The sequence below is a fragment of the Lytechinus variegatus genome, chromosome 8, assembly GCF_018143015.1.
Source record: "Lytechinus variegatus isolate NC3 chromosome 8, Lvar_3.0, whole genome shotgun sequence".
In the NCBI taxonomy this organism is placed as follows: domain Eukaryota; kingdom Metazoa; phylum Echinodermata; class Echinoidea; order Temnopleuroida; family Toxopneustidae; genus Lytechinus; species Lytechinus variegatus.
In genome coordinates, this window is record NC_054747.1 from 7,522,345 (window position 1) to 8,099,060 (window position 576,716).

Consider the following 576,716-nt stretch of genomic DNA (forward strand, 5'->3'; position numbering starts at 1 on the left):
TTTATGCTCAGGAGGGCCCTGTATCGTATACATCCAGATACACAGAATTATATCACCATAATGCCGATGTCATGAAGCAAGACAAATTTTCAGCAGTGGTTACCCTGATCATGCTGATTCCTGGCCAAAACTAGAGTCTGGTGTTTCTTTCTGATGAGAGTGCTGCTACATATGAATGCGTAATGCCTTCAACAATGAAGATAAATGCACTCTTTGTAATGACACAGAGTACCGTACCTCAAGTGATGTTCGCGTAGTCTCCACTTCACTACCGCTACAGCCTACACTATGCTACACATCTACCCGGCTAGGTGTGGCATACATGTATGGTAGTGTAGCGGTAGTGAAGCAGAGTGGGGCCTACACAAACATCACTTGAGGTAGAGCACCAGTGTTCTGAGTGGAACTTTTTCAGGTGTCTAAACCTACTATTATTTGTTGTTGACTGGGAATTACATGCCACTGCACGTCATCAATCATCAAGATAATAAAATTCATGCTTTGATTTGATTATTTCAATTATTTCCTTTTTCTCTCTCTCACTCTTCTACACACAGATCTGCAGACTTGCTGACTCTGGTGACTTCTGGTCTCTGCTCGCTACTTCAATCTGGGAGATTCCATCATGTCCTCTCACTATGATTTGGATATAGCCATTTTTTCTTCACGTTTCCAGGAGCTACGGTTTGCAAGTTTTGGACTGATAATGATACAACAGAAAATTTATCTTTATCGATCTTGGAAACAATTCTGAGCACAGTTTTGGAGAGATCTAAAAAAAATTTGACTTGGACACGAAGTCAGGAATACAGCTTGTCGAAAATAAGAACACACAACTTAAAACGAAAGAACAATTTTAATGTTACTAGGGCATTTCGCGAGAAATTTTCTGATCAATAACACGTCCCAAATCAAGGGTAAGTCCTTTGATTAAAGACAAACATGTAGTTGAATTGCCATTGCAACTCGACGATATTAGGCTTGAATTTGAATTTAAGACTTACGCTTGATTTGCGTTGGAACATAAGTTTCTTGCAGTGTCCCATAATCATGTTTTGTTATCAGATATCTAACGTGCTGATTTTTCTTGAAAGGTATAATATATTTGTCCTTTTAAACGGTATTTGAATATGGGTACGCCTTTTATTTGTTTTCCACAATATTTATTGCATGTACATGTATGAACAGAATTGAAATATTTATTGCGAAGCACTGTGAATGTTGTGTGCTGTTGTGTGATGGTTCATCATTTTTGTTATAAGACTGTAAACCTGGTGGGTGTGAGAAAGTGGCCTGGATGAAAGAAAGGTGAACTTGTGCCCAATTACAGATTTGCATATTCTATTTAAAAGACAATTTTGTTTCTGGATAAATATTGCTATGCATTCCCTACATTAAGAGTAAAGGAGGAGTCCACACAATCAAAAATTCATTTGAATTTAAAGAAAAATAAAATATTGCAGGAAATTTCATAAAAACTTTGATTCAAATTTATATAATTACTATTTTAACATTGAGAAATTTTGCCTAACTTACAAAAGGATTATATGCTCATCTGTGTCGATGTGCAAATTACACTAACCGATTATGTCACACGCACTAAGTTCGTTTGTATTCTGTTGTTTGATATATTTACATGACATGTAGATTAAATATTTAATTTTTCATTATTTTCTTAAAATTTTCGGAGGGATTTTAATTCCTTCAAATAACATTTAGAGATACAGTTCCGTAAATGTAACCTATTGTGATCGGATGAAGAGTTTCCTATCCTCAAATCTGCAAAGAATTATAAAACAAAATGCCACAAAAACTTAGAAACGAATTTGATGTGAGTGACAACACTAATTTGCATATCATTGCTTTGTGTATATGACTGTTTTGAGTAAGATCAACAAGGGAAATTACTCTATTCAAATAATTTTTAGTTGATGTGGACTTGACTTTTAACTCATCCTCTACCCCTCCCATCCCAAATAAGAGTAGAATCTGAAAATCAAAAGCAGCAATTAAGAAGTAAGATTTGATAAATACAGGTCTGAATAGAATTTCACAAGAAAAAAAAGAAAAAAAGCTGGGTAACGACGGGAAGGAATAAAAAAAATACCCGAATGAATCCAAGTTTTGAACCAGGGTCCTCGCACTCGACAAAACAATGGCCAACACGTTTGGCCAGACCATTTCCTTCTGGAAGGTGGGCTTTTAAGATATATGAAACAAAGTCCGCTCGCCGCTGTGGGCTAATCATGTTTCGGCAATTCAACTGCAATTTCAATCATTTCGCGATGGATATTGCCGTGTTATTTTGTGGTTCCTGACTTTGCTACGTAATGAAATTTCATAATTTTTGTTTCAGTCGCGAAGAATGTCTATGCTTTATATTGATTATAATATTAATTTGTAGCAAGTGTGATTTCTAAGTGAAAATATGCTTTGTTTATTCACATATATTTCTTGAAAAAAAAAACATTTTTTCTAAGCTAATTATCGGTTACCAAAATACGTTAAATGTGCACTTTATTTCACTGTTCAGTAAATTCAAACTTTTATCTATATAACAAGACCAATCTTGTGAGGAATAAACATTTCTAAGAGCAAAAAACGCTGATTGGAAAGATCGTCTTCAATAGGCTGCTGTCAGCTCAGCTGCTCACTGCTCATTGTGTGACGTCACTCAGCTGGAGCTCGCAAGAGGACCGGTGGAAGGCAGAAATATGGCATGAAATAAATCATTTTTGAGAGCTGATTTCTGCAAACTCTAATCACTATTTTGAAAAGTGAAGTTATATATCTCATTAGTACTTCCCCTTATACAAGGATGACCACAAAAATGCATTATAAAATACTTTTGATTCTTCCGGTGTCTACTTTAAACGCAAACAGAAAAAAAATGTTAATTTTGCAATACTCGTTGCAAGCAGGTCATGCCGAATAACTGTTTTTTGTTCTCTTTCTTTATATTCTCGGCGTGTATGTATATGAGTATTATATGCTCTCATACTATATACATATACATGTATAATTTGTTATTACTTTTTTTTTAAATTGCAATTAGCCTAATTACCTGCTACTTCTGCCCGCTTGCTTTCTACGTCATGTACACTGCACATCTGTCCCTCCCCTCTTCTTCCCCTAACCTCCCCCTCCCCCCCGAATGCTATAAAACAAAACATTTTTTGCATGATCCACCTGTTACTTTTTTTTCGTAAAGTGCACCAAAATTGTATTTATTTGTAAACAAAAGCTCTATATATCATTACGATCCAGTGTTTTTTGTGTGTAATGAAACTAAGTTTATTTAGGGTCTTGCCTTTTGTACAAGCTTTGCTTTTTTCGACAAGACCCTCCGTTTTACTTTCAAATACAAATGTCATATTAGTTTTTTTTATTTGTTGAATTGTGTTCCTTAAGTCTAAGATTATGTTATATATATTTTATTATGTTTTGCATTATTTTCGACCTTGTCATGTTATATTTACCATACTTATGTTGTGAAACGGAAATCAATAAAATCAAATCAAATCAAACTGCAGCCAATGTAAATATGTTCTTTCAACTCTGTTGGAAAACAATAACGGTTAATTTGATCTGAATGTTTCTTGCCACATACCATTATTGTATGAGTTTAAATCAATGTAGGGATAATGCTCACAATAACCAAAGATTTTCCTTCAATTATGGTGGAATTTGATAATGATTAATTTTATCTGAATTAAAAATAACTAAAAATGTCTTGCCACATACTGTACAATAATCGTGTGAGAACAATTCTTTATGCTGTGTCTGAAGATGTTGTAATATAACAGTAAGCACACCCTTGATTTCCATTCACTCACACAGTGCTGGAAAATTAATGAGAGAAACTGACACTGAAATGTTTGATAACAAACAAACTTTAATTTCCAATTTCATTCAAATATTCAACTAAATAATTGAATTGAATTCAAAGACAGAAGATCAATAATGACAACTACAAGTATCATTATTGAACAGTGAAGATTAGAACAGAACATGAAAATTAGAACAAAATTATCATTTGCATGCATTAATTGTTACATACACATTTTTTGGCAACCCAGGGTACTGCGCAAAAAATAAAATGAATAATTCAACAAAATGGCGGATTATTATTTGGTACCCCAGGGTACCAAATACTGCATCTTTTATATATATATATGTGTGTGTGTTATGTTTATTATCAGAAAATGGAAGTGAAATAAACTAAAACTAAACTGAACTGAACTGAAGAATGTGATTAGACTTCTTTCTGAAGGAAAACAGGCCATGGCCTTCATCTCCGTTGACATCAAAACCGATTTCAATCGATATTAAAGAGAAATGCCAGTAATTGCAGTAAACACTGATTTCATGAGAAAGTCTGTAAAACCAGGCTAAATTGTCAGTATATCAACGGGGATCTAGATCTGGTCCAGTCACATAAACTGAACTCTGTGAAATCTTGAAATCTACGCTGAAAAATATTCACACTGAAGATCACCAACGCAGATAAGCGCACAAGGGACAGTGTATTATTATTGCATTGAATGTAGTGCCCGACGCTTGACCTAAGTCCTGTGCTTACTTGCTTATTTCTCAGCCATTACACAATTTCTTCCAGAATCCTTTGGCACATATTCTTTATTCATACAAACAGACACTTTGGTGGTCATTTCATTGGATTCTGTACGAACTCATATTGATATCATTACCAAAACTGGCATTTACCTTTAACAATGAAATGAATTGTCATTATGATACCGCTAATCTTTATGTTGAATTACTTGTTTAAACATGTGAAATATCCTTTGCTTCAAACATGACCTATCATGGTAATTAAGGGGCCACTGTAATCAAAAATTCTCAAATGAGATTTTTTATTTTAAAAATGAATCTTCAATATCAATCGAAAGAGGAAACAAATGTATAATTAAAGTTAAGCGGCCTACATAGATGAAGCAGTAACATAAAGTTAATTTGCCATGAAAGTAGAAAGCAAGAGATGTGATGATTCTATAATTAACGAAAGAAAAAAAAACAGGTTATGAATTTTATAAGTTTTAGTTTTTTTGAAAGACAATATGCGAGCTGTCACAATTCATATAATACCATGTCTAAACCCGTAGTTTACCATTTGATACAAAGTTCAAAATGATTTCACATTAATGTATACAATTGAATAATTTATTCATTCATCGATATCTATTTTAAAAAGCAATTAAATGAATAGATATAACATGACTTATAAGATGCTGCTTGCATGTGACCTTTCATTTTTAAACTGATAGCTCTATCATATTTTGATAGATTCTCACTAAAATCCATCTCACTTTCCGAACTGACGTCAGGATGAAAGGTCTAAATTTCTTGACATAATATTCAGAAAAAATATACAGTGCGTCCCAAAATATCTATACACTTTTGAAATGGCTGCCAAATAAAAAAACGTAGCACTTTGGGGGAAGACTTATAGAAATGGAAAGCCAATAAAGTCAACTTTCAAATGACACAAAAAAAGTTGGAAAACTATTCATGCTTGAGTGAGAACTGCCCACTGAACAAAGGGTATGCAAATTAGGGTGGGCTGGAATTAGCCTTCCAATTTCTTTCAGGTTTTTTTTTGTTTGGTACTTGCAAAGTTAAAGGTTATTTGGTGAATTAAAGATAAAATGTGATCAGTTTATTGTCTCACCTGCAAAGCAGAGTGAGACTATAGGCGCCGCTTTTCCGACGGCGGCGGCGGCGGCGTCAACATCAAATCTTAACCGGAGGTTAAGTTTTTGAAATGACGTCATAACTTAGAAAGTATATGGACCTTCTTAATAAAGCTTGGCCATAAGGTTATTCAAGTATTACTGAACATCCTATTGGAGTTTAATGTCACATGATCATGGTCAAAGGTCATTTAGGGCCAATGAACTTAGACCATGTTGGAGGGATCAACATCAAAATCTTAACCTGAGGTTAAGTTTTTGAAATGTCATCATAACTTAGAAAATATATGGACCTAGTTCATGAAACTTGGACATAAGATTAATCAAGTATCACTGAACACCCTGCACGAGTTTCACGTCACATGACCAAGGTCAAAGGTCATTTAGGGTCAATGAACTTTGGCCGAATTGGGGATATCTGTTGAATTCCCATCATAACTTTGAAAGTTTATGGATCTGATTCATGAAACTTGGACATAATAGTAATCAAGCATCACTGAACATTTTGTGCAAGTTTCAGGTCTCATGATTAAGGTCAAAGGTCATTTAGGGTCAATGAACTTTGGCCGTATCGGGGGTATCTGTTGAATTACCATCATATCTCTGTAAGTTTATTGGTCTAGTTCATAAAAAGTGGACATAAGAGTAACCATGTATCACTGAACATCTTGTGCGAGTTAGAGTAGTATTCAAAGTCAGCACTGCTGCTATATTGAACCGCGTGATGCAGGTGAGACGGCCAGAGGCATTCCACTTGTTGTTTGTAAAAATTTCATGCGTTATTTTAATTGAAATTAAATGCATGAGTGATCATGAATAGCAATTTTTAGTGCAGCTTTATCATGTGGATCATGTGGATCTCAACATTGTGTTCATGACAGTCAGGAGAAGAGGGGTAATATGACTTAGGTAGGTGAAGTAAGTTGAAGGGATAAAGGTCAAAAGATTTTAGCAACCCCTCCCTCCATCGATCTCTACCTCCTCCCCCCACTTCTCTCCTCCTGAGAGACTAAGCTTGGCTAGGCTGGGCAGGAATTAGCCTTACAGTTTTTTGAGAGGTTAGTCCTTTGGAACTTTCAAAGCTAAGAGTGTTATGCTATTCATGAGTGAGATAAGTTTTGGTTTTAATAGGCAAATTTCATTAATTACTAAATTGAAATGTAACGCATGAGTGAACAGGAATTGTAATTTTAGTGTAGCATATTCATCTTGTGGACCTGAGAAGTGTGTTCGTGAGAGTCAGAGTAATGTGATAGTACTTGTTACAAGCAAGAGGGCGAAATTTGCTAAGACGTAGTTAAAGGGGCATTCCTTTTCTTTTTGTCCATTTACAAATTAAAAGTCATATGTACCCTACCCTCTCTACCTCCATTTCCCACCCCCCCCCTCCCCTCTCTCTCTGTCCCCCTTCCTGGATTGTATACAATCCAGGAATCCACTTGGCAGTTAAGTTTTGAATAGGCTATAGCCTATTCAAAACTTAACTGCCAAGTGAACGGTGGCTGATGGTCAGTTTGAATGATTACCAAGAAATTTAATGATTATGATGATTAATGAAATAATTTATTGGAAAAAAAATGAATGTTTGATTGATCACATTGCACATTGAATGAGTTGATTTACTGATAAATTGTTGATTAAATGATTGATAGGAAAAAGTTGATGCCCTAATTCAGAATTAATCATTAAACCAACATTCTGCTCTGGACTTCACGCGTACATGAGGATAGCCATCAGTCTCTCAACAGGAGGGGAGGGCGGGAAAGAGGGAGGGAACGGGGGCTGAACGTTCTGTTGACCCTTATTTCATCGACCTACTTCTCCCACTTAAGCCCTATTCTCCCGGCTGGCCGACTCCCATGAACACATTGCTGAGATACCCATGATAAAGTTGAAATGCTGCCCCAAAAGAGATCCAAATGATAAAGTTGAAATGCTGCCCCAAAAGTGTAATTTGTGTTCACTCATGCATTAAAGTTCAATTTAATAACTTATAAAATTTGCTTAAGCTATCAAAACTGATCACGGTTGATCATTAATTTATCACAACGCCCTCAATTGTGCAAGTTCGAAAGGATTTGCCTCTCAAAAACTGACATAAATTGGAAGGCTAATTCCAGCCCACCCTAATTTTCATACCCTTTGTTTCAGTGGGCATTGGTCGCTCAAGAATGAATAGTTTTCCACCTTTTTGGTGTCATTTGAAGGCTGGCTTTATTGGCTTTCCATATATATGAGTCTTTTCCCCAAAAGTGCTAGATTTTTTATTTGGCAGCCATTTCAAAAGTGTATAGTTTTTGGGGAAACGCACTGTATATATTTCGCCCCTTTTTCTTTTCTTTCTTTCTTGGCCCCTCCCCTCCACCTGGGTATGCCAGTGGTTGGCACATGTCTAGGACGTGTTCATGCACTTAACAGAGTAATTTTGAATTAAAAATTGATTTCACCTATGAGTTCTCCAAGTTCTGTCTGTCTTAGAACTATATCAAGATCCACCAAGAATCCTCCACATTCGTCCTTCCACTGCTGTAATACTTCCCTGAAAGCGGCCGTTGAGTCATATGAATGTCTTTGCAATATTGAATGCGCGCAATTCAAGCTGAATCCCAAATGTAAGCACAGTATGCTGTATTTTCCGTCAGGGAGGAGTCTGGATAGCCTGATGATCTCACTATCTGTCACTCGTCTCCTGGTTGATCAACAAGTATAATATACTCTCAAATGGTATATGCTTCAAGCATGATTAAAAAAAAACAGATGGAAAATAATGATCTTAAGAAGTCCGTTTAAAGTTACCTTGAACTTACCTTAATGGCCACATCTCACTGTCTGCACGACGATGGTGTACAGGTGAGCGTGGCAGTGTTAAGGGGGCTCTTAGATCCCATTCATGGGTGTCGATCACGGGGGGATGGGGGGGATATATCCCCCCAATATTTCAAGTGGGGGGGATGGCCTGTATTATCATCCCCCCAATAATTTAGGGTAGAAAAATTATAATAATGATGATGAAAAAATGTAAAGTTTGATCATGATTATAGTACGCCATCAATCAGTTTGTTTCCCTCACAATTTGTGTATATTGTTATTAAATAAAAACATTCTTTTTCAGGACTATTAAACAGATGGGTGGAGGTTCAAGATGAAAAAGAATGAAATGTTTATGTATATGATATTTTTTAACACATGGCATAAAAGGACCCCAACGAAAAACAACTTTTGTTGATAGGGTGTTCCATCCCACCAGTGGCGAATAAATTAATTTTGATAAATCAATTAATTCAAAAGGGTGGAAAAATAAACAGGAGTAAAAGGGTGGCAAGATAAATCGTCTAAGCGGTAAGCCCGATGGTGCACGAGAAGCCATACAGTTTGAAATTTGTGCTAGTCTTAATTGGTCCGAATCTGCATTTTATCATCGCGCATGAAGAAAAAAGATACTGCCAGTCGGGTTGTATACACAAAGGCGTTGATCCTCAATAATTCTGCATGTGCCACTAAAAAATTAAATAAGATTGTAATGTTACACTGAAATCAGAAAGCGAGATTGAGATACCAACTCGATTTTGATTCATAAAATTGTGCTCAAAATGTCTGCTTTTCAGATTGGAATATAAACATTTTCAGCTCGCGCTTTGCGCTCGCATCATTTCTGTACCAAAAACCCATACTTTTCCTGATGAAATAAGTGAATAGAATGTCCCGTTTTCAGTTCTAAACCTCAAAAGAACTCCTGCTTCGATTTGTAATAATCTTTTGTTGGATATATATCTTCTTCTTTATTAAAAGCGTCCAATAATCTGTCATTTTTTTCCAGATCGAAATATCAAAATGTTCAGCATCTATTGTTCTTCTAGACAAACATCTTAATCATTGGTACCAAAAATGCATAGAATATCAAGCTTTCAGGTCAGAATATAAAGAAATTTCAGCTCGTTCTCTAGTCAGATACATGTATCTATCCTCCTCATGAGTTACTACAAACAAACCTAAACAGGTACATTTTTCCTGTTTTCATGTCATACTAAAAAATTTCAGCTCGCGCTTCGCGCTCGCATTGTTGGTGAGGGGGAGATATGTGTCTCTTTCTCATGAGTCATATATATATTTATATATATAGGCCTATATGTGTGTGGGTGAGTTTGTTTGTTTTGTGTGATAGAGCGCCTTTGGAACGTTGATTCATGATTTTGCCCCCCCCCCCCCATCTGAAAAATGGATCGACGCCCCTGTGTATACATCATGCTCAATAAACAGATCACTATGTACAATTGTACATGGTCCAGACAATTTTTGTCATTTTTTTCTTTCGCATGAGTTTAGAATAGGCTTACTTGTAACACAAATTAAATTTTCAACAAAATTATAAAAGTAAAGTACACTACAACAATGAAGGAATTTCCAAGAACACCATGCATATCACCCACTCCCAAATGTCCTAACTTGTGATTTTAGTGGGGGTAATGTTGAAAGATCCCCATCCACAAGAAAATTTGTGTCAATCATCCCCCCCAACCAAGAATACCGATCGACACCCATGATCCCATTAATAGATGAAAAGGAAGAGATCAAAGATCAAAGTGTTTTATTATTATCCTTCCAATTTGTCCATATTACTGTAATGCATCTAGCAATAGAGGGGGAGGGGGGTCGCAATATCTACACAGACACATTCTGAAATGTAGAGAAACTATTAACGTAAAGTACTTCAGACAAAGTAACCCTTACCGAGCTAAATCTCAATAGGTTTCACTCCAAAAGTAGTGAAAATCCGCTGTGGGGATTTGTAGTATTTCGTTTAACCTCATCCCCTAATGATATGCATTAATATCTTCAACAACATGGGCTGCTACCAGTTTACAAAATAAGTGCAAATTATTGACAAGTATAATATAGTTTACCGGAGAGTTTACCATGAAAATTCTTTGCTGTAGCTCCTCTCCGAATGAAACGTCGAAATTCACTGACTTTAAAAAAAGCTGAGGCCACCGGTCCCTTTTTTGAATTCTCATCAAATTAACATAAGAAAAAATGCAGGTTGAACTCTGCTGACAATATAAAAGCGATTCACGCTGAATCTAATTTTTAATACATATGTTTAATTGTACAGAGATGGGTGTCGACTAAGGTTTCATTACAGTAGGTGCTAAGTCCATAAAAATTGAAAATATTACATATTTCTTAGAAATTAATGTAAAAAATTACGAAAGTTTATATCATTTATATAAAAATAAATCAACAGTTGATAGAGGAATGAGGAAGAATAAAAAACAAAAATCAGTCTCAATCAAATAAACAGAGCTTGCATTATGAAAAGAAGATATAAAAGATAATAACTCACTCTGAAGTTTCTTCTGTTTGTTGATGTGGCGTCTGACCCCTGTTATCTTCTAGTTGTCCTACAAACAAAAATGTCAAGAAAGAAGCAGCGCGGAAGGGAATGATTATTGTTAAAGTGTATTTTTATAAGTTTTAGTGAAATGCCGGGCTTATTTCCCCAATTTAATATTGGTTGATACAATATTGTACATGCCAAATATGCCATTGAAGTTCATTTTATAATCATAGGCCCCTCACACTTTAAAGACCCCTCACGCCTGACGTAATGTAGGCGGTCAAAGGGTGACGAATGGGAAAAATTAACGAAATGCACGCGAATTCAACGAATTCAAAAAAAAATTCCGTCAAATCATGCGATCAATAACTATTGTCAATTATTATCAACGAACGATAAGTGAAGGATAAATATGACATGCAAAGGATATCGATATTTTGGTTCACCTCTTTGAGAAAATTGCAGCCGAGGGCAAGCGAAGGGTTGATATAACCCAATAAGACGAACGAACAGTGATCAATGGCTTGATATGGCGTGCGATTAGAAACGAAGAGGAGGGAATAGATAGGGCAATCTTGTTCGTTGTGTCATCGTGTTGCTTCGTTACAGGTTCTTTCGAGATCTGTCCACTTTGGCAAAAGCGCGAAAAGGGGCTATGCGCGACAAAAACACACGAACGATAAACTAGCAATTACCACAAACTAAATTAGAGATGCGAATTCAAACAGATGACCAACGATTTTTCAATTCGTCGGGAAATTGTAAACATGTTCAAACTTTCCGCGCGAATTTGAATAATCGCAGCTATTACTTCAGAAGATGTACGAACCCAAACACGAATGGTAAATGTGATTTGCTATAAGTTACCATTGAAACCGATTTTTTAGAAATGCCTTTCGCCAGCCATCGCAAGGCATATTTCAGGCAATTCGGTTAGGTTTGAGGGGGGATTTACCGAATTGCCTGAAATGTGCCTCAGTGCGATGGTTGGCGAAAGGCATTTTTTATATATAAATCGTTTTCAATGGAATCTGATAATTTTTACCCTTCTTGTCTGGGTTCGTACACCTTGTGAACTAACAGCTGCGATTATTCAAATTCGCGCAGAAATTGTGAACATGTTTAGAATTTCCCGACGAATAGAAAAATCGTTGGTCATCTGTTTGAAATCGCATCTCTTATTTAGTCTGCGGTAATCGTCGTTTATTGCTCGTGTGTTATTGTTGCGCACATGGGCGGAAATCCCAGGGGGGACAAGGGGGTCGTGTCCCCCTACTCAAAATAGTAGGAGGACACAATATCAAATGTCTCCCCTGCTATTTTGGGTCTTTGGTGATGCTAAGAAATATATCACTGAAAATGGGATTAAAACGTGCGTTTTGGGACAAGATGACCTTTTTTTTTGCTTGTCAAATATATTTTCGTCAAAATGACCTTAAATTTTAGGTATTACCCTTTTTATTGCTTTTCAAATTTTCTAGACCCTTGTCCCCCCTACCTTTTGGGAGAGATTTCCGTCCCTGGTTGCGCATAGTCCTTCGTCGCCCTTATTGCGAAAATGGTCCGATCTCGAATGAACCACACGCTGACATAAACGTACAAGAACGCCCAATCTACTCCCTCGTCTTCGTTTCTATTCACACGACATATAAAAAAAAAGGTCACTGTTCGTTCGTCTTACTGAGTTATTACAACCCTTCGCTCGCCTTCGGCTGCAATTTACGGAAAGAGGTGAACCGAAAAATCGATATCCATCGCTAACCGTTCGCTGATAAAATTTGACAATAGTTACTGATCGCTTGATTTGACGGAAATTTTATTTAAATTCGTTGAATTCGCGTGCATTTCGTACATTTTTCCCATTCGTCAACCTTCGTCCGCCTAATTCGGTCAGGTGTGAAGTATCCTGCTATCGGTGTGCAGGCTAATCGATTTGGCCTTGGAATCAGAGGTGACGAATATTTGGCAATGGGCCTACCCTAAAATTTTGCAAAGCTTTTAGGGTAGCGTTCTAGGCAACGAAATTATCGCCAGTAGAGCGGCACAGATTCAGGAGGTGTAAGCTTTGGCATATTCCGAATTTAATTTTTTAAAGGGCAAGATGACAATGTCATCAGAAATCAAAGAAACTTGTTCAAAACACAACCTCGTATACTATGCGATGCTGTTATAGATAATATGGCGAGGTTATTCTGAGTATCGTAGCCCGGGGGGGGGGGGGTTGGAAAAGGCCACTTGTATACAACAAAATTGATTTCTTTTTCTTCGAATTGCGATATTTTGGTATAAACTTACCACCAAGCATTTGAATACTTTCAGGTTCATCGTCTTCTTGCTCTGTAAGATAAGAGAATACAATATCCTTATTCGTATCTTTTTTGTGACGTGTCATACGTGTCACAAACCTCATTCTTCTAATTTCAATCTTCGTATCATGACAGAGATAATTTCATGGAAGTATATAAAAAAAACATCAAGGACCACCCCTGAAAAAGCAATGCCTAAAATTGGGCCAATTTGTGGGTGTCTGGAAAACGAAGACCGAAGACCGGGGACACGTATCACACTCGTGTGAAAGCGTTTGTAGTTCACGCACGAAGCGTGTACAAAGCAGTGCAAAGTGTGTACAAAACACGTGCGCGGGTTAGAATGGACTTTGGACCTTGCCCCCTACACATGTTCTCCCATTGACATAACGCATGTCCCCGGTCTTCGATCTTCGTTTTCCAGACCTGTTGTTGGGTGTCTGGAAAACGAAGACAGAAGACCGGGGCCATCGCATCCGTCTAGCTAAAATAAACCATTATTATATTCAGATCATGCAAATTCAGGAATATTCTGATATTGGATATGTAATGAATTATGATTGGTTAATGATTAATTGTATGGATATCGTAATGTGAATGATAATTGATTGAGCAATATATCGCGCTCAGCTCAGCTGGCATTAAAATTTTATACCATTGACATAACACATGTCCCCGGTCTTCGATCTTCGTTTTCCAGACCTGTTGTTGGGTGTCTGGAAAACGAAGACAGAAGACCGGGGCCATCGCATCCGTCTAGCTAAAATAAACCATTATTATATTCAGATCATGCAAATTCAGGAATATTCTGATATTGGATATGTAATGAATTATGATTGGTTAATGATTAATTGTATGGATATCGTAATGTGAATGATAATTGATTGAGCAATATATCGCGCTCAGCTCAGCTGGCATTAAAATTTTATACCATTGACATAACGCATGTCCCCGGTCTTCGATCTTCGTTTTCCAGACCTGTTGTTGGGTGTCTGGAAAACGAAGACAGAAGACCGGGGCCATCGCATCCGTCTAGCTAAAATAAACCATTATTATATTCAGATCAAATTCAGGAATATTCTGATATTGGATATGTAATGAATTATGATTGGTTAATGATTAATTGTATGGATATCGTAATGTGAATGATAATTGATTGAGCAATATATCGCGCTCAGCTGGCATTAAAATTTTATACCATTGACATAACGCATGTCCCCGGTCTTCGATCTTCGTTTTCCAGACCTGTTGTTGGGTGTCTGGAAAACGAAGACAGAAGACCGGGGATCGCATCCGTCTAGCTAAAATAAACCATTATTATATTCAGATCAAATTCAGGAATATTCTGATATTGGATATGTAGTCAGTTATGATTGGTTGATAAGTTAATGATTAATTGTAAGGATATCGTTATCAGCTAGGGCATAATACATAACAATTATAACGTACAATACACCTCATACTGCGCAATCACGTACAAGCAGTCTCAACTTAACTGCCGTTTGCAACTACCATTGACATTACGCGTGTCCCCGGTCTTCCGTCTTCGTTTTCCAGACCTGTTGTTGGGTGTCTGGAAAACGAAGACAGAAGACCGGGGATCGCATCCGTCTAGCTAAAATAAACCATTATTATATTCAGATCAAATTCAGGAATATTCTGATATTGATATGTAATCAGTTATAATTTGCTGATAAGTTAATGATTAATTGTATGGATATCGTGATGTGAATGATAATTGATTGAGCAATATATCGCGCTCAGCTGGCATTTGCAATTTTACTACCATTGACATAACACATGTCCCCGGTCTTCGTTTTCCAAACCTGTTGTTGGGTGTCTGGAAAACGAAGACAGAAGACCGGGGATCGCGTATTAATTTGTCTAGCTAAGATAGGCCTATAATATTCAGATCAAATTCAGGAATATTTTGATCTTGGATACGTCATCTGCTATGATTGGCTGCGGATAAGTTATGGTTATTAATATCGTTATCAGCTAGGACATAATTAATAAGGATACATAACAATTATAATTAATGTACATATTTTACCCATGGAATTCAGCCATTGCAGTTCTCAAAACTGTCATAAACTTGCATACAATACACCTCATACTGCGCAATCACGTACAAGCAGACTCAACTTAACTGGCGTTTGCAACTATTTTACTACCATTGACATTACGCATGTCCCCGGTCTTCGATCTTCGTTTTCCAGACCTGTTGTTGGGTGTCTGGAAAACGAAGACAGAAGACCGGGGATCGCATCCGTCTAGCTAAAATAAACCATTATTATATTCAGATCAAATTCAGGAATATTCTGATATTGGATATGTGATCAGTTATGATTGGTTGATAAGTTAATGATTAATATTGTATGGATATCGTGATGTGAATGATAATTGATTGAGCAATATATCGCGCTCAGCTCAGCTGTCATGAAAATTTTACTACCATTGACATAACACATGTCCCCGGTCTTCGATCTTCGTTTTCCAAACCTGTTGTTGGGTGTCTGGAAAACGAAGACAGAAGACCGGGGATCGCATCCGTCTAGCTAAAATAAACCATTATTATATTCAGATCAAATTCAGGAATATTCTGATATTGGATATGTAGTCAGTTATGATTGGTTGATAAGTTAATGATTAATTGTAAGGATATCGTTATCAGCTAGGGCATAATTAATACATAACAATTATAACGTACAATACACCTCATACTGCGCAATCACGTACAAGCAGTCTCAACTTAACTGCCGTTTGCAACTACCATTGACATTACGCGTGTCCCCGGTCTTCCGTCTTCGTTTTCCAGACCTGTTGTTGGGTGTCTGGAAAACGAAGACAGAAGACCGGGGATCACATCCGTCTAGCTAAAATAAACCATTATTATATTCAGATCAAATTCAGGAATATTCTGATATTGGATATGTAGTCAGTTATGATTGGTTGATAAGTTAATGATTAATTGTAAGGATATCGTTATCAGCTAGGGCATAATTAATACATAACAATTATAACGTACAATACACCTCATACTGCGCAATCACGTACAAGCAGTCTCAACTTAACTGCCGTTTGCAACTACCATTGACATTACGCGTGTCCCCGGTCTTCCGTCTTCGTTTTCCAGACCTGTTGTTGGGTGTCTGGAAAACGAAGACAGAAGACCGGGGATCGCATCCGTCTAGCTAAAATAAACCATTATTATATTCAGATCAAATTCAGGAATATTCTGATATTGATATGTAATCAGTTATAATTTGCTGATAAGTTAATGATTAATTGTATGGATATCGTGATGTGAATGATAATTGATTGAGCAATATATCGCGCTCAGCTGGCATTTGCAATTTTACTACCATTGACATAACACATGTCCCCGGTCTTCGTTTTCCAAACCTGTTGTTGGGTGTCTGGAAAACGAAGACAGAAGACCGGGGATCGCGTATTAATTTGTCTAGCTAAGATAGGCCTATAATATTCAGATCAAATTCAGGAATATTTTGATCTTGGATACGTCATCTGCTATGATTGGCTGCGGATAAGTTATGGTTATTAATATCGTTATCAGCTAGGACATAATTAATAAGGATACATAACAATTATAATAAATGTACATATTTTACCCATGGAATTCAGCCATTGCAGTTCTCAAAACTGTCATAAACTTGCATACAATACACCTCATACTGCGCAATCACGTACAAGCAGACTCAACTTAACTGGCGTTTGCAACTATTTTACTACCATTGACATTACGCATGTCCCCGGTCTTCGGTCTTCGTTTTCCAAACCTGTTCTTGGGTGACTGGGAAACGAAGACAGAAGACCGGGGATCGCATTCGTCTAGCTAAAATAAACCATTATTATTTTCAGATCAAATTCTGATATTGGATATGTAATCAGTTATAATTGGCTGATAAGTTAATGATTAATGTTATGGATATCGTGATGTGAATGATAATTGATTGAGCAATATATCGCACTCAGCTCAGCTGGCATTAAAATTTTACTACCAGGGACATAACGCATGTCCCCGGTCTTCGATCTTCGTTTTCCAGACCTGTTGTTGGGTGTCTGGAAAACGAAGACAGAAGACCGGGGATCGCATCCGTCTAGCTAAAATAAACCATTATTATATTCAGATCAAATTCAGGAATATTCTGATATTGGATATGTGATCAGTTATGATTGGTTGATAAGTTAATGATTAATATTGTATGGATATCGTGATGTGAATGATAATTGATTGAGCAATATATCGCGCTCAGCTCAGCTGTCATGAAAATTTTACTACCATTGACATAACACATGTCCCCGGTCTTCGATCTTCGTTTTCCAAACCTGTTGTTGGGTGTCTGGAAAACGAAGACAGAAGACCGGGGATCGCATCCGTCTAGCTAAAATAAACCATTATTATATTCAGATCAAATTCAGGAATATTCTGATATTGGATATGTAGTCAGTTATGATTGGTTGATAAGTTAATGATTAATTGTAAGGATATCGTTATCAGCTAGGGCATAATTAATACATAACAATTATAACGTACAATACACCTCATACTGCGCAATCACGTACAAGCAGTCTCAACTTAACTGCCGTTTGCAACTACCATTGACATTACGCGTGTCCCCGGTCTTCCGTCTTCGTTTTCCAGACCTGTTGTTGGGTGTCTGGAAAACGAAGACAGAAGACCGGGGATCACATCCGTCTAGCTAAAATAAACCATTATTATATTCAGATCAAATTCAGGAATATTCTGATATTGGATATGTAGTCAGTTATGATTGGTTGATAAGTTAATGATTAATTGTAAGGATATCGTTATCAGCTAGGGCATAATTAATACATAACAATTATAACGTACAATACACCTCATACTGCGCAATCACGTACAAGCAGTCTCAACTTACCATTGACATTACGCGTGTCCCCGGTCTTCAAGTCCGTCTTCGTTTTCCAGACCTGTTGTTGGGTGTCTGGAAAACGAAGACAGAAGACCGGGGATCGCATCCGTCTAGCTAAAATAAACCATTATTATATTCAGATCAAATTCAGGAATATTCTGATATTGGATATGTGATCAGTTATGATTGGTTGATAAGTTAATGATTAATATTGTATGGATATCGTGATGTGAATGATAATTGATTGAGCAATATATCGCGCTCAGCTCAGCTGTCATGAAAATTTTACTACCATTGACATAACACATGTCCCCGGTCTTCGATCTTCGTTTTCCAAACCTGTTGTTGGGTGTCTGGAAAACGAAGACAGAAGACCGGGGATCGCATCCGTCTAGCTAAAATAAACCATTATTATATTCAGATCAAATTCAGGAATATTCTGATATTGGATATGTAGTCAGTTATGATTGGTTGATAAGTTAATGATTAATTGTAAGGATATCGTTATCAGCTAGGGCATAATATTAATACATAACAATTATAACGTACAGTACACCTCATACTGCGCAATCACGTACAAGCAGTCTCAACTTAACTGCCGTTTGCAACTACCATTGACATTACGCGTGTCCCCGGTCTTCCGTCTTCGTTTTCCAGACCTGTTGTTGGGTGTCTGGAAAACGAAGACAGAAGACCGGGGATCGCTTCCGTCTAGCTAAAATAAACCATTATTATATTCAGATCAAATTCAGGAATATTCTGATATTGGATATGTAGTCAGTTATGATTGGTTGATAAGTTAATGATTAATTGTAAGGATATCGTTATCAGCTAGGGCATAATTAATACATAACAATTATAACGTACAATACACCTCATACTGCGCAATCACGTACAAGCAGTCTCAACTTAAACAATGAGAGAGGGAAAGAGAATAAAGAAACAAGAGGAGAAAGGAAAAGGGACATAACAAATAATCATCCTGAAATAGGGCCTACTAATAAACAAGTGAGGAAGGGGTTAGAAATAAAGAGATGGCAAAGTGAAACGGAAATTTTAGGCGGGAAAGGGAAGGAAAAATAGCCAAAAATAAACGGGATGCGAAAATGCTAACATAAAATCTGAATAGAAAACAGAAAAAACAAGAGGAAAAAGAAAGAAATTAAAGAACACAACAGTGGCTGTCTCAGGGGGGGGGGCTGGGAGCCCCCCTCCCTGAGATTTGGTGTGCCCCCCCCCCTGAAAAAAAATTGGCAGAGCAAAAAAAAGGGAGAAAGAAGAAAAGATAAAAGGAAAAGAAGAAGAAAAGATAAGTGGAAAATAAGAGGAGGAAGACGAGTGAATGAAGTAATGTGAGGGAAGACTTGCCAAAAAGAATCTTTCATGGTACTATAAAAAATCTTTGCTTGCGCTTCGCGCCAGGATTGCCTGTTCGATGAGATTCATATCTTGCTCAATACATGTAGGCTGATATTGAGCAAGTTTTGAATTTATTATACAAAACATAATTAGCTCGGACATCGAGCTTTCAATATTTTTTTCATTCACAAATTTAAGTGCTCTGTAAAATGTCCGTTTTATTGTCTACATATCAGCATTTTTTTAAAGCTCACGCTGCGTGGTCACATTGTTTGATTTGCCAAGTTCCTATTGTCCATAATGTTCCATTAAAGAATGTATTCAGAGTGCCCAGATTCTAGGTCTAAATCTAAAACATGCGCGATAGCCTGCATGTTCTTTATTTAAAATCTATTTAAATTATCCAGTTTCACATCATAATATCAAAAATTGTCTGCTCGCGCTTCACGATCGCATTAGTAATGATACCCAATCATGCCAATTAACTATATCTTATTTATGATTTACAAAATATGAATAGTGTCCCGCTTTTAGGTCTGAAATCTCTTCTTTTTTCCTCTCGCGCTTCGCGCTCGCATCCATTGTTTCGTTACATACCTATCCCTTTTATTGATACAAAAAGTAATTACCATTCTTTTAGGTCGGAATGTTAAAAAAATGCTTTATTGAAATATATACCGTCTTCGTGGGTACCTATAAACAGTCCTTAACAGGTCCCTTTTCGATAATGCTAGGACAGTTAATAACAATTTCTGCTCGCGCTTTGCGCTTGCAGTAATTATCTAGTTACATAGTTACGCATCTTGTTCAGGTTCACAAACATTGCCCAGAATAGTCAATTTTCAGGTTAAAATATATACATGCGATTCCAACACTTTTCAGAATTTGTTTAGAAAAAACACTGTTTTTGATTATGTCATATTCTTTACAATTGTTTACAATTTAGTAATTTTGGTACTTAATTTCCTTCTTTAATGTTGCTTTCACCCAAGAGTAAAACACAAAAAACACCTTGTAATTTTACCATTTAGGGCCTAAATGGTAAAATTACAAGGTGTTCTTGTTTGTATTATCTTTGCATAAAGTTTTTGAGCTTGCTGGAATGTGCACCAATCGTTTCATAATTTTTAGCTTCTTATTAGTTGAATTGTTTTAAAATAACAGGATTATAAGTCCTACTTGACAGTGTTAGTGTTGATAGATGCGTTATCGACTTTCAATATATTTTTACCTATAAAGGTGTCTTTTTACGTTTTATCTATTTGCCTGATTTCTTTCCTGAAATTGAACCCGAAATAAATATTCAAAAAATGAGATCAATTGGAATCGGAGATATTCAGCATTTGTGATTATTATGACTAATCGTGTTCAATTGATCTATGAAAACTTAGTATGAGGGCCAGTTTACACATTTTCTGATGAATATATGCATAGCCAAACGGGAGATTTCGGGTGCAAGACCCCCCCCCCATTTTTTATGATGCAGAAGGCGCCGCTAAAGAAAAAAAAACGGAAAAAAGAAGAAAGTGAGAGAAAAGGAAAAAGAGCAATATCAAACAGAAAGAAAAAATTATCAAGGTAAGATAAAGTAGAAAATATTTCGAAAAACCTGTGCCACCGACCAAAACTTAAAAAGGGTCCCGCTTCTAACATTGATGCTGGAGAGAAGGGATGATTTTATGGGGGTAATTGTCCTCAGGCAGGGGAAATTGTCCGGGGGATAATTGTCCTCGGGGGTTATTGTCCAGTGGGTAATTGTCCTCGAGGATAATTGTCCGGGGGGTAAGTGTCCTCGGGGGCTTATTGTCCGGGGGTAGTTGTCCGGGGGAATTGTCCGGGGGTGATTGTCCACGGGGTAGTAGTCCGGGGGTAGTTAAATTGTCCGGGGGTAATTGTCCTCGGGGGGTAATTGTCCGGGGGGTAATTGTCCTAGAACCATTCACACAAATAACCATAACTTATCTGCAGCCAATCATGGCAGATGACGTATCCAAGATCAAAATATTCTTGAATGGTGCTGAATGATAGGCCTATCTTAGCTAGACAAAATTATACGCGATCCCCGGTCTTCTGTCTTCGTTTTCCAGACACCCAACAACAGGTCTGGAAAACGAAGACGGAAGACCGGGGACACGCGTAATGTCAATGGTAGTTGCAAACGGCAGTTAAGTTGAGACTGCTTGTACGTGATTGCGCAGTATGAGGTGTATTGTACGTTATAATTGTTATGTATTAATTATGCCCTAGCTGATAACGATATCCTTGCAATTAATCATTAACTTATCAACCAATCATAACTGACTACATGATATCAGAATATTCCTGAATTTGATCTGAATATAATAATGGTTTATTTTAGCTAGACGGATGCGATCCCCGGTCTTCTGTCTTCGTTTTCCAGACACCCAACAACAGGTTTGGAAAACGAAGATCGAAGACCGGGGACATGTGTTATGTCAATGGTAGTAAAATTTTAATGCCAGCTGAGCTGAGCGCGATATATTGCTCAATCAATTATCATTCACATCACGATATCCATACAATATTAATCATTAACTTATCAACCAATCATAACTGATCACATATCCAATATCAGAATATTCTGAATTTGATCTGAATATAATAATGGTTTATTTTAGCTAGACGGATGCGATCCCCGGTCTTCTGTCTTCGTTTTCCAGACACCCAACAACAGGTCTGGAAAACGAAGACGGAAGACCGGGGACACGCGTAATGTCAATGGTAGTAAAATTTTAATGCCAGCTGAGCTGAGCGCGATATATTGCTCAATCAATTATCATTCACATCACGATATCCATACAATATTAATCATTAACTTATCAACCAATCATAACTGATCACATATCCAATATCAGAATATTCCTGAATTTGATCTGAATATAATAATGGTTTATTTTAGCTAGACGGATGCGGTCCCCGGTCTTCTGTCTTCGTTTTCCAGACACCCAACAACAGGTCTGGAAAACGAAGACGGAAGACCGGGGACACGCGTAATGTCAATGGTAGTTGCAAACGGCAGTTAAGTTGAGACTGCTTGTACGTGATTGCGCAGTATGAGGTGTATTGTAAGTTATAATTGTTATGTATTAATTATGCCCTAGCTGATAACGATATCCTTACAATTAATCATTAACTTATCAACCAATCATAACTGACTACATATCCAATATCAGAATATTCCTGAATTTGATCTGAATATAATAATGGTTTATTTTAGCTAGACGGATGCGATCCCCGGTCTTCTGTCTTCGTTTTCCAGACACCCAACAACAGGTTTGGAAAACGAAGATCGAAGACCGGGGACATGTGTTATGTCAATGGTAGTAAAATTTTAATGCCAGCTGAGCTGAGCGCGATATATTGCTCAATCAATTATCATTCACATCACGATATCCATACAATATTAATCATTAACTTATCAACCAATCATAACTGATCACATATCCAATATCAGAATATTCCTGAATTTGATCTGAATATAATAATGGTTTATTTTAGCTAGACGGATGCGATCCCCGGTCTTCTGTCTTCGTTTTCCAGACACCCAACAACAGGTCTGGAAAACGAAGATCGAAGACCGGGGACATGCGTTATGTTAATGGGAGAACATTGTGTAGGGGGCAAGGTCCAAAGTCCATTCTAACCCGCGCACGTGTTTTGTACACACTTTGCACTGCTTTGTACACACTTCGTGCGTGAACTACAAACGCTTTCACACGAGTGTGATACGTGTCCCCGGTCTTCGGTCTTCGTTTTCCAGACACCCGCCAATTTGTGTCAATGAATTTACATAAGATTATCTAATATATATTCTAAAAAATAGGCAAACAACAGCAATTATTATAAAGTGAAAAGAATGATGAATAAGTAAAAATATGTTATAAAAAAAGTGGGAAACGAATATAGTCTACCGGAAAAAAAAACATTAAAAAGGAAATAGAATGAGACAAAGTAAGTGACCAAAAGTAAAACACAAAAAAGGAAAAAGAGGGAAACTATCAAAATGTCTACTTAGACATTGTCTAAGTAGACATTTTGATAGTTATTCTCTTAAACAGTATCGCGAATTCTACATGAGGCCGTCACCAAGTGGGAAATTATAAATATCTTGCAACTTTGAAATTATGTTCTTATAAGTGGGCTAGGATAAAAAAATCTCGAAGCACATTTTTGTTAAATGAATATTAACATGTAAAGATTAGTTTAAAGAACATGACCCCATGCGAGAATATCATTATCAAGGTCAAGTCCACCCCAGCAAAATGTAGATTTGAATAGATACAGAAAAATCAAACCAGCATAACGCCAAAAACTTCATCAAAATCGGGCATAAAGTAATACAGTTATGACATTTTAAAGTTTCGCTTATTTTTCACAAACGGTGATATGCACAACTCAGTGACATGCAAGTTAGACAGTCGATGATGTCCTTCACTCACTATTTCTTTTGTTTTTTATTGTTTGAATTATAAAATATTTCATTTTTTACAGATTTCACAATAAGGACCAACTTGACTGAACCATATAGTATTAAACAATGCTAATTTAACATGCTCAGGGAGGGATAACTGTTGTTTCACTTGAAAATGAGAAGAAAATTAGAATATTTCATATCTCATATAAAATACAAAATAAATAGTGAGTGGGTGACGTCATCAGTCTACTCATTTGAATACCGACCACGATGTGCATATAACTATTTTGTGAAATTAAGCAAAACTTAAAAATGTCATAACTTTTACAACATTTCGATGAAATTTTCAGTGTTGTGCTTGTTGGATTTTTCTCTTTTTATTCAAATATACTTTATGTTGGGGTGGACTTGTCGACTGGGAAAATAGAAGGGCCTTAAAATTGTACACCACTGTTTTATATTATCTTGGTTTAAGAGGGTCGGATGCTTAATTTTCCATGTGCAATCCTAAAAACAACTTTGTCGTCATTACTCTATCTATCAGTACATTATGAACATCTCTCGGAAATTCTCTATATCGACTTGGTTAAAGAGCAAAAAAATATATATTTTCTGCAGATAATTCGATGCTAAAAGCTCACGATCCTTAATACACCATTTACAGTTTCAAATGGGACTAATTCTTTGGGTGGGATAAACTCGAATCAGCAAATAACATGAATAAAATTAACGATAAAATATATATTGTGTAATGAAACCTAAACTATGTATTTAATAGCATGACCAATAACCCGGACCGGTATCAGCACACGTGACATCTTCTGTTAACCAGACTGAACCGTTTTTATATAAACAAATTGCAAGCGAAGAAACTTTTGAACCAGTTCAAGGCTGTGACCTGATCGTAGGTCAGATAATGAAGTTCTTTGATAGGAGTTTGATTTTCCGGAGAAACATACCACCTCTCACGATTTGGTTCCTTTTCTTGTGTCTTTGTAAAAAATATTAATTCTGAAAAACAAACATGCATAGCGTACTGGTAACTTATGTTAGTAAAACTTGAAACCATCTTTTGCAATAAATAGGCCTATAATATAAGTAAATTTAATGAATGTACTCATCTTTATATCTAACAAAATTACCTCTTATTTCTCCGTTGTGGGTATGCCGACGTGTCCATTTCCACCAAATGAAAAGCGCTGTAATCGCAACTGGAGCTATCATCAAAACTGCGAAAAACACAATTTAATACAGTGCGTATAAAAAAACGGGACAGATTTGAAAAGTCTATACATTTTTTGTTTCAAATATGATCTTTATATTGTAGTGTCAATAGGTGCTCTGAGTTCTTATCCTGTAAATGCCATTAAAATAGTTTATTTTCGTTAATGCTTGAGCGAACACGGGATGTTTTTGTCTGGGGTTAAACACGAGGCTTGCGTCAAAATGCCATGAAATGATATATATGATAGTCGGACTTCTTGCTAATCAGCAGACTTCCTCTGAAACTTTTCATAATCTTTGCCATAATTTTCGAATTATGAGGTCAAAATTCATTTCCAAATCTACTTATTTGCTTGAATATTTCTGTTGTTGTTCCTTTCTGATATGTTCTCTTTTAGGTTTAAATATTCCTTCTTTAAACGGAAGTATGGGAGAGCTTTTTTCAAATCCTTACTGATGGATGGGGGCTCGGGGTGCCCCCCTCCTAAAAAAATGACAAAAGTGGAAAGAAAAAAAGTGGAAAGAGAAATAACAGAAAACATAGAACGTGAAATATTAAATCATTTTCTAAATATTATGTCAAAATCACAAAATTTGATATTTTAATAAAAAAGTGAAAACTTTTGCTTGCTCGCTTCACAGCTTTTTAATACATTTTACCCGATCTGCCATATCTTGCTCCTTCAAAATTGGCACAATACGCCATTGCCATTGAAAGACAACAAGATGGTTGGTCTGACTTTGAGCTCCTAAATTCTATCTAGAATTTAAGCTTAGCCAGTCAATGTATGGATATTCCTACAGGATAGTATCTGCTGACTGATTCAAGTAGACATCTGACACAGGTCTTTTGGATTTTAGGACACATTCTCAAGCTTTCCTGGATCTTTCAAACATCCCCGATATGGTCGTTACTCGTCAAAACCAGCCGACGGCATCAACAGATAATCCGGACCAGCCTGCTGGGAAGGGTTTTGCTAGCAAGCCCCAGAAATCCTCAACCTGAAGCAATCGACACGAAAGAAGGTGATGGGACGCGAACATTCCGTTCATAGTTAAGGTCACTGGAGCGAGCAAAGATGAAAAGATGGACATACCATCTATTGTTGACGCCATTGTCCAGGCTTTTACCGATAAACGACTCATCTAAGATAAACTAGCCCTGGCCCTCGCTCCGGTCCTTGCGCCGGCCATTCATAGGGTGCGTTTATTCGACACTTTTTTACCCTAGAATCATGATTCAATTCACGATTCTGCAGAATCACGATTGCGTTTAGTCGAAAGTGGAAATAAACGTCTTTCAAATCACAAACATGAAACACGGAAAAAGGGGCGTTTGGAAAGACGTTTCTGTAGAATCACGAACGAAAAAGGTCGTATAAACGATATCGTGATTTGAATCATGATTCTATGACGTCATTGCAGTGGCGTAGCTACGGGGGGGGGGGCCTGGGGGGCACGTGCCCCCCCCCCCTGAGATTTGGTGTGCCCCCCCCCCAGGTGCCCCCCCCCCCCCAGAAAAAAATTGGCAGAGCAAAAAAAAAGAAAAGAAAAAAGGGAGAAAGAAGAAAGAAAAGGAAAAGAAGAGAAAAGACAGAAGAAAAAAGAAGAGGAAAATAAGAGGAAGACGAGTGAATGAAATAATGTGAGGGGAAGACTTGCAATATGGCTTCGCGCCATAATTACCTGTTTGATGGGATTCATATCTTGCTCAATAGGCTGATGTGTAGCAAGTTTTCAAGTTGAAGTCAATATGCAAAACATATTTTAGCTCGGACATCGAGCTTTCATTATTTTTCTTTCATTTACAAATTTAAGTGCTCTGTAAAATGTCCGTTTTATGGTCTACATATCAGCATTTTAAGCTCACGCTGCGTAGTCACATTGTTTGATTTGCCAAGTTCTTATTGTCTACGTGTATTCCATAATGTTCCATCAAACAAATGTATTCAGAATGCCCAGATTCTAAATCTAACATGCGCGATTGCCTGCATGTTCTTTATTTAAAATTTACTTAATCTAGTTTTACATCAGAATATCAATAATTGTCTGGTCATACACGCTTCACGATCGCATTATGATACCCAATTGACTATATCCTATTTATGACTTACAAAATATGAATAAAGTGTCCCGTTTTTTGGTCTAAAATCTCAATTTTCTTCCTCTTGCGCTTCCTCTATTGTTTAGTTACATACCCATCCCATTAATTAATACCAAAAGTGCTTAGAATGACCATTTTTTTTTAGGTCGGAATGTCAAAAAAATTTGCTCGCGCTTCGCGCTCGCATTATTGAAATATATACCGTCTTTGTGGGTAACTGTAAGCAGTCCTTTCAATAATTCTAGAACAGTCGATAAAAATTTCTGTTTGCGCTTGGGGGTACATACGAATCTTGTTCATCACACATAGCATTGCCCAGAAAATTAAATTTTCAGGAAAAAATACATTAAAGTAAAAAAAAAAAATCGCTCGCGCTTCGCGCTCGCACTTTTTTTAAAGGCTTATGAGATTATTTTATGTTTATGTCGTTTAATAAGAATAAAACTAAGAAGTGACTGATATAGGTGAAGATAATTTCGGCCCCCGTCCCCTATTGGCGAAAGTCGGATTCGCCCTTGTGGACACACACACACACATACCGGAAAAATGGCCGGTGCCCCCCCTGAAAAAGCAAGGACCCCCCAGTGCCCCCCCCCCCGGGAAAAAATCCTAGCTACGCCACTGCGTCATTGTGTCGTGCTTCTTGCGGGTTCGACTCAAAGGCGCGCGCTGTGTTTCGGCATGCAGCTTACTTTTCGTGTAGCAGTATTGCCAGTGTACTAGTACCGGTATATGCCAATTGTCACGTGCATTTAGGAATTATCATTCTGTGTATTGTACCCCCGGGGTTGTACTGTAGCGTCATTTGTATATTTCATTGTTTTCATCAAAAGGCACAAATTGGACTGACGACGAACTCAGGGCTCTGCTTGTGCTTTGGGCTCAGGCTTGAAGCACAAGCATCCCTTACCGGGAATGCCGTTATTCACAGAAATAAGACGATCTACGAGTCCCTTTCAGCGGCGCTTGCGAGGGAGAGATTTCAACGGAGATGTGGCACCGCCTGTCGAGACAAAATTAACAGAATTCGTGCCCAGTACTACGGCTACGTACCGAACACCATTTTCGATGAACCGACAAGATTTAATACAAGTAAACAAAAACAATACGAGGTACAATACACGGAATTCTGGAAGTAAAAGATTTATTTTTCGGAAGCCGAGTAAACGTTGCACTTGCACAAACGATCGCGCATTAGCTCCGGCGGCAGCAAAAATCTAGCAGCCGACGTGAAGCTAGAAACACGCGCGAAAATGTTGACCTATACTTTCTGGTTCAAACTGCGCACTGTGATGCGCACTGGATCGGCCAGAATTCAGGGAGAAACAGCGTTAGAAAGATGGTCGTATAAACGCTGATTCTGTCGGATCGTGATTCATGTTGCTGTTCTGAATCATGATTCAAATGGTGATTCAAATCATGATTCTGGGTTGAGGTCGCATAAACGCAGCCATGGTTCCTTCAGGTTAGAATTGGAAAAGCGAGACTCAAATCTGTCCTATGCGGATGCACGACTGGAAGACTTGGAACAGTATTCTCGACGCAATAGCCTCGTCATCCATGGCATCAGGGAGACCGCTGGAGAAACAACGGATGATGTCATCTGCAAGTTAGCCAAGGAGAATCTTGGTGTGGAAATATCGACTGATCGCATAGAATGGGTGTCAGAGGCAAGCATGACAGGAATGGAAGTCCACTTCATCGTCCGATTATTGTTAAGTTTTCCGGCTACGGACCGAGGTCACTGGTGTATTTGGCAAGATCTTAACTCAAATCAACTGGTATTTACATTCATGAAAACATGACAAGCAACAGACAACGGCTTCTGAAGAAAGTGAAAATGTCATATCGTCAACCTCATCACAAGGTCTGGACACAAGATGGAAAAGTAAAAATCAAGACTCCTGACAAATTGTATACCATAGCAACAGATGCTGAATGGAGCGAACGTCTACGTCGTACCTCCAATCTGTGAGTAAACATTATCACTCAGCTGACTGTTGTTACGGACGCTTTGGGTGATTAGCATATACCGTTTTTTTCTTTTGTTACGCGATGCTAATGATGTAAACTAAAGGGGGTATCTCACTGGGCTTGAAACTAGTTCGCGACTAGTTCGCGACTACAAATTTTGCTAGTTGCAGAGACGTCTCCGCGACATCTCTGAGACGTCTCATGAAAATTACAGAGTCTCCGAGGAGTTGCAAGGAGATTAAACATGTTTAATATTTTTGGAGACTGGATCTAGTCTCCGCGACGTCTCCGAGAAGTCTCCATCAGTTGCTGCGACGTCTCGGAGACTAATGATATCCGCGACTGCTGAGACGTCGCCGCGATGTCTCCGCGATGTCTCAGAGACATCGCGAAGACCTGCTGGAGACCAAATAAAAATTATAATACATTGCGGAGACGTCTCCGCGACACTTCTTCACACTGTTTGACCCACTTCAGAAACCACGTGACTGAACGCGTGCTGATATCCCTCCTCCTGCTCCAAGTCAGGTGTATGATCTTTCAAACGTTCCATCGAGACGTCTCCTTGGTGAGAGCGCAAGCCATTTTTGTCTCCGAGACGTCTCCGCGACTGCAGCGACTGATAAGTTGGAGACTGTCGCGGCGACGTCTCCGTTGGTGAGATAGGGCCTTAAGATTACACACGCTTTAGATGACACCGGTCTTTAAACTTGTAATTCTATATCACATGTGTTGCTATGGTTGACAATGTAAACAGAACTCCAAAGTGCTTTTCAGACTATGGTCGCCTAGTCATGTATGTGGTTACCGACTTTTGTCACCATTTCTTTGTCATCACACGTGTTTTCCCACTTTCTTTTCAAAATCCGTTCTTTTTTACAATGTAAACAAAGATTAAGGATATTGTTGTTTAGCCCATTTTTGCCTCAACCATTTTGTTTAAATGACTGGTCATGCCGGTACCTGTCACATAACGTGGCTATTGTTTATTTAGTACTATTTGAACTCTTCTGACCCTATTTTTTTCCTCAACTAATTACCTGCATGTATTTTAAACCCCACTTAGTTACCGTAGTTTGCAACTGCAGGTGCAACTTTTCTTGTTTTTATGTAATGTAACTTCTGTTTGTAAAAAATGAAATGTACTTTCTGTTCCAAGACCATTCGATGGAATCAGCGTAGATTGATATGCTTGTACTCATTGTTTATTGAGGTGAATCGGAAGAATGAGAAGAATATTGTAATAGGTGTACTATGTTTTCAATACCCTGCTAGAAAATTGCGTTACTTCAATATCGAAAGAAAACAAACTTTTCTATTTTCTTGGTGACTTTAATTTTGACATACTGAAATATTCATCTCATTCTTCAACAGGTGATTTTTTAAGTATTATGTATGCACAAGGTTTTAGACAGTTAATAACCAAACCTACGCGCTTAGCACATTGTTCTTTCACTTGTATTGATAACATATTCACAAATGTATTAGATAAAGATATAATGCCTGGTATACTGTTTTCTGATGTTTCAGATCATTTACCTATTTTTCATTTCACTAAAGCATTTGATCTTATTAATACTACAAAAAATAGAGATCACTATGCGTCTACAGAAGTTAATTATTCAGATTTTTTATATGACCTAAAGTGGATTGGTCAAGGGTTGAAAAGGCGATTGACCCTAATATAGCATATTCAAATTTTATCGAAACTTTTACACTCTTGTACAAAAAACATTCAAAAAAATCTAAACTATCTACAAGACAAAAGAAATATATCCCAAAGAAACCTTGGATCGCAAAAGGTATTTTGAAATGCATTGCAAAAAACAAAAACTTTTTAGTAATTTTTTACGCAGATCTTCTGTAAATAACGAAGCAAGGTACAAGAAATATAGAAATATACTGAACAGCATCATACGTTCTATCAAAAAAGAAGTTTTCTCACGAATACGGACCGTGCAATGTAAAGAATATAACCAAGACTTGGGAAATCATTAAAGAAATTATGGGAAGTAAAATTATCTCAAAACTACCCCAATATCTTGATAGTCATAACAGACGTTTTGATGATGAAATTGAAATGGCTTACATGTTTAATTCTTATTTTTCAAGTATCGGTTCAACTATATAAAAAAAGATAAACAAATCAAGTAAAAGTTTTCATGAATACCTAAATAATATCAAGTCTTTCAACTCACTGTTTCTATTCCTACAAGTGAATGTGAAATTATAAATATTGTTCATGATATGAAGAATACAGTGTTATGTGATCATGACGATATAAATGCTAAACTTACAAAGAAAATAATTCATGGTATAGCTCATCTTTTAACTGTCATTTTTAATCTTTCAATTCCAACAGGTACTGTACCCGATGATTTTACAACAGCAAAAGTTATCCCTGTATTTAAAAAGACAATAAGCGCCTCGTCGATAATTACTGCCCTAAATCCCTATAGCCTACATTCTCAAAGATCCTTGAGCGTGTCGTTTATAAAAGACTTTACAACCACTTAATGCACAATAACATTCTAATACATGAACAATTTGGTTTCCGCCAGTCCTACTCTACAGAAAAGGCTTTAGTGGACACTATACAACATATAACACATTCTCTCGACACAAATGAAATTCCCGTGGCTATCTTTGTTGACCTCAGCAAAGCTTTTGACTCACTCTACCACAATATATTACTCTATATTATAGCATTATATAGCATTATTATAGCATTATTCATGTTATACAATGCCTTCATCTTGCCGTATTTAAATTATTGTGGAATAGTTTGGTCAGGTACTACTTCAAAAAACATTAATCGGTTATTTGTTTTGCAAAAGAAAGCAATTCGGCTGTGCACAAACTCGCACTACCTTGCTCATACTACTCTTTTCAAAAAAACTTAAATACATTAAAGCTCTCTGATTTGATAAACCTGAAATTGGCAATATTTATGTTTTCTCCTTTTAATGGCTCACTACCTCCTATTTTAGATGATTTATTTTCTAACAGTAAATTTTAGCACTCATTTAATACAATGTACATGTAATAAGAATAGCGCTATCTTGCCACATTGTCGTATATATCTCACACAGCGTAACTCCATCATCTTTAAATGTACTGAGTTATGGAATGCTCTTACATCTGAAATAAAAAAAATATACATTCGCAATATGCTTTTAAATCTGAATATAGAAAAAATAATTATCTGCATATTGATTCTACAAAACCTACACAAACATTTTTTTAAGTGTCTGTGTGTTTTTTTTGTGTCTTTTGTTTTTAGTCTGGTTGTAATTGACCTATTGTAGATTTGATTGTTCTTTAAGTGCTTGATTTACCGTGTCATAATGTATATTTTGTATGTGAGGGGATAATTTTATTGTATATATCTGCTATGCATTTTATGAATTTTATTAATAAATTGAAATCCTTTCCTATTTGTTCTGTCAAGCACATTAAGCTTGGTGAAAGATTCAATAACCCCTTGAAATTAGGATTCATGTCTTTTATAGGTACCACAACATAATTTGTTTCACATAATAACATGATTTGAATAATTAAAAATTCTCCCAATTAATAATGCAAATATTCTTGCTTGGGTGGACAGAAAGTCTTCTTTTCTTACTTATGAAGGAAATTCAAAGGTAAAAGAATTTTTGAATGAAAAAAAATCAGATAAATAAATTTATCAATGAAATTTGACTGCATAATTTGAAAATTATGGCAGCGATGAGAAGATAAAGAGAAAGTCTGCTGATTAGCCTAAAGTCTAATTATCAAATTTCTCATTTCTGCCATTTTGGCGCAAGCCTATTTTTGAACCCCGAACACAAACGCCCCGTGTTCACTCAAGCATGAACATTTTTTTTAAATGGCACATCAAAGATAAGATCTCAGAGCATTTATTAACATCAAAATATAGATATAGTATTCTGAAACAATTTTTTAATAGACTTTTCAAAACTGTCCCGTTTTTTTATACACACTGTATTGTGAAAGCGGGTTAAGTCTGCAGGCCAAGAGCATTAGGTTAAACATGGAAATTTCTGTCAACAAGCTGATTTTTTTCAGGATAGGTCAAGGAATATGTCTAAAATAACATACTAAAAGTACCCATAAATCCCCCTTGAGGGTTTTCTGTAAACTTAGATGGCGTCCAAAATGGCCGCCATTCACAGAAAATGGACATCACTCTTATCCACCCTAGACATCCGATTTCGGTGCACATTTCATGGTTTCAGGTGTAAAAAGAGCTGTTGGTACATGTTAGAGTGAACATAATACCTCGGTCACATTTGCTCTACGGCGGCCGTACATGTACGGCGAGTTGAGAAAAAAATGTTTTAACGCCTTGTCAAGGAAAATGTCTAGAATAAAATACTAAAAGTCCTCATAAATCCTCCGCGGGGGTTTCCTTAATCCAAGATGGCGTCCAAAATGGCCGCCATTCACAGAAAATTGACATAACTCACTCATTATTCACACAAAACATCATCTTTCATGGTTTCAAGGCGTAAAAGACCTAGTGATACAGGTAAGAGTGAGAATAAGCAGACTAGAGTACCTGAAAATTCCAAGATGCCGTCCAAAATGGCATAAAAATCGACTATTCATCTAATATTTCCTTTAATGTCTTTAATTTTTATTTCTATTCAATGGTTTAAATAGTCAAGTGATAAATTGTGACAAGTTACAAGGACATTCAATGGTCAAGTATGTCTGAAAATCCAAGAAGACTTCCCAAAAGGGAGTCTAAAATGGCAGCTGTCACAAATTGACACAAAGTTCATTTAATATCTGCCTGAGATATATGATTTTGGTGTCTAAAACATGGTTTGAAAGGTCAAATAACACATTTGGACAAATCAAAAGGACATTCAGTGGTCAGGTATGTCAAAAAACCCAAGATGGCTTTCAAAAATAGAGTCTAAATTGACCGCTTTTACTGAAAAATTGACATACTCGTCTAAACAATGGGTTAAAAGGTCGAATAATATTAGCACAAGTAAAAAGGACAGTCAGAGATTCAGTTTGTCCAAAATTTGAAGACGGCTTCTAAAAATGGAGTCTAAAATGGCCGCTGTTACATACAAATTGACAAAGATCATTTAATATCTGCATGGGAGAAAAAAGAATTTGGTGTCTAAACCATGGTTTACACGGTCAAATATATAATACATTTGGACAAGTTACAATGACAGTTAGTGGTTAATTATGCTCAAAACTGCAAGATGGCTTCCCAAAAATTTGGTATAGATAATTGGTTACTGTTATTTTTAAAAAGACAGTTTGTTTAATATTCATCTACGAAATATATGTTTTTGGTGTCTAAACCATGGGCCAGTGGTCCAGTATGTCCAGAAATCAAAGGTAATTTCCAAGAAATGGAGTACAAATCAATTATATCGGGAGTAGAGTTTTGTTGGTCATAATGATTCAGTTTGCTTTTCGCCTCCCAGGCACAGGTGACGCCAAAAGAAATAGTAATTTTTAAATGCGAAAGCGAAGTTGACTCACCTTCAACAACATCTTCATCTGAAGTTCCAAAGGCTGTTTCGAAAGGTAAAAAACCCGCAAAAAGAAGGTGAAAAGGATCGAATAAAATCAAATAAAATAAATACGTTCCTGGACAAAGTTGATCTTATTCTCTACTTTTAATGATCGGTGCTTCAGTGCACTTTATATCCTTGAATGTGAGAGGGCTTCGGGATCATCTAAAGCGAAGTAAGATTTTTCTTTGGTTAAATCAACAGAAAAGAGATATCGTAATTTTACAAGAAACATACTGGACAAGTGATCTAGAACCTAAAATCAGAAATAAATGGAAAGGTCAATGTTATTTTAATTATGGAACGAATCACTCAAAATGGGTTGTAGTTCTGATTAGAAATAATCTTCATATTGAAAACATACGTAGCAAAGCTAAAGGAGATGGTAGAATACTAAGTTTGTCTTTTACATGTCAAGGTGAATGTTTTAAATGTATTAACATTTATGCACCAACCAAACAATCTGAAAAAGGTTCATTTTATAAACAAAATTATGAGTTGGATTAAAAACGTTGTAATTCCAAATGAGAAAATTATTTTTGGTGGAGATTGGAATTATGGTCAAAACATAAAATTAGACACACAAGGAATTTTATATACATATGGTGCAGATGATTATATTGTACAGTTAAAAAACAATACTTATTTTTAGATATCTGGAGACAGTTTTATTCTGCAAGTAAGCAATTTACATGAAGGCAAATTTCCCTCAACTTATTTTCTCGTTTGGATTATTGGCTAATTTCAAAAGACCTTAGCCAATATGTTCTCTCTACGGATATCAGACCATGTCTCAATTGTGACCACAACGCTATTTCTTATTGAAATTAAAACTTAATCAAATTAAATTAAAAAATAAAACGACGTACGAGGAAGGGGTTACTGGAAATTTAATAGTGATCTACTTAAATATGATATGTATAGATTGAATATTGAAAATGTAATCTATAAATGTAAATTGAAATATGAGAACCTTGATGCTCAAGGAAAGTGGGAAATGTGTAAAGTTGGAATAAAATAATATACAATTAAATATGCTATAGATGTACAACGAAAAAAGAGAGAAAAAAATTGTTCAATTGGAAAAGCAATATTTTTCATTGAACAAAGAAATGGACAGTATGCCTAATGATAAAAATATCGAAGAAATCAATAAAATAAGGAAAGATATCGATGACTTGGATAACTATAAATGTAAAGGAGCTTACATAAGAAAGAGAGAGAAGTGGATAGAGGAAGGTGAAAAATCAACAAAGTACTTTATTGGCCTTGAAAAAAGAAACGGAAATAAGAAAGCAGTTAATTGCCTAGAATACAAGGGTAAAACCATCAATGATAAGGTGAAAATATTACAGAGATTACGTGAATATTATGATGATTTATATAGGTTTTCCCGGTCAAATGTCCGCAGATTGGAACCAATCATCCATATCGGTATTCAAATGTCCGTGTACACGAACACATGTCAGAATAATAATTTGGATGTCCGATTAGGGATTTCAAATGTCCACGTATATAGCTAAATCAAATATCCGATTAGGGAAATCAAAAGTCACATATGGAACTAAATGTCCAATTATACCGTTTTCATACTGAAGGCTAAGTGGAGTTACTCCGGAATAACTCCGGATTAAGTTTATACGCTTGTACTGCGGACCGACTTTAAACCCCCTTTCATATTGGCAAGCACCGCAGCGGTGTATCCGCAGTCGTTGCCATGGTTTCCAAGCGAGTTCGCGCCATACGTGTGGCGAGATCACAGCGATAAGCGCATACCGCATTTCCGGTGCAGAGTAACTCCGTTTGTAACCCTCTTCTCGAAGTGGGTTGAGTACTCCGCTTTGAATCCGGATCGAACTAATCTCAGAATTTTCATATTGCCCTCCAAAGTGGAGTAACTCCTCCTGGAATCCTGACTAACTCCACTTCGGCTCTCACTATGAAAGGGGTATTAAAATATCCCACTTTGGAAAACATATGTCGTATAGGGATCTCAATTGTCCACTGTTTGAAATAATGATGACTCGAACGTGATAACTTCATTTATTCATCTTTTATTTTTTCATTTTTTGTCACTCACCTTTCTCTTTTTCTTCCTGCTCGATCTATCTATTTGTTAGGCAAGGGATTTCGCCCCCCCCCCCCTCCTCGTTTCACAAATTTGCTGACCTCCTTGATTTTTATCATTATTTTTATTTATTTATTTATTCATTTTTTATCTATTTTTTTTTTTGGGGGGGGGGGTCTTGGCCCTGTATGTTTTCATCGTCTTATTTGTTTATTTTGTACCCATTTATATATTACTTCCCTTTCCATTCTACCCCGCCCCTGTTTTGGAGCCGTTTGTGTCTTGGTAGAGATGGGGCGCCTTTTTGTATTAGGTTCCTTTCTCTTCCTTCCGTTCATTCCACCTTTTCAACTTTTCCTTCTCAATTTACAGGCAAACAAATATCATATATTGATTTAAATAGTCTAACATTTTAAGTTTCTTGCATATTCTGTTGTTTATTTACCAAATAATTACATTTCTTCCACTGCATATCGAACGCCACACAACATAATCTACTGACAGACTACGGATATATTATTTACAATGGTTTTTTTTTTACTCCAACCCAGAATTAATGTTTCTTAAGATGGCATTTAATTTCATAATTCATATGAAAAACTCATTATTTGTGAAAATGTTTGTTCCTCACAGTTATGAAACCTATTTAACTCATAAAAATAATTGTTTAATTCTTCTTATAAAGTATCGGTTTATACAGTGCGTATCAAAAAAAAGTTTACACTTTGAAAAAAACCTGGGAATTGAAAAATATACAACATGTGGGTAATTTTTTCACATATATCATTGGGATTGGGTCTCATCTATCCAATGGAAGTAAAAGTTTTGACAGAATGTTACACTTAAGTGAGCACTGTCCATTTTTTGTAAAGCTCGCAGAAATATGTTTGCACAGAAATGTTTTTTTCACGCTGTGTCAAGGGGAAAGGGCGAAATCAAACTTACGTTGCGAAACATTTCTCATACATTTCCCTTGCCCTTTTAGTCAATTGATTTTAAACGAATACATTCAAGCATTTTAACAATTTTGCCACCCAAACTGAAATTTCAACACTTAGTATCTGAGGACATAACTGAATCTGAAGAAAAGTTTACATCAGACATCTTCAGCATTTTTTCGCTAAGTTTTAATCATTTAAAATGGGTTTACATTTTATTTTTCATTTACTACTCGCTTCTATACACTTTTCCCAAGCTTCACAATGATTAACAAAATGGAAATCAAACCTAAGCCTCTTCATGTAAATCACAGCTCAGTGTAAAGCAAATATCGTCACGATGGCATCGGTGTGTGAGAGAGTGGGGTGGGGCGCAATGCACTCTTTGAAGTGTTTTGGGCAAGGAAACAAGTTAAAGAGGTAAAAGATATCTTCAAATCAAGTTTACTAGGTAGATACCACGTGTTCTTCATGATTAAGTCCTACTTTTATTCGCGTAACTATTTCAAAGTTCTGCGCAAATCATTTTTCACTAACTTTTCAAAAGTAAGTGGTGCTTACTCAAGCGGAAATATTTTTCGACAGTTATATCGTCATTTGCTTAAATGGATCTCTACCAACGTTATAAGATTTTACCAATGTATACTTATACAGGATTTTTTCTAAGTGTAAACTTTTTTTTGATACGCACTGCATATAGATAAATTTTCTCAGTCTCACCAATCTTAAACATTTATCTTCTTGCAGGCACAAATCTGTATCTGTATTTTCATAATGAATATGTCTGCAAGTTTATATTTTGAGCCATGTGCTAAATCATCTGTTCATGAAAATGTATATTTATTCAAAACGGTTACATTTCATTCACTCATTTGCATTACCTGAGGCATAACGTGCAATAATCTTAATGCTGTTAGAAGTCCTCTTAATTATATTTTGGTAATTCAGATAAACGTCTTAGACGATATAATTTTCAATGTTGAATTTGAGTTTAATTACTTTTAAGTCGATTTGATTTGATGGGGTGGGTAGGGTGTATCTGACTCGTTATGAAGTAATCATTTTGATAGGCTCACTCAGGCAGGGTAGCTATTTCAAATTCTTGTTGTTAAAAAAAAAATCATTATGCAACTAACCTTGATTTATCAAAAGTACCCCCTAATAATTCAAACAATAAATCTGTCATGTTTATTAATGATTATTCATTTTTTCATATCTTTTTCATCATTAAAAAGTGGAAGTAAAAATAACTAGATTCTTTACCTACAAGAAAGATATATTCTTTATTATGTTCGGAGGTATCGGAAGAACCAGGCATTGTATCTTTTTGGTCTAATCTTTTCTCATTACCAATTTCCTTTAATTGGAACCATGTATTTTATTTCAAGTTGCATTTAATTGTTGATAACAGAATTAGACAATTTATTTTTAAATTTTTGAACAATATTTTACCGTCAAGAGACAATTTATGTTTTAGAAAGCAACACATGTAACATTTGTGGAGAAGTCGATACCACCTTTCATTTCATACTGTATTGTAAATATGTTCGATTATTCTGGAAATTTATAGAAAGGTTGGTATTTTATATTTTCAAGATTACTATTTCTATAGATGAAACAATATTAGTTATTTGTTATGATCTCAAAATTCCAGCAATGTTTTGTGTTATTGCTCAATTTGTTATTTATCGAAATTATGTAAAAGGCATATTCAAAGGAAAAAGATATGATGCGAATTCTTTATGGATTGAATTGAAGCTTACGATGATTATTTATTTAAGAAAGTTTATGTAAACAAAGAAGCAAGTTTGGAACTTTGAAAAAATGTGATATTAAAAAATTATTGAATTGTTGAATTGAATTGATTTTTTTAATAAATTGTTTGTATATATATATATATATATATATATTTGGAAATGACTCCAATCACTGATCATAATCCATACAATATACTCATTTGAGGAATAACTTTGGCATCTACGCTTACATGTAAATACATTTCGAAAAAGTATTGTAATGGATTTAGGAGTAGGTAACAGCAGGCATTTTTGATCACTGTTGGAACCAAATTGCACATGTAATGGAAAACTGAACATTCTTGCGACTTGTCCTTTTCAAACTATAATGCAGAAACAAAATTTATTTCTCACAGGTGAATATTGAGTATGACTATTATTAAACGATGTGAGTTAAAAGCCAGACTGGAAGCCATTTTGGATTAAAAGCAAAGTGGACAATAGCAGATCATCATTATAAGCTGTCCCAAAGTATTATTTGACACTTGAAACTATAGTATAGACACCCAAATATTATTTGTCATCTGTTATTAAATAATGTTAATTCCACATGTTCAGGGAGTAATTAATCGTTATTTCACTTGACAATGAGGGGAAAATTGGAATATTTAATATGATAAAACACAAAATGAATAGTGAGTGTGTGACGTCATCAGTCTCCTCTTTTGCATACCGACCAGGATGTGCATATAACTAATTAAGCGAAACTTTGAAATGTCAAAACTTTATTATTTAACAGCCGATTTCGATGAAAATTTCAGTGTTATGTTTGTGGGATTTTCCTCTTTTAATTCAAATCAACTTTTTGTTAGGGTCGACTTGTTCTTTGAGTTAAGACTCCATTCTTGGAAGCAATCTTGGATTTTTGGACATACTGGACCATTGACTGTCCTTGTAAGATGTCCCAATGTTTCAATTGGCTCTTTAAACCATGAGTTAGACACCAAAATCATACCTCAGAGGCAGATATTGAATAAAGTATGTAGTTTTTTAAGTACCAGCAGTCAATTTAGACTCCATTTTTTGAAAGCCATCTTGGATTTTTGGACATACTGGACCACCGACTGTCCTTTTAACTTGTCCAAATGCTTTTATTTGACCCTTTAAACCATGGTTTAGACACAAAATCTTATCTCTCATGCAGATATGAAATGACCAATGTCAATTTGTATGAAACAGCAGCCATTTTACGCTCCATTTTTTAGAAGCCGTCTTCTATTTTTGGACATACTGGACCTCTGATTCTCCTTTCTATTTGTGCTTATGTCTTATTTCTACCCTTAAAACCATAAAAAGACACCCCAATCATATCTCTCAGGTGGAATTTCAATGAAGTATGACAATTTTCCAGTAACAGCAGTCAATTTAGACTCCATTTTTGGAAGCCATCTTGGATATTTGGACATACTTGACCACTGAATGTCCTTTTAACTTGTCCAAATGTATTATTTGACCTTTCATACCATGGTTTAGACACCAACATCATAATATCTCAGGCATATATCAAATGAACTATATCTATTCGGAAGTAAAAACAGCTATTTTAGACTCCTTATTTGGAAGCCATCTTGGATTTTTGACAAAAAAGTATAATGACCAACACGACCAAGAAAAAGGAAAAAAAATATTAACGAAAACGAAAGGGGAAAGGAGTGTATTTTTTTTCAAAATCTATTCAAAAATTTGATTTTTATTTAAAAGGTCAAAATTTGCTCACTTGTTTCACTTGCAGCTTTTTAAAATTTCATTTCTGTGAATTCAAAATGAGTGTCACTCTCGATTCATTCAATCTGTCATCTTTTATCCATATTTTGTACCTGCCTTACCTCTGTTTGTTTAATTCCCTATTTGTCTATCATAAAATTGAAATTATTTTTCCTTGTCCTTGGGCTTCCAAGCCTTTGCCATGGCCTTTGGTATTAAAGCCTTGCCCTTGAGGGTTTGGGCCTTGACTACAACAGTGTCGCATATCATTGCGAGCATTGGACCTTTCAATCCAAACCAAAATAGTATCTCTCAGGCGGATGTACAATTAATATGCCCATTTGTAAGTAATAGCAGCCACTGTATACTCCACTTTGGAAACCATCTCGGATTTTCAGACATACTGGACCACGGACTCTCCTTGTGTATTGTCCTAATGTATTATTTGGTCCTTTAAATCATGGTTTAAAGACAAGACTAATATCTTCCAGGCAGATATTAGACGAGCTACATGTACATGTATATCAAGTTTTCAGCAACAGCGGTCAATTTAGACAACCTTTTTGGAAGCTATCTTAGATTTTTTGACATAAAGCTGGGACCACTGAGTGTCCTTTGACTAATCCTTATGTATTATTTGTTTAGACACTAAAATCTTATAGCCAAGGCAGAAACCAAATGAACTATGTCCATCTGTAAGTAATAATAGCACCTACTCTAGACTTCATTTTTGGAGGCCATCTTGGATTTTGGGACATACTTGACCACTGACTGTCCTTGTAACTTCTCCCAATTTACTATATACGTATCCCTTAAAAACAATGAATAGAAACAAAATTAAAGACATTAAAGTAAGTAATAGGTGAATTTTAGATTTTGGATTTTCAGGTACCCTGGTCTGCTTGTTTTCACACTAACCTGTTTCATTAGATCCTTTTACCCATTTAAACCATGAACTATGCACCGAAGTTGGATGTTGGATTAGTATTACGGAAACTCTCAAGGTGTATATAATTATGAGGAATTTTAGTATAACACAAATTCATGGACCTATCCTGAAAAAAAAATTGTTACCTGAAATCTTTCTTATGCCTATTTCGGCCTAATGCTCTTGGCCTCCCGGAAGTAACAAAAATTACTGTGGAGAAGTTGCTTACTCATGCTAGTCATAATTTATTTTAGTCACATTATATAACTAAAGTGTACAAAATTACCTCTGTTTAGATGGTTTATGCTCTGCTTATAGGAAAATCAGGTCCTCATTCCACAATCAGAGGGTTTTTTTTCTCTTATTATTATTATCATTATTACAACCAGTATTATTCTATTTCTCTCGATGTGTCCCCGTTGCTTACTGCCGGACCACATTTCGAGAGATTGGGAATTTGTTCCATTTTAATATCAGTTATATTGAAAGCTTATCTCAGCACATTCTCCAAGTATTTTCATTGTGAAAAGCGTATGCTAAATAGTTGATCAGGGCATTTTAGGTCAATGGTATCTTGTGCCACTCCTACAAAGAGGAAAATGAAATTGGTGGAAATCAATGAGACATTACCAATTATCATTATGGAATCGGAAATCCTTTCTTCAATAGACTCGACAGTTCCTGGTATTTTTTCTGATGGAATAACACTAGATGATCCCACCAAGATCGATGCGGCTTTTCGTTCTCTTGATCCGGGTACTTCTGATGCAACACATGTATACAAAGTTTCACTTGGGCTAGCTTTGATGGAAATCGACTTGTTTTTTGTTGAATCAACATTAGTTTGCTCCTTCTGATTTATGGTAGTCATCTGTTTATTTCCATGAAGAAAGAAAAGTTCTATCTCGGGGTAGTAATTAGTCACCGAGCAGGTTAATGTAACAGTTTTGCTGGTTAGGACACTGCAAAGCTCTGGGTTGTTGGCCGACGACACATTATTGGTACAGCCATAGATAACTGGATAAGGTTCTTTTGGGAGAGCTACAAGAAATAAAGAGAGATGATTTGAAGATTGATATCATCTTTGTGCAATCATTCGCATTGATGTAATCTATGTTTTTATACGCCCGTCCTAGACGGAACATATTATGGTACCACACTCGGTGATCATCCGTCTGTCTGTCCGTCCTTCCGTCCGCTAGCTTTTCCTTGTAAACGCGATAACTTCTGATAAGCTAGGCTCGTATAATTTGGTATGTATGTATAGCATCGATTCCAGGAGCCTATTGATTTTGAGGTCAAAAGGTCAAAGTTCAAGGTCAGTGACATATTTTCATATTTCCCTTCTGAAGTCTTTGTAAACGCGATAACTTCGGGTTAACTTAATTCTAAGGCTCATATAATTTGGTCTGTATGATACTAGCATGGATCTCAGGAATTGTATTGATTTTGAAGTCAGAAGGTCAAAGGTAAAGTCGCCATCTCCCACTTTTCTTGCTTGACCAATAACTCCGTTTTCTGCGTTAGAGGCGGGTGTATTATGAACTTGCCCTAGCGACACTATTGGGGTTAGCATGTCTTGTAATTTTCAGTTTTATTATCGAACACGTTTAGCACAACAGAAAGACAATCATGTATATCAAAATATCTTTTTAAGAAAGTATTGTCTATATAAACATTTACAAATATTCAAACGGTCAAAACAATATAAGAGATATATAAGATTCCATTTTCAAGAAGTCACAAAGAGTTACCGAAAATTATTATGGTATTTTCGTTATTTGAGGATAAAGAGCATATTGGGTTTCATTCGGACTTGACACCAATATCATCCAACTCCACTCTACTCTCAAATCTATATTTATCTGGTAAAAATGTTTATCGTGATATCTTATTAATCTACCGGAAAAGGGACAGCTATGGAGAATAACTCTTACCGTATAAACTGACATATGTAAAGTTATGTATGATATTTCCCTTGTAGTTCGCAACTCTGCAGATGTATTGGCCTTGCTCTGCAAATCCGACTTGTTTGAAGATCAAGGAATGATTTTCATTCATTTCTACGTTCTCACATACCCTGTGACCTTCACATTTACCGGTGACGTCATCAGTTGGAATCCATGAGACAAGGTTTGGTGATCGTCTGGGATCATATCCTTTCTTCCAATAGACAGCCATTGGTGAACCTCTAAACCGGCATGTCAAGACTGCTCTGTCTCCTATTCTTACATCTTTGTGTAACTCAGTATAGACAACGTCATCAGGAACATCACCATATATCCCTGAATGACACAGATAATGTTATTTACAGTGATAGAACACACATATTTGAAATATTTTGAGTCTTATCCAATTTCATTCTATTCATCTTAGCATACATGGAGGTATCATAATTCTATAATTTTATCATTACAAGGTTAAGATAAAATATAGGCATGTATTTCTGTTATATCTGAAGTGTTGAATTGAAATACGAAATTCAAAAGTGTCATTTCCCAAACACTGACCCAATTTTCTTTCCAATTAATATTTCATTCCAAATGTCCACAATGACAAGTAATTGCAATGTTATACTTTATTTGTTTAATTTATTGTCTGTGTTATTGTTTGACATTTTCATCATATTACCTTTTAAATAAATGGTAATTCGGCCGGAGCCACAATGATTTACAATATCAAAATATTATACAAAAGTAGCTGCTAATAAGATTTATGTAATGAGGACTTTGAAATCACTTTGAAAAATTCAGATCTTGGTTAAATTTTGTATATGTTAATACTACAATCTATTGCCCATGCCAAATTATCAGTGACACTCGATTAACCTTGTGTGCACATTTCATAGAACGGATTCTCATATTTCTAATTTATGACATTTCAAATCTTAACCTTCAAAGGATATGTGGTTGACAACGCTGCTGCCCTCCAAGTGACAACTTGTCTCGCTGCTGCTATGCAGGCGAGACAAAGAACAGTTTTCTTACCCTTGATACAGTAGAAAGCATGAATATAGCATTATCAAACACTATTAAAAAACTTTTTAATATATGCATAATCAAACACTACTAAAGGACATTTTTATCATAGCTTGTCCAAAACCTTTACTACCTACCTGTAAAGAACACGAAGGAGCAAACTTTCAAAACAGATAATATCCAGAGAACCAGTTGCTTTCTTTTGGGAACCGCCATCTTCAGCTACGCCCCATGGTGTGTCATGTGACATATCTACAGTGTAAAGCTGTATTTCACTTGAATCAGTGCATGAATTCACAGATGTAAATGTTTGCATTATGATTTATGAGATATGTATACCATTTATTAACTATCATAAATTTATGCGAACTGCAAATTGCAAACGAACTTTGATAAAGTTAATGATTGCCTGTTTGACACGTTGCCAGATATACAGTGCGTATCAAAACAAAGTTCACACCTAGAATTCATCCTGTAAAATTATATATTTGTAACACTTTGAAGCTTTTTCCACATTTAAACAACAGTGTAGATCTCTGTCCACAGTTAAACAATGGTACAAATGTTGATATAACTGTAAAAATAATCTGCTTGACTGAGCACCACTTATTTTCAAAAATTTCATGAAAATATTTTCCCAGAACTCGGATATAGTTATATGAATTAAAGTAGACGTTAATCATGAACACATTGAATTTAGCAAGAAAGATTGATAAGATATCTTTTACCTTTTCCTTGCCCAAAACACTTCATAGAGCGTAATTGCACCCCCATCCCCACACATCGAGGCCATGATCGTGATGATATCAGTTATACCATGACCATGTCATGGTCTAGGCATGATTTTTCTTCTTTTAATCCTTGTCAAGCAGGGGAAAGTGTGGACAAACAAGTATTAAATTAAATATGAAATGTAAACCCCTTTGAATGAAGAAAACTTAGTGAAAAATGCTGGAGATGTCTGCAACATTCAGTTAGGTCCTCAGATGAAGCTGGCACAAAGAAAGGTAAATGTTGAGCTTGCCTAGGCTTAAAATGTTAATGTGGGTGGAAAAGTTGTTCAAAAATGTTTAAATGTATCCGTCTTATTTCCATTGGCTAAATATAAAATAAAGGATTAGAAATTTACAAGGTCAGTTCGTTGTTTTTGCCCTAGACACATCGAAAAAAATAGCATTTCTGCACAAACCGATTTCCCCAAGCTATACAAATGGAGTGTTCAATCAAGTGTAATAGTCCGTCTAAAATTTTACTTTCATTTAATAGATGAGAACCTCAGCCAAATATATAATCATGTGAAAGAATTATCCCCATGATGCACATTTTTCAATTTCCCGGACTTTTTCAGAGTGTAAACTTTTTATTGAGACGCAATGTATATCTCAATGTGAGAATACCAGATCTAGAACGTTCACTACATACATGTACATTGTGCATCTTCGTCAGTTCAAATACACAATATTTTCCCTGTTGGGAAGGAACATGCCCCTTTTACCAGATAGTTTCAGCTCGTATTCGTTTCTACCATCGTTTTGTTTAATAAACTATGATTACAGTTCAGAATTTACAATGTAATTCCCACTGTTAAAAATAATTTGAATAACGATGTTTACTATGTGAATCGCACAACAGTTGTTTAAATAGTTTAAACAAGTGTTTAAAATTGTACACAACCATAAGTTGATAATTAAATATTTAAATTTAAACTTTAAGATTTTAAACATTTGTTTAAACTGTTTAAACAACTACTGTGTGATTCACATAGTAAACAGCATTTAATTTTTTCTTAACAGTGCAGGGCAATGTATAAAACAAAACATCCACGATACTCTATTGCATGAATTCTTATTCTTCTTTTTCAACACTTTATGCACTAGACTTAGTTCCCAGTTCAGCAATTGATCGTTCAACTGATATTTACGATTGATCATACACAATATTCACGATTGATCATACATAATATTCAATGCACTCCATTATTATAGAAAGCAACCCAACGATCAATCACTAAGATCCACGCCACAGTGACAGAAATTAAGGAAAAATTGAAAGACACACTCTAAAAATCTGATTATTTACCAAAATGTGGGTAGAAAGGGATCATGCATGTTTGCTGAGTATCTTGTTTATCCCATATTGGGCTATTTAAATTACGCACCATTCCGTAAAATTTACAAAATACAAAATCGTTTTACCCAACCAACATGCATGTTCCCACTTTACCCAATATAGGGTAACCCTTTTTTGTTTAGTGCATAGAAATGCATGTAGATATGAGAGTTTAGAGAGCTGAAGGAGTGAAAGGATGCTGCATGGTGGCAGTTGACGAAGTCTGGGGAGTTTTTAGTGACAGAAGAAAAGTATAACAGTGATAAAGATAAAAAAAAGTATAACAGTGATACTGGAAGCAGAGAAGAAAGTCATGTAGTTATTGGAAATAGTGAGCTTGCAGGGTACATGAGAGAGAGAGACAGAGAAAGGGGGAGAAGGTAAAGGAATGGATCTATACATGCATATGAGTGGGACGGTGCTATAATGGGTTTCTCAGAATGTACACAACCAAACTTTATCTCAAAGTGTTTGTTTATTGCAATATTTGTATCAATATGAACTTCATCATAACCAGACTTTAGGCGCGTTATTATCAATAGACCTATTAATGATTAACTTTGTTTAACATGAGGTCTACCTGATGGGGTTATGGGCACCGTTTCATGAAGTATGTCAGCAAGAGAGTAACAAAGTGATGACGTCACAAAAACATTTCAGCGTTTTTATACAATATTTTGTCAGAGCATGATGAAAAACCCCAACTACCGAAATTTGATGGGAATCGGCACATGGGGCCCCAATATATGACCTCATGAATACATAATTAGCCCCACTGAAGCCAATTTGCCTGGTTCTAAATGTTAGGAAACAGCTACATTAACTTCAATGGGGCTAATTATGTATTCATGAGGTCATAACTTGGGCTAATTCCCACCAAATTTGTGTTGTGCGGGTGTACCCATCATTGTCTACCAAAATCTGGTATCAAAAACGCCGATATGCAAAAAGTGAAAATTGACGATGTCACACTTCGGTACTCTATAACACAATGTCATATACAGACATTTATTATAGTAAAAGTCAGAGAACAGTGCTTCTTAGACAATCAAAACAAGGATAAAGCGTAAATACGCACTGTATAACTGACAACTGTACTCAAGCACATGCATGTGATTGAATGACAGAACATTCTCTACATACATGTACATTGTGCACCTTCGTCATTTCAAATACAAAATATTTTTTCCCCATTGGGAAGGAATACGCCCCTTTTACCAAATTGTATCAGCTCGTATTCTGTGCTACCAGCGCTTGGTTTAATAAAATATAATTACTGTTCAGGATTTACAATGTAATTTACACTGTCAAAAATAATTTAATCAACGCTGTTTACTATGTGAATCGCACAGCAGTTGTTTAGAGTTTAAATAGGTGTTAATTAAGGAAAAAGAGAGATACACTCTACAAACACTGATTATTTTATCCAAAAGTGAGTAGAAAGGGATTACATATGTATGCATGTTTGCTGTGTATCATTTTAACCCCATATTGGTCTATTTTTTAACACAAATTTACAAAATATTAAATATCTTTTTACCCAACCAACATGCGCATGTTCCCACTTTACCCAATATTGGGTAAACATTTCAATAGAGTGCATAGAAATACATGTAGATATGAGAGTTTAGAGAGCTGAAATGTGAAAGGAAACTGCATGGTGACAGTTGACGAAGTCTGGGGGGTTTTAGTGACAGTAGAAAAGTATATGACAGTGATAAAGAAAAAAAAGTTATGTGATACTATAAGCAGAGAAGAAAGTCATGTAGTAATTGGAAATACCAAGCTTGTAGGGTATATGAGAGAGAAAAGGTAGAGGAATGGATCTATGAGACGGTGCTATAAAACTAATCGGTTTCTAAGAATGTACACAATCAAAAATTATCTCCAAGTGTTTGCTTTTGGAATATTTTTTTGATACTTGAACCCGATCATACACATTTAGGCGCGTTAGTATCATTAATCTTGTTAATGATTAACCTTATTCACGAGGTCTACCAGCTGGGGTCATGCATGTACACCATTTCATGAAGCCAGTAACCAAGTACAGGTTACAATTATCATGCAGTCAGAGACCGTGCTTTCTGCCAATCAAAACCAAGGATATAAATAACACGTCAACAGTAATTAATTTACTGTAGCAGCTTGTGCTACCAACTCACATGAAAACATCCTCGCCCTGATCTAAACTGACTTCTTTTATACCTTCTCTTGTCAATCTTCTGCCTGTCATTACAGCTAATATCATCTCCAAAATTCATTTTATTCCCCAGAATTCTTCAAATCTTTGAAGATCGAAAATACAATTCCGTAATAAAACTGGTTCAATCCTTCATACATGTGAATCTCAATCATTGGTGCCCACTGAAAAAGACAACACATAATTGTACAAATGCAGTAATTAACAGTTGATGGTGGTATTTATTCATCAATGCCCACTGAATCTGGATTGAATATACTTCTTAGAAATTAAGAAAAAATACTTCTTAGAAATAAGGAAAATTCTCATAAATGAAGAAAATACTTCTTAGAAATTAAGAAAATGAAAATTGACCTAGGAGTAGAGTGAAACAATGGCAATAAAATATTTCCATTTGTACAAATCATTTGACTAGAAAAAATATCCATATCTTCCCAAATTAAAGTCATTGGCCCGTATTCTGAACTTTGGTTTAAAATAAACTCTGACTTTAAGTTGTGGTTTAACTATGGAGAGCCAATGGGGACACAAAACCCTGATAGTACAAATCCACTTTATTAACTCATTTGACTCTCAAATGTTGTTCATATTGTCTGGGAATGATAGATATATAAGTATTTTTCTTCATCATGACAGCAAAATGAAATGAAACAACATACATAAGAAATATACAATATAAACATAATTTTGAAGTTTTGGCTCCCCATAACTTTAGCACAGAGTTAGACCGTGGTCTAAGTTTAACCCGACTTCAGAATACGGGCCATTAACTACACAAAGACTTGGCCTACACTTACATAATGCAAAAGAAAAAAAGGTCCTAGCAAAATAAAACAAAGCATTTACATACTGTTAAAAACCATGCACCAAATTTCAAAGATACTGTACACACAAATATTGCAAATGAAATGCTGTAAAATCAAGGATTATGTTAGTACTGTATAAATGTCAATCAGCCTTTGTTCAACATACTGAACCGAATGCAAATAAATTTAAAATTACTTTTTTAGACTTATATCTTTGCTTGAATGATTTTCACCGATAAGATACCTTTTTATGTATTCAGAGCAGTGAGGAAAGTAGGATGGCTGGAAACGATTATTCCTTATAGTTTTCTGGTGGTTAATTTGTTTGAATTTAGAAATATAATTGAACATATATACATTTTCTATGAAAAAATATACTGTTGTGTTTTTACTATATGATTCACTTTGATCAAATAGTGGAAAATTTCAGATTTGGATAAGGGGCACACATATGAATAAACAGAACAATAAGAATTTTTCCAATCCTTTGAATACATAAAATTATAAAAAACATATCATTTACACCCATTGTACCTAAGAGTTTCTATGCATTCTAATTCTCACCAGAATAACATACACAGTGACAAAATATAACATACAAATCATTACCCAAATATCCCCAGATCCAACAGTGATTCCAGTGGGACAAAAAATAACAAGTGGAATGCCTCTGGCCGTCTCACCTGCATCACGCGGTTCAATATAGCAGCAGTGCTGACTTTGCATACTACTCTGACTCGCACAAGATGTTCAGTGATACATGGTTACTCTTATGTCCTCTTTTTATGAACTAGACCAATAAACTTACAGAGATATGATGGTTATTCAACAAAAAACCCCAACATGGCCAAAGTTCATTGACCTTACATGACCTTTGACCTTGATCATGTGACCTGAAACTCGAACAGGATGTTCAGTGATACTTGATTACTCTTATGTACAAGTTTCATGAATCAGATCCATAAACTTTCAAAGTTATGATGGTAATTCAACAGATACACCCAATTCGGCTAAAGTTCATTGACCTTTGACCTTGGACATGTGACCTGAAACACGCACAGGATGTTCAGTGATACTTGATTACTCTAATGTCCAAGTTTAACGAACTAGACCAATAAACTTTCAAAGTTATGATGGTAATTCAACAGATATCCCCGATTCGGCCAAAGTTCATTGACCCTAAATGACCTTTGACCTTAATCATGAGACCTGAAACTTGCACAAAATGTTCAGTGATGCTTGATTACTATTATGTCCAAGTTTCATGAATCAGATCCATAAACTTTCAAAGTTATGATGGGAATTCAACAGATATCCCCAATTCGGCCAAAGTTCATTGACCCTAAATGACCTTTGACCTTGATCATGTGACCTGAAACTTGCACAAAATGTTCAGTGATGCTTGATTACTATTATGTCCAAGTTTCATGAATCAGATCCATAAACTTTCAAAGTTATGATGGGAATTCAACAGATATCCCCAATTCGTCCAAAGTTCATTGACCCTAAATGACCTTTGACCTTGGTCATGTGACGTGAAACTCATGCAGGATGTTCAGTGATACTTGATTAACCTTATGTCCAAGTTTCATGAACTAGGTCCATATATTTTCTAAGTTATGATGACATTTCAAAAACTTAACCTCAGGTTAAGATTGCGATGTTGATTCCTCCAACATGGTCTAAGTTCATTGACCCTAAATGACCTTTGACCTTGGTCATGTGACATGAAACTCTAATAGGATGTTCAGTAATACTTGATTAACCTTATGGCCAAGTTTTATTAACTAGGTCCATATACTTTCTAAGTTATGATGTCATTTCAAAAACTTAACCTCAGGTTAAGATTTGATGTTGACGCCGCCGCCGTCGCCGTCGCCGTCGGAAAAGCGGCGCCTATAGTCTCACTTGCTTCGCAGGTGAGACAAAAATCACATATCAATATTTGATTATCTACATTTCACTGCAACAACGCTTGAGCAAAATCGCATGCACAAGACAAAATAATTGGGAAAGATGTTTACAATTTCAACTACCATCACTGCTTGGTAAATGTAGATATCCTGAAATTTATTTCAATAACTCAGTGAATTGTATTCAAAAAGGAATATTTGAGCCACTTAATTTTCTGGCTATGTTAGTACTCTCATTATTTAAAATAGAAATAACATTAAACTAAATTAATCATATTGAATGAAACGGTAGGGGAAGGCGGGGTAAGTTGAGCATAGGGGCAAGTTGAGCCACCAGCCCCAGGCCAATAATGAATGAGTCAGACATTGTGGTGCTGTCATGTATTGATGACCCATATTATAACCCCTAACCCCACCACATTGTTTTCAACTTTGAAACAAAAAGTTGTTTTTTAGAGGGAATAATATGAATTTCAGCCAAAAAAGTAAAAAAGAGTGTGAAATAGATAAGTGCTTTATAAACACACACGTTTTTAAATATAATAAAGACATGATAACAACATTATTAGTCCTAGAATGGATCGTCATTCTTGTCATAGTCTTTTATATGATGGATGCATAATAAATGTGTGGATACAAAATTATCGCACTAAGTTCGGACTGGGGTAAGTTGAGCCAAACAGCATGGGGCAAGTTGAGCCATGGTAATTCCTATGGTAATGTATCTTAAAAAACAAACAAACCATAAAAATCGATTAAAATGCTGGCTGAAAGGAGCAAATTTACATGACTGCTCTTTCCCTTTTAATGTTAGTATTTATACAGCATTAGCAAGTGAAAAGACTTTAAACAAAAAATTGACATGCTGGTTCTCCCCTCATACATTTTGTACATAGTTTTTGTGGCTCAACTTACCCCAGAAGGTGGCTCAAATTTACCCCATATATGGGGCAAGTTGAGCCATTTGACATTGTTTTTTTCAAAGGTCACGATGACTTTCAGTGTGGAGATAGAAAGTTATTTATAGGTGGAAAATATTTCAGAAGAATTAAATTTCAAGGCAAGGTACTTATTTCGACAAGATTATTAATCATATCAATTCTATCATGCAAAAAGCAAAAACTGTCACAACTTACCCCGCCTTCCCCTATAGATGTGTCTTTGCAAAAGTCTATTTAGTTCCTGGTACTGAAATTTTGCCAAACTACACAATGAAGTGAATAGCCACTTAGACATTCTTTACAAAAAATCTGAAATAATTTGAATGCCAGCTCTTAAAATAAAGGGAAAAGTGGGCTAAATGTGGAAAAAAAGCTTTTTTGTCATAAAGATTTATCTAAATGTGCTTGCTTCATGCATATATTACCTCCTAAAAATCATTTCTACAAAGATTGGGGTTGACATTTAAACAAAAATAAATCAATTTGCTATTTATTACAACACAGGAACTTTCTTTCACAATGGACTCTGACCTTGGGTATAATATCAGCATAAATCAGCCAAATATATCCCTTGCTTTACTATTGTGTATAGGTATTACACAACATTACATGTTTCCACATACCATGAAAAAATAAAATCATAAGACATCACTGATTTTGTAAATATACATATATTCATATATATCTGAATTATTTCTTTTATTTACATCCCTGTACAGTATTCAGAATTTATTCAAAATTGACTAGAGTATGCTTGGTGGGTTTTAAATCAAATCATCAAAAATGAAAATAGATATTGGAATCCTTCTTTCTATGCTACAAAAATCGGCAGTTTTTATCACACCAATATCACATGTCTCCTTTTGTGATTTGGCTCATCTATTGAGTATCAATAAGGCAACTGTTATCTTTGGATTTCTACTCAAGTTTTCCATACATTTGTATATGCAGTCTACATTATAAATTTTCGAATCTCGATACAAGTCATAATTACATATATCAATCTTAAAGATCACAACATTGTACAATATAAGCATGCCTTATTCTTTTGTCCCATTTTATCTTCATAATTTGGTTTTGATTCAGAAGATATCTGCATTAGCTTTACCTGTTAATAGCTGTGCATCCAAACGCCGTTGACAGGTGGATACAAATTGATATAATATTCTATATCTTCATACTTCCACCCCATCAATAATGGTGATGATGATCCACAGCATTTATATTGCGCCATTTATCTGTTAAAAACATTCATGGGCGCAAGCTCATCCAATAAGTTAAATCACTACACATCTGCCGAAATAAGCGAGTTTTGAGAGATGGTTTAAAGAGATCTATGCTGTCAATTTCACGAAGTGAAGAAGGGAGGGAGTTCCAATGCTGGTGTGAAAATACTTTGGTACTGTACACCCTTTACTTTAGGTACTTAGCACCACTCTAGAACAAAACTCATGCCTTTGGATCCTCTTTGATTCTCTCCCGGAAGTAACTGTTCCCATACGTGCCCATGTATGCGCCCCACTCCTGCTGGTGGTAGGGGAGTATCTTGGCACAGCGCGCTCCTGGGTTGGTCCTCTGTGCCTCCTTGAGGCCGCAGTCGCAGGAGAGCCGTAGTCTGTAGACCGTCATCTCCCCCGCATCCAAGTTGAAGGGATAGATGTTGAGGGGGTCGGTAGGTGACTCTGTAGGAGATGCTGTAGCTGAGGCAGCTGAAAATAGAAAAAAATATATAGAGGTTAAAGAACATCATCAATAAATTCTCTATTGAAGGGAGAATCATCAAAATTGCTTTTAATTCATACACTTTGTGATACACAATTGTTGATAGATAGAGTATTGGTATTCAACTAGATAAAAAATATGATAGAACCTGCATGATGTGAAAATAGCACCTTTGTAACAATAATGATTGATGCGTTTTTTTTTTCAAACTCAGTACGAACCTAAAAATTCAATAGGGTGACTTATTATTAAAGGTCAAGTCCACCTCAGAAAAATGTTTATTTAAATCAATAGAGAAAAATCAGACAAGCACAATGCTGAAAATTTCATCAAAATCGGATGTAAAATAAGAAAGTTATGACATTTCAAAGTTTCGCCTATTTTCAAAATAGTTATACGAACGAGCCACTTACATCCAAATGAGAGAGTTGTTGACGTCACTCACTCACTATTTCTTTAGTTTGTTTTTTTTTGTATTATACAATATTTCAATTTTTACGAATTTGTTGATTAGGACCTCATTGCCTGAAGCACAAAATGTTAAAAATAATGGAATTCCACGTGTTCAGGGAGGAATGAAACTTCATTTCACATGACAATGACGAGAAAATAAAAATATTTCATATTTTATATAATAAAATACAAAAGAAATAGTGAGTGAGTGATGTCATCAACTCTCTCATTTGGATGTAAGTGGCTCGTTCATACAACTATTTTGTTGAAAATAAGCGAAACTTTAAAATGCCATAACTTTCTTATTTTACATCCGATTTTGATGAAATTTTCAGTGTTATGCTTGTTGAATCTTTCTCTTTTTATTCAAATCAAGTTTTTGTTGGGGGGAACTTGTCCTTTAACTTCAGGGTGGCAGGTCACAAGTTTGCTTTAGTATGCCAATGTACTTACCCAACTTCCCACAATTGTCTGATCCCAGATGTTCATAGGCATCATGGTCAAGCCCATAGTATTCATCTGAAAAAGGGGGGGAACACACAATATCCGTCACAAATCACATCAAGGAAACTGACTTGCATTCTACAATCTCATGATACAAAAACAGTTGAAAATGTTGCAGGTGAGTTTGTTTTGTTTTTGCAACCACATAATAAATTGGTAGGCTTTATCAGAGGTTTCGAGTCACAAGGTTGAACTTCAACTGAGGTGACCCACATGAAAATGAATTGATTCATATTTTATAAAAAAAATCATCAGACTGACCTGATACAAAGCGGATTGAAATAATATGACTTGTTTAAGGCAAACTAAAGTGACCTGCAATAGCAAATCATTAACTGGATAAATCTGGGAAGAAATATTAAATGAACCAATATCTAATAAACTGTATATTGAGCTGATATGTGATGATGTGACAACGTTGAATGAATTATTTTGAAGATAACGTATCTGAAAAAAATTAGACAAGACCAAGGCTATAAACTAAAATAGAATTGAACTGAAGTGCATTCAAACAATTTTATTTTGTAGGAGTGCTATATACGTGAACATTTCATTATTACTGTATCATTAATCCTTTATTATTGTAATTATTATTATCACCATTATTAGAAGTATCAATATTATCATCATCACCATTACCATAATTACTAAATAAGTATTCTAATTCACGGACAGAATTTCCCAACAGACTAAAACATACGAGGGAAGGGGAGGATATTAATGTGTGTATTGGCGAGCCATTAGACAACATTAACACACAATTTACATGCTTAGATAAACAAGTGGAACGCCCCTGGCAGTCTCTCCTGCATTACGCAATTCGATATAGCAGCAGTGCTTACTTTGAAAACAGCTAATGAATATAATGTGATATGCATTATACAAGAACTGTGTTATTTTAACTGTTCACAGAAGAAAACACTAATGTGATGATAAAACATGAAGTCCATTGACCCAAAATGACCTTTGACCTTGATCGTGTGACCTAAGACATGTGCAAAACAATCATTCATATTTGGATTACCCTTATGTCGATGTTTCATGAGCTACATCCATAAACTTACTAAATCACAATGATGCCAATTCAACATAATTATATTCCAAACACGGCCAGAGTTCATTAAAACCTTTAAATGACGTTTGAACGTGGCCAAGTTCGTGAAACACACAAGGCATTCAGGCATGCGAGACAATAAACGCTGCACGAGTAGAAATTATTTGATTAAAGGTTAAAATGAATGACTACTCACTACTGGGATCCATTCTCTGTTGCTCATTATTGGTCCAATCATCAAGGCATTTCTGCTCTCTTGCTGTGATGATCTGAAACAAACCAAAAGCATCAAGAAGACATTTTCATAGGATGCTGTCACAACAATATACATAACACATTCTTTTGTAAAAAGCAATATCACTGGAAGCACTTCTTGAATAATTCACAGTGCTGGTTTATAATTCATTTCAAAGTTTTAATGACTGGTAATGAGGCAACCATCATCTTTTAATATATTCTGATGAAATTCATATTCCTGAATATACCAACTCTTTTCAATATTGAATTTGCAAATTTTGAATACCGTTGTTTTACTTACACATGTAAAGTTAAAACAATTTTGTGTAAACATTGTAAAAAGCCAGATTTACTCGCTACCTTTCCTCCGGTTTGCTTCAGGAAGATAGCGACATTCAGCTTGCCTCTGAAGTGATATTTTGCCCTTCACTTATACCAATAGTGATTTCTTGCTGTCTGTCGCAATAAAATTTTATACAACTGTCACTATTTAAAGTTGTAATCAAGGATGTATAAATAACTAGACAAAAACTGATTGACTTACAATATAATCAATTTACATGAATTTACATTTAATTTACATAAAAGGCAACTTTAGTAGTGTAAGGTAGACTACACTATTTACCTACTGTGTTTCTGGCAAACTGTACAACTTCATGTATTTTTTTACATCTATTTCCTCTTCTTAATCTGTTTAATACTTTTCATAAAGAAATTATTATGGTTTACAAAATGCTAAAGAGATGAAGGTAAGCATCTCACCCTATTTGGTTTGGGATAGAACCAGTAAGTTGCAAAGATGACATCAATGCTGTTTGGATCGCTGGGTAGGTCATCCAGGACCGGACTAAGAGGTGGAGCCAGGGTACCAGTAGAGATGAGCCTCTGGATACCTCCAGCATCATGGAGTCCTGCGTGACGTCTAGATCTTTGGTGTTGCTTATCCCTTGGCGTGTCCGACCTGGAGGCAAACATCTTGGCATTGCGTTTCGATACAAACCTCTTTGTCTTTCCATCATTCTTCGCTTCCTCGTCTAGTTCAAGAAGGTCCTTGAGGATTCCCTCAAGCTCTTCCTCTGAGAGGTTTTGTAAGTCATCTTGGGGAGTTTCATCACCACTTACTTGTCCTGATTTCTTCTCCTTCGGAGAATCAAACCAGGATTCTGGAAGTCCAAGGTCTTTAAGTCCTCCTGCAATATCTCCAGATAGTAGCGCATCATCATAAGAAGGTGAGGTAGTGGTCAAAGTCGCGTCATCAGCTTCAGTTTCTTTTTTTGCCTGAAAGCTTTCTGTTGGGATCTTATCAATTTTGTCAATGTTGACTTCCAGGTTGGTTGCTTTGTTAGGAGAATCGTCTTGGTCTTTGAGATTGTCTGATAATGCAGACAGTCTTGCCAAGAGTTTGTCATATTCATTCTGGAAGTCTAATGAATGTGTCCTAGATTGAGGTGGGATTGTTGTTGGCTCGGAATCCTGTACAAAAGGGAAGAGTAAGAAAGATGAAAACTGAAGCATTAAGCAAGCCAGTGCTGTCCACGAGGCTGAGAGGCCAAGACCGAGGCAAAACTCTTTAAGTCCTCTGAGGCAAATGACAAAGTAAAGGTCACATATTTGTCCATGCTGAGGCGAGCCTCGAGAAGCAAATCAAGAGAAGCTCAGTGGTCATTGGCCGGTAAAAACTTGTTTATTCTGAATTTATATAACATTTATTCCATTATTCTTAAAGAAATGTATTCTTTTTTAATCAGGTTTTGTGTCATATTGTGAAATTTGCTCAGGATTGCTCACAAAACATGGATATTATTTTTGGTAAGGCTAGTTCAAATTAAAAGTCATTTCTGCCAAGAGTTAAATAGATTCAAGATTCTAATGTACTTGTATATTTGGTCTTAGGTTATTTGTATTATTATTGCTAGCATTATTTTTATCAATATTTTTGTAATTATCATTATTTTTATCATAATCATTACCATTATTATTATCATTATTATTAGCATTCTTATCACTATTATTAATATAAATTATCATAATTAATATTGTCTTTATAATTATTATCATTCTCATGAACTTAATATGACTAACAGCTTCACCCACTTCTGGTTTATTCTATATTAGTTTTACTTGTGGGAACATCGTGGTCTAGTGGTTCTCACTCTCGCCTTTCATACAAGGGGTCGTGGGTTCAAATCCTAGCCATGGCGTGTCTTCCTTCAGCAAGAAATGTATCCACAATGTGCTGCACTCGACCCAGGTGAGGTAAATGGGTACTGGCAGGAAGTGATTCTTCAAAAAACTGTGCGCACCAGAATTGGTAGACGAGCTTAGCGGGGGTGATATAGGAACACCTAGCAAGGTGGATATGTGCGCTACACAAATCCTATATCATTATTACATCAACTTACCTGATTGTGAATATTTGATAATGCTGAATCAGTAGCTGACTGCTTATTTTCTTCCTTGGCACTGCCTCCTTTCTGATAATTATCTTCATGGGACTTGTTCTCTTCCTCTTTATCTCCCTGTTTCTGGGCATCAAGTATGATGGGTATCACTTCAGGGTATTTCTTCAGGTAATCCATGGCCATACGGGTAGCATTTACTGTATACCTATGCTCATCTTCAAAGCGATCAGCTGTAACAAGGAATAAGAGTAAATGTTACAGCATTGCAAATTTGTAAAAGATTGCCAGTTGAGTAGATTTTGCTCTGCTTCACAAAAGAGTAGTTATTTTAAAAATACTAAATGACATATTACTATATCATTACTAATATCAAAGGGTGATTATTTGATTAAATAGCACAATATTACAGAATTATAAAGAGTCCTATACAATATATTTATAACAAAACCTAAGTCTGATTAAGTTCAAAGCTGAACTTTGTGCACTCTCTACTTACACCTCACTCACTTGCAAACATTAGATTTTGCACCACACAGCATTATGGTAGATAGTGTTGAAAATTTCATGGGAATGTAGTGAAAACTTTCCATGGGAATAGACAGGAATTTATTGGGAATTTTGTAAATTTTCGGCAACTTTCTGGAATTTTGAAGATATGTTGGAAAGTTTCATATTTTGCATTTAAAAACAGACTTTATCACTTTTTGTGAAAATTCTAAAAATTCCTGGCAGCTGAAAATTCCAGAAACTTTCCATGGAAATTTCCCAAAATTTCCGGAAAGATTCCAGCCTTTTGCAACCCCAATAGTAGATTTATTTATGGAATGAAAAAAGAACTGCAGAGGTCACACACATCTCTTCTCGAGTGATGCAATATTGAGACATTGCAGCAAACAATGCGTGTGTAACCAGTGTGTTAGCGTCCGTCTCACAACCGGGATGTCCGGAGTTCCAATCCCCGGCCGTGTCATACCAAAGGCCGTTAAAAGATGGTAGGTGCTGCTACCCTGTTTGGCATTCAACAATTAAAGGGAAGGAGCCTTGTCAATCTGGCGCTGCACTGGCCCATGATCAATTCGACAAAGCAAATACTCCATTCCGTACAATAAAATATGGATCTTCATTTTTTTCATCCATATGTAATGAAGTGATAATATGCCATATTATAATATTCTTAGCAGATGGAATACAATTTCAAAAGCATTGGATTACCTGATGTGTAAACAACCTGTCCAGGTACATCCATATGCTGATTGAGAAGGCTGCCTGTGGTCACGGAGCCTGAATTGAACCTCTCTCGACAAAAATTGGTTCGACTTAGAGAGCCCTTGCTTGCACCTACAACCAGTGATTGGTAAATTTAAGGAAAGGAAAAAATAGTACAAAAAAAGATTGGTTTGTTGAAAAATAAGGAAATTACAAAATTATTTTCAAAAATAAGAGAAAAGTTATTTTCATGACAAATACATAGTTTTGCAACAAATATAAATATAATATAGAGTGATAAAACCAATTCCCTTACTCTACGAAGTGCTAATTTAGAACAAAGATGGACAATTGATGCCTCTGACACTGCCAGATCTGAAACATATTACACATTGAATGTATAAAATTATCATAAGCTTAATTAATCTTATCAGATTGTTACTCACAAATGGATTCATGATTCCATGTTTAATTGAGATTCATTTATTAGATCAATATGTCATTGTGTCGAGCAATGATGTTTTTAAAATGTGACCTTCTGACACATTGCATGAACACCTTTCCCACTGCAATGTCAAGACAGAATAATGTCAAAAATATAGAATGAAAATTAAATAATAATAATGATATAGGGTATTTATATTGCGCACATATCCACCTTGTTAGGTGCTCAAGGCACTCCTGTATTACCCGGCTAAACTAGGCGTTCATAGCGCACACAGCTTTTTAAGGAATTACTTCCTACCGGTACCCATTTACCTCACCTGGGTTGAGTGCAGCACATTGAGGATCGGTTTCTTGCTGAAGGAAATTACGCCATGGCTGGGATTCGAACCCACGACCCTTTGTTCCAAAGTCCGAAGACTAATCCACTGAGCAACAACGCTCCAAATTAAAGCAATTATTACATCATCTTTAAAGTAGCATCTAGGAGAGGTACAAATTAGTGGCTTCTCCATCCAGCATATAGATTGGCTTAACAAAACAAATACTAACTCATGACACAAAAATGAATAAACAATTGAAGACTTAAAAGAGAACAGAAGTCTAGCTTTGAATCCATTTTAAGATTTTGTTACTAAAATATCAATGTTTCTATTCTATGTTTTCATGCCAAGGACCAACAATTTTGCTTTCACCGACTTAATTTCATTTCATGAAAATTTGTCAGTGATTTTCTCCGACAATTGCTTTTTTCATACTTAAATATACTCACTGTCTATAAGCCAACATATCATCAACATTCACAAAGTAAGAATTTATTAATTATTCCTCCAATATCAACAAAAATATATGGTGAACATTTATTTGCTCATGCAGGCCTGTTTTATGAAACTCCCAAATTCCCTGAAAACAACTGATTCAGTTCACAAATTCAAAACAGCCCTTTAACCTACTTGTTTGAATTGTACCTAACCCCAACAAAGTGAACCCACCAGCACATCTTTTCCTCTCCTTTATTTCCTGAAGCATATAGAGACATATTTGTTATGTGCTACATAAAAACTGACTATTATCATCAGCATTATTATTATTATTAGAAATAATTCAAACAATTAGGCATTACCTTCTTCTCCGGTAAAACTAAAAGCTTCTGTCTCTTGCTCATGCCCTTCACAAGCTAGTCTCCAGTAAAAGAATGCATCATTGCCGTACCCTTCTGTACTCACGGTCAGTGGGGAGGTGGTTGCTGAACCTGAGCTGATGATATTCTTCTGGAGAAGAGGTTGTCCATTCCTTCCATCCAGAATGTTAATCTTTTGGGGGAGGTAGAGGAGGATGAAGTTCAAGAATAAGTAGTACAAAGTTTTACAAAGAATGATAAATGAATTAGTGTTATATCTTGAGCTTAATATCTTTATTTACATTAATGTCTGTATTGAAAGTAATTGAATCATTCACAAATTAGTTTTAAATATATTTTTTAGATATATATGAAAATATCAGTTGTCCCAGCATGGAACAATACTACTGCATCTCTAGACAAATGACTGAATATTTTAAACAAATGAATATGAACTGAACACATCTGCATAAAATTTTGTGGTACATAAAGTCAGCCAAATGACCACTAAGGCCACACACAAAATCAGAACCCAATCTTTTCAACCATTGATTAACATGCCTTCATTTTCTCCACTCATAGATTTTGTGCACATGATTTCAAATTTATTTGACACCATACAAATTTCAAGTCATCTGAAGATCTTTATTTTTTTGGGGGGTGGGCAAAATTATTGTCTTTAATTAGCTCATTAAAGTATTGTATTAATTTACATAATTTAATTTTACTGATTTTAAACAGGAAATCAAGTATCATTTCTTTACCTGTACATAGTAGTAAAGAGGGTAGCCAGGTCCATAGTTATAGACAACCATAAAGTCAGGCACATCATCATCATTGTAAAAACCAGCAGCTGGTGTACTGAAAGAATTAAATATGAAGAGTTAATGGCGTATTTGTACAATATGTAGCCTTATCTATTTGTGGCTTATAAGAAATACAATTAATCTCGTTATTTACATGCAAATCTTTCATAGGTTTCCACATGTAGGTAACATTTAATTTACTGAAGATGTTTACTTGATTTGGGAGATCTCTTGTATCTCTAGTGTTTCAGGGCAGTTGTTTATAGTAGCTTATATAAGGGTTTTTTTCAGCAATAAAACTAGTGTCATGTGGAGGAGATCCTTCAATAAGTCTCTAGATCCTTTGATCAATGATCACAAGGTCCCAAAATCAAATACCATTACAAGACCTTGTATGGTGTGCAACGTGCCACACAAGTGAAGTAAAGGAAGGATTTTATTCCATGCTCATGAACCTGACCAAAGTAAATGTGCTTAACCAATATAACTGTATGCAGCACTAAACAAACAGATATCTGTATGTGGTATAATAATTACTTATACATAAAAATGAATTGTTGAAAATGCTTACATTGGGTCCTCCACCTATTTCACGAGCTATTCAACAATTCTAAGCTCTTACCTGTATGATTCTGAAGAAGGCATGGTGTAATTCCAAAGCTGTTGATACGTCTGACCATTGAAGGCTATAACGGTTGAGTTGAACATGGACATTACAATGTCTTTGACCCTATCGCCAGTGAGGTCAACAAGGACAGGGGGCGTCATCACACCCTTGAAGGGGTCAGTATAGATGACCTTTACCTGAGGTGGGATGAGAAAGCACAATATTAACCAATCACTACTTAATACTGTAATTCAAATACAATTTGTGCAATGACCACTTGGCTCTAGGAACCAATGTTATAACAGTAAATGACCGTCAAGAAAATTTCTTAAAATCTCCTAGCAGCAGTCTGAACAAATTTTACTCTTTTCTACCATTAATTCCTCAATAAGAAACTGCTAAAACCACTGGGTTTTTTTAACCCATTTACAGGCAATTTTTGCCATTAGTCTGCATTAATAAAATTCATGAATAATGCAGTCAAGAATGTATTTTTATTTTCAATATTTGTTGTCTGACATACTGTTCAAGTTACCACATGTAGGCAGGGGTAAGAAAATTACATCGCAATTCTTCAGTAGTCAATAATACAAAGTTGTGAGCCTATTCAATGCACATCAGAAGAGGATTGCTTTTAATTTTTAATATAGTTACTAAAAAGTATTGCCCTTCAAGATAAACACAGAAATCATATCAACATACCTGTGTCATGTTACAAATAATGATGTCATCGAGAGGTATAGCCCACAGGGAGCCTCCCACTGTCTCTCCCCCAGTTCCGAATAGAACCATGGCTTTCCCACCATGCTGATAGAAAATCTACAAAAGAACAAAAGGAAACAGAATGAAAGGAGAGTGTGAGGAGTACTAGGATAAAGGAAGGGGGGCAGGAGGGGTATGGGGAAGGGGAGGAAGGGGGACAGGGAGAAGGACAAAAAATATTAATACTAGGGTATGGGAGAAATACAAGGAGGAAGAGGGGTAGTAGTACAGGGCAGGGAGAAAATGGAGGGTAGGGACAGGGACAGAGATGAAGACTAGTCTGCTGGGCAAACCCTTCACTCAAGTAAAGGGTCTGAATTGCAGCCTACTCATACTGCTCTGCGTATTGAACAGCAAGTTTTGTATGTGCTAGTCTTTGCGTGGAGACACACTTGTTGTCAAAGTTTCAATCAGGGTGGAGAGAGTGACAAGAAAATATCAACAGGAGAGTACGAGGGGGAGTATATATATATATGTAGGGGGATAGGGAGAGGGGCAAGGAGTGAGGGCTGGGGTATAGAAAGAGGGGCGAGAAGGAAGGGACCAAGAAACCAGTGCAGGGACAGGAAAAGGGACGAGACTGGATAGAATAATAGTACTTACATGTATCATGTATACCATGTTTTTCCCCAAAAGGCCCATACAAAGCGCTTACAATGAAAAACTTGAAATAAATTATATATTGCTAAAACTATGAAATCCTAGAATGAGGGGGTTCGAAGCAAGAGGGGGTGTAAGGGCACGGGTAGGGACAGGGGCAAGAGGGGAGGGTTGTGATAGCAACAGGGACAGGAAAATATTAATTGTAGGAACAGGTAATGATTATCACAATATGCAAACAAGCCTGTATGATATCACAATATGGCTTATATGACATGCATGCTAAATTATTGCCATGCAATAACGAGTTCAAGGTTAAATACATTTACAGTTTATGTATGAATGAACACAAATAAACAGACCTGAAGTAAATAGCAAAAGCTCCTACACATTTGCAGATAGAAAAATTACTACAACAAGTGGAATGCCTCTGGCCGTCTCACCTGCATCACGCGGTTCAATATAGCAGCAGTGCTGACTTTGCATACTACTCTAACTCGCACAAGATGTTCAGTGATACATGGTTACTCTTATGTCCTCTTTTTATGAACTAGACCAATAAACTTACAGAGATATGATGGTTATTCAACAAAAAAACCCCAACATGGCCAAAGTTCATTGACCTTACATGACCTTTGACCTTGATCATGTGACCTGAAACTGGAACAGGATGTTCAGTGATACTTGATTACTCTTATGTACAAGTTTCATGAATCAGATCCATAAACTTTCAAAGTTATGATGGTAATTCAACAGATACACCCAATTCGGCTAAAGTTCATTGACCTTTGACCTTGGACATGTGACCTGAAACACGCACAGGATGTTCAGTGATACTTGGTTACTCTAATGTCCAAGTTTAACGAACTAGACCAATAAACTTTCAAAGTTATGATGGTAATTCAACAGATACCCCGATTCGGCCAAAGTTCATTGACCCTAAATGACCTTTGACCTTAATCATGAGACCTGAAACTTGCACAAAATGTTCAGTGATGCTTGATTACTATTATGTCTAAGTTTCATGAATCAGATCCATAAACTTTCAAAGTTATGATGGGAATTCAACAGATATCCCCAATTCGGCCAAAGTTCATTGACCCTAAATGACCTTTGACCTTGATCATGTGACCTGAAACTTGCACAAAATGTTCAGTGATGCTTGATTACTATTATGTCCAAGTTTCATGAATCAGATCCATAAACTTTCAAAGTTATGATGGGAATTCAACAGATATCCCCAATTCGTCCAAAGTTCATTGACCCTAAATGACCTTTGACCTTGGTCATGTGACGTGAAACTCATGCAGGATGTTCATTGATACTTGATTAACCTTATGTCCAAGTTTCATGAACTAGGTCCATATATTTTCTAAGTTATGATGACATTTCAAAAACTTAACCTCAGGTTAAGATTTCGATGTTGATTCCTCCAACATGGTCTAAGTTCATTGACCCTAAATGACCTTTGACCTTGGTCATGTGACATGAAACTCTAATAGGATGTTCAGTAATACTTGATTAACCTTATGGCCAAGTTTTATTAACTAGGTCCATATACTTTCTAAGTTATGATGTCATTTCAAAAACTTAACCTCAGGTTAAGATTTGATGTTGACGCCGCCGCCGCCGCCGCCACCGCCGCCGCCGCCGCCGCCGTCGCCGTCGGAAAAGCGGCGCCTATAGTCTCACTTTGCTTCGCAGGTGAGACAAAAACAGAAGATAAAGCTGTAAAACTAACCTCGCACCCCAATCACAAGCAAGTAAAACAGTTTTGAACTGTGATAGAAACAGATTGTGTGTTGTATAATGTGTTCACAGTATGGAACAAGGTGTGAAGTCATTATCACTCTCGTATGGAGCATTTGAATAGCATGAATAACAATGTCATAGTTCACAATGTGCATACACTAGTGGTGTCCTCAGTGTGAAATCATCAACTCACTTTTGTATCTGAGCATTTGAATAGAGTGTATAAAATATTCATATAGTCCACTATGTTGACCACATTGTGCGCACTCCACCGAGGTGTCCAGTGTCCACAGTGAAGAATCTTAATTGCACTACAAATTAAGAGCATTTTAATCATGTCAACAACATCCTCATGTAATCCACTATATGTGAACACACTGTGAAGATCCACACTGGTGAGGGGTCCACAGTGTGAAACCATCAACTCACTTTTCTTAAAGTTGAGCATTTATATAAGGAGTATGATATCTCCAGATGTAAGGATTGATTCATTAAGGAAAGTCAAGTTATGATGGAAAAAATAAATCTATTCATCTGGACTTACCTTGATTAAAACAGAGAACAAATTCACGTCCGATCCAGGACTCTTCTTGTGAGTGGTTAATGAAATACCTCAAAATTTCACAATGCCATCGGGACCAATGCATTTTTTCACAAGATAAAAAATATCTCCAAATTGTTTTTATTGTTCAGCTTTCCCAGAGACACTGGTCCATTTGTTCCGGATCGGACATGAAACTGTTCTCTGTTTCAATCAAAGTAAGTCCAGATGAATATATTATTTTCTCCATCGTAATATGATATCTTCACTTAATCCGCTATGTGACCTCACTGTAAGCACTCCACTAAGGTGTAAACAGTGCATGGGATTGTCTTACCAATGTTGAATTTAAACATTTTAACAGTGTAAATTACATTTTCAAATAGTCCATAATGTGACCACACTGTAAGTACATACTCCAATTAGGTTTCCAAATTGTCCAGTGTCCACAGTGTGGGGTTTTCTTTACACTAATAAATTTGAGCATTTTAATTTTGTAAATAACATCCTCACATATTCCATGGTTTATATATGCAGTTCCCCATTTCATTTTCATTTTTACTCATGCTTGTAAATATATTGTTTCTCTTACCTTGCATCATAATTGTTTTTATCGAAAATGAAATAAATGCAAATTGAATTGAGTTGAATTATGTGAGCAAACCGTAACACTCCACTTAGGTGCCCACATTGTCCAGTGTCTACAGTGTGGGATTTTCTTTACACTTGATAAATATGGGTATTTCCATTGAGTGAATGACATCCTCACATAGTCTACTATGTGTACACAGTACTGTAAGCACTCCACTAAGGAGGTGTCCACATTGTCCAGTGTCCACAATGTGGGATTTTCTATACATTAATAAATTTGAGCATTTTAATTGTGTGAAAATATCCTCATGTAATCCATTATGTGAACACATTGTAAACACTGTTTTTTCCTAGTGAGGATAGGGGGTAAGACGTTGCATTCAAATACATGCGCCATCTAATATTATTATCATTATTATATTTTTATTTTGTTAACTTTTGGACTCCTGCCATTTACAAGCTTTAAAAAAAAATTTACAGGTGTTCCCATTTTCCATTTATTTCTATCACTCACAATATTGATTTATTAAGCTTATATATTTGATCTATTTTTGTATATACATTTGTATTTCAAATGTACATATTTTGTTGTTATTTAATGGAAAAGAATAAATTGAATTGAATTGAATTGAATAGTCTTCAGGCAGATACCCTTGGTTTTCGCAATTTGCATAGTGCACAATGCAGAGTCTGAAACAGTGAGACTAGATTCACTATGTACAATGTACTCTGACTGGCTTTGATTATTTGACACAGAGGCCCGTATTCTGAGATCGGGTTTAACTTAAACTCAGGTTTAAAGTTGTGGTTTAAGTATGGACAGCCAATTGTTACATAATCACTAACAGTAGAGATATCATACTTCAACTCATTCGCGGCTCTCAAATCATTCATAATTGTGAAGGAAGTATAAATAGATGATTGTCTTCACCATCGATGAATCAGGAAAGAGCAAAGTAAACATAAGAAAACATACAACTTAATAAAAATGTTGATACTTTTGGCTTCCCATAATTAAACCACAACTTTAAAAATGAGTTTAAGTTAAATCCGACTTCAGAATACGGGCAAGAGAGTTTGGCATGTAGTCTTCCCTCTATACATGAGCTAACTGCTTAAATTGTCAAATATCAGTCTGAGCTTACAGACTAGTTCTTTCCAGCATGAAAAACAGGGTAACAAAGTGAAAAAGAAGTCGACTGAACTGGAGATCATCACAAGTGCCATTGTACTGATAAATAGCCAGATGGCGTTGACACAATCTCAAGTGAACTCTACACACCTTTAATTTCATTAAACTTTACTGACTTCACAGATCTGCCAGCATATCTAACAAAACACTTATCCTTGACCAGTGGCTTTCTCCAAAGAATCAGTTTTCATCACTAGTTGTTTTCAGGGTCACCAGAGTACCTATAAAATACCTGAACTTTTTCATGCCTTGAAATCAATCTACCGCATTCATACTGAACCAAAGCAGACCCTTTTAAGAAAATTTCTTGAAGTTACAAGCGTGCACAGTATCAGCAGATTAGGAAGCAAATAAAGGTGGGGGATCCCACGGCACCCGCATCCAACTATTTAGCTGGGAGGAGAAAGTTCTTACGATTCGCTTGCACACTGCCAAAATACACACAACCATGGAAAAATCCCTTGCAAACATTCTTCTAATTTTGGCAAGTACTCTTTAGCAGGTATTTTCTTTGGGGGATATTACAGGTAATTTGCTTTCACAATGGCAAAAATACCTTTTCTGATCTGGGTTGATAAGGGTAAATTTCCTGATCAAAGAATACCTGGTATGCTCGAAATTCAAGGCAGTCCGAATGCTCCTATAATTACAAGGAATCATTATGGAGATGATTCGCAAAATGAATAACCCTCCTGAAACAAACTTTCATTTGAGGCAGCGTAGCTCAGTTGGTTAGAGCGCATGTTTCTGATAAGATCGTAGATCTCAAAGTGAGGGGTTCGAGTACTGCTCATGCCGAAATGCATCTAACAAAAATCTGATGCTATAGTGTTGTGTGTAAGCGTGCCTCACCACTGTATTCGGTGCAGGTGTGAATGCAGTCGGAAAACACTCCGTCCATCAGAAAGGACGCAAATGCTGGTCCCGTGTATAGGAGAATCACAACCTATGCACGCTAACCAATACACTATTCGTCAAAGAGCAGGGTGTTCACCCGGTGTATTGCACCTGCCAGTCCCTGCAAATTCACGTCAAGTCAATCTTGACGTTCACATGCCATAATAATCAATATAATGATTGTGGACATTAACAGAAAGACAAGACATTTCCCATAACCCACTACATGTACCTACTGGAAGAATGTGATTCCTTTACAATGCCTATAGAAGTTACAAACTTTAGTAGTCACTTGGTTAACATCTATAGAGTGTACGTTAAGCACTGCTAAAATATAAAAGAAAATTCAACAGTACAGTGCATCTTTGTATAATCTAAAACCGATGTGCATGAACAGGGTCCCTTCTTACAAAGAGTTTTAACTTATACAATCAACCTCAACTATATGGAAATCCATCAATTTCATAATTCCTCCTTCAATAATTTCGCACAATGTCCTATGTCAACAGGGAGGACACTTGATAGTGAATTTTGAAAACAATGCTGAGTGTATGAGAATACATCATAATGGAAAACATTTTGAACAAGCATGCATTTTAGATGTTGCCATGGCAGGCTTTCCATAGTTGTAGTTGATCGCATCAATCGCGACTCTTTGTAAGACAGGGCCCTATCTTACCTGAGGAGAGTAATATGATTCCATGCCATCGGGTACTCCACACATGCTGATGACACTACCATCCAAGCCACTCAGAAGCATTACATTTCCACTATGGATCACTGGAGCACCTAGCCAAGAAGATAAATTGAATAAGAGAGGGTACATGTTAATATATGGCTACCATCCTCAACACTGACAAGGCAGCTTTAGAAAAAGTGTGAGATGCATCCATCCTCCAGGATTTCTCGCTAATTTGCTAATCCTTACCTATTATTAAAGGAAAGGAAAATTTGTATTAACATTTTAAAAAGTATGCTTACAATGTTACCAAATGTTCAAACTAAATTTATATAAGTTTATCTTTGTATTTACAATTAAGAGAGCTTTGTGAACTAAGTGAATAATACTACAATGTCTGTAAGTTGTTTTTTTTTTTACAATTTGGAGCAATTTGGGAAGAAAGGGAACTTCAAAACAGAAAACAATCATTTTTGTTACATGTGCTACTGATAAATAAATCATCATAAATTCTCTATGAAATAAGTGATCTCAAATAAATTTTCATTTTTCAGGTAAAGAGTAATTACCAGAAAGTACCAAATAAATATGCAGGTTTGGGTAAGCACAGAAATCCCATGTCTAACCATTGCGAAATAGCTTGGACTTGCATTTAATTAAAGTTGCAAGACCGGATTCCATGTCAATAACAAAAATAGACACTATTTATTAGGTGCAATATACTTGGAGTAGTTTTTATACAAGTTATTGTAAGACAAAATGTAAATACTGTGTAACATGTCTATGAAGGGTGACAATTGCTCTAGGCCTAGGCTTCATTTCGTCTAATTTGTAGGGTTAGTTTTAGGGTAGCGCTAGGGTTGCAATGTTAGCTGTAATATAAGGTTAGGTTCAGGGTAGGGTGTTAAATCCAGGGTGGAAATTGGTCAATCCATTATTATGTGGATTTTTTAGTAGAGAAACTGTCACAAAAGCAAATGGTGTAGAATACTATAAAGACTACTCAAGGGTAACGGGAAAAGTGGTTAGCAGGTGGCATTTATGCTCAAATGGGAAAGTGAAATCAAATTCATGGTCCCTTCAGACAGATGGTCCTGCTATATAAGTGAGGCGTCTTGGTCTGGTGGTTAAGACTCTCGTCTTTCAATCTGAGGGACGAGGGTTCAATTCCCAGCCATGGCGGGTTTACCTTCAGCAAGAAATTTACCTACATTGTGCTGCACTCAACCCATGTGAGGTAAATGGGTATCGGCAGAAGGAAATTCATTAAAAGCTGTGAGCACCGAAATCGGAAGACTAGCTTAGCCGGGGTAATATAGGAGCACCTAACAGGGTGGATGTGTATGTTACACAAATCCTATATAACATTATTATTATTTATACAGGTGCTTGCTAGAGGACAATTGACTGTATCAGAACACATTGGAGCATGGTCCCACATATATGCAGGCTGGGGTCAATGAAAAACATTTGTTAGAGCAAAATCATTCAGAAATACAATGGGTTAAGCAAACTTTAAAGCAATATTTACCTGGCTCTCTCACAGGATCACCCCCGAGGGCATTGAGCAAGTCTCGGACTCCATCCCCATTGACATCATGAATAAACTGTGCAGTGTAGAAGTTGCTAAGAGCCTCGCCCGCTTCTTGAACATGGTACTTCCACAGTAGCTTTCCACTCGTGCCATCAACTGCTTCCATAACCTGATGTAGAACGAATAAGAATAATAGGACGCTTGATTTGCTATATGACTCCTGAATAACATTGTAGCATGAAAATTGTGAAAATAAAAATCAAGGCTTGTATACTGTGTAGAAAATAAGAAATGATCATCCAAAAAACAATCTGAAGATTCAGAGCATGGCATAAGCGTTGTAAAACCCATACAACAGGCCTATTGCATAATTTCCTTCAGCAAGAAAATTATCCACATTGTGCTGCACTCAACCCAGGTGAGATAAATGGGTACCCACAGATTGCTTGAATGCACTGAGCGCTGAAAGGCATCTTGAGCTAAAGCCAGGGTAATAATAATAATAACAAATGTGCTTCGGAATAGAATATTTTCTAGATAGATGGCGCTATAGATGCCTATTATTATCATTATTATTATGTCCAGGACCCTCTTGAATCCTGAAAACTTGTGCCTATGAAATAAACTTTACAATTCTTTTGCTATTGTTGCAAGAGGAGGGGCTTCAATATGTTTCATCTTACTTGCTTTATGTGGCTATGAATGATATTATCCCAGAAGTTCAGAATCAAACTCCACAAGGCAGCAGTTGAGGAATAATATTAAATAAGTCTTCACTTTGAAAAAAAGAAAAACTGAAATTATTCCCTTTTGTTCTTGATAGATACAAAAAAAATGTAATAAGAAATAGTTTTCTTTGCATAAAGAGCAAATGAGAGAAAATTATAAATTTAGTGACAAATCATTGAGAAATATAGTAACATTTTCAGCATTAATGGATTTATAGTCGAATCAACATCTTCAATGCATTTTTTGTAATATATATGCCTACAGTGCAAAAAAGGAGAATATATAACTGGACATTGATCTATAATAGTAAAAATCTGACATTTATGCACACATGGGCACCTCCTTAAAGAATGTTTGCCTATTCCCCACCCCCAGCCCTATTTGTAAATGGGACCTGGTTCCCGTCTTACAAAAGAGTTGCAATTGATCCAATCAACCACAACCATAGATGGCCAGCAACATCAACATCTTGAACTCAACTTAGTTCACAAAATTTTCTGTATATGACATACATCCATTGTTCTTGTGAAGATTCAGTGTGATTCTCTTTGTTTACTGTGGAGATTATTGGGCAAATTTTCTGTAGAAAAAAGTATATGGATGGATTGATCGAACTCAACTCTTTTTAACATTGGGCCCTGAACTGATTCATCTTTGTTTTTCAAGTACACATGAAAAATTGTGATGCTCTAAATTATCATAGCTTGAGCAGTTCATGAAATAAAGTCAGATTTGAGAAAAATCATTTCAGACATTGCTTTAGAAATTTGAACCAAATTGCTTATGACAATTGTGCCACCAGAAGAGGATCAAGATTTTAACATACTTTGCAATTCAGTATTACAATTTGCTGTTTTTCATACTTCTTTCTCACATTCACTCACTTCAATTGAATTGGTATTGACAAAGGGTTACATATAACCCGAGTAGAAAGCAGGTCATCCATATCTTTCAAACTTTTATTCCAAACAAATATTACCATATAGTCTCTGAAGCTGAGCATGCGTGTTTACCCACTGTCATTGCAGGTTTTGGGGGGTAACAAATATTATGCTTTTCACACTGCATTTCCTTAACCCCATACTAACTTTTTATTCACACTGTCTTTCTTGAAGAGAAATTCCAGTATTTGCAGTAAACAGTGACTTCATGAGAAAGTCTGTAAAACAAGGCTTAATTGTCAGTATATCATCAAGGATCTAGATCTGATACAGTTACATAAACTGAACTTTGTGAAATCTTGAAATCTATGCTGAAAAATGTTCAGACTGAAGATCCCCATCACAGATAAGTGCACGTGGGACAGTGTATAATTATTGCTTCCAATGTCAGGCCCGACACTTTACCCGCTCTATCCTGTGCTTATTTGCTGATTTTTCAGCAATTACACAATTTCTTCCAGAATCCTTTGGCACATACGTTTTATTCATACATACAGACACTTTGGTGAAATTGGTGGTCATTTCATTGGATTCTGTACGAACTCATTTTGATATCGTTACCAAAACTAGCATTTACCTTTAACCCCAAACTATTTACTTAGCAGTGGTTATCGATGATTTTACCATACAGAGTGCGATTGACATGCAATTTCGATTTTTGCATGGTTAACCCCACTTTTCCTTAGCCAAGTTTCATTTCACATTGCATCTCTTGGCACTGTTATTGTGGTGCTAGTAACGCAATAAGCAGGCTAACCCTGCTTTTTTGCAGGGCCAGATAGTACCATACATGTACTTTTTACTATGCTAGCCCACTTTGATAAAATGCCGTGTGAAAACGAAGTGGGCTAAGCTCCCGGGGGGGCCACTTCCATTCACGAGTGGATACCATGCGCGACCACGGGGTCTCGAAAAGCACCCTAAACACGTAATTTCCATATTCTGAAAATGCACCCCTTAACAAGTATTGGCGTGTGAAACCCTTCCCTTAACAAGTATTGGAAACAAAACGATAATACCCTTGGCAAATATTCCCTGAAATGAACCCCTTAACAAGTACAGGAATGTTTTATTGTTACGGATCCTTTGGTTGTCGGCTTTACCTCATTTGGTTTAGTACGACCCCACCTTCTACACCTCGCGCAAATAGGACTCTAAACACGTAGTGTTGTGGCAAAAAGGACATCCTTTATAAAACATTTTAATTTTGTTTTATCATCCCCGCAAATTCGACCCTAAACACGTAATTTTCCTAGCGAAATAGATACCCTTTTTTCATTATTTTTGTGTTTTTGACACCCTTTTCACGTTACGTACGTAACGTGCCCTATCGTGAAAAGGACATCCTTTTTACGTGTTTTTTTGGTCGCGCATGGTATCCACTCGTCAATGTAAGTGGCCCCCCCCGGGGCTAAGCTAAACCCCGGGATGTTGGAAGGGCCAAGACCCTCACCCTTAGCTTAACCCCATCAGTTTCCTAGGGTTAAGGAAGTGCAGTGTGAAAAGCATAAACATGTTTTGATACTCCAAAGCCTACCTATATATCACTTATTTACTACCTATCAAAAAACTAACGTGGTAATGGCAAATTATGCAAATACCAAAAAACATACATTTCACGAACAGACACACTATATCTAAATTCTAAATGAAGTTCTGACACTTGGTTTAATAGTTCATCAACATAATTTAAGAACATGGTCTTAAAGTTAAACTCAATTATGGGCATAGAATGGAAAATGGAATTAGGGAATGAGGGCATAATAATGGAAGAGTAAATCGAAAGGAATTAGGAGCATTAATAATGCTTTCAGCAAAGTTGGTATTATGGAGGTATTAAAATCATTAATCCATGAATAAAGGAGGTCGTGGGAACATGATGGGAACCTGATCTTTTTCTGATTTTAAACAAATTCTCTCTAAGCCTCGCATACATATAAAACTGATCTGAATAGCACAATACAGGTACCTGCCTGTAGATGTACAGGAAATTTGAATAGAATGCATAACACATCACACTTTCAGACTGCACACCCTAAACTACTGGGGCCCGTTGCAGAAAGAGTTGCAATCAATCGCAACTCTAAAACTCGTGCGCAACTTGATTTTCAACCAATCAGCAGCGCGCATTTGGGACTCACGATTTATTTTTTTGCTTGCGTTTAAACGCAACCCTTTCTGCAACGGACGTCTGAAGGGATTTACTTTGTCAAAAGTTTCCAAAACCTGACCCTGAACAATAGAAATCCTGTATAAGCCATCCAAAGCCCAGCTGAAATCATGGGGGATAAAAGCCTTGCCTTCATAAAGGGAACCAGCCAAGCTTGAAGAGGTCCTTTTAAAAAACATTTTTGGTCTCCTTTTGAAAAGGATTGGAGCACATCAATCACTGTACAGTTTGATGCATACAAGCACAATGACAAAGTATGCAGTGTACATAGCAAACCAGACATGTCTAGAATTTATTCTACAATTATTTAATGGTCACATAATGTAGGCCTTTTGATAAGTCTAAAGCATATTACAGACTTAAATATGAACATTGACAACAAAAAGCTAATGAATAGACTTTCATGGTACTTTTATTCAAAGGGATCTTTGACAAAGTAGAAGGGATATACCTACAAGCGCCGACTATAAAACTCATAACAAGATTCATTCTTAACACAGATTGCTGCATAAATGTCTACTAATTAAATGCACACTGCTCCAAGACCATTTTTTTAGTTGAAATAAGTTTTCTGCTTCTAGCCATTAATATCTCTTAAGATTGCAATAATCTTTGAGCAGTGGTATCTGCAGATCTGGAAATAGTGTAATACATGTAGCTGCACACAGTAGTAGTAGGAGTAGAAGTAGTTGTAGTAGTAGTAGCAGTAGTAGTAGTCGCAGTAGTAGTAGTAGTAGTAGTAGTAGTAGCAGTAGCAGAAGCAGAAGCAGTAGCAGTAGCAGTAGCAGCAGCAGTAGCAGTAGCAGTAGTAGTAGTTGTTGCTGTTGTTGTTGTTGTTGTTGTTGTAGTAGTAGTACTAGTAGTATTAGTAGTAGAAGTAGTAGTAGTAGTTGTTGTTGTTGTTGTAAAAGTAGTGGTTGTAATATAGTGTGGTGGTGGTGAAAGAAGTAGCAGTAGTAGCAGCAGCAGCAGTCATAGGGAGTGTTTTAAGGTTTTTTTTTTTTGGGGGGGGGCATCGATTAGCAGAGGAAAGCCAAAGAAGACAGAAGAAAAAAGCAGGGAAGGATAGTAGCTTGGTTCGGTTGAGGACGTAAGATGCATTAAATTCAAAGAGGGAGGTGGCATTAGTGCACCTCGAGGAAGAGCAGGTGGAAGGGTGTTCCCCCTGACATAAGTTTGATACCTGTTTTGGTGCTTGTCAGAAATTGTTTTACATGATTGCTCCAGTTTTTGTTTTTATTTTTGTTCCTCCTGACAAGGTTTAACAGGTATGCCATGGAGAGAAGGATAACGGTGATTGCTGCAAGTCTAAAGTGGTTCTGATTACCCCTACTCAACAAACAAAAGCAAAATTGAAACTCTAGAAAACTGACTCAACTTACCCCAGCCCTGCCTGCTATTGCACAGTCATTGACCCGATCTCCCGTCAGGTCACCGTTGCAGTTAACAGCAAAGACCTCCATACTTGAATAGTGCCTCCAGAGTTCCTGACCAGTGATGCCGTCCAGGGCAAGAACTCCTCCAAAACAAGGAACAGTTCCATTGAAGTAGATAGAACACATCAGGTACTGGTCGGCAAAATAGGCAGTGGCATCTGTGGAGAGGGAGATAATAATTGTTCTCACTGATTTCCCAACCTAACCTCTCGAAGTTTGAAATTCAGATTCAAATTAGAAATAGTTTACATAGGACAAATCGAATTACGTAATGTACTAAGGACAAAGCAAAGGACAATATCTAAAGGCCTGGTCACACCGCCCGAGTGTTGTTGGAGCGGTCATGGAGCGGTAGGGAGAGAGGGTCCGAATTTCGCTCACAAAATTGGGGAAAAATCGAAAACAAAAAAAACAACAATCGAAAATGGTGAACGCTAGCGAGCGGTGATGATTTTTTCTTTCCGCTCCACGACCGCTCCAACAATGCTCGGGCCAGTGTGACCAGGCCTTAAGACTTGAAAACTGAGGAATTGGCGTGAACATGTCGGTGAAATAAGCCTTAACCAATACTGATAATAAAAATAAAAGTTTTCATTGTTGATAATCAAGATCCCCAGAAAAGAAACCGTAGATCAAAAAAGATGACAGAAAACAATCTATGTGAAAGCAACATGTTAAAATAAATTATCAATCCCAACCATGTGATGCCATTGTTCCGATATTTGTAAATACTCCTAAAATAAAATGCCCCTTCTTTTTTAAGCAAGTAGGATACAAATAACATGATGAGGCACTACCTGTGGAAAATCCTATGATCGCATCCAGCACACCATCCTGGTTGACATCTAGGAGTCGAATGCCCGACTCAAGCTGTAGCTGCGGAATGTTCTGAACCCAGACATCCTGTACAGTATATTTGGTACAAGGAAGTACTTTTCTTTGAGGCTCTTGTTTTGGTTCTTCAACATCTACATCCACTTTTGATTTTTCTCCATGACTGGCAACTGTTGGAGTCTTTGGAATAGCCTCTGAAGGCTCTATCACAATGGAAGACAAAGTGGGCTTTGCTGTGGGCTTCAAATTAACGTTGATCCCGAAAGGCCTACTCATGGCAAAGTTCCCAAGTGCAGCAATGGCTGTCAGATGACTCTGTTTCTTATCGTCACTTGTCCTGTGTTTGGATGCATCGTTCAAGATCCTCATCAAAACTAAGGCAAATATAACAATCACCATGATAATCATGACAATATAAAAAGCTTGGAGGCAATCCTTCTTCCTCTTGAAGTACCATACTGGCTTGCGTTTGGGAAGTTTTGTGTCTGGTGTGTTCGTTTTCACTGGGGTGGGACGTGAAGGTATTCTGTGAGGAAACTTCCTTGGCGACATCAAAGGTCGACTGAGGTCAATGTATTCATCTTCTTCGCTGGAGCTTGGATCATCCAGGTAGACGTCAAAGTAGCGCTGATTTCCCATACCGACTGCTGTCATAGGCGCTGTCATACTCCAAAGCAACAAGGAATCACAGAACAGAGGCAGTCATGGTGACTTTAAGGTTGGTCAATATCTGAAAGACAGAAGAAGATGAAATGGTCCATAATTCTTTCTCCTGAGACTTTAACAAAGAAATAACTCAAAATTTACAAAATTACAATGAATTGTAACTTTTTTTGTACATATTCACATATCCACAGTTACACTTAGTTGAACAATTTGATGTATCCTTTTTGTTAAAGGAGTAGGACCCAGATGTAACTAAAATTGGATTCTTTCTTCTGGCAATCAAGAGATTGTAAAACAGTTGAAAATACTGGAAATGGATAACAAATCTCTCCCGTTTTAATCTAAAAGCTCTTGTATTGACATCCCAATCAGGTGTAAAATACAGAAAGAAGTATATTTAAAGGTATTGTTTAACTTTGTGAGCAGCAGATTTAAAAAAATTCTCAAACCAAGATGAAACATGTGTACAAGTGCATGTATTAGAACTAATGAACCCTGAAAACAACCGTTATTGAGAATGAAAAGCCAAAACTACAAGGCAAACCCTGATTTTGTAAATAGGCGTCTTATAGACATCTAAAAACAGTACACATAAGTGTATGGGATGGAATTGTATGGGATGAAATCAGGTCAAGTCAATCTTGATGTTCATATGCCATAATAATCAATATGATTGTGGGCATTAATAAAAAAAACAAACAAATATTAAGATGGTGTTTCCGGTCACTTTATATTTCAATTTTTGAAGCACTTAATAATTATTTTCAACGCAATTTTTCTGGCCTTCATTTTTGTAACATATCACAGACACAGGTGACAGGTGTGACCTTCTAGCTCACATTTTTTAAAAGTCAAACCAATGTTAACCAATCACTTTTAGCCATATTATGCATAGATTCTTTTAACACTGTTTGTAGTAGGTAGGTAGATACTTCACTTGCACAATTTTCCATTCAAAATGGAACTAATCATGCAAAAGAGTTCTAAAAATGAATAAGTAAATTTTTAGCAAATTTCAAGATGTAGTATGTACTTTTTTTCCAGGTAACACTTCACTGAAGAGTCGTACCAGAAAAAAATATTGCTTATCAGAAAATTTGAGTTACAACTTACTCAATCAGGAATTTAACTTTGTAATGAAAGTGAAAAACTAACACTATCACTTTTTCATTTGAATTTTGTTATCAAGATTAAGCAGAATCAAAATAAATATATATATATGTTATTTGAAAAAAATCAAAATTTATTTCAATACCCTCATTTTACAAACTGCTATTTCTGAGGTCAATGCATGATTAAGTCAAATAAATAAAACTTATTTATTTACAGACTTTATATAACCAATAAATAGCAAAATTGAATAAAGGAAACTCAAAATTACATGCGAACAAAAGATATATGGTGAAAAAAAAGTTAATTGCTTATATCGAATCAATCAGACTTTTATCACAGCAAATAACCACACAAAACTTGAGTGAATTCTACAGGTACTTATTAGGGACTGCGTCGTAAGCCTACTGGAAGACAGAGAATGCAGTGAAAATAGGGAAATCTATACATATTTAATGGGAATAGAGTGAAAGGAAGCTGATAATAGACAATGATGCATGGAGCTGGAAGAGATAGAGCGGAGGTGTAGTATGAGGGTATTTAAAAGGGAGAAGGAATAAGGGAGAGGAGATTGAAGTTATAGTGAGGTAAGAGAGAGGGAAATAAAAAGGAGGAATTGAGAATGAAAGCACCCATGAGGTTTAATAGAGGGGGAGGGGGGGGGGTAAGGAAGGGAGATATGGGGTGGGAAAAGAATGGCAGAAATAACAAGATAAACATGTGAAACAAAGGGGAGTCACAAAACAGTTAGCCTGAATAGGAGGGGGGGCATGGGGGGGGGTAAATACATACATACTTTTCTGTAATATTGCTGTCAAAAGGGTGCATAGATAAGAACACTTTTTAGAGGAATTTTGATATCAATTCTACCATCACCACCACTAACAATGTTAATAAGGTAATCCTGAGTTTTACGGGCGTAAAATATCTGTATACATTACCAGCCTCTAACTTCAGCCAAATCATTCCAGAAATAACATCAGCTCCGCCATAACCATCATTATCATAATCGCTATCAATATCATCACCAACACTGTCGTCATGAAGTGACCATCACCTTCATCACATCACCATGGCAATGATATATAGGTCATCCACCAGATTTCCTTCCAATAGCAATAATAACACACTACATGCAGACTTGTGCAAGATCTCTCACGGCTTATAATTTATTCACAAATTGGCTTTTAGAAATAGATATCATGCAAACACACATTGAATATACAAGAACAAACATATTTTGGCCACTTCGATACACGCACTGCAATATATAAGTTACTACACATCTCCATTCCCCGCTTTCTTCAAAACCGCATCCATTCATATGAGCACGTACACCGTCTGCAAACAGAGGATGCATGCGTAAACATTATACGCCGAGCACACTCGAAGAGGCATCCCCGAACGTTTTCCCTTTCCAGATACCTAGCGCTTTCGTTGATAAAATGGTAAAGACAATAATACATTCCGACAACACAACATGTATTACACTACAAGTGTGATTAACAAGTCTAGGAGAGTGATAATTACCTGTTTGTTTTCACTTGCTGTGAGTTAGTTCTGTCTTCACCGAATGTTAATCAAACTATTACTTGCGGCTGCAGTGCAGCTGACATTCCGTGTAGTACACGGTGTAAGCACGCAGTGAGTGGAAATTGTATGGATTCTCTGTTCTGTGGCGTGTGTGTGTGGGCGCCACACAAGATCAGAAAGTGGTCGACGAAGCCACTTAATCACCAAATGCTGTGAACAGGTGTCAAGTACGAGAGCACTTCAACATAAATTGCGTTCTCCAAGCCTCTCCGTCCACACTGCAATAGCATCCTGTTTTTTTTCTTTACTGATCAGAAATATTCAAGGTCGGGAAAGAAAATCATAGTAAATCACTGTTTGAATATGCAAAGTAACTTTTAATTTTATCCACCATAATTGTTAAACCACATATAAAATTATTTCCTTTTATCAGTAATATTAACTTTAAGTATTTTATTAATAGTGATAGGCGAAAAGTTCTTGTTCTGATTTTTTTTTCATTCTTCATAATTGTTTTAAAAGGATGCTCATGCCACTTGTATTTTCCTCAAATACGAATTGATAATACTCTTTGATTCATGAAGTATCTCCAAATTTATTATAAATCATTTTCTTACTATTTTCCTTGCCAACATCTGTTTTTTTCTACTCTTTCTTTTCTCTCCATCTGCTTCTCTCTTTCTCTTCTTCCTTTTCTCCCCAGTTATCCTCCCCCACCCTCTCTCTCCCTCTCTCTCTCTCACACACACATCTCGTTCTTTACGCCCTTCTCAGCTTCTCAGAGTCTCTCTCCCTGTTTCTGTTTTTTTTTTTTTGTTTTTTTTTGGTTGAAGTAACTCCTGGAGGAACTTGGCAAAGCAGCTTTCCGCTGAAAAACGTCAAGCTGTTGAATGTAAAACAAATTACACAGGAAACCTTTCAGGTCTAAATTAATCAGTCATTATAGTGGCTGACCTTATAGACGACAGAAATTACTCTCGGGCCTTTTTGGTTAAAGTGGAGAAAATGGCTGAGTAGGGATTCAAACTCACAACCTTACAGTCATGAGTATAATGCTCTAACCATTAGACCACACGACCCCTCTCCTTCTCTTACTGGTAACTTTCTCGCTCACAATACCTTTCTCGATCCCTTTCTCTCTTGTACATCTCTCTCTCTCCCTCTCTCTCTCTCCAAACCCCTCAAGGCACCCATTTCTCTCTAATTCTGCTACTCCCCACCATCTTACTCTACTTCTCACTTCACCCACTCCTCTTTCATCTCTTTAACTTCAACCCTCAATCCCCACCCTTCAAGTCCTCTCCCCCCCCCCCCCCCCCTTCCTCCCTCTTCCTCTCATTTTACCAACACCTCTTTCACCTGTATTCTGAAGTCGGGTTTAACTTAAAATCACACTGTAAAAAATGAAGTGCTAATTTAGCTCTTCCAGTGCTTGTTTGATGACTGCACTACGAGTATTGATTTTTAAGCTTAAATTTGAAATAGAAAATCGCACTAGTAGTGCAGTCCTTATACAAGCACTGTAAGTGCTAAATTAGCACTTCATTTTACAGTGCAGGTTTAAAGTTGTGGTTTAAGTATGGATAGCCAATTGTTACATAAATCACTAACATTAGAGATATCATATTTCAGCTCATTCGGCTCTCAAATCATTCATAATTGTCTAGGAAGTATAAGTAGATGAATGTCTTCACCATTAATTAATCAGGAAAAAGCACAGTAAACATAAGAGACAAACGACTTAATAAAAAAATTGACACTTTTGACTTCCCATAATTTTAGCAGAGAGTAAGACCATGGTCTAAGTTAAACCCGACTTCAGGATAAGGGACTTTCTCTTTTACTTGCCATCCCATCGCTTTTTTCTCCCTCTCCTCACTGCACATCTCTTCTCACTCACACATCTTTCATCTCTCTCTCTCTCTTTCCCGGCCATCATCCCTTCCTCTTAAAGCTTCTCATTTTTCTGTCTCTTGATCAATAATCAGTGGGCTCAATTTTTCCCCCCATTTCAAATGTTTGCCAAGTATTTGTTTTATAACTTTATAACAAAGTTTGCTGCTTTCATACTTTCCTAACCTTTTCTAACAAACCATTTTCTATTCAATCTCTATCTGCTCTGTTACCCTGCTCCGTATATCTCCCCTCTCTTGTTTACCCCTTATATCTCTTCCTCTCCCTTTCTCGGTCTACATTTAAAGGGATGGTCCAGGCTGAAGGTTTGTATAGCTTAATAAATACGGTAGAATTCACAGAGCAGAATGCCGAAAATTTCATCAAAATCGGATAACAAATAGTAAAGTTATTGAACTTTAAAGTTAAGCAATATTTTGTGAAAACAGTCGTCTTGAATATTCATTAGGTGGGCTGATGATGTCACATCTCCATTTGTTCTTTTGTATTTCATTATATGAAATTAGGTTTATTCAAATTTATTGCTGTAACTTATTTCACTATAAGGACATATTATTCACACAAGAATGAAATAATGAAACAATATGATTTTATGTAATAACATAAGAAAACGGAAAGTGGAGATGTGACATCATCAGCCCACCTAATGAATATTCATGACAACTGTTTTCACAAAATATTGCTTAACTTTAAACTTCAATAACTTTATTTGTTATCCGATTTTGATGAAATTTTCGGCATTTTCCTCGGTGGAATCTACTCTGTGTATTAAGATATAAACATTTTCAGCCCGGACCATCCCTTTAACTTCTCTGTTACTCTCCCTAGCTCCCCCCCCCCCCCCCCCCTCCCTCCCTTATGTATATCTACCTGCTCTAACCTTACAGGGGAATGCAGCCTTTGGAACAAGTGGGTTTATGTGGAAAGAGAAAAATCAAAGAATAAGATCAAAGAAAGTTTGAGAAAAAAACAGACAAATAATGATAAAGTTAGGAGCACGAGAATATTGCGATTATTAATGCTATGGAGATCCTCCCATTGGCAATGCAACAAAGATGTGTGGTGTCACATGTGACCCAACTTTCCCTGTGATGGACTTTACAATATATACAATACCCCCCCCCCCCAAAAAAAAAAAAATGTCTCTTTTCGCTCTTTCTTATGGTAATACAAATAGTTTATCCATAATGTATTCTTTGAAAATCTGTATTACATACATGATGCCCTATAGAAAGATTACATGATCTACTGACAGAAGTGATAAAAAAAGGCAAGTTTAAGTGAAATATATACAAAAGTAAGGGGAAAGATGTTTACATGTGACATCACACATCTTTGTCCCATTGCCAATGAGTGGATCTACATTGCAATAATGATCTAAACTTCAAATGCTCATAACTTTCTTATTATTTATTTAATTTTCTCAAACTTTTGATCTGTTTCTTTGATTTTCAGTTTTCACACAAGCTATCTCATTTCAAAGGTTTCATTTTCCTTTAAGTTAATACACCTATTGCTGTTCCCCACTCTTACTTGCACCCTCTGTCCCTCCCTCTCTCTCTTTCTTTCTCTCTCCTTATCTTATGATGTACTTGCAGCTTCAGAATATTATCTCTTGAAATTACTACCTGAATACCAAATACCCACATGTATTTCCAGTAACTTTAGTACTAGTATTTCAAATAGGATATTAGACAGAATACATGATAAAAGTAGAAAATCAACAATACTACGCAACACAAACATACAAGGAAAAATGAGACATACAAATCCTGATTCATACATAATATCATACATACTCAATATTATTTATTTCCTTTTAAAAATCAATCATTTCAAAAGACAAGGCAAGAGTTGGTTGGATTTGAGAATATCAAAAGCATGACATAATACCGGATATGAAGTGTGGTATAAACATCAATCCATTACAGAAATCAGAAATCAATTACTCTTCTGTTTAAAAAAAATCCCTTTTTTAAATAAAAAGGAAAGATACCCTGCAGAGTTGTAAAATAATAAGGAAATAAAATAAGTTACCTTAAATATGCATTCCTTTGGATACATCAATATGAGGGTCGTAGCACCATAATAGCAGCATATATTTCCAATCGAAATGGTTTCATAAATACCGTGAAGATACAGAGAGATAGCTTTACTTAACAGGCATTCCCATGTTTTTCTTCTCTCTTTTTTTCTAATATGCACCAAATTTGATTCTTGAAAGCATTCTAAACAAAAATTTCAGTAAAGAAATAAAGACATTAAGGGGTACATATAAAATATATACACTGTACAACGCAATCAAACACAACTTTACATTAAGCTAAAAAGTTATCTATTCTGCTCAACTTTAAGTTTGAATTTGCATTTTGGTAGCATTGATAATTAGTACCTCATAAAAGCTGACAGAAATAAATAATAATAATTGTGAATTCATATTGTGCAATTTATATATGGATATCCTAAAATGCACATTACAATAAAGGTTAAAAAATGATTTAAAAAAAAATAATAGAAACATATCAGTAAGTCAAAACAAAATGGAAGCCAAATATCTCTTTGGAATAAAATACAATAGAAGTGTCTGATATATTGAAAACTCTCTTGAAAAAGTCAAGTTTTCAGAAAATAAAAAACAAATTTACAATTTGCTGGATTGAGTGTAGATACATAAAACAAATGTTTGTGCCTTGTTTGCTACCACTTTAAGAATCCAATTCAGTGTCTGTTAATTCGTGCATACACAAAACGATGTAGGATCTGGCAAACACCATATTAAAATTTGAACAGAATTCATCACAAGTTGACATAAGGAACTACCACAAAGAATATTAAAAATAATTCTCAATATTAGCAAATCTACTCATCCTGCTACTTAATGATGCATATACAAGCTTAAAAAAAAGACCTACAAAAAATGATCATTAAACTTATAAAATACATGGATATATTTAAAACAGAGGTAGTGCTATCATTAAATTATATCGAACCTAATCACAAATAAAAATTACCTAAATTAATAGAGCCAGCAGATCATGTGTATAAAGATATAATTCCTTGGTTCAACTGAAGTTCATTTTCAAGGATGCACACATTAAGTTACATGACATGAAATAAATATACTCTTTATTGTAATAAGATTGGTTTGGTTCATATAGTAAAATATCAATTAAATTCATTCAAGTTTACCTTTCAAACAACATACAACAGTTTATTACTTGAATACTGAAATAAGAGTTGTTTTTAATTTTGGATTTTCGGAAGACCACTCCAAATTTTTTCGCTGGTTGATATACTCATTAACAGGAAATGTTACAAGCTATCATGACACAATCATTGTGCATTTTAAGTCACAAATATGTAACAAGGCAGATATTAGAAGCATATTTACCCCCAATGGAAATCAAAATGCAGTAACAGCGATTGGAGGGTGAATTCAATTGCTCATTGATAATGTTCCATGATAGGTTTATTTTTATAAAGAACACACCTTCAGCCTACTACAATCTGTTTGGGTAATGTTATATCTAACTGGTGGCTTCCAGTATGCATACAAAGGATATTCCTGCACTGACATAGCAACACACTTGGCTCATTGCATAATCCACTGAAGGTGCTTTTGTTGTTTTTGGGAACCCCCCCCCTCCCGAGTTATGCCGGTCATAAGTTACAGAGCTCTGAAGGTTATATTCATCCTAACACAACAAAACTCTATCCTCCTTCCCAAGCCCACATCAAACCAGTCACACATATGGATGCTCCTAGCACACTTAAGAGAATATCTTAACAAATTTAAATATGATTCCGTATGGCATTATATCTTGTCCCTTGGCAGATCAAAAGAAAGTTCTTGAACTGTCACTGAAGTCTTGAGAATGATCCCACATCAGATACTGGAGGGAGCTCAATAACTCTCCCCTGAAACAGTCTTTTCATGCTCATATCCAAACTATAGAGGGCAGTCTTCAGGCATTATACATCTGAAATCATGTAGTACCATTCCTGCTGGACACTTACATCCCGGTATGCAATTTTCAAGTTGATTACATTCTAAAGAATCTTCTATCGTGTTGACTGTATCACAAGTTTGTACGCAGGGCGATGTGCACTCATTGTACACTGCACCCTCTGGACACGAAATTGCTGGAAAATAAAAGAAAAGAGGAAAATATATTTGAAATAATGGGTAGCAATAAATATTACAAAATATATTGCATTGCTAGAAACAACATGTCCTGGCTGCTTTACGTTATGTTGTTTATTCTTTACTAAAAAGAATCTACTCATAACTGGGTAATAGGTCTACGTCAAACATTTATCCAAGATGTTAATAATGCGCTGTTGTGACATAAGGCATCCGGACTTCGAAACAGAGGGTCATGGGTTCGCATCCCAGCGATGGCGTAATATCCTTCGGCAAGAAATTTATCCACATTTTGCTGCACTCGACCCAGGCGAATGGGTACCTGGTAGGATCTATTCATTGAACGCTTTAGCATCTATTAATATGACGGCTCAGCTACAGCCAGGGTAATAATATGATACCAATTATCAAAGTGCAGTTGAGTATATGCACATAGGAACTGTGCTATATAAATGGACATAATATTATTATGATTATTATCATCACTACAACATTACCGGTTTTCTTTTTATGCATTGTTGGCACTAAAACTGTTCCTGTGTGGCTGGTACAGTAGTGTTCTTTGCCAAGAATGCTTGTTTGATTGCCAAATCTCTTGGTTCTTGAAGATTATACAAAAGTCCTATGAAGAAAAAAAAATACCTATGGACCTACCACAATAGTTGTCTCTTTGCCAATCTATCATTATGCCTTTCTTTCTGGCTTCATGTGAATACGCTGTTAACACATCGCAAAGGCATCTCTCATGGGCAGGACAGGCACAGAGGTCGTACATACAAGCATCAAAGAAAGGCAGGGGTGGGACTAAGGCATGGGCAGCAGCGAATGGCTCTTCCTACAGATGGTAAAGTGAAAAAAAATATGTAGGGAGAAAAGAAATTATTACATAAATACTACAGAGCAATTACTACAAAGATATTATACAAATATAAAGCGAAATCATTCCTCTAGATGGTGCGCAGGTGAAAGCAAAAAAAGATAGAGAAAGAGATTATTATTATTTTTTATTATTATTATTTGTTTGGCGTCACCTGTGATGGGAGGCGAAAAGCGAACTGAATCACTGTGACCCGCAGGTCTCTCCTCACGATATAACTGATTGGGGGGAATGCAGGTGGACCACTACACTGGGGGTTCCCCCTACTCTTATACGAATAGTGCAATGGGTTCTTAACGTGCAAAGGTGGTGACTCTCCTCTACACGGGGCCTCCATTCAACGTCCTATCCGAGGGACGGAGTGTTTTCCATTGTAACATAGCCTGCATCTATGAAACATGGGAGAGACATTTACAGACAACGCACTGGCTTCAGTCATCCGCCCGGGTGGACTCAATCCCACGATCTTTGGTTCGACGGGCAGACGCATTACCGACTGAGCCAACACCGCTCTCAACATTGAGAACATATTACATTTGTACTACAGAATAATCATTACAAAAATATTATGAGAATATAAAGGGAATGGTTGTTCTACACAAGGTATAAGTAAACAAAAATGCAGAGAGAAATAAAAACTACAGAAGATTATTAAAAAAATACTATATCAACAAGCAATACTATTTTGAGAGAATAACTTATTAAAAACATAGATAAAATAGATAAAATTGTATGTACCATACAAGCCAAAATGTTTGTAAACAAAATTAAATTGGCTGATTATGCAAGTCCAAAATGAAAAAAAAGATCCTTTGTCAGTAAGTTGTATCATGTTTGAAGAGATGGAAATTACAGTAGGAAAACACTTAAAATTTATTTTATTCTAGAATAAATTGAATTTTAAAAAGAAAGTGAATGAAAATAATTATTGGATGCTTCGTTTTGGTTGGATTTTATCCAAAAGAAGGCAATAAATGTGGATTTGGCATTAAATAAGACATATCAATAATTGAGAGAATCTATACCTTGAGTATACTGCATCTGTCCCTTGCCATGAATTCCATATCAGCGTTGTCATTCCTTAGGCAAGGCGTCTGCTCGACACTCTCTTGACACGAGCATTCTGCATAATCACCAACTAAGAATGTGTTCCCAAATTCTGATGCCGTCCCACAAAGCGTACCATTCGAAGCTCTGTGAGACATTAAAAACAAAAGAAAAGTTTGTATTGTATTTATTTTCCATTCAAAAAAACATGCAAAATACAAACAAAATACATCAGATATAATTACAAAATAAAATGGGTACATATGACTGGCTGGATTGCCCATTCAGAGTGGTAATTATTACCACTCTATTCTGCCTAAGGGTCCAGACTCCAGACGGTAATAAAATAGATAAAATTGTATTATAAACATCATTAACAAGCAGAAAAGAACATTGTTAAACAAAATATAAAATAATGAAAACAATATACATAAAACAAAATTTAAAGTTAGGAGTTCACGCTAATAAATGACATACCTGTAGTTTGGGTAGTAGCAGGCATAGAATAGGGAGGTACAGTATCCCAGGTGGCATGTGCCTATTTTTTGAGGACTTTTGAATGGTTAAATAATCTATATGGTTAATTACAACCCCTCGTTTTTTTCAAAACCACCTTTGTGAATTCCGGCCGTTGGGTGTAAACCAAGTGGCAGTTTACCAATGAAAGGGATAATTCATTAAAAGGGACTCACCTGAAATCGTCATCAGGGTTACCATTGTAATCACCACACAATCCACACAGCTGACCTTCCCAGATGCCATCGGCTACAACCTCAGCGAAATGGGCACCATCCCACGACAGTGATATACCAATGTTGGTATGAACTACTATCATAAGACCTAAATAGAAATAACATATTCCGTAAAACAATGAGGTGATGCCAATGTTATAAATAAAAAACAAACATCAAGAATAAAAGGATGAATTCAATTAATGGATGTTCAGAAAGCAATCGGTTTTGGGCTGAAAATAAAATGAACATCATCCCACAAAAGATGTTGGTGTGGATGACTGTCATAAGACCTTGATAAGAAATAGCAAACAGAGAGAATCGAGAGCATACTGAAAAACCTAAAACTAAAAGATATACAGGATTATTCAGAATAGATTTTCTGAAAACAACCAGAAAATGGCAACCAATGATGGAAGGACACAAATGATGCTATGAGTCACTATCATTATAATTATTGAATAGGGAAACCACAAAAGAATAAAAAAAATAAGAAAACAAAAACATATATTGAGAGAAACCTTAAGTAACCCCAAAGAACATGACGAGCTGCAAACAGTAGCAAGAATGAAGTATATTATATAAATATATTAGATAGCCAAGACAGATAGCCAAGCGCGATTGGTCCATAGCGCGTCACATGATATGATTGAAATCAATGTATTTTCCCAGCCGGTCCACCTTCGATGAATATATTGACCAACCGGTCCATGAATATATTTTTCTACGTGTATGGCGCCCTCTTGTGGATTAGATGTTACCATGCATTATCGGCCTGCCTTGGGTCCTTGACCTGGACTGGGCTCTAACTTAGATTTAGATATAGGGCTAGGCCTAAACAAAGTTGATTTGAATAGAAAAGGGTCGTTCACTGCGTTAGACTAACGTTACTTAGATATCTATAGATCAAGATCTAACGTTAGATCTATACCAGTTCAATCAATCACTGTGAATATCATAAACATGCTGCACGCATCGTTAGGCCTAACTTTATCTTCATCATTAGAGGCTATCTAATATAACAGATATTGACTGATGGGATGTGTAAAAAAAAACATTCTTTGGACCACCTAAAGGATTACTATTTTCCCTCGTGATCATATTTTCCCTCAGCGCTGCGCGCTTCGGGAAAATATAAATCCGGCGGTCCAAAGAATGTTTATATTACACACCCCATTAGTCAATATCTGTATAATATTTGTCCAATTATAGTAACATGTGTTGTACAATACCCAATTTCCTACTGGAAAAGGGATGTCCAGGAGTAAAGCTCATGTGAATTAAATCAATTTGACTATATATCTTACCTATTTTTTGTATACTGAATTCTGGTTCATTGAGGTAAGGTAGGGTGATTTCCTCTTTGTTGAGTCTGACGGCAAAGTTTGGTAAGAGATCGATGGTCACGTTATGGACCTTGAAGGACACAAGCTCGGTCCAGGATACAGCGTAGGTTTCCTTTCCGTTGTTCTGTACTATGATCTACAAGGGAAGAAAGAACATCCACATAAACTTATTTGGAAACAGGACTTCTTACTTGAATTTCAAGGGAAGTATCACTTTTTATTAATTGCTAGATTATCTATCAAGTGATGAAATGATGAATTGTCCATGCCAGGATCCAGTCACACAAAGGTTTATCATGGGCAGCAAATATGAAAGACCAATTTTGATTGCTTCCTGGAACTACAACCATCATTACTATTACTATTATCATTATTATCATTATTTTCATTTCTATTCAATTCTTCTTAATTTCTTTTATAATTTCCCAAAAAGCACCTTGAGCACTCTACAGAGTGGATTTGATGCGATATAAGTCTAATTATTATCATTAATTTGATGGAACATTGAATTTGTTTGATGATAAAGTCAAGAAATAAGATATTCATTTTGTCTCCAACGATACCCAGTGGAATAGCACATGCAACTGCAATGTGAAGTATAGCTCAGACAAACTCAAAGGCACACCAGGCAGGATTCAAACCCACAATCTCTGGATTACCAGACCAGCGTCATATCCAAAGTTATCATTACTTATTATTACATCACCTGCATCATAAGCATACTATCATTAATATAATCATCATTATTCTTGTTGTTATTGCGATCAAAGTGATAACTTTTACAAACCTCAAACTGGTTAGTGGTGCAGTCTTTACTGAGTGTGTAGGTACAGGTTCCTTGGAAGTCATGGAATCTCTTGTCAAACGTCCTGTAATGAGGATCTCCAAACACTATACAAGATCCCATCTCTGTAAAGGTTTCATCAAGAAAATACAGGAAATAGGAAGTAAATATCCTCATGAAATATTGAAACCTTAATATCAAAGTAGTGTGTGTTCTGTTGTTAGAATTTGCAATTTATTCAATAAACTTTATTCATACATTATGTATGACTATTTACGTTTTAAAATACAATAACAACTTGAAATTATGAAAATCATTACATAATGTAACTGGTTTCAATAGACATAAATCACATAGCTCAAAATTATGAATGCAAAAATTATACATTACATTAGATTTATCAAGCATTTATATTCTTTTGTGAGTTGAATCATTTCAGTGGCAGCGGGGGGATCAACATATCAATATGTCAAGTGATCATTTCCACAGCATTAGTGGTTGATTGATGTGTCTTTTTATCTGAATATTAATTCTCAACAGTATTCATATATATCAGTGTAATTAAATCTTTTGAGTATTTTCAAATTAGCATAAAACAACATGGAAATATTTAAAAAAGAAATACAGTGGTGCCAAAAAGTTAGTGAACACCAAAATAAAATTAACTTATTCATGCAGAGTGTTGAATGTATACAACTATGGAAGCAGGAGACCGTCAAAAACACGGATATACGTCGTGTCGTAATTCAATTTACTACACGACGTAAATAATTACGAAGTGTAGTAATTCGAATTACTACACGACGTAAATAATTACGTAGTGTAGTAATTCGAATTACTACACGACGCAATTCCGAATTACTGCCCAACGATTTAATGTCATGTCGTTAAATGAATTAGTGTCGCTACATCAAATAATTAAGGTCGTGTAGTAATTCGAATTACTACACGACGTAAATAATTACGTAGTGTAGTAATTCCAATTACTACACTACCTAAAGAATTACGTCGTGTAGTAAATAATTACTACACGACGTAATTCCGAATTACTGCTCAACGATTTAACGTCATGACGTTAAATGAATTAGTGTAGTGACGTTAAATCAACCAATGAGACAGTTCGTTATATGAGCGCAATGCGAAGAGCTGAGACTACAGAGTATTGTACAGGAGCGTACCGGCAGGAAGTTAGTTGGATGTTCGATATTCAAACTGTAAAGTTGGTTTGATATTCAGGTTCGATATTCAAGCGCCTGTGAAGCTGGACCAATATTTTTTTCGGGGGTCTGAAATCTCAATTTCGTTTCCGCTCGCGCTTCACGCTCGCAACAATTGTATAGTTATATACCTATCCTCTTCATGATTAGAAAAGTGTTTAGATAGAATGTATCTTTTTTGGTCTGAAATCTCCATTTTGTTTCCGCTCGCTCTTCGCGCTCGCATAGTTGTATACCCATCCTGTTCATGATTACAAAAAGTGTTTAGAACGTCCAGATATCATCCCCGGATATCAAAGCTCTTCGGCTCGTGAGATATCATCTGCATGGACCAATTAATGCAAACTGCTAGTCCTTAACAGGTCCATTTTTAAGTCAGGAGAGACTACATTCGAAATAAAATTAGCTTGCACTCCACGCTCTGTTTTTTAAAAAAATTGTGGGTCACCCTCCCCCTGGCCCCAAAATGTTATTTTGTCTCCTCCTAGGTTAAAAACCCTGATGCCGTCATTGCCACGGACCCGATCCGCATAGTACTGCCCCCCCCCCAAAAAAAAAAAAAATGTTACAACCGAGAACAATAGGAAATGATAAAAGGAAAGAAAGATGAAAGATACGTCATTTTATGCATACCATGTCAAAATCAATCTCAAAGTTAAAGGTTTTTTTTTCTCGCTGGCTCGAGACTTTTTATTAAGCAAATTTTTGCTGCATGCGCCATTGTGTGCCCCCTCTTTTTGTTCTTATCACGCACTGAGCTTGGGGCTTTGCCCTATTGGCATTGCTCGGGGCACAATCATAAACATCCTGTTCATACAATGATATGACCCCTCCGTTCTCCCTTCCCTTTCTCTCCCGTTCCCCCTCCTTTTCTTTCCAATCTCCCCTTTTCGCTTCTCTCTCTCCTATTATGCATTCTCTCTTTTCTTGTTTTTTTTACTCTATCCACTGGTGGCACCAAGAGATTAGTCAGGACCGTGGTTCCCCATGCTTGAAATATTCCGTTTCGTTAATTTTAGCCCCCTATTAATGTGAATGCGCCGGGTCAAACTAGTGTTTATATGGTTGCCCGAGTCGAGTTCTACAAGTTAGGATACGTGTTACCCCGGCTAGGCCGTCGGGGTATCTCTGGGGGCCCCTCGAAAAAAAAATTCTTGCCCTTTTATTCACTGACGTTTGTCCCCTAAATGTCCTCGTACTTAATTGGACAAACCAGTGTTGTTATGGTTGCCCGAGACGTGCTGCACCTGTAAAACCCCTTAGCTTTCAAAACCCCTGAATAATTGAATATCGAATATTGGTCCAGCTTCACAGGCGTTTGAATATCGAACCTGAATATCAAACCAACTTCACAGTTTGAATATCGAATATCGAACATCCAACTAACTTCCTGCCGGTACGTTCCTGTACAATACTCTGTAGTCTCAGCTCTTCGCATTGCGCTCATATAACGAACGGTCTCATTGGTTGATTTAACGTCACTACACTAATTCATTTAACGTCATGACGTTAAATCGTTGAGCAGTAATTCGGAATTACGTCGTGTAGTAATTATTTACTACACGACGTAATTCTTTAGGTAGTGTAGTAATTGGAATTACTACACTACGTAATTATTTACGTCGTGTAGTAATTCGAATTACTACACGACCTTAATTATTTGATGTAGCGACACTAATTCATTTAACGTCATGACATTAAATCGTTGGGCAGTAATTCGGAATTGCGTCGTGTAGTAATTCGAATTACTACACTACGTAATTATTTACGTCGTGTAGTAATTCGAATTACTACACTACGTAATTATTTACGTCGTGTAGTAAATTGAATTACGACACGACGTATATCCGTGTTTTTGACGGTCTCCTGCTTCCATACAAAACAACACTACAACTCCGACGATGAGCCCAGAGAAACAAACTTTATTGAATGTAATATTATATCACCTAATGTCACAATTTAATAACTAAAAGATGATAGAACTTTTAAAAATGTTCAATTTCCAGTGGGGTTCACTAACTTTGTCGCACCACTTTATGTGGCATATCTTGTATGAAGAACTATCCCAAAGGATACAAGCAAAAATTTTCCTGCAAACATTCAAACAATGTCAAATATGGAAAATCATCGATTTCATTCATGGAGAAATATTAGCCGAATGCAGGCCGAGAAATTGTGGCAAGAATATTCCATTTCCTACCAATACCTGTGTAGAAATCAATTAATCAATGAAGTACTATGAGCCCTTGATGGAATGAACTTGGCAAACAACAAGCTAATGAAATGACTTACTTGGCACACATTCTTCACAGCATCCATCGGGTGCCATCTGTATTTCCTCTCCCTGTTAAAAAGAGAGAAATCCATATTGATAGGAATATCCATAGGGTTACTTATTTTTCAAGTTGTGCCTCAGAGTGGTTACACTAAATATGTATGTATAATCATTACCATTTTTAATAGAGCAATTCTATGAAATAATAAACATATTTGTATGTCCGTCCCCATTCATTCCCTTCTTCTTTCACATCACAAAATGTCATGCCATAATAACAATAATATTCTGCATTTATATAGCGCTTAATACATCGGAACGACGTCTCTAAGCGCTTTACAGACATATTATTACCCCGGTCATTGGATCCTTGCATGCCCGCATACAATGTATGCACATTCTCCACTCCCTGGGGAGCATTCCAACAAGAGTTCCAAGACTCAATTGCTAGGCATACTACATATAGGCTTTCACATCCTACCGGGTACCCATTTAACACCTGGGTGGAGAGTGGCAAAGTGTGGAGTAACGCCTTGTCGAACACACAACCCTCTGATTACAAGGCGAGAGTCAGAATGCTACACCACGACACTTCCACATGATTTGAGTTTTACCAATGTACCTTATCATATAAACAACATAATGCAGAAAATCATTTCAGGGAGATCTGCATATTTCATAACTTTTTCGTACATGCAACTCCTGGATGGCTCTTTCATAATGCAGGACAGGGCTAGCAAAATGTAAATCCCTTATAATCGATATCTTAAAACTTAATAACTTTAAAAAAAAAGAATTAACAAACTAAACAACATGTTTCTCCTTACCCCAAGACAGTTCAGTACTGGGCATTCACGTCTTGAACAGCGTGGGTTGCCACCCTCGCAGATACACTCCTGACATCCTATCATAAAACTCCCCCCTGCTGGAATGGTCTCACCCTGGAATGTACACGGCAGGTTGTCTATGGTCATAGAAAGGATGATGAGAAGGGGGAATTATGATAAATACATCAGACAATAATGATCAATAAAGTATGAGAAAACATAGGGAAAGTAGATGAGAAGGGGAAATCATCACATGAAAAAAAAGATGAAGCTTAAATATTTTCATATATTATGATGAAGTTATGAAGTGAGAAGAAAATAATTAGTAACAATTTTATTGGTTTATACGATACACAACAAATCAAAGAAATAATGACATTGAATAAATGAAAATTATGCAGGTCAAAGACCATCAACGGACGGACCATTCTCTGAAGGCTATTACAGATGGAAGGCTTGGAGAACTTACTTAATTGAAGAGCACCAGCACAGTGTTTACAGCAGTCCCCTTCTTCCTTGACCTGATCTTCAGGAGGACAATCAAGGCTCGGACAGGACAAGGACACAGAACGACATGTAACAGCACCATCCTAAAATAGATAGAGAGTAAGAAAATTAAAGAAGTGGGGTTTAGTCTCCTTCACAAAATGGAGGAACTTTACAAAGTGTTAATAATGACTTAAATGCCCATATTTCATGAATAATACCACTGATGCGTACACAATAATTAACAAAGAGGGGTGGAGTCTCCTTCACAAAATGGAGGCACTTTCACAAAGTGTTAAGTGGGACTTAGATTGTAGCTGGAGCCCTAAAGGCTCATATTCCATGAATACTTCCACTGACAAGTACAAAACAATTAAGAAAGAGGGGTTGAGTCTCCTTCACAAAATGGAGGTACTTTCACAAAGGGTTAAGTATGACTTAGATTCATGCTGGAGCCCGAAAGGCCCATATTTCGTGAAAAGTACCTTTGACAAGAACACAGTAATTAAGTAGAGTAGAGTCTCCTTCATGAAATGGAGACACTTTCACAAAGTGTTAAGTATGACTTTGATCCATGCAAGAGCCATATTAGGAATATATTTCATGTATAATGCCATCGATGAGAAGGAAAAAGGTTGTATTCCTTGAGCATGATCTGACCAATGCAGACAAAGAGAGAGAGAGAATGAAGTAAGCGGTTTCAGTTTTTTGAAAAGAATAGAGGCTGACATTAATAAATGGTTAATTGAAACTAGGACTCATACGGGAGACCAAACAAGTTATAAGGTTTATTACCACCCAGTAGAATGCAGCTATGGAGAATGATGTGACTAAATGGGATGCATTTATATTGAAACTTTTGAAGTTGAAATGTTACTGAAAACAGCTTTTTCACGAATTCCATGTTCTTGCAGACCTCTGAACATTACAGACACACAAAAAGTATTTTTAAAATACAAAAAAAATAAAAATTTTATGACACTTACTGTACAGGTACAGTTAGTGCAGCTATCACCCATTGGGATGAAGATCTCGTTATTGAGGACCAGCCTTCCGTCAAACACACAGGCATCTAGTTTGCATTCTGGACAGCAGGATCCAGGAGCCCGTACCTGCCTGATCTGAGGGCAGCCGATGTCTACACACTCTGGAGCTTCGCAAAGTAACTCACCAGCCTGTAGTTGGAAAAGGTAAAATTTAGTTAGTCTGCAGATTTAAATTGCCAGGCCTCGAATTAGCCAAAAAGACCATCTGAAGCCATATCCTTTGCTAACCATATCATTGCCTGTTCCTTTTTTATTTGGGCCAATATAAGTGTGCATTCTTGTATTTGGTCATGATGCCCTTTTCTTATAAGTGTAATCTTATACAATTTATTTTCTTCATGCCCCTTTAAGAGAGGATTGGTGCCTTCCACATGTGCTCCTCACCATTGTGAACTTGCCCCCCAAAAATGTATTTTGAGACCTACTCTGATCATCTACCAGGTATCTATTATATAACATCAGTCCTACTGTATTACCAGTGATTTGTACCAAGGTTCCAATGCTTACCATACACAGGCATGTTGAACATTCATCCGGTTGATGTGAGGATCCACTTTCTAAGATGACATCATCAATCTGACAGGTCATCCTTGATACCTCAGGATCTTGATTGCAAAGACAGAATAATTAAAAGATTCAAGATTTAGAGCCATCCTTTACGAAGAGCTGCAAACTATCAGTCTTAACCATACAACTACATAGCTAGTGATGACTTTATAAGCCATCTGAAATAAGTAGGTACGGTATCTTTGCCCATGCTGAACACAATCAACTTATCAAAACCACTGTGAATTCATATTCACTTATTATAACACTATTCCAACTCTTTTCCATGTATTATAAGTGGTAAACATTGAATAGTTCATTAAAGAAAATGCGCATGCATATATTTTGTAATCTATATACAAAGTATGATAAACTCAGTAAAAAAATGGATGGAGGGAGGGAGGGAGTGTTGACATTATCTAGGCAAGGGTATTTTGGGGGAATATATTAATATTACATTAATTGTTGAGAGGAGGGCCTTGTATCCCCCCCCCTACATATGGTTAAGACTTTTTTTTCTTTCAATATACACACAATGTAAAAACATACAAATATAAATACATCTCCACATACATGCATAGCATTCCTGTCCTGTTTTAACATAGAGTACATTTATTTACTCACCAACACAATCGGGGCAACATGCCCCATCTCTGTAGACAACAGACTCCGCTGGACAATCAGGGATCGGGCAAGTGATGGGCTGGCAGTTGAGACGATCGTCCTGACAGACGCATTCCATGCAATCCTGTGTGGCTGGACTGAAGGTCTGACCATTGGTGTAAGTGGTGTTCTCGAATGTACAGCCTGGTCAGTTTGGAAAGACAAGAGTGTGTCATGAAGCATCTTGTCAGTGGTTTTCACTGGCTAATTTGTTTTGAGCCAATCAGATGCAAGGATTTGAGTAGCTTATAACAATTAAAATGGGAATCACTGACTATTTTTTCATGAAATACTCTACTGTTCAAATCAATTTTGGAATCCAGGGCCACGTTTTACAAAGAGTTATAATTGATTCGATCAACCACAACTATGGAAAGTCATCAATATCTTAAATGAATGTTTGTTAAAAATACTTTGTAGATGCTCTCTTGTAAAGTTAGGGTGTTTATCTTTGTTTACAAAAGGCATTGCGCAAATTTTCTGTAGAAAACAAAATATGAAACTGCTGGATTTCCATACATTTGAGGTTGATCGGATCAATCGTAACTCTTTGTAAGATGGCGTCCAGGATTCTGATTCATTCAAAAACACTCTACATTGTTTGATCAATATCCTATCCTTATGATAATATAAATGAAATGTTAAATGATGATTACAGTGTGAGAGGATTCATTTTATCACTGTTCCTGTTGTCTACTGAATTCTATAATTGACAATATGCTTTGTAAATAGATCACCAATGTTGATTGATTGATTGGCCGATATGGCCTTTTATTGCATCCAAGATAAAATCATACATTTAACATGATAAAACAATATTTACAAATATTATAAAGAGGCAAAGGGATAAAAAAGCAAAATACAATTTTAGAGATAACAATTACAACAAATGAAAGCACAACATACAAGTACCGGATGCAGGGGACCAGCAAAGGCCTATCAAGGCTAGTCCCCGAACATAACATAACAATAAATAAATAAAGTATACACCAAATACAAAAAGGGCAAAAACAGACAACTGAAAGTCTATTTAATGGCAACAGGCTCATTGTACGATTTGATAGATAAGTTGTAGCCTCCATTCCCTGCACAATGACCTGACCAATGCAGTGATGCATACCACAGAAACTGGGGCTTAATAACACATGCAATTTCAGTCACAATTGAATCTTTGTGAAACATCCCCTCCCCTCTCCCCCGTAGCTTACATGTACATCTATATTTCATAGCTTACCTTCACAAGATGCGCAGCATTCTCCAAAATCAAACTGAGGATCAATACAGTTGCGGATGGGACAGATCGGTGTGTTGCACTCTATCTCTGTATTCTATAATGTAAAAGAAAACAGAGTAATTCCAAACATGTTGTTGCTTGACAATGTGCTTTTGAAGCTCCATCTCATACTGCATTTGTATTCATTCCTCCATTCTCAACCTGTCTATTGCTTGGGGTTAGCTACATGTAATTAGTACATTTTACACAGCCTTCCTGTGATAAATTTATTTTGAATCATTGTTGTAGACCAGCAGTGGAGAGGACTATTTTTATGAAGTTTTATTTTAATATTGCAAGACAAATCCTTGGACCACTGCAATGTAGATTTTTAAAAGGCAAAAGCGATTTTGTGTCTCGCCCACTTATGAAAATAACCAGAAATATTGTGATTTGCGAGGGCACGCAACAGAATTGTATCAAAACTTCATTGTGAAATGATGTGGATGGAATAACGCTTGTCATAAAAGCCTTGCACGTAAACTTTAATATGGAACTGAAAATGACCTTTGACCTTACCATGTGACCTCCGACTGCAGCATATGATGCACGGGCCCCAAGTCCATCTACAATTCAAGTTTTGTTGAAAAGTAACACACGGTTGCGGAGTTAGGTGTCATAAGAGAGTCTTGCATGTAAACTTTAACGTCAACCTGAAAATGACCTTTGACCTTACCATGTGACCACAGACTGCAGCATAACATGCAGGTCCCAAAGTCCATCTACCATGCAAGTTTGGTTGAAAAGCGACTTACGGTTGTGGAGTTATGTGTCATTAGATTTGTGACGGACGGACGACATTTGGATCCCTAAGCCTCGCCTTCACCTCTGGTGGGCGAGACAAAAATCAATAACTAAGCAAAATGGAATTGAAGTGATAAAAATGACATTATTAATATTTCTGCTATATTATATCAGTAGGGAGTTTTAGATTGTGTGGATCAAATTGGCATCTACATGTAGGTCTACTCATCATGAGCATGTATTAACATATTGGAGTAGCCCAATGACTATGAACATATATAAAAGATCACACTTGACAAATTCAGCAACGGGAAGTTAACTAGCACTCCACTATGTCAATGTGCAAACTTCCTGATATAACACATGATATTATATGAAAAACTAGCATTTGGCAAGATGGCCTTAAAAAACCAAAAAGTGATCTTGGACTTACAATACATCTGCATGTTGTGCATGGGTCCTCCCCGTCCTGCCATGTTTGACCATGGCTGTATATGGTTCCATCCTGGGCGGTGCAGACGGCACATTGAGGGCAGCATTGACCAAACGCTTGGACGGTCTCCATGCAGTATATGGGAGGGCAGGTCTCGTCCTCGCAGTTAGTCTCCATGACGTTCCCATTCTGATAGAGAAGTTACAAGGGTAACAGTATTGATTCATATACTGGAAAACATTGCTTTAGATTTCAATGAAGTCATCATCATCTCTTTCACTATCATTATCATAATTTACTTTATGGCAATTTCATTAAGAACTAACTCTTTGCAAGTCGGACCCTTACATTTTCTCCATTCTTTCCTCTTCACTTCACTTCATTTACTACTCAAGTCAATAATGGAGGTTTTTATGGTAATCACCATGTATGTAGTCCTGAACAGGACGGTTTGTTATTCTTTCTTGACTGTATGTTAGCTCTGAAAAGAACTGTTAATGACATTAATATACTTTGAGAATTTTACAACTTCAATATGAAAAAAAACATTTCATGATACAGCCATATATTAAAGGGTTGGACTTACATACAACTGTACTGTATCTTATTGAACAGCCCAACCTATTATTCTTGGCAAAATCATCATCAGCAGCACCATCACCACAATAATGGTCCTCATTAACATCTTTGTGACCTTGGCATCCACTAAATGAAATGTACAGGCACAATTACATTGAATCACACTAGGATATCAAACACTTACAATACATTGGCATCTCCTGCAGTTGGCGTCACTGGGAGTGAAACTGGAGCCATTCCTGTAGAGATTTCCTTCGAACTCACACACAGTGCAGTCTGGACAGCACACACCTTCTATCTGGACACCATGGGTGCAGCTAGAGGATTCGAGGCATGGCACAGGGACACAATTGATGATGGTGTCCTGTAGATCAAAGGGAGAAGATAATTATTAGGATTCCTTGATTACTAGAGTGAGTGGCAGAAGAGCTAGCCATTGATCAATGTGAAAAGGTGTGGACTATTTCTATCATTAGACAGTTTTTGCAACCAATATGCAGATGCATTCTGGAACTAGAGAATCTATCGTCAAACGCCCTTCGTGACAAATAAGTCTTTGTCAAAAATCAGTGACCCCAGGCAGCAGTGTCGTCTTGGACCCTGGACATACAATATATTTGCAATTTCCGTCAGCTCAGAATTTTACAATGATCAGCCGTCCAGGTTCCCCAATTTTTGACAAAGGCCTCTAAGCTGTTCGTTTTGATATGACAGGCATTTTCGATAGATTTAACTATGTTGTAGAATCTGTCCCTGTTGCAATTGTAAAACTATATCATCAATGCCACATTCACCAACACTATTAAACATTACTAACACCACCAAAATCAATCCTCATCTGAACCATCAAAATTACCAAGAACAAAATCAACACCACCTTCAATAACACCATCACCAATATTAATCATCATATGCAATACAATAATCAACACTAATGCCAAAAACTAACACTTACACCACTACCAACATTGATTATATCTAGATCATCAAAATAACTATCAACACGAATATCAACACCACTTTCATTAAAACTAACACCAACAATAATCTGCACAATCAAAATCAACACTAATGCCAAAAGATAACACTTGCACCACTATCGACATTGATCACCATCTGGATCATCAAAATAACCACTAACACCAAAATCAACACAAACACCACACACAAATACCAACATCACACCACTAACACCAACACCATACCACTAACACCTCATGCATCCATAATGTCTTCTTACCAAGCAGGTACACTCTTGACAAGGATCAGAAGATGAGATCCATGTGTCACCACTCCTATGTTCACTTCCATCATCACCACGACAGAAGGCATCTACAGGAAAAGATCATTACCAGGGTATGTCTCACATTACATTATATTTCATTAGCTAAAAAAATTATATGACTTCCCTCAGGTCTAAATCAATCTGCTTTTAATATTATGTATGGACCCCCTAAGATTGGAGAAAAAAAAACAAATTGATACAAAATGAGTCAAAAGGGATTACAATTAAAATCTTGATTTATGAAGTTGCTGATCGCACATTTAAAACAGTGATTTTTAAATTACAATGCATTGCAAATGTAGGAAAAGCCTTGATCACTTATGCTAAACCTCTGATAGGTGAGATAAACAGTACAGTGCTCAAGGATGATGTAGGTTCTACACAGAAAATATTCTGCCTTGTCTAGAATTTATGGCATCATTTATTTGAAACTGTCCATTATTAGATGAGACAATTTAGGTACCTTAAAAAAAGTCTGTATCATATCTTTCAAAAGGAACATCGCTATAATGGCACTATGCATCTTTCAAAGCAGCTTTCCTACAATCCCACGAGGGCCATCCAAAAATGAAAGTAATGACTTTGTGCAATTCAATGAAGTGTGGAGCCTTGCCTTATATAGCCCTTCTTATTTACATATGTAATCAGACAATAAATACTGAAATATCCTTTTTTTCAATGCCTTTCAGAGGAAACTTCTTATTGAGTGAGATAATCGTACCAGCACAAGATGGGCAGCATTCTCCAGCCACTGTGGTTGTCACTGGACAGTTAAGCATAGGACATTGCTCCCTCTCGGTACACTGAACTGATCCTTTCTGCAACATACATGAAATTAACATAAGAAATTCATTGCATTTTATTCCAAGTAATGCAATAATGATAGCAATGATAATAACAACAAAAATAATCATTATAATGACAGTAGTAATAATAGAAATAAAAATTGAGAAAGTTCTCTTTTGAAGATCTTATTTTATGTAAAAAACTTCAATATGTAAGAACTATGATCAAGATTATGGTATTACCATTCTACATGTAACTGGGATAAATTGGTAAAATTCTTATAAAATTTCAAACAATTCATTCATGATTAAAAAACAATAGTTTTTCACTAACACATTGTATTTCATCATGAAGATGGTCATAGAATGACCATCTGTATTGTACTTCGTTCATTAAGATATTGTTAAAATAAGTCATGTCATGTGTATCCACATGGGTAACCCCAGATTTTTGTGTCTTTTTTAGAGGAGCCAAGTAAATAACTGGGGCTGTGTGTCCATTAGACACAAATGCCCTCAATGACACTTTTTCATACTAACACATCATCTAAGGTAGATGTGGACTTAGCATCTTTTATTGTACACTTTATCCAATTACTAAAATTCAATGAGATTACAATTCCTTCAATACCCAAGGAAATTTTGCTTTGAAACCATGCGTAAGAGCAACATATATATTTAATTCACACTGTAAAGCACTTTCTAATGCTACTATGTAAAACTTACATCACAGTGACATGTCTTGCATGAATCGAGGGCAGGATTGAAGTATTCACCATCAGGGATGATCTGACCCAAGAAATAGCAATCTACATTGTACCAAAACACAAAAATTGATTTTTATGTTTTTCATTCCTGTTTCACAATAATACTTGTGCATATATCATTTCTGCTTCTGTCATTCTGTTCGTTCATACGATTTAAGTTCATTCAAAGAACTTAAAGGGGAATGAAACCTTTGGAACAAATAGGCTTGTGTAGAAACAGAAAAATCAAAGAATAAGAATAAAGAAAGTTTGAGAAAAATCGGACAAATAATGAGAAAGTTATGAGCATTTGAATATTGCAATCACTAATGCTATGGAGATCCTCCCATTGGCAATGCGACAAGGATGTGTGATGTCACTGATGAACAACTTTCCCTTTGGTGGACTATAAAATACCCTCAAAATGTCTCTTTTTGCTTTTTCTTACGATGATACAAACTCTTTATCCATTATGTATTCTTAAAAATATGTATTACATGCCCTCATGTAGAAAGAACACATGATCTTTGGATAGATGTGATAAAAGAGGCAATTCAAGTGAAATATATACTTAAGTAATGGGGGAGAGTTGTTCATCAGTGACATCACACATCTTTGTCGCATTGCCAATTTGCTATCTCCATAGCAATAGTGATCGCAATATTCAAATGCTCATAACTTTCTCATTATTTGTCCGATTTTTCTCAAACTTTTGTTGATCTGTTTCTTTGATTTTTCTGTTTTCACACAAGCTATCTTGTTCCAATGGTTTCATTCTCCTTTCAGCACGTACCTGCTAGATGTATATAATTTTCCAAACATACCATATTAACAGTGTCAATATTATTAAAGGTACAAGTATGATGCATTGATCCTCAAAACATTGAATTACTACATGTATGTGGGATAATCATTTAATGAAAATGAAAATTTATCAGCAAGGTATATTCACATCTAACAAAGATAAACATTTACAATCTGAAATATACCCAAGACTGATTGCGTTGACGCGACAGTTGCTCCTGCGACAATTGCTCCGGGCACAAATTTGACGAAGAAGTAGGGTTAGGGTAAAGGTCACAATAGGGTCTTATGTGTTGAACCCAGGGTTGATAGTGGTCATTTGATTAGTGTGTGGAAAATAGGGCAGAGCAACTGTCGCCAGAGCAAATGTCATGTAACCCTGATTGCATTCATACACACGCACATATATCATATGGGTATCCCAATTCTATTATAAGCAAATGAAATCATGCAATTTGTTATTTTCGTCAAGAGAGAATTTGCAATATACTTCTGACGATTTGCAATAGATGTAGATAAAATATATCATGAAACAGATTAATCATCACAATTAAAGACAACAAAAGTCTGAGCCACAATGGCCTATCAAATCACTCAATAATCACAGACAGGTCATCACAAAACCAGCTTTCAATGTAGGCAATACAAATACTCAACATTATACATGTACATGTACCATACCTTCACATAGAGGGCAGCATTCTCCAGGTGGATGGTAGGGGGCGCTACACTGGACGTTACAGCTGGTAGGCTCACAGATGACATCCCCACCAAGACAGATGCAAGAGTCACATTTATCAAAGGCAGATTTGAATGTAGCACCATATGAGAAACCAATACCATTGTAGTAGCAACCTGCAAAATATATCAAAAACATGGTAGAAGTAAAAATTTGATTGTTTTGCGAAGGCTTTAAAGTTTGAGGGAGCGTTGCATGAATAGGCATGTCAGATTGAAATTATCCAAACTTGACTACAGTATCAGTCAGACACCTTTGCTTCTCGGTTAATGAAAAAACTTGTCATACACATATAAGGAATGCAGATGAAACGCTCAGTTTCTTGACTAATTACTCAAAACAATCCACTCTAAATCTCGGATCTAGGAAAAAATGCTGTATGGGAAAATATCCTAGAAATATGATCAATAGGAAAAATTAAAACAATTGTCAATAACTGAAAACAGATCAAATACACTTACCATTGCAATCTGGACAGCACTGGCCTCTAACATGGACTGGGTTGTTACAGTTAAACTCACACTGCTCCCTTGCACATTGTACTTCTCCAGTATTCTATAAAATAATTTTTTTCTTAATTTGATATCATGAATAATGATCGTTTATGAATAAAAAAAAAAAAATAATTGTGCCAACAACATATTTCACCTGTGCCTGGTTTTGTTGAAATGGTACATTTATCTACTATTCATAATAAGTCCAGAAAAAAAATTCAAACAGGGAGCAAAAATTCCTGTGATAACTGTTTAGGTGTGAACTTAGGTCTGTTTCATAAACACTGTTGCAGTATAAAACAGTTACAAGCTACTAAAAATCATTCAATTAGATTGGCTAATAGTAAGCTCTCTATTAAAACTGCACATTTGTTATTACAAAAAGTCTTCATAAAACTGGACAGACAATAAATGATACACATAGCTATACTACTCACCAAACATGTACAGGTCAGGCAATTATCCCTGGGATCAGTCCATGTGGTCTCATACTGATGGAGGAGACCATACTTATCCACACAGCCAGGTACGGCACTGATGCACTTGGGACAGCAGTCTCCGGGAAGCTGGACTCTCTCATTACGGGAGCAGTTCAGAGCTGGGCAGTCAAACGGTCGGCATTCAACCACGCCTTTCTGTATTAAAAAAAAATCAAGAATATTCATAAATTCAAGAACGTTCCTGGCTTTTTGCCTTGAGCCCCAGTTTTAGCAAATATCACAAATGTACAGCTTAAAGAAATTGTTCAGAAATGGGAGAATAAGAAAATGTTATATTAACAGTTTTTGTCAGCTAGAATAAAAGACTTAATATTTATTAATTTTTTACACACTTTAGTTTCAACTACAAGTGAAAAAAATTGTTTTGGAAATATTTGTTCACAAACGGCTTAACTACATGTATGTAACATACATCTATAAATAGAAACTTGTGCACGGGTATGCAATTCGAGTCTCCAATGAAATTTTGGCAAGCCAAACATTTCAAAATATTATTGTAAACACTGTATGTTTCTGAGATTACCTGCACTTCTCTTTCAAAAATTTAATTTGCTATATAAATTGTAAAAGATCTGTGCCAGAGTTGCTATCCATAGCTGAAACACAGATTTTAGAATGAGTCAAACTGGAGATCAGAATATGGGTTATAGAACTTTCATATTTCGGAAGTCAGCTGGGTAAAAAGTCAAAATACTTACCTTGCATGTACAGACACTGCAGTCCAGGGATTCTGCTGTAAATGTCTCTCCATCCTGGTACTCAGAACCTTGGAACTCACAATTATCTATTCAAAATAAACATATGAAAATCATAATAAATCAATACTAACATTCAAGTAAATGACATTAGCCCTTAAACAACACAAAATATATCATAAAACAAATTGTCTTCTTCACTTGTGTCAAAATTGTCAATATTAAAATCATCATCACCATGACCATTATTGCCATCATACAAGTAGCTATTTCCCCCATCATAAACAAAGCCTTATGATTTTATTCACCTTCACATGTTAGACAGCATTCACCCTGCACAGGTCTGGAGCAGTCTATCTCAGGGCAGCTAACATTACTACATCGGACATTACCATCCTGCAAAAGAAAAATAGCCATGGTTAAAAGCAATCACTTCATTTGCATGAAATTCAATGGTATATCATAAGGGATGGTGCTGTGGGGATGAAACAGTCTGAAAAAGAGTATGCATTTCCTAAGTTTATTGTAAATGATAAATTTATTTTTTCACCAAGTAATCATTATCACATTCTACAACCAAGTGTAATACAACAATTAAATAAATTTACATGGGCTCACCAAAAACAGCAAAGAACTAAAACTAATCAAGACTGAATATACAGTGTATGATAGTTATAATGATTATCATAATTTTTATTTAAATTGTAGATCTGTTATCAAAACAAAATAGTGGGCCGAGCACGATTCTCACAAAGAATGAAAGATAACTAGATTAAATCTGGCTAATTATTGTTAGCTCACCTGGCAAATACAAGTTGTGCATTGTTGACTCATGGGAGAGAAATAAAGATGATTCCTGATCACATTGCCTTCATACAAACAATCTAAATCAAAATAAAAAGAGAATTGTAGGAAATACAGAGTTTTAAATAGCTCACGAATGTTCGGAGCTAACAAACAAATGCATCAAAAATATAGATTCAAATATTGAGAGGTGACTGATACACAAACTTAGCAGTGCATAAATTACAAAATGAGCAACAATACAAGTAGAGTTGGGTTTCCTAAAAAAACAACAATTAAAAAGGATAGGAATAGTGTCTCATTTTAAGTACTTCTTATTCAAAATGTTTAAGTTTGTTTGCATCATGATCAATGCAAAAGTTTTTTAATTATGCCAGTGATGTAACATAAAGTAAATAAACTGTTTGAAAACAAAAATAAAATCCACCATATCTATTGTTATCCATTTTCTTGCATACTCTGATGGAAAAAAGGAGAACTAACAGCTGCATACATACAATATACAACGTGTCACAGAGATGACCTTCTAAAAAGTGCCTAAAAACAGGAAAATCTGTCCATTTGAGATTTCTCCAATCGGGATTTGTACATGAAACAGGAAACTGCTACAAAACAGCAAATTGTGTCCATTTTGCAAAGTTAGGCTCACTGTGAATGTATACGTGACATTTACAAATAATCTATTCAACATACCTGTACATTCATGACAGCATTCTGTTTGGTGAGGAGCAGGATAGTCACACTGTATATCACAGATCTCTCTCATGCATTTCACTTGACCGTCCGTACAGTTGCAGTGGTCACAGGGGTCAAACGGCGATGTCCAGTTGGTGGAATGGTCGTACTCGATGCCTTGGTATGTGCACTGCTGGAATTCTGAAACAGGAGATGACAATTCATAGCTATTTAACTAGACATTCATTTGGTTTTCTTCACTCCTAGAACTTCCTTAGCCCATAAATAAAATTTGTAGGACCTAATATATGAAATTCACTACCTTTAAATAGATAAATTTGTAACAATATTTTATCATTCAAGAAGAATATGAAGGATTGATACCTCGCCAAATACTGTAAATGATATTTCTCTGAATTAATCTCATATTTTTTTTCATTTGAGATGCAAATGATGTGCATATTTTGATAGGCTATAGGGGCATTATTTTAGTTTTTGTATTACTTTATTTTTTGCTCTGGTTTTTATATTTCGAGCCATGTTTTAGTTAAATGAGTTATCTACACATGAAGGTATTACTTGTTATGGATGGTAAAACATAAATCAAATAATTGCAATAAAATGACCTCACTGTTTTAGGCCTGACATGGTCAGGCATTTATTGAAGGTGTAATCACAGAATTCTAAGCTCCTTTGACTGATGAAACTGATGAAACAAAAAGTAACTTTGAACATAAATTCATAAAGCAGGGCCCAGTCTTACAAAGAGTTGCGATTGATCAGATCAACCACAACTATGGACGGCCAGTGATGTCAAAATCTAAAGTGCAAATCTGTTAAAAATGTTTTCCAGATATGATGTATATTCATACATTCATCATTCTCTAGAACATTCAGTGTGATTCTCTTTGTTTACTAAGGAGATTGTGCAAATTTCCTGTAAACAAAATTATGGTATGTATGGATTTCCATACAGTTAAGATTGATAAGACCAATCATACCTCTTTGTCAGATGGGGCCCAGGTAAAATTGTAGGATTTCAGTTACAGATGATTTAAAAAAGGTGAAGGAAATGACATTCCTGAGTTTGGTTAACCTGTCCAAATTTTCATCACACTAGTCTGTCAGGCTTGCATGACGGTCACATTATAATTAGAAAGTGAACACACCTTTTGCAATTTCCATACGACTCCATTTCACCGTAACTCTATTGTATATTGAAGACTTTTACTCAGACTTAAATCCTTAACAATTTTCACATTCACTTTCAGCAAACCTAGACAGTCTATATACAGTTGCTAAAAAACGGCATGCTCCAACTTACTTGGTGTCGGGCAGTCGGTACAGGTGGTGACACCCAGATCACAGGAGCACTCGGTACACCCATCCACTGTCCAGGTGGTACCTGATGGATACAGATGGTTCTCATACACACAACCTGTACAAAGACAATGGGAAATAATCAACATCCATGGTACAGTCAGTTCAGATGGAGGTGCAGGAATTATGAATGTGATAAATGTAAATTTTGAAATCATTAATTGACTTGAATTTCAAATGCATTTAATACTTTGAGTTCCAGATGACTGGGAATGTCAAAAGCTGCTTCTACTCTTTACATTGGAAATTGGGCCCATGGAAGACTAAACCACAAATTATATACCTGTAGCTGAGAGTGGGTTGCAAGTTGTACTTACATTTCTTTATAATTGATATTTTATCATCTAATTTGTTACACAGAAACTGTGTATCAATTTAAGCTTTCAAAGAACAATCATAGAACTATATTTATTGATAATAATAATAATATAGGGTACTTATATTGCACACTTATCCACCTTGTTAGGTGCTCAAGGTGATCCTATATTACCCGGCTAAGCTAGGCGTTCAGAGCGCACACAGCTTCTTAAGGAATTACTTCCAACCGGTACCCATTTACCTCACCTGGGTTGAGTGCAGCACATTGTGGATCAGTTTCTTGCTGAAGGAAATTACGCCATGGCTGGGATTCGAACCCACGACCCTCTGTTTCAAAGTCCGGAGACTAATCCACTGGGCCACAACGCTCCACATTGATATTGGTCATTCTTTCTGCTGATTGTCTTTGCAATGTTGGTAGACTTTGTTTTGAATTTATTCTCTTTTGCATGTTGTTTTATTACTTTACGGAATGAAATAAATGTGATCAATTGTATGTAATATTTGTAGTGATACATGATTGGGAATGTGAAAGACTGCTTTCATATTCCCAACTGAATTTCTAAAACAGACCTGAAGGTCCCACACAAGTATTGCCATCAGCCTCCAAGATGGATCCCTCAAAGCAAGCACAAAGGTACGATCCAATGATGTTCAGACATCGCTGCTCACAGTTGTGTTCTCCTTCACATTCATCAATGTCTGAAAGACAATAAAAAACAAGATAGCAAGAACACCACCTTGGTTGTGCAACCCTTTAAGTTAACTATCATCTGTAGTGTTCTTCCAATCCATTAATGTCTGAAAGATAAGATAGTAAGAATTGACTCTACTTCTGCCTATCTGTATATTTATTGTCAAAACACACCACCAAGGCCAATGAAACATAAATCAGGAATGTCAACCTCTTAAAAGAATTAAAGCATTCTGCTGGATGCAAAAAATCATCAAGATAGAAAAGCATTAGTTAAATAGAGATGTGTATACAAAAATTTGATGGAAATAAATATCTCAGAAAAAAACTGTGTGAAAAAGAAAAGGCCATTAACTAATCAGAATAGTCATATTAGCAATGATTTGCAAGCCTCTGTGATACAAGGCCTGTGGATGAGGTAACAACCTACATGAATATATATGGTATAATTCAGTAATACTCTGACAACCATGGTAACCACAGACAACTAAGAACCTAGATTCACACTACTTCAGTTCCACTTTTTAGGTATAAATGGATTACTTGTTACATGTACCTACCTACGCATTTCCTGTCTGCAGTAAGTCGATAGCCAGGAGCACACGAACAGTAGAAACTCCCAATGGTGTTGAAGCAATCGTGTTTGCAGATAGTAGGGTTGATTTCACATTCATTGATATCTTTAAACATTCAAATACACCAACAATAACAATAAATTTCAAAATGATTCATGCAAAGTAAGCCTGTATTGCACTGGTAATTTTTGTATATTAGGTGCTTTATGCTAAAACTATGCTTTTCCATGACAGAATTTTGAAAACTTGTAAACAAGCAAATAGATCATATTCGTGTGTTCTGATCAAATCACATTTCAAACAGGTATCAACATTGCTAAGACTTTTCACATCTTTGCGATCATCTCATTTTTTAAATGGATGAAACATGTGTGATATATTCAGGACAATAAATCATTGCAAAAACATTGGGGGATGCAGAGGAAGAGAATATAAGGAGGCATAAGTGGCTGCTGAAATGGTAGCTCAAGCAAAAGTAGAATGTCTGCTAGTGAATGGAAGTTTGTGGTTATACAGTGTATTAAATAAAGTGGCTACCCTGGGTCACTATTAGTGAATTTATTATCATCATAATCATCATTATTATTATCAGTATTATTACCATTACTATTATTATCATCATCATTATTGCTATTATTATCTACTTTTCAATGATGGGCAATCAACGATAACTGTATCTTACCTTCATTGCAAGTACTTCCTGTAAATCCTACAGGACATCGGCAGTAACCAAGAACACAGACAGCGTTGTTCTCACACATCGGATCACATGACATCTCTGTGAAAAGTAGAAAACGTGACACACAAATGAGTACAGATAACCATCATCAATGTCACTATTAAGACCATTATCATTGTCATCATCATCATCATCGCCATCATCACCATCACCATCAACATCAACATCATTATCACCAACATCATCTCCATTTTCATAATCAACATTACCATCATCATCATCATCACCATTATCACCATAAACGTCACCATAAACATCACAACCATCATCATCATCACCATCACTATCATTACCATCATCACCATCACCACCACCACCACCATGAGCCCACGCCACACCCCCAAATTCTGTCTTCTGTACTTTACCTTCAGAACATGTATCCCCTCTGTATCCTAGCGGGCAGAGACACAACCCTTGCACACACGTTGCTCCATTCTCACATTGGGGTTCACAAGGTATGTATGTATCGGTGAAATCTACAGGAGAGAAAAAAATACGTTAGAGGTTACATGAATTTGTACATTTTAGAATATTATATTGATGATCACCATGATTATTATTGAATTTGATTTTAATTCAAAAGGATTCACGTACCTGTAAAGGTAGCTCATATTCCAGATGGTACCGTAAAAAAATGAAAAAAAAAATGCCTATAAATTCCTGGGACCTGTTACACACAAAAATGCAATGCTTGCTATGATGTGTTATTTTTTACCCATTTTAATAATTGGTTGAAATGGGTTGAAACTGAAACTAAGATAATATTAGCCAGATGTTTATAATTACAATTTACTTACTTGATAATTCACAGAATTCACCATAGTAATCTTCAGCACAGACACACACTCCATTCTGGCAGTGACCACCATTCAGGCAGGGGTGTGAACAGGTTATAGCTGCGGAGGGATAAAATGATGCAAATTTAGTTGGATTATGCTCTTGGAAAAGAAGCAGTGTTACACATGTGTCAACAGCGTGTTCAGAGTGTATACACAGTGTGTTTCCAGTGTATTCACAGGGTGGTCAGTGTATTCACAGTGTTTCCACAGTAAATTCATGGGGTTTACAGTGCTTTCATAGTGCATTCACAGTATGTTCACAGCGTGTTCACAGTGTATTCAAAGTGTGTTCAGTTTGTTCACAATGTGATCAGTGTGTTCACAGTACATTAACAGAGTGATTACAGTATGTTCACATATGTTCACAGTGTGTTCACAGTGTACTCACAGTGTGTCCACAGTACACTAACAGAGTGATTACAGTATGTTCAGTGTACTCACAGTGTATTCACAGTGTGTTCAGTTTGTTCACAATGCGATCAGTGTGTTCACAGTACATTAACAGAGTGATTACAGTATGTTCACATATGTTCACAGTGTGTTCACAGTGTACTCACAGTGTATTCACAGTGTGTCCACAGTACACTAACAGAGTGATTACAGTATGTTCACATATGTTCACAGTATGTTCAGTGTACTCACAGTGTGTTCAGTTTGTTCACAATGCAATCAGTGTAATCGCTGTGTATTCAGTGTGTTCACAGTTCATTCACAGTGCTTTCACACTGTGAAACTGCTGAAATTCAAACTGTTGACACCTTTACAGTGTGAAGGTGTTCAGAGTGTGATCATAGAGTGGACTATGTGAAGATGTAATTCTCACTGTTAAATCAACTTTATGGCCCGAATTCACAAAGGTGGTTTCGTTTGAAACCATGGTTTTTAGAAACCGTGGGTTTTAGAAACCATGGTTTTTGAAAAACCATGGTTTCTAACATTTGCGATTCACAAACGATGGTTTCTAAAACCCACGGTTTCAACAGTGGTCTCAAATGAAACCATGGTTTCAACAGTGGACTCAAATGAAACCATGGTTTAAACCATGGGTTTTACCTCAAAACCAGGGATTTCCCCTTTTTTAGCGCGTACTGAGCATGCTCAGTTTCACTGAAAACTTACATTCTACAGCTAGCACTGGCAGAAGTGGCAATACGGTCTGATTCTTCAATTGCTACAACTTTTTTTCGTTGAAATATAAAAAATTGAAAAAAGGTGTAATTTTATGCGCTTCTAGCTACTAGTATCTTGCGATTCCCAGGTACAGCTAGCTAGTGCGCGTACGATGTATTAGCTGCTGTATACTGTATTGGTGATCGACTCGGTCCCCGCGACCCCGCTCAACAACTGACTTAATTTTGTGATCATAATTTATTTTCTTCACTTTTGTCGCAGAAGATAGACTCTCTTGTATTCCCTTAACTCAATTTCTTCATAGAAAGAGTAAAACTCAGTGTAGATGCCCGATTTGTTGAGGTTTGTCAACTTTCTCTCTGATCGTGAGTAGCGAAAAACGGATTCGGTGCTTTTCATCGCAATATCAGTAGCTCGGCCCCCGTAGCTGCCGGGGCGCTCCAGACCCGAAGATATCCCCAATGGAAGTGTGCATGTACAGTCAAAGAGCCGAGATTGGCTGAGTTTAGTTTACTCCAACGATGTTGTACATGTAGGACTAAGCCTGTTAATTCAGACATCGATCAAAGAAGAATGTCTATTGCTGCTCTCCTTCAGACAAAATTAGATGAAGCTTTACATCATAGGATCATCTGCCCTTCTACTTTTTAAAATAAATATTTTGTAATGGTATATTTATTTTCCATGGTGTGTAGCTTGGTTTTAAGTGGTAATAAGCTTCAATTTGACTTGTAGATGTTCGATTCATCATTCAATCTAAAATTGCATGTATAGTACACATGCACAGGCGCTGCAGGGGGGGTCGTGCGTTTTTTGCCCCGGTCCCAAATATGTTTTTGGTGTAGCTGTGGGCATGTCAGGCTGAAGGAAGGGATCAATAAAAATAAGGGCTTAGCATTATTTATTTTACAGAATTTAAAATAACATGGATGAAATGATCTCATTTTGCCCCTTTCAATTCTTTGTTTTTCCCCTGATTTTTTTCTTGAAGTTTTCTTGCAGCTTTACTATGAATAATATGTTTCTTTTTATATTAATTTTCCCTGGTGTACAGCTTAGAATGAGTTCTATGCTTATACGTGGCTGTTACTTTGAGTATTAAGGGAAAATATACATGGGGGCCGGCTTGGGACGATGTAATCCAGGTCCCCAAAGTGTTCAAAAGCATGGCTCTATGCAGCAGTTGCCCCCACCCCCCTGGAATTTTTGAAAATTCAATTTTACTGAAAATTTTCACATCCACTGAAAGTGTGCATGAAACTTTCAGTTTCACGTTCAAAAATGCAAATTGGGTTAAGTATACAGTGTTTACTATGTAATTATTCAAATTTATATGGCAAATAATATAAAACCCACTTTACAGAGGGATATTATATTTCAAAACAAGTATTTTGACTGTTGAATTCTATCTTGTGTATATGCATTTTCCTGAGATGAATGGAGATGTTGAGAGGGATGGAAATGAGAGGAATGGAGGTGATGAGGGTGATGGAGGGGAACTGAGGATGGAGATGAGAGATGAAAGGATAGAGTGATGGAGATGGTAAGGAAGGGAGATGATTAGAGGAGAGATGTAGATGAGAGGGAGATGATCATTACTATCGTCATCAATATTACCATCATCAACACTAACATCACCATTGCCATCATCTTTATTGTCATCATCAACCTCATCATCACCACCATTACATGTATAACCACCACCACACTTGTCACCATCAGCAACACCATCCTCATCACCACCAAAGTCATCTTGATCATCTTCATGATTATTTCGTCCAAATCAGAAAAAAAGGCAAAAGACTACTCTTCTTTTATCTTTTCTGTATATCTTTAATTTGCATGAAACCATCTTACACCTTGAAAAATCACACCAGGAAATTGCATAAAAATATAACACACTGAAAATCTAATACTCAATTGGCATTTTAAAAACATATTGCAAAATTACAAACATTTGTGAAATAATAAAGTCTAAGTTTTGATATATTGCCACATCATTCTTGTATTACAATACAATAATGGCCCAAATGAATAATTATTATTGTTAATTATTAGCTGGTATTTTTCTGGTTGCCTGAGTCAAGCTCTACTTGTTAGGTTCAATTGGGGGTCAATTGAAATTGTATTATTTCCAAGAAAATGCATTAATTGCCCTTTTAATTTGTTTCATTCATGCTCCCTAAATGTGCATGTGCCAGGCCAAGCTAGTGTTTTCCTGTTTGCCAGAGTTGAGCTCTACTCATAAGGCTACCTGGTTGCCCTAGCTAGGCTGTTGCCCTGGGGACACTTGAAAATAATACATAAAAAAAACAAGGTGAACCACCAGTCTCGCCTGATATCACAATCAAACTAAAGTGTATGCTATATGATTTTTTGACCTTATTATCCTCTTGGACATGCATATGGTATTTAATCCCCATCTGTGCAAAGTGTAAACACAACTGATGCAAAAAAAAGAAAGAGCAATTAGAATTGATGACCCTCATGGACACATTTGCATATTTTGGGGCATGCAATAAACTTTCTGTGAGCTATCAAAGTTCTAATCTTAACCCTAAAAAGACGGGGGGGGGGGGGGCTGATTCAGCCCCCCCTCGACATTTTTCGCGATAAATCCGCCGCGAGAAATTTTTTTACCGCGTGGCTCGCTGACTTTTTACTTTCAAGTCTCGCGCAACTTTTGAGACCAAAATTGTGACCCCCTGGTACGCGGTTCCAAAATTACGCAACATTTCGTAAGTGCATGCAGACCCAAAATTACTCAAAAACGTGAATTTGTGTACAAATCCAATGCAAATAGTGTTCTTAGCCAAAATTCATAAATGTATCATTATTTTTCCTTTTACTGCTTAAAATCAATTATTTTTATATTTTTTATGGTCAAAATAAAGTCCCCGACAATTTCCATTGAAAAAACAAAAAAAAACAAAGTCGAAAAACAAAGAAATACATAAGAAATTTAGAAAACAATAGAATACATCAGAAAATAAATGTGATTTTGAATTTTTTTTAAAATCAATTTGATCAGATGCCTATCTAGAGTATGTGAAACAAAAATTAGCATTTCAGGGGCATTATTTTATTAATTAGAGCAAACTTATGATTTTACGCCTAAATTAGCATAATTAACGAGACATGAGATTTTTGCAGAATTTGATGTTATAGTTTTGTAGATAATGCCATGGGTAACGCGTGTGCCAATTTTCATCGCGATCGCGCGATCGACAGCCGAGATCATAAGGGGGGGGGGCTGAATCAGCCCCCCCCCCCGTCTTCTTAGGCGTCGAAATAGCCCAGTCTATTTAGGGTTAAGCATTTGAAATAGACAATTTAAATCATGTGAGAATATTTTACATGAAAAAGTAAATGAGGAATTTGCATTTGATGCGTCCTGATTAAATAGTGTTTTTTTTTATTAAAAAATAATTGAAGATACATGTAGTCTGTGAAAGAAACTAAATCTGATGAAAGTTCATTTCAAATACTTGTATTCATGTGAAATTCTTAGTAATAATGTGCTCTTTTGCTTTTAACCCTAAAACCCGGGGAGGGGGCATAGAACTATGGTGGTGGGGTGAAACCCCCTCCCTCAACATATTCCACAACCATTCCGCTGTGCGAAATTTTACGACCGTTCTACTCGCCGACTTTTTACTTTGAAGTCTTGAAAATCTTTTGAGATCAAATTTACGATGCATGGGCATGCTGTTGGAATTTACTCAACATTACATAAGTGCATGTCAGACCCAAATTGCTCCAAAACGTGATTTTGTGTACAAAGTCAATGTTGAATTTTCTCATCTTCTTCATTTGGACATGATTGTTTTTACTTTCACAGGTGAAATTACTTGATTTCAGCATAATTATGCTTCAAAAAAATGTTCTGCTATAATTTTGGCAAATAACAAGTTTGAAAAACAAAGATATACATAAGAAATTCATAAAACAATAAAATACATAAGAAATTCATTTTCAATCTAGGATTTTTTTTTCATTTTGATTGTTATCAGTGGTATAAAAGTATGATCTATGCAGAAATTAGCATAATTAATTAATATAAAAGATCTGACGATTTCGGAAAAATTAACCAAACTGCATTGCACATGACATCCCCACTATTATCATACCAATTTTCAAATCGTTCATGTGATCATTGGCAGAGATCTCAAGGGAGGTTGATTCAACCCCCCACCCCTGTAAAAAAAAAGTGTTAAAAAAAGAAGACACAAATAAATAATGAAATTCTTACTTGTACATTACAAAGAAATACCTGTTCTAGAGCAAGTACACTGTACAACAAAAAGTTAATGTGAATGGATAGAGAAAAATAAAACATGCATGACACTGAAAACGTCGAAATAGGATGTAAAATAAGAAATTAATTAATCAGGTGATAAAACAGGTGATATGCAAACAAGTCTATGTCACACACTGTTTCTTCTGTATATCAATATATGAGATATATTATAATGCTTGATTTTTTACAGAATTCACAATTATGAGAAAACTCTTCATCAAGTATAGGTTGCCACAATGGCTTTTTACAAGTTTCAGGGAGAAATCAAACCATACTACACTTGTACTTTATACACATTATGAGGGGGGGGGGGGGGGAATGCATGATACTAGTATATTACAAAAAGAAAACACTGAGTGGAGAACGTCATTTGCATACTGACCCGGATGTGCATATATCTGTTTTGTGAAAATAAGCGAAACTTCAAAATGTCAAAACTTTCTCATTTTACATCAAATTTTGATGAAATTTTCAGTGTTATGCTCATTGGACTTTTCTCTATTATATCAAAGAAACTTTTTGTTGGGGTGGACTTGCCCTTCAGGAAAGTACAAGGCTTGTTTCCCTCCAGGAATTCTTGTATAGACATGGGTCCCATCAATCACTCATACAGTTGTTGTTGGGTAGCCTCAATCTCATCTCTTGTTGTTGAAGTTCTCACAAAACCTCTTTCTTCTTGCTATGGCTTGTGAAACATCTTTGATCACTCACAAACAGATGATTGCAACACTGATGCCTCATCACCATGTATTCCCTGAAATTATCCTGTAAATGAAGATATATTGCCAGAAGTTGCATCTTACTCTGTGTTTTTATTTTTCTTTTTTAAGATGACAAAGAGAAAACAAAATGTAACTATTCTATTGTCTTTACATTGTAAGATTTGAAAAAAAGACTGGTTCTCATATGGAATCCTTTAAAAATTACTTTACTGGTCTAAAGGCTAAACCTATCCATATCCCATACACATTTGTGTGACAAACATACATTGAGCATAGCTGATGCAATACTTTTTTCAAATAACCAAGATAATGATGCAACCTTTCTTTTTCTTTAATGTAAATTAGGGATTTGGAAGAATCTGTCCACAATGGATGACAAAACATATAGTTCTAATTTACATTTCTGATTATATTATCATATGCTCAGTTCATTGTAAATTAAAAACAGGCAGTTGCCAATATTTATTATCACTTTTTACATTGAGTCTTCCTTCTTACAAGAATATCACTAATATTTGCATACACTAGGCTTGTCTTAAGATGTTATTGTCATATAACTTTCTTATTAAAAAAATACTTACAGCATACAAAAGCAGAATTGTCAATACTTGCAGAGAGAAAGGTAGTCTATCACGAGGCCCTTTGTCCCTCTTCAGGCTCAGATCATCTTCAAGCATGTTGATGAGGTAGTGTGTGGTCTCTTTTAAAAAGTTTCCTCCTGTCAACGACTCCTAATTGCAGTTCTTGTTGGCATATTCCTATTGAGTTAGAGTGAGAAGCAAAAGAAAATATTTAAACATTGAAAAAAAAACTATGTATTCTTAACTACCTTTACTGTGTACTGTTGAAATTAATAGGCCTACCTTTTAAATCTGCATATTTGGTCAGTTGACTTTTTTTGCCCACAACCTAATCAGATCGCCATTCTCATGAAGTTAAATTTAAATTGATCAACTGGATCTACACATATTTGACATTTAGGTATTCGGTAATACTCTATGACCATGTGACACGGAATTTAGATCAATTCAGTCACTGTCAGATGTGTACATCAACCAAGATTGAAATTGATCAAAATAAGTGGTTCTTTATTATGACAACAAATTTTAAGATAAAATTTTTTTAGACGGTGACAAAGAGAAAATTTAGAAAAAGACAATAGTCAGTTAGAAAAAGACAATAGTCCACATAGAAACAACAACAAAAATGAACATACCTCTCTAACAATCCTCATTTAATAGTCTCTCAGGACAGCCTGTGAATGTTGTAAGATGTTTTCATCCATTCAAAAATTTACTGCAGAAATAAACAAAGTACAGGTAGATCTACATTAAATTACTTTTAAATCTAATGGACATGAAACATAATTCAACATCTCTTCAAACCTGCCAGATTTCTAACCAAAATGTAAATTCTTATTATCATTTGGGGTGATTTGTTAAAATAATCCATTCAATTAATTGTTCTACGGTGCTTCATAATGTAGCTCATCGTATTGTAGCTACATCATGTAAACAAAGCCAGTCAAGCCTATTGTATTATGCAGTGCGCAGCAAGGGATGGGAAGATTTTGCAATGGCCACCAGATCAATCTGATTATTTAGGCCCTATAGAATATCTATTCCTTTTATTATATAAGGTGTAAAAAAGGTATAAAAATTAAATTCAGTGTATTTAACAAATTGGCAGTGATGTGGATATTGAAGGGGATTCCATCATTAACATTGTTTACCAACTTCGACACACACTGACACAGCCCTGGCCTAGGGCCTACCCTAGACTAGCGTGTCTAACTTGGGCTACGGCTTCATGATGAAAAAAAATTATTAAAAAAATATCAGATTCAGAGTCCTCAAGCAGCTAGCAGAGGGGCGCGAGGCTAGATCTAAGTTCTACATCTCTCAAGTCATGCAAGTTGGATCTGAATATGTGAATTTCGAAAAATATTTTTTGTGATCACTAGACTACTTGGTGACAGGATCTAAGGTAGACACAGTTAGGAAGTGTTTTCCCATTCACTAAAAATTGACCCAATATTTTTTATGCTGTTTAGTTACATGTCTGCAATTTTGTGCATGCAGTTACTTTAATCAATCAGACTAGCCTAGATACTAAAAATTAATATCAAGCTAAGCTAAGGTAAAAATTAAGAATATTTTTTTTTATTTTGCACAATTGTGGTTGAAAGTCTGACTACTTGGGCGGCTTTGTCATTTTATCGCTATGCAGCAAGATATCATAATGCCTTCTCCTGAGCGAGTCGGTGCCGGTGGGACAGCTCTTCGTTATCTTTTGACAGGACACAAAACTACACGCGTGGGACTAAAAAATAACTTGCGTGCGATAATGCTTTTCCCATCCCAAGTCCACCGTTCCGCTCTTAACTCTGCATGCATTTACAGCATTAATTATAATATTTCTTCACAAACAAATACATGCAGACGTAGAAAAAACATTCATCGTCGCTATAAAATGGTAAATTACTTACGATGTTCTCACAGCTCGGCAAATACCGATATTAAACGCTTTGCTCCTCTTCATTTCGTGCAAAGCTATTTATCGTCGTCTATGCACTTGCTCAGCTAGCTAGCTAGCTCAGCAATGTACCGAAATACTGTTCTGTGATTGGTCAATCTGCCTAAAAACCATGGTTTTCCTAAAACCCACGGTTTGAAACCACCTAAAACAGTTGACTCAAAATCATGCCGAAAACCCACGGTTGAAACCATGGTTTCATTTGAAACCACCTTTGTGAATCGCAAAATCAGCAAAACCCACGGTTGAAACCATGGTTTCTGCAAAAACCACCTTTGTGAATTCGGGCCTATAAGTCTGAAGTTGTTTCCAAATTGTGTGCCACACTGTGAACACAGTGTGAGAAACACTGCCGTTCACAGTGTTCTTACCACAATTAAATTCAATATAAGGCTTATATGATAGATATACTTCAATACAACTCAATATACTTCATCCAAGCTTAGTATGGAAGAAAGACAAATCCAAAAAGTATGTTATCTGACCCCTATATAGGGGAACATTCTGAAATGACTTCTTACTGCAGTATGCTTGTACAGAATGTTCTAAAATTATAATGGGTTTAAGCAAGTAGATCATGAAATAAAGCTAACATTGTGAAAAAACAAAGGTTGGACATACAAAGAGATTATTTTATGGAATTGCCCAACATATCATTTAGTAGCATGGAAAAATTACAGATTTGTTTCATCTTACGTAGTATCATCAAGGTGATAGTTCTGGAGAGTGGTCCAGCCGTGCAAGAATAGTTTCCAACATCATGTATTTGAAAGTCATTGATGACCAGCTCGATGTTCTGATCATCGATCACACTGACATGCTTGTGACCTGTACCACCTATAGAAAAGAAAATATACAAGGACATTGATATGATAGCAAAAGATTAGATTCCAAAAAGATGTGTAATGTTATTCCTTTATGTGCTTGGTCATTTCTTACCAAACATTTTCTGTTAAAAATCCCTACTTTTTTATCATACTGAGAAGTATGAGACGATTAGGTGCATACAAATACACTTGTGTAAAATTGGCATAAAGATAAATGTAATGTAGATTGAAATTCTCTTTTCAAAACTCTGTTCAATGTGCATGATGATCTGCTAGATTCTTTCAATATCATGACACCAAAGGTAGCAACAATCAGAGAAAAAATTGTATTGGTAAATGTAGCCAATTATGAAATATTTGAAAATATGAGTATTTACAAAATTACTATGGAAGTACACATAGTTTATTAAATTGTTTTTACAAATGTAGGGATACAAAGGACAGGTAAAGTAGTATTCTTCCAGAGACAGTTGGGAGGGATACAAAAATAAATAATATAGGATTTGTATGGCACACATATGGGCTATTCCACGGTTACTCATGTTACATTTGGAGACAACTTAACTCATACTTGGAGCTGTAACTCCATTATTATTGATAGGAACTAAACATCTCCTTATCACAACAAAGTACAGTCTGACTATCCTTTGTATAAAAACAAAACTTGGGAAATTCTCTTATGCTCTTGGCAAATCTTTGGAATGTGTCGTTTACTCACGTTACATGATTTGGACCAAGCTGTGGAATTGCCCATATACACCTTGCTAGGTGCTCAGCACACTCCTATATCACCCCGGCTAAGCTAGTCTACCGATTCTGGTGCACACAGCTTTTTGAGGAATTTCTTGCTGAAGGAAAACACGCCATGGCTGGGATTTGAACCCACGGCCCTCTGTCTGAAAGGCGAGAGTCAGAACCACTAGACCACGATGTGCCCACATAAACACAAAGAGAGAAATTAACTTACCATTTGCCAGAGTATTAATGAGAGTCCCATTGGGAGTGTACCATGAAGGCGATTCATCCACATCTCTGCTCCTTACATTACACATTATGGTGGTGTCCTCTCCTAGGGCCAGGACCTGGGCTTGGAATGGGGTAACCACGATCTGGGGCTGGGATCCAACTAAGTAGGACCAAAGATAAAGGTAGGATTTATAATTTGAACTTTTTTAGTATGCCAATAAGGTTTGCTATGTACAAAAATGTAACAAGAAAATTTTCAAAGAGGAAAAGAAGTAAGGAGGAGAAGTTAAAAAAGAAAGAAGAGAGGAAGGGCAAGAAGGAGAAGAAAGGGAGAAGTAGAAGAAGAAGAAGGAGGAGGAGAAGAAGAAGGGGGAGGAGGAGAAGAAGAATGAGAAGGAAAAGGAAAAGGAGGAGAAAAGAAAGTGGAAGAAAAGGAAGACAAACAATATGAAAAGGAAAGAAAATTGGAGGAAGAAGCAACATGAGAGGAAGAAAATAAGAAGCAGCAGAAGAAGAGAAAGAAAAAGAGATAGAAACTTAGAAAAGGAAGAAGAAGGTAATAAGAAAAAGACAAAGGAGAAGAGGTGGGAAAAAAATTAAACAGGAGAAATACTTCAACAAGATGCTTTTCATGAGCAGAGTTTGGATCAAACCAGCCATGATTCATCTCTATTACTACCTGGTTATGACAGTGTTCAGTAAAAGCCAACAAGACAAGCAATATCTGTTTCATAATGAGTATGCTTAACATGCAGTTTGTACTGCAATGATTGTTCCCAAAGACAATGATATTGATGGTTTGATATTTCAGAAGAATCTGAAACTGACATGACTTGGGCCCTTCTTTTGGTGAAAATGATTTTGGCCAAATGCAATAATGGTTAAATGGTTGCACACATGTATAAATGCAATGAAATACAGACCTATCATGAAATCTAATGAACAGTGTGATTACACTATTACTAGTGAAAAATAGGCAATTTCTAACTTTTCAATGTCATGAAGGATGAGACATATTTTCCATTTCCTAGATTATCAAGAACTTGGTGGAGTTGGAAGGCCTAAAAAAATTAAAAATTATCCTTTTTGTCCAAAAGATGACACTGAATTAGGTTAATAGTGTCCATCTACATGTATAATGTATCCATGTTCATACATGTACATGCATGATATGTAGATGCATGATATATATTCCTGTTCGTTCTTAGATCTTACTGATCAAAATCAGATCCAATCCTGGTTCCAGGGCTCCGACTGGATTGCAATTCGGATGGAAGAAAACAAAAAAATTCTTCAAATTCCTAACTGATACCAGCATTTAATCAAGAAAGAAAATTACTTCACAAACCAGTAGCCAGGGGGTTTGGGGATTCGAGCCCCCTAAAATGTTCATTCACAAGCAAAATTAGGGAAAGTAAAGGGAAAAAAGAAGGGAAATTAAGGGATTGAACTCATTAAATGGTAACCCTGGCTACAGGCCTGCTTCATCAACATAAATCTATGTAGGTACATGTAGCATATCTATCAAAACACCTGTACATAAATGGTAGATGCATATATCTATTTGGATTCCTGTACATACTTAGATTTTATTGATCACAGTCAGTTTCAATCTTGGTTCCAGGGCTCCAAATATTGATTAGAATTTGGATGGTAGAAAAATCACTGATTCTTCAAGTTCATTTGACTTAATTGCACATAGCAATTAATCAATAAAAAACATATATTCATCAACATGAATATGGGTATATTGCACAACTATCATTTAATATGATGCACTGCTACGAGGTAAAAATAACAAATGACACACAGGTTGCCTAATATATGTTTGGACAAGATAATGACAATAATAAATCCAATTACTTAAATCCATTTACTTAAACAATTAGTGACTTGGCAAGAAGGAAAGGATCTCAACAGACTCTCACCAAGTATATTGACAAAAAAGCACCTGACAAAAATTATTCAACGACAAATCTCTCTCCTTAGCCTCTTGATATAATAAGAAATGACACCAATTTCCTCAATTTGCCAAACTTCGGATCAAGCCCACACACGATTTTAGAATACTGTCTGCAAACTTTAACAGTATAGTGTAACATTACTTAAAGTCATATGTCTGGAGGCACATCAAAAGTCGGAGCCACATCATTCCTGCAAACGCTTCATAAGCGGCTTTTCATTATCATTTGTCACATTTCATCACAAGCAAAAGGAAATGGGGGAAAGTGGGTATGAACAAATGAATATAGTGCCTTTACAATGGGATTCCCGATAGATGTTTCAAAAAGTTGTTTGTAAAGGGACTCAGGAATGCAATATGTTCTTACGTGCCGATCCAGTTTCATATGGAATATCATTTAGCACAAGAAAGGGTCACTAGTCATGCATAAAAATTCATTGGTATCTTACAATCAGGTTTATGAAACATCTCCCTGTTAAAGATGATCAAGGCACTGACTTGGTCAAGGCACTTGACTTGAAAAGTTACACAACAACATCCTCATTATTGACTATCAAATAGGTTGGAAAATATAATACCTCATTATTCTATGTCACCGCCAATATTTATGGGAAGATACAGTCCAAAATATTATGGAAAAGAAATCAAAATGTTCGAAATTTGCTTACAATAAAAGACTTAACTCACAGTTGGGTGTAAGAGCATTGGATGCAAAAGCATTATGATCAATAAAAAGAGAATAAAACAGTTAGTATAAAACTATTCAAGGATACCATACATAGCATTATAAACAATGGTAAAGAGGATGAACAACAATTAGCATGGAATCATTTAGGGATACCATACATACCATTATAATCAATGAAACAAAGCATACATAAATGTAACAAAAATTATCATAAAACTATTTAAGTATATCATACCTGAAACTTCACAAGATGGTCCTGTGTAGCCATCTGGGCAGATGCACACACCGCTGTTGCAGAATCCTCCATTGATACAGCTAGGGATACATTCAACAGCTATATGGAGGGACAAAAGACAGATTCCAATCAATCAAACTCAATGTTGTCTAAATGCTAATAGTGGTCAAGCAACTTTAGTGTGCTTCAATCTTTTTTTTACTCTATTTGTTCATGGGTAGTTTCTGTACTTTTTCTTCTCCTAAAAAGAATATAATGCCATTTACAGGTTGACAGAATTACCCAGAGCTGTAAGGGTTACTACTTTAATCATCAAGCTCCAGTTTTTAATTAGTTTATGACCTTACTACCTATATTGTTATCGATGAACATACTGAATTCATTGCAGTCAATGTTATTACCCTTTTTTCATTTGTATTTCATCAGGTAATCAGAGGCTGATTTTTTTTAATGAATTAACCAAACCTAAAAGTTAACATCTGAATTATCTCATAAATTACCGCAAAGTACATGTATTCGAAGACCAAATTGTTTGCTCTTAGGCCCGTATTCTGAAGTGAGGTTTAACTTAGACCATCTTCTTATATGGTCTTATATTTACTTCAATGGTGAAAACAATCATCTATTTATACTTCCTAGACAATTATGAATGATTTGAGAGTCAAATGAGCTGAAATATATCTCTACCGTTAGTGATTTGTGTAACTGGACCATTAGCTATCCATACTTAAACCACAACTTTAAACCCGACTTCAGAATACAGGCTTTAGAGTACAATGGGAGAAGCATTTCATGAAACAAAAAGGAGTTTTCACTGACTATTGTTATAAGCTACTGAAATCCTTGCATCTAATTGGCTCAGAATAAGTTAGTTAGTGAAAATCACTGACAAGATGCTTCATGAAACACTCCTCCTCTTATCGATGGGTTAACTTACGTCTGATCTCGCAGAATTCACCAAGGTATCCAGCCAAGCAGTAACATGTTCCATTGATGCAAGTTCCTCCATGCTGACAAAGCTCTGGGCAATCACGCTCTAAACAAATTAATGATAATAATAATTACAATGGTAAAAATGATTGTAACAAAAATGATAATAATAAAATGAAAATGAAAATCCATATTATATTGTTCGAAATGAAATCTGAAAATAGAAATACTCTGAATATTCTTTTGGCCCAAATGATCGTGGGTCTGGGAGCAATTTACAGCGTCAGATTGACGTAGCACTATCCCTTCAATCGTTGAATGCCAAACTGCGAACAGCAACTCCCATCTTTTAACGTCTTTGGTCTGAGGCGGCCGGGGCTTGAACTCCTAACAACCTAACCTAGAAACCCTGATCAGGTGCTGGAGCACTTCGGGAATTCTTTCCTACTGTATTACACCTGGGTTGAGAGCGGCAAATGAACATGAATGACTTGCCAGAGGATGTGAATGCTGTGGTGAGATTTGATCTTTCATTCAAGTAAAGAAGGGGGGACAAAGAACACTTACTTCTAAACTGGCAGGCTAATCCCTCAAAACCTGGCTGACACAAGCAGATTCCATTCATACAACGAGCATTGTTCTGGCATGGTACACGACACTGACGTTCTGTAAAAAAAAAATATATATATACATGTATATGTAAATGAAGGCCAGAATTCACATGAGGTTTAAACCGGAAGGGGAAACCAAACTAATCAATTGCAAAATCTATGGATTGTAGTGGTAGTTTCAGGTGGGGGCACAAGGAGCGCTCGCACTTCTATATTTTCAGAATTCCATTGTCCTTTGAACATACCTGTACTGCTAACTATAAAAGAAAATTGTCATCTACAACCCCTCTATATTGAAATTTGCTATAATCCTGGATCAAATACCAACACTCATACTGAGGGGTGGGGTGTGTGCATCGCATGCAATTCAGCAGCACATTATGGTGAAATTAAAAGTGTGCACTACTTCCAACTGATACTTCCAGATATCCTCGAGGATCACTACACGTGAACCAGACTCTGCAACTAGCCATCAGGGTTTAAATTCTTAGGCCCGTATTCTGAAGTCTGGATTAATTTCAACTCTTGTTTTAAGTTGTGGTTTAACAGTATGGAGACCCAAATCCCTAACAGTAAACATTTAATTTATCAACTCAACTCATATGACACCCAAATTGTTTATAATTGTCTGGGAATAATAACTGAAGTATTTTTCTTCATTATGAAAGCAAAATGAAATAAAATAGTAAACATAAGAAACACACGATATAAACAGAATTTCTAAATTTTTGGCTCCCCATAATTTTACCGCAGTTAGACTGTGGTCTAAGTTAAACCTCAGGCTGACTTCAGAATACGGGCCTTATTAGGGTTACAAGTCCTCAACATGTGAACATCACTATTATGACTTGGAATCGATCCTACGTTGAAATCACAACTAACAAATTAGACTCACTAATAAAATTGAGTTTGATGGACACTTTTCATTGAAGCACATCAATGAATCAGCAGACTTTGTTTTTAGATCTTGTCTAGCAGTGGTGCTCTCCTAGGACCCACTTAAATCATCACATACTAACACTAACGACTTAATGGCTAGCTGATGCTCCGGTAATGACGCTACATTTTTAAGACATTAAAAATCATGAACATGACAAGACTGCTGCATGATGCATCTGAACAATTAGGGACTGTTACATGTCAACAAGGTATATAACATATATGGCCAATCAAGAAGTATATTTTTCTTCTTTTTAATCATTTGTGATTGTAAATTTGTTGCCTCTATGATTTACAAACTATCAGCATTTCCTTCAAGCTGCTTCTGTTTATGAGGAATACTTTAATTAATGCCATAGTCACGTCATAGAAACCGACCCAGGACCAACCAATTGATTACTTTATTTCAAATGACATACCATTGGTCAGTTTGGTGTCAGTTTTGCCGGTGTGATGTAGCATTAGTATTAAGTAGGAATCTAGTTCAGTATATTTCCCTCTAATCAATCCATTTCAATATGGACAAATTTCAAAAAAGAGAAATGTGGCCAATAAAGGCTTCAATATTTATTTCATTTCCATTTATGCTCTATATTATACTGTTTTTTTTTTTTATGAAGTAAGAATGCCCTTCTGTAAAATTGTACTCGATTTGTATTGTTTTATATTACTTTGTATTATGTTTTGAATGGAAATGAAATAAAAGAATTGAATTGAATTGAAGCTACCTAAAGAGAAATTCAGATTGGACATCAATATTTTTGGGACTTTTTACCAAATGGAGATATGTCTATCAAGGTCAATTTCACTCTACCCAACACTTAATACTATCACCAATTAAAAACACAAGAAAGTAATCTTAAAGGCTATTTGGAAAATAAATATTGCCAGATAATTTACAATAACTGCTTATTTTTAAGTATACATACTTCATAACTTCACAAAATTATCAACAAAGACAGAAATATGTGAACACAGACTTCAAGAAAGCAAACGGTCTACAATAGCTGACATGACGAGGGCTTAATAAGAAGTTGATAGATGTAATAACTTGAGTATTACATGAGTCATTCCTTAATGCCAAAACATATGCTATCACGACATGCCCTGGGATTTATTTATGTCAGACAGGCAGTTTACAAACATTTCCAAGTGTTTTTTTTTCTTCACTTTTTGGTAGGGAAATATAATGTTGTGGTAATTTGAAATGTATGCTGAAAAATGACTGCCATGTGTTTTGTATTTGCATAAAAGCTAAGCGGCTGAAAACTTAAATTCTTTTATATACTTAGACTTTAAGCAGAAACCACTTGGTTTGAATAGGTGATGGATTGATATACTTTGATGAAACTGATACATGAAATGCACCACGATTCATTTCCTCACATATTATTCAAACATATCTTCTAAAAAGAGAAGTGCTGTAGCTAAAGTCACGAATAATAAAATTGAAGAACTAGACATCATGTGTTCCAAATCACTTTCACAATCAAAGCATTCTATTTTATATTTCAAAATGGAAACTTTTATACTTAATATCACTTGGTAATTCAGTCTTCTAAATGGGAGATAACTCAATCATTCTATGCACCTGTAAGCATTTTTTTAACCCACTGTCAATTTTTAGCATGTTCATTAAACTGATGTTGATTTAATAGACAATAAACAAGATTGCACAAGCATCCCAAACAAAATCTAAAGGGCAAACGTGATCACAAATGTATGTTGCCTAGTAAAGCACAAATTATTTTGTCAAACCACAAAATATAGGCCTACTGATTGGCGATTTGCACTTGAAACTGTAACTTAGAAAAAAAAAAATTTTCAAATTAAACCTACAATCATGTCCAAGGTTTAGTTCTCAAAACCTTCCTTGGAGCAATATTCCCATGTCAAAACATCTTCTTTCAATATTACTGTAATCTTCAACAGCTGGTTTGAGGGAATGCAAGACAGCATCATGATCTATCACTGAGTGAATGGAGTAGGTCTGTGTGTGGAAGGGGGGTGTTAGACCATTTACTTTAATAAACCATTGCATTATATTTTTCTATGTTACAATTTTCGTAAGATTTCCTTGAATTTGTGATATTTCATACAGTATCTAAAATATTGACAATTCTGGTGATTTATCTAAGCTCACTAAATTTGCTCACTTGCACTTTTTTTTTAAAATTGTGCATTGTATCCAAAACTAAGCCCCCTCATACTTTTACTTCATCACCCTTCTGGGGAAAATAACAATATACCAATGGTGCATTGATGTACCACATGTGTACAAGGGAAGAGTTTCACACTAAAAGAGCTCTGAGATTCACACTAGAAATATCAAACTGAAAATAAATATGATGTTACTATTTTTTAAGACTACATTTTGATTCCCATCTTAAAATATCCATTTTACCCCCATCCTCATTTTCTATGTTGTCCCTTAAAGATATTTCCTTCCCCATTCACTTTCCTAATTACTGATTCTTCGCCTCCTTCTCATTCTTCTTCTTCTTCATTTCATCATCTTCTTCTTCCTCCTCCTCTTTATCTTCTTCCTCTTCTTCACCATCATCATCTTCTTCTTCCTCCTCTTCTTCTCCATCATCATCTTCTTCTTCCTCCTCTTCTTCTCTTTTTCTTCTTCTTCTTCTTTGTCATCATCATTTTCTTCTTCCTCCTTCTCTTCTTCCTCTTCTTCTTCATCATCATCTTCTTCCTCCTCTTCTTCTTCTTCCTCCTCCTCCTTTTCTTCTTCCTCTTCTTCATTTTCTTCATCATCATCATTATCTTCTATTTCCTCCTCCTCTTCTTCTTCTTCATCTTCTTATTATTCTTCTTCTTCCTCTTCCTCTTCTTCTATCTTCTGCCTTTTCCCCCAATCTTCCGGATTCCTTCACACTTGCACCTGCTCTCTCCCTCTCCTGCATAATACTCTCCTATTCCTCATCTAAACTCAGACTTTTATATTTCTTCTGACATGGTCCACCCACATTGGCTCGATGTTGTCCAAGACACAGGAAATTGATCCCAACACCACATCTGGTAAAGTTCCAAAGAATGTTTCTATTCTATTTTAAAGGCCAAGTTGGCAATTTGGGGGAAACACTTTGCAAATGTGTATCTTTCTACTCCTTTCTTCTTCTATTTCTTTGTCATTTTTGACCTTATTCTTCTTATTATTCCCCTTTTTCCTTCATATCTTTCCTCCCTTTTTCCTTTCTATCCTTTTTTTCTTTCTTCTTCTTCTCCTGCTTCTCATCCTCCTTCTCCCTACTTCTTCATATCACATGTTATGTATTTATTTATTTCTTTGTTATGTATTTTTTTTAAATGTAAACTCACACTGTTAGTCCGCTGACTTTTTGATGAGTAATGTTTAAGAAAACCGAATTGAATTTGAATTTGAACATTCATGTATATATTCCTGACAAATATTGACATACAAAAATGTAAAAAGTATATCCCATTAGAGTTTACACATCAACTCCATAAAGTCAGACAGTTATCACCTGGTACCAAAAAAAAAACATACTGGTCCAATAAATTTTTAATAAAAGAAACATTAGTTGTTTTTATATAAGAAACATACATAAGTTCAGGTACTTGTTTCTAAGAACAAAGTCAATAGCTGAAGAATGGCCTACAAGATAATATGCTAATAGGCTACTACATTTACTGATAATGATTAGGTACAACATTTATATGGCACAATAATACAGTGTTTCTAGGAGAACTCTCCATACTATTTCCTTGCTTGCACCCATTCACACAAAACAATGACTCTCCAAAGCATTGTATACTGTATATATTGAACCTTGGTAGCTCACATTCAAAGCACACAATCAATACATGAATTCACATCTTCTATCCTGCACTCATACTATGCATGAGGCCTAACCAATCAGCATTCAGCAAAAAGCACTCAGAACACACAAGCCAATACCCGAGGTGTAAAGGGCAAAACTTTTCTGCTGTTTTAACCAATCAGAATAACGCAGAGTGTGTGTGGACACACACAGCTGCATGATATGCAGAGTACGACGGTCACTTACGATTCACACAAATAATTAACATTAGTGTACATGTTTCAATCTTTCTATCTACATAATATTTATCAATCTATCTACCTGTTTATCAATCTTATTTATCAATTTATCTACCTGTTTATTATTCTATAAATCTATTTAATTATCTTCCTACCAACACAACTCTTTTTTCCTCCCCCCCCCCTTCTCTCTCTCCTTCTCTTACAATCTATCCCTCTCCTCTCTCACATTTTTCCTCACCATTTCCTTGCTCTCCTTACTGACCCCAGCCCATTTCCCCTACCACCCACCCACTCCCCCTTGACTCACCCAGTCTCAGCTGACAGAACACACCGCCGATACCGGCAGGGCATATGCAGAGCCCCCTGTCACAGGTCCCTCCGTTCAGGCAGCCAGGCTGGCACGTATCTGGGAAGGGAGGAAAACAATTCATATCCTGAATTAGCAATCAGTGAAAGTGACTCCACTTGAACTCTGCTCTGGTGGGAATAACTCCTCCTACTTTTCCACTTTATACAACCGTTAGGTATGCCGGTGCAAGAGGTAGAAAGATGTGTCATTATGTCTTGCACCTTTCTGTACAAAACATTTGGAAAGAGGTATACTAGATTTTCTTGATATTTTACTTGAACTCTGCTCTGGTGGGAGCATCTTCTCCTACTTTCAATTTGTGCAAACGTGAGGAGGGATACCGGCGCCGCAATAGATAGAAAGACGTGACATCATCTCTCACGTCTGTCTTACAAATTTAGAGGACAAACAAGTCTTACAGAAGGCATACTAGTTTTTCTTAATATTTTTCTTGTACTTTACTCTGGTGGGAGCAACTCCTCCTACTTTCAATTTGTGCGAACGTGGGGAGAGATACCGGTGCTAGAGGTAGAGAGATGTGTCATCGTCTCCCATGTCTGTCTTAAACATTTGGAGGAGGACAAACTACTGTAGTCTACAGAAAGCATACTAGTTTTTCTTAAAATTCTTCTTAAACTCTGCTCTGGTGGGATCAACTCCTCCTACTTTCCACTTTGTGCAAACCTGAGGAGAGATACCGGCGCAAGAGGTAGAAAGATGTGTCATTATTTCTCATGTCTTAAAAATTTGGAGGATGAACAAATCTACAGAGTGTATGCCAGTTTTTCTTGATATATCCTGAACTCTGCTCTGAACGGAACAACTTTTCTTACTCTCTATTTTGTGCAACCATAAGGGGGATACCTGAACAAGAAGTAAAAAAGATGCCATTATATCTTGCATCATTCCGTACAAAACATTTTGGACAGACGCATACATGTCCACAGAAGGCATACCAGTTTTTCTTGACATTTTTCTTGAATTCTGCTCCTCCATCAAAAACTTCCACTGCTTTCCAGTTTTGCAATAATAAGGAGGGATAAAGATGAAATAAAACAATAACTGGTCGAGATACATATCTGTTAACACTCCGAACATTCATTTAACATGTTTTCAAGGAGAGCGGAAGTATTCAAAATTGTTGTGCCTCTCAACTGCATCACGAGACAACCACATAACTTATTGTACAATTAAGTGATTTTCATTTCATAAGAAATTTTCTTCAGAATCCGACAGCCCCATTTTCGACCCAACCTCAAATGGCATGTTTAATACATTGGAAGAAGTATTTGGACTCTTTCCACTGGTTTTTAGTGAAATTTGAAGAAATCTCTGTGCTTGGAAAAATACTCGTGTTGCTACTACACTGCTTGATTGAAAGTGAACTACCAGATAATGGATGTGCTTCGTTGACACTTCTCTCTTGATTGATTTGAGTAAGAATGGTTTCACCAAGAGGACCCAAGTACTATTGAATTGCATGGCATACATATAGGTGAGTAATGCTAAATTTCTATATCCAGGATATGGTGGTAGTTGATTTGAAAACATTAATTTGGTTAAATATGAATTATGTAAAAACAGTATACCAAATCAATCAATATAACACTGAATATTTGAAATCCTTCAATAGTGAATTACAGAGACTTTTTTGGTAATATCCTGTTTATTATCTCAATCATCCTTGAATCATGTACAGTATTTAGAATTCTGGATATGAATCACATATTACCACAAACTTTCACTTTAATACGTATTACTTCAGGGGTGGGTATCTCCAGAAAAAGTCAGGTATTTCAAACCAAGGTTGGAATACTGGGAGAAAAGTTGTAAATACTGGGAAGTACTTAAAGGTCAAGTCCACCCCAGAAAATTATTGATTTGAATCGATAGAGAAAAAAACAAACAAAGATAACACTGCAAATTTCATCAAAATCAGATGTAAAATAAGAAAGCTATGACATTTTTAAATTTCGCTTATTTTTCACAAAACAGTTAAATGCACAACTCAGTGATATGCAAATGAGAGAGTATGTCCATCACTCAATATTTCTTTTGTTTTTTATTGTTTGAATAATGCAATATTTCAATTTTTACAGATTTGATAAGGAGGACCAACTTAACTTAGCCATAAACTGTTAAAATAATGGTAATTCCACATGTTCAAGGAGAAATTAAACTTTGTTTCACTTTACAAGGGGGAGCAAATTAGGATAATTCATATTTCATATAATAAAAAAAAAGAAATAGTGAGTGGGTGACGTCATCAGTCTGCCAATTTGCATACCGACGAGGATGTGCATATAACTGTTTCGTGGATTTAAGCGAAACTTTTTTTTATGAAATTTTCAGTGTTTTGCTTGTTAGATTCTTCTCCTTTTTTTCCAAATCAACAATTTGTTGGGGTGGACTTGTCCTTTAAGATATGTACATGACAGGGAGGTACAAAGAAATGCTCGAATATACTTAGAAAACACCTAGGCATAAGCTACAAATATTCAAGAAGTATATTTCAAACCCTTTCCCCCAGTTCCTCAAAAATTATTGAGACAGTATTTACTGCCAGTATCTATCACTGCGGCAAACCCTAGCTCCAACTAGCACACAGGGGCGCCATTTCATAAAGTTGTTTGTAAGTGAACTTGAATTTTATTATCCAGATAACAATTACAGCATAGAAACCATACATCAAAGAAGTATAATGACATATAATAGTTTACAGGATAATAGGAACAAGAAAATAGCATGAATGCTAGTCAGGTCTGTTACCTTTAAATGCTCAAACATAAAATATTTGTCTTGTTCAAAAAAAAAAAGATCAATGAACTATTATACCGTGTTTACACATTGACTCGGCTCGGGTGTTGAATCCGCGAGCCGGGTTGAACACTGCGAAGAAGGGATCAGAGATCGCGTTTATACGTACATATAAAAAGGCGAGTTCAACACGGCTCGCGGATCTCGAACGGAAGAAGAATTATGACGTCGCAAATTAAACGCGGGAAATTCACCGCCGGAATCGAATCTTGTCCGTGCGAACAACAATGCCAAAAGTGAAAGCGCGCGCAGTGACCTGGTCAAGAGAGTTCGACACGGCTTTCTGCTTACACACGAAAAAATTGCCGAGTCTGACTCGGCTTGCGGGTTGAAACCTACGATTTTTGGCGGATCAAAAAGGCCATGTTCGACACGGCTCGCGGATCACACTGATCGCGTTTACACAGCATAAAATTGCCGTGTTGAGCACGGCTCGCGTGTCGAACCCCCGAGCCGTGTCACTGTGTAAACACGGTATTAGTATCCAGAAAACAATTACAGCAAAGAAATCATACATCAAAGAAGTATAATGACATATAATAGTTTACAGGATAATAGGAACCAGAAAATAGCATGAATGCTAGTCAGGTCTGGTACCTTTAAATGCCCAAATATAAAATATTTGTCTTGTTAAAAAAATAAGATTAATGAATTATTAGAGTGACTTTAAGAACTGGTGATCCTTTCTTGAGGTAAATGATATTCACCATGAAATGTTCACTGGTGATTATTTAGCATATAAGAAAGGTAGCCATGGGCCCCGTCTTACAAAGTATTATGATTGATCCAATCAATCTTAACTCTATGGAAGTCCATCAGTGTCATGATTTTATATACAGGAAATTTGAAAAATATCCTTTGTAAACAAAGGAAAACACACCATATTGTCCAAAAATCAATGACTTTACAGATATACTTTCATATCTAAAAAAGTTATTGAACAAACATGCATTTCGCATGTTGACTTTGCTGGCTTTCCATAGTTTTGATTGAGCGGATCAATCGCAACTCTTTACAGGAAGATGGGGCCCTGAAATTTCTGAAAAGCTTTATGAAACACCCACCAGGAATAGCCTGATTAACAAGTCAGGATTATGGAGTCGTCATTGTCTGGAATCCAGGATTAGTCTATTAACACATAGCTAATTATACAACACTCAAAGTTATGCCTTAAAAAAAATCCAATTTATGACTGAAAATACATATTACCACTTTAATGATCATGTTGCTTTTTTCATTTGACTGCTCACAGCTTATTTGTGATGTTTCTCGTTCATGTTCTGTGTATTGTAACAAAGTACAAACCCAATTTCTGTGTAATGTTCACAGAGATCAAATAATAGATTTCATACATGTACATGTCTCTCATATTCTGTATATTAGCTTGTTAACATATCATAAGATGCCTCAAAATAAAAATAGCTAAAAAATAAATATTGTTTTTACAAAAAAAAATTAAGGACAACATGATATCCAAACAATTAATTTCAGGAAACTCACGGAATGACAGCAAACTTTGACTTGTGTTTATATAAACTTGTTGAAGAGACAATTTGTGCATCATTGCTTTTCAGAAATCATAAACATAGGATTATCACAAGATGTTTCATAATTCATACCACCTACATGTATCTATAGTAAGAATGGAAAAAAATATACTTTCAGACTCCTTGCTGAGTAAGTAGGGCAAGAACAACATAATCAGTACGTTGGGTTAAATGGGTTCATAGAGAGTAAATTGGAAAATATCTGCACGCACGTGAATAGAATTTCAGGCTTAAAGGACAAATCTACTGTACCCACAAAATGATTTAATCTATTTATATTTTCTATTTTTACACCTTGCAGAGGAATTTATACCTTTACTTACTTTGTCTAACTGTCATTTAGTCTTATGGTCTGATTTACACTTCACCTACTTATTATTTTGCTTTTTTATCAAATGAAAATTTGATTCATAAACAGTTCATTAAATGATATATACAAATACCCCTTTCATAAACCCAATTACTATGAATTAGGCAGCTAATAGCAGCATAATTTGGTCGTAAAATTGGAGGAGGACAAGAGTTATCCGCATTACTCTGATGCTGCTATTATCCGCATTATAGCAGCATCGGGACAAGATTTTGAGTTTATGAACGCATTTCCAAATAATGCGGATAATTGCCATGGTGCGGTCACAAGGTCACCCTTTTCCAACACAACCGCATCGGAGGGGGCGTGTCCAGTTGTCATGGCGATTATCCGCCTTTTTCAGGACGGGCGCTCGTAAAAATAATGCGGCTTATTTTCGGAGTTTATGAACGCAATTTTTATTGAATTATCCGCATTACTCTTAGGCGGCTAATTGGAGGATAGGTTTATGAAAAGGGTATAAGTAGTACTGGTAGGTTTATTTTTAATTGGTATAATGCCAATTTTGTCCAATTTCCAACTTGTATATTATAATTTGGTCTACCATCAATTCATCCACTATCAACATGGTCTAACTGCCATTTTGTCTAATAACCAGTTGGTAAAATAGCCATTTAGTACCAAGTGGTTATTAGATGAAATTGTCATTGATGAACTGGTGATTAGACAGAGTGATAAATGGTTGTTGGGCCAAATGTTTCTTAGACAAAATATTGATATACATGTAGAAAATGGTGTCAGACTAAATGAAGATAGACCATGCAATGAGTGGACAAGTTGGCAATTTACCAAGGGGTGTTAGACCAGGCGGATATAAGAAGAAAATATGTATAGCCAAACTGGAAATCATGAACAATATATATTTTTCAAGTTATTGCGCGGAAACCAAGTGGGGGACGGAAGGACGGACAGGGGCAACGCTTAATGCCACCTCCGGACCTCATCTGCGGGGCATAAAAATATTATGAATTGGCAAAATGGCATTTTGATCATATCAAAAAAACTACACAAATTGGTTGAAATGGAACTTGGACTTAACCATGTGGGAAGAAACGGAAAGCAGATAAATTGGGTGTAGAGTAAGTGGTAATTCATTACTTGAAAAGCTTTTTAAAAACAATTTGAACCTGATGAGTAGTAAAGGAGACAGGAGTAATATGATTATCCATCAGACTAGACCACAAACTGAGAGAGATCAGAAGTAATGGTCTTCGGAATTTAGCCACAGCACGTTTTACTGTGGTCAGACAGCCAGACCTTACTCAATTCAGATGTCTGATTTTCCTCCTGCCCCCTCTTTATATTTCTATTCATGTGCATGATTTCATGAAGTTAATGTGTCAGTCTATGCACCCCATCCCCCTCTACCTAGAACGTCCCTCTTTGCCTTTATTGCACCCCCTCCCTGACAACTGCTACCTCCGAAATCTGAATAGGTCTACCTCCGAAATCTGAATAGGTCTACCCCGATCACTTCTGAGTCCCCTTTTAAATTTAGTCTCTCTCTCTCTCTTGACCTTCAACTTTCCTTCGATGTCCTTGTTGTATATCCTCCGACCAAAGTCAGTATCTTTTAAATACAAACATTTCTACCCTTCCTAAATTGTTCTTGTCTAACCCTCTTTTCCTCCTCTCTAATATAAATATTTTGTACTCTTTCCTCCTCACCTGTATTCAATTTTTAACAGTGTATTTCAAGAGCATCTATATCAATATGTATACAGAATATCTTAGCCTTAGGTAATGCTTTTTTGCAAAATTTGCTCCAAAAACGCCGCCAATAAATTATCCCTCTCACCCTCCCCTTCATTCACAAATAAAATGATAACTTTTCAAACATTTTTCATCCCTAAACTGTCTATTTGCTTGTGTACCAGACCTGCCAACCTTCTACAAAAACCAAAATATAATTCTTATAACAAGAAAAAAGTATTTTTGACAAAAAATTTATTTTTTGACAAAAAAGAGAGTATATTTTAAACATTTTTCTCTCAACGTAACAATCACCAGCCTGTTGTAGTGAGATCGGTGAAAACACATGTGAAATGACTCTACTTGAAAACTTGATAATTCACCCTTATAAACATGTTTAGGCAAAAATTTATTTGTTCTTGTCATGCAACAAGTTACTGGCCCAACAGTGATTTTTTACCGGTCTGGGACCATTTGACCGGGGCAAGTGTCATGCGCTGTGTATAATGCATATTCCACAATTGGATTTTTTTTTAACAGCATATCATACAAAAAAGTATTGGAATATTTAGAGCAAAAAAGAAGAACAATACTCTAAAAAGGGAACGGTTGGCATCTCTGGTGTACCAAACCTACATGTACAATCTTTTACAATCTCTTTTTCAATATAAATAGATATACATGGGTTAGGTTGCCATGTCTAGGTCATATCCCATGAGAATCTTCTTTACTAAGAAAATGACCTTCAGCTTGAAATTCTATGCTACCATACTCCAACAATAATTTACCACATTAATATCGTGTTTTGAGGTTTTCACCCACAAAAAAACAACATTTTCCATTTTACATAAAAACAATCCCTCCATCTGGTTAGAAATTAATAAGCTGAAATGTATTTGGCACTCAGAATGTTTTCTATGAGAGTAGAAACACATAAAGAAATTTACTTTACATCTCCTCACATACCCGGGGGGGGGGGGGGGGCACTCAGTATATAATGCATAATGGGTATGTGCCGCGGAGGGGACCCCCATTTTTACACTCAAATTTCCGTTCCAAGGCATAGCATTTTTGCCTTGTTGAGAAAAAGAACAAAGAAAACCGCTCCAAGGCATAGCATTTTCTTCTTATCGAGAAAAAAGAAGAGAGAAATCCGCTCCAAAGCTTCGCATATTTTTCGTTACGCCGCTCCGATCGCGTTGAATGAGCTGCAATTTTGGTGAAAAGCGGCCGCAGAGCTCCCCGGCGGAGGCCGCGCTAGCTGCATCATGCACGCATGACCGTTCCGTAGGGATGCATACGCGCTCACACGCTGGCGATCCGTTCCAAGGACCCCCGTTTTCACAAACATTTGTCGTTCCGAAGCCCGTTCCGAGGACCCTCCTTTTTACAATAAGCCCGCTCCAAGGCCCCCGTGTTTTGTCTCGCCCGCGGCACACCCCCACCACTTTTTTGGTCGAGTGCCCCCCCCCCCCCCGGGCTCACATATGACATTTTTAAAATTAATAATGCTCTTTTTCTTTGTTTTTCATTAAACCCTGACCACATATTTTATCTTTTTTTATAATAGTTTTCATTATTCCAAATATTTGTATAAGCACATTTTTCCAAAGAGAAAAAGTGTTGGAAGTTTTACTTTAATTTTTGAAATGTTTTACATTTGCAATGATATAATAAAAACTTGTTTTACAGGGATTAAACATGAATCAGTTCAGGTGGAGAGTCAAACACTGTTGATGTGACATAATCTTCAAATATTTGGATGAATTCAAACAGGAAATTTGGCAATTTGCTTAGTTTTACGCTCAATTTCCTCTCAGAAATCAACATAACCTTGGACATGAAATACAGACTCACCTGCAGATCATGATTTGTGTGTATTTGTTTGGGGGTCATGAAATAAAATATTTAACATTCCAAAAATATGTCAGTTTATGGAATATCACCTCTGTTTTGTTCTACTTCTTATTAACATCATTCCAAGACTTAAAATATGGGCTTATTTCTATACAAAACCTGTTCTTATCCTCTGCATCCTGCAAAGATGTTTTCAACATCCTTTTTTTATGAAGTTTCTTTATTAAAGAACAAAATATATTTACTATGAAGACAAAATATTGCATTTAGACATTAAAATTAACAGATTTTAAAATGCATTGGTTTTCAAAAGTGGATCAAATCAAATACTTGTAAACAATATATACTGATTAAATTGTAACTATGACACAAAAAAGGGAACTTTGTTGAATTCAGGAACATTTTGAATAAGTTTTTTAAAAGCAGAATAAAGACATTCTAATTATGCTAATAACTGCTGTGATCTTATTTACCTTCTATTTCACAGAATGCCCCATCATACCCCTGCTGACAGATACAGACTCCTCCAGCACACTGGCCACCATTGATGCACTCCGGAAGACATTCAGAGAGAGCTGTGGAGAAACAAGGAGATGGATAAATTAGATCAGATGCCTAAATGAATTTGCTTCCAGACAGCTTTATCATAAATAATCATCAACGGATTGTGGATGGTAATCATGATCTGAAATATTTTATTATAGACACAGAAAACATAACCTCCATTGATGCATTCCAGAAGACAATTGGAGAGCCCTGTGATCAAAGAACAAGAATGAGATGGATAAATTAGATCAGATGCTGAAATCCTTACTTCCGGACAGCATTATCATAGATCGTCATTGATGGATTGTGGATGTTAATCATGACCTGAAATATTTTAAGAGAGACAGTACACAAAGCAGGATCTCAATTGATGCATTTCGAAAGGCACTCAGAAGGAAGTCTGCAGGCACAGACCCTGATTGAAAATTGATCAGCAAGTGTGCCTCCACGCAAAGACTAGCACATACAAAACTTGCTGTTCCCTTCAGTCCACAGAGCATGGGTAGGCTGCATGTTCAGACCCTTATCTCGAGTGAAGGGTTTGCCCAGCAGACTACTCAGAAGATGCTGTGATCGAAGAACAAGAATGAGACGGATAAAATAGATCAGATGTTTATGCTTCACTTTGAAACTCTGTTTATACATTCTAGATGAAAGACATCATCAGAGGACTGTAGTTAATATGAATGAGGCAAAGATTGATATTCAAGAGACATAGATCACTGAAAAAAAAATCACCAATGATGTACTCCAGATGACACTAGAGAGCTGTGGAGAACAAGCAGGAGATGGATACAACCATGGACCTACGATACAACTAATCAGATGATTATGCTTTGCTTCGAAACAGAAGTTTTATTAATGTATTCTGGATTGCAGACATGATCAATAGATAGTGGTAATGTGACATGTTTACAAAGAGAGACAGAAGAAAGGAGGCCATGCTCTCCATTGATGCATTCTGGAAGATACTCCGGCAGTGCTTAGGAGGACAAGAACAAGATGGATACAATCAGATCAGATGTTTGTGCTTTTCTTGGGAACAGATATTTTATTAATGTACTCTGGATGGAAGACATCATATGACTGTGGTTGATATGAATTTGATAACTATTATATTCACAGGAAAACTTAACATATATCTCAGTTGATGCATTCCGGAATACACTCATACCCCTTTCATAAACCCAATTATGCGGCTAATAGCAGCATAATCTGGTCGTAAAATTGGAGGAGGACCAGAGTTATCCGCATTATTTTGATGCTGCTATTATCCGCATAATAGCAGCATCTGGACAAGATTTTGAGTTTATGAACGCATTTCCAAATAATGCAGATAATTGCCATGGTGTGGTCACAAGGTCACCCTTTTCCAACACAACCGCATCAGAGGGGGCGTGTCCAGCTGTCATGACGATTATCCGCCTTTTTCAGGACGGGCGCTCGTAAAAATAATGCGGCTTATTTTCGGAGTTTGTGAACGCAATTTTTATTGAATTATCCGCATTAATCTTAGGCGGCTAATTAGAGGATGGGTTTATGAAAAGGGTATCAGATAGCACTATGGATGAGAATGAAATGGATGAAATAATTCAGCTGCAGAGATGGATTCATCTTGTATCTCATGTGGAAATATAACATATAATTGAATCTACATTGATGTATTCTTAAGATATTCTGATAAAACCATGGAAACAAAAATAGTAATTGACTGAAATTCTTCTTTCCAGCTTTAGAAATAGAAGCATTACATAATAAATCCTATAGTCCTAGCATGGAAGACAGTGAATTACTACATTCCAAATTAAATTGTTTGTGTACATGTGCATGATTCTGTATAGTTAAGATTATTTGTTTACAACAATTGAGTCATATAATTATTGTAAGTACTATGTCACATAAACATGTGTTGTGTATTTCTGAGTAATATGTGTGTACTCTATGATATGTACTTTTGATCTTCATAAAATTTGTATTGTACATGTATATTATTGCATGAAATGTATTCAAAATACAATCATGTTCAATATCTGTCAGTTTTTCTCTTAATAGATACAGAGTGATATACAACTGTCAAAATTTAAACAAAAGAAAGCAAGCTTCACATCAAAGGTAGGTACTAAAGGTAAGTACTTTTCTTTAGACTTTAAATACATATTTTTCATTTGGTTTTAAATAAATTTGGGTAACGCACTAAAATGTCAGGCATTAAAACATGTCTGCATTTTCAAAGATGGCATGTATCACAAATGCCAGCCTCAAGACACTATCAACACCACTAGAAGGGTTTGACATGATCTTTTTGTTTACAAGCTCACATACAAGAGGGGTTAAGTACCAAAGTCAAGGATGACGGGTGTTTTGTATATCTCGGCACGCCCTCTCAAGATCATTGGATTTCATCCGATGACTTCCTTCATGTGAGATGTATCAGGGGTGGCTTTCACGAGGGGTCTTGTCAGTGATTTTTCACTGACAAATTTTCTCTCAGCCAATGGGATGCAGGAAATTCAGTAGCTTATAACAGGTGTCAGAGGAAATTCAGTTAAAACAGACTTCATGAAATGCTCCTCAGGAAGATAAGATGACATGAACAGGCATGAGAGAAACTTGGCACTGGGTACAAGACGCTGACCATGAAAAAAAAAACATCTTTAATTTTAAAAGAAGACAGCAAACTACATGCAGATGCAGAGTCTGAGCAAGAGTTTAATCATGAAAGTTAAAGAAAATGAAAGAGTCCCTGATGAAGTATATAGAAGAAAACCTGTTTACGATTCGAATTGAACATTCTCCTCTTTTCATTGTCCACCGACATTGATACATGATGATGTGATCACATACAGCAAGAAAAATTATTGAACAAAAAAGGGGGTTTTACATAGAAAGTCTTATGTACTATAAAAATACTCTTTCTCAATACCTAGAATAGGCACAACAATTAATATAAAATGAAATGGGGAAATTTCCTTCATTGAAACGTTGGTTTGCTTTTACAATCTCTCATATTTGTTTAAAAGATATTGACTTTTATTGACATTTCGAAATCGATAAGGCAATTGTACACTGTACTACTAAATAAATATGACCAGAACCTTATATCTTATTGGTTATTTTCAAGTAAAGCCAAGGCTGTACAGTTTGGATGGGACCATTCTCACTTCTCAGACCCTGATTCAATTCTTTATTTTTTATTTTATTACTATAAATACATCCAAGGATCAGAAACAATTTACAAAGTACACATAATTTTACTACATAAGGCCACAGTCCAACCTGCAAAATTGACCTCAAACCCAACCAATCTATTACATAATTTCCAATGATATAACATTGGTCAGCTTGGATATTGGTTCTTTAGTGTGACGGTAGCATCACATGATTAGAGTCATGTGATGGGGCTGAAGGTCTGGCCTGTCAAAAGCAAACATCAAACTTTCCCTCTATTTATCTATTTGCTTGACTTCAACCAGGAAATGCAACTAGAAACACGGGGGTCTAAAGAGAAGGGTATATCAAATAGAGAAGGGCAGTGGGGAGAATGAAGGATAAATCATTTGGGGGTGGGGGTTTCATGAAAAGTCTTGTAAATGAACTTCATTGACTATTTTGCTCTCAGCCAGTCAGATTCAATGTTTTGCAGAAGCTTATAACATCTGTCAGTGAAAACCACTGACTACATCTATCGTAAAAGGCTCCCTAGGCTTGTCTTGGACAGAAATACAAGATGAATTTATTCCCATTTTTACATGGCCCAAAACAATATGCAATATATTTGATTAATGTATTTAATTACAGAAAATATGCAAATGACTAAAAGAAAAAATCGAATTAGGTAAGACATCAGAAGGAATCACACATGTAGGTAATAAAATAAACCTGGATATGAGAAGAATGAGAGGTTTATAGGCTAAACCAGAAAAGTAAGATTTTAAAAAGAATAAAAAAAAAAATTGAAAATTAGAACAATCAATTCTTAAAGAGAGAGATTGGCACTTGCTTAACAGACTTAATATCCCCAAAAGTAAACTAGTTGGTAATATTAAAACCGTCAAAATAATGGACATTGCTTAAAATGCTTTTTGTTCAGTTATCTTTGAAAACTCGAGAACTGTAAAGATGACTACAAATAAAGTGGAAAGTGAGAATATCATTCCATGATGAAAAACGCACTGCCCAGACTTCAGTAATTTTATCAGTGACACGTCAAATCCTTTTAAGATCCTTTGAATTTTTAGGCTTTTCATGTATCAAAATTCAAAACCATGAATGTGTTGCTACCCCATTAAATACTGAATGTGTACAGGGACGAAGAGGTTATGGTAGACAATATGTTACTTTTTTTCTTCATTTTACCTGTTGCAACTAATTACACATCACACTTCCAGACACAAGAGTCATGTTAAAACAAAATCGTAGAGTGTAGAAAAATATATCAGTAATGTTTAATCAATGTCTAATTAGCCATCCCCATCAGCAACATGCTTTAATCCAGAATGGATTAAGTGGGTTTTAACTCCTCCTGAGTAGGCTTATCTCTTCCAACATGCACTCTATTTGACAGTATACACTTCCACAGTTAAAAGAGCGAGTTAAAGGGGACAACATATTAAATATTGCTTAAAACTGACAAAGAAATCAATTAACTTATTTTTTTCAAGTTATTTTGCAACTACTGGTTAAGTTATCTTAGGTACAATAGAGTTGATTGTTTTGGGTGTGAAGGGTATTTTTTCTTAGACTTTCAGTGTCAATCATTCATTTCATAATCAGTACTACAGCACAGAGGTGACACAACATTTATACTTTCATAGAGTTGATTGTTTTGGGTGTGAAGGGTATTTTTCTAAGAATATCAGTGGCGATCATTCTTTTTTTTTTTTCAGTACTACAGTAAATAGCTGCAAGACAATTAATACTTTCTCACAGGGGAATAACTTTTCAATAGTGTAACAGGTTGACGATGAAAACATTTCTGTACATGTATATTTGAATTAATCGAATAACTGCTGGTTAAATTTATATTAGATTTACATTAAGGTTAATTGATTTGTGGTTGAGGTGGGGGTGGTAATTCAATCTATGTCAACCATACATTTTGGAGAGTGGGATGAAGGAAGGGGGCCTTAAGTATCAAGTTTGAAAAAGCTTTTAGCCTATAAAAAAGAACCAAAGAATTTCTAATATAGAAAGCAATTCGAGTAATATTTTCATTTGTGATATTTAGAATGACTATTTACTTACATACAAGATGGTACAGAGCAAAAGATTGTACAACTAAAAAGGATAAGATTAGGTTTGGGGTGGACTTATATAAGTATTGACCCCTCTTCTCATTGCATTTTACTTTAACTTCCAAACTGTTTTGGGTCAATTTGAAATTTCACTGTAATTAGCAGTGATTGTTTTATTCAATATCCTCTATTCTCCGAGCCAGAAATTTGGTATTTGTTCATTCCTGTAAAAATGGGGAATATAGCTCCATTGATGTAATTATACTGATACATAATGAAACACTGTTTATAGGAGGGTGATACACTTTCATTACACTCCATAGATAGCCAGTATTGGCCTTTGTTTCTGAAAATGTGCCTAAATTGATGACATTAGATATGATTGTTAGTAGAACAACACTGGGGTAGGAAAATAAAGTTTCTTTGCTCTCTTAATGCTTGCCAAAAATTTTGGTATGTAGGCCTATCCTTTTCTGTTAAGACTGAGATGTGCCTCCATCAGTGAAATTTGAAGCAATAATTGAAACATAGAGCTAATAGCTCCATGGTTTAAAGGTCAGCACTTAGTGTTGGAGAATAATAGTTTCCTTATTCTCATTATGCTAACCAGAAATTTTAGGTCAATTCATTCATGTAAGAAACAAGGAGGACAGGACTCCATTGTGCTGAGTGGAGCATTGCGGCCTAGTGGATTAGTCTTCTGACTTTGAAACTGAGGGTATTGGGTTCGAATAGCAGCCATGGCGTCATTTCCTTCAGCAAGAAATTTATCCACATTGTGCTTCACTCAACCCAGTGAGGTGAATGGGTACCCGGCAGGATTAATTCCTTGAAAGCATGAGCACTGAAAGGCAGCTTGAGCTAAGGCCAGGGTTATAATAATAACAACACGCCTCAGAAAAGAATATTTCTAGAAAGATGACACTATATAAATGCCTGTTATTATTATGAAATTAGTAGTGATAGTTGATAGAACAACCCTAGGAGTAGGAGGATAGCAAACTTTCCTTGTTTTTCTTAGCTTGCAACAAATTGTTTTTGATCTGTTCCTGTAAAAACAGGGGAGATGTGCCACCTTTGATAAAGTTAGCAGTGATAGTTGATGAAACCACATTGGGTGTAGGAGGATAATAAGTTTCCTTACTCTCCTTATACTAGCCAAAAAATTGTGGTCAATTCCTTCCGATAAAAAACAAGCACAAATATGTCATGATTAAATTGGTAGTGATAGTTGATGAACCAGCGATGGGTGTGGGAGGATATAATAAAGTTTTCTCTAAAGAATAAGTTCAAATTCTTCCCTAAAATGAATGGTCTGTGCACTCAACACATCACTATTATTAACAAATCACCATTATTATTATTATCATTATTACTATAAATAAAATCTACAAGGTAGGTCTACTTTGCTCATTTTGTGGTATATCAAATTTCTTGGACAAATATATTCAAACCTGTTTTAGCAACCACTCTTTAAAATCATTCCTCTTCTTCCCTCATCCGTTTTTTCTTCCTCTTTATATAGATTATCAAATTTTCTGGGTCTTTCACTGTCTTGTTGTAACTCAGTTTCTCAGACAATCTGCTCCATCCATAAACACAAAGTTGAAGAGAGTCTTGTAATTAAATCAATCAAATGTTTATAACCACCCCCCCCCCCTGAAAAAAATAAACTTGGCAGCCATGTAAATGTACTTCTTCATAACACTGGATCTACATTAACCATGGTTCAGCTAAACAAGATTGAATCAATCAATAACAAGTTACAAGCACTTTTGGCCCACAAAGATATAAACCATCTGTGAAAAGAGACCTACAAAATAAAAAAAAGAAAAGAGGAACGTTGTGATCAAGCAATGTAGAAAGGTGTCCTCATTTACTTCAAAGAGCTCTCACACCTGAACAACTCAGCTAGTGTATGTGAATGACATATGGCAAGCCATTTATATACAAAGACTTCAACTCTTCATGTCAAGAAATTAAATTCTTGATATCCATCATTTTTTTGTACGTACTGATAAATCATTTTGAGTTGTTAAAAATATATCAAAAAATAGGATAAAATCATTTTAAAAACAGTTTGAAATACAAATGTAAGCAAACACTGGCTAATGACAAAAGGTTTAATGGAATAAAATGAGAAAAAGCCAAACCAAAAAGAACAAGCCAAACCCTGTAAATTTCATCAAAATCGGATGTAAAATAAGAAAGTTATGACATTTAAAAATTTACTGAGTTTCAAAATACACTTATATGCACATCCTGGTCAGGATCATAGTGAGGGGACTGATGCCGTTACCCACTCACTATATTTATTTTGTATTGAATTATATGGAAAATTTTAATTCTCTCTTCATTGTGAAACAAAGATGTATCCCTCTCTGAACATGTAGAATTGCCATTGGTTTAAGATTTTGTGGTTAATTCAAATTGATCATTATTGCCCTTCTGACCTCATAATATTTCTTTTACATGCAATTTATTTTTAATCCCATCAACAGATATCCCATCTGATGCCACAAGCTCTTTGTACTTGAACAGTCTAGACAATAATAATGATAGTCAGTTCTTGTAGAGTGCATAACACATTATTAAGTCTCTATTTCGCTTCCAAATGAATTGGATATTAATACCCCAAGTGTAGCTCAAGCAGCCTTTCCAGCGCTCTGCAATTCAAGGAATAAATTTGTGCCAGGTACCCATTCACCTCACCTGGGTTGAGTGCAGCACAATAATAATAATAGACAGTTCTTGTATAGCGCATAACACATTATAAATAACGTCTCCATGCGCTTCCAAAGGACTTGGATATTATTACCCTGGCTTTAGCCCCGCAGCCTTTTACAGCGCGGTGGCATTTCAAGGAATAAATTCCTGCCAGGTACCCATTCACCTCACCTGGGTTGAGTGCAGCACAATTTGGATAAATTTCTTGCTGAAGGAAACAACGCCATGGCTGGGATTTGAACCCATGACCCTCTGTTTCAAAGTCCGGAGACTAATCCACTGGACTCCAACACTCCACAATGACTTGGGCAATAGCTTTATTATTGCCCTCACCAATTAGAATTTCTACACTATTCCATGTCTGCATGTGGTTACTGAAAGGATACAACAAATAGACCCCAGAAGAATTGGCAGGTAATAGAGAGTAATTAATAACGTTTCAATTTCCATATTTGAAGGAAACGATTGCTTCTAGATTGCCCTCACACAAGGTGACAGAAAGTTCTCACTTTTCTTTCTTGCATGCTATGACTCAACAATTTTTTTTATAGATGTATCGCAAAACCTCTTTTAAGGAAGCACAGATCCAGCAGGATTAGACACAATACCATTTTAGGGGCCATAATGATTTTGCACGATCGTCGGCCTCTCAAAATGATTGTGTCTAATGCAGCGGGATCCGAGCCTGCTTAAAAGTGCACATAATTAGTGATGTATCCTTTTGGAGCCTGCCTCATTCTAGGTTGATATTTCTAATATCTATTAATTTATAAATGGTGTTTGTTAGATGATTACCAAAGAACTAATCAAGTAATTTTGTATTCATTCATCAGTTACTTATCTATTCATTCAGTCATTCCTTCATTTATTAAGCATTATATACAGAAATCAATCAGCAAGACAGGGTGGAAAAGTTACAATCAGTTTCATGAAATATAAATAAAGAACAATATAATTGCTTATCAAGCCTTAAAATCAGCTAAAATGGTAAAAAAGCAATCATTTTAATCAGTTATGTATTTCAGGGACTCACATAAACAAGCTATACTTGTTTGAGTTCCCTCGTTTTGAGTTCCCTTCTTAATTTCTGTTATTAATATTCTGACTTGTTCCTACTTACTTTGTAAATTTGTTTGAAATGAAGAAGAATAAATTCAATCAATCAATCAATCAATAATTGCAGGCAGCAGGCTGCAAATATCAGAAAATGTTTAACAGTATGGGGGTCATGCTGAGACATGACCTTTTGTATCATTAATGCATTGATATATGAATGGCACCATGGGATATAAAAATCAGGTGATGCTTGCCTGACAATAATGTGAGGATTAAAAAATATGATTACCAGCTCTGGAAAGCTGGTATACCGATTTCTAATCCTGGGCCCCATCTTACAAAGAGGTATAATTAATCCAGTAAATTGCAATTATGGAAAGCCAGCAACGTCAACATCTAAAATGTTTTCTAGAAATGATGAATATTCATACATTCACCGTTTTCTTGACCATTCAGTTTGCTTCTGTTTTCAAAGGACATTGGGCAAATTTCCTAAAGAGAAAATTGTGACATTGATTTCCATATACTTGATATTGATATTGTTACTTACAGTAACCTTGCATATCTTCCATGGAATCTTTGATTGACTGTTGGGTATTGCTTCCAAGATGGCTACCATTGAAAGGCATAGTGACATTATTACAACTAAAGAAAGTGATGGTACGTTTCATTTCAAACCGCGCTCATCAATTCACTGATTTGCTGCAATCTACATCTGAAATAATCATCTACTTTTATGAATGTAGTATATTTTTATTTGTACCTTCAAAATATTTTGCTTCGATGTTTCAATAAAATAATATAAACCCTGTTGTGTAATGTCTCTTTATTGCACTGTGGAGCACAAAATTGGAGAAAGAAACTGGTAGAAAGTGAAGACTAATAATAATAGATTATAGCAAAAGTTTGGTCAAAACTGTTCATATCTTCTTTATCTTTATGATCTCGTGCTTAAGGCCAAGGCACACCTTACGACCAGTCTACGATCTGATTTTGGAACAAATTGCAGTTTGCTAATTTAGTGACAATGTGAATAAAAATTATCTTTGTATATCATGAGGTTCATATTAACTGAAAGGATACTAATATAAGAATTTTGGATTGTTGAAAGCATTTATTTTGGAGTAAAGGCCAAATTAATTTCAAATTGTAGCCAATCATTTACATGTAGATGTGATGTAATTAATTACGACTGGATAATTAAATTCATTTTTATGCTAATAAGGATGAGAGCATAGTCACAAATTTGAACCCAAGTATTCAGACAATGATTTATAACATTACACAGTAAAATGTCTCAACATTAGCATCAAATACTATGATGTTTTATGCCAAAATCAGGTTGCAGATCAAACAAAGTAAAGACAGACAGTAGTCACACAAGAAATTGATATCCATTTTAATACAGTCATGGATGTCTTGATTAACCTACTTCAGGGTATAAAAAATCTATTCAATAAATCTGTAAAAGATGTTTAACGCCCCATGGGATGGCATACCAAATCTACCTCAAGAAGTTAGAATCCAAATGAACTTGACAACCCACAATTGAAATTCATCATCAGAGAAATACTTACAGGAAGATTAGTCAGACAAGAAGGATATTTCTTTGTGAGTAATTCTGTATCTGTTTGTGAATTTGATCAGGATTTGGAAATAAGATGGGGTGAATCATAATTCACTGGTTTTAAAAAGTAGGAGCAATTGTTGGGAAATCTAGAAACATTATGTGGACTGTATTGCATTAAACACGGCATCTCTCTGTTTCAAAACAGATACTTGAATTATAATCCTTATTCAAAACCAGGAAAAATAAAAAATATTTCTAATGACTAAAATTATTTCTTAACTAGTCTCACAATTCAGGGACTTTCATAGTAGAGTGAAGTTCCCTCTTGTTTCCTAACATGAATATACAGTCAGCAAAAATATACATTGTTTGGACACCTGGTGACTGTTGCATAAAACTTTTTACCTGAGAAAACTCTGGTAAAAACTGAAAACTAAGGTTAGTCTGATTTCTGCCATTGACTTTAACACAGGGCAAAAACTCTGGTAAAAACAACCCGAGTTTTCTCAGGTGAAAAGTTTTATGCAACGGGCCCTTGGGAAACGTGGGAAATGTATTAAGTGAATGAATTGGAAGTAAAAAAAGAGATGTTTTGGAGTGGTTTAGTGAAAAGGAGAGGGAAAGATAGGAAAGATAGAATACAGGAGAAGTACAAAGGAAGGTGTGATGAAAATGTGAAAAGGAGAGATATAAGAGAAGCCATTGTCAATGGAGAGGAAAAATCAATGGTAAAGGCTTGGGGTGTATATATATACTGAATTATAATTTCATACATGTACACATCAAATTTGTTGAATCTATCAGTATCATTTCTCTTTTTATCTGCAAAACTGCAAGCACAGTGTTAAATTTATGTATTTCCCAATGCTTCTTTTTTTATTTTAATCCATGAACACTAATACCCTTAAAAATCATGCTGCACAATTTGTGAATTGTTGGTCACTAAAATAATACAAGGTTTAGAGGTTTTCTTTTCTCAATTTAGTAGACTCAGAACACACCTTTTTCCTGATTCTTGAGGGTTCCAATTGTGGATATATAACAGATAATTTGGGGGCACTTTGTACAGCTTATAAATGGGTGAAAAAGAGGAAAAGGAATACAGAAAGTATATAGTTCAAGACTTATATAGAAAAGGGGTATTTTATCTACATCTAGGGTCAAAACAATGAAGAAATTTGAGGATAAAAAAGGATAGTTGGAATGAAGTTAGAATAAAATAGAAGACTGAAAATGAAGCAAATCAGAAAGTGAAAATAACAAGAGGAAAAACAATGGGGAATAAAATTGTTAATAAATGAAAATATATGAGGAGGAAGTGGGATAACCAGACAATTGATGTGGAAGAAGAGAGGAAAAAGAAAATGAGAGAGGGAATGAAAGACAAAGTAGTTTGAACCATTCTTCCAATGAAGTCATCCCCTCCTCCCCCTGTAATGAGGGTGAACACTACATCCTTTTACATTTTAATCAAGATAACACAAAACAATTATTTGAATCCAGTCTTTACTCAATATTTTTGGATATGTCATGCATTAATTCGAGTTTCATAAGAACAATAATTTCAAAGATGAAAATGATAGAATTTACTTGTTGTTAGGTCTATTCGAAGACAAGCCAAGTGTAGCAGAGAGAAGAAAAACAATCCCAAGTGTTATGTAATAAGCTATTTCAGGACAGATTAGGCCTATCTGTTCCTTGTCAAATTTACACATACATTTTCTTTTATGCCTGGCTTGAAAGTGGAAGCCAAAAGTCAATTCCTTTACCATTTCTTTCCATTTTTCTTACATTGAATAACATAGAAGCAAAATTACAGATACAAATAAAATTAGAAGTTATTTTTGCATTAAAAGTCCATACCAATCTTGCACCAATTTTCGGAAAGCACCTCTCAACGAAACACTTGTAAAGAGTAAGTGGACATTATGAATAGTATACAAAACAGGGGGAGAACAAAATATAAGCCAAAATTAAACTTTTTAACCGACTTTAATAGAACTTTAATCACTGGTTTTCACATTAAAGAGGGAAATATTTTGTTTTCTTTTTCAATCAAAGCCCATTAACTTTCCTCTAAAGTTGAAGTCAGGGGGTCATACTGAGGTGAATTTAATATGCATGACATGTTTAAATTGAACTTCCATCTTTCCCATAGGAAAAGCTCACCCCATCACTAGTTTCTGGTCAATTTAGTAATTTATTAAAGAGGAAAACCAAAGCTTCCTTTTAAACAACTCCCTTAATTACGACCATGTGCACCATTTATGCAATACAAGTTACAAGAAACAATTGTACATTTCTGCAATAGTCTAGATCTGAAAGGTAAATTGGTACTGTCATACATGTCTACCTGAAAAGCAGTCTTTAAAACATGGAGGTGTTTCAAAAAATTTTAAGTGAGACCTAGAATCGCACTTGAATTGCATTTGCATGCGGTATATAACGGATTGGTTGTAATTGGTCAGAACATGAGCATGGGAAGTGTACTACCACGTATCCATCAATCAGATCATGCGTTAAAACATGTGCGTGTTTGCATCGGAGTTGAACTTAATTCTTTGTGAAACTCTCCCAGGTGGTTTTTAAAGACAGGTTTCTTTAACACACATTTCTATATAGAGAAAAAATTATAATTAAGGGAACCAAGACTAGTGGCCTTTGTAGACAGGTAGACCTTCTATACAGGTGGTCCCTAGAGCAGGGGGCCGTTTCATAAAGCTGTTCGTAAGTTAAGAGCGACTTTAAGAACGGCTGGTGATCCTTTCTTACACGCTAAACCATCGCCAATTAACATACCATTTACAACGAGGAGGGATCACCAGTCGTTCTTAAAGTCGCTCCTAACTTACGAACGGCTTTATGAAACACCCACCAGGTTTGACTGTACTCAAACATTCATCTGTTAAGACTCATGAACAAATGTCTAAACCACATTAAGTAGTGATGCCATCCCGAGTCCCACTCAGCCCCTTCCTTCTTTCAAACCCTTCAATTTCTGCATTAAATTACATTGCTTGGGTAAGCCATGGACATTGATTTTATTAAGGTGTAAAGCTATTTATGCCAGTAGTTCTACAATTTAGAAATTATCTGCTACATTGTATTTTGTTTTTCTTGAATGACCCCAATAATTACATAACACACACGCATTACCCCCACACTACCAACACACGATGACACATCATTGCCTATACAAATGTGGTGAAATTGTCATATATTGCATATTAAATTTTATGAATTATCATTAGCGAAAAAGAATAATTTAAGCAAAAAGCTTTTCTTAACACTATATCAAATGTGGTAAATGGTAGTGATTTTTAACCCGATTGCTAAGAAAGCATAAATGCTTTTAAGCAAGCAACCAGAGGGCCGACAGCTTAAGGTCCTCTCTGAGGGACCTGGTAATGAGGATTAATGCCTTACCAAAGGGCACTAGCGCACCAATTGGGAATCGAACCTGATGAAAGAATGAAAGTCTACATCACAAAGAACGAATATTAATATGGTTTGCCTTAACTGTTGGGAGTCTGAATGCACTCCATGCAAACTAAGGGGGTGTTGCAAGAAAATATTTGCGATCAATTGCAATTATTCTGTTGCAATTTTACAACTGATAGATCAACGTTAGTTACAGCAAATCAGATTGTTTCAAGGAGCAGATTAGCAATCAATTACTAATTTGCAATTAACTGCAAGACATATGATTGATTTAGGGACCAAAAATAGACTTGCAATTGATCACAAGTTTCTTGCAACACCCCATTAGTCTCCAGTGAATTAAAAGTCATTTTGAGATTAAAAGCATCTCTAATGCAAAAGAAAAATGATCTCTTGTATTCCCAACCTTGAATCACAGGAAGAAAAACGTATTATATACTGTTAAGTTAAATTTATTCTGGTACTACCAAAACAGGAACCGCAGACGTTTAGCAAGCACAAAAAGTTTTTCTTTCGCACCATCAAGTTCATGAGGAAAGCTGTGACCCCTATTCAAATACAATCAAATTACAGAATTCAACCACTATCAAATTTCTGTCATTCCAAAAGGTTTTAAACAACCATTTGGTTTTAGTAGACATTATGGTAAGTAGTTTCTTGATGACTAGCCATGTCAACAATCACTATTTCAGACAAACTTAATCCAAAAATGTATTTGGAAAAAAATCAGCATTGTGCTTGTTTGAACTTTGTTTTATTTATGCAAATCACCTTTGGTTTGGGAGTACTTGTGTTACTACAATCATTATGCTTGGTTTACTTTTTTCTACTTGTCCAAATCAACTATTTTATTTGGGAGGACTTCTTATATAATTATGATCCTGGTAACCCCCCCCCCCCTCGGCTCTGGACTATGAACTTAGAATCACCAATTTGTGAGGATTGGAGCATTTAAACTTACAGCATTACAGTGGTTTATATTAAAAGACTATATTTCTTCTAGATCATCAGAAAAGAAAACATTAAAAAATATAAACATTTTGGTAACTATTGATTATTACTCTGCATCTTGCACCCTCCCTCTTTTTTGTGCCAGATCATCCATGATATAGGGGCTGTAATTGAAGATATGAAACAAGTGTATGAAGCATTCACAGTAAAACCTAAGGATTAGGATCTCTCAAGGAGAAAACAATTTAACATAATTCATTCTCCATTTAATTTCTCTCATTTTTTATATTGTATTTGTGAATCATGTGTTTATAAACCTATGTTGCATTGAAAAATAAAGTAGTAACTCATATTCAAAAAAAGCTTTGTGGAGTGTTTGTCATCATTCATGTCTATTTTTTTATGAAGTGTTATAGCTTGTGCCTGTTCAAGGCAGCATGACAAGAAATTTATAATCAAATACACATGCAGGTCAGAAAATAAAGTTGAACTTATTTATGCCTCACAGATAATATCAATTGCAAGTTTATCCAGAATTTGAGGGGAAAAGTGTGGAAAAGGTTGAAATAATAATAAATAATAATATTCCGCATTTATATAATAATAATAATCCGCTTTTATATAGCGCTTAATACATCGGAACGACGTGTCTAAGCGCTTTACAGATATATTATTACCCCGGTCATCGGATTCAATCAGTCATCCCGCACACAATGTGTGCACATCCTCCACTCACTGGCCAGGGAGTATTCCAGTCAGGCGCACACAGTACTGGACAAGCTACAGTGACTTTCACATCCTACCGGGTACCCATTTAGCACCTGGGTCGAGAGTGGCAAAGTGTGGATTAACGCCTTGCCAAAGGACGCGAGACCACGGTGGGATTCGAACACACGACCCTCTGTTTACAAGGCGAGAGTCAGAACCACTACACCACGACTCCTCCACACATATAGCGCTTAACACATCGGAACAACGTCTCTAAGCGCTTCACAGATATATTATTACCCCGGTCATTGGATCCTTACATGCCCGCATACAATGTATGCACCTTCTCCGATCCCTTGAGGCATTCCAACAAGAGTTCCAAGACTTGATTACTAGGCATACTACATAGGCTTTCGCATCCTAACGGGTAATCATTTAACACCTGGGTGGAAAGTGGCGAAGTGTGGATTAATGCCTTGCCAAAGGACGCTAGGCCGTGGTGGGATTCGAACACACAACCCTCTGATTACAAGGCGCGAGTCAGAACCGCTACACCATGGTGCTTCCACAAATACTGAAAATAAATAAGGTGCTGTTTAGATAGTGAAGATACACTATTTGGAATGACTAATAGAGACAACTTTGTTGAAAGATGAATTTATTAAAATAAACAATACTCAGTGTACATAATTTACAGAAACATGACTCAAATTCAATAATTTTGAGATATCATTTATACAGTAAGTATAATATCAAAGTACACTTCAGAGTTAATGGAATCTGTATAAAGAGCATAAAATGGCAAGAAATATTAACAATGCACCAATAAAATGCATATTAAATATACATCCAAAAACTCAATAATGTTAGACATGAGGGAAGTACAAACTTACCATATTATACATGTATAAGATAAGAATTGGATTATTGATCATAGCATAGAAATTAATATGTGATTACACTTCAAATGTACATGTAAAGATACAGAACAATTAAAATGCCTGAATGAAGCAACTATTTTAGGAATACAACATGATCTTTGCAGACAAAATGCATGCACAACAGACATATAAGTTTTATACAGTTCTCACAAAAGGAAATTCCATAAATATTTATGTTTACACAGAGCATGGCACATATGTACAAGAACATTACTGTCAAAACATTGTTTATCTAAAAGGAGAAAAGTGATGAAAAGATGCATCTGCACTGCCTTGAATCAGCAATAAATTGCCATTCTAAACATGACAATTTTGTAGAATGTTCTAGGTTGACACACAAAAATATGAAAGAGTCTCACTTAAAAATATCATAACAACAAAAAGGGAAAAAAGGCATTTCAGGTCATTCGTATAAAAGTAATTTATTCTTCAAATGTTTATCCCAGAATTAAAGCGACCTTTTATTGACAAATCATGGGGAAATCAAGGCTTATCTCGGAACAGAGGAGGGATTCAAGTCTTTCACTCGGCTGCTTGCCTGAGGGTGTTATGTAAAAGACGCCGGCATGTCTGGGAGGTCTGTAGGCGAGCAATAGCTAGTAGACTAACCAACCAGGGGGGTGTTTCACAAAGACTTAAGTATGACTTAGAGTCGCACTTAAATGTCTAGTTGCGCGCAGTATAAAAGGCATGATAGCATTGGTCAGATCATGCCAAGAGGACGCGCACTACTGCATATTGATCAATAAGATTGCGCGTTGCATATCATGTGCACGTCAACATCTAAGTGTGACCTAAGTCATACTTAACCCTAAATAGACTGGGCTATTTCGACGCCTAAGAAGACTGGGGGGGGGCTGATTCAGCCCCCCTTATGATCTCGGCCGTCGATCGCGCGATCGCGACGAAAATTGGCACACGCGGTACCCATGGCATTATCTACAAAACTATAACATCAAATTCTGCAAAAATCTCATGTCTCATTAATTATGCTAATTTATGCGTAAAATCATAAGTTTGCTCTAATTAATAAAATAATGCCCCTGAAATGCTAATTTTTGTTTCACATACTCTAGATAGGCATCTGATCAAATTGATTTTAAAAAATTTCAAAATCACATTTATTTTCTTATGTATTCTATTGTTTTCTAAATTTCTTATGTATTTCTTTGTTTTTCGACTTTTTGTTTTTTATTGTTTTTTCAATGGAAATTGTCTGGGACTTCATTTTGACCATAAAAAAGATAAAATTAATTGATTTTAAGCAGTAAAAGGAAAAATAATGATGCATTTGTGATTATTGGCTAGGAACACTATTTGCATTGGATTTGTACACAAATTCACGTTTTTTAGTAATTTTGGCTCTGCATGCACTTACGAAATGTTGCGTAATTTTGGAACCGCGTACCCGGGGGTCACAATTTTGGTCTCAAAAGTTGCGCGAGACTTGAAAGTAAAAAGTCAGCGAGCAACGCGGTCAAAAAATTTCGCGCAGCGGATTTATCGCGAAAAATGTCGAGGGGGGGCTGAATCAGCCCCCCCCCAGTCTTTTTAGGGTTAAATCTTTGTGAAACACCCCCCAGAAGTAAACTGCATGTTTTCACTTTGAAACATGTACCTTCAGTGTTTATTTATTTTGGGTTAGCAATCAAGAGACCTGCTATGAGTCTAGGAATTTTTGTTGGAAACTGGAACTGCGATGATCCGTAGTATCACGAGTTGGGTTAGCAATCAAGAGACCTGCTATGAGTCTAGGAATTTTTCTTGGAAACTGGAACTACGATGATCCGAAGTATCACGAGTTCGGTCAAATAAGTGCTGTCCGAACTTTTATCGCATTAGTCCGACGGGCCTTTTGCAAATTTCGTATTGTTTCAATTTTCCCATGATTTGTCAGTTGCTGGGCGCTTTAAAAGAGGTATCCGTTTCAAAAAGACGACTGTCAATAACTAGACTCTAATACAGCATAGATGAAGCAAAAAATTCTATCTCTGTTCAGTCTCTCTAAAAGAACTCATAAGTGGATGAAAGCAAGGTTTCTTTATACTGGTACAGTTTTCACTCAATACCTTGACACAACTGTACAGTACTCAAAATAAATATCTGGGATGGGAAAGCTGTATTTTTTCAAGTTGTGTATGGAGATATACATGACTTTACAAAACACTCAAAAGTTTTCAATCATTTTGATTCTCTTAACCGTAAGTTTAAGTCCAATCATTGTAGAATTGAATTCCTATTCAAAACACACATTTGAAGGCAACATTTATTTTTTGGTCTAAATTTTATCAGGGTTTTCTGCCCAACTTTGATGTAACAAGAAGGAAAAACTTGGGGTATCACATTTAGCACCAGAATACATTTGAATTGTTCATAAAGTCATGTGCCATTTCATAGACAGCTTTAAAAAAACAGCCCCAGGGATATCATCATTCTTCCTACCTCACTTTCTTCAATATCAAATAATTTACAAAATATTAGGTCAAGAGTAAACGTTTGAAATCCAATGTTCAATGGAAACAGAATATGTGATTGCATGTAACAAACCATTGTTTACCAATGCAATTTCAATGGAAACGAAAGTTGGGTTTTAACCCATTAGGCAGTGTCAATCATTTGATCATTGATGCAACATGAACAGAAACAAATGTTGGGTATTGACCAATTAAGCCCTCTGATCGAGATAACTGTAGTTAGGATAAATTATTAATCCAACAATTTGAAATCTGATTATAATATAAACTAGGGTTGAAATTTAGAAATTTGTCATAAGAGGAGAACCTTTCAAGAGAAAAGCAAAGCAAAACTTCTCTTCAATATCATCGGGTTTTCCACAAATATAAATACATTAAGACAACTGTTCCAAATGGTACATGAATTGGAAATGAGGAAGAGGTTACTCACGTTGGACAGCAACATAGACACTGCCCTCTATAGGGCCGGCTATGCAAGTGTAGGTGCCCGTGTCCGTTTCCTGTAGGTTGCTTATTATGAGGCGCGTCTCACCAAGGGAAGGACTCTCTACACGGATACGACCCAGGTCTGTGGGGGTTGGAAAAAGTTACAAGAAGGTGACATTTGAGCTTTATTTCACAAAGTCCACACCTATCATTTTAGATTTAAAACCACATCACTCATAGTCAATTCATGTATGGCGCATAACACATTATGAATAAAATCTCTATTCGCTTCCAAAGGACTTGGATATTATTACCCTGGCTGTAGCTCAAGCAGCTTTTACGCGCTCGGCATTTCAAGGAATAAATTCCTGCCAGGTACCCATTCACCTCACCTGGGTTGAGTGCAGTACAAAGTGGATTAATTTCTTGCTGAAGGAAACTACGCCATGGCTGGGATTTGAATCCACGACCCTCTGTTTCAAAGTCAGGAGACTAATCCACTGGGCCACAACGCTCCACATATAACAATAATATTAAGAATATTGTGCTATCATAAGATAGACCAAGATCATTCTAGTAAATTGGTATCACTGAGCAAGCCCAGGGGAGCATTTCATGAAAGTTGTCAGCACCAACAAGTTGGCTTTCTCCGAAAGTTACCATAGTAACAGTCAGAAGAAAGTGCCTCACAGCCAATCAAAACCAAGGATTTTACTGAAATTGTCAGCACTGGCGATTTAGTCAGTGCTGACGACTTTCATGAAACTAACCCCAGGTGATTGATAGCTCTCTTAGGTTTGATTCAAAATAACCAAACTATGCGTTAATGCCTTTCTTCCCTATCAAGTATCTGTAAGTATTCCTGAAATAATGTTCACTTACCACATGAGATGACTAAGTCCTGACAGTTGTTAGGAGTGGTGTTTCTACCAAGTAAGCATCACTGATTGTGCACATGTAACTTACCCCCACCCCCTTCAGTGTCATTCCCTGAACGAAGTACTCGTATCATGCCTAAAAGTATATTCCTTCTATATAAAGTAGAGTACACAAATATACAATAAGGCTTCAGGATCTGGCTAAAACAATTACCATCAAAGGAACATCAATAGTATCTTTCTCCTGAGGGCTAAATGCCGGAGGCAGAATAGTACTATTGATTTTCCCGAGTGTGAATGCTTGTAGCCTGTTCCGAGAATAAGCCATTGCATAATTGTTTTATATCCCATCAAGGTGTATCATAATAATGAAAAAAAGTTCGATTTTAACTATATGACAAATTTAATCCAACTTTTCAGACTTCCTGCAAGCTAACTTGGCAGGCAGCCCGAGCAGATGAGAAGCTCACAATGGCTTGACTAGGCTTCACTTACCATATGCGATGTCCTCTCCCTGAAGGTTCCTCCAGACAGGTGGTTCTACCAAGTTGGTATCGTTGACCGAACAAAGGTAGCTGATGGTTCCCCCTAGGCGTGGATCCGAATCCTGGCTTGGGACAATGTTGATGCTGACTGGTAGTAGGACTTGGCAGTGGTCTCCAACGTAACCTGCTTGGCAACGACACAACCCCTCCCGACAGATACCTCCATTTATACATACTGGGAAACATCCTGTTAGAAAGAAATAACTGACTGTTCAAGGTCTTTGTGTCATTGTCAAATGACCTATAATCTAAACTGTTCTGCTCCACCTTCTCTTTCCTCACTATGTTCCTCCTTTTTTTAATCTTCTTTCTTCTTCTTCTCCTTCTTCTTCTACTTCTTCTTTTTCTTTTTCTTCTTCTTGTTCTTCTTCTACTTCTTCTTCTTCATTTTCTTCTTCTTCATTTTCTTCTTCTTCTTCCTCTTCCTCTTTTCTTCTTCTTTCTTCTTCTTCTTCAACTTCTTCTTCTACTTCTTTTTCTACTTCTTTTTCTTCTTTTTCTTGTTCTTCTTCTACTTCTTCATTTTCTTCTTCTTCCTCTTCTTCTTCTTATTATTATCATCATTATCAATATCATTATTATCATTATTATTATTATTATTATTATTATTATTATTATTATTATCATTATCATTATTATTATTGTTATTATTATTATTATTATTTTTACTAACAGATCTCATTCTTAACATTTTCATTTCTCTGTATTATCAGTAATACAATCCTCATTATCATCACCATTGCCATCATCACCAATTTCAGTTCAGTCATCAATGTATATGTCCTATGATCATTATTACTAATCACATAATTTGATATCTCCAACTGATTTAACAGCATCTTCATCATTATCAAAACCATAATCATCATAATCACTCTCATCTCAATGATGATAATAATGATGGTGGTGATGAAGGTAAAGGTGATGAGATGAACTCATCACCTTTACCTTCACCATCACCATCATTATTATCATTATATGACATCATCACCATCACCACCACCATCAGCAGCATCATCACCACAATCACCATCATCACCACCACCATCATCAGCATCATCACCATCATCACCATCATCACCACCACCATCATCATCATCACCATCACCACCATCATCACCACCACCATCATCATCATTATCACCATCACCACCATCATCACCACCACCACCATCATCATTATCACCATCCATATCCTCATCAACATATCATTTTTATATGAAAGAATATCGTACCTCTAAGTTCACAGTGTCCACCAATGAATCCATCAGCACAGTCACAGACTCCATTGTTACATGTTCCTCCATTGGAACAGGGTGGATCGCATGATCGCTCTGCAGAACACAAGGACATAAATTATTCTATGCATTTAAAATACATATGCACAAGTTTCGCCTATTATGTTGTCACTTAATGTTAATCCTGAACATTAAATTACCAATTACCAACATTGATTACCAATTGTGTCCTATAAGTAGGAAAAAGTTGTAGACCCTCAAAGGCAAGTAGGTCTCTCATGATAATGAATATTCATGGTGTATGAATTATGAAACACACAAATTGAATACAATCACAAGCAGTGTCACCATGGTTTTGTAGCATCTTAAGTATTGGCAAATACAAATGATTTAAAAAATTCACTTTCATAGGAAATAAACGATCCATGACACACACATTGTGTAAAAGTTCTAAAGTCTGGAAAATGCAGGTAAAATTTACAATCAAACTGTAGGTCCTTCATAAGTTGCCTTATAAAAATGTTGATTGTGGAACCATATGAAGGTGTGAAAGTTTGTCCTTAGGGTGGAAGGAACGTAGATATCTTTAGAAGACAGAGGAATGAAAGGATCATGAGCAGTTCTAAAAGGATGGGAATTTAGGGCAGTTGAGCAGCATGAACAGAAAAGCCTGTTAAAATAATAATAGTAATATAGGGTATTTATATTGCGCACATATCCACCTTGTTAGGTGCTCAAGGCGCTTCTATATTACCCGGCTAAGCTAGGCGTTCATAGCACACACAGCTTTTTAAGGAATTACTTCCTACCGCTACCCATTTACCTCACCTGGGTTGAGTGCAGCACATTGTGGATCAGTTTCTTGCTGAAGGAAATTACACCATGGCTGGGATTCAAACCCACGACCCTCTGTTTCAATGTCCGAAGACTAATCCACTGAGCCACAACATTTTCCTACGAAAATGAAGCTTGATAGGGAATACATTTTCAAAATTAATTCCTCAATACTTTTGAAATACAGTAGAGCAAATCGATTGTATTTCCGATAGAATAGACTCGTCTCCATCCTTGAAAGTACATGCATATAATTAATATTTGAACATACCTGCCAAGACAATAGTGAAGGTGGTTGTCAGAGGGCCTCCATTGCAACGGTAGATACCCATGTCATTGTTGGTGAAGTTATGGATGATCAACTTGGTCTCGTAGTCTGACAGACGCTGGGTGTAAACTCGGTGGTCCCGAACTGTAAAGTTACAGAGCAAATTATGAGTTTGCATTAAACAACCATATTTCTGTTTGCTGATCTCTTAAAACAAACAGAAATATATATAGGTTTTTTTAAGTGTCAATAAATTCATTACTTTCATTTTTTTATGTCTCTCATGTATTTCAGTATTTATGCATTAACCTGGCACCAAATACAAACCTATATCCAACTATTTTCAAAGGATAGTAGTGCGAATTATATTTCAAAAATCAATATCAATAAAATTTATCTTTGCAAGATATTGAATTACTCTGGCATTGCATTAAAAAAGTCATATCATAATGATTGTACAAAAAAATTGCCCAAGAAAAAAATTATGATGGGCTGACAATTATCATCTATTTGCATCGAACACTGTGTAAAATCAAAAGTTGGGTAAATGGAATGAGTTCCCAGCAGGATTACATTCCTCAAATGCACTGAGCGCTGGAAGGCAGCTCGATCTAAAATCAGAGTGATATTACTAACACGTCTCGGAAAAGGGTATTTTTTTGTGTGCTCTATAAATGGGTAATATTGTCATTATTAGTAATCATTATATTTCCACTGTACCACCAATATCAAGTATTGTACGGCACAGAAATGAACTTACTTGAAGGGTTTGATGAGATGACCTTGCCAGTGGGGTTCCTCCAGAATGGATACCTTGGGGCATTGGCTCCACTGGTCCTGCACAAGAACTCAATGTCCTCACCAACCATAGGACTCTTCTCAATGCTTGGGATGATGACAATAGAAGACTGGAAACCAACTAAAAAATGGAGGGATGATGTTATGAATATTCATGGACTCAAAGTTAAATGCATATGTATAAGAATATCATAAAGAAATGCAGAGAATGTACTGGTCCTATGCAACCAAAGGGCTCGACCATGGGCCCTTCTCAATGCTTAGGATGTTCACAATGGAGGATTGGAAACAAACTAGAAACAAATAAAATTTCATTTATTGACACTATATCATTGCCCATTAATGATTAAGATTATAGGTACAGACAAGGTCAAGGATGTGCTGGGACCGGTTGCAGAAAGAGTTGCAATCAAACACACCTCTGAAAATCAAACGCAACTTGAATTTGAACAAATCTAAACTGTGCATTCGAGAATTGCACTTTAATTCTTAAGTCACATTTAGACATAATTCTTTCTGCAACGGGCCACTGGTCTTACAAACCAAACAATGTCCTTGTTAACCAAGGAATTTGATGAGGAGAAATCAATCAAAGCAGGAACTTACTTCCAATCTGGCAAAATGATCCTTGGTAGCCTTCAGGACAGGAGCAGACGCCATCCATACAGGTTCCTCCATTAGCACAGTTCAGAGGACAAGGTCGTTCTGTAGGACACATGAATGAACATTGACATTAGAATGACAAGGATGTCCTGAAGGACATGTATGAATTTGACTTGCCTTTATGAACAATACGGCCCCCATAATCTTGTAATTTTTTTTAAATCCCATGTATTATATTCTATTGTTTTATGTGCAGCCAAACTGGTTTTCAAAGCTCGTAAGCACGATCATTTTACTCCTCTGTTAAGAGAGTTGCATTGGCTTCCAGTGAAGCAACGTACTGTCTTCAAGATTATGACCATTGTTTTCAATATTATCCATGATGAAGCTCCACACTACATGGACTCTCTCATCCGCCCACATCAGTCAGAACGTCCCGGGCTTCGCTCCAGTACAACCATTACTCTACTCCATGTTCCACGGACAAATACCAAAGCTGGTGACAATGTTTTTCAGACATGTGCCCCAGGACTCCGGAATGACCTTCCAAGATATATGCCACTTTTCCCTTCTTTGGAAGTATTTAAGAAACATCTAAAAACTCTGCTTTTTAATAAATAATCTTCACATGTATTAGTTATTATAATTTTCTATTCCATCATTGTGAAAAGCACTGTGAAAGATGATACATTGTAAGAGCGCTATATAAATTAACATATTATTATTATTATGTTTGAATGGCCTAGTTTGATTCAAAATTGTTCCATCGTTCTTAGCTACTGCAATTTAATTTTACTAGGTCTTACATCAGTTGTACTAACCACCTGGTCTTACTGCCATTTGGCCCATTTGCTACTTTGTCCAATTTCATCTCATAACCAATAGCAGTGGCATGATATTCATGATTCCCAATTTACCACAGAGAGAAGGAAAGCAAGTCTTGCAAAGAATTATGAAATCACTATCTAAATCTAAATATAAAGAGGTATGAGCGGGTTATTCTAATGTGGCTAAATTTCACTGTATGAACTGAATATGTGCTAACATGTACCTTCAATACTGATAAACACAGTGCTGTTCAGAGGGCCAGTAGCGCAGGTGAAGTATCCAGCATCTCCCTCTGCTAGAGGTCTGATGTAAAGTCTGGTAGCAGTGGAGTTGACAGCGAATGTGAATATACGATCCACACCTAGGACAAATGATAAGTGATGTCACGGGTTAACATTTGGAAACATTGCATTTTACATAAGCATCTAACCATTACTGCAATTAAGAAGCAAAAACATGGATTTCTTTCCAGTAACAAACATTCATGACACAATTTTACACATACAGGCTGCTGATTTTTACATTTTTTGGCCACTAGGCCTACAGAAAAAAAGGTGATCTCCATAGACAGACAGAGAGAGAGAGAGTACAACACGTACAATTACAAATGAATATAAATTCCTCTTGGTTATTCACAAGAGCAATGTTTCCCTTCTTTTGCAAAGAACTCTCTTCTGAGAGAAGGGTATTTAAGGCTTACTACATAAGCCCTGATAATCAGAGGCCGCGACTTACCTTAACCCCTCCTTCACAGTGATGAATGATCAAGAAGGGGGCAGAGGAGGTGGGATCTAGGGGCTTTTGAAAAGGTGCTGCAACTGATACTTACTGGTCTGTCTGATGCCAACCGCCCTACCCCTGGGATCCTTCCACTGGGGGTTCTCTGGGGCAAACGTTCCTTGGGTGAGGCAAAGGAAGGCAATGTTCTCTCCGGTATAGAAGACTTGACCTTCCTCTGGGTGAATCGCGATGGAGATGGGCTCCACAACTGAAAATGAGAGATTTTTATGATTGAATCAAAATAAGACTGATTAACCTCTTAAAATGCCAACATTTCAAGTCTGTTGAGCACATATTTGAGCTACATTTCGACAATCACATCAACCTTTTCATACCTCTGAGACCCACCCCCCCCCCCCCCCCCGATATTCCTTTTCGACTTCATAAACTAGTCAATTTGAAAGTATGACGTGTATTAATATGAAGCACAATTAAGGTCATTAAAATTTGTTTCCAAAATTTGTCAATTTTTACTCATTTTATTGAGGCTCAAACTTTTACTAGCTTGCTTTTATGTAGGTCCAAACTTATTTCTTTAACTTGAGTCAAGTTATAACTTTATTACTTGACTAATTGTATTGTTATGTTACTTGTATACATATTGCTTTTATATTATGCATTAATATCAGGGAGAGGTTGTACATGAAATAAATGTGAAATATGAAATAAGTGAAATGAAAAATATTAGTTTTTGAATATGAATATGATAAGTACATACCTTGATACTGGCAAGCTGATCCGTTGAACCCTCTTGGACATCTACATTCACCTTCGATACATTCACCACCATTTTCACACATTGGTTGACATTCAGGAACTGGAACATAAACACACAACAAACTTTGTCTCCATCAAAGTTATTATAATAATAATAATACTCAATTTTCATATAGCAAAAATTGCAGTTAAGTCTCTTAGCACTCTAGTAGTACAAGAAAGAAAAGAAAATAAATATCATATTGAACCTAAATACATTGTACATATTTGAGACTGAATTTTACATGTAGATAATGCAATATTAGGATATTTAAATGTATCTTTGGAAAAGGTTATTCAAGTCATTCATCAGATAATATTCAAGATTTCTTTTTGCTTGTTTATCATTGCATTCATGGACAGGCACCCCATCATGATCATTTGCTCATGCATGCCCCACATTTTGGGACAGCTTTCCACAAGACATAAAAAAATTGTATCTCTGTCAGAGGCTAGGAAAGCACTGGGCCAGGCTCTTTGAGCTGAGCTATCACAACCCAGAGCAATAAGATGCAATGTATGAAATATCCAAACTTCATGACCATGTGAACTTTGATGTTAACCAGCATTAAGTTGAATGCATTGATAACAATAGCATAAAATTTGTTTAAATTATATAATAAACATTTGATAATAATTTAAATTTATAGATGGCACAAACTATTCAACAAAGTATATAGTCTTCAATGCTTTTTAAGTCTCCTGATATGCTTGATTTGAATGTAACAGTTCAGGGAATGTTGGCAGAATGAAAGACAATTAAAAAGAATACAACCTACCCAGCTCGTCACAAGCTTCACCGGTGTATCCTTCCAGACAAAGACAGATACCTTCTATACAGCGCCCTCCATTGACGCAACGTGGGATACATGGATAGGCTGTAAAAAATAAAGAAACAAATGAGCAGTGTATTTAATGACATGCAACTTTACAGTTAAGTTCATAACATATTCCGGCCATATTGCACGGAACAGTAACTTGCTATCTTTGCCATCAATATTAAATTCTCTGGAAATCTGGATTTTTCATTGGTGGTTGAATCCAGTTACTATGGTAGTTGTTCAAGCCAGAATTAATGAAATGTTTTACACAATGTTGAAAAGGATATTCAGATGTAACATTGATGAAAAAAAAGGAGATGATGAAAGGAATTAGTAGAAAAATGAAGAAGGGAAAAGGGTAAACAGAAGAGGAAGAACAATCCATCAATACTTGATACTTTCACAATGTTAATTATACTCAAGAGAGGTTAAACTAAAGACAGACCAACACAAGAAAAGAAGGAGGAAGATAAAGGGAAGGTGATGAAGGGAAGAAGACAATTAAAAAATCTGAATAAGTAAGAGAGCATCAACAAAACTTACTGTTGTTATAGATGGTGAGTGAGATAGACTGTTGGAGTGGCCCAGCATTACAGGTGTACCTAGCGCTGTCCTGTACACTGACATTCATGATCTTCAGTTGGGTGATGAAGGCTGACTTCCGGGAAGTGAAGATGTGGTTTCCTTCTCCTGAAGAGATATCAAATTCAACCATTTAACACTTGAACATTTACTAGTTTGTGGTCATTTAGGTTTGTTTATATTTAGCGTTTGGTCACAGTCTTATTTGTCTTTGTGTTTATTGGATTTGTGATCGATATTTACTACTTGATACCAAAGGACAGTAGGGGAAGGCGGGGTAAGTTGTGACAGTTTTTGCTTTTTGCATGTTAGAATTGATATGATTAATAATCTTGTCGAAGTACCTTGCCTTGAAATTTAATTCTTCTGAAATATTTTCCACCTATATAAAACTTTCTATCCCCACACTGAAAGTCATCGTGACCTTTGAAAAAAACGATGTCAAATGGCTCAACTTGCCCCATATATGGGGTAAGTTTGAGCCACCTTCTGGGGTAAGTTGAGCCACAAAAAGTATGTACAAAATGTATGGGGGGAGAACCAGCATGTCAATTTTTTGTTTAAAGTCTTTTCACTTGCTAATTCTCTATAAATACTAACATCCTGTAAAAGGAAAAGAGCAGTCATGTAAATTTGCTCGTTTCAGCCTGCATTTCAATCAATTTTTATGGTTTGTTTGTTTTTTTGAGATACATTACCATAGGGATTACCATGGCTCAACTTGCCCCATGCTGTTTGGCTCAACTTACCCCAGTCCGAACTTAGTGCGATAATTTTGTATCCACACATTTATTATGCATCCATCATATAAAAGACTACGACAAGAATGAAGATCCATACCTGGACTTATAATGTTGTTATCATGTCTTTATTATATAGATGTGTGCGTATATAAAGCACTTATCTATTTCACACTCTTTTTTACTTTTTTGGCTGAAATTCATATTTTTCCCTCTAAAAAACTACTTTTCAAAGTTGGAAACAATGTGGTGGGGTTAGGGGTTATGCAATGGGTCATCAATATATGACACCACCACAATGTCTGACTCATTCATTATTGGCATAGGGCTGGTGGCTCAACTTGCCCCTATGCTCAACTTACCCGCCTTCCCCTACTGAGTAAGATACAATTCTATACAGAATGTTAAGTTATCACTATCATGATGAACTGCACCATCAGCGCATCACCACCATCATCATTACTACCAGCACCATGACCATGACCATTATCATCACCATCATCAACACCATCAACATCATCATCACCATCATCATCTTCATTACCACCACCAATCAATATCACCACCGCCATCATCATCACCACTCACACCACTTCCATCATCATCACCATCACTACTACCACCACTAACACTATCATCAGCAACACTATCGTTATTGCCATCACCTCCACCAACATCATCATCAACATCACCACTTACCAAACACCGGCGACTGAATATATTGGTAGTCTCCTTTCCGCCATCTTGGATTGAGAGGAGCATCCGGTCCGTTGGTGATACATAAGAAGCTCACATTCCCACCCTCAGTGTAGTCATTATCTGGATCAAGCTCGATTCGAAGGTTGGCATCAATGCTCACTGATATCAATAAGAAATATTTCAGAATATTTCTGAGATATCTTTGTTGAGTTTAGTTAGTTTGTTCATTAGATAAGTACTTTCATTTTGCTTGATAAAACATATGTCAATTCAGTTGCTTTGTGACTACAGTATCTAAATCTGTATTTTTAATTCGATCAAGTAATAAAATTTTCAGGGTGATCAAAAACCTAAGCTATCCTAGCTTTCTACAAGTACATCCTACCTGATCACAAACCACTACCTGGGTGGAGAGTGACAGATGTGGATAAGAGTCTTGCCAAAGGACTGAGAGCCAAGATACAGAACCACACCACCATTATATTTCCATGAAATACATTATTAAAACCCACCTAGTGGATCAAGTCATGGTCAGTGTGGACTGCGACCATTCCGTGTATCACTGCTAAAACCTTGTCGCTAAAGGACTATTTTTTGTCTACAACAGCTATGATTATCTCTTGTATGTCAGATTTCCAGATTAAGAGATCTATGACAAATAAAATACTTGCCCATGGATCTAACATATCTTTCATGACTTGGGGCTTTGTGTATTAAAAGCTAGACTGACAAAAGATAATTTAATAATCACTTCTTCCTCCAAGGGTTTAAAACTGAATTGAATTGAATTTAAATACTAACTATTCAAGGCTCGAACAAAATATTTATTTTGATAACTTACCGGTAAATTGGCAAAGTTCTCCAGTGAAATCAGGTTTACAGAAGCACCTGTGCTCAAGGCAGGTTCCTCCATTGTAGCAGGCCTGCATGCTGTGACAGCCAGGTACTGTAAACAAAAAAGGCAAATAACATTCATCACGCAGTCCCATCCAATCATAATCATGTTCTCCTACGATCCTCAAATTGATGCAACAGAAAATTTGAGGACATGTCCTACTTGCATGACATAAACACACTGAAAGCATTTAGTAAATCACATCAAGATCATGTTAGATATGCGATGAGCTGGTTCCTATTTTATTGAAAAGGCATTTTCTTTCAAAGAATATTTACACATGCATTTGTGCCCTTATTGTGATATCACCCATTCACATTAATCCAGTGAGATTGGTCTACCCCAGTGGACTCAACAATATTCATTACTCATACCCTTTTCATAAACCTATCCTCCAATTAGCCGCCTAAGAGTAATGCGGATAATTCAATAAAAATTGCGTTCATAAACTCTGAAAATAAGCCGCATTATTTTTACGAGCGCCCGTCCTGAAAAAGGCGGATAATCGCCATGACAACTGGACACGCCCCCTCCGATGCGGTTGTTTTGGAAAAGGGTGAACTTGTGATTGCACCATGGCAATTATCCGCATTATTTGGAAATGCGTTCATAAACTCAAAATCTTATCCCGATGCCGCTATTATGCGGATAATAGCAGCATCAGAGTAATGCGGATAACTCTTGTCCTCCTCCAATTTTACGACCAAATTATGCTGCTATTAGCCGCCTAATTCATTTTAATTGGGTTTATGAAAGGGGTATGACAGTGTTCTACTTGCAAGGTGTAAATACTGATATCAATTTACCGAAGGCACTAGTAAATAACATCATGCTCCTCTTGGATGTGTCATGAGCTTTTTCATTTCTTATGGAGAAGCATGATTTTAAAAAATATGAATTCACTAACAATCTGTGCATTTTTTCATATATGCATTGAAATTTTATCTTCATGGTGACATCACTCCTTTTTTTTTTTTGCCTTATTTCATCCATGTTCTTCAACTTGATGTGAATTCATTTCAAGCATTGACCAAGTGCAAACTAGAAAATGGCGTATAATAATATCATGGTGTAAAACCAATAGTATATGATAGTATGAAAAACAAACTGATTGATATTTAAGATAAGATAAAAGGAAAAAAGTCTTGTTACTTACCTTCAAGATATATAATACATATAATTTGAAAATTAATGTAGCAATATTTCAATTTTATTACAATTTAAGAAAATATTTGATTGTTGCTTTTGAACATGAAAATTTAAATAGTATGTATGAACAATGATCAAAACTAACTAATATGAAATGATAAGAATGACAAAGAATTTGCTGTCAACAAAACAGAGTTGTATATTGAATGAAGCATCTACAAAATACATCAGTGGTGCTAGAACTTTCTGAGTAGATCACCAGTTTGAAGGGGCACTAAGCTTTGCATTACAAGAACATTCCAGCACCACTGACACTCTCAATAAATAAAGCAAAAAAGGCATCATGCAAGCTGCTTTACAGGAAATATATTGTAAGCCATGCAATCGACAGAAAAACATTAAAACAAAGTTTGTTTGGTCTAAAAAGGGGGAACCTCTTGTTCAAATCAGCGTTTTAGAACTAATGCAATAAAAAGTGTTGTTAATGAAACATTAGAGAGTTGAGAAGACATATGATTCAGATTGTGAGAGGAAACTGCCTACAAAATTATATTGTCACTATTGTCTGTATATCAAATTCATACATGGCTATTTGTTTTGATTTCTCAATCCTTGACATGGAGTTGCTCATGCAGGACCTAGCCTGTGGAATTCTCTCCCACACAGTTTGAAAACCCAGACTTCAGCGACCACCTTCAAGGGCAACCTGAAAACTTACCTGTATAAAAGCGTTTTTTGATAGACATTGACTTATTGTTCAGACATGTATTACATGTATATGTAAATAGTTTTTGTTGTTCTGCTCTGAAGCGCCTTGAGCATCTAATCAAGATGGAAAGTGCGCTATATAAATCTTATGTATTATTATTATTACTATTATTAATAGTTGTATCTCTACAAAACTTCAAGAACTTCAGACACTGAATGGTGGATTATATGGAGAGAAATCTGTACCACCTATTTGAAAAGCTTTTAACCTATTGCCCACTGGAACCAGATTATCTCCGTACAAGGGCTATGGGAATTACAGAATTCATTAGTCAACATGTTAAGATTCAGAATCCCAGATATAATTGAAATCATGTGATTGGTTATTTGATTGGAAATAATAAGATAATAAGAAAACACTATACATGGCAAAAAGACAGTAGACGGAAAGTACCGTTCTTCAAAATCTAGACCAGACTGTTCATCACCTACAATATAACTAATGTAGCATTTAATGAAACAAATAGTAAGTGATTTTCACTGATGATTGTTACAAGCATGTGAATACTTGCATGTGATTAGCTCAGCGCAAATTTGTGAGTGAAAATCAATATTTGTTTTAATTAAACAATACCCTGGGTTACCCTAAAGCGAATGATGTGTATATGACTTTCCTACAATTTGAATGAATCCATATTTACAACACAAAATGGTAACAATATATTTAGCATATGTCACTCAGTTACAAAGTTGAAATAATCATAAATGGATAAAACAAAAGCCGGAATTATCAATTTTTCAACATTTTATTACAAAGTTGCCAACTTGCATTGTCAAAAGTAATTTTATTGTTCTCATGACATTGCCGATTGCTTCATGGAACACTCTGCAGTTTTTGCAAGTATGCATACAGTAGCCTCGAGTCAGAGCACTAAATAGATAACATACATAAAAATGAATTGCAGAATTATTTCAATCACAAGTACTTGTGGATTTTTATTTTATTGCATTATTGGGCTCAGCATACAATTGCTGCACGGTTACAAATTGGGGATTTGCACATTTTTTAATTTGATGCAATTCGTGGGTCCATTGAGCGCTTAATTGACATCATGCAGCGTGTATTACAGTACATCCTTGAAAAAAGGAAACCCCCTTTCATACAGCATATTCAATTATGTCAATCTGGGAATGTATTTTATTACAAATCTGACGCTAAAGATAAGATACCTTAATTTGAAAGAAAGTAATTTGTTGGTGCATGGCAGATTATAAACAAAAAAAAATGAAGCTGTTTGTCTGAGACTATTACACAGAAATTCATCATTAAATGTGTTTTCTGCCATGTTGTGAGAAGAAACATAACAAACTTAAAAGAAATGCCAATGAAAAATATGTGTAATAATTAATCAGTACAACTTGGGTTGCCGATGAAATACCAGATTCTTGCTCATCTATGCATAAAATTGTTTATATCATATCAGATAAGAAATTTAGAAGAAAAACTGAGCATTATGGTGGTTTACATGATATATTGCAAATAATTTGTCAGAGTTAAAGAAAAACTAATAATATGTTATCCTCTTTTTCTTTAGGATGCACTGTAAAAAATAGAAATATGTACATGCCTTTAAAACTTTCAATGTCATATAGAGCTTAAAATGTACATGGCATACAGTACTATCACTGTATAAATAATGGAAAGTTTCTTTCAACAGAATATATATAAAAAATATCACATGTAATTCAAATGAAATCTATACTTGATGTGGTGCAACTTTAAATAAGTAAAATGGCATTCATATAAATCAAATAGGAAAATTGAGTATATAGGCCTACTGATGGCATGAGCATGGTACATACATGTATGTAAATGTGCATGTGTGGTGAAAATGGTGTATAATTACATGAAATACTTGTCATGGACCAGAACACAAGGGACCTGTTTCATGAACAACTTTAACTTTGCCATCATGGTAACTGAACTCAGCAGCCAATCCACATCGATATTTCAATAGCATTATGGCAAAGATATTATAATTGCACGTCTTTGAGAAACAGAGCCCTGCTGGTGGCATATTCGAGTGATATGACACTAAACTATGGCAAGCCAATCACACTCACTTATTTGCTATTTATAGCAGACATATTTTTTTATGTGTTATTTTTTCTTTTAATTAGGACCACATCTTATTATGTTGTGTACTCTATAATTTCAAAGTATGCTTATTTTCCTTTGGAAATTGGTAATTAATCATTCATACATGTATTCTATTATATTTCCTTCAAATTATATGATAAACTAGAGAAAGGGTAAATTTCATAGATCTATGAAAAAATATGATTTCAAGCAGTAACATGAATGGCCTGCCATAGCATGGTCAAAATACCATGTCAATCCTACACACTGTGACAACATTCCCTTTTTGTTGTTCCTTGATCAAAATCAAATTGGCAACATTACATATATACTTCCCAATGAGCTATGATAATAAGTTCTTGATAGTACTAATGGAAGGCAGGGGAGGGGATGATTTCATTCCGATTTGGTATAGAGGATATGACATTTGTTTTTATACCTGGCTGACTGCACGTCTCCCCTGTGTGAGACTCGGGGCATTCACAACGACCCCCCTGGCAGACACCTCCATTCATACATGGGGGTGAGCAGTGTAAAGCTGTCAGAGGGACAGAAACAAGGCATCCATAGAAAGAAAACAGATAGAGATCAAATAATATGTACATCACATAGAAAGAGAAAAGACATGAATCAAAGGTTAAAAATGTTAGCTCAGAAATACACAGCAAAGGAAAAATGTGTTTACAACAAAATAAATTACAAAGAAACGGATTTGATAAATTTGTTAAATCACCCAAGGGACAACAAGCAAGAGTTGAACAAGAGAAAGATCATGAAGTTAATTAACTGAAACATGATTTCACAATCTGTGTTTTAATTATTTCATAATTGAAAAGTAAATGACTTCACTTTTGAAAACATCAAATGAAAATAATCGCTTGAAATTTAGATAAGAAAATTATTTGAACAGAAATCATGAAAAGAACCTAAAACAAGAATTAAATCATTGTGAATGGTCTATCAAAATAGTTAGAAACATATATTGTATACTACAAAGCCTGTATATTGACATTACACAAAGATTAAAAACAGAAAAAACATACAAAACATCTTAGCAACTACAACAAATATATATTAATCTTAAAAGGAGAGTCTAAAATAAAATCAATTAAAAATATATATTTTAATCACAAGAAATTAGTTACTTCTCGGTATATTTTTCATTATCTTCAACCTATGTCTAAACTAAGATAAAATGATAAAGCTGGAAGTTCAAAGCATTTCAACTTTTCATCTACATTTGTGCAACCTACTCAAACTAGTGTTATAAAGAAGGATAAATATACGTTTCTTGTCAGCATGTTCTTAGAAGGCCTATCTACATTAGCTCAATGTGTTTTGTGTTCCTCTTGTCTCTGATATGGCACAACGCTAAGATTAGATCTTTTTTGGTACTTAACTCCTTCGCGAGATTCACCTCAGAATGAAAATCCAGAATTAATTTTTTCCTATTTGCAAGATAATGCACTATTCAGTTGTTTGCAGGTGAAGAAATGCACGGTCCTCTCTTTTCTTTAAACAATTGATTTATGATGACAGACTATTGCAGCCTGTAATTAGATTATCCATGTACAAAGCCTACAGGAATGACAGGATCAAGTAGTCAACAGGTTAACACATTGCCTACTGGAAGCAAGTGGTCCCTACACAAAGCTTACGGGAATGACTGAATTCAGTAGACACGTTACCCCCTTGCCTATTGGAGCCAGGTGGTCCCTTCCCAAAGTCTATGACAATGACTATATTTGGTAGTCAACAGGTTAACCCATTGCCCATCCAAACAAGGTGGTAACTGTAAAAATCCCAAGGCAAAAACCATGTTCAGTAGTCAAAAGGTTAACCCATTGCCTACTTGATCCAGGAGGTCCCCGTACAAAGCCAATGGCAATAATTGACTTTGGTAGCCATCAGTTTAACATACCTAAGGTGAGGTTGTACACTCCAGCAACAGGTCCAATGGTACAGATGTAAAGGCCAGCTTGTTCACTTGAGATGCTGTCCAAGTGGAGAGTGGTGACGTTCATTCCTTGGAACTCCACATGTACATGGTCTGCACCACCTGTTTAAGTGAGATAGGACAGGTTACCAGTAAATAATAGATGAGACATTAGTCCATTTGGGGGATACTATTTGTTTTACATGTAGATACAACATATACCACATACATGTAAGCGTTTATGACTTTGATCATCACCACCATCAAGTATTTTCATTTCATAATTTTTCTCACTAGAACAATAACTTCCGCTTAACCCTAAATCTCCCGGGGTATTTTGATTCTTGTCATTCCCGGGGGGGGCCATTATGGCCCCCCCTTAAGATCTCGGCCGCCGATCGCGCGAGCGACGCAAAAATTTGCACGCTGGTAGTGTGTGATGTAATCTACAAGGCTGTATGGTAAAATTTTCCAAAATAATGAGATTTTATTTTATATGAATTAATTATGCTAATTTATGCATAAATCATACTTTTTGCTCTAATTCACTAAATAAAGCTCCTAGAATGCTAATTTTTGGTAAAAATTTTCTTTGTAGCATTCTTAACAATCGTAATTCAAAAAAACTTTGGTTTGGAAATAAATTTCTTATGTATTTTATTGTTTATGAATTTCTTATGTATTTCTTTTTTTTTTACTTTTTGTTTTTTATTGTTTTTTCAATGGAAATTGTTCCAGACATAATTCTGATCATAAACAAGGCAAAATTAATTAAGTTTAATCAGTAAAAGTAGAAATAATGATACATTTATGAATTTTGGCTAAATACGCAATTTGCATTGGATTTGTACATGAAATCACGTTTATGAGCAATTTTGGGTCTGACATGCACTTGCATAATGTTGCGTAATGTCGTAACCGCGTACCCGGGCGTCACAACTTTGGTCTCAAAATTTGCGCGAGACTTGAATGTAAAAAGTCAGTGAGCTGCGAGGTGAAAAAAATTCGCGCAGCAGATATATCGCGAAAATTGTTGAGGGGGGGGGGCCATTATGGCCCCCCCCCCCGGGAGAATTAGGGTTAAACAATTATTACCACTATTTTAACAACCGCTATTATCACAACTACCACTCCACCCATTACCACTAGCGTCCCCACACACACGTAACTCACCATGTCCAACTGGAGCTATTTCCTGACCCAGAGGTCCTATCCACATCGGTCTTCCAATCTCCACAGGTCCGTTCAACTCACATGCAACGCTGTAGCTCTGACCTGCAGTCGGTGGAATGTCTTGGATGGGGTTGAACTCCACACTGAAATCTGTCTCATCTGAAATCATGATAAGAACGCAAGAAAGACAAACATCTTTCAGTTACTTCACATCTTGATTAGATGTTCAGGATAAACTGCATTTTGAATATGAACACATCTCCAACCAGATAAATATGAGCAGCTAAACAGTGTGAGTCACATTTACAGTCATTAATTCTAACATACTGTGAACAATAACACACTGTAGAAGTGTCCACAGTATGATACACTTAAATTTGAGGATTTTGACAGTGTGAATCACAATTTTTACAAAGGTCTCTATGTGAACACGTTGTAAACACACTGTTGACATATTGCAAACACACTTTAAGTACACTGTAAGCACATTGCAAAAAACAATGTAAATACACTGTGAACATACAGTGAACACACTGTTAACACACTGTGATCACACTGTAAACACACTGTGAACACGCTGTGAACATATTATGAACATGCTGTGAACATATTATGAACACACTGTGAACATATTGTAAACACACTGAACATATTGTGAACACGCCGTTAACACACTGTGATCATAATGTAAACACACTGTGAACATATTATGAACATGCTGTGAACATATTATGAACACACTGTGAACATATTGTAAACACACTGAACATATTGTGAACACACTGTTAACACACTGTGATCATAATGTAAACACACTGTGAACATATTATGAACATGCTGTGAACATATTATGAACACACTGTGAACATATTGTAAACACCCTGTAGTCATATTGTGAACACACTGTGAACATATTATGAACATGCTGTGAACACACTGTGGTCATATTGTGAACACACTGTGAACATATTATGAACATGCTGTGAACAAATTGTAAACACACTATGAACATATTTTGCACACACTGTTAACACACTGTGGTCATACTGTGAACATATAGTGTTACACTGTGTTCCATCCAGTAGGGATATCTGAGAGTCCAACAAGAATGATGAAATGAAAAACTCACATGAGTATTGGCAGCGAGGTCCAGTGAAAGACTCTGTACATTCACAGATTCCTTGCTCGCAACTGCCTCCATTCTCACACTCAGGAAGGCAGCGAGGAACTAAAAATAAACAGAGAACACACAAATTGATTTCAAATATGGTCCAAGTTCAAGTATTTTATCAGGAAAAAATAATAACTATCAATATGTATTGTAATCCTTCCCTTTCATATAATGAGCAGAAAGACAAACAACTTCATATTGCTTAAAATAAAATGATCTGATGGAAAAATGGCACTGTAGCAAAACATAAACCAAATGACAACAACATTCTGTAATGCCAAAGATTACCTGGCTCTAGAAATTAATGTGTGAAGTGTATATCTTTAAAAAGACAAGAATATTTATCAATGAATCCAAAAATAGTGCATGTATAACACCAATATATATGCTGAATACATATATTGAACATATATATAAATCCTAATCATAAGTATGATTAAAGAACAAAGAATTGAAATATCAAGTATCCAATATTTAAGTAATTACTCTTACAAGGCATCATTCCACAGTTTACTACTCAACACCAAGGTATCAAGATGGTGCCCGGTCGAATTTGAAAGCCAACGTGAATGTAGTCTGCCCAGTAATAGACTTTGAATACTCCCCAGGGACTGTAGAAAGTGCATACTTTAGGTACGGGCAAGGCAGAATCTGCTCACTGGGGTAATGACATATCTGTAAAGTGCTTAGAGACATTATTTTGAGGTACTGATCATTACAGAAAAGCAGAGTGTTATCATTACCATTCCACACTAGCTTTTCTTCATACAGTACACACAAACATACACTAATCTGAATAACAAACTTACTGTAGATGTTGACAACAACCGTGTCTCTCTTAGGTTCCGCAGCACATGTGTAGATACCAGAATCAGACTCCACCAAGTCACTGAGCACCAGCCGAGTTTGGGTACGTGAAATGACCTGTACCAATTGATTACCTAAGTCCACATCTGCAACAAACAAAGAAAATATATCAATGATAAAAACTGAAAATAGATTAATACATGCATGGAGGTTATAAATAGGGGTGTAAACACTCTTAGTGAAAATGAATTCAATATATTAGTGATATGGATAAATGTTCAATGATATAAAGTTCTTCCTACTTTCGATATGAATCAAGTTTAATTTTTTTTTTTGAAACAGATACCATGTGATATCAGTGGGCAATCTTATGAAACACTGGCAGCCGTCATTGGATTTCAGAATGAAAATACAAAGGTCCGACAATTAAAAAAAAAAAATTAAGATTTCACTGTACAAATATTTTCTTTTTTTCACTTGCTTCCTGTAAGATATCTCACATAAATTTTATAAAAAAATTTACTGACACCAAGAAAATTAGATTCCACAAAAAATTAAATGCACATGGAGTTGATTATTCAACCTAAAATTACAAAAAAATACATCTAATCCAAAACAAGATCAACAAGTGCAACCATTTCAACAAGATCATCGGCTTTCGTCATTTCGCCTCAGTTTGAGGTCGTCAATTTCAGCAATGAAAAGACAGCGTGCCATGGACTTTGCGAATGGTGGCTAACCAGGGGTATAGGGTACCAAATATGCATGAGGAGATAACATACTTTCACATGCCAGCAAGCATCGAAGCCCAGCAAAGATGTAGCAGAAACAAAATTATGAAAATGAAAAGAATTTCATATATGACATTCATGGAATCTGACAGCATTTTTAGCAAGAATCTCAATACTTATTTTCAATCAACTATGAATTAGCGAACAAAATATATCTTTGCATTTATAAAGATATTGGTAGAGTATGAATATCCAACAATGAATACTTGCTGCTTATTCTTATTAAATGTACATTTATAAATTGTTCACATGCACGCCTGGTCCCCTATACCCAAGATTACCACTCAACACTCGTCCATAACTATTTAAATCATTATTAGTCAAATAAAGCCAATATTATACATGTTATGTAAAGAGAGCATTAATAGCTGCATTAAAGTATTAAGTACATGTATATTAGGAAAGATGGTCATGGAATTGAGGAAACACTGATTGATAAACCTAGACCTCTGTGAGAAGTGAAAAGATTTATACAGTATATCCTACAAAATAAACATATTAATTTCACATGAAAAAAGTAAAATACATGTAGGGAAAAGATGAATATTCCTGGGCCCCATAACCTAAACTTTAGCAAATTGGTCATTGGGTTCATTCATAGCATTGATTATTGTCTATAATCAGTCACAAAAATCCCACTCACGATCAATCGCTAATGCTACATTCGCGCTTCCCCCCAAAACAGCCCTAAAACCACCCAAATGTTTAAACGGCTGTTTTCAACTCGCCGTACGGCCAACGTAGAGCAAATGTAGCAGAGGTATTTAGCTTTATGTTACATCCCCATGACTGCAATATTAACTTGTTAAATTCATCTATTCAAATCAATGTTCCATTGTATGTCCGGGATAGCTTCACGTTTTTCCATGGGATCGGACCTTATTGATATTGTACATTGCATGTGCAATATTACCCGTATTTTAAAACTTACACAAAACTAGAGTAAATATTGAATAAACCAATCCGAGTGATCTTGTTTTCCTCACTTGTTTTTTTTTCGTATAACAATTTCAAATATCATATAACGTCAAATGTTAATTTGTTGAAACTTATTTCCATAATGTATTCTCAAGGTGTATGTACAATAAATTTCATATTACTTTGGTTTTTCCAGGAAATTGTATTCTTCTGTGCAATACTCTGTATTTGTTGTAATACAGAGTAAAATCAAATACAGTAAAGAAAGTAGAAAAGGTACAAATAAAACAACAAAATAAACATACAAGAATATAACAAGACATATGTATTAAATGACAAAGATAGATTTTCATGTAAAATGAACAAAGTAGCATGAACACAACAAAACGTAAATACACGTAAACTTCCAATAACTGAAAAACAAAACATGTATGCAGTGAGCACAGAGGCACATGCTTATCAAACACAAAATGAGCGGGAAGCTAAAATTACAAATAAAGAATATAAAAACTGTATACAAGACAAAATACAAAGCAAGAAAGTAAAAAAAAATATCAATATGTTTAAACCAACACAAAGATGTTTAATTTAAATGCAGATACACAAGAAAGTACGACATATATACCTTAGCATTGCAACTACTTTCAAGAATGACGGGAATCACAGGATTTTCAATACTTTTTGGCAGTGTATGTCTAAATATATTTAAACTCATTCCAGCATCACATTAAGATACTTGACAGAAATAATTGCCAAAAAGCATTGGTAATCCACAAATTGTTGCAATCCTTTTATAACTTGTCCGTGTTAGTATGTTAATAATGGTTATAGAGTGGGTTTTAGTGGTATTCAGCACCAGTGCTTCAACTTCCAAAGTCAACAAAATTGTACACAATATCTCAAAAAGAATATACATGTAGTATTCTTCATTAATATCTTTCTTCTCCATGGATGAAATATTTTAGAATTTCATATTTCATTTTTATCATTCATGTTGCATGAAATGTTCAGGTACGATAACTGATTATATACAGAATTCACAGCTAAATAAGAATGGCAAATGTCAAACAAATATAAAATAAATTTTGCTGGACATGGGGCCCTGTTTCAAAAAGACTTACAACTTAATAATGGAAACCTTGATATTAATTGGCTGCTTTCCCTTTTAACATGGTAGTTGCCATAATGGCAAAGATACCATGGCTTTAACTCTTTATAAAATGGGCCCTATTTATGTGAAGTCATACAATTCTATCATTATTTATAACTTTAATCAATAGGTTTTTCATGAGTTTTAGAAAAGCTTGAAATAAGAAATTATAACTCTTGAGATGTTTTAATAAATTATTCTTTTAAGACATTGATAGTGTACAATAATGCAATGACATTAGGAGAACGAGCATAAACACATCTTGCTTGAATGAAAAGGGAACTTAAGGGGTTTACCTGATGACTCTATCGTTTCCGTAAACGCTTCTTCTAGTCAATGTGAACGCAAGGGGAGAAACCAAGATGAGGGATGTAAAGAAAATGAGGTTAGCAAAGGGTGAATGATTTTCACGGATTGGTTTGGGATTTTTATCACAGGGGGTTATGGAGGCACTAATAAATATGGATGAAGAAAAACACAAATATTCTGTAATGCTTCAGGAAGTCCAACAAAATCGACTCTAGACCGATTAAAGCTATTACATTGTTTTGAATGGCATATGATCAGTCAAATTTAAGAAGGTTTCATAGCATAAAGTTTCTATAGCATAAACCAAGAGTTCAAAGGGATTTATACATGGAAATGATGAATTTGATAATTTTAACTGACAAGTGTGATGGCCTGGTGAATATTTTAAGCACATTCATAATTGCATTAACTCTTCATGCGTTCACCTGTAAACCCCGTGTGTGTTGCATTATTTTAGGGTCTCATTCACATTCGTGCCATGAGTCACAGACTCCTAACAATAAAACCTGGCCATGTTATTGTTTGTGAGGAGGGTTTTATTGATTTTATCCTCTCCTTTTTCAATGAACTTCCTGGTTGTGATCAGGATGTATTGATTTTTTTGGGAAAACTCCACGATTCTGTAATTTGTAAACTGCTATAATCCGTCGATCGGTACACATGTACGGTATGCAATTGTTCGAAAAACAATGGGACAGGGGACGTCTATGGGAAATGTGTGGTTGTGCAAAAATGCGAACGAAACACGCCTACGGATGTGCAATAATGCGAACGTAACGCATGAAGAGTTAAATAACAATGCAAACAATTTTGAAATTTGGGAGGTTTAGCATGAAATAAATTTGCATGATTTATATGGAAATATTCCTGACTTTTACCACTTAAGAAGCCCTTTTTTTGTGGGGGCTAAGAAATGAAGATGACAGCATTGCTTGACTTTGGTGTATAGAAATATGGAAATGAAAGGAAAATTATGGACTGAATGGGCTGAATTATAAACGTAAATGTTTCTATGAGTACAGAATGATGAAAAACAAATTTGAAGTAAATCCAATACAACACATACATGTAGTACAGTGAATTTGTAATCAATAAAATCCCATCTTACAAACTATGAGACATATTCTTTAGCTTACAGCTTAGTGTCCTCTTGTAATGCAGCATTCATAGTAAAGGCAATGCAAGCTCTCATTCATAAGGGCCCTAAAATGGTCAGGGGGATCATTTCAACTAATGACAGGTGCATATCAGACAATACGGAAGAAGATTTAACTGAGGGCTACCAACTGTAAATTTAATTCCACCAAATCTAACAATTTAACATTTTGGAACAGATAAATTACTAAAAAGACCAAATGCAAATCTCACATTCATAAAGACCTATATAAACTTGACAAATAGAGCTGCATTCATCGAACTAAATTTTTACTTCTCTCATCTCGACTATTCAAGCTTGCATTAGAGAAACATTGGGTAGGAATCATGAGTTGCAATCACTTACGGAACTTCCAAATACATGCAAAGTATATTTCTTTGTGTAGACATAAATAAGCTCATTGCCAAAATTTAGTCTACACCCATTTTGTCTACTGTGTCCGTCTAATAATCCAATTTTCTCTTTTATTTTTTTTGGGGGGGGTGTGAATGTGAACTTTACCTGATGAGCTGATGGAGTATGCAAACTCATTGCCTACCAAAATAGTCAGGTGACACACATTAAGGTCAAAGGTCAATGAGGGTGGTGATGAAAGTGGTGATGGTGATGAACATTTCCCAGAGGGAGGGAAATCAGGTGATGGAAGGGCAGCAAATAAACCAAGCCAAAAACCCAACAGATGAAACAGGAAAATGAACGTAAAAACATGTTTTAAATCATAGGTTTGGGGGTAAAAACAGAAAATACAAAAGCAAATGAAATATTTTTAAATAAATTACAACATAATAAATAATCATATAGGATAAAGGGTGAAAACAAACAAAAAAGAAAATTCCAAAGCAAATCAAATATTTGGGATACAATAATCATAAAAAATGCAACATGATTAAAAAAGCAATTGTAAATTGTGAAAAAAGACAAAACCTGATAGCTCTTCATACGCGACAGAGTAAAATGAGAAATAATACACTCTTTTACTTCATACAAAGCCAACTGAGAGCGAAAGAGAAACAAATTATTTTCATAACGCAATTTAGCTTCCGAGTCATTACTTCCTAATGTGACTGTGGGAATGCTTAAAAGATAGTTAAAAGAGCGATTAGCATTTCATACGGGCATGGTATCACATATTAAACTTAAAAGGTTTTGCAGTGGGGTGGATGTGCTTCATGGAGGCAATGCTATGGTGTAGAGGATACCATTTTTGTTGTTTTAATGAAAGGGGGTGTATGGAAACATTTCATTACATATATATGACTTTTGCAAAAGTCAATTTTATGAGGCAATAAAATTTGTAAAAGCTATCACGGGAAATTGATGTAATTCTTTTTTTCTTAATCAAAGTCTATGATAATCAGATTTCATGCAATAATATTGAGAAACTTTGCAAAATTAGAATGACTTCATGGACTGAAATACAAAGCATTCAGATCAATACACCTATACTTATACGATATCAAGATTCAATTTTACGCAAAGATCCCTACTTAGGCATTTTACTTGGAAACTCGTAAATTAATTGTTAAAGTGCATTCTTCAACAAACACACAACAAGCCTTCACACACACAAACACGAATAAGTCATCGGTATATATACCCAATTGGTATCAGTTATTTCTGCGAATAAATATAACAGCAATTACATGATAATGGGAAATGTGTTGGTTCCACAAGATGCTATTTTAGGACCTAGTCTATTCACATTACTACTGGTATGGTTACTTACCTGCTCTACTGGGAGCAATGCGGTTACCACTGGGGTCATACCAGACAGGGAGTGGTGCATCTGGACCTTCGCTTTCGCACAAGAAACTGACACTATCACCAACAGAGGGCGTTAGTTCCTGGTCGGGTGTTATTGTGATGTTGTAGAACACTTCAACTAGTGACAAAATAAAGGAAAAATACAGATTTTTGTAAATGCGATTTAGAATAATTTACATTCTTCCTTTTACATGATAATGGAAATAACAAACATATCAACAATAAGGTAAGACGTAGCAATCGTAAGTGATGAAAAAGTATAAATAGGAAAGGCAAGGTATAGAGCTATGGAGATGCCGCAAATTCCAAATTGGAAGATATTTAGAAAGAAGGAGAAATCTTACCTTCTATTTCACAGAACTCTCCTTCAAAACCTTGCTTGCACACACACTGACTTCTTACGCAGTCACCTCTGTTCTGACATGGCTGCTCGCAGGTTGATGCTAAAGACATAGGGGTCATATCAAGGAACTTTGTCAAGATTTCAAGATATCAATGTAAACAAAAAGTAGCGCTATCAAGTGCCACATGCTTGAGAATTTTTTGTTATTGCTCCACTTCCTATAGATTGCAATAAGGGAAATAATTTTAGCGATTTGATGCTAAAATTAATGATTCAAATAAAAGGGACTTTATCAATATTTCAAATTATCTAAATTAACTTACACCTATAGCTACATGTTTGAAAAGAATAAACTTGATAAAATATCAGCTTGGACCCTTGCAGCATCCAAATAGATACAGATGCACATGACAGAAATTGTTTGATATTATGCTATAAATGCGTAATTCAAATTGGGACAATATGAATCTCTCCATATTTTTCACAGAGTAAGAGAAGTTTATCTTCACTGCATCTAGAAACTACATGGGTTTTGAATTATCTGTGGGCCTCTCCTAAACTTTCGCAGGCTGGACTACTTTATATATTTGCTGGATTTTAAAATAGCTTCCTGACATAGCAACAAAATTTAAAAGTATCCCAGCATGCTCTTGGACCATAGAATGATGAAATATAAAACTACTCTTACCTTTCAATGGCAATTTCACCCAAAATGTTGGTTTTGCTCCTTTGGTACATAAACCCGCTAACTACATTTTTTTGTATCTCCAAAGCAGTCTTCATAGATAAATTTCATTTCTTAAATATCTTACGTGGTATGTTGAGAGGATAGAGGCTCGTCAATGGTCCAGCTGTACAAGCGTACATTCCCACCATCTCTTCAGATACACTACTGACAGTTAGCTGGGTCATCAAGGGCGTCAGCTGCACAGCATGGATGGGAGGCCTTGATGGATCTACAAGAAATGCACAAGAATGTTCATATTACAGTATTGGTATATGGTCACACCTAATAATGGAAAACATAATAATAACGATGATGAATTGCCCAGGGTACCAAGTTAAAGCAACCTTTCATTGACAAATCATGGGGAAATCAAGGCTTATCTCAGAACAGAGAAGCATTTCACTCTGCTGCATGCCTGAGGTGTTATGTAATAGACACCGGCATGTCTGGGAGAGCAATAGTTAGTAGACTAATCCCAAGTAAATAACGATCACGAGTTCGGTCAAATTTGTGCTGTCCTAACATTTATCGCATTAGTCCGACAGGCGCTCATGACAGTCAGATATTTTGCAAGTCAATTCGCCTTTTGCAAATGTCAGTGGCTGGGCCCTTTAAGAACCAATCACCCTATAAAAACAATGTTATGACCTTTCTCCATCTTAAATATGTGTTGGCCACTCGCCCATAGAGTGCAGAAATTGTTACCATAAATTCAGTGTTAAAGTACATCTGTGAAGAACAGAATCTCTAGAAAGATGGTAGCATGCACAGAATGTCAAAGATTGTTTGTGTTAAGTTCATTGTGAAAATACATGTGTAAACATTTAATAATCTCATCTAAAGTTTTGGTAACATTACCAACAAAAGAATTTGTGTAAGTTCACAAGAAGTGTACCAGTGAGTGTAAAAATGTAAAAAAATTGTATCCATAGTTATTCGCAAAATACCATTAAAGTAAAAGGGATCAGTGTAACTTCAGTGTTAAAGTACATGTATGCATTTATACAAATATAACCTATATTTACACTGTCTACAAATTGCCATAGATCTTTGTCTAGGTTAAATGGTGAAGTACAAGTCTAAAGATGTAAAAATCTTACCCAAGGTGTTGACAACTGGGAACATTTCATCATTTGGTCCATGCCATCTTGGGTTGGTGTAGAGTGGGTTGGGGCTGACCTGACATAGGAAGATGATCTCTTCACCAATATTCGGATCGCGATCCAACGAGGAGGTGATGGTGATGTTCACTCTAATTCCTTCTGGTCCAACTAAAAAAGGATTTTAAAAAATTACATCTTCATTATCATCATCCTCTCTAAAACCAGTAGTGACAGTGGGGCAAGTCACACCTTGGGGGTGTTTCACAAAGATTTTAAGTATGACTTTGAGTTGAAAGTAAATGCCTGGTTGTGTATGGTATAAAAGGAATGACCGCATTGGTCAGAGCATGCCAAGAGGCGGTCACTACTGCATATTATGATGGCGCGTTGTATGTTATGTATGCGTCGGTATTTAAGTGCAACTCTAAGTCTTTAAACTTTAAACTTTGTGAAACACCCCCTGGTTACCTTGTTGAAGCTGTTGCTCAATTCTGTATGTATTAGTTAATATACAAGCTTTCAAAAAAGAGTTATACGGTCATCCCATTGCTAATTCATATGTAGCTACATAAATTTTCCTGATATCACTGATTCAATTGGTTGTCATCACAATCTATGCTTATTTTGTATTCATATTTTTATTTGTAGGACGATTCTGCAATGTGTCCAACCCGTTTCAGTTTGCCTTAAGGCAACCGCACACCTTACAATTGGTCTGCGACTCAATTTTGGAATTAAACGTAGTAGAATTTGATGCTAAAATTGAGACTTGGAATATCTTACTGTGTAATGTTCAAATCTGTGACCTTAGAATAAAAGCAAATTTAATATCTAGTCATAATGACGTCATAGCAGTCGTACGATTGGCTACAATTTGAGACTAATTTGGCCTTTGCTCCAAAATAAAGGCTTGCAACCCTTCAAAATGGTTATATTAGTATTCTTTCAATTAATTTTAACCTCAAATAAAATAATATGTACCATTCACATTTTCAGAAAATGAGTAAAAAGCGATTTGTTCAAAAATTGGATCGCGAACAGTCGTAAGGTGTGCTGTGGCCTTTATGAAATTTATACATTCAGGTTAAGAATCATCTTGCCTAGTCAATAAAGGTCTGTGTATTTCAAAAGCTCGCCATTTCATACATGAATCTTGTTCAAGAGATTAGAAGGAATGTCATTCATCCTGAAAGTAGGAGTTCCTTACCTGGTATTTCACAAGACATTCCTGCAAATCCAATAGGGCACAGACAGGCTCCATTGTCACACGTGCCTCCATTGGTACAGATGTCTTCACACTCTCCACCTGTAATAATGAAAATATAATAATAATAGTGATAATAACACATGTGACTTCAAATCCTCTCTGTAGAGTGCTCAAGATATATAAATAATTAAAAAGTAAATGGTAAATTAATGTTTTAAAGACTCAACAGAGAAACAATTTTTCATGCCTTCAGGAGCAAAGGATCTTTCCATCTAAGTTTTGAAATCTTTTGGAACCAAAAGGGAAGTAGATGCCAAATAGCATAGACACCTACTTGGTATGTAATAAGTAATAAACAATCATATAAGGGATGAAACAAAATCAAGGACTACTCACTGATTTTCTATACATATGGATAGTGTTGAACTTGACTTAAACCTTACGGGGGCATCAATATCAGTATGTAGAAACATTAATGGGTAAAAATATCTTGCGTGCATTGGTATAAATTTTGTACACGGAGATTCATATCTGACTTCCCAATGTTCTGACTGTCATATAAAGTTTTTAGCTTGCACATCATATTTTACCAAAGGAGCCCGAAAAGGTTGTTCCAGTCCTAACTATAATTTAGTGAAGAATCAATGAAGGGACCTCCTGGGCAGCATTTCATTAGATTGAAAGTCCCTAATTTCCACTGATAAGGGTTATAAACTAATAAAATCCATGTATCTGATTGGCTTAGAGGAAATTTGCCAGAGAATATCACAAACAAAATCCTTGTGAAAACACTCCCCAACACTTACTCCTGGGGATGAGGACAAAAGAAGATTCCAGGGGACCCACTCTGCAGGTGTATTCTCCTGCATCCTCTACCAGCAGCTCATTGATGCTGAGACGGTTAGACTTCCTGGTGCTGCGAGTATTGATGTGCTTACTTCCTCCTGTGGGAATAGGGGTATAAAAAGAATAATAGGAGAAAAACTTTTTCTTACACAATCACAAAAATTTACACGTTTTTGGTAAGGTTGCGTCGTGCTGCTTCAGTATAACAGCGCCAGCCACAACGACAAACTTGCAGCCTACCGAGCGAAAGCTTTCCAAGAACAGGAAAAATGTTTGTGATTGTGTAAAAAAGAATGTTTTCTCATGTCTACACACTAATAAGATTAACCTTTTCAGTGAAATAATAATTTTTAATATAGTGATAGTAATAATAATAATAACCATCATTTATGTTGTCTCGGTGAACATCATCATTAGCTTACCTCTTCCGACCGACCTTATGACCTCTCCATCAGGACCAATCCACTGTGGATTGACCTCGTTGGTGTTGCCCCGAATTTCACACAGGATCTTGGTGTTGATCCCCACCAGGAATTGGTTATTACGCTGGATGCGGATTCGAAGCTGGTAGTCATTTGTAACTATCAATAAAAAGATATAAGAGCTTATGACATATACAATGAGCAACATCTTTCTTATATCACATGAACCTGTTATACCACTCAACTAATTTTGGAAAACATTTTCAATGTTATATTTCTCTATGCTAGTAAGGCATAAAAAGGACCACCCAATTCATATTTTGGGATCTTTATTAATGGCACCTTCATGATACTCTTTTCTCGAAACCATATTTATAGCTTTTAAAAATTTCTGCAACTTAACTATATAATCCATACATCCATTACACTAGGGATACAGCATTAACACAATCTAAAAAAGATTTAAAACAAGAGGTAAGATGGAAAGCAATTGAAAGAAGCAAATTATCTCCCTTTTCCATTAAGTAGACAAGTTGAAACTTACCGATATTCTGGCAGAAAACACCATCGAAACCGTCCAAACAGTTGCATCTTCCCTCCACGCATGTCCCTCCATTAGAACAAGGGACAATACACTCAGGTCCTAGAAATAGAAAACAATCAAAGGTAAATTGTAGATGGGTCTACATCCAATAAGTCTACTTTCTGTTAGGTCGCAACCAATTGAGGGTGTTTCACAAGGTATAAGTTTGACTTAGAGTTATGCTTAAATGCCGACACACATGACGTGTAACGCGCAATCTTATTGAGCAATAGGCAGTAGTGTGCACCCTCTTAGAATGGTTTGACCACTGAAGTGATGCCTTCTTTACTGCACACAATTAGGAATTTAAGTGTAATTTTAAGTCACTCTTAAATCTTTGTGACACACCCCCCTGGTCTTACCCTTGTTCATCAAGTTTGTCAACTAACCGTTCGGTCCAACTGCAAATGAACTAATTTACCAGTTTGTCTAATGTTCAGTTTTGTTATACCCATTTTCCTCCATTAGAACAAGGGACAATACACTCTTGGCAATAGAAATAGGGAACATTAAAAGGTAAATTGTAGACTGGCTTAAATCTCCATCTATTTTTCTGTTAGGTCTCGACCTACCAGATCTTATCCTAGTTGTAAAATCTGCCAATCAGTACCGTTAATTTTGTCATGGAGTACATTTTCTGTAGCTTCAAGGTTATGTATGCAACAGCATACAACAAGCTCTAGACTACCAGTTTTCTTATATCAATGGTTTTGCTACCATTGCTATGGTAATAACCAATACCTGACACAGAAAGCAAATAGTCAGCCCTGTTCATTCCAACCACACAGCTGTAACGGCCAGCATCCCCGGACTCCGCTGATACAATGGTCAAGGCTGTCTCGGTATTAGACTCCACATCTGAGAAGATTCTTTGACCAGCTGCAAAGAGATATCAAATGGATGTTCATAGCTGAAGAGATACTTAATTGAATTTGATAAAATATTACTACATGTTTATATTGCCAATGAAATCAGAATATATTTAGGTGCTTACAGATTTATCATTACAACATACAGTGTATGCACAATCTCCACTCCCTTGGGAACATTCTAGAAATGAACAATCAAGATGCTCTAAACATTAAGTTATATACATTGACACTGACATTCTACCTTTACCATAACAATGAAGAGAGGCCAAATGGGAATTGATGTCTGGCTAAAGGAGGCTCATGCCTTGGTGTACTTCAAACACATGGCCCTCTGATTACAAGGTGATAGTCAGAACTGCTACACGACAATTCCTCATTGTGAAGGATATACATGTAACACACATTGCTATCATTGTTGCACTATGGTCTTTCTTATATTCACCAGGTCGCAGTATATTCCATATGGTTGTGAAGTACCACGGTTGACTCCTTTACCACTGACATTACATGTATTTGAGGACGAACATGACAGCAATTGCTCTTCAGATGCATGTACTTATATTGAATAACGATATCCACAATGAACTCTTGAAAGTGATATTTCTTCCATAGAAGTGATATAAAAACTTACATAACTTGCTGGTATCCCTGATAAAATTTGAAGGGAAAACAAGACATTTTCATTTTGAATGTATTTACAAATCATTACAAAACAGGTAATATTGCCATAGACATTCATAACTCTGGATAGCTTACTCTGTATTCCAGCGATAGGCTGGTTATCAGGTCCCAGCCATGTTGGTATACCCTGTCCTTCTTCAGACACTCTACAAATCAATGTTAAATCATCACCAATCTCTGGTTTCTCTCTAGGTGGTCCTTGGATCTCAATGGAGAAAGGTCTCTTAACTAAAACAAAGATAAAATTATACATAAATAAAACATTAGAAATTAGAATTAGAATGTTATTGAAATTAAATATATCTAATGGTACAAACAATCATAGCAATTAATATAATAGACATACAAGCAAAATGCATGTGATATTAAACATGACAGAATTATTACCATTGAGTGTACGTCAATCACAGTGAACAAAGCTGAGGAAAACAGACAATATTCATTGTTTTCAGGGCCTTTTTACAAAAGGTCTACCAAATGGCTGCAAAAGGGCTTTAAAAAGGAAGGGATAAGACTACAAAAGAGAGAGAGAAAACGGTAAGTTGCTGATCTGAGCTTCTTTTAATCAAGACTTGTAGCAGGAATCTTACTCATTATTTTTTTTCCTGCTTTAAACCAGTTTCCAGATAAACAGAATAATGGATTATGTAAGCAGATGTGAAATTATTCTTGACGTCAAATTGATAGACGTGACAATTTGTAACAACATCATACAGAAAAAAATGTGGGATCGTTCTTGCTGATAAATTGCTTTTGCTTGAAGAAAAACTCACCTCCAACTTGACAGAAGCTTCCATGGAACTCCTCTGTACATTCACACATACCCCTCACACAAGAACCTCCATTGATACAGGGCTGGCTGCAATGTGCAGCTACAAGGTGTAAAAAAAGAAATCAGTAATGGTGACTGGTTATTATACCATTCAAACAAGATTGGTTGCAAAATGTACTTGCAAGTTATAGCACCAACATCAAGGTGAATGACTTGTGAAACCACTCACACATGAACAGCAATGTTACCGGGCTGACTGTAATGTGCAGGTACAAGGTGTACAAAAATGAAAGAAGAGATGGTGATTGATTATTACACTCATCTTCCAGAAAGATGGCATGTCATACTTATATTCTATCACTATTTTTTACCACTATCTGTACTACATTACCACATTAGCTCAATATTTTTAATATCCCTATCTTTATATAACTTTTTTACTCATTTAGTATGAATATTGGCATGTTCACAATTGTATTAAGATCAGTGTCATTCTGCCATCTACTACAGTCTGAAGAAGCCATTGATTGAAAGCAAAAGTATTTTAAAAAGTACAAAACATTGTTCTTGATTGTGAAACAGAGTGAATATTCGTAAATAGATCTCTGTTTCCTTAGAGAACATACATGTAATAATTTCAACTTACGTTGAACCTGAACAGAGAATTCAGTAGTGACTGGCCCAACGTTGCAGACATATGGCCCAGCGTCTGAAGGCTGCAGTTCATTGATGACAAGACGGGTTGCCTTACGATCCAAAGCAATAATGGTGTAATGAGAATCACCACCTTTGAATAGTACAAAAGAAATTAAGGTGTGAAAAGTGCCGGTGTTTCCCAAAAAATAGTCGCACTATAATTTCCAGTTGCGTACGGTAGAAAAGGCATCACTGCTCATTAATCAAAGAGATTTTATGTTACATATTGTGTGCGTTGGCATTTAAGCGTTGCTCTACGTAACATTTTACTGTTCATGAAATACCCCTCATTGAAATGTTACCACTGTTGAGTGGCCAACATGTATTTCTACTGCAGCAAATTGTGAGGCACTTGATCACCGCAAGGAACAGGCAAGATACCAAATAAAATGGTGTTTTATAAAGATTAAGTATTAGTCTCAATGATTTAAGAAGAGTTAGTGCCTACATCCGATAAAATGATCTGACCAATGTGATGATACACAAGTTTTTATTCTATTTTTTTCACAATTAAACTACTGTGATCACCAATCAGGTATGTCCAAGTCACTTGATAATATCTGTGCATTTAGTCGGAAAATGGGATAAATAGTGCACTGCCACACTTAATTTCACTTTTCTGTTTCAACGTTTTTTTCTAATACACAAACACACATAATAGTCTATAATTTTCATTTTAGACCTTCTCTTCTGCTTTGCATACAAATGCAGTACAAGAAGGAACACAAATGGGTCTAAGATGTTTCCCTGCAGGCTACACCAACAGAGATCAACATACATGTAATACATGAAATAAACATACTTGGGTCTATGATGTTTCCCTGGGGGTCGTACCAGACTGGATTCTGGTACGGTGCCGTGTGATCCACTTCACATACAAAGCTAACACTGTCACCTGTCTGGGGCAAAGCTGGTCGAGTCTGATCGATCGATATCACAAAATCTGAAAGGAAAATGAGAAAGAATAAAACAATCAACAAAATCTTCTTAAGGTCCAGAGGGCAGATGTTCAATAATCATAACTAACTCGGTATGATGAATCAATGTCATATTTAATGTGAAATATTTTGGTGCAAAATATCTTCCAAAATTATGGCTGTAAAATGAATGCATCAAAAGATGACGCACACGAATCACATCTCGGGTAAATGTGCTGAGGAAAATGTCAAAATTTTAAAAATTTTGAACATCAACTATTTGTTACCTTTAATAAGAAACCTGTTGTATGTTGGATTTTATACTACCTAGTTCATATAAGTGATATCCTCCTAATCGACAGGGGTTCAGTGCAAATCATCGTAACGGGATATGTGTAAATTGATCGGGGCTTTACATTCATCTGAAGAACAGACAGTGTAAGATGTTTGCATTGAGTGATATACTTACTTGGTGTTTCGCACTGCTCTCCTGTGAAGCCTGGTAAACATTCACAAACTCCCTCCACGCAGCGTCCTCCATACAGGCAAGGTTGATCACAAGATAAGGCTGGAAAAAATGCAAACACGTAAATGTTATGGCATCTTATTTCATTCCATGTATTTCATCCCATGGCAAAATAGACTAGGCACGATGAAAGCATTTTTTGTTCCTACGTAAGGCAAACCTTACTGCTGTTCTCCAAGCAGCATTGTGCTGCACAAGTCCAGTCTTGCCTCAAAGTCAGTGATATGACATTGCCCTTGGATTATAGTCCCTGGTCTTTGGGCCAATGGCCTTGGTCTCTAGAAGTTTTAGGCCTTTGACTAGAACCTAGCCTTGAATGTCTAGTCCTTACTCCTGTGCCATTGGCCTTGGTCTCAAATACTCTAAGGTTATCATCGTTTACAAAGTGAAAGAAAAATGAAGAAAATTTTTCATGACCTTTTTGAGCTCCATTTCAATTTTTTCTGACATTTCAAACATCATAAAATCACTTTTGTTATGATAGTTGCAGTGATAGAGTCACCCTTATTTTTCTTATTATTTTTTGTTTACTTACGATCAACAAGAATTGTGAATCGTTTGTCTACGGGTCCTACGTTGCAGACATACATTCCAGCATCATTCAGACGCAAATCACTGATGAGCAGACGAGTTGCGTAGGGTGACAGGTTCTCAGTGTACATGTGGGCTGTTTCACCTGCAATAGTAAAACAGAATTATGATTTACTTATTTTAGTCCTGGTTTGCAGATCATCATATGCAAGGGTTTCAGTGACTTGTAACACTTGAAACCATTGGGTGATTTCAAGTCGGGTGTTGGCCTTGGTGTTGGTGATGAAATTTGGATTGCTTCCCTAGCTCCAAAACCTATTCAGATTTTGTTAAACTGATCCAGGTCACATTATTGACTTCTCAACAAGTGAGTGACTTTTCGAGACCGTCTTCATATCACGATTGGTGTTATAATCATGTTAAAATTGACCTAACACCAACACCAAAAGGTCAACACCGAACTTGAAATCACCCACTGACAACGCGCTGTATTAAACACTTCCACAGATGATTACTCATCAATATCAGAGTTGTATCTTACCTTGTCCAGCCGGATTGATGACATTACCCTCCCTGTCTCTCCAGACCGGTACACCATAGGGATTCTCACGGGACACCTCGCAGAGATAAGACTGATCCTGACCGACGACAGGTACCTGACCGGGCGGCTCACTCACCAAGATGAAAGTATTGTCTGAGCACAGTGGACAATATTAGCAAGATAAATATATAACTTGGTTCATGATAAACCATCTATAACAGATAACAAGAAGAATCTAGCAAGAGGTATCACAGATTAGCAGTTAAACTATGTTACACACATGTTTAACCTTCTAAACTACATCAATATAAAATCTGGGCCCTGTCTTACAAAGACTTCTGATTGATCCAATCAATCCTAACTCTATGGAAATCCATCAGTGTCAAAATTCGTTCTACAGAAAATTTACACAATGTCTTTTGTAAACAAAGAGAAGCAAAGTGACTTTTCAAGAAAACAATGAATGCATGAATATACATCATAAAATATATTTTGAACAAACAGACATACATGTAATAGATGTTGATGTTGCTGGCCGTCCATAGTTGTGATTGATTGGATCAATCGCAACTCTTTGTAAGAAAGGGCCCTGATTTCTTGGTGCATATTTGAGTTCTAGTTACAGGGCTCTTTTTTATGGTATGTCTACAGATCTGATTTTAAGGTTCAAAGTAAAGTTCAACTTACATCTAAGGAGAGACTAGGAAAGATGAACACTTATTTTTGCTTACAACTGTCAGGCACTTGGGTAATACAAATGCAAATAAGAGACATAACAAATTTCAATTCAAAATCAACACATAAAAGAATACAAATGAATGTAAATAAATTGAAATAGGACATCTTACCTGGAATATTACACTGCATACCCATTAACCCTATAGGGCACACACATCTCCTATCGATACACTCTCCATTGAGACATTCAGGGTTGCAATCAGGATCTGAAATAGATTAACGGAATGATACTTTTTTTGCTTTCTTGTGTATTTTCCTGGGATAGAATATTTGTGGCTTTTGCTAGTCATCTTATATGTAATCAAAACCCCCTTGTAAAATAATATATATTCAGTTTTCATATACAAGTAGCATGGCTTACAATTAGTCTCTCAATGAGGATTCTTATCGCAAGGGTTTAAATGCAACTTACAGTAAATTGCAAAGGGTCAATAAGCGCTTTCTGCTACACTTTCTTTAAAGTACCCATGAAACAGAAATAATATTTATAGTGCATTTATTCAGAAATATAAAACACTCTACATTTGAGAAATAAAGAAAGGACGAAACTCACTGAGGCACATTGGAGAAATCATTTTTAGCATCACAGAAATACTATCACTGAATTCTAAACAAAGGAATGTACCAATGAATAATACACCCTAGCTGTAGGCTTACCAAAAGTAAAAGACAATGAGAATAGCAATATTGAGACGTTAAAGGTACTTTAATCTCACCTTCAAAGGTGATGTTGTAACCATATGTGAATGGCCCCACCCTGCAAGCATACTGGCTGGAATCCTCGGCCTGAGCGAACTCAAAAGTGAGCTGGGTAGCGTAGGAGGAGATCTCTTTCGTATAGACTCTATTATTGGTTCCTAAAAGGTAAAGAAATGATTCCATACATGTTTAAATCCTCAGTTGAATCCCTTATGAATAAAATACTTTGAACATTTCCAGATTCCATGAGACAAGAAACTGATTTGCATGCTATTGCCATCCTTCTTTTCCTGAAGCAAGAAATTAACCCAACATTGTACTGCACTCAATCCAGGTGAGGTAGACGGACACCGGCAGGAAGTGATTCCTCAACAAGCTGGGAGCACCGGGATGCGTAGACTAGCTTAGTCTGGGTAATACAGGAGAGTCTTGACCACCAAACAAGTTGGACACATGCGCTATACAAATCCTGAATTATTATTTTTCATTATTCAAATATTTCCTTTTCTTTCTATAATATGGCCTAACATGAAAAACATCTTTCACTCTCAAGTTAGCAATAAAACCTGATTCTGAAATCTTGATAAAAGAGAGATTTAGATTGTCTGCGAATGCAACGTATTCCTAGTTCACCGGAAGTGGTGACACCGCTCGTTCAGTATTACGTTCGTACATTGATGAAAACAGTTTCGATTTAAGTCGACGTACCCATACGACACCACAGCATATACCAGCGTGATAGCGAGCGGGCCGTGGGCCGATGCTTGGCCGGAGAATCAGGCGTAGCATCACGCTACGAACCAGTGGGGCGACTGTGGGTGCAACATTTGCACTCTTGCGCAAAAAGCCGAAAAAACACGGTTGTTTGGAAATAAAACATCAATTACCTATCGGATATGTAGTGTCTGAAAACAGGACACACTAAATGTAATGGAAAAGCTGGTAAAAAGCAGTAATTTGCAGTTTACCAGCCCTGCTGAATCAACGAAACTCGAGTGTTGATGCGGCTTCATTCATTTTTGCCAAGCTGGAATGACGTCATCATGTACGAACTAGCGCTCGTTCGAGCACTATGACACCGAACGTCAAAACCCTCAAATACGAGTCACAGATTTGGTCAGTGAACGAGAAGGCTCGTCACAGATTACTTCGCGCATGCGCAGTGCTCCCAAAATTCCTTAATCTCGTACGTCCACATGGCACGTCACAGAAAACGAAAGGTCTCAAATATACTTTCGGACAAACTACTGATGAGCAAAAATACATTTATTACAAAACAAGGGATACATGTATCAACAAATCTCACATACCTAGTCCATATGGGGAAACAGGTTGACCACTTGAATCAAGCCACTGGGGCGGGTCATAAGAACTGCTTTCTGGAACCTCACAAAGGAAGGTTGCATTGCCTCCGACCTCTAACATTTGACCTTGAGGTTCAGTGATCACAATGAAGTCTTCAGCTGCAACGTACAAAAGTAGAATGTTATGGATGTTATAAGGTGGAAAAAACAGCCTGCTATGGTTTATACTCTACTGGGGCAAAGTTACACAAGTTACCTTTAAAACCAAGGAAATCAAGTGCAAGTTCCCAATGCGCACATTTCATTGGTTGAAAGTCTAGCTGCATTTGAATTTTTAAATAGCATTTGATTGCAACTCTTTCTGCAACGGCCCCTGGATCATGTTTCAGAAGTAATTAAGTGTAATTTAGAGTCAAGCTTAAATGCTGACATGCACATGATACACGACACACAATCTGTGCAATCTTTTGGCATGATTTGACCAACGTGGTGATGCCTTTTATACTGCATAGAACATTAAATTTAGTTGCGACCCTTAGTCACAGATATCTCTTTTTGAAACAGTCCCTGATCTTCTAGAGGATGTTCTAATACTCATAGGCCCGTATTCTGAAGTCAGGTTTAAGTAAGACCATGGTCTAACTCTGTGCTAAGATTATGGGAAGCCAAATGTGTCAAAATCTTTATTAAGTTGTATGTTTCTTATGTTTACTGTGCTCTTTCCTGATTCATTGATGGTGAAGACAATCATCTATTTATACTTCCAAGACAATTATGAATGATTTAAATGCCAAATGAGCTAAAATATGACATATCTACTGTTAGTGATTTATGTAACAATTGGCTCTCCATACTTAAACCACAACTTTAACCTGAGTTTAAGTTAAATCCAACTTCAGAATACGGGCCATATTGTCTAACACCATCATGGCTAAAATCACCAATTTCACTCAGTCCAACCATTAAATTGTATAATATTCACTTGGGATAACTATCACTAAGTTCAAGGCTAATGCCTTTGTATTGTTTTTTTTTTCATATGAATACTTGCTTCGCAAACAATACACCTTATCAAGACTAAGACTTATACACCTTTATATCAAAACTAATTGGTATTACATCAAGTGGATTGACTTGGCTTGGTCTTATATTCATATATGCCATTCTAATTTGATGCTGGAACTGTTACCTTGTCTTGAGCACGTAGGTCCATTGAAACCTTCAGGGCATTGGCATTCTCCATCGTTACAGGTTCCTCCATTCTCACAGGGTGGATTGCATTCTATCTCTACACATAGATAAAAATGCAAAGAAATAAATTCATTTTATAGTATTCCAAAAGCCATGACATACTCTCCAAAACCGAACATCATGTAAAAAAAAACTATATAAACTAGCTGGATTCATGATTGCATGCAGCCGAAATATAAGCCTCTGACATTGCCAGACCATTACCTCTTTACAAAAGAAAATATAATAAACAAGGGGGATTCTCGACTGTAATGGGGACAGCACAACACATGGTCAGTTGACCAAGTTTAGTTGGATGAAAGAATACACCTGCAAAGCCAAGGACCCATTTCACAAATAAACTGCAATTGCAGAAATTTGCAATAACCGTTTAAGCTACTGAAATTATTTGATTAGCTGATGGTAAACCTTTTACAGACGTTGTGCAATTGTAATATTGTAACAAGTCTTTTGGAAACAAAGTCCAGGGGGGCGTTTCATGAAAGGACTTGTCGGATAAAACGTCCGACAGTTACCATAGGAACAGTGCCTCTCAGCCAATCAAAATCATGGAAAGATGTGAGATCTGACAACTTGTCGGATGAAAATATTGATGAAACGCTCCCCAGGTGGGTGTTTCATAAAGCTGTCATAAAGTTACGCACGACTTTACGCATGATTGTTACATGTTCCTAAATCAACCAGTCTTGCGTTAAGTCATTTGTATCTTACAAATAGCTTAATGAAACACTCAACAGGGGCCTGTTGCAGAAAGAGTTGCAATCAATCGCAACTCTAAAAATCATGCGCAACTCTAAAAATCTTGCGCAACTTGATTTTCAACCAATCAACAGCACGCATTTGGGACTTGCGATTCATTTCTTGGCTTGCGTTTAAACGCAACTCTTTCTGCAACGGGCCCCTGCTCTCCCTTCAATGTATGGTACAGGTGTATAGCTTTTACCCATAATAAACCATGAAAATCCTACTAACCAGCATAGTTGACATTGATATATTTCACATCAGGTCCCCCAGTGCAGTAGTAAACACCAAGATCCGTCTCTCCAAGGTTTCTTATCACAAGCTCAGAACTCATGTTGTTCAAAACATTCACGAAGACATTGCTCACATCTGTTAAAAAGCAGGAAATAACATAAAGATATAGTTGTAATCAGAATATCTAACATATTATTTTCTTTCACAATTTTCACTTGAATAATACAATGTATACAAAAAATTCTAAAGAGTTAAGATCAATATCAGACAATAACAAAAGCAGAAGCATCAATAAACATGGTCTTGAAGTCCATGTTAGGTGCTCCAGTTAAGTTCTTGAATTTGTGGTGTTTATTTATGAATTGAAATGTAACTGAACCTCTATCATTCTTTTACTATAACCCTATGGATTTTATATGGCAGAAACATATATCACAACATCAACTCAAACAAAGATTTTAATACAGAGATGAAGTAATGTTTCATAGACACTGGACGAAGTTGACTAAATACATTATAACTGTAGTCAGCGGACAATTCTAACCCATACCCTGTCCAAGTGAATCCGTAATAACAAAAAGAATAGAAAAGAATAAGCCTTGATAAGTCAGTGAAGAAGAAGTTTGGGTGTACACTAGAAATTTGATTGCTATAGATGATTGATCTGTCATTATACCAGGGGCCCGTCTTATGAGTTGTGATTGATCCGATCAATCGCAACTATGGAAAGCCAGCAGAGCCAACATATAAAATGCACGTTTGTTTTAAACAAAATTCTAGACATGAATGTATATGTATATCCAGAAATTAATTGATTTCTTGATAATTTGGTGTGTTCTCCTTTGTTTACAAAGAACACTTTGCAAATTTCCTGTCGAAAAAATTATGACACTGATTAATTCCCATAGAGTTTCTTGATTAGATCAATATTTAATCTTTGTAAGACAGGGCCCAGTTTGCATTTCACAAGAGCCTCTTACCACCAAACTGAGCAGGGATGAGTTGTCCATTGCGGAACCATTGAGGGCGCTGCACAAAATGATCTCCTTCCTGGACGGCACACAGGTATCTGATCTCTGATCCTGGTGTCGGTTGAAGCTCAGGGTCAGGGGTTATTGAAATGTAACCATTAGCTGGATGAAAAAAATGATGAATTTCATTTTAGCCTTTGATTTTTTGTTGGTACCACACGTACGTGTGATTCTTTTTTATTTCAATTCTTTTTGTTGAAGAACACATGTCCTGTTGATGCGGTTTTATTTGTGCAAGTGTAGACATATTTAAGTCCATAACTCACAAATTTGTTCTTTCACACTTTATTGTACTGTAAAATGTTCATGTAAGGTATATTTATTAAAACAACTAGAAAACTAAACAGACTGGCTTTCATGTACTAAGAATAGATTTTTTGTGTTTTGTTACTTGGCTAACCTCGGTACTACATGTACACTATCATGATAAGTTTTGTTTTTATTTTCATCATCTTCAACTTTGAATGCCACTAGACATGCTAATAAAATTAAATAATTTGTACAAAGTATTGCAGCAGTGTGAACTCTACCACTACTTACCAGGTACTTTACATTCGGTACCAAGCCAGTCTGATGTACACTGACAGACCCCGTTCACACAGTCCCCACCATTCCTACACACTGGGATACAGTCAGGTTCTGTGAGAAACATAAAAAGAGGCAAAAGTGACAAAGAGTAAAATAACATCCATTCAATCCAATTCAATAATGGTTCTATTTAAAAAAAAATAACACTGCATACCAGCCCACAGGCTGAATTTTGCATGTTTTACAGTGCACATTTTCTAAAAAGATACTATATTGCCGGTATTGATGACTCTACTTTAGTACTGACCAGCAGAGGAGACAATATTAATTAATTACATCCTGAAGCAACTGCATAAAATAATTAATCTTGTGTACATCGAACCCCCTATTATTTTCCATTCTTAATCTCTTCAAATACTACTTAAGCCATGATACCATAGCATAAAAACGTCTAAATAAAACCTGAATATCGAGACAAAAATGTTTAAGAAGTTTCATGTACAGACTTTAGAAGTACATCAGGACTACCAGGGCTATTTGAAATTTCATAGTACAAGGGATGTTCAATCATTATCATTATTTTTACTGTTATTAGGATCACCACTTTTATCTTTATTTTCAGTTATTATTATCATCTTCAGTATTATTATTACCATTATTATCATCACAATTACTATCAATTCTCAAAATAATCATAATGTTAATTTTTTATTACAATTATTATTATCATAATAATTTTTGTAATCTATAATTATTATATTCATCATTATTATAACTACTGATATCATTATCATCATTATTATTCATACAATTATGAATTTCATTATCATCACTATTATTATTATCAATATCATTATTATCATCACCATAGTGATACATATTACGATCATTACAAGCAGTCAATCACAAATCTAAACTTACCTTCTCCTGCAACAAGTACTGTTCTGCTTTCTGTGAAAGGACCAACCATGCAGGAATAATCTCCCGAGTTAAAGGCCTGGGCATTGAACATGACCAGTTCTGTCTTTAGGTGCGTGTGGTGGTAGGTTCCAATGGCTTCATCAAGAGTACCTAAAGATACAAATAAATTGCAGAACCATTGATAAAAACAGCAGAAACAAAAACTTCAATTTTCTTTCGCATTTTCCTTTTTCCCTCTATTTTCGTGCTTCATTCCCTCTTGTTGTTTTGTCTTACAAGTTGGTTTAATTCTTTTAACAACAAAACAGATTTCACAAGATTTCACACACTCATTTCTGTTACATTTTCCACGTATTACTTTCTCCCTCCAAGTCCAACAGAGGACATACATGTAACATTTCTATCAGCAATTTCTATCTGTCCATCTTCATTATTTTCTCACATACATTTGCATAAAATAATCATCACTGTATCTTCATTCCTTTCACTCTCTCTCTCTCCCTCCATTTTTTCACCCTATCATGCAAAATATTCATTCATTCATCAAGACCAAAACCACAAACAGAGTAACCAATGAAACTTCCTAGAGACATACCTTCAGACACCTTGTCTCCCTGCGAATCCAACCACATAGGACTACCGTAGGTATCGTCATTGACCTCACACACAAGACGGAGATCATCACCCGCCATGATGATGACATTCTCTGGGCCATCGATTGTGAGATCCACACCTTATGAAGAAAACCAAAACACATATCATTAGAAAAGTCTTACGCACCTTTGAATTTTGTCTCTCTTGCAGCAAGCCCACAAGTAGGGTTTTCATTAACAAAGGTAAAAAAAAAAAATAAAAAAAATGATTATTATATGGATTTGCCAAAACAACTTACAAATTTTTCAATTTCAACATTCTATATAAAATCAAAAGATTCATATGTTGGGTGATAAAGATAAATAATAAATTCTTCATGTTTCTGCAACCATCCCACAAGGGTAAGATTCTACATAGTTTCTAACCTGGCATTTCACAAGCTTCCCCTCCGTATCCATCAGGGCAGTTACAGGCTCCAGCAAGGCACATCCCACCATTCAAGCAGGGTGGGTCACAAATGAGAACTGTAAAAGAAACAAGTGGAATGCCTCTGGCCGTCTCACCTGCATCACGCGGTTCAATATAGCAGCATTGCTGACTTTGAATACTACTCTAACTCGCACAAGATGTTCAGTGATACATGGTTACTCTTATGTCCACTTTTTATGAACGAGACCAATAAACTTACAGAGATATGATGGTTATTCAACAAAAAAATCCAACATGGCCAAAGTTCATTGACCTTACATGACCTTTGACCTTGATCATGTGACCTGAAACTCGCACAGGATGTTCAGTGATACTTGATTACTCTTATGTACAAGTTTCATGAATCAGATCCATAAACTTTCTAAGTTTTGATGGTAATTCAACAGATACACCCAATTCGGCCAAAGTTCATTGACCTTTGACCTTGGTCATGTGACCTGAAACGCGCACAGGATGTTTGGTGATATTTGATTACTCATATGTCCAAGTTTAGTGAACTAGACTAATAAACTTTCAAAGTTTTGATGGTAATTCAACAGATACCCCCGATTCGGCCAAAGTTCATTGACCCTAAATGACCTTTGACCTTAATCATGAGACCTGAAACTTGCACAAAATATTCAGTGATGCTTGATTACTATTATGTCCAAGTTTCATGAATCAGATCCATAAACTTTTAAAGTTATGATGGGAATTCAACAGATATCCCCAATTCGGCCAAAGTTCATTGACCCTAAATGACCTTTGACCTTGGTCATGTGACGTGAAACTCATGCAGGATGTTCAGTGATACTTGATTAACCTTATGTGTAAGTTTCATGAACTAGGTCCATATATTTTCTAAGTTATGATGACATTTCAAAAACTTAACCTCAGGTTAAGATTTGATGTTGCCGCCGCCGCCGGAAAAGCGGCGCCTATAGTCTCACTCTGCTTCGCAGGTGAGACAAAAATGGTAAAAGAAATGGAGACATATGCATTGGACCACACACGATTGTAATGGGATATAGTTTGAAGGGATCTTGACACTAATATCCTACAGAACAAACAGGAATGTCTGGGATGCTACTATTTGAAAAGCATTGGTCACTTTTATTCTACACATCAAAAAGAAATACTTTCCATGTAAAGCACCATATTGGTTTGGACTATACATGCCATGAAGGATCTGTTGTTTTGTGAGCTCTCGTCTCATCACTAAAAAAGAAATATTTATAAAAATCTTACTTCTCTGTAGACAAGCTGGTCCTGTGAAGCCATCATGTAAAACACCATATTGTTTTGGACTATGCATGCCATATAGGATTGATTATTTTATGAGCTCTTGTCTCATCACTAAAAAAATAAATATCTATAAAAATCTTACTTCTCTGTAGACAAGCTGGTCCAGTGAAGCCATCTCGACAATAACACTTGCCCATGAGGCAGGTTCCTCCATTGAGACACTGTGGGATACATGCGACCTCTGAAAAAATGGGAAAAAAGGACATTAAAAGGATAATAAAAGAGCGTTGATATTGCGCAGCTACTGTGATGATATATTCTGCTAAGTATAACAAGGTGAATGACACATATTCTAGAGTATTACTGAAAAGATAAACCTTAAAGCCTGTGTATAGCTTTGGTAAAGGGTCAATAATGTGATTGATAATCGAATATCATCTAATATGACAGTCTTACTGAAGCGTAGAGACCATTAGATATTTTTCCAACTGCACTTCTCTGAGAAAATTTCAAATATTCAAATCTTGGATATATAGCGCCCTCTCTCGGCGATGCTTGTTTTAAATTTAAAAAATGGGCATTCAAGCACTTATCTTATAAATTAAGTGATTAGATATCCAAAAGTTACAGACAAAGAACATATCTTGAAAGTTTCAGCCCATTCCATGATTTGGAATAGGATTTAATTGAAAGACAAAAACACACAGATATTTTAATTTGATCGGGTGACCCGATCAAGTTAAATTTCCATGTAAAATTGCAAAAATTTATCCTGTAAAACACATTTTCATTTCATATCCTCCACATCATAACTGTTATAGGGCATATCCATTCATATTAGCTAGCAATGAATTGGAATAGTGATAGGTGCATTTTGGTGGATTTACCAAGACTATACACAAGCCTTAAGGTGTGCTTCAAACATACTAAATGTGGGTGATTCCCTTACTTCAATGTATATCATGACCCCTGTGACCTTTGTTCTTTTGCTTCTGTACCCCTAAGCTAATAAGACCACCATCACTCTTATATGCATTACTTTGACTGAATTTGAAGTCAATTCTTCAAATAGTTCGACAGTGAGTTGCCTCCATGTACAGGATAGTCCATGTACAAAGCCTACTTAACTTTTACCTTTGTCCCCCCGGAAATAATAAGACCATCAACACTCATATATGCACACTTGGACTAAATTTGAAGTCGATCTACCAAGTAGTCCTTTAGTTGCATCCTTGAACAGAGTTATCTCTGTGCAAGCCTATTAGAATGACAGAATTCATCTTTCCTACTATGTGTGGATTGGAGGATCAAATGTGTGAAGCATTTGCCAGAATCTTAGCAACGCCGATCAGACTTCTACAAGATCCTACAGCACAGACGAACTGCACTACACCAAAAGTGACAAAACATATTACTCTCTTTATTTTCACTTTGCACACCGATCGACATCATCAATGATTAGGACTGTTTCAAATCTATGCCAACACAGGAATTCTTTGCTATCTGATAAATAGCAGATTAAGGATAAGTTTGAGGTCTGGTATAGAAATCTACTTTCGATAGGAAATGGTTGAAAAATGAAAATAAATAGGTTTGCTTGAAATCATGGTCACTTGTCCAGCTGTACCTAACAACGTGTTGGTCCCCAATTTGATCGTTGTTTGCTCATTACTCTGGAATTACAATTTCTCCTGAAAAATCGTTTGGCAATATAATTTATTTAAAGTTCTGTATTATTCTGTGAAAGTTTGTTCAAATCAGTGAACATTTAATTTTATGTTGTTACCATTACCAGACTTTACATTTTAAATGTGAAACATTCAACCTTACCATCTACCATGATGTTGAAGAGTCTTCTAAGAGGTCCTACAGCACAGATGTACTGCCCTTCATCCTCAAACTGAATGTCCATGATGAAGAGACGTGTTGCATACTGGGATATCTGCTCAGTCTTCATGTGAACATTACCACCTGAAATTCAAAGAGAAAGGAAGATACAATTGCGGGTGAAACAGGGGTCTGATAACAGTCAACCCTGATCCAAGACAAAGGTAATGCACTGGTCCTTGATAAAGCTTCACTTTTTTATTGCCAGGTCTTTCGGGGAGGAGAAGGTGGAGTTTCATGCTGTCTTCTAATAAAAGTAGGATTAAATATTCATTGGTAAGCAATTGAGGGAAAGAATGATGGTGCGAGTCCCAGTCATTGGGTCAATACAACACTTTCATGCAGGCCATAAAAAAAATAGCATGATGCCTAGAGACCTTTTGAAACATTTATTTTAAATATCTTCTACCCGATGAACCTGTTGCTGGCACATTGCTACAGAAAATTGATGCCAAACTACTCCCCACAAATGACCACATACACAATGTGGTATAAAAACCTTGGGATGTGCGTTTGCATGATTCAAATTATAACTTGTTTCCCAGAGACAATAAGAATTTCATTAAACACAAATTCAAGGATACAACATGACAAAAGGCTTGGATCAAATCTTTCATGGAATCAAAAGATTTACATAGGCAGAAGAACTGCACAATTGCAAGACAACTTACCCAATGCCATGGGTTGGATTTGCTGTCCCTCTGGGTTAATCCAGATTGGCGATCCATAGGGATTATCCTGAGGTACCTCACAGATGTAGCTTACATCCGCACCGAGGATTGGATTATCCTGATCCGGGATCCTCACCCGAACAATACCTTCATCTAAAAGAATATCATACAAGTAATAGTATTAGAGTGAATGTTCAAAAGAAGTTTCATTCATGTGAATGTTACAAGACTAGGGCCCAGTCTTACAAAGAGTTGCGATTGATCCAACCAATCATAACTATAGAAAGCCAGCAAAGTCAACATCTAAAATTCATGTTTGTTCAAAATTAAAATTAGATATGAATGTATATCCATAAATTCATTGATTTCTTGACAATTTGGTGTGTTCTACTTTGGTTTACTAAGGATATTTTGCAAATTTCCTGTAGAAAATACTATGACACTGATGGATTTCCAAAGAGTTACGATTGATTGGATCAAACTTAACTCTTTGCAAGACGGGGCCAAGATCTATCCCATACTTTACAACAATTACTCTTGTTCCCTTTGTCTATCATGCCCAATCCCATCCCCTCCCCCCAACCATACAACCTCAACCCAGCTCTCCTAATCCTGACCTCCACTGGCTTCTTCAATACTTTCATCTACAGGAAGATCATACATGTAGCAATTATATCATAATTATTGCACTTTGCTCTACAGTAAAGCAGCACAACAGCTTTTACACACATTTCACCCCACAGAAATTTTCAAGCTTGCGGCATGCTAGTAACTAGCATGCGGCTAGCTTAATAAGCGTGTAATATGAGTGCAGAGTAATAGTTAAGCGATCTTTTAGCAGAGATGCTAACTGATAGCTCAAAAAAATCCTGAAAACCCAGGCCGGGGGTCCAGGGGCCCGCCCAGGGCCCCTGGCGGGGTCAAGGGCGAAGCCCCCTGAAGCTGGAACATTTTCTTATTCTTTAGAGGGCTGAAATCATTAATCTACAGTAGTACATAACAAATAATTAATGACATAATAAACTTCATATCATAGGCAAGAAAGGTGCTCAAAAAAAAAAATCATGTAACCCGTACTCATTACGGTACGGGTTAACCTGCTGCGGGTTAATATGCTGCGGCCAATGGGTGCGACTCGGGACGGGTGTATGTAGCACTAGCAGCTGGGGTGCCCTTTTTCACTCACTGTACTCATCAACAAGACAATCCTATACTATTGAAAATCCATAAATCACAATTTCTATCAAAATGATGGATAGTTCACACATATGAATTGATGAATACGCACCAGAGAACACATATTTCATGGTAGCAAATAGGTTTTCAGCTGAAATCCCGCGGCAGACAACCAATCACTCACGCAGCAGCAGGCAATTGCAGCCACACCGGGCCGTGCTTCGAGCGGTTCTACCGGGCGATCGCCCGACTGGGATAGCGCTGACACCCGTATCCCTGCAGGGTATAGGGCGGCGTTTGCAACTGCTACAATGTATTGCTCGCGCGTACCGTGCAAGTACAGTACCAGCTAAACTTCATGCTGCGCACAACGCTAATAATTTTCCGTCTGCGCAAATTGGCCATCCAAAATTGAAATTGCGCCCTCTGTAGCGAACTCCGTGACAAGATTTGGAGGGGAAATTTTTACAGATTTCACTTTGACAATCGATTTTTTTTCCCGGAATATTTTTCAGCAAAGGAAAAAATCCGGAATTCCGGAAAAATCCGGAAAATTAGCAACTCTGTTTTAGTGAGATGGGACTGTTCGCTAGCGTGCACTCGCTTATTAAGCGAGCGCCCTACTAGTCGCATGCTAGTTACGAGCATGCGGATGCTTAAATTTCTGTAGGGGCAGAGCCATTTCTGCTATTTCATTTTTACTCATTTGAATTTATTCTACACTCCATGCATTTCAATCCAATGCAACTTGGCTCCTGCGGAGCTCTGTTCATTTTAATACATATGAATTCAATTTCAGTTTCTATTCAGAAAGACTTTGGCCAGTATTCTGAAGTCGGGTTTAACTTAAACTCAGGTTTAAATTTATGGTTTAAGTATGGATAGCCAATGTTTCACAAATCACTGACGGTAGATATATCATATTTCAGCTCATTTGGCTCTGAAATCATTCATAATTGGCTACGATTTGAAACTAATTTGGCCTTTACTCCAAAATAAAGGCTTGCAATCTTTCAAAATGGTTATAGAAATGTTCTTTAAATCAATTTAAACCTCAAATAAAATGACATGCTCCATTCACATTTTAAGAAAATGAGCAAAATGCGATTTGTTCCAAAATCAGATCGTGAACAGTAGTAAGGTGTGCTGTAGCCTTAATTTACCTGTCTGGTTACACTGTGGACCAGTGAATCCATATTGGCAGTTGCATACACCATCTACACACTCCGCTCCATTCAAACATGGTCTCAGGCACCTCCTCATCGATGCTACAGAGAAAAAAAAGTGAATCATAGAAATCATAAATACTTGTCAACCTATCAATCCATAAATAGGAAACAATTCACATCAAAATGAAAAATACAGGGACACTTAAAAATATAGTTATGCAACCTATTGAAGGCATTGACTAACATTGATTTGATTTTTTAAAATCTAAGATGCAAGGTCCCACTTGTCATCTGTGTCTGTGATATAAAGACACATGTGTCTGTGCTACAAAAATAAAGCCCAGAAAAAAATCGCATCAGAATATCATTATTTAGTGCTTCAAAAAGTGAAATGTAAATTGTCCGGAAACAACATCTTAATTTCAGCACATACAATTATGTGTTCTATTATTATCAGCAAGATAGAAATTACACAAAATCTTCGATTATAATGTATCAAAAGCAATTCTTTTGATTTTCTCTGTTGGTTTCAGTGTTTATAGGTTGATAGAAAGGCATTCATGTACATATTTATTTCATCTCTCCCTTTTTTAAATTACTTGTCTATAACGTTAACTTATACCTTTAAATATCTGTGCTGCGTCTATTCTAAACCACACTTCCGAATCTGCAGCTATGTTTGGACAAAAAATCAATGTACTTAAATTCATACTTATATTTTGTTATAAATAATGATACTAATATAAATGAAATTTAACTGCTTGGGACACACTACTTTGATAATAATACAAAGTTAAAAAATGAAAGAAATTTTTCATACGAATACAAATATTTCATCATACTGTCTTTTTTAAGAATGAGATATTTGAAGGTTTGTATGGTGGTACAGATGCCAGAAACTTTATAACAAATGGTTTAAAAATATTTATAATTGAATTTAAACCTACACTTACATTTGAACATATGGTTTTGAAACTTACCAAGCTGTCCACACATTGGTCCAGTGAAAGGGAACTGACAAACGCATTCTTGATTGATGCATTCTCCTCCGTTCAGACAAGGGGGTTCACATTCCTCAACTATGGTGAAAGATTAAGAAAAAAATGTCTGAAACTTCACAAAAATATTATCAATGGAATACTCTGGGTATATCATGCATGCATTGCATGTTTTTTCATTCTAAAACTTCTCAGTGAATTGGTAAAAAAATAAGAAATACAATATATTCCTCTGACATTTGCTGTATTTATGTTTTCACATTTTTATTTATCTACAGAAGATTTATACAGTTCAGCTGATACTGTGAATTGATTTTAAAATGAAATACTATTATTGTTACAATTATTATACATATTCTGTACGGCACCTTGTAAAAAATCAGAGCGGGGCCTTTCTCGCAGAAATCCTGCAAACAGCTTTTCATGACAAATTATCAGTAACCTTTGGAAAAAATAATGGAGACTGCAGGAAAGCTGTAATCAAAAGATGCATAGCCTCCTAATAGCAGGGGTCCTGCTAAAGGCTCGGCACAAACATTTGATAAACTTGCCCAACATGACATGCTTGTGATACTCACTGTTGACAATGACGTTGACTGACGATTGGAAGTCTCCAACGACGCACTTGTACGTCCCTGCATCCAGAGGGGACACGCCCACAAGATTTAGCGTTGACGAAGACGCTGAGGTTTGGATGGTGTGAAGACGGGCAATGCCTCCTAACAAGTAGAAAAAATACATAACTTTTAAAGTATGATACTAGACAAGCTAGATTTTGGCTGCAGCTATTTCTCATCAAGCAATATATATTCTTTGCTTTGGAGGCTTATTTGTATTATTAAATGAAAATAAATAATTCATGCACACAAAGTGTGCACATCCTACTCTCCCTGGGGAGTATTCCAGTCAGTCGCCGGAGAGGCTCACACAGTACTGGACAAGCTACAATGGCTTTCACATCCTACCGGGTACCCATTTAGCACTTGGGTCGAGAGTGGCAAAGTGTGGATTAACACCTTGCCAAACGACGCCAGACCGCGGTGGGATTCGAACACATGACCCTCTGTTTACAAGGCGAGAGTCAGAACCACTACTACAAGTCTCCTCCACAGGGAGCAAGAGTTTGCGATGCGTAAAAAAAAAATGGAAAATTACTGACCTTGATCCAATGGCTGTACAGTGTCCCCTCTTGGGTTTATCCAGGTAGGATTCCTATACTGACTGTTCTCAGCGATCTGACAGACGAAGGAGACATTGGTACCAATGTTGTAGACTGGACTCTCAGGTTCTTCAATGTCAATCATATTTGGTCCTAGTTAGAAAGGAATAACAAATTTTAAATATTTTGTAATGAAGAAAATGTATGTAGGAATGACAATTTTCTAACTTATTGGCAGTGTGGGTGGGGAATTTTAATTAATATACTTTTTAATTCTGGTCAATTCTATAAAACAATCACAAATGTTTATACATCCCTCCCCCATCCCCACCATTTGATTCCATTCTTTCTTCATTTCATATTCTACTTCAGCCATAATAATTTGAGAGCATGACACTCTTTTCATATGAACTAGACCATGGTAACAAATTTAAGGTAGGTCCCAGAAATGTATTTGACTGGAAGTTCACGGCTAGCGGCATTGCCATAGTTTTTTTTTTTAATGTAGAAAATACAGTTTCATGGCAGAATTCTTTGTATAATGTACCTTCATGATACTCCAATCAATTGCCATATCTTTCCAGTTGATCAAAATAATTATAGGTGGTGCAAGAAAATGGTCGAAAATAAATTGGGAAGAAAGGATAACTGATTAATTATTGATGAGATAAAATTTCACCATGTACGAATAGAAAATAAAATTAAGTAAAAAATAAAGAGGGATTCAGAAAGTTGATATTTATCCTGTAAATTGCATTCTAGCTTACCATGTACAATGACTGTATGGTTGAACATCAATGGACCAGCGACACACGAATACATGCCTCCATCAGACTCCGTCAGACTGGTGAATACCAGTTCTCTTGACAGCGAAGTAGGTGTTTCTGTATATACATTGCCCAAAGGACCTGAAAATGTAATGAAAATCTTATCAGTATTTATGCAATGAGAACGCTTTATAAGTTTGCTATAAAGTTTTGGATACCATTTGTTAGTTTCTTACTTTAATTTTAAACATGTGGTGGAAACATCAGCATCTATGCAATAAGAGTTTGAAAAGCACCTTTTTGGTGGGGGGGGGTGGTTATGATTTGGTTATCTTTGAAAAACAGCACACCTACTATCTGTAAAAAAAAATCATAGGGTAAGTATATACATTGCCTGAATACCCTGAAAACGTACAAATCTTCATTAATTTTATCACAGGACTGGAAAATCATTTGTTGTCGTTGCCGCTATTCTAATTCTTGTTTATTTGTGAAAAACAAATTTTAGTTTACAAAGAACAATCTCTGTAACTAATAAATATGGCGGCATACATAGATCCCTCCTACCTGGAGCGAAACTCATGACTTCATCGCCCTGGGGATCAATCCATTTAGGAGCACCATACGGGCTATCAGCAGACACCTCACAAACGACTCTTAGCTGCTCCCCCACTACAGGAATCGTATGGTCCACAGGTATGACTCGGATCACATATGCATTCGCATCTGAATTTTAACAAAAAGAGAGGATTAATAAGTCATTACAGTAAACCAACTAAGAAGTATAAAGGAACAGTATACTATGTACGTACACATGCTTGAACAGACATTCTTGAGTGGGCAGTCTTTTGATTGCTTCAGTCCACATTGATTTCACCATTCAAACAACTATGTAAAAATCCATTCTTACAAATATTCTACCCAAGCAACTGATATTTGACACCGTAAATGCATAGTCAGTTTGGTATACACTAGTCAAAAGTATTAGGTTCTGTTCCAACCAAATTTGCCCCTGATAAAAGTAGTACACACATTTACAATATCTTTTTCCTTTATAGGAGGTAAACATCAGGCAAATACACGTGGATGAAAGATATTCATCATAAAAGTAACATTTCTTTACCATGGATTCTGCACTGTGGCCCTCTGTAGCCATTGGGACAGAGGCATCTTCCAGATGTACAAGTTCCTCCATTCAGACAAGGTTCCACACATTCATTACCTGAAAGAGAAGAGGAATTAAGTATAGACCAATCAGATACAGGTACCAAAACCAATCCAGGGCCCCGTAACACAAAGCTTAAAGGTCAAGTCCACTTCAGAAAAATGTTGATTTGAATCAATAGAGAAAAATCAGACAAGCACAATGCTGAAAATTTCATCAAAATCGGATGTGAGATAAGAATGCAATGACATTTCAAAGTTTCACTTATTTTTAACAAAATATTTATTATGAACGAACCGGTTACATCCAAATGAGAAAGTCGATGACGTCACCCACTCACTATTTCTTTTGTTTTTTATTGTTTGAATTATACAATATTTCAATTTTTACGACTTTGATGATAAGGACCTCCTTGCCTGAAGCACAAAATGTTAAAATAATGGAATTCCACGTGTTCAGGGAGGAATGAAACTTCATTTCACGTGACAATGAGGAGAAAATCAAAATATTTCATATTTCATATAATAAAATACAAAATAAATAGTGATATCATCAGTTCCCTCATTTGCATACCGAGCAAGATGTGCATATAACTGTTTTGTGAAATGAAGCGAAACTTTAAAATGTCATACCTTTCTTATTTTACATCCGATTTTTATGAAATTTTCAGTGTTATGCTTGTTGAATTTTTCTCTTTTTATTCAAACCAATTTTTTGTTGGGGTGGACTTCTCCTTTAAGGATTGATTGTGACGTTGATTCCTACAATTGATTGCATTGATTACTGTGTATGATCAATTGTACAACTCATCTCTACGATAAATCAATAAACATTGTGTTATGAGCCCAAGGATGGGACCGATGAGCCATTTTTTTTTTTGTCAAAGTACCAAATTCACACAGATAATCAACATTAGTTAACATGCGCAGACACTCATTTGTCTAAAAAGGTGGTAAATATGAAAGAATTGAAAGTTATCCATCAGAAAAGAAAGGACACTGGTTTCTATATTGCAACAAGTTTTCCTGGAAAAAAAACAAGATTTAAAACTCTACAGATCACCAACATGACAAATGTGAAATATTATACGAATGGTGACATTTGAAGTATAACAAAAATATTTGAGGAATGAAGGAATGAGTCGAATGGAGTGTATAATTCATTACAATTTCAACTTGTACATCAATCTCCCAAACAACCAACCATTTTTTATTGTGTAACTTGGGCAAGTGCTGGTTACAAAGTGACTTTTCTCATACCTTGAATATCAATCTCATAGATGGTCGTGAGAGGCCCCGTTTGACAGGTGTAGCTTCCTGCATCCTGGAGGCTCAATGCTTCAAAGTTCAGTCGGGTGGCTCCTGGTGTAGGGTAGTCCACGTACACTCTCTCATTACCTGGGAACAATAAAAAAATGCCCCTTTCTAAGGAATCAATGCAAGAACACATATTGATTTTAACCTAAGTAGGGCTTTTCTCTAGAGACTTCAACTAACATTTGAATGAAAACAAAGGAAGATTTTAGATTCAATTCTTCAAAGTTCAGTGAGGTAGCTCCTGGCATAGGGTAGTCCATGTAAACTGTCTCATTACCTGTGGACAATGAAAATCAAATGCCACTTTTTAACAAATCTATGCAAGAACACATATCAATTTTACCAAAAGGATGGCTTTCTCTAGAGAATTTAACTGACATTTGAATAAAAACAAAACAAATTTGAGATTCAATTCTTCAAATTCAGTCAAGTTCGCTCCTTGAGTCGGGTAGTCCATATACAATCTCCATTACCTGGGAACATTCAAAATCAAGTGCCACATTTAAAGGAATTTATGCAAGATTACTTCACACTCTGCTTAACACACTATTTGAACAACCAAACAGCTGTGGTTGCAGACTTAGGTTAGAGGCTTATAGCCATATTACGCATCAACTCACATAAAAAAAAAACATGAAAAAGGAATCAACAGGCCTGACTTACCCAAGACTCTTCCTGGTACAGCCTGGCGGTTTGAATCCAACCAGATAGGGTTTCCATACGTACTACCAATAGGAGCCTGACAAAGGAGTCTGAGAGGATCACCTATCCTGGGCTCACTGTCAGGTGTTGGTATGTCAGGCAAGACATGGATGGTTTCTACATGGGAGAGGAAAATAATGTGTGTTCAGAAAATTCCTCATGTCATCACTTTACGATGTGAATATCAATGCAATCTGTACAAAAACATAATTCACAAAAGTGGTTTCAATTGTACCATGGTACAAAACCAAGACAATGTACATTTTGTGTATATAATTAGAGGTCTTACTTCATCACATCCTCTAAGAAAAGCCCTATTATAAATGCACAATTTTGGCAGAGAGTGTTTAATTCACGTTTGAAGCATGAAGTGTCCGCTCTGGATAATGATTACATTCTGATGTCATAGCTCATTTCATACGATGTCATAATGATGTCATTATTACATCATGAGTCATACATATTAAACAATGTCATCATTCTCTCCACGCAATGCTGGACAGATTAATTTGCGATAAATTTAAAAAAAGAATATGATTGATCGTCTATAAGATTTTCATAGGCCTCATTCCCATTAAATTTGTATATAAAAAAAAATTGCTGAGCTAAGTTATGCCATGTCCGAAAGTGACTCTGCACTGCCAAAATATGTGAAGAAAGTAATATTGAGTCCTTCTGATACCAATGAATTTTCATTACCTATATTCTCACAGGCTGGACCACTATAACCTGGCAAACACACACATCTGCGTTGAGAGCAGGTTGCTCCATTCACGCAGGGAGGGAAGCAACGTTCCTCTAAAGCTGAGGGATAAAGCAACAAATAAAGGAAAGATGAATATCACACTTTTATAAAAGCATTGTCCCATGTACTACCTGTAATTCACTATGAACAAATTTGCATGCATACCAGTGTACAAGAACTAACAGGAATGAGTCACATACATCTAAGATGACACATACACTGTAGAAAATTTTATGATTTTTATATGAATAAAAGATGAAATAGATTGTAAAGCATTTTGTTCCAAATGTACTACTGTGTGAAATGTATCAATGGTTGGATTTGATAGGTTAGGTATCTCACAAATTTCTTAGGCTGTAGAGGGAGCATTTAAAAAAACACTGATTTTCCCAATTGGCTATAAGCTCGTGAAATCATTTTACCTTAAAAATCACAAAAATCACAAAACACAGATGTAAGTAGAAATCAGTAAAAATCATGAAGTATTGCATGCCTAATAATGATAATAACAATTATAGATAGCATTTCAATTAGGAAAGTGCTCTACCAGTGGGCCCTGCACAACAAGACATGTTATCATTACCCGTCTCCAATCTAAATGCTGAGTGCCTAGCAAGAAGGGAGAAGGTCCCACTTTTATAATCTTTGGTATGACTACGCCGAGGAACAAACCATGACCTCCTGTTCAAGAAGCCAATGCTCTACCACTGAGCCACTATGCCCGGTTAAAGGTCAAATATACAAATGAATAGTTTTAATACCTGTGCCTCCTGAGCCACTAATCGTAATATTAGCTGTTGCTGTAAGTGGTCCTGTACTACAAGAGTAGCTTCCTGCATCAGAGCTCATCAGGTCATTGAAATACAGGATTGACGATCTCTGACTTGTCTTGACAGTGTATAAGCGCCCAACTGCACCTGTGAGGCGAAACAGAAAAAGAAAAGGTTAAAGTCTCTAGTGATTAGTAAGTAATCATCTGTCCACCTTCTTATATCATTAGATTTTTCACAAGGCATTGCTAAAAAAAATCAGAGAATAGGAGTCAGATATACACAAAGGTAGATAACTGTATGGAATTGCCCAAAATAACACAATAAACATCAACCTTTGTGTATGTACACAAAGGTTTGTGGTTGTAGCAAAATGCCCAAAATAACACCAAAACTTTTCCTTCTTACACATAATTTATCAGATATCTATAAGTCCTCTTCAGTAATGCAGCATGGGTAATCTGTTTTTAGCACAACATCTGAAATACAGCCCTAAAAATTAATTTACGAGGCTTCAGGTATTTCAATTCTTATAACTCTATGAAGCCATGCAAAGTTGCTTCATTTATAAAATAATACAATAAACGAATTTATCTCTCGTAATGGGCATAGAAGTGATCTCTGTGATCTCTTGGGAAAATATGAATCAGCAATCTTTACCGAAATTTGTTATAAGCTACTTAAAACCTTGCATTTGATTGGCTCGCAACTATTTAGTCGGTGAAAACCAGACAAGGTGCTTTCATGAAACCTGCCCATTCATTACCCAATGAAGCTGATGGAATGAGCTGTCCGTTGGCTCCTCGCCACTGCGGATCCAGATAAGGGCTGTTACTGGATACCTGACAGGCCAAGTTGAAGTTTGAACCTATGCGAGGGATCTGCCGTATGGACGGGGTGATGGTGATGAGGTATCGACCAGGTGGAGCTGCAAGAAAAAAAATGAAATAATCATTAACCCTTTCCATGCAGCGTTCTCGCCAGTGTATAATACGCATGGTGCAAACACCATGCGTGCGGAAATGGAGACCAAGTGGAACCATGCGTAAAATTTCAGCAACATGCGTGGCGACATGCGTGGAAAAATTAAATGGAAATATTCAGAAAAAAATAATACACTCCATGAACTCATCTTTAGTGATATCAACTTCATTTATCGGGTTGCGCCGAAGTCCCACCAACTTAAGACCACTTACAGGCCTACTACGGCTAGGAAAGTCGCAAGGCGCCCAGCTAGCTCGCAACTGCTATTGCGGGCATATTGCGGGCATATGCTCAGCCGGCCGAGTCCAAAGTCCAACTGAGCCCAAAGATGTAAACAACTCATTCATGAACTATTCTTTGAGACTGACCCCAGGTGGAGCATTTCTTGAACAATTTCATCCCTTGCCCACACCATGTCCCCGCCCCCACTTGTGGCACTGCCCACGATTCTACACATGTATTTCAAAAAAAATATTTTGCAAAATATTTAATTTGAAATACCTTCTAAAATTACGATTTTTTATCATTTGAACCTACATGTTTAACTGAGTCTATTTTTGGAGACTAGTCGAGAAAGTACCGGTGAAGACGGGCGCATGTTGGAATGTAGTTTTCATTGTGTGAGGGGGATAGAAAAAAGGTTGCATTATTGTTTTGAAACATGAAAGGAATTCTCCGGCTCCCACCCTTATCTTTCTCTCTCCCTCACACACACACAGATGGGGAGGAGTCAATTTATTTATGACCTCTCCTGATAAGGGAACCACTGCCTTCTTCTTTGTTTCCCAAAAGTTTCATTGGCTATCCGAAGGTCCAATCAGCTCAAGTGAGCTTGGTTGTGTGTTTTCTTATTGTTTTGTGCACGCAGACAATGAACTCATTTTGTGTATCGAGGGCAAGGTTGGGTGGGATTAAAAAAAATTCGGAGCGCTTTCATGTTGGTGTGTAACTGTGAATGTAATACAATCATTGATTATTTTTGAAAAATTATCTCGGTAACATAATTTTTAAACCTGTATGAAGTGTCATTGTTTTCTTGTCACTTTGTTATTACTTGGGTATTCGAGTTCTCCCAATGTCATAATCGGGATCTGCTGAACATTTGATTTGTGTAAATTTTGCTAATCGATTGGTGATTGGCGGGATGCCAATCGAACCATTCGATGTTTACTCCCAGGCCTAGCATTTATGTGCATTTGTGTGGGCTTAAAAATACGCCACAATGGGGCTTCCTTGGCGTCTCTATTTGATGAAAAGGCCGTCGCTTCCGCGCTCCGCGAGGGAGGGGTAAACCCCCCCTCCCGCACCCACCCCCCGGGAGTGGCAGCACAAGTCCCCGACATGGGTGAATTTTCTTCTGGCGAGAACGCTGTTTCCATGTGTACTTCGCACCAAGGCACACTCGGTGCCGCGCGAACTTCGCATTTTAAGCTCAAACAAACAATCCATTGTTTCCCTCCCTGAAAATAATTCCTCACAGAGAGGTTTATGGCCAAGCACAAAAAGATTTAAACATCAAGTCATTTTATGAATTAGATAGATATGTATGTCTTTTCATATCAGATCATTTCTCTCTGAGCAAAGTTTTATCTGACTGCTTTTCTCACAGAAAATAACATTGAATAATATAATGTAACCTTTTGAGTAAAAAAGACCAAAGAATTTTGCTTAATTGGTTTTTACTTCCTCAAGATACAGTGTACATTTTTGAGAATGAAATTATCAGTGATTTGTATTCTACATACAGTAAACGGACTTATCCATTGTCATTCCAGACGAAGTCTACTAAAGAAAAGCTGAATTCTTGTTAATATTTCTTGTTGCAAGTTTCAACTGGGTCCCTACTGGAACAGAGTCATCCTTGTGCAAAGCCTACAACAATTACAGAATACAGTTTCGAACAGGTCAATGGGTGATTTCAAGTTCAGTGTTGACCTGTTGGTGTTGGTGTTAGGTCAATGTTTACACAAGTATAACAGCAAACATAACATGAAGATGGTCCTGAAAAGTCACTCACTAGTTTTTGAAATGTCAATAATGTGATCTGGATCAGTTTTACAAATTTTTACAAATTTTGGAACTTGGGGAATCAATCCAAATTTCAACACCAACACCAATGCCGCCATCGGACTTGAAATCACCCAATGTATTATGCTTACTTCCAGTTCTCAGTTGGCACTGATCTCCGGTATAGTCAGGGAAGCACACACAGGCTCCGTTCACACATGTCCCTCCATTCTGACAGGGTCTGGGGCATGTGGGTTCAACTGAAAAACAACGTTTGATGAAATACATTTTTATTAAAGTAAGAAGTCACAGCAAGATAGCATTTCAAAAGATATTCTTTAAAATTAAGGTCATTTTTTACTATTTCACCTTCGATCTGAATCACGTAAACCTATCTTAGTTAACTCTTAATGTGCCATTCACTGTAATCAGCAAGTGACTTTTTTTTCAGAGTCTATATTTAATTTTTTTATTTATAAAAAAGGGAATCACTCTTGAATAATGTTAAACCTCTTGACAATAAGCTGAACCAATTAATGGAATCACTCATGCATGCAATGCACTCCTCAAAATGCAATAGGCATAATAGCTGTATGACCATAGCACAAAAATGTGTTTGTGGCACCCCAGTGGATGCACAGATATGTGTCATGGCATGTTAAGAGAAACGTGAGCAGAAATATGAGAACATAAAGGATTACTATCAATGTCAAAGAAAAAACTAATGTGAGAACAGTGTAATATTATTGCTTGGAAAAAGTCCCATCAACTGGCATGAATGCTGTGCCTTTTTTCTTGTTTCTCAGGAGCTATGCATTTTCAATCAAGATCGTTTGGCACATACATTTTTATCTGCACATACAAACATGTGGATGGTCATCTTGTTGGAATCTGACAGGAACATGTTACTCAATTGTTATCAAAACTAATATTTACATGTAAACACTACCTCCTATGACCATTTCCTCAAGCATAATGTTGCCATTTGGCTCCTGGAGAATGAGAAGCATTCAACAAAACAAAATGACAGTGAATTGTACTTGGAACTGGTCGTAGCTCCTGAATAGAGAAAAACATTATGAAACATACATACCAGCGATGCTGATGGTGAAGGATGTTGTAAGAGGACCAGCTGTGCAGGAGTATGTCCCCGAATCAGTGCCTTGGATGTCTTCTATGACAAGAGTTGTTGCGTAGGGAGAGGTGCTCTGGGTGTACGTACGCTGGCTGCCAACTATACAGATACAATAAATTAAATTCATTCAACACAGGAAACTACAATGCATCATCAGTTTGGAAGAACTGAATAGACAACCCAAAAAATGTGACAAAATTTGAGGTAGGTAATTGTTAAAGTGAGGAATAACAAGAAACTCAAGGTAATGAGAAAGAAAGGTGAAACTCACCTTTTGCATATCAATATACATGCAGAATACTAAGGTGAAAAGCTAAAGCATCATATATGTCTTAAGAAATACTATTTTTTTAAAGATTAATTTATTTAAAAATAATGCTATTTACAGACAACCTTGAGGGATGAAAAGCAATAAAGGTACAAAAATATTTTCTTGTAACACACATTGTACGATTACAACCAATCGGGCTTGCAACCAACACTCCCAGAATGAATTATTCACACTATTCACATTTTTTCTTGAGCATAATGATCATTTTAACAAAATCTTTCGAGAACAAATGACATGTTTTAACACACCTAGGAATACTAAGACAGAGACCTTGAATTTCAATAAAAATCGCCAAGAACCTTAAAATGAGAATTGCATTCATTGCAGAACGTGCAATGGACAATTACATTTGAGAATTCATAACCATGTTCATTAAAGGTCAAGTCCACTTCATGAAAAATGTTGATTTGAATCAAAAGAGAAACATCAGACAAGCATAATGCTGAAAACTTCATCAAAATCGGATGTAAAATAACAAAGTTATGACATTTTAGATTTTTGCTTATTTTTCACAAAATAATTATATGCACAATTTAGTCACATGCAAACAAGAGAATTGATGGTGTCCCTCACTCACTATTTCTTGTTTTTTATTGTTTGAATTATACATTATTTCAATTTTGTTGGGGTGGACTTGTCCTTTAATATACTACTGGCCTACTAGAATCATTGTTTGAAATTGACAACTGATTATAAACGATTGTACTACTAGGCCCTGATGATCTCATAGCTTGACTTACTAAATCCCCTCGGGCTGACTGGAAGCCCATTAGGTAGTCTCCAGATTGGGCTGGTGTACTGGCCATCCTGTCGTAGCTCACACAGGAAACTGATCGTTTGGCCAACGGAGGGTGATGTGTCCGTGGGTGGTATGATGCGGATCGCATATGGTATCACTGACAAAAGTAAAAAAGACATGTGTTATTAACCTATGGAGACTGAGCACGTGCATATATGTGGGCTTGAGTCCATGGAAAATGTGTATTATCGTTCATTCATCCAGTCCCCAACGGGTTAATATAGATACATTTACAGCAGGACTTCCCTTTGAAGGTTTCAGTGATTACCACAAGAAAAACCTAAAAGAGTTCTCAGAGAAGATGTTTAGCACTGGATATGCTGAAATTTCCCTGTGATTTTAATTATTTTCCCATCGTTCTACTAAACTTTGAAACAAGTGGGGAAGACAATGTCCGAAGATGAACAGTACTGCTCCAAAAATGCACAGCTGGAAGTTTGCATAGAATCAGAGTATGTGGTTTAGATATGCCCTCGCTACTGGATCCTATCCTTAAATCCATTTCTTAAGTCATATCATGATATATATTGTTACTTTGTTTTTGTTGAGAAAGTTTTCTTGTAATCATACATACATGTATGTAATTACATTAATTATATTTAGGAAACATTAAGGCATGATTTGAATATTGTGTACCTTGTCTTTCACAAGCAGGTCCTGTAAACTCCTGAGGACAAACACAGTTACCATCCATACATGTTCCTCCATTCAGGCAAGGGCTAGCACAGGGTCGCCCACCTGTACCTACAGATACAAGATACAAATTAGCAATATATTAGCAATATAATTCAAATAGCTTAGTCCAAATGACAGAGGAAGGTGAAGCGGAAGGGACAGTCTTGCCCAGGCCAGGTCAGAGGAAGATCCGATGGATAATTAGGTGGAACAGTGGTTTGAATGACCGAGGCAAAAGTAAATGCATGCATGAGAATGCAAACGAAAATTTGAGATCTATGGCAAAGCAGTAGTAGTAGTAATATAATTGATGGGTTTGAAGTAGGCAATGTAATGTGAAGCTTTCATTCATAATTCAATAGTCACAAAAAATAAAATCATCCTCAGCTTTTGGGGTTTCACTTGTTTACAAAACTGCACTTTAATAACAAATTCTGATAAAACATGATAATAGTAGTAATATGATTAATAAAACAAGGCCTACAATATTGCACTTCAATAACAAATTCTTATTGATAAATCAAGACCTAATGATTGGTAAAAAATGAAGATGTGAGGGCTCTCAATTGACCAAAAAATCATGAAATGGGACAGCAATTTTGGCCCTAAAAAGCCAGGTGTGGTCAATTTAGAAAAATAAAGTTGTTATGTCAGTAATGTATGTTGAACTCAGATTTTTGTTAAGTATTATATACATGTATATTAATTTGTTATTGTAAAGCGCATTGAAATGTTAATGTAATGCGCTATATAAATGTAACTTTTACTTATTATTTATTTCAATATTTTCTCTAGTACATGTTGGTCTAACAGTGCCAAATAGCTTGGAATTCTATATTTGAAATTATAGTACACATATTTCTTTTTATGATGAATAGAAGGCATTTATGGATGGCAAACTTTGATTGTAAAACAACCCTTGAAACTAATGATTTAATATTGAATTTTTCGCTATCGGTAATAAATGAAAATTCCCTGATGTCTAAGCGCTTCACAGATATATTATTACCCTAGTCATTGGATTCAATCAGTCGTTCCCGCACATAATGTGTGCACATCCTCCACTCCCTGAGGAGTATTCCAGTCAGTCGTTGGTGAGGCGCACACAGTACTGGACACGCTACAATGACTTTCACATCCTACCGGGTACCCATTTAGCCCCTGGGTCGATAGTGGCAAAGTGTGAATTAACGCCTTGCCAAAGGACGCCAGACCACGGTGGGATTCGAACACACGACCCTCTATTTACAAGGCGAGAGTCAGAACCACTACACCACGGCTCCTCCACACATTTCTCCTCAAAATGTAAGAAGAGGGATTGAGAATGTGGTTTGAAAGCGGACACAACTAGAATAGCACTGGCTACATACGAGTAGACAGGAAGTTGTTGGGTCCCACATCACTGAACAAGAAGTAAAATTCCTAGTTTAGTGGAGAAAGTGATGGACAGTTCTTGCCATGCACTGCAGCTGAGAACTTTTGGTTATTGTGGATAGCAAGAATGAATCACTTACTCTCCAATGTGATAGTGAAGGTTGAAGAATGAGGTCCAACATAACAGGTGTATGTTCCTGCATCGTCCAGACGAAGGCTTCTGATCACGAGACGGGTCAGGTAAGAGCCAACCTCCTGGGAGCTAAGATGTCTCGGTGCTCCTGTCAAGACATCATTTGTTATATTTTTAAACATTAGAGTTAATGAAAGGACATCAATTTTATTAAAGTCAGGATATACATATAAATATTACAAATCTCCTGGGAGCAAAGATGTCTGGGTGCTCCTGTCAAGATATCATTAATTATATTTTTATAGTGTTAAAAGGAACATTAAGCTTTAAGTCAGGATATAAAGATCACAGATCCAAGATTGATTAAATTGAAAATGAAATACAAAAAATATATCCTAAAACAAGTACATATCTGAGTGGCTTTCTGTCAGCCATAGTACAGCCATGACGTACTGCAATATGATTCATAATCTCTTAATTATGACTTACATAGAGCAATAATGAATTGGTGGGCTTTCGTCTGTACATTCTTGAATTTCCTATTAAATCCTACATTTCTTTTACAGATATAGGAACATAAGGGTTACAATAGCCATTTTCTTTTTCTAAAAATAGGAATATTCATATATAGAGGAACAGTTGGCATGTTTGCATATAGCATAGCTTGCCATACAGTGCTTAATTGTGTAATCAGTCTCTAATGTAACAGTTCCCTAATCTATAGAAATTCGGAATTACCTTGAGTGATAGCCATTATAGGCACGCCATCAGGTCCTCTCCACTGCGGCCTACCGTAGGGGCTACCTTGGGGTGCCTCACACAGGAAGGTGATGTCTTGACCAACTAAGAACTGGCTGGTATCTGGAGGGTGGATCCGTACCTGGAACGGTGGTCCTGAAGAAAGGAAAACTTGCAGTAGTTAACACAAAGGCCCGTATTCTAAAGTCAGGTTTACATTAATCCCAGGTTTAAAGTTGTGGTTTAAGTATGTACAGCCAATTGTGACATAATACACCCACAATAGATATATGATATTTCAGCTCATATGACTCTCAAATCTATCTCAAGTTTGTAGGAAGTATGAATAAGATAAGTGTCTTCACCATTGAAGAATCAGGAAAGAGTAGAGCAAATGTAAGAAACATACAATGTAATAAAAGTTTTGACACTTTTGGCTTCCCATAATTTTAGCACGGAGTTAGACCATGGTCTAAGTTAAACCTGACTTCAGAAGACAGGCCAAAGAAAAGATCATCTCACTTGCAACCTTTGCAAAAGTCACAGTTGTGTCTTTCGTGCTGGGAACCAGCATGCAGTTTTCACTGCCCCTCCTCATTTTTCTACACATTAGCAACATAATGGGGAATATTGGAATGCTGCTATAAAAAGACACATGTCACCTATAAGTGGAATTCCTGCTTAAAGATGAGGCACATGGTATGGTGACTTTATGCATCTAACTTCATTTTTTTCAAGTTCTCTTCTCCTTCTTTATACTTTATATAAAGCTTTATTATTTGTTAAGAATTACCATTTGTTAAGAACTGCCATTTATTAAAGGTCAAGTCCACCTCAGAAAAATGTTGATTTGAATCAATAGGGAAAAATCAGACATGCACAATGTTGAAAATTTCATCAAAATCGGATGTATAATAAGAAAGTTATGACATTTCAAAGTTTCGCTTATTTTTAACAAAATAGTTATATGAACAAACCAGTTACATCCAAATGAGAGAGTCGATGATGTCACTCACTCACTATTTCTTTTGTTTTTTATTGTTTGAATTCTACGATATTTCAATTTTTACGAATTTGATAATTAGGACCGCGTTGCCTGAAGCACAAAATGTTAAAATAATGGAATCCCACATATTCAGGGAGGAATGAAACTTCATTTCACATGACAATGACAAGAAAATCAAAATATTTCATATTCCATATAATAAAATACAAAAGAAATAGTGAGTGATGTCATCAGTTCCTTCATTTGCATACAGACCAAGATGTGCATATAACTGTTTTGTGAAATGAAGCAAAACTTTAAAATGTCATAACTTTCTTATTTTACATCCGATTTTGATGAAATTTTCAGTGTTATGCTTGTTGAATTTTTCTCTTTTTATTCACATCAAGTTTTTTCAATATTCTTAGGGATGTTCTTACCTCTATTCTGGCACTGCCTTCCAGTAAAGCCGGCATGACACTGGCAAACACCTCCTACACAAGTGCCCCCATTCAAACATGGCAAGGGACATTCAGGAGCTGACGAGAAACAAAACAAGAATGGGAGATCATAGTTGGTTATTACAACAGTAAGAAAATATTCATTTTCAGCCAACCTTTTTTCTTACTTTCTTAGAGAAAAAGAGATGGATGTAAGGTCAGTGATAACCTTCCAATATGTGATACAAAATAAATTTGAAGCCAACATGCTTTTCTTCATCTTCTCCAAATCTAACCTTTTCCTTTTTTATAAAGGGACATAGTTATCTATCAATCAAGATAAATTAATTTATTCTCAAATTGGCAACAGCTGTAAATATTCTATCAATTTTCATGCTTTTAACAATATTTTAAATGGATAACATTACCTGTCAAAACCAATGAAAAAAATAGAAGTATCATCAAACAAGGAGTTGCCAATTGTAATTGTTGAAAAGTGATTTCACTGTTTTCAATGAAATGCCAATTTAGACAGGTTTACCTTACATTAAAAAGCTTTCATTCCATATCTTCACTAGTAATGGTATTAGCATTTTCAGAACATTTTCCTCTGTCTGATATTTTATGCACTGATTGACATATTGGCTCAGTGGTAAAGCACCTGCCTCATGAATGGAAGGTTGTGGGTCCTATCCCTCGCCAATTCATAATGGCTAGCAAAGAGAAACTGTACCTCGATGCATTTATACAGATAGCTTACCTTCAATGGTTAAGGTGAAGGATGCACGGAGCATACCAACGGTGCAGACATAGACCCCCTCATCTACCTGCTGAACCCTTACCACATGAAGACGGGATACGTAGTCAGACACCCTCTCAACGACATACCGTCCATTGTCTAGAACAAAGACAGAATCAAAAGGAAAATGATTCTGATGTTTCTAAAGTGTCACAAAGGGTATTCTAAAAATTAGAGATTAAAAAGTGCACCTACTCCAAAAAGAACTATGAATTGCACTACATGCTTTGTGACATATTTTTCATATTGATCAGAATCAACAAGAATTCATACACATTTTTTAGGAGAGGTACTTCACAAACTTACTGAACATAGCATAGTCAAATGGTTTTTGCTCTTTCATATTCATGTACGTTCATACAACTCCATTAATTTAGTAGAAAAGGATAACATATGCATCTAAAGAAGTACTTAATAAAGTTTATCAAATATGACATATGCACATCGTTTCTATTCATACAATATTTGTCATATTGATCACATTTCTGATTGTATTCAAATTTATTTGGATCAGGAAATGTGACACAACGTTTAATGATCAATTTTACGGTTGATTTATAACATTGATTGCACATAAAGCTCACAGTAATTAAGCGTAAAAATCAAGCCCTAAGATCTCTGTAAGATGGTGCCAAAGAGGTACTTGACAATGCTTACCAGCCATAACGTTGATAGCTCGACCACCAGGTCCTAACCAGGTAGGATTGAAGTAACCCAGTTGGTCTGATATCTCACAGACGAAGGTTGTATTCTGACCGACGACCAGGGTGTTGGTTGGCGGTGGGATGATCCTGATGTCTGATCGAGAGGGAATTTATATATGTATATGTAAATATCATCAATCCAACAAAGAAAACATTTGAACAGGCCAAGATTGCAATATATTTAATCAATATAGAATAAAGCATATTGTTCATTCATGTCGCTTATACAAACAAATTTGGCAGTCATTTATAGGATAGCTTTGATCAGAATTGGTCAATCTCCATTTATCACTATTGATAATATAACACATATTTCTAAAGTGATTCCAGAAGGTTTGCTTCATGACATTCTCATTAAAAAATACCCTGGATTTCAGGTCTACAAAACTACAAAATAATATCATAATTTACAGCACATTGGTTTTTTTTTAAAACACACTAATCAAGGACTACTTAATTCTATTTTCCAAGACTTTGTGCAAGAATGGGTTAATGGGTAGGGGGAAATGGACACGGTATGACAATGGAATTTTCGCCTGACAGTACAGATATTAGAGAACATACCAGCATTTCTGCAGTCAATTCCAGAAAACCCTGGTGGACATTGACAGATACCATTCCTACAGGTCCCTCCATTCTGACAAGGTAAGATACATTCTTGACCTGCAAGGTAAAATATGACGACGACGACGATGATTATGATGAAGATTATAATGAAGATTAAGATGAAGATTATGATAGTAACAAGGAGGAGGAGCAGAACAAGGGGTGGAAGCGGAGAGGACGAGAGAAAAAAAGAATGGAAAGGATGACAAAAAAGAGAAGAGGAAGAAAAGGAAGGAAGATGAAGAACAAGAAGAAGAAAGATACTCCAAATTTTTACTAGAACCAAAGTTCATGCAAATAATATTCTAAAAATAGCTTTTTGAATACTGTGTATGTATAGCATCCTGATTACAGCCACTACAAGTGGGCCAAAAAAGGATTACTGCCAACAGGGCCCTGGGAACAATTTTCTTTTTTTACTGGGGGTGCTGAGATAATTTTGACAAGCAACAACAAAAAAGAAAAGTGTTTCACTACAAAATGAAGGTTGTTCTAGCTTACATTTCTCTATTTCTTAACTCCTACCAGAATTCCTGGGGGTGTTGCCTATGGAGAATAAGACACAAAGCACCCCCAAGTAAAATCTTGGGGGTGCATCAGTGCCCCCCCAGCACCCCCGTTTCCCAGGGCCATGACTACCACAGTTATTAAATTAATTTTTCCACCCCTGGTGTTCATATGTATTATAAATTCTTTATTTTCTAATAAGTCACAAGCTAGATCTGTATTATGTTAATTCTCCAATTATAATTATAGCAATATTGATGATATTATTAATAATCATAATCATAATAATAACAACAATCATAATGAAAATAGTAATAATGATGGTAATATGACAAATAATCATAATAATAGCAATAACATTCATAGAAAATAAAATAATAACATTAACAATTCCGACAATTATAATAATAATAATATGAATGTATAACGATGAAGGGATATACAAGTACCTATTCTTTCACAGGCCTGCCCTGAGAATCCTCTGTGGCAGACACATCTTCCATCACTACACGTTCCTCCATTCTGACAGGGAGGGTTACATGGGATCACTCGAGCTGAAACAAATCATTTATAATTTGTGAAACCTCTTGACAACAGAATTTGGCAATATTCATAGACTTTATACAGGGATAACCTGGGGAGTGTTTCACAAAAATTTTGTCAGAGGAAATCATGTTTTTTTTACTAAGAGATGTTATACAGTGTATGCTACTGTAAATATTTTCAAATGAATGACTGGGAGCAAGTTAGACATAATAATCACTCAAAAATATTTTCATGTCAATGAGAACAAGATATAACATTTGAGTTTAAAGGAAAATGAGATCCATGTAAAACAGATTAATCTATTTTTTTTACTTACCATTGATATTAATATTAAGCGTTGATGTAACTGTTCCAAGGACGCATGCATAGCTACCAGCATCAGCTGCAGAGATGTCGTTGATAACCAGCGTTGTTGCAGATGGTGATATCATCTCAACATACACCCGATCGGACCCTCCTGCAAAAGAAATCGTATATGATTCATCTCTATTTACCTAGCTTTGTGTTATATAGGGTCCTGGACTTTACCCAATCTTTGTCTAATTCGTTTGAAAGCAAATTAATCTATTTCTGCAATTCTCTTTTAAACATTCCACTAAAACTGCATTTCTCAACTGAAAATCATCCTCCATTTTTAAAATTCTCTTCCAGAAATTCTTACACATCTTTGAAATTCTAACACATATTTTGTCATTCTCCTCTTAAAAAATATCACCAATGATTTTCCTAAAATTATCATATCTCATATTAAATTCTGTTCCAAAGTATATAAATATATAATATATAAAACAATATTAATTTTTCTGACATGGATACAGATGAGACTACAGAGAAAAAGAGGAATGCATTCAGTTCCTACAAAAAGTTTCTCAGTGTTATCCAAATTTTCAAAACAAATCTCGCGGCTTCGTCAGGGATACCTCTGTCTCATATATACGCCTATATAAATCTGAAGTTCTCTTCCATAGATTCGCATATGCAATTTTCTCAATTATCTTCTAAAAACTTCCCACGAAAACCACAGGAAATCCTTAACCTTGTTGGTGAGTAAAATTGTATATGACTAATCTCTATTTTCTAGCTTCGTGTTATATAGGGTTCTAGACTTAATTCTTTGTGCAATTCTGTTGAAAAGTTGATATATTTCTGCAATTCCTTCAAAATATTCTCATTTAACTCTTCGATTCTCCTCCTGAATCCGCATACACATCTAAAATTCATATATCTCTGATATTCAGTCCAAAATGTACATGTACCTCTGCAATTCACTTCCAGAAATTATAATGAAAATTTAATTCTCTTTTGAAAAATCTATAACTGATTTTTTTTCTCATATTTTCAAAATAATTCTCATTTATATTTGCAATATTGTTCCAAATATTCCTTTATAAGAATCCAAATAATCGTTTACCTTGTTGGTGAGTGATCCTCTGTCCTCTAGGATCCCTCCACACAGGGTTCTGAAGAAGACCTGGGGCAGAAGACTGGCAGGAGAACCGCAGATTGGCTCCCTGTATTAGTGGGGTGCTACCGACCTGACGAATGCTGAGAGAGAAACCACCTTCAACAGAAAAAGGTTTGAAAGAAACAGGATTAAGTAATAATAATGATGATAATGATTATGATTACAATAATAATTACAGTAATAATGATAGATTCACATACAAAGTGCAGTTATCTTATGCAAATATTCTACTGCACTTAGTACTCTGTATCACATCATTACTCCGGCTGTAGATTAGTCAACATACTGGTGCTAAGGCATTCAAGGAATAAATCTGTAACCACTGGCAGATCCAGAGGGGGGCACAGCCAGCCTTGTCCCCCCCCCCCCTTTTTTAGACATACAATTAAAATTTTTAATGTAAAAATGGCGTTAAAACAGAAATGTGTTAACCCCCTTTTAAAAGTGAAGACCTTATATTGCGAAGAAGAAATATTCAAAATCATTTTTGCTATTGAATGCATGATATCTTTTTTATAAAATCCAGAGCAACAGATGGTGTTTTTATCTACTTTGTGTCCAGAAAACCAATCCCCCCATCCTATACTCATGAATGCATCATTGTATTAACCAAAAAGTAGAGAGGTACATTTCCTAAATAACAAAAAAGAATTATGACAAAATATAGAGAATTAAACAATGGAACAAAATCTACAAAATAGGTGTGATTCTACAAAAATGTTTACCTGGATTTTGGCAGAATTCTCCAATATAACCAGGAGGACAGATACACCGTCCGTTGCTGCAGGATCCTCCATTTATGCAGGGTGGGTTACATCTTGGAGCTGTGATAATTAAGAGAAATATAAAGTGATATATAATAATAAAGATGATAATAGCTGGATTTATAAAGCGCTTTTTGCCAGACGATACAAAGCGCTGCTATTATCACCCCGGCTTTAGCTCGAGCTACCATCACCGGCACTCAGTGCGTTCAAGGAAATAATCCTGCCGGGTAACCATTAACCTCCCCTGGGTCAAGTGCAGCACAGCACAGATTTGTATTCTAAACCTGGATAGTTGGTGCTATATCCTATACTGCACCAAGGCTACGGAATAAGCTTACTCCTCTTCTATAATTGTCACCAACATTGGATCAATTCAAACAAAACTTGAAGATTGACCACTTGTAAATAGCTTGATCATGTATGTACTTTTACCTCCAAGGCTGGCCAGCGAAGGAATCTCAAAGCACTCTGAAATATCATTTATTACACTATTAAGTGGGACTTCAAAACTTTCTCCATGTTACTACTACATAGAATAATGATATTTTACTTATCTCCTATCTGTTACCGGTTCATATTTTTATCATGTAACTAATGTTTAAACATTTCTGAGAGTGCACACCTATCAAATGATTATTAAGATTTTTAATCATTATTATGATGCGATTATTGAGAACTTGACAAGATAGACCTACAATGCAGAAATGTACATGGGAAATCATTTGAATTCTGTAACCTTCCATGAGGACAATATACCCTGACTCCTGCATCCCCCACCCTACACACAAATACAAAGGGAAAGCTTAACAGACACAAAAGGAAATAGAGGCAAGAACAGCAGCTTAGTTCAATCAAACAGCTAGAAAACAGAAAGCTTTTTCTATTTAGATTTCCCTCCAGAGATAAGTACATGAAACAGCTACAAAAAAATTACAAAATGACAAATTTATTACATTTTGTCAGAAAAAAGAAATGAGAAGAGCACAACGATTTCCTGTAATCATGAGTGTAAACCTCTTGGTTTACTGTGGGAGAAAGAGATGGGGTAAAAGAAAAGGAAATTTGGAAGAGCACCATGATTACCTGTCACCATGAGTGTAAACCTGGCCATGACCGGTCCCACCATGCAGATATACTGTCCTTTATCAGCAGAGCTAAGCCCGTTGATGTACAACCTGGTGGCAGACGGTGTCTCATAGACTTCCTGGACCCTGAGGTTGTTCCGTTCCGCAGTGGCTCCTGGGACTAGCTGTCCAGAGGGACCCTTCCACATCGGATTCTGGTAGATGCTGGTGCCCAGGATCTCGCAGAGGATCTCAAGGTCCTGTCCGATCTGAGAGACACCCTGACGGTTGGGTGTGATCTTGATTCGGACATCTTGAGGATCTGAGTATGGAGGGGGAAATGTGAAAATGAGGTAAGAAAAGAGGTTGATGAATCAATGAAGTAATGGAAGGTTTAGAAACTTGAAAATATGGGAGGTCCAAATTAATTTACAGCCTTGATACAATTAACATTAAAAATGAAATCACACACTTCTTCCATTACTTTAAGCCTATGTTTGTAAAGCACTTTGCTTCAGCAACACATTACAGTACCGATAACATGCACCACTACATTTATTATAACATATTTTACAAATTGATAGGAAGGAGTTAGGCACAGTATCACAAACCTTCATGATTGTTCACAAAGAAAATTTATAGTATTTATTGCACATAAAAGTTTTCAGAACTGATGAGGCTATCCTGGGTGAATATGCTGTTATGATGATCATTATTTTCATCATCATCATTCATTATTATTATGATCCATGAAATCATTGACACAAAATTCAGCCCTACGATCATTCATAAATGCTTGTGACAAAGAGTGTCTCATGGATTACATATTATGGATGGACTGATCTTACCCCTGGTTTCACAAGCTATACCACTGTACCCAGTTGGACAGGTGCAAGATCCTCTGACGCAAGAGCCTCCATTCTGACAAGGTAATGGACATCGGGGTTCTGGGGATAGGAAGATATTCAAACGATAAAATTTACCATGCTTGACATAATTACATTACAGGATTTCCTGTTTTGTAGCATTGGCCTCGCCTCCGAGATGAACATTTTTTGTATGGATGATTAGATGAATGCATGGATAGATTAATGGATGGATGGATGGAAGGATGGATGAATGGATGGATGGATGATGGATGGATTATAGATGGTAGATAGATGGACAGACATAAGGTAACTCAATACATGTTTCTTTACATCACTGAAACGGTTCATCTGATTGATGACATTGAGTGATGACATAAGAAAACTTTTTTTATAATCATTAAATTTAATTGTATTCTTTTAGCTTTCACATACATCATCTCCATCAGACCAATATCACAGATGATGCGATTCCTGATGGAACATTTTAACTCTTCATCAGCAACTATGCCTTATAGGATGAAGGTCTGGTAAAACTTCCGTTGTAAGTAAAAGCTTATCAAAACAGGTACAATGTCAATATGGTGCAAAATTAATATTTTCTTAACTAAATGAATTACTTGAACATTGTAAAAACTTGCCTTCAACAACAATGGAGAATGTGGCAATGACTGGTCCAACAGTACACGTGAAAGTGCCCTGGTCTGCTGGCTGTAGGTTAGAGATCACAAGCTGATTGGCCAAAGTTGAGGTCGCAATGCTGAACACTCGCGAATTGGCATCTGTAATACAAAATAAAAATTGTACAGTGTTGATGAAGCATCTAGATCATAATAAAGAGAACGGTGATACTGACAGAAATTGTAGTAACAAAGCATACGACTATGAATGTAAATTCAGGGGAGGAAAAGGTAATTTGGAGCAGGAAAAGGGAAAAGGGAGATCAAAATTGGAGAGAATAAACTAAGACGTATAAATTGAATATGATTCAAGATAAAGGATTTGGGGGGTTTGAAATAACAGAAAGGAAAATGGAGTATGAGAAAGTAAAATATAGAGCTAGAAAGGGATCAGAAACAAGAGCAAGGAGATAGACAAGAAGAAGAATGATTGAGAACGAGAAAAAAAAAGTATGACACCGGCTAATGATGAATGATTTCAATAGGTAAACCAGGACCCTGTTGTATAAATGATATGATTAATTATCTTACCAGACTGCTAAGGAAGCAACTGATTGCTAATAAAAAAACAGCCATGGGACCTACAGCTTTAAGTCCTATCCAAGGGAGTTGGTAGTGCAGATTAATGCCTTACCAAAGGGCAATAGTGCATCAACTCGGTTTCGAACCCGGGACCTCCCAGTTACGAGACCACTGCTCTACCGACTGAGCCATCACCCTATATCATTATCATAAGATGGTGAAATGGGTCCTAATCAAATCAATGCATCCATCCTTGCACATGACCAATCTATTGTTTTGCCTAACAGGGAAAGTTACTTCCCAGCAGCCAATAGGGGCCTTTAGCAGCCCCAAGAGTCACCAGTCATTAGTAGGATTCCTTGAGCGTTCCCACAAGAAAGCAGAAGAACCAGAGTTGTCACTTCAAGGAAACAGGCCCTGATGAGTATAATCAAATGGGTGTGACCAAAGCAATCCGAGCACTTCCTGTCCCAACGTAAAATAAAACATACAGGTATTCTGGTGTTGTTTACCTGTGCTGATTGGATGGTTGTCAGGTCCAGTCCACCGAGGTTGAAGATACGTCGGTCTAGCGCCCTCTATCTCACATGACATCCTGATGTTTCCGCCAATTCTAGTGTTGGCCTGACCGACAGGTCGGATTTGAATGGTGTATGCTGCAAAACGTGAAAGGCATTGGAAAGGTTTTTTTTTAATCCATGCTTGATAGTTTACTTGTAAAGCATTTTTACATCCTGCATCCATCCATCCTTCCATCCATACATTCATCCAGCAATCTCTCCATCCATCTATCCATGCAACTTTCCATCCATCCATCCTTCCATCCAACTATCTGTCCTTCCTTCCTTCTATCCGTCCTTCCATCTATCCATCCACCCATCAATCCTTCTATCTATCCATCAGTTCATTTACTCACTTACACGGTTTATCAAAGTACACCAGTGAAACCAGTAGGACATACACAGGTCCCACCTGAGCAAGTCCCTTCATTCATTCATTCATCAATCCTTCCATCCATCCATCCATCCATTCATTCATACAATCATCCGTTCAATCACTTACCTGGTCTATCACACAATACTCCTGTGAATCCATTAGGACAAACACAAGTTCCTCCTGAGCAAGTTCCACCATTCTGGCATGGGCCAGGACAATCTGGGACTGAAAAAAAAATACAAATTAATAAAAGGGAATTTTTTAAAATATTAATCCCACCACTCCTTGACATGATAGCTGGAACAAAAAACAAATGAAATGTATTGTACAAGTACTAAGTCAGGTGCCATTTAACTCTTTGTGTGCTGACTTAATTTGAGGAAATAATGATAATTGTTTCCATGTTATTTTCTATAATACAACATTGAAATATTGCACCATTGGTACCTATTACATAAATGTTATCCAAGAACTATTGCCTTTTATTAGCTTGTATAATTTGAAGGTAGGGGAAAAAATTAATTATTATGACTGTTGAATTTAATTGTACGAATATGCAAGATAATACAATCAACGTGCGGAGGGTAAAGTGCAGAATCCTTTTTAATGTATCAAATGTAAACTGAATATCACTGGAAACTTTGGACTTACTTTCAACCGAGATGACAACTGAGTTGGTGAGCGTTCCAATGTAGCAGGTATATATTCCATTATCATTCGGTGTGAGGTCTTGAATGACCAGACGTGACTCGTGATCAGACAGATACTGGACATTCAAATGATCAGTTCCACCTGAGAAATAACAGCAATAATTATTATTATCATTATTATTTGCTAGACATCACCAATGACTGGAAGGTTAAAATAAATCTGTAAAACTGCAACCGTAATTCTGTCTTCCAGACATATCTCATTGTGCAATAGGTTTTTTTTTTATTCACATGAACAATACTGTTACAGACGTCTATGTTCCAGATATTTGATATTAACTAGTGTCAGTTAAGTCCTCTGCAAGGAACCATGATCATCACTATCAGTTTCATGACATTAGCACAAGACGGAATCATTCTTGGAGGACTATTCCCTTTCAAACTGTCATGTGTTACCTTGTTCAAGCCTACTAATTTTATTCTTTGTTGTCTATAATCCATTATGCTTTGGTGACTTGACAAATATTAAATCAATTCACCTTGTCCAATGGGTAAGACGGCTACACCTCCTGGGGACGTCCACGCAGGGCGGGGATAGTTGCTGGTGGTAGCAATCTGGCATACATAGCTGATATCATTTCCAACGATGGGCTGCTGGTCTATTGGTGGGGACACCGTGATGACATAATCTGGCCCGACTGCAAAGAAAGTAATATGGTCCAGGCACCCATTTCATTAAAACTTTCATCTATTTTAAAGATTGTCATTAATGTAACTCTATGGATAACTTGAATGTGATTGACTACTGACCCCTGTCACCATGGTGGTGAACATTATGCCAAAATTATAAATACTTTTAAACCCTTCATGAAATGGGCCCCTAATTACTCACTGAGGATAATTAATGGTAGACGAATATACAGTTTCAGCAACAACTATTTCATTTAAAATTCTTTACAATCAAATCATGTATATCGACAAGCACATGGATGGTCATTGGATTATGTTCCAAACTTATTCTAAATTTATCATCATAACTAACCTAGGCCAATGGCTGATTGATTGATAGCGATGAATTAACAAATTATTTTAAAGGTGAGTGAAGACTGTGACAGGCAGGGGAAGCTAAAGGGCATCATGTAATATTCTCTAAATTCTATTTCAATATCCCTTATAAACATCATTTGATATTTCTCTCACATCATAAAATAACATACATGTATGCTCACTCACCCCTTCGTTCACAATGTGGTCCATTGAAGTTTTCTGGGCAGATACATTGGTTAGACACACAGCTTCCTCCATTGTGACAGATCACAGAACAATCCACTATACGAACACAAAGGCAAATATATACACAGGATTTGCTGTGATGGATATGGCTTTGATGGAGTTGTCTTACAGTGGCTTACCTCATATTTGAAGGACCATACTTCAGTTGAGTCTGACACTATTCCACTAGACTGAAGAGTCCCACAGGGATGCATTATGGGACTACTAGTGCTTAGAAATAATGTGTATTAACCCTATCTAGGCTGGGGTATTTTGGGAGTTCATATGGCCGGGGGGGGGCCTCCCAGGGCCCCCCCTAAGATCTCGGCCGTCGACAGCACGATCGCGCCGAAAATTGGCACGCGGGTTGCCTACGACATCATCTACAAGATTGTATAGTAATTTATTTCATGCAAATCACTATTAAGTGATTATGCTAATTTATGCGTAATTAGTATGCGAAATCATACTTTTTCCTCTAACTCCCTAAATAAAGCTCCAAATGTACTAATTTTTGGTATAGAAACTTTTTGTGGTGTTCTTAGCAAGTGTACATGAAAAAAATTGCGATATCAAATCATTTTCTTATGTATTATATTGTTTTGCAATTTCTTATGTATTTCTTTGTTTTTTTTACCTTTTGTTTTTCATTGTTTTTTCAATGAAATTTGTTGGGGACTCTTCTGTGATCATAAAAAGCATAAAATAAATACATTTAGACCAGCAAAACTAAATATAATCATACATTTATGAATTTTGGTTGAAAACACAATTTGCATTGACTTTGTACACGAAATCACGTTTTTGAGCAATTTTTGGTCTGACATGCACTTACATAATGTTGCGTAATTTCGGAACCACTTACCCGGGTGACGCAAAATTGGTCTCAAAAGTTGCGCAAGACTTGAAAGTAAAAAGTCAGCGAGCGGCGCGGTCAGAAAATTTTGCGCGGCGAAAATATCGCGCGATTCGTTGAGGGGGGGGGCCTCCGAGGCCCCTCCCCCGGCCTAGATAGGGTTAAGCGTTTACGTTGTTTACAATTATTATTTTGTATTAAATATTGGTAAATGTCTTCAAGTCGGAATGTATGCAAGGAAATGCTTTAAGGCCGCCACACACCTTATGGCTGGTGCACGATTCGATTTGGAGCAAATTGTGTTTTACTCATTTTCTGGAAAAGTGATTGAAAATTTTTTTTGTTCCAGATTCAAATGAACTGAAAGATTACCAATATAACAATGTTGAATGATTGCAACCCCTTATTTTGGAGTAAATCCCAAATTAGTTTCAAATCGTAGCTAATCATTCGACTGCTATGACGTCATTATGACTAGATATTAAATTCACTTTTATTCTAATAATAATGATAACATGGTCACAGATGTGAACGTATGTATTCGTACATTTATTTGAACATTACACGGTAAAACATTCCGTCTCAATATTAGCATCAAATTCTACGTCTTATCAAAAAATCGATTTCCAGACCGCTTGATTCACAAAATGCTCCCTGGGTTTTATGCCCTATCGATCACACTGAATGGACAAACCTTGTGCAGCTACGGTGATGGTGAAGTAGCTGGTCAGAGGTCCTAGAGTACATGTGTAGATGCCTGCATCTCTGGACTGGAGATTGTTCAGTACCAGCGTGGTTGCTGTTCCGGATGAGTACTGCACTCCGACGCGCTGGTTAGGAGCTACATCACAAGGAAAAAACAAAATTTGTTGACAATTTTGGCATAGTCATCATTGTTTTTGTTGTTGTTTCTATTGCTACCATCATCATTATGAATTTACAGGACATCCCCCCCCCCCCCCGTATAAGGACCAGGGGCCCGTTTCGTAAAGGACTTACAACTGTAGAACTGTGCCATTATGGCAACTACCATGGTAACAGGGCTCACCAGCCAATCAGAATCAAGGTTACCATGGTAGTTTCCATAATGGCAGAGTTACAACAGTTGCAAGCCCTTTATGAAACGGTCCCCAGAACCTCATCCACAATTGGAAATGTTCTCTGGCAGTTCAGAGGCTGGACTATGAGGCTGTTCTCACTAAGTTTCTAAAACTAGTTTACTGGAAACTAGTTTAGTTAACGCATAGTGAGAACGTCAAAGCGATCTTCCAAACCAGTTTGGAAAACCACCTCGCCATGTAGTTTTCAAGATCGCTTTGCCTCGTTAAACTGGTTTTAACGTAAGTGAGGATACAACCGTTCTTCGGGAAGCGATCTTCGCACATTTTGAGCGTGCTACTCCACACGACAGGTGTAGAATGCCTATGTTGGAGTTTCAAATTTCGCGCGAAACGTGTCACCCCACTGAGAGCATTTCCATAGCACCAAGAGCGCTTTACGTGAAGTGATTTTGAAAACCACTTTGGTGTGATCAAGTGGGAACACTAGCAAAGCGATCTTCCAAAGTGGTTTCCTGAATCGGTTTCCAGTAAACTAGTTTTAGAAAGCGTAATGAGAACGGCCTCTTAGTCACATAATTGGCAACCGGAGATGCCTTGCCCAGCCAGATGGGAAATCAGACAAGTTAGTAATGCCCAGGTACCGAGGTGCCAGAGTTACAACTGAGGTCCAACAACTATATTGTATGTGGTCTTCACTATCGTCGTTGAAAACCAAAGAGATCACCTTAGTCAGGCCTGCCAACCTTCTACAACAAAAAAAGGTATTCTTAGGATGAAAAAGAGTATTTTTTGACAAAAACAAATATTTTCAAAATTTGTCTCAACGTAATAATTGCCAGCCTGTTGTAGCAAGATTGGTAAAAAGACATGTGAAATGACTTGATAATTCATCCTTTCAAACATGTACTCGTAGGTAAAAATTTACTTGTTCTTTTCATTCAACAAGTTACTGGCCTGACAGTGATATTTACCGGCCTGGGACTGTCGCTAGTGTCACACACTGTGTATAATACATGCATGTACTCCATGATCGAAAATTTTTAAAAAGTAACAAATCATACAAAAAAAGTATTGGTGTATTCATAGCAAAAAATACTCTAAGAAGGGACGGTTGACATGTCTGCCTTGGTGACCACGATCACAGATGGAACCAAAGGCAGAGACAGACATTAAGACAAAGACAATTTCCTGTCTTACCTGTTCCAAATACAGGAAGAGGGTTTCCCAAAGGACCGATCCAGCGAGGTTCAGTCAGGTCGGTCATACCAATAATCTCACAAACCACCGTCAGATCATCACCAACTACAGGCATGTCACTGATGCTCGGTGTGAAACGGATGGTCACGGGTTTCCTGACATCTGAAGAATGAACAATAAACAAATTTCAATCAGTCTTGCAAAAATCAGCTTGTCTTTAGGAAATACACACAAAAAAGTAGATTACATTACAAAGTTCATTATTGGCTGAAAACATAATGTATTAGTCATACTATGTTGGGATTTAATGTATACATGTACATTATTCACGTAATAGGGGAATGTCAAGGAAAGAAATCTCTCCAGACAAATGAAATAAAATTTTAATGAAATCTTGTTAACAGTAACGAGGTATTATGTGAACAGAAAAACTTTGCTGCAAACAATATATCATATTTACAAACTTCTGTTGCGATTACAAAGTAAATGTACAGGTATGTTTCAATAAAAAGCTGAACAGTGAAATCAAAACACACATGTAACTTATTGTCAAGATTTCTTCTGGATGAATTGAGGAGAAAGTCATTTTACCAATAAAGATTAATTTCATAAATGTAATGTTATGTGACCAGTTAAGCACAAGTTTGTTAAGCATGTGTTTCAAAGTTAGCTGGAAACATGTAGGTTCGTTTTAGAGAAGCAAATGAATACACTTCCAAACATTGGTCTCTCTTATCAGAATAAATTACTTTTCTGTAGTGATTATCCAAGCTCATACAGAGAGTACTGCAGTGTGATGTCATCAGACTTTCTTTTGCGCGTTTCAGCATTTTCATGACCATAAATTGGTAGAGCATAATGAAAAACCTCAACAGAGAAACTCTAGAGAAATTGGATCATGGTGGCCCATAGAATGTCCAATGAAAATCTAATGTATCGCGTTGAAATCAGCATAAATTGGCTTGTCATGAACATTTGAAAACAGACCAATTTACGTCATTGAAGCAGTTCTTCAATGACGATAAGCAGTTCTTCGCCAAACAATATGTTGGCTACCCATAAACCGATTTGATTATCATTTTTCATCAAGCTCTGCTTTGATATGTCTTTTAAAAAATGTTGAAATGTCCCCCCAAAAAAAAAAATTATGTCATCGCTTAAGTATTCTCTTGAACATACACAAGAGGGTCTACTACGCAGTGCTAGCACCAGAAGAGTTTGCTCAATCTTGAGATTTTAGCCCGATCGCCCCTCTTCGTGATCAATCTCGAGATTCAAGAAACCCCTTCTCAACCGTCGCAAGAAGAGTGTTTCCTGCTTCAGCAAGGCATCAATGCATTATGGTCTGACGCCATGAATGATAATCCCTAGTGCATCTGCACCTGCGAATTAGCGGGATAATTCGTAAAATAGCGCGCTATTTTGCAAATAATCCCAAGTTGACTTGGCACTGCAATCTCAAAATTAATCCTACTAACTAGTGCGATAATTGCATCTCCATTGCAAATAATCTCGAGATTGTTCAGATCAGGATAATTTGCCAGATCAGGAATAGCGCACTAATTTGAAAAGTCGGGCGGGTGCAGACGGCCCTATTGAGACCACCTTGCCACATCAGAACAGAACTTTACTTACTCTCACAGAATTGACCCTCATAGTCTGGGCTGCACTCACAATCTCCATTCACACACGATCCTCCGTTAATACAGGCAGGCATGCACTCTGTAGGAAGCAAAAGTTAAAGGCAAAGCCCGCCCTCATACATGTAGCTTAGTACAGTTAACAGAAGCGTAAAGTATAGCATCACTTGCATTAGTAATATAAGGAAGAGTCAAAAGACTATGATTACAATATCATTAACAAAGAAATAAACTTCAATTGAATTAATTCAAATTATGAAGTCAGTTATCATCAACACATTTCATTAATAAATGGAATTGTAATCATTATATAGAAAATAAACAATCGTTTTTAGACATGTTCATGTCAATGTTGATTAAGTTTTCAAATATACATGAATGTACAAATTAGATCTGTAATGAAATCAATATCAAAAGTAGGTTAATAAGCATTATCAGACGAAACGAAAAAAAGTGTCTTTTACAGTGAGTAGATCTTAGCCGAGCTAGGGTATGAAGCATTATAATTAAAAGCAACAAGCAAAATTATTGTAACAATTATAAAAAAAAGATCATTGACAAAATTCAAAGCCTTGTATAATAGCTGTGGACAATGACAGCTGAAATAGACCTATATTTAGAAGAACAGCATTGATTACAACACTATATTCCTCCCAACTGTATTAATCATGCAAATAAAAACAGCGCTTCAGTCAATACAATTAGCCAAATAAATTTCATGAAAAGACAGATTTGCAAATATTTCTCTCAAAAATACATATATATGATTTATTTTGACAGTCTCATGTTTACTATTCCCTTATCAATGTGTTCTACATCCATTATTTAACCCGTTGACTACTGATTTATTTATCCCCCATAGGCTTTGTACAAGAATTGCTTCATTCCAGTAGGCAATGGGTTAATACAGTGATTTCTGTTAAACACATTATGAAAATTCCAGGATAATGTTATCATGAAAGATATTTCATACATGTGTAATACTTTTTTTCTCAACGCGAAAATATTCTCCAAATTTAAAAAGACACGTTTGGATTAATCCCAATTTGAGATGAATTTTAACTTTATTAGAAGACTGGATGCAGCTCTCCAACATGACTAGTGTTACATAGAATGCCTTCATTATGTGCATGTTTCAGGATTAAAGCATCAGTCTGAACATGCCATCACTTTACTCACACTGCTGCATGCATACATACCTCTGTGTTCACACTGATAGCCAGTGTATCCCGGAGCACACAGACAAATGCCATCTGAACATGACCCCCCATTTTGACACTCTGGTATACAGGGCATTTCTAAATGAAAGACACAAAACAAAATTGCAGTACATGCCCTCATGGTGTGTGAAAATGATTTCAAGAGATTTGTCAGTAATTTCCATCAATTATTATGAGTTGTTGAATATTAATATTATATTGGATGGCTCAGAATAGAATACCAGAAATATTCCACGAGTTCGGGAAAAAATTCCAAAAATCGCAGATGAGTGGAATATTGGCCCTAACAAGTGGAATATTTCCGGTATTTCATGAAATAAAGCCATCCAATATAATTATTATCATCAAACCCACCCATCCCCCCAAAAAAAAAGAGGGAGCAATTTGAACAAGTCATACACTTATCACATTATGACATCATCACCTTAGGATCATTTTTGGTCATTGACATGCAACTTAGCACTTTGCTAAGGGTTAGCACTTTGCTAGGAAATGTTAATTGTGCTCATTTTTCAAAGAAACAAACCCCAATAAAATGAATGGTCAGTAAAATACATGGCCCACGAATCAGGTTCATAAAATTCAGGGAAAAATAAGGAGCGGCTGTACAAACTTACTGTAAAAGATTACAGTGAGTGTGTTGGTGTATGACCCAATGACACAGGTATAGATGCCAGAGTCTCCCCTCTCCACCATTCGGATGTTGAGTTGTGTTGCACTCGGTGATATCGCCCTGGAGTTGATGTGGGAAGCATCACCTATAGAAGATTGAAAAATACCAGCATCAAATGCTATTTCTTTTATTTAATTTTGCTTAAATACTGACCAAACTGCATAATTTCAATTTATTTGAAGTATAGGAATCTGTTAAATCACTAGCACATTAAACCTGATCATTCAATACATAGAAGTATATTGTATAACACACTTCTTCATTTGGTTTGAGCCAGACTAGTCTCTGAAAACCTTGAGGGTTGCCTGTCTCACAGATGAAGATTGAAAAATACCAGCATCAAATGCTATTTCTTTTATTTCATTTTTGCTTAATAAATACAGACGAAACTGCCAAAGTTGAATTTCTTGAAACCACAGAGATCTTGTTAGATTACCAACACATTAAACCTGATCTTTCGATACATGAAAGTACCTTGTATAACCCCTTCTCCCTTTGGATAGAGCCAGGTTGGTCCCTGGAAAACTTGAGGTTGGTCTATTTCTCAGGTGGGGTTTAGATCCGCACACATAGGATGTTACACTAAGATTCTTATCCTATCTCTCTAATATCTCTTACCTTATATATAACGATATCCACTAGGTTTGAGCCACACTAGTCTGTGTAAACCTTGAGGGTTGTCTATCTCACAGATGAGGTTTAGATCTGAACCCACTGGATATTACCCTTAGATCTGTTTCCCTATCTCTATGGCATCTCTTACCTTGTATAACACATTCTCTAATTGGTTTGAGTCAGAATGGTCTATGGAAACCTTGAGGGTTGTCTATGTCTCAGATGGGGTTTAAATCTGTAGTCATAGGTTGTTAAGTTCTTACCCTAAGATTCTTAACATATGTCTGTGATATATCTTACCTTGTATAACACATTCTCCATTGGGTTTGAGCCAGACCGTTCTCTGGAAACATTCAGGGTTGTCTATCTCACAGAAGAGGTTTAGATCTAAGCCCATGGGATGCTACCCTAAGATTTTTACCCTATCTCTGTGATATATCTTACCCTGTATTACACGTTCACCATTGGGTTTGAGCCAGACTGGTCTCTGAAAACCTTGAGGGTTGTCAATCTCACAGATGAGCTGGAGATCCGTACCAACGGGAGGAAGCCTGGGGACATGTGGAGTGATGCTGATCTGGATACCCTCATCAACATACCCTGTAATTGCAAGAAATAACAAATATACATTATCAAAAGGTTTCTGAAGTTGGATATGGTTTCTGTTAGAGGTAAGTGATGTTTATTTCCAAAAGATACATAAAATGTGAGTCATATTTCTCTTTTCAGTCACATCATTTTTAGGTATTTGAATTATACGGTAAGATACTGTTGTTGTTTTTTCTTGCTTTGTGTTGTGTTCGGATCTGGAACCATCAAGGTCTAGCGGTTGTTACTCTTGCCTTTCAATCAGAGGGTCTTGATTTGAATCCCAGCCAGGTAAATGAGCACCTGGCAGAAGTATTGATTCCTTGAAATACTTGTGTGTCAAGATGGTGCCAGAACAACAGCTAGGGTAATAATGAAAATAATCATTACAGGCAATCTCCAGAGTATATACATATATGTTGGACATGTGGATTTGATTTTGTACTGAGTGCCAGTCAAGAATTTTTTGTAGTAAAATGTTCCGCTGAGCACCAACAGATATAATGGAAACACTGATGAGGAAATACTCTTTAATGTGATAACTTACTCCTGTTTTGGCAGAATGAGCCATCAAATTCTGGTAGACAGATGCACTGGCCATTGCTACAGGTTCCTCCATTTGCACAAGGGAAATCACATTCGGTAACTGCAGGAAATGAATTTGAAAAGCTTGCAATTTGAAAACATCCACAATATTCATGTGAAAGGCATTTAAGCATAATCTAAGTGTGTACTATAGTTTACAATAGGTACCAGTGTATTATCACACAGTGATAGACTGCCTGACTCATAACAAGGGGGTAAATTTTTCAATACATGCCCAAGTCATCATCAACACCTAGAAAAAAAATGGTAACTTGTGCCATCTGGCTTGGCCCTCAAAATTTACATTTGAGAGAAGTGAATTTTCAGAATGCTATGCTAGTAGAGCAGTTTCAGAACAGAAGTGGTTACTCAGTGTAAATAACACATTATTATTACTCGTTTTTGTACTCCACTTTATATCCAAGCAAAGACTTATTCATGATTATCTAAGCAATGCACAAACATATACCATATAAATGTAGAAGTGACATCAAATTATTCTGGAGAAAATACTCCTCAGGATATACCTAATAAGACTGCATTCATAACAGGAACTTCCATTGAATTTTGTAATGTTTGATGTTAAGAGATTTTTGACTCATGCTACGAAGAGAAAGGTTAGGAGTACTTACTCTGGAATTCACAAGCCAATCCTCCAAAGCCTTCAGTGCACATACACATGCCCATACTGCATAGACCGTTATTCTCACATCTTGGGACACACTCAGCTTCTGCAAACACAAATAAATAACCGAAAAATTAATTTCTTCAATATGTGAAATGCATATTATATCATTATTTCATCACAATTAATATCAATGCTAACAGTGGTGCTCGAAAAATAGTGAACACCACCAAGACATGCACTTCTCCATTCTGAGTGTTGAATGTAGACAACAGTACTACAATGTTTGGCGAGCCCAGAGAAACAATTATTGAATGTAATATTTTATCACCAGAATAAACAATTAAATGTCTAAGTTTGGCGGGTTTACCTAACTTTTTAGCACCTCTTTATATATATTTTGGTTTTCTTATTAGACCCAAAGTGCTCAAAATGAATTGGGTACAATTATCTTATCTTCACATTACAAACTGCTAAAAATTTTAATTTTTGTTGCCTATCTGATAAAGCAACTGATGAATACTGTCCAAATTTTTGTAGACAGTCTTCCCAGTATATTGAAGTTAACATAGTGAATGATCAGCAACATATTAAACTATTTAGTAACTGTATATTACACAGAGAAAAAGAGAAATCAAAGTATACTTATCAGGATACAAAATATCACAAATGTAACTTTACAACAGCTTTATTACCAACAAAGAAAAGAAGAAAATATAAAATTAACAGAAAACTGATACAATCAAGACTGAATGAATTTATTCATATGCACATGTAAAAAATGATTTTTAAAAAGGTCTGCATTGATTATGGTTGTAAACAAATAAGAAAAAACAGTTATGAAAAGAAAAACTGTGGCGATGAAAAATAATATATAATTAAACAATATATTTATCTGAAAACTGCTCATAAACAACCTAACAATGATACAATATATTAAGCCCAATATAAAAGTGGATATTATTACATTTGAGGTCAGTCCTTACCCCTTATAGTGATGTCAAACTCATTGTCATATTCTCCAACTGTACATGTGTAGATGCCGGAGTCTGTCTCTATAATGTTGTTTATGACCAATGTTGTCGTCATCGCTGATTCCTCCTCAACATTCAAGTGTCTGCTGCCACCTAAAAAAAGAAAATGAAAATTGTATGTTTTTTTATCTTATTCTTTTAAAATAAGTAGAAAATTGATTCATTGTGCATCGAGAACACTGCCTTTGCTACTAATGGACAAAAGAAATTTAACATTGGGATAGCGGTTTATTTGCAGCCTCATTTGTCACCATTTTTTCCTCGAATTGGCAAAAGCTATATTTTCTTCTATTTTCCTATAAATATATATTTTGAATCTAGCATGACGAAAAAGTATTTTTGAAATACATTTTAACCATGTTAACGATTAAAGGATTTAAAGATAAGTTGTTTTCATTATTGTGAACATTGAACTAATGGTAAAGATGACATTGAAAATAATACTGTCAATGCTCAATTCTTTGATCTTTCACTCACTTCATGCTATCGTTTTATGACTCAACATAAAAAAATCTTCCAAAAGCACAAAAATCTGGCCAATCTTTCCTAAATAGAGTAATATATCTGAAATATCAAATTAGCAAGAATGCTGTAAACTCTGTTTACCCTGGTCAAGTCGCCTGATTAGTTCTCCGCCAGGGTTGATCCAAGTTGGTTGCTGGTTTCCTGCCTCACCAATGTAAGTACATGAGAGCCTCACATTGTCACCAACACTCGGAGGTTCAAAGGTCACCGTATTGATGGTAATCTCAAAGTTATTCCCAACTATTGAGAAAGAAAACAATAATATATGGTAATTCATAAATGAGCAATTCTATTAAAACTTGAATGTATATGTAAGTTAGATATGCACATGCCTGTTTATAAAGGATACAAAGAAAATTTATGTCAATTATGTCAATAATAGCAGGGCCCGCTGGGAGGACAGCTACCCTGGGTAAATATGCCACTATTATTATTATTATCATTATTATTATTATTTAAGAATCCATTTTCTTGGTAAAAGCCACCTTAATATTGATAATATACACATACCTATTGATAAAATATGAATTCAAAGATTTATACCTCATAGTGCAAAAATAAATTTTATTATCTTTCATGTCATTAAATATGACATCATATCTTATCATTTAGTCAAAAATGGCAGTCTTATATTCAGTGGCGGACCGTGACCCAGAGGAGACAATAATTGGAGGGGCACTGTATTGTTTGTGAACAATGTTGTGCGTCTCCAACGCTTTGTCTCCTCCGGGTCATGGTGCACCACTGCTTATATTAATACAAATTGTTGTCATAAATGAAAAAAAATGTTTCCATGATTAAAAAACTAACCTCTTGTTTGGCAGTATTCTCCAGTGAAGTAAGTCGCACAATGGCAACGCCCACCATAGCAATGTCCATTATTCTGACAGGGGAGGTTGCAGGGCTGAGGGACTATATCAAGTGAAAAATAGTCAAGAGAGATAGAGAGTGAAGGGAATGAATAGATAACATCTCACCATTTCTGTTCATGAGTATAACATGACAAATCCTGAAAAGAGGGATGGGGTGTTACTTGCACCCCTCGAGGACATCAACAATACAGACTTTCATCAGTGAAATTAAAAGGATGGAAAACATGCAGGCTCTTAATAACAGATGTTGCAATAATTTGAATATTTTAATTGAAGGAAAGCCAATTTCATAACTTCTTGAAAAGACAAATTACCAGCTACAACTGTTTTAAGATGTCCCTTCGAATTATTACAATAATCCATTTCATAGATATATTTTCAGCAGGACCAGATAAAAATATTTGCAATTCTTTAAGATATTTTCCTGCAAAACTTTACACCTATGTTTATCCCCTACATACAATCACTGTGGACACAGTTGACTCAACAATTGATGGGGAATTGAAGAGAATGAAGGAGGGGGAATGGGAAAAAAAGGGGAACAGAGGGGAAGGGGAAGAAGATCATAATATTACCAGTGGAGCATTTCATGAAACAAATAATCAGTGATTTCCACTTACATCTGTTACAAGCTACTGAAATCCTTCGATCTGATTGGCTCAAAACAAATAAGCCAGTGAAAATGACTATTTACCTCATGAAACACTCCCCCATTAACATAGATGTGAACATCACATGCCCTTACCTTCTTCCTGGCAGATAATTCCAAGGTACTGCTCAGTACAGATACACACACCCTCCACACAAGTGCCTCCATTAAGACAGGAAGGTACACATTCATTATCTATAGGGGATATCAACAATACAATAATGTCACATGCACTATTTGGCAATTCAATAGAGTTATCAGCCATCTTGCACATCAAATCCCCACGATCCCCATTGTGGAGCGTTGTGGCCCAGTGGATTAGTCTTCTGACTTTGAAACAGAGGGTCGTGGGTTCGAATCCCAGCCATGGCATAATTTCCTTCAGCAAAAAAATTATCTAAATTGTGCTGCACTCAACCAATGTGAGGTGAATGGGTACCCGGCAGGGTTAATTCCTTGATTACACTGAGTGCTAAAAAGGCAGCGCGAGCTAAAGCCGGTGCAATAATGATAATAATAAACAAGGCAACTCGGAATAGAATATTTCTAGATAGATGGCACTATATAAATGCCTATTATTATTATTTTTCTTGAAGTTTATTCCCTCCACGCAGGTTCCTCCATTAAGACAGGCAGATACACATTCATTATCAATAGTGGATATCAACAATACAATAATGTCATATGTATTAGTTTTCAATTCATAAGAGTTGTCAGCCATCTTGCACATCAAATCCCCATTTTTCTTGAATTTATTCCCTGTATTAATTACTCAAGGCGTGATACTTCAGAATATTACACACTTATCATTTGAGGCACAACAAAGGAATGAATGATTTTCGGAAGGTCTCACATATAGGGGGTTGGATGTGTGTACTCGAGAGAAAAAGCCCTACTACTCTAATTATAACAATGATAATACTTAGAAGAACAAAATAGGTTATAAAAAAGATTCATAATAATAACTGTAATAGACATGATCATAATATCAATCATAAAGATGGTAACCCCATCGCAATATTATATTTTCTAATTCTCAAACCGTTGGTGACATTAATTGATTTACAGAAACATCATCAACTACTTAATTGTTTACATAAAGTAAACACATAAATAAAACCAGCAAAAAAAACTTCTTTAAACAGCAGTATCTACTTTCATAAAATATAAATTATTAGCATTATGACTAATTATTACGCTAATCTACAATTACCATGGTTTTTTTTTTAACTTGATGGTCAAAATGGTATTGAAGCAGTTTTTTTGCTTACTATGGCAATCCATCTTCTGCTATTAATTTTATGCTAAATGATTTATGCCTGATTTATTGTCAATATATGTTTGTTTGTTTGTATGTTTTTTCACATAAATACAAAAGATAGAAAGAATGAAAACAGGAATGCCACAGAATATACTTACATTCTATAGTGATGGTGATAGTCTGTGTACTCATGTCAACCTCGCATGTATACAGGCCTTCATCCGACGCCTGGATTCCTCTGATATGAAGGGCTGTGGAACCTGGTCCGACAAACTCCGTGAAGACGTGGCTTGAGGCACCTGGGGGCATTTCACAAAGAGTTAAATACATGTAGGATTACATGCTTGACCCTAAAAGGACTGGGGGGCCATGATGGCCAAATTTCGGCGGGATCATGCGAACGGCAGCCAAGATCAGTCAGAAGGGGACCATCATGGCCCCCCCTGTCCTCAATACATCTCAAATAGCCCAGTCCTTTGGGGGTTAAAGGTATTGTTTAACTTTGTTAGCAGATGATTTAAAAAATTCTCAAACCAAGATGAAACATGTGTACAGGTGCATGTATTAGAACTAATAAACCCTGAAAACAACCATTATTGAAAATGAAAAGCTAAAACTACAAGGCAAACCCCGATTTTGTAAATAGGCATCTTATAGACACCTAAATAGTACACATAAGTGTATGGGATGAAATTAAGATGGTGTTTCCGGTCACTGTATATTTCAATTTTTGAAGCACTAAAGAATCATTTTCGAAGGCAATTTTTTCTGGGCTTCATTTTTGTAACATATCACAGACACAGGTGACAAGTATGACCTTCCAGCTCAGATTTTTTAAAAGTCAAACCAATGTTAACCAATCACTTTAAATGCCAACAGACACATGATATTTCACACATAATCTCAATGAAGAATATAAAGAGGAGAACTTCTCATAGGTGTGATCTGACCAATGGGATAATGGGTTTTAGCCTTTTGTGAAACACCCCCAGAAGTAATAAAATGACTGTATATTATCCAGCTATTATTATATAGATCAGGACTATGTAAATGGAGATTCAGTCCCTGGTGATATAGAGCCTAACAAAAATTTTCCCTTGTTATTTCATTATATTGAAAATGCTATGCTAATGTCTGTTTCTTTTGTTGCACATTAATTTGAATACTTCCCATTTGAATTTCTTCATACATTATTTACTTGTATATTCTTTAAAAATGGAAAATGCATAAAATGAAGAAAAAAATGCTATATATAGTTGTCTATCTCCAATCTCTGAGAAATGAAGCACTACTGAAAAAAATAGCCAGAAGAGACAGATGATACATGTACAATATTTACTGTTTAAATCACAGCCCTGCAATAAATTCAACATGATCAAGAAGACCGTGTCAACAAGAAGATCATGTCAAGATCTTACTACTACATCATACCTGCTGCAAGTGAAGGAACTATGTTTCCATCAGGTCCAATCCAAGCCGGCTGAGGATAAGACAATCTATCTGACAGGACTTGACACATAATCATGAGCTCATCGCCAATCAGCGGCCTCCGATCAAAGTCTGTGGTGATGGTTATGTTGTACTCTGTGGCAACTGAACCAAGAAATTTGACAAGGGTGAGAATTGACATGAGTTAAAAATCTGTAAGCTCAGATACTACAGTAAAGTCCTTTACAGTGTAATTTAATAAATTACACTTAAAAGCATCCACAATGTCATACATTGATTGTTTACCTCATTGATTAACGGGGAGGGGCATTTTCACAAACAACTTTTTTTCATGAAGCAGAGATTTAGTTTTGACAATGTTCTTGCTCAACTTAAAAGTGGAACATATATAATTGCTAAAAGAATAATCATTAGATTAAAATACGCTTATCATAAATAGATTGAAATAAGCTTTTTATAAGAAATCCATTGTACAATGTTAAGCCTCAACATAATTATCATCTTGCATATTTTCAAGAAAAAGTCTGATCTGCATTTTCATCCGTCCATGGCTAAACTTCGCTTATGAAGATTGGGACGATAATTGCTCACAAGATACAAGATCTATGTTGACTAAAAAGTATAATTTGTGGAAGAGCCATGGTGTAGTGGTTCTGACTCTCGCCTTGTAAACAGAGGGTCGTGTGTTCGAATCCCACCGCGGTCTAGCGTCCATTGGCAAGGCGTTAATCCACACTTTGCCACTCTCGACCCAGGTGCTAAATGGGTACCCGGTAGGATGCGAAAGATATTGTATGTTTGATTTTGCCAGTGCCATAATGCGATGAATGCAAGGAATGCTCCCCAGGGAGTGGAAATTGTGCACCTTTCGTGCGGGATTGAAATTAATCCAATGACCGGGGTAATAATATGCTGTAACTCGCTTTGGGCCATTTTGGGAAAAGCGCTTTATATAAAAATTGGCTATTATATTATTATAATTCTTGAGGGTCATACAATATTGTATGTCACCTGCATGTAAGATCTGGGCCACGTCTTACAAAGAGTTATGATTGATCCAATCAACCACAACTATGGAAAGCCAGCAGCGTCAACATCTGTTATGCATTTTTGGTCAATATAATTTTTAGAGATGTTGTTTACACATACATCCACTGTTTTCTTGAAAACTCAGTTTGCTTCTCTTTGTTTTCAAACGACATTGTGCAAATTTCCTAAAGGAAAAATGATGACATCGATGGATTTCTGAGGGTGATCGAATCAATCGTAATTCTTTGTAAGACGGGCCCTGAGCTGCGGCTGCCTCTTGTAAGAAGGTAACCCGAAAGGCGGTGGGGATGCGCTACCCTGGACAAGGGGCCCTTACCAGGTACTGACAGCCGGAGCCAGCTGAGCACAGGACTTGTGTCGTCAGGCAGGGCTGTCACACCCTGAATTAGTAGACAAGTCCACCACCCACTACCTGGGTGCTGGACTGCATAACACTGGTCTGCATAACACTATGCAATATTGCAGCTGTTTAAATTGGTTCAACCCCACATACATCGGTGATACTCCGAATGACAAAACTTCAATTCAGGAGCAGCCAAGCCCGGCTCAAAAGACCCACGTTACAAGACATCTCTGTCCCCCAGCCCTGCCAAAATTGTAAAGCCCGGTATATTTAGTTTGCAAGACTCCATACCCTACCCTTGTAGTCAGTTCCTAAGACCCCCATTTCAGGGTTTTGTGAGGCACACCCCCATCAAATGATCATTTGAGTGCCCCATCCCCCTGGGGGTTCAACTTACTTCTGCTTTCACAGTGTTGTCCTGTAAATCCTGGTAAGCAGTAGCAGACACTCCTGTCACACGTCCCTCCGTTGAGACAGAAAGGAAGGTAACAGACCTCTTGACCAACTACAGGAGTAAAACAAAAAAAGATTATGAATTTGGCTGTGGGGTCAAGAGTTACAGTATTGGACTCACAATATATATTCATACAAATTGAAACATCTCACAGTTTCACATATTGGCTTCATGCAGTGTAACAAAAAAATCCAAAAGGTGATGCCTTTTGCCAATCAAATGTTTCTTCAAAGTTACTCAAATTTTTTACTTTCCCTTCGTCTTCATCAAGAGTAAATGACAATGATCAGAACAACAGATTAAATATATAGTGAAGATTCAGAATCGATGGTATTAGTTACCTCTTATCTCGCAGATCTCCCCATCATAGCCATACTGGCAGAGGCATTCCCCTCCAATACATGTTCCTCCATTCAAGCAAGCTGGATAACAGCCTTCATCTATAAAGAGACATTCCAGAAACTTGATGAATACAGAAATTACAGTATTGCATAACATTAATATCATGGTATATTATAGAATGTGTAACTCATATTACAGATGACTTTCAGTTTAGCGATTACGTTTTGCAAACCAATTATACCATTCAATGATCATATGTAGAAAATATTTTGAACAAATTTGCATTGTAGATGTTGACGTTTCTGGCTGTCAAAAGTTCTGATTGATTGATTCAATCACAACTCTCTGTTGGACGCGGCCCAGGCTTTACAGATTTAGCTGCAGTTGTAGTTGCATTAGTTGTATAAATGGTTATAGTAGTAGTAGTCATAGTTATAATAGTAATTATAATACATGTAGTTACAGTAAGCTATCCTGAATTGACAAAAAAATAGACATTACCAATCAATGTGATATTAAGTGTAGCAGAGAGAGGTCTGGCTCTACAGGTGTATATTCCTTGATCCGACTCAGTGGCACCAAGAATGATCAGTCTGGTAGCGGACAAGGAGATGCTCTCGGAGTATACACGACTTATTCCTAACGAAAGTACAGATTATTTTGATTAATTAAAGAGAGTGTTATGTAGACAGAACTAATATACACACATATATTCGCATAAGCACACGAATATTGCTGGACCACTAATTTAAGCTCATTCATCACTCTAATTACTACATATATGAACATCATAACACCAAACACAATTAACTCTTATCACTTCCTTTTCCATATCCATTAACACCATTCAAACTGACACCAACATCAACATCATCAACACCAACTTCATCAACAATGTCGAACATTATCAAGCCAATATTACATTCATCAATACCGCCACCAGCACCTCATGCTCTAACACAAGCAAATGAAAATTCACATCATTATCACCATCAAAATCAATGCAAGCACAGCTCCATAAACACCAACATCAACACTAACACCAACACCACAGCTAACATCACCATCAATACATGTACATATTTAAAATGTATACCAAGCACACACAATTACTAAAAGCTCATTTAAACAAACATCAACATGGAACCCATTATGATACCAATAGTTCCGCTGAGGTGTAAAAAGCCCAATAGAAATTAAACTATTATCATTATTTATAAGCACCACCATCAATGCTGCCATAAGCACCACACCACACCACAATAAGGGCCATAGTAAATAAATCTGCTTCCTCACCTGTTCCGATTGTTCGTGAAATAATAGGGCTACCATCGGGATAATACCAGATAGGGGACGTAGAAGTGTCGGGTTGAGACATTTCGCAGATGAAGATAAGGTCCGCTCCTGGGGTGGGTGGCACGGTAAAATTTGATGTAATTATCACGTTGAACCTCGGTCCAGCTGAATTTTGAAAAATAATAAAAAAGATAAAAATCAACAGTCTAAATGTGTATAATACTATACCGCACTCAACACAATAGTTTCAATGTGCATGATCCGATTGATAGAACAGTAAACCTGAACTACATGTGGAACATTTCAGCATTCTCCAAAAAAAAAACACAAGTAAATTTGAAACTTATGAAATCATTATTTTGCATGAAACCATCAAAATTCATCTAATTTTGGAGGTACATGTATTAATTACTGAAAACAATACTACATGTACTTGACAGCTTGGCTTAAAAACTGCAATAGCTGAATACATGTACAAATGATAATGATTGTAGGGTAAATGACAATTAAGGCAGATGTCCCATCCAGAAGCCCATTTTATCAAGAATTACCATGGTAAGAAGGCTCGGCAGTCAAACATACTCAAATTTGCTATTAGTCGATTTGACAGTCTCATAGGCTCAATACACCAACCTAGAAATGTTCTTTCCGATGAAGTTTTTTTCTTGATTCGTGTTCCTAAGGGGTCCTAGAACAAATTCAGCTTGGTTGCCAAAAGTTGCCGTTTGGGCAATTTTGCTAATTTGCATAAATCCAAAATGGCCGCCAGATGCCATCTTGAAAACCTAACTTTTGAACCCCTGTCCACAAAATGATGAGTAATGACTCGTTTTAGGGGTTTAGAGATGTGTAGAACTGATTTCTGTAATCATTTTTGCAATATAAGGTCATCTTCAGGTCAAATCCAAGATGGCCGCCATATGCAATCTTGAAAAATTGACTTTTGTTCCCCTTGCCCAAGAATGACGAGTAATACCTCTACTTAGGGGTTTTGGGGTGTGCAGAATCCATTTCTGCTTTCTATTTTGCAATATAATGTCATCTTCAGGTCAAATCCAAGATGGCCGCCATATGACACCATCTTGAAATATCAATTTTTGAACCCTTTGCCCCAGAATCATGCATAATAACTCTATTCATGAGTCATTAGGTATGTTGATTCAATTCATGTAGTTATTTTGCACAAAGGATAATCTTCAGATAAAATCCAAGATGGCCGCCAACCGCCATCTTGCAAAATTACTGTCTGAGGCTTAAACGTGTTAGAACTAATGTAAAGGGATTTCAGTAAGATACTCATTTATTTTATTAATTCTCAAGTTTTTGTCCCAGAATCATGAATAATATCCCTCTTTTCGTGAGTTATTTGGTATGTTTATTCAATTTCTGTTCATAGTTTTGCAATGTAGGATCATCTCCAGGTCAAAATAATCCAACATGACCACTAAACGCCATATTCAGAAATAAAAAACTACTTCCGAGACTATTGAACCTTGAAGAAGTGCTGTCCCTAATAAGGTTGTTGTTATGTATTGGAGCTCATGTAAAGGGATTTCAGTGAGAATGATTCATTTCTTGTAATCACTCCATTTCTAGTTCGAGGTCAAGTCATGTCTAAGATGGTCAGATGGTTGATAGATTTCGTCATTAACCGTTTACTTTAGAATTAAACCATTCAAGGTTTGGGCTATGATTTCGGGAGTTTTGATCCCTTTTTATTTCTGTGCAACCATACTTTTCCAGTGAAATGACTTTAAAGTATCATTCGAATTAAAAAGTGATTTCTCCTTATTTTTTTCTTAAAAAAATTGATTTAATTATTAACTTCCTTTATAATTATTTTTCCTCCTGACAAGAGCCATTGACTTGGTCAGCAGGAGTGCACTCTTTAGCCTCCTGCAGAAGATAGGCTCCCCAAGACTGTTCCACGGTCAGGATTGTTCTCATTCGTGAAATGTTTTACGGAAAGGATGTCGCCCCTGCCGCTCAAGAAGTGGGAGTACAAGACCTAGTCATACATAACAGCTGCCTGTCTTGTGCATGTAAGGGGTTTGGACCATCCATCAGACTTTGAGACAGTCAGAAATCCTGATAGACTCAAGACACCGACTGTCCTCCAGATATGTATATCAACAGCACACACTCGTCTGGTTATGGAGGACTCCTCACCTACCTTGGACCGACTATATGTCTCTTGTCCCCTTTCACAGGACAAGCATATAAGCATCAGGATTGTAAAATCTGTCACAGTCATGACCAAGCTCCTGCACGGAAGTAAGTCCTGGAAAACGTACGCCGACCAAGAAAAGTGGCTAAACACCTTCCATGTCAGCTGCCTCGGACGTATCATGCACGTTAAATGGCAGGACAAAGTGAAAAATACAGAGGCCCTTCAGCGTACGTGCTAGCATCAAAAGCTTATTCTCGCTCCTTAGTCAAAGGCACCTTAGGTGGTTGGGGCATGTTTGCCCCATGAAACCTTGGCGAATCCCTTCTTGGATTCGCCAAGGTAAGGTAAGCTGTGTGATTGGTTTCACCCCATCGATAGATCACACCTCCGTTTTAAAGACACATGCAAATATGACATAAAACTTACCGGCATAGACACTACACTTATGAAGGTGTAGATGATCGTCGCCATCCATTCTATGGAGAGCTACTAAGTACAGGGGTCAAGACGTCAGAATAATAATAATAAAATAATCGGAATGCTAAATTGGCAGACCAAAGGCCTAGGAGGAAGGCTAGGACAGCATCTCTATATAAACGTGTCTCAGCGCCATCCTCCTTCATCTGTAAAAATTTGCTCTAGAGACTGCCACTCTAGAGTGGAGCTCTATAGTCACTCTCGAAAATGTAAGGCCTAGCGCTACACCATCGTCTTTTAAGGCGAACTGATGCCTACCAATCATTGGACACATTGATTTAGAAAAATAATATTGATAAAACACTTTCAAATTGAAATAAGACCCTAAAAGCCTCTTCAGTACAAAGGTATGAATGGACCTTAAAAAAATACACTCGAAATGGATAGCCCAAACCTAAAGAGGATTCATTCTAAGTTGAGCAATTAATGTTGAAATGAACTTGAGAATAAAAGAAATGAGTATTCTTACTGAAATCCCTTTACATTAGTTCTAACACGTATAAGCCTCAGACAGTAATTTTTCAAGATGGCGGTTGGCGGCCATCTTGGATTTTATCTGAAGATTATCTTTTGTGCAAAATAACTACATGAATTGAATCAACATACCTAATGACTCATGAATAGAGTTATTATTCATGATTCTGGGGCAAAGGGTTCAACAATTGATATTTCAAGATGGCGTCATATGGCGGCCATCTTGGATTTGACCTGAAGATGACATTATATTGCAAAATAGAAAGCAGAAATGGATTCTGCACACCCCAAAACCCCTAAATAGAGGTATTGCTCGTCATTCTGGGGCAAGGGGAACACAAGTCAATTTTTCAAGATTGCATATGGCGGCCATCTTGGATTTGACCTAAAGATGACCTTATATTGCAAAAATAATTACAGAAATCAGTTCTACACATCTCTAAACCCCTAAAACGAGTCATTACTCATCATTTTGTGGACAGGGGTTCAAAAGTTAGGTTTTCAAGATGGCATCTGGCGGCCATTTTGGATTTATGCAAATTAGCAAAATTGCCCAAACGGCAACTTTTGGCAACCAAGCTGAATTTGTTCTAGGACCCCATAGGAACACGAATCAAGAAAAAACCTTCATCGGAAAGAACATTTCTAGGTTCGGAAAATGTCAAATCGACTATATGGTATTTACTAAGACAGAGTTGCCATAGTCGTACTATGAAAAGACCCCAAAACACAGAAGATCTAAGTTTCAAAATGTACATCTCTCTCCGATGTATCTATATTATCTAAGCAGCTCCATTTTAGATGACCTTGTGTCATTTGTACAGAGAGAATGAATAATGACATGTAGAAATAGGTAACGTTAATTTCAATATCTATTTATAAAAATAAACTCCATAGAAATTTAATAAGTTTCATGAGAAATTAATATCATAAAAATCACCCCTATTTCCTGCTGAAATTCATGTAAAAATATTGAGAATCACAATTGACTTTCCAAATCTTACTTTATCTAAAGAATCATTCTTAAACTTTTGAATAATTTATGGTTTGTCCTTCAAACAAAGAATGCTGCAGTCACAGCAGCAAAACAAGATCCAAAAGTTGTTACACCATTACCAACGGCATACGATTGGTCGGTTTGGAGATGGCTTCGTTGGTGTGACTTCTTTCTCTTGTTTTTTTAGGAAATATATATTTCTTTTCTCTCTCTCTTTCTCTTTCTTTTCTTGTAACATAATGATATTATTACAAGTTGGCAATTACTTATAATTTTATTAATAGGGAAACTATAAATTACAAGCTCTGCTTTTTAAAAAGTTTACCCTTCATATTCTCACTTTATTGATATATCTATATATTTTTGATGGACATTACATTGTATTTGATACTTTATAAGATATAAAAATAAACCAAACTGAAACTGAAGCAAAATGAATACTCACATTGAACAGTGATGTTGATTTCTTTGAAGCTGGTACCAAGGAGGCAGAGATACGACCCAGAATCTACCGGTCTGATATTAGTTAGGACCAGGCGGACCGTGTTATCACTGATTGCCTCGGTGAAAAAAGTGGAATCTACAAGTATGAAGAAAAGCACCATGTGTTAGATAGAATTAGAACAAGAGTCGTTTCACAAAGATTCAAGTGTTTCTTTGATGCGGACTTCAATTCCTAGTTGAATGCAGTAAAATAGCATCCCCACATGGTCAAATCAGGTTAAGAGGATGTGTGCTACTGCGTGTTAATCAATAAGACTGTGCATGACAGATCATGTGTCCACAGTGTTTGTGAACCCCCCCCCCTCCCCCCCCATTTCAGGCGCCACAGCGACTTTGAATTGGCACGAACTGAAGCAAACTAGCGAAGGCCCTGTAGATTCGTAGAATTAGAAAGAGAAAACCTAGATGGTGAATATGAAGGGGAACGAAGAAATTGGATACAGATGATAACATGATGAAAAATGATCATTAAGAAAATGAAGGAGAAGAAAAAGATGAAGAAGAGGAAAGGGGAGAAAGGAACAAGAAGGGGATGATGATGAAGAAACTGATGAAGAGGTGACGATGGAGGAAGCAATAATGATGATGATGTTGATGATGATGGAACAGAAAGTGACAAAGAATAAGAAGGCGACGACGAAGATGATGATGAAGAAGAGGAAGAACAAGAACGATACAAAAGCAAAGAAGAAGACAAGACCAAGAAGAATAAAATATAAAAATAAAACAAGAAGTTGCGGTTCTACTTACTTGGTGACCTTGGTTGGATAGCATATCCTTCAGGGTGGAGCCATACCGGTGTGACGTGGGCACCCTCAACCTGACAGAGGAAACTCAGATCACTACCAATGGGTATCTCACCACTAGGAGTTGGTATGATGGTGATGGTATATTCCACTACCACTGAAAAAAAGTGTTAATTATTGTCAATTATCATCTATTGTTCAGTATGTGGAGCATTGTGGCCTAGTGGATTACTCTACGGACTCTGAAACAGAGGGTCGTGGGTTTGAATCCCAGCCATGGCTTAATTTCCTTCAGCAAGAAATGTATCCACATGCTGCTGCACCCGACCCAGGTGAGGTGAGTGGGTATCAGGTAGGATTTATTCCTTGAACACTTTAGTGCCTATTAATATGTCGGCTCAGCTATGGCCAGGCTAATAATTTGATACCAAGCATCAAAGCGCAATTGAGTATATGCACATAGTAAATGCGCTATATAAATGGTTGTATTATTATTATATTATTATGTTTAAGAATTTGTTATTTTGTCTCTCTGTTCCCATTCATTTTCTTTACCTTCTATTTTTTTCCATTTCACATAGTTTAATGGAATTGATGTCTTATCAATCACATTCCTTTTCATTAACCAATTCCCCAGAACAGGGTTATCAATGAGCAAAGCCTATGTGATATTCAGAATTCAGTTGTCAACAGGTTAATTCAATAATAATGTGGAAGCGCCGTGGTGTAGCGGTTCTGACTCTCGCCTTGTAATCAGAGGGTCGTGTGTTCGAATCCCACCATGGCCTAGCGCCCTTTGGCAAGGCGTCAATCCACACTTTGCCACTCTCACCCCGGTGCTAATTGGGTACCAGAAGGAAACAACCGTCATTGTGGTTGGTTTAGCAAGTTTGCGCCTAACAGGCTGCTTGGAATGCTATGAATCCAGTGACCGGGTAATAATAATTGTCAAGCGCTTTGAACAGTCATAGATTGATAAAGTGCTATATAAATGCCAATTATTATTATTATTATTAATAACATACATCACAATAAGGTATAAGCAATTCGGGTAGAGTACCGTTAGTAGTGCACACTGAGGAAAAAAACTAGGACAGATTGATTGGTGATTGGTGGGGATTTTTTACCTGATTGCTAAGAAAGCATGAACGCTTGTAAGCAAGCAAGCAACCAGAGGACCGACGACTTAAGGTCCTCTCCGAAGGACCTGGTAATGAGGATTAATGCCTCACCAAAGGGCATTAGCGTACCAAGTGGGAATCGAACCCGGGTCACTGGAATACGAATCCCCCGCTCTACAGATTGAGTTATGTTAGATTCTTAGAAATGTGGAATGAATTTACCTGGCTCTTCGCATCGTGGTCCCCTGAATCCAACAAGGCACTGGCATTCTCCACCCTCACAAGAGCCTCCATTTAGACAAGGATCCAACAGGCAGTCTGGTACTGGGTACCAATAAAAAATATGTATCAATGTTATTGATGAGAATAATATTAATGCTATTTATTAGGTGACATATCCATCTCGTAAGAAATGCTCAAGGCTCACAAGTGAAGGGGGAGCAAACAAAATAACATATTAAAAAAATCATTGTGAATAATTTGTTAAAGAGGTAAGTTTTTAGCTGAATCTTGAAATGTTTCAACACACTTGCTATCCCGGATCTCTCGTGGGAGGGACGCGCATAGATGAATGCCCTTCCCCCCTCACTTTGTTTTACATTTTGGAACTGAAAGGAGACCGGAGCCACTGGGGCGTAGAAGCCTATATGGTGTGTAGGTGTTAACGAGAACAGTGTGTTACTGTGGAGCAGAGCCATGATCTGAGTGATATACCAGCAAAAGGATTTTGAATTTGACACGTAAATTGGGCAGTGCCAGAATTAATCGTTTGGAATTTGTAAGATTTATTTTCAACTTACTTTAAATAAGTTACTGCCATTACCCTTAGACGGTTAACCTACCGACACATTCCAAAGAATTACTTTACTTACAAGTATGAAGCTAAGCCAGAGATAGATTGCAAAAACATGAAGGGAACAAGAGCATTATTATTATTATTATCATCACTATCATTGCTTCTATTGTTTATGATTACCATGATTTTGCTGATTTGTTGTATATTGTTTTGAAATAATTGAAAAATTAATAAATAAGAAAGGAATTGCTTTACTCACCCGTAATATAGAGGGTGTATGGTGCAGATTGCAAACCAACATTACAGAAGTAGCTACCTTCGTCGGTGGCCTGGACGTTATTGATGACAAGACGCATGGTGTTAGATGAGACCTGGTCGACATAGATCCGATCGGAGACACCTGAAAAAGAAAAGTAAGGCGAAAAGCGATGAAATGTGTAATATTTCTCTGTTGTGTAATTGTTATAATTACCTCCGCAAGGCTTTTCAACCTCATAAGTACTAGGAATGGATTTGACCAACATTGCTGCCATACCACCCCCCCCCCATCCACCACCCTGTTCCCACTATCTTAGGCAACAATCAAATACAATTGTGCAGTTTTACTTATCCATTGTGACATCCCCACACTATACTGAAATAGCACTCTTTTATGAAGTTACTATACGCAACATCAACAGGTGGTATTAAAGCATCAGTACCACTTGCAATTTAATTTTATTACAGGTTTTGGTAAACAGTGAGTGATTAGATCTAGGTCATTGATTATCATGAGAAACGCTAAATATACAGCTATAAAATTTGATAAGGGAATATTTTGAATATATATGGAGTAATTGTTTAGGATACCCGGGCCCATAGCCTGGAACGTTGTTATCAAACAGGACTAAAATAATTAATTTTAACTTTGCAAAATTGACATTTTTACTAATCAAAGTTGAACATCTGTGAAGTTTATTTGAGTTTACACACAATTCTTTATGTAATGGGCCGAATAGCTCTTAGACTCACCAGGTTGCTGCGGTAAGACCTGTTGTCCGTTCGGACCAGTCCAGACGGGATAGTTGAGGAGGCTTGATCCTTGGACCTCACACATAACAGTTATATTCAGACCCTCGTAGACAATGCCTTCATAGTCTGATGTGATGACAATCTGGAACACAGTGTCTGTAGTCACTAGGAGACACATTCAAGTATATCATGAATAATAATGATAATATCTTCATTTATATTCATTAAAAGTAAATTCCAGTTCTGGTAACGATCTCAAAATAACTTTGTACAAAATTTAATATAATGACCACCCAAGTGTCTGTTTGTATGAATAAAAAAAAGTGCCAAAGGATTCTGGAAGAAATTGTGTAATTGTTGAGAATTTAACAAAATAAACGCGGATTCGATCTCTTCCGTCGGGTCTTTATTCCAGCAATAATAATACACTGTGCCTATCTGTGTTGGCGATCATCAGTGTGATCGTATTTTAGCTTAGATTTTATGATTTCACAAAGTTCAGTTTATGTAACTGTACCAGGAGAGTGTTTCATCAACATTTTTGTCCGACAAGTTGTCAGGTGTGATAACTTTCTGATTCTGATTGGCTGAGAAGCACTGTTCCTATGGTAACTGTTGGATAAAACGTCCAACAAGTCCTTTCATGTAACGATCCCCAGATCTAGATCCATGATGATATAGTCATACTTAACCTTGGTTTTACAGACTTTCTCACAAAATTTGTGTTTTACTGCAACTACTATCATTTCGTTTTAACCCTATCTAGGCCGGTCAACGAATCGCGCAATATTTTTGCCGCGCCGCTCGCTGACTTTTTACTTTCAAGTCTTGCGCAACAAGTGTCTATACCCAAAATTAGTACATTTAAAGGTTTATTTAGGGACTTAGAGGAAAAAGTATGATTTTGCATACTAATTACGCATAAATAAGCATAATCACTTAATAGCGATTCGCATGAAATTACTATACAATCTTGTAGATTATGTCCCAGGCAACCTGCGTGCCAATTTTCGGCGCAATCGTGCTGTCCACGGTCGAGATCTTATGGGGGCCTGGGAGGCCCCCCCCCCCTGGCCTCGATAGGGTTAACTCTACTACACTTCATACTTGATATGATATCATTACCCCAGCTGCATTTGAGCTGCCATATAGGAAATAAATCATTCAAGGAATAAATCCCATCGGCTTCAAATTCACCTCAGAGTGCAGCACGATGTTGTTTAGTGTCTTGCGAAAGTAAATTACTCTATAGCTGTGATTTGAACCCACCTTCCTCTCTTTAAAAAAATCTGAACACTAATTGTGTGGGCCACAATACTCCAAAAGTTTTAAACACAACAAAAGATTTCATAAAGCAAATAAATTAATGCAGCTGTAGGTAAAAATTACATGTATATGCAAAGAAAATTTAAAATGAGACATTTTCATTTTTCTACTAATTGTGATTTTACTTTCATTGTTGTGCTTCTCTTATTTTTCTATGTGTATTAAAATAATTTGTTGCTGGGGGTAGACTCAGGCAACATACTTTAAACTCTCAACATTCAGGGGAACATATTATACAACTTCGAAGAATGTTCTGTAATCTGATTTGTACAAATCAGATTACATGATATTCAGCAAATTGCACTGTGGCATCCAAAATGCACTATCCTGCACTCTAACGTCATACCAAATGTACTGTCCTGTAGTCTGATGTCAGAGTGCAGGATAGTGCGAGGTCTGGAATCAAATATAGCATTCAGGACAACTTAGTTACATGGGGAAGGGGGGGTTGTATAAAACAAACAGTGCACGCGTTCTTGTGCATAGAGGATCTAAATAATGAACTCTGTGCTTGACTCGCCAAATGGATATACCGCACTCGGTCCTGCGGACCTCAGTGCGGTATATCCATTGGCTCTTCATGCACATTGTTCATTATTTGGCCCTGCCTGCGCGCGCTTACGTGCATTATTTGTATAATACTTACTTTCTGTTTCACATAATTCTCCAGTAAAGTCAAGAGAGCACAAGCAGCTGCCATCCTGACACTCTCCACCGTTCAAACATTCACCAGGACAGCCAGCTATTCAAGGAAGAACATACATGAAATGATTTCTTCATGAAAGGGATTATGTTCTTTGGATGTACTACTGGGGGCAGGAACATAAGTTAGGACTTACAACCAGTAGTAGAATTGAAGTCACCATTGAAAATATATCTACTATGACCACTTTGATTTTAATTTTCCTGTTTTAGACAAAACTTGGACATGCCGTAGATGAATGCATTGATGCCCTGTTGTCGGGATGATCCATGAGTTTCAAACAAGTATAGAATGGCAACCATGCATAAGTAATACCAACGCATGGCCGGCCATGCACCCAGTAAATTTGCCATGCATCGGTAATAACTTATGCATGGCAAATTCATCAAATGCGTCGGTAATGTATGGTTGTAACAAAATTCATTTTTTTGCCAGAAAATTCCACCATTGTATAAAACAAATGATACACAGGTTGGTTCGTACATTTTGGTTGACTTATTCTTGGTTTTGAGGTGGCAGGTCACATATATGTGTGCTTAAGTCTCCAACAGGTTGAGATTGAGAACACCTTTTAGTAAAAAATTAACCAGTTACTCACTTCTCTCTGGAGGAGGCCTTGGGTTTGGTCTTATACAGTCTGTATCAGGTAGGCTAGCACAGAGTTCCAGCATGTTCCTCGTCACAGTCATGCCATAGACCGTCAGCATCCGGCTCGCAAACGGGTGGCAGTGATTCTGTGCAATCTCGCAAACGTCGGCACACATGACGTTAGCAGCATCGCAGGGTTGGTAGAACAGGTAGCAGAGAGCAAAGGTCGCGTTGGCAGAGCATTCTGGGAAACAATATTGGGCAAAATCTCTTAAATATGCCTTCAAGATGTATTAAAATATATTTCTAAATGTACATGAGAGAAATTCAAGATATATTCAAACTTAAGTCAAAATCTACTTTAAAAATCAAAGTCTGAGTTTTTTTCTGTGATTCTCACATATTTAAAAGGGAAAATAATCACTAATCACATTTAAATTACGAGCAATGTATGGCGGTGCAAACAAATAATTTTCTTTTAATGCAAAATTGGCAACATTTCAAACCTCAATTTCAGATTTCTTAACCTGGCTGAACTTCCAGTACATAACCTTATGAAGAAAATAGTAGCAATGAAAAATAAAAATTGCAGTGTTGCCAATTTGAGCATTAAAGATGACAAAAATAAGGCTTCAAAGAATTCCTAATCTCAAATTGAATTCTTTGAAGCTTTATTTTTATCATCTTTCAATCCTCAAATTGGTAGTAAATTCAGATAACAGGGCCTCAAAACAGAGAGCTTAGCGCTTGGTCAAAGGGCTGAATTTCAAAATTGATTACATTGACCATAACATGCAATCAAGTGTATAAATCACCTGTACATATACAATCAGTTACTATATTTGGTCTTACAGGCTCAGGGCCCCAGTTGCAATGGACTTGATCAACCACAACTATGGACAACCAGCAATGTCAAAATTTGAAACACAAATTTGTATGAAATATTTTCTGGATGTGATGTATATTCTTACATTCATCATTCTCTTGAAGATTCAGTGTGATTCTCTTTGTCTACTAAGCATTTTGAGCTTATTTCCAGTGGAAAAAATATGGCATGGATGGATTTCCATACAGTTGAGATTGAACGAATCAATCGTAACTCTTTGTAAAACAGGGCCTTGTACAATCAAACATTAAATTTTGTGATACAGGGCCAATTCTTACCATCAAAATACAGAGTGAGTGACGAGATGATCAGGTGAGCAATCTCGGCATCCCTGGCGAATGTGTTGGGAAACGATGCGTACCGATACGGTAGAATACTACATATATCTGACTGGATCAACGTACAGGAGTTTGAACTGGGCGTGGCAGGTGGCGGGGTGACAGTGGGCGGGGCTGTCGTGATGACCAAGAGGGGCAAAGTTGCCCCTGTCAGAGGTGCGATGGTAGACACTGTGGAAGGAAAACATATTTTCAGTATATCAGAAAAGTTCCATATGTGTTTAATATTGTATTATACACAACATCATAGATGGGTTCTTGAGAAAACATTTTGTTTTCACAATCATGAAAATTCATCTGGTAATATGGGTTCTTCATCCCAAAAGAAAAAACAATACTGCATTTATTTCAACCTCCCCCCCAAAAAAAAAAATACATAATAATACAATTAATGATTTTCATTAATCATGATTGTAACAATGTTTCTCTATTGTTGTTTACTGCATATCAAGTTATCATGTAATGTCTCTACCCATTTCAAAATGACCTTTGATATCATTATCCTTGCTTTAGCTCTTCAAAGCAAAGTACTATGTTAAACCAAATACTGAAATACGAATCTGAGTTTGAAAGGTTAATTTGAAGGAGGGATCATTACAAACTACAAACAAAAAATTCATTGACAATAACAGAGTACAAATAAAATGATGCCAATAATACAGTAAAGAATAACATGCAACACATACATCTAATATATTATTTTCTTTTCTTTCAGTACAGTAGTGTCCCATTAAGATATGACAAAGTCTTTGCCATGCTTACCTCCATTTGTGATATCCAGACTAACGTTGACTTGGTTGATAATGCCTCCAAACTGACAAGTATATATCCCTTGGAAACCTGGACCCATGTTTGGGATAGTGAGTCTTACGCCTTGGCCATAGAGTTCCTCCACAAACACAGAGTATCCAGATCCTAGATCACCTCGTACTTCAAAGACAGAAATTACAATCTAGGAAATGATTCTGTATTGAGGAACACAACTGTTCCTATTGTTTTGTTTTTTTCAAACTCAGTGACACAGGTTGAAACGATCATATTTGGATAAAATACAAGTAAAAAGAAAAAAATTTGCAATATTTTGTTTAAAGATTGCCAACTGTAAAACATTGATTTCATGTTATTCATATATTGCAAATTTACAATATTTCTTTCAAATTTAATTTCATTTCACTGAATGTAAATTGAATTAATTGAACTGTATATAAATTATTTTCATCGTATTCAATGAATTGAAATGAATGAAATTCATCTTAATTAATTTCAAACTAATAAGACTTAAATAATATAAATTAGATTAAATCTAACTAAAAATGAATTGTATTGACTTTTTATTGCATTGAATGGAATTTCATTGAAATGAGCTGGTCTGACTAGATCCAAATGATAAATCTGAATTCATCAAACTAAACTTAACTTCATTCCATTCAATTCCATCTACCTTAATTGAACTGAACTTTATTGAACTAAATTTCCTTCAATCAGCAGGGTCTAAGACATACCTAATGATATCGCAGGAACCACTGTCCCATCAGGGCCATACCATATTGGTGAAGCGGATGGGTTAGCATCATAGATACAGGTGAAAGACACAGTGTTGTCCCTTTCAATCACAGTCTGGCCAGGAATGATGATTACTAGGTGAGTGAGAGAGAGAGAGAGAGAGAACGGAAATATTATAAAGCCCTCCGTATTTTGTAACACAGAAAACAAAACTAAATTACAGACTTCAGAGAATTTCACTGGAACTGCAAATTTTCAGGCCAGAAAAATTGAAATATGCATAGGAAATATGAAAATCATAGCAAAACCAATAAACAAATCCTCTGTAGAGATCCTGATGACGTTTACTGTGTGCAGTATTTAGAAGGTGATAGTCAAGCTTTATCTCCATAGTGTAGTACAAGTATAAATACATAATGGAAGCTCATGTTCTTCACCCATTTACAAATGCTGTATCATATATTTTGTATGTCATCGAAGAACAAGGACTTTGATGTTTAGGATGCTGAATAACACAGAATTTAAATTTTAGAAAACAAAGAATCATCTATGGGTAAATTGGGGGATAATCTCTAGGAAACATCTGATGGCAATAATAGATCACAAAAATTAGTGGACAGGGATGACTGTCCTTTACACTTTATGTATGAATCATTTCCAAACATATATTTTATCACTTTTCCAACTGACATTGGTTGACAACTAGGTTGGGAAAAAATGATGATTCAGTACTGAAAAAATGATGATTCAGTACTTCAAGTATAAATGCAGCACGATATTACCCTAAGGGTTAGTGTAGACTGAGTTTGTATTGATACTTACAAGACACTTCACAGGAGGGTCCACCGAATCCTTGAGCACATTCACAGATCCTGTTCACGCATGTTCCTCCATTGCTACAGGGGGTGAAGCATGCTAAGAACAAAAAGAGCAGGTCCAGATGAATATCATAAAATAGGCTTGAGAATATAGCCTATCATCACAATGCACTTAAAAGAGTCAAATGGAATAACATAAAACAGGAATTGGAATGTAGCCTGTCATCACATGCACTACATGTAAGAGTCCTATGTGTGCTCTCAATTTTGGACTAACATGCACCAGAGTGTAAAAAGAGGCAGGAAAAATAATTGCAAATCCTTGTGCGCTATGATAATGTATGCATATTTCAAGAATGGGACTACCCAAAGAAAGTTTTGGTGGACACACATGTCAAACATTTTGCTCATGTTAGTATTGATGTTCTAATTAAGTATGTAGCCTTTTACTTGCCTGCAATTCTTGAAAAGTTGTTGGGTTTATAACCATTGTTTTTCTTCAGATTTAAATCAATATTGCAGACTTGAGTTATAAAGCAAATAATGCACAGACTTTGGTTTGTGGTGCTGTACGCAATTCAAACATTGTGCAAAAACATTTGATGCCTCTTTCAACATTTAAATACTCTCAGGTAGCCTACATCACCTGTTCACACACACTCGCGCTCTCTCTCTTTCTCTCTTTTTTATTCTCTGTGCATTATGTCTCAACAACATTGACAATATAACAAAAAGTTATTTCTATAGTGGCACGAGTTTGTGACTTACTTTCGAATTCGCATCTGATGCCTTCATACCCTTGCTGACATACGCAACGTCCTTGGTAGCATACACCCTCATTCAGGCAGGATGGGAAGCAGACTATTTAAGAAAACAAATCAAATTTCATTTCATCAATCTACATCTTGTATAATCAAAGTGGAGCCATAATCAACATTAAAATTACTATCATCACTGTCATTGTCACCACAATTACCAACATTACCATCGTTGACATCACCATCATAACTATCACCCGCATCATCATTAAATCATCAATATAATCATGATCATCAACATGGTCTTCATCTTAATAACAACCAACCAGTTACTATAAACTTGCATAGTAAATAGTTTTCCACCAAGTTTTATATACCGGTGTCTTGATGTGTCACATCCCTTTATACATACTTGGTATTTCACAGGCGAAGCCAACATATCCATCCGGACAGACACAGAGACCATTGATGCAACTTCCTCCATTCAAGCAATCCTGGACACAGCTCATCTCTGGCTCTGCATGGTTAATATTAATCACATACCAGAGATTCGTAAGACAAAACTAATAGTTTTGTTTAGAGACAAGTTTTCTTCATAAATGAAGATAATATTATATACATATGTTTTGGGGACATATTAACTTTGATTCACCCTGCAATAAAGGAACACTAGTCCCAAATAGAAGGATATCTAACATTAATTGCCCAGATAAATTTGGAAATAAAGAGTTGTTCTTACCTCCCATCTCACAGTAGTTGCCATGGTAACCATCAGGGCAAACACACTGTCCAAAGATACAGGTACCACCACTAGCACATGGAATCAAACATTCTAAGGAATGTAACAATAAAAAATATTTGATATCAATTTGCAAGCTACTAAACCATGATGTGTTTTCAAATAGTGTATAAAACATATAAGATGTTTCTAATTGCTCTGTGGGCAAAACATTCACATGTCCTCAGTTTCAATCAGGCTTGCCAAGCTGTTTATGAATTCATTATCACATTATTACACATTATTATGTGTAATGCATTAAACTAAGAAGCAGAGATACTTAGTTGTCTAGTTATTTAAAAATCTAATTCACTTATTCATAGAAAAAATTATGACACTGATGGATTTCCATAGAGTAATGATTGATCGGATCAATCATTACTCTTTGTAAGACCCTGATCAGCCAGCAACGTCAGCATCTAAAATACACGTTTGTTCAAAATATTTTCTACATATGATGTATATTTATTCAACCATCGTTTTCTTGAAAATTCAGTGTGCTTCTTTTTGTTTACAAAAGACATTTTTCCTAATTTACAGTAGAAAAAATTATGACATTGACAGATTTCCATATACATATAAATTTATTTGATCCAATTGCAACTCTTTGTAAGACAGGGCCCTAAACTGAATTGAATTGGATATACTTACGACCCACCAGTCCACCGACTGGGACCTCGCAACGCTCTCCTCTAAAGTTTGCTGAACACAAGCATTTGCCGTTGAAGCACGTCCCACCATTCAAGCACTCTGGCCAACATTCAAGAGCTGTGACGAAGAATGAAAATCTTTAAACATCTGTACAAAGACCACTCAGGGAGGTTATTAAAGAAGTACCAATGTGCACAGGATTTCAATGGACAATATTCTTCATCACAATGAGAACTTTATTCAATGAAACACAATCAAAGCTGTCAACTCTTACATTGCCATGGCCTTTTTTTGTCCCAGGATTCTACAAAAACCTGAAATTTGTCATCAGTTAACACTTACATTTCCATAGAGTAGCCACAATAATGAAGTAAAATCAGCACGGATGAAGTAAGATCAGCACCATCACAAGTAGAAATATCTAACCATTGATATACATAAAATAACCTCTAGCATTCCATAGGAAAAGAGGACTCTTCTCTAATCTAGAGTGAAACTTTTGTTTAATTCTAAAAAAAAAACCTAAGGCCATATTCTGAAGTCAGCTTTAACTAAGGCCATGGTCTATCTCTGTACTATAACTAGTGAGAGCCCCAAAATGTCAAAGATTGCATTTAAATTTTATGATCTTTCTGATCTTTACCTCATGCTTTAATGATGAAGAAAACTATTTCAGTTTAATCATTCAGAGTTTTTTAATTAATGGTTTGAGTGTCAGATGAGGTGACAAATATAACAAGTTCTGTTAGGGATACCTGTGACAATTGCCTATTTATAATTAAACCATAACTTTAGAGCTAGAGTTTGAATCAAACCTGAGTTCAGAAAATGGGTCGAGGAGTTTACATGCCATGACTTACTCAGGAGAATAGAAGCAACCTCTCCCCCTACGCTGCAGTTGTAGTTGCCCGAGAGTTGTGGCTGGAAGTTCACCAGGGTAAGTCTGGATGCTGTGGCTGACAGTACCTCCACTGACGGGCCTTGCTGGACCATGGACCCTAAGTTCACTGTATGAGAGACAAGCATGAGAATTTCAGATTGAAGAATACATCCTTTACAGATTTTGGAACTGTTTGTAAATGTTCACTATGCAAATCATTGTTTGTCCAATGTATAGTACATAATCTTCCTTGGCACCAAGAGAGTTTATGACATCACTAAATGCATAAGAATGACTTACGATAATGTCATATTTGCCATAATGGCTCATAGCCAGTCACAATCAAAGTTTCCACTGTAGTTACCACAATGGCAAAATTACCGTAATAGTAAGTCTTAACCGTACAGACAATGTGACAGAATGTATTTCATCAATCTGTGTAGATGGTATTATAATCTGCAATGTCGAAACCACTTGTCAAAAACAACCTGTCTATTGAAAATAATCTATCCAATAGGAAGCAGCCTGGAAGAGCAACAGAGGGAGGCTAGCCTACCAATAGATCGCCATCCCTCCTAATCCTCTTCATTAACACGAAACTCATGCCCATCAAATTTATTATAATCTTAAATATCCAAAACAACCTAAGCCACTGACCAACTTGTCTAATAAAGATAGTCTGTCTGCTAGGGAAGACCTAGGTTATTTCAGGAAGATTAGCATACAGAGACCAGCCAATGACTTCAGAGATAAGCATTAATCCTAATCCCTCTTCATTAACACGAAATTCATTTACCATCAAATTTATTATAATCTTAAATATCCAAAACAACCTATGCCATGCCCTGTTACCAACTTGTCTATAGAAGATAGTCTTCTACTGGGGAAGACCTAGGTTATTTCAGGAAGATCAGCAGACAGAGACCAGCCAATAACTTCACAGATCACCATCAATTATAATCCCTCTTCATTAACATGAAATTCGTTTACCATCAATTTTATTATAATCTTAAATATCAAATAAAACCTAAGCCACGTCCACTTACCAACTTGTCTATTGAAGATAGACTGGAAGATCAGCAAACAAAAACCAGCCAATGCCTTCACAGATAACCACCAATCCCTCTTAATTAACATCAAATTAATTACCATTAACTTTAATACAATCCCCAACGTCAATATCATGCAGGCCACGCCCACTTACCAACTTGTCTATTGAAGATCGTCTGTCCGCTAGGGAGGACCCAGGTGATCTCTGGAAGGCCAGCAGTGGGTGACCACCCAACGACCTCGCAGATCACTGTCACCATCCCTCCAACAGTAGGGGACTGGTCTGAAGGTATAGTCAGTCTCACGTAATACTCCTCCCCAACTTGGATAAAAATTACAGACAATAGATTAATTGCAGTACATATATAAAATGCATTTACACACATGACAGGAATTTTTATTATGATAAAAAGCTGTTCTCTTTTGTGACTTGGAAAATGAGTAATGAATTATTCAATTCCCATATAATTTGCATAGGTACCATAAGAAACACAAATGGTGGTAATGTTATTTCAATAGGTACATTTTTATTACCATAGGTATGTACTATACACGTATAAGAGCTACATGTACGTAATAGAATATTGTGTTGTTATAAATTGTAATCACGGAAGCCGTGCCACAACATCGTATTTCGGAGCTTGGAAAACTCATGAGACCTTTATCCGTCCTTCCGATCTCAGCTGTCAATTTTCTGAATACAAACGATCATGGTTTGTTCATAATCAAATCAATATTTTTACTCTTAACAAGAATAGTTCTTTTTTCTACTTTTTTAGTATATTATTGCATAGAAAGAAATTTGTCAAATTGTGTTACTCCGAGTTTGATTAATATGAAACACTTAGGCAAAGAATTAAATAGAATGTCATTTTACCTGATATTTGACACATGGTTCCAACAAAGCCATATGGACAGATGCATTTGTAATTGATACAGTACCCACCATTGGCACAGGCAGGACAACGATCCACTGTAATCAAGGGGATATATACTTTGTTAAAAACTTTTAAAACCTTGTAGTTCTAAATATTAAATACAACAGCTCAGCAGGTGCTTTATTCAAAAGTTATGACATTGGTGTTTACCTCAAAATGGATCTCTGAAGCAATCAAGAGAATGTTTTCAACCAATATGAGATTGAAGCCAAACGCAATAATTGTAATAAGTCTGAACACAGTTTTTTTCTGAGCTAAAGTCCTTACATTTTAGATACAAGACTTGTCAGCCTAATTTAATAGAAAGATTAAATGAGAACAAAGTTTGAAATTTAATATTTATTTTATGAGTAATTTGGAGGGAGAGATTACAGGAGATCCCGCCCGCGCATGCGCAGTCATCATTCAAAGCATCAAATATGACTCCTGATAAAACAGCAAGAAAGATTAAACTAAGATGAGAACAAGTTAGAGCTAATTTTGCCCTTGAGTAATGGGAGGGAGTGGGGGGCCTGTAATCTCTCCCTCCAAATTACTCATAAAATAAATATTAAATTTCAAACTTTGTTCTCATTTAATCTTTCTATTTTATTTCGTAATTCTCCTGGAGAAATTACAGGAGATTTCAAAGCTCAGGAGGCATATTTGATACCAAAATTACACCAAGTCACAACCCTGGTGTGAACACAACATAACCTCTACAACCGAGTATGAGGCACTGCCTAACAAGGAGGCTGAGAAGTCACTTTTCTGATCCAAAGCGTATGATAGAGTTGTTAAAAGTTTTCTCATTAGTCCATCCAGCCTGTCTGAGATAATAGCAGCGATGGGAACTTCTGACCTCTCAGCTTCTGACACCGACGCAGCCCTCGTGGATTGCGCCTTATAGAAATCAGTGTCTACCCCAGCTGCAGCTAGATTTACTCGTATCCAAAGGGAAATGGTTTGATATAAATTAACTTATCCTCACATGAGGCTTCTGACAGCTGATAAAAAGGAACTTTTTATGATCCACTCAGACGTTCTGTTCTTCGAATATGTTTTAGATAATCAAGAACACACAGTCGCTTATCTAGAGGGTATAAGCTTCCAATGTCATATCTTCATATGCCCTGGTCTGTCTTGTTCAGTAGTTGACCAAAGCAAAACGTAGCTCCACTACTAGTATCCTTAAGAGTCATATGCTCAATGTTTAACTGATGAAGCGACTGCACCCGCTGAGGTTAGTGCCAAGAGGGTGACAATTTTCAGGCTCAAGAGCTTGAGGCTAAGGGTTCTCTCGGGTGCTGGCTTCCTTAAATGGTTCAACACTAATTTAACATCCCAGATATGTTAGTGTACCTGGGTTTGGGTGGTCGAAGTTGAAAGGTTCCTTTCATAAAGTGGTGCACTAATGAATGAGTTCCCACTGTTAAAGGACCATCTAAAACTAAAAATTTAGACAAGGTGCTTCTGTAGTGTTCAAGGTACTATAACCAGCTCGGTGTTCATATAAACTTGTAAAGAACTCCAATTAATGTCTTGATGATTGAACATAACTCCAACCTTTGTCTAAATAAAGTTTTTTTTTTTCATTTTCTTATGTAGATACAGCGCATAGGGACATGCTATGCTATATGCGCTTTACAAGAATTGAGCATTATTATTATTATTGATTTTTAGTAGAGTCTCTCCGTGAAGACCTTATGATCTCCGTGGTCTTTTTATTCAGTCTCTTGAAATGTTTCCGGAGATCCTACAACATAATAGATCAATGTGATCTCAAAAGGGGTGAAATTTGAGAAGGGTAAAGTTAGTAACCCTTTCCTCCTCTTGAATTCTACAGGTTTCCCTATAATTTGGAGCAAGGAAAACCGAAATTGTGAGGGCCAATATGGGACAACTAGTAAGCCCGTATATCCTTGTCATTCAGAAATTTCTGCAAGCAACTTGGCATGAGACAAAATACGTGGGAAGACATAAAAATTCAACTTGACCCAGTTTAGAAAAAAAATGTATCAACCAAGAATGCACTAGGATCGGGTTGCCAAGAGACATACCTAGGCAATTGATTATTTATTCGATGCAGATGCAGATAAGTTAATATCTGGTGAGCCAAAGTAAGGAGCATATTGGTTAAAAGCTTGTTTATCCAGTGTCCACTCTGTCCTATCATTGAATTTACGAGACAGCTTGTCAGCTACTACATTTAGCTTGCCTGGAATATAATAGCCAAATATTTCTCTCTAAACACCATTTACAGATTGCATTTGCAATTTCATTACAACTACATGATCTATGCGTAGTAGGATATGGTATTTTTCATAGATGTACAAAAGGACTTTAGTCCGAAAAAGGCTGCCAGTAATTCAAGATAATCAATCTCACTATTCTGAGCTTTGACAAGCTCCTCGGCATTCCATCGCCCACCTTTAATTTACTAGAATTTAGCTCTATACATGTAGTTTCCCATTCCGAACAGCTTGCATCGGAGTACAACTCCAGGTCCGGTTCTTTACTCTCAAAGACGAGTATACAATGTGCAGGTTTGCTATCCACCATTCAAGATCGTACCGAGCTGCCTGCGAGAGTTGAATGGGTCTATCAAAATGACCTTTGTTAATTTTCAGTGCTACAATTTTGTCAAATTCCAAAGCCCGATAGAAAAGAGGGCCATATTGGACAGCAGGGAATGATGGTACAATTTTCCCAATTGTTCTGGAGACTGCTCTAATACTAGGCAAGTTAGTTTGGAGGAGGCCTATAGGCAACACTTTTTAACTTCATTTACCTTGTCAGAAGGGAGTGTAATGGACATATTCACTGAATTAAGGGCCAATCCAAGGAAAGTAATTTCCTGTAATGGTTTGAGTACCGACTTATCAGGGTGAATAATAAACCTAAGCTCTGATAAAAGGCCAACCGTGGCATCAATTGCCTTCTGTACTTGGGCCTTATTGTTACCAATAATGATGGTGTTGTCATGATAACCCACTAAGATGTGGTTTGCTTGGTGCAGTGTGGCAAACACTGGTTTCAAAATTTTGGTAAAGAGCCGTGGTGCAGTACTCAAACCATTTGGTAAACATGTAAATTGAAAAAGCGTGTCTTGCCAAATAAATCTTAAGTACTTTCTATCTGAAGGGTGAACTGGGACCGAAAAGTAAGCATCCCGGAGGTCCACTGAGGCAAGAAAACAAATTTTCTGACATTGTGTTGCTGTATTGTATGCTATCCATCTTAAAATGCTGACAGCCATACTTTTTCAGGTCAGAAAGATCCAGAATAACTCTTAATTAGCCCAGTATTTTCCTTGGGCCGAATAAAAATGTTGGACACGAACTCTCCATTCTCATGGGAGCATTGTTCAATCACCTTTTCCTCAAGTAAGTGTATAATTTCTTGATTTGAATTACTTCAACTGTTCTGATATGAAAACAGTGTGGGGGTAGTGAACGGTATGGTTTAATAGATAAATTTTCAAACTCTAATTTACCCTTCAACAGCTGATAAGATGACGTGATCAGAAGTAATATTTTCCAATTGTTTACAAAATGCCTCATTCGGCCACCAATAGGAAACTTTAAATAATCATTGAGTTAACTCGTCTCTTCAGTAGAAGTAGTTACTTTGTTTTCTTCCAGGATGCACCCTGCTTTGGGGGGAAAGGCGCTGTTGAGAGGCATTCTGCTCTGCGAGCCTGGGTTCTGCCACTGGTCATGACCCTTGTTCTTGTGTCGTTTCCACTGGGGATGCCCTAAAAAAGGACCCTCTGGTTGCCTGACCACAAATCATGTTGGGCTGATTGAGCCCATCCAGATTCACGAGTACTGGTTTTATTCCTAGCATATGGGTGATATGTGTGAGACTTGAATTGCTTGTCCTTCAATTGGCCTCTCATCATCCCTGCAGCTGCCCACTCAGGTCTTTCACTTGCTTAGCAAGATCATCTCCAAATAAGAACTTGCCCACTTGGGAAGATTTGCACAATGGTGTAAATTTCATATTCATATCAGGTCTGATAAGACGTTTCCTTGTGCAATTTAGCTCAAAATTGGTATTGCTGAGCAAAGCGAGGCAATCTTGTTGAGCTTCAGGAATATTCTCTGGGTCTAAAGATTGCATGAATGCTGTCAAACCTCTGGTTAGTGAACGTTGAATTTTTTGTAGTTGCAGGTTTCTTTGTCTAGTTAGGCCTACTTGTTTTAGTTTGTCCCAAATGGGAGCATTAACTCTTGGCATATCGACCAAGGTTATCAATTGCCGTGCCCCATCTCTTGGGGCTGGGCAAACTTAGCGGCTAATGCCGGTATGCCTGGGCCTTAATTGGCCCACATCACATTCACCTTCCCCACTCTCGAAATCTGGAGCATGTGAATTGTCATCATTGACATTGGTCACATGGACCTGACCTGCGTGGAACTGTATTTAAGAATTCTGATCATCGTAACCATTATTATCATCGCAAAAAGACAGCCTCAGAATACTATCTTGATAATGGCTGACCTATGCCTGGGGAGTAACTGGCTCCCTGACTGGTTCTGAAAAGCCTGGTTCTCCAGTGCTTCAGTCAAAAGCGATTCTAATTTAGTCTCTCCTCAAACTCAGAGTTTGAAGTTGAGGGGGAAGGTTTATTCTTTTTGGGCTTGGCTTTGTTGGTGTCATATCGGTTCCTATGCCCGAAGAGCCCGACGGAGATTTAATATCTCCTTTATCTTTATGTTTTTGACAATTTTATTGGGCTTGGCTTTCAATAGTGCCATATCGGTACCTATGCCCGAAAAGCCCGACGGAGATTCAATCATATCTCCTTTATCATGAAGTTATCTATAACTGTATTCGACGAAGTCGAATACGAAGACTGTTGATGCGACGCTGGTTGCTGGCTCGTGGAACGGGTCCCTGCGCCCGGCTTCGCCGGTGTCTGGGCCGGTGGAGAAACCGCACTCCGCTGCGACTGAGTCGCCGGCGGGCTGGTACCCACATTCAAGAAATCACGATTCATAATCGTATTTTCGTCATGAAGTCCTCCAACTCGAACCCAATGTCGATACCAGAAGGAGGTTGTAATAGAAAAGAGCTCTAGCGCATAATTTCCAGCAACCAACTCGAAGAAGGGGAAGAAAAAGCAATTTTTATCTTACCCCAAATGGCGGAATATGACTGCCAAATCAATGCTGCGAACGTAATGACTGCGCATGCGCGGGCGGGATCTCCTGTAATTTCTCCAGGAGAATTACGAAATAAAATAAATACATTTACTTGATACTCAATAATTACTGTATCATCAATTCTACTGCCTTATGAGATATATCTTCTTTATATATCTTGGAGTTCTGTAGAAAATGTTCTTAGTATATTAAAACAGGTTTAAAAGAAACTTATTCACTATCATTTGCAAATTTCAGAAAGAAAGAGCAAATGTAACTATAGCATACCAAATTACAATATCTGTTGTAGGAAGCAGAAGACAAATCATACATTTGCAACAAAATGCAGGATTCATGATTAACTATAGGACCTAACATAAAAGTCTATTGCCATTTAAGACTGATGTCACAGTTACCCTCAATGAGAAATCATAAAATAAGATACTACACAACTGCCATTTTATAGAATGGTCATTCTTCATGGTAGCACATCGTTAGAAAAAATGTATTGTAGTTTTACAGCAATAGGGCGATAGAAAGGTAAAACTTACTCTCTATTTCACAGCGTGGTCCTTCAAATCCACTGCGACACATGCACATATTGTTGAAGCAAGTTCCACCATTGAGACAAGGCTCCTGACACTGGGGGACTAAGCAGGTGCATTTAACGTGCTATCATACAGTATATAGTGAAAACTATTCCATGCTGGTGAGACACATTATACAGTGAAAAGCAGAACTATACATGAAATGTAGGTAAGGGAATTCATACAGTGAATGGTGAAAACTATTTCACATGTGAATTGCAGGTGAGGTACATGTATTCAGAGATGCCAAAAAATTGAATACACGAATGCTCTGAATTTTATAAAAATACCCCCATTTTTTTTTTCATATTAATCACAGGTACATGTATGTTACATAAACAAAATTAGAACATAGATGCATATACATAACCTCATATGTGCAATAATGAGCAAAACAAATTCCTAAGTGTGTAATAACAGCCATGAATATTTTCGTAAACACACAGATTCAAGTGCAATTATTATGCATGATGTGAAAAAGATTGGGATAGTACTGACAGGAGAAAATATAAAAACAAACCAATTTACATAACATACAAACAACTACCAGCTAAAATCAACACCGTGACTAAAAAATCTGGATATAAACTGATAGGTCAGTATTTCTTACCATAGACCACTAGGGTCATAGCAAGCCGCATTGTCAGGCCAGCAGCACATACGTAGCGCCCTCTATCATCAGCATTGAGATCTTTGACGATGAGGTAAGAAGCATTCTGAGCAATCGGTTCATAGTATATTCGGTGGCCAGGAGCTGCACAAAATGAGATTTGACGTAAAGTATTGGTTGTTCAATGATGCATTTGACAACTACAGCTGTCAAGTTTATTGTTTCCATATTCAATGAATATTGTTCATAGATTGTTGCACAGGTGTACAACAACACAGCTGGAACAAGGAATAAATTCCAAGATAGAATTTTAAAAAGTACAAAATCTTTAAAAAAAAATAGGGAAATTCCTTACTGCAATGCATGTATAATAACCATATGTAAATTGGTACAATTATAGTCTTATATACAAATTTTTTGTCCAATATAATTTTCATATTGCATGATCTAATTGATAATATTAAACACAATAATATTGGATGATATTTCTTCATGGGAATTCCAGAAATATTCCATTCGTTTGGGCCAATATTGCGCTCATCTATGATTCTTGCAATATTACCAAACTTGAGGAATATTTCTGGTATCGCATTCTGAACCTTCCAATATAATATACATGTATGTTTTACCTTCTGTTCTGCTGAGGATAGGCATATCATTCTGGTCGTACCATTGCGGGATGTCCAACAAACTGGTTGAGTTCGTCTCGCAGATGAAGCCCACTGTCTTCCCGACCATGTGATCATTGTTAGGGTTGGGGTAGATGTGGATATTGAATGCCTCAAGGCCTGATAAAAAAATCACAAATAAAAAGTATAAAAACATCAATTTAATTTAGTTCATTCCAGCAAGGTGATTCATAAAACTGTTCATAAAGCACAGTTTTATGAACAGCTAGTTCCTTGCCCTTCTCCTAAAAAACAAAATATACTCTTTTTAAAATAATCAGAGCTAAATTCCTACAACCCTGTTTAATGAAAAATAGTGACTAATAGTAAACTTTGCGATAAATATTCAGTCAGTAAAGTTCATATTTCAACTTAGTACAATAAATTGAAATAATTAAGAATAGTACTCAGGTCACCAATTGTAAACCATCTGTAACTAACAAACATCTTTATGCACAAATATCTAGTCGCTGTTGGGTTGATGATGGGTTATAAATAATTACATAATAATAATGTTAGATTTAATTAGGGCAAATAATAGAAATTTATTTCTCTATGCACTGTACAATAAAATACATTAAAGTAAAATTATTCAATCTAATCTATTTCAGGATCTACATTAATAACTAAAGAGTTTCAAGCATTCATACATCTGAATAACAATTTGATGCGTACTGGTCACTGGTCACTGGATAGATTATGGGACAAGTTTTCTGTTTTTCAGTGTTTTATCTTCAACCTGGTGCACTATTTCTGTTATAATCTGCTGATTAACACTTCATAGTAAAGACTGGTCACGAAATATCTGCAGAAAAGTAAGCTAAAGTTGTGATTTTCAATGAGATTTATGAAGTGAATTTGCGTTATCTGTACTACGGTATACGTAAGCCCATATGCAACACGTTGTACGGTACGTTGCATTCACGGCTTAGTACAGTTCATGCCCGTTATAGCAACATGAGTGCATTTGCATATGAATGGTAAACATTTCGAACAAGTATGATGATGGTGTCTTGGAAGCGTCCATGGCCGTGGAGCTTACATATTGCATGTTTCATGCTCTACATTGGCTTGTCAATAACTATTTGCAATAATTCAGATGGATTTCTTGCTCCAAAACCTAAAGCTTGATACTCCAATCTCTACATCCAGAAAGGATACTTGAAATCTCGTATCCCATATTATAGTAATGCTATCGCTAGTCTCAACATTAGGATCATCTGCTGTGGTGACGTGAATCTTAATCCAGGCCCATGTGTTAGATCACGTCTCTCTGATAAAACTCAAATTCGATCAACTAGTAAGCAATTGAGTTGCATTCTGCTAAATGCCAGAAGTCTACGTCAGAAAGTACCCGAGTTCGAATCATATATTTGCACTTCCCGACCAGACATCATATGTATTAATGAAACATGGTTGAATGATGATGTTTACAATGCCTCCTTGGGTATTCCACAAGATTACCTTATATTTCGTCGTGATCGCCCTGATAATCGGCGTGGAGGTGGCGTCTTGATTGCTTTTAAGCAGTACCTGATACCGGAACGGAAGGTAAACAACAGCTGTCTTGAAATCATCTGGGCCTCCTTCAAGAATGGTTCTGACTCATGGCTGATTGGTGTATTATATAGACCTCCTAATAGCAACACATCTTATTGGGATAGGTTGCAAGCTGAATTAGATTTGATCAAACCTGATGATTATGATGGATGTCTCCTTCTAGGTGACTTCAATGTTGATATGTCGCCAAATGTTCATTCTTCAAATCGGATTCACTTGTCATCAATGATGAATGAGCTTGATCTGATTCAGATGGTATCCTCTCCAACTAGATTGTCGAATGGATCTTCCACTGAGGGATCAATCATCGATCTTGTCTTTACCAACCGTCAATACGCTCTTCTGGATGTTAATACCATGGCTAATCCTGTGGAGTCTGACCACCTAGCAGTAAGTGTTCGCCTGCGATCACCGAAGCCTGCTCCGACGCCTTCAGTTCTCCGATCGTTTCTTCATTTGAAACAGGCAGACTTTGGTCATCTTCGGCATTCTCTACACCTATTACCATGGAATTCTCTATTGGATCCGGCTGACATTGAGGAAAGCTACGAACTATTCCTTGACCTGTTTCATGCTGCCGTCAATGATGCTATCCCACGTACCTTGAAGAAGTCTAAATGTTCACCTTGGATCTCAACAGAACTAAAGAAACTTGTCTTGCTGAAACATTCTTTGTTTAGAAACGCTAGACAGTCTAAAAGACCTGACGATTGGACTGCTTACAAAGCTCTTAGAAATAAGGTAAAGAAAGAAACTAGGAAATCTTACTGGACTTATGTGAACTCTCTCTTTACTTGTAAAGATAACAGGCGTAAATTCTGGTTATTTATACGTAATAAAAAGCATGCTGTACCACCTCCTAAATTCAAGTTAAATGATATTAACATGTGTAAACCTTGCGACATTGCTAATGCTTTCAGCACTTATTTTTCCTCCGTTTTTGGTCCTTCTTTACCTCTTCCTAAGGCTCCTTCTTTATGTACTTTGCCTATCCCTTCTCTCTCTGACCTGTCCGTCTCCACCGCTGATATTCATTCTGCTCTTCTTCGTCTATCCAAGAACAAACCACTGGGACCTGACGGCTTGTTACCCAGTGTACTCAGTAACATTGCCCTTGAAATTTCACATCCTGTATCTATTTTGTTTAATGCTTCTCTCCACAGTGGAACTGTGCCTTTTTCTTGGAAACGAGCCCATATTACCCGTTTTTAAGAAAGGTGAAACATCCGACATTACTAATTACCAGCCTGTTGCCCTAACATCTGTGTTGTGCAGAGTGCTTGAGAAGATGATCGTGAAGGCTTTTGATAATCATGTCGAATCGTTTGGTCTCCTTAATAGAAACCAGCATGGTTTTACGAGAGGGAAGAGTTGTGTTACTCAGCTGGTGAATGTGCTCCATAGATGGGCGACTGTCTTGGATAAGAGATCCCCACAACGAATCGACGTAGTTTTTCTAGACATGTCGAAAGCTTTCGACAAAATGCCTCACAATGCTCTTCTTGCCAAGCTATCCTCTCAATTCAACATTCAGGGTAACCTGTGGAGATGGATTTGTTCTTTCCTTTCTAACCGCTATCAGTCTGTTCTCTTTCAGGGTTCAACCTCTCCTTGGATTCATGTTCCTTCCGGAATTCCGCAAGGGAGTGTTCTGGGACCCAAGCTATTCAATCTCTTCATTAACGACATCTCCATCTCCCTTTCTTCTGAAGCTGTTCTCTTTGCAGATGATCTCTTATTCCGTGTTATTTCTTCTGATGCTGACGAAACCATAGTCCAAAATGACGTAGATAGCTTGATACAGTGGACTGCCAGCAATGGTATGTCCTTTAATGCACACAAGACTAAAGTTATGCATGTGACCAGGAAGAAAAGAATCCAAACTCCTCATTACTATTTAGGAAATGCATGCATATCATCCGTATCTTCATTCTTGTACTTGGGTATTACAATTAGTTCAGACCTATCATGGAACCCACACATTGATTCAATTGTCTCTAGGTCGAACCGTCTGCTTGGTTTTATCCGAGTTGTTGCACGTGGTGCCTCTACCAATGCCATATTTGCATTATATAAAGCTCTCATCTTGCCAATCCTCGAATATGGCATTCCTAACTGGCACCCGACGACCTTAACTCAATCTAAGAAAATTGAAAAGATTCAGCGAGCGGCAACCCACTTAGCTCTCAAGCAGAGGCGAGGCGAAATGCCGTATGATGAAAGACTTCTGGCACTTAACTGGTCATCACTCACATCTCGTAGGGACTACTTGTTATGCTCATTTGCATACAAGTGCCTGTCGGGTTTATGTGACTGTGAATCTCTTCTTGAAAACATACTCATTAACCCCCGTCATATGGAAGTTCTTTCCTTTCGACATCTTTCTTCTAGGACACAATCCCTCTTCTGCACCCCCTCCAGAAGACTACCTCGACTGTGGGACACACTACCCAACGACATCAAGGATTTTGCTGTTCTTTCTCCTACTTTCCTCAGTTCTGTAAAGCAAGCAATTCTATTTCCTGATTAAGACTTTTATGCTTTTCTACTTTTCCTGCTTAATACAATGATTCTGGTTCTGCCTTGGAGACATTTTCTTTTCATTATCTCTGCCTCTCTCTCTCTCTTTTCTCCTTTTTACTTTGTATAAATTATATCTTTCTCTCCTATCAAAATTATGCAATTATACATTATGCACTTAATGCATGCTTTTCTCTAGATTTTATCTTGTATTTTATCTTGTAAATTACCTTAATTATTTTAAGGCTAGTACAGTGATATTCTTATCCTTTCTCTTTATCTCCTCGATTCGTTAATCCAATGCTTTCTTATCCCAATTTCCTATCCTGATAAGTTTTATCATGTTATCATGTTTTTTCACTGTACATGTATCGTTATGATAAATCAAGTGATTATATCCTGAAAAAGTTTTCGATATTAATTACATTTTACTTTGGACTTTTACCCCCCTTATTTTTTCAGATCTCCAGTTACACCAGATCTGATAATCATATATATTTGAATTTCCAATTGCAAGTTTATTTAAAAATACCCCTTTCATTACTGTTCAGCACCGAGGTGTTATTTTTTACTATGTTATATTTTTCCAATTTTGCAGTGGTATTTTTTTTTATGCATCTCAATACTATCTAATTAATTATTTTGGCACCCTTTTCAGTATTCCCTTTTTAAACGTGCAATATTTTGTGTAATAGTATTTATATAGGTTTATTTATGTCGTGGGAGTGGCATGTGTGGGGGCTCATGCCTTCGGGCAACAGTGATGAATTTCGCTTTTGTGCCCCCTGACCCACATGCCGTTCCCGCATTCTTTGCATGTTAATGTACTGTAAATTTTCTAATGTAATGTGTATGTACTTTTTTATATTGGGTCAAATAAATAATAATAATAATAATAGAATAATATACATATATAAGGAAATAAAGAGGTGGGTCTTTAAGGTTGTTACAATAGGTAACAATATTCAAGAAGACTTCCAATTTCATCATCAATCAACTTTTAAGTTTAAATCTCATCTTTGAACTCACTTGCCGAGTGCTGACAGAACTGACCAGTCGATCCATCCTCGCATTCACACACACCATTGACGCATACACCTCCGTTAAAACATGGTGGATCACAGGGAGCTGAAAACAAGGGACCAAATGACACAGAAATATCAAAGCAACATCAAAACAATATAATTGAGGTATTCTTCTTAATCACCAATTGTGATTATATTATTATGATTATCATTCATATTATCAATGTGATTTTTAACATAATTGTCATTATAATCATCCATAATTATTCTCCTATGTACATGTAAATCTCTTATGATCATTATCTAATTCCTTTTACAAGTGCGTAATAAATGCAGATGGTGTGCAATCTAAATCCTCATGACATAACATAGGTTTATATTCCATAATGCATAATGATTGTTTGAAATAGCCATAATACTACTATTGAAACAAGAGTGGTAGATGTTAGAAAATGAAGACTTACTGATAGCTACAATACTGCAGAATGGGCCTGAGTAAGATGCATGACATATGCAGGTTCCGTTCACACAGGTCCCTCCATTCTGACAAGGTCTCTGTTCACATCCAGCCACTGAAAACACACCATTATAAAAGCAGATTTAAATGTAAATCACAAGATTCTTCTGTTGGTGTCATCTATTTGGTTATTGATATATATTCATATATCATATATGTATTTCAAATGTGATGATTGTTTTTTTCCTACTGACTTGTATTGATTCACTATATTTGCTTGATTTGTATTTTGTTCAAAATGAAATAAATAAAATTAAATAAAATGAAAAAAAAATAATCACTGTATGAAAAAGATTACTCTAGATACACTACGAAACCATAGTAACTATTACTTCTTTTTCCATATATTGTGATATCTATTCAACTACAAAACCTTAAATATGCTATAATGTTACACTTTCATTTGAATGCACACTCTAATAGATATCAAAACAAAATATAATTGTTACTTTTTATTTCAGTACAAAATTAATGATCCTACTTTATATTATAAAAAAGTCATACTGAAAATGAACCTTCAGTGCCCTCAAAAGATAAATGGAGATACATTATCAAACAAAAGTTGCTCTTGTTGATATCCTAACAGCAATTTGATTTCAATAAAAAATTAACCCCTTTTAAAATGATATAGAGAAGATTATATAGGGGTATTGCAAGAAACTTATTTGCACCATACTTTACAATAAATTGAGGAAAAAATTGACATTCAAGTGATAACAATTTTCTTGCAATTTGCAATAAATTGTAAGAATTATGATTAATATGGTGGCCTGAAATTGAATTGCAAGTGATTGAAAGATTCTTGCAATGCAAAGTGAGACTTACATCTGATTTGGCAATACTGCCCAAGATATCCATAGGGACATTCACATAACCCATCCAGGCAGACTCCTCCATTTTGACACAAGGGCCAGCATTCTAGTAACATTTGAGGGAAGAAGGCATTGTAAAAGTAAACTGTATGTCACTCCAATCATGGATGCAACTATTAACCAAGCACTCTGAAAATTAACCACCTCACAGAACATAGTATTAAGGAAGTACAGAATTTCATTAATGATGTGGCATCTACTTATCTGGGCCCCGTATTACAAAGAGTTGCAATTGATCTGATCAACCTCAACTATGGAAAGCCAGCAACGCCCACATCTAAAATGCATGTTAGATCAAAATGTTTTCTAGCGATTCATCGTTTTCTTGAACTTTGGTGTGTTCGCCTTTGTTTACAAAGGACATTTTGAAAATTTCCTGCAGAAAAAATGATGACATCGATGGATTTCAATAGAGTTACGGTTGATTGGAACAACTGTAACTCTTGGTAAGATGGGGCCCTGGGGTAATCAGCCTACTGTGCATGAATAAGGAGAACACAGCATTAAAGGGGCAAAGATTCTGAATCATAGGCAACATTGTGAAATCTAAAGCTGTTTAGAATTAAAACAAAGAGACAGATTCATCAAATAACAATAATTCAGCAAAGATAAAGGTAAAATATTGGACAAATGAGAAACATAATAATCTTCATATCAACATAAACTCTAAAAATGCTCAGGTATTACCATCTTCTGACACATCACGTAATACATGCAAACATGTATAAAGTACATGGACTTGAGTGTAATTCAACATACATGAAGAAAGAAACAAGTGGAATGCCTCTGGCCGTCTCACCTGCATCACGTGGTTCAATATAGCAGCAGTGCTGACTTTGAATACTACTCTAACTCGCACAAGATGTTCAGTGATACATGGTTACTCTTATGTCCACTTTTTATGAACTAGACCAATAAACTTACAGAGATATGATGGTTATTCAACAAAAAACCCCAACACGGCCAAAGTTCATTGACCTTACATGACCTTTGACTTTGATCATGTGACCTGAAACTCACACAGGATGTTCAGTGATACTTGATTACTCTTATGTACAAGTTTCATGAATCAGATCCATAAACTTTCAAAGTTATGATGGTAATTCAACAGATACACCCAATTCGGCCAAAGTTCATTGACCTTTGGCCTTGGTCATGTGACCTGAAACAAGCACAGGATGTTCAGTGATACTTGATTACTCTAATGTCCAAGTTTAATGAACTAGACCAATAAACTTTCAAAGTTATGATGGTAATTCAACAGATATCCCCGATTCGGCCAAAGTTCATTGACCCTAAATGACCTTTGACCTTAATCATGAGACCTAAAACTTGCACAAAATGTTCAGTGATGCTTGATTACTATTATGTCCAAGTTTCATGAATCAGATCCATAAACTTTCAAAGTTATGATGGGAATTCAACAGATATCCCCAATTCAGCCAAAGTTCATTGACCCTAAATGACCTTTGACCTTGGTCATGTGACATGAAACTCTAATAGGATGTTCAGTAATACTTGATTAACCTTATGGCCAAGTTTTATTAACTAGGTCCATATACTTTCTAAGTTATGACGTCATATCAAAAACTTAACCTCAGGTTAAGATTTGATGTTGACGCCGCCGCCGTCGGAAAAGCGGCGCCTATAGTCTCACTTTGCTTCGCAGGTGAGACAACAAACGTTCATAGAAGTAACAACAAATAAAACAATACACCTGTACCATGTTGTTTTCCTGTTCAAGGCAGTAAAGCAAAACTGTGCATCGATACTAAAAGTGACTCAGAAATCAAGGTTTTCATTACAAAAAAAATGGAACTGACCTCTGCTTTCACACTGGAGTCCAGAGTAGTGGAGTGGACAAACACAGTTGCCTTGGAAACAGGTTCCTCCATTCAGACAAGGGGGGTTGCAAGCTAAATTATGAGAGCAGACAAATAAAAGTAATCACTTTAAGTGCAAACTAAATACAAAGTGACAGCTGCTGTGTAAAATATTAATTATTTTAAATTCATTAAAGTGCCGACTACAGCAACTAATTATACACCATAATTACCAATGAAATACATGGTCATTCATTATCTGTGCCGCTGACTGCCTTCTCTTATGCCGCAAAAAAAAATGTCGATCAAAATCTGCAGAATCATTTTTATTTCCTCAATGATGAACCATAAAACATATTTGATGGTATTCTCATAGTACTGACATTTTAAAGTCTGGTTTAAGTTTGGACTACAATTGCACGTGGGAACTGTTGCCAACTTCGATACCCTATACAGGTAATGCAACTCCTGCAATACAAAGTGCTATTAAAATGGTATTGGTATTAGTTTTACACTCACTTTCTAATTCACATGCTATACCCTCATATCCAGTGGGACACACACATGCTCCAAAGTTACATGTTCCTCCATTCTGGCAGGGTCGGATGCAATCTACAATACAAATACATCCAAAGGTTAAAGGTCGAAGGTCATAGACATCACACACTTCCCATTCAACAAACTGTAATAGTTAGGCATTCAAGATGATCATATTGAATTTTAATAACAAATTATGATGTTTTTCAACAAATATACATGGACGTATAAATAAGATTAACTCATCAGACACAAGATTTTTTTACCTCGACCACTATCTTTATGTAAATTGCAAAGATTAAGCATTTAGTCTTATATCAAATATTGACATGATTTATATTATAACAAGTTATGGAATGTATTTTTACACTTTGGTAGCATTTTCACCAAAAACTGGGGGTCAAAATGGCCTTGCACAGGTCAAAAGTCAGTTAACAGACTGGCACCAATCCTATTTGAGAAAATTCCAATAAAAATTAATGATTATAAGGTAATGAGAGTACAGGTTTTTTATTTTGTACAGTGAATATATTAAAACAATTTTAATTTGGTATGAAACATTACGTTGAAGAATTGATTATCAGGTAGGTGTTCCATTAAGCTATACATTAAGGTATGCAGGACTTTAGGCAGGACCAGGGGCCTGTAACAACAAGGATTAGCAATCATCTTAGACATTTTTACGATTGATTGCATTGACTGCAATGTACAATCAATCGTGAAAATGAAGTGTACGATTAATTGCTAACCTTTGTGTTACGAACCCCAGAACATCAAAACATGTTCTGGGTGCTAGGTCATCAGGGGTCCGTTGCAGAAAGAGTTGCGTTTAAAGGTAAGTCTAAAAATCAAACGCAAGTCAAAAAATCAATCGCAAGTCCCAAATGCACGCTGTTGATTGGTTGAAAATCAAGTTGCGCCTGATTTTTAGGGTTGTGATTGATTGCAACTCTTTCTGCAATGGGCCCCTGTACAAGGATACAATAACATAGAACAAGGGTAACCAGTTGTGCATAGTTACAACATGCAGAACTCAAGAACAGCTATATAAAATGGTCCATATAAAAAAAGTTAAATGTACAATGATAAGAAAATCGCTCAGACTTCTCAATGAAATTCACCAATAATAATATCTGATAAGAGAACATATAGATGAGAAAATGTTTAAATAATACATTAATATTTAAGTAGTGTCTCTAAAGAACTTGGTTGAATGAGAAAAGAAAATGCTAAATTAATGAAGTCACATTAAAATAGATTCTAAAAAAATAAATTAGAGTGGAATATATTAGAGTGAAGTAATCAAAAAATATTTTACATTCTGCAAATGCATAGAAACTATGAAATTAAAAACCAACAAATAGTGGAACACAGAAATAGACATAAACATGACATATGCAACAAAAAAGATATAACATAAATCTGACAAGTAATTACATTACTAAAAACACATTTATTTTTTCTCTATCAGATATGAAATATAGTGTATATAGTGTCAGTAAAGAAAAATTATCTTAGCATTACAGAGACAAATATCAAAGCCAAGTTCAAGAAGCATGCATGATGTTAATCCAACGAGCACATGTTATGGTCGTAAATATAGTTTGTAGTATAGATAACTGCTTGAAAGTGTGTGTATGATGCTATTGCTGATTACTTTCTTCAAGATCAATGGAGTTTGATGAAGATGAGCTTCCATTATATGTTTATTATTTCTCTTTTTTAGTATTACCTGGCTCTTCACAATAAGGCCCAGTAAAGCCAGCAAAGCAAAAGCATGACCCATCTACACAGGTTCCCCCATGTGCACATGGAAGACAAGCTAAGACAGACAGATAGACAGATGTAATACAATAGCAAAACAAACAATCATGAAGCATTATTTCATATACAAAGGATAGTGGACAAACAAGTTAGGCACCATAAAAAAGCTAAGAGCTACAAAATATTGGGGACAAAAGGACGGTGAATGGGATTTCCACTATCAAAAACACCTTGTCAAAGGTTGGAGACATGTCTTTCCCCGCAGGAAACCTAGCAAGCGGCGTTTCATTACCAATCTTAACATTCCATCTAAGGCCAAACATACACATACATTGAATATGGACTGAGGCCTGCCCTGGAAGCGGCTTGACATATGTGTATCAGCTCATAATAATTTTTTATTACCGGACTGGACTGAGTCTACCTAAAAGGCGATGTGAGCCCCACAATTACATTACCCCCAAGACGGCTTAACCACTGAACTAGAAATAGCGAATAGTTATTGCTAATAAACAATAGAAAATGTTGACATGAAAAGACAGGCACACGTGTCACCTGAATAGGTGACGTGGATAAAGAATCTCAATGAGGTTTCAGTCTAACCCTGGTGTATGTGTTACACCACCCATATTGCAGGCTTGAGGCTGACTTGAAAGCTGGCATTGGAAGCAGCTTCAAACCCAACGCATGTGTATCTCAGGCCATAGAGAATATTCTGGGGAATTGTGATAGATGTAATGAATTGGCGCAGAGCAACTTTATTGCGGGTCTCCTGCTCATAGATGAGGCACAGACAATTGACCAGTTGCCTAAAACATCTGATGCAGAACGTTGGTAATGTGCCTTTTAAGCAGTTGAAAAGCATGTTACCCACATGTTAGTCGCAGGTAAAGACATATTAAGCAAATGTTTAAGATGCTGCATTTGAGTGTACTGAGTAGTTGAAAAATTCAAAGGAAATTGAGATTGACGTTCAGGGGCCTTGCACCCTTGTTTATGGGAGTCATTTCTTCATGGAAGCGGGGTCAGAATATCCTAAGCAGTAAGAATTAAGCTTTACAAGTAATATTTATTTAAGAAAGTGGAAATTGTCTGCAGCTATACATTTTGTCAATCATTGATTCTATACCTGTAAGAAAAAAAAAGCCGATTGCAGTTTTCATAACTACATTGAAATTTTATCATTTTATCTGCTAACTAAAGTACAATCCCCAAAAATTAGAGTTATTTTGTAGTACTTTTCTCGATTAATGTAGTTCACTGTTAAAAGTAAAATAAAAGGGCATTTTGAAAAGACAACACATATTACAAGGGTATCCTGAGAAATATCATGAAACTCTCTAGAAAAAATATGAAACAAACTCACAAGTCTATTGACAACCAAAGAAAAAAAGAAATCATTATTATCCATTAAAAAATCAATGACTGAATATAAGCCTATACTTACGATGTCATTAAAGCTATGTGGCAAGAAAAGGCATTGTCAGTATGTAAGCAAAGACAAATATCATGGAATCCATATGCGTATTCATGTGTATTTCACTGCAATTTTCTAAACAATGGAAGCAGCAAAGCAAAGCATTTCATGAGAATAAGATATGATTAATGATGCACTGTGCAATGTCTTAATAACAATAATCTAGGCATAGATAATTTGTCATAGATAATATACATAGCTTGGATTATCATTCAGACAGATGATTCTACAATACAAATTAAATGGGGCTGATATCACAGCTACCATCTGCTATATTCTACTTGGTAAGAGATGTTTCAATCTTAATGGAGAACAACGGTCTGTAATATAAAGGTAAGCACTGGGTCACAGTGTTGATTTTAATGCATGATTACATTTATCAGTATGCTCAATCAAGCACATTATATTAATAATAATAATACATATGATTTATATAGCGTCTTTTCCATTTTGGTTAAATGCTCAAGGTGCTTAGAAGAGAGCAAACATATAAGTAAAGAGAAGTACAAGAAAGGGTATATTCCAAATAGGGAAAATGTCTGTCTTCAAACCTAGTACCTGCTGGTGAACAAATGCGATTTTAGGTTGCCCTTAAAGGATGCTGCAGAGTTTGAGTTCCTCAGCTCTATAATTGTATAATCCATCGCTAAAGTCTGTGTAACAAGGGCCAGAGCTTTTAGTTTCATTTTCATTAATTTCACTTTCCCTTTACAGCCCATAGTGTTAAATCAAGAATCGAAATAGATGCTGATGACTACAGTCCTCATTATCGCATTAATTAAGCAACAAACTAGCTCAAAAATGTCATGTGATTCCTGTCTGACTTTAAGATGGACAATTATGATTACAGCATTAGCTGGAAGAGGAAAATATTTGTTTCAAATCCAGAATTAAGTTAAACAACCCTTTAAGGGTAGAAAGCAAGGAAAGAAATGTAGAGGGCTGGGAGGGGAAGACTTACCTAAATCTTGGCACACTTTTCCTGTAAATCCTGGCTGACAGACGCACACACCCGCAATACAGGTACCATCATGCATACAGGGTGGATCACACACTGGCATAGATATAATCATTAGTAACTATGCGATTAATTCATTGTTAGTAGTTAGAGTTGCGCAAGTGTGTATAGAGTGGCAGTATTTGGTGAGCTATTCCTGTTATTATTTCAAGTTTGATGGTTCTAATCAGTTTGTGCACTATGGATATCTTTAGTAAGCCTGTAAGTTGTACACAATTCAGCCTATTGGCTGAAGTGCGATAAAAAAAACCTTTCCAAGATACAGCCAGGTCATTTGCTAAAGAGGAATTTCTACATCTCAAGGCACTGCGATTTGAGCTAACAAGATTTTAAAATCAGTGAAAAACGATGATAGGAAGGTCCCTGAAATACACGGACAGATAAATTGTTTGTTAGTAGTTATACCGTCACTTGCCATGTATATTGACCCATCTACACAATCTAGGACAAAGAAATGACAGTTCATAATGTGACAAAATGGGCAGTAATAACCTAGCTTTTATACATTAATAACAGCCACATTCAAATGATTCAAAATAAAATGCTGTAAAATAGAAAGTTCATTTTCCCAAATAAAGTTTTTTGTGGGCAATAAATGCGGCAATTCAAGTTAGTTGCATAGATGTGTATAGAGTGGTAGCATTTCATGAGCTAACTATTGCAATGTGGCCTAGATACATGTAAGTGCTTCAGGTGTAATATCATGAAATAATCAACCTTTTCTGTACGTATGACCCCCATTTTTCTGATATTTCACTTATGAAACTGCTTTATCAAAATTCATTATCTTTTGAGAAGTTACAAAATTTCTAATTCTTCTTAGCACTAAAGTTAAAGCCACAATATATTTATATTTTTTGGTATATACATGCTTTCATCAAACCCTTTGTTTTCAGTTTATAATTTCAACCCTAATTTAAGATTTTACATTGCAGTTATTAAGTTAAGCATAAAGATGTAATGATTCTAGAGGTATGTCAAATCATATTACACGTAGGAAATCCTCTTCAGCAATTGAAGCAGGCATTGTCATTTAGAAAATATGTAAAAAGCACTGCTGTTATCTAATGTATTATATCATTAAAATTGATTAATAAAATGAATTTGGTTTAAATGAAGCACTTTGGTAGTTGCACTCCAAACACACTGTATATACAAAATCAATCACTCATGCAAATATTGACATATTTTCCTTCATATTTTTATATTGAAAGTGCATAATTACATAGAGAATATAAAGAGTAGACACCAGGGCCCGTATTCACAAAACTTTAATAAGTCTCGTAATCACCCAGTTATTTACCGAGACCCATGTAATTAGGAAATAAGTAGACTTACTCAATCTTTATGAATTAGGGCCCAGTGAATATATTTAAGCATTCTTAAAGGAAAATGAAACCTTTGAAATGAGATAGCTTGTGTGAAAACAGAATAATCAAAGAAACATATCACCAGAAGTTTGATAAAAATTGAATAAATAATAAGAAAGTTATGAGCATTTGAAGTTTAGATCATTATTGAAATGTAGATCTTCTAATTGGCAATGCGACAAAGATGTGTGATGTCACATGTGAACAACTTTGCCATTACTTTTGTATATAAGTCACTTAAACTGCCTTTTTTATCACTTCTCTCAGTAGATCATGTATTCTTTCTATAGGACGGCATGTCATACAGATTTTTAAATAATACATAATGGATAAAGAGTTTGTATCACCATAAGGAAAGAGCAAAAAGAGACATTTTTTGGTTATTTTATAGTCCTTCACAGGGAAAGTTGCTCACATGTGACATCACACATCTTTGTCGCATTGCCAATGGGAGGATCTCCATAGCATTAGTGATTGCAATATTCTCAAGCAAACTTTCTTTGATCTCATTCTTTGATTTTTCTCTTTCAACACAAGCCCACTTATTCCGAAGGTTTCATTCTCCTTCAATAAATAATTAACTCTATATGAGAATTTTGCAGCATAAGAAAGTCAGTGGCCTGCTCCAGAAAAGAGTTACAAATATTGTCCCATTGCTATTATGGCAACTACCATGGTAACAGGGCTCAGCAGCCAATCACAATCAAGGATTCCATGGTAGTTGCAATTACAGCTAAGTTACAAGAGATAAAAATAAGTTGCAAGTCTCCATGAAACAGGCCCCGGTAAAGCATCAAAATAATACATTTAGTGCAATTTCTTTTTCTCTGTGTTATGCGATATATTTCACTCACATATGCATCTACTAAACACACACAAGGATTTATTTGAGATTTGTTTAGATGCAAATCCAGTGAAATACATGCAATATATCACTCACATAGGCAGTATATGCATATATGCAAAAACATATATGGATTTATTTTAAGTAGATTTTTATTTATATAAGTAGGTGGTTGAACTGCAATTGCTGCAAATGCAATCTCTGTATTGGTGTTTGCAATAAGTATGATGCTAGCCATAGAACTTTGTTGATTGGTTACTGCTGGCTTGCTTTTATTCCCTAGTAGCGAATACCTCTTACCTCTTTCCTGACAGTAGAGTCCGCTGAAACCAGATGGACATTGACACACCCCTGCATTGCACACCCCTCCGTTGATACAGGCCGGCTCACACACTATCAAGAATATGTAGATATCAAAATGTAACTCTCAATCACACTGGCAAAATAGCTGGAGTAGTAGTAGTATAATCCATTTCTCAAAACAATATCTAGCTGAGATATACTTTTTGAAATACATTCAGAAGCTATTTCAAGTAGTGATAATAAATGGCATATGAATTTACATGTTATCTTTCATTTGTCAGAACTCTCTGGTTAACCCTGTGCCACACTGACATGCCTCTTGGTAATAATGTTTGCATTTCCTCCACTCCCTGTGGAGCATTCCAACATATGTTTAGAGTAGCACAGAATACTGCATAAATATAAATGGTATAAGGCATGTGCCTCTTGTTCGACAAAACTAGCCAGTGAATCCTGCATCACACTGAAACGCCAATTGATAGGTGTATGCGTTTTCTCCACTCCCTGGGGATCAATCCAACATGAGTTCATTGTATAGAACAAGATTTTTGTGTACTGTGAAATGAACCTCTGGTTTGACAGAACTCTCCTGTGAATACTGCACCGTAAGAAAAAGCCATTTGCTTAAACTGTTTATTCTCCGCTCCCTGGGGATCAATCCAACATGAGTTCATTGTATAGGACAAGATTTTTGTGTACTGTGAAATGAACCTCTGGTTTGACAGAACTCTCCTGTGAATACTGCACCGTAAGAAAAAGCCATTTGCTGAAACTGTTTATTCTCCACTCCCTGGGGAGTATTCTAACATGGGTTTGTTGTACAGCCGAAGAACATAGGGTTAATATGAATAGAATATGAATGTACATGTACCTCTTGTTTGACAGAACTCCCCGGTGAATCCTGCACCGCACTGACACGCCCCTTGGTAACAGAATCCTCCATTGCGGCACACATCATCACATGGTCTCTCTGGGATAAAAAAAAACATAGCAAGAAATTGTATAGATTGATTTCTTGAATTATTTTTTTAATGATTTACAAAAATAATTCTGGTAATAGTACTCTTCTATAGGGCCTACAGTATCAAAATCCTTTTTGTGCTTCACTGTAATGTAACATTATGTTAATGTTGTCAGTATTGATTCAGATCTAAATTTTAGTGGACAATGAATATTAATTACATAAAAAATCAACATCTTTTGCATCATAACAATGATAAAAGGTGACAGCATAAGACTTTTTTCAAGAAAAAAATATCACATCAGAACAGTAAAAGACCATCATAATTGTCATGAAGATTTTCAGAACTCACCATCTAGGATGAATAATAGTAACAAAACAAAAATAAAACAACAAATCATGCCACAATGTACTCTAAACATGATATTGTATTAAGAGAAAATGACATATTTATTTGTGTCCATAAAACGCACGTGCCATGATGGAATATCTACCCTACATTGTAAAGTTCATAGTCAACAACTGTCAGTAACTTAAAACCAGTAACATCATTTTCAGAATGAAAGTGTTCACATATGAACTTACCCTGGCTGCAGTCTTCCCCTATGAAACCGATGGGGCACTGACACGCCCCTCTCACGCACTGACCTCCGTTCACACATGGTGGGATGCAGGGGACATCTGAAAGAGAATAACAAAATATCTTATATATCCCTATCTATAAATGAATCAGCTTGAAATACAGTTACAGACAAGGTCAAATTAGATTGAAATTATCTTCACATGTTTTACTTTATATATTCCACCATGTGCTTAGTGCCAAAATAAAAAGTTAGTGCAGTAGAAGTAACTAAACTAACAACTTTCATTTGCCTAATTTCAAATATAATTTCTCATGAACTATGTTGAACCCACTCTCTGTAATAGTTTACCTAATGCTCTTAAATCATGTCCTTCACTCAACACTTTTAAACAAAAATATTTTTAAATATCTTATAGACTCATGAGTTGTTCCTTAAGCTGTTTTGGGGTTTTTTTTTATTTTTACCCAGGTTTGTTCTGTTTATAAGACTTTTTTTCTGTTTACAACTGCTTGAGATTTTCCTTTGATAGGACATTGGCCTTTGTTAAATTCCACACATTTGTACTCTCTGCATTTTGTGTGATCCTATGTATTATATGCCTTTTATCACTGTGATTGTATTGTCTTTTTATGCAAATGAGAAATAAATTTGAATGCATTGTTTGAATTGAATTGGATTGGATTAAATTGAATTTGAATTTAATTGAATTGAAAGAACGCTTATACAAACTAAAATTGAGCGTAGATGATCACTATCTGCATTACACATGTTCAATTTCATGATCCATTCTGTTAATTCCATTACTATGGTAATTTACAATGGGTGTACTTGTAAATAAAAAATTGTTTATAATGAAAGAGTTTCATGTGATAGGGCAGACATAGTTTCCTTGAACTTAAAAACATTTAAAGAATAATAATTTTCAGCAGTTCGAAAGCATCTTGGGATGAAAAAATTGTATCAGAAATGATAAAAAGGAAAGCAAAAATCAAGAGACATCAAATATCATAGCGATTCTCAACTCTTCAGAAAAGATTATGATTCAAAATCCTATTGAAAAGATCAGATTTGAGCTTACCGATACAAGAGAATCTATCAGGTCCAAGGCGTTGTCCGATGGGGCAGGTACAGGCATAGCTACCGGGTAGGTTGGTACATCGGTGTGCACACTGTAATCCTTCTGCTAGGCATTCATTAACATCTGCATAATAGCAATATTATGTAAATAACTTATATGGTAATGGTAAATGACTTTTTCTGTAATGGTATATCACTTATACGGTAATGGATAATCATTCACATGGTAATGGTAAAACAGTTGCATGACACTATTGAATCATTTATGCAGCATTTGTACATCACTTATATGGCATAAGTTCAGCATAATAGTTATCATATCCAGTGAGTTTTGTATGAGCAAACACTTGCATATTCCAATGATGAAATGTTACAAAAATAATGATGACACTTTGATTAGGCATTTTGTTTCAACAAAACTTTTTAAACAGGATGTACTTTCTAGTGAGCAAGACATTCTAGATTCTTGGTTTAAACCTTGCCACCAGCCAATCTCATATTGTCTAAATAACCAATATGCTTAATTATTAGAATATAAGTTTACCGCACTCTGACCCGTTTCTGAAGTCAGGTTTAACCTAGACCATGATCTTAGTCTGTGCTAAAATTATGGGAAGCCAAAAGTGTCCAAATTTTTATTAAGTAGCATGTTTCTTATGTTTACTGTGCTCTTTCCTGATTCATCGATGGTGAAGACAATCATCTATTTATACTTCCTAGACAATTACGAATGATTTGAAAGCCGAATGAGCCGAAATATGATATCTCTACTCTTAGTGAGTTATGTAACAATTGGCTATCCATACTTAAACCACAACTTTAAACCCGACTTCAGAATACGGGCCTCTATGTCTATGTCCAAATCAAATGCATGAGAAAGCAGAGAATATCCTAAAGAGTTCTTTTTTTTAAACTTACCAATGCATCCTGTTCCATCCGTTGAGATCTGGAATCCTAGAGGACAGGAACATCTGTAGCTACCATAGGTGTTCTGACAGGCATCAGGACAACGGTTCAATCCACTTGCACACTCATCAATATCTACAAGGGAATTGGTCAAAGAGCATCAGTTCATATCTCAAAAGGGTAAAGGCAATTCTAATCTGGCCCAGTGGATTAGTCTTCTGACTTTGAAACAGAGGGTCCTGGGTTCAAAATCCAGCCATGGGGTAATTTTCTTCAGCAAGAAATTTATCTACATTGTGCTGCACTCAACCCAGGTGAGGTGAATGGGTACCCGGCAGAATTAATTCCTTGAATGCACTGAGCGCTGAAAGGCAGCTCAAGCTAAAGCCAGGGTAATAATAATAATAAACAATGCCCCTCCGAACAGAATATTTCTAGATAGATGGCGCTATGTAAATGCCTATTATTATTATTATTTCTTTAACTTGCAATCAATGAATAAGACTGGATGTTTGATCTTAACGTAAAGTGTGATATAAATCTTGAAACTGCCCGGATTTGAAGCAGAAATCTATTGTCCGGAATCAAAAAGATTTTTCTGACTTCTATTTTCCAGAATGAGCAAGCAATCTAATTCACTGGGTGCGCACCAGAAATGCCTCAACATTATCAAACTTCCTGAGAAAGCCTTTAAGGTCCCTACCTTCAAATTATTACATAAGAACAAATCCAGATTGTTTGGTATATTACAGAAGGAGAGAGGGCAGATGAAGACACTAAGATACAAACACCTCTTCATAATTACTACACTTTCAATCTTATTCAGAACAACAGGCAGTAATACATTTCAATAATCAGACATATATTTCTTTTTCTCTCTCTCTCTTTCTGTTCATTTCTAGCTATTTTTTTAGAAAAAAAATACAAATGCAAAATCAAAATATCAGTCTTCACCCAGAATTAAACAAATGTAACAGTAGCAAGGAGTAATGACTGACTTCGGGAATACCCATGAAGTTTGTATGAATTCCACTAGTTCCAATAGTACACAGATTTCTGTTTTCTGTTTTCTGTTTGTGGTAACTCCCGTAGGAACTCGACAGGACAGCATTTTCTGCTGGTAAACGCCAAGCTGGTATATAACCTTGGAAACATTTTACGTCTAGGTTAATCAGTCATAGTGGCTGACGTAATAGACGACAGATATCACTCTTGGGCCTTTTTATCAAAGTGGAGACAATGGCAGAGTTGGGATTCGAACTCACAACCTTGCGATTATGAGTCCAATGCTCTAACCACTGGACCACACGACCCGTAAGATTAAGAAGAGATCACTGGTATCTTACCCCGACTGCAGTCCGTCCCTGTGAATCCTGGGGCGCATTCGCACACCCCTCTATTACAGGTGCCGCCATTCATGCATTCCCTTCCGCAAGGTAGAGTACCTGGTAAAATAGGGAAGTGAATTCATTTTCATTCATATTAATTTCAGAGGTCATATCAGGTTGCAGAAAGAACCCTAAATTTGAGTTTGGGTTTCAAAAATAATACTTGTTTTGTTAATAAAAGCTCAAAGCTAAGGGACATTAATCAAAAGTTTCAATTCAATATAAATTAATTGATATTGATTTTCATAACCACCTTGCGAACCAAATACAGCCTGAACTTCCATAAAATATAATTGAATCAATATCAACCTCAATAATCTTCCCAATGACCTTTCAAAAGACTGTTCTTACAAGATCTTCCATCTGTGGCTGATATCCTGTAAGGCATATGCAATACCTACCAAAGGTGTGTCTGATTTCAAACATTTTCTTTAAATTGAATGAACTTCTTAATAACCTTCACATTGACTTTCAAAATGACCTTGTACTTACATGATCGACCATCAGCACCTAGCTGGTATCCTACTGGGCATGTGCAATGGTAGCTGCCAAAGGTGTTGACACATTGAACACTGCAAGGACTCATGTCCGTTACGACGCATTCATTCACATCTAAGAGAGAAATGGTAATGAAACTTGAAATGATGTTCGATGATTAGCAGGCACACCAAAACAGCAACCACTTCAGAATATATACTTGTTATTTGAACTGTTGACTAACAATTTTTGTAATTCCCATAGGATTTGTGCAGGGATCACCTATTGTTATGATATTCTGTATTTTTTGTCTTTGGCCTATATTCTGAAGTCGGGTTTAACTTAAACTCAGGTTTAAAGTTGTTTAAGTATGGGAAGCCAAAAGTATCAACATTTTTATTAAGTTGTATGTTTACTGTGCTCTTTCCTGATTCATCGATGGTGAAGACAATCATCTATTTATACTTCCTACACAATTATGAATGATTTGAGAGTCGAATGAGCTGAAGTATGACATCTCTACTGTTAGTGATTATGTAACAATTGGCTGTCCATACTTAAACCACAACTTTAAACCTGAGTTTAAGTTAAACCCGACTTCAGAATACGGGCCTCTGTGTCTAACTTATTATTAAAGCCATCGGAAACCTAATTTCTTTGTATGCATACATTAACCAATAAAAGAATCTTGAATCTTGAATCTCGTTCCAGAGGGTAATGGGTTAATCATAAGAGTTTTAAAAAAATTCTATACTAATTTTTTTTAAATAATAATAATATGCAACATTTATATAGTGCTTAATACAAATGTTTCTAAGCGCTGCATACTATTACCCCGGCTTTAGCACGGCTACCCTGATCGGGCGCATCGTGCATTCAAGGAATTCTTCCTACCGGGTACCCATTTACTACACCTGGGTCGAGAGTGGCAAATGTAGATAAACGCCTTGCCAAAGGACGATAGTGCTGCGGTGGGATTTGAACCCCGGACCTTGTGGTTCACAGTCCAGAGACTTATTCACTGAGCCACAACACCTCTACAAAATAATGTATATTGCCATAATTAATGAGTGACAATTAATTATCAGTTGTGAAAAATGAAGAAAGACCTGGGGAGCGTTTCATGAAAGGACTTGCCGGACGATCTTTCTGACACGTCCAATCTTATCCGACAGTTACTATAGGAACGGTGCTTCTCAGCCAATCAAATTCCAAGGGAAGTTGTCAGATCTGAAAACTTGTCTGACAAAAATGTTGATACAATGCTCCCCTGAATCACAATAGTTGGGAATTTCTATGCAAACTGGGGAAATTTTTCACAGAATAGCAGGATGGGATGCACTGTATCAACGTATGAAGCTGTTGAAGTTTACACAGCGTTGCAGAATGATGTCTGGGCCCAGTATCATGGAGCTTGATGATTGATTGTGGCATTGATTTCTAAGATTGATCATATGCAAAACCCAATGCAATCAACCATAGAAATCAGCCTTATGATCAATCACTAAGATTCTGCTACCGCCCCTTAAGAAATTTAAGCGCGCTGCATGCTAGTAACTAGCATGCGCCATCATGCGACTAGCAGGGCGCTCGCTTAATAAGCAAGTGCATGCTAGCAAAAGGGCCGTACGGCGAGTCAAAAACAGCCGTTTCATTAATTTTAATTCAAACCACCTATATATAGTTGGACAAAAATGTTATAACGGCTGTTTTCGACTAGCCGTACGGCCGCCGTAGAGCAAATGTGACCAAGGTATTAACTCTGACTCTGCACGCATATTACACGCTTATTAAGCTAGCCGCATGCTAGTTACTAGCATGCCGCAAGCTTAGTGCAAGCTTAAAAATTTCTGTGGGGGAGGGCTTAGGTCATCCTCACACTCTTGTTGCAATGAGGCCTGGCGCCATAACTCAGTCGGTAGAGCGGGGGCTTCGGATAACATTGACTCGGGTTCGATTCCCACTTGGTGGGTTAGTGCCCTTTGGTAAGGCATTAATCCTATTTACCAGGTGCATCGCAGAGGACCTTAAGCAGTTGGTCCTCTAAGCATTCATGCTTTCTTAGCAATCAGGTAAAAAATCACCACCATTACCAATATGTCCCTCATCCTCTGCAACTCAACGTCTCCGATCTTCTTCTCCTGGTCACCTTCGACTATCTCTAGGACCCCGCACTTTTACCCGTTATGGCGATCATGCTTTTTCTGCTCTTGCCCCTAAACTCTGGAACAATCTCCCCATCTCCATCCGTAATGCCTCCACCTGACTGTCGATTCTTTCAAAACAGTCCTCACATCTTGCCTCATTAAGTAGTCTTCTTAATTCCATATCCTGTTCTCTCTCACTGTATTTTCTTTTGTTTTTCTTTCCAATGCGCTTGAACACTGTTGTATTAAGTGGAACTCTCTACCACCTCAACTACATGAAGCCACTTCAACAGCTCATTTCAAGACATCAATCAAAACCTTTTTTCATTATTGTAGCGTAATATAGTTTAATATAGTTTTATTCAATATGTTCAGTACCAAATTAATACCGTGTAATGATATATGTACATTTAATGTTTATTACAATGTAGCACAATACTTAGTTTAATGTAGAATAATATTTTATTTTTTAATGAAAAACATATTAATAATTTGATCTCTTATGTAATAGATAATTCATTTGTTAAGCGCATAGAGAATACCAATATTATGCGCTATATAATTACAATATTATTATTATTATATAAATGTTAATTATTATTATTTGTTATTATTTATATCATTACACTCACCATACTGGCATGTTGGACCTTGGTATCCAGGTGGACACACACATCGTCTGTTGACACAGGTTCCATTGTTCTCACACGGTGGGAAGCATTGACCGCCTGAACAAAAATTAAACAAAATAAAGAATTTTAAATGCAAAGGGTTTGATTCACAAACAGTTACGTGCGTCTTAACTCCAACCAGACTGGGCTATTTGGAGCCTAAGAAGACGGGGGGGCTGATTCTGTACATTTACATGTATGTGCCACAAATATTCACTACCATGAGAGGATAAATTTCCCTTGTCAGTTCCACAACTATTTCCTACATACAACACACGATGGGTGAGAGTAGACAAAGAATTATTCATTATGCCGAATGCCAAGTGTAGGGGAGAATACAGATAAATCACTAGACCTTCAGTGAGACCCCATATGAACTGTAGCACTGAAATGAGGTTTGTGGTCACTTTCAAAGAAAAGCACTGTGATTAATGAATAACATTGATCACACTGTGGTCCCTTCCTTATTGACCTGCCTCGAGATAGGACACACCAGATAAGCCTCTTTTATCAATGAGGCGTATTCTATAAGATGTAAAAGCATGAAGGAGGGCACAACTTGAGCACAGTTTGATGAAATGCACAATTAGTTGTCAAAGTTTTGATATTGATTCAAATTGTATCTTTTTAATTGTCTTACTATTACTCAGTGCTCTATACTATGGAACACTGTTATTTCTAGCAGGAGTGATGTCACAATAATGCCACAAATTAACATGTTTCTATTAAATGCACATATTCTTCTAAAAGATTTGATATTGTTTCAAATTAATTTTTTTTTAATTGCCTTACTTTTACACAGTGCTCCACACTGTGGAACACTATGCTCTTTCTAGCAGGGATATAACCAAAGTTTCACTTTACCTGAGCACGTATGTCCATCAGGGTTGACTGTTGATCCAAGAGGACAGAAGCAGACATAGCTGCCTAGTATATTCCTACAGATGTGCTCGCAACCTCCATTCTGATTAGAACACTCATCCACATCTGTATAATAAGGAAGAAGGTCAAGCATTGGAATGGTACAACATTTGTTTAAATTTAAACTAAAGTAGTTGCAGTGAACAAAATTTTAACAGATAGTGTCTAATATCACAATTAATTGTCACATGTCACTGAAGACCTAGTTATAGTAATGTTATGTAAACTAAACTTTGTAAAATGATAACATCTAAGCAAAAAATTCAGCACACCGACAATAGCCAACACAGATAAGCACATTTGGGACTGCCTATTATTATTGCATATGGAAAAATGACCTTTCATCTGGCTGGAATGGCTTATTTTGCTATACAACTTTCCCTCTAATATAGTTTACACAGAATGTGCTTTATCTTCAAAAGGGCACAATATCAGTGATATCTCTGTTAATATTCCATCAAAATAGTCCATACTTCTATCGCACCTTTTACACAAATTCCAAAGCGCTCATATCTCAGTCATATTTCCCTTATGGCCGCCATACAGCGAGTAAAAAACAACTGCTTTAACATTTTTTGTACCAGCTACATATGGGTGGTTTGAATAAAATAAGATAAAACGGCCGTATATTACTCGCTATATGGCGGCCGTAGGGGAAATAACCCTAACCCTAAAAGTTATTAGCACTTTGGTCAGTATAGGATATAAAACATATACAAATTACCAGGCAGTGACAGTATTGGTCTAATACTAGTGCATACTGTACATGCAAAGTCCTTACCTTGGAAACATGTTGCTCCTGTGTATCCTCTTGGACAGATACACCTGCTATTGTTACATACACCTCCGTTCATACACTCTGGGAAGCATCCAACACCTGCAAACAGAATACAATGAGAGTGCATGTTTAAACACTCCACCTCTAAGAAAGTGGCAGGTTGAAATCTGTTGGTTAACACTTCTGTTCATATTCTTTGGAAGCAACCAACACATTCCAAACTAAATGGTGTATGATCCTACATCACACTTCTCAGAAAGAGACAGGATTAAATCCAATGTATAACACCTTGGTCATACACTCTTGAGAAACCACCAATGCCTACTAACAGTGGGATATAAAACCTGATGCAAGGTGTAAACATGGTATTTCTTGAAATATTCATTGAAAAATTTGTAGATTTGAGAGACATCGGCAAGATTCATCACTAAAAACAAGCAGAATAAAATGAAGAACCGGAAGCATAAGAATAGGAAAAAGGAGAAGAAGAAGAAGACCATGAAGATGTGAAGAGGAAGCAGAGATGGAGAAGAAAATGAATGCACCTTGAGCACTCTACAGGGTGGAGTTGGTGCTTTATAAGTCACATGTATTATTATTATTAAGACAGAGAAGAAAAAGTTTGTAAACGGACAGAATTAAAACAAATAATCACAAGAGAGATAAAATGAAAAGAGTAAAAAATAACGGCCAAAAATAGGAAGAGAAAGGAAGGTGAGAATAAAAAAAGATAAAAAATGGAGAATATGTAGGAACAACAAACAAATGATTTCCCAAATTTCATTACAAGAATAATACTAATCAACAATCGGTTATCAATAAATACAAAAAAATGAAATGGTGAGGGATTGCCTTACTACTGCAGGTGACACCGTCAGCATTCAGACTAGAACCGGCAGGGCAGATACAGGCGTAGCTGCCGAAGGTGTTTCTGCATTGATACTGGCAAAGGTCTCGTTGCAGACACTCATTGATATCTGATAAAGAAAGTATACAGAGACAAATACAGTTAAGGGCTGCTGAAGAAGTAAAGGAGGAGAAAGCTTTTGACCAAATATGAAATACCAACCAATACAATTTATCATAAAGTTTTATCAAAGGAATGGGAAGATTACGTCATAGTATCCCAAGCACTTCTATACGACATAAATTATTTACACATTATAAACTTTTCACCCACACTTCTAAACGTCTGACACAACATCATATTTATCTGAAGTAAATTAATATTCGATCCAGAATACCTGATGGATACAATTTCACTAGATCTTGGAGCACTACTTGTTTCACTCATTTCCGTAAATAATTCAAATATAATTGTGTTAGCTTCCACAGACTACATAGACTCAGAAGACACAAATATGCTCATTTCAAAATTCTTTGAGTTTCCTTGAAAATGATTTCTGGTATCAGTAATGAATAGATTGACCGATTAATTTATAATCCATCATATACAATTAATTGATTGGAAAATTGTATTAACTGACTGGATGGATGGATTTTGACTGATTGATTGATTGATTGATTGTAAGTAACGAATGATGAATGAATTGATTGGCTGAGTGACTGGATGGATGGATAGTTGGATGGATTGATTGATTGATTGATTGATGCATGCATGGATGGGTGGAATCAGAAATGAATAGATTAATTCATAATCTATCATATACAATAGATTGATTGGAAAATTAAATTGACTGACTAACTGACTGGATGGATGGATGAATTCGGTTTGATTCATTGACTGATTGATTCATTCATTCATTTATTCATTCATTCATTTATTCATTCATTTATTGATTGATTGATTGACTGATTCATTGACTGATTGATTGATGGATGGATTGATTGATTGATCGATCGATTGTTATTTTTACCAGTGGCACATGTTCTTCCTGTTAGACCTGGTTGACAAACACACCTTCCCTCCACACAAGAGCCTCCATTTAGACAGGGTGGTTGACAGACTTGTGGGTTTTCACCTGCAAATACATACACACCAGGGGGAATTTCACAAACAGTTAAGTCTGACTAAATGTCATGCTTAAGTGCCAACAGATGCATGTTATTTAACACAGAATCTAAATGATTAATAAGCAGTAACATGCAGAGTTCTGCTCATGATCTAACCAATGAGGTGAAGTATGTAAATGTACAATTTTAAGTCACACTTAAATCTTTGTTAAACACCTCCCAGATAACAATATTGATATTAATCATTGAATTCAAATTGACATGTGCATATTCTTCATAAAAGAACCTCTGTAAAAAGAGGGTGCCTGGCAAACCTGAGGGCTTGAACATGCAAATATAAACAACAAAATCAATTCATTTTACTTCAAACATTTACACATACACACACCTCTGCCCGTTACACAAAATTGTGCGATATATAGTCAAATTGATTTTTATGATTTATCATACATAATAACAAATGCAATCAATCATATAATTTAGTCTTATGATCAATTACTAGGCTTAGTGTTACCAGTCATAGAACACGGATTGTACTTCCTATTGAGTCAAGTTTATATTTGTAAAGATGACAGGAGTTGCCCTCCACACAAGAGCCTCCATACCTACAAGGATGCAACAAAACCTGTGCAGTTTTCACTGCAAAATTTGAAAGTGATTGTACCTTGGCAGGTAATATTTCAATAATACATATAGTAATAGTCTATGAACACTTTTTTGAAAGAAACACATTATCCTGAAATATTAAAAACCGACTTCATAGAATTAGAATTTCATTACAACTTACCTGTGACATCACAAATTAAACTTTATAAAATCTTTACCTGTCATTCTTTAATAGTTTTTATACCTCTCAATTCATCAATATTGTATATTGTTTCAATGGATTTTAATGCTCTTTATATTAAGAAATGCAATTTTCTTGATACATGTTAATGTTTATGGTTTATCATGTAATATAAATCTTATTGTCCATAATATCACTAACAAAACCTTGCTCTTCATTTTACAGCTCTATCTATTTCTTTAAGGCTAAGTAAATTACATTATGTTCTCTAATTTTTCTTCTTTGAAAAAAGTCATCTGGGTGGACATCCCCATTTAACATAACCCCTCACTTCTATCAGCACATGTTATAATGTAGCATTATAGAATCTTGTTTGAACCTAACTCATCCACTTAGATAATGACACACACTTCCTGAAACACTCAGGAATGACAGAACCAAAGTCACAATCTATCAAATCATCCATGTTTTCCTACTGTCAAAATGTCTTCCCTTTCCTCCCCAAGTCAATTTCACGATATCCATAAATTGTGCATTGGATGTGGTTGCCATAGCAACCTGGAACTTATTTCACTCGTGGACAGACAAGAGAAAAGATGGAATCTATTGATGAATGCTTCCTGCATTCTCCTTTTATTTTAGAGATGAGGTTGCTTCTCTAGGGAGCACCTAGCACCATATCCAAGCCCTCGTGGTATTAAAGATGCCCTATTCCCATTTCCCTTTTTTAAACAGATACGTGTTAAAGTTTCTATAGAAGAGTATTCCTACAGTAGCATTTTATGAGTTTTCTCCATGTTACAGTTATTTGTAGAAAACATTGAAATCATGTTTTGAAAGATGCCCTTTTATCATTTCCTATTTAGAACAGAGGGATCTGTAAAACATCTTTACTGCAAATTCTTGAATTTATTCTCCAACTTCCAGTTTAAACAGAAATATATGGTTTGAATGAAGACAGTATCTTTGTACAATCCTAAAATTTTATTTTCAAAGTTCGAGTTATTGGAAGAAACCATTAAAACTATGGTTTCAGAGACATCATGTTCTCATTTCCTAATAAAATCAGAGCAATATCTTCTCGATGTGAACATTCTCTTTACAGCAAGATTTCTCTTATTTTTTATTCTTCAAGTTCGAGTTATGCTTTTAAAAATGTAATATTTCCTACAGATAGGTATTCTGTAAGAAAATAATTATCCTGTAATTCTTTAATTTCTTTTATTAAGTTCCAGAAATTTGAAGAAACACATTGATATCAAAGAATTACTTGACATTAAAAATGCACTAATATGATAATAAATACACAATATACATAAATGGAAAGAATTTGAAGTAAAGGTTCAGCTTTCCAAATACATACATATTGTCTCAAGAGGCTATTCCTAATCAGATGGATTGATATGTGATTAAGTAGTACACAGAGATAATATCAGCCAATTAGATTCAACTGATTAATCAACAAGAGATAAAAAAAACATATATTAATTTATCTGATTTTATTTTAAACAATTTTACTCTTTTAATTAGAAAAAATATCAACACACTCTTTAGCAGGTTGAGTATCTCAAGACAGCAATTGTGTGTCTTGATATCAGTCTCAAAACTTAGGGGGGTTACAAGAAAATGTTTGCAATCAATTGCAAATATTCTGTTGCAATATTGCGACGGATAGATCAGTTTTCAACTGAAGCAAACCAGAATATATTCCTTGTTGCAAAAAGCGGATCAGTAATCAATTACAAATTTACCACTAACTGAAAGACATTCAATTGATTTTGATTCCAAAAATAACCATCCAATGATCCCAAGTTTGTTGCAATGCCCCATAGGTGTTATTGTCCAGGGGTGTTTCACAAAGATTTAAGTATGACTTACAAGTCACACTTAAATGACTAGTTCCACGCAGTATAAAAGGCATGACCACGTTGCTCAGATCATGCCAAGAGAACGTACACTACTGCATATTGATCTGTTGCACATCATGTACTCGTTGGCATTTAAGGGGAATGAAACCTTTGGAACAAATAGGCTTGTGTAGAAACAGAAAAATAAAAGAATAAGAATAAAGAAAGTTTGAGAAAAATCGGACAAATAATGAGAAAGTTATGAGCATTTGAATATTGCAATCACTAATGCTATGGAGATCCTCCCATTGGCAATGCGACAAGGATGTGTGATGTCACTGATGAACAACTTTCCCTTTGGTGGACTATAAAGTACCCTCAAAATGTCTCTTTTTGCTTTTTCTTATGATGATACAAACTCTCTATCCATGATGTAATCTAAAAAAATATTTATTACATGCCCTCATGTAGAAAGAACACATGATCTATGGATAGATGTGATAAAAGAGGCAATTCAAGTGAAATATATACTAAAGTAATTGGGAGAGTTGTTCACAAGTGACATCACACATCTTTGTCGCATTGCCAATTTGCTATCTCCATAGCATTAGTGATCGCAATATTCAAATGCTCATAACTTTCTCATTATTTGTCCGATTTTTCTCAAACTTTTGTTGATCTGTTTCTTTGATTTTTCTGTTTTCACACAAGCTATCTTGTTCCAATGGTTTCATTCTCCTTTAAGTGCTACTCTAAATCATACTTAAATCTTTGTGAAACACCTCCTAGGTCTCAATCTCTATCGTATCTAATACTGTCTCAGCCCCATCACTGCTGCTTAGAACGAATGACAAAAACGGAGGGTGCTCACCATATTCACAAGCAGGGCCAAAGAAGCCCCAGAGACAGGCACATGCTGTGGGACAAGCTGGCATGCCGGTGCAATGTGGAGCATAGCGGCAGGTGCCCCCGTTCACACAACCTGGGCTACACATAGGGGATCTGGGTACTGGGATATGATGCGTTCAGACAATCAAACTGTAAACATGCAAACTGGCTGGAACAGTATGAACAGCTCATGAGTATACACAGTGATGAGAAATGGTGCGAATGGATAAAAGCATGTTAAAATGAAGAGCGATAAAGAATGTAAATATCCAAACAATCTTCCAATCAAGTGTCTATTTCAATCAAAGATTATTGAAAATATCATTGAAAATCTTTCTTGGGAAATTTGATACCTACATCTTTTTTGCCCCAGTAACACGTATCCTCTATCAGCTTTAGTACTAAAGCTTTTAATGATAATGGGATGTAACAAAATTGCGATGTATTTTATTTTCCTCATCTCATTAGTCAAGATATCATGCCCCTATCCCAACGGAAATCTTTTCCCAATGAAGCAAATTAATGCCTGTCATCCGAATCAAAGGTACAATTCAATTAGCTGATCCCCAAAGTTACAGCGATATTTGTTTCTTTTAAAAAAATCTGGCATTAGCAAATAATAATCCAATTCCCACAAAATTTTATAATAAAGGGATTTCAAACATAGAAATATGCACTTGACAAGAAAGATTTCCACATTTGATGAAAAACAAAATAATGATCATTATGAAAATGACACAGGAGTGTTGTATGATGCTATGAAATTGATTTAACAATATGAAAATGAAACAAAGCTGTCAATAATGAAGACAGGTCATGAATGAGCATATTAAGATGATGATAATGAAGTTCTCATGGCAATGAAAAAGATGATTTGAAAATGACCAACACACTATTACAGCAAAGCAACATGACTGTGAAAATTTCAAAATAAGCAATGAAACCACCCACAAATACTTAAATATCAAAGTGTAAAACTAAATATAACATGAACTAAACCGAAATAAGTTTGTACCTAAAAGAAAATTACCATTAAAGAAATAGGCCAAAATTACACAATAGTTCAATATAAAGTTTGTTTATAGACAATGTGATGATACATGTACATTTTAAGTGTTCCATATAAAAAAGATTAATACTATGAAAAGTAAAATGGCTAGAAATAAATGGTAAAAAAATGAAAACTTGATTTATTCTTCTATTTTTGACAACAGATGAGTAATTTAGTTTTGAAAAACAAAAGAGCCATGTTGTACAAATAACCAAGATTGAAAAGAAATTGAAGAAAATTCATATTCATCGTCCTTTCATGCATGACTGTTTATATTTCTTCCAAAATAATATATTTTTAAAATCCAATATAGGATGGATCAATGAGCTCAGAGGAAAAAAAATAGAAGAATTGGTAGGTTTTTTAAATAATCAAAATGGTGTAAGTAAACAGAATTACTTCAACAATAAATTACACTTTCTTCTAAAAATATTATTCTAAGAATAGTGAAGAATTACACTGATTTTAGATAAATTGACATTGTACTCTCTTTAACATTCTCAAACATTTTTTCATCTGTCATTTAACAGGAACCAAAAAGTGTCTTTCTTTTTAATAGATGAATTCTCTACATCTGACATCTTTTTTTACCAAAATTCTTACTTATTTCATCAAAAGAAAATACTCTACATGAAATTCTAGTCCTTATTCAAAATCAGAAACTACATATTCCCATATTGAGATCAAATGGGCAATTAATAAAGATCTATTGGAATTTCAAAACAGATTATGACTACAAGCAATTTTTTCATCGCTTCAAAAGTACATCGCATTGTATGCAACGATTGAGAAAGTTGGGCATTAGTTTTAATCTTAGCTTGAAAATAAATTCTGCTGTACTAGTGACATTCCATTCCCATTAATCCGAAATGATAAAACTGTGGATTCAATACTTTTCAGGAATGGACAAAAAAATGCGGCTACCTTTTATAACAGACAACAATTGAAATTGATATATCACTAATATATAGGTTAAATATGCATACCTATCTACACTATACATATACATAAATACACTTATGCCTATATGATATCTAATTATCTTATCCAGTTTATCAATGAAAATACAGTGGGATGTTCAACATTAACCAGTGTATTAGTTTGGTTGGCTTTTATTTTTTTACTCTTTTTTCTTTTTAGATACTTTGTATTTAGGGACAGCCTTATTGAGGTCTAAATTAGAATGATTTTCTTTAACAAGAAGTCTCTACAACACTACAGTCACACCAGTGAAACATACTACATACCACACCATTGTATATCACTGGTAATATCATAATAGGTTTGATCAGCCAGGAGTCAGCTTTGCAAGTGTGACTGTGGTATGAGACTATTGATGAGACTGGCAACCATAGACTAATAGTACAGAAGGTTTCTCTTTTGGCTTGTTGCATAAATTTTCAAGATGTTTTTAATGAAAGGTCGACCTTCCCACAATAAGTCTACCAAGATGCAATCAGATCCTAAGAAACAGACAATGAAGTGCTAGTCCAGGGACTGCGGCAAGCATGCAAGCAAGTAAGGGGTGTAGCCCCTGAAGAGGACCTGGCCCCTATCCTACCTTCAAAGCAAGTGTGTCCATCAGGGCTAAGAGTGTAACCTGGAGGACAGGTGCAGTAGTAGCCCCCTGGGGTGTTGACGCAGGAATGGCTGCACTTGGGCTCTGGTCCGTCGGGGCAGCGGGGGTCTCGGCAGGGCATGGTGGTTCCTGCGTTGGCCACGTTGCACTCATTCAGATCTACAGAAATGATGAAAATGTGGCAACAGTTCAAGTTTAATCTTCATGTAATGGCAAAACATTGCTCTATACACTTGTAATTACGTTAAAATATCATGCTCCCAAGTCATCATTACAGATGGTAAAATCAACCTCCGGGGAAAAGCAGAACCATCTGAGATCCTGTCTTCGATTGAACAAACTGATGAACAAAATGACCTTTGAACAGGTCCCTCTTTTGCTTAAGTCTCTAAAATCAGGGGCAATCATCAACAGTGATGCAATATAAGCCTGATGATCACTCAAATCAATCAATTCTTTTGACAATCAGATCATTATCCCTCTTTGAAATTTAACTTGCAATATACAAATATGTCTAACACTGGAGTCTCTCAGCCCTTGGGTACATCTAACTATTAAAGGGGGTAAACCCTATCCCTGAGGTACACTCAAATCATTTGTGAATCCCGATAACAAATGCCTTAATCATTTTAATATCAAGCTTACCTTGGCACAAGCCAGTCTCATGGTTGAGTCTCTCGCCCCTGGGGCAATTATCGCAGGTGGTACAATCAGGTCCTGGGGTGCACTGCCTCTGGTCCACATGAAGCAGGTAACCTTCCTCACAGGAACATACATAGCTACCAAGGGTGTTCCGACAGTTGTGCTGGCAGCCTCCCTGGGTGGGCGTGGCACACTCATCAACATCTGGAGAAAATGGGTAATATGGAAACAGATACATTCAGGTAACTTTGCCTAAGTCAATTTTAATAGGACTACAGAAGTCTTTTTGATTTAGGAAATTTGACTGGAACTCTTAAAGGAATGGTCCCAAAGGAGTGGAGAGAGTGCATACATTAAGTGTGGGCCTGCCAGGATCCGATGACGGGGTAAAAATAATTACAATGCAAAGTGCTTAGAAACAAATTATAAGTACTACACAAATGTAACTATTATAAAAGGAATATAACACAAGTTTTGCATATTCTCATCTTAATAGATGAGTGTAATCATCATTAAAACGTGCTGTAACTTTTATGTAAGAGTTCATTTTTGTCATACCGTATGAATAAAAGGTCAGGCAAATAATGTGTCTGAAGGAAACATTCAGATACATCAAGAGACACCTACACAGATCAAAAGAGAGACAGATACAGAAGCAAACACAAACATACCTTAATCAAAATTTTGCGCTTCCATGACATTAACTCCAGCAACAACTGCTACGATGGAAAATCTACATGTCAAGCCAAACATAACACCTAAGGTAACCTCAAAAACTAAATAAACCCTAATCCTTATCTTTACACTATTCTGAACCAAAAACTATATAACACTTCTAACTCTGACCCTATGCCCTCTGAGATATTAAGACCGGAGCAATTGTCGTGTCACGGATATAGAGAGCACTGTTCATACCTTCGCAATGTCTTCCATTGTTATGCAATCTCATGCCTGAAGGGCATTGGCATCTGAACCCATCTGCTGTGTTGATGCATTTGTGTGAACACAATCCATCTGTACATTCACTGGGCGCTGAATGTGAGAAAGATACAACATGAACAGTGATACCAATTAATACTCAGCAGTCATTTCATTTTGCAACAATTTTTTCTTCCTGACATGCATTTAAAGGTGTTTGGTACTGCAAAATCAGAAAATAGCATTGAAAACGAAGCTTTTGGATACGCACTTCTTTAGAGCAAAATTGCATGAATGAACAGAACTAAAAAATATATAATAGAACCAACAAAATTGTGGACGCGACATGACAAGCTGTGATTGGCTGTCAAGGGAAACAAATGTTGCTATGAAATTTCCATCCATGACCAGTGGAGATTTCATGAAACAAATAGATGATTGTTTGCACTGATAACTCTCATAAGCTGCTGGAATCCTGCATATGATTGGCCCAATACAAATAGTGAGATAAAATCACTGACTTTTTTATTTGTGAAACACTCCCCAGAAATGAAACATATCTTTCATAGATCATAATATGTTTTTAGGATTGTTCCACTAGGACACCTTACCCTGACAGTCTGCGTATCCAAGTCCTTCGTATCCAGGAGGACAAGTACATCGGAAGCTACCAGCCGTGTTTTCGCAACCAAACTGGCATCCATGATCCTGAAGGCATTCATTCACATCTGAAAGTAATACATATTGAAATCTTGAAAATAATACTGTCAACAACAATAAAGGTAATACAAAAATAATTGATATAGTAGGAGCAAGAGTAGTACATTATATCAACAATAATACTAATCACCATTACAAGCAATAGCATTGAGTATATAACATAAGTTTTCTAGTATCATATTTATTTTTTATTTTATTAAATGGTCAAGACACCTTGAAATAATGGGGGACGGAAAAATAAGAAAGGGCTAAACTGTCATTATATCATTTTTATTGCCAGGATGTAATAACAGATTCTTCTCATCACCTGTCTGTAAATGGAGACTGGTTCTGACAAAGCCGGATAAGCAAGATCAGATTATTCATCAATATAAGTTGAAACAATTAGCTCTTCATACTCTAGTTCTTAAGTAATGCAGATACTAATTCCAGTTTCATGCCACTGTAGTACCAAGTATAATCTCAAATTAAAAAAAAAATAAGGAATAAAAAAAATAATGCAGAGATCAAAAGAAATCAAAATAATAATCAGATAGACTTACCAGTACACATCCTTCCATCCAGACCAAGCTCGTACCCAGGGGGACAAAGACACCGGTAGGAACCCTTGGTATTGATACATTGGTAGTGACATAGACCCCTCTCCTGGGAGCACTCGTTGATGTCTGGAAGAAAATAATTGAAATTATCTCAAGGACATTGTATCTGCTATCTAGACAGGTTATCCGATAATACTTATGATTAATAATGTGCCAAATCCATTCTTTACAGGGCTCACGGTACAATGTAAGAAATAGAAAACATATATGGCAAAAATAAAAGACAAAACTCAAGGACAGTTAAGAATAGAAAGCGATAAATAGGCCCATCTTCAAGAAATGTTTGAATGTTACAATAGACCTGCAATGTCATTTAACCAAAAGGTGATCATTCCAGAGAGATCACCAAAAAATTATCTTTGAAGTCATTCCAAAAATTAAAAAAAAAATTAGAACCATCATATTAAATTACTGGCCTCAAATGATAATACACTTTCATTTTAAACAACTTATGCCCCAAGTTCTTCAACTATTTTGTAAACTACCTACAAAATTGTAACAAAAAAATTACAACTCTCTTACCAACACAGTTCTGTCCGTTACTATGTAGTTGGAATCCCTCGGGGCATCTGCATCTATATGAGCCTGCAACCTCGTCACAACCAAACTCACAAACAGCACCATACCTCTCGCAAGCATTCATACCTGGAGAGTGAAAAAATAGGGTCAAGTTTCAATTTCTCTGCTCATGTGAAAAGCATTCTATATGTACTTTAATAACTGAACTGAAGACACAATTTTTAGATGCTTACATGAAGTCATCTTATCAGTTTTTCCCAGAAAACATGCTGCCTACCGGAAGGAGGTGGGTCCTTTACAAAGCATATTGGAATGATCTAATTAAGCATTGAATAGGTTAAGAATCATTGTGGGTTTTCTTATTCCTATCATTGCCTTACCTTACTTTTGGCAACTAGATACTTGACCTTCACAAATTCCTGATTGAACTGGTTTCAATTGGATATTTCAAAATTTGCTCCTTGTTTTTCAAGGATTTGATGAAGATAAACTGAAAATATTATAAATTGCCAGAATACAATTTCATCCAAATCTACGTATTTGTATACACAGTAAAGTTCAGGTCAATCTCAAGTAGAATACATTTCTGTAATTCTATTGTTGTTTTGTTCATTTTATAGTGTCAGGTAATGAGTTCTCATTTTAGTTCAGTCATGAAATTAAAATCATGAAAATATATATTTGAATTAATAAATAACTAAGAAAAAAAAACTTACTTGAGCAGGTCCTAGAGTCTGATCTGAGAGAGTAGCCCGTTCGGCAGGTACAGAAGTAGCTTCCTTCTGTGTTCATACATAGATGCTGACACCCGCCGTTAGCCGTTCTGCATTCGTTCAAATCTGAACACAATTACACAAATGAGGGTTGTAACAATTAAGTTAATCAATTAATGTACTAACTGTTAGTGTTTTGTGAATTTGAAGTTATGTGTGATATACTAGCATATAATAGCCCAGGCGGGTGTTTCATAAAGATGTTTGTAAGTTAAGAGTGAATTTAAGAATGACTGGTGATCCTTTCTTGTGGTAAATGATATTTTCATTGCCGATGGTTTAGCACGTAAGAAAGGATCACCAGTCGTTCTTAAAGTCACTCTTAACTTACGAACAACTTTATGAAATGGCCCCCTGGGGGAGATTCGTAGGGGGCAGGGGAGCAAAAGACCCTCTGATTTCTTGAAAAGCTACAAAATTGAAACCAAAGGAAGGGGAAAAAAGAAGCATTTGCAGTTCTAGACAATTTTTCTTTTTTTTATTTGCGGGAGGTGGTGCTTCTGCAGACTTGAAAATTATATTGGTAATTTCCATTAAAAGAAAATGGCCCATTGTGCAAGTGTGTTATTTAGCTTTGAAACTCTCAATTTTGCAGTGGAGGCCAGACTCCCAGAGCATAATAAGAAGTGCTTTACATACAATTAGTAGGGTTTCAAATGTTACTCTCTCACAACCTGGCAAACTGCATTATAGTATATCTTATATTCTTTTTGTTTGGGGGGATCCATGCGATTAATAGACTTACCGACACATCTCCCTGCAATACTGGAGTAGCCTTTAGCACAGTTACAGTGATACGACCCAATGGTGTTAATACACTTTCCTGTGCACCCATGTGGTAGACTGGCACACTCATCAATATCTGTCAAGGTTAAAACCATGCAAGAGGTGTTCACACTTGAAAATTAGGTGCATATCGGGCAGGGCATATTTCAAGTTATTTTTAGTCATTGTAAGAAGTGTTGACATTAGTACCAGAGCACATTAAACAACATTCAACAGGTTTTCAAGATACAAAGTGGAAACCAACAGAAGGAGAAATAAGAAGCATTTGCAGTTCTAGAAACTTTTTCTTTTTTATTTGTGGGAGGTGGTGCTTCTCTAGGCTTGAAAAATATTGGCATTTTCTGTACAAAAAATGGTCCATTTTGTACGCTTTTATCCATGCAAGAGGTGTTGGATAGGGCATATTTCAATATTTCTTGGTCGTTGTAATAGGTGTTGACATTAGCACCAGAACACATTAAACAACATTCAACAGGTTTTCAAGATACAAAATGGAAACCAAAGAGAAATAAGAAGCATTTACAGTTCAAGACGATTTTTCTTTTTTATTAGCGGGAAGTGGTGCTTCTGTAGGCTTGAAAAATTGTATTGGTAATTTCAGTAAAAAGAAAATGGCCCATTGTATAAGGTTAAAACCATGCATATCGGGCGGGGCATATTTCACTAATAATAATAATAATAATTGGATTTATACAGCTCTTTTTCCAGAGGATACAAAGCGCTGTTAATTGCATAAGACAAGTTAAGGTTTATGGTTATATAAGTGTGTTTTGAGATGTTTTTTGAAGAGGTTAAGAGAAGAGAGGATTCGAAGAGATGGAGGGAGTTTATTCCAAATTTCTTAGTCATTGTAAGAGATGTTGACATTAGCACCAGAACACATTAAACAACATTCAATAGGTTTTCATACTTCAAAACAGGGTGGATAACAAGCAGGGTATATTTAAGATTATTTAGTTATTGTAATTGGTGTTAACGCGAGCACCATAGCACCTTCAACAACATGCAGGATTGTTTTGCCTTTCAGTCACTTCACTGTGGTGAATTAGTGATGAAATATGGTGTCGACACAAGGACAACACCGGAACAATCGTACCCAAGTCATACATTTTCCTACCAGGAATAGCTGCCATGGGTGTTGACACCTAATCAACACAAAGTAGCTAAGTGTGACTGGTGTTTCAAACAACTGTTTACCTGGTGTTGATGCTAACACAACACCCAAAATAACCTCCACAAGTCTTCTTGAACTTCATGTCTACATTGACAAGATTAGCTGCCACTAGCATACACACCTTATCAAAACAATTCCCCACAAGTGTGAGAGGTGTTTAAAACAACTGTTTATATAAATGATAAATTATAAACTATGGTGCTGATTCTAATACAGCACCAAAGCTAACCTCTGCAAGACATGCTGTCTTCTCGGAGTTCAAATCCTTGTCTACACTGAGAAGAATAGCTGCCATTATCAAAGCAATACTGGCAAATGTGACTGGTCTTTTGAAACGACTGTTTGATAAATGAAAAACTTAGGTGTGGATTCTAACACAACACTAAATCTAACCTCAACAAGTCATGCTGTCTCTTTGGAGTTTAAACCCTTGTCTACACTGATACGAATAGCTGCCATTAGTATTAACACCTTATCAACACAATCAACAACTGGTGGTTTTCAATGAATGTGTACATATAAATGATAAACCAAGGTGTTGATGCTTACACAACACCAAAACTAACCTCCACAAGTCATGCTGTTTTATCTTTTTCAAACCCTGTCTACACTGGAAACAATAGCTGCCATTAGCATTAACACCTTATCAACACAATCAACAACTAGTGTTTTAATGACTGTTTACATATAAATGATAAACTATGGTGTTGATGCTAACACAACACCAAAAACTAACCTCCACAAGTCATACTGTCTTCTTGTAGTTCAAATCCTTGTCTACACTGGTAAGAATAGCTGCCATTGGCATCAACACCTTATCAACACAATGCCAACTGGTGTTTTCAATGACTGTTTACATATAGACAATGGTGTTGATGCTAACACAACACCAAACACTAACCTCCACAAGTCATGCTGTCTTCTTGTAGTTCAAACCCTTGTCTACACTGGCAGGTGTAACTACCATGGGTGTTGAGGCACATGTGATGACAAACACTAGGCCCTCCATTCTGCCTGCACTCATCGATATCTACAGGAAGAAAGAAAAATACATAATTTAAATTAATAAATTTAAGTAATTTTAATAATTTAAATCAATAATTGAAAATTACATAAACCAAAATCGTTCGGGTGGTGTTTTATGGTTATTTTATCTCTGTGTTCCTAGTACGCCTATTGAAAGATGAACTAAGCATAAACTAAGTTGTGTTTTCATAATCGAATATACTATCTGAAATATTGTGTTATCATTTTGTCATCAGCCAAACCATGAAGCTGTAAGATTTTTATTTTTTATAATGACATTAAGCATTATGCGGTATTTATATTACATGTACTTGTTTTTCACTTTGTTGTGTCCATACACTGTATGTGCTTCGTTTTTGTTGTAAATGTATGTATACCTCATTGAAAAATCAGCTTTGCTGAAAGGGCTATCCACCTTATGACCAGAAATAAATCAATAAAATTAAAGAGATCACTTGAAAAGGGGATTAGGTCCATTTTTCATCAAATTGGATTTTTTTTCTCAATGTATAGACTTTTAGTACATGTAGCTCTATAAGATGATATCAAAGAAAAGTTGACATTCCCATTAAAAATTGAACTAAAATGGCCAAGAAAAATCACCTTTTTTAAAGGGGTTAGGTCCATTTTCAGTTTGGTTGCAAAAGGGGATCGGTCGACACAGAATTTTTTTTTAAATATGAAGACAGGCAGATTTCTTTTATACCCAATTTTATGTTCACATGGTAGGGTAGTACATCATGACAATTTAGTTTCTCATAAGAATATTGCAATATTTTTTCTCGGAATGGTCCAAAGTGGACCTAACACTTTTTGCAACCAAACTCTTCAAATACTTGCTTTGAGAGTCCCATCCTGCACCGGCATGACTTACCGATACATGACCTTCCATTCATATGCAGTCTGAACCCTTGTCTACAGGAGCACCTGTAGCTACCGGCGGTGTTCTCACAGTTGTGATGACACGGCTGCCACTGGCTCTGTCGACACTCATCAACATCTGGAAAGGGAATCGTACAAAAACATGAATACGAAAAACTTAATCTTCTGAAGCTTGCAAGACCATTTGTACAAAATGATCGGGGGGGGGGTGTTTCACAAAGATTAAAGTATGACTTTGAGTTGCACTTACATGACGACGCATAGATGATATGCAACGCACAATCTTGTTGATCAATACGCAGTAGTGCGCATCCTCTCGTCATAAATGTGGTCATGCCTTTTATATCACATGCGACTAGGTATTTAAGTGCACCTCTAAGTCATATTTAAATCTTTGTGAAACACCCCCCCTGGAAAGGTAGTTGGTAAATTGCCACTTGGTCTTCACCCACTTTGTCTACTTTCCATCTGGTCTAATCCCACATGGTCTCACCCTAGATGTCTACAACAGTTTGTCTATTAACATTCATCAACATCTGGACAGACGCTCGTACAAAACATGAACATATCACTCAATCTTGTTAAAGCCTATTTAAGTTTTGGGTGAATCTCCCATAAGTTAATTTTGACCATTTCTATTCATTAATGGAATATACATGTATGAATGTGTAGGCCCTAAAACATTGACAATGTAATATAGATGAAAAACACGTTCTACTAGATGAATTTCAGGAATTCATGTTTCAGTGTGTTCACACAGGTTCACCCATGCATTAAGGCAGTGTGCGCTTTATATTTTCTTGCACATTTGTGCGTGTTTCAAAAACATGTGAGGGGTTCAATAAACTTAATATACATTCTTTGTTAATTTGGGCAATATCTGCAACCCAAAAACTATCAAGAATCTGAGCGAAACTATATTATTATTTTATGTTGAAAAAGAAATCCAATGAAGGCTTTTGCATTTATCAATATCATGTAGTTTCTGAACTGGCCATGTCATCCTTTTTGGCTATTGACATTGCCTATGCACAGATGAAGATGAACTGAGTAAAATGATAAATCATTCTACACGGGTATCTTCACATGTCAAGGTTTTAAATATCGCATATTTTTTTTTCTAAAATACTTGTTACCTTTTTAAAACACTTGTTACTTATCATACTTTGCCCATGCGAACTAACGTTTTAGAAGAACAAAGTAAGAGGAATGAATACATGTATATTTTTTTTGCCATGATTCACGGTATTGCCCATGACCATATCTCCGACCTACAAACCTTCCAAGCATCCTCAAGCAAGAAAAATAATACACCTATGAATTATGTCTTCATATTGCTCCCAGCTTATCAAGGATTTACAGACGACTCTTAAAATCAACTCTCCTTTCAGTTACCGAGATAGGGAGAAAGGTTCAACGTTGGGCAGGTGGCGACAAACCAAATTGCCAATTTAGGGATCAGAGAGTGTCTGGGTGTGCAGAGAAGTGCCAAGTGGCAGGAAGGATCAATTAGAAGCTGTCATATCTCCAGATGACGGCCTGTGGACTTCCATTCAGGAGTTTTCAAATGCAGGGCATGCTATGGCCTAGGTCTACAGTTTATAGCCTGTATTGTTTTGTTGGGTATGATCACATGAGGAGGTATTAGCGATTTTCACTGGCAACTGTTAAAAGCTGCTAAAATGCTGGCGTGTGATTGGCCGAGAGAAAAATAAGTGAGTGAAATCAATGACAAAAAGCTTCATGACAGGCCTATGCTCCCCTGATAAATGGCTTGATTTGATTTAAGTTTGGTTCACCAATAAAGCCACTCGAAATAGCAGGCAGTGACTAAAAATTAACTGAATTTACGGGAGTAATATAACTGCATTGAATTAAATTTGACTTTGATGGATAAAATGGTAGAAAATTGCATGAGATCGCACAGCGACCTCCAAGGGCAGAAAAGGGTCGATTTCAATGAAAGTAATATCAGACCAAGAATAGTCCAGTCATCCCTTTCATTCATACTATACATTCTTTATACTATATGTCCATTTTCTTAATCCATTTACTTTTGTACCCTAAGTTCTCATAATATGCTTTGATTATTTTATATAATCAAAGCCTCCAAGTATAAGTAGCCTCCAAATTAGCATTTATTATTTTAGGAGACTTTATCTCACAAGGCCACTATTGGCTTTATTTTAAGTCCTCCTTTTTCGTTTCTCATATTATAACTGTACACAGGCCTATCATACACGAATATTGTTGTATTTTAAGTAGTTTTTTTGCATGCTTACATTTTAAAATACTGATGTATATATTCAAAGTGTATTTTTCTCTGTATATATATCTGTACTCATTGCCTTTTTTTTTAGAAATGAATAAATGAACTGAATTGAAAGTTGTACTAAAAAAACATGTACATTAAAATCCATTCATGGATTGCGTGATCAGTGGATATGTCAACTTTTTTACTCTTAGCTATTTACATTCAAATCCATGATATAACAAGAAATAAAACTAAGAGAAAGGATTAACGGAAATGGCGATCTTCCTTTTTAAGCAGGTCAAGCTCTTCTCTGTCATAGGAACTACAGATAATACAGAGGTCAAATTGAGGTATCATTTTTTTATATAGCAACATAGATACCTTGATGTTAGATAAAGAAACATTGCCCATAAAAAAAATCTTACCAAACTCACGTGTTCTGACACAATAATACGTGACCCAGATGGACCAAAGCATCATTTCTGAATAGGTGCATTCAGACCAACTTGTTCACCAGAATGCCCATTCATTTATAAGAACTTGTTCCAGCTTCAAAAATACCTAATAATTAACACATTCACACCGACCATTTGCAGACCATTTGGGATAAGTTCTTGAAGTGTACAGAGCGTGCAGTATGGGTCTAATTAGCAGGCAAGGTGTGAGCAGTACAAGGCGCCCTCCCCCAACTTTTTGCGGGGTTGTTCTCATAATCTACTTTTACACAGCCAAAATACCAACAACCTTGAAAAAAATCCATGCAAAAGTTCTCTTAATTACAGCAAGTCCCTACAACTTAGCGGGTATTTTCATTCGCAGATAATACAAGTCTTCTGCTTTCACATTGGCAAAAATATGTCTGTTATTTTCGGACCAGGGTGGATCAGGATAAATTACCCCTATCAGAGAATGACTGGTATTCTTGAACTTCGGGGCAGTCTGAAAGCACCGTGTGGCATATCATCCATCAGGTAAAGTTTAAGGGTTTCATTGGTTTGTCTATAGAATTAATGTTTGATAATTAACACTTGTCTATCGACTAGTCTCCAAGGAATTGTCATCCTGTGATTGCCGACGATTTAATGGAGGAAATTATATCACTTAAATTAAGAAGGAAATCCATAATGACAATGGTCCAGTGTTAGCTGACAGCTAAGAAAGTATTGTTTACTCTACAAGTGATAAACCAGTAGACCAATGGCTTCGAGTCATTTCTGAGAGAATATAGATAGACGCTTTATTAAAGGGGTACTATGACCTTTTCATCACCATCATTATAACCGTTATCAATCATCATCATCACCACAATCATCATCATTTAACATTAATCATCATCACCATCATCATCATCAACACATGATGATGATGATCATCATCACCACCATCAGCATCATCATTATTACCATTATCCCCATCACCATATCATCATCATAATCATCATCACCATCATCATTGTCATCATCATCATCATTATTACCATTATCCCCATCACGATATCATCATCATAATCATCATCACCATCATCATTGTCATCATCATCATCATCACTATCATCATCATTACCATTATCCCCATTACGATATCATCATCATAATCATCATCACCATCATCATTGTCATCATCATCATCATCACTATCATCATCATCATCATTACCATTATCCCCATCACGAAATCATCATCATCATCATAATCATCATCACCATCATCATTGTCATCATCATCATCACCAAGGTTAAACTCACCTATACATCTTTGTTTGTCTGGCGAGAGAGTAAACCCAGTTCCACATTCACAGCTGTATCCTCCTTCTGTAGTCACACATTGCTATCATCATCATAATCATCATTATCAGCATCATCATCACCTTCATCATTATCAGCATCATCATCATCAACATCATCATCATCATCAACATCATCATCATCACCAGTCATCAGTATCATCATCATTATCATCATCATTACTATCATCACCATCATCATCAATCATCATCACCATTATCATCACCATCTTTATCCCAATCATCATCACCATCATCTCAACATCATCATCATCTTCATCATCATTACTAAGCCTGAGTCATATCGATTATTTTGAAAACCGGTGTTCGACAGCTCTAATTCGATCGAACATCGATGCATCGAATATTGAAGGCGGGGAAAATTTAGTCTTTTATTTTTGCGTCGATGCGATGCGCTTTGCATATGCACTACGCACTGACGGTATACGTATGCGCTGGCGTTGGCCGGGTGAGCGATGCACAAGCAGATGACAGAGCAAAGTTCGTTTGTATTTTCCATGATCACAAAACACACAAAAAAGGCTGGGGACCAAAGCAGAATTCTTCCCAAAATATCTTCAACAATGATATTTGCAGATGATAACATATAAGTTTAAAATGAAACAATAATAAAGACATGAATCACGCAGAGTCGATCCGAATGATTTTCGGTCGACTAGCATTCGCAGTCCATTCACCAGCCCCGTCCACAGCTCCGTACACTCACTCTCCCGAAACGACAGGCGTGCTTGACGTCAGCGCCAGCAAACAAGTGCAATCAACGGAGAGCGCTGTAACTTGCCTGAGATTGTGTAGTTGGATCCAAAATGAGCTCCAAATAAATTTATGGGAATAAATACGTAATTTTCTCTGGATGGTCATTTGAATTGCTATTCAATGCTGATATAACGATTGTGAGGAAAGATTGTGGAATATGAGTTATGACGATGTTCGAGAATTAATCCTGATAATGACAATCCAGTTTTTTAGACGCAATTGAGCATGCGATCAAAATAAATACGAATGTTTCGAATCGAGCCCTAAATTCATCTAAATTATTACGATTTAACAAGATTTTATGGTCATACTAAGAAAATTGACGATGTCAGCAAAGTATGTTATGTTCATATGGAAGAAATAATACTGGGATTATTTCTATTTTATCTCTGGACGTCTCCTCCAAGCTCCGAGAAAATAAGCACAATGCGCATGCGTGTTTGATGACGTATGACATATTTTCCCATTCATGAAATCAGAGCCCAAAGTTGGGCAAAAGTTGGGCACAAACTAGCTTCAAATTGATGGGAAAAAATATCAAACGCAATTTTCTCTGTTTTGTCATGTAAAATGTTATTATATGGTGATATTACGAACTTGAACAGAGTTTTTGCATGTAGACAATGTTCGAGAATCAATCCTGACGTGATGATTATTTTTTTTAGACAAGTGCGCTGCACTAGCTCGACTCAAGAAGTCAAGTCGATCGTCATGAGATGTCCGCCATTGAAAATTGAAACGAAATACAAACGTTTCACATCAAGCTCTAAATTCATATTAATGATTATCATATGCAAATTATTGTTAAATATTACGATTAAATAATGTTCTATGGTCATGATTTTAATATTGTTCATGAAAGCAAGATTTATTTTACGTTGATCGCGTCAATTTCCGGCCATTTTCTGGTTTGATTAAAGAACAGTACTGCGCATGCACGATCGATGGCCATGACTTCCATTCATGAATTCATCGTGCATAAATTATCTCGGCACGAGCAGACGAGTAAGACTCGAACTATGATCGAAATAAACTTCAAATTAATGGTGAATAGCATCATAATTACTCATTCAGTTTCATTTTGGGGGCAATAGAAATCAAGTAAGTAGTAGTAAAGTTGGACATTACTGATATTTTGATGATTGATTGTGTAAACCAAACGAATCGGCCGGCCGACGTATTTTTTTTTTTTTTTTCGATGCACCGATTTTGCAAAATCTGCACCGGTGTTCGATGACATCGATCGAACACCGATTTTAAAATCGATTCGACTCAGGCTTAATCATTAATATTGTTATTGTTATCATTATCACTATCATCATCACCGAGCTTTAACTCACCTATACATCTTTGTTTGTCTGGCGAGAGAGTAAACCCAGTTCCACATTCACAGCTGTATCCTCCTTCAGTATTCACACACCGCTGGTCGCACTGTGAATTCTGACACTCATTCACATCTAGAAAAACAACAAAAAATAAAATTCCATCAATTTAAAGAAATTTGACAATACAATTCACAAGGAAATTATACATTCATTACAGAATAAAGCCTTGTGATATTGAAAATATATGAAGCTTACACTGTGCATCCTACAAAAAAAGAAATCCAAGATTTATTGATGTTTAATCATAACTCAAGCACAAATACAATACACATATGACCTATCATTGCAAAGCTTAGCATCTCCTCTTTTAAAGTAATTTACTATGATAGGCTAGTTATCCATTTTATTTGTGATAAAGTTGTGATAATCACCAATAAATCTCATTGGGGGGGATGCACTGTATAGGCCTAAATAACTTTGAATCTTTATAGTTAAGTCTGTCCACAGCTACTTCAGGTATAAAAATAGTTGTAAAAGTCAATTTTAAATGGTCATTTCTTAAATCACTTTTAAGGTGTATAGTTCTATTCAGACATATCAGACTTATTTTACACTTATTTGACTGTAATTTTATATTATAATAATACATGCATTACAATCAAATACATGCATCCTTCTTTTTCTCGTCCATTTCTTGTGCTCCCCTCTTCTTGTCCCCCACCCACTCAAGTTGAGAAAATGAGCGGAATAAAATGTGATTGTAATAAATTCCCAGCAAAACTCATCCTGACATAATAGGTTTAGACCTGTCAGACTTCATCATGTGATTTGTGAGGACAAGACACATTCATTTCCATATATGTCTAGCCATTCATGATGTTTCATAAGACTTGCTTTAATAAACCAAACAGAAAATGTGATATCTGTGAAAGCTACTGAATCATTTTTGTCCAGTCGAGTTAAAGCATGAAACAGTCAACTAATGCCCAAGCTATGTTTTTTAAGCTATATTTTGGCCTACTCTGTTACAATAAACGTGATTTTACAGAAAAAAAACAGAAGATTTGCAGAAAGCAATAACAGAATCATTCTGTAAATTCATAAAACAGGCATTTTTCTGCAATTTAACTGAACAGGTCTGTTTAAAAAGGGGGAAATGCTGTTTTATTTAAGTAAATTTGTAAGATTCCATACACCAAATACCAATTTCCTGTAAGATTACGCAATCTGATTACAGGTGTTCTCGAGACTCTGCTGCAGGAACTTCTTCTATTAAAGTGTAACTAGGCCAAGAAGTTATGACGGACACAAATTGGAATAATAATATATGAGATTGCACACAAAGTATTGTATGGAAAAATACGTAAATTTATGTAAAACAAATAGACAATAGAAAAAGAAGAAAATTATGGAGCTGAATATTTCAATATTCAAATTTATTATGACTGTAGTTTATAAGTACAGTAACTGGAATAATTAGTTCCTGGGCCTTTACACATTCCCTAGCCTACTGGAAAGAGTTTCCTGAAGATATGAAAATTGGTATCCATGAATTCTCACAACCAGGAAGTCAGGGGTTCAAACCAAAAGATGATGAGTTGCTGCTACCCAGCTAGGCATTCAACAATTAAAGGGATAGAGCCTCGTCGATCTGGCGCTGCGCAGAGGCTGCGGTCAATTGGGCAAAGCAAATGTTCGGAGCATTTCATGTCTATTTCAAACAATTAAATACAGATTTTCATTTTAATCATTAGTACTGTTATATTGAAATTATCCAGAAAATTTTCATTGGCAGAAAATCACTATAGATAGCTGTAAACAAAATGAGTGACACTTTTTTAATTACCACAAAACCACTCAATTATAATTAAAACTAGATTTTAATTCGTCATGAGGACGAATTAGGTGGTCTGTCATGAATTTTCATTCAGTGTCGGCTAATGTTGTATGAAATGAATTACTTAGATATGATTGATAATCTTGATCATACACATCATAGGACTAAATTTAGACCATTCCTATATGTGATTATTAATGTGGGGATGACAATCGTGATGAGTATAATGATGGTGGTGATAATACAATACGGTAAATATGAAATGAAGTTTGGAGCACGTAAAACGCCTTAAAAACTCCTCAAAAATTTCAGACGATTTTTACCAAAATTGACATTCTAAAATTGTGCAACGAAAGGCGCCTTAATCTTAATTTCCACAGCAGCTAATTTTTAATCAACAGTTTTATGTTTTTTGTGCAAAATCTTTTTAAAAACCCTTTGTACTGTTAGCACTTTTTTTCAAGATTTCAAGCAAGAATTTTTACAATTTTAGTGGGTATAAATTTCACAGAATACATGAAAATTCATAGGTGATACTTTTTTAAAACTAAAATATGTTTAAAACTTTTGTTCAAAATTTCTTCTAAATTTCTATCATTTTAATTAGAAATTTCTGAATCACAATGCTTCAGTTTCCCAGCATTCACTTAAAAACTGATCAGCGATGTTTTCTATGAAAGAATGACGTAGAATTTTGTTGTAAAAGTTTGCACAATTCTGAAAATTTCTGAAAAATTTCACATTTTTACCATCAAGAATTTTCAATATCCATTGATTAATTGAGTATGACTGAAATTTACTTGAAAATTCTTTCGTGATGATTTTTAGTGAAAAAAGGTAAGGTAAAAGATTAAAATACAAGCAATTTTCCCGTAAAATTAACGAATTTGCAATTTTTTTTAAAATTTCATATAAGGTACCTGCAAATTTGTTATACATTATATTCAATAGAAATGACCACAACAAAAAAATCTGGGAATTTCGACAAAATGTCTGGAATGAAATTTTTCCACCAAATAGCGTTTCAATATTGTAGCGTTTACTCAGAAAATACATAAATGATGTTTTACAATGTTAAAATTACCTCTTAAAGAGTTCCGGAAAAAATACGAAAAATGTCGTACATGAAAAAGTGCAAAACCAGTGGGCTTGAAACTTACAGGAAGACCGTAAAATTGATTAACAAAACATTTTCTCTAAAAAATTCTCAAAAATTAGGCCGAGAAAAATTTTGCAAATACTTAAACAGGTCACAAAACATTGATGCTGCGGTCGAAAGTGAAAATTATTCACACGTTATTTGTAGAAAAATGTTTCGACTACATCATATCAAAATTTGAGAGAAAACTGACCACTAATAAAAAAGATACTGTCAAATAATTATAAATACGTTGACGTATATTGCGAAAATGTGTAAATTTCATTTTTAACGTAATTTTGTAGTAATAACGCAGTCTCCCTATGAGATATTCACCATATCCAAGAGTGAGGAAAAATTGGGGGTCAACGGACTCCTTGAAGAGCTACAGTGAATTTTATATAGGCATATTTTTGGCCACTTTTGACTTATTTTGCGAGTTTGCACGCGCGTGTAAGGCACATTTGAATTGACGCGCATTTACGTATTATTGGTTGTAAGAGGCTGAATGAGGTATCAAATTAATCAGAAGATCATGGACGATGGACAGACACAAAATAAATGACAACTCGAAGAGGCATAGCGATGGTAGGAGCAAGAACGCGCACGCATACCTGTGCGCGTGCAAATTTTTGACATGCTCAAAATGGCCTGAAACGTACCCAAACTTGACCACGGTTGATTTGGAAAATTTTAAAATTTTGACGCGCGCGTACGTGCGCGTCGTGACCTTTGCATGACCTCTGTTGACATGTCCTGATGACCTGTCATCTGAACTTAATATGGTGCAAATATGAATGATTTATGATGATTAGTTGCGATGATATGATCAATAATTTAATTTTACAAAATGGCGCCTAGATGACGTCATCACGATTTGATGACCTTGAAAAGTTTCGTTTCGCGATTCCACAATAATATCCATACATGACATGAAAATCAAGAAATTTGACAGGCCCGATTTTGAGATAACCTGGCGACAAAATTTGGCAATAAAAATAAATAAAGTAAAATCTGACGAATATAATAGGTGATCTGTCATATTCATGACAGACCACCTAATAATAAAGGAAAAAAAAAAAAAAAAAAAAAAAGAGAGTCAAGCGAGGTTTGAACCACCGACCCTAGCGTTACCAGGCAGATGCGTTATCCAGTCGACCACGATCTTCCGGACAGACAGGGAGCGCAGAACAGGAAACATATTGTCAATGTAAATTGTTGCAAGTAGAAAAATGTCATGATGACAAACCTAGTGCAAATTCCAGTTTTGAGAATAGTACAAGCTTCAAAATGAAACAATGGACATATTGTCTAAAGGGTACATTCTAAGGTAAAACATATTTAAAATTTGGCGAGAAAAGACCAATATTTACGTAATTAGAATCAATTTACATGAGTGTTGTGACATCATGAAACAGAAAACACTAATTTTTAGTTCCGACGCCATGTTGATGACGTCACGATGTTTTTAAGGGTCAAATGTGGCATAAAATCATATCTCCAATTCATACTCTATTCGAATAGGAAAAATAAATTGGGGGTCAACGGACTCCTTGAAGAGCTACAGTGAATTTTATATAGGCATATTTTTGGCCACTTTTGACTTATTTTGCGAGTTTGCACGCGCGTGTAAGGCACATTTGAATTGACGCGCATTTGCGTATTATTGGTTGTAAGAGGCTGAATGAGGTATCAAATTAATCAGAAGATCATGGACGATGGACAGACACAAAATAAATGACAACTCGAAGAGGCATAGCGATGGTAGGAGCAAGAACGCGCACGCATACCTGTGCGCGTGCAAATTTTTGACATGCTCAAAATGGCCTGAAACGTACCCAAACTTGACCACGGTTGATTTGGAAAATTTTAAAATTTTGACGCGCGCGTACGTGCGCGTCGTGACCTTTGCATGACCTCTGTTGACATGTCCTGATGACCTGTCATCTGAACTTAATATGGTGCAAATATGAATGATTTATGATGATTAGTTGCGATGATATGATCAATAATTTAATTTTACAAAATGGCGCCTAGATGACGTCATCACGATTTGATGACCTTGAAAAGTTTCGTTTCGCGATTCCACAATAATATCCATACATGACATGAAAATCAAGAAATTTGACAGGCCCGATTTTGAGATAACCTGGCGACAAAATTTGGCAATAAAAATAAATAAAGTAAAATCTGACGAATATAATAGGTGATCTGTCATATTCATGACAGACCACCTAATAATAAAGGAAAAAAAAAAAAAAAAAAAAAAAAGAGAGTCAAGCGAGGTTTGAACCACCGACCCTAGCGTTACCAGGCAGATGCGTTATCCAGTCGACCACGATCTTCCGGACAGACAGGGAGCGCAGAACAGGAAACATATTGTCAATGTAAATTGTTGCAAGTAGAAAAATGTCATGATGACAAACCTAGTGCAAATTCCAGTTTTGAGAATAGTACAAGCTTCAAAATGAAACAATGGACATATTGTCTAAAGGGTACATTCTAAGGTAAAACATATTTAAAATTTGGCGAGAAAAGACCAATATTTACGTAATTAGAATCAATTTACATGAGTGTTGTGACATCATGAAACAGAAAACACTAATTTTTAGTTCCGACGCCATGTTGATGACGTCACGATGTTTTTAAGGGTCAAATGTGGCATAAAATCATATCTCCAATTCATACTCTATTCGAATAGGAAAAATAAATTGGGGGTCAACGGACTCCTTGAAGAGCTACAGTGAATTTTATATAGGCATATTTTTGGCCACTTTTGACTTATTTTGCGAGTTTGCACGCGCGTGTAAGGCACATTTGAATTGACGCGCATTTGCGTATTATTGGTTGTAAGAGGCTGAATGAGGTATCAAATTAATCAGAAGATCATGGACGATGGACAGACACAAAATAAATGACAACTCGAAGAGGCATAGCGATGGTAGGAGCAAGAACGCGCACGCATACCTGTGCGCGTGCAAATTTTTGACATGCTCAAAATGGCCTGAAACGTACCCAAACTTGACCACGGTTGATTTGGAAAATTTTAAAATTTTGACGCGCGCGTACGTGCGCGTCGTGACCTTTGCATGACCTCTGTTGACATGTCCTGATGACCTGTCATCTGAACTTAATATGGTGCAAATATGAATGATTTATGATGATTAGTTGCGATGATATGATCAATAATTTAATTTTACAAAATGGCGCCTAGATGACGTCATCACGATTTGATGACCTTGAAAAGTTTCGTTTCGCGATTCCACAATAATATCCATACATGACATGAAAATCAAGAAATTTGACAGGCCCGATTTTGAGATAACCTGGCGACAAAATTTGGCAATAAAAATAAATAAAGTAAAATCTGACGAATATAATAGGTGATCTGTCATATTCATGACAGACCACCTAATAATAAAGGAAAAAAAAAAAAAAAAAAAAAAAAGAGAGTCAAGCGAGGTTTGAACCACCGACCCTAGCGTTACCAGGCAGATGCGTTATCCAGTCGACCACGATCTTCCGGACAGACAGGGAGCGCAGAACAGGAAACATATTGTCAATGTAAATTGTTGCAAGTAGAAAAATGTCATGATGACAAACCTAGTGCAAATTCCAGTTTTGAGAATAGTACAAGCTTCAAAATGAAACAATGGACATATTGTCTAAAGGGTACATTCTAAGGTAAAACATATTTAAAATTTGGCGAGAAAAGACCAATATTTACGTAATTAGAATCAATTTACATGAGTGTTGTGACATCATGAAACAGAAAACACTAATTTTTAGTTCCGACGCCATGTTGATGACGTCACGATGTTTTTAAGGGTCAAATGTGGCATAAAATCATATCTCCAATTCATACTCTATTCGAATAGGAAAAATAAATTGGGGGTCAACGGACTCCTTGAAGAGCTACAGTGAATTTTATATAGGCATATTTTTGGCCACTTTTGACTTATTTTGCGAGTTTGCACGCGCGTGTAAGGCACATTTGAATTGACGCGCATTTGCGTATTATTGGTTGTAAGAGGCTGAATGAGGTATCAAATTAATCAGAAGATCATGGACGATGGACAGACACAAAATAAATGACAACTCGAAGAGGCATAGCGATGGTAGGAGCAAGAACGCGCACGCATACCTGTGCGCGTGCAAATTTTTGACATGCTCAAAATGGCCTGAAACGTACCCAAACTTGACCACGGTTGATTTGGAAAATTTTAAAATTTTGACGCGCGCGTACGTGCGCGTCGTGACCTTTGCATGACCTCTGTTGACATGTCCTGATGACCTGTCATCTGAACTTAATATGGTGCAAATATGAATGATTTATGATGATTAGTTGCGATGATATGATCAATAATTTAATTTTACAAAATGGCGCCTAGATGACGTCATCACGATTTGATGACCTTGAAAAGTTTCGTTTCGCGATTCCACAATAATATCCATACATGACATGAAAATCAAGAAATTTGACAGGCCCGATTTTGAGATAACCTGGCGACAAAATTTGGCAATAAAAATAAATAAAGTAAAATCTGACGAATATAATAGGTGATCTGTCATATTCATGACAGACCACCTAAAAAAAACACAGAGAGAACTTATAGGAACCGGACATCATCATAGGCCTCACACAATATTAACCATACATGCATAGGGGCCTAATATGTATGGTGTGTAACATAAACAGGATTGCGACATAAAGACATCAGTCATCAGTAATAAAAATCAAATAATTGGCAGATAATATCTTTTCCCCTGTGTATTGGTTGCATGCCAATGCAAACCTGTACTATGCCAAGTTCAATCAGTAGGCCTAGTAACAAAAAGTTTGATATTTACTTTGTATGAGAAGGTACTACAAAAGTATCATTGATGTTTAAATCTAGTGAATTAGAATTTTACTGTTGGTTCAATGACGTCACTTATTTGCTCTACGGCGGCCGTACAGCGAGTAAAAAAACAGTGTTTTAATTAATTTTAATTCACGCCACCTATATGTATCTGGTAAAAAAAATTGATTAAAACGGCCGTTTTCGACTCGCCGTACGGCCACCGTAGAGCAAATGTGACCGAGGTATCAGTGTGTTGTCACATTTTTCGTTTGTTGCAAGATACCTCCATTGCAATTTGAGCATAGGTCCAAAAATCAAGCATAATAGGTTGAATTGGATACCACAGATCAATTACAAACTTTGGGACATACTTGATTGTTTAATTTAACACACGTTTCTTGCAATGACACATAAGACTGAATATCTCAATTGGTTTAAATGCCTCACCGAAGTAGAAAGAAAGCAAAGCTAAATGGAGTTTCATAAGCCTTGATAAACATAAAACTTTACAAACTTCATGAAGTTCAACCAACATTTCAATGTCATCAACCTTGAAAATAATAACCAATTGTCTAGACCACTTCAGGGGCAAGTCAGAGTATTCCTTACAGATTATATGTTTTTCGGTGGTTGAAACGTGGTACAATTATTCCGGTATTTCCTTCAGTTTTATTTTGGCTTGTATGAAAGGAAGCCGGCGGAAACGGGGCCATGTGTGGAAGGAAGTAAGTGGGGGAGGAACGTCAGATCGAAGAACTGATGTGAAAGTACCTTGTGTATATACCGATGAACTTAAAGGGCATGACAGTAAGAATGAATACTTTACAGTGCTACAAAAAAAAAATTTATAAGTATATGAGGCCATTCACAGACTATTTAATATTTTGTGATCTATTGAGGTAGTCATAATATGTTCATTTGTATGTTGCAGTTACTATGTGCATATACTCAACTGCGCTTGATACTTGGTATCATATTATAACCCCCGCTGTAGCTGAGCCCACATATTAATAGGTGCTAAAGCGTTAAAGGAATAAATCCTACTGGGTACCCATTCACCTCACCTGGGTCAATGCAGCACAATGTGGATAAATTTCTTGCTGAAGGAAATTACGCCATGGCTTGGATTCGAACCCGCGACCCTCTGTTTCAGAGTCCGGAGACTAATCCACTGGGCCACAACGCTCCACACTTGGCCACAAAGCCCACAATACTCCACAACACTCCATACCGGTCAACCTTTTTGAGGATGATTTTGAACCTTCAATACTGGCATATAGATAGGGAGTTTAGGGGCAATGATCCTTTAAAAAGTTCCACTACCAAGGAAACAAATCGAAGGATATGACAAAATCTATCACTAACTTATGTCAAAAAGGTTAAAAAATTCCCAGATGCTGTGTTGTGCTCCCTCAAAAATTTTATATATCTCATTTTGCCACTACCCGACAAAATGACAAATGGAATACTTTTGCCTCAATTTGCAAACTTCTTCAAGGTTTAGTGTTGGAATGTGAAATCTATATTGACAGTAAAAGAGGAAACGTTGCATCAAAACCACATTGTGGCAATGAACTTCGCAGCTTGTCTGGGCAAAAATAAGTGACTTCACCCAATGTAAAACCACATGTCTTGTTTTCAAGTAGAAATTCCTGTCAATTAATATGTGTGTCTAATCCTAATCCTAACATTGAATTTAGGGCAATTGTGCAGAAGCTTAAAGCTAAATGCCAGTAGTTGCAGTAAAACACTGATTTCGTGAGAAAGTCTGTAAAACCAAGGTGAAGTATTAATATATCATCGTGGATCTAGGTCTGGTACAGTTATTAAAACTGAACTTTGAAAATTCATAATATCTAGCTAAAAAACGATCACACTGAAGATCACCAACACAGATAGGCACACATGGGACAGTGTATTATTATTGCTGGAATAAAGACCCGACGGAAGTGACCCAATCTGCGCTTATTTTGCTTATTTCTCAGCAATTACACAATTTCTTCCAGAATCCCTTGGCACATATTTTTATTCATACAAACAAACACTTTGGTGATCATTATATTTAATTCTGTAAAAAGTCATTTTGAGATCGTTCCCACAACTGAAATTTATCTTTAAAGGCAACTGAATAACATGTCAGTTTATCACGGTGTATAACATTACAGAAGTGTAATTGTTTTTGTGATTTCCTAGGTTTTTTTCAATGAATACTTTAATCTGTTTTAAACTGCTGTTCACTGAAACCTAAAGCATTAGAAAACAAAAAGGGATATAAAAAAGAAACATACATTAACATGGAGTTCATTACTAATAACAGTAAAAGAAAAAAAAAATTATGATAACTTTATTTAATATGCTGGCCATTGAAAAATCTTCTAAACACTATTCATGAAGGGTACATTCATCACAACATTTCGTAACATACAAAAAGACAAAAATCTTGATCAAAACAAAGTTTCATCAAATTCAATCAAAGAAAAAGCTTCTCAATGCTATAAAAAATGTCAGTTTGTTCTATAAGTCTAAGCTATTATTGCTCAACTGTCAGCCTTCAGAAGGCTGCTTTTGAAAGTTGAAATCTATTTTTGACAAGATGAGGAAATGTTTCACAGAAACCGCTTGATAGAGGACAATGTAGCATCGGACTTTAGGATAACATTGTCTGCATTAAAGGCTTGATTCATCAATTACAAGACCACATGTATTATAGGGTTTGGTTTCTGTGAACTCTGTTCAAAACTTTACAAGAGTAAACTGGAGATTAAATTAAGTTTTTAGTTTTGGTAAACCCCAAAAAATGCGTCTGTCACTATTCTGAGATGGATGGATGGACAGATGGATGGATGGATGGACAGATGGTTTATTAATAAAAATCAGGACATCATCGCGGCTAAGGCCGAATTGTGATGTATTCACAAGGTAATAATGACACAAAAAATGTTCAAACAATACATAATACATATAAAAAGTGTGATATTGGAACTACTTGTCTTGTGGAATTCTATAGAGAAATATCAACTGAAAGTAAATTGTGTGTCTGGGAATTCCAATTCATTAAGTAGGCCTAGATTATAAGAAAGTGTATACACTCAAGGCAAAATATTATTCGTTTTTATCTTGGGGGGCTACGTGAAGAATTATTTCGTCGTTAATGGTTTACATCTTACTACCTGAATCTGCAACATTGGATAAGCTTCAAAGGTATTGTTTAACTTTGTGAGCATCTGATTTTAAAAAATTCTCAAACCAAGATGAAACATGTGTACAAGTGCATGTATTGGAACTAACAAACCCTGAAAACAACCATTATTGAGAATGAAAAGCTAAAACTACAAGGCAAACCCTGATTTTGTAAATAGGCGTCTTGTAGACACCTAAATAGTACACATAAGTGTATGGGATGAAATTAAGATGGTGTTTCTGGTCACTTTATATTTCAACTTTTGAAGCACTAAATAATTATTTTTCGAACACAATTTTTTCTGGGCTTCATTTTTGTAACATATCACAGTAACATGTGACAAGTGTGACCTTCTAACTCATATTTTTTAAAAGTCAAACCAATGTTAACCAATCACTTTAACATTGCAATGAAGGGTAAATTTTCCAAGGCTCCCTTTGTTAGTTTCTAAGGCTCTTTTGAGCTTTCCGGGGATCAAATCACCCCCCCCCCCCCCGGTATTGTTCCCTGGTGACCAAAACAGTTGTGATGTGGGGGATATGAAATCAAAATATGTGGGTTTTTTCAGAATTTTTTTTCAAATTTACACAAAAATTGATTTTGATTGGGTACCCGACCAAAATAAACTATTCTTGTTTTTGTTTCTTTTTTTTACATATCACCTATTCCAAAGCTGGAAATGGGTTGAAAACTTCATGATTTAATATTTGTCCGTAGCTATCCATTCCCCAAGCACTTAATTTGTAAGATGAAAAAAACATAACACAGTTTTTAGAATACTTATTTGGGGGTAGGCATGTTAGGTTTGTGTTAAGTGAGGAACATAACACAAAGGATAACACCAAAGCTAGTTGGCAGAATATTTGGAATAGCTACCATCCCATGCCTTGAAGTGAAGTGCAACTTTTCAGTAAATAATCGCCAGACAGCAGCAAGATTCACCTACAACAAGTCATGTCTCATTGGATCATTAGGTGGTTTCAAACCGCCTCGATCACAAGAATCCCCGTTAAATTACGAGAACTTTTTAAGGCTAAAAAATACCCATTAATTATTCCTGCATTCACACCGCCCCGAAACACATCCTTCGGGATAAGTTCCCGAAGTTACGAGCATGCGCAGTGTGGTCTGATAAGCAGGCAAGGCGGGAGATTCAAAATCATTAGCCCAGCAGCCATCCATGCCGCCGCGCCCAACGACAAGCTGGGATAAAAGTTCCCGTAATTTGCTTTCACATCGCCAAAATACCTGCGACCTTGGAAAATCCCCACGAAAGTTCTCGTAATTTCGCCAAGTACCTACTATTTAGCACGTATTTTCTTTCGGGGAAATTACGCGTAGTTTGCTTTCACATTACCAAAATACCTGGTATTTTCTGATCGGGGTAAATTTCCCGATCAGAGAATACTGGAACTGACGAACTTCGAGGTGGTCTGAAACCACCTTATGTCTACTAGTAGGTGAACTTCTGGTTAACCCTACTTGATCAATTTTCAGCACCTTTCGGCAGCATAGGAAACAGAGTTGTTAAACAGATGCAGGGGACATCTACACTCTTACATCAAGGTCATGTGCTCCAAGTGTTCAAAGAAAGTCGTGAAAATCCACAAAGGTTGGTCATAATTGGACTAAAATGAATCCAAACTCAGAGCAAGAGACGACCCTTTGTGATCACCATGTGATGGCTTCACCATCGCCATGGCAACCCAATTAAATGATGCGAGGAGCAGGTGCGGGATGGGTCGGTGGGAGGATACAGGCATCAAATCCAGCTTGGCCGGGTTTAAGAGGGGGGATTGGGGACATATGACCTTGAGGTTGACCTTGAGTGCGACCTTCAACCTGACCTTGAGCAGTTGGTGAGGAGAATGGGTTTGTTTTGTTATGTCATCATCAATTCCCACTCCCACATCGAAAAATAATAATGTCGCAAAATGAACACACAGAAAGAAAAGGCAGCAGGAATGTTTTTATAAGAGTTGTGGGAATAACAAAACATTCTGTTTGATCAGATACCCGGAAAAAATTGATATTTCTTACTCAGCGCTCTTCTGTTTTGGATTGCAAAGACACAAATCTGTACGGATATATACTGCATATTGAATTAGGAGGCCAATTCGTTGATTGTCATGTAACAATTACTTTTTAAGCTATTGACACTATGAAACTTATCGCGAACCCAGTTATACTTTGGTTGGCTACCAAATATTGAAGAAGAGGTAGGTCCTGAATGTTTCATTCAATGTTTATCAGATGAGACTTCACAATGTCATTAATCTTAAGTTATCTTGGACACATATCACATTTAATAACACTGATCATTCTGTTATTACCATGGTCTTGTGAAAAGCTACCCCGTCTGATAGGAATAAGGGAAGAAGCTATCGCAATTAATAACAATAGAGTAACTTTACGATGAACAAGTCAATGTCATCAGAATGGGCACCAATTCTGACGTGTTTCACTCAAAGCATAGATGGGACTGCACATTGTTAATAATTGAAAGTTCCCTTGAACATGCATCACATTCAATGATACTGTGATGATTATTTCAATACTATGGTCTTGTGAAAAGCTACCATCTGATAGTAAAAGGGGAAGAGGTTGTCGCAGGTAATACAATAGAGTAACTTTACGATGAACAAGTCAATGTTATCACAAAGGGCACCAATTCTGACGTGTTTCATTCAAAGCATAGATGGGAATGCACTTTGTTATTAATAATTGTAAGTTCCCTTGAACATGTATCACATTCAATGATACTGTGATGATTATTTCAATACTATGGTCTTCTGAAAAGCTACCATCTGATAGTAACAGGGGAAGAGGTTGTCGCAGGTAACACAATAGAGTAACTTTACGATGAACAGGTTAATGTCATTAGTAAGGCAACCAGAGAGACACATCTGGGACACATAGAGCAATGCAGTCATTCAGACGAGAGCAAACCTCTAAAAATCTTACTACGAAGGTCTGACCAAGCTTGCAGCCTCGCAAGCAAGAGCTTTAATACCAAACAGGTAAATTTTCATGATAAGCCTCTTCTCATTTCTATAGACCATGATTTGAAAGGGTGTTGTGGATTAGTGCGGAAATCTGTTCCAAAGGTAGGGGGGACAGGGACTGGAAAATTTGACAGGCAAACAAAATAAGGTGTTTTCACCCAAAATGTAAGGTCAAAATATGTGTATTACATGTATTTATATATCGATTAAAAGTTCCAGAATAGTAGGGGGACATTTGATATTGTGTCCGCCCCTACTATTTTTGGTAGGGGGGACATCTCACCCTGTCCCCCCTGGGATTTCCGCCCATGGTTTAGTGGGTAATTAAAGGAATAAAAACAAAGTACAAGGTTCAAAATTAGGTGAAATTTTGCTTCCATGACATTTGCTCCAGTGGCAGTTACTACAATGGAAAATCTGAATGTTAAGCCTAACATAAAATCTAACCTCCAAATGAAATAAACCCTTATCATAATCTTTACATTATTCTGAACCAAAAACTAACTTGCAATCCTAACTCTAACCCTATGCCCATTGAAATATTAAGACCACAGTAAAAGTCACAGGAGCAAATGTTGTGTCACCAAAATTTTAGTATCATGTTCAGGGGCCCATTGCAGAAAAGGTTGTGATCAAACACAACTCAAAAAATATCAAACGCAACTTGACTTTCAAACAATCAAAAGAGCAGATTGGGGATCTGGGCTTGTGTTTACACCCTTCTTTCTGCAACAGTTTGTTTCATGCTTTTGACCTAACATTTCAATGAAAACATCAGAAATTGCACTATTCAGACTAGGCAGAACGGTTTTCCCCTCCAATAGTTGCACGTACACAATCACTTCACCAATGCACCGAAGTGTGATAGTCCGAACTGGGGATGGCGGCTTACATGATAGCGCGAGGAGGAATTCAAACAACTCTAGATGACCCTATTCCTATCTGTTTCTCTCGTTTTCAGCCCATCGCTCCCAGATTGTACCGAACAGGTTGCTACACACCAGCATGACAAGATGAGAATAGTGTACATCCCTTTAAAAGATGGTAAAGATGGGATTTTCTTCCTGAAAGTTATCTTTGAAATAACACCAAGGTGCCAACGATTTGCGACACGGGAAGGAAAGAAAAGGAAATACGAATCTCTGATATTGCACATCACATGTGTGGAATTCTGTAACCTCCATGTTTTTTCCCAAATTCTTTAAAATTCTTGTTTCCATATTGCAGAAAACTTTGGACTTTACATTAGGTCTATCTATACCTTAACCAAGGTTAGGTGCATTGTGTCCTATATATCTCACCCCACCCGCCCCCCCCCCCCCATTAGTGACACAAAAAGATTATCTTAGATGTGACCTTGAACTTATCACAAATTTCCATGCTTAACGAGCAGGCAATATTCAAAGCAATACAGCGATGTGCTCCATACCAAATAAAATTTGGAATCTGAGAGCAATATCTTAATTGCTAAAACATTTAATCATTGCAAAAACAAATCTCCCAGAATATGCAATTTCTCCTGAAGGAGCCAAGGTTAACATAAAATCAAGCGACCCATATTTAGCAAATTTGTATTTCACCACAAAACACATCAATAAAAATTTACATGCCTGGTGGGAGGAATTACTTCTGAATTCTTTTTCTGATCTCCAATGATAGATATGTACATCGTATCCCAATATTTCCTTTCCAACTCGAAAAAATCAATCATCCCCTTGCTGAGTTGACTGAAAATAGGTCAAAGGTCACATTGTCAGCCTCCCACCTGCTGCTGAAAGAGCTTAGGTCCAGACTGGATTCACAGTAATCATATTTATCTTCATGATAATAATGATAATAATAATAACAACCCCCAGAGGTAACAATGCCTCATTTGATCAAAATCAAGTAGTCTGTGTTTCGCAGACCTTTTACTTTGATAATAACTGTACTTCGCTATTATCTACCGCTTAATATATAGGGTGTCTAAGCGCTTTACAGATACATTATTACCCCATTCATCGAATTCAATCAGTCATTCCTGCACTCAATGTGTGCACATCCTCCACTCCCTGGGGAGTATTCCAGTCAGTCGCCGATACATGAGGCACACACATTACTGGACAAGCTACAATGATTTTCACATCCTACCAAGTACCCATTGAGCACCTGGGTTGAGAGTGGCAAAGTGTGGATGGCTTAACGCCTTGCCAAAGGATGCCAGACTGTGGTAGGATTCGAACAAACGACCCTCGCGACCAACACGATAATGTTGGTCCGACAGCCTCAGACCTCGGACGCAAAACTTGTGTTGGAATGCATCATGATTTTTCACACTAAAACATTCAACGGATTCAAGAACACAGTTAATCTATTGAAAATGTCTGTCAAATGACAAAGAACAGCTGGAGGTCTTTGTTGAAAATTGTTGAACCGGAACAGCAGAGCTAACAAAAATTTACAAATACATATTATGGCATTTGTCCAGAATCCATGTCGAAACTGCTGTTTTGATTGAACAATTTTTTCACAAAGACCTTTTGGTTTCTCTTTGTCATAAGGGGCATTCGCCAATACATGTTCTATGTTCTTGAATCTGTGGAAAAAAACTCCCTATTATTTATCAAATACAACAATTTAAAGCAAAATATTCTGGGGAGGGGTATGTTTTGAATATTTTTTTAATTCCATTTGGAGACTCAGGGGTAGGTACAACCCCCCCCCCCCCTCATCCCGCGCCCCTGACAGGTAATTGGGCGCGGGAGTTCTTGTCAGATGCTCGACGTAAAACAATGAAGAAGAGAAATAATAACATTATGTTATACAAGGCCCGTTTGAAAATCGGCTACAAGTTGAAGTGGCTCCCCTAAGTATAAAACATTCATTTACACACTGTATTCCTATACTGATTTGAATGCCCTGGAAGCACTAAAGAAATAATTAAGTATAACAAATATATATTTTACTAAGAAACAACAAGGAAACATATGGTAATTTTGACAAATGAAAAAGAAAATGTTTAGGGGTGTGTACAGCAATTTATTTGAGTCCACTCCCCCCCTCCAATCATCCACTCCTCACCCTGCGAATACTAGAATAAAACAGTCCTAAACACAGTCCATTAAAGCGATGGTCCGGGCTGAAAGTATGTATAGCTTAATAAATAGAGTAGAATTCACTGAGCAAAATGCCCAAAATTTCATCAAAATTGGATAATAAATTGAATTTTAATAAAGTTTAGCAATATTTTGTGAAAACTGTTGTCATGAATAATCATTAGGTGAGCTGATGTCACATCTCCACTTGTTCTTTTGTATTTTATTATATGAAATAAGGTTTATTCAAATTTTTTCCTCCAAGAACTAGAAAAATTGGATTGACAACTGATTTAGTGCATTAGATCTTCATTGCTGTAACTTATATCATGCACAGAAGTATGAATAATGAAACAAATTATTATTTTATGTAATAACATAAGAAAATGGAAAGTGGAGATGTGACATCATCAGCCCACCTAATGAAAATTCATGAAGAGTGTTTTCACAAAATAATGCTCAACTTTAAACTTCAATAACTCTATTATTTGTTATCCGATTTTGATGAAATTTTCGGCATTTTGCTCAGTGAAACCTACTATATGTATTAAGATATAAATATTTTCAGCCCAGACCATTCCTTTAATGCTGTGGATTTACTTTCCAATTTTGGTCTCAACCGATCAGACTAGCTACAATATAATCAAAACCCTCTCTCTCTGACTTCACCACTTTCCGAACTTTGGCATATCGTCACGGATAGCTCATCAGAGTATTATTGTATCTTAATGTGTCTATTTTTCTTCATAATAAAAGTGGGGTCAAACAAATTCCCTTGGATTTATGAGTGTAGACTGAAACAGTTACAAGACACAATTGCGTTTTGTTTGAGGATATCACCCCTGACGATGATCACGTTTTAGCAATTTACCAGGCTGGAACGGCAAAAGACGGAATATTAAAGTGAAAGCTGGTAATGGAAGAACTGCTAAAAGAATGGAAAAAAAAATCTTTTGGGAGATATTAGAAGGGGTGCCCAAACGAAAAAAATGAGCAAAATAATTCCACTTATCTCGCAAGAAGTACTGCATTTCAAGATGTTTATTAAGGATCACTGGACTCTATGATTGCTGTTTTGAATATTTTTCACTCTTTTAGCCATGTGCCATTGTCTAATCTTACACTGACGTTCACAATATGAAAATAATGTCAAAATTAATTGAACCAGTCCACAGCAATAACATATTCTTTATTCTTGGTATAATAGAAATTCTTAGAAATTGGGCAAACATTTCAGGATACAATCCTGATGTACAATTGAGGATCTTTGATAAAGCCTACAACACCTAAAGATAAATGTTTATCAAGGTTTTTTACTTTGAAAAATAATAACTTTACTGGGAGATGTCTCTAAATCTGGCCAACTATTAAACTAAAAAACATCACTAAGAATAGATTAACATTTTATGATGTTTAACGATCACTACACTTTTAGCACAATAAAGTTCACAATATTAAACTTTCTCTAATGCTGTCGTCAGGCTTTAATCGCTGCTATCAGTCCAATAGAACGCTTGGTTAGTTTTACATAGATTTATCTGTTTTCTATCACTTGCCAAATTTTAAGTTTCAGGGTGGTGAACAGGAAGAAAAAGAACCTTTATCGGTCAGCAATGACTTCATAATGGTAAAATTGTTACAAATTTTAAAACAAATTGGAGGTCAATTTCACTTGGACCACCTGGGAGTAAGTTGACCAGAAGTTATTGACCTAGTGGTCATTTCTGACTGGTGTTTTTAGGTCATGTGGCTTTGACCAATTCCAACACAATTTATAGAACAATTTTCTCCTTGGAATGATTTGACACACAAAAAATTTGAATGTATTGATAAGGATCAAACATATGTGATTATTGTATATTACACTGTACTCTAGCCTCTGAGGGTGTTTGCAAGAAGCTGGTGAGTTCTATCTTTTTATTTTGCAGACATAACACACTACAAAGCTGAGACATTCATATCATAATTAACAAAATTACAAATAAATCTGATAATAGAATGGTTCTAAAACATCTACAATAATGGCAAATCTGCCAAAAGACTCCAATGATTTTTATCAATCACTGCAAACCCAAGATGAATTTAATTCTACGATTGGAAAAATAAGATATCAAAGCACAAGCTAATTCACAACTATCCCTTTTCAGCTTAAATTATACCCAAAAAAATCTCCCTGTATCATATTCACTTCTCGTCAGCAGATAAAGAAAATGTTTTGATTGGTAGTCATGGCAACTATCATTTTCACGGGGTCACACAGGTCATTTCCAATTAATCGAGTTTTCAATTTGACTGAAGTAGGGAGCTCCTATCACAAGGAATTGGCATTAACTTGGCAATGTCTATTGAGTGCTCATTCATAACAAGATCGAAAAACATTATTAAAATGTTAATTTTTAGAGGATTAAGGAATTTATTTCATGTACTTCTAGTCTATATAATAAAGCAAGACATTAAAAGTTAAAAGGATGTGTTAATTACTCTTTTGAAATAAAACCCACCTAATCATCTTGTTCAATTTTAAAATTCATGAAAATTTTTTATACAAAGCTTCAGAATAAAATAAAAATAATGAAAAATGATGTGAATTTCCGATTCTAAATCACTTTGCCAAATATCATGATTTTATGCTGGATTAAATGTTTTATTTTTAGTATTATGTCCTGTTCATTTATTATTATTTCACATCCAATTTTCATGAAATTTTCAGCGTTATGCTTGTTTGATTTTTCTTAATTGATTCAACTCAATACATTTCTTGGGTGGAGTTGACCTTTGAATGTGATTAAAATTTGTTTTTTCTATCATTTGGCAGTCATCACATTGCAGGCTCCACAACCAAATAAGCCAAAAGCGAAAGGATTAAACCATTGCAAGGTAGGCATAAAATGATCTACAGATGTAATGACGGCATCGTTGAAATCCTGAGGTAAAAAAATGACAGTATTTTAAGATCAAAAGTTACAGCTGGTTACGTCTCCTCCTTTCCTGTAGCGCAAAAAGGTCACTAATGATTACCAAGCATGGAAGGGAAACAGATTGGTTGATGTGTTCAGACTCGAGAATAATTTTGGCATTACATGAAATGTTTTATTAATGATATAGGATTAGTATAGCGCACGTATCCACCTTGCTAAGTTCTCAAGGCGCTCCTATATTACCCCGGCTAAACTGGTCTACCTATTCAGGTGCTCACAGCTTTTTTGAGGAATTACTTTCTGTCAGTATCCATTTACCTCACTTGGGTTGGGTGCAGCACAATGTGGGCACATTTCTTGCTGGGAATGGAACCCATGTCCATCAGAACAAAAGACGAGAGTCTTACCCACTAGATCACTATGCCTCATTCATTTGATATACATACACGGGTCGACATCTCACATACATGTATTCATGTAGTCTTATAACTCATAGGCTAAACTTATTTGGTGCATTTTCAAATTGGTCTTTGTTATACTTGGGAGATTTTTCGCAGAGTTAACTGTGACTTTATAAAGACATGCTTAAATGCCAATGTGCGCTTTGTTAATACCTGTAAATCTGACTGATGGCCTTTGTTAGTGCAACTCCCGTGCACATGTTGTGAGCAATGTGGTGATGCGTTATATACCACACGCAACTTAATTTGAAGTGCTGCTCGTTTGTAATGCAACAAAATCAAAAAGTTTAAAAATTAATAAATTTCTCATTCTTTGATGAATTTTCATCAAACCTCAACAAATATCTTTCTCTAATTTATAAACTAATTGTCAGGAAAAACTTCTGATTTAAAAAGAGCTGTTCCTGAAGATGGTGTGCAAAAAAAGATGAAAAGTATGAAACTCCATCATGACTCTTCTCATCTGTATATCTGGTACTAATGAATAACAAAAAAACGATAATGTAAAGGTAGCTCAATAAATTTAGCTGTGGTGTAGTGGTTCTGACTCTCACCTTGTAAACAGAGGGTCGTGTGATCGAATCCCACCGCGGTCTAGCGTCCTTTGGCAATGCGTTAATCCACACTTTGCCACTCTCGACCCAGGTGCTAAATGGGTACCCGGTAGGATGCGAAAGATATTGTACGTCTGAATTTGCCAGCGCCATAATGAGGCTGCGATAAATGCAGGGAATGCTCCCAAGGGAGTGGAAATTGTGCACTTCTCGTGCGGAATTGAAATGAATCCAATGACCGGGGTATTAATATGCTGTCACACGCTTTGAGCCATTCTGGGAAAAGCGCTTTATAAAAATTGGCTATTAGTAATATCATTTAAGAGTCTGAACAAGCCCTCAACGGAGACAGTCCCATAGTAACCCACATGTTGTACATTCACCGAGAATGGGTTAAATTTCAGTGTAGGGCACGGCAACTGCCAAATTATCATCGACCAATTAATGAGAAGAAGACTACGATCTCTGTGAACTATCTTTGATCTAGACAGATGAAAAACAATTTTAACAGAATACAGGAACCAAGAACCATCCTGGATCTATTATCTTCCAACATGTATGCCCTTGTTCTTATTAATAAGTCATTTTTGGGCCCATTACAGAAAGAATTTCAGTTGATCGCAACTCCCAAATGTGTGCTATTGATTGGTTGTAAATCATGTTGTGTTTGATGATTGGAGTTGCATTTGATCGCAACTCTTTTCACAAGAGGGCTATGGGGTAAGTCTGACTATACATATGCCCTCCTCCCTCAGCTCAAATACTACCTCCCCCCCCCCTTCTTACCAACCAATTTAGGGTAGAGAATCTGACATATGTAGAGAAAAATAAGAATTACATGCATTTCAGTTATTTGAGGGAATATTCACTTACCCTCCCCTTCTTGAAAAAAGACGGAGAATATAGAAGACAAAATTGAGAAGAATGAAAGGTATATTGAAAGATCCAAATAAGAATATGATGTCTAGGTAACATTTCATCTAGCAATCTATAGATGGATCTCTCCTACGTTATGAATCCGGGAGGGGAGAGCACTGCCGTAACAAAGGGACGCTACGCTCAAAAGAGCTAAAAGGGGTATCAAAATTTCCAAAATCTGGAACAAATGTTATAAGCCCTGCTTTTCAACACTATTGTGAATATGAAATATTTGGGATATTTTCAAAGGTAATGACAACATGATGAAAATACTGGATTAGGGTATTCTGAGATGGAAAGGTGAAATGCCATGTATGAGCATGGTTTCAACCTTGAAAAGACAGAGCCCCCCCCCCCCCCCCCCCCGAAGATCGAAGGGTGAATTCTCGTTTAGGGTTTATAATGAAAACCAATGTACACGCATAGAGTTCAATTTGTAATGACATTCCCCCCCCCCCCCCTCTGGAATAAGTAATAAAAGCAGAATATTATTATAACTTACCGACACATTGGATGCCTTCTGCAGTTCTCCTCTGCACAGAACCGGGTGGGCAGGTGGATCCTGGGCTTGGATTTGGATTAAGATTGCTATTGGTGTTTGTATTGGGAAATGGGTACGGTCTTGGGTTTGGTTGCGGGTTTGGTCTCGGATTGGGTCTTGGATTGGGTCTGATATTGGAATTACAGCTCTGGCATCCCCCTGAAAAGTCATACGGAAATGAAATATGAATCAGACATGACAGAAAAATTGCATGATGGTAAGAAAATAATTGTTATGTTATGATGACTGCAAGTACAGTAGGATTATCATCACATTGCTGGAAGAACTGATCATTTCAGTCATTGTTATCATAAACATCATCACCAAATCAGTAATCATCATCATCACTATCCCCAACTCAATCATAATGATAATTAATATCCATGATAGAGTTGGGGATGATGATGATGATTCTGACTCCCCATGGAAAAAATCTACATTTTGCACAATTTGAGATATTAAGCACATTTTTCTCAAAGCTGCTCAAAATGAATCATCAGTGCCATCACCACCATACAGAGGCGTCGATCCTGGGGGGGCAGGGGGGCGATCGCCCCACCGATGAAAGTATTGGGGGGGGCAAACATGTCGTTTTGCCCCCCCAATAATTCCACTGATGTGTAAAAATAAAATAAGATTGTAATGTTACACAGAAATCAGCAAGCGAGATTGAGATACCAACTCGTTCTTTATTTAAAATTGTGCTCAAAATGTCCGCTTTTTAGATTGGAATATCAAAATTTTCAGCTCGCGCTTCGCGTTTTCAGTTCTAACCTCAACAGAACTCCCGCTTCGATTTGCAATAATTTTTTGTTGGATATATATCTTGTTCTTTATCAAAAACGTCCATTAAACTGTCTTTTTTTTCAGATCGAAATATCAAAATTTTCAGCTCGCGCTTAACGCTCGCATCTATTGTTCTTTTAGATACCCGTCTTAATCATTGGTACCAAAAATGCTTCGAATATCAAGCTTTCAGGGCTTGCTCTCGGCACTCGCATTATCTGTGAAGTGAGATATACATGTATCTATCCTCCTCATGAGTTACTACAAACAGTCCTAAACAAGTACCTTTTTCCTGTTTTCATGTCAGTATATTAAAAAATTTCAGCTCGCGCTTCGCGCTCGCATTAATTTGTTGGTGAGATATGTGTCTCTATCTCATGAGTCACACACACATATATATATATATACAGTGCGTCCCAGAAAAAACGAAACCGAGATTTAGTGATGATTTACCATAACTTAATCATAAATAGAATAGACAAACGACCTACCAACGTAAAGATTAGGATTTCCTCTTTCATCTGGTACTACTTAGATTTTTCCTCATTCACGAATGATTGAGCAAAAACAATTCAAAGAAAGGATGCCAAAAACTCATTTGGCGGGGTGGATCTAAATTTCAAAAAGAAAGTCACATGACTAAAAATTTCAATATCTGCTCTTTTATTTGATACCTTAATCACAAAAAATGGTCAAGAAGTAAAAACATTATGATCAATCGAAACAATGCTTGTATTTCAATAATTTCATTAAATAAACGTCTTTTCACCAGTTTCCTACAGAAGCTATCGCACGGTAACAAAAGAGTTATGCATGGCTGATCGTCAACAAAAGGGAGTGTCGACTGAGTTTGAACGATAGCCTGTAAAACCTCTTCATTTTATGAAATTATTGAAATTCAAGCCTTATTTCAAATAACCAGAACTTTGTTATTCCTAGACCATTTTCTGTAACTGAGGTATCAAATTGAAGAGCAGATAATGAACTTTCTAATAATGTGGTTTTCTTTTTAAAACCCAGATACGGCCCGCCAAGTGACTTTTTGGAATCTCCTTTTCAAATTGTTTTTGGTCACTCATGCGTGAATGAGAAATAAATTAAGTAATTGTAGATGAAAGAAGAGATTCTAAGCTTTAAAATGATAGGTCATTTGTCTATTGTATTTGTGATTAAGTTATGATACATATATATGTGTGTGAGTTTGTTTGTTTTGCCTTTGGAAAGTTGATTCAGGATTTTGCCCCCCCAACCGGAAAAATGGATCGACGCCCCTGCCACCATATCCATAATCATCATCATCGCTATCAACATCATTATGCACTCACCAACACCACCATCACTATCACTAGTCCCACCATAATATTCATCATCATCTCCATCAATATCAACATCCCCATCAACATCCTGACTATATACTACCATTACCATCGTCATAATCACCATCATCGTCGTTATTTTTCACAAGCACTATCATCACCATCATGTTCTTTTATCACCTTCTTCATCATCACCACTACCGCCAGAAGTATCACAATGACCATCACCATCATAAACATCGCCACCACTAACATGACTATCACCAATATCACCATCCCCAAAATCGCCATCCCCCAAACCACAATCACCGAAATGGCGAAATCACCATCACAACCATTACCATCATATCATCATTATCATCACCATTATCACAACTGCCATCATGTCTAGGCCAAATCATCAACAACATCATCATTACCACCACCACCATCATCATCATCACCACCATCACCATCACCACCATCACCATCATCATCACCACCATAAACATCACCACCATCATCACCACCACCAACATCATCACCACCACCATCATCACCACCACCACCATAACCACCATCATCATCACCACCATAACCATCACCACCATCATCATCACCACCATCATCATCACCACCATCATCATCACCACCATCATTCTACCACTCACCAGAGCATGTCCTCCTATTAGCTGTAAGCATCCCACTTGAGCAGATGCAGCGGTATCCTCCAAGTGTATTCTGGCATCCTTGCTGACAAAGACCAGGATATCGACTACACTCGTCAACATCTACAAGAAACAAAAATTTTCTTTTTATCAATGAAGGGTCAAAACTCGGAGTAATCCTGAGACCTGCATAACAAAGCTTAGCAACTGGTCATAAAACATTTTTTTACGATTGATTGCATTGACTACAAAGCACAATCACTCCTAGAAATCAAGCGTACGATCAATCACTAACCTTTGTGTTACGGGACCCAGGTCTTAAATCCTGTCTAGTCCCCAACCACAGGGGTGACCAGATGCACCTTGCACTCAGAGAAATCACCTTCATCCCCTCCCTTACTCTCTCTCTATTTTTCCATACATTATTCAGAAAAATATAATTTTGAGTTTGCAGGCTGGTCAGGCAATTCTGAAAAAAATATCCCACAATGATTTATGTTCCACATTTATTCAAAAGAAAAAAAATCAGACTGTATTTCATGGTTTATTTGATTAATTGCCATTAAAATATATTATAGCACACATGCATTAAGGGCTATTCCACGGTTACTCACGTTACATTTGGAGACACCTTGACTCATACTTGGAGCTGTAACTCCATTATTATTGATAGGAACTAAACATCTCCTTATCACAACAAAGTACACAGTCTGACTATCCTTCGTATAAAAACAAAACTTGGGAAATTCTATTATGCTCCTGGCAAATCTTTGGAATGTGTCGGTTACTCACGTTACATGATTTGGACATGCATAAAATGAAAAGTCAACATAAGTGAAAAGTCTCCTCATACAAGGCTTTTATGAAAGTTGATTATATCCATTTCAAAGAAGTATATTAGGGAGACAAACTTTGTATATAATTAAAAAAATAAAGAACACATGGTTTTTACTTGGGGTGCAGATAATATGGTTACTCACGTTACATTTTGTCCATGTATGGTTAACAACACACATGTCATTAAAAATTCAATAATGTGTGTAAAATTCATTGCTAGGAACATCTAAAAGAGATTTTATACCAAAAATTGGAACAATTGGAGCTTTATTAGGGAGTAGGAGGGAAAATTATGATTTCGCTTACTAATTTTGCATAAATTAGCATAATCGCTTAATACCAATTTGCATGAAATAAATTACTGTATAGTATTGTAGATTATGTCCAAGACAACCTGCACGCAAATTTTCGGCGTGATCGTGCAGCCAATGGCCGAGTTCTCAAGGGGGGCCTGGGAGCCCCCCCCACCCCCCGGGCCATATCAACTCCCAAAATACCCCGGCCTAGATAGGGTTACAGGTAAGGGCATTCAATGTGTTGTTCAAACACTCTTTAAAGTTTGGTTAATCAAAACCAAGTCTTACTAATGCACTCTCGCATTGTGAATACTTCTACTAATATTCAATTTCTTTTGTGTGATTGTATGACCACTGATATTTTGATGAACAAAGAGTCACATCAAAGAGATGTACCCTCATTTTGCTTTAATTAATCAAAAATAACTTCACAACAAACCATGAGACTTAAAACTTGACATCCCACAGAAAATGTTACCGAACTGAATAATTTTTACTGGTTACTCACATTACATGATGGTTACTCACGTTACAAAGTTACTCACGTTACAGTTTTTCTTCATCAGTTTTATAAAACAATTGTACTTTTTAATGATTTTGATAGTAATCACTGTGTCAAAGATTGTTTGAAGGAAGAGAATTTAAAATCCCACCAATTAATTGTGAAGAATTTTTCTCTCAGAAAACAAAGTCAGTTTTTTCGGTTACTCACGTTACATCACCTGAACAGGTTGCAATATTTATTTTTGAAGGAGTACTACAAATTTACTTGAAAAGCGGTTGTGTATTTTAAGTAATTTGACTCTTCTAAACTTCAGAAATATATAAAGTGGTATGTTGTTGCAACAAAAAAATGGTAATAAGGCTTATTTCATTTTTCACTATTTTTCTTGTATTTTGGTACACAATGGAAGACTCAACTTTTGACCATTTTTTTCCGAAGTATACATATGAAAATAAACTTTTTATTTCTTGTTCCTGAAACTATCATGTATGAAGGACTTAAAGTATTAAAAAATTCAAGAAAATATTGAATTTGAATTTTTAAGCTCATGTCCACCAACCTGTGGAATTGCCCATGAGAGTATAATTCATGATGGCATGATATCACTATTCACATAGTATTTGAAACTTTTTCTCCTTATATGATTTTTGGTGTAGCTAGTGGTTTGAATATTCATGTTTAGTTCTTTTTTGTGAGTATGGCATGCTTTCATAAGTTGGTTTTGTGTTAGGGTTTAGCCTATGCCTGGTGTTTTTAGAGCCCTTGTGAGTCATGAGCCTGTCGGATTGCCTTCTGGGCATATACACATTCAGGTTTTCATAAAAATAGTGTGGTAATATCTTAAAGAAAATCAAAATTATCGACAGATCCATCATTTCATTATAGCCTTAAATAAGCCGAGTATCATATTCAAACATATCCTTGACCTTTTCATATATCATGATCATACAATGATATCTTTACTGATTGGAAGTCAATTCTGTTCTAAATAAAAAACATCAAAAGTAAGTTCCCCCTAACAAACCCCATCAAATCATCCAGTAAAACAAGCCATTCAAGCTGAAACCAAGCATGGGATATAGCTCGGGTTGTTAGTAAGTGGGGGGTTAAGTTTTAGAAAAACTCATTTATTGCAAGGCATGAAAGGAAAAACAAATATATCTTTATAAAAAACTAAATTCCTTCAAAAATATGTGTAACATTGACCTAATAGCTTAAATTACAGTTCAATTTTCCTGCTATGAAAAACCAATTTTCTACTTTTTTTTCTCAAATACAGAAAAGGAAGTATTTTTTAATCTTCAATCAGTCTAATGTCAGTGGCTGTTTACAGGTTCTCAATTACGATGGAACCGATTCTTAAATCAACCTCAAGCCTGAAAGTTGTTGACATGTCCCCAACGACAAAATAAACAGTGTGTCAGGGCTGGAAGCCTGAGTGGCAGACATAGAAAGGCTGTAACAGAATGCAGATCTTTGGCTTTAAACTTGGCAGGTAAAATTGCAGTTAAACTTGCAAAGTTGACTTTAACAGTGTCCATAGTGCTTGGTAAGAATTCAAAACCCCTATACATATACCATTTATACCGTGTTTACACAGTGACACGGCTCGGGGGATCGACACGCGAGCCGTGCTCAACACGGCAATTTTATGCTGTGTAAACACGATCAGAGTGATCCGCGAGCCGTGTCGAACACGGCTTTTTTGATCCGCCAAAATCGTAGGTTTCAACCCGCGAGCCGAGTCAGACTCGGCAATTTTTTCGTGTGTAAACAGAAAGCCGTGTCGAACTCTCTTGACCAGGTCACTGCGCGCTTTCACTTTTGGCATTGTTGTTGTTCGCACGGACAAGATTCGATTCCGGCGGTGAATTTCCCGCGTTTAATTTGCGACGTCATAATTCTTCTTCCGTTCGAGATCCGCGAGCCGTGTTGAACTCGCCTTTTTATATGTACGTATAAACGCGATCTCTGATCCCTTCTTCGCAGTGTTCAACCCGGCTCGCGGATTCAACACCCGAGCCGAGTCAATGTGTAAACACAGTATTATTTTTGAGCATTGTAAGACAAGTTTTGTCTCATTACAAACACTTTCTTTAATATCAAGAGCAATCAAGAACACTTTTCTTATTGATCTCTTGATTGCTATACAATATTTAAAAATACTTTAGCTTAAGTTCAATTTTCAATCTAGTTAAAATTTGTGCATTCAGCTAACTAGCTGGAACAAAACAAATTGAATTTGTAGTCTTGGAGGGAAATGGGAAAGGTAGCAAAAAGAGTGATGTCATTCATCAGTTAACGAATGAGAGGAATGTTCTCAAATCGATGGCACATTAGCTCTCAATATCTCCTAAAAGCAGAACAGAGAAAATGTCAAACATTTGCAATTAATCAAATCGGACAGGAGGAAGCATTAATGATGTAACTTCTACAGAATGATGAACTGTAAGATCACTTTGATGAAAGCTGAACTAATAAGCTATGATGCGGCACATTTAATCAGCTGGACTGCATTCAGGCTTAAAAGTCTACCGTTAAGATACAAAATATTTGTTAATTTCGATTCACAATCATTTGACAGTGTTCCAGTTAAGCATTAATATGCCAAGTAGAAAATGGCTATGGAATCCTATTACATGGGGTATCCCCTCAACACCTGGGTGGCGAGTGAGAACTATAGATTCATGTTTTAATGCTTTACAATTAAAACTCTGATTCCTAATCAAAGTCGTGGAAAATAACTTTAAAACACTTGGATAAACATAACATGGTCTGACACATTTATAGCGTCATCACTTGTTAATTGCTGAAAAAAACAATGCTTGAAAAAAAATTACTAAAACCCTTAAATTGCCTAGTGATGGTACCTAATGCCTATAGATGTGGTCTTCTTGGACTTTTCTCGTGCGTTTGACAAGATACCGCATGACATATTATTACAGAAACTTTGTAGAGACTTTAACATTCAGGGTAACTTATGGTACTGGTTGCGATCATTTCTAATTGAACGCTCCCAGCGAGTTATATTCAATGGACACTACTCAGAGTGGGTTGATGTTCATTCAGGTGTCCCTCAGGGGAGTGTACTTGGCCCGAAGCTATTCAATATGTTCATCAACGATATAGTTGGATGTATGAATTCCTCCCATGCACTTTTTGCCGATGATACACTCATATATCGATCCATACAGTCACCCGCTGATGAAAAGATATTGCAAGACGATTTAGATAAGATATGTTTATGGTGTACAGCAAATCGCATGGTACTAAATGTTAGTAAAACAAAAATCATGCGCATTGTTGGTGGACTTAGAAATGTCAATAATCCCAAGTATGTCATGAGTAATAAGCCCCTGGACTCTGTCTCACAAATCAAATATCTTGGGCTAATATTAAACTCTAAACTTACCTGGCATTCCCATGTAGAATATGTAGTATCCAAAGCAAATCGACTGCTTGGTCTCATCACTACTATGTCACAGGGTTTATCTACAAAGGCTTTATTTGCATTGTATAAAGCCCTAGTACTCCCCATTATTGAATATGGCATGCCCACGTGGTACCTACACAACAGGTGTCTGATCGACAGAATTGAGTCTCTGCAAAGGAGAGCCACCCGTATGGTGTTAAAGCAGAAAAAACAACAGATGTCATATGAAGAACGTCTTCGTATTTTAGAATGGCCAACACTGGCTTCCAGACACAAATTTCTATTGATTTCGTTTTTTGCCAAGTCCCTGTTCAGACAAATTGATTCTACTATCATAATCTCCAAAACAATAATTAATGACCGTCATCAAGAAAATGTACTGTTCAGACACCTGCTGGCTAGGACCCAAAGGTTACACTGCTCCCCAATCCACTATTTCCCAAGAGTGTGGGAGGAATTAACACCTAGTCTACGAAACGAGTTTGTCCTGGTCTGTGGATCTTTAAATCCATGGCTAAGATGCTTACGGACTGAGTTATTTGAATAAGATGTATAATGATTACTGCGGGGGAGGGGTCTATGAGCAACAGAATGGAATATTGGTCAGCTTCATCTTTCCTATACTCACTGCATTAATTTGTCTAATCTAATGTTCTTTAATCCATTTGCTTTTATATACTTTTAATTTGAATTACGTTAAACAATGTATGTTTACTTTAATTCCTAGTGAACTGTTAACCTGACAAATTTCTGTTTAAATATACACTCATTTACCGGTACATTATTCTAATATTCATATTTTCTTCTTTTTATTAATTTCAAATCTTATGAGGTTTTCCTTTTTTTACTGCTTATACACCTTCCCCAATACAATGTTCTTTAAAGTTTATATTTACCTGGCTAATTCAAATGTATATCTAAATACCAATTTACTACAACTTCTTTAATTATGTTTCAATCACACTATATTGCATTGTTCTTATACATATCAATTTCAATATGCTTTTTCTATATAAATTATTGCTTGTATTAATATAATAATCTATATACATGTTTTTATTCTTGGGGTGTTTACATACAGGTCCAGGTCGGGAAGGATAGCCTGCGGGCTACAGTTATTTAACTTTTTCCTTTTCCAGGCAACCTGGACTTGTTCTGCAAACATCCCTTTCCACTCTGTAATTGTATTTTCTCCTGTAAATTGATTGTAAACTTTTTTTTGTTGAAATGCCGAATAAAATAATAATAATAATAATAATAAACCAATAGTGCAAATTTATACATGAAGAGACTTTTGTTAGTGATTTTCTCTGACAAGTTATAAACTACTGAAAATCCTTGGTTCTAATTGGCTAAGAGAAAATTAATCAGTGAAAACTGGGCTAAAGAAATGTGGGGCTAAGCATTAGCTTTCACAGAAGTTGAACTTGCATGTTAATTACGTGCTGTGTGGCAAAACCATCAATATTCATGAGCTGTGCAATAGCCCAGGGTTAAATAGCTAATCCTGGCTAAGCAAATAGTATGGGGTTAAGAAAGACAGTGTGAAACAAAAGAAGAAAGTAGGGCTTGAGGATAGTCCTGGGTTGAGGAAATGCAGTGTGAAAAGCATATAGGCAGTCTGAACCAGCTATATGATGCTGCACATTTAGTTCTCATTCGGAGAATGACCCCTTCCACCATGGTGACACCAATGCCAATAGTCTCTGGTGCGTTCTCTGAGGCTGGCTGATTTCCTTAATCATGATGACACATGCAACACTCTGTTTTCATTGAGGAACTCGGACTGGTGTTTAATAGTCAACATTTCCTTATTACCGAGTCATTAAAAAGACTATTTCAGATTTAGTATCAATTACCGATGGAGAGTGCATGTGGTGAATACAGTTCCTGAAGAACTTACTGATCCATGTAATGACAAGCATTTTCCTCAAAATGCACTCTCCTTAAGGATAGGCCTATGGTTTCTTAACAACAGCTTGGTACACTGATACAGTATCCAACAAAAGTGATTACCCCCTCACAAAAAACATTAACTTTTCGGTGCAGACCTTCACCAAAAGATTTGTGTCATAGACCAAGAAGCATTTGCTCTTAATAGGGGTGTATACATGTACAAAGTTATGCTTTTTAATCCACATATTCATGAGGGATGTACTCAGTTCTGTTGGATACAGGTGTTGCACATAATGCCGAACTGTCCAAGACCAAGGCCAAGTGTCCAAACATTTTAGACCTCAGAGGCCAAGACATCAGAGATCAAGGACAAAGTTTAAGGCCACATCGTTGTCCTTGAGGCCAAAGCCAGCCTCAAGGAAAACAATAATATGTTACAATAGCTTGCAATAACACATTGATGTCTTTGACAAAATATCTCAAAGATGCAGTAGAGGCTTTGTACATACCTACACAGCTCCTCTGGTCTGTACCAAGCCTGTAACCTGGTGGACAGATGCACTGGACCTGACCGTTGCTTCCGACCTGACACCTGTAGTCACACCCCCTGGACCTACAGCTATAGGATGATGATGATGAAGGGTTCTGTCTGGACAGTATCTGCTGGTAGGAGATCACCCCAGTCCTGGGACTGTTCAGGGCAGAGGTCTGGACCGATCCTCTACCGATGTTCTGCCTGATGACCTGGCCGGTGGTGTGGATGGACGTCCTGGAAGGAATCTGACCAGTGGTGTGGACGACTGTCCGGCTAATGCCAGAGTTAGTGGGATTCTGACTGCCACCGTTCTGCCGGGGTGTCTGGTAGCCAGAGACATACCTAGGTGCGCTGATTGTAGTTCTTCTTATAAGCTGCCAGTTGCCTGTGTAGGATGGCCCTACAAAAAGAAGAAGAAAAAAATTGTTTTTTGCAAAATGATTGTACATGAAGCAGCAGAAATGCCTATATAATTCTATGACCAAGTTAAAGTTATCAATCCAAAGTAATTACCAAAATGCAATATGTATAAAAAGTTTTCATTTAATCGCATTTTGTTACTTCTGTCAGGGAAAGACTTTGAAACTTTATTTCACCACAATCCTTATAATAAACATACAAATCAAGAAATTCAATAAAATATATTATAACACAAGTGAGAATATTTAATAAGAGTGGAAGGATCACAGAAAAGTTACAAAGAACTTATAAATACAAGAAGACAAATGCAATGAATTAATCATGAAAAGGGGGGACTAAATATCAAAATCTTCTATTTTCTTGATGCATTTGAAGGGTTTTTGCCACATCTTAAAGAAAAAAAATACCATTAAAAGCGGAATTGTGATTGGGATACAATAACTTTATATGTCCCTATTGGAGTAGAATGCAAATTACATAGTGAACACCACTACGTAAGAGGATTTTAAATGAATATAACTGTAGATGATGCATGGTACCAAAATTAGGATGGTGTAAACGAGACTATGAGTGTGGGTTGCATGGCGAATGATACCAGCAAGTGACCTATTATGAAGGTGTGAAGGGGGCACTGGGGAGGGGGTGGGTCGTTATTTTGACCTCTTCTTTTCGCTGAGTAATACGGACTGATGAGGGATTCTTGTCTCATCTAAAATATACACGAACTCGTCGCACGGCTGGCAGAAGGGCGTAAATTTCTCGCCAAGCAGATGGGCGCACACTTAATCCCATCTAACCTATAAAATATCAACTAATTTCAAATCAAACTTAAATGATTGAATAAAGGAATGAATTGGAACAGCATAGTCAATTTGGTCTGAAATTAGATATTTTATAGGTAAGATAGGATTTAGTACATGCCCCCTCCTGCCAGTCGTGAGACGAACTAGGCCCTTATTGCATTCTTATGTCATAAGTTTATGTATCTACTACATACACTCATTAAGAAACAAAAAATTATCATTATCATTATTATTATTATTATGATTGTTGTTGTTATTGCTGTTATTATAATTATTATTTATTCTGATCTTTCCCCATTAGGCCCAAAGCGCTGACAATGAGGTAGTTGATATCTACAAACTATGAAACAGATGGGATTTTAATGGGGGGTTTTTCTGAAAATCGCTTCAGATGGGGACTATCTTATGGCAAGACTCAAACCATTCCAATATTTTGAAGCCGAAACAGTGTCAAACTCACATCGGTAGTCCATGGGTTAAAAAAATAATAATTTCATTCCATTGCCATGTAAAGTGTTTAACCAATCAAGTTCAACATTTAATGATTTAAATGAGGGGAAATGATTTTTCTGGTCTAGATTAAAAACGAAGGAGGGGGACCTTTCGAAGGCAATGTCTGTAAAGGAAGTCATGATAACTTCCTCAATTGAATGCCAATCAAGGGTACACAGCTACTTGTAATAATCATGAAAGAAACATGTCATATTATGTGAAAGTCTGAGTGCAGGATGATTGGAAAAAAAAATCTGTGCTTGGGTGATGCTTCAAAAAGTTGTTTGAAAGTTCACTGTGTCACCAGTCAAAAGAAAACTTGACATACTAAAATTTTTTTACATTCACGTCATCAATCCCGGGTACACCAAAACCAAATTCTCTCGAATAAATTCGGACCTATTCTAGCCGAATTTGGCCTAATTTGGATGGTTTCGGTGGATTTGAATGTTCCTGAATCCTTTCTGAATTTGCTTGCATTCGCGGAGGGAAAAAAAATACTCCCGAAACCAGCCGAATGTATTCAGATGGATTCGCAGCTGATTCCGTTCTGGTTTAATCTCTGACCTAAAATTGCAAGATTGAACAAAATGCTGGAATGAAAATATAAAATTGAACCGAAAAAGAACATGGACGCTAAATGAGATTTTCTGAAAAGAAAGTAAAAAAATTGGTTTACATTGTGTTTCTTTTGTTTACCGTGTTCTTTCCGATACGCTTTTATAGAGGAGAAAACTGAGTTATCAATTATTTGAATGTCGTAAGAAGTGGTATTCGACCTTTTACTTTGGGGTATTTCTTTTATAATTGGCAATCCATAGTTAAGTCAAAATTTTAGGCCAGGGCTTGAATTAAACCCAAGTTCCGAATACAGGCTGTGAAGTTCAAATATTGTGAGGTGCTGATACCCAGATATCCTGTATGCCAAAGACATTGAAGCGAACTTCCAGAAAAGAGGGAAAATAATCCTAAGTTTGGTCGAACAGCTTGCAAAGATCAACACAAAACACATGTGTAAACATAATTTTCCCAGTTCAAGTCAGAATAACATTTTCGTTTTTATTCAACATAAATGTAATCTTGTTATTATCATTATCACTTTAATCATCACCATCATTATCATCAATATGACTATCACTATCAATGGGGAAGAAATAGGTCTATTCACAAACAAATACGGACTGTCATCACATTTGATATCATTTTTTTAAGGTCAAGTCCACCCTAGAAAAATGTTGATTTGAATAAATAGGCAAAAATCAAACAAGCATAATGTTGAAAATTTCATCAAAATCGGATGAAAAATAAGAAAGTTATGACATTTTAAAGTTTTGCTTATTTTTCACAAAATAGTGATATGCACAGCTCAGTGTCATGCAAATGAAACAGACGATGTCCCTCACAATTTCTTTTGTTCTTAATTGTTTGAATTAATATTTCATTGAAACTTTAAAAACTTTATAACTTTAAAATGTCATAACTTTCTTATTTTACATCCGATTTTGATGAAATTTTCAGTGTTATGCTTGTTGGATTTTTCTTTATTTTTATTAAAATCATTTTTTTGCTAAGATGGACTTGTCCTTTAAGTCATCTCCAATTCTCCTCCATAGTAGATCTTGTGGTTGGTAAAACATCAGAAATGTGAACTTTATCACGTTCATCAGTGCCTTGTGAGGAAATAATCACCACTCACCCCTTACAGACGAGGTAACTTCAACTACCCTGAGACAATAGTAATGTTGACGCGAAAGCCAGGAGACATTGGCCCGTATTCTGCACTCTGGTTTAAACTTAAAATGTTATTACTCAGCCCCACACAAACTGGGGTACTTGCAACTACTCCGGCCACTACTCTGAAACTACTCTGATGTCCACACTAAAATCTGTTAAAACAGGAAATCAGAGCTACACCAGTAAGAGTATTTCACACCAGTGTAAGATTTACATTTGTGGTATTAGTTCACCCCCCCCCCCCCCCCCCCCCGCCGCCTCCACACTGATCTTATTTCTTGGTAGCCTGATCAGTTTACCAAATTCATTAATGTAATATATTTGGTGGCCTGCAAAGCAAATTTGGTGGCCCTAAAACAATAGAAAATATTACAATTTATCAAAACCTTGGTTGCCCAACTGGGCTGCCAAGTCTGGGCTTTTAAAGAATTTTGGTGGCCCAACTCTCAAATTTAGGTTGCCCTGGGCAACTGCTCATGTCAAGCCCTGCCCCCTCCCGTTGATACAATTATAACACATTCAACATAACTCAATATTGTAATATGTACTCATTCATTCCAGCTAGACAAGATTGCTAAAGAACCCAAACCCTATGTCTTCCCCTACCGATGAACCCTTCAACACAAAAATGCAGCTTAATGCCAAAATTGAAATGCATCATCAGAGAGTGCGAAGTGGCCTTTCAACTGAACTTGAACTTTGCTGATGACCACAAACTAGGAACAACACTAAAGACTTGACTCTCAGATTATAACATAATTTGTTTTTAACTTGATTTCTAGTCAAACATATGAAATGCAATGATTTTCATTGGTTTATATCCAGTGGATGAGAAACAAGAGTATTCTTTGGGTTGGTAACCACAGACAAATCTAATCTAACTTGACACCCACAAAGTCTCTTCTACAACAGACACACACACAAATATTTTCAAAATGTACGGAGACTGTTATTATACGATTAAATGGAGCATTTGTGGCTCAGTGAATTAGTCTCCATACTCTGAAATAGGGGATTGTGGGTTCGAATCCAAGCCATGGCTCAATTTCTTTTATAGAAAATAATTACAGTAAAAGGGTAACAACATGAAAAGATTGCTTAAAAACTGTGAGCACTAGAATCAGAAGCCTAAAAAAGCTGGGGTAATATACTTATAGGTGCACCTTGAGTACCTCATGTGGAAAGGTGCATAACATTAACACCCTACATCACCATCATGATCGTCATCATCATTTTCATTATAATGGTTGCTATCATACACAACAACATAAATTTTGCTAGGGCACCTGGGTCTAGTCTACAAACATCAAGTCATCAACTTCGGGTAGAAGTGGGTCTGAACTAGCAGACTACAGACTCCTCCATCATCTATTCTGTGTGTATAAACGGATCTAGTGTTAAAACCAGTCATTATTGTGCTAAGTCTTTTGATTCTTCTTTTCTCTTGTCGCCCATTCATCCCTTCATTTCCTCTCCAGTCATCAGAACCCTGATGAAGGCTTCCTGAGAGCGGGCTAGTTCAAGTGTAAATCAAAGAAAGCAACACTTTTCACACGTGGCTTCGTTTTCTAATTTTTCTGGTGGCGGTGAATGTTGTTGATACTGTCGTTGTTTCTGTTGTTGCTGTTGTTGTTGTTGTAGTTGTTGCTATCGCAGTTGCTGTTGTTGCTGCGCCTTTAGTTGATGTATTCATTGTTGTTGACATTGTTGCTGTTCGGGTTGTTATTGCTGCCAGTTATTGTTCTTGTTGTGGTTATGTTGAGGATGTTATTGCTGTTGTTGTTCTTGTTGGTATTGTTGTTTGTTTGTTTGTTGTGGGTATTTTCCACCCAAATTTATCTCTGAGATATTCTCTCAGTGGGTCTTTCACAAGGTTCCTATGCTGCTAGATACTATTATCTAGAATACTGGTGTTGGACATTGGCAATATACAATAATGCCTGTAATGATGGTAGTGGTTAATTGAACTAACTGCCAATTTGACAAGAGAGCCTTATGCTTCAAGGTAAGCAACCAGAGGATTAACAGCTTATAGTCCTCTCTGAGGGACCTGGTAATGAGGAATAGTGCTTTATCAAGACCAAATACTGGCAAACCTGTCTAGTGTTACTCTCATATCATTAGTTCTTTCCTAGTTCTTAGTTAAACTATTATCTAATCCACGATTTCACTTATTTTGCATTTGAGATCTAACTCTAACAAAAATATAATTTAAATTATGATTCTCAATATAAAGTATCAGGCTTATAGCTTAAGACCTCATATGAAAGCTCTCAGATTTACTTCCAGCTTGTACTCATTTGCACTTTGCCTGCTTTAACCTATCAAATCAAAAGTTTCTATATTTTCAAAGGCAAACTTCAACCTGATATTTCCATGTGGTTTCTAGACTAGTCTACACTGAATTTACCAACTCTTTGACAACTTCTATGATTAACATTGATAACAGCTCTTAAGTTTTAATCAACATGAGTTGTGTTGAAGATGAATGACACCTACAATAATCACATATTGTATCCATATATAATGCTATCTTTTCATTCCCGAATACTAAAATTGAAAAAAAATCTAAATCTTATTGAGCAAATGAATGGGAAGAGAACAGTAAAGATATGGAATTACAAATAATGCACAAGTATTATCAATGCATATCAAACTTCAAGTGAGCAGTCTGAAATTTCCAAAGTTATAAGTTATTGTTAAAATAGTAGAATCATGCGATTCAATTAGCTTTTTTAGAACAAATTTGTCAAAGATTCCTATAATCTGTTACAACAAACAGCTTTTATGTCACAGTGCCTGAACAAAAACATAATTGATCAACATTACAAGGGTTGTTTTTTCTTAGAAAGAAAGAAATGAAATGTGTATTTGACACTGAAAAATCAACCCTTGATTTCTGTGCCAGAGACAATAATTGTAACATAAGTACAGAGAATCAGGGATGGTAAATTCACACATTTGTACAGTTCTAACTTCTGAGGAGCTAAATATTGATTTGCAGGTGCAATTCCTTTCAGGACTTCATTTTGTAAACTTATCATAGACACAGTGAACTTGTACCTCACAGTTTCAATTTGCCAAATCAATGTTATCCTATGTCTTGAAACTAGATTCGACTCAATTCAATTTAATTCTTTAAAAATAGGACAGACTTCCCAGTCATGTTCTTGTTATAACCAAAATGTTCTTGATAAGCAATTAAAGATTAAATGCCTGGAACATACTTTTTACATCAACAGGTTGAGTTCCCCCACATGGATGTCTGCATAACCCACAGCGTCTATCCCAGCATGCTCTAGCTACAGAGCCTTGCTAACCTGCTGGGAGCAACCTTTGCTCATGTGGACCTTGTTCTTTAGCTCACAGTGACAAGGCTGTACTATAAACATAAAACTGATGTTGTATTGGACAGAAGATGTGGAAAATAAATGGATTTAAGATGAATACTGCGGGATAATTTAGAAAAAATAATCAATATTAAATCTTAAAAAGGAAGGGGGCAAAGAGCACATTGAGCGAAAATTCAGGAACCATTTTGAAAGGCAATGTTGATCATATCAACCATAGTTTGGTTTTCTTGCATTCATGCCACAAACAGGCATCATATGGCATGCATCTGTAATCCAGGCTGTGTGGGGAAGTTACAAACTGAAGCAGAGGTTCAAGGTTCAAGCCCTATTCTCATCTATCGTCTATGCAAGTCGATTTCATCAAAGGCAACTATGTATATAGCTAGAACCCTGTCCAAATGGAGTAACATATAGTGATGAGCATGGCTGTGAAGCATGTCCTTCACAACTAAACCCTTGTATTGTGCAATCATACCTCAAAAAGAGATAAAGTTAAGGGGGCCAGTTTGATAAAACTTTTTACAATAACAAAATTGCAACAACAGTTAAAAGCTACTAAAATCATTCAATCTGATTGGCTGAGAGTAATTGTGCATTATTTGTGCATTATTTGTTATCATAAGTCTTGATGAAATGGGCCCCTGAAATTCATTGCCTTTTCCCTAAATTGGCATAAGCACAGATTTGCCACTATCCCATCAGAAGACAGCATTCTACATTTCATGTCCTCTGATAGATTTTCTTCAAACTATTATTTTCATATCTTTTTTGTGTGAAATGAAACCTAGACATTCCTGTAGACTCCAAACAGGTTGTTCCGTTTTCAAACAAGACATATTTTCTATTCTTAACATGTGCAACACAGATGTTGGGCGAGAGGATTTTTCTGAAAGCAATGAATTTTCTCTCTATGTGTGTGGTTTGAATTTTGAAGCTTGCCTGGAGAACCTGAAAAATTTAGCAACATTAAAATAAAAAGACAGTGTCTTTATATGAAATAAGGTTTAGATATGATTTATTTTACTCTGTGAACTGAGCAAAGTGATCTTGAAAACCAGAGTGTTTCACAAAATGAATGGTCAACAAACTTGCTCCGAGCCAAACAAATGCACAGTTTTCTGTAGCTTTCAATAACAGCAAAGGTGAAAATCATTGTTCATATCTTTTGTGAAATGCTTCCCTAATCATAATTTTGTCCTGTGAGTTCTGAGCCTGTTTTATTTGATCACTTTCCATTTTGCTTGGAGCGTCAAGTGACAACCTATTTAGTGGGGATAATAACAGTGAACATGGTCTACAGTTCAACATGGCAATCCGACTTTGCTTTAGAACTGGAAATGCTTTTGACAGATGAAAAGCTAACTTCACTTTGTAAACAAAGGCTATGAATTTACAATCATCAAGTCCAGCTTAAGAAGCTGAATGTGTGCTGGGTCTTTATTTCAACATGATTTTCCAACTTTGCTTTAAAACTGGAAATGCTTTTGCAAGATGAAAAACCAATATCAAGTTTGTAAACACAAGTTAGGACTCTTTAACGTACAATGACACATTTAAACCGATTCAGTGGAATCCAGAGTCGGAAACTGGATGTGAACTGGGTCTTTAGGTCTTTACTTTTTTTACCTCAACATGGCTTTCCAACTTCGCTTTAAAACTGGAAATGATTTTGACAGATGAAAAGCTACCTTGAGTTTGTAAACAAAAGTGAGGACTCTTGAATTGATCCTCATATTATATAGAGATATCATGCTGGCCATGGGGAAAGGATCTCCTATGAAGCTGCGTTACCATGGCTGTTTGGCACACAGCTGCAGCTGCGATGCTTTCCTTCCATTACATCCCACCGCTGTCACCTGTCTCGTGTGTTCAGACAATCTAAGTAGTACATTTTCTAAGACCGGACACTGCAGAAATGCCATTAATGATTAACATCAATCCAGTGTCTTACAGGTTAGCACCACAGAAGTGTTGAAACAGCACCATTTTGGCTTTGGGCTAACACCATATAGCCATTTTAACACCATGCAGTCAGTGTTAAAGCAAGAGTAGTTTGATTCTAAACTGGCATTATTTTAACACTGGTCTACCGCCACAGATATTTTGATACCAGCCCAGTTTCTATACCGGAACACACAAGGAAAGTGTTGAAATTGCACCAAATAGGCTTAGGTCTAACACCATATAGGCATTTAAACAATACCAACGACAGGTTGATTCTTAACTGATGTTCTTCAAACACTTTTATTTTTCGAGTATCTCACATGTAGACACGAAGTTGTGGTTGGCAAATTAACACTGGGAATTATGCATTTTTTATAAATTCTGCATAGGTTCAATTTTATAGCACAAGATATTTGGATCACACGAATGAAGAAGTTGTGGTGATTTCCCTCCAATTTTGAATTTCCCACAAATCTTTTACAAGATTCATTCAAGTTCCCATTCTATATTTTGAGGTAAAAAAAACCAAATCCTGTTTTACATCTTTAGGGGAAAGAATTACAGAAGTTTTTATGATTCACCAAATTTCTTTCCTTTCATAAGGAAAGGATGCCAGAGAAACGAGAAGCTAAATATCCTACCTCTCTTTTTAACCGCATCAGCCTTCGCCTCTAAACAACAGTTTCCTCGAAAATCAAAATGGCATTGACAAATGAGAGCAGAACTTGGGCCATGCTCCTCAGAACACATGTGAGGGAAGATTGGGCTGTTCACACCAAGATCTTTTTTTACAAAACATAGGGCTAAACTCTTTACATCTGGTAATATGATTCATGGAATATCTAGGATTTCAAAATTGGTGAGATAATGGGCAAAACGAATTTACAAATACGGGGCAATTTAATACTTTTTTATTAAAAATAAATTAGAAGAGAAATAAAGAGTTTCCAATCCTCACATCCAAAAGGGCAGGACCAGAAGGGGTGTTGGTAGCACATGCCAGTCTTCAATTTTGGGGAGCATGTGCTCAATACCCCCCTTCCCTCTCCTCCCCCCCATACTTTCCCCTCCCCCTGGATCAATGCTTGATCTGACCATGGACCTACTACAAGTCCACAATATCTCGTAGTTCAGTGTCAGGTCTATTTTGCAGATTTGTGAAATGTATTCACTTATCTATACTGCCAGTTCGAATTGATTGATGTGAAACAATGAGTTGAAATTTTCAATTGAAAACCATGTGTATATTAAATATGAGTACAACAATTTTTTTTCCTCGTTAGAAAGAGGATAACGTGAATATTTCGAAGGCTAGAGATTTAGTGCAGTGAGTAATACCTTCCTATTGGTAAGTGAGCCCAAACTTGGATGTCTCCAGAGAGAAGATGGAGTTGACAGCCTGACCCAAATGTTTCAAATTTTGAAGAATTCAATTGTTCGCAGCCACTGGTATAGTAATTGATAAGGGATTTGTTTATCGACTTATTAAGGCTATATTGTTAATGGTATTTGGCTCAGAAAATGACAGCAAGAAAACACTGCACAAAATCAAGAGTTAGTTACTTTTATAGTAGACACATTTTTGCCCAAGATTATGCCGAAATAAATATATTTCCTGGTGCTCCTGGTAAGTGCCCACACAACCACAACTCTTAAAACTACAATACATACCATAAATATGCAACAACAACAAAATAGATTCCTACATGTATTTTCAAGTGGAAAAAGTTGCTCTAATATACAGGACGGTACTTTTCATAGGCCCAGGGGGAGGGGCAACAAGCAGAAATTTATTTGGTAAAGGAATAGACTTTTCTCAATCTGTTTGAACGACTCATATTTTTTCAATACATCATACGAGTAAAATTCATCACACAAACTCATTACAATCAGTTTTGAAAATCATTAGGCCCTTTCCATTGAATTTTGTCCCTTCTAATTTTCATCCTTTTTTTTGTTTGTTTTATTTCCTTCCAACTACTCTGGCAATATTTCCTCAAAAGCATGTAACTGACAGTCTCACTTTACTTTCTAGAATGTGCTCCCTGACTCATTTCTGAGGCAACAACCGCAAATCATAACACAAACACAAAATAAAACACAACGCAGAGTGCTCTCCTCTTTTAAAGGGGAAATTCACCCTGATGAAAAGTTGGTTTTAATCACGACAGAAAAGAAGAGAAAAATATTTAGGATGGTTAGATGAAAATTCATGAAAGAATAAGAGAGTTATGAGTTTTTTAGCTTTTTTTATTTATTACATCACACATGCTAGCAGCTCATCCAAGTTAACATGCACTATCAATTTTGTATACTTCAAGTTTTAATGGAAAATGATTACCTAAAAAAAGCATAAAAATCAAAAGGGGGTATCATATGGAATGATGTATCTGATGATATATCCCCAGAACAAATAAAATCATTTCCAATTTTTTTTTTTAGAAAATGACACTTTAAAGAATTCATATCACAGGATATACATGGGGGAGCAGCTCATCTATGATGTCACAAAATAAAAACAACACCCAAAAAATCACTCCTTATTTCTCTGAAAAATTTTCAGCACACCTTCGCCAATTTTTCTCTTTTTTTATTTTTTTCAAAACTTCTTTTTTTGCAGATAAGTGTGTTTGACCCTTGAGGAAGTAAGGGTCCACCATGGAGTGTATCCAAGTCATGTTTCATAAGGCTGTTAAGAAGTTATGCATGATTTAACAAACAACTAGTGACCTTATCATGCTATATTTTATAGCTGGTGTAAGCACCTCCACATAATTTCTTGTAGTGGGTCAAGTTGGGTGCAAAGTTATGAGTAAATCTGTGTGTAAATTTGTGCGTAGATTTGTGTGTAAATTTGGGTCTTAATTTATGTGTAAATTTGTGTGTAAATTTGTGCGCTGAAGTGTAAATTTGTGCATAAATTCATGTGTAAATTTGTGCGTAATTTCTTGTGTTAATTTGTGCATGAAATCATGTGTGACTTACGAACAGCTCAAAGGCAATCACATTTTAAAACAGCTCATTTCCACCAGCCATCTAAAAAAGTTTGTGAACTTTGAGATTCCTAGAAGGCCTATATATTTTCATTTGCAGTTCGTAGAAATATAGAAGAAAGTGAAATCTCTTGTTACTGTGAAGATAACTTCATACAGACCCACATCTTCTCATAAGATGCAGGTCTCATATCAGACAATAGTGGAATACAGCACAGACTATGCATGATGGAAGCAGAAGTTCCCTCTCTTAATCACTGCCAATCGATTTCACTCTTAATCTCTTCTCACTGTTCATGACATCTTCACATTAATCACTGGTGCGTAATTTCCCTTCTGTAAATTGGCCACATGCACCAAGCACCCGCTCTCGATTCGATTACAATTCATTCCAAATTTGTTTCCCATGATCTCGAGTGTTAAAGGGTCAAGACAAAACGTCTTCTGGATCGCAGATCCAGATGGAATATTGATGTCCTACACATTCCATAGGATAACGTGAACAACTAATTTTAAGTGTAGGCAAAAGCGTGGACATAGAAACAACATCAAAGTCTCTGTTATTGATGTTTATTTCTTTACCATCATTAAAAAAAATTGCGTGAAGTTCTGTGAACTCTACTTTTGGGGCTTTGCGTTTTTATTTGTGATTCATGTCTGTGATAACAGCTTTAATAAAATCAATTGAAAACAACATTTTCCTCACAAATTAAATGATTGTAATTGACACAACAATCTGAAAATCAGTAATTTGAATATGAGTTTGAGAAAGTTGCACTTATATTTACATTTAGACTCAATTTTTTTAAAAGGGGTAACTTTATTCATTCCATCTAAAAGTGATATACATGAATGTAAAGTCCATGTTATCACCCAAGATGAGGCACAGTACATGTAACTGGTGCTTGAAGTAGCAACTTATACAATAACTATCTTGGGTTTTTTTCCTTCTAAAAAGCATTCATTACCAGTGATATCATTATGTTCTCCCTTTTAAAAAAAAACAAAACAATGTATTAATGACAGCAACCATACTTTCAACTTCTGAAATAAACTACATTAATATCTTCATTAGATAATGAATTGTTCATCATGATTTCACAACATGGCTCACATAATGTTTAAACAATCAATAAATCCTGCCAGTCTATAAACTCTTTTGGTTAAGAATATTGTGAATTACATTAGACTATCATCTAAAATGTTATTCATACAAAGAGTTGTGATTGATATAATTTCTCTTTTTGTTTGTATAGTCCCTGGCCCTGGGAAGCAGGATCATGGGAGTGCTGAAGCACCCACAAGATTTTTCTTGGGGTGCTGCATGTTTATTCTCCTTTTTTTTCATTTTTTTACCTGTCAAACTTAACCAGCACCCCCAGTAAAAAAATTGTTCCAGGCCGTGACAGGAAAACGTGTGTTGTGTAAAATAAAATTAAACTGTTGGATGGATTTATCAAAACAGAATAAAGGTAGCACTATCTATCCAAACATGATATACTTTGAGGATTGCCAGAATTGTTTTTCTCCTCCAAAATAATGTATTAAATTTCTTACAAACACAGATTCACAACTTCGTAGAAAATATTGAAAGAAAATATGCAATTATGTTAAGTCTAGACAGGATAGGGCCGACCTCATGACAAGTTTTCTATTAAAAAAACCAACTAATTGATTCTTGATTCTGATAGACGTTTCGTACTAACATTAATCAAATTTGATCGCAGTTATTTCATAAACATTTCCCCCAATGCAAAACATGGCTTTTCACCTTCAGCGTGACGCGACCAAACTCGATTTTCGATGAAGCTGTTCTGCTTCAATTTCAGGGAAGGACTTGTGATGTATTTTGACCAAAAGTACAGGGAGATGTTTTGAGACCTGAGACTGGACTCATTTCTTTTATGCCATGGAGTTCAAGGATACCATAGACAAGACACAGGAACTTGTCTGTTATTGTAGTGAGAACTGAGCACAGTCTGGTTAGGTGTGAGGAATAATGCCAGGATTGTCATTAGTATGGGGGAAACAATCAATTCTCCATGTTGGCCCTTATCCATGAAATTATTCAGAGATTTTGACAAAATAAACAAGATAATATTTTCATAATAATATTTTGATAAGGAAGGTATTCAGAAATCATTTGGTTTTGGTCAATTTCACATCGTTAGATATAACTTACTCATCAGATGATATAAATTTAAAAGATTATAACCAAGCCCCAAAATTCAGTTTTCTGTGTTATTTGAATCACTTTCTTGTAAGATAAATAGAAATTGATATTGTATTTTAACTGCATAAATGAGCCATAAATGTAGATTTCTATCTGTCTATATTAAATAAAGAAGGAAAGCTTTTGACAGGAAACCAGTGGACCGATGGCAACAGACCGTTTCTGTGGAAGAAAATTATGAGGATTGATAGTTTGCTCTTTTAATGATAACATATACAATCTACTCAAAGTTCAATAGGTACTTATTCAGGGGCAGGGCACTTAATTTTTTTTAATTAATAAAATTATTGCTACGAAAACTAGATAGGAGCTCCTGTCATTTCTACTAAAAATTCATATTACTTTAAAATATAACAGTTTAAAATTGATAAAATTCCCCTTGAAATAAGATAACTTTTTCATATCTAGAGTGATCGTTCTGTCCCGTCTTCCTGTCAATGCCTTTCATAATTTTCTTGGAAATTCTGTGTACTCCTCTGTTTACAAAAAGGAGATTTTGCAAATTTCCTGTATGAAAAATTATGACAATGATGGAATTCCATAGAGCTGAGCTTGATCGGATCAATCGTAACTCTTTGTAAGACGAGGCACTAGCTGTCACTGTGGTTTCTACCATTATCCCCTTTTCTGCTCTCTTTCTTATTCTTCTTTCAAAGCAAATAGTGCAGTGTCTTGGGTCATAAGTTCACAAAATTGCCGCTCTCAGAATAATCTTGCCTCCTTTAATATGGAGTCTCTGTTAGACGGTTCGTTAATGAGTATTAATCTACATGTAATCAATGCAGTAGACCGTTCAATCAAATTTACAAACCACGGGTTTCAATTGAGTTAGCTCTGCTCTCTGACTCAAAATGACTTCACATCAGTTACCTTGCTTAATAGTCTGCCATTCCAAACCTCAAGCCCGGTGCCTACTGCACGATCCAACTACAACACAATTTTTTAACAAATCGTAATATGTATTAAATATGAAAATTCCAAGAAGTAAAATTGTTAATCCAAAGTTTGGCATAATGCAACGTGTAGAAATTCTAAGATCAAAATTTTGCTTTACTGTAAGCCGTGTGGTCAGATAAAAGTCAAAATTTTATTCATATCACAGCATATTGATGATGTAATAATGATTTGTAATTGAACTTTTTTCTCTACAGGGAGGCTTGAGATCGGAAGTTTAATTTTGATATTCAGAAATTTAAATATAATATTTAAATATATCAATATCTATAACAATATCTTTAGAGGTCAAGTCCAGCTCAGAAAATTGTCGATTTGAATCAATAGAGAAAAATCAGACAAGCACAATGCTGAAAATTTCATCAAAATCGGATGTAAAATAAGAAAGTTATGATTTTTCAAAGTTTCGCTTATTTTTAACAAAATAGTTATATGAACGAGCCAGTTACATCCAAATGAGAGTCGATGATGTCACTCACTCACTATTTCTTTCGTTTTTTTATTGTTCGAATTATACAATATTTCAATTTTTACGAATTTGACGATTAGGACCTCCTTGCCTGAAGCACAAAATGATAAAATAATGGAATTCCAGGGAGGAACAAAACTTCATTTCACATGACAATGACGAAAAAATAAATATATTTCATATTTCATATAATAAAATACAAAAGAAATAGTGAGTGAGTGATGTCATCAGTTCCTCATTTGCATACTGACCGAGATGTGCATCTAACTGTTTTGCAAAATAAAGTGAAACTTTAAAATGCCATAACTTTCTTATTTTACATCCGATTTTGATGAAATTTTCTGAGTTATGCTTGTTGAATTTTTCTCTTTTTATTCAAATCAAGTTTTTGATGGGGTGGACTTGTCCTTTAACTTTCGGATAGCAACAGATGGTGTAATGTGTGCCAGGCTGTATGCCTCACTCACACTTACAAAACCGACTCCAAACAGTCCAATGATATCCCATTCAAAATAATGATTCAGTTTCCCTGGTGTGAACATAGCAAACGGTTTTGGATAAGTATGCAGAACTCTAGAAACTTGAAATGTTTACACTTGTGTATAAATACATTGTAAGAATTTATGCATGACTTTTGAACATTTCTTGCGCTACATGATACACTATGTAGCTGATAATGTTTGAACAACAACACTATTCTGCAGTCTTGAACCGAGACTAGTCAGACTTAACCTTGGCAGCCAATGATAGCTTTGACATTCCAAGTTCACTTGTTTTCTCTTTTTTTTACAGGGGGGGTCACTTCAACGGTGACAAATGATAAAGTCGTAGCATAGGGATCCGGGCACATAGTCTAGTAAGCTATATAAATACACCGTGATCAAATACAGACATCCAAAATACAGGTGGAATTTGGGCAAATAGTTGAAAAGGGGAAATATCTATATAATCATAGCTCAAAAAACCCTGATGGGTTCAGTGCAATGTGGTGCTTCAATGAATATTTAAAGGGGACACATTGATTTTCCTTTTATGAATTATGATTTTATTTTATCCTTAAAACAATTCTGTTAACCTATATTTACTTTTCACAAGAACTTTTTGTTTTTAATAGTGGCTTAAGGTTTGGAACATATGGGCCATATTTGATCATATTACATGCATGATGGTAAAATCAGGTACAAAGATGAAACTGAAAAAAGGGTAAATGTGCCACTTATATAACCTTCTAAGCTAGTAATTACATGAACCCTAATGGAGTAAAAAGCAGATTACTTCAAATAATATTGATATTAAAGTTTCAAAATAAAGTAATAATTTGGAACCTAATTGCTAAGACACTAGTAATATCCTTTCATTTGAGTCACTTAGTAATTGTCTATTCCTGTCTTTTTTTCAAGCTACTATTGTTTCAAACTTTTGAACTGTCCAAAAGGATCCTTGAAACTATTCTTATACTGAACACATAATCTACCTTGGCCTCAAAGAGCTTTACACTTATTATGTCCAGTACCCAAAATTAATTCATACCAGTTTTCATAGTGTTAACACTTAAAGCACTCATCAAATCACCACATCGCTAAATCTGAAAAAAAAATATTTATTTCCCTGTGCCATTTAGTTCCACCCTTTCAACGAGCGAAAGGTCCAATCTTGGCTTATTTAAATGCAAAATAGTAATTATTTACAATGTATATCAGGACCTCAAAACACAAGCCTAAAACTTATAAATTATTGTAGGTCTAATATTTTTACTACTGATTACATACAGTGATGAGCAAACGATTAAAGAAATCAATCATATATTCTTTCTTTAAATGGAATTATAAAACTTTGAAGTTTTAAAAATGTTCTAAAAGTCTATAAAATTAAAAGTAATTATATAATCAAATAAAAAAGGTTTTTTAATCGATACTATAATACATATTTTTCATTATATATTTCTCATAATCATATAATACTTCATAATAATATTCTAATCAGAAGACTATATGAAAATGAAAAGGGGGGCCAGCTGAGTCAGTCATGTTGGCAATATTGGAAGGTCGATACATGTCATTATAAATGACTGATACATCATAGACTATTAAGACCCTAATCACATGATGATGTCATAACAGCAGATATTAATCCACTGACGAGATTAGAGCTATATGATAAACAGGTATTAAAAAGTAAGTTTCCATTCCATTTTCCAGTATCACAGATTAATATCAATAAATCAATTTTTACTACTTTGTTGATTGCAACTTGATAATTTAACTCTAAACTTCAACATGTTAATCTACAGTCACTTTATACACAGAGCTACTATGCTTTATACATATATGACTTGAAAATCCCATTAGCACATAGTGGAAATATTAAAAGGTAGTTAGCAATTTTGTCTAGAATTAATAATCATCACTGGTCCAGTAACTGTTGTAAACATAATTACTGACTTTAAGTTAATTACAATTTTGCAGGAGTATTTTAAAGTTTTTAAGTAGAGGAGGACGCAAGTGCTGACAGGGATTCGAACCCAGACCTTGTGGTTCATGTTAACATCCGGAGACTTAACCACTGAGCCACAATACCTCTACATTAAATAGATTATAATTTATTTATTAAACATAGGTTATAAGTTTTCGTGGTTAATAAAAATTGATAATTTAGAAATTGTCTGACATATCAACTTTTTAGCTACATGTTTATTCATGATGTGAATAAAAACCTACACTTTAAAAACAGAGAGTAAAATTTACCCAACATTGGGTAGAAAGAAAACGTGCACGTTTGCTGGGTAATTTTCCCCCAATATTGGGCAATATGCATGTTTGAAGGGGAAATTTCAATGCAACATTGCGTAAAATTTACCCAACAAAAACATGCATGTTTGCTGGGTAATTTTTCCCCAATATTGAGCAATATGCATGTTTGAAGGGGAAATTTCAATGCAACATTGCGTAAAATTTACCCAACAAAAACATGCATGTTTGCTGGGTAATTTTTCCCCCAATATTGAGCAATATGCATGTTTGAAGGGGAAATTTCAATGCAACATTGCGTAAAATTTACCCAACAAAAACATGCATGTTTGCTGGGTAATTTCCCCCCAATATTGGGCAAAATGCATGTTTGAAGGGAAAATTTCAATGCAACATTGCGTAAAATTTACCCAACAAAAACATGCATGTTCCCATTTTACCCAATATTGGGTAAACTTTTTTTATATTGTATCAAATGATCCATGACTGAATGCACTATTAGCATTCCCTTCTTCAACAATACCACTTGTTAGCTATTTCTGGGTCTCGATTTTTATTTGGATAGGTCTAGGTCTAGATCGGTATTTGAACCAGTCCACCCGGGGTTAGAGTCGAGCATTGCTTCGTAATCTGTAAAAATATGACTCAGAGCCTAGGTCAATAATTTAAAATCTCCGAAGACAGATTCCTCTATCAGTGGTCCCTAGTTTCATTCAGAACCAAATCATTTCATATAAAACTATTCATTATTTTTCTAACCATTTTTTTTCGTAATCACGTTCTTCATTCTTGTTTAATTTACCAAGAAAAATTGAGAAAGCAGCTGCATCAATAAGGGTTTTTTAAGTACAAAGAATGCTCAATTTGTTTTTCGATAGTTTGTAAATATATGTATGCATTTACAATGTTTATAAATCTACATATTTCATTTTAAACTAAATACATAAATTTTAAGACATGCATATATTTTCGTGTTGTACATAATAGAGGCAAATATATCTATTTCCAATGGATGCTGCTTCAGTGTACACAGTGCACATATATTCTTTATAAATTTCTCATACATTATGTAAGGCAAATAGTAAAAAAAATAGGGGTACTAGGCAAAACCTAAGTATTTACTGCAAAAAACACATCTACAAAGGATTTCTAGATGCTGTTCTGGGCTCCGTAACACAAAGATTAGCGATCAATCGCTAAATGAATTGATCAATTACGAGCAATGATACACGCGTATTTATCGCAAAATACTGACTAAGAACCAATCAGAAGTATTCTTTTATATTTGCTATTCATAGCAAACCTTTTTGTTACAGAGCCCATGAGTAAGAAAAACACTTAAAGGAGAATGAAACCATTGGAACAAGATAGCTTGTGTGAAAACAGAAAAATCAAAGAAACAGATCAACAAAAGTTTGAGAAAAATCGGACAAATAATGAGAAAGTTATGAGCATTTGAATATTGCGATCACTAATGCTATGGAGATAGCAAATTGGCAATGCGACAAAGATGTGTGATGTCACCTGTGAACAACTCTCCCCATTACTTTAGTATATATTTCACTTGAATTGCCTCTTTTATCACATATATCCATAGATCGTGTGTTCTTTCTACATGAGGGCATATAATACACATTTTTTAAGAATACATCATGGATAAAGAGTTTGTATCATCATAAGAAAATGCAAAAAGAGACATTTTGAGGGTATTTTATAGTCCACCAAAGGGAAAGTTATTCATCAGTGACATCACACATCCTTGATGCATTGCCAATGGGAGGATCTCCATAGCATTAGTGATTGCAATATTTAAATGCTCATAACTTTCTCATTATTTGTCCGATTTTTCTCAAACTTTCTTTATTCTTATTCTTTGATTTTTCTGTTTCTACACAAGCCTATTTGTTCCAAAGGTTTCATTCCCCTTTAATAAAAAAAATACTGTCATAATATTTGTACTTCTATTAGGCGCAATATAAAGAAAATCAAGTTTGATTTGACCACTTACTTACTTTAATGTCCATAGTTACTCAATGCTATTCATTTTGACCCCAGTAAGTATCCCATGGGTAAACTTCAACATACTGATTTAATCAATTATTTCAAAATAATGAGAGCGAAGTTGGCCCAGTCGGAAACGCGTCTGCCCATCGAACCAAAGATTGTGGGTTCGAGTCCAACCCGTGCGGATGACTGAAACCAGTGCGTTACAGTGAAAAACACTCCGTCCCTCAGATAGGATGTTCAATGGAGGCCCCATGCATGTTAAGAACCCATTGCACTATTGGTATAAGAGTAGGGGGAAACCCTGTTGTAGTGGTCCACCTGCACTCCCCCCAATCGGTGATATCGGGAGGAGAGACCTGCGGGTCACAGTGATTCAGTTCGCTTTTCGCCTCCCAGACACAGGTGACGCCAAATATCAATAACAATAATAATAATGTTTTAATTTGAATTGACCTCTCACCTCTGTAGCTGACCCCTGCGACCATAGGATGCCCACTTTGACACTGGTAGCCCATGGGTGAACTCTGACATCTCGTGCACCTGTTGGGGGCGGTACATGTACCCCCTCCTTCGCAAGTTCCTCTGCACGTAGCTGTATAGTACAAAATAGGACAATTAATCATATTTATTTATTTCACTTTTGACTGAAAAGGTTTGTTAATGAATGTTGATTATTGTTCAGTTCATTTCAATTTCTGTTTTTTCTCAGCATCAAAATTATATGCAATATGCAGAGCTGCCAACCTGAACAAGAACATTTCAGTATTTCTAAAGCTGAAAATCAGTATGTTGGTGAGGAAATCAGTATTTCCAAGGAAATAGCACAGGACAACACATAAACTGAAACTTTAGAAATAAGTATTTTGCATGAAACCATCAGTATTCTTCTCAATTTTCAGTACTAAATACTGAAAATCAGTACTACTTGGCAGCTCTGAATATGTACTAGCATGATAAATAACTTGTATTTTGAGAAAAACAGAAGCTGAAAAAAAGTTTGTAAAAAAAATCTTGTGAGTAGTAACTAGTAAGAAATTTACATAATTCAAACCCATAATTCATCATTATGAAGCTAATTGCACACCAAAACAGTGTTGTGGGTCAGTAGGTCTCTGGACTTCAAACCTCAGGTCTGGGGTTCAATTTTCTCTGCAGCAGTAATGTCCTCTGGCAAGGTATTCCTCTACATGTGCCACTCTCCATACCCAGGAGTGCATCTTTGAAACATCTTGGTGGTTACTAACCAGTTTGGTTCAAAATAATATATGTCAATATTAAATCTGTTGTCAGGCTTTTCTAAAAAGATCATAAATCGTCATGATTCTGGAGAATTATGCAGCTAGAGAATACACTGTTAGAAAATTTATTCTTAAAATAAAAGAAGCTACTGCAGCAGAGTCTCAAAAACACCTGTAATCTAACCAGATTGCGTAATCTTACAGAAAATTGGTATTTGATGTATGGAATCTTACAAATTTCCTTAAATAAAACAGCCTTTTCCCCTTTTTAACAGATTGATTCTGTAATTGCTTTCTGCAAAATCCTCTTGGTTTTTTCCTGTAAAATCAGGTTTTTTAACAGTTTGCAACAGGTATCACAGTGAATATCATTTTTTTTATTATTCGAACGAAAAGGCTAATCAAAACTGGATCTAATGACCATGACTGATCCTCGATTCCCACTGGTCCATTTTCACGTCCTAATAACGTCCATGTGTTTTGCTTCATCATGGTGTGGTTTCGTTTTCAGCTGAAGGTTGGACGTTGACCAAATCCAGATTTGTAAACCATTTTGTTTTTAGTTATTTTAAAATGATATTGTCTGTCATAAAAGATAACAATGGATTTTCCTCAGAAAATCCTCTCAGTGAATTCCTGAGAAATATTAAAGTAAAATTCAATATCCACTTCCTTTCCCTTCTCTTTTCCCTTTGACATTTCTTCCTCTTCCCTTTTAAGTTTTCTATCTCTCTGTTCAACTCTCATCAGAGAGTCAACAAGCTATAGAGAGTAACAAGCTATTTGCGCTATACAAGAACTGCATTATTATTATTATCATTATCATTATTATCATATTATTACTATTATCATTATCATTATTACTATTATCATTATTATTATGATCAGCTCCCTAACCTCTTCTGTTTCTCTCTCTCTCTATCTATCCCCCTCTTTCTCTATCTTCCTGTTCATATTTTCTCATCGCTCTAAGAGGCCGTTCTCATTACGCTTTCTAAAACTAGTTTACTGGAAACCGATTCAGGAAACCAGTTTGGAAGATCGCTTTGCTAGCGTTCCCACTTGATCACACGAAAGTGGTTTTCAAGATCACTTCACGTAAAGCGCTCTTGTTGCTATGGAAACGCTCTCAGTGGGGAGACACGTTTCGCGCGAAATTCGAAACCGCAACATAGGCATTCTACACCTGTCGTGTGGAGTAGCGCGCTCGAAGATCGCTTCCCGAAGAACGGTTGTGTCCTCACTTACGCTAAAACCACTTTAACGAGGCAAAGCGATCTTGAAAACTACATCGCGAGGTGGTTTTCCAAACTGGTTTGGAAGATCGCTTCCAAGACTGCTTTGACCGTTCTCACTACGCGTTAAACTAGTTTCCACTAAACTAGTTTCCAGTAAACTAGTTTTAGCAAAGTAGTGAGAACAGCCTCTTACACTCTCTTCTCCCAATGCTATTTCTTCTTATCTGAGCATCCCCCTCCTTCTTCCTTTCTTCTCTTTCTTCTCTCTCTTTCTCTCTCTCTCTTAGGGTGTTTTCATGCTGAAAATGAAGTGGAGTTATTCCGGAGTAACTCCGGATTGAGTTGATACGCTTGTACTGCGGACCGACATTACACCGCCTTTCAAACCGGCAAGCTCCGCAACGGTGAATCTGCAGTCATTTCCAATGGAGTTTGAACCATATGTGTGAAATCTCCCCCATGCGGAAATGAATGAAGCTACGCGCGAGATAGGCGAAACCACACTTCCGGTGAGGACTAACACCGTTTGTAACCCTCTTCTCGAAATGGGTTGAGTACTCTGCATTGAATCCGGATCAAAATAATCCTAGAATTTCCATCCTACCCTCCAAAGTGGAGTAACTCCTTCTGGACTCAGGAGTAGCTCCACTCAAGCTGTCAGTATGAAAGTGGTATCACTTTCTTTCTCGCTCCTCCTCTCCCCATCTCTCTCCCACCTGTAATATTGGTATCAATCATCATCCTCATCATTCCATCCTCCCCAGTGCCTGTTTCCAATCTCAAAACCCCAATGCCAAGGAAACACCTGGAGCATTTCACAAATACTATTGTCAGTGATGTTCCATGACAAATCTGCTCTCAGCCAATCAGATCCAAGGATTTCAGTAGCTTATAACACATGTTAGTAAAAGCAATTGACCAAAATCTTCGTGAAATGCTCCCTCATCTCAGTGATCCATATGCTATCAACTCTCCTACTCATCCACTGCCAAGCTACATCCTCTCTCATGTCACCAAGCAAGACAAAATTCAAAGAATTTTTCATAACTGTCACCAATTATTGGGAAAAATGCAACAGAGATGACTGAAAACATTTTGCTATAATGAATCAAGTTCAAATTACAGCTATATACATTATCTCACAGAGAGCTAAATGTAAAATGACAACTTTTGGTTCATTCCTCATGCAGACTGACAGATTTGATGAGGGCCCCCGTCTTATAAAGAGTAACAATAGATACAATCAATTGTAACTCTATGGAAATCCTACAGTGCCATAATTTTTTACAGCAAATTTGCAAAATGTCCGTTGTAAACAAAGAGAAGCACACCAAAATGTCAAGAAATCAATGACTTTATGGATATACATTCATATCTAAAAAAAAAGTTTGAACAAACATGCATTTCATACATTGACTTTGCTGGCTTTGCATAGTTGTGATCGATTGGATCAATCACAACTCTTTGTAAGACAGGGCCCCTGATGTAGATCCTGTTTAAAGATTTTTTCAAGGTGGGAAATTGCATCCTACAAATTTTGAGCATCAGCCATCATTTTTTTAATCCCTGATTCTGCCTCCCAAAGAAACAATACACCATATGCATTATTAATACAAGTGGTATTCACCAGGTCAGGTAGCAAAAGAAACAGTGAAACGCAAATCCTCTGTTTTGGATGACAAATTTATCACCAGCGCTTGACCCTGTGTTGTGTAGGTCAAATGACATGCACACAGGTTAACGAGGGGAATTGGACAGAAGACACGCTAGGGAATGCTCAACTGAGTCAGCTTTCCGCCTTGAAAGAAAGTCGTAGTAAGGCAGATCATCGTGCAAATCATGAAGTTAGTTTAAAGGTAAAAGAAAGTAATTGCAACAAACTATTATATCATGAGAAAGCTTTAAAATCAAGGTTGATTACCACCATATTATCATAGATCTAGATCTGGTACATTGAAATCAACTCATCTTTGTGAAATCATAAAATTTTAGCTGAAAACCGATAATTCTGAGGATAACTAACAAAAAACTGCTTGGAAAATGCCAAACATTTTATGGGATTCCATGCTTGTTTTGCTTATTAATCAGCAATAACACCTTTTTTTCCAGAGCCAAATGGCACATATCTTTTTAACAAACACTTGGGTGGTCATTTTGTTGGATTCTGTTTGAACTAATTTTCAGGTGGTTACAACAACTGGTAATTTATCTTTAAATGCAAACTCAACACAGTTCCCGGGGGGGGGGCACTCAGTATATAATGCATAGTGGGTATGTGCCGCGGAGGGGACCCCCATTTTTACACCAAAATTTCTGTTCCAAGGCATAGCATTTTTGTGTTATTGAGAAAAAAAACAAAGAAAGCCACTCGAAGGCCTAGCATTTTCTTCTTAACGAGAAAAAAAGAAGAAAGAAATCCGATCCAAAGCTTCGCATATTTTTCGTTACGCCGTTCCAGTTGCATTGATCTGCTGCAATTTTGGTGAAAAAACCCTAACCCCTATGGTGAAAAAGCGGCCGCCGAGCGATGTCCGACCATCGTCTCTGCCCGAGCGCACCCGGAGGATGCCGCGCTTGCTGCATCATACACGTATGCCCGTTCCATAGGGGTGCATACGCTCTTATACTCACATGCTGGCGATCCGTTCCAAGGACCCCCGTTTTCACAAAACTGTAGTTCAGATGCCCGTTCCGAGGACCCTCCTTCTTACAATATGCCCGCTCCACGGCCCCCGTTTTTTTTGGTCGAGTGCCCCCCCCCCCGGGACACAGTTACCCTCTGCAATGGCAAAGATAAGATAACTTGAGGTTCTACATTACCCAATAAATCATATGATTATCAAGAAGCAATATGGGGCCTGTACCACGAATCTTAGACGATAGGTGGTGCTGCTGCACCCTCCCAAGTTTTCTCAATCTCGAGATTTTAGCCCGATCGGCCCTCTCGCGATTAATCTCGAGATTCAAGAAACACCGTCTCCACCATCGCAAGAGGAGCAATTCCTGCTCGAGTGAGCATCGATACATTATGGTCTGACGCCATGAATAAATAATCCAGAGTGCGTCTGCACCTACAAATTAGCGTGATAATTCGTAAAATAGCCCGCTTTTTTGCAAATAATCCCAAGTTGACTTGGGATTGCAATCTCAAGATTAATCTCAGGAACTAGCGGGATAAGTGCATCTCCATTACAAATATCTCGAGATTGTTTAGATCGGGATAATTTGCCGGATCAGAAATAGCGTGCTAATTTGAAAACTCGGGATGGTGCAGATGGCCCTATTGAAGTTGAGTGGTATGATTGAATCCAACATATTTGCAATCAATTGTAAAAATGGCAAATTGCCACTTTGTCTACACTCAAATTCTCCACACATACAGTTTGATCTAATCACAGTCCATCTACTAACCATAGGATGGTTTTGCAATTCAATTTCAACAATTACCATTTGGTCTAATTTCAGCTAAGGCTATACTCATTCTGTCTAATAATATCCACTCAGTCTAACACAGAGTCATTAAAGGAGAATGAAACCTTTGGAGCAAATAGGCTTGCGTAGAAACCGAAAAATCAAAGAATACGAATAAAGAAAGTTTGAGAAAAATCAGACAAAAAAAAAATAATGAGAAAGTTATGAGCATTTGAATATTGCAATCACTAATGCTATGGAGATCCTCCCACTGGCAGTGCGAGAAGGATGTGTGATGTCACTGATGAACAACTTTCCCTTTGGTGGACTATAAAATATCCTCAAAATGTCTCTTTTTGCTTTTTCTTATGATGATCAATACAAACTCTTTATCCATGATGTATTCTTAAAAAATTGGTATCACATGCCCTCATGTAGAAAGAACACATGATTTATGGATAGATTTGATAAAAGAGGCAATTCAAGTGAAATATATACTAAAGTAATGGGGAGATTTGTTCACAAGTGACATCACACATCTTTGTCGCATTGCCAATTTGCTATCTCCATAGCATTAGTGATCGCAATATTCAAATGCTCATAACTTTCTCATTATTTGTCAGATTTTTCTCAAACTTTCGTTGATCTGTTTCTTTGATTTTTCTGTTTTCACACAAGCTATCTAGTTCCAATGGTTTCATTCTCCTTTAAAGTTTAATTGCAATTTTTACCTGTTAGAATTTATGGCACTTTCTAGCTTTTAGGATTCAAATTGAAATCAAGTGCTTCAAATAGGCATATTATGAGCACCTACATGTACTTTGCAGTAGGCCTAATTGGATATTACATGAAGAAAGCTGCAAACAAAGATAATATGTTGAAATGTTCTGCCAATTCTATAAAATAAACTGGTTATGAACCAAATAGACAACAGAAATTAGGCTATCCATGATAACACAAAATCAATGATAGACCAAGTGGGTATGAGACCCAGTGATTGTTGGACCAAACAGAAATGGAACCAACTTGATGGTAGACCAATAGGATACAAGCCATTGAAATAAGGTCCTGTTTCATACAGACTTGTTATAATATCAAATTCACTATCATCCAATCAAATTAAAGCATTTCAGTAGCTTTAAACTGTTATTGCACATTTCTTATTATAACAAGTTTTAAGAAACAAGGCCTCTGATGACTGATCACCTAGTTTTTTGTGACAGCTAGACCAAGGTGGGACAAAAATGTCATGTTTTACACCTGTACGGGGGGAACGGAGTGTTTCCATATTAACCCGGTGTAATCCACCTTCTTCCTCTCTTGCGAGTCATTCATGGTTTCCCTGGGAAAGAAATGACATTTGTACCAAACTTATTTACACCTACATTATGTCTCAACTGATGATAGTTGCCATCCTCTACATGTATGACAATGTTTCTTTAACACATTGCTTACATTTAATTGGTAATGACAATTGCAGTAAGAATTCTTACTTTTCAAACTTATGAAACACCCACCTGGCTGGAATGCCAATTTCAACAAATGCACATTTTCCCCTGAATTATTTGTATTCAGTCCATATTTTCAATTTATATATTAAATCTAAATTACAGTAGTTGCAGTAAAACACTGATTTCATGAGAAAGTCTGTAAAACCAAGGTTAAGTATTACTATATCATCGTCGATCTAGATCTGGTACAGTTACATAAAATGAACTTTGTGAAATCGAATAAACTCTAAGCTGAAAAACAATCACACTGAAGATTGCCAACACAGATAGGCACATGTGGGACAGTGTATATTATATTGTTGGAATACAGTGCCCGTTTATCCGCGCTTATTTTGCTTATTTCTCAGCAATTACACAATTTCTTCCAGAATCCTTCGGCACATATTTTTCATTCATATAAACAGATACTTGGGTGGTCATTATATTGGATTCTGTAAAAAGTCATTTTGAGATCATTACCAAAACTGGCATTTACCTTTAAAAAGCCATTGGGAAATCATTTTATAGGATTTTGTTCTAACTCATTTTAAGATTGTTACCAAAGTGGGAAGTTAGGTTATGAAAATAAAACACAGTTACATATGGAACCCTTAACTAACAGAGACAAGAGGGTATCCTGTGCCAAAAACTTGCACTTTTGGAAGATGATTGACTCGTAAAATTCTCCCTAAACCTAAGAAGGCTTGCTGACACATGAATCACATTCAGAGGCTAGAACAAGGTTGACTTAAAACAGCTTGAATGATTCATTCTTCGAATTTAGTATTAAAAACAAGGATAGAAAGCATTTGTAGAGTTCTGTTGGCTGTTCCACTGGTTCTAAAGCAATTCTTTTCATTACAGGGATGAGGGTTTGAATATCATAGAATATTCATATATTGCGATGATTTACAACTTAAGGTAGGTGATTAACATCCAATGCGATTTTCAGGGATACAATATACTGAGAGTAGAAATAATAATACTATTGATTACTGACCAAATCGACTCGAAGTTCAGCGGTAACAGCGCTCACATTTCAATTGCAGTGCGCATGTCTATGTGCGGCTCGTACAATAACTAGGCAGCATGATGAAACCAGAGTTCTAAATTACATATTTTGCTAACTGCAGCGGGTTTACTGCGGGAACAAGCTCTGTTCAAGTTCTGTTGGCTGTTCCACTGGTTCTAAAGCAAGTCTTTTCATTACAGGGATAAGGGTTTGAATCCCAGCCACAGTGTTCATTTCCTTGAGCAAGGGATTCATCCTATCTGTGCTGCACTCAACCCAGGTGAGGTCAATGGGGGCCTAACAGGATAAATTCCTCACACTGCTTGCACACAGTAAAAGGTTGTGGGACTAAAACCAGGTTAATGAGATCCTAGTCCTTTCGAGCTCAAATTTGTCAAAGGGATGCTTTATCATAATGCTATGTGCACTCTACAAGAACTATGTATTATTATTATCAAAATACTAAGTACTTACCTTACATTAGCTCAATCTGCCACTTCCAGGGATTAATGCATTCGAGGAATTATTCCTGCCAGGTACCCATTCACATGACCTGAACAATGTGGAGCAATTTCTCTAGAACGCTTCAATTTTAACCCCTGGAAACTTAAAACTGAACAGGAAACCTATTTAGAGCCAGATGTACACATTACACAGTCTATAGCCTTTAACACATAATTGCGTTCCAAGACAAGTCAGTATTAAAAAAGTTTTGTGAAAATGAGGATGAAATTTCCGCATCCTAATTTCACTGCCTCTTGACATTTACGCTCAGCCTCCTCAGGGAAAGGTATCGGAGACACATTCACAGAGAGAAGTCAAAACTTTTGGAAGCTATACCGCTTTCTTAAATTTGTGGATGCGGATCGGATGCAGCTTACATCAGTCCATGACAGACCAAGGACCAAAATAATCTGCATTTTGTATGCAGCTTTTAGGAAGCGGAAAATCGGCTATCCATTCCCGTCTTTGAATTTATATAAAGTGATTCTCAAGTAGTGGGTTAAATCAGTGGTCGCAGGTCTTCTTTTCCAAGCCTAGGCACTGCTCTGAGTTACCTTAATATAAGCTATACTATGTCCATTTCTGCACTCATAAAAAATGAACGAAGAATGAGTCAAGCATAGTTTTCAAGCTTTTTTTTCCTAAACTGCACTTGGTAAGTCGAAAAGAAACATCTGGGACATTATGTTTGAAGTAAACCATTTGTTGTATGGTGATGAAGAACATTGTGATAATGTGACAAGATGCATGCCCTAGGATTCGGGTGTAGACAATAGTCTTCCCATCTGTGGAACTTCCTGACTACATAGCAAGTATGTTATATATCACCTGGATTCTGGATGAGAATTTGTTTCTGTAATAGAGTGATTACTGGCATTTGCAGCATGGTTTTACAGGACAGTCTCTCACCTTCCACTTTCCTTCCCTCTCTCCTCTTTCTACCCCTTCTCTCGGTTAACCCTCCCCCTACCTCTCTGCCACTTTTCCTCCCATCCCTCCCTCCTTGGCCCTCCTTCACTCCAGTGTTTCCACAGCTCAAAAATAAATTTACCGAAACTGAATTTCAAATTTCCTGAAATTCATAGATATTTCCTGGAATTTTCAAATTTGATTTTAAACGAAAATCGGGAAATACAGCGAGCCTGAATTCGGCCTAGGTTGCCAAAATCAAGGATTTTAGCGTTTTCATTGTTCACGCCCTCTTTAAAAATAGGAACAAAATTACAAATGCGAGCGCGGAGCGCGAGCGGAAAATTTTGAGCTACGTATGGCTGTAAAACATTATCAAAATGTAACTTGAATATCATGAATATTGATAGTTTCTACGTTTAATTGTTATTTTCGGATTTCCCGAAATTTCCTGGAATATTTTCATTTCCCGAACCTATCCTGGAAAAAGTCACTCCCCCAGCTTGAACTTTCCCCTCCCTCCCTCCATCACTCTCTACTCCTTCCCTCTATTCAGCCTCTCCCTCTCTTCCCTATTTTTCACCTCCCTCTCCTCTCTCATCTATTCCTTCTTCTCCCTCCCTCCCTAGGCTCTACCTACCCCTCCTCCCCTCCTTCTAAGCCTTCCTTACCCATCCCCCATTCCCCCTCCCCCTCCTCATCCTCATCAAACCATCAATTTCTCGCATGATCACAATGTTCATCGCCACCATGCAACAAATGGATTATTTCAAACAAAAAAGGCCCAGATGTTTCTATTCGACTTACAAAGTGCAATAGCGCGCTATTTTGCAAATAATCCCAAGTTGGCTTGGGATTGCAATCTCGAGATTAATCCTACGAACTAGCGAGATAATTGCGTCTCCATTGCAAATAATCTCGAGATTGTTCAGATCGGAATACTTTACCGGATCAGAAATAGTGCGCTAATTTGAAAACTCGAGATGGTGCAGATGGCCCCAAAGTATTATAATTTATCCAATCAACCTCAAGTATATGGAAATCCAACAACGTTATAATTTTTTTATCAGCACATATGCAAAATGTCCTTTGTTATCAAAGACATCTTGAAGCACACTTTTTAATCACATCTAGAAAATATTTTGAACAAACATGTGTCTTAGATGTTGACATTGCTGGCTTTCCATAGTTGAGGTTGATTGGATCAATCGTAAAGTCTTTGTAAGATGGGGCCCTGGAGTAGTTTTCGTTGGCATGACAAGGGGGTGGTGATATTACTTACGTTGTATACATTGTCTGCTCCCTCTGTTGACTGTCCAGCCTGGACAACATGTAGTTTGACCCGTCGTCGCCGATCTACAAACGTGAGGTCCTCTGGAATAATTACAAAAACAAGAAAATATGGTCAAAACATATCAAATTTCATATTTATCTTTCAAGGTTTGCAGAAATGAAAAACAAAAATTTGCAAATATAAACTTTGAGTCAAGTTCCTGTATATAATGGTATATTTTAACTTAAATATTCTGTGTCCAATTATGCTGAAAATATATCTGTTCTATCAAACCAAACTATTCTAGTCTCCAGTTTCTGTTTGTTCCAATGATTGAAATGTGAAATCAATATCTCCGGGTCAGTGCTAGAAAAATACTTTGACCAAATGAAAAAAAAGCATTTTGAGTTGCTAGACAGAGGACCAAAATGACATAGTTTGATATACACAGGTTGTAATTTTTGTTCTCTTTCTACAACTATTTCTTGTGAAATGATTTGATCTTCTTGTCTTCTCAATCTACATGGTGATCTTGTATGTGTGCCCTCTTGTCTTCATTATTTGTTTTATTCTCCCCTCCTCTCTATTCTCTTTCTCCCTCTCTCTCTCCCACCCTTTCCATCTACTGACATATCAAATGATGGATGTATCATTTCCACCAAGTCAGTTCATGAACTTGATCAGAAAGTTGGGATCTCAATTAGGCCTATAATGAATAGACCATATCGAACCAGGGTAGAGTCTCACAAAGCTGCTTGCAGAGTTAGAAACGGCTTTACGAACGACTGGAACACATTGGAAGCGTCGTGGTGTAGTGGTGTAGCGGTTCTGACTCTCGCCTTGTAATCAGAGGGTCATGTGTTCGAATCCCACCATGGCCTAGTGTCCTTTGGCAAGGCGTTAATCCACACTTTGCCACTCTCCACCCAGGTGTTAAATGGGTACCCGGTAGGATGTGAAAGCCTATGTAGTATGCCTAGCAATTGAGTCTTGGACTCTTGTTGGAATGCTCCCCAGGGAGTGGAGAAGGTGCATACATTGTATGCGGGCATGCAAGGATCCGATGACCGGGGTAATAATATGTCTGTAAAGCGCTTAGAGACGTCGTTCCGATGTATTAAGCGCTATATAAATGCGGAATATTATTATTATATTATTCTTAGGTGTCAAGTCAGCTACCTAGAGCACAAGAAAGGTATTGATGAAACGCTCCCCAGTAGTTTGTAAAGTCATTCATAACTTATAAATGGCTTTGTGAAAGGGGGCCCCTGATAGACTAACAAGAAGAAAAGCTTTTAGATGTCATTTGATGTTGACAGGTTAAGGCTATTCAAATTCCTCTGATATGAAGTTGGGGTAATGATTATCCCATTTAATAATAATAATAATAGACTTATATCGTGCCAAATCCACTCTGTAAAGTGCTCAAGGTGCTTTTTAGGAAATTATAACAGAAATTAAGAAAAATTGAAGAGAAATGTTTTGAGGTAATGTTTGAAAATTTCAGAATTATACCTTCAAATATTAAAGATGAACCTCGGTTGAGCCGCTTTAACCCACTGGAGACTGATTATGTAACACACTTATCCATTTTTAGGGAATCTCGATTTGTTAATATGAGACAATAACATAACATAATTTGGTCACATTACCTTTCAGAGGATCTCCACAAAATTACCAACCTCAACATTTTAATTCTCCTAATTTTACACATGTTCAAATTTTTGCAAACATTCACTAATCAATTTCTTTATACTGGTTTCAAAAGTTTCATCCTCCTTTTAATAGCATTGGTTGCCAGAGCCGCAGATGGAACCGCAGATCTTGCTTCCCACTTGTGTCTCAACCGAAAGACTAACTTTAGCAGGGGAGTGATATTCAGATGTGTGGAGTGACACTGGGGAAAGTGAACTTGTTTTAAATATCTAAAGCTATGTCGAGAATTAACATCTAGCGAAGAAACACATGCCATGATTAGCGTCAACTCCACGTTCGCCAAGGAGATTGTCTTAACAGATCTACCGTAGGAGATTGATTTAAAGGGAATCGCATGTCTGATAAGAATGGTGCCTTGGCAGTAAAATACTCCCCAGGGAGTGGATGTGGTGCAGATGAACACTGTTTGGATAGAGTCTTTCTTTGATAGAGCTACTACAGAACATTTATTAAAGGGAGAGCTGAATGCCTTATGAGATGGTGCTCCGACATTAAAATACTCCCCACGGAGTGAAGGTGAGTTGCCTTCAGGATACTTATTTAAAGGAAGCTGTATGCTTAATAAAATGATGCTATAGCAGTACAATACTCCCTAGGGAGTGGAAGTGATGATGAACATAAAAGCTGTTCTTATTGATTCGCTTCATGGAACTGATTTAAAGGGAAACTGTGTGCCTATATGAATAATGTACTAGCAGTACAATACTCCCCCGGGAGTGGAGATGGTGACGAGCATTATTTTTCTAATGTCTTGATGGATTTACTGCAGATGACTGCTTTAAAGGTAACTCAATGCCGAGGCAAGTGTGATGCTGTTCCAACAGTGCAATCCTCCCCAGGGAGTGGAACTCCTGCATATCATTTGCATATCTCTAATAATGCACAAAATTGTGATGGAATATACATGTAGACCTAATGCAGAAACCACTGTAATGCAATGGGAACTTCAACCAGATGTGACCAAACCATTAAGGAAATGCCTTCAGTTTAGATCACTGGTCCTTAAATTGCCCATGAATAATTGAATTATTTCAGATGATTCCTGTTGAAGCATCAGGAAAGAGCAGAGAAGGTTTAAAATCACAGTGTGACACTTCGCCATGGTAACAGGCCAACAGCTGAACAAAATTTAACCCCAAAAATTATAACTATACAGTAGGCCTACAACATACCTGAATTATTCCAGGCACCATCCATTCTCCAACTTTCTTGACCCCCATATCAACCCCTCAACTTCTCTTTCTGTATCACTATTTCTCGATCTATCTACATCTACATGCAACTACCCCCCCCCCCCCCTCTCTCTCTCTCCCTCTCTCTCCCTCCCTCTCATCAAAAATCAGAGTACCATGTTTCCTTAATGACAACACATGTCACATTAAACACTCCACCCAATGTTATTTATAACATGATCAAAGAGAATTCACATGAACACACTATATTCCAGATTTTGTTCATACATGTACAACCTCTGAAATCTTATGTACCCCTTTCATTTTTTTTCCTTTGATTCTGCCTTTGGTGGAAAGGGTCAGCGTTTTGGACCAAAGGGGCCTATAGATTTGATTAGCCAAATGTTGCCATTTGGCATTACAACACCTAGGCTATAATGGATTGCATAAAATGAATTAACAAAGCTGATTGGTTCGTGGAAAGTGTTTTGGCAAGAGGCACATACAACAATGAATTTGATTGGCTATTGTTCTTTGGCATAACACAAAGGTAATAATGGATTGCAAATATGAAAGAACGATGTTGATTAGTTCCTGGTCAGTGTCTTGGACAAGAGGCGAATACAACAAAGAATTTGATTGGGTCTTGTGTTTGCAATTCAAATCCCATTAAAAGGAGTTTTCACACTGCGACAAAGACCACATTTAAGAACACAGTAAATGTATTGAAAATGCCCATCAAATGACAATGAACAGCTGGGAAGTCTTTGTCAAAAATTGGTGAACCAGAGGAGCAGTTTCGTCCTAAGTTTATAAGCTGACGAAAAATTGAACATATCTATGTCATTTGTCCAGGGTACAGAATGAAACTGCTGTTTTGATTCTCTGATTTTCGACAAAGACTTCTTGGTTGCGCTTTGTCATTAAGGGCACTTGTCAATACATTTTCTATGTCCTTGAAAGCGTTCTGCATTACGGTGCGAAAACTCCTTAATATCACTTGACTTCTAAATCTGGATGTGAACTTTTAGCATGAAAACAGAGACAACTTCACACCCCTGTGTAAATTCAAGTTCACGAGAGAAGAGGAAGGCCAACTTTGGTAACTTTGCCATAATGGTAACTACCAATGTAAAAGGGCTCATCTGCAAATCATAATCAAGATTTCCATGGTAACAGACCCCTAGACCTGAATTTTTAGCATGAATAATAAGGTTTAGAGACCACTTCACACCCTTGTGTGAATACAAGTAAGAGAAAAGAGGAAGGCCAACTATGGTAACATTGCCATTATGGTAGGCCTAACTACGATGTTAAAGGGCTCATTGGCCAATCATAATCAAGGACTCCATGGTAACAGACCTCTGGAGATAAACTTCTAGCCCAAACTAAGGGTTAGAGTTAGTCTGCTATGCAGACTCTGAATGGCTCGTGAGGTGGGATCTGCTACTGGTTTGCGAAGCAAACCAGTCTAAAAGGGTGAGCGAAGCGAGCAGCCTCAGTAGACCTAGTCTGCTATGCAGACTCGTTGAATCAGCTGAGGTACACACACTGCAGATGTGGGTCTACATTTGTAGACTAGGTTAGAGTCCACTTCACACCTCTGTGTGAATCCAAGTTAGAGAAAAGTGGAAGGCCAACTATGGTAACTTTGCCATGATGGTAACTACAAAATACAAAAAGGGCTAATCATGATCAAGGTTTCCATGGTAACAGACCTCTGGAGATGAACTTCTAGCCCATATCAAGGGTTAGAGACCACTTCACACCTCCGTGTGAATTCAAGTGAGAGAAAGGGGGATGGCCGACTATGGTAACATTGCCATTATGGTAGGCCTAACTAGCGATGTTAAAGGGCTCATTAGCCAATCATAATCAAGGTTTCCATGGTAACAGACCACTGGAGATGAATCTTTAGCATGAATAATACGGTTTAGAGACCACTTGACACCTCTGTGTGAATCTAAGTTAGAGAAAAGAGGAATGCCAACTATGGTATCCGTGCCATGATGGGAACTACAAATATAAAAGGGCTCATCAACCAATCATGATGAACTTCTCGCCTAAACTAATAGAGACCACTTCACACCTCTGTGTGAATTCTAGCGAGAGAGAGCAGAGGATGTCTAATAGACTATGGAATAGATGCCATGTGTACAATCAGTAGGATATCCTTCAGTTTTAAACTCTTGTGTCTCCATGCCAGTCATTAAACCATACTGATGAACTCGCACCCAGTTTACAAGCATAACAATGCTCTTTGGTATTAAGAGACAATTCTGTAATTTGAAAAGTATATTAATGGTGACATGTTAGGGTTAGGTAAAAACTGTTTCTCTGTAAACAGCCAAAATAGTAAATTGGTCTTCAAAAAGAGCAATTATCAAAATAGCTTTATTATCTGAAAGAACAATTCTTCTTCTTCATATACAGTGAAAATTTCAAGTCATGAAGTTGAATAAAAGAAAAGGCCTACAAGAGCTTCTTGGACATACTTTGTCGGACTGCTTGGAAGTTTCATTGAGATTACACAGTAAACACATCTCATGCTTGAGTGAACCCCAAACTTCAAACCTTGTTTTCTCCTTTTTTAAGCTCTTGCTTAATTTCCTCTGCATGAAAAAAAGTACTTGTAGTGGTTATTGTTGGTCAATTTTATCATATTATATATAATGATAGATGTCCCCCTTTAAATTCACCTGTACGAAGGAGACAATTTTAGAAAGATTTTGACATTTCGCTTTTTTTGAGGCAGTGTTTGTCAATCATATGAATTCATCAAGGAAGTCCTTCCTTCCTCTGTTGATCTTAAAGGAAACATTAATATTTGGATTCCTCCTACTCAGGGCAAAAACCATAATGTTATTGTTATCATTTTTGTTTTCTTCTCTAAACAAACATTTCCCTGTTGATCCTGTGATAAAGGAATAGTAGTTACTTTCCTCATGTCGCTGTCAAGATATGACAATTTGTCCATCAAATTTGTGTGAAATGGTAAAAAGTTGAAACGGATATATAGTAGAAAGGAGAATGAAGGAAAATGAAGACCCTTGGAGTAACTCCATACATTCCCCCAGCATTCTGCTTCAATTGTATCTTCACATCGGAGTATAACCACCGTCCCCATTTTTAACAATAGCAATAATAATAATAATAAAAATAATAATCATGATAGTGATAATAATGATAAAATAATAATACATATAATCAATTCATATAAATAAATAGATCATATAGATGAAAAAAAAACAGAAATAAAATTCATTGATGAATGAACAAACAAACTAACAAACAAATGAATGAGTGAGTGCGTTGATACATTCCTGAATTAACGGTATTCGCCACATTGTCACCTCACATGTTAGCCACTGAACATGCTGACGGTGCATTCCCCTTGTTTTACCAGAACACATTTTCAAAATTAACACAACACAAGTTTAATAAGACAAGGTTATAATAGCTCTGCACAAAAAGGCATAAGAGAGTAACTGTATTTCTTCAATCAATTCAGGTTTTCAATCAAATACCAGACCAAGGCCCCGTCTTACAAAGATTTGCGATTGATCCAATCAATCATAACTCTATGGAAATCCATCAGTGTCATAATTTTTTCTACAGGAAATGTGCGAAATGTCCTTTGTAAACAAAGGAGAACACACCGAACTGTCAGGAAATCAATGAATTATGGATATAATCTAGAGAAAAAAATTGAGCAAAAATGCATTTTATCATTTTATATGTTGACTTTGCTGGCTTTCCATACTTGTGATTGAACGGATCAATGGTAAGTCTTTGTCAGATGGGCAAGGTGTCCAGGTAAACCTTGAAAGACATATAGTAATTGAATGAGTAATCTAGATAACAGTTCCCAAGGGGATTTTGTTCTGTTCCAAATGACTCATTAAACGTGTTTGGAAGTGATGAAAATATTGCACTATGCCAAAATGGCAGCAAACATAATGTACACCTGTTGATGCATACATGTACGAATAGCTGGTATTGTTGGTACTGTCAATCTCTCCTTATAATTTGAATCAGATAAGCATGTAAAAGACACACAAAGTATTTTGTTTCTGTAAACATAATTACAAGGAAATTTGGTTTCCCCATTCTATTCATAAAATAGTTCATAATAAACAGTTGCAAGAATAAAATATCTTAAATATTTATAACAACAAATAAATCTTAAAGAAAAAGTGATAATTCCAATTGCGACTTTCATAATAATTTCATTCAAAGTTATGTCACTATTTCTGGAATTTTCTTCTTATTTTATATGATAATAGCCAGTCGTCATCATTGACATCATTATCATTAAAGAGAAATGCCAGTAGTTGCAATAAACACTGATTTCATGAGAAAGTCTGTAAAACCAGGCTTAATTGTCAGTATATCATCGAGGGTCTAGATCTGGTACACAGTTACATAAACTGAACTTTGTGAAATCTTGAAATCTACGCTGAAAAATATTCACACTGAAGATCACCAACACAGATAGGCACACGTGGGACAGTGTATTATTATTGCTGGAATAAAGACCCGACGGAAGTGACCAAATCCGCGCTTATTTTGCTTATTTCTCAGCAATTACACAATTTCTTCCAGAATCCTTTGGCACATATTTTTTATTCATACAAATAGACACTTGGGTGGTCATTATTATAGATTCTGTAAAAAGTCATTTTGAGATCGTTACCAATACTGGAATTTATCTTTAAAGTTTTTTAGAATCCACTTTCAAAAACCTCCACATGTTTAAAGCAGGTCAATTTACTAAATCTCCTATTTCTTTTATAAAGGTCTTCATGTTTACTTTTCCTAAAACTAATCCACATACTTGAAAAAGTATCAGGGATCTAGATTTGGCAGTAAATAAAAATCAGAACATGCCCAAGTAGAAAAAAGTTTACTCCTCACAAATTCCCTTCAGCTCGGGTTGTTAACGAATGAGAAAATAACAATCATTATGACATTTCTTCAGTGGAATTATTTACAGTAAACCAATTTGCAAAAGTATCATTTTTACCACTGGTGGATCCAGGGGGGCACAGCCAACTCTTATACCCCCACCCCCCTCCCCTTTGAGAGAAGCAAAATAAAGATTTGTAATGTAAAAATGTTGTTAATATAGAAGTATTCCCCCCCCCCTTTTTAAAGTGAAGATCTTTCTTTTTTCTTTTTCAATTTTTTTCGGGGACGCAATATCCTTAATTTTAGGTTAAAAACCTTTTCTTTTTTTCTCTTTTTGCTTGTCGAATTTCTCCTCTGAAAAATGTGCCCCCCCCCTTTTGGAAAATCCTGGATCCGCCCCTAATTTTTACCTTATTATTTATGGTAGTATATGGGTTAACCTGTTCGGGTTCTGAAATACATATTTTCTCTCGGGAGGAAATGGAGGTCTGCTTCGCTGACTATGACTTCCTTCATATCTTCAGTCATCCTAATATAAAGCGTATTATCCGCTTTTTATCTCACGTGAACTTAAAACAAATTTAGGCTATGTCATTTCTCTCTACCATTATCTTTTAGTAAAGATGTTTTGTTTATACTTCTATTACTTTACAATCCTTATTTTTTAGGGATTGCCTAACCATTTTGCTCTCACGAACTGTTTAATCTTTTTACTATTTATTAAGTTTGAAGCAATTGAAATTGAATTGTTACGAATGTGGCATGGTCTTGTCGTTAAATCATTGAGCTTGAAACTATAATGTAATTTACTGGCTCGAAATTAAAAAACAATAAATTCAAGATATTCATCGTTTTACCTTTATATTTGATTGTCACCAATGTCCTGTTTCACTATAGATGTACTTGCAGTAACATTTACTGGATAATCGATGCAATGAAGATCAAACACCCCATAAAAGTTGCAAAATAAAGAAATTGGTCATCTGAATTGTTAGAGGGGCAAATACTAAGCTTGTTATAACTTTGTGTCAAGAAATTCATCCATATTGTGCCGTACTCAACCCATGTGAGGAAAATGGGTACCTGGTAAGAATTTATTCCTTCAAGCGCTGAATACGCAACAAGGCTCAGCTAAATCCATGGTTAATATATTCTGCATATAATGTTAGAGACTTCTAATAATGTCAGTGTTATGCAAGATATAAGTATGATTATTATTATTTTTCAAGCTGACTTCCAAGGATAGATTTTATAATATCATAATTTGCCTTTAAAGGGGAAGTTCATCCTGACGAAAACTTTGTTGTAAAAATAGAAAACATTAAAAAAATATTTATGAAGGTTGGAGGAAAAAACATTAAAGATTAAGAAAGTCATTAGAGGTTTTTTATTTGTGATGTCATAAAGGAGCATCTGCCCCATGTGTTATATTATATAAAATGCATTAATTTCATATTCTTATGGTTTGTGCTGACTTACTTTTTATTTTATTTTTAGGAGCGGGTGTGAAATAATTTGTGAATGAAGGTACAATAAAAACCATGGTTTATTTTCTGACAAAATTACATTTCATAGATTTTTTACTATACGATATGTAAGAAAGCTGCTCGCATATGACATCACAAATCAAGTAATTAAAATTCTTATAACTCTTTTATTATTTGATGGATTTTCTTCAAACCTTTGCCAATATCTTTTTATTATTTTTTACAATAAACTTTTTGTCAGGTTGAGCTTCCCCTTTAACTTGGGTCGTACATCATCAGTCATGGTTGAATTTTGACGGGATACCCCAGCCCCCTTGCCAAGGGAGTCTAGGATGACATTCATACACCCCCCTGCCGTCGCACAGGAAACACATGCCAGCATCTTATCAAGACTTTACCCCCATTTTCAAAGGGGATCGATCGTCTTCCATCCACAGTATGAGCATACCACGCTGCTCTGAATGTGTTTGATCACATTAGCGCATATGATAACTTTAAGTAACTATGCTATTTTCGCAAACACTAAGCGGACGCTTTTTATAACGCAAATAATCTTTTGTCAGAAGTCCTTAATAACAAAGCAGACTTTGTCAAAAATCGGGGAATCAATGCAGAAGTTTTTATGATAGTTACTCTGGTAGAATAGCAACTTTTACTTGCAACTGTGCATTTCATAAAAGTACATTCGCTGAAAAGTCAGCTTGACTTTCCAGCAAATTATTTGAATAGTCATGGACTCTGGACAAACAACATATTTTCAATTTTTCGTCTGGTCTGAACCTTAAGACAATGTGCTGTCCCAGTCCGGCAACTTTCGACAATGACCTCTAATCATTCCATGAGATTTGAAGAGGAGCATTATCAATAGATGTTACAGAAAGCATCTCCTATTAATGTCTGTAGTCATGACATGCATTGGACAATTCTGAAGTCATCAAATGAACTCATTTTAATGCACAAATGAGAGCCGCATGGTATTTGTTACTTTATATAAGAAGGGATATCAGAAAAGTGCAATGTCTAATGGCACTGGCGGATCCAGGTGTCACAGCCGGCCCGTTCCCCCCCCCCCCTTTTGAGAAGCAAATTAAATTTGTAATGTGAAAATGCACATTTTGGTTAAAAACCTTTTCATATTTTCTTTTATTTTTTGCTAGTCAATTTTTTTCTGGGACGAAATATCCTAAATTTTTGGTTGAAAACCTTTTTTTTCTTGTCAATTTTTTCCTCGGAAAATGTGCCCCCCCCCCTTTGAAAAGTCCCGGATCCGCCCCTGTCTAGTAGTGTTTGCTTTTTAAAAAGATGTTTAAATTCAACTTTATCCAAAGACAGGTACCTACCAGAATAATGGTATAATATCAAAATTCACTAACTTTCTTCATTTCTTTTATTGGTGGAGGTAGTATGGCATTTTTGGGTCATGTGGTCCAGTGGTTAGAGCATTGGACTCATAATTGCAAGGTCTTGAATTTGAATCCCTACTCTGCCATTGTCTCCACTTTTATAAAAAAAAGGCCCGAGAGTAATATCTGTCGTCTACAAGGTCAGCAATTATGACTGATTAACGTAGATGTAAAATGTTTCCTAGGTAATTGGTTATATACCAGCTTGGCATATACCAGCAAAAATGGTGTCCTGTCAAGTTCCTTTTGTAGTTACCATAAACAGAAACAGAATTGTGGTATCTTTGGATAGAGTAGATCCTACTTCATACATAAGAAAACATTACTATTCTATAATAATAATAATAGGCATTTATATAACGTCATCTATCTAGAAATATTCTATTCCGAGGCGCGTTGTTATTATTATTACCCCGGCTTTAGCTCGAGCTGGCTCTCAGCATTCATGCATTCAAGGAATTAATCATGCCGGGTACCAATTCACCTCACCTGGGTCGAGTGCAGCACAATGTGGATAAATTTCTTGCTGAAGGAAATTACGCCATGGCTATGAACAGTAACATGATATTTTTTTTCAAGAATTGACCATCTCCTCATCCCTGGCCACCAACAGATGCACTGGGCAAATATTGCACGTACCTGTGTAATTTTTATGGCATTTCATGTAATGTTTGATATTGCTTTCTAATCTTGAATATGTTTGAAGTGCGGAATAAATAAAAAATAAATAATCAAGGTTACAGAAGGTTACAGAACATCAGTACAACTGCTCATTCCTGCATGCTCTACAAAATTTTGAAAAAAAGTGTTGAGTTTGAGAAAAGGCTTGCATAATTCTCTATGTACATTTAACCTGCTATTCTGTACTACAGCATGGAAACATCAAAGTTAAGAATTTGGAGGAATATTCTGTGAACCTTTTTTTTTCTTGGGAAGATGTCTGGAACAGGAAGCCGTAGGTCGTCAGATAGGAGCGTTCTAACCCCCTCCCTGTCACATCGCATCAGACTAGGACCTCATTGATAGATACGCTATTTTATGTAAATGTAAACAGGCCTTAAGGGGATATATCAAAAAAGAATGTTGCAGCAATTTCAACACACATGGAGAAAATTTCTGAACTGAACAATCGAACATCATTTTTTACACAGTAAAATAATGTTTAATTATGTTTATATACAATGCTGTTTACTATATGAAGTTTACAATAGCTGTTTAAACAGTTTGGTTTAATTTTTAATAATTTTAAATACACTAAGCATGATTGATTAAGCTGTTAAACACCTTCTGTTAAGGTTCACATGGTTAACAGAGTTGTATAAAGTTCAAACATTTTTTACTGTGTAAATTTTAACCATTTATGTTTATGATTATCTAAAATTATTATCAGATGTTCACATTATTAAAGTCTTGTAGATCTAAGGTTGTGTCAATATTAAACAACTTTTTTATTTTGTCTAAGATAATCCTAAACTCCTGTCATATTTGATCAAATGTTCACAGAGCATTAAAAATTGCCCCTCTCCAACATCATCTTCCGTCGAATAAGAGATTTGGGGGTTTTTTTAATTATCATTTGTTTTCCCCCTACTTTTTGTATAATATTGTTCAGTGAGAGTTTATGATGGTTTTGTCACTGGAGGAAGATTATGCTTACTTTTTTTCATTACAAGAATTTGGAGGTTTTCAAAAATGAAAAATCTTTCAAAATTGAGCACCCCCCCCCCCATCTTACCACTTTCTTCCTTTGCAAATTTGTTTTTAAAAAATATCCCAAGCTGAGGCTTTAACATTTTCTGATTATTATGTCACTGTAAAATAATTGTTCACTAACTTGAACAACAGACAGGTATTGAAGCAGATGTACATTACATGACTCTTTGAGTAATCTTGACTCATATTCGCAGCCCCCATCAATTATCACATGTTGAACTCCAATGACACCTTCTGTCTGACATTCTACACATTTGTTACTTTTCTTATGTAACATTCTATGCTCAAGAAGCTAAAGTGCATGTTAATCAGTGCTATGGAAGTTGTTAATTCCTTGGAAAATTAAATTCTCTCATTCCATTCTCCATATCCTTTCTTATTGCTCTTTCCCTTCTTCTCACTTTACCTCCTCTTTATTTTGACCTTTAGAGTCTTTCCATTATTTCTACCTCTGCATTTTGTAAGAACCACATGTGGCAAAGTCAAGGTTAATAACTTTCTCCCAGTCTTAATCATATTCAAATATCAATTCATTTGCTCATAAAAATCCATGAAATATAGAATACAGGGCCTATATACAAAGAGTCATGTCTTAATAGCAATAAATTACATGTATTTGATTTATTAAAGTATGAGAGTGACAGCAAGAAAGAAACAAGTATAATATAATAATTCACTGACTCTATAACATGATATATAGATTTTATAATAAAAATAAAATTACTAAACTACAATGTAAAGGGGGTATGTCGATATTTAAAACATAATGGCTTGATTTTGACTTCAAAATGTTTAATGAAACTGGTTGTTTAAAATCTACAGTTAAGATGTAAGGTTTGAGCCTTGGGAAGAGTGTTTCAATTATCATAATCGAGATGAATAACACTCAAAATAACATATTATTTGAAAAAATATGTAATTAAGATGTTACATTCTGTTACTTTTTAAACTTGGGTCCAGTGACACAAAGGTTAGCGATTGATTGTACACTTGATTTCTATGATTGATTGTGCACTGAAGTCAATGGAATCAATCGTAGAAAAAATGTTCTATGATCATTGCTAAGCTTTGTGTTACGAGCCCCAGATGTGAACATCACAAGTACATGCTATAGGTCGTCTCTCGATGAGGACCACAGCGCTCGCTGAGGTCAAAGAGGGTTAAATGATGCTATAGAATTGATCAATTTATTTATTTGTACAAATGGACCCCATAGCATTCTAGGCAATGGGGATGAATGTTTTGAGGAAGCTGAAGTTTGAGATGAAGCCATGACTTTCGAACTGCCTAGCAGTATAATTTCTAACATTAAAAAGGACAAGTCTACCCTAACAAAAACTTGATTGGAATAAAAAGAGAAAAATTCAACAAGCATAACACTGAAAATTTCATCAAAATCGGATGTAAAATAAGAAAGTTATGGCATTTTAAAGTTTCGCTTATTTTCAACAAAATAGTTATATGAACGAGCCAGTTACATCCAAATGAGAGAGTTGATGACATCACTCACTCACTATTTCTTTTGTATTTTATTACATGAAATATGAAATATTTTTATTTTCTCGTCATTGTCATGTGAAATGAAGTTTCATTCCTCCCTGAACATGTGGAATTCCATTATTTTAACATTTTGTGCTTCAGGCAAGGAGGTCCTAATCGTCAAATTCGTAAAAATTGAAATATTGTATAATTCAAATTTCAAACAATAAAAAACAAAAGAAATAGTGAGTGAGTGACATCATTGACTCTCTCATTTGGATGTAACTGGCTTGTTCATATAACTATTTTGTTGAAAATTAGTGAAACTTTGAAATGTCATAACTTTCTTATTTTACATCCGATTTTGATGAAATTCATCACCCAATGATATATCAGTTGAGCACCCCTGCAATATCATGAAGAAATTTGCTATATAACGTGCAAACAGGTCTCAAACTGCTGAATATTAAAACCAGTGAAGTTCAGGTTTGACGCTGACCCACCAGGAAATGATCCGGCCAACCTAAAGAGGAGACAGAATTTGGAGCTGAAAACTGAGTCCTTGGACTGCGTTCAGAAGAATTCATAAGTATCCATTTAAAGTAAGTCTGTAAAATGAAACCAAGCTTGCAGAATAAGCCAATGAACAATTTCTTTATGAATTGAAAATTCTGTATACTGAAAAGAAAGCAAACTCAATTTCAATCATTTTTACATCAAATACATTTATGCAGTGTCTGCCAAATGTGTGCCAATATCGAAATCGAACCAGTAGGGACCTGGTTGTTTCAATATTGGTTCAGCTTTCTTTATTGGTTTCCATAATTTTAGCAAAGGGACATTGTTATGTTGTCACAAAAACAGCGATTGTTGTGAGAAAGACAGCTGGGTCGGAAAGGAAAGGAAGTGACTTTCAGTGGCTTTTGAAGCACTTCAGCAAACACCTGAGTTGTTACTAAAGGGTATTAGCCAAGTGTACTTTGAAAAGTGATACATTTGTGTATAAAGTTATGTTGTCAAAAGAGGTCTATACAAGTCTTTAAAGAAAGGAAGTATTCCACGGAATGATATATTTTTTATAATAATTTTTTTTTCCTGGGGAACTGGTTACCAGGTTTTACATAATGAATTTGTAGTAAAAATGCTCCTTGATCTTTTTTTATACAACATTGTTTACTAAATTAAATTTACATAAGTTTTTTTTTAAATAGTTACTCTAAACAAGTGTTTAAAATCTTAAAAGTTTGATTCTAATATTCAATCATCAATAAATTAAGTATGGTTATTCAAATTTCCAAACACTTATTCAAACTGTTGAGTAACCACTGTAAGCAGTTTTATACTCAAGCTTTAAAAATCATTTACTTTGTATTGCAACAGTTCCATGATCTGGCTTTTCATCTGATATTGGATTCTATTTCATTTATGATAATGAAGTGATAATCTAGTATACATATATCTGTTGCTATGTCAAAAAAGCCTGAGCAATCATCACATCATCCCAAACAGGTTTTAGTCACTGGTAATCATAAAATTCAAGAAATAATAGAGCAATTACTGCAAGTTCAACATAGTACTATTTCAAAAAGTTTCTATGAACCTGAAAATTTGTCTGAGTCTTGTCTCACATAGCACCAAGAAAGCTACTGTAAAGTTCAAGTAGTAAACAGTATAGGAAAAACAAGCATTATTAAACAACACTATACTGTGTGTTGCATTGCCCTGACATTTTCATTGGCTATTGGATACATTAGAGAATGAACTGACAGGTTGCTATGTCAAGCAAAGCTTGAGCAAGCAACAGAACAGCCCAAACAGGATTTAGCCAAAGGTAATGAAAAAAAAAATATTTTACATAACAGAAAGATCAATGTACTGAGATTTAAAAAGGTTAAAAGTTGTAACTTGTATAATGCTTGTTTTTGATAACCTGAAAGTTTGTCTGAGGATTGTCAGGCATAGCATTAACAGCCACAACAAGAGAGATGTAAAATTACTTCCAAATATTACAATACATTCACCCAACAACTTGATATATGTACATGTACTTCCTCACTCTTCATACAGGAAGAACTATCATTACAATACAAATAGGCCTATATTCCTATAACTACTAGTAATTCTCAAGAAATTATAAAGCCAATGCAGACAGAAATACGAGTAACATATTTCATACAGTTTACCGAGTTCCTGTATAATCCCATTATGAAATGGATTAATTACATCAAGGAGCAGCTGCTTGCAATCCTAATCTCTTTGGATTAGCCATATTAAGCCATCAACCTAAAAGCCTAATTCCTTGACCTTAGAGCGATTTCAAGACATTACTAGGCCGTGTTCAAGGAGTTGTTTTCACGGACTGCCCTTGAGACAAACTTCACCTACTTGGAGGGCAGCGTTTGAAGTCTCCCTTGACTTGACTACATGTCAGTCAATATTAATATTTTTGTATTCTTATTCCTGTTGCCATGGCAAACAAAGCTTTTCACATGGCCTCATATTGTATTATTTTCCTATACATCTTTCCTTTTTGTTTTTCAGTCCGTTATTTTTTTCTCGTTTCACGTATAATGAAAATGTTACTAGTGCCATATTGTATAAACTCATGGGCCTGTATTCTAAAGTCAGGTTTAATTTAAACCCTGGTTTAAAGTTGTGGTTTAACTATGGAAGGCCAGTTGTTACATAAATCTCTAACAGTAGAGGTTCAATGTATCAGCTCATTTGACTCCCAAAACATTATTAATTGCCTGGGAAGGATAAGTATGACAATTGTCTTCACCAATAGATAATCAGTGAAGAGCACAGTTAACATGAGAAGCATTCACTGTAAACAAAATTTTGAAACGTTTGGCTTCCCATAATTCTAGCACAGAGTTAGACCATGGTTAAAGTTAAACTCGCCTTCAGAATACAGGCCATGTTGTTTAGGTATTACACTCCTGAAACATTATTATTGTTACCCTGACTGCCAATAAGGCACTAAAAGCATTTCGAGGAATAGTTCTGGCAAGGTACCCATTTACCTCACCTGGGTCAAGTGTGGCAAATGTAGACTAACACATCATTATGGCAAAACCTATATGATTTACAATCAATTTTGGTCCAATTACCATTTTGGTCCAAATATCACTGGTCTAATTTTGCCTACCCATTATTTACCACTTGGTCAAATCAAAATTTGGTTCATAAACTCCTTTCTAATTAACGGGTGTTAGACAAAATGGATACAGCCTAAATGAGAAATAGAAAAAAAATGGAAATGGGCTACATGGCAGGCCAAAATGTTAACCATAAAATGATGGTGTAGGCCTCTAAACTCGAATCAGACCATGTTGGATCAGACCATATGGAACAGGGAAAAAATACATGGGGGCTCGGGGCGATTTTGCCCCCGAAATGCCCTAAAGAGCCCTGGAAAACTAAAATGGAGCCCCTGAAATTCATATAGGGTCCAATGTAAACTTTAACACAAATTAGGATATTTGGGCTAGTGAGCTCAAAAATAGCCCCGGAAAATAAATTATTAATTTTTTCCCTGATATGGAGTTTAGACAAAACATTTGTAGATCAAGTAGCAATTTACCTCTCCAACTCGTTTTTCATACAAGGCCCTTATCCAATGTAAATTAAAGCCATGTGAACACCTCCAAAGCAACATGACCATTGGGATGAAAGCTATTAGAATGCCTGGGTAATGCTCAGTTACATGAGTCACTGCAAGCATGTCAGTAGTGTGAACAGACAGGTAGACCTACCTAAACTCTGTCATGTTCACACTGCAATACACTGCAGGTGTCAGTTTAACACCAGTCAATCATCTTTACAGGAAAACACCAGTGAAGTGTAAAAACATCACCAGTTTGGCTTAAACGCTCACACCAGATATTTATGTAAGCATGGACCTAGTAGGTTCTTGATGTAAGTAACACCACTTGAAGTCAGTCAGAGTTAAATCATCATTTGATTCCAAACCAAACTGGTGAGGTTTCAACATTTCTCTGGTGTTATCTTCACTGAAAGGGTTACCCTTTTAAAACAACAAATTAATAAATCATTTGAAGAAGTAGTGAAAATCAGATGAAGCAGATAAAAATCAACCAAGATTTAAGTCTACTTACTTAAATCTACAGAAAAAAAATAAATAATACATATGAAAAGAAAAGATTTCAAAACAATAAATGAATAATGCTGAAACTACTCTACCATGCAGCTTATGTCATAGAAATTTAATTTCACTGTTAAATTGACAGATAGAGTGAGATAGTCAGAATGTTAACCCAATAGAAAGATTGACATAACAGGTAGAATAACTCTTGTCTACGAGTGAGTGTTTAAAGGAAAGAGTGGAAGGAAGGACTCGTTTAAAGAAGGAAAGCTTAATCAGATAAAGTATAGGCGAGAAGGTATGTTGGTTATAAAAGCAACGCAGGTGGTTGGGTGCTAACAAGGAAGGACAGTAGGTGATTAATACTATAAGCAAAGACAGTAAGTGATTAACACTCAGATCTTGTTCTTAACACAGGTCTTTTTTTTGCAGTCCGAGTGCAGACAGTTACCAAGAAGGAGTATAGCATTTCTATCTATTTGAATGCAGGATTATAGAGTATTGTCAGTTAAATGCCTTGCTCACAGGCATAGGTGCCGTGGCTAGGGATCGAACCCCGGACTTTCCAAATAGTCAGGTGCCTTAACTCGGCCACAGCACCGCCACACTTAAACACAGGTTTAATTAAAGTTGTGGTTTACATATACTGTATATGGATAGCCAATTGTGGCGACAGTATATTGGTTATCAACTCCCATTGACAAGTTACGCACAACTACTTGTTTCAGTAAAAAGTAAAATGTCCATTTTGAAAAAAGACATACCGTTACAGCATTTCTCTTTGGCAAATATTCTGGAACTCTGGTCTAAACTTGTGGTTAAACTATGGATACATTAGCCAATTGTGGCACAATTAATCTTAACAGTGACTCCATAGGTTCAATATATCTGCTCCTTTGAAACTCAAAATAGGGGCTATTCATAACTGTTTGTGACTTATTAACATAGCTTCCTTCACCATCTAAGATTAAAGATAAATAAAATAAAAAAATTGAAACAGATTTTTGAAGTCTTTAGGTTACCTATGATTTTATAACAGACAGACCATGGCCTTTGGAAGTTATAGGGGGGGGGCTTGTGGTCAAGTGGTTATGACTCTTGTCTTTCAATCTGATGGTCATGGGTTCAATTCCAATCCATGGAAGGTTTTCCTTCGGCAAGAATTTACCCACATTGCGCTGCACTCAACCCAGGGGTTCAGGTAAATGGATACACCTGGTAGGAATTTATTCCCTGAAATGCAGCTCGCATAACACTAGAAAGGAATAACCGTCATTTCTGGGGATTTATTCAACAATTTCTGACATTTTACTGTAATCCCCATATTTATGTATGGTGAGTGGAGCCAACGTAGTTCAGCAGAACAACCAAAATACAGAGACTGAAGCTTTTGGTCTAGCATAACACATGCTCTGCTAAAGCCAGGGTAATTATGTTACATTACTGTAGAGCACTTTAGCAGAGACTTAGAACTGATATAAGTATATAAGCAAGTGTAATTATCATTATTATTAAACTGGAGATAATCTTATATCAATGACTGTAGCATGAATCTAATTCCAACATGTTGTAAAAGTGATTTAAACTTTAAATGTGTTATTTCTGTGGGTCTTTAATCATAGACTTGATGCTATGGCAAAGCATATTACTGGACCTTCATAGATCGATGTTCAGAATTTCCCATGCTTGTCAAACTTTTCTTTAAATAAATTTAGCCATCATGAATCTGGGCCAATCTTAACCAAATGTCTTTCCATTTCCTTCCAATAACACTATAACCTCCCTCCTTCCTTTCTTCTAACCTTCCTCGAAACATTGCACTTGCAGAAATACACTCATATTTATTTTAGATCACAACACATGAAAATACCATCAGTTTCATAAATAGACAGATTGAGTGTCACATTCATGTTGTAAGTATTAGGTTTTTTTTTTGTTTTTTTTCATTCGTGCTAGTTTCTTTCCGTAGGCATAAGACAATGGAGATATAATTAAATTGGAAACCAATTTCCTCTAGACTTTATTAAACAATATTACACAATATGTCACAAAATAAAAATTGGCACATTGCTTGATTTCATCAGTTAATCAATGGATTGATTATTTGATTGATAGATAGATAGATTAATTGATAGATAGATTTATTGATTGATTGATCAATCGATCATTTGACTGATAGATAGACTGATTGATTGATCGATCGATCAATTGATTATTTCATTGATTGATTGATTGATTGACTGATTGATTGATTGATTGATCGATCGATCGACTGACTGATTGACATATAGATAGATAGATAGATTAATTATTTGATTGATTGAATGACAGACAGACAGACAGACAGAGAGACAGATAGATAGATAGATAGATAGATAGATCGATAGATAGATAGATAGATAGATAGAGTAGATAGATAGGTTGATTGATTGGCTGATTGATTGATTGATTGATTGATTGATTGATTGATTCATTCATTCATTCATTCATTCATTTATTGATTGATTATTTGATTGATAGATAGATAGGTAAATTGATTATTTGAATGATTGATTGAACGATTGATTGATTGATTATTTCATTGATTTATTGATTATTTGATTGATTGATTGGATTGATTGATTGATTGATTAATTGATTGATTTATTGATTATTTGATTGAATGATAGATAGTTAGACAGACAGATAGATAGATAGATAGATCGATCGATAGATAGATAGATAGATAGAGTAGATAGATAGGTTGATTGATTGGCTGATTGATTGATTGATTGATTGATTGATTCATTCATTCATTCATTCATTCATTCATTTATTGATTGATTATTTGATTGATAGATAGATAGGTAAATTGATTATTTGATTGATTGATTGATTAATTGATTGATTTATTGATTATTTGATTGAATGATAGATAGTTAGACAGACAGATAGATAGATAGACAGACAGACAGACAGACAGACAGACAGATCGATCGATCGATAGATAGATAAATAGATAGATAGAGTAGATAGATAGGTTGATTGATTGGCTGATTGATTGATTCATTCATTCATTCATTCATTCATTCATTTATTGATTGATTATTTGATTGATAGATGGTAAATTGATTATTTGATTGATTGATTGGATTGATTGATTGATTGATTAATTGATTGATTTATTGATTATTTGATTGATTGAATGATAGATAGATAGTTAGACAGACAGATAGATAGATAGATAGATAGATAGATAGATAGACAGACAGACAGACAGACAGACAGACAGATCGATCGATCGATCGATCGATCGATCAATCGATCGATCGATCGATAGATAGATAGATAGATAGATAGAGTAGATAGATAGGTTGATTGATTGGCTGATTGATTGATTGATTGATTGATTCATTCATTCATTCATTCATTCATTCATTCATTCATTCATTCATTTATTGATTGATTATTTGATTGATAGATAGATAGATAGATAGATAGATAGGTAAATTGATTATTTGATTGATTGATTGGATTGATTGATTGATTGATTGATTGATTTATTGATTGATTGTTTGATTTATTGATTATTTGATTGAATGATAGATAGATAGTTAGACAGACAGACAGACAGACAGACAGACAGATAGATAGATAGATAGATAGGTTGATTGATTGATTGATTGATTGATTGTTTGATTCATTCATTCATTCACTCATTCATTCATTCATACATTCATTCATTTATTCATTAAATTATTGCCAATAATCTTTTTTGTAAACTCTTTTATGCCTGACTTTTTTATCATCGTCTGCATAGTGATTGGTTGAAAAGTAGAATAATCCCACATTCCCACTTCTGTGTCTTCCGAGGGTCTCCATCCCCCCCCCCCATCTCCTCTCTCTCTCTCTCTCTCTCTGTCTCTACATCTTCATTTCCTTAATCTTTAGAAAACTTTTATTTCTTGATCATTTTCAGATTAGTTTTTCAGCAAACAAAACATCCATTATTATGCTCTACTGGTTTCATCAATGACAAAGTAATTTCCTTAGATTTTATAACCAAACAATCTTAGTTTCAGTTCAGTTTCACCAAAACATAGGCAGTCTATTGTAAAACAAATGAATACAAATTTACAATATATTTTATCAAAGAGAATACCAAAACTCTCATCTTGATATAACAACACATATAACACCAACAAACTGACAAAATTGAAACCAAGGCGCGATAGCTCAGTCGGTAGAGCGGGGGTTTCGGATTCCGGTGACCCGGGTTCGATTCCTACGTGGTGCGCTAGTGCCCTTTGGTAAGGCATTTATCCTCATTACCAGGTCCCTCGGAGAGGACCTTAAGCCATTAGTCCCCTAATTGCTTGCTCACAGACATTCGTGCTTTCTTAGCAGTCAGGTAAAAAAAATTGGTATAACATCATTTTATTCATTTTCGTTGGTATTCTTTCGACAAATTAATTTAAACTTACCTCAAAGCAGTTGGGGAAACATATCTGCCATTCATAATTCCAGTCGTAGTTTGTCCATATAAGCGTTGGGCATTGGAAGTATAGAAGGGGATCGACACAAAAATACAGAAAATACCACCAAGAAAATAACTGAGGCACAGCATGCTGCTTCGAGCAGTCCTATCAAGGCCGCTGACCGCGGCGGAACCCCGGGGTAGCAGCACCATCGTGGCACCGCTAAGGTGGTTTGATACTTTCAGAAAGTTTGGTCTCCTTTCTAGATAAGAAGCAAAATTCGTTTTCCACTGATGTGGCTCAATATTTCACACTTTCGAATGTTGTGAATCCTCTAATAATCATCCATAGAGTAGAAGGAGGCTTATCTCGAGATGAAAATGTACTCCATAATCGTCGGTCAATTCATAAACAAAGACTGATGATTATCCACAAACTTTGCTCAAACTTCCTTGACGTGCATACAAATGCAACTGCGAGTACAGTGGTACTCCGAACAGGAAAACTTGCGCTTACACACAGGTGCCGCTGCCTCAAGTGGTGGACAGGGAGGGGTGCGTGCATCCGCATCGTCGGGTATCAATCGTGAGGATTTTTCATCTCGGAACCCATTTTATTTTGGTAGGCCTATCCATCATGGATGGCAAAACTTTTGCGCAAAAGGTATAGTATGAAATGGAGGTCAATTCCAAACCCAAACTTTTCTACCATTTCTTAACTTAGCAAAAGTGGACAGGGCTATTATACTACCGAGAATCACCCCTTCCCAATGTTTTCCTTTTTTTTAACTGGGGAAAGGGGGAAGGGGGGGGGGCAAGAAAATGGAAGGGGGTAGTTTTTAAAATAGGCGATCTGGAGCCTTTGAGGAATAACTCATGCCCCCCCCCCTACCCTTACTTCTATCAATATAACACGTTTGTTTGTTTGTTTGTTTGTTGTTTGTTTATTCGTTTGTTTGTTTGTTTGTTTGTATTTCCATATAAAAAATAAAATACATACAAAAGTCATGATCAAATTTAACAAATCGTCAAATAAAATACGTTGAAGATGGCCAAGTGAAGATGGATAAGAGGGAGAAAGATAACGACAGAAAAGATAAGAAGTGATAAAAGGGGAATATAAGAAGGAGGGATGATTTGAAAATAGAAAATCTTTTATTTCTCTACATAACAAAAACCATTCCGCGTGCACTGTGAAAAAAAAATATTGGGTAGAATTTTAACCAGTAGTGTAATTTTATATGTCCATCCAGTTTTGGGCAGGACCGTACCCAATGCGGGAAGCATAATGTCCAGTAAGGTTAAAAAATAAGCAGCAATTACTTAAGGATGGACAAAATTTTCATCACACTGTAAAATGCCCAAAATAAATCCCAAATGTTGGTTGGGTACATAATTACCCTCATGGAACATTTTTACCAAATATTTTTAAGAGATTATGCGTTTCGCGCTCTCATTGCCTGTTCACCGAGAAACATAATTCTGTTCAACAGGATTTTATTAATGACGCTTAAGAAATCCCGTTTTGAAGTCCATGTACAAAAAAATCTGCTCGCGCTTCGAGCATTTATTATCATTGTGAGATACACATCATGACTTTTATGATTACAAAACAATGATTGAAGTCTCCCTTTTTCTTCGCATACATTTGTAATTCCGAAGCTTCGTATTTCCGAAGGTTCGTAATTCCGAAGTTCGTTAGTCCGAAAACGAAATGAGGTTCGTAATTCCGAAGGTTCGTTAATCCGAAAAAGAAATGAGGTTCGTAATTCCGAAAGTTCGTTAGTCCGAAAACTAAATGATTAACTAACCTTATTTCGTTTTCGGACTAACGAACCTTCGGAACAACGAACCTTCGGAACATCGAACCTTATTTCGTTTTCGGATTATCGAATCTTCGGAATAACGAACCTTCGAAATAACGCCACAAATGTTTGGATATTGGGAGCTATTAGAGACAACTGCAAATGGAAATAAATTTAATCAACATTTTGTGTTTACTTCTCAAAATTGAAAAAAAATCCGGCAGTTTATGTCCAAAATTACTGTCTCTTTTTATGTTGTTCCTAATTAGGCCCAAACATCAGAAGATTCTGTATCATAAGTAATCACAAGGCATTGATTATTGAAATGCGATTGTTTAAAAACCGAAATTCCCCATTGCTACACTGACAATTTTAATTATTTTATAATTAACCCAACATTGGGGTGCAAATTCTGTTGAAAATGCCCTGTCCGAATTGTGTAGATATTGTTCGCATAATTAGGCATTTGATTGGTTAATGATGTTTTCGTCTATTATAACAGTATTATACATGCTACAAACATGGCCGCAGGCAAAAAAGTTTTGCTTGGGGAGGGGGCAGAACGCATAAAATTTTTCTTTAAAAAAAATCGAAAGCGAGGGAGCAAAGCAACTGAGCTGTCATTGGGGTACTTCTGCATTTTTGTAAAATGAAATTGAAGGATTTTTGTGCATACACTTTTTGAGAATTTAGTAAAAATTTTCAGGGAAAAAAATGAATGTTTACATTATAGTGGCCATAACTAGAAACTTAAATTCACTTTGCAAACACAGGCCCGTAGCCAGATTTTTTTGCGGGTTTGGAATTATAAAAAAAGTGGACTGTTGTAGTTTACGATCAGACCCGTGCCTGTGTTCAGTTCTGTTACTTTCAGGGCCGGGGGCAGCTTTCCCAAATAGGAGGGGTGCGGAAAACACTTTAATCCACATTTTCCCCCATCAGCCGCTCATAACTAACTAAAGGCTGAACATTTTCGTACATCTTAACATTTTTTTTTTTTGGGGGGGGGGGATATTTAGTCATGAAAACAGGACATTCTAAGTATCTTTTGTCATCATGAATAGAAAAAAGTATATAACAACAATGCGAAAGCAAAGTCGCTGTCCTGGCGCTGGAAATATTCGATACAGACCTACTGATCTGAAAAGGGGTAATTTCCAAAATTGTAAATGGGAATTTATTGTTGAAGATGGTACACATCTTATTCACCAATTAGTCATTCTAATAAAGAGGATGTCTATCTCGCTGAAACAAAGTTATGAAACTCGAAACTCAAGCAGACTCATTTTTGAATGTTGACTTGAAAACGGGATATTTTAAGTCCAACATGATCCTCTTGAGAAGGTTATTATCTCACTCAAGTCGATGTTAGCGCGAAGCGTGAGTTATTACTTGGGGTCGGTTGTTTTATGTAATATTCTGATTTTTTTTTATTGTGTTATACATGTGTATTAAATTATTCTTCTACCTTTCTTTTTCTCCCCTTTCTTATTTAAAAAAAATATTTTTCCTCCTATCATTCTCATTTTTCTTCCCCCTTTTCTTGCTGTTGGGTTCCATAGAACATCAGACCTCCCCCCATCCCCGGCTACGGGCCTGCAACATCCACTTATTTTTCAGAGCACGTTCCAATTTTGCGAAAGCTATCTCCGTTCAAAAGTACATGTATCTTCTCTGAAAAGTGAGGTAATTGATAGAACTTGGACATAAAAGTTTGAACCCTTAAAAAAAATGATAATGAATGTACCTTAAAATTTGAGGGTAACGTTTTTTCTTAATTATTTACAACACACATTGTGAGAAAAAAATTGTGTGTGTCACATGAGATATTTAGGCAATTAATCGTAAATAAATGAGCAGGTGGTCCGTAATATGCATACTTATCAAATTTGTTGTGAACAGGAAATTGATAGATTAAGCCATGCCTGAGTAAATATATTAAAATGAAATGGAAAGCAAACTAATAAATTAACACCAAAACACCAAACATTATACTAGGAAATGATCTGGAGGCGGTCTTTTTTTCAAGACGAATTAAGAAATTGTCTTTTTTGTAAGGATTCCATTTATTTTACTATGGTCATATTTGTATTCAGTTTTATCATCATAAGTGCTCTTCAGAAAACTTTACAAAGTAAGTAAATGCAGCGTCAATCCAATAACTGCTCTGGAGCAAATATCTATATACTGCCCTCTTTTGTCAAATACATTATAGTTTCCCCAGTTACAGTGGTTACATTCTGGTTTGGTTCGGCTTTCTGGACGAAAATATTTTCCAGGTTTTCGTTTTTATCTATATCAGCATCACCACTACCATCATCGTCGACATCATGCTCCTCGTCCTCGCCATCATCATCATCATAACCATAATCATCATCATCATCATCATCATCATCACCATTATCATCATCACCATCATTATCATCATCATCATCACCATCATCATCACCATCATTATCACCATCATCATCATCATCACCATCATCATCATAATCACCATCATCATCATCATCATCACCATTATCATCATCATCATCACCATCATTATCACCATTATCATCATCATCACTATCATCACCATCATTATCACCATTATCATCTTCATCATCATCATCCTCCTCCTCATCATCACCATCACAAACATCACTAAAAATATTGTCATCTCCACCAATATAGTCTTTTATATCACCATCATTGGCACTATCATCTTCATCATAATCATCACCGCTACCATCACCATCATCATCACCACCACTATCATCATCACTATCACCACCATCACAACCACCATCACCATTATCATCATCACCACCATCATCATCATCATCACCACCATCACCATCACCACCATCACCATCATCATCACCACCATCACCATCACCATCATCATCATCATCATCACCACCACCATTATCATCATCACCATCATGAGACACCAATGAACGAAATACATCCTGAAAATAGATTTTTTTTTTGTTGATGGCAGAAATGGTTTTAATTAATTGAGCACATTGATAATAGATGACTATGTACAAGACAAAAAAAGGTGTCCGTTATGGATGGAAAACTCCCCAAAATTCACATTAAAACTTGTTGCCATTCCTATATTAATCCTCAAAGATTACATTCGCGATAATTTCATTAATTTCTAAAAAGAGACAAGGAAAAATAAAAAGTAAAAGAACATATCTACAAGGGAGTCCATAAAAAAGGATAGTGACAGGATTGCATCATATTCGTTTGCGGCACAAAAACTAGCTGCGTACAGGTGTGGTGCACAACCCCACTTGCACTTAATCATGAATGCACACGAATGTACACACCAGTGCAGTGGAAACAGGATGGGCCTACACAGTTACATACAAAGAATCAAATAGTGTACACCTCAATTTTGTCAGTGGATACGATCTGCACGAATCTAGGAAAACGCGGGAAAATTCCTTGCTTTACAGAGTAACATTTCCAAGTTATTTTTCATATAATTAATAGGAATATTACAGATATACCTTCCTCAAAAAGAAAAAAAATTAGGAAAACATATTACATAACTGTAATATGATGAATGTGCAGTTTATATAATAATAACCGAGTTTATAACTTACAGATATTGATTTTGACATTGCTGATGTTGAACAAGCCCTGTATAACATTATAAGGCTCTCCATTCTAATAGGCCGAGTGCCTGGCCAGAGGCAGGAGGTGCCACTTTTCTTTTATAAATCAGAGACATTTGGTGTGTTTCCGTCAGGGTCAAATCTTGGTCGTAGTCAGCAATCCTATTGATTTTTCTCCTTACATAACACTTCTAACATAATGCTCGTTGCTCGTAAAAAAATTCTCAAAAATTCCATTTATACCGAGCTGAAATTCATTTGAAATGTTCTTCTGTAAGACATTGGGAAATCAGTAACCCTTCTGAGGTTGAAACACATATAGAGTACCGAAGCAATCAGGTCAGTTGCCATGGTGTCATAGCGGCCTGATTCTAAACAAATGAACCTGCCAAATGAAAGCTTGTTTCGCACAGGAGTAAACGGCTGCTATCGGAATTTGATCGCTTGCAACCTATTTTTCAGATGAATCAGTCATTTGCAAATGACAAATGTGTACAGATGATCGTCAGCCAGCCATGACACCATGGCAACCGACGTCACATTTCGGTACAGCTGGCGGGGAGAGAAAAACATCATGATAGAGTAATTTTGTGGATTTTGCAGCTTGTCTTCTTGAAAATACATTTAAAAAGCTAATGCCCAGTGTGGTAAAAAGTCACAATGTAGATTGCAATGGGAGTACAGCTTTATACAATACTACTAGAGAGAAATTGGTCACCAGTCCACAGGCTAGCTTATAGACAGAGGCTACAAATACACTACTGCAGACGGTTGTACTACAAGACAATTTATTGCGCAATGTGGGCTGAAATACAAGTCCTCCTCCTCTTCATTCATACCACAATCAATTTTCAAAATGACTAAATTACGTTTCAAATAACGTTTCATCAAGCAATGTCTGAATGTACCAACTTGGCTCTATGCTATGTGATAAAAAAATGTAATATGAAAAATGCAGCCCATGTTTTGGGGAAAAAAAATCCTGCACTTCTGAACATGACTTAATTGCAAAACAGATTGGTTTATGATAATGTCTTTGAACTCACATCGACAAAGTGATATGTCCCTCTTAAAACGGTAGTGCGGTTTCGAAGCCTGCAAACAAGACTACATTCATCACTGGCTTCCAGTATGGAACAATTATGATCAAGTTTGCGTTCTGACGCTTCAGTCGTAACCACTGATTTCCACACACAAATTTAACAATCCGCTACTGCTTTATAACAAATTGTATTCAAAATGATTACCGGTTATACATATTACACGACCACATGACATCCGTCAAAGAAACGTTATTCAAACCGCAAACCGGCTCACACCTGAACACATCAATGATACCCATTCATTATCGCATGGTTTCTTCAATGGTGTTCTTACATGAAAATGCAGAAAAGAGAATAACGTGAATAAATAATCCAGTGAGTTTACAACGCTATCGCTACAAAGTCGTGAACGTGTTGGTGTGTTTGTACATGCGTTGAAAAACGGGCAGTGGTAAGTTGCTACTATAAAGTCGCAAAACAAACAAAAGTTACCAGAAAGAATCTCAGAAAAGGGTTTTTAAGCATTTTCTGAAAAGTTTCAACAAACGATATGCTTCAGGATTTAATGTCTACATTCCAATCTAACTTATCAAGTCATCATTTATCCAGAACACTTATGTTAACTCATTGACATCTAATATTCTATGTGATAATAATTCTATAATAATGTGGGAGAGCTGTGGTGTAGTGGTTCTGACTCTTGCCTTGTAAACAGAGGGTCGTGTGTTCGAATCCCACCGCGGCCTAGCGTCGTTTGGCAAGGCGTTAATCCAGACTTGGCCACTCTCGACCCAGGTGATAAATGGGTACCCGGTAGGATGCGAAAAATATTGTATGTTTGATTTTGCCAGCGCCATGTGGCTGCGACGAATGCAAGGAATGCTCCCAGGGAGTGGAAATTGTGCACTTTTCGTGCTTGATTGAAATGAATCCAATGACCGGGATAATAATATGCTGTAACAAGCTTTGGGCCATTCTGGGAAAAATCGCTTTATAAAAATTGGCTATTATTATTATCATTATTCAGTATTTCCAATACTATTTACACAGAGAGCACCTAAATGTACATGCGACAGGTTTTCAAGCCGTGTACACCGGCAACCCCCCCCCCCACCCATGGTGTTGGAAAAATAATTTTAACTAACCCACTATCTACTCAAAAAGAGGAAGTCTCTCTCAAAATTGGAAATCTTAAAAAGTAACTTCTTTGAAAGGAAGTATTTTGAGCTCTACACTTAATTATTCAAATGTTTGAAAGGTGTTGTCACCTATATTGCTTGCAATTCTATGAAATAATGATGATAAAGATATTCCGCAATAATGATGATCATGAACACATTTCCCCCAGTAGATCTTAGTTTTTAGCACTTTATCATGCAGTGGATGCATAAACAGCAAAGTAGTTAAAATTTTCATTTTTTTTAAATTTGATTTTTGTAAATAAAAAAATATGAAATATGGTCATTAAATTCTATGACATGAACATTCTTGTATCACTATAAACCCTGAAGCATACGTGTGGGTTGAAAATGTAAAAAAAAAAAACAGATAAAAAGTGATCGCAAATTAAAACCATGATGCATATCATCAGTTACAAATTATTTAAAAAAGAAAATGATCCATGCATAATTCTACAATATTAAAACCTCAAAAATCAAGAATAAAAAACAAATTATCGTGCAAAATGTTCAATACAATGTGGGGGGGGGCAACATATCTGACTAAAAAAACAAACAATTGACACAATAGCTGATAGATAATTTAAAACCAAGAGGAAATGTGAGCGTAGAATAAAAGAGAAAATAATCAATATATCTGTTAAAACCGTGGAAACCATCTGCCATTCATAATATTCATAATAACATTTTCAACTTTTTTTTTGTTTTGTCTCGTACCCGACCTCATAATTTACTATATACATGATTCAAAAAATAGGTACAACACGTATGCTGTTCTGTACAGAATCCTTTCCTTTCATCTACGTAAATCTCTCTTTTTAATCTTTACAAGTCTCTCATCTTTACAATGTACATAAGAGTTTGATACAAAGAAGGATAGATAGATGGATAGATAGATGGATGGATTGATAGGTAGATAGATAAAGCGATAAGATAGATTAGATAGATAGAACGATAGATAGATGGGTTGATAGATGGATGGATTGATAGGTAGATAGATAAAGCGATAGATAAGATAGATTGAACGATAGATGGGTTGATAGATAGATGGATGGATTGATAGATAGGTAGGTAGATAGGTGGAAAGAGAGATAAAATGTGGTGAATTATAGGAAGAGTGAACGATAGGGAAATAGACAGATAGATAGACAGACATAAAGGTAGGTGAGTATGTAGGTGGATGGATAGATAGATGGAGGGGCGAGGACTGTGTCAAGAGTGGAAAACAAACAGGGAAGAAAGAATGAAAGAATAACAAGTAGAAATGCAGAAAGAACAAAGAGCTTGAAGCATTAAGAATAAAGATAAAAACAAGTACATGCACAAAGTCTGTGAATGTGTGAGAGATATAGAAAGAGAGAGAAACTGGTAATTAAAGTTCAAATAGGCTTTAGGAGACAGATGAAACATGAAGAAAATTTGAAAAGAGGAAATAAATAGATACACGATAACAAGGCAGGCAGCCAAATAAGAATGCAGGGACAAATATATAAATAATGGTGGAGAACAGTGACTTGGAGAAGAGGAAAAGCGTACATCTCAAACTCGAGGTAATCTGATCAACATCACATAAAAAATTCACCTAAACCGTACGAACCTAACTATCTACATCTATGTATTGAGATAGTGAGAGAGAGAGAGAGAATATATAGAGTTGCACCGGAACTGACTTGAGGAGTCCCAACATATCATTAGAATTTACCGTGTGTGACTCGTAAAAAAAAATGGACTATGAAATATACATTTGTACCACCATTTTAAAAAATACACAGACCTACCCATTTCTCGTTGCGAACCCATCAAACGACTTTTGTGTCGGTATTTGCTGAAAATTGTTTATGCCCTTTCAGCGTTTAAAAAACATGGACTGGGAAAGGGGTATTCGTCCCATTGTCTAAAATTTGTGGAGACATTAAGGTATAATTTATTAAAATGGAATTGTTCTGACAATTACAATGAGAAACATTAAAAAATAAAAAAGGTGCAGGACTGAGATCAACATCAGAGATGTGGACACCGTTTCTGTGTATTATCATCACAGAACACATACTTACGGAAAATTGAATATATGGGGCTATACGGAGGTAGATTTTTTTCATTTTTCTCTTACTTTTCTTTTACAACTCCAGTTTTGTTCACAGACACCATAAAAATAGAGCAAAAGATAAAAAAAATCATTCATTGGCAAGAATACCTATCTAACCTCCAGAACTGGAAAAAAAACCCATAAAAACCTGGATGTACAATTTCAAAAGTTTTTAAAATGCTGTATTTTAAAAAAAAAGGGCGGAGTACTCCTTGCTACGAGAAACTCCCATATTTTCATTTTCCATACTGTAGCTTTTGATTTCGCACCCGACAGTTTGTCTCTGGATTCACAATGCTGATGCATATGCATGCCGCTTCATCAACCTGTTCGGAGCACATATCAGCAATGATCGTACAGCATTCTTTTACGATTGATCGCATTGACTACAATGAACAATTAATCGTGAAAATCAAGCGTACGATTAATTGCTAACCTTTGCGTTACGAGACCCATATTGTTAATCCATCAACAAATATGGGACCTTGTAATAAAAAAAGAAATTGCACAACATCAGAACACTTGTTCCGGAAAGAAGTAGAAGTTTATCATTAAATCGCGACATGTTCCCCTTTCCATGTAATTCCAATACAATTTTTAGGACCTCAAACTCCCTGAATACTATAATATTAAAGTCCCCAAACCCATAAGGTCAATACAATAGATTCAATTTCAATTAAGGGGCAATTCAGAATATTCAATAATCCATTCAATACTGATTTTGGAAAAAAATAGAGAAATAGAGTGAAATAAAGAAAAACATATACATTCAGCTGCATTGCAACGGTTTTTTTATGATTAAAAGCTCAATCATATTAAAACAGACTTCTTAGCTATGTTGTTTTTAAGATTTTGACGGAGTTTGAAGTATCTTTTAAACTTCCAAGGTAAAACAATGTATAATTACCAGGGGAGTGTTTCATGAATAATCTTTTCTGTGATTTTCACTGATGAATTTGCTCTGAGCCAATCAGATGCAAGGATTTCGGTAGCTTATAACAGTTTTCACTGACTTATCTGTCTCATGAAAAGCTCCTCTGGAGAGAGAATTTCATTTGTCCAACAAGTAAGATGTGACAACCTTCCTTGATTTTGATTGACTGAGAAGTGTGAGAGATAGACTGTTACTATAGTAACTGTCAGACAAAACATCAGACAGATCCTTTCATGAAAACCTCCCCTCGTTACACTTATTCTTGTTTACCTTTATTTTGAAAGCATGGTTAATATTTATGAAATATCTTTCATTATAAAATCTTGAACTCTATAACGTTTGATGGAAGGCCGTGATCGTGTCATTATTTTGCTGAATACATTTAATTTCTTGAAATTTCCATACATCTGAGACGCAGACGACGTTAAGTGGTTTTTCAATAAAAACTCATTTACTCATGAGTAGTAACAGAAACAGTCTCAAAGACTTTATATTTGTTAAAATCGAGGTAAGATGTTTTAAAAATATACAGAAAATAGTCCGTTTTGTCAATCCATTTTTTTTGTTTTTGCAAAACTACCGATTCAGCCAAACGATGTTTTACACAAGTTTTCTTCTACATATGAGGTAAAAGTGAATCCTTGATGATGCAATATACATTTTCGATACGAGAAATAGTTGCAACTCCAATTAATCTGAACTCAAACCTCCAAGAACAATTAACAAAATATTCTCTGACCTTGTTCCGTGTGAGGTATATGTTTGATGGTGCTATATAATTTAGTAGCAGGGTACGTGGGGTGTTCATACAAGTTGTGTAATACATCCGTGATACAGGGGGGAATGTTCATGCATAAGCCTGGCAAGGGTTTTAAGAGGGGAGAGTTTCACAGAATGTCTTGTCACTGACAATTTATGAATGAATTTGCCATTAGCCGGTTACATGCAAGGATTCGAGAAGCTTCTCACAGTTCGTCTGTAAAAATTGATGATGAATTGAATTTGTGAAAGCTTCCCCCAAGAGAGGGGTTTAAAGAATGTCCTGTCAGTGATTTCGAAAGACGAACTTGATCTCTGCCTATTGGATGAAAGCTTTTAATAGTTTGTCTGTAAAAATTGATGTAAAGCGATTTGTGAAACACTCCCATGGAAAAGTTCACAGATTGTCTTGTTGGTCATTTTCACTGACAAATCTATTTTTGACCAATCAGATACAAGGATTCAAGTAGCTTATAACAGCTTGTCCATGAAAATGACCGATGAATTGATCTGTGAAACACTCCCCAAGGTCTGGTAACAGACACGACTGTTCAGGGTTGGCACAATTAAAAATATTTTCTTACAAAAACACATTTTACATCAATTTAACATATTTATAAAAAGATTTCAAATGTATTAAAACACTGGGGTTTTTCAACCGCCATCCTGCTACTAACTGTGTAGGGTAATGGTAATGTAAGAGATCGGGTAGTGCTGGAAACTGTAAACGTTGAGGATCTGATCTTGTGCAGCCTGGTGTTGCCAACTCAAAGAATTCCGACACCTCAAGAGATTAAACACATGGGACACCGATTTATAAATGTACCTTTTGCGAGGCATAACATTCTATGGATGATTAGAGTGGTAGAGTTCTTGGGAATTCAATGGTGCTCCATAGTTAATGATGTAGTGAGAACTGCGACAGCCTGCAGATCTGCTTCTAGGAAACATCCACAAGGAAGAGGTTTTATGACGTTTATGAAGAGGGGGGAAAAGGTAGGAGACGGCTCCTGAGATGGGTTCCTCTCATCGATGGGGTACGTTGTAACCAGAGTTTGTAGCGATCACGACGACGATGCGAAATTCACGGTGATGATGCCTAATTGTATCATATTGCTACCTGAGCCCAGACCTTCCTACATGTACAGCCAAGACGTGATCCTATTGAGATTCTTCGCTATGTCTTTCAAGTCTTTGGACGTTTCCTGTTGCTATGTTTCTACAGACACGGAGCTATGACTTCGTTGACTACATTTCCAAAAGCAATAGCAAGCTTGACGAGATATATAACCACCACCACAACAAGCCTGAGGGCGACATCTATTCGCGATACCGGTACAAGGGGGGATTCTCAGAAGTGTAAGCCGACTAACTACCAAAGGGTCCTAAAAAGGTTGGTGAATGAGATCGAGTCCTCAGCAGGTGTCAATGCGACGCTACCGGGCTCTGTTGAACACACACCCCCACCATCGGCGAATCATCCGCTTGCCTCGTCGTTTGAGAGTTCACAAGCCCCGTACTCACGGCCGACTGCACCGGCAACGCGAACGCATACGGGACGCTGCTCGTCCCGCTCACATTACTCGTCAACGCGATACCCCCCGTTCCCGTCGTCGTCCCGTGTAAATGGGGATTGTTTATAAGCGTCTGTTGCGTCGACGACGACGGGTGGTGGTGAGTCGGTATTGCATAAGCGCCCATAGGCATGTTTAACGAACCACTACTTAACGAGCTGCTCTGAGTATTCTCCAGCGAACTGTGCGAGGAATACACGTAACCCGGCGTCGTGACGATACCAGCCTGATGCACATGCGGCATCCCCATTGTCACTGGTATCGTCGGGATACCCATTGTCACTATGGGAGCTTGTATCACAGTCTGAGATAAATTCACGTTGCTGGCCGGGGCAGCTGGCGACGGGAGGCTATGTCCATGCGACGAGTGATGATGGTGGTGCTTGCGACTATGCGAGTGGGGATGGGGATACGTATGCGAGCTAGAGTGTCCACGAGCACTGCTCGACGATGACGCAAACACTACGTCCCCGCTTGACATCCCCGAAGTCAAGCTGGAGTGCGATGACATCGATTCATAGTCCATAGTTCCTGATGAGTTGCCAGCGTGCTGGTGTCCGAGGGCGTGGTTTGTGGTGCTATTCTGATGGGTGGGGTCAGACTGCGCCCTTCCACCGGACCCAGAGCCGTGGTTGGAGCCCCCTGTAGCCCCTCCTGAATGTGAACAAAATAAATTACAGAATGCATTTAATTTCTATATCCATCATATATTTCATTTATTTTCAAGATTTGTTTCTTGTGTACCAAATGGCCCGTATTCTGAAGTCAGGTTTAACTTAGACCATGGTCTACCTCTGTGCTAAAATCATGGGAAGCCAAACGTCAAAATTTTTATCAAGTTGTGTGTTTCTTATGTTTACTGTGCTCTTTCCTGATTCATCGGTGTTGAAGACAGTCATCTATTTATACTTCCGAGACAATTATGAATGACTTAAGAGCCGAATGAGCTGAAATGTGATATCATTTACCTCATCTGGGTCGAGTGCAGCAGTGTGGATAAATTTCTTGCTGAAGGAAAACACGCCATGGCCAGGATTGGAACCCACGACCCTCTGTTTGAAAAGCGAGAGTCAGAAGCACCAGACCACGGCGCGCCCACAACACTGAATTACTTACATACTGAATTACTGAAATGTTTTGACTGCACAATCCGAAAGATGCGACTTGGCTTCCTGTTAGGCTAACAACGTTTCCGTGCGGCCGGCACAGGTGCATTGCTTGAGCTAGCTGACATGCTAATGAATCGATCTATAAATCAATCAATTTCTTAATCTATTCATTAAATCAAAATCTATTTTTAAAGAAAAAATCCATTAATTTTTCCTTCTAAAGTTCCTATTCTTGCTTACCTGAGCTAGACCCAGACGAGTGCTCAGCGGGAGGACTACCGGCCTGGTCCATGGCTGGACTTGCCGACGTGCTATTGGACGTATTGGTGCTGCCGTCGGCCGTTCTCTTGAAGAAGGAGTGCTGGAGAGCATAGTAGGGTTTTATCCTGACGGCAGGATCATACTCCAACATCCTACATAAGAAAATTGAAAGAATAGAATGCATGTATATTTGATTTTCCAGGAATTGTACTCTAGGGACCAATTATCTGGAACAATCTACACCACTTTCTGCTTATTCTAGTCCATCATTAAATGTTTTCAAAAGGAGATATAAAACCCAACTTCTTAGAAAATATACCAATAATGTTTGATCACATTCTTTGCTTCTCCCCTTTTTTTTAAATAGTAGTTACCGTTAATATTTGTACTTGCTTTGCTGCTGTTTTGTTATAATTTGCATTTCCCCCTTTCTTATGCTCCATAAAATACAAGTATTGAGTGTCTTTTTTTCTTCTTCAAATAATGGCTAGCAGCTCTTGGGGTGTTTCAGAGAGTGAAGTGTGATGCCTACATGATATGCAACGCACAATTCAATTGATTAATACTCAGAAGTGCGCTTCCTCTTGGCATGATCTGACCAATGCGATCATGCCTTTTATACTGTCAAGCAACTCAGCATTTAAGTGCGACTCTAAGTCAACTCTCAATCTTTGTGAAACACCAGACCCTCCATCTAACGCACTAAATACCCACCTTAGAATGAGGTCCTTGAATTTAAGATAATCTGAGACGGTATGACCCGGTTCACCTGCTCTCCTACCGCCGGGGCCTCCGAGCTCCACCCCTAAGATATCATGGAGCTTCCGCGTTCCTGGACTCTTGTACTGGGTCACAAAAAAAAAAAGAGAAAGAAATCTTGATTACGAAACCGAGTTTCTGCCATAGTAGCCTTATGTTATAGAGATGCAGTGGTACCGGTACTAAAGAGTTAGCGAACCCCACCAGAAAATTGACATATTCAAAAAAGTTCAAGTTCTGTCATGCTTAATATAGATATTTGATTGTGAAGTCAGGTGATGGAGACACGCTATTGTTGTCTACATTCAACACTCAGCATGAAGGAGTGCATTTTCTAGTGGGGTTACTAACTTTTTAGCACCACTGAAAGTTTGATGACAAAACTTGAGTTCCTGCATATCCAGTGTCCTGCATCAATTTCACATTCAAATGCATAATTTGTTAACTTATTGAATACTAAATACTGCAATTCCCATAGATTTTGAACAGGTGCCACCCAGTTCCAGTTGACAAAGGGTTGGCATCCGTTTCCTGTTTTATCAGTAGTGTGGGGGATCTCAAATGGGAAGAGCTGAAAAAGGCTGAAGTGTTGTAATTGGAAGAGCTCCCATCATTTTAAACAGAGGAAAGCTAGAAGTAAAATGAAATGTTGCTGAAAATCAAAACCCCAAATTGCTGAAATCTGCTAAAATGCTAGAGTCTCACAGTTACATATTATTTTTAATTCTTTTGATGGAAAATGATTGAATGAAAATGAATGATACTATAAGAAGAATTGTAGTTGTCTACATTAATATCAAAATGACCCAAGTCTCTGATAGTTCAGTTCATTTTTAATGAATCAAGAAAAACAAAACCAACTACCAAAAAGGTTTTTGTTTATATTCAATTTGGGATTTTGTTCAGCATTTCATTCCTTACTGCCTCTTCTGGGTGGACTTTCGGGACATGAACCACACACACGATGGACTCGTGTATATGCAACAATTTCCAATGTGTATCACTCCATTTCATGAAGCGAGATGGACTTGGGTTGTACTTATAATAAGAATAATAATTGGATTTATACAGCGCTTTTTCCAGAGGATACAAAGCGCTGTTGATGGCATAAGACAAGTTAATATAAGTGTGTTTTGAGATGTTTTTTGAAGAGGTCAAGAGAAGAGAGGTATGTGTACTGATTCAAGGCAGAGAAGACATTGCATGGGGGGCTCGGGGCGATCCTGCCCTCGAAATGTTCCAAAAGAGCCCTGAAAACGGACAACCTTTTCTAGTTCAAGCTGTGTGTGGTTGAATATACTGAACTTTACATAAAGAAGAGGGAAAAGAGGGGAACAAAGAAAAGGTTGTACAAAAAAAGCGAAAAGCTATTAACCGCACCTATTTCTGTTGCAAAACAACGTGTAAGGTTTGACACATGAATTTTAAAGAGGTAGCGCTCACGTTTTGGATCCTCAAATTGGCAATAATGAAAAGCTTCATGCCTTCATTTCCATACAAATTGGCAATTAGCTTTTCGGTACTACCTGGCTGTAAGTAATCTGATCACGTGCATGGCTTACATGAAACAAAACATAGCAACACAGGCAGGAAATGACATCAGTGTTGCCAATTTGGATAGTACCAATTTGATTTGGAAACATGATTAATTTGTATCTTTCTTTTTCCATCCCAACTTGTACCAAATTCTTCTCAATTCTGATAAAAATAGCAACACATATGCTGAAATTAGTGTCAGTGTTGCCAATTTGCCGAGCACCAAGTTGAAGAAACAATGATTAAGTGTAAACTTACCTTCTTTTCAACATGACTGCTTTTTGAAGACCTAATTATTCTCAATTTTGAAATAATCAAACATAGTAACGGGTGAAGAGATTAGAATCAATGTTACCATTTGCCGAGGACCAATTTGAATTAAAAAAACAATCATTGCAAACTTGCCTTCTTTCTGTACAGACTCCTTTTGAGTACCAAATTCTTCTCAATTTTTAAATACGAAACGTACATTGTAGCAATGGGTGCAGAAATTAGTATTAGTGTTGCCAATTTGCAGAGCACCAATTTGATGAATAAACAACGATTGATTATAAACTTACCTTCTTTCCATCCCGACTCCTTTTGAGTACCAAATTCTTCTCAATTTTTAAATAAGAAACATACATTGTAGCAATGGGTGCAGAAATTAGTATTAGTGTTGCCAATTTGCAGAGCACCAATTTGATGAATAAACAACGACTGATTGTAAACTTACCTTCTTTCCATCCCGACTTCTTTTGAGTACCCAATTCTTTTCTGTCTTGATGAAGTATTTGTGAGCTTTCGGAGCCTGTTCGATGATATGCGTTGGTGGCATCCCCAACACTTCAATAATCTTGTTCATCTGGTCAACCTGAAAATAAAATAAAAAAGAAAGAAAGTTTAACCCTCAGAACTATATTTTCTTTTTTTCCATCCATCCAAAAAAAAAAGAAAAAAGAAAGAAAGTTTAACCCCCAGAAGAACGAAGTCCTAGTTTTAAAATTAAATAACAGATGAGAAAACCGATTATGCCAGGGTTTTTTTATGCACCATGAGTGAGTGGTTGTAGAAAAGCAATGGCATCGCCAAAATTACAATAAATCCATAGATTCCTCATTAATCTATTCATTTAGTCATCTGTTTTGTATCAATATCTATTTTCTATTCATTTTATATATTTTCTTTCTATCCATCCATCTGTATATCTATGTCTGTCTGTATCTATCTATCTAATTTCTATCTATCTATCTATTTAATTTATCTATCTATCTCATTTCTATCTGTCTGTCCCTCCGTCTATCTATCTATCTATCTATTATCTATCTAATTTCTATCTATCAATCTAATTTCTATCTATCAATCTAATTTCTATCTATCTATCTATCTATCTATCTGTCTGTCTATCTGTCTGTCTGTCTATCCACCTGTCCATCCGTCCATCCATCCACCCACCCAACCACCTATCCATATTTCTTACCTCATTTGATCCACTGAAGAGTGGTTCACCCGTGTGCATTTCCACCAGTATACAGCCCAGACTCCACATATCAATAGCCATGTCGTATGATATACCTAATAACACCTCTGGCGACCTGTAGAACCGACTCTGGATATATTGGTATATCTGGATAAAGGAAATAAAACCATTAATGAAGCAGTTAAGCGAACAAACTTCATGAAAACAGATAAAGAATTGTGTGAAGCATTGTTGCAATAGTGTCAAAAAGTTACCCCAAAGTATTGCCAATTTGAACATTTTTTTTTTTTAAGGAATCATTAAAATTCAGGTACCCTCTGCCCAAGCTTCCAAAGTCCATGATCGCGCTTCTTTTGGAATCATGCTTCAAATATTTCAACTTGGACCAACTTCAAATATAGAGTCAAATAATCCCCATCCCATAAACAGATTCCCACAGTACTGACAATTTAGAGATTTGATCCTTTATAAGGATCTTCTCCGTGAAACCTTACCCTCTGTCCGAGCTGACAGGAGCTACCAAAGTCGATGATCTTGATCGCGCTTCGCTTGGGATTGCACAGGAGGATATTCTCGGGCTTCAGGTCGCAGTGGATGATGTTGAGTTCGGGCGTGGCCAGAAACAGAAGGGCGGTGCACATCTGCTGTGCGAACTTGCGGGTCAGGTTGAGAGACACGCCCCGGAAGTTGGTGTTCCGGAGGAGGTCGTAGAGGTTGTAGGAGAGAAGCTCGAAGACGAGACAGAGATGGTTTCGGAACATGAAGTGTCGCTTCAGTTTAACTGAAAGGGAAGAAGGGAATTGAATAGATGGGTATGTGTATCAAAAGCCAGTGAATGAATGGATTGCTTGTTTTATAATGCAGCAAACTGCATCTTAAAAACATTTCTTAAACAATTCTTAAATTGAAATTTGATCAGACAGGTTTGAAATCAGGTTTAATTGTGTCATGTTTATGCATGAGCTCTCCCTATCATATTTGTTGTCAAAGTGTGTTTAAATTTATAAGCTTGTTAATATTAAAAGAAACAGGTTTATTCAAGAGCTCAACAGACCTAAACCATGCTTGCTGTCAGCATCATGTTTATTCATGAGCATGTTAAAACTGGAAGCGTGCTTATTCATTAGCTCATCTTATCTAATAGTATACGATACTTGCTGTCAGCATCAATTTTATTCATGAATATGTAATAGATGAAGCATGTTTATTTAAGAGTTCAACATACCTACACAATTCTTGCCATCAGTATGTACCATATATAAGGAAGCACGCTTATACATGAGCTCAACAGGCCTACACCATACTTTGTGTCTGCATATTGTTTATTCATGAGCTTTAACATATTGATTACTACTCTTCTACTCAATCCTTCACCACAGTGAACCTTTTCCACATCATAAAATTTGCTGTCAGCATCATGTTTATTCATGAGCATAATCAGGAACATGTTTATTCATGAGCTGAACATACCTATATAATACTTGCTGTCAGCATGTTTATTCATGAGATACCCATATAAAATTTGCTGTCAGCATCATGTTTATTCATGAGCATGATCAGGATGCATGTTTAATCATGAGCTTTAAAGGTAAAAGCTAGTTTTGGTAACAATATCAAAATGAGTTCGTACAGAATCAAATGAAATGACCACCAAAGTGTCTGTTTGTATAAATAAAACATATGTGCCAAAGGATTCTGGAAGAAATTGTGAAATTGTGTAATTGCTGAGAAATCAGCAAATAAGCACAGGATTCGCGTAGAGCGTCGGGCCTGACATTCAAAGCAGTAATTATACACTGTCCCATGTGCGCTTATCTGTGTTGTGGATCTTCAGTCTGAACATTTTTCAGCGTAGATTTCAAGATTTCACAAAACTCAGTTTATGTAACTGTACCAGATCTAGATCCTTGATGATATACTGACAACTAAGCCTTGTTTTACAGACTTTCTCATGAAATCAGTGTTTACTACATACCTATATAATACTTGCTGTCAGCGTCATGTTTATTCATGAGCTCTAGAAGTCGGACCTCGATCTGTGCCTGGTTGAGGAACGGCTTCTTGTTCTTGATGATCTTTATTGCAACATATTCCTGCTCTTGGTGGTCGAATGCTTTCGCAACCTGAAGAGAAAACAAATAAAGAATGGAACATTAACCAACTGATTCATGAATTCTTTAATATGTAAAAGTTAAAACAGGGGCCACAATGTCTCCATTGTCTTATAGACCTGGGCCCTGTCTTACAAAGACTTACAATTGATCCGATCAATCGCAACTATGGACAGCCAGTACAGTCAACATATAAAATGCATGTTTGTTCATAACAATTTCTAGATATATCTAGAAATTAGAATCCCTGTTAAATTACACGAACCTTTTTAGCTTAAAAAATACTCATTAATTATTCCTGCATTCACACCGCCCCGAAACATACCCTTCGGGATAAGTTCCTGAAGTTACGAGCATGCGCATTATGGGCTGATAAGCAACAACACGCTGGGCTAAAAGTTCCCGTAAATTGCTTTCACATTGCCAAAATACCTGCGACCTTGGAAAAATCCCTGTGAAAGTTCTCGTAACTTCGCCAAGTACCTACTATTTAGCGTGTATTTTCTTTTGGGAAATTACGCGTAGCATGCTTTCACATTAATTACCAAAATACCTGGTATTTTCTGATCGGGGTAAATTTCCCGATCAGAGAATACCTGGAACTGACAAACTTTGAGGCGGTCTGAAACCACTTACTAAGAGATCTCTAGCTTGAACACTGTTCCCCATGTATTGACATTAGACCTACATTCTACGTCATACCTCGTTGATAAGCTATGTTTAGAACATAGACCGTTAGGATTCATCTGTTCATGTCATGATAATGATCTTTGAATGGCTTTGATGACCCAGCTACATTACCTCACTCAATAGATGATTTTTTTTCTGATTACAAGGGGAGAGTCAGAACTGCTACACCACAGCTCTTCCACATAGTGAATCTATTCTTACTACTTCAGACATTATGCACTTTGCGAATTGCGGAAACCAAGTGTCTGCGCCTCAGACTTAATGTTTGGCACATACATATCTTTACATTTCCCCCACTCTATTAAACTCATCCAGCAAATTCACAAGTTGTTATTTTTGCCATTCTAAAACAGTTCTTGTGTCTAGCAATGGCAATATACAGATTTTTTTTTTATAAACTTTGGTGATGTTGGCAATTACATGCATATGAAAATTAAACCATCGAAGAATTGTCATCTGCCACAGTAAATGACTTCTCTCAAAATACATTGAAGGAAATAAAACCATTTTTTATTATTTTCGAGGGCTACTCTTCACAATAAATGGGGATTTTTAGGGGCTCATTTTTTTGAGTTTCCAGAGCTCTTTAGACCATTCAGGGGGCAAAATCGCTGAGCCCCCGTGCACTTCTTTTCCCTGTATTCAGATAAGTATTTCATATTTTTATTGAATAACAAGTACAGCCCCTACCTCCCCTCCCGCTACCTATATAATTTTAATTCTATCAAAGATAATGTGGAGTTCTCAGGACATTTTTCAGGACAAGCTGTAATCCTGAGTGCCGGGGACAAGGCAGATGGGTAGAAAATCATTATGATCTAAATTCTACCACGCCATCTGTTATGATAGCAAATTAAATGATTTGATGGGTGCATGCTCCAATTGCACTTCCACCAATAAGGTCATAATATGGTGTTCTCAATTCATTCATGAGTGCTATTTAAGCATACCATAGTCAAGAGATTTTGGTAGCTTTCAGTTGTATTATGGAAACAATTTATTCTCATTAATGCTGGGTTGTAAAAAAAGAATGAAGAAAAATAGACAGCAATATTGGCTAATATGATCAACCACTCTGGACCCTTTAATAAAGACCACTGAAATATCAACAAAGTTTCATGGTCTTTCATCGATATCTTGCTCTCTTTGGAACGGAGGTTTAGAAATTGCTTTAGAGGTTAAGATCCGATGGTAGCTGTTGGCGTAAAATTAGGCATATAACTGAAAAAGTTATATCATATTTTCTACAATTTTCTAAATTCCAAAAATCAATGTGAGACGATATTTAACATTCTACTCCTTTAATCTGGTGACTTTTTTGAGGAGCAAAATAATTCAAATGCACATATCAGGAATCCAAAAGCTTTCCGCAAAGTCTGATGAGGTTAAAGTGGGGGAGCTTCCCCCCCCATGGAAGGCACACATGGATCACAATTTTTTTTTTGTATTTTCAGGGGTCAACGAAGTATATTCTGTACCTTTCCATGAGCGCCGCATCCGACCACAGAAATGATCTGGTATCTCCAAAGAATCCCCTCCTCATAGATATTCTGGTAGGTCTTTGGTTTCCGTATCAAATCATCGTCCCACAGCGAAAAGAACAACTCGAAGTCAAGCAAATCCCTCATGATTCGGTCTGGCGATTACCAGGAATTCTTATAAGGAATTTTTGTGTGATTGAGTTTTTACAGATTTGAATCAATCAGATATGATTAATTTGATTATTTATGTCTGGGGCCAACAGGTAACATCGCCATCCAAACGACCATGACGTCTTGAATCTCGGACTTCTGTATCACTTCGCAACTTTGCAAGAAATTTTGACTGACGGGAGATCCCACAATGCTCAGAGTCATAAATTGTATTATCAATGATAGAGGGCACTATCGTACTGCATCAGTACCAATTTTGGAAGAACGAGGCAACCATGAATTTATTTAGGAAGTTTGAAATTCTAATGTGTACTTTGTCTAAGTTATTCCACAAAAAAATCAAGTACAAAGTCAGTCATCACCAAATCATTAAACAATAGAGGGCACTATACATGTATGAATATGTCCATCAATTTTTCTGGTATCCAATTTGCAAGTTTAAGGGTATATCCAACATGAATCCAACTTTCGTAGAACTTCACTACATCTGTATCCCGCACATAAACACACGAGAATGACATTTCTGACACATCCTAAGAACTTATAATGCGAAGTCCTTTCAAAGGCAAAACGAAATCACAAGAAACCTGAATACATGGAAACTTTTTTCTGATGCAGAAATTATCACGAAGATCGAGAAATTAAGGCACCAAGGACTATTATTCCAAAATAATTCCAAGGCACATCATAGAGTGAGGTAGTTGGTTCCAATATGCTTGTGGTTGGCCCTCGGCTTGAAAAATGAGGCATTTCAGTAACTTTCCAGGGTTTTCATGCATTCCACAAACATGTGCTCCGTGGGCAGTGATTCAAGTTGGAACTTGTCTGGACCTGTTACGACCCCCTGACACTGCAGCAGGGCAATGCACTACGGGAGCAGAGCGGAACAAGAACTCCCCAACAAATAAACCTGTGGGTGGGACTGCAGTAGCACATTCTGGTGAAGGATTGCAATAACATACACTGGATATATCATGTCCTTTGCAACTTGGTGCCACACAATGAAAGAATGAATTATGGATTGGAGAAGAGGCCGTTTGAAAGGAATTAGTCAGTCACTGGTCTAAGTTTGACTGGTCAAACTGGTATTCATTGGGAGATTAACCCATCTAATCCTGACCACTGGATACCCTAGGCTCTTTGACAGGTATGTGAGTACATTGTAGTGGGTGAAGGATTAGGGTAGGAAAGAATTGTCCAACCATTGACAAGATGTTTAAGTAGCAAAGGTTTCCCAAGAAGCTTAGTGCTTATTATTCAGTGGTAATAAAGGTACATGTAAGTATTACAATCCAATCTCACAGACGCAAATGTAAGTCTTTGGAGGTTTGAGACTGCATTATAACATCATGAAAAATATGTAGAATTCACTTTCAAATGAATCTTCATAGAGCTGGACTTGGAGCGAGTCTTGCAGGACTACTTCTCAAAATCTTTCTCGTCTGGAGATTCAGAAAACCAGACAGATACTCTTAGAATATAATACAGTTATAAAGGATTTCTTTGTATTCTATCCCACTAACCTATTGCCTTTATAGATTAGCAGAGTTAGTTCCAAATGGTCTGGCAAGTGGGACTGCATAATCCTTATTCCTTGTTCTTTCAAGTAACATATTCTGTAGTCTACACCTGACCAGCTTTCACAAAGCTTTGTTGTATTATCAAGAAACTTTTTCTTTTACTTGTTTAACCCCTCTTCCACCTATGAAGCAAACCTTGATATAAAGCTACCAAGTTTTAGAGGCTTATGATAATGATCATGGCATTTTTGGTGGGAATGTCCTGTACTCTCATCAATTCTTGTGACAAAGGACATTTTAGTCCAATGGTCAATTTTAGATCCTGATTGGTGAGGGATTATCACTAATCCTAAGGACTGAATGATTTAGTAATCCTCTAACAGTGATTAGATAGCTTCAGACCAGAGGCCAAGTTTTGTCGTTATAATATTCTCTGTTCTTAAAAAAAAATAACTTCACTCTTTTTGAAAGATTATATAGCAAGGAGATAATCCTCCTTTGCACTTCTTAAAAGGTTGGTACTATCTCTGGCACAGTGTCCTTTAAGAAGGTAACTTTCCAATCACTTTTTTCCATACCACTTGCAAGCTAAGAATTGTCTTAATCTTACTTAACACTCCAAGGAAGTTACTTTTCTTGAAATGCACTGCTTGATCATTGCCTTTGACTAACTTAATGCTCTTACAACAGTAACTTCCTAGAACTTCTTAAAAGAACATTTATGTCTTTTACTTCTTTTATGCTCAGAAAAAAATCTTTGCACATGAAAGATCAGCAATCTTCAACTTACTTGCGTTCTGAAGATAAAACTTTCTTTGCACTTCTTGACAGATCAGTAAATATATTGTCTTTGACATATTTTATGTTCGTAAGATCAGCACTGTCTCCGACTTAGGCACTTTCGTCCAATTCATCTAGAATTTTTTTTGGTCACCTTTTGGAAGTTTTGTAAGCAAAAGGATAAATTGTGCATGGACAAACAGATTGGTCGGAATTCACAAAGGTGGTTCCGAAAACCCACGGTTGAATCCATGGTTTATGTAGATTTCCTGTATAAATTACGCTAAATTTAGATCGTATCGGGCGCGTGAATAAAAAATGTCCAATGCTGATGAGTGCTTTTGTCACAGTGCGCCGAATTGACGCCTGTCACCATGGTAGGATGCGCTATTTTATTCATGAGTCCACTGTTTGAAGAGTGGACTCCTGAATAAAAACAATGGACTCATGAATAAAACAGCATGGATTACCATGGCAACAGGCATAAATTTGGCGCACTGCGACAAAAGCACGCATCAGCATTGGACATTTTTTATATATGTGCCCGATGCGCACTAAATTTAGCGTAATCTATACTGGAAATCTGCATAAACCATGGGCTCAACCGTGGGTTTTCAAAACCACCTTTGTGAATTCGGGCCATTGTGACCATGAAGAATCTAATTGATCAAGGTACACTCACCTGCCCAAAAGAGCCTTTGCCGATGAGTGAGTCGATCTCGTAGCGATCGTTCCACTTCTCGCCGTTCTTGATAATGTAGTCGTAATTGTCGTCGTCGTAACCGTCATTGTAGAGGCGCTTTTCCTTCTTGTGGCTCGTGTCGTCCCCCTGCGCCGGTAACGCTCTCCTTTTTTTCTTGGCATAGTATACCTGGAAGGTAACAAGACAAACACAAAATGTGACACACGAAAAATGAAATGGATTTCATATTTCTTTTATGAGTATAAATTCGCCTTTGCCTCAGAATTGAAAAGTGAATCATGGCAATTCTTGTTTGGATATTTCATGAGGCATTTTATTTCTGATTTTTTTTCTTCTAACAAATTTTCACATTTTCTATCAACCAATCAGGTCTGCGGATTTCAGAAGTGTATAAGGGTTGTTGATCAATGGTGAATCATTTTGTGAAAGGCCCCAACCAATGCTACTCTTTCTTCTTGTCTTTTCAATTTCATGGGGAATTTCTTTTCATACATGTAAATAAACAATTATTTATTATACAATGCACGCACATGAACTTCAATTAATGATAAATGTTATATTAAAAAAAAAAGAACGAGAAATACATATTGTCCCTGTATTTAACACTGAGTCACTATGTTTATTATTTGACATTGCCCCCCCCCCCCACCCCAATGTGATGGCTAATTTGATATCAGGGGGCCGTTGCATAATTCCCATGCAATGGTAACTTGCATGGAATCCTTGATCCTGATTGGCTGGTGATCAGTGTTGCAATGGTAATCACATATACCATTGGATGTCAAAGTTATCATTATTGTAACTTTTACGCAACGGTGCCTAGATTCGTGAGTGCTCATGTCTTTGTTTCCCTTATTAGGCTAAGATGTAAACAAAGACATACACATCATTTGGGACAAACTATTTCAAGGTAATTTCCTCAATCACAGATGTGTTTGTAGAAAGAACTGCAATTAATTAAACCAGAGCAGGATAATGGACAAAAACAGCAATTAACTTTAAATAAAATCAACTACAAATGTGAAAGACTGCTAAAATACTAAATCGATTACAATAAATGAAAACTACAAGGAGACCCCAAATACCTGATAATTTAATATTTCTGTCCATTCACGAATAGCTGAACCAGATAAATTACAAGCCAGCAAGACTGGCATTCTCATAGAAATAATAGCCATTCTTCTTAGCTCCGATCTAGAGTTCTTGAACTTTGTTCTCACATTGCACAAAGTACCCTTGCAACCTTGCATTGATTCCTATAAAAGTTCTCCCAATTTTGAAAAGCAATACTAGCTTGCAGACCTTCTTTTAGGATGAAGGTATTGAATATACCTTTGGTTTCACATTTTTATATCTAGTATTTTTGTGATTGAGAGTATATGGAAGCACCCAAAGACTTTTTCCTGAGGCTACAGTATATATTTTGTATCATAATCAAACTAACTTACCTCGTTGATGTGTTTGTAAGTCTTGATTAGGTCAATGCTCAGCTTCCTAAGGGGGGCATGGGTCGCGTCCCTGAAGGTGTGAGGGATACGACTCTGCATCGCTGCCATCTCCTCCGCCTGCTGTTGCAGGATGGGCTCACGATGTGCCGTGTTGGGGCCAATAGGGGTCTCCTAAAAACAGGCAAAGAGCAGACATGGAAATTAATGCGTGGGACTGTACAAAATCATATGATGATGGCGGTGGTTATGGGAAGGCCGATAGGGGTCTCCTAGAAACAAGCCAAAAGAAAACACTGAAATCAGTTTGTGGGACAGTAAAACATGATGATGGCGGTAGTTTTGGGAAGGCCAATAGGGGTCTCCTAAACACAGGCGAAAAGTAGACAAGGAAGTTACTATATGGGACAGTACAAGATGGTGAGGGTGATGTTGATGATAGTAATAATTGGCTTTTATTGAGTGCATCATCAATTTACGACTGCTCAATGCGCTTCACAATTATCAATACCCAGACACTCCATTCATAGCTCTTTAGCAGCCTGTTAGGCACGTATAGGGACAGTGATTTTCCGTTTCTAAAAATTGCCTTTTCCGTTTCAGAAAATCTCAAATTCCGTTTCAGCATGTCTGAAAACGGAAATTCTGTTTCCCCATAGACTTTGTGTACAAGAAAAATTGACAATTCCGTTTACATAGAAAACCAATACGCAACGAGTAGCGATGTCAAAATGCTAGCGCTGCTCAAAATTTGCATCTACCAATGTACTAACATCGCTTTAAAATCCATTTTAATCGAAGAGATTCGAGCTCAAAAAATATTTAGGGAAACATAATCAACATGAATATATTCTCACCTTTCATATTATTAGCATTATTTTATTGTTAAATGGGATTTTATCGCTGATTTGGGGACTTTTCGGACATCGTTTTGAGCAGTCGACGACTTCCGAATATCCGCCATTCTGGATTTGATGAATCACCATGATCATTATATTATGACCGAACGCAGAGGGCAGCAACACACGGCCGTATTATGCCTTATATGCGGACGTGAGTGTAAACTAATTTGGATGCGATCGAGTGATGGAGAGGCTCGAGTGTAATACGATGTGTTGATTGTCATAATTGTTGTTGCAAAGTGAGATTGTGTTTTTTCAGTTGATATTAGTATTTTGTTGAGGATTAATTTCTGTTGCTTTTTTGTGCATTTTGAGAAAAAATGTGTTTTCCGTGATTTTCTGTTTGAAAAACCACTTTCCGTTTCAAACAGTCGATTCCGTGAATTCCGTCCGCTTTCCGCGATCGCGGAAAATCACTGTCCCTACACGCACTTGCTAAACCAACCACTATGACGGTTGTTTCCTACCCGTACCCAATTAGCACCTGGGTGAGAGTGGCAAAGTGTAGATTGATGCCTTACCAAAGGGTGCTAGGCCATGGTGGGATTTAAACACAAGACCCTCTGATTACAAGGCAAGATTCAGAACTGCTACACTACAGCGCTTCCATATTGATAATGATAAAGTGATGATAATGACATTGACGATGTTGATAATACTAGGGATGATGATAACGATGACCATAACAATGATAACTGTGAAAATAGTGGTAATACTAGTAGCAGTAGTAGTAGTAGTAGTAGCAGCAGTAGTACTTGTAGTATAGTAGTAAGAGTAGAAGTAGTAGTAGTACATTTTAGTGGTAGGAGGAGTAGTAGTAGTAGTAGTAGTAGCAGTATCAGTAGTAGTAGTAGTAGTAGTAGTAGTAGTAGTAGTAGTAGTAGTAGCAGTAGCAGCAGTAGTAGTAGTAGTATTAGTAGTAGTAGTGGTAGTAGTAGTAGTAGTAGCAGTAGCAGTAGTAGTAGTAGTAGTAGTAGTAGTAGTAGTAGCAGTAGTAGTAGTAGCAGCAGTAGTAGTAGTAGTAGTAGTAGTAGTAGTAGTAGTAGTAGTAGTAGTAGTAGTAGTAGCAGTAGTAGTAGTAGTGATTGCTTGCCCTACCTGTGAGGCTGGATGATTAGCTGGCTGTCCGTTGAGTTGGTTGCTCGAGCAGTGCACCGACATTTCGCCGTTCATCTGCTCCGTCAAACAATATACATCATCACAACCATTCAGACTACGGCGCCCTGAAAAACACAAACAGAAAAAGAAAAGATGACTAGCCATCAAGCCTTACAAATATATGAACCCAATAAAATGTTTTTATGCGAAGGGGAATGAAACCTTTTGGAACAAGTGGGCTTGTGTGGAAAGAGAAAAATCAAAGAATAAGATTTCAGAAAGTTTGAGAAAAATTTAAAAAATAATGAGAAAGTAATTAGCATTTGAATAATGAGATCTCTCTGTTGGCAATGTGACAAACATTACAATAATTATCTAATAAAATTATCATTTCTAACTTTCTTATTATTCATTTAATTTTTCTCAAATTTTTGTTGATCTGTTTTCACAAAAGCTATCTTGTTCCAAAGGTTCCATTTTCCTTTAAGGATCCTGGTCAGTGCTTTAATAAAAACAAAAACAAAATTCTAGAATTGATCAAATCAATATGGGTTTAATGGTACAAAATAGATAATGAATTACATATATATGTTCAAAATATGAAAAAAAAATTATCAATTTTTCTGTTTGAGGTACATTCTTTGTATTCTCTTTATTAAAATTGATCCTTGGACCCTGTTTCACAAAAAACTTTGTCATCAATGGCAAGTTTGAGAACATTTAGACATGGTTCAACTTGATTGGTTGAGAAAAGACTTGAATATCAGAGAACACCTGCATTTGTTATTAATAGGGGTTCAATAAGCAAGACCAAAAATTCAAATAAATTAAATTTGGGTCTACATGTAAACGGTAGTAAATTCCATTAATAGGACACATACAATGGAAATGTGAACCATCCAAGATCAATAAATGAAGTTAATATGCCTATGGTTTACATTTCTGACATATTCAAAATTGAAAGAATACAGACTACAAGTATCTCAGTGATTGAAATCATGAATGAGTTTTTAATAAAAAAAGTAGTCTGCTTTAATTGAATAACTTAAATCAACATTTTGAAATGTAAGAAATCAGATACGTAACATATTTTTTGTATTAAAGTTTACCAAAAGATTGCATCTATTCAAAATAGAACTCATTTTTAATGTTAGAAAACAGGAAGAGATGACATTTAGTGCTAAATATCAAGGTGAAACAGGAAATAATTCTGTCGATAATTCCTCCAGGATAAAAATAGATGTGCCATTTTGAAACCCGAGACATTCGCACTTTGATTTTTGACGATTCAAACATCGCTAGGGTATTCAGCATTCCGATTCTGAGTCATTTATTCAATAAGATCCTGACTTTCAGGTGCGCGTGTGTGCCGCCGATACACCGCTGGCCGTGATCAATGGTCATTTGGCACGGCCACGCAGCTGACCCGCGTTGATGTGCCCTAGTTTTGACCGGACTTCAATCAATGCATATTTACTTTCCGCAGGGATGAAATAGTTTGCGAGGAGTGAGGAGAAAGAGGAAAGAAAAGAAAACTCTGAATGGGTTGAAAGCATAAAGGGATAAAATTACAATGAATGGCAGGTAGCCTAGTCTTAAAAAAAGGCTCATTTCTTTATAAAACGACACAGGCAATAATTTTGCTCCACAAATTTGAATAGCATTTTTGGTCATAAGAGAAAAGCTTTCGACTTAGAAATGTACAGACCCATGTAAAAATATGCTATACAAAAGACTTTATGTATAGCAGTCTTTCAAAAATGTGGAGCAAATTGCAATGCGAATTACTAGATGCAATACCAGGAAAATTATTCCCTGCGACACATGTATTTTAATACTGTATATACATTGTACCTGTACTTGTTCTTGATTTTCTCTTAAATCCAAGTGATTTGTCTTTTATTCTCTATTATGAATGAAATGAAGTCTTGTAGGCAAATACCTTTGTGTTTCATATTTCTATGCTGAAGTACATGGACGACCCTTGGCCTTTGTTCCAATATTCAATAGCATTAAATTTTGAGTGTATGATATACTGGGGTGTATTGTATGAATAATAGGTATGCTTACGTACATGTACCAACCCACAGATGCAATCTTAAGTGCAATCTCATTGTTTTACACACGCTGATCATTACCTGACCAATGTGGTAATGGTATGCACCTGGGAATTCGCAGATCTGAGGAGGATTTCAAATTTGTTCAAGTGTATGACTAGAAACTACTTAAATGTCCAGGTACAGTGTACACTGTAAAAACTGGGGTGTTAAAACTGACACCAACTGGTGTTAATAGAGGACCACACCCTGAGGTGTTAAAATAACACCCTTGAGATTGAACATAACACCAAAGAGTGTAAATGTAACAATCATAGGTGTTGTAATAACACCTATAGGTGTATAAACTAACACCACCAATTTAACACTGGTGTAAAATAACTCTATGCACACCGGTTAACACCACAGTTCTTGCTGTGTATGGCCCGTATTCTGAACTCAGATTTAAACTAAACCCTGGTTTAAAGTTGTGGTTTAACTATGGAGAGCCAATTGGGGCACAAATCCCTAACAGCACATATTCAGTTTATTAACTCACATGACACCCAAATTGTTCATAATTGTCTGGGAATGATAACTGAAGTATTTTGAAGTATCATTCCTCATCATGAAAGCAAAATGAAACGAAATAGTAAACATAAGAAATATACAATATAAACATTTTTAACTTTTGGCTCCCCATAATTTTAGCACAGTGGTCTATTAAACTCAAACCCTAGTTCAGAATACGGGCCTATGTGTTTGGGCATCCATGTGTTCGGTGTCATGAGCTGCGTAAGGTTATTTTGGGTTTTTTTTTCTTCATATGCTACATATACCTGACAGTACTACCTTGTCCCATGCATTCATATTCATGTCGGTGCACTAAACAAAAACACACAAACATCCCACCCACATGTTTACGCATTTCAGCTGTTGTTTACACACCTTTGAATCTCACAGACCGGAAAGCATTCATTACACAGTGAAAAACAAAAGTGAATTTTAGATTGAAATATGCAATGGTGTACAATACATGCCGTCTAACTGTAAACAACATCAGGGCCCTGTCTTACAAAGAGTTGCGATCGATACGATCAATCGCAATTGATACGATCAATCGCAACTATGGAAAGCCAGCAACGTCAACATCTAAAATACTTGTTTGTTCAAAATATTTTCTAGCAATGATGTATATATTCATACATTCACTGTTTTCTTGACAATTCAGTACGCTTCTCTGTTTTCAACGGACACTGGGCAAATTTCCTCAAGAAAAAATTATGACATTGATGGATTTCCAATTTTCCATATAATTGAGATTGATCACATCAATTGTAACTCTTTGTAAGAACGCGGCCCAGGGTTACCTATTGAGGAACCAATAAATAAATATGGATTCATCATACGGTTTGGGGTAGAAAATAATAGTATCCAAAGCCTTTGGAAGCACCTATTCAATCCTAATCCAGAGCTGCCAACCTGAGCAAGAACATTTCAGTATTTTTAAAGAGAAATGCCAGTAGTTGCAGTAAAGTCTGATTTCATGAGAAAGTCTGTAAAACAAGGCTTAATTGTCAGTTTATCATCGCGGATCTAGATCTGGTACAGTTACATAAACTGAACTTTGTGAAATCTTGAAATCTACGCTGAAAAATGTTCATGCTGAAGATAACCAACACAGATAGGCACACGTGGGACAGTGTATTATTATTGCTGGAATAAAGACCCGACGGAAGTGACCGAATCCGCGCTTATTTTGCTGATTTCTCTGCAATTACACAATTTCTTCCAGAATCCTTTGGCACATATTTTTTATTCATACAAACAGACACTTGGGTGGTCACTATATAAGATTATGTAAAAAGTCATTTTTAGATCGTTACCAAAACTGGAATTTATCTTTAAGACTGAAAATCAGTATTTTGGTGAGGAAATGAGTATTTTCACAGGAATACCATAGGACAACACTTGAACTGAAACTTAAGAAATCAGTGTTTTGCATGAAACCATCAGTATTCTTCTCTTATTTCAGTACTAAATACGGAAAATCAGTACTACTTGGCAGCTCTGCTAATCCTTGGAGCAAATGTTCACTACTGAATGATACGCGCCATATAAGCTAAAACAACAACATAATGTGATATGCCCTATTAATACACAAACTGTTATTATTAAAGGCCTATGCTTCCACTCACAAAGAGAACAAGGTTGGCATTCATTTAATTTTGATATTTGTAAAAAGAAATCATAGCAAAGACTGAGCATTATGTCTGATATACATTAAAAAAAAACACATTTCCGTGAACTACTGTACAATGAGGAATCCCTTTAAAAAAATGCTATATAAAAGGGGGGTGGGGCTAGGAGGACAGGGAGGGGATACTCCGACTTTGCACAGTCTTGCCTCAACGGTTATAAGTATTTATTAGAGCACATTCGAGTGAACGCGAGCTTGACGTCACAGAATGTCGAGAGCATTGCGATTATGCACTAATGTAAACATGAAACGTCTGCAATACTTGATCAGGGATGGGTTATGTGTGGACCTGTATTAATGCGAGTGAGCATCGCATCGTTATTTGGGTATTGAAAATCCATATTGTGCTGGTCCAGACATTTCTGTCTGCTCTCTCTCTCTTTCTCCGTCTGTCTCTTCATCTTCCTCTGTATCTGTCTGTCTCTATCTCTCTCTTTCCATGTCTTGCTTTCTCTGTACATTTGTCTCTATACCCCTCTCTCTCTCTCTCCTTCTCTCCATCTGTCTCGATATCTTCCTGTCTACCCCTCTCTTTCAGGGGTGCGAGTGGTCACGAATAAAAAAATCTGAAAAAAGCTGAAGAGTGTTGGAAAATGTCTGAAATAGAGAAAGAGCTCCCATACTTTTTGTACAGAGGAAAGCCAAAAATAAGCTGAAATAAAGCTGAAAATCAAAACAAAAAAATCTGAAATCAGATAAAAATCTGAACTCTCACACCCCTGCTCTTTCTAATGTTTATCAATGTCTATTCATTGTCAATAGGCCTTATATCTTATTCTTGTTTACACCTTCCTCTCTCTCTTTCTATAAAGCATGTCTGCCAATGACTATCTATTGTAAATATCGTCGGCCTTATGCCAAAAGGGCCTTAACTGCTTTTGGCCATTCCGAGATAATGGCGTTTAAAGGTTTTGGCCTCTCTAATAATCAAAAGTTTGTGGTCGTTTTTTTGCTTTTGAAGCCAATTTCGATAAACGTGTTAAGTTATTAAGTTTTACATGAAATGTGTTAAATTTATAATAAAATATTCAGAACCCCTAAAATCGGGTTAAGGCCCTTTTGGCATAAGGCCGACGATATATTGTATTCATTGTGTTTACATCTCTCTCTCTTTCTATATCTCACAATAATGCACAGCCTACATACTTGCAATATCAAGTTTTTACTCAATGAGGAAAGCGACACTTTTATTCAATATCCATATATTTTCATGATCTTTTACGGCTTGCTTGTTTCGTTTTTATTGTTAATAATTTACCACTTCCTCATTATCTTATGTATATTTATTTTTCATTGCCCATGTATTCTTGCCTTATTAACAACACATGTTTTTTTATTTCAGTTTCTACAAAGGTTACTGTTTTCCTTTGTTTGGAATACGTACATGTAATGAGGCTATTAATTGTTCGTACTTAAAAGTATAAATGATAAATTCAGCCATTTGGCTGTGACTCATGTTTTCAATAAACCTTGAATTGAAATGAAATCTATTCTCCACTATCTCCGACTTTAACCTGGGGAGCATGTCATAATAGTCAAGTGATTATATCTATTGTTATAAGCTACTGAAATCCTTGCATCTGACTGGCCCAGAGAATAATCACTGCATATTTGCTACATGAAAAACACCCCTCTCAACTCTGTTGTCTTGATCATTATATTGACAGGTATATAATGCTTCATTTGAATGAATGACTTCTCAAACTGACAGCTTTCTTCCGATCTACGGAATCCATTATGAAGCAAAATATCAAGAAAAAAAAGGCAATGATTAGGAAATCAAAGCAAGCCATCTCTCTGAATGCAAGGTTATGTATGGGAGACATTATGAACACATACAGGTACATACATGTTCAGGTTGGTCGCCACAACGCTATGATCCTGATTACTGCAACATACACTACATGAAGCCTAGATCTACATGTACACACACAAATTCAGAAGTGCGATATACACTGTATTCATCACACTGTCCAGCCGGCACTGTACATTCACGGAATACGTCTGAAAAACATCAGTCGGCCGTTTTGGTTTTGCGGGGGCGGCCTCGCAAATTGAAGCGTCTGTATTTATGGGGGAGAGAAATGCTGTCTTCGTTGGTAAAAAACATGTTGCTTAGCATCGTATATATAAGGGAAAGCAGAAAACTGAGAAAGATATGAGTTATTATATGCGTGGGCGAGGCAGAGCCAGGGCAATATTAATGATGATGTTCTTATAATGAATAATTAAGTGAAAAGGGGGGTCATAAATCAAGCTTTCACTATCAATTTAAGCCAGCAAAGTAATGAAGAAAGTATACAGATACGCTGGTAATTCGCATCAACAGCGGCTCAATTTGTAAATGTGTGGGCTGGTACAAGAAAAACGATTTAACGAAAATGGGAACGAATGTCTCAATTGGTTTAAAAAGTAATCGCTGCTATGGGATGATAATAGAAAGTGATAGAGGTATTTAGACAAAGAGAAAGGGAAAACAAATTGTGACTAGTAATACATGTAGATAATGTAGATGCAGACTGATGTAAATAAACATAGATAGAAAATTAAACATAAATGTATGGATAGGGTGAAAGCAAGATAAAAGTATACAGATTATTAAAAAAACAAAATAGAATGACATACAAATGTGGGGGAAGGGATACATGTACATGTATTGAAAATGACCATGGGGATAAAATCAAAATGGGGGAGAGAGAAAAGAGAAAGTGAGAGCAAACAAAAGAGAGGAAAAGAAAGAAAGAGAGACATGTTGCAAGGAAATATTTGCAAATTGCTGTTGTTCATTTACAATTGATATATCAATTGCAACTATGGTGAATATTTTGACTTCTGATTGCAAAAAGAAGGTCAGGAATCGGTTGTGAGTTTGCAAATTATGATTGATTTTGGGAATAAAAATTAACTTGAGATTGATTGCAAATGTTTGTAATAACCCTTTAGATGGAGATAAAGACAGAAGGAGAGAGAAAGGAGAACAAGGTTTAATAGTGAGAGGGTTGATTGGTCTGACACCAATTCGTCTAATGACCAACTCGCCTATAACCAATTGGTCTACAAATAGTTCGCCCACTATCCACAGGATCTAACTGCCATTTTGTCCAATCACAATTTTGTCTTATAATTGGTCCAATAGCCATGAGCCATTTAGTCCATGTATCATTTGGTCTAATTGGATTTTTAAAGTGTTAATTGGGCGAAATGAATGAAAATTAAATAGATATTAGACCAACTGGTTATCGGACGAAGTGGTCATAGACGAACTGGGAATTAGACGAAGTGATGATTGGGCCACATAGTTGTTAGACGAAGTGTTGATGGAGGGAATGGCATAAGACTTAATGAAGCGAAGGTAGACCATGTGATGAGTGGCCGAGTTGGCATTAGACGCATTGGCAATTTACCAGTGAGAGTTAGGGAAAAAAGTAAGGAAAATGGATGATTGATAGTAATAGAAAGGGGTATATATACATGTATGTATATATACACTTGGTGAATGCTATCCTTGTAAAGAAGAGTGCTCGATGTCTGTGATGAGGCAGAGCATGAAATAAAATAAACAAAGTTACACAGATAACGTGTGGTTCATCAGTATATATATATATATATTTCAAATAAAGCAGGGGGGATGAGAATCTGAAGGAAAGTAGAAGACAGATAAAGACAAGGAGAATATATACATCCTAATTCCATTTGGCGGACAACATCCAACTCAACATGAACCCTTATTATGATGGCGTTGGGAGGGAGTGAGTGTGCGGCAGGGCTTGAGTGACAATGATCATTACACGGTGTTTATAATCAACGTCTGCAGGAGCGTTGGAAAGTATGCATGCGAACGAGCTCTTGCACCAGGGTTCTTTTTCGTGCAAGGGGAGAATAACGCCCACGCACATCCAGTCTGAGGGGCGAGAGCAAGCTTGAGGGGAAGAAAGAGAGAGAGAGATGGAGATGATGATGAAGAAGATGCGAGGTTCAGAAGTTCATCCATGTTATTTCTCTAACATCTCCCCCTCTCTATGGTAATGAGGAGAGGGAGCCGCACTTTTTTCCTTTGCTGTGCATGCTTCTCATGCTAAGAAGACACCATAGAACATCAGTCTCGACATGTATATGTAAACTTGGGGGCTTATCTTGTCTTTTTCTTATATTAATTATCAAAGTGTTGTACAAAAAGAGTTGTTTTTGTCATATTTTGCTCATTTATTCCCAAGCAAAATGTCATTTCATGATCACATCACATATTTTTAGATATTTTTTCTGTTACATTTTCATACTGGCTCCATCTGTCCTGCCTCTCATGTCATACTGTTTTTCTATTTTCACCTTTAATTGATTTTTTCTTCTTTTTAATGCTAGTTTCTTGCTTTTAGCAAAATGTAAAAAAAGTTAATTGTTATTGTTTTCTCATCTGTATTCTGCAATATTCACTTTTAATTTTCCCTGAAATCTTTCTCTGGGGTACAATTGAGGTTTTAAAAACAACACAGAGTTACTTTATTTTGTGGATGCTAAATGCAAAGATTGTGGGATTCATAAAGACTTTTTGAATCCCACAAATTTGTGCAATCAGAATGGCATCTGAGCCAAGATATTGTTTGAAATATTAAACGCAAAGCTGTTTTGAAACAAATTTGTATTTTGTACCCATCGTAATCACTTTATAAACCCTCCTAGAATTCAGTCTCAAGGCAAACTGGATATTCCTTGTCATTTATTTTAATTACACATACCATTTGAAAATATACATGTACTACTACTACTACTACATGTAGTTTCTAACAAAATAATTAAGTAGCAATAAGGTTATGCAATGGAGACTGAGAGTTATTCATTGTGAGAAATTTTCATCAAAATATGATTTGATCATGTTGTTATTGTTATGTTAGGAAAGCTATTTTCGAGTTTTTCAAATCTAGATCACCGATCTCCCCAAATATATCATGTCTGATGTGAGTTTTCATGCCAGCCTTTGACTTGCCGACAAGCTTACGTGTATTTGGAGTGAAACATTACAAGGGATATTGTAGGCCTACTCATTTTGATTTCAATCATTCTAGTTTGTTATAAAAGGAGAAATACTTCCATTTCTTTATTATCGCCCTCTCCTGCCCATGCCATAACATATCTTGTTCATAACAAGCCTTCATCTCACAACATAACATATATTCAGAAAGATTAATATATTTAGAGCCCTCTTGATCCGTAATTGTTAGTCTATAAAGAAAAAAAATTATGTACTCTATGTGTATTTCTGGAAATCTACAAATCTTTTTGTTAAATATTAATGTAAAATTACCTCATGTTCAATTTGAATAAATAAATCTTTGGCCATGTTGATTTTACCAGAGAAAACTCAGGATATTGTTTACCCGATTTTAGTTTTGTAGAGACAATTGCAGAATAGTGCTAACTCAGGGGCTTTTTTTTGTAGGGGGGGGGGGGTCAAAACTTGTATGTGCATACATCTTCAAATGAATCTTGCTCCAGATATTTTTGTTTTCTTCTTTTAAACAAACTTGCTTCTGTGAGAGTTAAGTTAAGTAGTTTTGTACACTCTAAATTCCAAGGATTTAAAAAGTAAATCCAGATCGGCTGTGAATAGTGACTAGCTGAATTTATTTCATTTAAATCTTAGGATTAACTTTTAAATTTCAAAAGATTTATATTCAAATCAGCAAGGTTTAAATCTAAATCTAATATTCAGCTGCCCACTATCCACACCAGATCTGGATTTGTTTTAAATCCTTGGAATTTTATAGTGTACCTGTCCTAAAATTAACCTCTAAAAACATCTTATTTACTCTAATTTGCACTTAGTTGTCTAACCATGACAGAGAAACCGAGGCAGAATTAACACACTATCACCTTCATAACAAAGAACCAGTCAATATTATCTACCATAATCCAGTATTATAACGCATCAACCTCATCCGAACACACAATATGAAAAGGTGTAACACTACCTTGAACAAATCAATACGTTGTTCGGATGAACAAATAGATCGGTTTGTCCCCAATATGTCCAGCTGTTGTGTGTCGTTATGGTCAATATTACATGTTTGACCTTTAAGTGACCTCCCAGCTGTTATGGACTTGACCTAGATAGCGGTACAGGTAGATATATATAATGTAGTCGAGCGAGGAAGTTGTTTACTGTTTTCAATTCCAGTCTTCTGATGTCTCTGAATTATGGTTGTTACTTGAATTTCACTGAAAATTACAATGTGAATAAGTTGATAATAATTACCTAGGGCCTGGGCCTATACAATCCATCACGTTTTATTTCATAAAGTAGGCCCTACATGTAAACACAAATGATACAAGAACTAGCTGTAGAGAAATATCATATATAGGCCTAGGGATACTACATATATATGTAATAGTCCTAAACCATGAAAATGTATACATGTACCGTATGTTTTCTTTAAGTAAATATTCACGCTGTAAATGTATAACCTGCACATGTCCAATGCATCAATTTTTAATTGTTTTTTATCAAACCAATTTGTGCCATGAATCCAATGAGATAGCTACTAAACTGTGGAATGAACAAAAGCCAGTTCTAAATTTGAAAGAACATTTACATCATATTATGTAAAACCGTCTCAGATTTGCTCTGTATGGATATTCATGGCCAAATTTCAACAATAAGCAAAGGGGACTAGTCTAGACTTTAAAACACTTTCATCTACAAACACACAAACTAGTCCCTTTGTAGTCATATGCTAATGCTGCATTTCGGTTCACAGCTATTAATTGCGTAAAAATGTCTGGAAAATATGTTAAAGTTGAAATAAACTGCCTCTTTTTTTTCCAGAAATATGTATATTATGAGAAATGTTATCTGGTGTCTGAAATAGAAGACTAGAGTTCATTCAGGGGACAAGGAAAAGTTGCATGTACATTGGACACATGCAAACATATGAGAAATAAATCAAGAGTGGGCCAGTGTGTGTTTACATACTAAAGGGCTTCCATTCACTTGCAGTGGTGCAATGCAGGATTTTGAATGGGTCCATATGTGTATACACACACACACAAATGTCTATGGCTGCACACAAAATATTGTACATGTGGGACTGAAGAAGCAGAATGGATCCCTTGCTCATGTAATTGATATTGTTAGTTTATCTCCTACATATGTATGTAAAAAAAAATGCTGCTACAACTACAAGAACAGGAGGGATAATACATTAGGCTAATCACTGTGGGGCCTGGATATTCTTGGAAACTCAGCAACGATAAACCTGAACTGTAAAAATGTATCCCCAAATTCCAGGGTCTTCAAGGATAAAGGGCCCATCAATTTACGAAGGTCAATTAGTCTTTCAGTTCGAATTTTATGATCTAAGGTAGATGGTTAAGTGTTGATTTGATAGAATGGTGGATAATTTGGCTACATTGTCATTTGTCAAATGATATTAGAATGTATTGTTAAAAAGTCTGTCAAGGTTTGAAGTTTGGTAGTAAAATGGTGGTGATAATGGTTAGGATATGGTGGTGGTGTTGTGATGGTGCAGTAATGAATGGGTGATAGTGGTAGAACTTGGTAAAATTTATAAAGTGTTGGTGGTGTGTGAGTGCCCCTCTTTTAGAGCCATAGTTAATATTATCAATGTAAAAATGTTGTTCTTTAATACACAAGTGTGCCCCCCTCTTCGAAAGATACATTTTTATTAATGGGAATATGCAGTTTATACACAAGTGAGGACCCCCCCCCTTTTTTTTTTGGCTTGTGAATTTTTCCTTGGGAAAATGTGCACCCTCTCCCTTCAGAAATTCCTGGATCTGCCCCTGTTGGTGGTGGCACTGATGATGATGGCAGTGGTAGTGATGATGGTGGTGGTAGGCACTGTTGATAGTGGTGATGACGATGTTGATGATACTGCTGCTGACAAGTGGTGGTGATGACGATAACGTGGGGTGGTAGGGTGATGTTGGTGGTGCTGCATCTGACAATCGATGGTGGTGTTGTTCGTCGTGGTGATGGAAGTGATGATGGTAATGAATGGTAACGATTTCTATTCATTTATTTACCACTCGTGGGATTGAACACCCTTTCAGCAAATGCTGTTTTTCGTAGGGATCCCATTGAATTTGACTCAAATGTATCATTAATTACTCTAATAAAAGCAGCAATATCTCTTTGATAACTCTACCAAATGAACAAATATCTTTTACATATTTTAACCTCTTAACACAATTTCCCTCTCTCTATAAGCAGTAATAAACTTTCAACCTATACAGATCCCATTATGTATGTATCACAAACTCTTGAAAAATAAAACTAGCCCCACTATTCCCCCAAACTATTAAATCCTTTCAACATTCTCCTACTATCTCTACTGATGCCAAATGTACCAAAATCTTAAACAAAAACCGAACAAGGGGTACATTTTCAGAACCACTCTCCGATAAAAGGTGCTGAAACTATCAAAAGCAAGTGGAAGGACTAAAATCAAGAATCAAGCTTCTCTCTATTAATTTATAGAAAACAATCTCAAGAGGTGGTGAATCTGAAAACTTGATGCTGCTCATTCTTTAAACCCAAAATCAAAAACGAAAAACAATTACATGGGCAAGGGAAAGAAGAATCAATCGAAATACCAAAATAACACCGGATATGGACACTTTGATTTTCAGAAAAGATATCAATTCGGATACATCTCTTTTCTTCATTTCACCATCTGATTGCCTTGTGGGGACGCCGAAGGCAGCGGACTATGAAATGATTGCAACCTTGGCAAGGTGGACTAAAAATAGCCACCATTAAAAGTCACTTCCTATGGCTATGGTGGTTTCAAAGGACAAAAAAGCTGAATATCAAGTGCTTCATTGACAAGCAGAAGACGGCCAGCTCCGGAAGCAGAGAAAAGTTTGTTTCCGATCAGAGGAGAAACATTACGATACCAGCCATGATTAGGGAGCAATCTGCTTTTAATAAATATAATGCAATGCAATGAAATACTGAATAGGTTTTGATATTTCCTAACGTCAAATCTTGTAATTAATCAATAATGCATGCAACTTTGGAGCACTTCATGCAAAAGTGAATTTCACTGTTATAAGCTGCTATTAAAACCATTGCAACTGACTGGCCAGAACAGATTTGTCAGAAAAAATCACTGAGAGATCTTCATGAAATAATTCCCTAATTCACTGGAAAATAGACACGATAGTTAAACATAACTAAAGAAACAATGCTTGAACACTAGGACCAAACGATACAAAATAACACCAAGTGTCCACCAAAGTCGCTAGCATCGATCGACTGGATGCGATCGCGGACTGTTGTTTTGCCACCAATGTCTGCGACCCCGTATAATTGGCGGAAGGATGGAATCGGTGCGGTGGAGCGTTCATGCCAAAAATAACATCGGAGGGAGTCTCAAGGCAATCTTGACCATTACATACTTCCGGCCGGTCAGTCATGTCCAGCGCAATGACAGGTCGATACCAGATTAATTATCTTCATTCCCAAAGTGGAAAGATAAAGCTAGACTGCTGAAGATCCTTCAAATGATTCTATTACACAATTTCCTTGTATCAAATTACACAACCACCTTTGGGCCTTAAATTTGGGCATTTTTCGAGAAGGCCACTTTTCTATAAGGCACATTTTTATACAACAGCACAAATGGGGGGGGGGGGGGCGGGGACTTTAAAAGGGCACAAAAAAATATCCAAAGCCAATGAGAGGTCACCTCAGGGGTGTATTTTCAATTTGTCTAATGCCAATTCATCCAATAATACCAGCTTGTCTACTATCATTTAATCCACTATCATTTCGTCCACTATGGTCCACATGGTCTAACTGCCACTTCGTCCACTCACAATTTTCACAATTATTATTAAAGGTTAACTACCTTTATGACCAAGCGATTGTGTAGAATGGTCAAGTGGCACGAATTCGTGTACAAGTAATGTACATACCACACAAATGACTTTATTCACACATTCTATTCATATCTACTACTGATTGTGTTCAAAATGTTCAACTTCATCCCGCCCTCTCCACCCCCCCCCCCTTCATCTATCCATCCTTCACTCTTTTCTAATATCTTTCTCTCCCCATCCCTTCCTCTCTCTCTCCTCTTCCAATCTCTCGAAGAGTATATTTGGTGGTGATTACTACCCCCCCCCAAAAAAAGAGAGAAAAACAATGAATAGACCAAATAATTTTCCTTCCAACATTGTAAAACAATATTTCCAGGACCCTGTCTCATACAGCTTTATAGTGATTGATTATAAGACTGATTCTTTTTTAAAATAAATTTAAATTCTAGAAATTAGATTCATTATCGATTACTATTGAAAGCTTTATGCTACGGGATCTAGCTGTATTTCAAAGATAAATACCAGTTGTGGTAATGATCTCAAACTGAGTTCGAACAGAATCCGATAAAATTAGCACCCAAGTGTTTTGTGGTAAATAGCTCTCGCAAAAAAATGCATAATTGCTGAGAAATGAGCAAAATACGCACAGAATTCTATCAAATGTCGGGTATCTTTCGAAGCAATATTAATACACTGTCCCATATATGCGTTACTGTGTTAGTGATCATCAGAATTATTGATTTCGAGCTAAGATTTCATGACTTTACAAAGATATGTTTACATTTAATGTACCAGATTTAGATGTATGATAATATTTTGACAATTAACCTTGATTTTAAAGACTTACAAAATCGTTTGCTGCAACTGTCTTTTACCTTTGTTTTTCATCCCCCGATACACTTGATATCCAAAATGCCATGCAACATTAGCTCATAACAGGTAGAACAGTCAAAGATCATTTTGTTGCTATTTATACAACAAGTTATTAACTTTAGGCACAACAGCTCCCTCTTAAAATAGACCCAATCACTAGGTCAACAAGATTATATGAATACGCACTTTTAAGAGGTGTATTTGTTTAGCTAGATATCATGAGAGAGTACAATTAACCTTGCTCTATAAACACACTTTTGCCCTCTCCATGCTTATCCCGGGCTTTAAATCTTTAATTCCATAACGGCGCGATGGCTCGCGATAATGTCCACCCCCGTCTCGCGCTGGCATACCTGCGCCTCTATCTCCCTCCTGCGTTAATTACCGAAACGGGGAGGGCTATTTTGGTACATCCGGCCAGATTTGCTCTCTGTGCCAGCAAGATTTTGCGCTTGACTCGCCTACAGCTGAAGGAACAGCTGACTGCACAAGTGTCGTCCACCTAAATCAGTCCGAGCAATCAAAATCTTTGGGAGATTCTTGTTTTTCCCCTCAATAGGACTGAATGCAGATTTCATGAGGTCAAATTAAATCTACTTTTGTTCTTCAAATTGGCCATAATTGCCAATATTCTATTCATTTTCAAACTCTAGATTACAAAAAGGGAGATGAAGTAAATGTTTGAAGTGGTATATTGAATGAAGAGTTGCCAATTTGCCATGGATTAATTAATCTGCTGTTTTTGCTCATCAAATTGGCAACAATTTTTAATTATCTATTCATTTTCAAACTTTGATTACAACACATGGGTAGACCAAGTGATTTGTTAATAAAAAGTTGCAAATTTGATTTTTGTTAATGATTACCCTAAATTTGATGGCCTTAATTAAAGTTAATTTAGGAATGGCACAATATGACACACTGGAAATGGTATCAAAATTTTCAGCACCTTTTTCTCCTTTTAACATCATACTCCATATGTAATTGCTAGCACTTAGGATATATATTAATAAAGAGGAAAAATAGTGGTCAATGTGAATCTTCAATTAGTTTCCTCCAGGGACCCCTGTCTTACAAAGAGTTACGAGTGATTCGATCATCCTCAACTGTTTGGAAACCCAACAATGCCAATCTTTTTTTCTGAAGGAAATTTGCACAATGAACTTTGTAAACAAAGGGACTGAAAATTTCAAGAAAATGTGAACGAATGAATACTATACAGCAACAGCATATCTAGAAAATATTTTGAACAAACATGCATTTTTAAAATTAGATGTTGGCAGTGCCGGCTTTCCATAGTTGCGGTTGATTGGATCAATTGCAACTCTTTGTAAAACGGGGGCCCAGGTAATATTCCCCTACCAGATTGATTAATTATTCAGCCGATTGTGATGAATTCCATCACACAAATCTCTTTACATAATACTGTCCTCCTATTATCTCTCTCCTCCTATTTCTCTCCATCTCTGTTTTTTCCTCCTCGACTACCTGCATTTTCTTGATTAATTCCTTCCGTTGACATTTCTTGCATCCTCTTTCATCTCTCTCTCCCTCTCCCCCTCCTTCTCTCTCACAAATTGAATCGTCTATAGAGCATGGCATACAGCCCTGCATGCAATTTGTGAATGGGCTGTAAATGGTTTCCGGATTCAAATTGATTCGCCTCCGACGGACGAGCCGGTGTGTTTCTATTTTGGGGGGCTGGCCGTCGATGAATTATGAATGCGATTAAATCCATCTCCCAAACCAACTAATGAAAGTCTATGGAGATTGAGAAAGAGTTAGAGAGAGGGGGGATAGCAGAACAGGTAGAGACTAGAAGCACTGTGCAGGAATGCAAAAGGCTAATATTTAATAACCTATACTGTAGTTACATGTACAGGAATTGATTAATTATATGAAAAATTACCTTCTATTTCACCACAAACAAAACTAAAAGTGACAGACTTTCTACTGTATTAGGGTGACCTATAGAAAACGGTGACAAAATATTTGCTCCTGAGGAAATTGCTCCGGGCTTAATTTCATTTATTAAAGATGTAGGGTTAGGGTAGCAATAGGGTTTTATATTGGGTTTAGGGTAGGGTATCGTGTTAAACCAAGGGTTGAGGTTAGCTATTTGATTATTGTGCGGAATTAAGAGCGGAGCAATTGTCGCTGAAGAAAATGTTGGTGCAAGACGCCTTCAAAAAAGGCAATTCAACAACTTGACCTCATACCTCGTTCAAAATGTCACGATTCGCGCCAAAATAAATCGTAGAGTAATCGTAATGATCGTGTCAAATCTTATCAGACCTTGAGGTCAGTCGCGGCAATCATGTTGACGGTAGGAAAGAAAAAAGTTTGCGATCAGCTACAAAAGGCCAATCGTAAAAGATCGCATGACGTTGGGAACAAGGTATCGAAGACCACTCTTCTTGTAGACTATAGTGTTTGAACATAAATTGTAATTTCCGCTCATGTTAGATCTGTTGCGTATATATTTTATCACTATAGTGTTTGAATATCACATTTTCTAGATCCATTTTCTATCCAGGTAAGGAATGCTTTTAATTTTTTTGAGTAATGTTCTTAATAATGACAGAATTTTGAAATTCCTGAAGCAGTGGAGAAAACTCATTCAAGAGAGGGAAAGTGAGAGAAAAATGAAAGAAATAGATGCATGTAGAGACCAATGGAGAGGAATCAAAGAAAGAGGATTTGTGAAAAAGAAAAGTGTCCAGCAAGAGAAATTGTTCAATCAAGTCTGGCTATGAAATACAAGTGCCTTTATTTTTAGCAGCACGAGGGTGAAAAATGCTTTGATCTCCACACAGAAGTACATCTGTAATTATATGAAATATTAAAATATATTGAAATGCCTTGCAAGACAACAGCTTTTGATTTTCATCTCAGGCACAGGAGTAATTTCATAGAAGCCCCCCAAATCATAAAAAGAGATGCCAGTTTGGTGCCGAAGTCCCAAAACGTATTGTTGTTGTTGTTAGTAACCGTTGGCAATGACCACAGACCGACCCCGTCACATGGAGCTGCCCCCCTCTCCTCCACCACGCCCCCATGCCACGCACCCTTGCTCCAAGGCGTTGTCCATAAGAGGCCAATAGTTGGGGTCCAATCAGAGGGAGCTGGTTGTCCCTTCTTCTCCTCTGCGATGGCATTCAGAGTATGCCAAAGTTCTATGAGATGCCATACCGGTCTCCTTTTGATTTGATAGTCTGAGAAACAGACCCCGTTATGCAGGTCTGTGGCTGCTAAATGGGCGCTTGACGATGAAGCATACATTGTTGGGCACTACTTTGTCTGCGGTGACCTATTGAATATATTGGTTCTACAATATAAGACTATGATTTTGGCTTGCATTTATTACTGAGTTTAATTGCTTGGCAATCAATCAGAAACAATTTTGTGTAACATTACACAAAGTCATAGACTATATTTTTTCCCCTCCCCAAAAAATGCAAAGAAACATTCTTATTTTCTAACTAATGTTCTTTTTGTATTTCTCATTACAAAATTAAATGTAGTTGAAATTTGAAATGTCATTTGAAGCAAATGCCAAATTAAATCGAATCATTACTATCCATGAAGATTTTTAATTACAATAAGAAATAATTATTTTCATTTGTTGTGCAAAGTTGAGTGAATTTTCAATTCAGATGGGGGAAAACAAAAAATAAATAAAGATAGGTCATTTGCTGTTCAAGGATGAAATATTTAGAATCATTCAAGTGAACAGTATATAACTTATATTGATGAAAAAACGTGAAGTTTTAGGATTAGGATCTTGGAGCTATTTTGGTGCAATTTTTGCTTGCGGTTCAATCCCAACGAGACGGCTTCATAAATTCATTATTCATTCTATGGACTATCAATTCTCATTAGATCTCCCATCCGTCGGAGCGCCACCATCGATTAAGCTCAGACCACTCGTCAAATCGCCCGTTATTAAGAAGTCCTCTCAGATGAGACCACAACAGGGGAGATTAAGACTCCTGACAAGATAGGATTTTTTTTGGTGGGGGGGGGGGCAATAATCATGAAAGTCATGATAATTTGCTTGTTTTCATGTCATTCATTCATGCCTCAAAATCTTGTCCCTTATTTTTCTTTATTTTTGAAACCCTGCCAAGCTGTCTCACTTTATCTGTCTGTCCTCTTTCTTTCCCCCTCTCTTTATCTCTCTCTCTGTCATTTATTCTGTCCATCTTTTGTAATGAGGTTTTGAAGCTACTAATGTCATCATGAAAAGTCATGATAATTTGCTTGTTTTTGGTGTCATTCAATCATGCCTAAAAATCTTCTCCCTTCTTTTTCCTTCAATTTCAAAACCCTGCCAAGCTCTTTATCCATCTGTCTGTCCTCTCTCTCTCTTTCTTTCCCCCTCTCTTCATCTCTCTCTGTCATTTCTTCTCTCCATCTTCACATCCCTCCATCTCCTTCCATTATCCCTTCTTAATCCACCTTCCCTCCATCTATCTACCACGAGCCCAGGGAGGGGGAATCTCTTCGCCCCTGCTCTGACGTCACAAACCTCATCGCTTTGAACTGCGTCCCACAAATGCACGGATGACGTCAAACACTTCATGATGTATCTAGCCGGTCGCCGTGGCGATGGCGTCACCAAGAGTTGAAGGCTTGTCAAGAATGTTTTAGGACGTATCATGTTTTATCTTGTCTCGTACGGTTCGTCTGGGCAGTATTTCTTGAAACAGCTTTAACGTCACGATACCCCCACTGCACATTCACATCATAATGCTCAATCCATTTGGCCCATTGCATATTAAAATGAAGTAGCCAAATTTAGTTCACCTTATATGGTAGTGTGCAATAATTTTCACTCTTTCACTCTGAAGAAAGACCAGGGGCCCGTTGCAGAAAGAGTTGCAATCAATCGCAACTCTAAAATTCATGCGCAACTTGATTTTCAGCCAATCAACAGCGCGCATTTGCGACTTGCGATTGATTTTTTGGTTTGTGTTTAAACGCAACTCTTTCTGCAATGGGCCCCGTTGCATAAAAGTTATTATTATGAAACTTTGCCATCCAATGGTAACTACCATGGTAACGACGCTCAACAGCCAATCAAAATCAAGGATTCCATGCAAGTTACCATTGCATGGCAACTTAATAATGGTAACGCAGGGCTCCACACTAACCTTTTTTTCTATTGGTCCAACCTGTTCATGTCGGACCAGTAGATACCCGTTTTTTCTCCCATTTTTTACTGGCCCAAACCTAAAAGTTATTGGTCCCACAAAATAAAGAAGTACATGAAAAAAAGTTATTTATTTTGCTGTCTTATATTGCTTTTTTGCCCCATAAAAAACCCATAAACAAACAGCACACAAACACCTAATGCATGAGTGCAATTTTTAAAGATGCAAATGCCATATTTATCATTTACGAAAGAGAAGAAAATATCAGTTTAATATATTTTTTACTTGTTATGTCGGACCAAATTTTTTTTACAATTTTTACTGGTCTGCGACCGTCGGACCGGTGCCAGTGTCGTGCACTGCTTTATACACAACAGGGCCCTTTTTTAAAATTGTCAAAAAACCTGAATACATCTAGATACCACATAATTACATAGCCCATAGGAAAAGGTGATGACTATTCAGGGCAGGGGGATCAGGCAGAGTTTAACACCGACCAAAAATACAATTCACTGTGGGTTCTATTTTGCAGATTTGACAAGAGATGTTTAAAATCTTTCCTATCAAAAGAGAAGTTTATCTTTGTGTTATATTGGATTTTATCAGGATCTGAGCTTTTACTGGAGATTTTTTTACATGCAACTCTTTCAGCAAAACACTTCAGAAAAAGTTAAGGGTGAACATATGGCAAAAATAACCACAAATAATGATAAATTGAAAATCTGAAGGAAAATTTTGATTTATATGATATAAAAGTAGTCAGAGCATATTACCAAAATCATGCCTTTTGAATGTCCTTAACAGGACTATGATGTAAAACAGCTGCTGCGGATCATGCTTTTATCCTGAATATGTTCAAATAATTTACTTAATCTATAGAATTTTTGTAGTATTACCAAAACCACAGAAAAACAACTAAATTCATGAGGGATACATGTAGATTCCAACCAAATATAGAGCTATGGTAAATTGGTAATCGTATATCATACCACTTTAAACTCTGGTGTAAAAAAAACATTTTCTTTCAATCAATGATTCCAGGCTAAATATTCAGCTAACGTCAATAAGATTCTCTCCGATTCTTTTTTTAGGAAAAAGCTCCTTCTAAAATTACCCACAAGAATGCACGAGCAATATCCTAGATAATCTGCACAATAAACCCTTATTCTTATTATAACTGCTAAGAACAAGTTTGAAGAGATACAAGTATCTATGACATGAGAGCATGTTTGAAAAGTACGTCACAAACTGCCAGTGCGGGATTAAGCAGTACGCAAGCATGACGTTTTGGAATGCGAGAGCTACGTAAAACATCTTCTTTTTTTGTTGTTGTAATTATTATTCATCTTGATTTCGGTAACGTTCAAGAAAATTGAATAGATTACAATATCAAATGTAAGCTTTGATAACGTTACATGCACACATCAATACCATGGGATAAGAGTTCTCCAAGGCTCCCATGTAATATTATTGTATTATTGATGATTCTTTCAAATTGCATCAATCTTAGGTTTGTTTCTTCTTCCTGTTTTTTACCCCTTAAAGTAATTTGCAAAAATCAGATTTGCTTTCTGAGAATGATCCAAAAAAGGAAATATTTTTCAAAACATGAAGGCTAATAAGGTATATTTTAGCTGCTAATCCGTATTTCAAAACAACCCGGCTTCAAATGGCTTTAATTTTCATGAATATGTTAAGCCGATACAGCCACTTACGTCTCAAAATCGGACTGCAGTCTTAATTGCCAAGCCTACTGTGGCCTGTAAGCACAAAATTCACAAGGACCACGGAAAGATCATGAATTGGAAAAGGCCTTTATCAAAGGAAAAACACTATCATTAGAGATTGGCAATACCAATTTCCTTCCAGACAATATCTACATGTACCTGCTCCTTCCTAATCACAAGAAAATTGAGGGTAAAAAGTGCAGAGCAAACAGTCCTGGAAAACACCCCCCCAAAAAAAAAAGAAAGAAAATTCAAAAGAAACAAAAATATACTTTATTGTATCTTTGCCATCGATGGCAACATGCATGGTTCGAAAGACAAGCAAACATGAATATTTTTATCAAAGTTTAAATAAAAAGAGCCAATCATTTTCTTTATTATTAAATAATATGAAACAGGGGCCAGGATTGATTCAGATTAAAGATAACTTCCAGTTGTGGGAACGATCTCAAAATGACTTTTCACAGAATTCAATATAATTAATGATCACCAAAGTGTCTGTTTGTATGAATAAAAAAATATGTGCCAAAGGAATCTAGAAGAAATTGCTGAGAAATAAAAGCAAAATAAGCGCGGATTTGGTCACTTCCATCGGGTCTTTATTCCAGCAATAATAATACACTGCCCCACGTGTGCCTATCTGTGTTGGCGATCTTCAGTGTGGTCATTTTTTAGCTAGATATTATGATTTCACATAGTTCAGTTTATGTAACTGTACCAGATCTAGATCCACTAGGGATGCCAGTTGGAATTGATCAGAGGGCCTGAAAATCACCTAGAATACAATATTTTGTACACAAAAATGCTATAACTATGGCCTGAAAATAAATTGCTAGAGCCTGAATTCAGGCTTTTGCCTGGCATCCCTTTTCCATGATGATATATTAATACTTAACCTTGGTTTTACAGACTTTCTTACAAAATCATTTTTTTTACTGCAACTACTGTTATTTAGCTTTAAGTAGGACTTTTAAAAGAGACAATGATGTGGGATGGGAATAATAAAAGATGCAAACCGTGACAAGATTGCGGGAAAGGAAGATGAATAAAAATAACAAAGAGGAAAACAAAAACGAACAAGAACGAATAGAACAAACAACAAAATGAGGAATAAAAGTGAAGTGTCTTTCATATCAGCTAGTCATGATGTCAATTGGGCAATTGTTGGTATTAGAGGGCCCATAGCAGAATGACCTGTCTTTAATGTAATTTTTTTCAAAATCAATGTCACCAATGCACGCTTCTGGTTGATTGACCGATTTAGGTTTACACACGCTTCCAAAATAATGTGCCGTACCGTTAAAGTGTCTGAATGCTAATCCCTTGCAAAATTGAATATGATGTTGTAAGTATGATTTGTTTTTTTATAATGTTATTTAAATGATCTAATAATTGAATTAAAAAGGAAATGGAGAATCAAATTGCAATCGATGTGTACTCTTTTTGCGACTGTCCCCGGAACCATCTAACAAAAACCAAAGGAGAAAGAAAGTAGGAAAAAAAAAAACTTAATCAGGGTCTGGTATTAAACACAAAGGTTAGTGATTGATCGTACGCTTGATTTTTACGACTGATTGCATAATGTAGTCAATGGAATCAATCGTAGAAAAATGTTCTACGATCATTGCTAAGCTTAGTGTTGCGGGCCCCTGGACGTATACAGGTTCAGACAAAAAGATTCTTATCAAGGAACAGGTGTACGTTGCGGAAGATGGAATCAATTTTGTCACACTTACCTCGATTAACGAGAACGATTCCTTGCCCAGGGTTAGGCCACTTTACATGTGAAAAACCTGGAGGGAAGAATTATAAAAAAAAGACAAGAAAGAAAATAAACGTTAGAGAAACATACTTCTAATCTCAAACCAAAATTTACACCTGAAATTGGGATAGGTTTTCCATCATCATCAGCAAAAAAGCTTGACAGTTTGTGGCCTCAGAATTTGTCTATAACAAGTACCTGGAAACTTGACTTAAAAGTTCTTCATCAATATTTCAGGGGAAAAAATAGGGCAATTTTGCTCCCAAAATGCCCAATAGAGCAATGGAAAGTACAAAATAGGTCCTGGAAAATCCCCATTCAGTACAATATTAAAAGCTTATCCAATATTACATATATTTTTAGGCAGTCAGTTATTAGAATCGGCCACCGGAAAAAACAAAAACAATAATCTATGCATCCCCTTATCTAAAGTAATACAGCGTCTTGATTGTCAAGATAGGCCCGTAGTCTGAAGTCGGGTTTAACTTAGACCATGGTCTATCTCTGTGCTAAAATTATGGGAAGCCTAACGTTTCAAAATGTTGTTTACAGTGAATGCTTCTCGTTTTAGCTGTGCTCTTTAGTAATTATTTAATGGTGAAGACAACTGTCATACTTATCCTTCCCAGGCAGTTTATAATGTTTTCGGAGTCAAATGAGCTGATACATTGAACCCCTACTGTTAGAGATTTATGTAATAACTGGCCTTCCATAGTTAAACCACAACTTGAAACCAGAGTTTAAGTTAAACCCGGCTTCAGAATACGGGCCATAGCAAGTTTCAACAACCAAAATGCAATTAGGAACATTAAAAAAATCATTAAAATCAGCAAATCAGAAAGATTTACAGTATAAACAAGAATCAAGTAAGATACAAGAAACATGTGCTTGAAGATGATGCCATACTCTAGCAAAATAAAAGAGAAATACACTGTTCATGAAAAACATGACTGAATAATAAAGTCATTAGTTCAGGTCCCATATACTGTGACAAAGTCATATGGGGAAAGATCATTTTCACATGCAGCTGCTATTTTATGGAATAATCTGCCAGAATATCATAGAAAATAAATCATACGAAAAGTCTAGAAATAGCTTGAAAACACATTTATTCACCATTTTGTAAACAATTAATGTAAGAACCCGGTGCTCCCCCCTTCATATCCACTCCTTTTGTAAAAAGCGCTTAATAGAGACATACAACTTTGCTTATGTATTTTGCACTATACAAAAAGGTTTCATTATTATTATTATTGTTATTATAATTAAATAGCCATTGTGTGATCAGGTTTCTGCATGTGGTGTGCATGGAAAACACGAGGGGGCAGATTTGATGTGAGGTACCAAACTACAAATCAGATATTTATCCCAATCCCGTCTGTCCTTCCAAATATTTCCATTTGCCCTTGTCTTCCACTTCTCATTTCCGCCCGACGCATGAATCCCGGATTTGATACGAGTCGTTGGGCGCGATATTAGAGACTTCCTCCGCTCATCGGATGTGAATATCGCCCCGATGCGCAACCGAGCACTTCTAATGAAGCAATATACATTGTCGTCTGACTGAGGGTGTAGCTAACGTCTGCGTTCTTTTCATTACCAATGAGAGGTAGAGGGATGTAAGCAATAAACGAAGTCGGAGCGTGGGATAATGACGATTCCAGACATAGAAATATCTATTTTCTGGAGGACCCGGCCTTTGGTAGACAATTGTGCGTTGAGTAGTTTATCAGGCCTGCATTGCTGTGGAGCTTAACTCAAGAAAAAATGAATAAAAGGCAAACCTAAATGGGGCATTGGGTTTTATTCAAAATATTGTCTTGGAGCTGTTTAAGAAAAAATATGGGTCATGGTAAAGTGCACTGTTAAAATTTAAGTTTTAGATGTCAAAATGCATAAATGGGAAAAGGTGGGTGTGGTCTTCAGATGATAGCGGGAAAAAAACAAAACAAGAATGCTTTTATATTGTTCACACTTTTCCGCAAGATTGATTTTGAAGGAATACTTTCCCAAAATATTGTTATCAGTAATGTTCCTTAAATCAGTTAAACAAGATTTAAGACTTAAAACTACATGTCTATACTCTTAATAAAACTGTAACCCCCCCCCTCACCTCACTCATAAATTCGCCCCCACCCCTATCTTTTATCCCTTTTCTATTCCTCTCGCTCTTCCTATCCTTGTGTTTCTCTATAGCTCTTTCCCATTCCGTTCTACCTCTCCCCAAATCCTTCATCTCCCCCCACACAAGTACTCTCTGTAACTAGTATTATCAAAACGTGCTATCTCAGCTTGTGTCTCTTTCTTTTTATCTCTCAACCTCAATCTTTTTAAAGTTACATAAAACTACCACTATATCTAGAGTAGATGTGAACATATTCTAACAACACAGGAGAAACAAGCTGTTCAAAAATAAGTAAAGTCCTGTTGAAAACAAAAAAGCTCAGTCCTAAAATGTCAAAAGGCAAGGGCACTATTTTATAGGGCACATTTCTTATATGACACCCGATACAAATGGCCCAAAAAATTAAAGGGCATCAAAATGATCAAGGAAAAGGGGAGGGGCACTGAGGCTAATAATCAATAGGGCATCCGAGGCCATGGCTTACATGTAGGTGGCCTTGAATTAAGCCATGATCTTCTATATACATATGAACCCAGGGGCAGAAATCTCTCCCCAAAGGTAGGGGGAAACACGGGCACAAAAATTTGACAAGCAAAAAAAAATTATAAAAGAATTAAAAAAAATTAAAGTTATCATCCCTAAAAGTAAAGGTCATCTTGTCCAAATTAATATTTTATTTCGATTTTGAATGATGCATTTCTTTCCAACAAAGAGACCAAAAATAGTAGGGGGACATTTGATATTGTGTCCCCCTACTATTTTTGGTAGGGGGGGGCGAGTTCTCCCTGTCGCCCCTGGGATTTCCGCCCATGTATTAACCTACTTTTGTATAAGTTTTTATCATATACTGCAAAGTCGAGGGTATATTGACATTCAATGAACACCAACAATTCTACACACACCGATCTAAGGAAGATATGAACATGGTGCCATATGAAATCCTGGGCCCCGTCTCACAGGAGGCGAGATAGCTCAGTCGGTAGAGCGGGGTATTCGTATTCCGGTGACCCGGGTTCGATTCCCACTTGGTGCGCTAGTGCCCTTTGGTAAGGCATTACTCCTCAGTACCAGGTCCTTCAGAGGGGACCTTAAGCTGTCCGTCCTCTGGTTGCTTGCTTACATGTACAAGCATTCATGCTTTCTTAGCAGTCAGGTAAAAAAAAAATCACCAAATCACCAAAATCACCAAATGACAAAGACTTACGATTGATTCCTTATCTTTATTGTTCCACCCCCCCCCCCCATCTATCTCTCATACTCTCTCCATCTCACATAAGGCGGTTTCAAACCGCCTCGATCACAAGAATCCCCGTTAAATTACGAGAACTTTTTAAGGCTAAAAAATACCCGTTAATTATTCCTGCATTCACACCGCCCCGAAACACATCCTTCGGGATAAGTTCCCGAAGTTACGAGCATGCGCAGTATGGTCTGATAAGCAGGAAAGGCGCGAGATTCAAAATCACTAGCCCAGCAGCCACCCACGCCGCCGCGCCCAACGACACGCTGGGCTAAAAGTTCCCGTAAATTGCTTTCACATCGCCAAAATACCTGCGACCTTGGAAAAATCCCCACGAAAGTTCTCGTAATTTCGCCAAGTACCCACTATTTAGCGGGTATTTTCTTTCGGGGAAATTACGCGTAGTTTGCTTTCACATTACCAAAATACCTGGTATTTTCTGATCGGGGTAAATTTCCCGATCAGAGAATACCTGGAACTGGCGAACTTCGAGGCGGTCTGAAACCACCTATACTCTCACCCTGACCCATTTCCTATACTGGCCTTCTCTCTCTCTCTCCTTTATCCTCCCTCTCTATTATCTATCAATACAATTAATTCCTTATCTTTATCATTCCCCGCCCTCCCACTCTCTCCATCTCAACTTCCCTTGTCCTGACCCATTTCCTACACTGGCCTGGTACTAACCAGGACCTGGGACTTCACCGCCGATTGACATACCGGGCCCCTATCCCATATGCTTTTCATCTTCATTAGTGAACATCCCCATACCTTTCCTGAAGGTCCTTTCACATATGACGAGTGAACCACTTCACCAATTGCATCAACCTTTTTTTCTCTCCATTATTCCATGTCATCACTGAGCATAGAACATGAACTCAACTACACAGACGCTATTTCAAATGACCAAAATACCAGTAATTAAACAAGCAATCATTTTTCAACATTATACAGAATCCAATGTTATCACATATAAAAAACTAAGGTAAAATGCCCAGCAAACGTTATTGGAATAAAGAAATGGAAAAACGTTTCACACCTACATGTACGCATGGCAATTTAACTTTATATAGTCTGAACAAAGTTGTGTGATAAATCCAAAAATAAACTCGCTGGTGGAAGTTTGACCAACTTTGACATAAGTTTTACACACAAAAAATCAATAAAGCCTTTTAATAAGCTGGAGCTTAAGATTCCCTTTCCTACAACGTCCTTACAATGCAGATGGTGTAAGCATGGGTGCATTTCATAAAACAAATGTTATAAGCTACCCAAATCCTTGAATCTGATTGGCTCAGAGTGAAATTTGGCAGTGAAGTTCCTGACAATGTGTATTGTGAAACACTCCCCACACTAAAACACTTGAAGGGAAGTCCACTGCATGCTGTAAGATGCAGGTCACGTTGTCCCAGGTTTTTGTGGGGAGGGGGCGACTAAAAGCTTTTATTTGTACCCCAGAATGACCTACTTCTTGAGTAGACACTGTTTTGAATTCTTAACTGTCCACAGGAATGGTATTTTCTTGGATTTTACTTTGATAGAACTTGGGTTGAAGTTATAGTTACATTTTTAAAGCTTTCCACTCAATGTTTTCTACGGGCATTCATGTCTCATCTCTTTTTTTTCATCATGCAGCAGCTGTTCTCGCTGTTTTTTAATTTTGCAAGAAGCAAACAGTTTTGCACTCTCTTTACCTTTTCTGCTTTTCCCTATTGAAACATTGTACTTTCCCCATCTATTTTCTGTACTCTTTCTGCTTCTCTCTATAAACCCCTCTCCTTTTCTACTTTCAGAGACTGTCTATATCTCCCCCCCCCCCCTCCCTCTACGTCTCCTCTTTCTTATGTCTCCCTATTTCTTCCTCTATCTCTACATTGCATCCTTCTTTTCTCCCTTCCTTGCTATCTCCATCTCTGTCTTCCCTTTCCTTCTCTCATGCCCCCATTCTCTCCATCCTTTACTCCGCCCTTCTCGCCCCCCCCCCCCCCCCCCCCCCTCTCTGCCTCCGTCTCCTCCATGCTACCTGTCAGCATCAGTTCATCTTCCCTACCCACCTGTCACGTCGAGGTGTGCTAAATTATCATTCTCAAAGTCAAGAACAAACAAGGACGCGAGTTCATTCGGCGGGCAAGGCAATCATTCTCCCATCATCATCACTCTCCAACTACATGTAAACCCATTGACCACCCAATTCTCCAATCCAAATGGGGTCTGTGTACCGAAAACCCAGTTCAAGAACTCAACAGGTTAAGATTTCATCAAACTCCCCGGACGGCGTGGTGATCTTTATTCAATAGATGCACATTTCCACATGCTCCTGCAATTCAAAATACCTTGGCCAGGTATCACCATCACCACATTGTTATCTAAATGCACTTTTTGTTGTCATTGTTTACCTTATTATTGTGACAGAAGCATCCGACAATGAATTCTTCTATTAATTTCTCTCACTCTCTCCCATCTCCCCCCCCTCTCTCTCTACAACATTCTTGTACAGATAATATAGAGGACTAGGAGGGGTACCATGATCTCCTGCCCCCCTCCTTCACTCTTCTCTCTACCTCATATTCTTGTACAGATACATGTAATAGACAGTAGACTCGGGAGGGGGGTGTCCTTCTGAAGCCTCCCCCCCCCCCACTATCATCATCACTCGCCTTTCCTCTACCTCGTATTGCTGTTAAGATGCATGTACAAATTTTATGATGGAGATCCCCCCCCCCCCCCCCGTTCATCCTCGATCTTTTACCTATCTCCTAATGCTGTAACAAATTTTATTACGGGGTGGGGGAGAGATTCGTTGCTCCCTCCCTTAATCCAAGCCCCTCTCTCTCTGGGCAAAATGAATTCACCACCTGCTCCCCCCTCCATGTCCCTCTCCTAACCGAACGAAGCACCAGCCCTTCTCTTCATCCTATCAGAATCATTCCAACATGGATAACATGAAAGGGGCCACTCCAAGGGGGGTAAAATCTTGAGCCTTTTTCTTCCCAGTGCATTCGGCAGACTAGATGGAGAACTACTTCTTATCATAATGCAATGCCCATGCCTCCTGGATGAACCTAGCCTTCTATAACAAGCCTCCCAGATGAACCTAGCTGACTAGATTATGCAACCATTAGCTGAGATCTGGAGTCTTCGAGGAGACGGCATGTAGCACACGGCTCGCACGCACCCCGAGACTCCAGGTATCTTGCCTAGATAGTTTGGTAAATGAAGACCTGAGGTAGCGACCCTTCCAAGGTAAGTCCAAGAGGGAGAGGGAAAGAGATGAAGGGAAATAAAAAGAAACAGAGAAAGGAAAGAAGGCGACAGGAGGTGGACAGCAGGAAAGGGCAAAAGGAGAAAGTTACAAAGAAAAAGAGAGGAAAAGATAAAGGGAATGAGATAGAAAATGAAATTGTGAAGAGAGCAAACATGAGAGATATTAGAAAGTGCCAGAGAAAGAACAAGACAGAAATGTCCTTCACCTGTGCCACCCCCATCCTGTCCCTAACCCCCCCCCAAAAAAAAAAAATCAAAGAATGCTTCCCTTCAAAACTAAAAACTCATGTGTCCACAATCCTTTCTAAATTCAACGTACCGACTTTCTACAACTTCCCTTGGTAAATTCTAACATTCATTTTCATCTATCATGTTATATCATTAATATTCATCACATCAACTCCAATTTGGAATTGGGTCAGCATTTTCTGGTCTGGATAAAGACTCAGACAGGGTCTGAAAACCTACTCTAGATGATGGAGCGGGTGTTTGAAATCAGGATCATGCTAATGTAAGGTGAGCGGGATTCAGAATGGATGATGGATGGACCACGCTGATAAAAGAAACTGGATAATGTTCAGGCGGAAAACGCAAGGGGAAGGGTAAGACTTCCATTGACAATCTGCATACTAACTCCACTTGCTTCAGTAAGCCAATGTTCATTTTTTATTTTAAAAAAAAAAGAAAAGAAAAAGATTGACAGCATAGACATTTGGCCCATAATCTTATCATGGGTTTATCTAAACCCTGGTGTAAAGTTGTGGTCCAACTATGGGAAAGCAAATGATGACACAAATCTCTGCTCAGTACCGGTTCCATTGACCACCCCACTTCTCACTAGAATAATTGATCTCATTGGCCTTGGAAAATTTGTTCTGCCCCTTGTTTATTTTTCATATTCGTGATGTATACATATAAATGTGCCCTGTAGAAAAGTTGCGTTGCCCTTCATGTAATAATATCAAAATTGAAGGCCTGCTTTCAGAGCAATTGTTGCCACAGAAAATACCAACATGGACAAATCTACCAAGACCTCAAGAGTTTGTATACTCGGTGTCCTTGTCATAACACACCAGGAGTATACCAACAAAATCGGATTTGACCTACATGTAATCATCAGGATGCGTTCCTGGTAAAGCACTTCCATCAAGAGTCAACCAAGAAAATAAACTTCTGGAGGACAGATCTGGGTTTCCAAGTCAGGTTTGTTGTGGCCAGAAAATAAGGGGGGTAAAGGTGACAAAAGAGCACCCCACTTCTTCCAAATGACCTCTTGTTGATAGGGGCACTGTCTCACCTCATCTTAAGAGCAAGGTGTGAACACAACAGGATTGAACTTAATCTCGATTAAAAATTAATGCACATTGTGAGTCTGCCATAGCAACAACTGGGAAGCATCTCATGAAACATATAATAGTACACGGCGATCTTCACCGATAACTGTTATAAGCTACAGAAATCTATACATCTGATTGGTCAGTGAAATTCACAAAGGTACTTCATGAAGCACACCCCGTTCAACAGTTGAAGGGGGAGTAGCTGATATTGATAACTTCACAAGATTTTCAAACATCAGTTGCTATTGACATTTTGAGTGATACATGTAGGTGGCTCTGGGGGGTTTGTTCATGATTTTTTTTTAAATTAGAAACAACTTTCATTATTACACTTTTGCATTGGAAAATACCAACTTTTAAACAGAAAACAAAACAAGCAGTAACTAATATTCAAGTGCTGGTTGCTGTTAGGCTCTCTGCGCCAGTACAGCTGTGGCCATTGAAATTGTTATAAAACTTTGGGACAACATGCCTTAATCTCACAAACTCGTCTCTCGCAGAGGACAATCAAAATCATTGGTCTGCCCGTCTTGCGACGAGTATGAACACGGCAGTATCAAATGAAGTCCAAACTGGACTACTATGGATGAGATGTCATCTCTAATAACGGCAAAGGCGCTGACAGAGGAGAGAAGCTGTCCGGAGAAGCTACCTTCTCCGTGCCGTTCTCCCAGCTGGTCTTTTGATGAGAATAGAGACTGCCCGTAGAGAAGGCCGACAATGACCCCACTTTGACCTCGAGCGCGTGGCAGGGGGGTCGAGGGCCTCGCCTGGTATTCTACAAGCAAAGGTCGGGGTTGGTATTCAACTTGGCTCCAATGACCATTATGATAATGATAATGATTATCGGGAGATGATGGTTGTCTTTTGTATTCAAACAACGGTAACCGTCGGGCTCATCTTCAGACCGACTCCTGGACAACACCCCTGGATCTTACAACCTTGACAATGCAGGGTTCTTGAGCAACTCTCCCAGGCAGGCACTTCGATCACCCACGTACATGTTCAATATAGATGCATCCAGGCAGCCTAGAGTGAGCATTTCCCATGTTTGAAATTCATCAAACAAATGATAGTCCCTTAGGGAGAACATGTAAGCAGTTGGTCCTCTGGTTGCCTACTATGTATTCAGGCTTTTTAATAGCAGTCTGATAAAATAACCATCACCACTATATGTGAATTTCTTTCCTATTGTAACATGTATACTCTGCCAAATATGGAACTAGACTGATGGATGAATTCTACTTTCTGAATAAGAAACTAAAACTACTATAATTTGAGCAATTAATTAATGTATCAATGATAGATATTGTGGAGAGGAGTCAGTGGTTTATTGGTTTTCTGCTAGCTAATATAGCAACAAACCTATAGTGAGAGAATCTTTCAATTTCTCATGAATTGACTTCTCAGATATAATTAGTCACATTGATCTGAAACTGTGCAAAACAAACAGCCAAATTTCATTGTTCAAGATCTATTACCTAGCAGAATGGGAGTATGAGAGAGCCTGTCTTGTGCCATGTACAGGTATGATAAATTGATTAAGATTAATCAGTCACCCAATCGCCGTTAAACACATCTTGAGCTTTAAAGAAGAAAGAGGGCTCCTATCACATTGCGGCACCAAGGTTAAGTTCACGGAAAGGACAAGAAAAGGTTAACAGAGGCCCGGCATCTTCCGTTGCCTCCGGTAGCATCCAGCATCGCCAACGCATCCCACGGTGAAATTAACACAGACGGAATGCCACACGACACCTTGGCAAATGTCAGAGGATCGGCACAATGGCACAGGACACAATGGCACCCTCTCCCACCCCTTGGCCCGGTTCTAGTTTTAATTATAGGTCTGATTTCTCTTGTATCATATCGGGGATGCTCACAGCTAATTAATGGTTCATAAAGGACCGTACCCATGCTAGATGATGCTAGATGATGCTGGTGGGTTGGCTTCGTCTGTAGGTGTCATGAACTGTCACGAGGTCTTCAGATTTTATTCAACAAAGATATAGTGTATAAAATGGAGCTGCGTGGGCAATAATGCATTCAAATGACATTTGATTTACACTTATAAATGATGATTAAGTTACGTATCTCACATTGCTCCCACCCCCAGAGAAGATTATCATACTGCAACCTCGGAACTTGGAAGTGACGAGAGGAAGATTAACTCTGTAGTGTCATTATGAAATAATATGAACCAGCATCAAATAAAAGGGGTCAAAAAAAAAGTTTTTGAGTTTCTTTTTTCTTTGAGGCTAAGTTTTAGCCCCCCCCCCAAAAAAAAAAAACGGGGACACAAAAGCAGCTCAATGAGCTCATGTACGTAAATGTTAATAATGTGGGGATGAAGAAAAGGAAGTATAAATTGGTATAGAATGGGTCTTCCGACATAGGAAACTCAAAGGTCATTTTCCAAGGATGCACACATGCAAAATGAATTGTTCAAATGGGTCACTGCAGTTGATGCTCAGGGCTAGCGGATGAGAGAGCGTGAGAAATGTCACCCCCAAAATACACAACACTGTTTTGGAGTTTGGACCTTAAACCTCATTGGTATCTATTCAGTTTGACATTTCATTCGCATGTCTTCCTCGAGTTCAATGCAGAGTTAAATACACATGATCATGTAAAAGAAATAATGCGATGATCGAAAGACAAACATCCAAATCTGAACAATGACTTTTGACAAAGTTCAAGAGCGAGTCCTTTCCTGGAGATGATTTCTTCAAATTGTTCTAGGTTGTTGTAGGTTGATCAAAATCCTATAAACTTACATGTGACCAATAACATCCCACTGTGTTCTGACTGAAAACACAGCTTTACTCTTCATATTAGATGGCGTAACCAATCATTATTGTAGCCCCCCATACAAAAGAGGGGAAGTATTAGAAAATCTAACCAATTGTTTATCAAAGTTTTAATTTAAGTCACAAATCTCTTAAATTTGATGACCAGAAAAAATGCAAGGGCATCTGGGAAAGGGTGCTTTACCTGGTACATGAATATATTAAAGCAAAATGTAAACATTGAAACTTTGGAGTCTCTGGCGTGCGCCCTATACAGCATACACACCACAGATAACAACTCCTTCAACAAGTCACTGACATGTAAGTTACACCTCAGTTAACAGACTATTGTCCATCTAGATCAATACATTGATCACTATACCATTGTTATGTCAAACATGTGACTTGGTGGTTGGGTGAGGGTAGATTTCACAATTGCTGGAGTTGATTTCAGAGTAGATTTCACAATAGAAGGTGGTACAGGAGATGGTAGTTTTCAAGAGAGTAGATTTCACAAGTATTGTGAAATCTGATTATAGTAGAGGGTAGGCCTACATTACGCCCTGGCTGGGATTCGAACCCACGACCCTCTGTTTCAAAGTCAGAAGACTTATCCACTGGGCAACAACGCTATGATAAGTTCAGTTCAGAGTTGGTTTTTGAGTAGAGAGAAGGAGAGAGCAGGAGAAGTCGATTTCACAAGAGTGCATTTCACAATAGGAGTATCATAGGAATAAAGGGAGGTCAAATTATAAGGAAAGCTTGCCAAGTTACAAAGAAGCTCTGCTATTGATTTTCTTACACTTTCATGTCTGGGGTTGTGCACAGGAATGTACACACTGACAATAGCGGATGTATTCAATAAGCTATATTCACCTGCAAACCGGGTAATGCTGGTTTGATTTAGTTTTGGGATAAGAATGAGAAGAACTGTATGTGGGTCAATCTACTTCACATGTACATTGTTTGACTTGATAAAACATGTAATATAGGCACAATTCAGATGTAAATTACAGCGACACATAAATACATGTAGTTTTTATTTCTGAAAGTTTTTTTTGAATTTGCGATTGTTTTTATTAGAGAGAGGTGATTACATGCAAAATAAAGTTATTTTTTTAATACATGGGTATGATGAAATGAATAGTATGTTCTTGAAAAATAGATTTGCACCATAAGAGCACACAAATTTTGGCTTTTTGTCATGTCTTGTTAATTCTGTCAACTTTTTAGTGCAGGTGCATACACTACCAGTCAGCTATCTTCGATTGACTCACTACTACCAGTAAAAACAAGAGAACAGAATCTATTGTTCTCTGGTTTTTACAGGTAACAGTAAGCCAAAGATAGCGGACTGGTAGTACACATACATTTCGAAGAGTACCTGTACATGTTTTCTATAAAAATGATTGATTGCTTGTTTTATGACCAATGAATGACAGTTTAGAGCAAGGTAAATGTACTTTTAGCTCACATGAAATGGATCAGAAATTCTTACTACCCTTTCTCCGTTCTTCTCTTTCTCATCCTTTTGCATAGACAGTGCAATGAGGGAAATAATAAACCTTACCCCCCCCCTTAAAAAAACAATATTCCAAATTATTGCGTCCCAGAGTTTTCCTAATTATTTTATAATAAAATGAGTTTCCATTTATTACAGGGGCATGAATTACTTACATGTAGCATGTAGCAATCCTGTCTGTAAAAAGTGCCCTTTTTATCATTTTTTTTTGGGGGGGGGGTGATATCCAAACGATTATTTTTATTTTCACTTTAAAAGAGATAACATGTGCAAAATAACAACATACATGTACAAGAAGTAGTCCCCAGGTTCAGTCTTCAGACCAGGCAAAATTATATCTTATTATTTGAGAAGGGGTGGATTTTCTGCATACGTTCGTAATTTCAAAATGAGTTCGTTAGTCCAAAAACGAAGTGATTAACAAATCTTATTTCGTTTTCAGATTAACAACTCTTTGGAACATCGAACCTTATTTCGTTTTCGGATCATCGAACCTTCGGAATAACGCCATAAATGTTCGGATTAACGAACCCTTTTATGTTTATGGATTAACGAACATCGAGTTATAAGGCAATTTACGGGTTTCGGAATTACAAACCTTCAGAATAAAGAACCTTCGGAATTACGAAGTGTAACCGTTTTTTCAACCTACTGCCAAAATCTCCAATAGGAATAGCTGCATACAAAAAGCATATATGCACATGTACAGTATGTAATGCTGACTGGCTTTGAAGTTTTGTATCAAAGACTGGGCGGGATTGATGCTTTTGGAAGAAAAACATGAAAAATTAATGGATTTTCTGAAGCGAAGCCATGATATTCGGTGAGTCATGCTACCGATGCCAAAGTCTAACACTGTGCTATATAAAGCCTAAGGGTTGGGTAGGTACTACGTATAGAGTGGTACATGGGACTGTGGAAATGATAAAATATATCCTTTTGACTTTTAAAATACAGATCTGACTAACATTAACAGTACTGAAAACATAATTTCATGGGGCTATTTTTTTACCATCGAACTATTCAACAACTTTAAGACAATTTTTTATAGGACAACTACAATCACGTGCAAAATCAAATTTCTACATACAAATTTTTAATTAAAAAAAAATCTGATTAATTAAACCTGCATGAAAATTCATAGGAGTCAAAACACATGTGAAAAAAATACCACCCCCCCCTCCCCAAATGCTGATATTTAAATTTTTTATTCATTGAATTATTATCTCCATGATTTGGATGTGCAGAAACTGCAATACATGTAATTAACGACCACAATACAAATTTAACTTCTTGACAATCACAGTATTTTGTTTGTATGATAGTGAAATGTTCACACTTTTATTTTAAAGAAAAGGTAAAATGTTTGAAATAAAGTTCAACTTTCCTCATACATGCAGGTAACACTTCCACAAACAATTTTTCATATTTAATTCCTTGTGTTAACATGTACATGTAGTCTTTGGGAAAATTCTAATTAAAATGCTACTTCTGAAACAAATAAATCCTACCATCCCAATTTTAATATTATTCATAATTTCTTTAAATGATTAGTGATAATTATTCATGCTCTGACAGTATCATACAATCTAATCAAGCCTAAGCCTTCTTATCTGGACATAACCTCATTAGCATGCACTTCACAACAATATTGACCAATCACAGAGGGTTGGATACAACCCCCAACCAATCAGCAGGCAGGGATTGACCATGGGGGCGGGCCTTGGGGAATTGTCATTCAGAAAAAGCAGTGAGTGGTGTGTGCTGAGTGGGCAATATCACTGGAAGGTCAATTGCAAAAAGGGCAATGTATGAGCTGCCAAGCATGGAGATTAGTCTGAACGCAATCAGACCCCTTTGGTTGTTTACATTGGATGTGCTTTGAAAATAGGCCATGAATATTGGGTCGTACTCCTTTATTTTCTCCAATATAACTTTTTAGATATTGTTTTATAGTGAACAGGGCACGGAATAATAAGTCTTACACAGATACGATTAATCCGGTCAACCACAACCATGGAAATCAAGCATCCTCAACAATTAAAACGTATATTTGTTCAAAATATTTCCTATTGATGTACATGTATATTCATAATTTCATACATTCATTGTTTTCTTGAAAATTCACCATGCTTCTCTTCGTTTACAGAGGCCATTGTGATGAATTCCCTGTAGAAAAAAATTATGACATTGATGGATTTCCATATATAGTTGAGTTTCTTTCTACCTCCATGATTGGATCAATCGTAACTCTTTGTAAGAAGGAGCCCAGAAGAGGGTCTTTGACAGAGACTAGGCACCCTTCTATCAAATAAGCAGTGCTCAGGTTTGTATTGGTTGGTATGAGAGTCTATTAATAGAATCTGGCTGTAAACCAATACGCTGAAGTTATGAGTGAGAAATGGAGACAGAGGGAGAGAGAGGAAGAGACAAGGAGAGAGAAGAAGAGACGGGGTGAGATAGGAAGAGATGGGGGAGAGAGAGGATAAAACAAGGAGGTAAAGAAACAGGGAGAGAGGGGTAGAGAGAGAGAAAGAGACAAGAAAGAGTAAGGAGACAGGGGAGACGGGGGGGGGGGGGGGGGGGGGGGAGAGTGAGAGAAAGTGCCAATGCATAATACATGCAGTTTGATGGGAGGAAATACTCATAGGAATCAACTGGACAGCCATCGCAAGTTCATTACTGAAAGAGCTGTAAAAAGAGAGAATTAAATAGAGGTGAGACCATGAGAATGGATGGGGGGAGGGAGAGAGGGAAACTTGTTTACAAAATACTGATCAGCTGTTTTACATGTGAGCCTACAGGCTAGGTAGTCATATGCACAGGATAATGGGTATTGGGTGAAGCGGAAGCCTACTGGTACATGTACATGATCACTACACTAGAGCTACAGAACATGTAATATCAGAAGGTAATATAATAAGGAAATTATATTCATACATGTACAGTAGATGACATTTTCAGGGAGAAAGACAGATAGACAGATGTACGACTACATGTATGTATAGAGGCAGAGAGAGATAGAGCAAGAGACAGGCAGAGATTGTTTACATTGTTATCAGCTGTTTCAGTGACTGATGAAGGTACAGTACATGTATGTACAGTACATGCATACACACACACATTGCTTCATGTAGCAAAAATATTTGAGGGAGAAAAGGAATAGGCATATTAAAAATAGAGAGAGAAAGAAATAGACTGTGGTTGTGGTGGTGTTTATACATGTAAATGATCAGCTGTTGGAGGGAATGAAATCTACATGTACATGCATGTATTAAAATGTACTGTACATGTACATGAGCGTTGAAAGGCTGTATGACAATACAGTTATGAAGAGGAAACGGTTTATTTTGAAAACAGCAAATCACACATTACAACATTATTTTCAATTGGTCTATTAATACAAATTAGCCACTCGTCTACTTTCAGTCTACATTGTACCACCAGTTCGTCCACTATCCACATGGTCTAACTGCCAGTTCATCCACTCACCAGTTCGTCTAATAACCAGTTGGTCCAATAGCCATTTTTCATATACCATTTGGTCTATTAACCCTTTGAACCCGATAGGCCGGAATACCGGCCTGCCAGAAAACACGCGAATACCCTACAGGCCGGAATACCGGCCTACAGTCATGTGATTTCAAAAGCATGGATTCTAAATGTCAGGTGATCTTCTAAAATGACGTCATCTTTCTAGTACGTGCAGGAATATTCAGTCGATAATTTCAGTCAATGTCGGCAATGATTTCGGAAGGATTTAGCTTCAAAAATGGCCAAAATATGCCACTTTTTTGTGATTGCTCGTATCGTAGGTGCGGTAATACGCGGCGAGTCACGTGCTTACTATGGGGAAGCAATTGGTATATCTCACTTTGGTGAAAACAGTGATTTTGAGCCCAAAACAGACACTAAATTTGATATTTCTGATTGAGACTAGGTCTACGAGAAGCCAAACAACTTCAGCCGGCTCGGGCCGGGTACTAGCGGGGGGAAGGTGCCGTTGGGTCTCGAATCGTGGGGGATTGTATGAATGTGGTCGAGAAGTCATTTATGTGCAAATAATTCAGGGTGTATGTCAGGACCGCCCCAAATAATTCAGGGTTCAAAGGGTTAATGGACAATTAAAGGGTTAATAGGGTGAAATGAATGAAAAGAAAATGGGTATTAGACCAACTGGTTATTAGACAACAACCATATGGTCCAATAATCACTTTGTGATTGTGGCAAAGTGATTATTGGACCAAATGGTTGTCACACAGAATGTTGATTGATGGAATGACTTAAAAATGAAGGTACATGTAGACCATGTGATGAGTGGACGAGTTGGCAATAGACGAATTGGTAATTTACCGTTAAAACGATGTCAAAATGTAGACACACTGGTATGTGTCTACCAAATATTAATCACTGGATATCAAGTGGAATGAGAAAACATATGTTCAAAAGATCAACAGCTCTGTGAAAACTGCTTGCATAACACTTCATAGAGAGGCATGGGTGAAACAGAAAACAGATACATATACATTGTACATGTAGGATGGGACAGTTGAAAAAAAAATTGTCAAATTTAAAACAAAGATTTCAACAAATCAAATCTCTATGAAATCATTCATAATCAAATAAACCGCCTACATGTACATGTATTTGCTTGTACAAGTGCACTGTTTATGGCTAAACCATATTTGAATAAACAATTCTCAAATTAATGAATGAATAATAAAATAAAACAATAGATTATAAATGTGGCATCAAAATCAAATTCATTTTCAGGCTGGAAATAATATAAACCACATACTTTGTGGTATACCCATGTTTGAGTTAATAATCTTTCATTTGGAGACGACTAAAACGAAAAATCTCTGTTATAAAAAATGGAATTAATTTTCAGATTAGAATATAAATAATGAATGAAAAATAATTGCAATACAAGTACAGCGACACGGTTCCCCTACAATCATGATACACTCATTGGAGCTGAACAAATTTGCAACTGAATTATTAAATGTCAGAGTTCTTTTTATACGGTTCTTAATCAGATTAATCTCCCCCCCCCCTTTTATCTTCTGCTAGTTTTCCGCCCACGTAAAAATCTCTACTTTCTCTAGCTCGCCCCAACCCCCGATCCTTACGGGACATCTCGCCCGTGTTTGCATGCTCTCCTTTTTCCGCTGGTCATACCTGCAGTGTTTGCTTCTAGCTGGGACCAAGGACATGACCTTGATTCATTCAAAACCATGCTTAGATATATAATTGGCAATGAATCAAGGTCGAAACCTGCTATTATTACTCTACAATTGATCCCTTTCTACCAGTATCATTCAGAACATAAACTTTATGGGGTTTTTTCTGATTATCATCCATTTCATAATCTGCTTGGAGATGAACTTAAAGTCGAATCACATGCAATTACCTGGAACTGAAGTAAAGCTTTATATGCTTTTAACAGAGCTGCCAACCTGAAAAGGAACATTTCAGTATTTTTGAAGCTGAAAATCAGTATTTCGGTGAGTAAATCAGTATTAAAAAAAATACCATAGGACCACACGTACAACTGAAACTTTAGAAATCAGTATTTTACATGAAACTATCAGTATTCTTCTCACTTTTCAGTACTAAACACTGAAAATCAGTACTACTTGGCAGCTCTGTTTTAGTAGTTTTATTTCAGTTTGAACAATGTGGTTTTGTCCTGTATCTAACCTGCAGCAATCGTGGGCAGACATACATTTTGAGATTACGTGTGGGCAGATTAAGACTGGAAATGCACCATGCCATTTCATTTTCCTTTTCTTTTTTTTTTATTCAAAGTGCATCGCATCGCTCGAATGAGAGTTCTAGAAGATGCATTAAATCCCATTTGCTTGCGATCTTTTATTTGTACAACAGCCCACAATAATGTACACTATAGTATGTACATGAATGTGATATGAAAAGGTAGTGGGGAAAAGGAGAGTATTGGGCTTTTAATAAGCCAAATGTGGCCATCTTTGACCTTGATTTGATTTTTACATTCAGTTCAAGTACAATGTAAATAGGAGGGGGTCAATATGGGCTTTAATTAAAGCCTAACTTGAGTATTCTCACACTTCTGATTTATAGCAATGATTGAGTTGATGGTGAACTTCAAATAACCTGGTTCAAATCAAATGACATATTAGAGAAGACGAGACACTTTTCAACTAGCAGTAGTAATTTGTGTGTAATAAGAGTAATGGAAAATCAAAGTGCCCAATCTTCCTAACACATGATCTACATGTACATGTAAAGTATAAAATTCATATTAAAGGCAAACAATGAAACAAATATTATTAATAATGTTGACTCAAGGAAATATTTTGACACCTAATCATAATAAAAGAGTATAACACACTGCAGTGAAATGTGGCTTTGTCTATGCCGCTCGACTGGTTACGTTACCAAGTCAATGCCAAGATTGTTTTACCATAAAATTCATAAATTAGTCAGTCTGCAAAACAATACAATACCCCCCAAAAATATTAATTGCAAACATTTCACATTCACACTCTATCTGACTTCAATACAAACCGCCAACTATTCAACGCCAAAATACAAACATACACTGTATTCTTACAAACAATATGGCAACGTAAAACCATCAAAGACAATGCTTGCGCAATATTTGGTCAAATTCAATCTGACGCTTTTGTTTCGACTCCAAACATATTGCGTTTCATTGTAACCGGATGCTCTTCATTTAACAAAGATTTCTAGGTCATTATAAACACGAATCAATAGAAATTGACGATTACTGGTGTTTATATTAAACACTACTGCAATTCACTAAAAGGGAAAACCCCAAGTCCGCGAAGGCTATTAAATGTGATTGTTCTATTAACAAATATTTGAACTGTTTTGATAGCTAATAAGATATCATTAAATTATCCTACTGTTTATACATAAAATTGCTCCTGTTTTTATGGTTGTATTCATTGGTTTGCAATCAAATTTATTATTACGCTACTTAGCCTACATATACATATATACTATGTAAAAAGTGACGAGATAATAGTCATGTGTCTTGTAAAACACACTGGTGCCTGGCTGTTTCCATCGGGAAACAGATTTAAAGAGAAATTCCAGTAGTTGCAGTGAACACTGATTTCATGAGAAAGTCTGTAAAACAAGGCTTAATTGTCAGTGTATCATCGAGGATCTAGATCTGGTAGAGTAACATAAACTGAACTTTGTGAAATCTTGAAATCTACGCTGAAAAATGTTCACACTGAAGATCACCAACACAGATAGGCACATGTGGGACAGTGTATTAATATTGCTGGAATAAAGACCCGACGGAAGTGACCGAATCCGCGCTTATTTTGCTTATTTCTCAGCAATTACACAATTTCTTCCAGAATCCTTTGGTACATATTTTTTATTCATACAAACAGACACTTCAGTGGTCATTGAATTAGATTCTGTAAAAAGTCATTTTGAGGTCATTACCAAAACTGGAATTTATCTTTAATTTTTGTTGAACAAGAGCACGAACTGCTTCAGATCCAATACATATATCTCATCGTGTTAACATGAAAGACATTCCTAACATCTTCAATATTTAATGAACACAACAGAATTATGAATAGATCCATGTGTACATGATTTCCAGTATAAGAAATCGATATAACACCTTCGAAATTCCCCACACAAGTTTTCAAATCTTTGTCGAGGGTAATGGTTTCTGAAACATTAGACAAACAAACTTTGTACTGTATAATCAGTTTTAAGCAGGCCTGGGGCCCATTGCAGCAAGAGTTGCATTTAAACGCAAGTCAAAATATCAATCGCAAGTCCCAAATCCGCACTGTTGATTGGTTAAAAATCAAGTTGCGCATGATTTTTAGAGTTGCGATTGATTGCAACTCTTTCTGCAACGGGCCCCTAATCAGTTGCCTTAATTTCAATCCCACAATCCTCTTCCCCTTTGCGGAACACCGTCACCTCACGTTATACAAGATCAAAGACGGACCGGCAGAGGACTTGTACAGGTGAACAAGCTATTTACCGGATTACGACATGGTAGGCTTTTTTTCCCCTCTGCGTGGGGGTTGCTGGAAACTGCCACCACTTTCCTCCGCGACGATAATGGGATTTGAATGGCCCAGGGCCCGATTAAAAACGAAGGATTAATGGGGAGAGGAGGACAAGCGGAGGCGGGTAATTGGCGGTGAGCAATTGAGGGGGCGTGGTCTGCGTTGTCTTAACCATTTCTCCGAATCTTGAACTTGGCATGTGTAATACGCTGGATGCAGAACCAATAATGAGGACACTGTCATCTGTGCTCACAAGAATGCACGGTGTTGATAATAAACCCTGATAGTACGAATCCCGAATGTCTTGATGAAGGCGTCTCAGCAATACAGTGTTACGTTCATGATATTGAGCATTAATGCTAAATGGGAAAACCATCAAGGTAAAGATTCCTGTAAACTTGCAGGACTTGATATCCTTCAAGGCCATCGAGGGCCACGAACATTGACTGATTTATTTCAATTTTTTTGCTATGTGCCTAATGGAAAAGTGGCCTTGACCATCATGCACACATGAAGGCCTGCATTGTACCTGTAGGAAATACAACAATTGTTGGATTTCTATGCATAATCATCATATATTACAATTTGGAATGAACTTCAAAAACATGACTTGTATTATCTCAGCAAAAGAATCCCTGGTAACTGTTTTTCATTCACAATTACTGCATATACATGAATGATCTTCATCAACGTGTATAAACCAGATTGAGCAACAGAGTATAAAACCGACCTACATAATTTTCTTTTATTACAAGTATTGTGTAAATACCTGTCTGGTTTGAAGCTGAATGGAATTCTTAATACTTTTCTTCCAGAGTGAGCTCCATGTATTGTCCCCTGCGTTGGCTTTGCATGCCCGACCAAGTTTGCGCAATGCATTTCTTTGAATACTGATGAATAGCACAGGGTTAGTATTTGCATTCATAACGCTGACTCATTTGTGGAATATGCATACATGTACATCAATTATGAATATCACATTCATATTTCACGAATCACAGGGAATAGTATTTTTCCAAGGATGGAGCTACTTATTTTTCTATAGGTACATGTAGGCCAATAGGTAAAGCTCGCAAAGACTCCTAGTGATAACAAAATTAAAGCATAATACAAATCTAGAATATATAACAAATAATGCACAGGGTTTTTCTGGTATGACTGAATTTCAGTATTTACCTGTAGTTTTAATTACAATCTTTATGAAGATAACATAGTGCTGCATTTTGAAATTCTATCTCTCATGTTTGATGAGCTATTTCTTGAACAATCTTTTTTGGAGAGGTATGAAATTGTTATTAAAGTTTGCTTCTTTTATCTTAGTTCTATTAAATACTGTAACCTATATTTATCATAATAAAAATAACTACCCGTAATTATTATGAAATACTGGAAGCAGATCTTTGTTCTTTATTCTTTTGATTTCTAGCCTGCAAGTTCATTTCAAGTTCCAGCTTTACGCAGTAAAAACTTGATCAGTTCTACTTTGATATTAGATTAAAGAAATCCTCTCCAGAGACTATAAACTCTCCACTGATTAATCCACACGTCTCTGGCTACTGCCAAGCGAGGTGGCATAGAATATAGATTTCTCTTAGAGTAATTAGGTAACATGAAATTGTGTCGCTAACCCGTTTATTCCTAATCCTCCGCAGAGTCTGCACTTTGTTGAAACAAAAATGTCTTCCATGCCGTCAATTTCTTTCAATCAAAATTTGTCCAAACTTCAAAATCCCTGTGTTACGTCATCAATAATTCACGTCAAATCCCACAAGACAATTCGTAATTTTACTTTTCTGATCGTGCTAAACGACTGCGCACCCCGCTAACATTGCAACCGCTATCAATATTATATATGTGTGTAGGACAGTGGCAGCTAATTAATTAGCCGGACTACAGAGGTCTATAACTTGTCTCATCATCGGGTCATCTCGAGGGAATCATTCTCAAATTTCTTTTGATCCTGGATACTACACTACATGGCCACCTCCTGGCGGTTGGCAGGGCCAATATTTTAACCCAGTAGCCTAGAACACAACTGACGAATATGCAACTCCATATATGCAAGTACCATACACGTCATAAAGTGAATTGTCAGTGACTTCACCGTTATAAGCTACTCAAATCCTTGTACTGATTGGCAAAGAACAAGATTGCGAGTGCATTTCACAGACAAAAAGAAGTTCATGAAATGCCTACACCCCCATCCCACCCCCAAAAATAGAAAAACGACACAAGAGGATGTTTATTAGGAAAAGAAATAAAATGACATAAGCCGAAATTGAGATTGAGAGGCAATGTCATGACGTGTGAAAACAGATGCAAAGAGAATAAAAACCCAGGTTCATGGGTGAAGCCATTGAGGTAATTCCTCAGCAACGTTTCAATGACACGCTAGAGTAGCACCAGAAGCATACCCCCGATGGAGCCGCATCCTCGACCGGCGAGATCAAGACGGGATGAGAGCTCACCATGATAACTAGTCATGATTAGGAAGTCACGATATCCAGTCTAAACGACATGATCTACTTTCATGCGCCGGTGCTTTAACTAATGAATACCCACGAACAAAGAAGCTTTAATAATACTTTGGGTAAAACGCCATCCACCGTATGAATGGAAAATGGCAAAAATTTCAGGGTTGAGAACTGAAGGAAGACACAGGTTTTTGTTTCTTCAATCATAAGTGGTGGCTAAGCATGGTAGCCTCAAAACCTAGGCAAGAAAGGAAAATTGCAAGACACCAGAATGCAATTTATATAAACCTTGGAAAGCTTCAACAGAGTTCTAATTTTACTATCTTCCCCTCGCCACCCCTAAAAAAAAATAGAAGTAGAAATGTTTAACTTGAATACTTGTAAAAGTTTTGCTACTGAAATCGAACATTCCTCACTGAGAATGAGAGCGAACTGTGCAATGCACAGATTTGAGAGTTTGTAACAACAACAAAAATGAACATGAAATACATGAGATTACATGTAGGTGTCGCAACAAATAATATTTGAACTTTTAATAATACAGGTATGGAGGGAAACCCTTTGATTTCATCAAACTTTTTGAAACTAACATCAAAATGGAATACTATGCATAGTGACCTGCTTGCAGCCTCGCATCTTGAACAATGTTCATATTCACAATTCAATTATTTTTACAACAATAAATTGCCGGGTGGTTCAGTCTTCAGCTCATAAACTTGACAGATTTTTTTCCCCTAAACTGTCATATTTAGAAAGTTGATTCTCACTTGTGGACATGTGAGAAATTTCAAGGGTCAACTGAAAAAATTTGGGCAATCAAATCACTGACACACCACTTCTGACAACCAAGCGGTCAATTAAATGACCATAGATGACCCCAGATGACCTCAGCTTGAGTTCAAGTTCAAGAGAATATCTTTTTCCCATCTGTTGCAGTTGGGTGGTCACCTAGTACACATCAGGTTTTCATGTACTTCAAATGAATTCAATTTCAACCTAGGTTTTAAAATCCTTTCACATCTTCACTGATATGATATCAAGTTTAAAAAAAATCCACTGGTCCACTCATATCCGGCCAGTTGATGAAGGTCTACCAGTACATGTTCATGAAGTTTAAAATTTCATTAATTTTTTGAAAGTGTGTTCTTGCTGACAGTTCTTATCAAAATATTTGCAAATCATTGTATTTAATCAAGAAGGGAGAATATTGAATATTAAACGAGAAAAAAAAACCCACACATAATGTCTCCAAATGTTGGCAGCGTTTCATATTTTTTGTTTGAATTTATAGAAGTGCAAGAAAACGAGGCAAGGGCAAAAAATACAAATTGTAGCACAAGTGTATTCTGGGATTGTCTTCTAATACGTAGGTGTCTTGTCTGGTCTCCCCCCTGCTACGATCTCGCCCGCCGGCCATCTTTTGATCCCACAAGCCTTTACAAACGGTGGGAAAATGGAAAGTGACATTTGGAGGCATAAATCCATTCTCTAACACGATGAGGAGTGGGAGAGGTGATCTAGATTCTTTTTCACTCTTCATTTTGTCTCTTTTTTCCCACCATAACATGGTGTGCTGGGAGGTATTGTGTGGGAATATCACCACTTGAACCCAAACAAATTGATGGAATTTGAGAAATGCAAGCGTCTCCCCCTATATTGTTTCTCATAATTTGGTACATGTAGGTGAAAATACACACAGACGCAATCACACATGTTGGAATGGGTAGCAAAATGATTGTTTTGACAGCCGAGTTGATGGTTATGTTGAAAAATCACCAACTGAACACAGCTTGTTGACATAATATATGTTCTAAACCTGCCTCCCATCAAAACCTTTTTCCCCCAGAAAGTATTGAAAATTAAAAAAATAAGTTTACAATAAAAAACACACACTAAATATTGTCTTCCTTACCTCATTTTGCTCCTATTCCAAAACATGACGCCTCAAGTACATGTGTATTCCCAAAATTATGAAATAAAAATATGATTCTTTTTTTTGCCCCACGTTGCTTTGCCCCCTTCCCCATGCATTGACTTTCATTTCTTTGTTCCAATGGAGGTGATTTCGAAGAATGGCATGCCAAAAATGGCATCTCTACAATTCTACTTTCGTTTTCAAAACCACATCGGAGTATCTGCCAGGCTGTTCCAACAAAGGGGACAATGACATCTGGCATGGGCAAAGCAAAGCAAGAGAGGGGCTACTTTTCATATTGCACAAGTTTATGACTATGGAATGATACTGTAGATGCAGAGTGGTATTAATTACATGATGGACATGTATTAAAATCAAAGATCGTCATTTAGACAATTTAGGAATTAAAGTTAGATGCCTAAAACTGTACAGTGTGTAGTTTGTACCTTAATTTTAAGGAAATTTGAAAATTTAAATTTGTGGAAAATGCAAGTAGTGTGGAGAAATTGTATTTGCACATTTCCAACTTTAAACTACATGTAACTGAAGCTTGAAATGATTTTTCACTGAACACTTTGATTTATTTTTCAATTTATATGTAGACAGATTGCTAGCAAACCTTAACCCCCCCAAAAAAAAAAATATTTGCAACTTCATGACAAATTTCTTCAGAGCGCTCATGGGACACAGAGGCCTAATAAAATCACATGACTATAAAGCATCGCGTAAAATTCAATTTCTCAGTCAATGGGTCACATGACAATTTGGTCATGTGATAAACAAAATACATCCATAACGGCAGTCACATGACCAAAGTCATCACATCAGTTTCCTTTTAATAATACTCAGTCAATGGTATGCAATCTTGCTCTCGATCATGAGGACAGAAGGCCCAACATTTTTTCCAAAAAAATTATCCAGACAAATATCCTTCTACATGTATATGAGAAGCAAGAATCTCACCCCACCCACCCAATATGACATTTTAATGATGTACAACTGTATCACGCACAAACACGCTACATCTCCAGTTGTTCAGACAGAAGTTTTTTATGCTTAGGAGTTTCCAAACTTCAACAATCCACTGAGATTACAAATTCACAAATGATTTTTGAATATGCTCAAAAGCTACCCTCATATTCAGAAACATATGGTTTTCCAGAAATTGTGACCATGTAAACCTCCCCCCCCCCCTCTCCCACGCATTCTGCATTCCAAATCCCAATTACTACACATACATCCCTTTTTCATGATATTGATTTCTAAATAAAAATAGGGTGTCGGTTTCCGGGAAATAATCAGGATTCTGCAAAAAAGGTCCATCTGTTCAAATATGCAGTCATGATTCAAAACATTGGGCAATATATTTTTATTTTAATCACGACAGTTGACAATTCATTTATATTCCACACATCGTGGGAAAATGACAGGATATTGATTTATAATTTAATAGAGGCCTTACAGTGTGTTTTATAGGGCAAGGGCACTTTTCTAGGTTTCATGACTTTTGCTCCGGCGACAATTACTCCGTCTAAAATTCAACACACTAAAATCAAATTACCAACTTCAACCCTGGGTTTAACACTATACCCAACCCTATTAGATCCAAAACCTAACATAAACCCTACTGCAACCCTAACCCTAACTCGACATTTCATCTTAGACAAAATGAAGCCCGGAGCAATTGTCGCAGGAGCAAATGTCGTGTCACCGCTTTTTCTAAGCACATTTCTTTAGTACACCACACATGGAAAAATGAAGAAAAAAATATCCAGTAGCTAATGACAGGGCATTTTGAGGCCTAAAAATACAGCCACAATGAAGAGAATTCCTATATTCTAGATATTCTTTTTGATACTTTTTGAAACTGTTTGATAGAAATTCCAACAAGGCCTATAGCTCTTTAAAATTTGAGTAGATCCTTTTCAGAGTGCAAGCTCATGGCACTATCCATCAGTGTCATAATTTTTTTTCTACAGGAAATTTGCAAAATGTCCTTTGTAAACAAAGGAGAACACACCAAATTGTCTAGAAATCAATGAATTTATGGAAATACGTTCATATCTCAATTATTTTTCTAACAAACAAGCATTTGATATGTTGACATTGCTGGCCGTTCATAGTTGCGATTGTTCGGATCAATCACGACTGGCTATTGATCAGATCACAACTCTTTGTAAGACGGGGCCCAGGTTTCAACACAACTCAGAAAATCAACTGCAAGTACATGTACACATACATGTATACCAAATGCAGATCTCGTCTGATTGGTTGAAATGTCAGTTGCGATTGATTTGGGGCATTGCGTTTGATTGCAGCTCTTTCTGCAACACGCCCCGTATCATTATACCCTGATGAGTACCATACCATCGTCATCAGATTCCAAAAGTTATCAAAGGGGTGAAGAGTTACACCCCTGAGCTGAACAAGAGCCTAATTCCTCAGCCCCTCCGCTCTTTGTTTTCTTTCTGTCTGGTAATGTCTTTATTTCCTTGTTAAAATCAGGGGAGCATCATTCGTGAAACAATCATGGGTTATTTTATTGTGCTCTGAGCCAATCAGATGCAAGGATTTCAGTAGCTTTTAACAAAAAGTGAAAATTGCTAGTCTTTCTTGAAATGCTACCCAGGAAGAGGTTCTTACTCCAAAATTACATCCACATGTGTAGTACATTACGTGTTTGGTCTGATGACATTCCTCAGTTTCTTTCAATACAAAGGAAGCGTTTCGTGAAGCATCTCGTCAATGGTTTCCACTGACTTTAAACATGTATATGTATTTGTTCTGAGCCAATCAGATGCAAGGATTTCCGTAGCTTATAACAGTTGTGAATGACTATTTGTTGCATGAAATGCCCTCCCCCCCCCCCAGAACACTGCACGCAGGGGGTGTAATTTCACCTCTGGACATGCAGTAGCCCCACTCAAAACCCTTTTTTCCCCTTCCTATTTTGTCTCTATTTTCTTCCCTAGTATTGCAACTGAAGGTTTCCTTAGCATACTTTTCCACCATACACCCAACTATCTTATCTCCCCTCATTCTTCAGATGGTCTGCATACTGTCCACACAGAGGGGTGTAAAGTTGCACCCCTTTGCAGTATTGGAGACCCTCCTCGACTCCTTGAACTCTGTCTGCAGAAATAATTTTACTGTACCTTGTTGCACTTTCCTGCACAATGCACATAATATTCCCTCCCTATTCCGCTATCATCTATTCATTATCCTATTTCCAATGTACACCAAACATGGGCACACCACCACCACTACCAGTACCCCAAAAGTTAGAGGGGTGTAGAGTTACACCCCTCCAGTCCAGTGGATCCCTGAAAAGCTCTTTATTTTCTCTCTGTCTGGCAATGTTTTATTTCCTTGTCACACCTGCATACCATTCCACACAGGTGAGCACCTATATTTAGCTCCAGGGGACTCAACAGTCGCTGGGGTCAATCCATTATTTCTACTACCACTCACTCCGCTGCTTGGGATGGGGGGGCAGCTTGCATGCATCAAAGTGCATCGTTTTAACCCCTCTTTTCCCCCTTCAATTCAAACCGGGAATTTTCAAAGTGCAGGGGATGTTTCATGAGTTTTGCAAGCAGGTCACTTCCAGATTCACACTTTCTACATGTACATAATTCAAAATTCAATGACAAGTCAACAGAGAGCATTTTCTTGGCATACAATTGGGGGATTCGAGATGTAGTCTACCTAGAATAATTATGGCAATTTTCCCCAGTTTAAGGATTCCAAGAAAAAAGAAAGTTTTGTCACTACATTGAATAAAAGAACATCTGAAACCTTACAGGTTTGAGTTACAGTCCAGAGGATAACCTCAGAACGTGAAAAATAAGGACTATGGTTCAAAGGTCTCTAGGCCTACAGGTGAGGTAAAAAGGGGCACCTGGCTAAAATAGATATTTTAAGGGAAGAGGCAGCAGTTGTGCAAGCACGGATGATGATGACGCATTAAAAAATACGGATTATGGAGACAATGAGTGCTAATCGAAAGATCATAAAAATCAGTCAATTTCCTTTGTTGTTGGTAATCTAAAATTATGCTTTCTTCTCTATTGATGCCGAGTATCCTTTTTCATGGTTTTTATGCCAGACAGATAAAGTATCAAATCTACACTACAGAAAATAAATGTCATAAAATTCTTCCCTTATGCAGGCCTCTGGCAGAAATTTTTCCTTCCAAAGAAAATTATTACCCAACAAAGAAAAGTAATTTCAATGAAAATCATCTCGCCAGAAAGAAATGTGATTGCCAAATGTGCTTACTTTCTACATGATACAGCCCCAAAAATTATGACAAAAAAAAAGCAGCAATGCGTGAAATATTTTTTTCTCCAAATCCCCAAATAATAACTTCATGATTTTTATTGAATTCCAACAAAACAGATGATTTTCATAATAAATCTGGAACACGAAGGAATGTTTTTGTTCAGTGCACACCCTCAAAGAACAGAAGTCCCAGGTCCTTAATTGCAAACAGAACCAAAATCTATTAGACAAAGACCCAGACATATCTCATTTCAGAGGGGTCAAAGTTCAAATACATACTTCATCGTTGATGTCAAGTGAAGGGTTATTATTATCAGCGAGAGGTCGATGAGTCATGATTCGTGCAGGAATGTTCTTTTCACACATTCATGTCAATGTAGATTTCATGGTTGTATTTCCTCAATCTATAGGGGAAAAGTACATGCATGCTATGGATACAACCAGTGCCCCCAAAACTAAAAATTATTGATCTTTAATACAGCCTTGCAACTGATTTCTACTACTGATTGCACAAAATGACATAATTGATATTTAAAATATCTATAGGCCTTCAATCAATCACTGATATATTCAAAGGTAGAGGGTACTTGGTTTACATTATATGCCCAAACTGACTAAAAATAATAATACTATTATAAAAATAATAATCAATGGAATACAAGTAGTTTGATATTCAAAACTACACTCTATAGTCTTTTGTTTTTCTTTATTTTTCAATATTGATAAGTTGCCCCTTTTGCCCCGCATTAACGAAGCTATAAGGTATTGTATTCGCTTCTTTATTTTTTTTCCTATCATTCTGCCGTCCCTTCTTTCATCAGACCTGCCCAATCCTGGACCTGCCAACTACCAGTGATGACCATCCCTCAAGGTGTGATTCTTTCTAGCCATTTTCAAATTGCGTACCAGTCACAAAAAAAACTTTACAGTAGTAACAAAGGGCACGGCCCAAAACTGTTCGGACCTCTCCCACGCAAACTTTGAATAATGAATGGAACTAATGTGATTCAGGCCCAAAAAGATCCCTTGATGCGTCCATTATTCATCTCCATGTCCCAGAAACTGATGGGATCATTGCAGCTCCGCTAACTTTTAGAACCTTAATTCTATTATTCTACCATCAATACCACACCTTCCCTTCATTCATATAATGCCAGGTCAGACATTTTTTTTTCCTTTCAGGTCTGATTGGACTTAAATATGCTTGGCTGCCCAGTTTGGGCAACTTGTTGAAAAGGAAAAAAAATTATCAGCAAGTTCCGACCTTTTTGTAGCATGGCTCTCTCTTTTTTTCTATAAAAGACATTGTAAAAAATAATATCCACTACTTTGAGATTCATAAAAATGATAATTACTCAGCTTGCAGTCGGAAATACTGACATTCAATATCTAATAAAGAAATGCTATTAATAAGATGATTTATTTGTCTGGTGTTGAAAAGATGGAAGTTTGACATTAAATATTGCTTTCCTACATTTATTTGGTTCTCGTTGTACTGCTATGTTCACAAATGATCTATTACATGTATAAAACTTGCACTGGTATTTTCTGATCATGATTTTAAATTAAACTCAAAATCAGAAAATTCTGACTTTTTTGGCAAAGATCGAAAGATTTTAATGTTGCTTGAAACTTTTATCGTCAATCATGGCGGGGAAAAAATTCACACGGGCTTTATTGATTTCGCTCCCGAAATGCTATGGAGCCCTGGAACCTGAAAACGGAGCCTGGAAAGTCCCCACTCATTGCAATGTTTAAAGCTTATCCAATGTTGAAGAAATAGGTGGAACCTTATGTTGTGAAATGTAGTCCCCCTCCCCCCCCCAAAAAAAAACAGTACATGTACAAATTGTGATTGCGTACAGAATACACAACACACACCTGTATTCAGAAAAAAAACAGTGCATTTTCTTTCATTATCACACCGATGCATCAACGGTCATTAGTCTGTTTTTCTTTTGATTTTAGTGATAAGATTCACCCATAAAATCACCACCATCAGTTAAGCTTCCATTTGCACGAGTCAGAAGCTCTCTCCTGCGCTCTGTTCCGTGAATTCACCGCCGCAACTGAAATCAGTTCTTTATTATGACATCAACTGTGTCTCTTTTCTCATCAGACAAACTGTTTTTTTATCAAGAGTATCACATCAATTAACCCATATATCTCTTCAGCTTTGGAAGTGTGTTCGTCAGCGAAGATAGCAATCAAATGTGCTCACGGTGCGTCCTCAAATATGAAGTCATCTAATAGAATCTAACCTCTGTTTGACCCTTCATTAAAGTAGGGGGGTGTTTTGTGACCAGAGAGAGCTATGTATATTCACTCTTATCTCTTTTTTTCTCTCTTTCTTTCTCAAAATAATAAATAATTATTTTCAAAGGATAAAGGGTGTTGTTTTAACCAGAGTATTGAGTGAATGGAATATTGGAATGGTGGGGCCACGAGGGCAATGACAGAAAATCTGATGAAAAACACTTTGAAATATTTATAGCAAGTACATTCCGAGTTGGATTTGCATTCAAAAGAGCCTTTGCGAAAAGGTATTATGGAATCCAGCATGTAAACATTAACAAGTGCAATGCACAAATGTTATGTCTAGAACGTATGTAAATTGAACGATGGTCGCCCGTACATGTACTGTACATGAAGAAAGAGGTTGTGATCACCAATATTGTTTTCCCAACAATTTGGCTTTTTATTTCATAAACAATTTTACACTCGTTTGCAAAACTGTCTGGGAATGTGACAGAATTGGTTAAAGTTTACAAAGATGATCGATGCCCGACCAAATTTGGAATTATCCTCACCGTCCACAATGGCTTGCTCTAGTTGTCGCATAATGCACACATTTATTAATGGCAATTTACTGTAGAAATTAGAGCGTGACAACCACAAATGACCTGCTGATTTTTAATGAGTTCTACAATTTTGATCATCGTCACCGATAGCAACATGTACTGCTATTAAAATAGGGCTCATTTCATATAAAATCTACATGTACAATGTATGCATTGTTTGAATGTCTTTCATACAGCGATTCTGAATGAAATTTGCGGGGGAAAAAATAAGATTCAAGTACATCCATTATTTCTATTGGAGTTTATGACATAAAAAATAGAAAACACGTTCTTTCCATTCAAGCCATAATTTGTAATGAAATCAAAGCAATACTCGTAAGTACATGCAGATGGGGTTACTGGGGAAGGGGTAATGGCTGCATGCCCCCCCCCCATGATGTAACTGATGTTGGTCTAATTCCTGATTTAAAGCACAGAGCTCACAACATGTTCAACATGGATAGTGTATGTACATGTAATTCAAGCAAAAACCACTGCACTCTTTACAGAACTGTCTGGGAATGTGACAGTGCAATAGTTTAAGTGAACCCACCAGAAAATGAACATATTTTAAAAATTTGAAGTCGTGCCAATAGATATTTCATTGTGAAGTCTGGGGATAAAACATTACATTCAATCAAGTTTGTTTCTCCAGGAGCGCCGAACATTGAAGTGTTGTTGTCTACATTCAGCACTCGGCGTGAAGGACTGCATTTCGCGCTGGAGCTCAAGTTAACTTCTGAGCAAAACTGTAGACTTCTTTTTTTTTCCTCTACTACCATACATGTAATTTCAAAATGAATGTAAGTCAAGCCAAAGATTTTATTAAGAATGAATATTTGCCAATACTGACAGGCAATCCGTCATTGGTATTGTTTGCTTTGAATATTTGAAATTTTGCAAAACCAACGAAGTTTTTAACACATAGTCATACAGACAAACAGGCAACCTATAATGTACCTGTTTTTGTTTGTTTTTCAAAACAAGTACATGTATTTATCTTTCAAAATAAATTCTAGGGATTTGTAATTGAAAATATAAATACATAAAATATTTGACACATACCGACAGGCAATTTGTCATTGTTGTTGTTGTGGTTTGGTTTCTTCGGGGTGGGGCTTGAGAGCTGGACAGTGGCGTCGTTACATTGCACCATGTTTTCGGTTTCTGACGGTTCCAAAACGAGCCAGCAATATCGGCCTGATATCATTGCTTACGACCTCCGATCAACACGATACGTCGTGACGGAAGGTGGTTGAAAATAATGAAAGAAGCGCGGAATAGTATCCCAGCAGGTGTTGACTTCAATAATTTACTTTAAAGAAATTGTATGGAAGACACTAGTTTGTTCATCAAGGCTTTAAAGTACTCCACGTTTACATGTAGTTTACAGTGTAAAGGCATTCGTGGAATGAAGAGTGGTTGTTCGTTCAATGTAAGAGTAATGTAATGTAAGAGTTCCTACAATTTTACATGGGAAATGAGAATGCATAATGATAACAAAGAAAGTATATTACTTTATAATTATATCCATGTTATCAATGATTGTTGAAAGCTGGCAGTCAAACTCCATATTGGCTTTCAAGTTCACATGTCATCCGTACGCAACTCGTCCTTGAAAGCAAATGGCGTTCTTAGAACATGTATGTGATATGACCACTGCATTATCACATGTATTAAAGTGGTGATCAGCTTTACCAATGATTCAATGAATAATCACAATTAAATGAACTTATAATTGGACTTCAGTTCACTACTACGGTACACAAAAGACAAACACTATCAGATGGGAATGGTTTTGTTGTCACACCCCGAAACCGGATGAATGATGAATCCCAAATGATATCTGATGAGGCTCATTGAAGTGGTCAAATAATCCAACATATGAAACTTGTTCACAGAAATGTGCGAAGCAGGGCACATGAACACAGCTTGTTTTTTAGACTTCAACTTTAATACTGGGCAGATGAGGGTCAGAGGGTGAATTCACACTGCAGTAATCCTAACAGGTTCTGTTACAATTTTTTTTCATAATCAATAAAAAACGTTCTTTCAATCATCCCAAAGATTAAATCCATTCATAAGCAATACAGAAGGTTACCGAATAACAACTCGGTCAGACGGAGAAAAAGAACGTGATAAGCTCCAATCAAACGCAATCAGCGAGTTTGGCATGAGGATGTTATGTCGGTGCATCAGCTGAGGCTCACAGAAGCGTTGCACTTAATTTGTCCATGATTAATCCAGACTGGCATGTTCTGATTATCTGTATCATGTTTATCAGGGTCACTCGGTGATGGAGAAAGCGATCCGGGGCACGGCGCGAGAAAAGTACGAGCCCGGATGACATTGGGCAATATGTGGCAATCACGACCCAGGCTACCTCTCTATTAATGCACAGGAATAGAGAATGAGAGATGACACTGCAACTATTGCAAGACACGGCTCGTTAACTCCGATTTGAATAGTATTTCCCTCAAAATGTGATCCCCAACTCGAGTCTGCAGGGTTCTGGTCATCATCTCCTAATGATACACACAGAATATCCAATTACTGGCTTGCATTTATTGTATACTCCACAATACCTGCAAATGCAGGCACAACAAGCACTTGAGCGGTCCCTGCTAGCCGGCGTCGTCGTCGTCGAGCCTTACAGCCAAGCAGATACACAGATATCTCCCCGCACAGCCATCGCTTGTACATTATTGTGATGAAAAGCTGGAGGGGGAAAACAGAGCGGGGAGAGAGACAGAGAGTGGGCGTGCAGGCTGATGTTTACGTCCAGTTCGATATAATAGCTCGGGCTCTGCAAGAGGCTGCAAGCAAACTTTAGAAGCACTCCCCGACTGTCTACCTAGCCAGCTACGATGTGGGTTTGCTCCCCTTTACCACTGTCCGTTGACAGTGCAATGCTGAATGCCCTTTCCTCGCTCACAATTGAAGGTCATTCTCGCCATGGCTTCAAATTGGATTAACTGGGAGGCTGTTGTTGTTAACACTTTTGATTCAATCCCAGTGCTCCTCTTTCTCTGTATCTCTATCGCTCTTTTTCCAGACAAAACTAAATCTGCCGGTAGGGCTTTTCCGAATCAAAACCATACTCAGAAGCAACGGTATGGCATCAGTTTTTAGAGGCCCTGTCTAGGGGGGTTGAAAGGTCGGACTGCAGTCTCTGGTCTATCGTTACCAGGTTCATGTAGATCCTGAAGTCACCGACAGTTCGAGGTGGTTAATCCCTCCCCACGGGAGCAGGATGTAGCCTCAGTTAATCCAATCGACCAGATTAGCTTATCTATTTAATAGACAACAGACACAACAAGGGCCGGATACATTGGGATTAGTCTCCAGTTCCTGTCATCCCATGGGCGGTGTCACGTGACCGGGACGACGTCGACAGACTGGGAGAAACCATCAAACCTGGTTAATGAAATAAAATCGGATTTCCTCTCTCGAGAATTGGGACAATTTTGACTGGAATCGGTTACTTTCCCTCTCACTCTCAGGTTCTTCCTGCCAACTGAACAGCATCCAGTATCCAATGCAGAAACAAAACAAAGCAAAACACACGACTAGTTCCTTGTTTGCTCAAGACACCCACATGTGTTTTAGGTCCCATAACTTATCCAGAAGACAGAAATAGCATGCGATGCCCTCAGTTTGGCTTTTAATTGCTGCTAAATGCGTCAAAACAAGTCTAATTATAGCCGCCCTTATCTTTTTAAAGAAGTCTACATCGTCCTATCAATCAAATAAACACTGAATGTCTGACTTGTGAAAAAAAAAGATTATCATTCTCCAATCACGTCATTCAAAGTGAGCTACTTTGGAGACTATTATTATTTATTCATGTCATGTATGAAATAAAGGATTATGTGTCTGTTTTTAGGATAAAAAATGATTGCACACATCCCCTGACATGGTATGACAGGTAGACAGGGGTAGGGGGTGGGGTAGAGAGGGGTAGCCGGTGGGGGGGAGGCAAGGGGTGCAGGGGTGGTACTTTTACAGAACCTTCCATAAACTTCATCAGTAGCCCCCTACCAACTGTCCCCTTTCCCCTTGTGTGTATTTGTGTTGTTTTTTTTTTGGGGGGGAGGTATCATGGATCGATGACAGATTTTCCCTTTCAGCTTTTTTAAATAAAAGCCGATACCGCAAACATACATACATGTACAGGTACAATGTACACAGTATTTCATGCTCACCCTTGTACTTTTCTACATGTAGGCCTACTGAGGTGAATGCAGATTCCATTTTTCATTCAAATTCATCAATTGAAATTTGAAACAAATGACACATGCATGCTACATATTGTACCACATGACTGACAGAGAAAAAGCTTCATGGATATCTTTAATTCCGTTCTAACTTTTCTTTAAACCACGCTTAGAAAATAACTTTCCAATGGGATCAAAGAGAGAAAGAGTGTCCATGATGATATTTAAGAAGCGACAGACAGGGCATCATAATATGCCCATAAGAGGAGCCATCCCTAAATCTTTCTTGGACATCTCCATTGTTCCAGACAGGGGTGGTCATCAACCTCCAGTCGGAGGGGCAGAGCTAATAGTTTATTGCCCTCAGCGTGTAATTGTCGCCCCCATGTGTATCTTGATTGCGCATTTCAGGCGGGATGTTTACATTCTCAAAGCGAAGTATTTCCTACATTTACAGGACTCCCGTGCCTCATGCTTTTAGCAACTGCATGTGACCATGCAGCAAGTCTGCCACACATCTATAGAAATGATCCAAAACCAACACACGCCGACGTCATTGATCTAGAAAATGTATTAATGTTCCACGCTGTACATGTAGGTTGATCAGAGTTGATTACATGCACAATAAAATAGATTGGCAATGACTATCAGAACATATAATACTTGCACTTGCAGAAAGTGTAATGATTCATTTGTTTGTTTATTTATAGTTTTCTACATTGTTGTGAAATACTGTATTTTTTTAATCAATTGATGTACATGTATCAAAGACATTGGATATCAAATTTCTTTGTACATGTATGCATTGCACATATTGACCAATTCAATCTTGAATCTACAGTATGTAAATAAATGGTTCATTCTCATGTACATACATGTAAATGTACATAAATTCATTCATGAGCCCCCCCCCCCCCTCCTGCTTACAAATTAATACAAGGCCAGTCAGTATCAAAACCCATGACAGTGGAATCGCGTTATAGCCTCAATGCTCTCTAATTGACCTTGGAGAATCAGTGTGCCTTCAAAAAAATCTGTCTGTGCAACAATAGAAATATGCCCTTTAATACAGAAAAGTAGCCTTACCCCCAAAATATCAAAATTAAAACTTGCCCCCCCCCCCCCCCCCACAACAATAAAATATTGCAAAGAAAATTCTTCAATGATTGAAAATTTGAAATAAAGCCCTCAACTGCAATTACATGTACCGGTACACACAAACAAATTAGGGGGCAAGTGAACATGTACATGTCGTGTGAGTGTCTAATAGGGAACTCACAATTATCTTCATGTTCAATGCACTAGTTTAAAATTGAACTTGAAAACTACAGTTTAGACAAGTTCCACTTCATTGCAATAGTTGCAGAGGAATAATCACATTTCGCCTTGGGCCATGCATACAGCACACAGCTGATAACCCAGATGAATCGTGGGAAATTTCCCATCAATCAATGCAACTATGAATACAGAAATTTGTTATGAAAGGCAAATATTTTGGGTGGGTTCTCCACTCCGATTTTTATTTCTTCAATAAAATGTGTTAACGTGGCAAAACCATATGTTTGGAGGGAAGGAATAAGGGGGAAAATACATGTAGGACATCTGGACAAGTTCTCAGGTGAGATATCATTGGAGGTTCACCAAGCGACGACGATGGCGTTCGCTCAGGAGATGCATTTTACATATTCAACATTGAGGGCAATAATCAGAAAAGAAAATATTTTGAAGCGGAGTGATAACGATCCCAAATAACTGGTGATTTATCAAAGCTAATAAACTTAACTAAATCTACAAGCTTTATGCACATTGTATCTCCTTTTCTTTCTTTTTTCTTTTAAATCTTAAAAAAAGCAAAATACAATGTAGGGTTTTCCTCCTTTGTGTTCCTTTCATCATGCTTTCATCAACACAAGGGACTCAGTTTTATAATTAAGAGGAGAGCAATAAAAAGCTCTCCTAAAACTTTTAAGAGGAGTAGTACATTGCACAATGTATATGTACGTGTAGAAGGGCACTAAAAAAAGCTTTTGTTGGACATACAACTTTGGGTGTGTTTATGCTTCCATTGCGAGGACAGAATCAGCGATTTCAAACGTCGATTCAAAACGCCGATTGTAAACGTGGTTCTGGAAGTGCTGTTTATGCTTAACTTTTCAGAGCAAATCATGATCTCCAGCTGGCTTCTCATCGTAAAGCGAGGTCAAATTGGGCGCGCCTTTTTTCGAAAGTTTTTTTCCGATTGTTGTTATTACGTAGAGATAACAAGGAGCAATACGACTGTATTTGCCAGCGGATTTTCATCTCACCGGAAGCATGTACCAAATGACGTCATTTAAACACGTTTACGATCGTGGTTCTGTTTATACTTCCCCAGAAAGCCTGATTCTGGTCAAATGACGTTTACAAACGCACCTTTTTGTGAGTTTACGATCGGTGTTTTGAAAAAGCGTTTAAATGAAAGTAAGCATGGACGCAACCGTGTTTTGGACTAATCACGTTTGGAAACGCTGATTCTGGCCTGAAAAGTGGAAGCATAAACACGGCCTTTAATACAAGGGGAGCTTTTTTTTCACACATCACACTTCTAGTACATCCGGTACAGGAAGTATATTTAATAAATGCCAACTCTTCATATCTACAAATAATTTAGATAAGGATTTCAATTCTTTTTATAGAAAACAGAGAATGAATGAATGAAGGACATTGTAGACCTGTGTATAATTCTGCTACTGTTAATCAGTGGGTTGCTGTGGACTTTATTGGAGCATTTATTATTTTCATTACTTTTCATTCAAAATAACTTCAGTAAACTTCAGTATTCAGTTACTGTGCATTGGGGCATACTGCACATATATGGCTTCATTTCGTTTTATGGAACATGTGGGAAATCCCCAAATTATGGCTCGCTTAACCGGGGCTAAACAAATCTCTAATTTCCCTATTCCGCAAGGGAACATAAACCCATTAAACACTGCTTTCATTCAAAATAATGAAACAGAATCGTGCAGATTATTATGTATACCATGGTGGTTTTCAACTGCTCCCCCTGACGCTCACTAATAATTGTATTTTTCATTCTCTCTACGATGCCAAATTTATCGTGAAACCTGGAAATCAATGATGTCTATTTAGTCACTGGTGGTCATATACAAAGGTTTCTGCATGTGGTCAAATGCAAAATCACAACTAATTTGATTAATCGATTCATGCAAAAAAAAATTACGGGAAAGCTAAACATCGTCCCTCACTCATGCAAGTCAGGTCAATTTGGGGGAAAACCCCCTATTTCCAACATCAGTGTGATTAGATTGATTAGCATTTCATTTAATAAAATGATTTAATAAAATGGAGGGTGAAAATTCAACACCTGTTTGCTTGAATCCACTTCCATAGCTTGAGGTATTCAAACCACATAAACAGCTCTGATTTGTAGAAAAGAATGAAATCTTTCTATCAAAAACGTGTACATACATCATGTACATGTTGGCCCTATAAAAGTGAAAGTCATATCAGACACCCTCAATATTTTTACAAAGTACCACGTATTACAGTCGTAACGTACAGTGGGGACCTTTAGCAATGCACAAAAAGCTGAAACTTGTGAGGCAGTCCCGAGCTGATATTTTTCGAATTAATGATGTATAAATCCCATTGAGCAAATCAGGGAAAAAATTATAGGGGCTGGGGCAGTTTAGCCCCCAAAATACTAAAAAGAGCCATGGAAACTAAAAAAAAAAGGGGGGGCTATGGGAATACCTGTTCATCTCAGTGTTATGGCTTTGAATAAAGTTGCACATTAAGGCAGTAAGTTTTAGAAAGCAGCCCCATCCCCCCCCAAAAAAAAATAATAATAATGTTAATAATTTTTGGCCTGGAGCAGACCATACAATTGCAAACGCCTTTAGACTACTGGCACATAACTAAAATAAAATTACAGTAAAAATGGAGGTTTACAGAGCTACATGTAGGCCTACATGTGACTGTCAATATTACAAGATAACATACCTGCTTGTCTAACTTTAGAATGCTTGCGTTGTTATCATCTGGTCTGAATATATCAATCATGAATGCAAAATGTTCATAAATCTGAAAAGAAAAATATAGTAAAAGAAAAAAAAATCAGAAAATTGTGTAAACATTGTACATGTTGGTCCTACACTGTACAAATCAATGCACTTGGTATAAATACAATACAAATGGGCATATTAAAGGTATTGTTTAACTTTGTGAGCATCCGATTTAAAAAATTCTCAAACCAAGATGAAACATGTGTACAAGTGCATGTATTAGAACTAATAAACCCTGAAAACAACCATTATTGAGAATAAAAAGCTAAAACTACAAGGCAAACCCCGATTTTGTAAATAGGCGTCTTATAGACAACTAAATAGTACATATAAGTGTATGGGATGAAATTAACTTGGTGTTTCCGGTCACTTTATGTTTCAATTTTTGAAGCACTAAATAATCATTTTCGAACGCAATTTTTTTGGGGCTTCATTTTTGGAACATATCACAGACACAGGTGATAAGTGTGACCTTCTAGCTCAGATATTTTAAAAGTCAAACCAATGTTAACCAATCACTTTAAAGGCCTAGGCCCTATAAATTTTTAGAGGCCCGGGTTTAACTGTCTTCTATTAAAGACACCATTCTCACTACCTTCCTCAAAATACTGGAAACTAGATTAACGTGTAATGAGAACGATCAAAGCGATCTTCAAAACCGGTTCATAAAACCACCTCGCGATGTAGTTTTCAAGATCGCTTTGCCTCGTTAAACTGGTTTTAGCAAATTAAAGCGAGGACACAACCATTCTTCGGGAAGCAATCTTCGCATATTTTGAGCGCGCTACTCCACACACTGTGTGAAGAATGCCTACGACGCGGTTTCCAATTTCGCACTAAATGTGTCGCCCCACTGAGAGCATTCCCATAGCAACAAGATTGCTTGGAAGTTATTTTGAAAACCACTTTCGGGTGATCAAATGCGAACGCAAGCAAAGCGATCTTCCAAACTGGTTTCCCGAACCGATTTCCAGTAAACTAGTTTTAGAAAGCGTAATGAGAACGGGGTCTAATTCTATGGGCGGCCATAAGTGCCAAAATTACCGATTTGAGAAATATATATGTACCGTTGAAAATAAACTAAAATGCAGAAATATATCTAAAAATAAAGAAATTTTTAAAATAATTAAGATAACAAAAAAATAGAAATTCACAGAATCAAACATTAGTGCAGAAATAAGGACAAACACAAAAACAAGACAATCGCAAAGAATAATAAATGATAAAAAAATACGTAGATAACCATATAATTGAACACAATCACAGAAATATAGGTTCATGCAGGAATAGAGAAAGACTGAGAAATGTAAAGACATTCATAGAATTAAATACAACTTCAGAAATATAGACAACCGCAGAATTGAAGAGAACTACAGGAATAATAGAGACGTCAGAAATAAAGACATTTTCAAAAATATAGACAGCCAGAGAATTGTAGACAACCTAATAAATATAGACAATCTCAGAATTTAAGAAAACTTCAGAAACATAAACAACAGAAATATAGACAACCTCAGAACACAAAAACTTCAGAAACATAAACAACAACAGAAATAGAGGCAACCTCAGAAATACAGACAACCGCAAAATTAAACAAAACGACTGAATTATAGTCCATCGCAAATAGCGCTACCTCGTCGAAAATAGAGACTGCAGAAATTCTGGAGAGCACAGAAATTCTGTAGAGCTGAGAAATAAAAGTACAGCACGTCAAACATACTGGAAATGAGAGGGCAATAGAGGGCGTACTACCACCACGCACGTGTATGATGCATGCATGCGACGAGTGCGATCGAGCATGTGATGTGCTATGGTTTTCATCGTTACCGGTATTTTGTATTACATTATCCCACTTGTTTTGGGATTTAATTTCAACCTCTATGGTTGATTACGTTTGTTGGGCCTGAACTTGGTAAAGAGGACTTCGTGAAACAGCGGACAAGTAGCTCACTATCTCCGATTCAGTCAAGAAGTTAGACTTATAACGGTGTTGAGAAACGGGCCCCATGATGTCTAATCTACGATGACCGGCGTGAAGTTGGTTGGATATTCGATATTCAAACTGTGAAGTTGGTTGGATATTCAGGTTCGATATTCAAACGCGTGTGAAGTTGGACAGATATTCAATATTCGATATTAAAAAATTAGGGGTTTTGAAAGCTAGCTAGGGGGTTTAAAAGGTGGAACACGTCTCGGGCAACCATAAAATAGCTGGCTTGCCCTAATACGAGGATTTTTTAGGGGACAAAGGTCAGTGAATAAAAGGGTTGGAAATTTCTAATTTAATTGTTTTTTTCAAGGGGCCCCCAGGGATATCCCGACGGCCTAGCCAGGGTAACCACCTATCCTAACTTGTAGAACTCGATTCGGGTAACAAGATAAACACCTGCTTGACCCGGCGCATGTACATTAAGGGGCTCAAATTAACAAAATTAAAGGGAATAAAGGGCTATTTAGACCATTTTTTAATTAAAAAAAGTATTTTTTCAAGGGGCCCCCAGGGATATCCCGACGGCCTAGCCAGGGTAACCACCTATCCTAACTTGTAGAACTCGATTCGGGTAACAAGATAAACACCTGCTTGACCCGGCGCATGTACATTAAGGGGGCTCAAATTAACAAAATTAAAGGGAATAAAGGGCTATTTAGACCATTTTTTAATTTAAAAAAGTATTTTTTTCAAGGGGCCCCCAGGGATATCCCGACGGCCTAGCCAGGGTAACCACCTATCCTAACTTGTAGAACTCGATTCGGGTAACAAGATAAACACCTGCTTGACCCGGCGCATGTACATTAAGGGGGCTCAAATTAACAAAATTAAAGGGAATAAAGGGCTATTTAGACCATTTTTTAATTAAAAAAAAGTATTTTTTTCAAGGGGCCCCCAGGGATATCCCGACGGCCTAGCCAGGGTAACCACCTATCCTAACTTGTAGAACTTGATTCGGGTAACAAGATAAACACCTGCTTGACCCGGCGCATGTACATTAAGGGGGCTCAAATTAACAAAATTAAAGGGAATAAAGGGCTATTTAGACCATTTTTTAATTAAAAAAAAGTATTTTTTTCAAGGGGCCCCCAGGGATATCCCGACGGCCTAGCCAGGGTAACCACCTATCCTAACTTGTAGAACTCGATTCGGGTAACAAGATAAACACCTGCTTGACCCGGCGCATGCACATTTAGGGGCAACTCGGTAAAGCATCTCATCAGCAGATTTTATTCATTAATGACACTCAGTCCTAATTCATCCGCCACTAACATAGTTCCGAAAACCGAGTGATACATGTATTTTGTTTTATTCGCTCAAAGTTTGTTGAGTTGTTAACCATATTTTTCTTCTCGAATCAGTCTAATCATTATACATACTTACTTTTTTGTAATCAGATTACAAAGTAAGAAAAATGAGAATGGGTTGGGTCGAATGATTATCTTTAGCCTTTTGTTGTAGATCGGCTGTCTCTGCATGCTCTTGCAGAAAATAGGCATACCGAAAAAATTTTTTTTTTTTTTTTTTTTTTTTTTTTTTTTTTAAAAGTGCACACGAAGTAACCAATAATGCATATAGCATTTCCATTTATTTGAAAGCAGGATAAAAGAGCATTGTACATTAAATACTTTGCTCACGGGCATAGGTGCCGCGGCTGGGGATCGAACCCTGGATTTTCTATGTATAGTCAGGCGCCTTAGACCACTCGGCCACGGCATATGGGGCCGTATATCGATACAAAACGTCTTGTTGAAAATATGAGTTTAACGTTCTTCTAATCTTCAAATAATTCTCAGGAAACATTTTCTATGGCACGTGTAGCCTTCAATTCAATTAATCAACAAGGACGGAGTTATACCCCTAAAAAATAATTGTATTATGAATTAACATGTCTCTTTTATACGATATCGCGTGACTAATTATTGATTGATTGATCGGCTAAATTGCCAATGCGACCATCACATAATTTGAATTTATATTTAAAATCTTTTTAAAAGGCCAAGATTTTCTAGCTCGCTTCGCTCGCTGGTGACTTATACAAATTTTCCACTTTTGCTATGTTTTGCTGCTTTAATATATTTCGTTTATTATCCGCACTGAACTGCTTTGAACTTAAAGGGATAGTCCGGGGTGAAAATATTTATATTTTGATACATAGAGTGGTATTCACTGAGCAAAATGCCAAAAATTTCATTAAAATCGGAAAACAAATACTAAAGTATTTGTTATTAATTTACCCAAGCCAAATTCTAACAATTGTAAAAGGACATTTTTCTATCGGGGATATCAATTTATAATCGATTGCTCAATGAAATTCATAATGTACCAACTTTAAGTTGCTTTCATACTCTATTATGATTATTTAGATTGAGCATTTGTATTTTTACTTCTTTCTTTTTGTTTTCATAGTTTTAGTAAGCTTTTTTTGAACACTTTTCTGTCAATGTACTTTACTTGGAAATGTTTTTCTTTTAGTATTTTTATTGGTGTATATTACTTTGTTTGGTAAATGTAGGACCCCAAGGAAGAACAGCAGTATTTTGCAAATACAGCTGAATTGGGCGATCCTCCGTTATTGTATCTATATTGTTATGAAATAAAACAAACAAACAAGTTTAAAGTTTAGCAATATTTTGTGAAAACAATCATCATGAATATTTATTAGATGGGCTGTGGATGTTACATCTCAACTTTCATTTTTCTTAACGTGTTAATACATAATTTTTTTCCCCGTTATTTCATACTTGTGTGAATAATGTCTCCCTTATAGTGAAATAAGTTGCAGCAATAAAATAATATCAAATGCAATAAATCAATGGACAATCCAATTTTTCTAGCTCTTGGAGGAAAAAAATTTGAATAGACCTAATTTCATTTTTTTTTTTTCAATTTGTTTCCCCTCCACAGGGATTTTATTATTATTCAAACATAACAAGATATCTTCTCAATGACAAATCAAATTAATAACAACGAAATACAGTACAACAGTAATTGCAACAAATATATAAATTGAACTGTCAGGTTCACATAATAGTAAACAATTTAAGAAACAAGCGAGGAGTAAATGAACAATAATATTCATATGTATAATTGTACATGGAAAGGGAACTGAACAGATCACCTCATGTAAACATGGCACGTAATTGAAACCATTTCTTTGTAAACTTTACCATTTTACAATTTGACTCTGCGATATATTTTTCATTCTTGAAATAGTTCTGAAGTGCAAATTTGATATTATCAAAAACAGGTAATTGATGTTTTACTCTGGAAGTGTAAATCATTTGCCGTATCACTATCAATAAACAATTTAATGCATGATTACTTGAACCTCTTAAGCCAAATAATTTTTCTTTATTAGAGAAAAATATTCTATTTCCAGTTTTAAGAAATATCCATTGTTCAAACTTGTCCCATATATGTTTAATACATGTACATTCACAAAGTAGATGAGTGACTGTTTCACGGTGTACATTACAAAAAGTACATTCTTTTTGTTGAGCTAAATTAATTTTAAACAATATTTCATTTGTATATAAAATGCGTTGCATTATTTTGAACTGAAACCAACGTAAATTCACATCGGTAGTACAACTGAATCCAATAGAGCAATACGACTGCCATTGCTTGTCATTCATATCGAATATACACTTCCACTTAAGAAAACTTTTACACTCCACTTTTCTTTTCTTTTTAAGAATCGTATAGATGTGTGAACAACCTTTATCATATTTCATAACAAGTGCTATTGTATCAGGGATAATAGGTTCTTGGAACTTGCTAAAGTGTGTGCCATTGCTAAAACCGTCTCTTATAGCATCACATAATCCACGGTAAAAAAGAAAATTTATTTGAACATTGTATTTTTCCTGAAGGTCATTCAAAGAGAGGAAATTGCCATGTACATCTAAAATATCATTAACAAAACGAACACCCCTATTATTTAGAGATCTACTGTGAATTGAGCTATTACCTATTTTGATAAAATCATTGTTCCATAAGGGTTGGCAAGGTATATCATTACAGTGCATAGATAACAGTGTGCTATACGCTAAGAACATTTCTTTCCAAAAAGCATGAAAAGTATTTTTAATTTCGTGTGCCAGTCTAAAAAAATAGCTATTTCCCATATAAAGATCCAAGTTTTTAGTTTTATGCAAAAAAGAGTGGAGAAGACAAATAATATTACCGTCAATGGAACCGTTTATCATTTTTTTCATCCAAGAAATTTTCAATGACTGGCAATGCAGATTTATGTCTATCATTTTTACTCCACCTTCAGAATAACTCTGAGACATTTGATTTCTACTTACTTTATCTGGTTTCTCTCCCCATATGAATCTATGAAATTGGGAATTTACATCTTTTAGAAATAACTCACTTGGATTCGGGAGAGAAAGAATTAAGTAGTTCAATTTAGACACAAACAATGACTTGACAACCGTAACTCTTCCAAGGACCGTCAGGTAACGTCTCAACCATGAAGTCATTTGACTTTTGATTTCTTTAAACTTTTCATTGTAATTATGCACTGTCATTTTCTGAAGATCTGTACAAAAATCTATACCTAAATATCTGAAGTATTCATCAAATACCCAATTCAAATTCCTGTTGGCAAGAATACAGTCTTTCTTGTTCTTGTATCCTCCAATCCATATTGCATGTGTCTTTGTTATATTAACAGTCAAACCTGAAATTTGTTTATATTTTTCCAAGATGTCAAAAGCACTACTCAATTCTCTTTCTGAACCGTTTAATGTCAGAAGAGTGTCATCTGCATACTGTAATATTTTATGACATTTACCAGAGGGCATCCTCAAACCATCTATTGACATTGATTGTCGAAACAAAACGCCAAGTATTTCAGCACATAATAGAAAAATATATGGAGACAATGGATCTCCTTGGCGACAGCCTCGCTCTATTGAAAATCTGGGAGACAGGTGTCCATTGATTAAAACACAAGATTGAGCATTTTCATAAAACACATCAAACCATTTAACAATGGTCGGACCGAATTTAAAGAAGTGTAGTACATTGCGAATAAAGTCATGAGAAATTGAATCGAATGCCTTCTCAAAATCTATAAGTAACAATAAACCGGGAATATCGTTTAATTCAGTATATAATAATATATCATATAACAAGCGAATGTTTTCTCCGATAAAGCGTCCGGACATAAACCCTTTCTGATTTTCATGAATAAGAAGAGGGAGTACATTCTTCAATCTATTAGCTATACAAGTAGATCCTATTTTGTATACGACATTTAATAATGATATGGGTCTCCAATTTTTTAAATAGTGTCTATCTTTATTTCCTTTTGGGATTAAAGTAATAACTCCCAACTTCTGTATGTAAGGCATACCAGATAAAAATGAAGAGTTTAAATATCTAACTAAAAATGTATGGATTTCCTTCCAAAAATGTTTAAAAAATTCAACAGTGAATCCATCTAGACCAGGAGATTTATTGTTTTTCATATTTGTTAGGGCATAATAAACCTCGTCGATGGAGAGCTCTCCTTCTAAATTCCGTGACATAGCATTTGTTAATTTATTTAGTTCATCATTGTTTATCATTGCATTTAAATCAGTATTTATAACAGGGTGCCTTTCATATAGTTGTGAATAAAAAGAAACAATTTCTGATGTAATATCCTCATGTGTTGTTACTTCCTTATTTTCATTGGTAATCAATTTGCATATTCTTTTATTAACAACATTTTTCTTTTCTAAATTTAAGAAATATTTGGATGGTTTCTCTCCGAACTCCATCCATTTCATATAGTAAAATACAAAAGAACAAGTGGAGATGTGACATCATCAGCCCACCTAATGAATATCATGACCATACTGTTTTCACAAAACATTGCTAAAATTTAAACTTCTTAATTTGTTATCCGATTTTGATGAAATTTTTGGCATTTTGCTAAGTGAATTTTACTCTATTTATTAAGCTATAATACTTTCAGCCCGGACCATCCCTTTAATATAATATGTGGTGTATATACCCGCGATATGATAAAAAAATGTTGGCCATCTGCAAAGTTTTAAAATATCACGAGGTTCCGGGGGCTCCGCCCCAGACCAGTGGTGGCACCAAAGGATGAGGCCCAGTCAGTTGCCCAACCCCCCGAAATTTTGAAGAAAAAAATGTTTAGTAAGCATTGTCATAATTCTCCAAGACTTTTTTTTTTGTTCTTAAAATTTTGAAAATTTTCTCATCCATTCACCGTTAGCATTTAGCTCCCGACAATTTTGGTCACTAACATAGATCTTTCAGGTCATTATATAAAATTCACGATGTCGCTCGCGCTACGCGCTCGCAGTAACTAATAATTGAAATAAGTAAATTATCTATTTACATGGGTCTTAAAAATCCAATGTCATTAGAGTTTTCATTATTTGTTTTAGCGAGATACATATCCTGCGTGTCCACAATTTTCATAACTGAAATATTTTCAGCGAATTAGATACCCATTCAGTTCATGATGACAAAAAAGCTGCTTAGAACGTCCAGGTATCATCCCTTCGCGCTCACACTATTTATTTGGTGAGATATCATCTTCATGACCCAATTAATGCAAACAGCTAGTCCTTAACAGGTCGCTTTTCAAGTCAGGAGGGACACCATTATTTTTGAAATAAAATTAGCTCGCACTTCTCGCTCGATTTAAAGAAATTGTGTGTCACCCCCCCCCCCCACCGAGAATGTTATTTTGCCTCCTTATAGGATAAAAACCCTTGTGCCATTATTGTTCCGGACCCCATCCGATAACACTGCCCCAAGCCCCCCAAAAAGTTCTGAAACTGGGAACAAAAAAGAAATGACAAAAGGAAAGAAAGGAAAGGAAGATGAAAGATATATGATGTTCATTTTCTGCACACCATGCATGTCTAAAACAATCTCAAAGTTGCTCGGGGCACAATCCTAAAGTATCCTGTTCATACTATTATGACCTCTCCGTTCTCCCTATTTTTCTTTATATTCCCCCCTCCTTTTCTTTGCTCTCTCTCCGAGTCCCTTTCCCTTCTCTCTCTTCTATTTTTTTATCTTTTAAAGTTTTTATTGTTTTTTCATAATTTTGTATAAAAAATCAAATATAATTAATACAATATAAAAGAGTAGAATAAATGATATCTTCTATTTCATTTTCTCCCTTTTCTTATTGGTTTTTTTTCTACTCTTCCCATTGCCGGCACTAAGAGATAGGGAGGAAGTCGGGGCAGTAGTTCCCAATGCTCTAAATAGCCCTTTATTCCCTTTAATTTTGTTAATTTGAGCCCCCTTAATGTACATGCGCCGGGTCAAGCAGGTGTTTATCGTGTTACCCGAATCGAGTTCTACAAGTTAGGATAGGTGGTTACCCTGGCTAGGCCGTCGGGATATCCCTGGGGGCCCCTTGAAAAAAATACTTTTTTAAATTAAAAAATTGTCTAAATAGCCCTTTATTCCATTTAATTTTGTTAATTTGAGCCCCCTTAATGTACATGCGCCGGGTCAAGCAGGTGTTTATCTTGTTACCCGAATCGAGTTCTACAAGTTAGGATAGGTGGTTACCCTGGCTAGGCCGTCGGGATATCCCTGGGGGCCCCTTGAAAAAAATACTTTTTTAAATTAAAAAATGGTCTAAATAGCCCTTTATTCCCTTTAATTTTCTTAATTTGAGCCCCCTTAATGTACATGCGCCGGGTCAAGCAGGTGTTTATCTTGTTACCCGAATCGAGTTCTACAAGTTAGGATAGGTGGTTACCCTGGCTAGGCCGTCGGGATATCCCTGGGGGCCCCTTGAAAAAATACTTTTTTTAATTAAAAAATGGTCTAAATAGCCCTTTATTCCCTTTAATTTTGTTAATTTGAGCCCCTTAATGTACATACGCCGGGTCAAGCAGGTGTTTATCTTGTTACCCGAATCGAGTTCTACAAGTTAGGATAGGTGGTTACCCTGGCTAGGCCGTCGGGATATCCCTGGGGGCCCCTTGAAAAAACAATTAAATTAGAAATTTCCAACCCTTTTATTCACTGACTTTTGTCCCCTAAAAAATCCTCGTATTAGGGCAAGCCAGCTATTTTATGGTTGCCCGAGACGTGTTCCACCTTTTAAACCCCCTAGCTAGCTTTCAAAACCCCTAATTTTTTAATATCGAATATTGAATATCTGTCCAACTTCACACGCGTTTGAATATCGAACCTGAATATCCAACCAACTTCACAGTTTGAATATCGAATATCCAACCAACTTCACGCCGGTCATCGTAGATTAGACATCATGGGGCCCGTTTCTCAACACCGTTATAAGTCTAACTTCTTGACTGAATCGGAGATAGTGAGCTACTTGTCCGCTGTTTCACGAAGTCCTCTTTACCAAGTTCAGGCCCAACAAACGTAATCAACCATAGAGGTTGAAATTAAATCCCAAAACAAGTGGGATAATGTAATACAAAATACCGGTAACGATGAAAACCATAGCACATCACATGCTCGATCGCACTCGTCGCATGCATGCATCATACACGTGCGTGGTGGTAGTACGCCCTCTATTGCCCTCTCATTTCCAGTATGTTTGACGTGCTGTACTTTTATTTCTCAGCTCTACAGAATTTCTGTGCTCTCCAGAATTTCTGCAGTCTCTATTTTCGACGAGGTAGCGCTATTTGCGATGGACTATAATTCAGTCGTTTTGTTTAATTTTGCGGTTGTCTGTATTTCTGAGGTTGACTCTATTTCTGTTGTTGTTTATGTTTCTGAAGTTTTTGTGTTCTGAGGTTGTCTATATTTCTGTTGTTTATGTTTCTGAAGTTTTCTTAAATTCTGAGATTGTCTATATTTATTAGGTCGTCTACAATTCTCTGGCTGTCTATATTTTTGAAAATGTCTTTATTTCTGACGTCTCTATTATTCCTGTAGTTCTCTTCAATTCTGCGGTTGTCTATATTTCTGAAGTTGTATTTAATTCTATGAATGTCTTTACATTTCTCAGTCTTTCTCTATTCCTGCATGAACCTATATTTCTGTGATTGTGTTCAATTATATGGTTATCTACGTATTTTTTTATCATTTATTATTCTTTGCGATTGTCTTGTTTTTGTGTTTGTCCTTATTTCTGCACTAATGTTTGATTCTGTGAATTTCTATTTTTTTGTTATCTTAATTATTTTAAAAATTTCTTTATTTTTAGATATATTTCTGCATTTTAGTTTATTTTCAACGGTACATATATATTTCTCAAATCGGTAATTTTGGCACTTATGGCCGCCCATATAATTCTAGCTCCTGAAAGAATATTTCAGAAAACAAATATTTTATTAACATACATGTAATAGCATACCAAAATCTGATTTATTCATCTCCCCTATCCAAAATATGCCAACTTTTTATATTTTATAGCTCCCTTTTGGATACTAAAATGCCAGAGCAAAGTGCATTTTGGGTTAAACTTTTCCCCATCAAAAATCTTCTAGAACAGAAACTGGGATGAAATTTGGTCCCAATCTAATGATAGACCTACAGACTAAACAAATACATGATCTGGGATTTAAAAAAAAGGCCAGTCAAAATTGACCTTTGAACTCGCCAGTGCAGCATCTGAAAGGGCAAAGCATTCCACAGCTGTTTGGCTGTAGGTCATGTGAAGGGCAAACGCAGGTAATACAGCAACGCACAGTGCTATGTGTATGAACTACAATATGTGCACTGAGCGCACATAATCCCCAGCCAAACATATAGCAGACACCCATACACACAGCCACACACACACACACAGCAGACCACATGGTAAATTATGTAGAAGAATGCACTGGTGTTCTGTTCCCTATTACATACAGGTTATGGGCAGGCTCTTCTCTCTACTTACAATCCCCCCTTTGTGGGGAATATGTAGCATCACATTGCAACTGAGCAAAGCTACAGTGAACATTGTCATTTCCAATGTTATCATAGTTTTCATCCTCATCTTTGTGATATGTACCCTTTCTTCCCTTCTTTTGAACCCCACCCATCCCTATGTCTGTCCCACTAATGACTATCTCCCCCTTATCTCTCTTTCCGATTTGTTGCAGTTTCTACCACTATTGTACATTCATGTGTATGAATGGAATTATTGTCTTTGAATCAAGATAATGTACATTTCACTCAAATTCTTCCAAATTTGCTTTCCTTTCTAACCAAAAACTTGCCGTTTCTACACATACCCTACCTCATCCTTCACTCTCTTACAATGTATCTTCCAAACACTCCACTCAACTTTCTTCTCCTCCTTTGCTCTCTCTCTCTCTCTCTTTCTTTCATACCTTATTTTCCTCCCAATTGTACAGAAGTAAAAAAAAAATAGCACACACACATACACAAAAAATACACATACATGTAGGCGTACATGTAGCCAGTACATACTGTATCTCCCATAATAAACAATCATGAGGCTCTACAAACAAAAACAAAAACATGTACCTTACATGATGTAGGTCTTAATATGAATGAGCAGGGACCCCTTTTTTTAAATAGAAATCTGGATGCAAAACAAGTTCAGGGGGGCGTTTCATGAAAGGACTTGTCGGACGTTTTATCCGACAAGTCCCATTTTATCCGACAGTTACCATAGTAACAGTACCTCTCAGCCAATCAACATCAGAGAAAGATGTCAGATCTGACAACTTGTCGGATGAAAATGTTGATAAAACACTCCCCAGGTTGATTGAATGTATGAATAAAAACACAGTACATGTGGATCTACATTTAGATGTAATATATTTCATACATGAACATTTACATAAAGACCAACATGTCAATGTACAAGATATTTTTTTTCGATCATGAGACTTCTGACACTCCTGCATGTAATTCAGGCCTTTTACACTTTTAGTACGCAATGTTCGATGCCCCTTTTTAGTGCATTTCTGAATCAATCAAACAGGACAAATAATCTGAATAATCCAGACTTAATCCTCATGGATTCTATCATAAGAAAACTCAGTCCAGGAAGTGTACGCGATGGATTTTTCAACTATTATCATTTCCTTTTTTTGGTGTGTGTATTCTGATGCATCACAACTTCCAGAGGGGGTTCGCGTGCTTGGTGTAACTCACATCAACAAAGGAACAGATGAGGCCATGTGAATTGCGAAATGCGGCTCTTCCCCTGAACTGACAAACCATGCGCAGCTGTACTTTGGAATGAGTAACAGTCAGCTGATTTCTATTTACAGTACATGCAGGTATTTTAGAGCAGAGATGACCTTTGACCCCAAGCAATCATTGTTCCTACTTTCTGTTGGTTTTACATGTCAATATACATTGTACAGGTACCTACTACTCCCAATGACAAGTTTGTTGCTTTGAGGACTAAATTGGTACATGTACATGCACTATTAGAATGATGACAGATTGCATGTAATTAATTTTTCTGTTTGAAAACATGTAAACAGTATTCAACTTTCCCTAACATGTCATTCCTATCCTTCAAAACAGTTTTTTTTTCACAATTGGTACATGTACTTCCTCTACAAATCACAATACCATAATAGTCCATACATTACATGTGCCTGATAAATTTGCTTAGTTGTACTTGTATGAATTTCTACTAGCAAATTACAGTTGCACCCCCCCCCCCCCCCCACCTGCATGCATGTACATGTATCCCCCATTGCATAATACTGAAAGAGAACATACATTTGGAACCGTTTACAACAAACAATAAGTTGTCAGTTACAAGTATAAAGTCCCATTCTGTGGGGCTTACAGGTGAAATTGGTCATTCAATGCAATAGTGTGTGGAAATTAGAGCTGAGCAATTGTCGCCGGAGCAAATGTCATTGAACTCACATTGTTTAATTCAGACTTTTTGATGACTATTGTTTAATAAAACCGAATTGAATTTGAATTTGAATTCAGTGTACATGTACATGTGGTGTAGCTGATAAACTTTGATCACCTTTTACCAAGTTTGGCAGGGAAGAAAATTCAATCAGTCATGGTACATGACTGTATGCGTACATGTACATTACATAATGTACATGTTAACAAGTATTACGCAATACCATGATTCAGTCTGAAAGTTTTTTGGACTTTCCAACGGATCAAGCCAACGACATCATGACCCGATTTCATCAAACTTGTAAATGATCGTACATTGCGAGCTCCTGTTACAACCTACTGAAATCCTGCAATCTGATTGGTCGGGAGTAATGTTCCATCAATTTCTAGCTTTATGACAGGCAACCGTAAAGGAAATCATGTCATGAGAGTGACACAACTTCCGGGGAAAGTCTTGTTGACACAAACATAAATCACGCAACGACATGCCTACGGATTGCGACTTGACAAGTCATTCTATACAATCAGGAAATGCATGTGGGCACGCACCAGGAGGCACCGAAGAACAGGATATTGCACAATTGAAGATTTCCCAAACTGAATTAAACATCCTATTTTACATGTTCTTTGGCTGAGTTTACTTTACCCAACACTTTCTACTCTATTTTTTAATTCTAATGTTTCAAACTATTAATGTGTTGTAAAACTGCTGTCTTGTTTCATGAAGTCTGCAGTGGAAACAAACCAAAACAGGGGGAGCAAAACAATTATAACGCACTATTTGGATTGAAAGTTGTACTAAAAATGCGAAGGGGGTGAACTGAAACCCCTCCAAAATAAACTCTAAAAAATGAAATAATATTGATATAAATAAAATAATCTAATAAAAATAACTACATGTACATGCATATTTAAATAAAAATTTAACATAATGAATAACTGACTAGGCCTATACATGTATTAAAATCACAGATGAAAAATCAAGAAAAAAATTACAAAAGTACATACATGTATGATGTACAGTATGTGTATAGTCAAATATAATTCTAAGAAACTCAATCTCCTTTATGTCATATTCTTTCAAGAAAAAAAAAACTGATTGTTTACAATGTACGCCTACATGTACTGTAGATGTAATTCTTAATATGTGCAAGTAGAGGTCATAAACAGCAACCAATTTCAATAAAAAGAAACACAAAACAATTATAAAACATAATGAAGCATAAAAATGCTCACTAAAATAGTTTATGAAGTTTTGGCGGGCCATTCATGCGCTTCCCATTCTCAATGCCCCTTGACAGAAACATCTCTCTCACTCTTAAAAAGTGTAAAGTTTATCTACTTCATGAAGCAAATTTACAGGAACATTGCAGCTAAATGATAGGAAACTTGCTTTTACAAAACATAAATCGCAATTTACATATCCCTATTGTCAAGAGATTTCATGTACAGTACAAATATGAAATACACATTAGCACTTACTGCACACTGCAGCACACAGAACTCCCAGAGGGGGGCTGCCAGTGAATGGAACTTCGTCAACAAAGACAGTCTGTGTGTCTGGCTTGTGTGCAGTGGCAATGATGTGATGCAAGCCAAGCCAAGCAAGGTTTACATGTAGACATGCACAAAAGTGTGCTGCATTGAGAAATTATCTTCACTACTCCTTTATTGTCTCAAACGAAACAAAGCAGAAAGTTCACCCCATTGTTTTCTTCACTCCAAGGGGAAAATGGAAGCCTTGCTTCAGGGAAGGAAGGAAACGACCGGCCTATGGCATTGTCTTTGCCTAACAAATTAACAGGGGTCTGTGAGTGTACAGGGCACAGAATATGAATAACTTTCACTACGCTTTCATGCATAGTTTCAAAATCTATTCTACATGTACATGCACATATACATTCATCGCGTATTTAACAAAGAAACAGTGGGGGTTCTTATGCAATAACCAAGACAACCTTGTAACAAACAAAGCTCACACCAAGATTTAAGTACCGTAAGTAACGGTGTATTAACCGCACCTTTTTCTCGGCGGGGTAGAAGCAAAAGTCGGGGGTGCGGTTTATACACGGTGACGGGTCTGAGCCAGCCCGCCGTAACCCCTCCCGTACATGTACGATGTCTGCCAGTTCACAACACATCGAGTGGCCGGGCGTAGCCGCCCAGGCAATGTCGTTTAGAGGGGTATGAGCCGCGGGTAATGGGAAGCGATTATTGCAATATTACTTAAATGGTGTCCATAACAAACGCACTCACTTTCATGACACTAATTTTGACTTTATTCTCGATTCAAAGTAGTGAAGTTCCCTGACTAATTTAAAAGAGACGCCAAGCATACTCGGTAATATTTTGTCACCGCTGATCTGAGCGAGAGTTGAGTGAGCTTAGAGATTGCGTTGTAATGTGGTTACAGTGCGACTTAAGCTGGCGCTATTCAAAGTCCCGTTTCGCGCCAGCTTGTTTTTTTCTTTCCTGTTTGCTTTTCATAAGATACCATGTCAACCACGCACGAGAGAGACGGCACGAAGCCGTAAAAAACAACTGGAAAAAATGTCAATTTCTTTGTTTCTTAAACCTTCCTATAATCCCGTATCCAAAATTCATGCTAAGACATCAAATTTCTGAAAGTGATTGTGAGATTGTGATGCAAGAAATGTGAATGTTTCTTCCTCCTACGCTGGGAAAGATAGATCATAATTTGATAAGATGTACTGGCATGACTTGTACTGTATCGTAGTTTGCAATGTAATGGCAGTGCTGTGTGTGTAGACTGTGACTGTGAGGTGAGCGAGTGTGTAAGTTGCCAATATTGGCGGGACCGTTCTTTCTTTCTAACATTTGTAGATGAATTGATCAAGAACAGCATATTTCTGCATACCGGTAATCTCTTTGGATACTTTAAAATCTTAAAAGCTTAGATTTTGTTTCTCCGTACCTCAAATATGCATGTAAATGTGAGAAGATTTTTTTTTTTTTTTTTTTTTTTTTTTTTTTTTTTTAGTCCAAAGTTGGGGGTGCGGTTAATACACGGGTGCGGTTAATACACCGTTACTTACGGTACTTCTACATTTACATTTGTTGTGTACACATACAGTATGTACATGTACACCACCTTAAAAACACACTGTACATGTATATGTACATGCGGTACAATGTACGTTACACTTTATAAATGTCTTGAACATTACACTTCAGAATGTCATACTAGAAACTCATTACATGTACATTAAGAGTACACTGTACTATTTCAGTTTCATCTTATTTGTGAGTACATGTATCGATCATTTTCATCACATTTTGCGACAATCATTCTTTATTTGATTGAATCTACTCAATAAACTCATTCTCAAGTCAGACTGTGTAAAAAATAAGATAAAGGAGGAGTTAAAAGTTTCTGAATATCGGATATCCCCCCTTTTTTTGTTTCATGACTGGTAAATCTAAAATATTCAATATCGGGAAAAGCAACAATTGTTTTTAAGCATTACAATCTTTAAATTGGCAATCCATACTCTTTATACTTCAAATTATGTACAACTTTGAATATTTCCAACCCAATCACGTTGTTGCTGCTTTTTCTTTTGCTCACATTTAGGCTGACTGTACTTCAACAAAATGCAACAAATAATGTACATGTACTGTGTATACATGTACAAAATATATAGAGACTATGTAAATTTTGCCCAAAAAAATCTGTCCCCAATAACCTCTGTTCACTTTCTTCATCGACATGTAAATTAACTCTAGGAAAGGCTGTTTTGCTAACCCCCAAATGGAGTTTTGATGGAAAAGTCAATGTGTTCTACCAAGGGCATCGGATGTCCGCTACCCTTGAAGCAACAAAGGAGAGGAAGAGAAAAGGGAAAGTGACTCGGAAGTTTGACAACAATTAAAACCATGTACATCATGGATGGGGTGGAAAGCTCGAGCGATGACACGGGAGAGAGAGGAAGAGAGGTGAGAGAACATGGAAGAGGGAAAATGAAAGATACAACGCACTAGGAGTTTTAACCCTACTGTACAACAAGAAAAAAAGAAGACATTTATTTTCATCTATAGGCAACTTTTACGAAACCGTCTGCCTATTCTGTTTATTTCTGCTACATGTACATTGGATAAAAAGCTAAAGATATATGCAAGTTGTGGTAAAGATCTCAAAATGACGTTTTACAGAATCTACATGTAATATACCGTAATGACCACCCAAATGTCTGTTTGTATAAATAAAAAATACATGCCAAAGGATTCTGGAAGATAATGCGTAATTGCTGAGAAATAAGTGCGGATTCGGTCACTTCCGTCTGGTCTTTATTCCAGCAATAATAATACACTGTCCCACGTGTGCCTATCTGTGTTGGCGATCTTCGGTGTGATCGTTTTTCAGCTCAGATTTTATGATTTCACAAAGTTCATTTTATGTAACTGTACCAGATCTAGATCCGCGATGATATACTTAACCTTGGTTTTACAGACTTTCTCACGAAATCAGTGTTTTACTGCTGCTTTCATTTTAAGCTTTATAAACATTTTTCCCAAAAAAATTTAATAGGCTCTTTTTTTCAATTTTCAGGGCTCTTTTGATGATTTCAGAGGCAAAATCGTCCTGAGCCTGAGTATTTTTTTCTCTCTGATGTACATGTGCATGTAATAAAATAAAAGACACAATAAAGAGAGAAAGAGAGAGAAAGGGAGAGATAAAAAATGAGAAAAGGTATTTAACTGTAGGAGCAACAAAAGAAATGACAAACCTGTGGTCATCATAAATAAATCTTACAATGTAGGCAGGGCGAGGATTCAAATATTCACGGAAAAAACACCCACTCCCTTTCCAAAGATTTGAAAAGGTCCACCAATTCCTATTGAATTGAACAAATGATTCATCTTGCATTAAAAGATATCCATAGCCTACGGATGATGACTAAATTTTATGTTTATTGTAGATAAAGCCTGAATATCATTTACACCCATACACACTCTCAAATACTAAAGACCTCACAAAAAATTACTTATAAAGGGCATTTAAGAACTCCCCCACCCTTTCTCAGAAAAAAAATATTATATCCTGTAACAATACACACCCTCCAATACAGAGATAAACGACTTGTCACTAAAAAGTATTTTTGAAGGGCATTTAAGAACTTGGAACTTCATCCCCCACCCCTTCTCCCCCCCCCAAAAAAAAAAAAATCATTACCCTGCTACAGTACAAGTATCACAAAATCATTTGCATTTTCATTTTGCTGCTCAATTGATGTACCGGTACAATTGGCACATTAAAAATATGGGGCTAAAAAATCCAAGTGACATACATGTACATGGAATGTACATACATGTATTAAACAGCCATTGTTTTTTTGCCCTTCCTACACATACATGTACATACATGTATAAGTTATGTTTTGAGCATTCCATTATTATTAAAGAACAAAAAGTTCAGTATAAATTGTACAGTACAGGGTTACAAAATACCAGTGTAAAGAGGGCCCCTCTGGTCTTTATATACAAGACAACAATACTACTGTCCATCTGTACTTCCTTATTCCTGTTTTGGTGGAGAAAAGGGAAGAATTCCTAGAAAATCTGTTTTAGAAACGATTGATCAGAAGTCAACCTGCTATTTGCAGTACAATTAACACCTACTGTACATGTATGAGGAAGAAAAACATCACAACTTATAAAGAACAAAGCAAAATCACAAATGAACGACATGTACTTTACTGCCCTAACTGCAATACCCCTTTCATATTGCCCTTTTCATTTTTCACCGGCAAACTTCGCCAGCGAACTTCTCCGCCTCGCATTCCTCACTTCACCGGCGAAGAAAAAAATGTACCCTTTCGCACTGACATTTCTTTTCTGGCAAAAGTCAACGGGCGATTGCAGAACAAAATGAGAGAAAAGTGTAAACATTACTTCTTACCTTTTACAAAAAGGTATCAAACAAATAAATTACAATATATTTTGAAAGTATTACGAGAAAAACAAACAATATCCCCTATTCACCTTGTTTTTATATTTTAGCGCATTTTATACACGTAAAAAGTGCTTTTAAAATTGTTAGTAGAATAAAAAAAATATGTTCGAGGGTATCTACTTGGCTATAGCATTCAGCTGAGCTTGCAACTTATCGCGCGCGGAATCTCGGTACAGGGGACTTCGGGAGAGAAAAAAATTGACCTCTGACGTCATTAAAGAGGAGAAGTTCTCCAGTTTGCTTTCATACTGGCTGTTTCACTGGCGAACTTCGCCGGTGAAAAGTTTCACCGGCAAAGTTCTCCTGTGTACCTTTCATACTGAACACTTTCCCCTTCGCTGGCAAACTTCGTTAGTGAAGTTCGCCGGTGAAAAGCGCAATGTGAAAGGGGTATAAATCTGTCACTTCTTGAGAAAGAACTCCAACATCACTTCTTTTTTTTGGGGGGGGGGTAGTAAATGTTCAAGTGAATGTAAGGGCAACAAAATATGTTGACAGCAAATTGTTTTTACATCTGATAACTACTCTTTCCAAAACTTTTTTTTTTAATCCTATTTATTAAAAACTGGATATATTGAGATTGATTTTTTCAATTTCATTTGTAATCTGAAATATTTTAAGTCACAAAACTAAATGAAAATCACACCACTATAAGATTGTGCATTCAATCAATAAGCTCATGTTTTGTATGTAAAGTACAACACATTTCTATATGTACCTGTACAACTCATGGGGGGGGGTTACACAAACAAATATTTTGAAGGACTCCAGTCAAGCAGCGAGGAATGTCTAGTCAAACACCAGTCCATTTTTTCTCTACTTTGAAAAGTTAAGATCCTTTTTATGTTTCATCTCCGAACAGATTCAGCATTAAAAAAAAAAAGAAATGGGGCATTTTTATTCCCTTTCAAGAATGACAAACAGGATCACCAAAATTCTGACTCTGGCTGGTGTTTCAATGACAGCAAAATAATTATAATCTATTCATTGCATTGTGAACAATCTTGGATAGCCGACTTCATGTCTGAGACAAAGTAATGTGTATCACTTCATAATGTTAAATAGCATCATGCATACATGAAGTCAGCAGAATATTAACTTTTATATTACTTTTCCAATGTAACTGTGCTAGTATAGTCCTTTAATATAAATTTCTATCATTTTGTAAGGGCTTTTGATATCATTGGGAATTTCTTACATGTACTTCCCATTTTCTTTCAAATTACAATTACATTTCATCATTTATCTAGTATTGATTCTGTTATTAAATGTGGCTAATAAAAATGGAAATCAAGACAAGGAAATGTAATTTTCAATATTCACCCCCTCCCCATTCTCTCTCTCTCTCTCTCTAATAGGCTTTTTACACAGGATTTTCTTAACCCCGGACTATCGCTAACCCCGTACTATCCTTAACCCCGTACTTTTTATTTTCCTTTTCACACATGCCAAATTGTTTTTGCTAACCCCGGATAAGGAATGCTTGCTTTTTACACACGAAACTCGCTAACCCCGGACTATTGGTAGCTCATGAATATTCATGAGCGCACTGAGGGGTCATTCGGGTCATATCCAAAATCGCTGACTTCTGGCGCGCGCTTTTTTTTCATCGCCGTGATCGCTGTTCATGAATATTCATTATACTTACCTCTGATTGGACAACAGGGCCGGCTCTGTTGCGGGGCATGAATGGGAGCGCTTAGCCCACTTTCGTTTTACATATGCGATCTTAACCCCGTACTATTGCTCTTAGCACCGCAATTGGTGGGATAACCCTGCTTTTTTGCAGGGCCAAATAATCCCGTACTATAGGTGGGGTTAGCCCACTTTGCAAAAACGCTGTGTAAAACGAAAGTGGGCTAAGCTTAACCCCGTACTATAGGTGGGGCTAAATTGCCATTTAGCCCCACCAATAGTACGGGGTTAAGGAAATTTTAGCCTGTCTAAAAAGGGTATAACGTGCCAACCACATGATAGAATTCTGACAGTTTGACAGTATAATGTACATGTATGCGTTTAGACCAGTAGACTTCCATCCTTTACAAGGTACAATCCTTGTAACTTGTATTGCCTTTTTTCTCAGTAAAAAAGTGCTTCAATGTGTACATGATACATGTAGCAAAAATGTTAAATAAAAAGGAGTTAAAGCAAAAATGTTTTTTAATGTTTTGTCAAAATATTGAACTAGTCTCTGTATCAAAATGTACTTGTATATCAGGGAAAAATTTACACAGGGGCTCTATAGGGCAATTTCACCCCCCCCCCCCACCAAAAAAAATGCCCATTTACTGCAATGTCAAAATTTTCTCCAGTGTTGTAGGTTTACGCAGCATGATGTGAAAAGTAGCCCCTAAACACTGAACACGTGGAATTCCATTATTTTATTATTTTGAGCTTCAGGCAAGGAGGTCCTAATTGTCAAATTCGTAAAAATTGAAATATTGTATAATTCAAACAATAAAAAACAAAAGAAATAGTGAGTGAGTGACATCATCAACTCTCTCATTTGGATGTAACTGGCTCGTTCATATAACTTTTTGTTAAAAATAAGCGAAACTTTGAAATGTCATAACTTTCTTATTTTACATCCGATTTAGATGAAATTTTCAGCATTGTGCCTGTCTGATTTTTCTCTATTGATTCAATTCAATATTTTTCTGAGGTGGACTTGACTTTTAACAGTCAGATGAGAAAACAAGGTACATGTACTGGTATTTTATTATACACTGTACATACATGTATATACATGTAGGCAAACCATTAAACCCATTTCTTGTGCGTTCCTTTCATAATTGAAGTTGATATTTAATACTGTGTAACTCAAAAAGTCTGAACAGGGTTTGAACACAAATTGGTAATATCCTGTGGAGAGGTGTCAAGTTAATTAGGACCAATGAATCTGATTAGATAAAAGTGGGAACGCATATTCATGACATGAACATGGAGCCAATTCTTGTCAACATGCATCATGGTCCCAGACCGATATACACTGACCTGTACAGTATTAAAGTACAGGTTCATGTCCACTGTATTGCTTTTAAATTGGGGACCGGGGGCCCGTGACATAAAGCTTAGCAATGATCATAGAACATTCTTTTACGATTAATTACATCGACTGCCATGCACAATCAATTGTGAAAAATCAAGCTTACAAAGAACCCAGCCAATGCTTTTATTTTGTTTTTAATAATTCTTTTTTTTTTTGGGGGGGGGCTACTTTCACAACCTACATGTACTGCTGCCTAAATCTGCAACATTGGGTAAGATGTAACACTGCAGTTAATGGGGGTGATCGGGGGCTCTTTTTAAGCATTTTTTAATGAAATCTCCTCCAGCATGTATTTTTTTTCTTCTGTTGGAGACTACAATGTATGTAGCAAAAACAATGAAAATGTTTATCACTGCGGTGCACTTTTCTTCTTTTTTTGTCAACAAATAAAATTTTACTGAATTGGAGATTAATCAAATCAACAGAGGACAATATGGAAGTCTTTCATTTGGATCAAAATGTGATTTGAAATCAAAATTTGCTACATTTTGTTTACATTCATATTCAATTATGAAGAGGGGTTTTCTTTTCTCACATAAAATGTAACTGTAATTGTACATGGAAAATGCATGATGCACAAGAACAGGATCATACAGTAACCAACCAAAGAAACCGGAGCCACCATGACGCAAAAAGTGAGCAGAAATTGCACAATTAATTTCTTCCGAAAGAAGAAGAGCGCAATCAGCCCTTAGTCTCGATTGGCAGACCAAACTCGCCAACTTTCCCGAGGAAACAAAATGCGTACTCGACAACCCCTGACCATGGGTTATGCAAAAAGGATGACAATATTCTCTATATTGTACGCAAATTGCTAGTCTAAGTTTTCAGACTCTGTGCTGGGTGAAATGCCCAGTTGATATGACCCAAGATGTGCACACCAGTAGCTTGTAGAGGAGACTAACCAGTCTTGTGAAAAATCTGGAGGTCTCTTTTTTTTGTCTTCTATCATCTTTAGAAGTGTAGCAGGCTGGGTACAGACCTGATTCATTTCCGATGCGTTAGCGGGCCGGGAACGGAAGGGATTAATCCCGGCTCCCCCATTTCGGTGATTCAATCTGGCTCATTAAGTCGGTGGGTTACGAGACGGAGTTACAGAGGGGACATCCAAGGCCAGGCATCGAAAAAGACGGCAGTCATCACAACACGGGAGAAATTTCAGATGCACAAATAAAGAATAATTCCTTCCATTCAAACCAATGGTCGTTAGTTCAGAAATCATATCAATCATTTTCTATGCAATGATATACATGTAGTACAAGTACTTTGATTACAAAGTAACAGTCAAGGCAAATATGTACGGGTAACAAGGGTCCTTCATATACATGTACCAACAGAACAGTCAAGATTATTTCCAATATAGTTGTCTTTCTCCTTACTGAAACAATCGAGACAAGTTTTTTTTCTTCTTTTTTACATGTACATACTGTACAAGGAACAGGCTGTGATATTCTTGCAAACATTTATGAAAGTCTTGTTTCTACAAAGCATACAAATGGTAGACAGTATTAAGGAATCCCAGTTCTGTACATGTAACAGTACCACTACATTGTACAGTGTATCTGCATAAAAGATGTTAAAGGGGAAGTTCACCCTGAAGAAAACTTTCTTGTAAAAATAGCAGAAAAAATAGTAAAAAATATTGGTGAAGGTTTGAGGAAAATCCGTTAAAGAGTAAGAAAGTTATTAGAGTTCAAAGTTTTGGATTTGTGACGTCATAAACGAGCAGCTGTCTCATGTGTTATGTAATATAAAATGCATAAATTTCAAATTTTGTATGGTTCCTGATGACTTAATTTTGTTTTCTTTTCATGATCGGGTGTGAAACGATTTGTCTATTGATATACAAAAGTTACAGTAAAAACCATTTTCAATTTTCTGAGAAAATGACATTTCATTGATTTTTTACCATTCGCTATGTAGGAATGCTGCTCGCATATGACGTCACAAATCAAATAATTGAAATTCTAATAACTTTTTAATTATTTGATGAATTTTTCTCAAACCTTCGGCAATATTTTTCATTAATTTTTCTGCTATTTTTACAACAAACTTTTTGTCAGGGTGAACTTCCCCTTTAATGGTACTAAAAACACAAGTCATTTGTTTCTTGTATAGTTTCTCAAGGATTTAAATGTACTCTTGTCAAAAAATTGATGACACAATTTCTCAATGTAAATTACAATCTAAATCGTACCAGTTCAACTGTTTACAGGAACTGGCAGTTGCTTTTTTTTTATGCTTGTCAAGAATTCATCTCAATGTACAGTGTATAAAAACTTTTTTTGTTACAAATTACATTGAACAGTCTTCAAATCAGGCAACAATTACAGTGTATCTTCATATTTTCAGGGGCCACCCTTTCAATTTACTGCCTAAATCTGCAACATTGGATAAGCTTTACCATTACAATGAATGGGATTTCCAGAGCCCCTATTTTGAATTTTTTAGGGCTCTCAATCTTTTTGAGCATTTCGGGGGCTCAGTCGCCCCCAGCCTCGGTGTAAATTTTCTCCCCTGCTTCAAATGACTGTTAGGGGTTGCGGAGAAGGGGGTGAAACCGCTGAAACTCACGGGGAGCGAGCTGCACCGGAAAGCTGTGGCGTCGAACATAATTTACTTGCTGTATGACCTCATTCTTTGAGTCCTGACAGACACCGTTTAGACACACTCTCAACCCAGCTCTATGAAAGACATCCTGCCTGGTAACATAGTGCCCCCGTTCTTCGCTCCTTCCTTCCTCCAAACCCGTGTCATACGACTTGTCATATTTCAAAACATAAGCGCAGTCTAGTCTCGATCGCAGAGCTCCAAGCGATGGAAACGGCCCCGCTCCCAAAACGATGTCTGTTCCACCGCAAGTGTAAATAGACTGAACGAAACTTTGAATTTGATTTTTTTCAGAGTGTTCCAATCTCCTACAATGACAAATAGAAGAGGGAAGTCAAGAAACGTCCTCATTTTGTTCAATGAAAATTGTAATATTTGTAAATAAAGACGAGTAGGAATTTTCAATTTCAGATAATCTGGCAGAAAGAAAGTTCTTCGTCAGATGTGCAATGGAGTTTAGAAAACGATATGGCAGCACGTTGATAACCCAGACACAAAAGATTACATTTACAGGGCAAGGCATATCGGATATACATGTACATGCACAATGTACAAATGTACTGTATGTGCAGGAATGACAACACATACCAACATCTACAGGATTTTTTAAGGTGAACATTTCAACATTAAAGGAATCCTTTAAATAAATACTTTGAAATGTTTAACATCCACAAAGTCCACCTCATGTAAAAGGTAGGCCTTCTATGCACTGCAGTATTGCATGTCTAGAGCTACATGTACATACGTACGAGCACATTTACATATATTTTCAATGGACAACATTCAGAATAAAAATAAAGATTAGCCATTGCCATCAAATGTAGAATATAATGTTCTACTACAACGATTGATAAGCTTTGTGTTACAGGCCATATACTGTAAATAATGTCATCTTCACTTCAGACTATAAAAACACATCAACCATCTGACTGTAACGATTGTAGGAGTAGACATAATTTAGAAAAGATCAAAAAAAAATATTTGAGCTAGAAGGAAAGCCTCCTGCAACTTGGCAGGGGAGAACTAAAAAAATACAATATTTTGTGTCAATTTCACTATTTTGTTGAATCATGATTGATGTGCAAATTAAATTAATTAATGACAACTTTTACTCAAGATGGAACAATATTTTACCCTGGAGAACAACATGATGGAAAAGGAGAAAAGTTGAATTATTCTTTGATATGTTTACTTTTATACTGCCTTAAAGTTGTTTTATCGTCAAGACTCCCATCATTCATCATCACTTTCATCATCTTCTTCTACATCTTTTTCTTTTCATCATCGTCATCACCACCAACTCTTCATCATCATAATCTTCATCTCCATCATTTTCCTGAATCTCCTTTACATGTATATCATCCTTTACCATTTATCTCCCTACGAATTTGAGTGTAATTCACATTGATTTCTAAGTTGAGTTTTGTTATTCTGCATCTGACGGATCAAAACATGTTGGAAATTTAATACTCTCCAACCATGCACAACGCAGGAGGAAAGCCACGATATCGATAGTTTTTAAAGTGTCAAGTTATTTTAAAGGCAATCTTTTTTTTACTGGTTTGCAGGTCTATCATGTACAATACATGGTGATTGTTGCCTTCCTAAATGTGAATACAGTGGTGCTAAATATTCAGTAAACCCCACCAGAAAATGCACTCCTTATTAAATGCTGAGTGTGGAATGTAGGTAACATTGTTCGGAGAGCCAAGAGAAACAAACTTTATTGAATGTACTACATTTAATGTATCTTCACAATTCATGTATAGTTCTACAAAGATCTATGGCAAAACCTGAACATTTTCCGTTCATTTCTCTGGTGGGGATTCCCCAACTGTTTACGGTAGTTTATAGCACCACTGTATCTATGGTAATAAAGATCCTCTGTGTTGGTGTGTATGTACACTGTAACTATAAAATTGTTAACGTTACAGAGATCACAGATGAAGAGGTGTAAAATTCATATACAGCAGAGCTAAGCCTCTATATTAGGTCGAATCTGCTGTCAATTGCTTGTGGTCAAGTGGTCAGAGCTCTATACTGGACCGTCATGTTTTTTGGCAAGGGTTTGAATCCCACCATAGATGATTAGCAAGTCTAATTTTTCCAGTTGAAATGATGGGAAGAGTTCCTTTCACGATAGCCACCCAAAGTTAAAAAATATAGGGTAAGAGTGGCTCTCACAAAAGGAACCCCCCGAAATAACATTGTTGTTTTTGTTATTATCGAAATAACAAAAAACAATATGAATAGCATTTATTCCATTCAAAGTACCGTACGGTACCTACATCCAGCGTTCACGACTGAGTTTCAAAAAGAGACACAAGGATACGTTTTAACGTTAGGGTCTGGCGTCTTATTCTTAAATGGTGAATGGCCTTCAATTTCAACTTTCAGAAAATCAAGGAAACTATAGCAAGTTATTTCCTTTTTTTGTCAGAAAGATTTGTGATTTGCAACTGCATGCATTTTCGCTTCGCAAAAAAAAGGAAGGGATCAAGAAATAAAATTAAAAAGGGAAAAATTTACAGATTTTTTTTACAAAATCTTAATATTTTCAAAAAATAATGGTGACTGATAAAAAACACCAAATAAACCCTTGACACGACGTTTAACAACTAAAAAATCAACAAAAATTTGAGCTGCTGAATTCAAATGGGCTAGTTAACGTGCACAAATTTTGTTACAGCCCCATACACCCACTCCCGTGCACCACGTTGCCAGAAAATCCCGCCATACATTCAGCACGCAATCGCCCAAAAATGGCGCAAAAAGTGAGAAATAATAAGATAGTACAAATGTCAACACAAAAAAGTAAGATGAAGTATGACTACAAAGAAATAGAACTGTATCATATTTGGGGATCATGATTTTGTAAACATGATTTATCAGCGAAAATAACAAGTCAATCATGGTCACTGAATCAGCTGTTTTGCTGAGCGCAAAATACAAATCACATTCAGATCACACACGAAATTCAACCCAGAAGCGCCCTCACAATTTCAAAATATCACAATAAAATTAGGAAATTTCGCCACGAATTGCGAATATTAGATACTCACCGATACAATCCTATTATCCATATATTATTCCACAGCAAATTCGAGAAAGAATCCATTAATTATATATTCCAAGATTAGGCAAAAAGCCTGTCGGCTATTGGGGTCATTCAAAGTCGATCCACTCTGCGACAGGCGCGCGAAAATGAAAATAGACGAACGAGGAAAGACGCAGCGAGGGGGAAATGATCATGCAGAAAAACAGTCAATTTTCCCTTAAAATCCACAAAAATTTTACCAGATCGTCATCGCAGATATATTTCCAATCCATGGAGAACGGTAATCCTAGACGACAGCACTCAATAATAAATCCATTGATGATAATTCTCTATCCGGTCATCGAGGTCGGGTCGAAACAAATATGGCGGAATCTCGGTGCGTTGTTCTTTATTCGAAATTTCCTCTTCAGCGAACGATTGACGCGCCCGGCAGGTCGAGTTGTCGTAGTAACTGTCAATCAATATGCAGATCCTTTCAAAACGCCGGCGCTCCGCCTACTCGCTATAGCAACTGTTATGCAAATGAGGCGAAGCGACCGTCGAATCGATGATGTCATACGAAAAGGCATGCCGATACCCGGATGAAGAGTCATGTGACCGTGTCTCGTTCGAGACTTTTCCCGCGAAAAATAGCGTCTTTTCAAATGTGCGCGAAATAATCAACGTAGCCTATGCAAGTACCGGTAATGTGAGCTCACGATGCACGTGTGGTGAGTCTGAGGGCAACATTTGTAAACAAACCGAAACGTGGCCCTCAGAACTAAAACACAATTTTGTGTGTGAAGGATAGAAATTAAAATCGTCAGTGCTACGTTGCCTACCAGCCTTGCGTAAATGAATATTGCATCAATTATGAGTCATGTTTTGTCATTTGATTTAGTCATCAAAGTGGGGGTGACTCTCACTTGTTTAAATGTCATGCATATGGTATGTTTTCGTGGCGGAGTACATATTACGACACGACTTGTATTGTAAACTTGTCGATCTTGGCAAAGGGGTGGGTTTTACTTGGAAATCTTCTGATTCATATTTTCCTAAGCTCTTCCAACACTGAAACTAGTGTGTCATGAGTGACAAAGCTCCTGCATAATATCTAATTTATACTTTACATTTCATAGTGTAGTGAAAGTGATTATGCATGATCAAGAAAATAAAAATCGCATCATTATCGGGATCATTATGTCTCGATGTCCAATTGGTACACAATACGCCCTACAATTCGTTTATTTTCACTTTCAATATCACTTTTTACATTTATAATATCTGCACAGTTGATGTATTTACTATTTACAAGTCATGTATGTAGGCCTAACAATGTCTACCGCTTAGATTAATTTAAAAATGTTTACCTGTGAATATAGAGATTAAATTTCAAAGGAAATGTTCATTGAAAGTGAAGAGGGCCAACTGAATAGGGATTCTACGATCCTCTTGTGATCAATTGTGAATAAGTTTATGTTTAAAAAATCAACAATAAAACAAAATTAATCATTTATACAAAACCATTTTTATACGGGAAAAAATAGGCCTATATAATTATACCTAAATACAAAACAAAACCAAGCAAATTGTACAATTTTAACTATGCAAGATAGTATGAAATGAAAATTTAGGGTTTTTCCTGAGGAGAAAAAAAACCCCGGAGATATCTGTGTGATGACAACGTTGGATCATTCTATTTATTGATTTATCTCATTGAGTAGGACCTAAACAAATCCCAATCAAATAATCTCACTCTCTGATATTTTGTTTGCAGGATCGATGTGCATAAACAACATATTGGATGTACACACATAAGCAGGACATGTACTCAATAATTTATATTTGTATAAATTACAAGGACATGCCTCGCCGTTCTCCCACACTGCACTGACCACAACTGATCAATAACGACTCGAAATATATGTATGTGAGAGGGTGGGGGTTGGCAATCTCCCGAATGTAAACAAAGGAGGTGTGTCAAGCAAGGGGCGTGTCATCGTGAGGTCAAGGAACTTGTCGAAAGCGCGCGCTTTATTTTGAATCGAGGATGGGCGGGGCTGTACGTTTAAAATTAATTCAAATTGCGGAAGGCCACGCCTCGCATGCGGCCGGGTACACCCTTCGTAATTAATGATATGCAAAGAAAATACAAACAATTTTTTTCATTCTGAAATTCTCACCGATACAGACCGATGGACACAAGGCATTCGGCTTGTTGTTTCATTTTTGCTGTTTTCACAACCTTAAAAATAAACTTCGAGTTCGAGTAGACTTAAGGCCTGGTCACACAGCCCGAGCGTTGTTGGAGCAGTCGTGGAGCGGTAGGGAAAGAGGGTCGAATTTCGCTCACAAAATTGATGGAAAAATCGAAAACAAAAAACAAATAATCGAAATCGAAAATGGTGAACGGTAGCGAGCGATGATGATTTTTTTTAATAGTATTAATTTATAGGTTCCCCTTCTAATGATCCATGCATGCGCCATATTTTGATGCAGGGTTTCATATGAAAAATGCTCGTGACTAAAATGACGGTTTTTTTTAACCTTTTCCAGGTTTCGTCTTCCCTTTTTCTCCAATTTCGTACCATTTCTACCCCCTCCCCTCCTGCTTGCTTCTCTCCGCCCCACCGGCCCACCCCACCCTTCCTTGTTTCAATCTCCGTTGCGAATCTTCATTGTAAATGTTTTCGAATTTATAAACTTCATACCCTAAAACGACGCTTGCTAATGTATAAACCACATCAGACCCTCACTATCAGGGGCGGATCCCAGGGGGGGGGGGTAGGGGCGAGCCGGCCCCGACCCTTATTTTGGGGCAACCTGCAGAAAAAGGTGTAACTTGAGAGAAACGCTTAAAAACAAAGCAAAAAAGTAAGAAGAGGGTATGTTTAATTTACGGCCTCGTATACGGTGCGTGTTATAGGGTCTTCGGCCTCCCTTTCAAAAATGATCGGCTCCTTACTATGAACTGATGACAAGATGACAAATCAGTAAGAAATTATAGTTTTTCAAAATGTTAAATTTTATTTGTGCATGATTTTTCTCGCTCAATCAAATTGAGGAATAATATTTCCAAGTCTTGCAATGCGCATTTATTTCTTTTCTTTAAATTTTCTTAGGTGGAGAGGGAACTGGGGATGGTGAGGCAATTTCGACCTGTTAATTCTTTCAATAAACCATATTTTATCAGTCTCGAAGTTCGCTCTCAATTAGTTACTTTGTTTACATTATATTGTCCTGTCGAGTTTTCTGTTTTTATTTTATTCTTATATTAATACAAACATATATTCATGTTTTTGACTTTTTGTTATCCTGTCAATCTCCTGTAAATATTGTGATTCTTGATGATTTATAATTAAAACAAACTATATAAATGACTGATGGAAGCTGACGTAAACATTATGCCTGCACCGTGACACAATATTACGCATAATTATATTCACTATTTGGCAGTATACCTATGGACCTGCCATGCCTGTGTAGTGTGCACGGGCAATATACATATATATTTTTTAATTTGGTTGTTAAAACTTTGACAAACTTGCAAAGTTTGGAACAAGTTATTTATGTCTTTGGTAAGTAGCATAGAGTGCATGTTGTTGTTGATAACAACGAACATCGAACGTTGCGTTCGATCGATGCCATGGAGCGCGGGGAAGCCCCGCGGGTCTTGGGGAATCCCCATTCGTCGCGAGAGTGTTTACTTCAAACGGGATTTATACCAGGGTCAGTGCATGGGTCCTGAGGTGAGCAAGGCACCAGAGTTTCAGTGTTACCATTTTTTTCTTCAATATAATGTGAATTTAAAAATGCATACAGTTACAATATTATATTAAAACAAAAACTAAACGATCATTAATTTTGTTTTCATACATATCTAAATAATAAATCAATCACGTCTAATATATATATATTTATATATTATTATGAGAAAATAAGTAGTCCCATATTGTGTACGATTTGGGTAAATTGTGTATCAAAATGCACTCTGTTTCTGTGCCGAATTTGTAATAGGGTCTACCTTTTTTTTTCGTTCATGAAACGATACAATATGAAATACATAAAGCTAAATATTGTCATAAATTTATATACAATCGATTGATAAGAATATTACAAAATGGGACATAATACCAATTAATGAAATGGCAATCAGTAGAAGAGAGGTACAACTCCCTGTGTGGTTGGAAGATTTTTTTTCGGACTTATTTTTCAGATCGAATATCTTTATATTTTTGGGGAGAAAGCATTAAAACAACACATGATACACAGCGTTAATTAAATGAAATAGATCATTCAAACGTAATCACAACTCAAATTACATGGTGATGAATTACACAATAGTTAAAGGGAAAATTATATATCAATGAAACTTAATTTGCAACTCAAATTACATGACAATTGATATCAATAGGCCTACATATACCAAAATAACATTAACTGAAGCGTTTGACGGGGCGTGCAAAAACAGAATCTTATATCGAGGCTAGACTTTTGTAATGGCCTGATAACACAAAATTTGAATATTAAAGAGAAAAAAAAGGAAGAAGACAGATACTAAAAGCAATAAAATGGATATGATTATGAGAGAGAGAGAGAGAAAGGGAGGGGTAGAGAGAGGGGGGGAGTATAGAGGGGGGTGGGGGTAGAACACCATTTCAACACAAGTCACGTCATACCTACACAGTATGTTGGGCAGTATAACTGTCCACTGTGTCTGGTAATGTATAATGGTAAAACAATATATCTGGCAATTATTATCCAATTGAGCAAATTTATTACCCGATTTAGTTGTATTACTCAATTTGGACAGAGTTTAACCAATAGTTTAGTGTTGCCAAATGATGGTTAAAAAAATTAGCCCTTTTGCCCAACCTTTTAAGAGTGTATTAAGTAAATTCTAGAACTGATTAATTTTTTTTTTCAAGTAGCAAGATTGTAAGTCTTGAATATTAAGTGGAGAAGATCCCCAAAGGTTAGGGGAACATTTCACAAAGAGATTCATCTATGGTAATAACTATACATGGATGAAACCCTTGATTGCGATTGGTTACCGAGACCCGTTACCATGGTATTTGCCATAAAGGACAAATTACATTAATTCGTTAAACATTATTTGCTATCATATTAAAAAGATTGACGGACCATAAATTGACCCGTGCATGCGGACTCCACGCTCTGAAACACGAAGAATATCAGAATTATGTAACCAAACTGGAATAAAATTGTTGCTTCAATTTTCAAAATTAGATATTAGGGGAAGACCTCTCATTCTATAAAATTGTATATGTTTTTTTTTCTTCAAAGTACGTTATGGTCTAAACTATCTATGCATTTAAAAAAGTAGAGAAGTGGAATGCCTCTGGTAGTGTTGAAAACAACTAAAATGAATAATTATTCACAAAAAATAATCCATTTGATAATAAAATATTTAATTAATTGACCCTAAATTACATTTGACCTTAATCATGTGACATGAAACTCGTGCAAAACGACCAGTTACACTTGATTTATGACTTTTTCATGAACAAGTTTTTATGAACAAGTTTCATGAACAAGATTCATATGCTATCAAAGTTATGATGACATTTTCAAAATTTAACCTGGTTAAAAGAATGTTGATACTCAAAACATGGTGAAAGGCCACTGACCCTAAATGACCTTTGGCCTTGGCCAATACACCTAAAATTAATGCAAGATGATTAATGATACTTGATTATTTTTTTGTCCTTATAGGTCCATATTTGCACATTTCAAGAACTCAACCTTCGGTTGAGATTTCATTATTGACGACGCTCCGCCGCTTCTGCCGTTGGAAAAGCGGTCCCGATGCCCGTTGCAGGCAAGACAAAACACACCGAAGGAATTTTTTGCTGTTGTCAAAATTTATTCATGAATTACAGTAGAACTAGGGGCAGAGATCGTTTGGGGCCGGGGGGCACAGTGCCCCCAAACTTTTTTGAAGCACTCAAAAGGCCCTTTTTACACAAGAAAAATGCCCCACACAAACGTGTTCTGTGCTCCTTTGACCTGAGAAGGACCCATTTTACGTTTTAACGATCGAGTGCCCCTTTGAAACGAGAAAAAAATATATTTTCATTTTTATATGTTACTACAAAACTTGTAAGGATAATCCTACGTGCCCTATAAGCTTCGTGAGTCATGTGGCTGGGGTAGATAAGCAGTGGCGTACAGATAGGGGCTTTGGGAATCTCCCCCCTCCCCAAATTTTTCACGACCAAGAAAACAAAAGAGAAAATGAAAGAGACAAGGGTGAAAGATGTTTTTATTTTGTGAATATTGTAAAAATATATCATAAAATTGGATTTGTTATAAAAATGTCAAAATGTTTGTTCGCTCGCTCGCAACTTATAAATTTATGTGATGCGACATATCTAGCCCCCTCAAGATTTTGGCTGATTATGCCACTGTAAAGTAATTTTTCTTTGTTTTAGGTGCCCTTTTCCCCATGTGCCCCCCCCCCACTTTCAGCTTAACTCCGCTATCCCTGAGTATAAGAGCGAGAAAAAAAATGATGTGAATTAGAGAATATACCATAACCATCATTTGCATGAATCCATGACGTCCATTGGTGGCGGAAGGAAAAAAATTTTGGGGGTGTCTACCTGAAATTTTGGGATGGACACATGTAAAAAATTGGACAAGTGCTCCAAAAATTTTCGACAAGCAAAAAAAAAAAAAAAAAAAAAAAAAAAGGTAATCAACCTAAATTTTAGGGGGTGACAACACACGTTTCAATGGGGTCCACGTGAATTTAGGGGGGGACGCACGGAAAAAATTGACAAGCAAAAAAAAAAAAAAAAAAAAAATTTAGGGGGGGACCGTCCCCCCACCTAAAATTTAGGGGGGACACGTCCCCCCCCGTCCCCCCCGCTTCCGCCGTCTATGATGACGTCATACTATTAAAGGGGGTGAAACAGTAGATCACCCCTCCTGAATAGGTCCACATATTGATTTACGCCAGTGTACACCACCGCTACCACCATCATCAAACCAAGGAGCTTCTGTTTGAAGCTCCTTGATCAAACTATCACCACCAACACAACCGCATTCGCGGCTATCACCGTTATCATCCCCATCATTTCTCATCATTATCATTACTACCTCCAACACCGCCGTCACTACCACCACCACCACCACCATCATCATCGTCGTCGTCGTCATCATCACCACCACCACCACCATCATCATCGTCGTCGTCGTCGTCATCATCATCAATACCACCATCATCGTCGGCGTGGTCATCATCATCAATACCACCATCATCACCACCATCAACACCATCATCATCATAATCATCATCATCACCGTCATCATAGTCATTATCACCATCATGATCATCATCATGATCATCATCATCGGCGTCGTCGTCATCATCATCACCATCATCATCATCATCACCACCACCATCACCACTACAACATCATCATCATAATTACTACCATGACTTTTATGAAAATAAAGAACTGGCCAAATTGCTCGATAAAAAGCACCTGACAGAGAACAGTAGAATGTCGCCCTCTACTGTCTAAAACAGTACATGCTTGCAAACGCCCACGCACTCACACGACAAAAAAAATCCTGTTTTAGCAAAAACATATGGTTTATGGTATAGTAGAAGATTTTGAAATGGATTGTGCTGCCGTAAGAGAGAAATCTACTGTGACGTCATATTGGTTTTTAAAATATAACAGAAATGTAAAGAAATATATTAATATAATTTTGATGAAAACCCCTCAAAGAATAGGGAGAGTAGTGTATTTTTTTAAATCTCTGACGTAATACACAAATGTGCTCTTAACGCGTGCATCAAATTCCTATAAATTCCATGAAGTGTTTTTTTTTTATGAATAAAAAGATCATGTTCATCTTTTCATTCCCTACTAATATTCAAAGCCCCATCTTCCCTAAAGTGTCAATAATTGTTAACCATGGGGAAAAATATGCGGGGTGAAATGATAAAAATAGCCCTGGGGCCGTTTCATAAAGCTGTTCGTAAGTTAAGAGCGACTTTAAGAACGACTGGTGATCATTTCTTATGCGCTAAACCATCGCCAATGAATATACCATTTACCACAAGAAGGGATCACCAGTCGTTCTTAAAGTCGCTCTTAACTTACGAACAGCTTTATGAAACACCCACCTGGAACCTTAAATAAGAAGCCCCCCAAAATCCCCATTCATTGGAATGTATAAGCTACTCGGCTTATCCAATGTTGCAGATTTAGGCAGTAATTCACGATAAGTATCCCTAAAGAATAGATATATAAACAAAAGAATATATAAATTTGGCCTGATATAAACTATACTTCCAAGTCAGAATCAATATGTGTAAGAGCCTCTTTTTAATTGATTTTCTTTCTTCAAACGTTCAAATTAGAAATTTGGAATTGTTTCACATGTAATCTGTCAAGAATGTTTTCTTTTTCTTTTAAAATGTCCTTTTGATATCAATCATCATGAATTATGAACTATTAGAGTTGCTTGCAATGTGATTGCCATAAAAAAGCGCCAAAAGTTAAATACTTGATTATCCTTTCATTTCCTCAAAATATTCATAAAATCTTTTATCATCTTATTCTCACTCTTTCTATCCTTTTTGTTCACACTATTTCACTTTCTTTCTTTCTCTTTCCTTCTTTCTTTCTTTCCAATCTGTCATCAATCCCATCTCTTTTATGCCTTTTACCCCCATCCTCTGTTCATTAATTATATTTTGGTGCATGACTCAGAACAGGAAACAAGAAATATTCAAAAATATTGACCATGCAATACGATATGATATTGCCCAGCAAGTTTTGTACATAGCATACGAGGAATTTGTCATATTTCAGCGCATTGTGCAAAACCCTGTAATATTACACAGACATATCGTGCAGACCAAAATATCTTTTATAAAGACCCTATTATGTATTATCACTTAAACTTCATAATACATGTATATGCAAAAAATATATACACAAGGCTACATAAGCAATCACAAAGGAATTATATAAAAGATGACTTTTATTTTGTAAATAAGCTAACAAAATCTTTTGATATCATGTGACAATATCTCACATTACATCCCTTTTATCAGCGCATAAATGACTGCAATTCACAGCTTTAGGGCCCAAGATCACCAACTACATAATATGAAATACAATAATTCCTCCTTAAACAAGTCAACTAATCTCTGGGCGTACATGCCCGCACTTGCATATGGGCAATTCAGTAAAATTATCAACCTTTTGGTAAGTCCGACCCCCATTTTTCTCAAGTCTTACTTCACTTCATGAACAGACCAAGTCATGGTCCTTTGTGAACATTATAGACTATCAAAAGAACAAGAAATCAGAGACAGAAAATTAAATGAAGGTCCCAGGAACAAGGGGTCGGACGTTCATATTTAATGGAATTGCCCATTTTTAAGTCATGTGTAAGGTGACTACAGTCATTTATACATAAACAGTTGTATGAAGCACCTCCCGAGGGCGTTTCACAAAGAATAATTTCACAAAAGATTAAGACTCATGGTTAAAGGTTAATGCACACACGGTGTCTAACACATAACGTCATAGACAACTATGCAGTAGTGCGCTTTCAACAAGCAGGATCTGACGAGGGAATTCCTACAGTTGTATGAAGCACCTCCCGAGGGCGTTTCACAAAGAATAATTTCACAAAAGATTAAGACTCATGGTTAAAGGTTAATGCACACACGGTGTCCAACACATGAAGTCATAGACAACTATGTGTAGTGCGCTTTCAACAAGCATGATCTGACGAGGGAATTCCTGATCTGACCAATGGGGTGATGTGTTATATGCTATACGCAAGTGGGAATTCCGTTGTGATTTTTATCATCCCACTTAACTCTTTGTGAAAACACCCCTGGGGGCCGTTTCATAAAGCTGTTCATAAGTTAAGAGCGACTTTAAGAACGTCTGGTGATCCTTTCTTACGCGCTAAACCATCGCCTACATGTATGGTGTATACCATTTACCATAAGAAAGGATAACCAGTCGTTCTTAAAGTCGCTCTTAAAGGGGAATCCAGCCTTGGCCATAAAATGTTATGTTGGGAAGGAGAAAAATAAATTAAACAGAATGGTGAAAGTTTGAAAGAAATCGGACAAGCAATGAGAAAGTTATAGCTGCTTTAAAATTGAGATCACTAATACTATGTAGATTTCAAATTGGCAACTGTGTAAGTAAATTATGACAAGGGGCAAGGACAACTATCCCATAGGCCATGTACTTTATTATCAGGGATTTGTGGTTTTCTCCTAAGTACCCATTCCCCTGGGGCAGTAATCTAAATATAACCCAGGTTGTATATTGTAGTATGTCCTCATGAAAGAAAAATATAATTTGAAATAAAACTTTTGGGAAAAATGACATTTTAGCCATAATATGTATTGGAGTACATGGAAGAGTAGTCCTTGCCTTACATCACTATGACATCCCATATGCGGCCAATTTGAAGTCTCCATGGGTATAGTGATTACCAATATTTACAACTTTTAAAAATTCATAACTTTCTTGTTGTTTGTCGAATATTGTTCAAATTTTCACCTATCAACTTGTCTGATTTTTCTTTTCCTTATGAAAACAAGTTTTTATTTGGGTTGGATTCCCCTTTAACTTACGAACAGCTTTATGAAACACCCACCCGGTCTAAAAGGGGTAGATCACTTCCAGAAATGTCACTGAACTCCAATAGATAAGACTTGACTGTCTGTACCTCAAAAAAGATAAAGCTGATATGCATTTTCAGTCAATTTGACACTCTCTTTGAGCCAAAAGTCTATTGACCCACTGTATAAAATTTGACTTCAAGAAACTACACATATTTCATAGACCTTAATGCCTGGGCTATCATAAGTAAAAAGAGGTACTTATCTTTGAAGTTACAAGAAGAAAGAAAATGAAAAATAAAATGATTTAAATTTAAGTTGAATATCAGATCAAAGAATATCAGAAAAAGATAAAAAAAAATACTAATAAACCATTAAAATAAACTCAGACCAAAATCATGGTAAAATACTAAAACCAGTGAAGCACAATTATTTTCTTCTTTATCAAATAAGTACTTCTATATTTTTCATTCATCTATTCTCTTTTTAGATTGATTTTTAAAAAGTCATAATCTCTAGGAAGCTCTGAAAATTATGTATGCCAAAAGTCGTCTTGAAAATTATAACACATAATCATACAATATCAACATTATTTACAGGAAAAAAAAGCATAAAAACAGATTAAAATACTTAACTAGTAATAAATGGTGGCTGGTCACAGACATGATTTGATTATATAGTTCACTCATTTTGGCATCATTAGAACAATTTACATCCTAAAATAACACAAGTCATCAAAACCATTTGATGATTTGCCAAGTATTTTCCTTGAAGCTCTTTTTTAATGTTTCGGGAACTATTTCATGAAAGTTGCCGGTACTTACAAAAACATCATTATCTGGCAATTACCACAGTTACTGCCACAGTAAGGGAAATTTCTAAGACCTAGCAACTTGTCGGATGACAAGGAAACCGTCTCCAGGTCAATGTGATGAAATGTTACTTCCAGGAGCATGACAAAACTGTTGTATTGCCGTCTACTTTGCAGCAGGGGTAAGCTTCAGACATTCCAACGTTGGTGCAACCAAGCTTGATCAGCTGTAATCATTTTACAATGTCCTGTGGTGAGTGAAGTCTTTAGTTTTATAAACCCGATGGCCTTTGAAGATGTTGCAACATGATGACGAAGATGGAATAAATTTGATATTGTTCCATGTAGATTCTTCAACACCGTTGGGGTTTGGTAGGGAAGCTTTGCAGCTACTTTGGCCATCAAAGTTTGTCCGATTTTTGTTTTTTCTTTCTTTTAGTGTTTTTTTGTTTGTTTTAGTCTCCTCACTTCTTCTTTGGTGGTGCTCTGAAAGACAAAACATACAAGAAAGGGATATGAGACAAAATCACTATTTTTGGGTCTATTCATACAGAAAGAGAACATCTTATAAATCATCAGGGCCCGTCTTACGAAGAGTTACGATTGATCCAATCAACGGTAGCTCTATGAAAATCCATCAGTGTCATAATTTTTTCTACAGGAAGTGTGCACAATGTCCTTTGTAAACAAAGAGAAGCACAGTGAATTTTCAAGACAATGATGAATGCATGAATATACATAACTAGAAAATATTTTTGGACAAATATGCATAATAGATGTTGACATTGCTGGCCGTCCATAGTTGCGATCGATCGCAACTCTTTGTAAGACGGGGCCCTGATGGGTATTTCATAAAGCTTGACTGGAACATGTTCTCAGGTGGTAAGTCAGCTACATAGGGATATATCACTTAGCTCAAGAAAGGGTCATTAGTCATGTGCAAATTCATTTGTAACTTAACAAACAGCTTTATGAAACTCCCATCACTTAGCGGTCAACCTTTATACAAAGTTAGTAATCCAGAAGCACAAAATTTATCATCTTTTAGAATAAAAGAAAATACTCTGTTGTGGTTCTGATATAATTATTCCAAGACCATACTGAAAGTAGGTTTAACTCAAATTAGTAATAATTTTGCATTAGTTTTGTCTTGGGGACTGAATAGGTACCAATTTGAATTTGCATTTAAAGGGGTGGTCCAGGCTGAAAATATTTATAGCTTAATACACAGAGTAGAACTCACTGAGCAAAACGCTGAAAATTTCATCAAAATCGGATAACAAATAATAAAGTTATTGAAGTTTAAAGTTTAGCAATATTTTGTGAAAACAGTTGTCATGAATATTCATTAGGCAAGCTGATGATGTCACATCTCCACTTTCCGTTTTCTTATGTTATCACATAAAATCACATTTTTTTTCATTATTTCATACTTGTGTGAATAAAATGTCTCCCTTATAATGAAATAAGTTGCAGCAATAAATATCTAATGCATTAAATCAGTTGTCAATCCAATTTTTCTAGTTCTTGGAGGAAAAAATTTGAATAAACCTAATTTCATATAATAAAATACAAAAGAACAAGTGGAGACGTGACATCATCAGCCCACTAATGAATATTCATGACAACTGTTTTTACAAAATATTACTAAATTTTAAAATTCAATAACTTTGCTACTTGTTGTCCGATTTTGAAGGAATTTTCTGCATTTTTCTCAGTGAATTCTACTCTATTTATCAAGCTATAAATATTTTCAGCCCGGACCATCCCTTTAAACATGCATCTACAAATCTTAGATCATTCTCTCTTCACAGATACAAGTCAGCCTGGTGGATTATTTCCTATTGGCAAAGGCAATTTGTCTGATTACCAACTCTACAATCATTTTGTCTATCATCAATTCATCCACTATCCACACGGTCTAATTGCCATTCCATCCAGTCACAATTTCGTCTAATAACTACGTGTAATTGGTCCAATAGCCAGTTAGTCCATAAACCATTTGGTCTTATTCAACTACGTGTTATTGGGCGAAAGGAATGAAAAGAAAATGGGTAATAGACCAACTGGCTATTAGAAGAAATGGTCATAGATGAACTGGTGATTAGACAAAGTGATTATTGGACAAAATGGTTGTTAGATAAAATGCTGGAGGGAATGGCATTAGACTAAATGAAGGTAGACCATGTGATGAGTGGACGAGTTGGCAGTAGATGAATGGACAGCTTACCAGCCTGGTACTTCACTCTGTAGCTTACCTGTATACTCCTACGACGACGGCGTGGTCCCTCTCGTAAGGTTCAAGGGTCAACTGCTCCTGGGGCTTGAGTTTCTCCGCTTGAAGTTTCTTGACCTCTCCGGCAAACACGGCTTCAGGTTGGGCCGTGGAATCAATGCAGTTGGCCTGATGGACAAAATAAATACGTTAGAATCTGTGTAATTAAAAACCCTTGGGACTATACAAATCTTATTGACACAATTAAGACTCAGAAGATTCAAAATAACACACTTTGCATATTCTGGTCTGAAGAAATGCTTTGACTATTGAAAATAGTGTTCAAGTTCTGCAATTTTTCAGACATTTAATTGTCAAGTCAGGTGATAAAATAGTACATTAAATAAGGTTTGCTTCTCTTGGCTCACCGAACACTAGTGTTGTTATTTACATTCAACACTCAGCCCTAGCATGAATGAGTGCATTTTGTGGTGAGGGATCAGTAACATTTGAGTATAACCATATGTGACTGAAACAGTAGCAAGAACTACTTCTTGAAAGTAAATTGCAATATTTGAACTCATTTGGGGGAAAAAAATGAATTTGTTGTGTTGACAAAGGGCACAAGCGCAGCAAGTGGGAATCGAACCCTGATCACCGGAATCTAAGACCCCCGCTCCACCGGCTGACCTTTCAAACCTCTGTTATGTACAACCCTAAGAAAATCTGGAAGCATAATTTAGTACAACGAATTAGAAAACACTGAAAATCATCATTTTACCTAATTAGTTTGCCATAAAAAACTGACCTTAATTGAGATGACAAAGTGGCCTTCGTTCTTGAGGAAGTTATGGGCGTTGATGGCGACTATCCTGGCTTGGTCTGGCTGTGCGACATCAGCAAAGACACAGTCTACCATACCTATAAAACAAAATAAATATGCAAGCATACTGTTAAAGATAATTGAAAATAGTTGCGGTAAATGCTGATTTCAAAAGAAGTTTGTAAAAGTAAAAGTAAGGCTAATTATTACAATATCGCAGGAGATCTAAATGTGGTGCACTTACATGAAATGAATTTTGTGAAATCATTAAATATTTGCTGAAAAGAAAAATCACACCAAAGATCCCCTACACAGATAAGCACATGTGGGACAGTGGACTATTCTTGCTTGGAAAACGACCCGACATGTTAGTTGAATTTCATGTTTGTTTTGCCAATTGCTCAGCAATTACACTTATCTTCCTGAATCATTTGACACAAATTTCTTTATTCATACCTACAGACACGTGGATTGTTCAATTTATTGGATTCCGTACATTTTCATGTCATTACCACAATTTGCATATAATATGAAGACTGTTCAAATGGCCAAAGAAGACATGAAAGTAGCAAGGGGAGGAGAGATGAAGGGTTGGCTTAAAGATAAATTCCAGTTCTGGTAACGATCTCTAAATGACATTTTACAGAATCTAATATAATGACCACCCAAGTGTCTGTTTGTATGAATAAAAAATATGTGCCAAAGGATTCTGGGGGGGGGGGGGGGCGATTCCTCAACATTTATTGTCTGCAATTGTCAGATCTGACAACTTTCTTTGGTTTTGATTGGCAGAGAAGCACTGCTACTATTTCATCTGACAAGTCCTTTCATGAAATGCTCCCGCCTGACCAGCAACAAATATACGATTAAATCTATGTAAAAGTCATTCATATAAATTTGACATTGTTTGGAGTCCTTATTCAAGATGAAACTCCAAACTATTAACATCATCAAAACAATCATGAAAGTAGTCATCACCTTACAGTGCACTCATTAACCAAGTTATGAAATACAGTCATAAGAATTTTGATGGTCAACCTGCTAGAGGTATGATGGAAAAATAACACACACAAAAAAAAAAGAAATTCAGAGATTTCGAGTAGATATACGTACCGACCAACATTCGGTATTTGTGTGGATGTCTGGCGTCTTCTATAATTGGAATGATGTTAGTTCGTTTCTTAGCTACGTTGATGAGATCACGCCCTGATCGATGTGAGAACTCTACTGCATAAACTAACCCCTCCTGAAATGAGCAGAGTATGTTACAATCAAAATCACTACTAACATATCTATTACAATTATAATTTCCATTATGAGCAGGTACAACTTAGAACCAACATTATAATCATTGTTCTCATCATCATGGCCGTCGTCATCATCATCGCCGTCAACATCATAATCATCACCATCAATCTAATCATCATCATAATCACCACCAACCTTATCAATATCATCACCACCACCACCACCACTCTCATCATCATCAGCACCACCACCACCACCACTCTCATCATCATCATCATCATCATCATCATCACCATCACCACCACCACCACCACTCTCATTATCATCATCACCACCACCACCACCACACTCATCATCATCACCACCACCACTCATCATCATCATCATCATCACCATCATCTCCACCACCACCACTCTCATCATCATCATCATCACCACCACCACCATCAACATCATCTTGATCATTAATCATCATCACCTATACCACCAACCTAATCATCATCTTCATCCTCATCCTCACTACCACCAACATCAAACACATTGATGACTAATACAAACACCACAATCACCACCACCACCACCACTGCCATTCCTCCTTACCGGTCCAACCAGATCCGAAACATGAGACACCGTCGTCCCTGATGCAGCACCCAGGTACAGAACCTTGCTTCCGGGTTTCATGTGTATGTGATCCACGCCACCCAAGATGGCTGCCGCTAGCTTCGATCTGAAAGGGTTCCAGGCTCTGTACTCCAACTTCTTCTCTCCCTCCTATTAAAGGTAAATGAAAGTAATTGCAGTGAACAGTTGTTGCATGAGAAAGCCTGTAAAGCCAAGCTTTCATTCTTTGTGAAATCATGAAATCTAAGCCGATGATTGGCAACACAGACAAGCTCATGTGGGACGGTGTATTATTATTACTTGGAATAAGACCCAGCAACTGCCTTGAACATCTTGTTTATTTTGCTAATTTCTTGAGATTTACACAATTTCCTCTAGAATCCTTAGGCATATAGACACTTGGATGGTCACTTTTAGGATTCTGTATGAACTCAATTTAAAATTGTTGCCACAACTAGCATTCATCAGTCAGGATAAAAAATTCTGAACAGATTAATGCAATATGGAGTTGGACGCAAATGAATTTTGATGGCTATATTCCTAGTGACACAGACCCCATTTACACATGGTCCATTTTAATTGACTCGGCCTCACGCCAGCATCCAGCCTTAAAAAATTTATGAAAGCGTTCTCACATAGCAGGAAGGTCGACTTGGTTCGGCGGACAGCAGCATGGCCACTTTGTGTATACACTTACGTCCAAGGCGGCATGAGGCCGGTCTCATGCTGCCTTCACTTGTATGTGTAAATGGGGTCAATATATTATCAAAAAAAGACACATATCTTTAAAAAAAACAAAACAAAAATGTTACGTCTGCTCTATCTAGAGGCTCCAAGTTTTTTTTTTTACATCATACGCACAATAATGAAGGGGGGGCGGGGTAGTACATACCTCAATACTTATCCTCTTCTCTCCATAGACTGATTCCCCAGGCACCAAGTTCTTGGTGACCAATGCATCCTCCTTGCCTCTGGCAATAAATACACCTGAAAAACAGAGAAGTGACTGGTAAACGGAGTCTAGAGCAGAACAATGATCTCTCCACAGCTAGCTGTACTTTGAACTACTTAATGAGAATCAATACAGCTAATCCTTAAAGATAATCCCTTTTAATCCTGCTTTATAGCCATTGTCTACTACACAAAAGCTTGAGTAAAATAAAAAAGTACAAGGTTTGCAAGTGGCATTTGAACTTAAGCAAAGCGTTATCTTCATGATATATACACAAGAAAATCCAGACTTTTTTACCAATATCTAGATATGAATATAACTAAATTCATGCAGTATTGCATAAGCAAAGGAATTATAATTCTTTATTAGAAAGATAAAGAAAAAAAGATCAAATATTATTCAATATCAATGATTCTGAACAAACTTTATAATTCAAGGAGTTTACAACTCACCATCTGCCTAAAAAATAACACGAAGTCGTAGGTATTTACACTCTTATTCTAAGAGCACAACGTTCTTCTAATCTGACTTACCAACCAAACATGTGCATCTCTTTGAGGATGTGCATAACACGGGTGTTACGGCTCAGACAATAAACAACTTTCTCAACAACTTGACTTCGGATCAAAGTGAAGAAATTGCTTTTGTTCATCATCGCCAATAACAAGGTCCCTTAAAATTCATGGTTCTTAAAACCTTTCTTAATGAACATATTACAGTGTCAAGAATGACTAACGTTTTTAAAGGGACCATACACTTGCAAGAGTAGGTCAAAACTGGAGCTGAAATTGAGAGAAAACATGACAAGATCTAGTGAGTAAAATAATGGCTGCACTAATTGCTGATACAGTTAAGCGATACTAAAATCCCTCTAAGTAAATCATTAAAGCTTAAAAACAGCAGGCTAGTTTCATCATATCAGCTACTTGAACCCTAGCCTATAATTTAGACAGAAGCAGCTGCTATATCTCTGCTGCTACACTAGAACGGGCGATTCGCCATTTGTTCCCGCAACAATTGCTCTGGGCTTTATTTTGTCTAAGATATTACGCTAGGGTAAGGACTGCAATGGGGTTTTATGTTAGGTTTAGGGTAGAAGGTACAGTACTCATTCCATTAAAGGGGAATCCAGCCTTGGCCATAAAATGATGTGTTGGGAAGGAGAAAAATAAATCAAACAGAATGGTGAAAGTTTAAAAGAAATTGGACAAGCAATAAGAAAGTTATAGCTGCCTTAAAATTGAGATCACTAATACTATGTAGATTTCAAATTGGCAACTGGGTAGGTAAATTATGACAAGGGGCAAGGACAACTTTCCCATAGGCCATGTACTTTATTATCAGGGATTTGTGGTTTTCTCCTAAGTACCCATTCCCCTGGGGCAGTAATCTAAATATAACCCATGTAGTATATTGTTTTATGTCCTCATGAAAGAAAAATACAATTTGAAATAAAACTTTTGGGAAAAATGAAATTTTAGCCATAATATGTATTGGAGTACATGGAAGAGTAGTCCTTGCCTTACATCACTATGACATCCCATATGCGGCCAATTTGAAGTCTCCATGGGTATAGTGATTACCAATATTTACAACTTTTAAAAATTAATATCTTTCGTTTTGTTTGTCCAATATTGTTCAAACTTTCACCTATCATCTTGTCTGATTTTTCTTTTCCTTATATTTATTTGGGTTGGATTCCCCTTTAATGTGTACAATTTGCAGTGGAGAAATTATTGCCGGACCAAATGTCATAAACCGCCCTCAGCTAATACAACCTCCTAAAACCCTTAAAATTGTTTGTGTACATATTTACATCATTCCATTATTATACAAGTGAATTACATTGGGATGACAGGTAGTAAAATAATTAAAATCCCATAGTCCCATACCTTGCAGTCTGTGAGGTTCTATGACGACCCTAGCACCACCTCGCATCCCACCGCGACCACCTGTAGTAAAAGAAATTCCATGGCCCAGAAATTATTTCCCCGAGCATTAAATGGTATCTTCAATAATTTTGCCAAAAAATATTACCAATATATTTCAAATAAAATTTTATTCATTTTAAACAGCTAATAAAAAAAAAAACCAGTCATTTGCATGAATACAATACAATGATGATGAAAAAAAAAAACCAACGTAAAAATCCCGAGACAACAGATTATGAAGCATATGGAGGGAGATAACGTTAAAATATGTTCACCTAAGTTATCCCCTAATAATCTCGTAAAAGGTGACAAGGGTCCCATAACACAAAGGTTAGTGATTTATTGTAAACTTGAATTTCACGATTGATTGTACATTGTAGTCAATGCAATCATAGAAAAATCATAGAAAAATGTCCTAAGATCATTGCTAAGCTTTGTTACGGACCCCAGGTGTTCAATACAATCTTGTTAATAAAATATGCAGATTGAAAATGTAAACAAAACGATAGCAAAGGTAATATTCTCCTGATTCATTCATGAAAAATATATATCATGGAATAATAAGTTTGATAAAAAAATCTTCTCTTTTCATGAAGTTGGATCTCCTCATAATAGGGAGTTCACGCTTCCACGGCGCAATACGCCTTCGGAAGCATTGAGAATGTATTATCAAATGCCCTTTATAACGAAGCAGTCTTTGTCAAGAGTTATAATTAAAGAGGAAGTTCACCCTGAAGAATACTTTGTGGTAAAAATAGCAGAAAAAATATTGAAAAATATTGGTGAAGGTTTGAGGAAAATCCGTTAAAGAGTAAGAAAGTTATTAGAGTTCAAAGTTTTGCATTTGTGACGTCATAAACGAGCAGCTGCCCCATGTGTTATGTAATATAAAATGTATGAATTTCAAATTTTGCATGGTCCCTGATGACTTAATTTTGTTTTCTATTCATGATCGGGTGTGAAGTAATTTGTCTATTTATATACAAAAGGTACAGTGAAAACCATTTTCAATTTTCTGAAAAAATGACATTTCATTGATTTTTCACCATTCGCTATGTAGGAATGCTACTCGCATATGACGTCACAAATCAAATAATTGAAATTCTAATTATTTTTTAATTATCTGATGAATTTTTCTCAAACCTTCGGCAATATTTTTATTATTTTTTCTGCTATTTTTACAATAAACTTTTTGCCAGGGTGAACTTCCCCTTTAATCAGAGCAGCAGATATGTCCATGACTCTGGATGTACAACATCTTTGTAATTTTTTTCATCAGCTCAGAAACTTGAGACAAACCTGCTGTTCTGGGCCCCATCTTACGAAGAGTTACGATTGATCCAATCAATCGTAACTATGGAAATCCATCAGTGTCATGATTTTTTCTACAGGAATTAAGCACAATGACCTTTGTAGACAAAGAGAAGCACGGTGAATTTTCAAGAAAACAACGAGTGCAGATATATACATCATAGTTAGAAAATATTTTGAACAAACATGCTTTAAAGGTGTTGACGTTGCTGACTTTCCATAGTTGTGATTGTTCAGATCAATCGCAACTCTTTGTAAGACGGGGCCCTGGTTCACCAAGTTTTGACAAAGACTTCCAAGCTGTTCATTGTCATTTGACGGGCATTTTCACTACATTCGCTGTGTTCTTGTGCCCGACCCTTTGAAGAACTACTTCCTGACCCAGAGCGACCTACCTCTTCCTCCCCTACCCCGGGGGCCACCTCGCCCTCTTGGTCCACCTCGACCACCAAATCCTGAAAAGGTTAATCATAGAAAAGAGAGATATCAGTTAGGATTTAGAACTGGATGCAGTGAGTAAACAAGAAATAATGAAAGACAATAACATCATAATACAGGATTTGTATAGCACAAGTATCCACCTTGCTAGGTGCTCAAGGCGCTCCGATATTACCCGGGCTAAGCTAGTCTGCCGATTCTGGTGCGCACAGCTTTTTGAGGAATTACTTCCTGCCGGTACCCATTTACCTCACCTGGGTCGAGTGCAACACAGTGTGGATAAATTTCTTGCTGAAGGAAAACACGCCATGGTTAGGATTTGAACCCACGACCCTCTGTTTGAAAGGCGAGAGTCAGAACCACTAGACCACGACGCGCCCATAAAGAGTTTAAAGACACGAAGCTTTGTGATAAATTACAATTGATTTTTGTGATTGAATGTACATTGTGTCCAATGTACTCGATCCAGAAATTTTGCTCTTTGCCGTCACCATATCCACTGATGTAATATTATTATTTTTTAATGCATGAAAATGACAAATGAATAAAAAAAAATGTTTTTGCCAATTTGAGGAGCGGAAAATCAGATTACCAGTAACATTGACCTTCTGAAAGCTGTGTACTTCTATATAGTATGCACCTGGCTCAGGTTATTAACAACATTCTCAACAGGATACATCAGTTCAAAGTGAAGAAATTGTTTTGTTCATCATTGCCAGGTGAAAAGAACTGTGATGCAGTTAAAAAAATATGAAAATGCCCCCAAAACAGAACAGTTTGGTTTAAAAAGTGGGTTGAAAATACTCACCTCCTCTGCCGCCGCCTCCCCCTCGTCCTCCGCCGAATCCCCCTCGTCCTCCGCCAAAGCCCCCTCGGCCACGCCCTCCTCGATCTCCTCCACCTCCCCGGAAGCTACCTCGTGGTGAGAATCCTGTCAGAGGGAAAATACATCAATAGAGATTAAAGCCAATACGAACCACTATCCTCATCTAGCACCTCCTCGAGTCATCAACTACTCAAATCTGGCCAAGATTCCTAAACCACAATGTGACATTCTGGGGGGCGGGTGGCCACCTACATGTACATTGATGAGTGGATACCATGCGCGACCCCAAAAATATGTAAAAAGATGTCTTTCCAATATAGGGCATATTATTACGTATGTAACCTAATAAGGGTGTCAAAAACATAAAATCAATGTATTAAGTTTTAATAAACCAGGGAATTGGGAGTTGCGCGACAGATGAGTCAGTCACTGTTTTTTCCCCTTTCAAGTTTTTTTTCCGTTTTGGTGCATTTCAGGCCAAAACGGAATAATCTTTATTTTGGCCCAGTTTTTTTGTATATTTTTATGAAATTAAGATGAGCCCCGTCAGGGAGGATTTTGCATTGTTAACCCCTTATGGCGGCTGCATGATCGCGAGCCATCTGTGTACGAGCAGAAAGTTAAAAAAAATTAAAATGTTAAAAAACTCCTTGAGACAGCTGCCAGCTGTTTGTCTGAGAATTCAAAAGATAACAAGATCGGGGCAAAATACAGCCTTTCCTGATTGCGATATTTGGAAAGGCAGTGGGAATTTTATATGTTTATTGACCTCAAATATGACTGAGAGACTTGCCATGACATACGGTAGGCCTAATTTCTGGTGGGAAAATTTACTTGAAGTTGAAGTCGGCTGGTGCGAAACTGCATCATCGCCGCGCAGATTTTGCCCCCTTTTCAGAAGACAGAATAATATGGACTTGTAAATTATATGCAATATTCATTATGATCAAGGTGTTCAGGATTATATGATGTATTACTTATGATAAATAAATAGCTTTCTAAGCTATTGTTGTCCTAACTCTTTTTATAGAATTACGGTGCTAACAGAAATTTCAACAGATGGGACTGATGTCAAGCAATCACTTCACAACATGTTGGCAAATTAACTTGTTTTCTGCCTTTCACAAGTATACATGAATAAAATTAATTCTACACGAAGCTTTCTTGTGTTTTTTCATACGAAGGAATAAATAATGATCAGTGATATTTACCTGGTCTACCCATATTTGTCGTGTTTCTGACTTTTTGTTCAGTTCTCTGCACGTGTTCGTCTGAAATCCAACAACTCTGTCATCACGCGTGGACGCTGTTGCAATTATAACAGAAGAGGGAGGCAGACTAGTTGAGTTGAGCAAGCGAGCCAGCATCGTGACACGGGTTGTGTGGTCAATTGTCAACTCACGATCGTAAAAGGTTATGAGTTCAAGTCCCCGCTCTGCCATTGTCCCCACTTTTGATAAAAGGCCCAAGAGCAATTTCTGTCGTCTCTTAGGTCAGCCACTGTGCCTGATTTACTGAGATGTAAGCTGCTTCCTATGTATAAAAAAAATGGGGCTTGGCGTTTGTACGCCTTTGAACGGAATTACCATCCGGTTCACTATAGGCCTATAGGGAGGGGGGGGGGGCACAGCCGGCCCGTGCCCCCCCCTTGAGAGGCACAAATAAAATTTGTGAAGAAAAAATGCCGTTAAAACAGAAGTGTGCCCCCTTTTTTTGCTTGGCAATTTTTTCCGTGGACGAAATGTTCTTCATTTTTTGTTAAAAACGGCCCCCTTTTTTTTGCTTGGAAAAATATGCCCCTCTTTTGGAAAATCCTGGATCTGCACCTGATCCGGTTAACATAACAGAAACAAAAACTTGTGGTGCGATAGGTAGAAAATTGGTTAAAAATCAAAGAAACATATCTGGGAGATATTTTCCTAACGCAAATTGATATAGGCCTATTCATACGTCATGCGAAACACAGCTCCTCCGTATCCATATTATATCAACGCCATGGCAGGAGCCCCTCTGTAATATCAACTATTTCAACGCAACATGAAAACCTTTTATTTCAACACATTCACCCGAAAATGAACCGCGTGAAAGTGCATACAACAATCAATTGATCCCCAGGCAAGTTTCGTACATGAGATGAACATTTTTTCATCATTATCTCATGAAGTCGTTAATTCATTTTGGAGAGATGTATTTTATGCGATACTTTTATGGATTCAAGAGAAAGGAAATAGTTGGCTTATCCGGTCCTTTGTGAAGAAACAATTCTATTCAAATTCGGCAAAAGGCTTGTATATTTTCAATCTTGGTATGGAAAGGTCTTTAGAATAGATTTATTAATAATTTGATTGATGATAGGGATGATTTTGTTTTAAAGTATATTATTTGTAGTATTTTTCTTTAAGTAAAACAATGCAGCGTCGATATCGAGTGAATGTTAAAAATTAGGAATATATAAACCTTATACCTACACATATTAATATATTAGTACATGACGGAAAAGGATGCCAATATATCTATAATGTGATTGGTAAAACAAAATGTATTCATTATGTTCAAACTGGGATCGACGTTAATTTTAGATGACGCTCATAATATAAAAATGCAGCAGAAATACCATATCATGATATTTCGTTTTATACTTCAGATATTAGTTTAAGATATTTTCAGTATAGTAAATATAATATTATTTTGAATAAACATTATTGTATAAGATGAAGATCGCTGGAGTTTTGTACATATTTATCGGAATGTAAAATTAGGAAGGAAACAGAAAATTTGATAAATGAAGATTAGTCAGGTGAATGTCAAGTTGTCATTTTTTCAAGCAATTTACTGAAAATGGCAATCCTTCTGCAAATTGTAAATTTCTTACAAATTTCTTAAAATTCTTTGGTCATATATCACATTTGTTTACAATGACATTATATGGATTCTGGGTTAAATCATAATAGGTATCACTAATCTGTGTGAGATTAGTGACTGGAATTCGATGTGTGTGTGTATTTGAATTTTGTCAGACGTGTATCAATCAGATATGATTATTTACTCCTGGGACCGACCTTTAACGTCACCATCCGAAAGACGTGACCAGGGCTCGAACCTCTGCATCAATTTGTAACTTCCCCACAGCTTGGATTACAGGCGCACACCACAACTGGGCGTTGTGGCGTGCTCACTTAACATGATTTTGAACTGTAGCTGGCGCTATACCACTTTCGGAATTAGAGACAGTAAAATCGATAAAGGTTATTGATATATCATTGATAAATACATTGGCTATTGTGAATATACTATCATGCTATAAGATTTAATTTATTCGTTACTACGTAAATGAAATTATTATGTTATGACGCAGATTTCAAAACAGTCAAGCTCATCAATATAATGTTCCTAACTAGAGATGGCGCTATACGCCGTCCGTCTTCCGACCCTCAATATTGTCTGCATTTTTATTCCTCTTTCAAGAAGAAAAATAAAAATTCAGAGTTCACAATTCTGACTTTGAAGTTCTTATATTGCTTTATTAAAAAATGATATTGAAATTTTCTTCATGATGCGAGTTGCAAGCAAGAGCTGATTTTTTTAAAAAAGTGGCGGAACCAGCTTTCGTCAATGGGGGATGGACGGAAAAAAATATTTTCATCCACATTCCCGATCGGCTGAAAATAACTTTTTTTTTTTTTTTTTTTTTTGGGGGAAGTCTTAACCTTTGACTGACGTTTAAAGTATATCCTAATTTTATGTTTATGAAATATATATATATGAATATGTATATATATATATATAAATATGTATATATATATATATATATATATATATATATATATATATATATATATATATATATATATAAAAGCATCTCGTAAGCCCTATACAAACGCGAGCTTAATGTTTTGTTGTTAATATTTCACATAGGGCCTAACGCTTTTACATGAAAATTTAACATTCTGGGCAGTTCTTTTGTCATCATGAACACTAAATGTTATGTGCGAGTTTGAATCGCGAGCAGAACTTTTTTTAGTAAAAGGGACCTAATAAGGACTGTTTGCAGTAACTCATGAAGAGGATGCATATTTCACTAATCCCCCCCTCAAAAAAAATAACGCGATCGAGAAGAGCCTGCTAAAATTTTGTGATATTCCGACCTGAAAAGTGGACATTGTAAGCACTTGCTCTAATGGGCAGTGGTATGTTACTAAGCACTTCATGCGACGGCTCAAAATTTTGATATTCCGACCCTAAAAAAATGACAGTTTAAGCACGCTTTTAAGGACAAGTCCATCACAACAAAAAGTTAAATTGAGTAAAAAGAGAAAAATCAAATTAGCATAATTATGAAAATTTCATCAAAATCGGAAGTGAAATAAAAGTTAGTCTTAAAGTTTCGCTTAATTTCACAAAACAGTGATATGCACATCCTGTTGGTATGCAAATGAGGGAACTGATGACATCACTCACTATTTCTTTTGTATTATGAAGTGTGAAATACTTAAATTTTCTTCTCATTGTCATGTGAAATTAAGTTTTATTCCTTCCTAAACATGTGGAACTACCATTGTTTTATTTTTTTTTTGGTTCAGTCAAGTTGGTCGGTCATTATTGTCAAATCTGTAACTGAAATTGAATATAATTCAAATAATAATTATTATAAAGAAATATTTAGTGAGGGACATCATCAACTCTCTTATTTGCATATCACTGAATATTGTGCATAAAATACTGTTTTGTGAAATTTAACAAAACTTTAAAATGTCATAATACTTCTTTGTTTTATATCCGATTTCAACGAAATTTTCAGCGTTATGCTTGTTTACTTTTTTCTATGATTCAAATCAACATTTTCTGGGGTGGACTTGACTTTTAATAAAGAACAACAAGCGCAAACAGGACAAAACATTTAAACAGGACATAACTTCACTCTTAGTATAGTCATGAACATGATGGGTATCAATTTAAAACATTGATAAGAGCGCGAGTGGAAAATTTGTGATATTCCGATCTGAAAATATATTTTTTCATTTTCATTTTTCATTTATTTTTCATGTATTTATTTATCTCATTAAGCTTTTGTTGCGAGACCTAAAAAGAGACATCATATGCAATTTTTGAAGACATTAAGGGTGTGTATTTTCTTTAATAATGATGAATGCGGAGCGGTAGCTGAAAATTTGTGATATTCCGATCTAAAAATAAATATTCTGAGCATGTCGATTTTTTTTGCGATTTATCCCTACAAACGGGACATTAATTAAGTACTTTAAATGGTATTGTAAGAATGCGTATCGAACTAATAATATACAGATATAGAGAGGGAATATTTTTGAGAGTTTTTATGAGATTCTATGAAGAGGAACGTATCTCACTTCTTGAATAATGGGAGGGCGTAGCGCGAGCCGATTTTTTTTCTATATCCAATACTTTTTTGCATAATGATCAGAATGCTTATTTCGCTGAAACAAAGTAATGAAAACTCAAATCGCGAGCATGACAAGCAGAATAGTATATTGACTTGAAATTCATATATTTCATGCCCTATGCAAAGCAAGCGCGAGCGAAAATTTTGATTTCATATATTAATGACCTGAAAGTTTGTATATTTTACAATTCCCCTCCGTTCATATCATTCACTTTTATTCCTTCTCTCACCTTTCTTATTTTTTCGCCTTTCTTTCTTCCCCTCTATTTTTTGGCGCCACCATTAGGAGGCTGCGGCTACTATGCCCCCTCCGGATCCGCCAATGATTTTTAGTACATTAAAATGTGTTAGCTAATCTTTTTTTGATTGACTTGATTTTTTTATTGTTATAATGTGAAACGTATAATGCATAATGAATGAAAGCGCAAAGCGCGAGCTTCTCTTCCTATTTGCACTGACAATGTACACTGTTAAAAAACCCCCCTGATTTTACAGAAAAAAGAAAGAAGATTTTGCAAAAAACAATAACAGAATCACTCTGTAAATTCATAAAACAGGAATGTTTCTGCAATTTAACAGAACAGTTCTGTTAACAAAGGGGAAAAGGGTGTTTTATTAAAGGAAATTTGTAAGGTTCCATACACCAAATACCAATTTCCAGTAAGATTGCAGGTGTTCTCAAGACTCTGCTGCAGGAACTTCTTTTATTTTAAGGATAAATTTTCTAACAGTGTAGGGGTGGGGGCACGTCTGCTATAGGCCCTGGATCCACCTCAATATACTTTTTTAAAAAATGTTATTTATAATGCCATTTATATTACCCTACTTTCCATGTTACAACTTGAGGGTTAATTGCATTCTTTGATTTAAAAAAAAATTGAGGATCAAGTTATTTGTTGAATGATTGGTCATTTTGTTTTTGTTTTTCTATAGCATACATGTTCATTTATGTATTGATTACTAATCTATTTATTGTGTTACTTCATTGATTGATTGATAACTTTATTTATTTATTTATCTTATTTATCTGTGTATTTATTCATCCATCTTTTTTGCTTGTTCTGAAAAGGGAAATGGGAAATATAATGATAACAACAATAATCATTACAATGATAATAATAGTAATAATGCTGATGACGATGATAATAATAATGATAACGATAATAGTAATAATCGTGGTCTAGTGGTACGGCTCTCGTCTTTCAATCAGAAGAACGTATATAGGATTTTATTTCTCGAATGCTTTAGCACCTATGGCGGCTCAGGTACAGCCGAGGTCATTTAAAGGTCAAGTCCACCCCAGAAAAATGTTGATTTGAATCAACAGAGAAAAATCAGACAAGCATAATGCTGAAAATTTCATCAAAATTGGATGTAAAATAAGAAAGTTATGGCATTTTAAAGTTTCGCTGATTTTTCACAAATTATATACGCAATTTAGTCATGCAAATGAGAGAATCGACGATGTCCCTCACTCACTATTTCTTTTGGTTTTTATTGTTTGAATTATACAATATTTCAATTTTTAAAAATTTGACAAGAAGGACCAACTTGACTGAACCATAAAATGTTGAACAAGGGTAATTCCACATGTTCAGGGAAAAATTCAACTTTGTTTCACAGGACAATAAGGAGAAAATAAGAATATTTTATATTTCATAGAATGAACTAGTGAGTGAGTGATGTCATGAGATTGATGCAGACTGAACTATTTTCTGAAATCAAGCGAAACTTTAAAATGTCATAACTTTCTTATTTTTCATCCGATTTTGATGAAATTTTTAGTGTTATGCTTGTTGGATTTTTCTCTTTTTATTCAAATAACTTTTTGTTGGGGTGGACTTGTCCTGATACCAAGTGTCAAGCGCAGTAGAGTGTATGCAATTATAGTAGCTGCATGCATATTATGACCATGCATCCTCCTTCTTCTTATTATTATATTATCATTATTTATGACTAATGGTATAAACTAAGATAATTATAGAAATGAATTATATAGCGCTATGATCATTATTCTACATCCAACTGAGGGTTGTTAGAAAGAATTATACTCATTTCGTGTAATTTCGCAATCAATTCATATTTTGTCAACTTTCCACTTCTAGTTATCGTATTTAGTGGATTCTCGTTGCTTTAACTCTTTTAATTCTTTCTTGACATCCTCGTGTTATTCACCACACTCGTTCTCTGTAAAGGACAGTCCTGGATACGGTAACATTTTTGTAATCCAATTCCGTCTTGATTTTATTTTCGTCTTCACTTTATTTTATTGTATTTTATGATATATATCGATCTGTTTTTGTAATGTATAATATTTTTTTTATAACTCAGTTTTTATTGATAAAATAATTATACAAAAACAATCAAGAAAGTAATTACATGGAATATCACACACAGCATGACCGTAATATAAACAAAACGAACAAAAAAAGAAAAAGGAATAAAGGAGGTACATGAATTTCATCACATAGAGATTAATAAAGATAGCCATGAAAATTTACAGCAAATTACAGCTCAAATCTCCATTTGCGGAAATGAAGAGTTATTTGCCTTGCTCTTTTGCTATCCTATACTCTGTTTCTCTGTTAACATTCAAATAAAATTTAAAAGCTTGGTATAGGTGGGAGAGTTATTTTGGAATTTACAAATATGAATAAAACATTTCAGTAAAAGAAAAATATAAGTCACAAATCTATCGTCTTTGTATATCCAAACATTCTTTCAAAGGGTGTAAACTTTATGTTAATATGCATTTTTTATTATATCATTTTAATTGATGTACCGTATTCTTTGTAAATATTGTCTACATTGAATAAATATTCAGGACCTGCAAGGACAGTAGTTTGTATGCCTGCTAAGGCTTCCCCGATTAAATTAAACTGAAAATTTCCCTCCTTTTCCATCTTAATTTAATTTCTATTGAAATATAGTATACATATTTAAAACCTATACAATGTGTTGCCCAAATTGTCTAATTGTTTTTTCATTTCATTTCATTTCATTCGTTTATTTCCATTTTCAACAATTACAGTTTCTTCTGTACATGTTGACATATATAAATAACAAAACATATTTCAATTATTCCTGTACAGAAAATTATATTCAAGATTATTACAAATCAGGTTGAAAATGGAGGAGGCTGCTAAAAAGCGGAGCTTGTAGAGTGCAGCCTCCTAATAAATATTCTTGCAGTTGTTTAGCATATAAAAAAAATAAAGTACCAACTTGAGCATGACCAGTTGAATTAAAAAGAAAAATTGGAAATAAAAATAGAAAAGGAAATAAGAAAAAGAGAGATTAAAGGTCTCCAGAATCCAGCCCAGCACTCACAGACGGACCTCGCCGATCAACAGGAAAACGAAAGAGATGTATAAGTGTACGTGACATAATAAACATGTTTGATTAAAAAAATACAAGAGCTTGAGTGATGAAGAGTTAAATTCAATGGTTATCTTGAAGAAATTTTTTGAACTTATATTTGAAAGAATTAAGGCTTGGAGATTCTTTGATGTTACTATTGATAGTTCCCCAGAGTCTAGGGCCTTCAAAAGTAAAAATTGATTTTGCAAGAATGGTCCGGGGTAGTGGTAAATGAAATTCATCGGATTGACGTGTGGGATATTTGTGAAGGGTTTTGTTTTTGTTAAATGAAAAATTAAATATGGGTGGTAACATATTATTGTTTAACTGATACATGAATTGACCTAAATTATATTGGTACAGTGTTTTTATTTTTAGAATGTTATTGTTTAAAAACAACTCATCTGTGTGAGATCTCCAGGACAAGTTGAAAATAACACGCAATGCCTTCTTTTGTAAAAGCAATATTCTATCTAGGTAGGTTGAGTGTGTGTTTCCCCAAACAATTGCTCCATAATTTAGATATGGTAAAATTAATGTTGAATAAAGCATTTTTAGGGAGGAAGTTGGAAGAAAAAACTTAACTTTGTTGATAACACCAATATTGCGTGAAATTGTGCGACATATAGAGTCAATATGCGATTTCCAAGATAATTTGTTGTCTATTATGAGGCCTAAAAATTTAGTTGTAGTAACAACTTCAATGTCTACATTGTCTAATTTGATATTAAATGGCAATTGTTCTAAAGAATTGCTAAAAAGCATGCATTTCGTTTTTTGAACATTTATTGACAATTTGTTAGCCTTAATCCATTGTACCAATTTATCCAGTTCAGTGTTCAGTACATTAATTAAAATATTGGGGTTAGGATGAGAGTAGAGTACATTTGAATCATCTGCAAAAAGGACATAAGATAATATTTCAGAGGAGTTCTGGATGTCATTTATATAGATAATAAATAAAAGAGGGCCCAGGAGGCTACCTTGGGGAACACCCCAGTTAATATTTTGTAGAGAAGAATTTTGTTCATTTATGCTTACGAATTGTTTGCGATTTACAAGGTAGTTTCTGAACCACTCCAAGGCCTTCCCACGAACTCCATAATTTTCAAGTTTGTAGAGCAGTATCTCATGATTTATGGTGTCGAAGGCCTTGGAGAGGTCCAGAAAAACACCTATTGTATGTTCAAAGTTGTCAATAGCTTTTGTGATTTTGTCAATAAATGAGAGAGTGGCATGAGATGTACTATGTTTTTGTCGAAATCCAAATTGAAAATCGGAAATTATATCATATTTATTCAAAAATTTTAATAATCTTGTGTAGATTACCTTTTCCATAACTTTTGACAAAGTAGGTAATAAGGCTATTGGTCTATAGTTACATACATCAATCTTTTCTCCTTTTTTGTGCACTGGTATTATTTTTGATATTTTCATACTGTCAGGCACTACGCCATTACTTAAAGAAAGGTTGAATATGTATACTAATGGGTCAACAATGTATTCTATAACATTTTTTAATAAAATATTGTCAATACCATCGTGACTACAGCTTTTTTTGTTTTTTAAGTTGTTCACCATATCTATTATTTCATTTCTATGTACAGGTACTAAAAATAAAGAATTTGGATTTGGTTGGTGAATGAAATCCGTATATTTCTTTTGGGTTAAAGGTATATTATCTGCAAGACTTTTTCCAATTTGTGTGAAGTATTGATTGAATATATCAGCTATACGAAAAGAATCGTGTATTTCAACATTATTGTGCTTTATTGTTTTTATGCGTTCTTTTGTGCTTTGTTTATTTATGGCAGTGTTTATTGTTTTCCATGTTTTATTGATGTCGTGTTTGAAACGAATTAATTGATTTGTGAAATATTTTCGTTTTTCACTCCGCAATA

At 36.4% G+C, this 576,716-nt stretch overlaps 6 protein-coding genes and 2 long non-coding RNA genes across 10 annotated transcripts; all 8 read right to left on the reverse strand.

The window, feature by feature from the left end:
- Positions 1 to 53,507: 53,507 nt before the first annotated feature.
- LOC121419916 lies at positions 53,508 to 81,922 on the reverse strand. 2 transcript variants are annotated; one of them, XM_041614406.1, is made up of 15 exons: positions 81,814 to 81,922; positions 78,471 to 79,237; positions 77,620 to 77,831; positions 72,395 to 72,566; positions 70,864 to 70,973; positions 64,552 to 64,668; positions 63,865 to 64,046; positions 63,201 to 63,297; positions 62,440 to 62,629; positions 60,879 to 61,004; positions 59,667 to 59,896; positions 58,027 to 58,737; positions 57,224 to 57,296; positions 55,923 to 55,988; positions 53,508 to 55,003 (listed from the first exon to the last, which is right to left on the reverse strand). In XM_041614406.1, the coding sequence occupies exons 2-15, from the start codon at positions 79,171 to 79,173 to the stop codon at positions 54,744 to 54,746; spliced, it is 3,249 nt and encodes a 1,082-aa protein (XP_041470340.1). In that variant the 5' UTR covers positions 79,174 to 79,237; positions 81,814 to 81,922; the 3' UTR covers positions 53,508 to 54,743. The 2 variants fall into 2 exon arrangements, with proteins under 2 accessions (XP_041470340.1, XP_041470341.1); XM_041614407.1 differs by having other exon boundaries at positions 60,879 to 61,000; positions 62,436 to 62,629.
- Positions 81,923 to 87,228: 5,306 nt separating this feature from the next.
- LOC121419917 (kielin/chordin-like protein) lies at positions 87,229 to 102,328 on the reverse strand. Its single transcript, XM_041614408.1, has 14 exons — positions 102,170 to 102,328; positions 100,954 to 101,047; positions 99,681 to 99,863; positions 99,018 to 99,115; positions 98,451 to 98,639; positions 97,448 to 97,568; positions 96,979 to 97,115; positions 96,169 to 96,220; positions 92,663 to 92,784; positions 91,837 to 92,011; positions 90,491 to 90,638; positions 89,777 to 89,945; positions 88,529 to 88,709; positions 87,229 to 87,873 (listed from the first exon to the last, which is right to left on the reverse strand). The coding sequence occupies exons 1-14, from the start codon at positions 102,299 to 102,301 to the stop codon at positions 87,680 to 87,682; spliced, it is 1,995 nt and encodes a 664-aa protein (XP_041470342.1). The 5' UTR covers positions 102,302 to 102,328; the 3' UTR covers positions 87,229 to 87,679.
- LOC121420611 lies at positions 102,302 to 261,824 on the reverse strand (the record flags this gene model as incomplete). Its single annotated transcript, XM_041615273.1, has 123 exons — positions 261,740 to 261,824; positions 260,919 to 261,017; positions 260,521 to 260,628; positions 258,713 to 258,874; positions 257,440 to 257,580; positions 256,117 to 256,215; positions 255,310 to 255,411; positions 254,581 to 254,739; positions 253,927 to 254,067; positions 252,948 to 253,046; positions 252,278 to 252,376; positions 251,587 to 251,742; positions 250,472 to 250,612; positions 249,834 to 249,932; positions 248,630 to 248,716; positions 246,995 to 247,156; positions 245,431 to 245,577; positions 243,842 to 243,937; positions 243,148 to 243,306; positions 242,610 to 242,750; positions 242,085 to 242,183; positions 241,535 to 241,678; positions 240,462 to 240,602; positions 239,803 to 239,901; positions 238,974 to 239,276; positions 237,849 to 237,947; positions 237,070 to 237,219; positions 235,975 to 236,115; positions 235,562 to 235,666; positions 234,564 to 234,662; positions 233,953 to 234,093; positions 233,257 to 233,394; positions 232,497 to 232,595; positions 231,072 to 231,227; positions 230,341 to 230,481; positions 228,788 to 228,895; positions 228,093 to 228,248; positions 226,980 to 227,120; positions 226,039 to 226,146; positions 223,662 to 223,823; positions 222,887 to 223,042; positions 222,080 to 222,184; positions 221,342 to 221,497; positions 220,622 to 220,759; positions 219,321 to 219,419; positions 218,765 to 218,923; positions 218,198 to 218,338; positions 217,431 to 217,583; positions 216,850 to 216,990; positions 216,254 to 216,352; positions 215,268 to 215,372; positions 212,929 to 213,081; positions 212,201 to 212,341; positions 210,513 to 210,611; positions 209,083 to 209,181; positions 208,659 to 208,796; positions 208,064 to 208,213; positions 207,155 to 207,253; positions 206,564 to 206,716; positions 205,581 to 205,718; positions 204,547 to 204,645; positions 203,364 to 203,516; positions 202,071 to 202,211; positions 201,465 to 201,560; positions 200,617 to 200,769; positions 200,080 to 200,220; positions 199,488 to 199,586; positions 198,904 to 199,044; positions 198,052 to 198,192; positions 197,407 to 197,505; positions 196,709 to 196,861; positions 195,822 to 195,959; positions 195,042 to 195,140; positions 194,498 to 194,656; positions 194,036 to 194,173; positions 193,230 to 193,328; positions 192,020 to 192,190; positions 191,005 to 191,148; positions 190,194 to 190,292; positions 189,812 to 189,967; positions 186,917 to 186,949; positions 183,764 to 183,907; positions 182,913 to 183,011; positions 181,784 to 181,942; positions 180,596 to 180,733; positions 174,624 to 174,728; positions 173,783 to 173,941; positions 172,305 to 172,451; positions 171,720 to 171,818; positions 170,903 to 171,001; positions 170,234 to 170,392; positions 169,628 to 169,765; positions 168,580 to 168,678; positions 167,936 to 168,094; positions 167,179 to 167,319; positions 166,071 to 166,169; positions 164,786 to 165,022; positions 163,417 to 163,554; positions 143,812 to 143,913; positions 135,014 to 135,112; positions 129,685 to 129,783; positions 129,125 to 129,223; positions 128,188 to 128,286; positions 125,303 to 125,461; positions 124,205 to 124,345; positions 114,779 to 114,877; positions 114,347 to 114,457; positions 113,925 to 114,020; positions 113,228 to 113,347; positions 112,547 to 112,675; positions 111,600 to 111,713; positions 110,294 to 110,476; positions 109,598 to 109,680; positions 109,105 to 109,192; positions 108,800 to 108,885; positions 108,039 to 108,236; positions 107,569 to 107,662; positions 107,050 to 107,223; positions 105,545 to 105,627; positions 104,755 to 104,851; positions 103,989 to 104,080; positions 102,933 to 103,112; positions 102,302 to 102,358 (listed from the first exon to the last, which is right to left on the reverse strand). Coding segments are annotated over exons 1-123 (15,687 nt in total), but the record flags the coding sequence as incomplete, so codon positions are not given.
- On the reverse strand, positions 120,660 to 123,756 carry LOC121419918. Its single transcript, XR_005970657.1, has 4 exons — positions 123,462 to 123,756; positions 122,190 to 122,269; positions 121,555 to 121,731; positions 120,660 to 121,016 (listed from the first exon to the last, which is right to left on the reverse strand). It is a non-coding gene; the product is annotated as an uncharacterized LOC121419918 (long non-coding RNA).
- Positions 261,825 to 262,129: 305 nt separating the features above from the next.
- On the reverse strand, positions 262,130 to 423,404 carry LOC121420612 (fibrillin-3-like). Its single transcript, XM_041615274.1, has 58 exons — positions 422,964 to 423,404; positions 400,521 to 400,612; positions 389,897 to 390,028; positions 369,262 to 369,687; positions 361,789 to 361,908; positions 358,998 to 359,195; positions 336,581 to 336,697; positions 330,420 to 330,545; positions 329,421 to 329,549; positions 327,305 to 327,421; positions 326,503 to 326,625; positions 325,790 to 325,912; positions 325,211 to 325,333; positions 324,560 to 324,676; positions 323,946 to 324,062; positions 323,034 to 323,234; positions 322,371 to 322,547; positions 319,742 to 319,879; positions 316,140 to 316,244; positions 315,120 to 315,239; positions 314,266 to 314,361; positions 313,428 to 313,550; positions 312,525 to 312,620; positions 309,761 to 309,880; positions 309,227 to 309,325; positions 307,893 to 308,015; positions 306,976 to 307,098; positions 305,899 to 305,994; positions 305,224 to 305,322; positions 304,350 to 304,442; positions 301,779 to 301,871; positions 297,559 to 297,651; positions 297,040 to 297,132; positions 295,170 to 295,262; positions 294,292 to 294,399; positions 293,832 to 293,930; positions 288,684 to 288,842; positions 288,055 to 288,198; positions 287,409 to 287,507; positions 281,668 to 281,763; positions 280,945 to 281,112; positions 279,721 to 279,867; positions 278,861 to 278,977; positions 278,171 to 278,263; positions 277,844 to 277,948; positions 277,442 to 277,534; positions 276,678 to 276,770; positions 275,855 to 275,989; positions 275,115 to 275,282; positions 274,293 to 274,523; positions 273,139 to 273,372; positions 272,484 to 272,579; positions 270,512 to 270,676; positions 269,760 to 269,900; positions 268,927 to 269,028; positions 267,588 to 267,740; positions 266,779 to 266,913; positions 262,130 to 262,380 (listed from the first exon to the last, which is right to left on the reverse strand). Exons 1-58 carry the CDS (start codon positions 423,167 to 423,169, stop codon positions 262,130 to 262,132), a joined length of 7,779 nt encoding a protein of 2,592 aa, XP_041471208.1. The 5' UTR covers positions 423,170 to 423,404.
- Positions 423,405 to 433,785: 10,381 nt separating this feature from the next.
- On the reverse strand, positions 433,786 to 475,656 carry LOC121419919 (dual specificity tyrosine-phosphorylation-regulated kinase 1A-like). Of its 2 annotated transcripts, XM_041614409.1 has the most exons (11): positions 475,603 to 475,656; positions 451,975 to 452,099; positions 449,978 to 450,148; positions 448,509 to 448,697; positions 443,049 to 443,196; positions 441,568 to 441,854; positions 441,074 to 441,220; positions 440,330 to 440,467; positions 438,034 to 438,164; positions 437,299 to 437,471; positions 433,786 to 436,603 (listed from the first exon to the last, which is right to left on the reverse strand). In XM_041614409.1, exons 2-11 carry the CDS (start codon positions 452,047 to 452,049, stop codon positions 435,801 to 435,803), a joined length of 2,262 nt encoding a protein of 753 aa, XP_041470343.1. In that variant the 5' UTR covers positions 452,050 to 452,099; positions 475,603 to 475,656; the 3' UTR covers positions 433,786 to 435,800. The 2 variants fall into 2 exon arrangements, with proteins under 2 accessions (XP_041470343.1, XP_041470344.1); XM_041614410.1 differs by lacking the exons at positions 448,509 to 448,697; positions 449,978 to 450,148; positions 451,975 to 452,099; positions 475,603 to 475,656 and adding an exon at positions 445,353 to 445,542.
- A 77,579-nt stretch (positions 475,657 to 553,235) lies between these two features.
- LOC121419922 lies at positions 553,236 to 554,164 on the reverse strand. The gene is made up of 2 exons (XR_005970658.1): positions 553,876 to 554,164; positions 553,236 to 553,709 (listed from the first exon to the last, which is right to left on the reverse strand). It is a non-coding gene; the product is annotated as an uncharacterized LOC121419922 (long non-coding RNA).
- Positions 554,165 to 556,127: 1,963 nt separating this feature from the next.
- On the reverse strand, positions 556,128 to 567,360 carry LOC121419921 (rRNA 2'-O-methyltransferase fibrillarin-like). Its single transcript, XM_041614411.1, has 10 exons — positions 567,251 to 567,360; positions 566,022 to 566,144; positions 565,171 to 565,230; positions 563,426 to 563,485; positions 561,474 to 561,568; positions 560,561 to 560,731; positions 559,826 to 559,958; positions 558,698 to 558,810; positions 557,933 to 558,078; positions 556,128 to 556,160 (listed from the first exon to the last, which is right to left on the reverse strand). The coding sequence occupies exons 1-10, from the start codon at positions 567,261 to 567,263 to the stop codon at positions 556,139 to 556,141; spliced, it is 936 nt and encodes a 311-aa protein (XP_041470345.1). The 5' UTR covers positions 567,264 to 567,360; the 3' UTR covers positions 556,128 to 556,138.
- Positions 567,361 to 576,716: the final 9,356 nt, after the last annotated feature.

Bases quoted from the DNA above. Each gene is read 5' to 3' on its own strand.
- LOC121419916 (XM_041614406.1), bottom strand. From the start codon at position 79,173: ATGACAGCGCCTATGACAGCAGTCGGTATGGGAAATCAGCGCTACTTT. The intron at 72,567-77,619 runs GTAAGTTGAGTC...GTTCTACATCAG, and splicing joins CAATAGCAGGCAGGGCTGGG to GTTATGGAAGCAGTTGATGG. The intron at 62,630-63,200 runs GTAAAGAAATGA...CTCCCCCAAAAG, and splicing joins CTCTTTACTACTATGTACAG to ATTAACATTCTGGATGGAAG.
- LOC121419917 (XM_041614408.1), bottom strand. From the start codon at position 102,301: ATGGAGACCGTCCAAGCGTTTGGTCAATGCTGCCCTCAATGTGCCGTC. The intron at 99,116-99,680 runs GTGAGTAAATAA...TTTGCAATCAAG, and splicing joins ATGTTGCCCCGATTGTGTTG to ATCCTGAGGTATCAAGGATG. The intron at 96,221-96,978 runs GTAAGGAGAAAC...TCTTTTTAACAG, and splicing joins CAGTACTGAACTGTCTTGGG to GGAGAGGAAATACAGATGGC.
- LOC121420612 (XM_041615274.1), bottom strand. From the start codon at position 423,169: ATGGTGCTGCTACCCCGGGGTTCCGCCGCGGTCAGCGGCCTTGATAGG. The intron at 324,063-324,559 runs GTAAGGTGTCCT...TCTCACATTCAG, and splicing joins TGGATACGCAGACTGTCAGG to CGCCCAGTGAATGTACAGAT. The intron at 309,326-309,760 runs GTAAGTACAAGG...CTATTTTACCAG, and splicing joins AGGTGCTGATGGTCGATCAT to GTACTCTACCTTGCGGAAGG.
- LOC121419921 (XM_041614411.1), bottom strand. The intron at 560,732-561,473 runs GTATGTACTACC...TACCTTTAATAG, and splicing joins AGAAGAGGATAAGTATTGAG to GAGGGAGAGAAGAAGTTGGA. The intron at 558,079-558,697 runs GTCAGTTTTTTA...TTTGTCCATCAG, and splicing joins ACTTTGTCATCTCAATTAAG to GCCAACTGCATTGATTCCAC.
- LOC121419919 (XM_041614409.1), bottom strand. From the start codon at position 452,049: ATGAACGGCGAAATGTCGGTGCACTGCTCGAGCAACCAACTCAACGGA. The intron at 448,698-449,977 runs GTAAGTTAGTTT...GTTACCTTCCAG, and splicing joins CTTACAAACACATCAACGAG to GTATACTATGCCAAGAAAAA. The intron at 441,221-441,567 runs GTAAGGTTTCAC...TCCTTTATCCAG, and splicing joins CCTGTCAGCTCGGACAGAGG to ATATACCAATATATCCAGAG.